We start from the raw sequence: 576,716 nt of genomic DNA, 5'->3' as shown, positions 1-576,716 counted from the left end.
ACACAGAGAGAGAGAGAGATAAAGAGAAAGGAGGGAGGGAAGGAGGGAGAGGGGGAGGGAGAGAAAAGGGGAAGGAAGGAGGAAGGGAGGGAAACAGAGAGAGGGAGGGAGGAAGGGAAGGAGAGAGCAAAGAAGGGAGGGAGGGAAAGGAAGCAAGGAGGGAGAGATATAGACAGACAGATGGAAACAGAGACAAAGACAGAGACAGAGACAAATACACAGAGACAGAGACAGAGATATTCTGTGGGGAGAAGAGGAGGACTCTGAAGGGCTGGGTGAAGTGGTGTTTTAGTGTTAGACATTCCAACCACTGTTGGTGACACCTTGTTCTCTCCTAACATGACATTTAGAATTTCTCTCACAGTGATATTGAAGTTAGAAAAGCTTAATACCAAATACATTGGGAGTGGGGGCAAAGGAGTCCTGCCAAGATGGACTAGATCCACTAATTATAATTCACATTTCTTTTTAAACTTTTCAGATCAGTCGATTTATTCTTGTACATGTTTAGCTCATACTCTCTTGTTTCTGTACTTGTGAGTAGATTATTTGTCCTGCTTAGAACATCTTCCCTAGTTGTTTTGAACCATGACCCGCTCTTCCTTTCTCATCCTACTTGAGACTCTCAGATTGTCTGTCCCTTTCTCTCTTCTGATCCCTCAGCCTTCTGTTTTCTCTTTTTTTCTCTCTGTTTCTGTCTGTGTCTCTATCTTTGTCTGTCTTGTTGGAAGAGACCACACAAGTCACTCGTTTTATGGTGGAAGATACTGGCATAGGAAAGTTCTATGATTTGCTTATGGTTACACAGATAATAAACATAACAAACATTGAATCCAGGTGTGTTGACTTCAGAGTTAATTATTTGCTTGTGTTGTATACAGTCTGTCCAGCAGTATCGGACACCCTCTTTCCTTCCTCCCTTGTCCTAACATTTATATCACTGTGTAACCGAACTTAGTTTCACAAACATGTACTTGCATTTGTATTAAATTCCCTTTATTTGTTTCTTTCCCACCTTGAGAATGTAGAGCACCGAGTAGGGCAGCTGCTGTAGTTTGAAAGGAGGAACTAAATCTTAAGCTTAAGTCAGTGGCCTGAGTTAGTGTCAAGACCTGACTGACCAATGTCCCAAGCGGACCTTTGGAGGTAAGTACAAAACTTTAAGGATAATCACAGAATGCTCAGTGATGGGCCCTATCAGAGGGACATACCTTCCACAGAGGGATGTTCTTCCATCTTTTTCCATTTCTACTTCTTCTCAATCCCCAGTGACTCTGATTCGGGTTTGGCTCTCCCGTTGTCTGATAAACATGTTTCCTTCTGCCCTTACTTTGAGAAGGGCCCTAGGCACTGCTTCTGACAAAGAATGCAGCCCTGTTAATAGTTATAGAAAATGGCCAGTGACTGTCTTTATTTGCATGCTCAGGACTTAGGACTGGCCCGTAACATGTATTTAATTGTTGACTAACTGATGTGTGAAAGGGAAAGACCCCAGTGCAGAGTGTAAGTGATCCCTTGTACATCTGGACTTAGTAGCTAAAAACCGGAGGTCTTAGAAACTAAGGTGAGCTTTGGGCTAGGTTGCTTAGATGGAATCTGTGTCTCTATCTACGTGCCACCAGGGGGTGCTCCAAGACAGCTTAATCTGGAGTTCTGTCGTGTTTCTGTCTTTAAGATCAAGTTGATTTATTTTTATTTATTTATTTTTTGGACCCTGATGAACACTGCACTGATCATTTATTTCCAAACATGGAGAGGAAACAAACTTTCAAGAAGCTCTTTTAGCAACACAGTTTTGATCAGACCCTAGCATCATCTGTTCCATCCAGAGATAATGGAATGGGTGTAGGTAGCTGGGTTCCAGCAATCAATCAATATGCATTTATTAAGCACCTACTGTGTGGCTGGCATTGTACTAGGTTCTAAGGATACACATTCAATGGCTTAATCTCTCTCTCCTGGAAAGGAGGTTGCATTCAAATAACTAAGAAAACACATAAACATATAAAGGGTAAATAAAAAGACCCAGCAACTTTCCAGAAGAGGTAATTGGCAGTTCCCAAGTTGACTGGTCCCTAGCAAAGTCTCTTGGGTTCAGTATCTGCAGCTCAACCCTTCCTGCAGTGTCTGGTATCTCAGAGCAGTAGGGGCCATGTCCCATGTGTATCCTGCTTTACCTGGGAAATTTACAGACAGCATCCCAACACACAGTGGCAGTGCAGGAATAGAAGAAGAGTCAGTTCTCTCTGGGATGCCTGCCTAAGGATTGTGGCCTGCAGCTGCCGGCCTACACCTATTGGTAGGCTGGCTTTTTGACATTTGGTGCAATCCTCTACAACCAAGGATATTCAATCTAACAGGGTGGAATTGCTATGGCAACACTTTGAGGAACCCAGAGTTTGTATGGGTGGATATTGTCAGAGATGCATCTTCATGGATGGTATATGGTTTAGGTGCAATACTTAGAGTCAGGGAGCCTTGGGTCCAAATCTCCTTTTATCTACTTATGCGCTGTTTGATTCTAAGCAAATTAACCTCTTTGGATTTTAATTTTCTCATATGTGAAATGAGGGCTGTCATCTCAGAGATCTCTAAGGTTCCTTCTAGTTCTCTATCTATGATCCTATGGTTCTCCCCATTTTGGAAAAGGGAGACTTGGGATCAGGGGAAAGAAGAGACTTTTTGAACACTTTTCAAACCCAGCCTAGAATGAGCTGCCTACTTTATGTAACTCCTGTGAAGTGAAATAGGAGAGTACTTCCCACCCAGAACTAAATACTAATGACTGAGTTATAGCTGAGAGTTTTGTTTTTTAGTAAATTGTATTTGGCTGCTATTATAATCAGATGTAGTGAGAGCTGCTTTTTTGTAAAAAAGATAATTTTTACTAATGAACTTAATTTTGAAATAATAGCTTTTATTTTCAAAATACATGCAAAGATAATTTTCAAATCGCAAAACTTTGTGTTCCAAATTTTTCTCCCTTTCTTCTCTCCACCCTTCTCCTCTAAACAGCAAGTAATCCAATACAGATTAAACAAATGCAATTTTTCTATACATATTTCCACATTTATCATGGAAAGTTGCTTTCTGATCAAGTTGGCAATGGTGTTATTACAGAAAGAGCCTTGGACTAAATAATAGGAGACTTGTATTCTAGTCCTGACTTGTACTCTAATCTTGACCTTAATAATAATAATTGCTAACGTTTACTACTAAGTGCCAGGTACTGTGCTAACCACTTTAAAATTTTTTATCTCATTTAGTTCTTGCAACAATCTGAGAGGTAAATGCTATTATTATTCCTTTTTGTGCAGTTGGAGAAATCAAGGCAAGCATAGAATAAGTGACTTGCCTGGGGTCACCTAGCTGGTAAATTGTCCAAGGTCAAATTTGAATTCAAGTCTTCCTGATGTGCCTTATAGAGTTGGAAATGTAAAATCTTTCAAGTCATGAGTTTGCAAAGTGCTTCCCCCAAACAACCCTGTGAGTCAGAAAACTGAAGTATTATTTTTCCTATTTTTACAAATGGAGGAACTGAGGTAGAAAGATTGCAGAGGAAGGAGCTCAGGATTTTGAATTAGAGCACCTAGGTTTGAACTGAGGTTCTGTTACAAAATTTTATATGGAGAGATGTAGAGTTGGAATCCAGCCTTCTTATTTTCTCAGCTTGAAAAATCTCAGACCTGCCCAGGTAAAGTGATTACAGAACAAGAATTGAAACTTGGTCCTTTTGATCCACATCCAGTGGGATGTTTTTCCCACATGAGAACGATGTGACTGACACGTGGGATCATTCAGAGTTTGGGAAACAGCAAGTTGCCAATTTGGCTGGAACATTCACTATATGAACAGGAATGCTGTAGTAGGAATTTGGAAGGTAGATTGGAACTATCTTGTGAAAGGCTGAGGAGTCTTTCTAAGGTTTCTTAGGAAGGGAATAGCATGAATTTATGCTGTAGGAAGATAATTTTGTTAGCTCTGTGGAGAATTGGTTAGAGAAGGATGAAATTGAAAGTTAAGAGGTCCTGTCAGAGCTATTATAATAATCTAGGAGAGAAATGATAAGGAACTGAATTAATAATAAATGCAAGCATTCACACAGTGCTTTAGGGAACATTTGCAAAGTACTTTACATATATTATCCCATTTGATCTTCACAACAATCCTGACTATTATTATTATTATTATCATGAGGACTCAATAAGAAGCTTAAAAGTGAAATGGGGATATGATTGGTTCAATTCTTTTAGCTAGTGGCAAATGCCTTTTCTAAATGAGTGATTAGGCATTAATTACATGTTTAATGAAGTGGTAATCCAGCATCAGCATCTGAGTTAATGGTTGGGGGAATAGTGGAAAAGGAAATCTGTCCACAGAACATAGGTCCAAAAAGACCCTTCCTCAAGTATATAATATTTAAAGCCAGCTAGAGACTGGAGTAGGATGCTGTGCGCCTGCAAATTGGTATCCATGTTGGGTTGATGATGGCAGTTCCCAGTATGAGATTGGGTGGCTGTTTGGGAGACAGTTTCCAAACTTTTTTCTTTTTTCTATGGGAAAAGTCCCATATTTGATGTGTCAGAGATGACCCTGCCTCTTCTAGGTGGTGGCTAATGGACTGTAGTGTTTTGTTATATGCCTCCTTCATGCGTTTCATATTTCCTGGTTTAATGAGGGAGAGTGAAGGATCTTATGTATGATGTATGGTGTATTATGTATGATGTATTATGCAACCATTTGGGTCAAGGGGATATTTTATCTTCCCACTTATTATTGGGAGAGAGAAGGAGCTTTATTTGGGGAGGTGGTTTGAGACATGAAAGCAAAACAAAGCAAGCAAAAATAACACAGGATACAGGCCAATAGACATGGGCATGGATCTTCTCAAAGCAGGAGGCGGATTTCCTGCTACTAAATCATCTGGCAAGTGTCAGGAGGTGGCCTTAGGCTATCTCTCAGAAGGAGAGATCTTATGTTCCCCATCCGTTTTCACTTCCACCTTAGAATTTTGTCGTAAGATGGGTAACAGATTCTGTGGGGGAGGAGAATAAATGTCCTATACACAAAGATCCTTCAAAGATTTTCATTATGAATATAGGTATGTTTAAAATGTAATAGATATAGGTAATAAAATATAATAATAAATTATTCATAATATGTATTTATAAATACGAACATATATTTATACATTTTATAGTAAGTAGTGAGGTGATGAAGTGAACAGAGCAAACAGAGCACTGTATCTAGAGTCAGGAAGTCTTGAATTCAGATGTGGTCTCAGACCTTGGACAAATCACTTAACTTTTATTTACTTTAGTTTCCTTCTTTGTAAAATAGTTTACTAATAGCACTATTTTCCTAGAGTTGTTGTGAGAATCAAATGAGATAATGTTTTCAAAGTGTATAACAAACCTTAAAGTGCTGTATCAGTAGTAATTATTAGCTATTTGTTTCCATTCTCCAGAGGAAAAAAGGGTCCTTGAAATTATACCATTCTAAAAAGGGACCCTATCCTTACACATACTGTATTAAAAAGGACTCAGAAAAACCATAAGCCATTATTATGAACTAAATCATAACAGAATTATCTACTACAGAATTACTACAGAATTAAAGGTAATTCGAAGACCAGAAATTTGCTGAGAAGCCTGAGGATACTACCTACAGAAACGGAAAATGAGAAGAGAAGATTTGAAAATGGGGATGATAATTAATTATGGTTTGGACATCCTGAGTTTGAGATGTCTGTGAGATATTCAGTTGGAGGTGTTCAGCTTGGTGAGACAGAACGGGACTACCTGGGATATGGTCTTGGGAGTCATCTGTATAGAGGTAAAGATGGAATCTATAGAAGTGATAAGATCTTTGAGAGAAGATACAAAAAGAGAAAGGGGAGCTGTGGGGCTAGCCACCCCAGCTGGGAGGTTAAAGGACCTGAAGGAAGAGGAAAGGCAGGAAAAAGCATCCTGTCACATAGCAGGAGGGGGGGGGGTCCTCAATGGTAAACGTTCTATACAGCTCAAGGAGGAAGGAGGCTGAGAATGGGCCATTGGTGTGGGCAATTAAGACATCCTGGGTAACATCAGAGAGAGCAGCTTCAGTAGAATGGTGAGGTTAGAAGCCAGACAGCGAGGGGCTGAGAAATGAGTGGGAGGAGAGGAAATGGAGGCAATGAGGGCAGATAGCTTCTCCAGATGCCACCCTACTCTCCCCAGCCATCCCTCCCCAGATCCTTCAAGAGCTCTTTTTTTTATTTTGCATGATCTTGCACGATTCCTTCATATTGCAGCACTCTCCTGTGGACACACACCATTTTACCAGTGTCCTTATTAAAATGAGGTGTCTGAAATGAAATACAGCATTGTAGATGAAGTCAGAGCTCACCACTCTTGTTTTGCTTAAGTCTGAATTAGCTTTTGCAGCTGTTCTTTGACCTTGTTGAGCCGTATCAAGCTTGCAGTCCACTAATATTCCTAGATTTTTTTTTGAAGAATCATCATGTAACCACCCTTCCCCAATCTTGGGCTTATAAAATTGGCTTTTTAAAAAAATTGAAGTCCAAAAAGCAAAATGTATAGCTAGACAACCATGCAGATCTGCTAACAGTCGATTCTTCTGGGAGCTGACAGGATTGTCTATGTTATCTCATGTCCACAGGACCCTTGTCATCCATAAATGCGTCTGTTTTGTTTTTTTGCAAGTCAACTGGGATTATGTGACTTGCTCAGGGTCACACACCTAAGAAGTGTTAAGTGTCTGAGGTCAGATTTGAACTCGGGTCCTCCTGACTTCAGGGTGAGTGCTCTGTCCACATCAATCAGCCATTTAAAAGTGTCTGCTCTAGGTTCTCAAATTCTTTTTCTCAGTATCTTTACAGTATTAACAATTATTGAGAATATGTCCAAAGAGTTTTTGTTTATATGGGTTACAAAATAGATATTTATCATAAATAGAAAAAAAAAACTAATTTTGAATTTTTAGACCCTCTGAAAGGATTTCAGAGACCCTCTAGGATTCGCTGCACCACGCTTTGAGAACCACTATTCTAGATACTATGTGGGGTGCTGCAGAACTGAAGAAAAATAGTCAAGTTTTACCCTCTGTTGGGGGAAACAATGTGCATATATGTATACAAATATTACAAAACAGATAAAAGGGAAATAGGTAATTTAGAGGGAGAGGTATGGCTGGAGCTGATCTTTGAAGAGAGCTAAGGATGCTAGAAGGGGTCAGTGAAGAGGGAAGGCATTCTTAGTTTGGCAAAGGCATAGGAGATGAAATTTGAAATGAATAGGGGCCAGCTGCTGTTACCATTCCATTTTAGAGATGGGAACACTGAAGCAACCAAAATATTTAAATGACTTACTAGAATGTCTAAATGGACTTCAGGCTTACTGGATCCAATCACTGCTTTAAAGGAAAGAAAAGAAAATAAATTAATTTTTAAAATTTATTTAATATTTCCCCCAGTTACATTTAAAACATTTTAAAGATTTTTTAAAAAACTTTTGAGTTCTAAGTTTCTTCCCTTATCCCCACCCCCAGTTAAGAAACCACATGTGAAATTATGCAAAACATTTCCATAAAAGTCATGTTGTGAAAGAAAACAGATTTCCCAAGAAAAGTTTTTAAGGGGGGGGAGAGAGAGAGAGAGAGAAGGGGAGAGAGAGAGAGAGAGAGAGGGAGAGAGAGAGAGAGAGAGAGAGAGAGAGAGAGAGAGAGAGAGAGAGAGAGAAACACATACAAAGAATGCTTTAATCAGTATTCAGACGCAAGCTTTGGAGATAGATAGGATTTTTCATCATAAGCCCTTCAGAGTAGTTGTGGATCATTGTATTGAGAATAGCAAAGTAATTAAGAACTGGTCATCCCAGAACATTGCTATTATTTTATATACAGGGCATTTCCCTTTGCTTGAGTTCATGGAGGACTTTCCAGTTTTTGTTTTATGAGAGCATTCTGCTGATTTCCCACAGAGCAATAATCTATCACAAAAACCATAATTTATTTAGCCATTCCCCAACTGATGGGCATCCCCCTCAATTTCTAATTTTTTTGCCCCAAGAAGAGAGCTACAATACATATTTTTGTATATATAAGTAATTTTTCTTTTATTTTAAAATCTCTTTTGATATTCATGTGATGGTATTTTTGGTCAAAGAATATGTATGAATTTATAGCCCTTTGGGCATAGATCATATCTTTTGATTATTTATCAATTGGGATATGGGTCTTATTTTTTTATAAATTTGATTCAGTTTGCTTTATGTTTGAGAAATGACACCTTATCAGAAAAATTTGCTTCAAAATTCTTTTTACAATTACTATTATTAACTGTATTTCTCCTTCATTTATTCTCTTTCTCCAAGAAAGTAAATTATTGATCAGAACATAGGAATATAACAAAATAAGGAAGAAAGGAAAATTGTAAGTGAAGGCAGTACAAGTTAAGCAAATTAGTTCAATAAGCAAATAAGTGATTCTGTAGGGACAAAGTTCAAGCTGGAGAAATGTTTTGATAAATGACTGTGGGACTAGCTAGGTATGATGCCAGGGAGTATAACTGGAGCCCAACTAGAAGGAAAATTGGGAAGCCTGTTTAGAGTCAAATAAGAAGCAAGATAAGGATGAACTTGTTGAAGCTTTGGTTCTAGGGAGGCTTTTCAGTAGATTCAATAGTTTATAATCTGAAACATTTAAATAATTTTGGTTTCATAAAGGAATGAAAGGGAACCCCCAATAAGATTTTTTTGCCCAAATTGCCCATTCTTTCAGAATAATAGTGTCAAACAAATATTTACATAGAAAACCACAAATTAATATTTTCTTTCTTCTATTGCTTTTTAAATCATTTCGTTAAATAGTTCTCAATTGCATTTTAACCTTGAGACCTTCTTTCCTTCCTTCCTTCCTTCCTTCCTTCCTTCCTTCCTTCCTTCCTTCCTTCCTTCCTTCCTTCCTTCCTTCCTTCCTTCCTTCCTTCCTTCTTTCCTTCCTTCCTTCCTTTCTTGCTTCCTTCCTTCCTTCTTATAAAACCATTTCACATTAGCTAAGCAATCTAGCAAATTAGCTAAGCACTGCAGGATATTTCTTGTGGCTTGGATGTAAAATGACAGTAAGCTTAAATTTCCTTCTGTGATTTCTATTCATAACCGGTAAACTGGTTTGACCCTCAAGGGACAAAATGGACCAGGCTAAATTCCTCTTCTACCCAACTGAATTGAGGACAGCAATCATAGATTCCACTAAATCTTTTTTTTTTTTAAATTTTATTTATTTTTGCCTAAGGTAATTAGTGTTAAGTGACTTGCCCAAGGTCACACAGCTAGTATTGTCTGAGGTCAAATTTGAACTCAGGTTCTTTTGACTTCAGGGCTGGTGTTCTATCTACTATTCCACCTAGCTGCCCCTTAAATATTTTTTTTTTCTTGAGGTTAAATATGCTCATTTCTTTCAGCTGATTCTCATATGACATGAACTTGCCACTTTTCACTATCCTGGTTATTGTGCTTGGGATACTTTCCAGCTCAGTTGTCCTTCCTTAAATGGGACATCCGAACTGAACAGTGCTTTAGATATAATCTGACTACAGCGTAGTACAGAGGCCATCACCTAGTGATGTTTATATAAAGTTTGTAAGACATAATTTATGGGTATTTTAATCACTTTTTATTATTACATGATTTATTTCTTACAAGGATTTGTTTGATTTTTTTCTTTTGGGGAGGAGAAAATTAATTAAAGAATAAAAATTGAATTTAATGTATATACATATATACATACATATATTTGTCTATAAAGCATGTTCTCATAGCAAGGAATCATGCTTCAGGTAGAGTTTAAACTGCATGACTTTGGAGAAGACTTGGAAATCTAGACTTCTGTTATACAATGTATATATGCATACTTATATACATAAAGTATACTTTTGCAGCCATGTTAATTACTTTATTATTAATAAGGTTAACATATCTATTAATAAAAGAGGTCAGTGGCATTCTTAATGGCAAAGACTCCGCATGATAGTGGACTTAAAGTTTATATACCCTTGAAAGAATAGGTCTTCCTTAGGATGACAATCAACTCCAATTGGTTAACAATTAATGAGAAAATGAATATTCCAATAAGAGTTTTGTATGTAGCTTGGATCACCTAAATCTTCATCAAAGGGACTTATCAATTTCTATATTACCTGCCAGACAAAAGGGAAAATCCCTATTTTTCTAGCCCTATCTGAGTACACGCAGTGAACATGCATCCTTCCAATTAGCCCAAACTTAGACTTTCTTTTATTGTCTTTGATTTGATTGTTTAGCTTGGGCAAGTCTTTGAGAAAGATTTCCCACACTGGATGATTTCTGGAAAGTAGAAAGAGGGGAAAATCCTGGTTCTGATTCAATAATTATTAATAGGAGAGAAATAACCATACCTCTCTATCTGCCTAGTCCTAGACACTTTTGAAAAATAATAGGTTCTATGGATAACTTTTTATATCATCTCAAATTATTCTTGTATCTATCACTCTTTTGCTATCAAAGAACCACCCCTTTTAATGAAAATTATTTTTAAATGAAGGAAAAACCTCCCCAAACCTTGACTAATCTATTGAAAAAATTGGGCTTTTTATACAGTGTCTGTAGGTTCCATCTCTGCTAGCAGTGAGAGGCAATATCTTCTCACACCTCTTCTAATTAGCCAAGCTTGTTATTTATACTTTTGAAATATTTAATTTTGATTATTTTTTGGTTGTGTCTTTCCATTTTCATTTCCATAACATTCATCTCTCCCATTTTCCTGATTTCCATGATTTTATTCTTCATCTGTTTATCTAAGTCTTTACGTTTTTTTTTCATGCAGTCTGGTTGTCTCATTCTAATTTGTTTTGTCTGACTTGTGATTTAATGAGTCGGAGGAGGTCTCTGTAAGAAAACTTTCTCTACCAGTGCAGATCAGTAACTGATTTATACTTCATGGTCTTAGAGAATTGCCAGAATTAAATGATTTGTCCAGCTTCACGTAGCTAGTTTGTCTCAGGTCTTGACTCAGAGAAAGCAGATTCTACCCAAGCTGATTCTCTGGTTTCATTAGGACTTGATAAATACAAACCAATCAATAAAGGAAAACCTAGAGGCACAGGTAAGTTCAGTAAAGACTAAACAACTAATTTCAGCAAAGATAAAATCAATAGAGGGCTCTCAATAGTGAGCAAAATAAAAATCATTGGAGAGCTAATCAAGAGAATTCCTATGGGTCTTGTTTATCATCAGGCCTGGCAGAAGAATGCAAAAGTAAAAGCCCAGGTTATGGGCTTCTTCAGCAGAAGAGCAGGGGTCCTCAAACTTTTTAAATAGGGGGCCAGTTCACTGTCCCTCAGACTGTTGGAGGCCGGACTATAGTAAAAACAAAAACTTTGTTTTGTGGGCCTTTAAATAAAGAAACTTCATAGCCCTGGGTGAGGGGGATAAATGTCCTCAGCTGCCGCATCTGGCCTGTGGGCCGTAGTCTTTGGAAGAGCAAGAATTAAGGCAAATGAGTCAGAGAGGCAGGTGATAGGTACACAGGCCCCATAGATATTCCCTCCCCCCAGAGTAAGAAAATTATGATTTTTGAAATATATGACCCAATAAAACCTAGTAGAAATTGGCTGAATATTTTAAAACTACTGAGTATTGTTCACCTCTAAAACCAACTATACCTGGAAATGGATAAATAAGTAATACATATTCCAGACATATTGTCCCTACTCCATAAATATTAATAGAACTGGATCGAATTGAATGTGGGAAATTCTAGAAAGTGAGCCAATTCTTGAGAAGTTATGACAAAGCAAGCAATGAATAGGGAATATAAATTCTTGCAGATAAAGGATAGACTGCATAACTGATTTTTTCTAATGTATAGTGATCTGTGACCAGAGTTCTAGGCCCAGACTTCTCCTCAAGCAGAGCTCCTCAGGAAAGATTTGGTGACTTGTGAAAATCTTCCTTCAGATGTCTGGGACTGCAAGGCATGACCGGGAGATGGCAACCCAGGCCAAGAAAAGGCTTGCTACAGCCACGGACCCCATGGAAAAACTTCGGCTCCAGTGCTTAGCCAGGGGGTCAGCTGGCATCAAGGGTCTTGGCAGGTAAGAAGGAAGGAACCAATGACAGTGTCGTATGTTGGTTAGAGCAGAGTTTAAAACTGTTTCCGTTCACGGCCCCTTTTCTCCCAAGAAATTTTTACACAATTCTGGGTATATAGGTGTATAAAATATGCATACAAATCAAACATTTACTGATAATAATTCATAATTTTTACTGATAATGAATCATAACTTTGTTACCCCCAAAATCCCAAATGGGACTGCGACCCCTAGACCTACAGTTTAAGAAGCTTTTGACTATAGCACTAGACTAATGCTGGGGACAAATCCTGACTTTGCCAATAATTCAGCAATTATTCAGCAATGTGATCTCGTATCAATCATTTTGAACTCTACACTGAGAAGCAATACGACTTCAGAAAAACTGTGTAATCTCTAAGATTTGGTTTTTTATCTACAAAATGGGAATAATTGTGTTTTTAGTACCTATCTCAATCCAACACACCTCAACTCAAGCACTATTAAAGTGTTTGCTATGTGCAAGACAATCTTGAGAGAAGCTGGAGATACCAAGAAAGAGCTAATCTCGAATGATCCTATTCTTGTGGGATAAAACAGTGTCATAAGGGAAAAGGACATACAAATGAATAGCTAGGATACAGGACACACAATGTACTGGCATTTTATTACATTCTGAGGATGTGAAGAGAAGGCCTAGAAAGTCCTTACCCCATATGAATGTTATGGAATATTATTGTTCTGTAAGAAATGACCAGCAGGATGAATATAGAGAGGATTGGAGAGACTTACATGAACTGATGCTGAGTGAAATGAGCAGAACCAGGAGATCATTATATACCTCAACAACAATACTGTATGATTATGTATTCTGATGGAAGTGTATTTCTTCGACAAAGAGAAGATCTAACTCAGTTTCAACTGATCAGTGATGGACAGAAGCAGCTACACTCAAAGAAAGAATACTGGGAAATGAATGTAAACTGTTCGCATTTTTGTTTTTCTTCTTGGGTTATTTATACCTTCTGAATCCAATTCTCCCTGTGCAACAAGAGAACTGTTTGGTTCTGCACACATATATTGTATCTAGGATATACTGCGACATATTCAACATATATAGGACTGCTTGCCATCTAGGGGAGGGGGTGGAGGGAGAGAGGGGAAAAATCGGAACAGAAGTGAGTGCAAGGGATAATGTTGTAAAAAATTACCCTGGCATGGGTTGTCAATAAAAAGTTATAATTATTTAAAAAAAAACCTTAGCTTAAAAAAAGAAGTCCTTACCCTGAAGGAGCTTATTTGCTACCTCAGGCAGATGCTGAAAAGAAAGTTCTTTGTGATATTTTCATGAAAATGAAATAATGGAAAGAGCATTGTCTTTTAGGGCCAGAAGACTTGAATTAAAAAAACCTGGCTCTGTTGTTTCCTTATATGTGTGATCTTGTGCTGAATCTTGATTTCCTTAAATGTAAAATGAGGTGATATACATCATAGTCTTTAATACTTCTAAGTCTATGATTTTATGAAAACTTAAAAGCTAATTAAATCTGAGTCATCACTCTTATTTTTGTCTTTTATCATCAGGTAAGGATGTTGGGCTAGATTATTTCAGATTATTTGTACCTTTTTGATTCATAGTATCCAAAGTAGATTCTTTGCCATACTGAGAAATGAATATCACAATCTCCCTAAGTGACAGTTTTATTCTTTCCATCCCTTCCCTTTCTCCTACTCTCTTAAATCATGCCAAAAAAGCTCAAAACTCCTATCTAGGCTGAGTTTCTTCCTTTGCTTCCTCTTTGACTGTGAAAGGTAGTGAGTTTTTGAAGGGCCAATGGTCCCTTTCTTCCTCCATTTGTATATAAATCATCTTATATTCTCTTTACATTGTTCCGATGTATTTACCTTTAATTCGATCAATCAATTGACAATAAGCATGAATTTGCTAAGCATCTATCTTCCACATGCCAAGTACTATGCCAGGTGCTGGGAAAACAAAAGACAAAAAGAGAGAAAAAGAAAAAAACAATCCTTTCTCCACAGCAGTTCATGTTCTATCAACACATTAGGGCAAAAGTAGATATTGTTTGTTCCCTTGGCAACTACATAACGTTGACACCAAGAACAGACAGTCTTAGATACCTGAGAAACTTCTTGGAACACTGAGGCATTCCCTGCTGGGTCTGACAGCTACTATCACTGAAGGGACCTGTTCTTGCTTTAGAGGGAATTGGACCATTGCCTGCATATTAGGCCAGTCTACCATGTGTGCCCCTGTGTGTTCAGAACACAGCCCAGCATATAAAAATCAAGGGAAAGATTTTATTTTATTTTTAATTAAAGCTTTGTATTTTCAAAACATATGCATGGGTAATTTTTCAACATGAATCCTTGCAAAACCTTGTGTTTCAATTTTCCTTCCCCTTCGCTCACCTCCTCCCCTAGTTGGCAAGTAATCCAATGTATGTTAAACATGGAATATATGTTAAGTCCAATATATATACAATTATCTTGCTGCACAAGAAAAATCAAATCAAACTGGAAAAATGAGAAAAAATAAAATGCAAGCCAACAACAACAAAAAGAGTGAGAATATTATGTTGTAGTCCACACAGCTCCCACAGGCCTCTCTCTGGGTGTAGATGGCTCTCTTCATCATTGAAAAATTGGAACTGGTTTGAATCATTTCATTGTTGAGAAGAGTCAAGTCCCTCAGAATTGATCATTATATAATATTGATGTTGTCATGTAAAATGATCTCCTAGCTGTACTCCTTTCACTCAGCATTAGTTCATGTAAGTCTCTCTGAAATCCTCCTGCTGATCATTTCTTATAAAATAATATTACATCACATTCATATACCATAACTTATTCAGCAATTCCCCAACTGATGGGCATCCTCTCAGTTTCCAGTTTCTTGCCACTATAAAAAGGGCTGCCACAAACATTTCTGCACATGTGGGTCCCTTTAAGGGAAAGATTTTATGCAAAGCAGGTATGTGAGGGTGGCTCGGGTTCAGGGAGAATAACAAATAGGGCTTTGCAGGTCAGAAAGGGGAAAGACGTTGGTTCCCCAGTCTTCCCATGGGGTTGGTGCCCCAGGGATTGAGACTCATAGTGGGAGTTTGCAGGTGACACAGCCCTTGTGAATCTGCAGATGAAGTCTGGGCATCCTGCTGTGTGAAGATAAAAGCCTGAGACAGGACCAGGTGCTTTTAATACTGCTACAGCAGCCCCACAGTCACTGATGTCACTTTGGCCACATCCATCTGGAGGTAACCCTTCCATCTCTGGTGGAAATATAGCTCATCTTTGCTCACCGACAAGTCAGCCTCTTCGTAGAGCTGGATGAGTTGTACCCAGATTGTATGCTGGTGGTGTTATCTCCAATCTAAAACACTGAGGCAGAACTCAGCTTCTTTGAGCACAGGAACTACTACTTTTATCTCAATTTTATGCCCACTTTGATGCCTCAAATAACTCACATTTATAAGGTTTTCTGTGGTTTGTAAAGCTACTTCACGTGAGCCTCCCCTAGAGGCTGTGAAATAGGTGCTATTTTATAGATGAAAAAAACTAACTTCCAGAGACATTGGGCCTTCCCCAGTGTCACACAGCGAATATATTCCCAAGGCAGGATTTGAACCTCCGTCCTGACTCCAAATATGGCACACTATACATCCTGGTGCACAGTATGGTTTTGTTTTGTTTTATTTTTGAGGCAATAGGGGATTAAGTAACTTGCCTAGAATCATGCAGCTCTTAAGTGTCAAGTGTCTGAGTCTGGTTTTGAACTCTGATCCTCTGACTCTAGGACCACTGTGCCACCTCACTGTCTCCACAATATTTTTTTAATCCAAATATTGAACTTCAATTAAGAGGGAACTGGGGTTTTTAATAGAGGTGCTTGCTAACTCATTTGTGCTTCTGAGTGTGTCTTCTCAGAATTTGAATTTTTCCTAGATGCTTGTAATATTTATTTTCACTTTTTCCCCTCAAAACATTTTGTTTTTCCAAATATAGATAAAGACAATTTCAACATTAATTTTTGTAAGATTTTGTATTTCAAATTATTTTCCCTCCTTTCCTTGCCTCCCCCTGCCACAAGACAGCAATCAATCTTATATAGGTTAAATATGTGCAGTCCTTTTAAACAAATTTTCATATTTGTCATGCGCAAAAAAAAAAATGAGAAAGAAAAAGCAAACAAAAAAAGGTGAAATACTAAGATTCTAACCATATTCAGTCTCCATAATTCTCTCTCTGAATGTGGATGGCATTTTATATCCCAAGTATATTTGAATTTTTTTGAATCACCACATTGCTGAGAAGAGCCAGATCCCTCATTGTTAATCATCACATAATCTTGCTGTAACTTTGTACAATATCCTCCAGGTTCTGCTTATTCTAGCATCAGTTCATGTAAGTCTTTGTAGGCTTTTCTGAAATCATCCTGCTCACAATTTCTTATAGTACAATAATATTCCATTTCATTCATATATCACAACTTATTCAGCAATTCCCCAATTGCTAGGCATCCACCCAATTTCCAATTCCTTGTCACTACAAAAAAGACTGCTACAGACATTTTTGCACATAACTCCACAATATATTCTTAATAAATGCCTATTTAACTTGACTGGATATACCTTAATTCTCTGTTCCTAGAGGGAATTGGTTAGGTTCACTCTCTGATGAATGCTCTATCCAAACCTTTCGCTTTTCATTTTCTATTAATGTGACCTTTGGGGTCCCTTCCAGCCATAAATGCTATGATGCTGAGAGATACAAAAGATGTAAAGATCTTTCATTGTTCCTTGTAATAACAGAGGAAAAAAATGATGTCTGTCAGGGACCCTTTAGTGTGGGGGTCACATGGCAAAGGACCTGGAGGGTCAGCCATGGAGTTGGGAAGACCTGGCTTTAATTTCTGCTTCTGAGACACTATTTCTATATAGCCATCTAGAAATCATTGAACTTTCCAGCATCCCCAAGCAGTTCTCTTAACTTAACTTGTCCAATGAGTTGCTGATCTAAGTTTGGGAATGGATTTTCACACTGAGAACATTCTTGCATTATAGGAAGGAAGAGTCAACATTCTTTTAGAGATAGAAAATTATGAGTTAATTGTTTCCTCTTCTTCAAAACTAATTGACTTGGGTAGCTAAATGTCAGCCAGAGAATATTTATCAAGAAGTAAAAAATCCCTCTCAATTCAACCTGCATTTATTAATCTTTGGTAATATTTCCAAACTCATCCCACCACTGGACATATTTAATTTTTTGGAAACATCGAGTCTAAATTTGACTCTCTGCAACTAATACTCTTTGCTTCTAGGGCTGTACTTTACAAAAGGACAAAACAAATTCAGCCATGCTGGCCTTTGTGTTTGACCTTACACATGACATTTCTTATCTTCATGTTCTTGCATACACACATGAAATGTACTCCTTCCTTAGTTTTGTTTCTTAGAATTTTTAGCTTCCCCCAAAGTTTGACTCAATTTCCTATTGTACATGAATGTTCCTGCCAGATGTAAGCACCTTTTCCCTAAAATTAATATGTACTTGTTCCTTGTGCTTCTTATATTTCTGTATCTATGTATATGTTCTTTATTTTTCAGTTCCTGAAGGAAAAGGTGTTTTAATCTTTGCCTCTCTGATAACTGACAGAACTCCTGAGACATGCTGAGTCTGATAAATGCCCTCTTTGATTTGTAGACTACTGAAAGTCATCACTTTTTTGTGTAACAGCTCTTTAAATAGTGGAGACAGCTATCACATCCCCTTAAGTTTTCTCATTCCCCAATTTTCCCAGGTAGGGAAGTCTGGCCATGATAACTCGAAAGGCTACCAAACTCTTTTCAGCTTTATACTAACAGGGAAGACTTGAAGTTGTGGCTCATTTTCATAGTTTGGTTTTCATTTGAAGTCAGCTTTTTCCCCCCTTATAATAGAACTCTTCACCTAGGAATGGATTTACTCTCTTTGAATGGGAAAAAAAATGTTCTTGCTGTTCAGTGTCCTATTAAGGAAAATGAATATCTGCAGAGAGGCATTGTGGGAGGTGGAGAGCATACTGGATGGATAATTGATGGACTTGGGTTTGCTTCCTGGCTACCTCTTATTCAGGGGTCCTCAAACTATGGCCCACAAGCCAGATACGGCAGCTGAGGATGTTCATCCCCCTCACCCAGGGCTATGAAGTTTCTTTATTTAAAGGCCCATAAAACAAAGTCTGTGTTTTTTATTATAGTCTGGCTGTCCAACAGTCTGAGGGACAGTGAACTGGCCCCCTATTTAAAAAGTTTGAGGACCCCTATGACTTATCAGCTCCTGTAACCTCAGGCAAGTTACTAAACGACTCTTCACCTCAATTCTCTCATTTTTGAGGGGACTGGACTAGGTGATCTCTAATGTCCTGACAACTCTAACCCAGGATTCTAGAATCATCAAGGACTCAATATGTGCATGATTTGATTTCCTGCCTGTGGATGGTAGTATTGCTGCATTCTCCCAAATGGAAGAGAGCCAGTCACTATGTCTTTTAACTCATCTTAGAGAGAGAACTTCTAGACAGCCCTTATGTGCTTAATTTTAAGTTCCATTTCCGTCTTTAAAAAAGTTTAGAAATATTATCTTGGTTTGGTTGCCATAATACTAGTGGCTCCTTTTGAGTTTAGCAAAGCACTTTGTATGCATGCATTATCTCCTTTCTGAGGTGTCATATTTTTGTGATGAAAAACCTTGACAATTGATTTGTCTTTTTTCCTTTGTACTCCCACACCTATTTTGCTCTTAGTGGCTGTGTGTATACATTTGTACGTCTGTGTTTTCTTCAGAGTATTTCGAATCATGGATGATGATAACAGCCGAACCATTGACTTCAAAGAGTTCATGAAAGGGTTAAATGATTATGCTGTTGTGTTGGAAAAAGAAGAAGCACAAGAGCTCTTCAATCGATTTGATAAAAACAGAAATGGGAAAATAGATTTTAATGAATTTCTTCTCACATTAAGGGTAAGTTTCAGAGCACTACATCTGTGCTTGGTTTTCCAATTGTTTCCTCTCTAGTTTGGTTTTTATCTTTGGTACCTGTACAATGAAGGACACTGGGGGACAAGAAAGGAGAATGCTATCAGGGAATTTCTAAGATTTAACATTATTTGGACCACTTGTAGATATGCAGTTATTTTTTGAGTCCTAGAGACAATAAATAAGCTTATCAAGGTCAGTAGGGCATTGCTTTTCTATTAGGTTTGTAAATTTTTTTTCTCTTTCTGTAGCCTCCAATGTCCAGAGCCAGGAAGGAAGTCATCATGCAGGCTTTTCGGAAGTTAGACAAGACAGGCGATGGTATCATAACAATTGAGGATTTACGTGGAGTGTACAATGTAAAACACCATCCAAAGTATCAGAATGGAGAATGGACAGAAGAACAAATTTTCAGAAAATTTCTGGATAACTTTGATTCACCCTATGACAAAGATGGATTGGTAAGTGAAAAGGCTTAAGCTAGGTGGAGCTTGGCTAATTCAATTTTAATTGTTTAATGTGAAAAGAGACTAGTGAGTTCAGAATAAAACACATTTTCCATCATATCTGGCTTGAATAGAAAGAAAGAAAGCAAGGAAGTTCTTTACCCAAGTTTTAAAATGTTAACAAACACTGAAATACTAAAAGTAAAGCAGCCAGTTAAGTTGTCAGTGTAGCCTCTCAGTTATCTGATCTCCATGCATAGTGGAGAATGCGCTGCTTTGTTTAATTATACATTAGTCTGGTTAAGAAAAAGTTACCATTTGCCTCATCTGTAGGTGATTAATTTCTCAAGAATTAGAAGGCAATAAAATGTACTTAACCCTGAAGACACTTTCCTGACAATGCTTTAATCTCAACAAGATCTAACCTTTCTGAGCATGATTTTGAAGGCATTTCAAGATCTTTTTTAGCCATTGGTTCCACCAATAGTATCAATTTTCCTATTGACAGCTCAGTTTAACTTTTGAAGTATACTGATAAAAATGTAGCATGATAAATTCTTTACTTTTGTAGTAGCTGAAGGTACCAGAAGTAAACATTTTAATATTCAAGATTTGTAGGCTTTTAAGTAAGCCTTTCTCTAAACTTTGGAATTGTTCCCTGAAAAGTCTCATGTAAATTAAACTTTTCTGAATGTACCATGTTTTAATGATACCAGGAAAACTTATCATATGAAGGAATCCTCCACTGAATCCTTTGTAAAGTAAATTATCAACCGCTATTTTATTTTATTTTTTACATTGGGTTCTTTTAGAGTGAGACATTTCTTTATGGAATAGTCACCAAAGTATTTTGAAGCTTGAGAAATAATAATACAAAGGCAGATGAAGGACAGATGGTAGAGGACAATAGGGTAAAGATATTTTGGAAAACTAAGCGAAAAGAGTGCTGAGTACAATAATTAAACCACAGGGGAAACCAAACTATTAGCAGGTGGAAGTTGACCTTTTAAGAAGTAGTATGCAAATTGGTTATTATATAAATGAGCCATTAGTGAAACTAAGAGCTCAGATAATAGTGCTTTCAAATTTACTGGATTCTATCAGGTACATTAAAGATGACAAAGTCACTGACAAATGTTGAATTCTGAGATATCTAACCAAATTTTTCTCTATTTCTCTAGTTATTGTTGGATTTCTTGGAGAATCTGTTCTGTGGATTATTCAGATCCATTTTTGTGTTCTTCCTATTTTAGGTGTTTCTCTCTCTTATCTCTCTTCCTCTCCTTCCTTTTTTACCTTAACACTAATATTAGAAAGAAATAAAGATGACATTCCAAGCAACTCGTATTACTTAGTAGCTGTAGAGATTTAAAACATCACAAAAATGAAGTAGAAGAGCAAGTTGAAATTATGGATTGTAGAGTTTTAAAAATTCCTCTGTGAATTTCAAGGGTCCCTACCATCCTTAGTCCTTAAAGTATAATTGAGGATTGACTAAAAATGTGAATTTCTTAGATAATCATTCTTTCAGCATATATAAATGGTGGTATTCTGTAGGTTGAATTCATGGGTAAAATCATCAAAAAGCCAAGAAAATCAGTTAGATAATTGTTTGGAATTTGATGACTAAATCAACTGAAATACCACTAAATCAACTACTTAGATATTTAAACTAATTATATCTATATTTTTAGCCTGAAAGGTTTATAAAATAAGATAGACATCAATTTTCCTTCCACTCCTTTTTTCAAAAAGCAAAATAATTTGAACTCCAAACTGAGATGAAGGATCTCATTGGCTTAATAAAACTGCGCATAAACATACACATAACATTGGAAAACAAGCAAACAACCAGAAGCCAGTTTTGTCTTCTCTTGCTCTTTAAACTATGAAACATTTGTCTCTTATAAAAGCAGATAATAAAAGATCATTAAACTAGAATTTTGTCTCAGCACTTAGAACTAAACTCCAGTCTTTCAAAGACAGAAAATCACTTTGCTGTGCTTAGCCTACCATAGCAACAGCTCATTCAATTTCAGTTATGTTGCAGAATGACAATCTTAACCATAGTTAAGAAAACAAATTAGTTGTGTTTTGAATATCAGTCTCATATATCTTCAACAGCTCTTGATCTTAAAGCAAGATGGTATTGATGGTGTGCCACTTTTAAAAAAATCTAAATTGGCCTAGAAATTGTCAAGCCTTCTTTCTTTCTTTTTTTTTAAATAATCACTTTATTTTTAAAATAGTTTTCAACTATTCAAAGTTAGTTTTCAACATTCATCCTTGTAAAACTTTGTATTCTAAATTCTTTTCCCTCCCTTTCTCCTTCCCCCCTCCTCTAGACAGCAAGTAATCCAATAGAGGTTAAACATGTGTAGTTCTTCTAAACATAGTTTCACATTTATCATGCTGCACAAGAAAAATCAGATCAAAAAGGAAAAAAAAGAAAAAAGCAAGCAAACAGCAATAAAAAAGGAGAAAATACTATGTTGTGATATACAGTCAGTCCCCATAGTCTTCTCTCTGGATGCAGATGGCTCTCCATCACAAGTCTGTTGGAATTGGCCTGAATCGCCCCATTGTCAAAAAGACCCTCAGAACTGATCATCACATAATCTTCTTGTTACTGTGTACAATATTCTCCAAAACCTTCTTTTTTCACTCTTTGTGTCCTTCTCTCATCCCCAACTTATTTTTCCTTCAAAAGACACATTCCCTTTTAAAAGTGTTTTTCTCTCATACTGTTTACTGTCCATTACAGGATTCTCTTATTTCAGGTCTATTTCTTAACTGCTTTAACTTGACAGTCTTTTAGATTCCAGTTTTTCTTCTTCTACATCCAGGCAATGCAGCATCGAGACATGAAGATTTCTCTTTCTGTTTTAAACTTTGCCACTGCAGGTTACACTGGAGGTTTATGAACTACTATGCAGGAGTGAGTGCATCAATAGATACTGATATCTATTTCATCATCATGATGACAATCGCATGGACACTCTAAATGTATGGCGTGGGGAACCAGGGTTTTCTTTCCAGCTACATTCTTCCAAGTGATTAACATATGCTGACTGATATGATCATATTTGCTTCCATTTTCATCTGCATGTCACAAAGCAGTATGTTGTTATAGCAAGAGAAAAGAAAAAATCAGAAATCCAGTAATAAAAACTTTTAGGCTGGAATATTTGCCATAAACCCTTTCCCTACTCTTCCCATATTCTAGATGGAAAAGTGGTCTGGTTTTAGTTGCTGTAAATCTTCAATTGGTTTGTTCTAAAAAGTTATGCTTTTCCTTTGCAATAGAAGGAGAAAATGTAGTCCAGTTTTTTTTTTTTTTAGAAAAATCTTTATTTTATTTTTTGCTATTGTAATAAGTCTTTTGTTCTAGTGGATCTCTTTGGAATGCTGACTTCTTGAAGGCAGAAGGCAGGAGATGGTTATTTTTTTAACCTTTCTTTGTATATTCAGTTCTTAGCACGAATCCTCACATATAATAAGTTTTCAATAAATGCTCATTGATGGATTGTGTGATCCCAAATACCAGAAAACAGATTTTAGGGGAAGGAACAGGTATAATGAGGAGACTATGGTTCTGGAAGCAAAGGACCCTGACTTCCAATCCTACCACTATTGCTCATTCTATCTTTATGATTTAGGGAAAATCAATTAATCCTTCCCAGAAACTGTTTTTACATAAAATGATGGAGTTGGACAAGATAGATGATTCTTGAGGTTCCTTCCTACTCTAGATCTGTAAAAATGAGCAACACTTTCGTGAAATAAATCATTACAGTAGTAAGTTTTTTGAAATTTGCTTGTGTAATGATGATTAGTTGAGACATCTTGCCTTTTGTCAAGAAAGGAAGTTCAAAAGAAACCCCACATCTTCTCCGGCCTGAAGCCTCCCAATTGTTAGCACCCATTGGTGTAGTATTTCTCGGTTCCTGGCTTCTAGATGCTATTTTCTAGTGCTGAATGGGCCTTGTCCTCCACTCTGTGGGTGCTTATTTAGCCAGAGAGTGATTCATCACCAGGACTAGGTGGTGGATATGATACTTGTCTTCCCCAGTTGTGTTTTGTTTCCTGTTTTACAGGAGGTTGGGGAGTCACTATCAGATCTCAGTTAACCAATGCTTGGGGTGCTGGGAGGTATATCTCATCAGATTCAATAACCTCCTTTCTTTCCATTTAAATTCTAGGTTCCACAAGTCAAAATCCAGAGGAGGCCACCTTGCCCTCTGTAAATATTTACATTTCTTACTCTTCTGAGGGGAACCCTTTCCTTAAAATGACATAATGTAAACTATAAGGCTAACATGAAAATGCATACTATTATCATTATTAGTGGGCAGCTGATTTGGTGCAGTGGTTTCAGTACACAGCCTGGAGTCAGGAAGATTCATCTTCCCAAGTTTAAATCTATCTCAAACCCTTACTAGCTGTGTGACCCTGGGTAAGTTAGGCAACCCCATTTGTCTCATTTTTCTCCTCTGTAAAATGAGCCGGAGAAGAAAATGGTAAACCACTTCAGTATTTTTGCCAATAAAACCCCAAATGGGGTCATGAAGAGTCAGATGTGACTGGAAACAGCTGAGCAACAACAAAAATCATTAGTGATGGTGGTGCTTAAGCTAGCAATACAAAGACAGTATAACATGTAACACTATGGCTTCCAGCAAGCTTTGGAATTCTCTCCTTGTGTTTAGTCTTTATACCTGGTCCATGTAGAAGGGAGAAGAAAATGAATAATCATTTTCAGAACTTACCAGCACTTTTTCTTTTTCTTTTTTTTTTTTATTTAATAGCCTTTAATTTACAGGATATATACATGGGTAACTTTACAGCATTAACAATTGCCAAACCTCTTGTTCCAATTTTTCACCTCTTACCCCCCCCCTCCCCTAAATGGCAGGATGACCAGTAGATGTTAAATATATTAAAATATAACTTAGATACACAATAAGTATACATGACCAAAACATTATTTTGCTGTACAAAAAGAATCAGACTCTGAATTATTGTACAATTAGCTTGTGAAGGAAATCAAAGATGCAGGTGTGCATAAATATAGGGACTGGGAATTCAATGTAATGGTTTTTAGTCATCTCCCAGAGTTCTTTTTCTGGGTATAGCTAGTTCAGTTCATTACTGCTCCATTAGAAATGATTTGGTTGATCTCGTTGCTGAGGATGGCCTGATCCATCAGGACTGGTCATCATCTAGTATTGTTGTTGAAGTATATAATGATCTCCTGGTCCTGCTCATTTCACTTAGCATCAGTTCGTGTAAGTCTCTCCAGGCCTTTCTGAAATCATCCTGTTGGTCATTTCTTACAGAACAGTAATATTCCATAATTTTCATATACCACAATTTATTCATCCATTCTCCAACTGATGGACATCCATTCAGTTTCCAGTTTCTAGCCACTACAAAAAGGGCTGCCACAAACATTCGCAGCACTTTTTCTTAATATTTTCTGTTAGATGTTCATATTTTAAAAATCACATTCTTGATTTTAGCCTTGAGGTGTCAGTTTTGAAAATAGAATGTCTAGCAACTTACCTGGCATTGTTATAGGTATTGATCATCTAGGTAAACAATTAAAATGTTAAAAAAAAATACGTGGCTTTAGGAGCCTCAGCCATTCTGCTGTTTTATTATGGTGTCAGACTGCCTGAAAAAGTCCAAGAGCAGCTAGAAGAAAGAATAAAAGCATTTCCCAATTAATGCCGGCATCTCATTCTTCAAAGTACCAATATGTGCCCAGTTGACAGGAAAGGCTGATTGATCTTAAGTATTTGTAAATTGCAGGGGGAGAAATAGACAATTTCTGAGACACCCTGTCCTGGTGCGACTTTACAGACTGAGATCAATAATTTGATTTGATTGCAAAAGAAATGGTCTATCTATGAAGTATAAAGATATGATTTGTTGTTTGAAGTGGAATGCTGGCTGCCACATTTTCTTCTCTTGTTCATAGCCTTAGCTACCTTATGAAGCTATATTAAAATATCAATCAATAAATAAGTAATTTCAGGAGAGTCTTTCTTCAGCTTCACTGATTATGTGATAGTCAATTGATTTGTCAAATTATAGTATAACTGCAGATCATAGGATCACAGTATGGTTATATATTTAGAATTCAGAGATCTCAGAGATCATCTTATCTTACTAGGAATTTATCTGGGGTAGATTTTCTATGAGATAGCTTACTATTTTAACTAGTCTTATTAGTTGGGTGCTAAGTTCAGTTGTATTTATGTTGCTGAAGAATTGCAAGTGCTATCTGTACCCTTTAAATTTAAGTATCCTGAGGCAAACCCCTGACTACCAAGTCCTAGATTGGGTCTTTTTGGATTTTAAATGCCAGAAAAGAGAAAAAATGAACAAAAAGCAAACCATTTGCTAAAAGGGGGATAATAGCTTATAAGAGGCAGGAAAGACATAAGGAGAACAGAATGATTTCTTCTTGAGCACTGCTAGAGCTTTGAACTCCAGGGTAATGCAAACACTAATCAATGTCTGCACAAAGAAAGTCTAAGTTCGAGAAATCAGATTTTGCACCCGATAGGAGGAGATGGGATGGTATTGTCTCCAGGCCACAGAAAAGTTAAGTGATTTGCTTGGAATCACAGAACCAGAGGTGGCACATGAATCCAGCCCTGACTCAGAGGCCATATTTTTGTCCCTTATGTCAGCCATTATGTGTTGGGGTGGGAGGCTTGAAACTAAGTGTTTCAGACTTTCAGGCTAGATCTGTTCTTTTGCATGCAATATTCCATCCTTCCTTAAGATCTGAATGTTAAAACCTTATCCCTTTTAGCTCTGTTAACAGAATGATGATTCATACCAGATATTGATTTCTAGACAATTTCTTTTAAGAGTTGGGTAAATACAGTAGTAAATTGAAAAAAATAAATAATGATTAATAACTCAAAATCCATATTTTCTCCTTTTCACCTCTTGTGTTTCCATTGGAGAACAAAAAGAAAAACAGACTTTTTATAACAAGTATGCATAATTAAAGCAAATTCCCATATTGACTGTGTAGATCATTTTGTACCCCAAGTTTATTAGTTCTCTACCAAGAGGTGGGTTGGAAGCATTTTTTAGAATTGATCCTCTGGATTCATGTTTGATCATTCCATTGTTTGGCGTTCTGAAGTCCAAAATTCTTAATTTTAAAAAATTTTGTAATTTGAAAGAAAAAATAAACACATACATTTTGTTTTCATGTTTCTTATAAAAATGGTCCTTTGAAAGCTGAGGAAAGAAAGGCTTCAGAGGGTTTAAGTGACTTGTCTAAGATTTCACAGGTACTAAGTGCAGATACCAGATTCTGAACCCAAATCCTTTAACATCAGATTCTTTAGAATGCACACACAACCTCAGAGATCATATAATATCTATCTCTTCCTCTCCCAGCTCTAACCTCAAGAGGTGAGGAAACTGTTAGTTTTTGAAAAAAAAATTAATTGGTGTGACTTTTGCTTAATAAAAGTAAGGGAGTGACTTTTAGAAAGTAGAAGCAAAAGAGCATCTTAAGCTAGGAGATGGGAAAGCTGTGAAAGCTGCAGATTATACTTGGCATTCTCAGTGTGGCAATGAGTTGTGGTGAAACAGTTCTTTGGATCAAAGCTGCCTGAGCTTCCTCCTGACTTTATGCACTGACTTTGTCTAAACCCTCTTCTATCCTCCAAATATAATGGGAAGCCTTTTTCAGAGCATAGCACAACCCAATGAGAATGTGAGTAAACAGGTTTTTGAAGCAACTCTCCCTTATGACTACTTGAAAATTACAGTATATTTACTATGAGAAAAATGACCTGGAAATATAGAATTTATCAGTCCTTAAACTCCCTGTTTTTCTCCTTCTTCAATTTTTACTTAAATGGAATTTGGTGGTTTAGTTCTCTGATAGTTGATGAAAAATAACAGTATGAAAATGAACTGACCAAGCAACTGAATTTATAAATCTCTATGGAAAAAAGAACAACGTAAAAAACCCTCAAAAAACCCTCCAAAACAAAACTTTATAGAATTTAGTGGTAAGCCTGGCTGATTCCATTGGGTCTGAACACAAATGCCCAGGTAATTAGTCATCTATATGGACAATAGTCTCAAACCGTGATGACTTAAATCAAGTTTCAAATGAATCTGCCCTTAACATTATCATTTATATTAAACTGAATGCTTGATGTTCATACTTGCATATTAAATGTGGAAAAATCTTGATTTTTTTTTGTTTGAACTTAGTTGAGCTTCTCTTCTATTAGAAATTCTTACTTTACAATACAAGCAATTTGCTAGGGACATGAACTAGACGTTTCAATTTATGTCTCAAAGTAGAATTTGGACCCGCAACTGAGCATAAGTCCTAAGGGAGATTGAAAAATAAAAATAACAGTTTGCATTTATGTAGCATTGTAAGGTTTGTGAAGCACTTTATAAATAATCTCATTTTATCTTCACCTGATGAGGTAGGTACCATCATTACACCCATTTTACAGATGAGGATACTGAAGCAGAGTGAGGTTAATTGCTTGCCCAGGGTGACACAGTTAGTAAGTATTGGTGATTGGATTTGAACTCAGATCTTCCTGGCTCCAGGTCCAGGAAACTATTTACTATGCTAACTACCTAGCTGCTTAAAAAGACACCACATAAACTAGACATGTTTATTAGTGGCTGAAGTTTATAGATACTTTGTGGTTTTCAAAATACCTTATATGCATTATTTCCTTGGTTTCTACAAAGTCCTGTGAATGATTGTTTTGTAGGCATTAGGGTTCTTTCACCTTCTCAACTGAACGACTCCATTCCTGCTTCAGTTATCAGATAACATGGTTATGCTGCACTATCCCAGGGAATTGTACCACTTTTAAGATACAGAACTTGGATTTTCCTCACTGACCATAAACTCCTTTCCTTTCCTTTCCCCTATTCCTTCATTCTCTCCAAATTTAGGTTTTAATTTTATTGTGACTCAAGTCCTTGGATCAATCCCTCTTCTTCTAATTTACCTCCCCCATTTTATCTTCATTTTGCTTCTCACTGAGCTTTAACTCCACAGTCTATTACTTAAATAGTAGTCAGTAGTAGACGTCACTAGTTATCATTCTAGAATGCTTTAGTCTCATATAATTCTCAACTAATTTCCTTTTCTCAGAATTCATCCGTTTTTTCCTCTCCTACTCCTGGACTACTAAATGCTAGCAAAAAGTCATGAAATCGATCTGATTTTACCCATTAGAAACATGTGGGACAATTCTGCTTGGCCAGCCTTGATGAAGGTAGCAAGACATGCATTATCTTCAGGTTTCAGTTAATGTGAGCAGACGATGAAATATAAGGGGAAAAGATAAAAACCAAAGGAAAGCACAAAGGGAGTTTTTCTAATAGAAATAAGGGAAAGAACAGGCAAAGGAAGAGAGTAACTAAGGAAGATAGGAGATGAATCCTTCCCTAGGGGAAGAGTATCCTGTAAGGGATGACAGCACAAATATGCACATAGAAATACTATACATATACTCAGTATATATATATATATATATATTATATATCATATATTTAAGTGACTCTATTTGCGTTTTTCTTGGCAAAGATACTAGAGTGGTTTGCCATTTCCTTCTCTAGCTCATTTTACAGATGTAACTTAACCTCTCTGAAAGTCAGTATGCAATAGGAATAATAATGGCACCATATTTACTCACAGCAAGGTGAGAAGTAAATGAGATTATAAAATTTTTTCTAAGTGCATATAAATGCATGTCTCTGCCATTAAATGTCCTTTTAATGCCCTCATAAAGTACTCTTGTAGCATTTAGTAACATTTTGCTGAAATCATCTTAGAGCTTTTTAGGCTAAGATAGCCTGATATATATTCATATATAATTAAATAGAATATGATCTATACACATAAATGTAGGGATATCAATTGGATCTGTGATTTAGTTGACAGTGGGAGGAAGAGAAGGAAAGAACTATTTATATAACGCTTACTATGAGCTAGGCACTGTGATAAGTACTTCACAAATATTAGTAGTCATTGATCATTGATTTGTAGGGAACTGCTGGTGAGGACATTCTTTTCCCTAAAATTCATGTTGGCATTTTCAAGTCTTCAAGAGTTGCCTAGAAAAGCAACGTCAAATTTATTTGGAAATAGATCCCTGCTGGAAGCATGTTAACTTGTTATTAATGTTCTTCATTCTTTTTTTCCCCCCCAATTGTGTCTGATTCTCTGCAATTCCATTTGGGGTTTTCTTGATGGAGAGACTGGAGTGGTTTCTGGAGCTCATTTTCCAGATGTGAAAACTGAGGCAAAGAGAGTTGGCCACACAGATAGTAAGCATCTGAGGCTGAATTTGGACTCATGAAGATGAACCTTTCTGGTTCCAAGCCCAGTGCCACCAAACTGCCTTATATTGACCTAGCAAGCCACAAATTAACATTAGCTCTCTTGTAGTTTTTTGCTTTATTAAATTTTCTCAATTACATTTTAATCTGGTTATTGGGAACTAAATAAATTGTGTTTTATTTATTGGTATAGCTTGGAACTGAGTATATAATAGGCAGCCAGTGAATGTATGTTGAAGGAATGAATGGACTTCATTTATAATACAACCTGCTATTTTGTGTTCATATTGTTAACATGTGCTTTGCACCTTGATGCTGGCATGTTTCTTCTACTAAAGGACATATAATATGCTCACCTAGTGGTATGAGGAGATAGACCTTTGGTAATTTCTACTGATGATGCAGTTTCTTTATTTTTGTAGCTTCACTTTTTAGTTTAGTTCTCAGATGTGCTTCCCCTTTTTTCCTAACCTATTGTTGTACAAATAGCATGCTTTAAAATGTCATTTCTTTTACTGATAATGGTTTTGCTGATTCTGGATCAGAATTAACATGTTATTTCAGTGGCAATTAAATTACTAGATATTATGTCATTCATTTATATGGATAAAATGCTATTTAAGTTGAATTCTCTCATTACAGTTTTTAAACTTGAGAACTCCTCCCTCCCTCAGCTAAGAATAATAGTTTTGAAAATTTGATGTAAGGCTGAATAACTTCCATTCAGTAAGCTGTGAAAGTTCACAGGAAGCCATTGCATAGAACTTTTAGGACTTCTGAGAATTACTAACAATCTTTTTTGTTATGGCTAAAGGGATGGGATTGAGGTGGGAAGAAGAGAAGAGCTCAGAGATCCCTTATTCCTTTAACTTCAGGTCCTGTTTCAGATAATCCAGATTAATTCACAGACAGCAGCCCCTCCTCGTCTCCCCAGTACCCAAATAGACTCTTCTAGGAAGACTGAAATCAGAATAGCTAGTTCTAACAGCCTACTATCTCCTTTGTGGATGGCCTTCCCCATCTTCTCAACATTTTATGACATAAGACATTGTTTCCTCCTGTTACCCTTGACTAGTTGGGAATTCTCATTTCAGTACACCAATGAGCCTTCCCTACATGAACAAAATGTAGGGTGATTCTCCTCAATGTATTTATCTACTTCCCCATTCTCTAAAAGCTCTGTTCTCTGGAAACTCAAATATTAGCAGGTACAAATGGGTTAAAGTGTTACCTCTCCAAGTTTACTCATGTGCACTTTAACAAGTATTTCCCAGAAACAACATCTTAACTCACATGGGTCTAATATAGAATTGTAGGTACCCTCCACAAAGTGTGGAGATTTATTTATTTATCAGTTGTCCTCTTCATGCACACCATCTGAGTTCTGCTTTTGAGTTAGGCAGGTCAGACCAAGATCCAGGTAGCTTTTAACCCTGAATGCTCTTCGGTGACACCATTCCTTGACTTTATTTCCCGCCTCCTGTTTTCTTCCCTTTCATATGCAGGTTTCCCAAGAGGACTTTTTGGAATATTATGCTGGGGTTAGTGCTTCCATTGACAGTGACGCCTACTTCATTCTTATCATGCGAAAGACCTGGAGATTGTGACTTTTTGGTTCTTGTTTCTATCTGGAATCAAAGACTTTCCACAGGATGATTTTTGAAAGGCTTTCAGTACTATTAATTCTGAGAATGATTATATATACGTGAACCTCTGAATGATTTGCTTTTTCTCTCCTAAACAGCCAGGGACAGTTCATTTCTTTTAAGGAAGTTATGTAAGTGCTATTGTTTCCTCACAAATAACCAAAAAACTTATTCTAAACATCAAGAGAAAAAAGAACAGAGGCATGGATTTGGCTAGTATTCAGATAAAATAACCACATTTTAAGCATCTTTAAAAAATTAAGACAATATCTGTTATCCTACATTTGTTCTCTTTCCCCATCTCTTTAAGTCTAGCCTGGAAGGAATCAGCATGAGCACTGGGGAAAATAAAAAAATGTCTGTTTCATAAATTATTCTCAACTTACTGTGTGTTTCTGAGTGTGTTCTTTGGCAATAGTTTCCAAACAACATGAAGACATACTTCATCCGAGGATTATTAAAAACCAACACCCAAAGCCAACAATTATATTCAAACTTTAAATTCACATACAAGCGCTTTAATGGGGACTTGTACTCTTAACACATGCACTTGGGTGGACCAGGTGAACAAATGTGGTAATAAGAATAGTACCAGGAGGTACTAAATCTTTTAAATGAATTTTCATAATTTCATTCAGTAAGAGATGGAAATAATGTTCTATGTCTGCTCATTAGGCTACAAACATATTCATATTTTTGATGCTGTGTCTGGGGCATTAATCTCTGGGTTCTTTATCCTCTAGTTTCCTTTAACTCAGTACAAGATCAACCTTCTCTATTCCCTCCTTTTTTACAGATGAGAAAACTGAGGTACAGGGAAATTATGTGATTTGTCCAAAGTCATTTATACAGTGTCAGAAGAGGACTCCTCTAATTTCAGAGTCAGAACTCTTTCCACTGTACCCCAACATCTTTGAGCCATTTAAGAGGATTGCTGGTCCATGGAATACTGAAATATTTATTTTGCTAGGTGAAAGAACTTTAAAAATAAACCTTGACTTAGGAATGATGCTGTATCTGAATTTAGTAAACTAATGAATGTAACTGGATATTATTTCAGCTAGAAAAAAAAAAGTTTGAGGGGGAAAATTGGTACAACTTTAATTAGATTTCAGGTTTAACCTTCAGCTTAACCCTTACAATTCCAGAAGAAAAATGTATCCATTTACTTGTTTCTTGTGGATTTGAGAAGCTTTCTTTCTCAATAAAAGGGAGAAAGGATAAATGGACTAAAATCAGAGATGGTAAAAGAAGGGAAAGAAAGAAGAATATGTGAAGGTCTGGGATGATGCAGAGCTAAAAAACCACTCTGAGGGTTTTCAAGATTTTCAATACTCATCTTTTTCTAATGCAGTGAATTCTGCTCTCACAGATGATAATGGAACCAAGGGAACAGCTATGAAAATGCATTTTTAGGGAGAAAAGTGTGGAAATTTACTTTGAGAATTTTGTTGAAAAAATTTTTCCATTATTTCCTATACTAGGAATTCAAGCATGAGCTTCTGTTAGTTTCTTCGTCATGAATTAGGCTACACAGAATCCCAAATGGCATCTAGACATTTTTTAAACTGACTTTTGTTGGGAACACTTTTTTATTAAACTTTTACTGTGTTCACCTGGGATGTTGTTCTCCATGCACTCATGCCCACCAGTCTCATCCTTGAGCATGTAGCAATAGCATCTCTAATTAGCTTAGCTGGTCCAGGGATCTATATGTAAACCAGCATTTTTGCCTCTCAGGGTAAAGTGGAATTTCTCAGTATTATCTCTAAATGGAAACCATTTAACCCTTTGTATCCAAAAATGAGTAAACACATCCAGGATTTTTGGGCAAGGAGTTTGTCTTTGAAATAGGACAAGCTCCATTCTTTCCTGGCTCCTGATTGCCCTGAGAGATCTGCGGACAGAGCGAAGTGGGATTTATAGTCTCATATGTTCATTTGGGTAGCACTTGTGTGTGTTCCTTCACAATATAGCAATTAATATCTGATGTTTTCTTTACAAATGTCACAGTGAAGAGCAATATATTCCCTGGAACCAAGCAAAGTCTGCACCATCATTGTTCAAAGAAATATAGCAGTCCTGTTCTGCTGTTTATCTTTGTCACTGCCTTTTTTGGGTTCATCTCCTTAGAATCCTTTGGATTAGCTCAAATGCCATCTTCTTCAGGAAGCTTTTTCTTTTAGTGCCTCATTCTCAAATTATCTTGTGAATGATTTTTGTTTTTGGTACATACTTATTTATATGCATATTTTACCAATAGCAAATAGGGATAATTTCCATTTCATCTTTGTATTCCTAATGCATAGTACATTAATCTAAAATGAGAGCTGCACTATATAGTCACTAAGACATCTTTCAACATTAACATACTGTATGCTAATATTTTTTGAAAAAAATCTTTTAATTAATGTATTTTTGATCTAGTATATTGGTACAGTTTCATTGGTATAGGGGAAATCCAGATGGGGAAACTTCCTGTACTGGTGTATGTTGACACCTTTATTATCTAGGTTCAGATAGCCTGATACATGTCTATATGTAGTTAAATAGAATTTATAATATATTTTAAATATTATTTATATATAAAAATATGTAAATATTATATCATAATATAAATAATACTTAAATAGAATAATTGACAAATATAATAAATTCAAGGATAAGGATAGTGATTAGATTTGTGATTTTATTGGTTTAGGGATGTCCTTGTAAGTAAACTTCTACCGACTCAGACTGGTACCTTCTCTGCAACTTAGAGTCTTAGAGTAGTCTGGAGCTCTTAGAGTTTAATTGTCCAGGCAAGAGACACACAGCCAGCATGTGCCAGAGGCAGAACTTGAATCCACATGTTCATGGCTTTGAGACCAACCCTCTATCCTTTATACCAGGGGGAGGAATGTCTGGCTTATAAGACCCGTGAAATCATTTGCTATACAACAATCTCTCATTACTTAAGTTCTATAAGTTGATAATTTGTATGGCTTGTAAATGGTGTTACAAATATCTGAATGGCCCTTGATAGAAAAAAGGTTCCCTGCCCTTGTTTTATACCCTGCTGCCAGAAAGACTCATCTTCCTGAATTCAAATCTATCTTCAGACACGTACTACTTGTGTGACCATGGACCAGTCACTTTACCCTATTTGCCTCAATTTCCTTATCTGTAAAATAATTCCAGATGGGATCAAAGAGTCAGATATGACTGAAAAATGGCTGACCAACAATAAATAATAATATTAATTATAATCAATGTTAACATTTAGAGAGAGTTTTAAGGTTTGTAAAGCACTTTATAATGATTATCCCATTTGATTCTTACAACCACTCTGGGAGACAAATACTACAAAGGTTATTATTGCCTTTTTATAAATGAAGAAACCAAGAATGAGAGAGAAGTTAAGTTGCTTGCCTAGGAGAACACAACTAGTAATTGTCTAGGGCAGGATTTGAACCTGTCTTTGTGACTTTAAGCCTGGCACTCCATCCATTTTGCAAATAAATGCAGAAATTTAGTAAAATTGGGTCTTATGGAACTCTCTTTTTTTTGTGGCTGCAGTGGTTAGCAGTACAGTTGGAGCAGTGACTGTGAATTAGGAAGTTGGTTGATTATTTGAACATCAGTCAACAGATGTGCTAACTTTCCCAGGGCTGAAGTTTCTGGCTATATTTAAGTGTCTGTAGGCTGAGCTTCTGGTGTGACCTTTAGGGAAGATGTTAGGTAGAGAAATAAAGAGGATCAGCGTCAGCCATAAGCAAAATTATGCAACAGACCTTTATTCATACTTTTTTCCCCTTCTGTTCATAAAATTCCCTCTCTTATTTCTCTATCAAAATCTTATCGATTTTGCTGTGAGCTATCCTAATTTATAGTGGCCTCAGACACTTAACATTTCCTAGCTGTGTGACCCTGGGCAAGTCACTTAACCCCAATTGCCACAGAGGGGGAAAAAGATGGTTAGATGTGCATGAAATAATTTGGGGAAAAAAGTTATATTATTGTGTCTGGGTGGCTTTATTTAGCTCTTTTTTGTCCTTGTCTCTAGGTTAATTTATATGGCAACCAGAAGCATAATGAGAACAGAAGGTAGTCTTATCATTTTAGCTGCATACAACTTCTTTGTAGCTTCATTGAGTGGAGCCTTCCAAATGATTTGGTGAGATATAGCCTGACAGTGATTTGACATGAAAAATATTTAGAAAAAATTTTGAAATTTAGAATTTTAGAAAAATAAATCTAATCCTAAATCAGAGAGTTGACAGGTTCCAAGGAGAGTGGTGTCAGATGTGAAGGAACAAATGTGGACATTTGTTAAGAGCCTCGTATGTGGCAGATGTGCTAAGGGGAGATTTTTCCTAATATGAACTTGGGCAAATCTATGAATTTCTTTGTGCTTCTGTTTCCTCATCTACAAAATAAAAGTATGTGACCTGTGAGATTCCCTCCAACACTCTCTTCTAGGGGAGATATCCAAGAGAAAGAAAGTAAAGGAGGATCAGAATTGTTTGCCTTCAAACACTGAACTTTCAAAGGATAGATCTTTGACTAATGTGAAAAGGCAGATGCCTGATTTTTTCTGTGTAATTAATCATTTTGTTCATAATGCTAATTAATAAAATTAAGGTAATAAAAAGGTAATTAATAAAAGGGTTTAGTGACACTCTTTAATGACAAAGACTCCTCATGAAACCCACTCAATGTTTATACACCCTTGGAAGAGTAGTTGTACCTGAGAGTGGAAATTAGCTCTAATTGGTAAACAAGTAATGAGGATATGAATATTATAATAAAAAGTAAGCTTCTTCTCCCCTTTCACCTCCTTTCCCTCCCCTTCCTCCTCCTCCTTCTCTTTCTCTTTCTTCTTTTCCTCCTCCTCCTCCTCTTCCTCTTCCTTTTCTTCCTCTTCCTCCTCTCCTTTCTCCTCCTTCTCTTCCTTCTCCTCCTCCTCTTCCTCTCCTCCTCCTTCTCTTTTTCCTTCTCCTCCTCTTTGTCCTTGTCCTCCCCCTTCTTGTTCTTCTTCTTGTTTTTGTTCTTTTCCTCCTCCTCCTTCTTGTTCTTCTTGTTATTTTTGTTTTTGATCTTCTTCTTCTCTTTCTTTCTTGCTTTCTACATGATTGCTATAAAAAAATTCCTATTAAATTACACCCAAAGGATCTGATAAAGGCTTCATTTCTAAAATATATAGAGAATTGACTCAAATTTATAATAGTTCAAGCCATTCTCTAATTGATAAATGGTTAAAGGATATGAACAATTTTCAGATGAAGGAATTAAAACTATATGTAGTCACATGAAAAGTGCTCCAAATCACTATTGATCAGAGAAATGCAAATTAAGACTACTCTGAGATACCACTACACACCTCTCAGATTGGCTAAAATGACAGGGAAAGATAATGACAAATATTGGAGGGGAGGCTGGAAAATTGGGACACTGATACATTGTTGGTGGAACTGTGAATGAATCCAACCATTCTGGAGAGCAGTTTGGAACTATGCTCAAAAAGTTATCAAACTGTGCATACTCTTTGATCCAGCAGTGTTTCTCTGGGCTTATATTCCAAAGAGATCATAAAGGAGGAAAAGGGACCCATATGTGCAAAAATGTTTGTGGCAGCCCTTTTTGTACTGGAAAGAAACTGGAAACTGAATGGATACCCATCAGTTGGAGAATGGGTGTATAAATTATGGTATATGAATGCTATGGAATACTATTGTTCTGTAAGAAATGACCAGCAAGATGATTTTGGAGAGACTTACATGAACTGATGCTGAGTGAAATGAGCAGAAATAGGAGATCATTATACACGGCAACAATAAGACTATATGAAGATCAATTGTGATGGAGAGGTGGCTCTCTTCAACAATGAAAGCATTCAAATCAGTTCCACTTGTTTAGTGATGAAGAGAACCATCTACATGCAGAGAGTGAACCATCGGAACAGATTGTGGAACATAACATAGATTCTCAATCTTTCTATTGTTATTTGCTTGAGTTTTGTTTTATCAGTTTTTCTTTTCTTTCTTCTTGATCTGATTTTTCTTGTGCAGCAAGATAACTGTATAAATATGTAAACATATATTAGACTTAACATGTATTTCAACATATGTAACATGTATTATATTACTTGCTAGCGGCAGGAAGGTGGGGAAAATTTGCAACAAAAGGTTTTGCAAGGGTCAATGTTGGAAAAATTACCCATGCATATGATTTGTAAATAAAATTTTAAAAATCTACAAAATGTTATACAAATGTAAATGTGGATAGTTGAAACTTGATTGCAATGAAAATCTACTGCAAGAATAGAATAACCAGCTAAAGTCAAGTCAAGCTATTCTCAAATTATACTGATGTTCAATAAATTATTAAAAGTCTTAAAACAAAGGAAAACAAGTTGTGCACAATAGATTTACGGTTTCATGTGCAATCATCTTTTTTTATTATATTATGTTACAAAATGCTTGTCTTATTCCATAAATTAAAATAAAAATACATACACATAAAAAAGGAAAAAAAAGGGAGGCTAATAGTAGAATGGACTCTAATAACGAGTGGATAGGTAGTAGATTGTACTTAACTGGAGGTTATCAAATAAACTCTGGGTGATGACTTATCAGATTGAGAGGATTCTTGTTCAGGTTGGAATAGGTAGCTTCTGAAGTCTCTTTCAATTGTCTTATTTTGCTATATGATGAAAAAGGTAGAGAGAAAGCTAAGAAATCTAAGAGAACCATATTGAAATCAGCAGTAACAGCATTCTCATATTGGGGTCAGGGAATTATATATCTTTTATTTAATCAAGCAATAAATAAATCAGCAAACAATCAGCATTGTGCTAGGAACTAGGAATATATATGCATGAAGAAGGAAAGAATTCTCACTCATGGAGCTTATGTTCCAAATTATCATTGATAAGAGGATAGTTCAAGATTTATTTTGAAAAAGTGGACCAGGAAAATGAAAATGAAATTAAGTATTGATTAATAATAATTTTACTTTAGTAGAAAAATGTCAATTTTTATCGTTTTTTGGGGGGATGGTAGTATTCTTTAAAAATGATAAAGAAGGGGGCAGCTAGGTGGCACAGTAGATAGAATACCAGCCTTGAAGTCAAGAGGACCTGAATTCAAATTTGGCCTCACAAACTTAACACTTCCTAGCTTTGTGACCCTGGACAAATCACTTAACCCCAATTGCCTCAGCAAAAAAAAAATGATGAAAAAGATCGAAGGAAAGAGGGGCTTTTGGGGAAAATATAATGAATTCAGTTCTGAACATGTTGATTTGTAGGGCATACAGTTCAAGATATCCCATAGATAGTTGAAGACATTATTGAAGCTCAATAGAATCATCTTCATAGAGGTGATAATATAATTCATGTAAACTGATGAGATGCTCAAGTGAAATAGGATAGAGGAAAAAGAAAGGAATATATAGACAGAGCTTTAGGAGACATTCATGATTAATCAGTGTAAAAGGATGAAACTCTTGAGTTCATGCACTGAGGTCAGACAACCAAGCACTTAAGGCTAACTACTGATTGGACAATACTCTATTAGTATATGCTTGGAAAATGGCCCACCCCACTATTCTATGCTGGCTCAATCTGTTGGTATATACAGAGATTTGGGGATTAGAGGATGGAGTAAGACAAACCAGAGTGACTTCTGGCCAGGAGATGAAGAAGAGCGGTGTGGAGATTCCTATGTCCATTCCTCTCATTTTGACCAAGAATAAAGACCAAGGACTTTTGCTTATTCTGACTCTGGCTGATTCTAAAGTATCCAGGATGTTAACTTGATCCTCACAAATCCGAGTAACCTGAATGAAGTAAAAAGAACCAGAAGTTAGTACTTCCATGAAAATCTAGAGAGGAGAAAATATTTCTGAGAAGAAGGGTCATTGACAGTGTCCAACCCTGCAAGGGAAGTCAAGAAGAATGAAGACTGAGAAAGGATCATTAGGTTTGGCAGTTAAGAGATCACTGATAACTTTGGAGGGAAGAGTTCAATTGAATAATGAAGTGGGAAGCTAGATTGATGAGAGTTAAAAAAGAGTAAATAAAAGGAAGTTTTCCAAGGACCTTAGCTGTGAAATAGATGAGAGATATTAAGATGATAGCTTTTGGGGATGAGAAGTAGCAAGGAAATAGTTGATAGGAGGAAACTGAAGATAGATGAAAGACTAGAAATAATAAAGGGAGAAGATGATAAGGAGGAAAGGGATCACTTGTGCCTATTGGGATATTAGTTTTGGTAAGAAGAAGGACCATCTCTTCACATGAGACAGAGGAAAGAAGAAATGGTTGCAGAAGGTTTTGAGTGAAGTGAGATGAGAAGGAGAGAAAAGGGAACTCTCAGTTAATGACCTTACTTTTTTTTTTTTTTTTTTAGGAAAAATCAAGGCAAGATTCTCAGCTGAGAGGGTTGGTAAAAAGGGGACAATGGCAGGTCTAAGGATGAATGAGAAAGTTTGGAGAACCTGGTGTGTTGAGTGGAATAGTAAATCAATTAGGGAGATGTAAAATGATTGTTTTGCTTCTGTGAGGTCTTGGTTGCTATTATATTCATATTGTACCCAAATTTATAGTGTACCCAATCAATAGGGTTGTACCCAATCAATAGAGTTTTATGATGTTCCCCCTCTCCATTTATGGACATGAGAATAAGAGCAAAGGTAGTAAATGGTTGGAGTAATTTAAGATTGGGGCTTGGCAGGGTATGAATAATAATAGAACAATGAGGTAAAAATCTAAATTGTATAATAGAGTACAGAATTAAACTGGATTACCAAGGAATCAAGATGGGAAAAACAGAAGAACATAGTCAGTGCAAGTATGATGACCTAGGAAAGGCCTGAGGGGAGGAATAGAGATTGGTTGATGTCCTGAATTCTCCAAGAGGAACAAATGACATCATTGTCATGTCATGTCACAGTCAGACAATGTGCCTACCTAAGGCTGATCAGATCAATATGAGCTCAGAATGTTCTGCCATAGGTTGGGCACAAAGAGTCCTTATGAACATCTGGGGTGGATTTCTGTGAGGATGAAGAACAGAGATTGTAAATTAAAGGAAAATATGAAATGATAAAGGATTGTGATCAAATTAAGGAATTTCAGAGTTCATAAATATAGAAACAGAACTTCTGTGGGTAATGGAAAATCAGAGCTATGCCCATCTCAGTTTGAAGATGAAATGGTTTGGAGGAGCAGGTAATAGAAATGAGTAAATTGAGGAATTTGTAAGTTAAGGTATTTGAGGGAATATTGATATAGAGAAAAACCAAGAAGCAGGTGCTGAAGTCACTGTTATAATCGTTTCCTTTGATATATAATGCTTTCAGTACCTCTCCCAATACTGACACCAGTATATTAAGTTCATCATTCATTTGTCCATTGATGACGATTCCCAAGTGGAAACCAATCAGAAAGAAGAGGCAAGTGACTACAGGGAGCCAAAAACCAATAATTCAGTTCTTTTCCCTCAAAAATCAAATTAGTTTAGGGCTAATTTTCTTTCTTTTTTATACAGTTCAACCATGTTCAATATCAGACCAGTCCAATGCTTTGTAAATCTCTTTACTCATAATTCTGAGGTTAGCTCCATCTAGTAAGAGAAATGACAATGTACATTTTTGTTTCAAATGTGATCTGAGGATCTTCCTTCTTTTTAAAAGTCTGTTAAAGATTGGGCAGATTTTCTACCTTAAGGGGGAAAGAGATTTATTATATTTAAATGCTAAATATTGCAAGTCAATATGGGCATCAGGCATTAGCAGCAGTTATACATGTAATGATCATATTCTTCATAATAAATGTAGTTTCTTTCTTTTTTTGTTTCTCTCTTTCTTTCTGTAGAAACTCTATCCCATTCGATTTCAAACCTGGGTCCTTTCATCCCTCTTTAGGCAGCCTGGTGATCCTTTACTCATGGAGGGCTCACCACAGTGGTTACAGACAGTGCAGATGCCCGATTGACTTTTAGTCCTGCTGTAATGATTATAAGCATGTGTTTTATATCAAATATGTCTATTTTCATTCATGATCAACATTTCAAATGATAACATTATATATCAAATCACAGAATTATGGAATGTTAGGGATTTTAGAAGTTGTCCAGTGCAGTGTTAGAGTTCAGTCCAGAAAATAGTACATTTCCCCTTGGCTCCAATCCACTGCTTATATAAAAATCCACTACTTATATACATACATACAAATATATATATATACTTATATCCAGATTATTTTTCCCCAGAGGCTATTAGGGTTAAGTGACTTGCCTAGGGCCACCCAGCCAGGAAGTGTTAAGTATCTTGAGATCAGATTTGAACTAGGGTCTTCCTGACTTCAGGACTGGTGCTCTATCCACTGTGCCACCTAGCTGCTCCTTACATTTAGAGTCTTGTTATGACTCTACTAACTAGATCTTGGGCAAATTGGGCAAATTAATTAACTTCTCTTTAATTTGTTTTTTGCATATCTCATATGTAAATAATAACACCAAGCTGATAGAATTATCATGAAGATCAACTGAAATAATACGAATTGTTGTACAAAGCATGACAGCAATCTAATGTAGTAATATTGTCATCATTGAGGCACTAAACTAGTTAAGGGAGAGGATGTCTTAGATCTATTATACAACATTAATTTCCCAGCTCTTCCTCTCTCCTTTCAACATCTCTGCCTTATATTAAAGGAGATAATATTCAGTTAGAAGAGGGATGGGGAAAGCAGCAAATGGAGGACCGTAAAAGCTAGCTGCTCTAATCTTTGTCCTTGAGATTTGGATTAATTCTTATATCTGTCATATTCCTTCTATCCTTGTAGTTTTCTATATGTACTTGAATTTCTACCAGATTAAGAGACAAAAGACAAAAAGCAAATATGTCTCTAAGAGTCCAGAAATTATGACATCCAATGAAATCCAATGAATATCCTTAACCTGGCCAGAATTTACAAACTACCAATGAATATAATATGTTCCTTGAAGTATTTGGTCATTTCCTAATTTTGTGGAAGGTCAGGATAATTTGTGGATAAGTCCAGGTTGTTGACTCACTAATGTTAATATGAAGGTTTATTCATTCAGGACTGAAATGTCCTGACATCCAGGGTTAGCAATGAGATTCCTTCCAAGAATCAATAATGGCTACAGACTTTGATAATGGCAGATCACAGTGAACCCTATACTCTTGGTAATTCAGAAATCATTATTTTTTTCTATTATAATCAATTTCAAATTGAGGATTATTATAGAAAAATAGAAGAGGTTTTGTTTTACTCCCAAATGGGAGGTAGCCAGTGAAGTAGCATTTTCTTCAAACTGCAGAGAACTGGGTGAAAGTTTGATCTAGATGATTGCTAAAGTCTCTTTCAATGTTAAGATTTGGTGATTCTGTGTTTGGATTTTGAAAGTCCTTTGCATTTTCTATCTTCAGACTTTGCAGACATGATTCTTGAGAACCAGAAAAAAGTTCATTTCCTATCCTTAGAACTAGAAAAAGTTCCTCAAGATATGGCATGCCTGACTTGAGTATGATATTTCCACTGCCAGGAATTATGGTTAAATTGTCAACTACAAAATGGTGTGTGACAGATGGTTCAAAACAGTTGAGAGAAAAATCAGAATGATACAGACTTTAGCAATCTCCATTTTTATGTTTACATTGCCAGCTTCTGATTATGAGAGTGTATCCTAGTTTTATACTTGTGGGTCTTATCCATCACTTGTACACTATTTTCTTCCTTCTTTCTTCTTTTCCTCCTCTTTTCCCATCTTCCTTTTCATCACTTTCTCTCCCCTTCCTCTTTTTTTCTTCCTCTTCCATTTTCAAAAAATTGAATAGCTTGATAATTTGTTTTTGAAATCAATAACAATAGAAGCAAGGGCACTCTAATCTTGTTAGAAGGAAGTATTTAACCAGGGAATAATGAAAGAGATATTCCAAAATTTAGTAGGAATTCAAATTGAATGTAAACAGCAGTCATTTCTGCTTTGGCCAGAAACTCTGAGGGTCTTCCCTTCCCAGATTCATTCAGTCATTCATTTATTTATTTAGATTTTTTTGGACTAGATGAAAGATAGTCTTATCACTGAATGGGTGCGGCCTCAATAAAATTGTGACCTGTTGAAGACATTAGCTTAAAAGACCAAGATCTTCCATTTCATCCAGGGCCATCTCCAGTTGTCTTGATCTATATTTGGTCACTGGACCCAGATGACTCTGGAGGGGAAAGTAAGGCAGGTGATTTTGCACAACTCTTCCTCACTTAAATCAATTCACTTGCATGTCTGGTATTACCTCCTTAATGTCATGGTCCTCTTCTAGAATGAAGAACAAATAACATCCAAAATTTGATAAATGTAGATGTATTACAAAGAGAAAAGTTGTATTTTCCTTTTCATATTGAGTCTTATTATCAGAGACTGGATTCAGTCTAGGAAAAAGGGTCTCCAAGCCACCCCCTCTGTTCTCTTTGTTGGCTGTGATGTCCATATGATGGATTTCTTGAGGCTTACTTGTTTTGGTAGAAACTGGACATAGTGACATATGCGTCTTCTTGACTTAACCTCAGGTTTTCACTGATGGGTTGTTCTTGGGCAGTTGGACTTGGAGCCAAGACTCCTATTCTGAGTGGAAAAGGGAATGTTAAAGCATTGTTTCTGGAGTCGGAGTTAAGGAGCAGACCTCCACAGAAATGAGCTTCATTTTTGCTATTCTCTTGATGGTTGGGTGATTTTGAGGCTGTGACCATAGAAAGGTCACATGTATTCCCACACAGACAAGTTGAGGGTGAGTTTCCTCCATAAGCCAGTGGTGGGATGATGTTATTTTCAGATGGCCAGTCAGTGTTGAGCCCAATCTTCTCTGTGACATTGATGTCTCGGGGGATTGGGACTTGAAGAAAACCTTCCACTTCTTCTTTGGCTTGAATGCCATCCACTTTATGAATTGGATAGTCCAGGAAACTTTCTGGATTGAAACTGATGTTGTAATTCTGGATGTGAAAAGAGATAATTGGTTCAGACATTGAATTAGATGAACATGCTAACAAGAGTTCCTGACTATCATTCTTTCTGACAATGGATCAGGATATATATTTCCACAGAATATAAGTAAGTATTCCTCAGAAGATGGTAAGGCATGGTATTATTGAGATGTAAGTTTCCAGAAAAAGTTATAAATTCTGAACAGTGATTTTTTTGTTCCCTTTTCTAGACTAACTCTCCAGGAAGCCCAGTATCCCCAGGTCACTTTCACTCTTTGATAATGAAATCTTTAGAGGTGCTGTAGCTCTTTTAGAACTTGCATTCAGTGGTGCTATGGTCATACTCTACAAATCTGGGAAATCCATGGATAAGAGAATGAGACTAGTATCTTGTTATGGTCTTCTTCCCCCATAACTTGTTCATAGCATCCTTCTGGTCGCCAGATAGTGTTTCAGAAAAGGTCCAAGACTGTAAGCTCCACTACCCCTTATCCTGTAATCCCTCCCTTGGGATGCTATAATTTACTTATCTAATCTCTGAAAGTTTCAGAAAAAGTCCAACCTTTTGTGGTTTCCTACACAGCTGTTCCAGAGTCATCTTGTGGTCAGGGAGGTTGGGCCACAAAACCGGTTTAATACTGAAATGACAAAAATTGTTAATGTAAGAGGCAGTAGAAACAATGTGGTACAGCAGTACAATTTCCTACTGGATCAAAATTTATAAGAAGTATAATAGATAGAAAGCCTGTTTTGGAATCAGTAATATCAGATATAGACTAACAGACCATGGAAAGTTACCTAATAATAATATTTTTATATTTTTTATGTTTATGTTATACACAATATGTTTATTAAATATTTATATTATATATTATAAATTAATAATATTTATATAGTGTTTAAAAGTTTATAAACTACAAATATTTCATTTTATCCTCACAATAACTCTAGGAGGTAGGTATTTTTATTAATAATATTAATGTTATTATTAATAACATTATATATTATTATAATACACTATATAGGATTTATCATATAATTATATATTATTATATATAATATGTGACCTATTATATATATAAATATATATATCCAATATTCACAACTAACATGTAATTAATATATTATATATAACTTAATATATCATAATATACATTATATTATATACACTATGCATTGTATTATATTATGCATATAATATAAAATAAAATTATATCATAATATAATTAATTAATATATAAATAAACTATATTATAAATATTATATATAATTACATATTATATTATGATATAATATAAACTTATTTTATAATATATAAACTTATTTTATATCATTAATTAACATACACACAATTGATATAATAAATAAATAATATTATATATAATATATAATTATAATTAATAATATATATATATATAATTACTATATATTATATATGTTATATAGAGATATAATTAATAATATTAATATTATTATTAACTCTACATTTCAAATGAGGAAACTGAGGCAACCAGAAGTAAAGTGTTGCCGATTGGACTTGAACTCATGCCTTCCTGACTCTTTGCCCAGAGCTAAGTGTCTCCATTGCACCATCAAAGTTCCTCCCAGATAGCACTCTAAGATAAAATGAGAATTGAAACTAGTGTTGGAAGAAGCCTTCACAATGGGATTTTCTTACACTGATGAAATTCCAGATCTAGGAGCAAATCAATAAAAGTATTTATGAGGTTTGGAGTCTGTAATTAAATAATTGTAGAATTATGTACAAATTTTCATTTTCCTTAACCTCAGTTATATCTTCTCTAACATAGAGTTCTGATTGTACAATCTATAGGTTCTACTCTTGACTCAAGACTTTCTCTATTTTGTCACAAAAGCTTTTTTACTTTGACTTTATGGACTTGAATTTTTACCCTAGAAGTATGTTCCAGCCCTGCATTCTCTTTTTCCCAGAATATCCATTTAAAACCATCTCTTCATTTCTCCTCAAGATCCATTCCTGACTCTGTAATCTCTTTACCATGCTTCCTCAGGCCTTTTTTCCCCCTTTTATCCTCTCCTACATCTTTTTCATCTTTTCTTATGTTCTATCTTTCCCCATCAGAATATAAGCTTCATGAAGATTGGGACTGTGTTTTTGCTTGTATTTGTAATTCTAGCATTTAGCAGAGAGCCTGACACATAGTAAGGGCTTACTTAATGTTCATTGACTGGTCAAATGACCTCTAAAGTCCCTTTCAGTCTTATCATCCTATGGTGCTAGGTAACAGTGGGAAAAGTGTTAGCCTTGGTGCTAAATTCACATGGATTTGCAGAAAGGAAGCAGAAAATTCTAGATCATTGTGAAAGAGATTTTTTTTTTTTTTTTTTTAGCAAAAGAACAAAGCTGAATACCAATACATTATTTTTGATGCAGATATTAGAACCCAAAGTTGGCCCAATGGCCCATCCAGAAATAATAATTCAGGTTATTGAAGGAGAAAAATTTAAATTTTCCTCTTTCTTGTACTTCATTCTATGCTTGTTTATTATTTTTGATTTCCTAAGAAATACCTTAGGGGAAGCAGCCTGGTATGGTGGTAAGTTTACTAAATTTTGAATTTGAGGACCTGGGTTCCTTTTTTTCCTCTTTGGCCTCTTGTTTTCCCTCTCTATAAAAAGAGGGAGTTTGACCAAAGGAGGGAGTTTGAACTCTAAGGTATTTTATAGCTCTTGATTAATTATCCAGAAAAAAATGAGAATTAGCTGAGATGGGGCAGAAACAGTTGACTTTTCATTTCCTACAATGCCTTAAAACAATCTCTCTGAATGAGAAAAGGATCTCACCTTTTTTCCCATAGAAAACACATCACAACAATCCCCAGGATCCCAGAGAAGAGGCTCAGAGTGATGATGATGATGATGACCATGAGAGAATTCAGCTCTTCTGAAACTCATGGACAAGATTATTATATTTTATCTTTTTTTTCAAAAATCAATATCCATATCCACATCCACAGGCCTGGCTTCATCTGCTCCCCTTCCCCCTTTCATTTACTTAGATACTTTGGCAAGCTCATTTTTTGGGAAAGTGGTTCTGTAACTTGGAAAACAATTCATACAACAGTAACATGATGAAGAAAAACTAACTTTGAATAATTAAATAACCATGAGTAATGAAATGAAAGTCCAGAAGACTGAAGATGAAACATACCACTCATCTTTTACCAGACCAGGGATGAATTTAAAAGGGGGAGAGAGAGAAAGAGAGAGAGAAGGAGGGAGGAAGAGAGGGAGGGAGGGAGGGAGGGAGGGAGAGAGGGAAGAAGAGAGAAATTGTCAGACATGACCTATGAGGGAATATTTTTCATCAGGTTATGCAAGCATATATTAAAGACTTTGATTTTCATTTTCAAAAAAATCATTCAATAGAGAGATAATGAGTAGAACAGTGAGAAGGACATTATTAAAAGAAAAAAAGATAAGTAGTTGAATGTGAATTTGAGTAGCAGGATAATGAAATATACCTTACTTGAGAAACTGGCCCAACTAATAAGTCCATCCAATACAGCAGCAGCATCTTTATCACCTTCACCATCATTATTGTCATCATCATTTTTATTATTATCATTATAATTGTTATATATATTATTTTACTTTATATTTAGAATTGTGTATTAATAAAATTGTAATAATTTAAAAAAAACAGAAAAGGATTCTGTAATCACAGGACCAAGATAAAAGTGATTTTCTCAATGTTTTGGGGAATCGTTGCTCTACTAAATAGCAGTAATTTGAGTGGTGGAATTACCATGACTTGCAAGACGAAGTTTGACCAATCATCAAAGATGCCTGACATCTCACCTTCAATAGGAAAATAATTACTTTTTTTTTTCCTTAAAGCTTTTTATTTTCAAAGCATAAGCATGGATAATTTTTCAACATTAACCCTTGCAAAACCTTGTTTTCCAATTTCCCTCCCTTCTCGCTATATGGCAAGTAATCCAATATATGTTAAACATGGTAAAAATGTATATGTTAAATCCAATATATGTATACATATTAATACAATTATCTTGCTGTACAAGTAAAATCAAATCAAAAAGAAAAAAATGAGAAAGAAAATAAAATGCAAGCAAACAACGACAAAAAGAGTGAAAATGCTATGCTGTGATCCACATTCAGTTCCCACAGTCCTCTCTCTGTGTGGATGGTTCTCTTCATCACTAGATCACTGGAACTGATCTGATTCATCTCATTATTGAAAAGAGCCACATTCATTAGAATTGATCATCATATAATCTATGGTGTACAATGATCTCCTGGTCCTGCTCATTTCACTTAGCAGCAGTTCTTATAAGTCTCTCCAGGCTTCTCTGAAATCATCCTGCTAATCATCTCTTATAGAACAATAATATTCCATAAAATTCATATACCATAACTTATTCAGCTATTCTCCAACTGATGAGCATGCATTCAGTTTTCAGTTTCTTGCCACTACAAAAAGGGCTTAGGAAGATAAAATTACTAAGCAAAGAACCTTCCTGGAAGTGAGAACAAGATGTGGGCTAATTATAAAGATTCAGCTATCTGGGCAATTCAATCTAATTTAGTAAGCATTTATAAGTGTATCCTACATAGATGACACTGTCAGTCACTGCAAATACAAGGACAAAATGAACAATTGCTTTTGCCCTTGAAAGAGCTTACATTCTAGTGAGGTGGATATGCAGTATGATTAACACATTTTTCTCCCAATAGAATGTGAGCTCCTGTAGAATATCTATCTATCTATCTATCTATCTATCTATCTATCTATCCATCTATCTATCTATCTATCTAGTGCTTGTCACAGTGCCTGGTGCAAAATGGGTGCTTAATAAATACTTGTTGAATGATTGATAACTATATTCATTACTGACAATGGAGAGAATGCTAATATTGTAGTGGGGAATCAGGAAAGGTTACTCCTATGGGGCTAAGCTGAATTTTGAAGGAAGCTAAGGATTCTAAAAAGTGGACGAGAAGAAGTATTTATTCTTATTAATAGTATTTCATTTTTCGAAATACATGTAAAGATAGTTTTCAATATTCATTTTTGTAAGTATTTTTTTGTTCCAATTTTTTCCCTTCTTCCTTTCCTTTCCCTTTCCCCAAGATAGCAAACAATCTCATATAGGTTATATATGTATGATACCTTTAAGCATATTTTCATATTTGTCATGTTGTGAAAGAAAAATCAGATCAAAAGGGGAAAACATGAGAAAGAAAAAGCAAACAAACCAACAAAGGTGAAAATTCTATACTTTGATTCACATTCAGTTTCCATAGTTCTCTCTCTGGATGGGGATGGCATTTTCCAAACCAAGTCTATTGGAATTGTCTTGGATCACTGCATTGCTGAGAAGAACTAATTCTTTCATTGTTGATCATCACATAATCTTGATGTTACTGTGTTTTCCTGGTTCTGCTCACTTCACTCAACATCAATTCATTTAAGTCTTTCCAAGTTTTTTTTTCTGAAATCATTCTGCTCATCATTTCTTATTATATTCATACATTGTATACATCACACTTACATACAATAACTTATTTGGTCATTCCTCAATTGATGGACATTCATTGAATTTTCAATTTCTCACCACCACATAAAGAGCTGCTACTAACATTTTACACATGTGGGATCCTTTTCCCTTTTTTATTGTCTCTTTGGAATAAAGACCCAGTAGTGACACTGCTAAATCAAAGGGTATAAACAGTTTGATAGACCTTTGGCCATAGTTCCAAATTGTTGTCCAAAATGGTTGGATCAGTTTGCAATTCCACTAATAGTACATTAGTGTTCTAGTTTTCCGACATACCCTCCAATATTTACCACTAATTTTTCCTCTCATCTTAGGTCATCTGAAGGTGTGAAGTGGTACCTCAGAGTTTTAATTTGCTTTTCTCTAGTCAATAGTAATTTAGAGCATTTTTTCATATAAACTCTAAATAGATTTTATTTCTTTATCTGAAAATTGTCTATTCATAATATTCTTCGACCATTTATCAATTGGGGAATTGACTCAGTTCTCTCTCTCTATTTTAGAAATATGGCCTTTATCAGAAACACTGGCTATAAAAATTATTTCCAAGCTTTCTGCTTTCCTTTTAATCTTGGCTGCATTGGTTTTGTTTGTGCAAAAATATTTTAATGTAATGTAATCAAAATTATCCATTTTGCATTTCATAATGTGCTTTAATTCTTTTTTGATCATAAATTCAGCTCTTCTTCAAATATCTGATAGGTAAACTGTAATGGGCTGAGGTTTGAGTTGATGCACTGAGGTCCCAAGGACGTGAGGCTAAATAGTAATTGGACTATACTCTATTAATATACATGCTTGGATAAAGAATGGCCCCCGCCCACTCTCTGTGCAAATCCTGATGTGTTGTATAGGAAATGACAATTTTGGTGGGTGGAGGCACGGAGACAGGAAGAGAGTCTGAGAGAGATTGCTGCCTGGGTTCGGTTCTGGGTAGCTGCTGGTCTTGTGGCTTCTGGTCTAGCTAGCTTCTTGACTCAGCTGCTGACATTGTTATTGCCGATTCCCTTCTTCCTCCAAACTTTCTTCATCTCTGCTAAGAATAAAGATTGACGATTTCCCCCTAACCTAAATTCCTGACTCTGGCTGATGTTAAAATACACGGTCATCACAGTAAACCATTCTTTGCTCTCCCTATTTGCTTATAGTATCACCCTTTATGTCTAAATCATGAATAAGACTTTACCTTGATATATAGTGTGAGATGTTGGTCTTTGCCTACCACTTTCCAGTTTCTTCAACAATTTTTGTCAGACAGTGACTTTTTATCCCAGAAACTGAAATTCCTGGGCTTATTAACCCCTAGATTATTATAGTCATTGACTATAGTTTCACAGAATCTAACCTCTCCTATCTAATTCACTACTCTTGTTCTGATCTAATACTAAATATTTTTGATGACTTACATTTTATAATATAGTTTTAGGTCTGGTACAGTTAGGCCACCTTCCTTTGTAGTTTTTTTTTTCCACTAAGTCTCTGGATATTCTTAGCCTTTTGTTCTTCCAGATGAATTTTGTTATTATTTTTTTCTAGTTCTATAGACTAATTTTTTGGTAGTTTGATTGGTTTGTCACTAAGTAGATTAATTTAGGTAGAATTGTCATTTTTATTACATTAGCTCATTTTTATTACATTAGAGTTGTGAGGATCAAATGAAATTTTAAAAGTGCTTAGCAGAGTGCATATGGTAGTTGCTTAACAAATCCTTTCTTCTTCCTCCTTTTTTTTTCTTTCATCTTTGCTTCCTTCCTCCTTCTTTCTCTCCTTTCTCTTCACTTTACCTTCTTGTTTCCTTTTCCCTGTCCCTCTTCCTTCTTCTCTTTCCCTCCAGTCCTTCCTTTTTTTCCCTTCATCTTTCCTTCCTTAGCTCTTTTTTTCTTTGCTCCCTTCTTTTCCTCTTCTTTATCCTTCCCTTTCCCCTCCCCTCTCCATTCCTTCTTATTTTCTTCCTTCCTTCCTCCTTTCCCTTTCTCCTTTTATCCCTCTTTCCTTTATTCTTTAATTCTTCTGTTCCTTCCTTCTTCTGAAAAAGAGGCTACAGATATAAACACAGAGCATGATCTGAGCATACCTGCTTTGGGTCTTGATGGTGTCGTGAAGTAGACACTGGGGCTCCAATCACTCCAAGACCCAGCAAAAAAGTTTCCACCAGGAAGTGACCGTATTTTAACCTCATATGATGTGTTTGGTTGCAACTTTCTCTCCAGAAGTGTTACCTGAGGATATTGTGAGCTTATGTGCTAAAGAGTAAAAATGTAATATATAGGTTACATTGTTAAATAGTTACATTTGTTAAATAGGTCATATTCAAGTTGAAACAAGTCAGATTTAATTCAGTGATAAGGGCTTATTGTTTGAAGATCAAATTCCTTGGAGGTCTTCAACAGATTTTTAGTAAGACAATAAGTATTATACTAGGGAGATGAACCTAAATAATTTTATGTTATATAGGTGGCTATCTTTGTTTGTGGTCAGGGCCAGGAGAAAAAGAAAAGTGGATTAGGAAAAATGGATTAAGTAAACTACACCTCTGAATAGTGTCCATTTCATCCATCACTTCACTTCCATTCTCTGAACTGAAAAAGACAGGGGTGAGGAAGGTGGAACCTCTGCCCTGAAACTCATGAGCCTGACTGCAGATGATGGTGATAATCTCAAGCATGTGAGGGTGCAAAAGAAAAGGTAGAGGGATGCTTTTGGCTTGAAAGGAATAAACAATATCATTATCTTCAGAAGAATGATACCCGAATTATTTCCTTAGCTCAAAAGAGGCTATGACTTAGTGAAGACATGCAGGGATTCTTTCATTTCATTGCAGTGGATATGGTCCACATTGCTTATTGTTTGAGTAGGTATATTTTATGTTATATACTGGATTTTCCTAGTCTTTGTCTAAAATAATTGTGCAATGAGAAATCTTAAAAGTCATTTGCTCAGGAGAGGGCTTGAGGATGGGAGTTGGGGGTTGGGCCAAGTCTGGGAAGGTGAAGGCTAGGAAAAAGTAACCCTTTTGACTATTGACTGGGCCCAGGACATATCAACTATTGACTCTCAACATATAGACTGGATATTTTGGGGTCCAGCATCAGGAATATGGTGGAAGGGCCACAAAAGAATACAAGTAAAAACTGTAAGACATTAAAATAAATTGTGAACTAAAACACCAATTAAAATGGGCATTTTCTTATAGATAATAAAACAAAAGAACATGGAATGAGATAGTAAATTTTGAAGAAAAGGAGAATTGAGTTAGAAGGGGGAGCCTCTACTCGATTCCAAAAGGGGTAAATCAGATTTAAGCAGGTAGGATTATAGTAGTTTAGCCCAAAGTGGATTATTGGAAGGGAGACAATAGGTAGGTTTAGATAGGTCAGAAGCCCAAGAGGAGAATTTTTTAGAGATTAGAGACAGAAGTGGCTTCTTCATTCAAGGATCCAAGGGGCATGGATCAGGAGGGGGATGGGAAGAACAGAATGGTTTTTGGGGGTGAGGTGGGGAGATAGTATGAGAATGTGAGTGTTTGTCCAAGCCAGGGCTTCTGGATATAAAGCTTTCTTTAAGTTAAGAAATGTAGTATCTGGAAGGGCCAAGATTCTGACAGCTTTGCTCTAGCCAGTCTATTCATTAGAGATCCCAAAATGGCAGCACATTTAACCTGTGTAGCAGAATCACTAATTTTTGGACAAAAACCAAGAGGAATGATCAGAAGAGAATGAACTAGATGTATAAACTGAGATCTGACTGGGAGGGATCATATCGAATCACAGACCTTTGAAACATCATTGATATTTCCCTTTGAGTTCATCTGAAAGTTACTCCTGCAAACCCTTGAAATATTTATTTTCCCCGGTAATTGGAATAATGGAAGCCCTTTAAACTACTTTTTAAAAGAATGACAAATTATTTTCAGGGAGCAGAAGGAGGAAAAGATCTGTTTGTTGCTCTACTGATTTACTGGAGTCTTTCAAGTCCTCAGACCAGAGGAGGGATGTAATGTCAACTACAGACTAATAGAAGGAGATGGGCAGCTAGGTGGTGCAGTAGATGGAGCTCTGGAATTGGAATCACAATGACTCATCTTCACGGGTTCAAATCTGGCCTCAGATGTTTATTTAGCTTTATGCATCTGGATAAGTTAACCCTGTTTGCCTATTCTATAAAACAAGCTGGAAAAGGCAGCGGCAAAGCAGTCTAATATCTTTGCCAAGGAAACTCCAAATAAGGTCATGAAGAGTTCAACATGACTAAACATCAATAATGGAGGGGAAGAGCCCTGCAATCAAAGTTTTGATATTTGTTGTGCTGCTAAACCTAACTCCAGTGGACTTGGTCACAGGAGAATCTCATCCAGCATTTGGCCTGGTTTAAATGAAGTCACTAAAAACCTGCATATCCTGAAGCCACATGATGGAAGAGAATTTAGATTTTCCCACTTCTCAGAGTTAGAAAGGCATCTAGTTCAATCTTTTTTTACCTGATATCGGAGGCTTCTACATAACTTGTTGAAAACTTTCCTTTGAATGCATAGATAACAGAAGAAAATAGTGGTCTTGAAGGGATTCAGAAATATTAAGAATTAACTTGATTCTGATAATCACAAACTATCAGGTTGCCTATTTATTCTGCTGGGATAAAAGTGTAACAAGAAAATCAGGTGAAATAAGTGATATATCTAACTTACCATCCAGTCGTTTTTATTATTTTCTTGGTGATAGGCTACATCATGGATTAACTCTTTCACATAGTCCTTCCATAAATGTGTTGTATTGAATGTTAGCACAAAATCATTTGCTGCCTTGCGATAGGTGACAGATATGTTAAAAGGAGCTTCAGGCTTAACTAGAAATGATAACAGAAAAAGAGGTCAGTACAGAGGGCAGATAGAAAGAATTAACAAAGTACTCCAGAGCTCCCTGTCTTCTGAACCCCACTCTTAATTTCCCGGCCTACCTCTCAAGGTTTGTGAGGATGAAATGAGATCCTAATTGTAAAGCACTTATCACTTTTGCCTAGTACATATTCAATTTACAAGAAATGCTTGTTTTCTACCTCCCTTCCCCTGCCTGGCTCTAAAGGGAGAGCAAATCAAGAGTTTCAATAACATTATTATATTCAGCAGCAACTGGAGTGGGATACTTCAGTGGTTAGGTACCCTTAGTGCGGCAACTAAGAGTACCATTGACATGGCACAGAGGCAGAGTGGTGTGGTTTGACCTAGAGGAATACAGAGACCTGGGTTTAGTTCTGGCTCTACTACTATGAAATCTTGGTCTAGTCACCTGCTATGCCCTTCAAGAGCTATATCTAAAGCAGGGCTGCCAGGTCTTAGACCCTGGGCTCCATATTTAGAGGATACCTAAAGCACTTGCAGAGATACTTGCAATATTTTATAGAATTTTATTAGCAAGGAGAATTAGTTAAAATAGGAAGCTACCAGAGACCTCATTTCTTTCTTCCTAGGTAAATGGCTATCTGGCCCTTCCTGACCTGTTCTGCTTCTTCCTACCTATCCTCCTATAAGCAACTTCTAATCCATTCACCCATGGTTTGGGCTGCTCCAGATTGCCTGTGTCTACTCCATGGCTATCTATGCCCAGATGATAAAATCGCTACTTAGGTCCCTGACTTATCATCTAGAATATTTCAAATCATTTGAGTAAATAAAATAATGATGAGATGAAAGCCTGCTATGTTTGAGTTAGTGGAGATATAATATTGGAAAAAGATAGATTTCTGCCTCTAAGCAACTATAAAATAGTAGAGATATCAGATGAGTGTCCAAATAGCTATAACTTACAAATATGAGTTAGACTGTAGAAATTGCATTGAAAAGATCCATGTGGAGTGGTTTAAGAGATTCAAAGAAGAGGACATCATTTTTAGCTTGGAAGCTCATAGAGAGCTTCAAGTCAGTGCCAGGGGATGACAAGAACATTTAACTAAATGTTCCCCAAAGGCGAGATGACACCTGCACTGAATCTGGAAGAAAAGGAAGAGTAAAGATGGGGGATGAGGCTCCATGAAGATCTAAGAGATTGTGGAATAGCATAATGTTTTAGTTACATAAGGGTTGTTAGGATAGCAAGTGTCTCTAGTGTCTTCCAAGCTTGCTAGCTGAGCTGGAGACACTAGGCTTCCTGCCCACCTCTTGTAGAGTTCCCTGTTCTGCCCTAGCCCGAGGTCGCCCACTCACTCTGAAAGTGTGGTTGCTACTGAGTGGGTTGCCTGCTTATTTGCAGGGCTGATTTCAAACTGAGATAGGATCTATGGAAGGTCTGACATCTAACCAAATGTAGAGTTATAGAAAAAAGCAATTCAATGCAAACTTATCTCCTGTGGTAACTGAGTCTACTTCTCTCCAGTTTTGAAGGTTCAGTAGAATCAATTATGTGAGGAACTATTATAACATATTCAGTCTCTTGGACAATTCGTCTATTCTATAACACCACTCACCTGGGAAAAGACATTAATAGTTATCAGAAAGGCAAAGGAATGAGGGAGATGGGGACAAAAATAAAGATCAAAGAGGAAGTACTAGTCTTTTCTCCTGACTCCATTACTGATAGAACACTTTTTCCGCCAATCCAAATACTTTTCTTCTTTCAAGATCCAGTTAGTGTCTGCTCTTCCACTAAAAATCTTGGACCTAAGTCCATTTCTCTTTCTCTTCCTCTTCTTCTCCCTTTCCCCATCTTCCCTTTATGGAATTCCTTTTATGTAATGGCCACACTAATTAATCTTTGCCCACAGAATTAAGTCTATTATTCAAGCCCCAAAATCTGGTCCCAAACAATTCAATAAATTCCATTCAACTATATTTAACAAACACGAGTTGCTTGAGTTAGACTGCTGAGGAACCAAAGATAAAAATAATACCATCCTAAATCTCAAGACATTCTATTTGGAAGGACATAATGTACACACACATACATGCCCACATATGTACATATATCACCCCCCATATATATATACATACATATATCATTTATTATTATTTGGCTCTGTGAACCCACTGATATGAATCAATAAGCACATGTTTGTTTATCTGAATCAGTTGGATCAGTTGACCGACAAGTTGTTTATAATATGCATTTGATAAAAGTTAAAAATGATTGCTCAGTAACCAGTCAAGTCAATCAAAATGGTTAAATTGGAGGTGCACAAAGGCATAATCTTAGAAGAAAAAGGTTTCCAACCAAAGGAGATCAAAATTACTAAATACTTTTAAATATTATCTCAGTCTAGTTTTATTATAGCCATGTGAGATAGATATTAAGGTTTTATTATTTTCACTCATAATTAAGGAAATGATGGCTCAGAGAAATTATGTGACAAATCCACACAGCAAATACCAAAGCTAGGGATTGAAACTTGTTGGTCTCCTTATGGCATGCTAAATAACAATACAGCAAATGCTCTAAGAAAAATAAAGGAAAGTGAGGAAAGAGTCACAAAAAGAATTGTATTTCATTGGTGGCAGAAGGATCAAAGTCCATTCTTTTAAAAATTATTATTTATTTTTTAACATATTTTTCTTTTAAAATTTTGAATTCCAAATTCTCTCCTTTTCATCTTCTCCCCCACCTACAAAGCAAACAATATATCAATTATGTGTATGAAATTATGTAAAAATATTAGTCATATTTTTTTAAAGCGAGAAAAATAAAATGGAAAAATTATACTTCAATTTGAACAAAGTTCATTCTAAAGGTCATCAAGTGCTACTCCTCCTATCTTCGTTTTTTTTTTCCTAGTATATTGCGTCCATCATCATTTTTTTGGGAGGGATTAAATGTTTTCCCCAGTCTTTTGCCAGAAATTCTGAACCTCTTGATGTAAATGGCTCTCACAATCAGTCAATTTAATGCATTTTAAAGGGATTGTGACAGAGAGTATATTTAAAAATTTAAACTGTATAAGATCTTACCTATTTTGGTTATCTTCAGTGTTTTGCAATTCATCTTACTTTTTCTGAATATCACACACATCTTACAAGATTTAATCAGTGAGAATGATCTTGATTGTATAAAATAATCCTTTTCCCTTTTCATCATTATCTCACATCGTGAATCAGACATAAATGCGTCACTGTGGAATGAGATAGAATTAATATTAATCCAGGAATTATTGCTAATAATAATGATTCCATCTGCCAAGATCTAGCTGTTAGAAAACTAAAGGAGAGGATATCCTCCACTTCCAACTATGTAGGTTTGAACATAAAATCAGATGAACAATCTTGGCAGTCTGGTCAGAGCAGGTCTGTTGTCCACAAATGACTCAGTACTATAAAAAAATAGACTGTGAACAGATTGTGATTATTCTCCATAGAATGCCGGGCTTGACTAATTTTTTTAAATTAAAAATTAAAATTCATGACTTTTATATGACTAATTTTCTGATGAAACTCCCACCCTTATAGAACCCTCCTTTATAAATAAAGCCAAGTACAACCAAGTGACATTGTGACTTTGTTTAATAGTGTGTGCCCTATTCTGCACCAATAGTTCCTCACTCACATCAAGAAGAGGGAGGGATATCATTATTATTTATTTATTTTTTAAGTGAAAGACTGTACTATGCTTATTTCCTTCTGTCTGTCATCTGTCATTTTAAAGATGAATAGCATCTTCCTTCATAAATCCAAGTCTTTCCATGTTTTTTCTAAGTTGTTCTCTTTTCTTTTTTTTTAATAGTATTTTATTTTTCCAAATATAAGCAAAGATAGTTTTCAGCATTCACCTTTGCAAAATCTTGTGTTTCAAGTTTTTCTTTCTCTCTTCCCACCATTTCCTGACCTTCAAGACAGCAAGAAATCCAATAGAAGTTAAACATATGCAATTCTTCTAAAATATTTCCATATTCATCATGCTGCCCAAGAAAAATTAGATCAAGAATGAGGGAAAAACATAAGAAAGGAAAAAAAAATTAAGCAAACAACAATTTAAAAAAGGTGAAAATACTATGCTTTGATTCACATTCCAGCATTATTTTAGAAGGAAAATGATGTTCTCCTGGGATTAGAGATAAAGAAAGGGGTGAAGCAAAATGGAGAATTACATTAGGGATATTTTCTCTCCTTCTTAACAGAAAAATGTTTATCTCTAATTGTTGGATTTGGGTTTTGGGTATGATTGAATGATTTTATATATATTCTTCTTCTCATTTTCTTGGTATAATGAAGTTATAATATTATGTGTTGGTTCCTGGACTTTCTAAAGAGCATACTGGGAATTAATTCTGAGGTAAATCTGCCACATTCATATGATATTGCTGTGATACATGCTTACAAATAATTATATATATTCACTTGTAGGGAATCACTAAAAATTACTGTAATGAAATATTTAGAAAATACATATGTAGTTTATCAATAGAAGTTTATATAAATCAAGACAACAATAGTAAAATCCTATATTATCTCAGTCTAAATTTTTTTTTTTTGCTAAGTAAATAGATTTTCTTAATGCTTTGTCTTGGGGTTTTGAAAGACCAAACAAAGACATACTCACCTATGTTTTTTTTTTTTTTTTGTTGTTGTTGTTTTTGTTTTGTTTTGTTTTGTTTTGACTAAGGTCACTTTGAACTGGTGCTACCATACCCCCTTTAAAATTGGGAGTTTACATTTTGCATTCTCATTAATTCTTTTATCCTGGCATATTAACTCGTTGAAAGTTTGAGTATTTAATTTCCACTCCTGTTGCTAAATGTACCATCCAAATAATTCAATTCTAGTATATTTTTGACATGGTGCTTAGCTGCATGAGTTCTAGGAAATATAGTTTGAAAAAAACAAAATTGTCTTCTTTCTGTTCTTGAAGGAGTACCTGGAGACAGAATGGGGAATTTGAGTTCAGATTTTCCTGGGCTGCTGAAGAGGAATGATCACTCTTATTGTTAAGGAGGCGATGGAAGTATCTAGCAGCACAAATGATGGGAATAGATGGTCTGTGGAAGAAAGGAGCACTAGGATATATTCATTAGAATATATGGGGCAATTGGGACAGGCTGTCGGGAAACTTTGACAAATTTCTCCTTGGCCAAGAATCTAGGCAGCCAGCCAGTGTGGATGTTATCTATTTCATCTTTTCATGTTTTATATCCAGATGAAATTTCCTGAAATCTCTGGAATCTTTCATATGATGATACCATAAAAACTCTCTCAAAGTTCAGCTAACACAGCCCAACTTAACCCTAGTCATTTCCCATGCATGATTCTCTCTCATCATCTCAGGCTTCTGCAAATATGGATTTTAAGCTTTTATAGAATAAACTTTTGCTATTTGGAAACAATCTCACATTTTATAGTGTTGTGACTATAGAACTAATTACTGTTCCTTCTTCTTCTCCCATGTTTCATTTGAAGGCATGCCTTCAAAGAACCTATCAATGATTTTTGGTGAGCTATTCCTGTAATATTTTTAGTCCAGGAAGATGAATCTGGATCAATGTAATTTTAAAATCCCTTTAATTCATCTGAATGTTGGCTTAATTAAATAAACTAAGAATTGTTACAAAGATATTTGCCAGGCCATTTTTATAATAGAAATTGATCCCAAAGTTAATTGGAGTATAATTAATTTGAAGTTTATGATATATTTGAAAGCAGCTAAATGGTCATAGCCCTCTACTTCTCAAGTGAATTTGATTTCACATACTCTATACGCACCTAAGAGATATCTATATCTTCCCACCGAAATAGCTTTTAAAGAACTGCCTGCTAGCTAATGCCAACAGAGTCAGGTTTTCACATCACTTTCCAGAATCACTGAAATCTAGCAGCCTCATAGGTGGCTAGATGTCTCAGTGGATAGAGTGCTGGACCTGGAGTCAGGAAGTTTTGAATTCAAATCCAGCCTCAGACACTTACCAGCTGTGTGACCCTGGGCAAATTATTTAACTTCTGTCTGCCTCTGTTTCAAAATAGGAATCTGCAAAATAGGAATAATAATAGCACCTACCTCCCATGGTTATTGAGAGATTAAAATGAGATAACTGTAAAGCATTTTAGAAACCTTAAAGTATTATAGAAATCTATTATTATTACTTCTATTGCTGCTACTGCTAATACTACTACTACTAGTATTATTTATCTTATTTCTATCAAAAAACTTAACTACTAATGAAATGCCAAGTTGGGGATATAGATGATAACTTTGATGGCTTGAAAGATCTCATTCTGTGAATCCATTGTAGGATTATAACCTGACACAATTCATCTATTTCTCCTGGAGAGCCCCACTGGAAATAGCACCAAGTGGAGCCATCCTTCCATCCCTGTATCTCACATTGCTGTGAACTTTTCCTGGGCTCCTTTCTGTCAATGCTCCCTTCCCCTTTTCTCCTCCTGTCCAGCTATTGACCTCATTTCCAAGCCCACCTCTTCTAGAGAGTACCCAGAATGTACTTCTCCATTCTGACACATAGGCTCGTTAATTCTCTACTTCCCAATGGTGGTCAGGCAGTTGGTTCAAATTTCTTCTCTTCTCACCCTGTAGTACAGAAACTCTCTTCCCCCCTAAAGAATCTTGTGCTTTGCTATCTGTTCTGCTGCTGCTGTGTCCTTATGAACTCTATGCCTTTCCATCTATCTAGCTACCTAACCTCCCTTTGTCTTGTCTCCTCTAATTAGAATGTCTTTTCCTTGAGAGTACGAATTATCTTCTTTTTCTATCTATATACTTAGCATTTAGCACAGTGCTTGGCATATAGTACTTAATAAATTCTTTTTCGTATATTACTTCACAGGACTCATAAAACAGATATAGAAATAGAAATATCAGAAATATGCTGTGAGATGAATCCAAATATTTGACAGTGTATGGGAGCTGTACCATGCCAAGTACTATGCAAGAAAAGGTAGACTGAATGTTTATCATATGTGTGCATTTAACCTGCCAATGCCCCCAGGCAGCTAAGACTATGAATTGCAGAGAAAATGCTAATTTCCTTTGGTAGAGAAAGCTCTCTCACTATGAATTTCCTTTGTTAATGAAATCATAAAGCCAGTTATGTCATTGGTTCTCTTTGAAAACAAAAGATAAACAACAATAACAGACCCAGTAGGCACTGTGAGAGATTGTATTGTAGCTGAGTAGCTCTAAGACATTGGAATTATCCAACCTCTTGGATGCATGTTCTTTCATTATGCCACAAACTAAATTGCCTTTTATATTGTTCCCTTTGCTGCTTGTCTCCTAGTATTCATGAGAATGATGATCCCAATTTTATCTATAGATGTGTGTAAATTTAATTAAATTAAGCAGATATTTATTAAGCAAGAGTGAGCAAGGCACTGTGCAAGGAACACAAAAGTCATGGAAGTCCATAGTTGATTCAAAGCAACATGGTGAAAGGGCAGCTAGAAATATTTTTTTTCCTTTTCTGAAGAGGTTTTGATGTAATTTTCCTTTCAGTAATTTCAACCAGGATTTGGGATTAAGGTTCTTTAATATGGACTTTCATAATCATGTAAATCTATTCCATTTTTCATGTCTGTTGCTCATTTTACAGTTAGAAGTTGACAGGTAAAGAAAAATTGGTATTTCTTCCTTGGGGAAATGAAAGATTTTATAAAGATGCTCAAGGCATTTGAATATATTATGAAAGAAATAGGTAAGGAATGTCCCCCTCCTTTTATGGCCAAGTAGATAGGGTTACTATATAGAAATTCTGGGCTTCATTCATATTTAGACTACCTAAATATAAAGAATGAATGAGATAGGGCTGGTTTGGCATTATCAGGATGGTTCTGCAGCTGCCTTACTAAGAAAAATGGACTAGATGCAACCTGTGGTACACTGGATAGAGCAATAGACCTGGACTCAAGAAGCCTGAATTCAAATTCAGCATCAGATACTTATTAGCTTTGGACTTCTGAGTAGGTCATTTAACCTCTGCCTCAGTTTCCTCATCTGAAACAGATGATAACAATAGTATCTATTTCCCAGGACAATTATGAAGATAATATGGATATAATATTTATAAAATCCTTTGCAGATCCATAATGTACTATCTAAATATTAATTGTTGCTGTTGTTAATCTTGTCATTAAAGATCTATTTGCCTTCAATTAGGCTTGTGATCCTGTTCAAATCACTTCACCTCTCCTATGCTTGCTTTCCTCATCTAAGAAAACATATGATTTATATGTCCTCTAAGAGGAAAATCTCTGTTAAACTTAATAGAGTGTTTCTACAATTGGTGGTTATGGAGAAACACCAGAGGAATTTGGAGCTATAATGATCTGCATGACAGTTTGGCAGCTGGGCCAGCAAATTCTGCTAAATGAATATGAACTCCCATCCTTCACTTCCTCTGCTTTTCTTTTATACTTTCTCTCTTTCATTCTTTCCTAGAATCTAGGATGTAATATCGATCTAAGGAGGAAATAGGAGCTACAGAATTACCAAGGAGAGAGCGTGAAGATGAATTAAGGATCAATGTGTTTATGACTATACAATCTCTATGTGTTCATGCATATATGTATAGATGCATGTGCGCATCTAGTAACAATCTTTATAAGGGAATTTAGGACATTCATGAAATGACAGAGTTGGTTAATTCTGACATCAATATAAAAAGTCCCTTTTTTTGTTAGAAGGAATAGACACACAGGGTATTACTAAAGACTTCTTAGCCTCTATCCCTGCAAAAAATAAAAACAAAAAACCACAATAATTTCTCACCATAGTTTGAGCTCCAAATAGGTGCTATTGACTGATGAGTCATTGAAAGAACAAGTCAGTGTGTGCTGCTGGCCATAGACTTGCAATTGGCTATAGCAAGTAAAGTCATAGTCATCTTGTTCCTCATCTCCAAATTCATCTAGAGAGCAACACACAGTTTATTAGTCAAGCAAGAGATTTCATTAATTTGAAATGTGAGATATCTAACAGGGAATGGACTTATTATTTAAGATACTTTCAGAGAGGAGCCAAAGGCTAAAGTTAGCTTTTTAAAAATAAAATAATACTCATAAATAAAAACAATCATAAATGGAGTGGCCTTGGGGAAAGAGGAATGAGGTTAAAAAATTATCTAACATGTACCAAGAAAAAATTTCATAATTTAAAAGATGCACATAATGTGCTCTCTTCAACTTAACATATCTAATTTGTATTATATTTATTTATGAATATGCCATCAATTACTTATAATAAATAGCAAAGTCTTAGAGGGAACGGATTGTTTTCTTTATCATTGCATTTCCAACCATTTTAGCAGAGCATCTCACACATGGTATTTATATAGGATTAGAGAGTTAAAGATATAAGCAAACTTAGAGGTCATCTTGTCCACCCTCCTATATTTCACAGATGAAAAATTGAGTCCCAGAGACATATGTGACTTGCCTAAAGTTACAAACATTCCAAGTGGCTGAGCGAGGATTCAAACCCAAATTGTCTGATGTTACACTCAGCCTTCTGTCCATGACATGCTATGTCTTAGCCATTTAATAAAATTTAGAAATTTGTTGAATAGCTGAAAGTAATAGACTTTGTGCAGTAATTGAATGTGTTTATTCATTCAGATTGAATTTAGCTTTGCCACTTGAATGAATTAAAAAACATTTCTTAAGTACTTTTTATTGCCAGGCTCTGTACTGCAGATTCAAATAGAAAAAATGACAGACAGTATCAACTCTCAAAGGGCTCACTCTATAATTGAAGAAGATGATAATAAAGTTCAGTTATATCCTCATTTTTGTCATCTGTAAAAGGTGGGTGGCAGATAAAATGAGTTCTAGGGTTCCTGCCAGTATCAAAATTTTCTGTGATCTTTTTGTTGCTATATTTGCTTGATTAATTATTAAGTCAGAGATAATTCATATCATGAAGAATTTTAATTTAAGATTTCATTACATTTTCTTTTTTTTCTTTATTAGAGAAAAAGAACCAATAAGCATAGAAATAAAACATATATTTATTAAGAGCCCACTACGTACCAGGTACAATGCTCAGCATTTTACAGATATTATCTTATCTTAGTCCCATAACAACCCTGTGAAGTAGAAGCTATTATTGTCTCCATTTTACAATGGAAGAATTTGAAGCATTTAGATTAAGTGAATTGTTCAGGATCATATAGTTAATAAGTTTCTGAGACTAAATTTGAACTCAGGTCTCCCTAACTTCAAGCCCAGCATTCTATTCACTGTTTCACCTAGCTGCCTTTGATAATGACACTTGATATGTATGTAATAATAATAAATAATAGCTAGACACTGTGTTCAGCAATTTATAACTATAATCTCATTTTATCCCCATAACAACACTGTGAGGTAGGTGTAATTATTATCTCCATTTTATAGATGAAGAAACTTAGGCAGCAGAGATTATTGACTTCCAGATCACACATCTGTTAAGTGTCTGAGGCTGAATTTGAACTCAGGCCCAGTATGTACTATTCACTGTACCACCTAGCTGCTTCCAATAATAACAACTGACGGTTATGTGCTCTAAATAATTACAATAACTTTCAAACATTATCTCAATTTGCTCTTTTCACAATCCTATAAGACAAGTGCTACAGATGCTTATTTGACAGATGAGGAAAAAGGCTGAAAAGTTAAGTTGTCCAGGGGCATATAACTAGTAAGGTTTCTGAGGTGGTATTTGAACCCCAATCGTCCTAACTCTAACATTATGCATTGTTATGCTTATTATTACAGCTCAAGACTTGAGTCTCCATAGCTCACTTTTCCTATCCACTTGCTATAGGATCTTAGTTGAAACTAAGACTTACAACCCCACTGACAGATTATGATATACCAATTTATTTCAGGAGGCAACTGGGATGATAAAAAGACTCTAAGTTTAGAATGGGAAAACTATCTAATCAGTCTCGATTACATGAAAATTAAGTTTAAGAAACTTAACTTAGAAATGAGAAGACTTTGGGGAGACATGATTACTATCTAAAAGGTGGTTATTTTGGAGAGAAATAAGACTTTGGCCTCAACAAATAGAACGAAAGACAATAGTAAAAGCTGCAAAGAAGCAAATTTAAATTTGATGTCAGGAAAAATTTCCTAATGTTTAGAGCTATCCAGAAATGGAAATGGCTATCTCAAAAGGTGGTGGATTGGTCATCCTTGGAAGTCTTCAGGTATTGATTAGATAACTATTTATTGAGTTTGTTAGAAAATCTAACCTATTTGGGGGTACCTATTTGGTTATAGGTTAGACCAGGTGATTTCTCAGTTGTTTTTCAACTTTAAAATTCTTTGCTGGTCCCATGAAGGCAGAATTTCTGGGTAAGACATTTTCTAGGAAGTTAAGAATGATCACACTGAATCAAATCCATAGACCATTCAGCTCAGGGCTGTAATTTTCAATGGAGGGGCAAAGAACATGCATTCTTCCTCTCCCTGATGTAAGACTTAAAAAATAGGCATATTCAAGCCTCTATTAGTCACTGTTTCTAGTTCCTAAGATTGTCACAGCTGTTTGATTCCGCTGCTATTAGATGTACTGCATCTTAGGATAAGGAGTTTCTTTTTACATTTCATAACTGACATGTGAAGTAGCTTCTTCCTTACTTGTCTTCCTTTAGCTTGTTCAAGTTTCAAAGGGTATGAGTATACATTGACCTGAACCTCACTTCATGAATTTAGGGAATCCATCATCTCCCCCTTCATATTTGCTTTCCCAAACAGAAAAGATTTCTTCCTCCTACTTTTTCTTCCTCTTCTTCTTCTTCCTCCTTTATCATCATCATCATCATCTTCTTCATTATCATCTTCATCATCATCTTCTTCATTATCATCTTCATCGTCATCATCATCATCATCATCATTGTCTTTTTCTTCTTCTTCTTCTTCTTCATCTCTTCTTTGTTTCCTCCTTCCCCTCATCCTCCTTCTTCTTTTCTTTCTCTTTCTTCTCCTCCTCCTTATTTTCCTCCTCCTCCTTTCCTCATCTTTGTCCCTACCTTTTCATTTCCCATTCTATCAGCTCCTCTTTGGATCTTTTATGGTTCTAACATGCACAGTCTTAATCATATCCTATTAATGCATGGGACAGACTCTGGGACATTTGGTAGAGGATTGGGGTTCAGATCTGTGATTTCATTGGCATGAGGGAATTTCTGGTATGGAGACTCCTCTCTACCCTCACTAATGCTGATCAACTACTTGCCTGTATTTTATGGTCTTAGACAGTTGCCTAGAGCATTGATAAGTAATTTGCCATAGTTCCATAATCCACTAAAAATAGAACTTGAACCCCAGTCTTCTAAGACTTACCCTTTGTCAGGCTTCCTCATCATGGGTTAAATCTATCTAACTCAAAAGAAATATGAGATCAGTCTATAATTTGATTAGCACTAGTATTATAAAGATGTTTCTTGGTATTGGCTACACTGTGTGTAGGGGTCCATCATCCTTTCATTAAAATGCTTAATCTATCATCTTATATCTTGGTTCTGACACATACTAGCTGTATAACTATGGACATGTTTCTCTACCTCATTGAGCCTTAGTTTACTCATCTGTAAAATGGGAATAATACCTGATACTCTCTACTCAGCAGGGTAATTTTGAGATAGAGACTTTATAAACCTGTAATAGTTATATAATTGTGAGTGGGTGAAAATGAAGAAACAGTCTAAGGATGCTGCTAGGGGACCATCATCCCTGACCTTACCAGATTTTTTTTTTTTTTACTTTGCAAATAATGTCTGGTGAGTACCTGGAACTGTCAAAATCCAAGGAGGCTGAAAAGTCTACTGATGGCTCAGAGGATAATTTAAATATAATCTCTGAATTTCAGACACTTGACTCCTTTCCAGGTTCAGTTCAAGCATCACTTCTTTCAAGAAACCTTTCCTGAATCTGCTAGTAGTCAATGCCTCTTAACCAATTGTTTTTATTCAGTCATTCAGTTGTGTCCAACTCTTGTGACACCATAGATCATAACACACCAATGTTCATGCAGTTTTCTTGGCAGAAGTACTGGAGAAGTTTACCCTTTCTTTCTCTAGTGAATTAAGACAGAAATTAAATGACTACCTTGGGATCACACAACTAGTAAAGGTCTGAGCTGCATTTGAACTCAGGAATTCCTGACTCTAAACTCTGTCCTCTATCCACTGACTCATCTAGCTGTTTCCTAATCAATTACTTTGTATTCATTTTTCAAAAATTCTACTTTTACTCATCTATGGTCATATATTGCCTCTCCCTAGTAGAACATAAGCTTTGTGTCTCCAGCACTTAACTTAATGCCTGACACATAATAGGGTCTAAACACATGCTACTGAAAAATTGATTAATTTACTAACTTGTATCTAATCACTCCCAAATTAAAATATTTCAGAGTTGAGGTGACTGTTCTCCAAAGGCATATATGGTATTTTCCTCCTTTTTCGCAGAACTTAAAACACATTTCAAGTAAAAACCAAATTTTCTGCTTGAGTCATATTTCAGGATTTAAAAGAGATCATGTAAAAATCTGATCACATTTAAGATCACTTAAGATCACAATGTGTGTTAACGTGCGTTTTCTCTGTTCAATATTCATCTTCTTTTCAAAGTACAAGCTTGCCTTTACTATGAATTAAGTATTTCTGTGAAATGATTCATGATGTAGTCAAATTGTGAGAAAATGTCAACTATATGACTTTTGTGCTTGACGAGAAAAAGTCAGTGATTTCCCTATTTGCTAGTTATATTATGTAAAATATCTAAACTGAGTCATCAGAAGTAGTGGGTTTGATGCCATCTCTTGGGAAATGTTTCAAACTATCAAAGTAAAAGAACTTAATTTACTGGAAGAAATTGATATGAACAAGTTCCCAAAATACTGCTGTTGCTTGCCTTTTATAACTGCTAGAAGTTTTATGGATTAGTGCTATCTCATTGTATCTGTGTTTCCTAGCACTAGGATTATCACAGCAATGATTCATCCTCTCATTTAGACTTATTAATAGTGGTTTGTTAAAGAAAATTAACCTATTCAACATCTCTGGTAATCTGACTTCAAGGAAATTGTTCACTTTTTTTGACTAATATCTTCCAGAAAATTTAAAATCAAATCATGGGGTACTGTGAAAAGAGCAATAGTCTGGGAGACAGAAGAACTGGATTCTGGTTCTGTGGTGGCTCTTCTATAGAATGGCAAATTGTGAGGGATCTCCTAGATGGGAGGAAAACTGGGGCTATCCATTCAACCTCTCTAAATGTTTTATTAACTATTGAATAAAGGTGTTGGATTCTACCATGGCTAAAATCACTTCTTGTGTCAACTTTTGTGGTCTCATGTTAAAAAGCTTTAGTGGGGCTTCTCAAGCACCATAGTTTTGTCACCAAATTCACACTTCAGGAGTTCCCTAAAACATATGGAGCAAACTCACAGGATGCAAATGGCACGGAATTTTCTCGTTGGAATCAACTTTCAAAATGTATTACTTGTGGAAATTATAAGTCTTTATCCTTTTAAAGAAATGATATCTAACAGATTTAAGGTCCAACTTTCAGTAATGCTAGTACTTTTTTTTTCTGGATATTTAAGAGTTAAATTATAAAGCAGGAGTCAATATGAGTACCATTCTCCAATGCTCTTGATTCCCAGAATAAACTAGTTTTCAAATTATCATCTAAATCCTTAGTCCTGATCAGAAGCACATGCCCTGGTCCTCGTCACTTTCCATGAGTCCCCAAAATTCTCATGACTGAATAATTCCCCTCTCCCCTCCCCGCCCCAAAGTGTCAAAGTCCCATAATCCTAAAGAAAAGTTTAAAATGACTCACCATCCTGTCCGAAGCCACTTTCTCCAGAAGAGTGAAGTAAAAAGAATATGATACCAAAAATTGCACTGAAAACTGTCATTTTGAGAGAGAGAGGGAGAGAGAGAGAGAGGAGAGAGAGAGAGAGAGAAGAGGAGAGACGAATCAGAGCTAGTAAGAACCAATGCCTGTGTAAGTGAAAGAAAAAGTTGGAGATGCGGCTTTATAAACCAGCACTAAGTAATTTTGTCTTGCTTAACCACAGCCAGGAGGAAATATAAACACATGAGAAATGAAGACAAGTGTCAGTAACAGGAAGCCTGAGTACTTGAAGAATTGTAGTAAGTAGAGGGGACTGCTGACTTTTACTGGAAATAGGGGTTTGTGAGTCTTTGCTGAAGCTCCTGGGTTCTTCTGGTCTCCCCTGCCTCTCAATTTGTTGCATAACACAACAATGGTTACAAATCAAGTACCTACATGGTTCCTCTTCTCACAGAGAAGAAATAGCCACATAGACGGGCTCCACTCAGGATACAAAATACCTATTGTTAAAACTGAACAAATAATGAGGTCCTTCCAGTTCTCCAGAGGGTGTGATTTCTTACTTGAATGGGGGAGATTATGTGCCCTCCAAAAGATTTTTTATCACAGAAGTCTTTAAAATAAACTAGCTCCTTAGTGCTCTCTAAGAACTAGTTCAATGTATATTCAGTCAAATGCAGGTTTCTTGAGGGCAGAAACTGTGTTTTGCTCTTTGGAGTTTGTCCTGCATTTAGTACAGTACCTGACACACAGCTGGTGCTTACAAAATATTTGTTGAGTTGGATTTACAAAAACCTAATTTGACCATAATTTTTTAGAAACCTTTTGCATGAGAAGAATTCATTGTTCCCTTTTTGATCAGACATATTATTTCTCTAAGGTCAAATCACTAAATCACTATATATTAACATACAATGAGGTTTAGTGGATAGAAAACTGATCTTGGAATTAGAATATGGGGTGAATCCTCTAACATGTATTGACCATACGATTCTGGTTAAGTCATTTAAACTCCCAGTGTTCTGGGAAATGATCTAGAATTGTAAAATTGGAGAGAAGGTGATACCTGCATTGATAGAAAGGGGTTCTTCATATAGGGTTTCCCTATATAAAAAAAATCATAGATAGTCATTTCTATATGTATATGTGTATAGAAATACTCTATATGGAAATATGGAAAGAATATGGAAATCTTTATCTAAACATTTATATATGTGTACATAATATATAGTATAGATAATATAAATCTATATCAATTTTATCTATTTATACATAAAACATATCTATACAGGATAGATACTACACAATACAGATATTCTAGATACTATACTGTATTGTAGATAGGGTACATATCATAATATATATCTACATATATTATGTATCTGCTCATCATATATGTATATATTTTATATAATTTATCTCTCTAGATTTATATGTAGCTATCATCTATTAATCTATCATCAATAAAGCTATCTAGCTATAATAATGGGATTTCAAAAAATATAATGAGGATGAATTATCAAAAAATAATTGGGAATTGAGTATGTCTCTCATTTGTATAAGTAAGCTGGATTCAAGAGAAGACCCTAAAAAAAAAAAAGAAAAGACCCTTAGAAATAGGACAGAAATAGTAACAGGTTAGGATGTTTGAAATATATTTACAAAAGTTCAGTCACAGAAATAGAGTGGGAAGGTACCCTAGAAGTCATCAACTCTCATTTTGCAGGTGTGGAAATTGAAACCAGAGATTTGAATGGAGTTATTACTTAAACCTTGGTGTCCTCCTCCTAAGTCCTAGACTTGAAACTTTTAGGAGAATTAAGGCTAAATACTGTCTTAGGATAAGAGGTAATGAAAGCAAGTCCAACCCAAAGGAGTCATATCAGTCATAGTTACTGGTCAATGAATTTACTTCAGGAGAATCAATGAAAAGGAGAGAGATCAAGTGTGAGATAGGACTTTCTGGAACAATAGAAACCTCCAGGCAAGGTGAAGGAAGCCATAACAAATTTGATGTAAATCAGCATGAAACTCTTGGAGTATCTCCTGGTAATCCAGAAAAATGTCTTCTTCCAATTCAGAGTTCCATATCCAGATATAAGAGTAGGAAACAGGTTCTAAGAAGAGTGAGAAAGCTAACACTCTTGCTGTACCCCATCCATCAAAAAAGTCTTGTTCTAGGCTCCGAGGAGTGTAGTTTATGATCCAATTGAGATCTGATTGGAGCTAATTGACTGGAGTTATAGGAATGTAAGCACCAAAATGTTGATCAGGTTGGGGAGGGAAGAGTGAATCACAGAATAGGGGGACCTCAGAGAGATCTATACAGCACTCTTGATATATACATAGGACGCCAAGCTTCTATATGTATGCCATTTTCTCCCTTTGGCATGTTATTTTTCATCATTGTTTGGATAAACCATTTACCATATCTGGGCAGTACTTTCCTTATCTGTAAAATAAGAAGGCTAAACTAGTTGAAAAGAGCATTGGATCTGGTCAGATTTTAATTTGACTTTAATCAAAGTAAAATTAATTATTTTAATTTTAATTCCTTTAAAAATTTTAAATTTAAAGCTTTATTTAAATTAAATTAATTTTTTAGATTTAATTTAAATTAAATTAATTTTTATTAATTTAATTAATATAAATTAATTTATATAATTATATAATATATATATACAGATATATTTATATATTTCATTTTTAAAAATTATTTTACTGTTTGGCTATCTCTGTTTTTTTGTGAAAATCACTTAACTCTCTGACCTTCAGTTTCCTCATCTAGAAAATAGTGAGGTTTAGTACTTCATTTTATGACCTCTAAGGACTTCTTTCTCTAAATCCATGCCCCTGTGATCCCATAAGATTTGAAGTCCTCCCAGGACTAAAATATATGATACTATAATCTGTCAGATAAGGAGGAATCTTTGGGTCCAGGAGAACAGTATCTTTCCACATTGCATCTAGACTTGTCATTATATAGATTTGGAATCTGGGTCTCTAAAAAAAATTAAGAATTTTAAAGTGATCCTCAGCTAAAGTTTTTGTGTTGCATGAACTTGTTTGTTTCTTTCTTCCCTGTTTTTATACAAACAGAAAGGCAGGAATGAGGAGGTCTGTTGGATGCCTGCTCTCAATGAGAGGCTTATGATTAACCCCAGTATCGAAGGTACTTTTTAGCTGGAAGAGGAATAAATCTTTGCGGCTTCTGGCTTTTTTCTAGACTTGACTAGACTCTAAAGAATATTCCAGAGTGTAGAATGGAGGAATGATGATGGAGAAGGACAGGATAGGCAGAAGCTCCATAGTATTTGGCTCTGCCTTTGGAAGTTTTTTCCCAAAGGATCAAGAGAATTCAAACTTTAAATGATCCTTTTAGCATCTTTGTGCTCTCCTTTTAATATTGTTAATTCAAGAATCTGGTTAGAAAAAATAAGAAATCAGGTGATAAAAATCAATGCAGCTATCCATGGGGGGTAAATCCTTTATGAAACCACAATCTGTTTAGATAACCAGTACCAAATCCATTCCCAATATTAAACTTACACCTACCTCTGTTGAGTTTGCCCATGAACTGGAAGTTGAACTGGGTTATGTCTCTTTAAATTCTCTTGTTTATCACTTAAATGGACTACCATATTGATTTTATCTCTTTCCTTCAGATGTGAAGAAGCAAAAGAACAAAAAAGGGCACAATATTTTGGTTTAGCTTCTGATCTTCAGTTCAGGGGATTTCCACTGGTACATTCTCTTTGGGTGGGGACAGGGGATGCTCTCTGAAGAACCAGAGAGAAGAGTCCAAAGTAAACTGTCAGAAGAGATGAACCAAATGAATTTCATTATTCGAGAGCTTTCCCAAAGACTGACTGCTGGAGAATAATTTGACTTGATTTGAGAGAATGATGAGAAGGGAGGGGAGAAGGGGGAACTACAGGACCAAACCTTTGATTCTCTGGATTCCAGTGAGAAACATTGGGATCCATGAGAAAAGCTGAGACATAAGGAGGGCAGCTCTGGATGGGTGTGGATGGGAAGGAAAAGATTTACTTCTTTCTGTTTCTGTCCTTCTCTTTTGTTCCCTTCTTTTTCATTATTTTCCCCAAATGGGAAACAAAATATTCACAGATAAATAAATACAAACTATATACAACCAAGAACAAAGCTTACAAAGAATAAACAATCATTTTTAGTGGGAGAGGGGATTGGAATAGTAAATGAAAGGGATCGGGATCAGGAAAAGTTTCTTATAGGAGATAGCACAACCTGCTAGTAGGTTGTAAGAGGTGCAATGGATAAAATTCCAGACCTGGGGTTAAGAAGAATCATCTTCCTGAGTTCAAATCCAATCTCAGATACTTACTAGCTATGTGACTCTGGGTAAGTCACTTAACCCTGTTTGCCTCAGTTTTCTCATCTGTAAAATGAGTTGGAGAAATGGCAAATTACTTAGTATATTTGTGAAGTGGGATCATGTAGAGTTGATCACAACCAAACAACAACACAAAACTGCGAGGAAACTAAGCCTTTCAAGAAGCAGAGGAGGAAGAGAGAAAGCTTTCTAAGCATGTACAAAGGACATGGAAATGTGATATGGAAGTTCTTGAGCAGTAGAATATTTTGTAGAACAGTTGGGCTGAACTATAAAGCAGATGAGGGTGAATATCACAGAGAGGGGAATCTGTTTGGCATAGTGGAGCAAAAAATGGCATCTTAAAGACCTGGATTTGAATTCTTCTTCAGGCACTGAGTAGCTTTTTAACCCTGGACAAGCCACTTGAAGAGACTCAGCTGTATAATCAGCAAAATGGGGTTAAGAATAGCAATTACCTAAAAGTTAATATGATTATTGCAGAAGATAATACATGGAAAGTATTTTGTAAATTACTATATAAATGTTAGCTTTTATTATTATTGCTATTATGTATTATTGTTGTTATTATTTTGAAAGGGTATACCTGGACTGGAAAACTCTTTAGAGGTCTAGTCAAATTCCCTTTTTTCTTTCCTTTTCCTTCCTTTAGATGAAAATGATGTATACAGTTAAATAAATGAAAATCTGGCTTAAGGCACTTATTAATTGTGTGACCCTGAATAAGCTAACTAACCTTCTGTCTCAGTTTTTTCATCTATCAAATAGGGACAATAATAGCGCCTATATTTTCAGGTGGCTGTGAGGACCAGAGGAGCCAGCATATATAAAATACTTTGCAAACATTAAAGTACTATATAAATACCAGTGATTATTAATTTTGCAAACATTAAAGTACTATATAAATATCAGTGATTATTTGACAGCTAGTTGGCACAGTAGACATAATGCTGGTCCTAGAATCAGGAGGACCTGAGTTCAAATCTATTTTCAGAAACTTCCCAGCAGTGTTATTCTGCTTAACTGTCATTTGCTTCAGTTTCGTCATCTGTAGAAAAGGTACAATAATAACAATACCTATCTCCCAAGATTGTTGTGAGGATAAAAAGAGGTAATAATTGTAAAATACTTAGCACAGTGCCTGAGACATAATAATCACTGCACAAATGTTAATCATCATTATTATTTCTTTTAAATCAGAATGGTGCATTTTCCTAGTTTCAGAAGCAGAGAATTTCAATATGCTTTTACAACTAGGGCAGACAATGAAAGATAACTTCTTCTCAAAGTCATACAGGAATACATTCTTGTCCAGGAAACACTATGGCATCATTTTGTCTCTAAAGTAGTTGGTTCAGCTCTCACTCTACAGATCCCATTTGAACAACTTATTAATTATCTGTAAGAACAAATTTGGGCTGAAATTACATCACTGAATTGTTAGAGTTAGAAGGGACCTGAAAAATTATTTAATTCAACACCTTCACTTTCTAGATGAGGAAGTTGAGGTGTTTGAGAGGGCAAGCTCACCTGAATTTATGCAGTTACTAAGCGGCACCCCTAAGACTTGACCCAGTCTGACTTCATTTCTACTCTGCAATGTTTCTTTCTAAACAAAAAAGGTCCTTTTTTCTGTCTTTAACAGAAAGTAAAAGATTTGGGAGCAATGACCAGCGCATTTTTTTTTCAGCAACCCTAGGGACAGGATAAGGATGAGGACCCAGCTCCATTCACAATATATACATTTCCCTAAGTTAGATTTCAGATGAAGCTTGCAAAATTGAACCGAAGGACTCAGGAGCTGCTTAAAATACCTTAATGGTACTTTATTCTGAGTTCTCCTTCTGCTGAAATAGGGAAGAGAATCCTTTTTAAGCTGAAGGTGATCTCTGTGAGTTGTGGCCAAAACATCACTTTGGGGAGGACTCTATTGGAACTTTTCTGGACAAGGTCTTTTGTATGATATTGTCCTCCTCTGGGCAGCCCAGCTTGCATAGGACCTATCAGCACTTGTGTAGCCTTGTGAATTCATGTGTATCTTCAGGCTACCATGCTGCTTTTAAATTAAGACTTTCCTTAAGGTGACATGCAATACTTAAGAGAAAAGAATAAAGGGTTCAAATGTACTCAACTGATGATACAATGACAATGAGATTGTTTAAAGTCATATCCAACTCTTCATGACCCCATTTGAGGTTTTCTTGGCAAAAGTACTGGAGTGGTTTGCTATTTCCTTCTTCAACTCATTTTAAAGATGAGGAAACTGAAGCAAACAGGTTTAAGTGACTTGTCCAGGGTCACACAGCTAAGTTTCTGAGACCAAATCTGAATTTAGGAAGATGAGCCTTCCTAACTTCAGGGTCAGCACCTTATATATACTGGAACTCATTGAGGCAATTAGGGGTAAAAATAAAGAAAAATAGTTTGGGAAATCTGAAATGCAAGTAGCAGAAAGGTAAGAAAATTCTTGGAAAAGTGGTACATTTATATCCCAGTGATTTCTTATTTAGAGCTACAATGAGTAATACTTTTACATGGGACAAAACACAATGTTGGGGGTGGTCCATGGCACAGAAGACAATTTGATCACAGGTGCCATAATCTTGGGTGAAAGAACAGTTTGATTCTTCCTTCCATAGAGGTTAGAAAAGAAGCTGAATCCTGTGAGAGATGGCATGGTAATGGAATCCGATTGGGGGAGGGATCCCTTGGAGGTGATTGTGCCATATAGTGCCAGAAGACACTAAGAAGGCACTACACTTCCCTATATAGGTGTCTTTGGACAAAGCCCTGTTTGCTTCATTCTAGTTGAAGTTCTAGTTTTTATTTCTCTTCATGTTTAAGAGTCTGACCTTCTTTTCTTCATGATAAGGATTAACTCATGGAAATAATCATCACCCTGAAAAATATGCTTCTATTTCAATGGGAATCTAAGTTCTCCAAAACCCTAAAGAGAAAAATAATGAGGTCTGGGAGAGAAAAACAGACTGACAGAGTTGTGGGGAACCCTGCTTTTGTTCCAAGGTAAAGTGAGTTAGCCTCATCAGCTTATCATTCTGTGCTGACTCAGTCTCTGGGGTGATTTGGGGGAGTCCCATCATTTTGAAGTCTCATTTCCAGAAATAAAACATTTTCCTTTTTTGTGGCTCTTCTTTCATCTCCCTTTCCTCCCTACCCCATATGTTCTGCTTTTGTATCTTTCTGTTTTTTGCATCCTGGACAGTGTTTGAAATGTCAGAGAGACCAGGGTATCCTGCCCTGGTGCATTCTAACACTGTGTCTCCAGCTGTTACAAAAAATACTTCTGTATGAGTCACTTTCTATTGAAGAAGTTTTTAGCAGGCAGCAAATAGACCAGGTTTCAAAATTTGAACAACTGGGAAAATGCCATTTGACAAGGTGTTTTTCCAATGCTCTGATACCTTGGTTTGTTGACTGGGGGCCTACTATGAATACAAAAAGTATGAATGTGATATTCTGTCTGGCCCCATTCTATTTCAGAAAAAAGGGTCTTACCAAACCAGCTTGGAACCCAACTAGAAGTCTAAAAAGATGGAATGTGGCATGATATCACTGTGGGACTTTCAAATTCTGTCTGGCATTTAAGCTCTTTGCTGTTTGGCATTTAAGCAATCCTTGCTATCTGTCAACTATTTTTATATGTTACTCCCCCTCTCTACACTCTATGGTTGTTTTTTATATATGGCACTCCATTTCCCATCTGTCTTTTTACCAGTTGCCCCATTCCAAGAATACTCTCTTTTCTTACCTTCTTTTCTTACAATCCATGCATTCCCTCAAATCTCAATTCAATTCTGCCTTTTGCAGAAGGCAGAACACAGAAGGTCCCTTTTGCTTCTAAAACCTTTCTCTTTAAAGTCACTTTCTATCTATTTAGTATGTATTGCACTTGTATCTATTTATGGTTGCACTGACTCCCCAGTTAGAACATAACCTCCTTGAGGTCAGGGAATTCTTTTGAAATTTTTTTTTTATGTTACCATTGTTTAACATATTATGTGGAACTCCATAAGCTAGTAGGGTGATAGGATCTGCCCTGGTCATCTGGATAAAGGTCAAATAGATAACTTGTTGGCAGGCAATTAGAAGTAAGAAGTAAAGCAGAAAAGAGCAAAGGAAGTAAAAAGGGAGGGTGCATATAGGACAGGACAGATATAATCTCATTTCTTCTTTTCAAATTATTTGGTTGGGTTGATATGGCTAGAATTCTCCCTTCCCCCTAACATAATTTGAGACCACAAGAGCTAAGGTTTGAATCCCATTTTTAGGAATCACAAACTTTTGGACCATACCAACCCTTAATTGCTATGTGTGTCAGTTTCCTCTTCTATAAAATGGGGATAATAGTACTTTCAAAACTGTCTTACAAGGTTGTTGGGCTGATCCAGTGGGATAATATATATGAAGGGTTTTGGAAACAGTAAAATGTTTTATAAATAAATGTCAGCCCTCATTATCTCTTGGATATCACTAAGATGGAACTGGACATGATTTGCTTTTTTTGGAAGGAATTTACAGACTTTCATAATTGGAAGTGACCTTAGAGATGATCTAGTATAATCTGTATTTGTAATGGGAACCTCAACTACATGACCTAACCAGAAATTTTCCAGCTTTTGCTTGCGGACAGAGAATCATCTTGCCTGATAAGGCAAGAACAGTTTTTCATTTTGTTATATTCCCACAGTTAGGACAGTTAATTGCAGTTATTAGATGCTTAATAGATGTTTGTTGAATCAATGAATGAATGAGTAGATGAAATAAATGAAGAAAAAGAAAAAAAAGAGAGAATAAAAGAAAAAGAATCTACTTCCTGAAGCTCATACAGACTGAACCTAGGGTTAACATAATACCACTTAAAAATGATTTTATTTTTGAAATAATGAGAATCCATCTTTTCTGCCTGACAATAGCATCTAACTCATAGGGTTGTTATGAGGGTGAAATGAGATGATATTTGTAAAGCACTTAGCACAGTGCCTGGCACATGAAAGGTACCTAATAAATGTTTGTTCCCTCTCCTCTCTCCCTTCTTCTCTATTACCTCTCCTCCACTGAAAAATAAAGAAAAAAGGAAGTTCTTGTATCAAATGTGCACACTAAATCAAAAATTCCAGCATTGTGTGGGTCCAAAAATGTATGTATTTATCTATCCATCTGGATCTGTTCACTTCTCTCTCAGGAGGTGGGGATCGTTCTTCATCAATAATCCTTGTATTGCTCAGTCTTTCAAAGTTGTTTTAATGATGTTGTTACGATATAGCCTTATATAGTAGTTTAAAATCTTCATTCCATCTATTAGGCCTTCTAGACTCTCAAATAGTCACAAGGCCCCAAATTGAAAGCTACTATTCATGAGACTCCATAAAAAAATTGCTGCTGTCAAACATGATGGTTAATGCCCATAGTCCCTGCTCCTATGAGGGCTGGCATTTTGAGCTACAATAGGGCAAAAACTGACTTGATGTCTACAATAAGTCCCCACAAACAGGCTGCCCGAGAAGGTAGTGAACTGGTACAGGTCAAATGCAGCAGGACAAAACTTATGTGCTTAACAACAGTGGAATTTGGCTGTGAGTGCCTGCTATGCTTCTAGTGTGGTTGAAATAGAGGAGAAAAAAGAGGGAAAGAAGGAGGAGGAGGAGGAAGAGAAGAAGGAAGAAGAGAAGGAAGAAGAGGAGAAAGACTGAGAGGAAACCAGTTGAGGATTGAAAATATAATTATTTGCAAGAAATGTATTCCCCCCAATACTATTTTATTTTTCTAATTACATGTAAAGACAGTTTTCAACATTCAATTTTGAGTTCCAAATTCTTTTTCTCTCCCTCCCTTTCTTTCCCAAGAAACTAAGCAATCTGATATAAGCAAAATGATGTGCAATCATTTAAAAATATTTTCCACATTTGTCATGTGAAATAAAAGTCAAAAGGGGAAAAAATCACAAATAAAAAATAAAAGGTAAAAATGTAATTTTTTTGATCCACATTTAGTCTTTATAGTTCTCTCTCTGAATGTAGATAACATTTTTCATCCCAACTCGGTTGGGATTATCTTGGATCACTGCACTGTTGAGAAGAACTAAGTATCATAGTTGGACTTCATATAATCTTGTTGTTACTCTGTACAATGTTTTCCTAGTTCTGCTTACTTCACTTAGCATCAGTCCAAGTAAGTTTTTCCAGGCTTTTCTGAATTCAACCTGCTAATCATTTCTTACAAAATAATAATATTACATTACATTCATAGACAATAGCTTATTCAGTCATTCCCCAACTGGTAGACATTTACTAAATTTCTAATTCCTTGTCATTAAAAAAAGGACTGCTATAAACATATTTGTATTTATATATTCTTCCCTCTCTTTTATGATGTCTTTGGGATACAGACCCTGTAGTGACACTGTTGTATCAAAGAGTGTGCACAGTTTTATAGCCTTTTGGGGAATTAGATCCAAATTGCTTGCCAGAATGGCTGGATCATTTCACAATTCCACCAGTAATACATCAGTGTCTAAGTTTCCCCACATCCCCTCCAATATTTATCATTATCTTTTACTGTTAACCAATGTGATAAGTGTGAGGTGATATTAATTTTCATTTCTTTAATCAATAATGATTTAGTGTGTTTATTTATTTTTGTAAGGCCATTGTGGTTAAGGAATTTGCCCAGGGTCATACAGCTAAGCTAGTAAGTGTTAAGTGACTGAGGCTAGATTTGAACTTAGGTCCTCCTGACTCCACGGCTGGTGTTCTAACTGCCATCTAACTGTCTTTAGAGCATTTTTCATGTGATTTTAAATGGCTTTAATTTCTTCATCTGAAAATTGTCTTTTCATATCCTTTGACCATTTATCAATTGAAGAATGACATATTCTTATAAATTTGTAAGCTCTCTATATAGTTTAGAAATGAGGCCTTTTATCAGAAACACAGTCTGTAAAAATTGCTCCCCAGCTTTTTTGTTTCTCTTCTAATCTTGGCTGCATTGTTTTTGTTTCTGCAAAACCTTTTTAAATTAATGTAGTCACAATGATCCATTTTGCATTTCATAATGTTCTCAAGTTCTTTTTTGGCCATCCCTGCTCCAAAGATATGACAGGCAAACTATTTCTTGTTCTCCTAATTTTGCTTGTAGCATCACCCTCTAGGTCTAAATCAAGACCCCATTTAGATCTTATGTTGGTATAGAGCGTGTGATGTTGACCTATGTCTAGTGTCTGTCATGCTATTTTCCAATTTTTCAGAAATTTTTGTCAAATAGCAAGTTCTTATCCCAAAAGGTGGAGTCCTTAGACTTATCAAGTAGTAGATTATTATAATTATTGACTATTGTATCTTATGTATTTAATCTATTTCACTGATCCTTTACCGAATGATTTTGTTAACTGCCACTTTATAATATAGTTTTATGTCTGATAACAGCGAGGTCATAGGAAGGGCATTTATAAGGCCAGTATCTTTCATCTGTTCTTTAACTCATGCATGCCTGCATTCACATTGCTTTTATTAGGATAAAGAGGTCCTGCATTCAGAATTGTGATGCTTTTTGTGTGGTCATTGGAGTCCTCCAGAATAAAGGATTAAGGAGCAGCAGGAATAGGGTGCTGAGAAGGTACTGAAAAGGGGAATGGAGTTGGAGATGGGTAAGCTACAGTATGGATTTAGATCATGTTGGGGAAGGTCTGGTTTTTGTCAAATTATGGAATCTTTTTATTTTGAAGGTGAAAATTTTTTTTCTAAACGATATAAGGACTCATCATTTCAATGAAAGATGGATTTTGTTGCATAAATCAAAGATAGAAAACTCTAAGGAATCATTGACAGTGTTTTGGTAACAAGGAAAACATATGTCGACCCTCAAATTGTTAATGGGTTTAAAGAAGGAAAAAGACATGATACAGTAGAGATAGATGCAGATGAGTTGACCATCCAGGAGTAACTTGAAATTTTTTTTAAAGGGAGAAGGGCTGGGAATAGAGGCATATACTTATAATCCCTGCTGCTGGGGAGGCAGGTAGAAAACACTTGAGCTTGGTAATTATGAGTTGCGGAAGGGCTAAGGCCAATTTGGTGTCCTTACTTGTTAGGGGCATAGAGGAATTCCTATCTCTGAGATTTGCCATGTAGCCTTACATGCTACATCAACTTAACAGGGCAGTCCCAGAAGGTAAAAAGAGGTTTGGCCCCTGAGGTAGGAGTTTATATCTTGCAGGAGTTATAGGAACTGCTAATAGGTTCCTTGAGATGGCAAGGGGCATGTCTTCTTGCTTGATCTCTTCCTGGGATGCAATGTTAACTCCACACGTCTCCCTTCTGTGGCTCCACCTATGGCAGTGCTGAGTGGTCTGGCATAGGTAATCATGGAAGAGAGGAAGCATAAATAGACAGATCTGAGTGGAACTTGCTCTCTTACTTCCTGCTACTCCCATGGAGAGGATGACTGAATAAAGACAGACTGTTTGTACCACCCGATTGACTCGTCTCTGTGTTTATCCGGGTAAGCTCCAAGGACTGGTATATGTGGCTCTGGCAGCCTAGAATATTGTGCCTGGACAGTCCAACAGAAGTGGCAGCCCAGGCATGGGGCTGAGGATAGAGGCCAAGGACCATGTAAGTTGACTACTCTGATCATGGGAAGGGAAACAAGACCCTGAGACTGATAGTTGGTCTGGGAAGGAAGATGGGACAAGTTTTTGTTAATATCCCAGATTGAGAGGTGCTGGGGAAAGAAGTTTATTAAAAAGTAAAGCAAGCAGGATTGGAAATTGATTTAAAAACACAATTTTGCTGCCCTATGGTGCAACATAATGGGCTAGATTTAAGTAAGTGGGAGGTTAGTAGGTAATCATATGTCTTCCTATGATAAGGAAACACCAAGAGCCATCCCAGAATGGCATCATCTTATTTGTCAGGTGATTAGAAGCACTTTAAGAGGTGCAAGCCACAATTCACTAAAAATAGATAATGAAGTTCAAAGGGAGAATCATAAAACAAATCAGGGTTGTAAATTGGCACTCACCCAGACCAGCTGCTCCCATAAAATGGAGCAGGCAAAAGTTGGCTGTGGGGAAGAATCAGGAAGTAAACATGAAGGAGCAGGAAGTGGATGTGATGAAATAGGAGGAGGCAGGAATAAGATGAGGAAGAAGAAAGTGAATAGAGGGAGGAATGATGTTGAAAAAAGGCGAGATCACAGGAGGAGGATAAGATGAGGGAGGAGAAAGTGAACAGAGGAATGATTGCCTCCTCCAAGGCCTGGCCTACTGCACCACTCTTACCTTCCCTAAGAAGGCATGTTTCCCTTCTGCTCCCTCTGTACCCCCTTATGGAGGCTTTGGAGATTCCCAGACAAGTTTAGGATATATGCTGCAGAAAGGAAAAGCATTTAAAGGGCTACTTGACAACAGAACTGATAGGTCTGTTATCTCACAGCTCTTCTGGCCCCCTTCATGGCAGGTTTGTGCAGATGCCATGATAGTTAATGGGGTGAGAGGAGCACAGCAGGTTGCAGCAGAAGACTTGCTCTGGCAGTTTGCAGACAAACAGGGGGTGTTCCGACCCCTGGTGATCACAGGTCTTAGATACAATCTATGGGGTAGGGATATAGTGAAGACTTGTGGGGCCTCAGTTTATATATCACCTTCATAGGATTTCTAATTGGAGCCACTGGGTGTTCGGGCACCATCTTTTATATCACACCCTCACCATTAACATGGAAATCTAACACCCTGGTTTGGGTATCCCAATGCTCTCTCCCAGTGGAAAAAGCCCAAGCTTTATGTGAAATTGTGTTAAAGGTTGACATATAAAACCAACCCATGGAATAGCCCTGTATTTATCATAAAGAAAAAAATCTGGGAAAGTCAGAATGCCAGTGGACCTTAGAGCTGTTAATGCTACTGTTGAACCTATGGGAGCCTTAAAGCCTGGCATGCCATCTTCTAATCTAGTACCCACTGGCTGGCTAGTTAATATACAAGATTGTTTCTTCTCCATCCCTCTGGCCCCAGAGGATAAGAAAAGATTTGCTTTTACCATCCCTTACATGAATAATGCAGGGCCTGATCTGCGCTACCAATGGAAAGTTCTCCCCCAAGGGATGTGTTGTAGTTCCACTTTGTGTCAGGCGTATGTATCAAGAGTGCTAGAACTAATTAGGAGGATGTGGCTACATACCATAATACTGCATTACATGGATGATATATTGTTATCAACAAGCAGTGGAAAAGATCTCTCTGCCCTGCTTAAACAGACCATAAACATTCTTGCTCAACATGGACTGGTGGTAGCCTCAGAAAGGTTCCCAAATAACTATCCCATCATTTACCTGGAACTCTGTATGGGGAATTCTACAGTTATTAATCAGATACCTAACTTACAATTAGATGAGGTGAATACTCTGAACCCATTTCAGAAACTAGTTGGACAAATTCAATGGTTAAGGGTTTGAGCTCCTATTCCTGTTTCTTTAATGCAGCCTTTATATGACATCTTGAAAGGAGAGTCTGATCTAAACTCCTCTCCTAAGTGGACCTCCTCAGTGAAGGACGCAATTGATAAGATCATTGCTCTCACTTCTCAATTTGAAACAGTGAGATGGGACCCTACATGTCCTATAGAGGTCTCTTTAGTAGACCAAAAAAGTCCTTTCACAATACATCAAGGTAGCAAAATCTTGGAATATGTGTACATGAAAAGACCACAGAAAGTATTACTGATTGATATTGAAATGCTGGGAGAACTTGTCCTTGAGGCAGTAAAAAGAGCTTCTCATTTAACAGGGAAAAGACCATTACTGTATTTACCCTTTGAACTAGGAGCTAGAGAAGTCATGATACAAATATACTGGCCATGGACATATTGTGCTCAATGCGCTACATTAAGCCAGCATTCTACCTGCTTGCTCCTTTTTTTGTTGTCCCACATTATGATACAGTCCCCTTGTAAGATGATTGTTAATGAGCCCGTAGGAGGCTCAAATGTTTTTATGATGCCACTAAGAACCACAAAGCTTCCATTAAACACGAGCACTCAAATAAAATTATGGTGTTAGAGACCCCTTATGATTCCACCCAGAAAAATTAGCTTTTCACTATCCTACATGCCTGTAAAGATACCCTGAGCCCATTAACATCACATCAGACAGTTTATATGCTGTCCAAGTGCTCAGAAGCATTGAGGATGCTGTCCTACAGCCTCAGAATCCTTCAATTGCTGACCTTCTTGCTGAATTGCAGCTGATTTTACATACTAGGAAACATCCCATTACATCCTGCATGTGTACTCTCACCAATGCTGTGCAGGAGGCATATTTGCAGGCAATAAAGTAGTGGATCATGCTTTACAATGTTCCTTTCTCACGGTGGCCACACCCCCTGAGTGTGCCCATGGATTTTTCCACTTATCCCCTAATTCTCTACATTGCCTTTATGACCTCACCCGGGAACAAGCCCGACAGATAGTGAAATAATGTATTCAGTTTCTCCCTCCTCCACCTAATAAAGGAGCTAATCCCAGGGGTTTATTTCCCATTGATTTGTGGCAAATGGGTGTGACACACGTGGGCCATGTGTCTATCCATGTCTGTATTGACACTTTTTCTAAATTTCTTTGGGCTACAGTGGCCTCCTGTGAGAACACTCCTTCGGTCATTAAACATTTGTATAGTTGCTTCTCCTCTCATGGAGTTCCTAATACCATAAAGACCAACAATGGTCCAGCTTATACTTCTAAGCAAATGGCCACCTTCTTCACCATGTTCACTATTGTAAACATGTTACAGGGATTCCCTATAACCCACAGGGTCAGGCCCTGGTGGAATGGACCCATCACACATTGAAGGCCATCCTTCTTAAACAGGAAGGGGGAGGACGTAGAGAAAATCCCCAATGCCCCACTCTGGTGGACATGAATAAGGCCTTATATACTTACAATTTTTTTGTGCCTAGATAGGGATACTGGCCTCTCCCCAGGGATGATACATTTGGCACAATCTTATCGACAGGACAGAAAACTAGGCTCCATGAAAACAGCACTTCAAGTTCTGGAGAACACTCAAAAGGTCCTTTGGAAGGATGTGGAAGGACATTGGCAAGGTCCATCTCTACTACTATGGAGAGGGCGGGGCTATTTATGTCTTACAGGTCCTGATGGGGAAGGCTGCTGGATCCCATAAAGAAGAACAAGGAAAATTATTTCCAGTAAAACAGGCATTGGATTGGATCAAACACATTTCCTTTCCCATCTCCTTCTATTGTATCTCTTGGGCTCTATGTAGCCATTTTTGTGTTGTTGCTTCTCTTACTTTTGCCTACTTTGCTGGGATGCTTTATACATATTCTTAGAAATTCTATAGAGGTGCTTAAGGAAGAGCTTCTCATTCATAAACATGAGAACATTTGGTCTTAATATAAAAAAGGGGGGAATTTTTAGGGACTAGGGAACTTTCCTTTCACTGAGATATGCCACATAGCCTTACATGCCATGTCAGCTTATCAGGGTGGGCCCAGGAGGTAAAAAGGGGCTTAGCCCCTGAGGCAGGAAATTGTATCTTGCAGGAGTTATAGGAACTGCTATCGGTTCCCTGTGGTGGTGAGGGGTGTGTCTTCTTGCTAGATCTCCTCTTGGGGTGATCAACTCCACATATCAACCTTCTGTAGCTCCACCAATGGCAGTGCTGAGTGAGCTGGGCACAGGTAATCCTGGAAGGGAGGAAGCATAAATAGACAGCTCTGAGTGGAACTTGCTCTCTTACTTCCTGCTACGCCCACTGAGACGAAAACTGAATAAAGACAGATTGTTTGTACCCCCCAATTGACTTGTCTTTGTGTTTATCTGGGAAGGCTCCAAAAACTGTTATGTATGGCCGAGGCAGCCTAGAACAGTGTGCCTGGACAGTCCAGCACACATACTAAGGATGGCAAAAATATGATGACTTCTTGTGCAAGGAGTATTGGAAAGAATAGGAATTGTTTCATTTTTTGCCTTTGTCTCTCCATTGCTTGCATAGTGCCTGCCACATAGTAGGAACTTGATAAATTTATTAATCTACCAATATCTCATCTTCATTAATATCATCATTATTAATCAATACCATATAATCACCATCTCATAGGAATAAAAAGATGATTCTATAGAGTCTTATGAAAACCCTATGTGGAAATTCTATAATTATTTGGATGGCTGGAAAAATTCTATCTACCAGATAAGCCATTGGGCATACTTGTCCCAGTAAATTGATCTTTATGATATTCTGCCTATCAATTACAGGTAGATCATGTATCTACCTATTTGTAGATTTATTTGTAATTGTAATTTAATTACAATTAAATTTAATTAATTAAAGAATAATTAAATTATCTTATATTAATATACAATATCACACATTATATTACTTAATATATAACATTATTGATCAATATATTAATAAGTAATATATCATTAATATATGACATAGCAATATAATAACTTACTGTGTTATATGGATGTAAGCAAAACAATCTCACTGAGGCAGGATGAATATGGCTTGAGCTGGTCAATTGATACACAATCAATCATTTTGCTAAGGCAACTAAAAATACTCATTATAAATCTTATCTCTGATGTTTATTACCTGTCTGACTTTGGGCAAATTGATCTCTTTGATTTCATCTGTAACATCTTCATCTGTAAAATTTTAGGACTGAATTAAATGGCTTCTGAATTCCCTATAGCACTAAATCTATAATATTTTGCTCCTGAGAATGTGATCATTGAATATAATCCCTTAAAACCTATGATCATCTAGTTGTAATTTTTTTCAGAGCTATTCAATATTATGCTTTCACTATAATTTAGCTAAACAACAACAACAAAAAAGAGTCTGATGAAACCCAACTGGTCCACACATTCTAAAAGGAAATTTAAACCTATGGACAAAAGTTACTAAATCGGGCATATCCTTTGACTTAGCAACATCACTATTAAGTCTATACCCCAAATGTCAAAGAAAAAGAACCCGTATGTACAAAAAATGTTTATAGCAACTCCTTTTGTGGTGATAAAATAGCAAACTAAGAGGCTTGTTGATATATTAGAGAATGGTCAGTCAAATTATATGATATATATTTTTGTATGTATGTATGTATGTATGTATGTATGTAACAAATATTATTGTGCTATAAGAAATAATAAAGGAGGTGGTTTCTCTGAGACCTTGGAAGATTTGTATGGACTAAGGGAGACTGAAGTGAGCAGAGACAGAAGACCTTTAGCTGGTGATTCTTGCATGTTTTCATGTGGGGACAAAGTAGGGGACAAGGGACAAATAAGCATAGATAGTTACTTTAATACAACTTACTTATTAAGATTTGGGGAAAATGTTGTCAATTCTCACAATTATAGTTTTTGAGCTACCATCAGTGTGCTTCCTACTTATTCAAGCCAACCACAACAGTATCATTATTATTATTATTATTTTTTGCTGAGACAATTGGGGTTAAGTGATTTGCCTAGGATCCCACAGCTAGGAAGTCTTAAGTGTCTGAGACTAGATTTGAACTCAGGTCCTCCTGACTTTAGGGCTGCTGCTCTATCCACTATGCCAGCTAGCTGCTCCTTATTAATTCTTTAAAAAAGGAATCTTTAAATCAAAAGTAGAAGAAATCTAATAAATACTCTAGTTTAATTTTTTAATTTCATTAAAAAGTTTTATTTTCAGATCTGCTCTCTGTCCTTTTCACATTTCCATACCATCTCAATTGAGAAAGCAAGAAAAACAAAATGGCTGTTACAAACATGTAAAGTCAAGAAAATTAAATTTCTTCATTAGCCATGTTAAAATATTTCACTCTGTCCTCTGAGTTTTCCATCTCTTTGTCAGAAAAAGAACGATATATCTTATTTTTAGCTCTTGGTAACTGTGGTTGGTCATTGTGCTGATTAGAATTCCTAAGCCTTTCAAGGTTATTTGTCTTTACAATATTATTGCTCTTGTATTAATTGTTCTTCTGTCTTTGATCACTTAAAAGGATATGAATAATTTATTAAGTTTTGTACATAGGTTTAAATTTCCTTTTAGGATGTGTGAACCAGTTTAGTTTCATCAGTAGTTCATTAATGTTCTTGTTTTCCTACAGCTCCTCCAACATTTGTCATTTCTTCTTTCTTCTTCTTCTTCTTCTTCTTCTTCTTCTTCTTCTTCTTCTTCTTCTTCTTCTTCTTCTTCTTCTTCTTCCTCTTCTTTTTCTTCTTTTTCCTCCTCCTCTTCTTCTTCTTCCTCTTCTTCTTTCTTCTTCTTTTAAAGATGCATTTCTCTAATTATTAGTGAGATATAATATAAAATATAGCTATTCATAGCTAATAGTTCTTTCTCTGAAAACTGACTATTCATATTCCTTGATCTATTATCAATTGAGAGATGAGTTTTATTATAACACATTTGAATCAATTTCCTATATGTCTTAGAAATGAGACCTATACTTTCATCCAGCAGTGTCTCTATTACACCTGAATCCCAAAGAGATCCTAAAAAAGGGAAAAAAAGCCCTATGTGCAAAAATGTTTGTAGCAGCCATTTTTGTAGTGGCAAGAAACTGGAAACTGAATGGATGCCCATTAGTTGGAGAATGGCTGACTAAGTTATGTTATATGAATGTTATTTAATATTATTGTTCTATAAGAAGTAACCAGAAGAATGATTTCAGAAATGCCTGGAAAGACTTGCAAAAACTGATGCTAAGAAAAATGAGTGGAACCAAATGAACATTATACAGAGCAACAACAAGATTATATATGGATTACAATATAGTATTTTTGTTTTTATATTGTTGCTTACTTTTTGTTTTCTTTCTCATTCTTTTCTTTTTTGATCTATTTTTTCTTGTGCAGCATGATAATTGTAGAAATATGTATAAAAGAATTACACATGTTTAACATATATTGGATTACTTGCTGTCTAAAGGAGAGGGTGGTGGGAAAGGAGGAAGAAAAATTTTGGAACACAAGATTTTGGAAAGGTGGATGTTGAAAACAATATTTGCATATATTTTGAAAATAAAAAGCTATTATAGATACATATACATATAAATATATATATATATATATATATATATATATATATATATATATATATCCTATATCTAAGAATCTTGCTGAAAAAATTTTCTCTATTTATCTACTTCTCTTCTAATTGTCTGTACTGGTTTTGTTTGTGCAAAATGTTTTAAATTTTAACATAATCAAAATTATCTATTTTATTTAAATAATCTAATATTATTCTAACTCTTGTTTGGTCACAAACTCCCTAGATTTAGCTATATCCAGAATAAACTGAGGCTTTTAAGTATAATAGTTTTGTTGTCCATTATTTCTTACTCTTCACTGAACATTTCTTTTAAGAACTTTGATGCCATTACATTTGGTGTATATATTTTAGCATTTGTCTTCATTCATTGTCTTTGCTACTTTTCAGTAAAATATGCTTTCTCTGCTTATCCCATTTAGCTAGACCAATTTTTGCTAATTGTTTTGTCTGAGTTCATGATTGCTACCCCTATCCTTTTTTATTTTTGCTTAAGCATAAGGGGTTTTGTACCAGTTAACTTTTTAAAACTTTATTTTCTGTGTCTTTCTCTTTTGAGTATACACAACATATTGATGGATTCTGCTTTCTAATATAATCAATTATATTATTCTTGTTTTACACATTAATTTATCTCACATACATATGGCCATAACTGGGATTTCCCTTCATCTTATTCTCATAAAGTTTTTTCTTCTTTTTATTTGTTGCCTTTTCATCTTTAAGAGTTTGTTTTATTTCAAATTAATCCCTCTTTCAATCTACCTTTTCCATCATTCCCTCTTTTTTTTCTCCCCTTTCCCTCTATCTCTATGGAGTAAAATTTATTTCTGTATCTACCTATTTGTACATTCCCCTCTTTTTTAATCAATTCAATGAGAATAAAGTTCAAATGTTGTGCAGGATCCCTCCTCTTCTTTCTCTTTGTATGTGAGATAATTTTCTCCATTTTCCCTTCCTCCCCCAACAAGAGTATTCTTCTACTTCTTTCTTTATATTTTAAAAAAGATCATTAAGACAACAGAACTACTACTTGTCCCTTCTGTCTAATTAGACTTACTTATATGAATATATATATATATATATATATATATATATATATATATGTATGATGATTACAAGTATGAGAGGATGCATGTATCATCTATTAGAATATAAACTATGTATTTCTTTCCTCCTTGTGATTACTTTGCCCTTAAATTCTTTTCTGAATTTTTCTATTTAGATTTCAGATTTTATACTTAGCTCAGCTTTCTTCATCTGGGATGCCTTGAAATCCTTTATTTCATTATTTTAATATAAAATTTCATTATCACACAATATGGCATAATAAAAATATTTCATTATCTTATTTAAGAAAATTTGATTATCATATTCTGATGAGTTTTTATTTTGAGGTTTCTTTCAGTATATGTTCAGGGAACTTTTTCCTATTTCTTTGTTACTCTATGGTAGTGGTTCTCAAACTTTTGTTTTCAGTATCTTTATCCTATTAAAAATTATTGAGGATCTCTCCAAAGCATTTTTATCTGGATTATATTTATAGACATTTACCATATTGGAAATAAAAACAATTTTTGAATTTGTAGACCTTCTAAAAGGGTTTCAGAGATCCCCAGGATTCTCTAGACCATACTTTGAGATCAGAGAATTAAAGGATTCTTGAAACATGATGTTTAGGATCATCTTTTTAGTGAAGGATCCCCTATATATTGAATTATCCTAAATATGTTTTCCAGGTAAATTGTTTTTGCTGTGAAATGACTTAGATTTTCTTTTATTTTTTCACTCTTTAGACTTCATTTTAAAATTTATTCTTGTCTCATGGACCCATTAGCTTCTATTTGATCAATCTCTATTTTTAGGAATTTTTTTTCTTTTGAGTACAGTTTTGTATTTTGTAAAGTCTGACTCAGCTCCCTTGAGGCCTCATGATCAGCCAGAATCAGGATAAGCAAAAGTCTTTGGTCTTTAGGGGGAGAAGAGAAGGAGACAGTCAAAACTACCAGGAGTATTCAAAGTTTCAGCCCTTTACAATATTCTTTTTACAAGCTATTCTCTTTCCAAATCTTTCTTCCATAGCTCTCATTTCCCCCTATTTTTAATGACTCTCATTTAGTTTATTGAAAAATCATTTTAGCTCTTCATAAAATTTTGTTTCACATTTTTCAGAAATTCTGGTTAGACTTCTGCCCAAGCTGTGTTTTTCTTTGAGATTTTGTTTCTCAATACTTTAGAATCTATCAGTTCTTTTGAGTTTGTGTCTTTGGGCATTTCTGTCATCATAATGCCTCATTTTGATGAGATTTTCCTTTAGTTTTCTTATTTTTCCAGCCCACTTCTTGACTTCATATTTTATATTAGGGCTAAGCTTTGTGTATTTCAGGAGAAATGTCTAGACTGAGCTATTGTCTTGTTGGATCCTTCTGCTACTTTCTTGGATGAAGAAAGCATTACTTAGTGTTATTTTATTTTGTAATAGGTAAAATGTGAAATAATTCAGAAAACAAAGTTTGAAGCTTCTAAGCATATCAGTTTATTAAGCAATGCATGGCAACTGCATTGTAAATCAGGGCTAAGCTTTCTCAGCTTGGCACTGGACGGGGGGAAATAAATTTTTATACCTTAAAAGAAAACAATTGACAGGATAAAACTAGGCTAGATGATATGATTTCTTATTAAAAGACAGATTAGGGACTTTCCAAGTTGTGAAGGGAAAAGCAAACAGGTTCATTTTCCTGCAATCAGAAAAAAGAAATGTCCCATTTCCCCCAACTATCTGCATTCAATTGAAGGAATAAGGAAACAGTAACTGATTGACCAGGATGGGACCAGTTTTTAGGTAAGACATATGGGTTGTCTGAATGTATACTTGTAAGAAAACTCCTTGAATCAGTCTTCAGTTTTTTGTTTTTTGTTTTTTTGGCAAGGCAATTTGGATAAGTAAGTTGCCCACGATCTCAAAGCTAGTAAATATTAAGTGTCTGAGACTGGATTTGAACTCAGTTTCTCCTGATTTTAGCGCTGGTGTTTTATTTACTGCACCACCTAAATGCCCCTAATCTTCAGATTTAGTCAGTAAAACTAAATCCTTAGTTAAGGGTATCTAAACATATGTGGTCCAGCTTCCCAGAGACATATAGGGCTAGGTTCAAATAATGCAATAAAGTTTTATCACAATCCCCATAATTAAAGTTTTCTCACAAGACAGAAATTTTCCTTGACACATAATTGAACAGAGAACTGATCTAACAAAAGAATTGAGTTATAAGAGGAAGTCAGTATAATTCACTTAATTTCTACAATTCCAGGATCTCAAAGACATCTCATACTGATGAAGTACAAGCTTTCAGTGCTCCCAAAGTGGTTTGATTTGGGATAAAGTCATAACTGACATTTTGATCTGAGCTCTACTAGTTCCTGACTTGGGCTTGTGCTTGACTAACACTACTGTGGGCTTGCCTCTGGTAGCAGTTCCAGTAAACTACTGCTGGAATCAACCACTATTATTTATCTAAGAAGCTCTGAGAGACAAAACTAAAGGCTTGATGTTTGTCTGTGGTTTGTGTCCTACTTTTCTTTAATTCTGGAATTGGCAAAATATCTAGCTCTTGCTTTTTATAGACCAGGTGATTCTCCTCTGTTAAACCATATATGGTTGTTCAATCCTTTTAGTTTTGTTTGACAATTTGTGATCCCATTTGGGCTTTTCTTGGTAAAGATTCTGGAGTGGTTTGCCACTTCCTTCTCCAGTTCATTTAACAGACAAGAAAACTTAGGCAAAACAGAGTTAAGTGCTTGCTCAGCGTCACACAGCTAATAAGTATCTAAAACCAGATTTGAACTAGGATCTTCCTAACTTCAAGCCTAATGTTTTATTTACTGTATTATCTAAGATTCCCTAGAGAACAAAGGAGGGAGATGTGGACAAATCTTTGAGGGCTTTACTGTGTCTTAAGCTGTAGATGGTGCTAGAGAGCAAGGAAGACTTTCCCCCAAATTGGCTTTTCACTGATATCAGAAAATTCTTATTTACTTAAATGAACTCTTTCAAAAACAACAGTGCTTTCCTCCAATCAGATCAGTTCCCTTCACTGAAAGCAGAGACTCTAATTAGGTGGACTCAGTTTGTGTTAGCCTTTTGTTACTGGAACCTTCTTAGTTATATCACTTTTATGTCTTTTGGTTTCTAGATTTTGGTGTTTTTGCTTCTGTAAACAGCTTTCTGTTGTCTTTGTCTCATCTCTTTCCTGAATTAACTTTGTCAGTCACTGACTCCTAATCTGATTTTCAGTGCCTCATGTATGACAACTCATCTTTAACTTGGGCTGAAAAACCCCAAATCCATATTTCCCTCAGATATGACATAAATAGTCCTTCTACCTTAGTCCCCATGGTTCCAAAATAGTTCTTCAATTCACTTTCCCAGAAATATGCTTCAAAGTTGTGACAACAGTCATATTCAAATTAACTGGCAGGAAACAATGTACTTCAATCATCTCTACTATCAATGAATAATATTCCCTCTGAGAAGCTGCTTTTTTTTTTAAGGTTCTCTCAGCAGCATTTGTTTCTCAAGCTGTATTTTGTTGTGTTTCACAAATGATGTGATTTTCCTGCCATTAACTATCTGCATTTTTAGGTAAATTGTTTTAATCCAAAACTACCCAACATACATTTTTATTTATTTATGTTGGTCTCTTTTATTTTTCTTTATCTATGTTTCCCATTATATCTCTTTTTTCTTCTTTTCTCAAGGTCCCATTCCTTATAACAATTAATTTTTTAAAAGATAATAAATCATTTCAGTAAAACTAATCAACACTTCAACCAAGTCCAACATTATTAATTGTGTTTGGCACTTGTAATATTACCTTTATCTCCCCTTTACAAAGAAGAGAGGAAGGTGCACTTTCAGGATTCTTGTTTGGGATCAAGCTCAGCCAGTACAGTTTATCTATTTTTTAATTTAATATTTTATTTTCCCTTAAATACATGTAAAACAATTTTTAACATTTGTTTTAAAAACTTTGAGTTCCAGAGTCTCTCCCTCCAGTACATGTGAAGTTATGCAAAACTTTATGCATGTAGAAATGCAAAACATTTCTACAAAAATTGTTTTGTGAAAGAAAACATAGATAGATCTCTACCATCCCCCCAAAACACAACTCCTCAAGAAAAAAAGTTTTAAAAAGCATTCTTCAATCTGTTACTTTGGGTATGCATAGCATTTTTCATCATAAAATCTTCAGAGTAGTCATGGATCATTGTATTGCTGAGAATAGCAAAGTCATTCACTGCTGATCATCCCACTATATTCTTATTACTTGGTATACAGTACATTACATTTTTAAAATAGCTTTTTATTTACAAGTTATATGCATGGGTAATTTTACAACATTGACAATTGCCAAACCTTTTGTTCCAATTTTTCCCCTCCTTCCCTCCACCCCCTCCCCTAGATGGCAGGCTGACCAATACATGTTAAATGTATTAAAGTATAAATTAAATACAAAATAAGTATACATGACCAAACCGTTATTTTGCTGCAGTACATTACATTTTGGATGAGCTCATTCTTTCTAGGTTTTTCTAAGAGTATCTTGCTTATTATTTCTTATATGGAACAATAGTAATTCATCACAATCACATACCACAATTTATTTTCATTCCTCAATTCTAATTCTTTATCCTGAGAAAAGAGCTGCTATAACTAATTTTGTATATATAGGTCTTTTTCCTTTTTTAAAAAATCTTTTTTGGGATACATGCCTAGTATTCGTATTGTTAGATGAAAGCATATATATGATTTTATAACTCTTTAGACATAGTTCCAAATTGTTGAATCACTTCATAAATCACCAACAAAGTATTAATGTTTCACTTTTTCCCACATTACCTCCAACATTTCTCATTTTCCTTTTTTGGCCTATCAACCAAATTAATAGGTATGAAGTAGTACCTCATGATTGTTTTTACTTTACTTTATTTTAATTTCTTCAGTCAATAGAGGGTTTTTTAAATATGGCTAGGACTAGTTTGATTAATTCATCTGAAAACTATTCACATCTGGTTATCATTTATCAATCCAGATTAGTTTCACAGTATTCATATTTTTCCTCAACGATTTTTTTGCACTTAATTGTATTTATTTATTTTTCTAATTACATGTAAAGATAGTTTTCAACATTCACTTTTGTAAAATTTTTGAGTTCCAATTTTTCACCCTCCTTTCCTTTCCTTTGTACTACCCAAGACCACAAGCAATCTGATATAGGCTATATATGTATAATCATGTTGAAAATACTTCCACATTAGTCATGTTGTGAAAGAAGAATCCGAACAAAAAGAAAAAACCACGAGAAAGAAAAACAAAAAAACAAATATAAAACATGAACATAGTATGCTTCAATCTGAATTCTGACTCATATTTTTTTTCCCTGCATGTGGATGTCATTTTGCATTACGAATCTTTTGAAATTATCTTGTATAATTATATTGTTAGGTAGACCTAAATTTATCATAGTTGATCATCATACAATGTTGCTGTTACTGAATGCAATGTTGTCCTTACTCCTCATTCAGCAACAGTTTGTTTAAATTTGTGCAAGCTTTTCTGAAATCCACCTGGCTCAGCATTTCTTATAGCACAATAATATTCCATTATATTCATATACCATAGTTCAGCCATTCCTCAGTTGATGGGCATCTATTTTTTTTTCTAATTTTTTGACACCACTAAAAGAACTGCTATAGATATTTTTGTACTTGTTGGTCCTTTTCTTTTGTTATGGTCTCTGGGATACAAACACAGTAGACACTGCTGGATCAAAGAATACGCACAGTTTTATAGCCTTTAGTCATAGTTGTAAATTGCTCTCAAGAATGGTTGGATCATTTTACAACTTCATCAACAGTGTATTAATGTCCCAATTTTCATATATCACCTCCTACATTTACAATTTTCTTTTTTTTTTGACATATTAGCCAACCTGATAGATGTGAGGCTGTACCTCAGAGTTGTTTTAATTTGCATTTCTCTAATCAATAGTGATTAAGAGCATTTAAAAATTTATTTGGCTTAGCTTTAATTTTGACTAGATTTATTTGACTAACTTTAATTTCATATGATAGTTGTAATTTATTTAACCAAGAACATTCATTAAGTACCTGCTGAGCGTAAGGCACCATGCTAGGTATTAGCAATAGAAACTCCCTCTTTCCCCCTAAAAAACCCAGTCCCTTTTCTCTTTTTTCAAGTGATATTCCATTAAATCATCAAGCATTTGAAGCATCTGGAGATGCTAGACATAATAGTTACAAAGAAAAAAGTTCCTCAAAAAAGCCTAGTCCTTGCTCTGGCTCCTGGCTCAGGCTCAGTATTATGATAAAATTACTAACAATTCAAGCTACCCTATGAGAATCAGCATGACATAATAGAGAGAACAGCCAAGAAGTTCCTACCTTTGGCATACACTGGCTATGTGGTTCATGACAATTCAAGTAATTTCTAAGTGATTTAGCTGACTTTCAAAGACCAAAATTTATAGCCTCTACTAGATCTTTTTCACTAAATCTTAAAGGGATGTATAGAATTTGGCCCTCTGATCCTTTAGGAAGTAGATAATACAGATAAAATATTATGTTTTGAAAATTTTAAGAAGACATTCAGTCATCTCCTTTTCCTTTTCTGCTGCTTGCCAAGATGCCCAGAGACTTTCTAGGTAATGCTAATAGCACTCACCCTCCTCCCCCCATGCCCGACTCGGTTGCTGGTCCAGCTCTTCTTTATTGATTTCCTAAGTTGCTGGAATTCATTTTCCCACTCTTGGATCTTACCTTCAGTGTATCCCACTTGAACTCCGAGCGTTATTCCTACTTGAGCAGATTCTGAAGTTTCTGTTTGTTGCTTTTCTCATAGGAATGTTTCCTATGACAATTGCAGCCCATGTTGTTTTTCTCAGTTTGGTATCATATTGTTGTTTTTCAGTGATTCATTTGTGTCTGACTCTTCGTGACTCTGTGGACTATAATGTCCACAGAGTTTTTTTTATTTTTTTATTTTTTAAAAAATTTTTATTTAATAGCCTTTTATTTACAGGTTATATGCATGGGTAACTTTACAGCATTAACAATTGCCAAACCTCTTGTTCCAATTTTTCACCTCTTACCCCCCACCCCTTCCCCCAGATGGCAGGATAACCAGTAGATGTTAAATATATTAAAATATAAATTAGATACACAATAAGTATACATGACCAAATAGTTATTTTGCTGTACAAAAAGAATCAGACTCTGAAATATTGTACAATTAGCTTGTGAAGGAAATCAAAAATGCAGGTGGGCATAAATATAGGGATTGGGAATTCAATGTAATGGTTTTTAGTCATCTCCCAGAGTTCTTTCTCTGGGCGTAGCTGGTTCAGTTCATTACTGCTCCATTGGAAATGATTTGGTTGATCTCGTTGCTGAGGATGGCCAGGTCCATCAGAACTGGTCATCATATAGTATTGTTGTTGAAGTATATAATGATCTCCTGGTCCTGCTCATTTCACTCAGCATCAGTTCGTGTAAGTCTCTCCAGGCCTTTCTGAAATCATCCTGTTGGTCATTTCTTACAGAACAATAATATTCCATAATATTCATATACCACAATTTATTCAGCCATTCTCCAACTGATGGACATCCATTCAGTTTCCAGTTTCTAGCCACCACAAAGAGGGCTGCCACAAACATTTGTGCACATACAGGTCCCTATCCCTTCTTTATAATCTCTTTGGGATATAAGCCCAGTAGTAACACTGCTGGATCAAAGGGTATGCACAGTTTGATAACTTTTTGAGCATAGTTCCAAACTACTCTCCAAAATGGTTGGATTCGTTCACAACTCCACCAACAATGCATCAATGTCCCAGTTTTCCCACATGCCCTCCAACAATCATCATTATTTTTTCCTGTCATCTTAGCCAATCTGACAGGTGTGTAGTGGTATCTTAGAGTTGTCTTAATTTGCATTTCTCCCACAGAGTTTTCTTTGCAAAAATGCTAAAGTGGTGTGCCATCTCCTTCTCCAGTAGTTAAAGCAAATAGTCCCAAGGCTAGGAAGTATCAGAGTCTGGATTTGAACTCAGATCTTCAGACTCTAGCCCAGTACTGTATACATGAATTATCTAGCTGTCTGGCATTCAGCATACATGTCCTGTTGAGCAACTATGTCTGAAGGTTGAGAAACAACTGTTATAGCACCTGTATTTCTGTACAAATTCAGATTCTGTGTTGTCTAGCAGTGTTGTTCTGGTCCACTTGGGTTACTTTAATGTATGTGACTCTTTAAAATCTCCTGAAAGGCCACCAAGCCACAAATTTGAGCTGATAAAAGGATTCTCTGGTCTTTGAACCTAGTATTACTACTGCAGACTTCCACAGCGCCCCCTGCTCCATAAAACTAGCATCTTAAAAACAAACAAAAAAAGAAACCTTTATTTGAGTTTATATTGCTGTTGTAGCCTCTAAAAGTCTCTGGCATTGGAATAATTAGAATTCATCTTCTCCATCACCTTCACCTGCTTAGCTGACATTGCTCAGCTGTTAACAGTTTGGGTTCTGGTTATTCATGGTTTCAGACACTGCTGAGTTCAGAATTATCATATCTTGTTGGTAATTTGAAGATTCCTCTTCTTGGAAAAAGAACATAGGCCAAGGACCTGGAGGAGGATCCTCAAAGCTGTTTATCTCAGACATTTCCAAGTAAATCTGTTATTTCTCATTGAGATTTTGAGTAATTAGTTCATCTTTCTTGTTTAAAAGCTCATGGAATGCTTTCAGTTTTATCACTTGGGAGCTGGCCATTTTTTTCTTCTTTTTTGGCCTTCCTGATTGGCTTTTCATTCTCATCAGGACAATTTTTTACAGCTTTAGGGATGAGTCATCCACAAATTTCTCTCTCTTTTAGAATAGATACACACATAAATACATTTCAAATATATACATACATACATTTCTGGTACTTTCAGAAAAGCACTAATCAGAAACACTTTTCCTTAATTTTTTTTACTTCTTTTACAATTGATTTGTTTTTTAGAATCTTATAGATCATTTATTTATATTCTTTCATTTTAGATATAACAAATTTTTTTATTTAATAGCCTTTTATTTACAGGTTATATGTATGGGTAACTTTACAGCATTAACAATTGCCAAACTTCTTGTTCCAATTTTTCACCTCTTACCCCCCCACCCCCTCCCCTAGATGGCAGGATGACCAGTAGATGTTAAATACATTAAAATATAAATTAGATACACAATAAGTATACATGACCAAACTTATTTTGCTGTACAAAAAGAATCAGACTCTGAAATATTGTACAATTAGCTTGTGAAGGAAATCAAAAATGCAGGTGGGCATAAATATAGGGATTGGGAATTCAATGTAATGGTTTTTAGTCATCTCCCAGAGTTCTTTCTCTGGGTGTAGCTGGTTCAGTTCATTACTGCTCCACTGGAAATGATTTGGTTGATCTCGTTGCTGAGGATGGCCTGATCTATCAGAACTGGTCATCATATAGTATTGTTGTTGAAGTATATAATGATCTCCTGGTCCTGCTCATTTCACTCAGCATCAGTTCGTGTAAGTCTCTCCAGGCCTTTCTGAAATCATCCTGTTGGTCATTTCTTACAGAACAATAATATACAATTGATTTTTGTAATGAAATAAGAAGTAGCTTTGAGTCCACAGATGCAAACACATTTTTTTTAGTTCTTGTAGTAGCAAAAGTACTTCAGCCAACAGGACATCAAGAACAATTTTCAGATGTTTTGATAAAGTTTCCCAGCATAACTCTCCATCAAGATTCCTGTGTAATTTAGACTCTTTTGGGAAGATGACCCCATTTCTGAGCTTGCTAGAAGATTTGAGATCCTTCTTGTCAAAAAATGCTGCCTCTTCTCAAAATCATTTACTTTATCATCAATTTGCATGATGATTTTTTAAAAATTACATCAGAGGTCTGGGTCATAATCTTCAGTAGCAGTTCAGTATTCCAAATAATGTGCTCCACTAGCACAGGGTACTTGGTTATGTGCTGAGTCACTAGAATAGTGAAGTCCTGAACACCAAGATCTCACAATGAAGAAGTTGATAATTTTCTTTTTCATGCTTTGGAATTTCTTATTTTATTGGAGCTGTTCTTTATAGTGAATGACAGTTCTATTTTGACCACAACTAAATATACCATATTTTCCTTAAATTTTTCTTGATTTTCACCTGAAAATGGTCATGTTAAGGAGTCTCCAATTTTCTGGATCATATAATTCTGATCATACTCTTCTGCCAAGAATTCTTTCCATTATTCCTTTAAGCAGTGCATGAACAGTTCGTGCAAATCCACAGATTTGGTTGATGATTTTGCTATTTAATTACATTTCTTTTTTCAGTAAATAGACACTCTTTTTTTTTGTAAAAATTATTTTTTATTCATTTAAGTAAATATTTCCCAATTGTATATTAAAAAATTTAAGCACAGAATTATCTTCAGTCCTCAGATATGATGCAATCCAATCTGCATTAACTCATAAATGACATCCCTTTTAATTACCTTACTTTATTTTATTTTGGGGCAGCAAGATTGTACATCAAATAAAGCATTGGGCCTGTTGTTAGGAAGAGCTGATTTCACATTTGGCTCAGATACTTGTTAGCTAGGTGACTCTGGGAAGTCACTTAATCTTATTTCCCTCAGTTTGCTCATCTGTAAAATTAAAAGGTTGGCTTATTTTACATTTAAGATTTCTTCTAGCTCTAACTCATTCCGTGCACCTAGCACATTGCCAAGAAATAGTTCTTGCCCTCAGGCAGCAGGGTGATGCCATAGTGCCCAGTGTGCCTGGCATCAGGAAGACTTGTCTTCTTGAGTTCAAATATAGCCTCTGATATTGAATAGCTGTGTGACTTTGGACAAGTCACTTTATCCCATTTGCCTCAGTTTGCTCATCTATAGGAAATGGCAAACAACTCTAGTATCTTTGCCAAGAAAATCTCCAATGAGGTCACAAAGAGTAGGAAGCAACCAAAATGACTAAACAATGACATCATATGGCAATTTTGTGCAAAATATCCAGGAATCAGCTTCTGAGCATCTGCTTCTATTTCATTTATTAGTGAGACAGATGAATCTTCTAGGAAAATAGATTTAGTAATGAATGATGTAAGTGAAAAAGAATCATCTGTAACTTAGTTGTATTTTATAAATCCAGAATGAGATTCATCCGTCTCTCTAGAACCTGGTCCTGATCTGTTGACAGTTTCAGCAGTGTTTATTGTTGACTGAAGACTTCTTAGCAACATAATCATTCTGACATTTCTTGGCAGAACTGGAGTATCATTTTGATCCCCAAAATATATTACTACAAGACTGCTTTTTCAAAGAGGTTTCTGGAAACTCTGGACTGAACTTTGTGCTGAAACCTGTGGAAATTCTGGTGGTTTGTGCTGAAAATTTTATTTTGAGTTACTTTCTTGAGGGAAGCTTTCTAAGATTACTCAAAGAAGCTAACTATGGGACACTATAAAAATGGAATTCTGATCCCCAAAATGACTGCTTTTGATGACTCAGAAGAAGAAAAAGTGTCTAGAGGCAGAAATATATGATAGGGAATTCATTGACTAACTTACATCAAACAGAAATATTCAAAAGATTGGAGAAAGGGCAGCTAATTAGGGCTGAGTACAAAAGAACAGACTTGTACCTTAAGAATAATGCTGAAGGGGCAGCTAGATGGCACAGTGGATAGAGCACCAGCCCTGAAGTCAGCAGGACCTGAGCTGAAATCTGATCTCAGACACTTAACACTTCCTAGCTGTATGACTATGGGCAAAATCACTTAACTCCAAATCCGAGAGAGAGAGAGAGAGAAAGAGACAGAGAGAGAGAGAGAGAGAGAGAGAGAGAGAGAGAGAGAGAGAGAGAGATGTGAGGGGGGGAGGAGGGAATGTATGCATTTGTGTGAAAGTTTTACTTGAAAATAACCAATACTCTGAGCCATTGTTTATCATCCACTATCCATCTATCCACTGCACTATCTTATTAGTGATGTGACCTGGGCAATTCACTTAACTCTATTTGCTCAGTTTCCTTATTTATAAAATAAAAATAATAACAGCATCTATGTTGTAGGATTATTGTGAGGATAAAATGAGATGATATTTATAAAAAAATGCTTAGTACAGTGCCTAACACCTAGTAGGTACTTAATAAATGTTTATTCCCTGCCCTTTAATATCCTTAATTGTATTTTATCCTGGTCAGACCACATCTGGAATCCTGTGTTTAGTTTCTGGGCATGACATTTTAGGAAGGACATTGATATGCTAGACTGCACCCACAGGAGTTAACCAAGATAGTTAAGGACATGAACGCCTATTGAAGTAACAGCTTCTGTTTAACTTGGAGAAGAAAAAACTTAGAGGCAACATGATGGTGGCCTTCAAGTGTTTGAAGGATTGTCATATAGAAGAAGGATTGAACTTGTTCAACTTGGCCCCAAAGGACAGAAATAGGATCAATAGGTAAAAACTGTAAAGAGAAAAATTTAGGCTTGCTCTAATAAAAATGTTCCTAACAATTAGGACAGTTCAACAGTAGAATAATTGATTAAATTTTCTGGTACTTGAGATTCCTCCTCATTGGAGTCTGCTAGGGAAATAATAGCTCATATTTACATAATTTTTAAAGGTTTCCAAAGTACTTTACATACATTGATTCATTTGGTTTCAAGATACCCCTGTGAAGACGTTGCAAAATGGAAAACTTGAGACTGTCAGAGGTTAAATGAAGAGAGTCTCAAGCTTATTAAGGTCTGGAGCAGGATATGATCTGGATTCTTCTAGACTTTAAATCCAGTTTTCTACCCACAACACATATCATAGGTATACAAGTAAGAATAGATAGTTACTGTGGACCTTTCCATCTCTGATCTTGTGATTCTGTTATAATATTCATGGGAAAGAAAGACATAGCCCAGTTTTCTGAGGTGTAAAAATTAGCATGTGAGAAGTGTTTAATAAATGTTTGTGGAATAAATGAATGAATATGTCATATTACTATTTTTAATCTTAAAAAAGCACATTTAAATGCCCTGAAGGAATTTATTCATCTTTAAAAACAAAGAGTTTTCACTTTTCCTTATAATAGACACCAATACACACACACACACACACACACACACACACACAATTATTCTGACATTTCATGATGTCATAGAGATAACCCTTAATTCTTAAGACTTAATCATAGCTTAGTGCATAATCTAGCAGCTTCCAACATTCTAGACAGTCTCAATGACAGAATTTTGCTTTCCAAGGACTAACCAAACAAATTATGGAGAGACTAATAATCAGTACTTTAGCCATTAAGCTATGTATTCTTTGGAATTAAACAAAAAAAAGTACAAAATAATTTCCAGTCTTAAGACCCTTTCTATTTCCATAGTGATGGTGTGGCAAAAGAGTAGAAAAGGGGTAGGGAGTTTTAAGAGACATCAAGTTTTTAGATCTAAGTTTAATATGTAAAATGCATTAACTTATCTTGTTGGGACCTAGTAAATGCCTTAGAGAATGACTAACAAGTGGATGTGTAGCTATACTGCTAGCGATATTTAGTCATATGAATAGCAGGTGTGTATGAAGTGTAGGCTGGGAGTGCTAACAGGACCAGTGCAGCACGCATGTCTTTGATAAATGAATATTGACATTATCTTAATAAATGAAACCAGGAGACAAATGTAAATTAGAAATAAATGGAAGGACAGAACACAGATTCTCTTTGGAGAGACAAAGAAAATAAACCTCCCTGCAGGGCCAGGAGATCATTATATACTTCAACAACAATACTATTTGATGACCAATTCTGATGGACCTGGCCATCCTCAGCAATGAGATGAACCAAATCAGTTCCAAATGGAGCAGTAATGAACTGAACCAGCTACACCCAGCAAAAGAACTTTGGGAGGTGACTATGAACCATTATATTGAATTCCCAATCCCTATATTTTTGCCTGCCTGCATTTTGGATTTCCTTCACAGGCTAATAGTATACTATTTCAGAGTCCAATTCTTTTTGTACAGCAAAATAACGGTTTGGTCATGTATACTTATTGTGTATCTAATTTATATTTTAATATATTTAACATCTACTGGTCATCCTGCCATCGGGGGGAGGGGGTGAGGGGAAGGAGGGGAAAAATTGGAACAAGAGGTTTGGCAATTGTCAGTGCTGTAAAGTTACCCATACATATAACCTGTAAATAAAAAAGATATTAAAATTAAAAAAAGAAAATAAACCTCCCTCTGGTCTTTCTGTTTCAAATGTCTCCCCTCTTTAATCTATCTTCCCCATAACTGCCAAAGTGATTGCTCTAAAATATAGGTCTGACTGTGTAACTCTCTTCTCAATAAGCTCTAGTGGCTCCATTTTCTTTCTAGAATTGAATACCAACTTCGGTTTGATTTTTAAAGATCTTTGTATTAACTTATCTTTTCAACCTTATCATATATTCCTTTCTTCTTTATGCATTTTTTGATTCATCCAATTCAGTCTTCTTGCTGCTCTTCACATACAATATTCTATCTCTTATTTCTATACTCCATGCTTGTAATATTTTCTTCCTTCTCTGTGAAGATCGCGTATTTTAAAATCAGCACGAGTCAGGAATTCAGGTTAGGGGAAAATCGTCAGTCTTTATTCTCAGTGAAGAAAGATCGGAAGTGGAAGAGAATCGGCGATAGCAATGTGTGCAGCTGAGTCAAAAAGCTAGCTCGACCAGCAGCCACACAACCAGCAGCTCGGAGTCTCGAACCCAGGCCCAATCTCTCCCAGCTTCTCTTCCTTTCTCTCTCTCTACCTCCACCCACCAAAATCGTCATTTCCTATACAACACATCAGGACTTGCACGGAGAGTGGTCAGGGACCATACTTTATCCAATCATGTATATTAATAGAGTATAGCCCAATTACTCTTTAGCCTCACGTACTTGGGACCTCAGTGCATCAACTCACACCTCAGCCCATTACACTTCTCCATCTCTGACAATCCCAGGCCCTACAAAGATCAATTTAAGCATTATCTTTTGCATGAAGCCTTTTTTGATTTCCTCCAGATGCCAGTACCTCTCTCAAGCCACGTTGTCTTGTATTTCTTTTGCATATAGTTAGTTTACGTATTATCTTCCCCATATGGAATATGAGCTCCATAAGGGCTGTGATTATTTCCATTTTATCTTTACATATCCAGCACATATAGTATGATGCAAGATAATACTATAGTGGGTGCCTAATTAATGCTGGTTGATTGATTGACTCCTTGACTATTGTTTGTTGACTATAAAAGTAGTGCTTGGTTTGATAAAGGTTCTCTTCCAATGAAGTGAATCTCATACATGTTAAAAATCACATATGATTATTTGAAAACTGTAGCAGGAGGGATACTTTTGTTAGACAACCTTCTGATGATAGGTATAAGAACAGCATCAAACAAGGAGACATAAATTTGACAAAGGAATTAGCTGCTGCCATGTAGACTATCAATTGATTAATCATTCTCATTCTCATTCAGTATCTATTATGTGCCAAGGTTGCTCTCAGCACTGGAGATATAGAGAAAGACAACAACAATACTTGGGGAGCTCACATTCTACTGGGGGAGATGGCATGTGTTTAAATGGGTACATACAAAATAAACAAAAGATAACTCTGGAAGGGAAGGTAGTAGTATCTTGGAGACTAGGAATAGAATCTTGCATAAAATAAAATTTCAACTAATATTTGAAAGAAACCAGAAGTTTCTGTTTGTACAGAAGTGTCTGTAAGAAGGGAGAACATTCTATACATGGGTTTCAACCAATGAAGAATGTAAAGGTATGGAGACAGAAGAAGGATAACAAATTAAGATTGCATGACTGAAATGAAGAGTGCATGGAGAGGAGCAGAGCAAGAAGATTGCCTGTAGATGGTGAAATGCTTCAGGGCTCCTATTTCCAGATGACAATGGGTTTATGGTATCAAATTATAGAACATCGCAGATCTTCTTCAATAAGAACTAAAACTTCAGAGTATGGCTTAATTATTCACACAGGAAAATCCAAGTGGGTTAAGAAGGCCTTTGTAGTTGGATGGATGGATGGATAATCAATAATTAGTCCCTAAATATATATATATATATATCTACCTACAGTATCTATCCAATATATATATATTATCTATTATATCTATCTATCTATCTATCTATATCTCCTCTAATTGCGGAAGATATGCTTCACAAATTTTAAAGCACTATGCAAATGTTAGCTATTCCAGATCTTAAAGAAAGAATTCCTGTCTGGGGAAGAAAGCAGTATAAGAAGACTTATGAAGGCTAACTTTTTGAGTTAGATGGAATCTTTCAGATGATAAGGTCTAATTATTTCATTGTACAAATGAGGAACCTAAGGCTAAAGATAACATAAGCATTAAGTAACAAAGTTAGGTGATCTTTCTTTAAACTCAGCACTATTTATACTCTTTGAATAGTGTAAAATTCCTTCATGCTACTATTCCATAAGTTTGTGAAATAAAATTTTCCTTTCATCAAGGAAAGGAGATCTAACTGTGCTTCCTCCTAGCTGATAAAGGAAATCGAACTGAGTATGATTAGTTATCCTTCTTTTGAACTAGGAGCTCTGGGAAGTGCAATGAATAGATGTCTCCATGGCTGTCTGATGGCTGAGAGCTGGAGATAAAAAAACCTCAATTTCTTAACTGTCAATCATGGATAGTTCTATTGACCTATGCATCAATGTGGGGAAAATTAATAACAAAGGGAAGTAGTGTCCAAAGGGGAGAATTGAATTTACTTTGAGACTAATGACCACTTATATTATCACCTTGACATATGTTCCACTTGGAGATTCCCTTACCACATTCCTTGTTAACTTTATTATCAAAATCTTTGCCTCTCTTACATAGAGTATATTTCCAAGGACATAGTGCTTTGGTCGATATAATATTTGGCCTATAGTTTGGAATCATTTATCATAGTCCCAAGGTGTCTATTTCAGGAAAAAGCTAGTTCACATCTTCATGCTCACAACTACACAGTTCCATTGGAGAATCAGCTTCCAATGCGGGAAAACTGGGGCACTGATGCATTGTTGGTGGAATTGTGAACGAATCCAACTATTCTGGAGAGCAATCTGGAATTATGCCCCAAAAGTTATCAAACTGTGCATACCCTTTGATCCAGCAGTGCTACTACTGGGCTTATACCCCAAAGAGATGCTAAAGAAGGAAAAGGGACCTGCATGTGCCAAAATGTTTGTGGCAGCCCTGTTTGTAGTGGCTAGAAACTGGGATGCCCATCAATTGGAGAATGGTTGGGTAAATTGTGGTATATGAATGTTATGAAATATTATTGTTCTGTAAGAAAAGACCAGCAGGATGAATACAGAGACGCTTGGAGAGACTTACATGAACTGATGCTAAGTGAAATGAGCAGAACCAGGAGATCATTATATACTTCAACAACGATACTGTTGAGGATGTATTCTGATGGAAATGGATTTCTTTGACAAAGAGAAGATCTAACTCAGTTTCAATTGATCAATGATGGACAGAAACAGCTACACCCAAAGAAAGAACACTGGGAAATGAATGTAAACTGTTTGCATTTTTGTTTTCCTCCCCGGGTTATTCTTACCTTCTGAATCCAATTCTTCCTGTGCAACAAGAGAACTTCGGTTCTCCACACATATATTGTATCTAGTATATACTGTGACATATTTAACATGTATAGGACTGTTTGCCATTTGGGGGAAGGGGTGGAGAGAGGGAGGGGAAAAATCGGAACAAAAGTGAGTACAAGGGATAATGTTGTAAAAAATTACGCATGGGTTCTGTCAATAAAAAGTTATAATTATTAAAAAAAAAAAGGAGAATCAGCTTTCCCTACCCCAGCTGTAAATAAGCAAGCACCTCTGGGGTCCATTGCTTTTGCTATTGCCGCTTCTCAACAGAGAAGAAACATTTGGGGATTTCTAAGGTTTCATAGTACCATAAACTTCAGAGAAAAAGAAAGGACTACCTAGAGAGAGAGTGAGAACATTCAAAGATAAAATCTTAAAGAGTTAAAGCAATAAAAGGTTGTGTTTTCTTGTTCTGAAATTTACTTATTAACCTGATTTTTCTTTGCTTGTTTCTAGTATGTTTTTCTTCCTTTGGCCACAGTCCCCAGATCATTGATAAGATTTCAACTCATACTTTTTTAGTTTTGAATTTCATGGTCATCATGCTTTTCTGCAGAGATCAATTATTTTTATTTCACTGTAGTTTTGAAGTTCTATTTGCTAAAAATGAATATCCATTTCTGCTTCTAATAATGACAGTATTTGTTTCTGCTTGTTTGATTTAACTCTTTGGCATTCAAAGAATCCTAGGATTATATGAAGTTAGAACTTTGGGAGACTTTAAGACTTGATATTCCAACCTTCTCATTCTGCAGATCAGGATAATGATACTTAGGTTGTGATTCATCCAAGATCCTACAGAATTATTTGATAATATAGTTATTTTTAAATGCCTGACCTTTTTTTTCTTCCTATGAATTCCTATTCTATATTATTTTCATGGCTAAGAAAGCTGAGTCTCAAAGAAATTGTGACTTGCTCCAAATCATTCAAACCTTTACAAAGCTGGAATGTAACTTCAGTTTTTCTGTACCTAATTTAGGATCCTTAAATCCTGACATTGAGGAAAATTATTTTTGGGGAGAGGAGGAGGAAGCAAAATTAATTATTTAGCTAATTCCACAAATACTTATTGAATACTTACTGTTACTATTTGTTTCACTATATTAAATACTATAAAGATGAATTAAATGTATTTGCAGTTTATAGTACTTTTTTTAAAAATGAAAACAAGAGCTGCTTAATCTCCTCTATCTATTTAGACAACTCTCACTTAGCAACAAATGCTTTTCTAAATGAATGATTTTTTTGTGTGGTTAATTAATGACTTAATTAGAAAAGGAAGGACAATTTATGTGGAAGACTTTTAAAATTATTCTAATGAAATATATTTAAAACTGAATGAATCCTTGAGTAGAGTTGGAGACAAAGGATACCATGAAACTTTAAGTTCTTTGTCTTGGGTCTCAGCGATCAATCTAGGCAGCTACAATCATGGCCATTGTAGCTTCAAGGATGACCTCTCAGTTTTCCCTTTTTACTCAGTGATGGTTCAGTAGCTTCTGAGGCTTTTTTTTTTTTTTTTTTTTGGGAGGGGGGAAGGCTCTAAAACAGTGATTGGTGGAAAACAAGATATCAACTTAGTTGACATCTATAAGTTTTTTTTTTTATTTCTTTGTAGAAAAACTGCCCGTTCATAATTTTTGACCATTTATCAATCAGGAATGATTTGTGTTCTTATAGTAATGACAAAGTTCTTGATACATTTGAAATATGAAACCTTTAACTGAGAAACTGTCTATAAAATTATTTCCCTCATATTTTCTGCTTTTCTTCTGATTTTGGTTACTTTTGTTTTATTTGTACAAAATCTTTTAAAATTTTATGTAAGCAAAATCATCCATTTTATACCCCACTCTGCTCTCAATCTCTTGTTTATTCATAAATCATTCACCCATATCCATAAGTCTGATAAGTAATATATTTTATGTTCTTCATGTAATATTTCTCTTTATATCCACTTTATGTATCCATTTCAAATTTACTTTGGTATCTGGTATAAGATATTGGCATATGTCCAATTTCTGCCGGACAGCTTTCCAGTTCCCTCCAATAATTTTTTAAACCAAATAATGAAGTCTTATTATGAAATTTTAAGTCTTTAAACTTATCAAATACAAAGTTACTATTTTTATTTCCTGTTGTAAGTTGTATGTTTCTGTACATTCTGTGCATTTTAAAAATAGTAACAGAGATGTTGACTTTAATATAGTTTAACATCTAGTACTCTTTACATTTTTTCCATTAGTTCATTTGATATTCTTTATTTTTTGTTCTTTCAAATGAATTTTTTGAATTTTTTTCATAATTCAGTTAAATATTTTTTGATAATTTGATTAGGATGGCATTGAATATATAAATTAGCTTCCGTAAAAATCTCCATTTTTATTATATTGGCCTTGCATACCCATGAACTATTAATATTTTTTCAATTATTTAAATTTTATTGTTATTTCTATTAAAAAGTATTCTTATAATTTTATTTATATAGTTGCGAGGTTTGTTTTTATGGGTGTACTTTCAGGTATTTTATACTGCCTAGAGTTATTTTAAATGGGGGCATCTCTTACTTTCTTCTTTTGCATGGTTTTGTTGAGATATATTGGAATGCTGATGATTTATATGGATTCACTTTCTATCCTGCTAATTTCATAAAATGAGTAATTGTTTCAACTAACTTTTTAATTGAATCTTTGGGATTTTAAAAATACATCATCATATTGTCTGAAAAAAAGAGATAATTTTATTGCTCATTCTTTATTCTGATTTCTTCTATTTCTTTTTCTTCTTTTAGTGCCATTGCTAGGATTTTTTTTTTTTTTACTACAATACTGAATAATATTGGTGACAAATGATCATTCTTGTTGAAGGTATTAGATAAATGCTTTAAAAAACAAATTAAGGTAGAATGTTTTTATACTTTCAAGTAGTTTTTAATGATTTAGAATTTTTATGTTAATATTCATTAATGAAATTGGTCTATATTTTTCTTTCTCTCTTTTTATTTTTCCTGGTGTAGATATCTTATTGTTTCACAAAAGGAATTTAATAGGATTCCTTTTTTGTCTATTATTCCAAATTATTTAATATTGGAATTAGTTGATTTATAAATGTTTGATAGATTTCACTTATAAATACATCTCATCCTGATGCTTTATAAAAATTTAAAAAAATTAGGAAGTTTATTTATGGTCTGTTCAATTTCTTTTTATAAAATAGGTCCATTTAGATATTCTATCTCCCTTACTAATCTAGGCAATTTATATTTTTAAAAATATTCTTCTACTTTACTTAAATTGTTAAGTTTATTGGCATATAATTGGGCAAAATAACTTCTTACTGTGGCTTTAATTTTATTTTCATTAGTGGTATATTCATTCTTTTCGTTTTTAATACTAGTAATCTGGTTTTCTTTATAAAAATACAATGAACCAATTTTTTTTTCATAAAATCAACTGGTAATTTTATTTATTAATTCAATTACACTCTATTTTATTATTCTCATCTTTACTTTTTAAAAATTTTCCAATTTAGTGATTGAGAATTTTTAGTTTTTTTTATCAAAGGTGTATGTGTGTGTGTATGTGTGTGTGTGTGTGTGTGTGTGTGTGTGTGTGTGTATGTGTGTGGGTGTAATGGGCCAGAACTCTGAAACAAAGATTCTTACAAAGTATTAAGTCAGTAGAATTGATAAGACAATGGTTATCTAGTTTAGCATGGTGATCAATAGTTCTCTAGTTCAGTATGATTGATTTAATCTTACAACAAATAATGGTTCCCTAGTGATACAATGATTGGCTTACACTCAGTATACTGCATATAAGCTGGGACAAATTCAGCCAGAGACGTTCATTCCATCTCCCACTTTTGTGGTGGCTGGAGACTGGAGCACAAGACCTCTGACTCAGACATTTATTTCATCTCCCACCACCGTGGGAGACCAGAACAGAATTGGGGAAGACAGAGGACTGGAGGTTGGAGCACAAGCTCCTGGACTCAGGGAGATTTCAAGACAGAGACCATCATGGTGGTCCTCCTGCTTCCCCCACAGAAACCAAAACACATTTCGGAGGACCTCCAAAAAGCTAGCCAGGCCCCAGGCAAGGAGACAAAACTCTGAAGGAGACAATATTTTTCGATTTATCTCTGGCTATTCTTGAGGCGATTACTCTGCTGAAACAAAGGCTAGTCTAGAGACCTCCAGAAAACCAACCAGAACACTACATGTATGTATGTATTTGTATATGTGAATTGGATTTAAATTACTTGCCTAGGATCACACAGGTAGAAAGTGTTAAATGTTTGAATCCAGATTTGAACTCCAGTCCTCTTGACTCTGTCCACTGTACCATCTAGCTGCCCCCCCCCCTTTATAACTGCATACCCAATTCATTGATCTGATCTTTCTCTATTTTATTGGTTGTAAGGATTTGGATATATAAATTTTTCTCTGATCACTGCCCTTGATATATCACAAAGGTTTTGCTTTGTTGTCTCATTGTCATTCTCTTTAATGAAATTGCTGATTTTTAAAATTATGATCTACTTTCTATGCAGATCAAATACACAGAAGAATTACTCTATTCTTTATTTCACTTTACTTTGGTCCATACAAAACTTCACCTTTATGCTACCACAACCATTTAGTGAAGAACAATAAATTGAAGTGGTCATCAGTGCTTATGACAATCATTAAACCAAACTTTGCACTTTTCAGTCCATTGTTTCAGCAACAGGAAAGTACAGCCCTTGTGTGCTTCTAAGTACCTTGGGGAGTTTGAGATAAGAAGATTATATTTTCTGAAACCAAAATCAGGACATATGGCTAGACAGAGTCTCTGGTTTTTTCAAGGCCTTACTGAAAAAAAGCACTTTTTCTTGAAATTGGGACTGGTTTAGACAGACAATGGTGCTTAGGGAGCATGTATTCATATGAAATGGACAGGTGATGCAAAAGAAAATGGGTGATAAGCCTGGGACCTTCTGTTGTGGTTTTGCAGGTCAGGAGTAAAAGTGTGAAAAACATCTTTCATTCAATAATAGAACAATACACACTGGCTGGCCTATTTAATCTCACTTTTGTTCTTGAATATCATTTGGTTTTCTTTTTACACAAGTTGGTTTGTTTCCTTTGCTGATTTTCCTCATGCTTTAATTTTTTGATGCTAACTCATACCCTCTATTACTCAGTTATTAAAAGATTTCTTTCTTTTTATTCTTTTTAGATAATATTTTATTATTGAAGCCTTTCATTCCTTATTCCTGGGGCTATTGAATAATGTTCTATTGATCGCCCTGCCTCATTTCTTCTTAATCTAATATATTCTTCATCTAGATGCGAAGGTAATTTCCCTAAAATATAAGCCTGATCTTATCATTCCCTCCATTCAATAAATCCTCATAGGTCTTTATTATCTTTGAGATCAAATATAAAATGAACCATTTGGTATTTAAAATCTTTCATAACCAGTCTCTTTCCTATCTTTGAAATCTTCTTATACTATGCTTTTTCTTAATACATCATCTATAATGATTTAAATATTTGATAGAGTTCACTTATAAATTCATCTGTTTCTGTGTTTTTTCTTTAGGAGTTACTTTATGGTTTCTTCTTTCAGAAACTATAATGTCCAGACTAGATCACTGTAGGATCTTGGTACCAGCCCTAATCCTGATCATAGATGAGGAGTGAAGGGATGAAATTCATGTGAATGGTCAAACATGGAGCTCACTTATTTCAAGTTCTTTCAGCCTTAAATATCTTAGTACCCTTGTATCACTATAGCACACTGCGCATGTGCTAACTATACTAGGCATGTGCCAACTATAGGATACTGCGCATGCAGAGCCACATAAGTAACTTGCTATTGTTGTACAGATGTCTCCTTGCTACATGTTAGTATCTCTGCTTCAAGCATAACACAGATTGTCATGGCCCTTGACTTCTAAGGAAGGCCATGATGCCCCCAAAGGGGGTGGAGAGCCAAACCAGATACTGTCAACAGGTTCCCTGGCTGGGTTGAAGGGTCTTATACCTCACCCAGTTCCCCCACTATCTGTGGCCATCTACATCTCTCACTTTCTTTTGTTTTAATTGAAGCAGGTTTACATCAATGTTAAATCCATCAGTGTGAGTGAAATCACACAGGCAAATAGTAATGTAACAAACAATATGAATAAATAAGATATTATAAAAGACTTCTATGAGTCCCATAAGGAGGGTATAGAAATAACAACCACACATAGACCTCCTTCAGCAGCCAAGAAATATTTCAGAGCTAATCTATTGTCCATCACTTCATGTGCCAGGGAATCCAGTGTTTCTTGCAGGTTTTGACATTCTGTATCAGTCTCATTAAATTATTTTTTATGGTCATGGTGATGTTCCTTAGTCAATTGCCATACACATAGGGCTAACTGCCATGCTTTTTTAGTGACAGATATAGTCAGAGATGGAACCACATGATTTTTGGGGGTCTTCTCCTTCATTTCAAGGGTTTTCTCCTTTTCTCTCTCTCTGATGGACAAGGGAAATATGGCTCATTGACACCCATTGGATTCCTTCTCCATCTGTAGAGATACAAGCAAACCTTCTCCCCCAAGCTGTTAACTGATCTGGTCCCTTCCATTCACCACTCCCTGGATCTTTCCACATCATCTGGAGATTCTCTAAAGATACTGGAGTTGCTCCCACTGGACACTGCCCTTCTGTAGGGTTAGGAAACCTATCTGCTGGAGCCAGTGCATCCTCATCAAAAATAAAAAAAAATAATAATATAAAGAGTTAAGTTTAGAGGTTCTTTAGGATTACCTATGGGTCCCCCTCTCTTTGTTTTTGGAGGAACATCTTGTTGTCTCTGTTCCTTCTTTCTACTATTGCTTGTCTTTAAGGACTGAAAGGTATACCAGTGGTGTCTAAAGTCTGCTAGGTGGGAGGTGATACCTCAGAATTGTACTAATTTGCATTTCTCCAATCAGTGGTGATTTAGAACATATTTTCAAAATGCCTTTAATTTCTTCATCAGAAAATTGTCTTTTCATATACTTTGACCATTTATCAATTGTGAAATGACTTGTATTCTTATAAAGTTGACTCAATTTAATATATAGTTCAGAAATGAGGCCTTTATCAGAAACACTGGTCCTAAAATTGTTACCCAGCTTTCTGCTTCCCTTCTAATATGGCTGTATTTTTTTTGTGCAAAAAATTTTTAATGTAATCAAAATTATACCTTTTGTGTTTCATAAAGTTCTCTATTTCCTATTTGGTCATAAATATGTCTGTTCTCCAAAGATCTGGCATGTAAACTTTCCCATGCTCTCCTAATTTGCTTGTAGTATCACTATTTATGACTAAATCATGAACCCATTTGGACCTTATCCTGGCAAAGTATGTGAGATATTGATTTATAACTAGTTTTTGTCATATTATTTTTCAGCTTTCTCAGCATTTTTTGTCAAATAGTAGATTCTTATCCCAGAAGCTGGAGTCTTATCAAACAGTAGAGTACTATAGTCATTAACTACTTTGTGTTATGTACTTAACCTGATTTCACTGATCTACTACTCTCCTCTAGAATTCTCAATCTCATTAATATACCTCATATGAATGGAGCTCAATTCCATACCAAAAGAGGCTTGACAATAGTTAAAAATGACAAGACCATCACCGGCCTTGTTCTAAAACCTTTTCATATAAAATACATTAAATGTTTTGGTTGCCATGCCATTGTTGACTCATACAGAACTTACAGTCTACTAACTCTCTAATGCCTCTTTAGGTATCTGATGATAAATGAACGTCATCATCTCATATCAGTATAATTTTTTTATTCAAGTATTTAGTCATAAGATTCCTCTCCTTGACAGAATGCTGATTAATTCTGAAAGCAGAAACTATTACCACTACCTTTTCCCCCCTCTAACTTTCTAGGCAGGCATTTCCCAATTACAGGAAACATTTGTATGAAACACTTGTAAAAGTGGTTGAGGGAATGTCTATGATGCAAAATAGAAGTCAAAAATGAATGTGAACATGTTAGTGGGAATTACTCTGGCAGAAGCATGATGAAAGGAGCATTCAATCTTATTAGAAAGGAGAAGCTGAAAGTGATAAAGTGGTGGAGAGGAACAAAATTGGAAAGAAAAAAAGAATGAGCTCTGGTTCCAGCAAGGAGAAAAAAATAAGGAAAGAAGATTTGGAATACTGTTCTAGACTGAGGGGAGAGAATACATTCTGTGCAAGACATGGTAAAAATCAACCATTTGAATCAATCTATTATACCCATCCTTCTCAATATAGAGTAGAAATTACTTTTGAGAATATTGATTTTTTTAAATTGAAATGGAAACTTTGACTTCTTCTATTTCTACCTGAGCTGAATTGCCTCTTCTTAGGCAGCTTGGTGATCCCTCACTCTTGAGAGTTCATTATAATGGTATCACTATAATTGACAGTTTATTGGCTTAAAGCTCCCATGCTGAAGTGACCTACTAGCCTCAAGGCCTTTGCAGTAGCAGGGATTATAAGTATCCTTTGTCTGGTTATAGATTCTTAAAATTGGATCGGCCTACAGAAACAAATTGGTCTCATCCCTAATATTCAGATAAGACTGTACCCAAACTATTTTAGTTAGATTAAAGTCAAGCTTCTTCCAGATAGCTTTATGCTTTCAACCCCCAACTTAATCATTTGTCAAATTCTATTGAATTACCTCAATAATATCTGCTTTAGTTCCAACTCTAAACCATGGGATAAATACAATGGCATATAAAAAACTTTCTTGGAATGTAAAAACCTTTTATAATATGTCTCAAATTTATATTTTCATGCTTATTTTCCCACCATTATACTTTGATATACTTGGTTTCAACCAAATTGAATTATGTTTTCTCCAAATCTTCCTACTGAACTTCTTCATGTTTGCACATTGAAGGATGCCATTTTTCTACATCTACATCTTTGTATGGCAAATAGTTCTTACATTTGCCCACTTACTGGAAACCTTGTCATCCTTCAAGTCTACCTCTTCCATGAAGTTGTGCATTATCTCCCAGTTGAAAGTGCTCTGTTGTAATTTAGTCCTCTCAGTCAATCTGACTCTTTGTGACTCCTTTTGAGGTTTTCTTGCAAAGATACTAAAATGGCTTGCCATTTCCTTCTCCAGCTCATATTATAGAGTAGGAAATTAAGCTAAACAAGCTTAAGTGACTTGACCAGGGTTGTATGGCTGGTGAGTGTCTGAGGCTGGATTTGAACTCAGATCTTTCTTTCATAAGGCCTGGCACCTCACTGTCTTTTTCAAGTATTCTATTCTTCTCTAATTTTCTTGGATCATTTGATTGGACTCTTACCCTTTGCTCCAATTACACTTCACTTTTTATTACATGTATTTGACTATGTGATTTATCCTCCCATTAAACTGTAAGCTCTTTGAGACCAGACAATTTGTTTTTCATCTCTGTATTCTCAGTGCCTACAACAGTGTTAATAGTAGATGTGTAATACCTACTTTATTGGCTTAACTGAATGAATATAAGTGACAAATGAGGTTTGTAGGGATAGAGGATATACCAAAAGGGTTAATCTTGCTATTTCTTTGGTTCTGAAACTGGGATGGGATTAAGCAAGAAGGAATGATCAGATGAATTAACTTTACTCACATTGTTATTTGTGAACTAATACATGAAAAAGAATGATAGGATCTAGAGTTAGAAGAGCCTTCTAGTTTCATCTCCTTTCCAGATGAGGAAACTGAGACCCAAAGAGATTAAATGATTTGTATGAGGTCAGATAAATGATAAAGGTGAGTTGAGCAGGAGTTTGTCTCCTAAGTACAAATCTAAAGAATATAATATTGTTCAGTTATGTCTGACTAGTGATCCCATTTGGGGTTTTCTTAGCAAAGATACTGTAATCATTTGTCATTTCTTTTTCTAGATCATTTTACCATGAGGAAACTGAGAAAAACAGGATTAAGTGACTTGTTCAGGGTCAGACAGCTAGTAAATGTCTGAGGCCAGATTTGAATTCAGGAAGATGTCTTCCCAATTCCAAGTTCATCTACTGTGATAACTATGTGATAATAGAATAGAGAATTGAAAATTAGAAATAACTTGGCCTTTACCCTTCATTTTATAGATAGGAGAACTGAAGCCATGGAAACATAGAGAATTTATTTAGTCTTGTATGGTCCCATGTAGTCAAGCTGGGATTTGGACCCAGGTTTCCCAAACAGATTTGGAGTTTTTTTTAACTCAGTCTCCAAAACTCCAAATCCAGTGTTCCTTCAATTGTACCATCATGCTCCTGAACAGGGCACAGACTTAGTCACTTCTTGTTTTCTTTCAGAGAACATAAAGTTTGGGGGTGTAGCTTTGGTGGGCTCAAACCATTCCAGGCACTTTGTTCTTTTGCGGTGGCTTACACTAGAACAGAAGTGGTATTGTCACCATAATAGGTAGCATCTTGGAGTTTCCTGATGATTTACAGATGTGCTTGTAATAGCAACAACAACAACAAAAAAGGTATTCAGGTAGGAAACTGCAGAGGGATGGGGTTTTCCTGTTTACACACTTCAGACAACAGTTCTATCTTGAAACAAAACCTTGGGTTTTCAGAGTCTCAGGGGCTGCTTTTGTCTTCAGCCACCATGAAGCACAGCTGGGCCTCAGGACAGAGGTCTCAAACTATGAGACCTCAGTTAGTCAATGATACAGATTTTTCCTGAATCAGGAGAATCAAATAACCTCAAGCAATTAATTATACAGTGAAATTAAACAAAATAAGGCAAACCCGCCAACATTTCATATTGTTTTTAAAAACAAACATCCTCCAGACTCAGCCTCGCAACCTGCTGGGGGAGAAGACCCTGAAATCTGAAAGCTTGAGCACAAATAGTGGTTGGTCACCATTTTGCTTACAGATTCAAATTAATTGAGAAGCCTGAGAGGAAACAAGAACTTTACTTGATCAGACACTTGACTTTTGGTTTAAAAGTGTTGAAGGTTTCCCCTTTTCCTTTAATCATCTCATCTCTTCAGGATCACCTAAAATAATGTGATAAGCTTCTTCACTTCTTGGCAATTATCTAATATTATCAACTTTATGTGTAGTTTGTTATGCTTAATTATTTTGTATACGTTTATGGGGATAAGGATGGATTTAAATATCCCAGATGAAACTGAAAGTTTTTAGAAGCAGGGGGTTACCCTCTCTGAGACATCAAACTATCCATTCTGCCTAGTTAAATTGGACCAACTGGTTGATCCAGTGAGGAAATCTGCTAGGGAGGATAGTGGATGGAGCACCAGATCTGGAGTCAGGAAGGTCCAAGTTCTCATCTGGCCTCAAATATTAGCTGTGTGGTCCTGGGCAAGTCATTTAGGCTTTGTGGACCTCAGTTTTCTCAACTGTAAAATGGGGATAATAACCTCCAAGGGTTGTTGCAAGGATCAAATGATTCATTTTTATAAGCACTTTGTAAACCTTAAAGAAATATATAAATGCTAGTTATTATTATTATTATTGTTAATCTGAGCAATTAATTCAAACAGAAGATGTTCTGATAGAAGATGAAAGAAGGTAGCTTGAATAACACAGCTATTAACGATGTTATAGAATTATAATGAACATTTAAATATATGAAAGAGAGAGTGAGGAAAGAAGAAATGAGTCTGGACTAAGGTCATTAATTAAGGGTAGGGGCTGGTTTAATTTTCCTCTCCTTTCCTTGACTGAAATGGCAATAGCATAATGATTGGAGACCATTTCCTCTCTGTTGAAATGTCAGGTATCAGCAACAATTCACTATGGTGTTACATAATTGGAACTAGGTCAGCTTGTGTTTATGAGTGGTTCTTAATTGTGACAAAAACACATTCCAGCCAAAGTAGGTCAGGTCAGAATGTCCTGCAGAGGATACTTTCTCTGCCTTTGGGCAGAAAGCACAGATTACATTTAAAAGAAAAAGAGAAAAAATATGATCATATTGAAGATGAGGCAGAAGTTAGGACTAGATAAGCTTTAATGGTTGTGAAACAGCCAAAAGAAAAAAAAAAGGAAGTCCATTTAAATAGTCAAGGGCTAAAATGGAATGGTGTAGAAACAAAATGATAATTTGTAGACCAAAGGAAGGAAGGCTGGACTGGAAATAAGAGGAGCTGGACACAAAATCCTTTGCTATTGCCACATATTATCTGTGTGATCTATCTAGGATTGAGCTTCCTCATGTCTAAAATTAGAGAGTCTGACTAGATTGCTAAGGTCCCTCCCAATTCTAGATTTATGATGGAGGATCAAGGATGTTATCAGAAGTCGTTTTCATCTATTTTTTCCTCTCTTTTCTATCTTTGCTTGGAGAGGTTATGACCGTTTTTAATAATTTAGAATGTGTGATAATACAATTTAGCAAACTAACCAGGAAGAATGCTTGTATAAAGAAAATCCACTGATTAAAAGCTTTTTCAGGAGGGGAATGGCATAGTTTTAAGGTACCATCTGATGCTTGAAAAGTACCAACTAGATGTCAATAAAAATACAAATAAAATAAAAAGTAACAATAGGCTAAATTACAATTTTTTTCTTTTCTGTTTTTTAAAATAGGTTTCATAAGTATTCTATATCAAAAGCATTTATTGGTGTTGTTAATTAATAAATGTACTTACAATAGTAAAACTTTATTTCTTATAAAATATTCTGCAATTCAGATTAAAAAAACATATTGAGCTCTTCCTTCAATTACTTTGAATTAATTTAATTTAACCTATTTTTTTTTTCATAAAGAGAAGGAAGGGTGCATTTGAAATATCTGCCTTTTTGCTCATTATTCCTTCAAAGTTTATGAGATCATTACATGTCAAACTTGAAGTCCTTTAAAAACCTTTCTTCTTACATATCATTCATTTTTGAAAGTGCTCGTTAAGGTCTTTATAAAAATTGCTCAGATACTTTTTGATAGTTCAGGTTACCCTAGAGAAAGGAAGATTAGAGAGATTTTCCTTTCTATATAATAATATCCTGGACAAAATTTTAGGGACTCCAGATTAAAAATGACATGACACAGAGAGCTCCAGAAACCACAATGCCTTTGATTGGCCCATAAAAGAGAAAGTTTTCTTAAAAAAAAAGCTGACAGTGGAAGCTGATCAACTTGTCAATTAGGCCAAACCACTGAGGTCAAAATAGAATACATGTGGAAACTTGGTGTTCCAAGAAAGAAGAACCTTGTCTGTATATTCCACTTAATCCAGAAATGGTTAACTTGCAGTTTCTCAACTAAAATGTGAACTGTGGATAGGAAATAATCTTTTGTGTTATCAGTAAATCTCCAAACCAAAAAGCAAATTTGGCCTCCTTTTACTTGAACTGATATACCATTCTTGTAAAATTAAAAAAAAATTAGTGGTGGGGGGAGCAGGGGAAAGGGAAGGTGTCTGAACACATTCGGATATGAGTAGTAGTAGGAAAGAAAAATGTTAACAACAAAAATAGCTGACACTTATTTGGCACTTTTAGAAATAAAAAGCACATCAATTATTTGATTGAATTTGATTCTCGCAATAGCCCTTGGAGATAGTTATTATTATTAGCTTCATTTTATGGATGAGGAAACCAAGGCTCAGAGAGATTTAATTATTTTCCCAATAAAATTTGAACCCATGATATTTTTATTAACCTCAAAGATTAAATATTTCAATCTATACAGTGTTTTTCTCTGTCCCAAATTCAGCTTTTTGATCTGACACAAACCATTCTTGTTTCAGATTTATCTTTGAAGGAGGAAAAAAACCCCAACCCAAACTATTGAGGATGAAGATATTCCTGTTCAATGCTAATGTCTGAATTGTTGGTGGAATCCAGAAGAACCTTTCAAGGACCCATAGGACCTGTACTGTTTAGGAGAATATAAGAAGTTATTGTTTGGTTAGGCAGATGTGTGTATTGATTACTTCTGCCTGGACTAATATAACAGAATTTTGATTTATCTTCCCACCTCTAGTTTTTCTCTCCACCAATTTATCCTTCACTCTGGTGCTAGATACTTTTGGATTCATCAGAATCCTTCAATGGTCTCCCTTTTTCTATCACATAAAGTTCAAAATCCTTAGCCTGCTTTATAAGGCTCTATGCAATCAGGTGCTACCCTATCTTTACTTCTTTAATTTGTTATTTCTGCATATTCTATGTTCCTGCTTGTCTGAGATATTTTTCTCTGAATAGAGGAATAAAACCCTGTTGTTTCCCATGACTTTATTTTGTCTTATGCCATCTCTAAGGAAGGAAAGATCCAGGGTTAATAGGGAATCTCTTTCTGCATCATCTCTTCTTTCTGAAATCTTACCCATCCTTCAAGCCACAGATCAGATACCACTTTTTTTCACAAAGGATATGAAAGGTTGCTTTCACCCAAGACAATTAAAAATTGAGTATCGGTGGATTGAGAACATTTAAAGTCTAGATATCAATTTAACTTTCAAGGATCTGTAAAATAAAGAATTCTTTGATGAAATGTAGATATTTCAACTGTTTCAAAACTCTTCTAAGAAAAGATCAGTCAGTTTAAAATATTTATTAAGTGCCTATTATTTGACAACTCTACTGTGTGCTAAGCACTAGAAATACAAAGAAAGGCAAAAGATAGTCCTTGCCATTGAAGAGCTCACAATTTAATGGGGGAGGCAATATTTCAACATCTATTTGCAAAAAGCTGCAGATAGGATGTGATAGAAATAATGAACAGATGGAAGGCATTAGAAGAAGAAGGATTGGCAAAGCTTTCCTATAGAAGGTAGAATTTTCTCTGGGACTTGAAAGAAATCTTCACAATCAAGAATTTTGGCCACTGATAATTATTTGGTTTTAAAAGTATCAGAGCATTTGATTTCCAAGAATGGTAGTAAAATGGTCTTAGAAAATATGCTCTTTGGATTTTGGTCTATAGCCATTATCAATATATTATAAGAACACATTAAATAACTACATAAATGTGGCAAATCATTTTACTTCTCCAGAGTTCAGTTTTCTTATATATAAAATGAAAAGTTGAATTGGAAAGTTTTGAAAATCACTTTCAACTCTAACACACTAAGATTTTATGAATACGAAGGCATTAAAATAAATCTAAGTTGTGTTGAATCTACTTTAAACACTTTTTAATATTTCATTTTTCCAATTACATACAAAAATAATATTTTAACATTCGTTAAATTTTTTTTTGTTACAAATTCTTTCCCTTCCTTCCCCTTCATTGAAAAGGTTGGCAATTTGAAATGGGTTAAACATATGCAATCATGCAAAATATATTTCCATGTTAATGAAAAAAATCAAATGAAGATGGCCTAGCTGTACCAGATCTAAAATTATGTTATAAAGCAGCAGTTACCAAAACCATTTGATATTGGCTAAGAAATAGACTAGTTGATCAGTGGAATAGGTTAGGTTCAAAGGACAAAACAGTCAATGACTTTAATAATCTAGTGTTTGATAAACCCAAAGACCCCAGCTTTTGGAATAAGAACTCATTGTTTGACAAAAATTGCTGGGAAAATTGGAAATTAGAATAGCAGAAACTAGGCATTGACCCACACTTAACACTGGACACCAAGATAAAGTAAAAATAAGTTCATGACGTAGGCACGAAGAATGAGATTATAAATAAATTAGAGGAACATAGGATAATTTACCATTCCAACCTGTGGAAGAGGAAAGAATTTATGACCAAAGAAGAACTAGAGATCATTATTGACTACAAAATAGAAATTTTTGATTATATCAAATTGAAAATTTTTGTATGAACAAAACGAATGCAGACAAGATTAGAAGGGAAGCAATAAACTGGGAAAACATTTTTACAGTCAAAGGTTCTGATAAATGCCTCATTTCCAAAATATATAGAGAATTGACTCTAATTTATAAGAAATCAAGCCATTCTCCAATTGATAAATGGTCCAAGGATATGAACAGACAATTCTCAGATGAAGAAATTGAAACTATATCTAGCCATATGAAAAGATGCTCCAAGTCATTATTAATCAGAGAAATGCAAATTAAGACAACTCTGAGTTATCACTACACACCTGTCAGATTGGCTGGAATGACAGGGAAAGATAATGTGCAATGTTGGAGGGGATGCGGGAAAACAAGGACACTGATACATTGTTTGTGGAATTGTGAATACATCCAGCCATTCTGGAGAGCAATTTGGAAATATGCTCAAAAAGTTATCAAACTATGCATAACCTTTGATCCAGCAGTGTTACTACTGGGCTTATATCCCAAAGAGATTTTAAAGAAGGGAAAGGAACCCATATGTGCAAGAATGTTTATGGCAGCTCTCTTTGTAGTGTCCAGAAACTGGAAACTGAGGGGATGCCCATCAATTGGAGAATGGCTGAATAAATTATGTCATATGAATATTATAGAATATTATTGTTCTGTAAGAAATGACCAACAGGATGATTTCAGAAAGGCCTGGAGAGACTTATCTGAACTGATGCTGAATGAAATGAGCAGGACCAGGAGATCATTATATACTTCAACAACAATACTATATGATGATCAATTCTGATGGACATGGTCATCTTCAACAATGAGATGAACCAAATCAGTTCCAATAGAGTAGTAATGGATTGACCCAACTACACCCAGTGAAAGAACTCTGGGAGATGACTATGAACCACTACATAGAATTCCCAATCCCTCTATTTTTGTCCACATGCATTTTTGATTTCCTTCACAGGCTAATTGTACACTATTTCCAAGTCTGATTCTTTTTGTACAGCAAAATAACTGTCTGGACATGTATACTTATATTGTATTTAATTTATACTTTAACATATTTAACATGTATTAGTCAATCTGCCATCTGGGGAAGGGGGTAGGGGGTAGGCGGGGAAAAGTTGGAACAAAAGGTTTTGTAATTCTCAATGCTGAAAAATTACCCATGCATATATCTTGTAAATAAAAAGCTATTAAAAAAACAAAAGAAAACAAAGCAAAAAACAAAATATATTTCCATGTTAGTCACATTGTAAAAGAAAACACAAATAAAAAAACTACCAAGAAAAATAAAATAAAGAAAAAGTATGCTTTGATTTGCATTCAGACAATCAGTTCTCTGAAGATGGATAGCATTTTTCATTCTAAGTCATTCAGAATTGTCTTGGATTAGCGTGTTGCTGAGAATATCTAAGTCATTCACAGTTGATCATAATAAAACATTGCTGTTACTATATATAATGTTCTCCTAGTTCTGATCATTTACACTTTGCATCAGTTCATGTAAACTTTTTTAGATTTTTCTGAGAGCACTCTGCACATCAGTTCTTATAGCATAAATAGCATTTCATCACAATCATGTACAACTGTTTAGCCACTCCCCAACTGATGGGCATCCCTTCAATTTCCAATTTGTTAACAGCATTAAAAGAACTGCTATAAATATTTTTGTACATAGAAATCCTTTTTTTTTTTTTTAAATCTCCTAGAAGTTGGATTGCTTGGTCAAAGGGTATGCATTATTTTATAACCATTTAGGCATAGTTCCAAATTGTTCCCCAGTATGTTTGAATCACTATATAATTTCACCAACAATCCATTGTTGTCTCAGTTTTCTTAATCCTATCCAATATTTGTCATTTTTCTTTTCTGTAATACTAAGCATTTGATAGGTGTGTGGTGATAGATTTGCATTTTTTTTATCAATAGATTTAGAACATTTCCCCACGATTACAGATAACTTTGATTACTTTGTTTGAAAACTGCTGTTCATATCCTTTGATCACTTGTCCATTGAGGAAGGGCTCTTTCTACAAATCTGACTCAGTTCTCTCTATATTGGACAAATGAAGACTTTATCAGAGAAACTTGCTGAAAGTTTTTTGTCATTTTGCCTAATAATTGTATGCATTTTTCTCCATCATATTTTTCCTGTTTATTCTATACTCTTTATCCTTTCACCCTGCCTATTCTCAAAAATGTTTTGCTTGTGACCTTTTATCTCCCCCAGCCTGCCTTTCCTTCCATCAGTCTTTCCCCCCTTCTCTTATTCCCTTCCTTTACTACTTTCCTGTAGGATAAGATAGATTATACTCAACTGACTGTATAACTGACGTTATTCCCTCTTTGAGCCAATTTTGATTAGAGTAAGGTTTATGTGCTACTCTAGTCCTGCCCCATTCATCTTCTACTTCACTATAAAGCTCTTTCAGGTATCTTAAATCAGATAATTTAGCCCAGTCTACCTCTCAGACCTCCTCCCAGTGCATTACTTTTTCTTACTCCTTAATTTTGATTTTTAAGATGATCATCTCATAATATTCAACTCATACCCAAGCTTACTGTCCTTCTATCCTTCTAACTACTCTAATAATAAGAAAATTTTTAAAAGTTATGTGCATCATTTCCTATGTAGGAAGGTAAATAGTTTAATTTTATTAAATCCCTTATTATTTCCCTTTCCTGTTTACCTTTTTATGCTTGAGTTTTGTATTTGAAAGTCAGATTTTCTATTCAACTCTGGTCTTCTCATCAGAAATACTTAAAAGTCTTTTATTTAATTGAATTTCCATTTCTCTCCCACAAAAGGATTATACAAATTTTTGCTGGGTAGGTGATTCTTGGTTATAATTCTAGTTCTTTTTTCCTTTGTAATATCATGTTCCAAGTCCTCCATTATTTTAATATAGAAATTGCTTGTGTTATCCTGATTATGGCTCCATGATATATGAATTGTTTCTTTTTGTCTACTTGAAATATTTTTTCCCTTGACCTGGGAACTCTGAAATTTGGCTGTGATATTCTGGAAGTTTCCATTTTGGGATCTCTTTCAGGAGATGATCAGTGAATGATTTCCATTTCTATTTTATGCTTTTGCTCTGGAATAGCATGATAGTTTTCCTTCATAATTTGTTGGAAGATGATGTCTGGGCTTTTTTTTTTTAAATCATGCTTTCTGGTAGTCCAATAATTCGAATATTATCTCTCTTGAATCTGTCTTCCAGATAGGTTGTTTTCCAATGAGAAATTTTATTTTCTTTTATTATTCTTGATGTATTATAAAGTCATTAATTTTTGCCCATTTGTATTTTTCCTCACAGGGAAAATTATTATTATTTTTTTTTAAACAGGCAACATTTTAAATGATTCCTCTTCCTGAAATATATGAATCTTTGTGTGTTTATCACCAGCAATGATAACTACCTCTGAGGGTGGCAGGAGGTGGTAAGCCGTTAAATTCTTCCAAAGAAGTTTCTTCTTGAGGGGATAAGATTATGAATCCTAAAGAAGTGTTATTTATTCATTAGGTTTTTTTTTCACAATAAAATTTAACTTGAAAAGTTGATGTAAAAACAAACATTCCATTGCTAGGAAATTAATTGCCAATCACTCCTCAGATTAGTGGTAGTTAGTATTCTGAAAAGCTGGAATATTAGCCAGAATTCAAGATGTACCCTTAAAGTCTTTACAATTTCATGCAATTTCTTTTTTAAAAAATATTTTAAATGTATGGAATAAAACAATCAATTTCATAACATAATATAATAAAAAGATGATGGCACATGAAACTACAAATCTATTATTTACAACTTGCTATTTTAAAATATATACAATAAAGTTATAATATATGAATATTTATAAATATATTTATAAAATATATAAAGGAACTTGATTATATATATATATAGGAATTTGATTTTATATATATATATAAAATCAAGTTCCTTTTTTTTCTTTCTTCTTCTGATAGCTATCATTAGGCATCACTATGTATATATGTAAGATCATTCCACATATACTTTTTTTATCAGTTATTTCTCTAGATGTTGATAATATCTTCCTTCATATAGCCTTTGTACTTAATGTGGGTATTTATAATAGTCAAGATAACTTATTTGCTCAAAGTTATTCTTGAAACAATATTACAATTAATAATAAAAAACAATATTATATTAAAATTATATTAAAACAATATTACAAAATTACAGTTTCTAAAATCACCAAGTTCATCATTTCTTATAGTATGGTAATCATCACAATAATATACCACTGTCCCATATGCCATAGCTAATAACTAAGGCATTATGGCTATCACTATAGTCTCTATCCCTTGAAATATTATACTTAGCACTTGATACCCTCTAGCTGTGAATGAAGGTAAAGTCTTTTCTTGTCTCTAAAGAATTATTTCCCAAGTGGTTTACAGGGTTGAGGATCTGACTTTCCATTGTTGAATGCAGTAGGAACTCCATTATTCAGAGATATGATGTCTGATGAATTGTATGTACTGGAGTGAAGCAGTTTTAGTATCAAATTCCCTCAAATAGGAAGTTGCACTGGTGAAAGAAGTAGATATGAGTTATAGCCTTAGGTTCTAAGTAGCTGCAAAATATATGCCTGAAAGTATGTGACCCGCTTTGATTGAAATAGGCAGAACTTTCAAAATTTGTCTCTTTTTTTTCTTCATTTAATTTTATCTTTTTCAATTGATTAAAATATACCTTCTTTCCCTATACCCTCCATTTGGAAAAGTAATAAAAACAAAACCCTTTAAGCAAATAAGCAAAAGCAAAAGAAATTCTTTTACTGGACACTTCCAAAATAAAATATTTTTCATTCTGCACCCTGGGTCTAAACTCTTCCCTGACAGGATCTGGGTTTATATTCCCTCTGGTTGATTTAGGACTAACCTTCTTTAATCTACCCTCCAAGTCCTTTCTTCTTATTTCTTTTTCTTTTTTCCTTCCTGTTTCTCTGTTTAGCCAAATATATTTCCACATTAAACTAGAAGCTCAAGTGCTGCCCAATTCTCCCATTCCTTTTTCTTTTTTCTATACTCTACTTGTGAGATAATTGCCACCTATTCCCACTTTGCCAGCATATTCCTTCCTCCAATTTTTTGTTTTAATATCATCAAAACTTGTAAAAAAATAATCTTTTGCTCTTTATCTAACTAGATCCCTCTATGGCTCATGATGATGCTACATTTCTGAGGAAATATATGTATCATCTCTTTATATTAGATGTAAATAGTTTATCCTTGTTAAATCCCTTGTGATTATCATTTACTTATATTAACCCTTCCATGCTCTTCTTGATTCCTTGTTTTTGTATTTCAGTGTTTCTACTGACCTCTTGTCTTTTCATCATTTTTTTTAAATTAAAAATTCCTTTTCAGTTTCCTTTTGTATTATTTTCCCTATTACAATGTGAGCTCCTTGAAGTCAGGGGGTACCTTTCTGCTTGTACTGATAGTCTTAGTAGTTAGTACAAAAAACAAGTACTTAGTCAATACTTATTTATTGGACTTGATTTGATTCTAAGTTTATATATATTTTGCCTTTTGAAATATATTTTAATCTTCCTACTTCTTTATAGAGATAGCTGCTAAATTTTGTATGATCTTGACTATAACTTTTCTGAACTTGCATTCTTTCTTTTTTCTTTTTGGTTGTTTATGATATTTTTTCTTTGATCTGAAAACTCTAGATTTTGTCTATCTTGATCCTGGGAGGTTTTTTTTTTTTTTTTTTTTTTTTTTTTTGGCATTTCTTTCACAACATGACTAATAGATTCTATTTTCATTTTTCCTTGTAAGAGATTCTAAAAGATCTGGGCAGTTTTCTTCCCTGAAATATAACTAGCCTCTGGTTTTGAAGGCATACTTTTTTAGAGAATTCAATGATTCTTAGATTCTCTCTCCTTAATCTGTTTTCCAAGTCAATTGTATCTTGTTATGGGTTACATTGTACTTTTAAAAATATTTTTGATTATGTTATAATATATATATATTTTGTTTCAAAGGGTCATTTACTTATAATGATCCTAATTTTAAAATCTTTTGTTTGGGAAAAATTTATTACTTTTTGTACCAAGTTGTTAAATCTTTTTCTAATTGTTTTTTCCATAACTCATTTCTTTTTCAATGGTTTTTTTTCTTGTGCTTAATTTCATTTATAATTTTTTTCTTTATCTCTTTTATAGAAATCTTTCTTCATCTATTTCCAGAATTCTTTTTCACATTGTGGCCAAAATGGTTATTTTTTTTTTTTTGAGATTTGTAGATGTATTAAAGTAATTTTCTTTTGGGTTTGTGTTTTGAAAGTGTCCTTGTCACTATAATAGCTTTTTATCAATGAATTATTTTTTGTTTTCTCATTCTTTCTGCCATGTTTCCTCACTTCAGAGTTTGTATTAGGATTAGAACCTGTACTTCTGGAGTAAATGAACAGTGCTTGGTGCTATTGTATATCTTCTGGGATCTTGCTGTTGCTTTTTTGAGGTATTAAGTGCTGCATTTTTCTAGGATCTCAGGGAAAAATGCTAAAGATTTATAAGTTTTCAAGCTTTTAGTGTGTCTATAGGAGTTTGATCTAAGGTGAAGACTGAGCACTATTGTCTTTGTCTTAGGTTTGCATGTTTATGATCTGAGGCAGGTTTTGAGCAATATAATTTTGAACTTGTTCCTCATTGGAGCTCGTGTAGACTGCACTTAGACTTGGACACAGGAGAAACAGATAGAACTGTAGACTTAATTTAGGTCTGGTATTCTAGCCTTGGATATTTTTCTGCATGCTTCAGACTAAGTTGCTTTGACTAGAAAAAATAACTCACTGAGATTTTTTTGAGGGGTGATAGGGTCTTTGGCTAGTGCATTTACTGGAAATTTGTGGAATAGTTGTGGGAGAGAGCTCAGGTCTATTATTTCATTCAGTTTTGCCATCTGGATTGGCATTCCTATAATCTAGCTCATGCTCTCTTTTCCTATCCTCCCCTCTCTCTTCCTTTTGGCTTTTCACAAAAACTTCCAGGCCAAAGTTTCTAAACTTTATAAACTTATTTCAAAGATTTGATAAGTGTATTTCAATATTATTGATTTTCTTTGCAATCCCATCCATTTCATTTAGTTTATTTAGAAACTTTTCTAAGGAGTTCATAGTCCACACCAAATTGCCAAAGGGATCTATAACCACAAAAAATGGTCAAGAACTCTTGTTCTCAGCATTGATTTGACATTGTCTTCATTTTCCTGATGAGCTGAGAAGCTATTTCATTCTTTTTTTGATTCCTCCTTTGCCAAAACAGAGGAGAAATATTTTTGTTCCTATAAAGAGTAAAGATGGGTACTTTTCAACAGTTTTAGAGAACATTATTTAATTCTCCTACAATTTCATCTTCTCTTTCCTCCCACTCTTGTGTCTCTCTCTTATCTTTTATTGCACTCAATTTAAGAATTTGGTGGTAATGATTTTGTGTACATTTTAACTTTTTTTGGCTTTATTTTTTCTAACAAAGAAATTTTTCTCTAAGGAAAGAAAAGGACACAAAAATGTTCTGGTGATAAGAGGAATGACAAAAATCAATTTTCTCTTTCCTCTTCCTTCTTTCCTCCCTCCATCTTTTGTCATTTGCTGGCAAGTTCATATGATTTTATTTTTTGGTATACACCATTGAACATAGGAAGGAAATGTATTGTAATACTTTTTAAAGAAATAATTATATTTCTTCATATATATGTATACATATATGTGTATATATACATATATGTAAACATTTTGTATTATTTCTAAGGATTCTGTTTTAATTATATGAGTGATTTTTGATAGGGGCAGCTAGATAACACAGTAGATAAAATGCCTAGCCTGAAGTTGGGAAGACTCATCTCTGTGAATTAAAATGTGGCCTCAGAAACTTACTAGCTGAATGATCCTGGGCAAGTCATTAACCTTGTTTGACTAAGTACCTCATCTATAAAATTAACTGGATAAAGAAATGCAAAACCACTTCAGTATATCTGACAAGAAAACTCCAAATGAGTTACTAAGAATCAGATAGTCAGAACAACCGAAAAATGACTGAATAAAAATTGATTTTTGATAGATTGATATGTTTATTATTAGGCTAACAATTCCCTTTTGGTCTATGAGCTGATGATCTTCAATAAATATATTTTTCTTTCTGAGTTCAAAATTATATTATTATTTTCTAATATTCAGTTTTGAAGCCATACTATGACTAAGATCAAAAAGACCTCAGGATTCCTGACACCTGATTTGAGTGTGCAAAAGACCCAACAGCTGGTAGAAGCTAGGGTCCTTTTCTTCCAGTTATCCATTACTTTTCCCACTTTTAAGATGGAAAAACTGAAGTAAAGGGGTAAGAAACTATTCTAAGCCTTAAAGGGAGTGTTGTGCTTAGGATTTAAAAATGGACCTTTCCTATGATGGATTCTGAAGGCTCTTCTCTCCTATGTGTCCACAGGACCCTAGGTTGGAGGAATTTTAAATCACAGTTTTAGAAAGATATAAGGCTGTAGTTATGAGGGATAAAACAGCTTTCTTAGAATTAATGTGCTTTGCCACCAGCCCCTTTTGTTCCTACAAAGAGTAGAGATGGGTACTTTTCAGCAGTTTCAGAGAACATTATTTAATTCTCCTACAGTTTCAATTTCTTCCTTTCCTCCCACTCTTGTGTCTCTCCCCCCTCTTTTATCACACACAGTTAAGAACTTGATGGCAATGATTTTGTATGCATTTTAACTTTTTTTTTGTTTTACTTTTGCTAACAAAGAAATTAAAAAGCAGGAAGTGGCTTTGTGTCAGTCACTTTCAAATTTCACTTTGCCAGGTAAAATGAAAGTGGGGAACAACAGACACCTATGTTAGAGGGTAGCTTTTGATCTGTTCTAAATATGTTCACATAGATAGAAGTTGGTCTTTACCTCAAACAGCTCTACCTTCTTGGCTGGACCTAGGAATGGGACTTATTGGGCACTTGACTGATTTTTACTTCAATAAATAAGGATAAGAATATTTCCCTTTTCTTCAAGATGGAAAATTAAGTGTTACCTAAAAAAGATTTGAATTATAATAGCCATAGAATTTTAGTATTTGAAGAGACTTTACCAGTGATTTCTGACTTAATTTTTCTCTTGTTTTAGAAATCCTCATTCTAGTATCTCTGATGATCTACATGATCTACCCAAGATCATCAATTTGATTATTTTCTCTGCAGACTTCCACTTTTGGGCAGTTGTATTGATTAGAAAATTCTTTCCTCTCATGAGCTGTTAATACCTTCCTATTAATATCCTCACATTTTCTTGGTTCTGACTTCGGGTGAAACAAAGAAAACAATTAATTCTCTATTAGATTAGATGATTTATTGAAATCATATAAACCCAGTGTTGAAATTATATAAATTATATAAACTATATAAAGTTTGGGTATTCAAATACTTGAAGGCAGACATCATGTCACTCATTCACTCACTCACAGTAAATTAAGCATTTATTAAGCACCCACTACATGTGAGGTGCTATTCTAGATAATCTGATTACAAAAGCAAAACAGTCCTTGACCTACAGAGATTTGCCCTCTAATGTAGGAGACAATATTTACATCTTACAAATAGGTACAAAACTGGTATAAAGCAGATGCAAAGGATTGTGGTTGGATTAGGGGGATATTACCAGGAAAAGCCTCATGGAAATGGTGGTGCTTGAACTGAGATTTTAACGAAAGCAAGGGTTCCAAGAGGTGGAAAGAGGAAAGAAAAACTGTCTAGAGATGGGGAAGAGCTGGTGTAAAGGCAGGATAAAGATAGAAGAGGGAAGGGCAAACAGGCCATGATGAGCTGACCAGTAGTGTGGGGGGAAATAATTCATAAGAAGACTGGGAGTGGTTGGCCAAGATCATGAAGGTAAGAAAGTAACAGAATCAGGATTCAAATCCAGGTTTTTTGACTCTAAATCCAGAACACAGAAAGAATGATGAGTAATACATAGACTATCTCAATAAGTAGGGGATTTTCCCTTTCAGAAGGTCTTCAATCAAAGGGTAGGTGACCACTTGTTGGGTATCTTAGAATGGGATTTATAATAATATGATTTGGACTGGGTTGTTACTGAGGTGACTTTCAGGTATGATTTTTTTTTATTCTGTGATATCAGTCATGTACACCAAGCTTTGTCATTTTAATCTTATTTTTTAACTCAAAAAACTGAAAAATAGTCTCTGAGAAATTGGTTTTTAAAATGTATTCAAGATTGCAAATTTGTCTGGGCTCAAAACTACTCCTTCCCTTCCTTCCTTCCTTCCTTCCTTCCTTCCTTCCTTCCTTCCTTCCTTCCTTCCTTCCTTCCTTCCTTCTTTCCATCCTTCTTTCCTTTTCCTCTCTTTCTCCTTCTTTTCCTCCCTTCCTCTTTTCCTTCCTTCCTCCTTTCCTTTTCCCTCCATGCCTGCTTTTCTTCCTCTCTTCTTTCCTCCCTCCTTTTCTCCTTCTCTCCCTCTTTTTCTTCCTCCCTCCCTCCCTCTTTTCTTTTCTTCTTCCCTCCCTTTCTCCCTCTTTTCTTTCTTTTATTCTTCCCTCCTTTTCTCTCTTTCTCCCTTTTTTCTCTCTCCCTCCCTCCTTTCTTTTTTTCTTCCTCCTTCTCTTCCTTCCTTTCTCTATACTTCTCTCCCTCCCTTCCTTCCTTCTCCTTCTTTCCTAAGTTCTTGGGATAGTGTTATCTACTTGGTGATTAAATAAATATTAACTGAGTTACCTCTTCTATGGAAACCCTTGAGATATAATTCTTTCATGCTATCCCAGTACTATTAGGTCATATCACTTTTTCTAGTACTTGGAAAACTCTTGCTCCTCTCAGCCCAAGGCAGTCTTCATCACTGTACCCGTTCCAAATAATCAGAATTCCATAAAGCCTTTGATTATGGAGATTGATGACTCCTACTAGGAGATTGGGACTAATCTTTCTCAAAAGCTTGAGGACTAAGGGCACTTAGTGGAAGTTTCAGTGAGGCATATTTCAGCTAACAAAACAAAAGAAAAACAACCTAAACATGTAGAGCTAGTCAAAAGCAGAATACACTATCTCAAGGGCTGGTGAGTTCCTTACAAGTGTGTGTTGGAGCTAGCTTCAACTACTTAGCAAATTCATTGCTAAATTTTCAGTGTGAACATTTATACCATAGAAATCAACAAATGTTATCAATCAAAACTTGATTGTTTTGTTGATGTCTAGACTTAAGAAGTGGTGAATAAAATGTTAATGATGCAGAATAAACTTCAAAGTGTGTCAACATTTTTTCCCCTTGGAGAAATGTTTGTGAAGTATTTGTCAGGACAACACTTTTTCCTTTGTAAGTGACCAACATTGGAAGGGATTCTTATTCAGATAGAGGTTGAATTAGGTGGCCTTTGAGGTACTTTCAAACGGAAAGATTCTGTGATTTTATGAAGGTCATCTTAACCCTCACTCTAACCCTTCAATTTCCATATTTTAATTAAACTCAACTCAGTACCTCCCTACTTCAGAAAATTATGTTAAAAGCCAGGGAAGATAAAAAAAAATGGAAAAGGCATAGTCCTAGTCCAAGGACATAAATATTATTTCCAAATTTTTTTTTTTTTACCAAATGCTAGATTTTTTTTATAGTTCTTGAGAGAAGAATGGAAAGTCAAAATTTAGTTGAGAAAATATTAATAAATTTAATATCAACAAGTGATATCAGACAAGTATTCAGATTCTTTTAACTTAGTTACAGTTTAATAACAAAAATTTTTGATCAGTTATTATATGGAAGACATATAAGCTTTGGGCTAAGTACAAAAATGGAAAAAATAACACAGTCCCTAATAAACGCATTTCATTCATTTATTTGCCTACTACCCTCATGCAATTAATAAAAATAGCTGGTTAATTTCAGATAATAAGTATTTTTACATATGTAATGTTTGGTTTTGCTATGGAACTCCAAAAAGTCTATGCTCTCTTCACTTGACCCCGTGGATCAGAAGGGAGTGGGATCAAACATCTCATAGAACTCTTGCTAGGCCAGATCAAAGGCAGCACTTTTTTCTCTAGTCCCTTTTTATTATCCTCTTCCCTCTCTTCTTCTTCTTCTCTTCCTCATTCTCTTCTTCCTCCTCTTTTTCCTCTTTTCCCCTTACTTTCTCTTCCCCTTTTCTCTAGAATTAGGAAAGCAGCAAAGGATATAGCCTTTCTTGCTGCTAGTGAGCCAGATGCTAGGGTCATGTGGTAATTAAAAGCAAAAATAAAAAGTTTAGATTTATGGTCTAAGAGGAAGACAGAAGGAAAACTTCAGGTTTGTTTGGATTTTGCCCTTGGTAGTTTAGTTATGAAACACATGAATGAATCATGATTGCAGTCCCCTCCTCTCCCTGTTATAATCTTGATAGAGAAGCTCTAATTGTAAGGTGGAGAGGGGAGGGAGACATGCTAAAAGTTGCTGTTTTTGGTTATTTTACATTCACTATTTTGAGGTCAGTTAGATGGTGCATTAGATAGAGCACTGGGCCTGGAGTCAGACCTGGCTTTAGACAGTTACTAGCTATGTCACCCTGGGCAAGTCCCTTAACTCTGTTTGCCTCAATGTCCTCACTTGTAAAATGAACTGCAGAAGGAAATGGCAAGCCACTCTAGTACCTTTCTTTGTTAAGAAAAACCCAAATGGGAAAATGAAGAATTGGATCTGACTAAAAATGACTTAAAATTGACAAAATTAGATTGTTCATAGAGTTGTCCTTTAATTCCAAATCAATTGATGCAACTAATCCATTCAATCATGAAAGTTTAGGAGAAGTAAAATTTGTTCAGTAAAACACAATTTATTGAAGATAACAGACAAATTCTAGTTCCTCTCAAGTGAAGTGGAGGGTAGGAAGAATGATTCATTTGCCATGATTGGTTACCATTGGTGAGAGCAGCCTACATTATTCTGGCCATCCTCTTCATATTTCTCATCTTGCTTTCCTTTCCCCTACAGACAGGAAAAAACCAAAACTGCATAGTGGGCAACTCTTATCACCGTCAGTCTACCATACTAGCATACTGACTTTTCAGTCTCAGAGGCCTGAGCAACTCTTTCTGTTTTCTTCATGTGAGATGTTCTTCATTTAGACCCCTTCACGTGGGCTAGTAGAATGAGCCCAAGCTAAAAAACTCTAGCATGCTTACAGAGGGTCTAAACTTCTTTCCCCCATGGAATCTTCATAATAACCTCATATCCCTTTGATGGCCTATCAAACAGTTGTTATGAATAAATGATTTCACTGGAGACTTAGCTCTGAGCTAAGTACTCTAGGTATTAGCTGTATTGGAGGTAAATGAATGATTAGATGAAAGAATCAACATTTGCTAAGAACTAATTATATGCAAAAGCATCAGAGCTTCTAGTACACCTTTAATGAGAAAAGAATGTCAGAGATTGTTGACCTTTTCTACTTGAGGGTCCATAAAGTTTCTTCTGAGTCCAATAAATAATAATTCTCTGGTCCCCAGTGATTGTAGAAATAGACTAGAATACACTTCTAAGAAATAACAGTAACCTCATTCCCAGAATTTATCCAGAATCTTTGATTTTAGAGATCTATGCTTATCCTAGTCATGAGTCATTGGAAGGCTTGTTGCACTTTCTCTTTATGGAATAGTCATGGAGATGACTGGCATGAAAATAACTCTATTTCCCAATATTTATTTGGCAGAAAAATAGAGATGATTAAAATGTCATAGCTGATGAAGTCAGACAATGTGGGGAAAGGACAGCTCATGGGAATATATCTAGTAATAATTTCCAGGATGGAATTTGCACCATCAGGGGAAATCCTGACCTGTGATTGGCTGTGGCTTTTGAAGTAATTTGAGATAAAAATGTCCTTTTGGAAAGATACCTCTTTGGCATCATGGGATGCCAAGTTCCATAGGGAATCATGGAATCATCTTTGCAACATCTTTTAAAAATCCTCCCTTCTCTCCTTGCATACTGTCATCACCCTAGAGTAGGCCATTTTCATTGATATTTATGTTGTTACAATAACCTGCTGGTGAGCTTGCATGCCACAGGTCTCTCTTGTGATTCTCTTAAAGTGGCTCCCTATTGCCCTGAGAATCAAATATAAAATATTCTTTTTGGCATTTAAAGTCCATCATAACCTAATCCCCACCTGCCTTTCCAGTCTGCCTACACTTTACTCCCCACCATATACCACTGATCCCGGGACACCCTTTCTTTCAGTTCCAGGTATTTCCTTTGGCTATCCCCATCCCCCACCTAGAATGTTCCCCTTCCTCATTTCTACCTACTAGCTTTTTTGACTTCCTTGAATTATCAACTCAACCTAGTCTTCTCTAGGAAGTCTTTCTCAATGCTTTTTTATTCTAATACTTTCCTTTGTGGATTGTTCCTTTTTTATCTTGTATATAACTTATTTGTGGGTAATTTGATTGCTTGTTGTCTCTTCCATTAGACTGTTTGTAAGTCCTTTGCTGTCCAAGTCCAACTTTTGTCTTTTTCTGGTATCCCCAGTGTACCTTGCACATAATAGACACTTATTTAATTACTGAGTGAATGCTAAGTGCTTTATTAAATATCATCTCATTTGATCCTCAAAACAAGCATAAGAGCTAGGTGCTATTGTGATCTCTATTTTATAATTGAAGAAAGTGAGGCAGACAGAAGTTGTCACTTGCCAAGGATCATACAGCTAGTAAGTTTCTCGGGTTGTATTTGAACTTGTCTTTCTAACTCCAGGCCAAGGGCACTATCCACTGCCCCACTTAGTTGTCTCACCTCAGTCATATGTAGATAAGTAAGTCAAAGAGTGTGGACATAAATATTCTTGAAAGGAGGCATGGCATATGGGCATCTGGAAGATCTGAGTTCAAATCCTTCCTCAGAAAGTTTGTAGCTCTGTGATCTAGAACAAGTTACTTCATATTATTTTGAGACTCAGTTTTTCCATTGGCAAAATGCAAATTATAGTAGCACCTATCTCACAGGATTGCTCTGAGGATCAAGTAAGATAAATGTGAGCAAAACAAGGGTAGAAATAGTAGAAGATAGGGGTGAACTTGTGTAAATTCTTGGGTATAGGGTGAGGAAACAGTACCAATAAATATAAACATCTACTTTACAACTTTTATTCTTAAAGAGTTGCCTGAAGCATTGAGAGTTTAAAGTACTTTTTGCCCAGGGCCACAAAACGAGTATTTGAACCCAGATCTCTATTATATCAAATTGCTATTATTATCCCTTTTATTTCAACCAACCTTGCCACTACTATTTTTGTGAAATAGGATTCAATAAAAAGTCTCTTAATTCCAGGTTCAGCATTCTTTCTACTATATTGTCTTATTGGCTTAGGCCAGGATCACCAATGAAGAGATTTAGAGGCTAGATCATGTTGCCCAGCAACCCAGACTCATAAAATAGGATCAAAGAGCTATAGAAGCTAGAGCTTTAAATATGTGTTCATCCCTGGGTCTATCTCCTTCATAGATTCTAGATGCCCAGTCTAGATGCCCAGTGTTCACTTGTCACCCAACATTCACTTGTGGCTCCAAAAGCTGAAGCATATACAATGGCCACATTTGGTAAAACCATCTGGGCTGATGTGTTTAACTGACAAGCCTCAAATCCTAGTGGAATGGGTAAAAAAAAAGTTGATGGAACTGAGAATAAAAACTCTTCCTCTAGAAAAATTAACCTCCCAGGAGAAATAGTATTAATTCATTTTTACTAGTGGAGCCTCAGTGTTTTATTCAGAACAGTGGAACAACACGAGTTTTATCTAGTACAGCTCAACTTTGAGTGACCTGAGAAAGGGAACTTAGTCGCAGGAAACTAAGAAATTCAGGCCCCTGGCTACAGGAGGATATTCTTCCCCTTCCCTTAACACAAATTCAAAGGTGGCTGAGAAGTCAAATCTTGCTCTCAGCAGCCCCAGAAAGGAGAAGTCTTGGCTGAGAAACCTGTGGTAGAAGATAAAGTGCTGATGGGAGTCCTGTCACTTCAGGGCTATTGTCAAGTCTCCTTCAGTGTGAGAAGGATGTTGTGGCTTCAGCCTGGTTTGTGGCAGTGTGGCAAGGGTAGACTTTCAGCTAGTGCTTGTTTAGCTGCTCCAGTTCTTTGTGGTTAGCATGAAGAGTAAAAAAGACACAACAACTTCTGCCCCCAGTCCCAGGCTGATGCTCAGGGTTCCAGAGCTGGGGTGAGAGGAGGGAAGTGTCGCATAGCAGGGTTCTGAATTTTAGCTATGTCAGTCAGGCTCCAGCACATCTTTCTAGTTTGATTTGAAATAAGCTAAAAACAAAACAAAACAAATGTAGCTCTGTCCTTGGCATGGAAATGTTGCACACATACAGAGTATTTTAAATGAAAAGAACAGAGACTTAAGCAATTATCTACAGAGCCCTTGGCAGTATCTATAATAATAATTGATACAGTGGGAAGAGTCCTGGCTCTGGGATCAGAGGACCTGGATTCAAATCCTGAGTCTCAAACTATTTGTGTGATTTTGGTCAAATCATTCAATCTCAGTTTCTTTGTCCATAAAATGATGGTAGTAGTGATGGTGATGGGATGGCCTCTGAATCCCTTACAGCATAAGTTTATGATCTTAATATCTTTCTGTACAAAGAAGATACAAAAGACCAACAAACAGTATGAATTAATAAATTAGTACTTTCCTTCCTGGAGATAGTGACAACATAGAAGTCAAAGAGATGAGCTCCAGAGTTTTTGGTAAGGAAAACTGTGGTGGTACAATAATATCCTGAAATATTATTGAAACATAAAATTTATCTGAGAGTCTTGGGAAAGAGCTAGATGACGAAAATCTCAGCTTATAGAAAAAGAGAGAAATGTTGAGAGAAGGAAAGACAATATGGAAAGGAAGAGGAAAGGAAGAGAGAAGCAAAGGAAGAAGGGAACGAAAGGGAAGGGAGTGAAGGGAATGATTAGATTAAATGGTTTTCGGTCATCAAAAAGCAGATGGGAAGATATCTTTTGAGGTAGAAGTAGCTTTGAAATTAGACTAGGGATTTAGAGTGGAGCCAAGATGGTGGAGAGGACACATGCTTCATTCTGAGCTCCCTTCTGCCCTCACTACTGATTACAAATTCAGCCTCTGAAATAGTGCTTGATTGGTAGAATTGATGAATATTGTGAGTACAACAAATTACCAGCAGAAGATAATCTGGAAGATTGCAGAAAAAGTCTTGATCTGGTGGAAGGAGGCCAGTGCAGGCAAGGAGGCAGAACACAGAGGCCAGCACACACTGAGCAGACTGGGGGCAGGGTGCAATCTCCGTGGGTGAAGAAGTTGCAGAGAGGACTACCGCAGGTTGGCTATTCTGCTTTGGTTGCAAAGCAGTAGATCAGCAGTGAAGTTACACAAGCACAAAAGGTAGAGTGTACCCTAAAACTCCAGAGTTTCACAGGACCTGGCCACACCCATCCAGTTCAGAGAGTGACTCAGCACAATCACAGCGCAGTTGCAGCATCATAGCACAACCGCTCTTCCCAGGGCAGTCACACTTCTGCAGCACAGATGCTCTTTGCAGTCTGTTTGCTGGACAGTCACTGTCCATCGTTGTCTGCCCATGTTCTGTAGAGGAAGCTGGGAAACTCTTTGCCCTAAAGGCAGACCCTAAGGGTTTTTAAAAAAATGAGCAAAAAACCAAAGTGAGCTTTAACTATAGATAGCTTTTATACTGAAAGAGAGCAGGCTTCAAACCCTGAGGAGACTGATAGCAGACAGTCTCTAGACAAAACCCCAAAGGGGGATATAATCTGATCCCCACCACACAAGGCTCTCCTAGAAGAAATTATAAAAGATCTTAAAAGAGAGCTAGAAGAAATATGGGGAAAGGAAAGAGAAGCTCTGCAAGAGAGTATGGAAAAGGCATATAATTCATTAAAAGAAAGATTTGAAAAAGAAAACAACTCCCTGAAACGTGAAATGGAAAAAATAAAGAACTCCCAGGGAAACAGAATTTGTGAATTGGAAAAGATAAAGAACTCCCAGGAAAGTAGGATTGTGAATTGGAAAAAGAAAATAACTCATTAAAAATGTGTGAAATGGGAAAAAATTCCATAGAGTAAAACAAATTATTTAAAAATTTAATTGGACATATACAAAAAGAAGTAAAAAAAGTAAATGAAGAAAATAACTTATTAAAAATCAGAACTGAATAAATGGAAATGAATGATTCATGAAACATCAAGAATTAGTCAAGCAAAACCAAAAAAAAAAAAAAAAAGAAAAAATAGAAAAAAAAGTTAAATGTTTACTTGGAAAAACAACAGACCTGGAAAATAGATCTAGCAAGGATAATCTGAGGATTATTGGAATCCCTGAAAACCGTGATGAAAAAAAGAGCCTAGACACTATTTTTCAGGAAATCATCAAAGAGAACTGCCCTGATGTAATAGAATCAGAAGGTAAAATAAGCATTGAAAGAATTTATTGAAGACCTGAAAGAGACCCCAAAATAAAAACTCCAAAGAATATTGTGGCTAAATTTCAGAACTATCAGACTAAGGAAAAAATATTACAAGCAGCCAGAAAAAAAACAATTCAAATACCAAGGAGCCACAATAAAGATCACTTAGGATCTAGCAGCTTCCACATTAAAGGATCGAAGGGCCTGGAGTCTGATATTCTGAATGGCAAAAAGAACTTGGAATGCAGGCAAGAATAAACTATCCAGCTAAGCTGAGCTTTTTTTTCCAGGGAAGTGCATGTATAATTTAATTTTACTGCTATAATATAAAAAAGGGGATTTAGAAGTGGAAAGGGCATTGTATCAGAAAAAGTGAAAAGTGTATGTAAAAAGAGGGAAATTATATCTCATGAAGAGGCAAAGGAAACCTATCATATCTGAAGGTATTAAGGGAGGGGGAGGAACATTGTGTGAATCTTACTCTCATCAGATTTGTCTCAAAGAGAAAATACTAGACATATTTGGTTTACAGAGAAACTTCTCTCACCTCATTAAAAAGTGGGAGAGGAAAAGGGAAAAAGGAAAAGAGAAGGCTAAATAGAGGGAATATGGAAATAATAAAGGAAAAGTATAAGAAAGGGGGATGGACTCAAAGGGGGTAGAAGGGATTCTAAAGAGGAAGAGCTGTGTGAGGCAAGTAGTGCCTATAAATTTAATACTGGGGAGGGGGCTAAGGGGAAAAGAAAGAGAAAAATGTAATATGGGGATAATAAGATGTCAGGAAATATGGAATTAGTAATTTTAACTATAAATGTGAATGGGATGAATTCTCCCATAAAGAGGAGGTGGATAGCAGACTGGATCAAAAGCCAGAATCCTACAATATGTTGTTTGCAGAAATTACATTTAAAGCAGGGTGATACATACCAAGTAAAGGTACAAGGCTGGAGCAGAATCTATTATGCTTCAGGTGAAGTAAAAAAAAAAAAAAAAAAAAAAAAGCAGGGGTAGCCATCCTTATTTCAGATCAAGCAAAAGCAAAAATTGATCTAATTAAAAGACATAAGGAAGGAAACTATATATTGCTAAAGGACAGCACAGATAATGAACCATTATCAATACTAAACATATAAGTTAAGAGAGCTGTAAGAAAACTATAATAGTGGGAGACTCAACCTTGCACTCTCAGAATTAGATAAATCAAACCACAAAACAACTAAGAAAGAAGTTAAAGAGGTAAATAGAATATTAGAAAAATTAGGTATGATAGATCTTTGGAGAAAACTGAATGGAGACAGAAAGGAGTACACTTTCTTCTTAGCAGTTCATGGAACATATACAAAAATTAACCATATATTAGGGCATAAAGATCTCAAAATTAAATGCAGAAAGGCAGAAATAGGATATGCATTCTTTTCAGATCATGATGCAATAAAACTACATTTAACAAAAAGCTAGGATAAATAGACCAAAAAGTAATTGGAAACTAAATAATCTCATTCTAAAAAATGAATGGGTGAAACACTAAATCATAGACACAATAATTTCACCTAAGTAAATGGCAACAATGAGACAACATATCAAAATTTGTGGGATGCAGCCAATGCGATAATAAGGATAAGTTTTATATCTCTAGAGGCTTATTTGAATAAAATAGAGAAAGAGAAGATCAATGAATTGGATTTGCAACTTAAAAAGCCAGAAAAAGAGCAAATTAAAAAATTAGAGCTTCTAGTGTGGTTGTCTTTTCTAGCCTTGAGAGCTTCTTGCTTATATGCTGCACACTGAGTATACACCAAATATTATATCACTAGTAAACCATTAAATCAATGCTAAACTAGATTTAACATTGTCTTCTCAATTCCACTTAGTATCTTGTTTCAAGTTCTGGCCCATAACATCTCCTTCTAGGATTAAATTAATTATACTGAACCATGCTAAATTAGATAACTATTGTCTCTATCAATTCCACTGACTTAGTACCTTGTAAAAATCCTTTGTTTCAAGTTCAGAATTCTGGCCCATAACAATGAGGGACAGCCAGGGTAAAGGCACAGAGACTGGAAATGTGGTTAGAAGAACTGTTAGAAGAAATGGAGATAGGCGTGTGACTGGATCACAAGGAGTGTGTGGAAGAGTTAAATGTAAGAAGTCTGAAAAGGTAAGAAAACTGAAAGAAGCAAATTTTATAGAGAATTTTAAATACCAGAGTTTATATTTAATTCTGGTCATAATAGGGACCCACTGGGACTCCTTGAGCAGAAGAGTGGTATAGTAAGATATATGCTTTAAAAGAAAATTATTAGCTGAATGGAAAATGAATTAGAGAGACTTGAAGCAGGGAAACAAGTTAGACTTGACAAGTCTCAGATGAGAGATTAAATGGTTAGGAATGAAGCTTGTAGCAATATGAGTAGAGAGAAGATCTAAATAAAACATAATATAAAGGTAGAAATGATGAAATTTGATGATATATTGCAAATGTGAGGTAAGTGAGAGAGAGAAAAATTGAGGATAATGAAGAATTTAGAAGCTTCAGTGACTGTAAATTTGGTGCCTTTGACAGCATTAGGTAAGTTTGGAAAAAGGAAAAGTTTAAGGGAAAAATAAATTCTATTTTGGACATGTTGAATTTAAGATCTATGGGAGATCTAGTTCAAGATGTCCAAGAGGAAGCTGGTAAAGTGGTATCAGAGCTCAGTAAAGAGTTTATGGCTTTTATGGAGATATGCAGATTTGGAAATCTGCATAGTGATGATAGTTGAATTCATGAGATAGTTGATCTCATCAAGCAAGATAATATACAGAGGGAGAAGAGTTGAGAAAGACCAAAACAGAGTTTTGAGGAGTAACCATAATTAACAGACATGACTTGGATAAAGAACAAGCAAAGATGACTAATAAAGAACATATCAACAGATAGGAGAACCAGCAGAGAAAAAGTTTGTTAAAACCCAGAGAGAGGTAAGTAGCTAGAAGGAGAGAGTGACCCAATGCCATCAAATTCATGAGAGAAATAATAAAGGAAGAGAACTGAGAAAAGGCCATTCATTACATTTGGCTATAAAGTGACCTTTGGTAATTTTTAAGAGAACCATTTCAATTGAATGATGAAGTTAGAAGTCAAATTGTGGGGAAAAAAGAGACATAGTAGAAGCAACAAAATAGATGGTTTTTCCAAAGAGTTTAAATAAGAGGGGAAGAGCATAGGATAACAATGGGAATGGTAAAATGATGGGAAGACTCTTTTATGGATGGAGGAGATATGGGCATGTGTATAGGCAGTAGATAAGGAATAAGCAGATACCAATTAAAATAATAGAGACTAGGCTATGATGGGATTAATTTGCTGAAGGAAGACATGCAATCAAGGTGTTGTTAGAGGGGTTGACTGTGGCAAGAAAAAAGGCCACATCTATATGTTAAACCTGAGTGAAAAAGGAGATATTAGTAGAAAATGTCTGAATGATGTGAAATGAAGTGTGGAGGAGGGAGAATTCTTGTTGAATGATCAAGAAAGAGGTGAAATAATATGTTTTCAAGGTATGGAGAGAGGATTCCATGGGACATTTGAAAAGAGACAAGGATTTTAAAAGTAAGCTCTGTTTAGGATTGGATAGGTAATTAGATAGGAAGGATCAATATAGTTTTTTTTTTTTTTTCTGCAGTGAGAGCTCAGTTGAGTTATATATATTTAATATAAAATTGCAGTTTTATGGTTTCCTCCAGACCTATTCAGTAGTACAGAAATAAGAATAAAAAGTCAGATCTTTGGAGTAATTCCAGGGTTTGGTAAGGCATAATTGGAAATAAGAGTATAATGACTAGGATCTTGAGGGTTAATTAGTTAATACATGACTTGTTAATTATATTAGAAGCATCAAGTTAATCAGTTCTGTTCTAATTATTCTGCAATTTCTCCATCCTCAACTCATCTCTCCCTTACATATCCATCTAAATCCTTTCCTCTTACTACCTCCATTCCACATTTGCTGCTATTCTGCTGTGACTTACAGATTATTGTTCCATATTTAATCAGCTTCCTTTCTTCTTAAACCTTTTTCTTTCTTATTCTTTTCTATCTCACTAAGACATGGCTCCTTTAAGATGATGCTATTGCCCATGACAATCTTTCCAGTATGGCCATAGTATTTTCCAGTGCTATACTTTTGTATGCCACTAACTCCCTAGTCATAGAAAAATTGAAGAGTCTCAATATTCTTTGCTCTCCATTGTCACTTCCATGCTTTCTCTACCATGTTTATTAAACAATTCTTCTTTTGTAGTTCATGCTATACAAATTTATCAACCATTCCAGAAACTGGTGGTTGTTATCTATCAATACAGCTTTCTCTTCTATCTCCTGCTCTCATAAGAATTTGGAATACATATTGATAACTCCTCAAGTACCCTGACATTCCAATTCTTCAATTTACCCTAACCCTGAGCAGCTTGGTAGCACAGTAGATAGAGCACAAGCCCTGAAGTCAGAAGGACCTGAGTTCAAATCTGACCTCAGATATTTACCACTTCCTAGTTGTGTAATCCTGGGCAAGTCACTTAACCCCAATTGCCTCAGGAAAAAAAAAAAAAAAAGATTTACTCTAACCCTCGAGAGTAGCTTTCAGGAAGATAAGATGTGATTTGAGAGGACAAGAAAGGAGGCAAGTAAAGGAAGGAAAGTTCTTTCCCTTCTGTAAAGTATTATTCAATCAGGGCCCGCAGTCCTAGCATGGAGCTTGAATTCAACTAGTGTGATTTTATATCAGAAGTCTGTATGTAATAATATTTTTCCAAGGCTGATAATTGAGCACTTTATGATTTACTTTCACTGACACAGTTTGATCTGGAACCAACAAGGATCTTGGGGGAGGAGGAAGAGGAGAGAGAGAGTTACCCACTTGGAGGTCAACATTTTTCCTCAGCACATGAACAATCTTGTTACTGTTGCTATGGCTGAAACTACTCCAGAAGACACTGCCTTCATCACTGTTGCTAGTAGATGTTTTTGTATTCCTGATATTAATGCTAGAGACAAAGAAAGTAAAAGAGAAAAAAAAAGGGAAGCAAAATAATTAGAGACTTTTGACTAGAGACTTCTGATATAAAATCACACTAGTTGAATTCAAGCTCTATGTTAGGACTGTGGGCCCTGATTGAATAATACTTTACAGAAGGGAAAGAACTTTCCTTCCTCTACTTGCCTCCTTTCTTGTCCTCTCAAATCACATCTTATCTTCCTGAAAGTTACTCATAAGACTCAACCACCAAAAGCTGCCTTTATTTTTTTTATAATTACATGTTGCACCCTGCAACATCCTTTTTTCTAGTTCATCAACCAATTTAAACACAGTGATTGTCATACATAGGCATAATAAATAGACACATTTGAGCATACCCATGTTTTGATAAGGTCTCCTGAAGATAAGGAATAGCTAGAAGAACAAGTCTCAAAGCAAGGGTGGAGGAACCTCTTAAATGCATGCTACAAGGGATAGGGACCTATTATATTAATCTATATAGAGAGTTCTAGACTTTACACCTGGATATAGCACTAGTTGGTGATGTCACTTTGAGCAAGATCAGAACTCTTTGGGTCCTATTTTCCTTAGCAGTAGGATGGTTGGAGGAAGTGATTGCTAAAGTTCCTTCCAGAACTAGCAGAGTTTTATAGATATTTGAATGAATTATGAAAACTTTGTCTGCTGGTAAACATCATTAAGTTGATTCTTTAATTAAAATAGTAATATATTTATTATACAAGTTTATGTTCAGATAATTTATTGGTAATATAATGTTTTTATAAGCAACATTAATGTTATGGAGAAATACATAGGAATGGGGGAATGTGTCCAGAGAAGGGCAGCTGGGATAATGAAGAGACGTTATTATGTGATTTGGGCATAAATTAAAAGAACTGAGAATGTTTAGCTTAGAGATAAGAATAGGAGGAAGGGAGACCATTTATTTAAGGGAGACCATGTATTTAAGTATTTGAGGAAGGAACTAATGTGAAGAAAAAAAATTAGACTCATTTTTGACTATACATAGGAGAATTCAGAAGAATGGGTAAAAGTTGTAAAAATCAGATTTAGGCAAGATGAAAGGAAAAATTTTCTTCCTAACAAAAACTCCCTTCATCAGAGTGAAAAAGAATTACTTCAGGAGATAATGGATTCCTCAGTAGAAATTTTCAAGGAAAAAAAAACCCTGAATGATTGTCATGTTATAGAAATCAGTCTTCTTCAGATGCAAGACAAGGCCTCTGAGAAATTATGGTTTCCCCACACTCCCCAACTCTGTGATACTAAGGTTTTGTGATTGCAATATTTCTTTTTGATATATGTAAATTGACTTCCAATTTAACTCAGAAGATAGATAGCATGATGCAGATGGCCATAATATAAATTCTGGACTTAAAAAAGAAGCTGTTAGAAGCTTTTGATATTAGAAATAATATCATAATTGACACTTTAGAATTGTCGAATGAAGTAATATCAGTATTTATATTTCTTCATTAGGTCTGTTGAAATCTGGGAACATTAATGTTTTGGAAGGAAATACCCTAAATTCCCAGAACAAAAAAAATAATTAACAAAGAAATAAACAAAAGAATATTAACATTCCATAAGAGTTAGTGTTGGAAAGAACCTTACTACTGATAAAGTTCAAATTATTTCTTTATAGCAATTGAGAATAGCTAACAAATTTATAGTGGACCCACTCAGCACAATTGTGGTACAAGAGACATTCAATACATATAGATTAGGCTGGTATCCCCTTAAGGAGGATTTGAAAGTGCTCTCCAGATTGTCATTGTTTTAGCTTCCTTGCTACTGGAGGTATAAATAACCCAGTCTATAGGGAAGTAGCTGGAGGTTTTAGTGGAATGCCCATTGCCTGACATGTTAATTTTTTGTTTAGAGCAGCTGGTTTCTATGGTGAATGAAAATAAACATGAAAGGATAGCTGTGTCTTCTCTTCTTCTTCTTTTAAATCTTAAGTAAAGTTGTTTTGGAGGGTAGCTTATTGCATTCTGATCTCAAACCTGTGTCACAAAATTGGCCTAAATTGAGCCTGGCTTAAAATAAGAGTTTTATGACATTATCTAGTACTATTCAGCAGCATATGAGTAGGAGTGAAAGTGGTGGATGATGAGGGCAATCCAGGTTTGGGGAGGTCTACTGATGCATCAGTGTGATGGCCCAAGTAGACAAGGGGCAATGGAAAACTGAAATGGTTAATTAGAAGGTCAAGATTAAGCATTTGTATGTCTAGTCAATCATGAAACTTCTCTGTGCCTCAGTTTCCTCATATATAAAACAAAGTTGTATCAGACTAGAGGACTTTCAAGGTATCCTTCAGTTCTAAGTCTGAGAGTGAAGCCACAGTAGCTCATGGGAGAACAGTGAAGGTGGGAAGGGCTGGGGGTCATAGTGAGAACAAAATATTACTTTAGGGAAAGTGAGACATGGGGAAATGGATCAATAGCACCTTGCTAAAAAGGTACCACCAACAATGAAGTAGTATCAATATTAATCAAATATGCTCCATAGCATCAATATTTTTAAAGGAAAGGTTAAATGAGTTGCAGGAAGAAATAGTAAAAACATATTAGTATAACCAGAGGAATTTCAGAGTTTATGATCATGGAACTAAGGGTGTGTTTTATAACTCTTATAGGTTATGGTAAAATTAAGGGTATGGCTGAGATAGCATGTAATTGAGGTAGTGTCAATGTGTAGTTCATAAGAATTAAGGAAATTGAAGAAGTGGAAGGCCTGTGTGTTAGATGGATCAGTAAATAACATGCATATTGAAATTCCTTAGTATAGGGCAGCATTTGGAATAGAAAGAGAGCCATATTTTTCACAGAAATAATCACAATAACCATGCTATACCATTTAAGAACACACATTGCTTGTGACCTAAAATAATAATAACTTACCTTTATAACCAACATCCTAATTTTAGAAAGGAAAAGACATGCCAAGGAGATTAAGTGTCTAGATAATGTCAAGGACAGTTAGGTAGCAAATGACATTACTAATGATGTGGATGTGGTCTGTTTAAGATTCCTTTCTTTCTGATTCCCAACCCCTCCTAGTTAATGTAATTACCTTTTGATTCACAGATCCTGATCCCTTTGAATTCCAATAGAAGATCTGGACCTGTCCCACCCCCACCCAGATCTGAGCCAATTTTGGGGCTACACCCACAGGCCCCTCTATCTAAGTCTTCCATTATAAAAGGGCCATGCTGGGACCCCCTCTTTGCAGAGGTCCCAAACATGCTAGCCATGTCAGGACCCTCTGTCCACTGGACCCTCTGTCCGGTGCCCTTCTTATCTCTACCTTCACCTATTTCCTTACTTCCAAACCCCATAATAAACCTCTTTTATCAATCTAGCTTTTCCGGCCAATAAATGCTTTTACTGGGGACTTGCATCTCTACTAGACCTCATATAAGGCCATACCCTTGGGCTGAATTCAATGGGGTTGCAGGGGAGCTCCATTTGACTCTCTGTACCCTGAACCTGCCATTAGACCTCAATTAAACCCTAATTTCATTTAGGTACCCCATATCTAGACCTCATCACTTGGATTAAAAACCAGAGACTGACTCCAAATGATTTGCCCTACAGTCTTTGCACTGCAGCATTTCATGGTTTTTTTTATACTTAGCTTGTGATCTTAATGACATAATTGCATTTCCAATTCTCTCATCTATTAAATGAAGAAGTTGAATTTGATAATCTCTAAATTTCCTTCTAACTATAGTACCTAATAGTTAACCTCCATTTTTTTCTAATTCTTGGTCATTTGGGATTGAAATCATGGACTCTTAAGACTGAATGCAATCATAACATTGTGTCATCTAGCCAATACTGTTTCATTAAAAAAATCATGAGATTATGATATTTTCTGTTTTTCAAGGCTTTTTCCATTAAGATTTCACAACTTTGTTGAGAATGTCTATTATAATTGGTTGCTGCTTCATTTTTTCCCCTTTGTATTTCCTGTATCTAACATGCTACTAGATAATTTATTTTATTTTTATGTATATTAACTTTTTAAATATATATTTCTTCATGAATCATGTTGGGGACAGAAAACTCAGAACAAAGGAAACAGCCATGAGGGTAGGAAAAAAACAATGAAAAAGAAGTGAACATAGCATGGGCTGATTTACATTCAATCTTCATAGTTCTTTTTTTGGATGTATGTGGTGTTTTCTATCCAAAGTTTATTGGGATTGTGTTGGATCAAAGAACCATTGAGAAAATCCAAATCTTTGATAGTTGATCATTGCATAATCTTGCTGTTAATGTGTACAAATGTATTCCTGGTTCTGCTAGTTTCACTAGGCATCAGTTCATATAAATCTTTCCAGGCTTTTCTTACCACAACTTATTCAGCATTCCCCAATTGATGGGCATGTACTCATTTTCCAACTCTTTATTAACATAAAAAGAGTTGATACAAACATTTTTGCACATGTGGGTTTGATGTGGGAAAGATTCCAATCTTTGATTCCCAACTCCCCCTCCCCCCCAGTTAATGTAAATTGCCCTTTGACTCACAAATCCTGGTCCCTTTGAATTCCAATAGAAGACCTGTCCCAGCCCCACAGGGATCTGAGCCAACTTTGGGGCTACACCCAAAAGCCCCTCGAGCTAAGTCTCCTATTACAAAAGGGCCCCGCTGGGAACCCCAATTTGCAGAGATTCCAAACATGGTGGCCATATGAGGACCCTCTGTGCATTGGACCCTCTGTCCAGTGCCCTCCTTGTCTCTACCTTCACCTATCTCCTACTTCTAGACTCAATAATAATCCTCTTTTATCAATCTAGCTCTCAGGCTAATAAATACTTTTATTGGGGACTCGCGCCGCTACTAGACCTCATATACCGCCGTATCCTTGCGCCAAATCCAAGGGGGTTGCAGGGGATCTCTGTTTGACTCTCTGTACCCCAAACCTGCCACTAGACCTTAACTAAACTCTAATTTCATTTAGGTACCCCAAATCTAGACTTCAACATTTGGTCCATATCTCAACAGGTTCTTTAACCTTTTTTAAATCTTTTATCTTAATAGTAGTACTGCTGAGTCAAAGGGATTGCAGAGTTTCTGGCATAGTTCCAAATTGCTCTCTAGAATGATTGGATCATTTCACAATTCCATCAACAATGTATTAGTGTCCCAGTTTTTCCACATCCTTTCCAACATTCATCATTATCTTTTCCTGTTATTTCAGCCAATCTGAAAGGTGTGAAGTGGTATCTCAGAATTGTAATTTGTACTTCTTTAATCAATAGTGATTTACAGCTTTTTTCATATGACTATAGATGACTTTAATTTCATCATCTGAAAATTGTCTATTCATATCCTTTGAACACACTAGATACTTAATACTTATTGGTTGGAGTCTTTTCTCCTTGAAAATCAAAGAACCTTACCCATTGGTTCTGAAACACTGAAAATAAGAATCCGCCAAAATTAAGATGTCAAAAGATTGCATAGAAAATATAGGAATAGAAAATAGTAGTAGTTGCATAACACTGACAGTGCTTGACATGTGGTCTAACATTTCGTAGAATAATAGCACTAGGAAAAAATTCCATACCTCACTCTCTGGTCTATTCTTTGTTCTGATGGGAAAATATCACTACAGTTCTGGAACAGGGATACTGCATTCATTTGCTCAAACTTGGGAAACTTCACCCAATCTTTTATCTAGAAAATGACTGAAAGGATTATTGTTTACTTTTAAATTTTGGGAAAGGAGAAAAAGAGAGGAAGAGGTTGGAAATGGGCTGGAGGATGATTTTATTTGGCAGTGAGATTTTAAGTGTATTGAAGACTCTTCATATCAATATTAACAGCCAACATTTATGCAGTGTTCTCAGGTTTAAGCATTTTCTCCATTTTTGTTGTTCAGTTATTTTTGGTTCGTTTAGGGTTTTCTTGGCAAAAATACTACTTTATTTAACTCATTTTACAGTTAAGGAAATGGAGACAGAGTTAAATGACCTGCCCAGGGTTACGTGACTAGTAAGCTATTTGAGGTCAGATTCAAACTCAGTAAGATGAGTCTTCTTAACTCTGGATTTGGTACTCTTATCCACTATGTCATCTAGCTGCCCCCAATTTTTTTTTTTCATGTATACGGCCTCATTTGCTAATTAAAATGGACTGGTTGGTCTCCAAATTGTTGGAAGGATATAAAATTGGGTAGCATTTTTTCCCCCAAAGATTTCTAAGGAAGGTATTGAACCATTTCCCAAGGATAATTAAAATTCAAATAAAAAACTCTCGTTGTGAAGAAAACAGTATAATTCTTGTTACAATGTAAGGTAACTGTTACTTTAATTGCTCTTAAATACCATCATCATGCTATAATGAAAAGAAAATTATATTTGCTGTCATATAACTTGGGTGCAAATCCTTGCTCAGTCAGACCCTATAAACCTTCATTACTTATTTTAGATTGTGACAACTGAGTGTAATAATGTCTGCAAATATGTGTGCCCAAAAGTCTTAGTGGAGTTTTAAGCTTCAGTAGCTTAAAGTAGTTATGAGTCTTAGTATCTTAAAACTACATTAAAACTTTTAGGATGCCTTGCATTAGTTAATAGAATGAGAATATCACATATTTAGGTCTAGAAAGCATTACTAAAGGCCATATAACAAAATCTCATTTTACAGAAGAAACCAAGGCTCAGAGAGATTAAATGACATTCCTATGTCATTTTTGTTTTGTAAAAAATAAAATGCTTCAATAAAACAGAAAAAAGTGCAATCCTTTTTTATACCATGAGTTCTCTATTACTGAGCAATACTACTATATTCAAATAAATATCAGAAGCAGAATTTAGAACCCAGGTCTTGATTCTAGATCTAGAACTAAATGTCAACTTTCACTGTTCTTTAATGTAAAAAAATTTTGTGCCTATATAATGTCAGAGAAACTGAGCAAGACAGAGATTAGAGACCAATTCAATAGTTTATTAAATGGAGAGATATACTGGGACCAATGGATCCATGTTTGGTCCCAGGGCTGGATGAGACTATCATCTCAAAGAGTCCAGCCCTAAGTATCAGAGGACAACCTTTTTTATAGGATAACAAGAACAATGACATAATGGGGGAGGTACCTGGATGGGGATAACCTAATGGGGGGAGGCACATAGAATGACACAATGGAGGGAGGTTATTGATATTCTAATGACATCTAAAGTAGATAATTCTTTATCCTGTCAAACATTAAGGAATGGTTATAACCTAAAGATGTAAAACCTTTATCTCATCAACCATTTAAGAGGGAATGATTATAGCTTGGGGTTTTTGGGGCAGAACAACTGAGGTAGACCTTTATCTCATCAAATGTTAAGAGGGAAAGGTTATAACCTGAGGCAGACAGGACAATGGGGAAACTAGGTCAGGACATCAAAAGGGAACTGTGGCACAACACTTATATACATTTTCCATAGTATTTTTTTTTTTGGTAATTCTATTCTGGTTTCACTCTGCTAGATGTTTTGAAATTCCCATTTCCTATTCCTGCAAATGCAAACTCATTTTAAGGTAACCTACTAGATGGATAGAGCAGCCAGTTGGCTCATTGACTAGAATGCTAAGGCTGAAATAAGAAATCTAGTCTTTTTGAATTCAATCTGGTTTCAGACACTTACAAGCTATGTGACCTCAGAGGAGTCAAAACTCTGCCTTAGTTTTGTCATGTGTGAAATGAGCTGGAGAAGGACATGACAAACTACTGCAATGTCTTTGGCAAGAAAACCCTGAATGATTTCACAAAGTATCAGACACGGTTGAAACAAATGAACAACATGGGATAAAAAGAATTCTGACTATGGAGGGAGGCAGATTATTTTCAAAATGTAAGAAAGGATTAATCCATTGGAGAATAATACAACAAACTGTGGTAGATAAATGTAAAAGAAGATTATGCTGTAAAATATGACAAACATGAGGATTTTGGAGAAATGTACTCAGACTTTCATGAACTGATATAATGTGAAGAAATCAGAATCAGGAGAACAATTTATAGAGTGACTATAATATGAATGAAAATTATACTTAAAGAAGATGAACACTGATTAAATGCAATTGCCAATCTTATTCTAGGAGGAATGATGAGAGAAACACTTCCCTCCTTGGAAAAGCAGAGGACTTTGAGTAAATAATGGTACACATGAAACAAGACATGGTTGCTGTATTAGTTTTGGCTAACCATTATTCTTTGTTATAAAGGGGGGTTTGTGTATGAAAGTGAAGGATATATTAAGAAAAACTTGTATAAAATAAAATGTTTTGATAAAACAGAACAACAAAAATTCCCCACAAAGTGAGTTCCCTCTTACAAGAGCAATTCAAGTAGACTGCATAATCTCTTTCTTGTAGAGGAGATTGCAATAATGAATAAGAAGTTGAACTAGATGGTCTCCATCTAAAGTTTCTCTTAATTCTAAGGCTTTATGATTTTATAAGATATCCCGAAGAAGAAAAATTGTCATCCCCAAAGATATCCCGAAGAAGGAAAATTGTCATCTCCAATTATATCAGATTCTTCAAATGAGTAGAAATGTTACATTTGCTGGTTTTTATTATCCACAATTGTATCACTCTCTTGTTTATTGGTCCCACTCCCTAACTGCTTGTTCATTGTCATTGCTGCCTTTTGTATCTTTGATACCCTCTTAAGACACTCAAGAAGGACACATCTTCTTTCTTCTTATATTGTTCTAGGGAGTAGAAGTATTGATTTCAATATCAAATAATGATACTTTTTTCAAGGTGATTTGTGAAAGGTCACTGAAAATTTTGAGTACCTACAATTGCACTTGCAGATTAGAGAACAAAACTTCTTTTTTAAGATGACTAGAATTATTGAAAGAGAGAGAGGAAATAGTCAGGAATCTTCCATGCCATCCAAGATCCTGTCCAATGATAGGATAGTCATTGTGAGTTACTGCTAGCAAAGAGATGTGCCACCACAAAAGTCAATAAGCAGTATCATGCCCTCAGACCTCCAGAGCTATGAAGGACCTCAAAGATCACTTAAATCCAAACCTAATCTAAATTTTAGAAATGAGGAAACTGAGATTCAGAGAGGGGAGGTCCTTTATCTAGGTTTACATAGCTGATTAGTAGGAGCTCTAGAATCAGAATTCCGTTTTTTCACCACATCATCTTGTTTTTATTTTTACTTTATTTTTAATTCTTCCTTAAGTGAGACAAATAATGTAATTTAATTCATTATTTTATTTAAAGACATACATGAACACCCATGTTACAGATAAAGACAAAAGATGATCAGGTTATGAAAGTTATGAAAGAATGGCTTGGGGAAGTCTACAATTAACATTTTCACTGTGCAGTGTTTCTCTTGTAAATATATAGGGAAATAATTGTCTTTGGTCCAAGATTATGAATTGAATTAGAGTGCACTGCAGATACCACATGCATCTTGTAAATTCCTGGGAAATTCTGAACTAAATTCTCCTAACAGTGACATTGTCTTTTAGGGCATTTTCAGATTTAATCACTGTACTTTGTTCCTGCAACATGAAGTTCTGCTTAATTCTCATTCTATTTAAGTAAGTACTTCCTTTTCATTTGTAATTTTGCGATCACACTTCAAGGTGAATTTCCAAAAGACTTGATATCTAAAGAAGACCTTGTCTTCAGTTCTTCACAAAGCTTGATTAGTGGTTGCTTCTGTAATGAAAATAGCCACATGTACAACATGTGTCCACTTGGGCTCTCCAGAAGGATCATTGTCTCTCTTGACACAATCAAGCTATTCTTGTTTTATTTCTTTTCCTCAATAACTTTTTGGTCCCCTTCATTGACGACTTGCAGTTGGTCAACCCGTTGGAGAATTCCTTTAATATTCTAAGAGAAAAATGTTCAAATGGCAATTATAAACATTTAACTGAGCAAATAATTTAATATTAGTACTTACCAAATTTATGGCTTCATAAATGTCTGAGTTTAAGTGACAGCAGCATTTCCTTGATTTAAAAACAAATTTCTCAGACATTAAGATAAAGCTTCAAATTTCATCTGGTTTATTTTTGTGGTAAAAATCTATATTCCTTTGAAGATTTTAATATGTGTTTTTTTGTTCTACTTATAGAATTATGAGTTTTTCATTTGTCTTTTTAAAAAAAGTTATGTTTTAGCTCTCTATCACATATATTTAATTTCTCAAAGATTTTTAAGCCAAGGTAATGGCACCTTATATGGGAAGTACAAGAATAGAATGTATTTTTCTCCTCAACTATTCCTTCTGGTTTCTTCTGCCTCTTTCAAGTCTAGCTGAAATCCTCCCGTTTGCAAGAAGTCTTTTTTTAGTCTCCCTTAGTGTTAGGGCTTTCCTCCTGATTTTATCTCCAAGAGTAACAATAACAACAACAATAATAGCTAACTATATAACAATTTAAGGTTTGTAGAAGCATTTTATCTAATTTTATCCTCACAATAATCCTAGGAAGTAAATATTATTACCTCCACTTTGTAGATAAAGAAGCAAAAATAGAGTTTAAATGTCCCTATTTTGCTCAGGGTCACACATAATATTTAAGTGTAAATTTGTATTTGGGTATTCCTGATTCCAGGTACTCTATGTCATAGATAACTGCCTCTATAAATCTCTAAATTAATCTTTCTTCATCTTCTTTGCATATTGTCTCTCTCATTAGACTGTGTTTTGGTTTATGTTCCCAAGCACTTAGCTCAAGGTCGGACATATAGCAGGTGCTTAATAAATGCTTCTGTACTTGATTTTGGTACTGTAGAAACAGCACTGAATAGGAATCAAAGAGGAATTCAATTGAATAAAAATTCAAAGAGAACTATATAAATATTAGAAGGTGATATGAGAATATTTGAAGTCCACACAGCTGGTACCATCCCACAGGAATTAAATCTTCAAATGCAATGACAAAATGATTTCACATTAGTGGCAAAATAGCTACAATTGTTTCTTCTCCTAGGCATATCTGAAAATGCTGCTGATTGTAATTATGAGTAACAAATTTAAAAGCTGTTTAGCAACATGTTGCATTTCTCACTGTTTATAATAGCAAACATTTTTGCCTTAAAAACCACACTCTATCTTTTGCTCCACTTATCTACAAAAATATCTCAAAATAACATCACTGTGGTTAAAGTTCATTTGTAATGAGATAAAAAAAAACAACAACACAAAACGGGTGTAAGGATACACTATGGCTCTTCTACCTTTCCAGTTGTACATGTGACTCTTCCTCCCTCATTATGCTCTATGATCCAATGACACTCACCTTTTTGCTGTTCCTCCCATAGGATATTCCATCCCTGAAATAGGTGCATTTTCACTATATGTTTCCCACCCCTGAACTTTCTTCCTCCTCATCTTCATCTTTGGCTTTCCTGGTTTCCTTCAAGTTTCAGATAACTTCATCTTCTGCAAGGAATCTTTCCCAGTCCTTAATCTTTGTGCCTTCCTTCTGAAACTATTCCCAATTTATTCTGTAACTATCTTGTTTGCACATAGCTGCTCTGTTAAGTTGCAAGCTGATTGAAAGCAAGGACTGTTTTTTTCCCTCCTTTTTCTTTGCATCTCCAGCACTTAGCACAGTGTCTGACACATAGCAAATGCTTTGACTGAGTGAATGTTTGGAGGGAAAAATGATGCTGGATTTATTGTATTGCTTAAGTGAATTTTTTTTTATCAATTATAAGAAAACAAGGAGTATTTTATGAGATTGATTGATTGATTACTCAAAGCAAGAAAATTAAGAGTTGAGACTAAATGTGACTATAGGGTTTATCAGTCAACTTTCACTGTTGAACATATTCATCAGTCATTATTTGCTCACTAATATCTCACTAGATGTTTTAGGTAGACAGGAAGACAGAGTGGATGTGAAGGGAGAGAAAGATGAAAGGAAGAATTTCAGCTAAAGTATTTTCAGGGAATCATTCTGGTTGCTATTATTTCTGATTCCCTCCCTCCCTTCCTCTCTCCTTCACTTTCTCCCTTCTTCCCTTCCTCCTTCCTTTTCTGTTTCTCTCCCTCCTTTTTTTCTTCCCTCTCTTCTCTCCCCCTCTGTCTCTGTTCATCTTTCTGATTTTGTCTTTCTGTGTCTGTTTCTGTTTTTCTATGTCTCTGTCTTTCTCTGTCTCTGTCTGTCTGTTTCTCTGCCTCTATTTTGCTGTCTCTCTTTCTTTCCTCCCTCCATCTCTTTCTCTCCCTCCCTCCTTCTTTCTGCACAATTATCCAGTGGGACTAGTTATGGTATTTAAACTATAATATATTTAAACTATGGTATATAAACTATAAAAAAATAGGGAAGCTTAATCAAAAATTTTAAGGTATCACAGCTAATTAAATTATCAAGTATGAGAAATATAAAATAAAGTAAAAATGAGCATTCTTAGACCAAGAGACAATGATATGGTCAGAGGTGAAATGGATACACTTTGTATCAAGACATTCTCTTGCTTGAGAAGCCTTCTATGTTCTAGCACCTTCTTACCTATGTAACTTCTATAATTTTTCATTATTAATCTCCAATAGTCACTGTTCTCCTCACTAACAATGTCTGCTCCTGATTCCATATTTTTGCTATTCTTTCCACTTAGTGGGCCACTGTAATGGGCTGAGGTTTGAGTTGATGCACTGAGGTCCCAAGTACATGAGGCTAAATAGTAATTGGGCTATACTCTTATTAATATACATGATTGGATAAAGAATGGCCCCCGCCCATTCTCCGTGCAAGTCCTGATGTGTTGTATAGGAAATGACGATTTTGGTGGGTGGAGGCAGAGAGAGAGACAGGAAGAGAAGCTGGGAGAGATTGGGCCTGGGTTCCATACTCCTAGCTGCTGGTCATGTGGCTGCTGATCTAGCTAGCTTCTTGACTCAGCTGCACACATTGCTATCTCCGATTATCTTCCACCTCTGATCCTTCTTCACTGAGAATAAAGACTGACGATTTTCCCTTAACCTGAATTCCTGACTCCTGCTGATTTAAAAATACACGGTCTTCACAGGCCACATGAATCTTTACAACATTTTCTAAATCCTAGGTATCCTGAAAGTTCAAGTCCCATATCCTGTTTTAGCCTTCCCTATTTCAGCTCACCAAAAGCTCTTAATCTTTTCAGAATTCAGGTTTTCAAAAGATTGAGACACTTGTTTATAGATAACCTTTTATAGCTTAAATATTCAATGAATAGTAAGTTGTCTTCCAAATAAGACTGCAAGCTCCTTAAAGATGGAGTTATATCTTCCTCTTTACAACTTCCACTGAAGCCAGCAAAAGATTGGATATATAGTAAACACTTAGTAATACTTGTTAACTTGATTTGTTAAAATTAAAAAAAAATCTGTTATATGATTGGATGCTACTTTTGGGGAAATATGCTTTTTGCATGATGTAGATAAATTTTGTATTAAATCAAATAATGACATTTGTGAAAATAATAGACTAACTCAGGTGGAAGAATATAAACATTTTCATACAGAATGATTTTAAAAGCATAGATGGAGCCTTTAATTATAAAACCACAGGTATAATTTCTGACAAAGTTAGAATGGACTTTATTTTAATCATAAAACTTTGATTTTTCTTTTCTACAAAGGAGAAATGCTTTTTCACATAAAACACATCTTACATAGCCCTAGAAGTGTCTGACAGACAGCTTATAGAGTAATTTCATGCTGTTAAAATGCTGAGAGGATGATAGCCATGAAAATAATTTTATGCTATTAAAATGCTAAAAGAGGATGGTAGCAAAGAAAGTAACTTTCTTATAATACTCACTGGAAGTTTGTATTCCTTATAAGTTAAAAGTAAATCTTGAATGAAAGGGTGCTTGAGAAGAGAAGCAAGTTCAACTGGCTCCAAGTTATTGCTACCTATAACCTGGTATACTTTTTTGAAAACCTTTGGAAGAAGAAAAAAAGAAGCTGAATTAATTGATTGATTTTTATTTTAATTCATTTATTTTACTAGTATGGGGAATATGGAGATTAAAATCCCAAGAAACTTCAGATGATAGAACTCCTGAGTCTTAGTCACACTAAGTTTTTATTTTCTGTGTCACAATAAATTTTTAAAAGCATATGAATAGGATATTCAGAACAACATGTCTCCCTATATATGAGATATATAAAAGAGATGAAACAATTATGATATCATAGCCAACCTCAAAAAAAGTGTTTTCCATCTTTTCATCATCAAAAAAACGATGGTTATCTTGTGCATCTCTTATGCTTTGGAACACTTTAAGTAGTGTTGGAATGGAAATGGTCTCCTTATTCAGAAATTCTGGAATTATTACTTTTTCTTTTCCTCTTTTTGTTTCTTCTACTTCAGTAAGTCCTTCAGTTGTTACTGTATCAATATCAGAGGGAATCTGGGAAAGATGAATGGAAAAATTATTCAGAAGAAAGTGGGACTGAATTTACAGATCAAATAAAGAAACTTATTTAGAATACACATTTTTCATTCTTATGCAATGAGAATTAATGTGTCTATCACTATTTGGTTACATATATATGTGTGTGTGGTTACATATACATATGTGTGTGTGCGCACACATACATACATGTTAAAGCTTAAAACTAAATAAAGATTTTGAGGTCACTTTGTATATACTTGTATATACATACAATATTTAGTCACAAACATATCTCTGTACCTATTAATACATGTACCTGGTATTTGTTCCAATAGAGTATAATATCCTTAATTGATAGGACTGCTTTGTTTTTTATCTTAGTATCTCCAGGGCCTAATGCTCATTGAATGATTGATTACTGACCATTGCCCAAGATGAGAGAATTGCTTTTCTCTATTATTTCTACTATATGGTCATGACTATTATATATACATTAATGAAGATCTTTTAAAGCTGGCAATTTTCATCTTAAACAAATAATTTAAAATTCTAAAGTTTTGTATGAGAAAAAAAAATCTTTAATTATTCGCTTCAATTCTATCACCTTTAGAGATATCTAAGTTCAGGAAGCAGCAGCTTTGTGGCGGTGTGAGAGGAGAGAGATTGCTCATGAACTAAAGTGACTTAGTTCAGAAAGGCACTTAGGGGTATGTGACAGAAAGGATTGTTCTTTTTCTAATGCAGGTTTTCAAAGAATAGAGATTTTGAGAGTTTTTATACAAAGTTAGTGAACAAGAATTTGGAGATACATTAATGCTTTAATAGACTAAATAAATAGGCAGCTACGTGGCACAGTAAATGGAGTATAAGGCTTAGGTTCAAGAAGACTCATCTTTCTGAGTTCAAATCTAGTTTCAGACACTTGTAAGTTGTGTGATCCCGGGCAAATTATTTAAGCCTGTTTGCCTCAGCTATAAAATGAGTTGGAAGAGGCAAAAGCAAACATGAACAACAATTGTAGAAACAGTTGAATAGATGGCTGAAAAGTAGAAATGGTGCCAATCTGGGATAGTTTGACTAGTTTTTGAGAAATTGTGAAAATCTGTTAACAAGACATTGTCCTTAAGCAAAAAATGGTTTTGCTGATCAATGATAAGCTGTGTTTACTTTTTATTTTTGTCATCTAATCAGTCTAATGCTTATCATTCTAAGCATTCTCAAAAGTCAGGTACTTGGGGTTATGTGGCTAAAAGTGTTATAGTATAGAAATGAGTGGTGATTTGTGACATCTTTAAAGCTCCAGGAGCCTATGTCATTTGATTTATACTGATTTTATAAGGCTAAAACATAGAATATATGATCCTGTGAATCTCTCATACAGCTACAAAGGAATTTATTGGTCATCTTCTTTGTCTTCTTCCTCCTCCTTGAAATTCTTTTTCTTCTTCCTTCTCCTCTTCCTCATTTTCTTTCTCTTCCTTTTCCTCTTCCCCTTCTTCTTTCTCCCTTCCTTCTCCTCTTTCTTCTTTTTTTTCCTTCTCTTCTGCTTCTTTTTAACAGATGGAGAAAATGAAGTTGATTTGCACAAGGCCTCTTACGTGCTAAGTAGTGGAGCTGGGATTTGAAATCAGGTCCTGGGCTTCTACATTCAGTATTCCTTCTACTTTACTAAGTAGCTTCTTCCATTTCCCTCCCCTACTGTGTTGATGCTGTTCTAAGTATTGTATATACCAAAGTGTTAGACATAGACTATGTATATAATGGACACATTTTCAAGTTTCCCCAAAACTGCCCAGTTATTGACAAATATAATGCCTCTTTTCTTAAGATTATCTTAGAATCCATGGATTCAAGTCAGTTCCTTCACTAAGTAAAATTGTATGAGTAGCAGAAAGAGTGAGATAGAGAGGTCTAGGTAACATCTTTGGTGATTTATGTTGACAACTGAAGAAAAAAAACTGAATTGTTGGATTAGAAAACTCTGAAAATTTCAGTGTTTTAAGTTTTGGAACAGTCTTATTAGGGAGACTTCACAAATAGAAAAACTAAATACATGGAATCAGAGTATTTTTTTTTTATTGCAAGGGCTAGAGTTGTGAAGGATGCAGATACAGCATTTTATTGTGTTTCAGAACACCAGGATGAGGAGAGGAGGGGGAGGCAAGTGACATGGATGAAACATGAAGTAGCATACACACACACCTCTTTCCCACAATGATGTTGCCTCTCTTGTTCTCTCTAGTGGATACTTATATCATGCAGTGTTCTAATTTAAAACAAAAATGTCATTTGATTAAAAATGCCAATAATCTGAAAAAAATAACAAGTTTTATACTTTAGAATTGGAAGGGGAACAGAGCTAGTCTCATTTTAGCCCTTCCTCTCTCTGTCATCAATTCCTTCCTTCCATGTTGCTGTGATGATGGTCTCTGTTGGAATGAATTTTATATTCTTGTTTCCTCGATTTTGCTCTTATCGTTTCCACTGCTGTTTATGTACTTCTCCATAAAGTCTTTTCTAACTCAGTTCATTCTTTTTAAACTTTTTTTTTTGCCAATAGTAGTTTATTTTTCCAAATACATTTTTAGAAATAGTTTTCAACATTCATTTTGTAAAACTTTGCATTTTAATTTTTTCTCCTTTTCTCCTTTACCTATCTTCTTTTCAAGACATTAAGAAATCTCATATAGATTAAATATGTGCAATCTTTTAAAACATGTTTCCATATTTGTCATGTTGTACAAGAAAAATCAGATCAAGAAGAAAACTAAAACCAGGAGAAATAAAACAAACAAACAGAAAGATGAAAATATTATATTTCAATTTACATTCAGTCACCATAGTTCTCTCTCTGAATGTGATTGGCATTTTCCATTCCAAGTCTATCAGAATTATCTTGAATCACCACACTTAATTTATTGTTCATGTTCCCTTCCACGGTTGTTATACAATTTGTATCACATTAGAACACATTTGATTTTATTTTCTTATCATAAAATCTTTGGCATAAGACTTAAAGCTTCTTTGGATTTAGGTCATGTTTTCTTCTTGTTGTATTACTCTTGAATATACTTAGGACACTAGTAGTTAATTCAATGTTTGTAGACTAACTGGAAAGGTGGGAATTTGTATTTGGTCAATTGTGTAGCACAAGAGAAGGAAAAAAAGAATACGAGATTCTTGTAGTTAGATTTTATAAATTTGAGTAAAGCAGTATAGATCCAGCAGAGTGGAGATGAATACTCAGATACTATTAACTGAAGACGATGATTAGTGCTCTTTCTTCCCCTTTGCTCCAATATGTTTCCATCATATATAGATAGTTGTTTTGGGATTGTCTGTCTGTCTGTCTGTCTGTCTATCTATCTATCTATCTACCTATCTACATACATCTCTTTCTCTCTCTCTTTCTCTCTCTCTCTCTCTCTCTCTCTCTCTCTGTCTCTCTCTCCATAATTCCTATGAATGCTCAAAAGCACCAATGGGAAGAAATATAGGTGGAAGGGTATACAGTTATTATATTCAAGAGAGTTCAGTTTTTATAAGCTTCCCAGAGCACAAAAAAATGTCTTCTCCTGACTTTGGCTATACAATTAATCATAGAAGTTTGCCCTGGAGTAGAGAGAGGAGGACCTACTTTCAGCATAGCTAGGATATAGCAGAGGCTTCTTTTTCATTTACTCATTCATCAAGTATTCAATTCATTGAGAAGAATAAGGATAATAATATTTAGAACCAGAAGACCCTTAGAAATTATTGCATTAAACTTCTTATTCTATGATTGAGGAAAAATGAGGCCCAGAAAAATTTATCAACTTGGCCAAAATCACATTGGTAGTTTGCAAGAAACTCAGGTTGTTGAATATCAAATCTGTTGCTCTTTCCATGTCCAGGGAAGTTTAATACATCAAGTAACATAACAAGATAGCCATGGACACAACTGAAAGGGATACTACTAAATCAGAGATTAAGAGAGAAGGCTGGAAGAGCAACATGATTCTTCCCTCTGTAGCAAAAAAGGAAGAATGGGAACTATTATTCTAAGGAGAGGGACAATTTTCACAATTATTGCTTTTCCTACCAAAGATTAAAGAGAAGCAATAGAAAAGCAAGCAGTGCATAACTTTAGGATTATAAACTTTGGAGATGGAATATTATGTAACCTAGCCCCCTAATTTTATAGATGATAGAGGGATAGACTGAGATACAGAAAGTAGTTGGACTTGTTCAATGTCATAGTGCTAATCAAAAGTGGATTTGAATCCAGGTCTTCTGATGGCAAAGCCAGTGTTCTTACAAGAAACAAAGCTGCCTCTCCTTCAGTTTGAAGACAAAACACTTGTGTGGCCAAGGGCCATCAGGATCTAGTGATTTGCACCACCAGAAAGAGTTGTTAACTCTTACCGTCACATGTTCTACATCCACACCCCGGGTTTCAACTTTTCGAAAGACGTGGGTTCCGATAGCCAGACTTAGGGCTCTGTAGATTCCTTCCACAGCATTTGGATGACATGCAAAGTAAAGAAGCATCTGAAAATAGTCCACTTCTGGTGGGTCTTTCTTGAAGTCAGCAAACAAGTCAAAAAAAAACTGTTAAAGGAAAAGAATTTTAATTAATTTATCTGAAAGGTAATACAAAGTGCTAGGAGGTTTTATTATACATTCCTAAAATAAATTGTTGAGACTTTTGTTTCCTGAGAAAGGAAAAAATGCATAGAATATATTGGAAATTCTTTGAGATCTTTCAGGAAAAATTGTACATGTATATTTATACCGCAAAAAAAGAATGCTTTATGAGGAAATATGAATGTACTTTCAAACTCAATTCATCAATAAAACAAAATATTTTTGGAGTTTTGCTTATGGAGAAAGCACTGTCTATCCCAGTCTGAGATACTGTAAGATCATTTTTTTTGATGGTATGCCATCTATTTTATCACTCCTGAGGGGTTAATTATAGAGTTTGTAGATTATTTAGGCTCATATTGACATTTCCCTCCATATTAACATCAATCTTTTGGCTATTTCTAAGCCTATTAGCAGAAAGAGAGAAAGAAGCAAAACTAGATTTCTTTATTAATAAGAGGTTTGGTGGGGGCAGTGAGTGGAGTTATCAGAAAAATAATGAGATTTGGGGGATTATCTGTAGATTTCAATTTTCTTGCTATGACAATAAGTTGGTTGTGTATTTAAATTGAACTGCTCTTATAAAGTCCCACATGATTAAATATATTATTTAAGATTATAATTTTTAATAGTTACAATTATATACAATATACAATACATACAATTATATGCAAGTATACAATAGATACAATTGTATAATGCTTTATGATTATAAAGTGTTTTACACCAAATATATCATTTAGACCTCACAACAACCTAGCCAAAGAGCACAAATCTTAAGTTAAATGACTCAGTCATTTAATACCATTCATTATGTGATAGAAAGCACACACAAATAAGACTTTAAAAATGGGAAAAATTTTGTCTCCTTCCCAACTAACAGGAAATTTCTTTCATATTTAAATAAATTAAAATTTGTCCTCAAAGGAGATATCTTTTACATAATCTACATAAAATTTTGTACAACGTGTTTAACAAACATTAATTAGAGATATGAGGAAAGTCAGACAGAAGGTGTTATTTGCTCTAGTCTCTGAAAAAGAGTTGTTTTTCTTCCTTGTCAATATACTATTACCTCTACTTGTACCATCAATTTCATCCATTCCTAATGCCTTTGACCAGGGGTCCTCAAACTACGGCCCTCTGCCCAGATGCGGCAGCTGAGGACAATTATCCCTCTCACCCAGGACTATGAAGTTTTTTTATTTAAAGTCCCACAAAACAAAGTTTTTGTTTTTACTATAGTCCAGCCCTCCAACAGTCTGAGGGACAGTGAACTGGCCCCCTATTTAAAAAGTTTGAGGATCCCTGTTCCCTACTATCAGTTCTTTTCTCATTCCTTCTCTTTCTCTATCTTTAAAAAATTCTTGACTCTTCTACATTCAGCTTTCATACCATAACTCTTCTCCTTTTCAGTCAAATTTCCATTGACCCTTTTTTTATTCTGCTTTTTTCATGTCCTACTACTTCTTAACTCTTTGCTTCCGATAGAATTATCTACTGAAATGGTTCTCTTCAAAATCAGATTTTTTTTTTTAAGTTCAGATCTTTTAAAGACTGTATGTGAGGACTTTCCCCCTTCAATTCTCATTCTTCTTATCTTTGTAACTCTTAATGCTATTGAATGCCCTTTCCTTTTCCAAGTCTTAAGGTTTTTCCTGGTTCTCATCATTTTTCTTTGTTAAGCATATTTTACCCCTAATTTTATTAATTTACCCTATCCTGGCTCTTCTTTACTTTCTTCTCTACATTTGTTTTTTTATAGTCATCTTATTAGATCCAAAAGATTCAGTGATCATTTCTTTGCAGATGACTCCCAAATCTCTCTATAATCTTGAGCTCTATCTGGCCATTTCTATCTGTAAGTCTTGTAGGCATTTCAACATGTCCAAAATGGAACTCCACCACTACATTCCCCTCCCCCAAACTTATAATTTTCAAGTATTTTCCTATCTTTCTAGTTCCTCAACCTCAGAATTTTCATAAACTTTTTCTTTTACTTCACATATTTCCCTTTCCAAATCTTCTCCCATGTCAAAATAATTCAACTATGGTATTCTTTTGCTTGAAAATCTTCAGTAACTCAATCTTTCCTCTAGGATAGAATATAAACTCTTCCATTTTTAAACTATTCTATTCCATTTCCAGCTTGATTTTAGACAATGCTTCACACATAGTTTCAATTTATCTGGTTTTCTTGCTGAAGCTAAGCTCAGCAAGCTAATTTTTGCTCTTGTACTATTGCACAGCTTGGTCATCATGCCAGGAATCCACTCTATCCATACTTTTACTCTTAGAATATTTGGTTTCCTTTGGGGTTCAATTCAGATACTGTCAGGGGAAGCTTGTTCTCACTCCTTCAGGTTGTTTGTTCTGTTCCTTTTCTCAGCTTGTATTGTGTTTAAAAATGTTATATTTCCCTAGTTGAATATAAGCTCCTTAAGGTAACAGGTTGTCTTTTAATTTTATTTTTATTTCCAACATTTACTATTGTACTTTCTTCATGGGAGGTTAAGCAGGGAATAAGACATAAGGAGGATGAATGGAATAAGTATTAAATGACTACCATGTACCAGTACTTATTTGAATCCTGTGAGTCAGGAGATGTTGAGGTAGAGACTAAGTGACTTGTTCAGGGTCACTCAGCTTGTAAGTATCTAAGGTCAGATTTCTGACTCCAGGCGCAATGTGTTACACACTGTTCCACATAGCTCCCTAGTTGGTATGTATTGAAGAAAATTAGGGATATGACCTATGGAATAGAAAGCAGCCAGTGTATAGGATCGCAAAATTTCAAAATCTTAGCTGAAAGGGCCCTCAGTGGCCATCTAATCTAATAAAAGCAACTAACCTGCAACCTACTGTTAAACTGTCATCTAGCTATAGTTTGAAAACCTCTGTGAGGGGCTAGGAATCTACTTTTAGATTGCTCTAATTATTAACCAGTTATTCCTTGCCTCAGGCTTAAATCTGCCTCTCTGCAACTTCTATCCATTGCAATTGGTACTTTGAAAATTTAAGCATTACATGAGTATGAATTTTCTTGCTGTTATTGTCTGGGGTCATTATCAGAAAAGTCAGCAAAGTTGAATGGTACCTGTAAAGCATGAAAAAGAATATTGAGGAGCTAGAGAAAAAGACATATAAGGAGGGGAGAGAAGGCAGTGGAGTTGCTTGTTGAAACCTGAACATAAAGAAGTGAGTTGTGGCTGTCAGGGGAAGAGGATGTAAAAATAACTTTGGTGACTAGATTATTCAGCTGGTGACTTAAAATTGAGGTTTAGAAATCATCTGGGATAATTGAAAGCAATCTTGGCCCATACCCAGGGGCCACTGAAGCAAGTGAGACAGAGGTGGGATGTGTGTGGCATATTTTCTACTCATAGATAGAAAGGACAGAAATCCCTTCCTACTACTATCTACTTCCTATCTTCTGGCTCCCTTCCTTACTTGGAGGTCATTCTTCCCATTTCTCTTCAGTTATTCTCTTTTCAATGCAAGGTTCTTGGTTCCCCTTTCTTCCAATTATGAGCTGCAGGCTTTTGAATGTGCTGCCAACTACAACTGAATGAAAAATCCTATTGTATGAGGCTTTTTATATAGGCATTGTACTTACCATCAAGATAATTTCTTTTTTATCAAATGAAGAACTTTAAGATATTAGCTGTTATATTCACAATGTGAGAACATTTTTTGGGGGGCATTTAAAATATCTTGTTGTCCTGAACTTGAGAAACACCAAAGAAATATAAAGTTTTTTTTTAAAAGAAGAGATAAAGAAGGTTGTAGTGGCACTCAGTAAAATGGAATATTAATCTAGTTAGTGTTGCTATTTTTATTATGTTGTCATGATCCAATTAGAACAATTTCTTTAACCGCTTGTGTTGATTTCCATAAAAAAGTATTTTTAGTTGTATTTATATAATTCCTGAATGTATGCATTATGATTGAATCTCAAATATTTTATACATTGTATATCAATTTCAAATCAAATTTCTAACTTTTCCTGCAGTTTTCTTGGTAATATACAAAAAAGCTGATGATTTTTGTGGGTTTGTTCATATTTTGTTACTTTCTGAAGTTATTGTTTCAATTAAATTCTTGTTGAATCTCCAGGTTTCTCTAAGTAAATTATCCTATCACTTGCAAAAGTAATATTTTTCTCCTTCTTGTATTCCTTGTATTTCTTTTTTTTTTCATATTTTTGATATGGCTGGCATACACAGAACTATTAAAAGAAAAGGAAGGAAACAAGAGCTTATTAAGCACCTACCATGTGCCAAGGATTCTATTTTAAGGGCTTTCCACACATTATCTCATTTGATCCTCATGATAATCCTGGGAGATAGATACTATTATCTTCATTTTAGAGTTGAATATAAGTACCTTATCATTTGATGGTTTAGTCCCTTCCAACTGTTCAACTTATATTTGCATTTCTAGTTATATCTTCACTTCCATGTCTATATTTCAAAGTTTCAATTCAATCAATAAACATTTATTAAATGTTTACTATGTACCAAGCAGTGTGCTAACCATTGAAAATAAAGAGCTTGAAATCTCATGGGGAAAGACACAAAGGGAGGCTGAAAGGGAAAGGAGGAAGGTACTCAGCAGAATAGCATGATGGCAAAGGAAATGAAGAGATAGCTGGTTTGAGTGCCTTCATTAAATGAAAGCTTCCTTAATTAGTAGAAGGAGCTCCAGGAGCAGAGAGCACCAAAGAATTGTGAATTTCAGGGTTGAAGTGATCTTTCAGGATGATGAAGTTCCTGGGGCATGATAGAGAAGTCCAAAGGAATGCAGTAGCATGGGAAATTCTGGTCTTTTCATTAGGAATGCTTAAATGTTTTCTATTTTGTTAGTGAGCAAATTATCCACCCCAATGTGATTGCACTAAGTATTGTAGCGTGTAAACTATTCATCACTGGAGAATTTATATATTTTTTTCTTTTAGGAATCTCATATTCCAAGGTTATCTCTCTTTTAATGTAGTTGCTGCCAAGTTTTGTGTGACCGTGGTTCCTTGGTATATGGACTTTTTTCTTTCTGGCTGTTTGAAACATTTCTTCTTTGACCTGGAAATTCTTGAATTTGACCAACATTTCTTGGAGTTTTCATATTGAAGTTTCTTTTCGTAGGTAACTGATAGATTGTATCTTTTTTCACTTTTGGCTAGTTCTAATAGATCAGTTTTCATTTGTGATTTCTTGAGAAATGGTATCCATATCATTTTTTTTAAATTATAAGTTTCAGAGTGTCCAGGGATTTTTAAAATTATCTCTCACTGACCTTTTTAAAAAGGTAACTTGTTATTTTTTTTTAGTAGATGCTTCATATTATCTTTATTTTTATGACTTGATTTTGTTATTTCTTTTTATGGTTTTATCTCTCCAGCTTTAGTTGATGATTTGTGATTTTGTTCCATGGAAGGCTCTTATCATTCTTGTGCCTTTGATTAAGCAGGTCTGATGATATTGGTCTTGCAATTGATTTCTTGGGCTTCTACTATTAGATTCTATCTTCCCTGATGTGTCTGGACTCCAAATGCACTTATTATCTCCATTGTCTCTAGAACTCTGTGATTTTTCCAACCCTTCTAGAGCATTTTTAGTCGGAATACTGTGGTATTATTTGTGTCCTCAGGATTTTCCTTGTCATAACAATGTTGTGGATTGCTCGTCTATTCATGCAAGCTTATGCTATGTTTATCTAGTGGGACTCTTATTCCAATACTTTCAGTTTTGTGCTGTCTTTTTGAGTGGTGTTGGACTGGATAAAGGAATTTACTAATGTTTGTCTTCAGATTTCATGACTATATTTCATTTTCATATAATTTTTAGGTCATTTCTAGAATAGTTGTGGGGCAGCAGAGCTTCTCTGTGAATTTTCTTGCCATTGTTTTAACAAGAAATTGTAGCCATCAACATTTTACAAATGTTTTAAGTACTATCTTGTATGATGAATTCAAGGGCTTAGCATATACACAAAATTGTGCCTGAAATTGCCTACTTTAGGGATTTAATTTCTGTGCCCCTTAATTAATTCAAAATTTTCACAAATGGATGGATGTTAGACACATGTCTGGTATAAAACTATTCATATTATTCTCTATTAAAATGTCCCATCCTTCGTTACTTATATTATTCTTGATTATCTAGAATTCTGCCCTCATATAAAGAATATTGATAGATGGGGTTGGGAAATTATCACCTCTTACATATTAAACATTTTGATATATTAGTATTTCTGAAAGTAAACATTTATACCAAAGTCAAACTAGTTGCTATTTCCATTTTATTTTGTGCACCAAGAGCATCATGGCTACTAGGAATATCAAATAAATTAAATCTAATCATGCAAGAGATATATATATATATATATATATATATATTTTTTTTAATTACAGGACACTAATATCATTATAGTGAAATGGAAAAAAAACACCCTAGAAGTTCTAAGTAAAATATTTTAGAAACTTTCACAAACATATGTAAATATGTATAAATACATAATAGTACATAAATATATACACATGCACACATATATATTTTTGGATTTCATTTCTCTAGACTTCTAGATTTTATTTTTTGCAGTTTTGCAAATTTCTATGTGTCTATGTACCTAGATATCTATGTATCTATCTATCTACCCACATAAACACTGGTTATATTTTGACCTTTCACTCAGGGAGCCTTCACTTATAAGGAGGAAAAATAGTTAGGCAAAAGAAACTGATAGCAATACTCCATAACCAATATCTCTCCTACTTCCCTCTCACCCCCAATCAAATCTCTCTAAAGAAAGGAGAGACAAACAATTCCTCACTTCTTCTCTGGGACCAAATTTCCTTATTATAATTATATAGAAGTTGACTTCATTGTAGCATTCTTTTCAGTTACATTTTATTTCTAGTCACTGCATATATTATTTTCTTGGTTTTGTTTACTTTATTCTACATCATTTTGTAGCAGTACTCTCATATTTTTTGAAATTTCTAATATAATATTATTTAATTGTATGCACCATTTTTTGTTTATTCATTCTCCAATTAGTGGGCTCTCATTGTTTCCAGGTTTTGCTTTCTTACTTGTTTCTGTTTCTTTTTTAAAATCACTATAGGTACTTGTGGTGTTCTTTTTTCTTTAAAATATAAGAATTCTCTCTGAGAGAAAGCAGGTTTCTCGGAGAGGTTTTCTGGAGGCAGCCTTAGTCTCAGTTGAAATAAATAATTACTCCAAAATTGCAGCCAGCTGATAAAAGATCTGAACTTTTATTGTGTCCTTCAATATAGCCCGGTTAACTCAGAGGCCTATCTCTCTGCTTGGTTCCAAGAGATCTTGCAGCTTTGTCCTTGGCTTCTGCTTCTGCTTTCTTCAGCCTCCAGCCAGCACCAAGTTGGAAGATGCAATGAATCTCTTTTGCCTTGAAGATAGGGCTTGTGGGCTTCCTCCCAGAATGCTCCTATCCGACTTCAATCAACGTTCCCCAGAAAAACTCTCAAGCTCTAAGAGCTTCCTGTATATATATGATCTCCCAAAAGTTAACTCCTCCTTCTGGAGAAGAAGGGATTCTGGGTTATCTCCCAGAGTGCTCTCTGGCCCTAAGGGAGGTGTGAATTCGGATACCTCATACTAAGCCATACTAAGCCCTGAAATCTCCCAAAATTGTGAACTCCATTGAGTACTTAGATACTTATGAGCTCTCTAAAGGTGTGAACACAAGCATCTTTCTATCAGTTGTACTTAGTACCTTGTTTCAAGTTCTGGCTCAAAATATCTCTTTCTAAGATCAAATCAATCATATTGAACCATGCCAAATTAGATAGTTATTGTCTCTATCAACTCCAATGGCTTAACAGTTTGTAAAGATTCCAACAAGTACTACTATATATGCCTTGTTATTTATTATGGTCTTTCTGTCTTTGACCTTCTTGGGGCATGTGATTAATAGTAATGTTTATCATTTTGTTTAATCCCCTCATTTTCTAGATGAGGAAACTAAGGCACAGTGATAACTTATTTGTCAAAGTTCATATGGCTAAGTAATTTTTAGAACTTGAGCTAAAACCTGTGTCTCTGAAATTATAGCCCAGGCTGTAACTAAAGAACATGTTGTAGAAATTGCAAAATACCCCATATACTGGTAATGAAAACCAAAGCTATTTTCAGAAACATTATAACAGTCAATTAAAAAATTCAATAATTACCTCTATAAGATGCTCTGGTCTATTATATGGTAAAGGTTCATGTGGGTCTTCTGGAATTTTGACATATTTATCACCTGTAAACCACAAGCCAACCTATATAATAAATAAAAGAAATATAATTATTTTATTTAATTATTTTTCATTTAGCAGAAATTTTTTTCTAAGTAAACCAACATACTTTATCTCTCTGTATTTGGGATTGTTGCATATATTTTGGGTGATAGATTTTTATGTTTTTGTTTAAAAGTAACATCACATCTAAGTAACTACAGCATATATAATCTTGTGTAGTGAGATAAGCTATGGAATTGGAGCCAGAGAACCTAGATTTAGCTAGATAGCATAGTGGATATAGTGCTGGGTCTTATTAGCTGTGTAACTCAACTTTCCTAATAAGCAAAATAGGGATAATAACATAAGTAAATGCCAAAGCACTATATGAATGTTAGTTATTTTTATCATTATTCTGGTGATGCTTCTTAATACCTGAGTGCCTTTAGGCAAGGTATTTTACTTTTCTTTGTCTCAGTTTTTGTAATTAGAAAAGGGGGGGTCAGTTTGAAATTGAAGATCTAAAGGTTTCTTTCAGATATCAGTTTATGGTCTTTTATAATTATGTTTTGGGTACTCCTACTATCACTGAATAGTCTTATTTACTTTCTTGCTTCCAGACTTCCAGAATTAGTGGTCAATATTTCATGTTTTAATTTACTATTTGTGTTCTTTCTTTATTTTTCTTAGCCCTCTTTCTTTATTCATTCAGTATCTACAAGTTTACTAATATTTTCAGGTTATCAGTGAGTTTAAAATTTTCTAAATTCAGTATTTTCTTCTTCCTCATTATTGAATCTGGTAGCATCTGGCATTGTTTACTGTCTCCTCCTTTAAATGTTTTTCCTACCCAAGTTTCTGGGACAAGAGACTCTCTTGTAAACTTCTTCCTTTGCTTCTCCTTCTCTAAATTCTTCACAGGCCCATCTTTCTTCACTGAGAAAGTACTTAATAACCAATCTCCTCTCTTTCTAAAGCTGATCTCTCAGCAATCTTATCCATTTTTACTATTTCAGCCCTTAACTCCAAATGCAAGGTGAATCCTAAGTCTTTATCCCCAGAACTGATAACTTCTGGGTTCTAGTCCTACATTTCTATAGCATCTTAACTTTTATTTATGTTATGTTATTTTATATTTATGCTATTATTATTACATTTTAGTATTACAATTCAAAACAACCTTGTCCTCCTCACATGCCATCCCATTCCATCAATGACAAATTCTTTTTTCTGACTTTCTAATTTCTAATACTGACGCTACCATTACCTTTCTTGGTTACCCTGGCTCAAGATTCTAGAATCAATTATCTTTGACTTTTTCTCTTTCACCCTAGTCAGTTTACCAACAAATCTTTCTAACTTCCTATTTTCACCTTCAAAATGTCTATTATATTTATTCCTTCTTTTCCATTCTCATTGGTACAGCTCTATTTTATACCTTTATTTCTCATCCTTGGGGGAGTGCTATAGATTACAAACTGTTTTGCTTTCAACCTCTCCCTGAACATAGTAGACCAATCTTTCTAAAACATTGTTTTCATAAATATGAGCATAGTAGTTTTTTCTTGAAATTTTCTAATTGCCAGTTATCAGAGAAATTATCGAGGCAAAGTGCCATGCTTAGAATAGAGTCTAAATAAATATATACTTAATGAATGAACAAATGACTTCAGTTTGAGACAAAGGCTTTAATTAAAAATCATCTACTTCAACCCCGTTATGATTTGAAGCTGACAACTGAGTTTCACTGAGGTTAAATGCCTTGGCCACGTTCTTACAGGCAGTAAGTGACAGAGATAAGATTTAAACCCAGACCTTTCTATTCCTCTAGTGATGTAAAACTCAAGTAGAAATGGGACCATGAAAGTATACAAAAAGATCCTTGTAAATTACATGTTAACTTAAGTTTTAAAATGTATAATCTATGTCCTATTGTATTTTTATCAATTTTATAAAATATTTTCCAATTACATTTTAATCTAGTTTGGCTGCATTACAGAATATGGTGGACACTTCATATGGATCCTCAGCTGCATATTTGATTCATGTCTGCACTATACCATGTTGATAGATGTTGAATTTAGGGGACTGGATGACATGCAGAATAAAATTGTCTAATAGATAGTTAGAAATGCATAATAACCTCTGGGTAAAGAGAGATAAATGTTATGCAATGTAAATCTTTTTTTTCCTGAGGCAGTTGGGATTTAGTGACTTGCCCAGGGTCATATAACTAGGAAATATATGAGACCAGATTTGAACTTGGGTCCTTCTGACTTCAAGACTAGTGCTCTATCCACTGTGCCACCTAGCTGCCCTGCAACATAAATATTGTAAACAGATATGGATTTGAAATTAATTTGCATGGAGATGACTGAAACTTTGGGAATAGATGAGATGATTAAGGGAGAAGAGCTAAGACAAAAACTTAGAGACAAAAGGATGATAAATGTTATCATGAATCTTGAAAGATTACTCTATACTTGCTATCTTTATTTCTCTACCATCTACTCACATCTTAACCCCTGACAACATAGCTTGTAAATTCTTATAACTTTATTGATCAAGCTCTTTCTGACATGAGACCTGAGTGACAAATTCAGTGGCCCTTCTCTGTTTACCTTCTTTGACACCCTCTGTAGACTGGACATGGTATTCTATCCATTTCTTATTGATTCTTCTCTTCCCTTGCCTTTTTTTTTTTTTTTTTTTTTTTTTTTTTTTTTTTTAGTAAACGTTCTAAGTGTTTAACAATGAAGATAGGAGAATTCTGGAAATATGGTAGAACAGGTTAAAAAATGACAAGCTCTTCAGATTTCCCCAATGAACAAAGCAAAATTGTGCCTTAGGACAAAAATAGACTGATAGAAAACAAAACAGATTCAGGGCAGAATAAGAATCCTCCTGGGACAATCTAAGAAAACTGGAAAAGCAATCTATGTATATATATATGTGTGTGTGTTTATGCATGTAGGTATATGTATTTGGGTAGACAGATATAATGTATGTGGGTGGATGTGAAAAAATATATATGGTGTGTGTATATATACATATATACACATATATAAATATGCCCATGTTTAACTATAACCTGCTTAGGAGAGATGGGGAGGGTTGAAAAGGATAAAAAAAGAATAAAGTAAAGGGTGTGCATCAGAAAACAAAAGAATAACCTATAAGGAAGCAAAGAAAAGATGGACAATCATGAATTATAATCCATTATATATGCTTTCTTGAAATGGAAATTAATTGATACATATTTTGAATTCTTTCTGATGTTCTGCTGAACACGTGGCCATGTTCTGTTTTGTTTTTGTTTTTATTTTCTTTTTCTATTTTTCTTTTCTTGTTTTGTATTTAGTTTTTAATAAATAAAATAAAAACAATAAACCTCTATGAAGTTGGAGAAAAGAGAAAGGATAATGATCTGAGGTATCATCAGGGTCAAGAGAAATTTTTATTGTTAAGATGAAAAGACCTGAGTACTTTTATAGATCAAGAAGAGAAAAGAATGTGTGTGTGTGTGTGTGTGTGTGTGTGTGTGTGTGTGTGTGTGTGTGAGAGAGAGAGAGAGAGAGAGAGAGAGAGAGAGAAAGAGAGAGAGTGAATATCAGAAACAGAGAAACAGAGATAGAACCAAAGATAGAGAACAACACAGAAACAAAGAGACAGATACAGAAACTGAGACAGAAAGACAGGGACAGCAGAGAGACAGTTAGCATGAGACATAAGAGGGAGAGAGAAAGAAAAATGAGAAAAAGAGAGGACAAAGAGTTTAAAGATGCAAGAGACAGCATGATTGAGATGGAACAAGATGACAGGTGTGAGAAGAGAACAAAGGTACAGGTTAAATAAAAGGTTAATTTTAGCATGGAGAAGGTCACCTCTTCCTCTGAAACTAGAGGCAAGGAGGAGTGAGATTCAAAGGAATAGGAGGAGAGGTATGGAGTATGGAGAGTGGCTAGAAGACTTAAGTCAGTGGCTTGAGGAGAGTAGAATGTTTGGAGCAGTCGTGAGAGTGCCAAGCTTTTATGTGAAGACTTCTCTGGCTCATAGTTTACCAAAGGCCTCTCTTCTGTCTGGATTCTAATCTTAGAATAACATTTAGCTTAGAATAACACATTAGTTCTTTTTTGTATAAAGTCTTTTAAGTGCAGGTATTCTTATGAATAGACGAATCTGCTGCTTCATTGTGTACTACAAGTGAACCTTAATTCCTAAAGGCTTAGTGTAGTTTCTGATGGGTTCTGGATGTGAAGTCTGGATTAGCACCCTGGATGCCTTAGAATCATCAGGAGTCAGGATAAGCAAAAGTCCTTGGTCTTTATTCTTGGTCTTTAGGGGGAGAGGAGAGGGGGATGAACACAAGCTCTCCACAACCTCCCTTCTCTTCCTCCACCACCAAAGTGACTCTGACTTGTTTTACTCCACCCCCAATCCCTCCTACAATTGTCTGTATACACCAAAAGATTGAACCAGCACAGAATATTGAGAAGGGCCATTTTCCAAGCATATGCTGATACAGTATTGTCTAACAGGTAATTAGCCTTAAGTGTTCTGTTGTCTGATTCCAGTGTACCTATTCAGAGTTTCAGCCCTTTACATTGGATAACTGAAAAGACTTAACCAGATGCACCTAACAATGAACCAGGCTGGATTTGGCTTGTTTCTAAGTACCACTACATGAGATCTTAACACTGGCAGATTCTTTTGCAATTTGAGAGCCTATAAATATTTATAGGGTTGAAACTTGCATTGTTAGAGGGATTTCACACCAGTGAAGCTACAGATCTCTTGCTGTATTGATGACATCTAATCTCATAGTAGACACTCAATAAATATTTGTTGATGGTTCCTAGTTATTGACACTTTTCAGAATGCATAATTTCTACTAATCTGTCATGTCCTCAAAAGAAGGGATAGGTATAGTCTAGTCCCGTACCCTTTCCTTTTTCACTACAGCAAAATGACTTGCTTTTGATGCTCAGTTGGTAAAGATGGTTGGCTTAATTAAAAATCAATTGAACCTAAGGAGAAACTGCCTGGAGGCATTGGTCAAGTGGCCAGGATTGCTTATCTACAAATGTATCTTTTAAACCAGCAATCATGTTTTCAAATTCTGTAATATTCTTGCATTTTTCTTATTTATGAAAAGTACAAATGATGTCATTTTAATATAGAGATTACTGTCTCAAAATATTTTACATATAAGAAAGGAAATAATTATAATTTGATCCTAGGAAGAAAAATCAACTAAACAGCAAGCATTTTTTAAGTACCTATTATGTTTCAAGCACTGCTCTTCCTAAGTGCTGGAGAAACAAACAACAAAAAAGAAATAGTCCTTGCTTATAAGTTGCCTAGATTTTTTTTTGGTAGAGACATATGTATTTATGTAAAATATGTGAATAAATATGTAAAAATAAACACAAAGCTTTTTTCTTTTTTGGAGGGCTGCACTAGCAGCAAAAGATTTAGAGAAACGTTATGTTAGAGGTTATATTTGAGACAAACTTTGAGGGAAACTAGATTCTCCAAGAAGCTGAAGTTAGGAGAAGATACATTCCAGTCATGGGGAACAGTCTGTACAAAGGCATGGAGAAAAGATTGGTTTTGTATGTCAAGACCAGTAAGCAGGGCGGTTAGGCAGGACTGTAGCCTGCATGAGAGGAAATAGTGCATAACAAGCCAGGAAAAGTAGGGGAGTAACCTGTTGTCAGCCCCCTCTGTGCTTTAGGAATATTACTTTGGCAGTTGTTTGGAGAATGAATTAAATAGGGGAGAGATTTTAGGCAAAAACACCCATTATGAGGCTGTTTCCAAAAGTATGGGCAAGGCAGGATAAAGGCCTAAAAATAGTTTTAGAAAAAAAAGAGTGTCAATTTTAGCTGCATAAAAATCTTAATGTTTGCACAACTAAGTAGGTAAGGTTCAAATTGATAAGGGAGGCTAAGTCAACCACATCCTGTTTTACTTGATTATTACATGATTACTTTTAAAATATGGAAATATCTTGAGCTCTGTCTCTAAAATATGGCCAGACAATCTTAAAGCCCTACTTTTCTGTATAGAACAAATGCAAACCTTATATCCTGGAACTTTTGACTCATTAACTCTATAATACTGCTGACTGATAAAATATGAGTCAGTAATTTGAAAACAAAAAATTCTCTGGGAGTAAAACCTCTACTTGTGGCAAAGAGCAGTATGTGAACGATGAAGATGATGGCAAGGAAACTCAGAAGGACATTTTCTTGTTATATTTTTCAATTGCTGAGCCTATGTACACAATTGCTTCACCTGATTTCAAAAGTTTGGCATTTTATTATATCCTTGAAGTTAGAGTCCTTAAGTTGCTATGAATTTGCAGTTAGGCAACAACATAAAAATAAGATACAAAATAATGATAGCCCCACAACAGGTATATCTATCCAGGCAAGGTCATGATTCAAGGATGGCAATCTAAATTTGATGAAAATGCTTTATTCATTCATTTGTGTAAGTTTATTTACTCTTACACCTACTATATTTATGTGTCTTTTTAACCATTTATTTATTCACTTATTTATTTCATAGCTTCCTTATTAGGATTTTCATAAATAATACATAGTGGCATGTAACTTTCCCCCTCCCTAAGAGCCTTATTTATTTGTTCTTTCATAAGGGAGGTAATAATAAAAATTTACATAAATTACAAAATGCCAGCTCTTTGCAAAATCAAATGTATGATTACCAGCTCAACTTTAGCAGTTAGAGACTGCAAGAAAGAACAAAGTTTCTAGGAATTAAAATAGAATATTCAGATAACTTATTTTGTCCAATGAAGAAATCAGTTTTTATATTAATGAGCATTGTGTAGGACTAGATTTCATCAGCTTTGTTGAAAGGTCAGAAAATCTCTAAACTTTCTTAAGCAAGTCCATAGTAGTTTGAGGTGAGCAATTTCTATGGGCCTCTTTTTCAAGAGGGGTCTCCTGTAGTAAAGGCATCTTCGCAGATTCTTGGTTTCAATCCATTGTGAGGCAAAGTTTAGTTGAAACAGTTCTTCAATGTGATAGGGTCATGGGGAAGAGAAAGTGCATCTTATGGAAGATCCCCGTGCTTTTAATGTCATCTCATTGGAAAGGATTCCATGCATCTATGTGACCCAGCTCTATAATTCAGCAAAGTGTTGTTCTTTTTGCTTGAAGATTACAAAAATAACATCACTATGTCAGGGTCAAGGTATAGGGTGTTTTGACTGTAGCTGATTAGTTCAATACAAGCTTAGAAGATTCTACCATAGATCAGGGCCAAATAGTCCTTATGAATATTTGGAGTAGAAATGTCCCTAAATTTGCACATTTCTTGTTTCTTTTGAGCTACTGCAATCTGCTTTCCTCATAGATGCTTTGCTCATCATTTTTGATGCAGGCAGGGCAAGATGGGCACATCATACTGGACAGTCTGATGCCAGTGTCTCCTGTGTCCCACAATCGATTTCAAAGTTCTTCAGAGAGGGTTCTCATGTCCCTTCTTTCTGACTTCTGTGTTATCACTTGTTCTGTGTGAGTCCTCTGTAAAACAGATTTTTAGGCAAAAGTATGTTTGGCATTTGAACAACCCATTAGAGTTGTACTTTTCCCAATAGAGTTTGAATATTTAACAGTTCATCCTGAGAGGGGACTTCATTGTCCAGTACCTTATCTTGTCAAGTGAACTTCAGAATCTTCAATTCAATTGGAAGTGATTAAGTTTCTTGGAATGGTTCTGGTAGATTGTCCAGGTTTCATAGGCCTACAATAATTAGGTCAGCAGAATAGGTCTGTAGATCTTCAGTTGAGTAGGTAGTTTAATACCTCTTTTGTCTCACACTTTCCTTTGGAGCCTCCCAAACGCTGAGGTAGTTCTGGAAATGCATGTTGATTCCATCATTTATGTGTATACCTCTGGAAAGTTTATGGCCAATGTATGTGAACTCATCCACAACATTCAAAATGTCTCTGTTTGTTTAACAGATGATTCCACATGTAGATGGCGTGATTGGTGCTGGCTAGTGGAGAACATCTATATTCTTAATATTAATTATCAGGGCAAAGTTAGCACAAGTGACAGATTATCAATCCATACTCTGTTGCATCTCGGCTTAAGAGACCATGGTCAGTGAACAAAAAGTTGTGTATCAACTCTTCTTCTACTTTAGTCTTGGCTTGTAAACCTTTTCAAGGTAAATAGTTAACTGTTAATATGATATCCGACTTTGATGCCATTTTCATTCTCATGAAAATGATGAAGTCATTGTCTATCATCCATACTCCTAACATTCATTTTTTTATTATAGCTTTTTATTTACAAGTTATATGCATGGGTAATTTTACAGCATTGACAATTGACAAACCTTTTGTTCCAATTTTTCCCTCCTTCCCTTCCCCTCCTTCCCCAGATGGCAGGTTGACCAATACATGTTAAATATGTTAAAGTATAAATTAAATACAAGTATTCATGTCCAAACAGTTATTTTGCTTTACAAAAAGAATTGGACTTTGAAATAGTGTACAATTAGCCTGTGAAGGAAGTAAAAAATGCAGGCAGACAAAAATAGAGAGATTGAGAATTCTACGTAGTGGTTCATAGTCATCTCCCAGAGTTCTTTCACTGGGTGTAGCTGGTTCAATTCATTACTGCTCTATTGGAACTGATTTGGTTCATTTCATTGTTGAAGAGGGCCACATCGATCAGAATTGATCATCATATAGTATTGTTGTTGAAGTATATAATGATCTCCTTGGTCCTACTCATTTCACTCAGCATCAGTTCATGTAAGTCTCTCCAGGCCTTTCTGAAATCATCCTGCTAGTCATTTCTTACAGAACAACAATATTCCATAATATTCATATACCACAATTTATTCAGCCATTCTCCAATTGATGGGCATCCCCTCAGTTTCCAGTTTCTGGCCACTACAAAGAGGGCTGCCACAAACATTCTTGCACATACAGGTTTCTTTCTCTTCTTTAAAATCTCTTTGGGATATAAGACTAGTAGTAACACTGCTGGATCAAAGAGTATGTACAATTTGACAACTTTTTGAGTATAGGTCCAAATTGCTCTCCAGTACATTCATTTTTAATGAAATTTTTAGTTCCACATTTTCTCCCCTTTCCTTTAGATGATAAGCAATTTGATTCAGGTTATGTATATTCAGTCATGTACTATCTATTTCCAGATTATTCATATTATAAAAGAAACAATTTACAAAAAATTAGACACTTGTTTGCAAATGGAAAAAAACACGAAAAGATAAATTGAAAGTAGTATGCTTTGATCAGACTATCAGTTCTTTCTTTGGATGTGGCTAGCATTTTTCATCATGAGTCTTTTGGAATTGTCATGGATCATTGTATTGCTGGAAAAAAGCTGAGTCATCCATAGTTAATCACCGAACAATATTGTTATTACTGTGTTCAATGTTCTGTTTCTGCTTACTTACTTTGTATTAGTTCATGTCTTTCAAGGCTTTTCTGAAATCTGCTTGTCATTTCTTATAGCACAATAATATCTGATCTTGATGCTCTTTTCATCCTCATAGAAGGTGACTAACATCATTGCTGAATGAGAATAAGCATATAGCCCTACTTGACTTCATTGGTGACTGGGAAATGGTGAATCTTTGGGTTGATAAAATACACTCTCCTATACAGTATCATGCGACTATAAATGTAGCATCTCACTAAAATCCCCATCTCTTTGGATCTTCATGGATGAAGTAAACCAGTGAAATGAACAATCTGGTGAATCTAATCAATATCGACAGACAAATTAAAACAAATTAGGCTCTTTTCTGTGAAGGAGGATATCTGAATTATTTGAATCCTGCCTCAATTCATCCATACTTGTTTTTGTGTAGACTTAGCCAATGAAAGATAAGGACAATTTCATGAAACTTTATAGGACCCAAGAGTTAAAATGGTACAGGAAGAAAAATAATGTGGGAGTTCACATAGTTCACAGGGGAATTAAGATAGGAAACCAGGCTGACTCAGACCAGGATTCTGAAATGCATGAGGTGAATTAAACTCCAGATAGAGGAAGCAAATAGTAATAACAAGGGTTGGGAAAGTCTAATGCATGTGTAATGACTGTGGCAATACTGGGAAAATCTGATATAAGATAGCTTATTTGATTCTCTCCCTTCTAATCCATCCTTTGTGATAACACTGTTAAAATATAGCCAAACTATCATTTTTGTCTTGGCGTCTCCTAACACTATACTCAAAAATCTTCAATGACTTCCCATTCTCTGAATCCTTTTTTCTGGTTTTCAAAACTTCCTGATTTGACCTACTTTATTCCTTACTATTCCATAATATGCATTCTCCTTTTCTATAATTTTTTTCCTAACTATTCTAAGAGCATATTATGCTCATTCTTGTTTTTTTATTTTTAGCTTTTATTCAATTCTTCTTGTCTCAAATGCCTTTCCCTCTTCTCCAAATCCCACCTCCTATAATTCAAAGCAGAATTTAAATCAATCTTCCTCCATGAAGCCTTCCCCAAACTTAGAGATTGAGCAATATTTTTATTATGAACCCTACTTAATATTCTGTACCATGTTATTGTGCACTTTCCTATGTCACCTGGTGCTTTATGTGTATTGAATCTTATCTCACCTATAATCTACTTAAGAAGGAATCAAACTGCCATTTTCTTAATACCTAACAGAGTTCAGAGCACACAATATCAATCCATTCATTCAATCCATTCTTATTAGAAGATATCTGAAATTCTTATGCTTGATTGATACTATCCATACTGTTATTAGGTTTTAAGTAGGTAAAAGATACAATACTGGTATACACAGAATATTGTAGCTTTTTTGTAGCAGTTTTTTAATAGAAAAAAGATTAGAGATAGAAGTTAGATCTGTGATTTCACTGGCATAAAGAATGCTCAGATGAAGAAACTTTCTCTATGACTTGAAAATCAGCATGGTAGAGAATTGACTGGGATAAGTAATGTAGACTGATCTTATTAAAGTGCAAATCTGACTTTGTCATACCTTCCCTTCCTTCTCCTGCCTTCAAGAAACTCCAGTGGTTTCAGTATCAAATCAAACCAAGTCCAGTTATTTTCAGTATCAAATATAAAATCTTCTATTTGGCCTTCAAAGCCATTTATAACTTGGCCCCTTCCTATCTTTTCAGTGTTCTTACAGCTCACTTCCCTCATCCCTTCTCTGTGATCTGGTTATACTGGCCTCTTCCTTTTTCCTTGAAAAAGATACTCCACCTCCTTATCCCTTGAATTTCCCCCTAATTTTTCTCATGCTTGAATTCCCCTCTCATCTCTACCTCCTGGCTTCCTTGGATTTCTTCAAGTCTCAGCTAAAAGCTCATCTTCAGTGAGAAGCCTTTCTCATCTTCCTTAAAGCTAATGACTTTCCCTTGTTTGTACACATTGTATTGGACTAAGGCAAAAAGAAGTTAACAGTCACACAACTAGTGAGTGTCAGTGGTGCATTTGAAATGGCTCAGGTCTAGCGCTCTTTCTATCCACTGAGCCACTTACCCACCTGATGTAGACTAAGTGCTTAATAAATGCTTTGTTGTTGTTGTTATTGAGGCAATCAAGATTAAATTACTTGGGCAGAATCACATGGCTAATGAGGGCACATTTGAACTCAGTTCCTCCTGACTCCAGGGCAAGTACTCTATCCACTTTATCACATGAATTTATATTTGATTAACCTGTCAATTTGTAAATGTTTATTGACTTGATCAAGAACCTGAGTGGTTAAGTGATTTCTACAGAATTATATAGCAGATATGTGTTAGCAGGATTTTAACCCAAGAATGTCAGAGATAAAGTCTAATTCTCTATCCACTCTGCCAAACTCTCTCACAATAAAAAAAAAGTGCATGTATATGTGTGTGTGTATGAACCCAATTAGATATTTAGCATAAGGAACCTCTTCATACTGCTCCTGGGTAACTGTGCCCTTTTCATCTTTATCAATTTCTTTAAATCTTTTCAGTGTCTGAAGAAGCTCTTCCTCAGATGGGAGTGGCCAAGGTTGTGAAACGACTAATAAAAATTTGCGCCAGTCAACAAATTCTGAATTCATTGTTAATAAAGTTGTTATCTCTTGTAACTGTAAATAAAAGGAGAAAATATGTTTTACATTAATTTTTTATTTTATATTAATCTTGAAATTTTTGTTACATTATTTTTCATGCTAAGATATTCCAATAAAGAACCTTTTAATGATAGGGAATATAGACTGCCCTAAATTGCATGATGCCATTGCTCCAGCCATCTAATGGAGACTGTATAGTACTGATGTTTTGCTTTTCTCATTTGTTACCTTGCAGATCTTTGTCATCATGTTGACCTTCCAATTCAAGAGCAGCAAGACATTAGCTATAATTTTTACAGGCAGGGTAGTGTTGGGGGAAAGGAGCCATATCTTGATATTTTGTTCTCTATTTAGGGAGTGGGGGAAACGAGGGGAGGAATTCATTACAATGAAAAGTGAGAATGGCTGATCTCAACTATCATTTGAAAAATGTCTAGTTATGTGGCATTGCACTAATATAATCACATTTGTTCAGTCCTATAGTAATGACAATGGCTGTTTTGATGCTCAGGAATTATAAACTTAAAACAGTTTATTTTTAAAAAATTTGTTCAATTAAATATTGATTTGTAAACTATACAGCCTTTTTGAATTGAACCTATTTCTGGAGAATTGTAAATGGTCAAATATAAAAATTCGAAGAATCACATACCTCCAAATTTTACAAATGAGGAAATTCTGATGGAGCTTACACAAGGTCACAGAAGTAGTAGAGTTAAGACTTGAAAAGTAGTCCTTTGATTTTAAGATCCAGACTTCTAATATGTGAAATTGTACATGTTCTTAAACAGTGTTAAATATGCATTTAGACAAGGACAGTAATTTTTGATTTTCCACAAATAAAATTATTCTTGGGAATCAAATGTAATAATGTCGACATAGCTTTTTGCTAACTTTAAATTGCTATGTAAGGGTTATTATTAATAATAATTTCAGCCTCTGTTGGCCTTCCATAAACCTATTTTCTTTCAATTCCTTGATTTCTTCATAGTAGTTTATCTGAATAAACTTTCCTCTCCTTTTTACCTGACCTTCTTACATTCTTCCCATTTTTCCAATGGCCAATGTCACTATTCATTTTTACCATTCTTTTTTCCAGTATTGGAAAATTGCTATCAAATCCCAGATGATCTCTAAGCTAACCTTGGAAAGAAGCTAGAGATGCTAAGACATGGAAACAAAGACAGGCATGCAAATGACCGCTGTGTTCTAATTAGACACTTCTATCTCACCTAATGTATGGGAAGCCTCTACAGAGCATGGAGATTGGAGGTGGAAGGTCCTACACAACAATGATTCTCAAAATTTTGTTCTTAGTATCTTTATATTATTCAAATCATTGAGGAACTGTCCAAGATTTTTTATGTGTGTTAGTTTTATATGCATATATATGTATGTATATATATATATATATATATATATATATATAAACAGACACAAATTTTAAATTTTTAGACACTCTTAAAGGATTTGAAAGACCCCCCAGGATTATTTTGACCACACTTTGAGAACCACTGCTATATGGTGTTGAGGAATGTTAAGGGGTTCCTTGAATTTGTTTTTTTTAAGTTGCTATATTTTCCAGAACACTAGATTCAGAGCATATAGGAGAGCCTGAGTGTGTCAAGGACAAAGCCTCATAATGAGGCAACATAATGTGTTGTTTGCATCTCAAACTAGATTCCCTGTGTTTCCTTGAGAGTCAGGACAGACAGCAGTCAATCTGCACTAGGCTGAGAAATTGCTTGTTCTTCTGGAACCGTTCTATCTTCATAGTCTAGGAAGAGGGATTTTATCCTCTTCCCATTTTTGCTGTACCTTTTCCCTTTCCTTGTCATATCTGTAGGTGAAGATTTGTGGTTTTTTCTTTCTTCCTTTGTCATACTGTTATAAAAATGCAAATGTCTGTATGGAATATGAATTCTTTGGATTACATGTACATATTCATTTCTCTTGAGGTAAACCTAATTTTCACATGTTTCATGAAGTTTCAGAAAGGCCAGTTTGGCAAAGAACATGGAGTACATGAAGGGGAGTAATGTGAAATCAGCTCAAAATGCTAGTATGGAGTCAAATTGTGAAGGGTTTTCAAAATCCTCAATCACAACATTTGTTTCTTATCCCAGAGGCACTAGGGAACCTCTGAGGTTTCTTAAGAAAAGCAGTGAGTGATATGGCCACATTTGTGTTTTAGAAAGTGTAAGCTCAGACCTCCTGGGCATCTAAACAAGTATATAGTACTACAGGCTTGAACAAATAAGATTTTGTTAGTATAGTGGTATAGGCCTAAACATCTGTCCAATGATAATGGCAGTGTTTTCACATCAATCATGTCAATTTATTTATGAAACCTTCCTCATTTTCCCCTTGTAGAAGTGACCTCTCTCATCAGTTATATAACATTATATACATTTCTTCTGTCCTTCCATATTTTATATAATATTAATATTAATTGAACATATGTCCTATAAAGCTATTAGCTCTCAGAGAGGGGATTTGTATTTTGTACTTCCCACAATTTCCAACAGTTTCTCTTTTATAAATTAATCATTCTCAAAAAAAGTTTGATAAAATAAATCATTGGGAACCTGAACTAGATCAGTATTTAGTTCAGAATAATGGAAGATAACTGACATTTGTGTAGGCTTAAAAGTTTGCAGTGTCCTTCAAATATATTATCTCTCTTGGGCTCCAAACAACCTTTTGAAGTAGATATTATGTACATTATATCAAAGAAGGAATTGAGACTCAAGAGAGGATTAAACGACTTGTTCATTGTCACACTACTAGTAGACATCAGAGGCTAGATCTGAAGGCAGGTTTTCTCCCTTCTCAGTCCCACACTTAATTCACTATATACCAGGTAACCTCTTGAGAGTTCCTTGTAAAAGTTATTATTTCAGAAACATACGAACATTTAGTTCCAGACTACCTACTTCAGAAATAATAATTCACTTACAAAGGACAGAGACCTAAAGTTCTGAAACTCAGAGAATGACAGCATACCCATTTACAATTGAAACCTACTTCAGGCACAGTAAGGTGTAGCCAAGCTTCAGGAAGGTGGTTTGTTCCAAGGTTCAAAGTCACCAAGTCACACAAAATATCAGTAAAATGTTTATTTCCCAAATAACCTAGTAAAGGAATAAAAACATTTAATTATATTACATGGATCTTTTCCTGCCCTAGAATATAAGAAATACTTAAATGGATGATTAATATATGTTTGAAATATGTAATATTTAAATATGTAACCTCTCTGAAACAAAAGATAAAAAATTCCCTCTTAAGTTGCTCTCTTAAAAGTGAAAAATGCCAGTATTTTAAGAATTCAGTCGCATTCTATGTTTTATGTATTGAGCATCCATTCCCATATTCCATATGCCTTCTTAGATTTTTTTAATTGTTGGAAAGTTACTTGAGTTTAGCTTCTTTGGCCTAGTTGAATGGCTTACATGCATGCAAATGACTATTATGTTCTAAGTAGACACTTCAACCTCACCTAATCCCATGTATCATAATGTACTTGCTTTCCACAGATAAAGGAATTGATCTCATTTTTAAATTATTAGAATGAAAAGTATTTGCTTGATGAAGAAATTTATTAGCTAAACATTTCCACATACCACATGAAAGAAAAGCATGCTTATTTTTTTTTTTAGCCCTCCTAAAGTTGTGTACTCCTATGCCCAGCTAAAATCACTATCCTTAAGAGCTGATTGTTTTTCATGCACATGCATTAAAAATAAAAGGAGAATTGAATTAATTACAACAGAAAATAATTGATAATACATCACAGAGTACCTTTGGTAGCCAGGAAGGGATCCTATGGGTAATCAGGGGTCTTTTTAGGTCCAAAGCACATAGATGTTCTTGGTTTAGAAATGAAAAGAGTGAAACAGAGATGCTACATTTTAAATGATCAACTTGTCTTAGTTTCTTAAATCTGTTATTTTCTGATACTTTTTGGAAAAGTGAAATAACTTTTAAATTTTAGGAATTCAAATTGCTTGCTCAACTTGAAATTTCTTGGATGGAAAAACGATAATCTTCTCTTCCTCTGATTATTAACAAGACCACTCAGAAGTGAATGGTCATTTGAGTGCAGCCCATGAATCCTTTTCCCTCCCCCTAGAAGAGTAATGATATTTTAAATTCATGTGTTTTTCCCTCCAGGGAGCTCAAAAAGACAATTCATGTCATAGAGCATACCAAAAAAAGATTTCCATAAAGATAATGGAAAACCAAAGAGATGCATTTGTGAATTTGACAGCGGGATATAATAGAAATTCTCTTGACAATAAGATCCTGGGAGATTAAGTACCTAAATCACATTTGTTTAGAATTTGCCCTTAATTGGAACTCTGCTGTAAATCTGTGATGTCTTTGTGAAGGGGAAGCTCAGTCCTTTCTGTGCTGATCTCTGGTTGCAACAGCCCTTGAGAGGAAGCTTTAGAAGATTTTCTGGAAAGGTCTACAGAAAATACCTAATTCAACATCTCACTCATTTTACAGAAGAGGAAAATAAAGCTCAACAGGAGTTTTAAGTTCAGGGGGATTTAGGGGTTACACAGGTAGTAGGTAACAAGACAGAATTTGAACTCAGGTCTTTTTTCTTCATGTACAGTACTTTTTCTCCATTACTACACAACATAGCCATTCCATAGCCAAGGTACTGGGACTTTCACAAAATTATCATAAGAACCCATGTGTAAATATTGTTATTTCCTTCTTACAGAGGAGGAAACAGATTCTGGCAACAGAGCTAGCAAGTGACTAGAGCAGAATTCAAATTCACAGAGCCTGACTCCAAGTCCAACAAAAACCCAGGCGATTTCAGCAAAAAGCATCTTAAGCAACATTGCCTTCATAGTTGTAAGGTACTTAAAGTAGATCTGGATACCATTTCTTCTAGATGAAATTTAGTTGATTATTTGCTTTTAACTTCCAATATGGGGTCATTTTATAACAGTTTTCTGAAGACCTCTTTACTCTGTGTGAAAAACTATGGAGTTCAAGCTTTGTTTTTAGTTTTTTTTTCCCCCTCACAATGTTAATCACTTTCATAAAGGCTATCTGAGTTTGAGGAGCAATCGGACTGAGTTATCATATAGTCAGTTGGTGGAGGTGTAATTCTCTGCCAAGAGGTATTCCATAGTTGGATGGCTTCCTTGGGGTCAAATTTGTTGATGTCTGGAGAATTCAGCTGAATTATTAAAAGGTCTGTCATGCTCTCAGGCTTTATTTTGAAATGCATTTGTGATTTGGTTAGTTTCATCTGACTGAACCCACGTTCTGCCTCAGCTGAACTTGCAGGTAGTGTCAGCACTAGATCGACAAGGGTCAATATGTTGGGATACTTGATTGAGTAGATAGAATTCACAAAATCCCATGTTAACTTTCGGATGTTCTGAAATCTATAAGAATCAAAGAAAAGTGTCAAGAATTAGTAGATTCCAGTATATACATATATATGTATGTATGTCTGTATGTACAAAGATCTACTAACACATCAAAAGCATCCACATTAATTTGCCACAATTGAGCTTTCTCAGCTTTGCTTCTTACCTATTATAAATCTCAAATTTCATCATGCTCCATTCTGTGTCCACTTCATCAATTTTCACATTGGCACCCTCCAGCACAGGTTCATAATGCTTTGTAAGAATTGATATCTCTTTCTCACCAAACTCTATAGATGGATACCAAAAAATGTCAGAGAAAAAGAAATTATCCACATAGATTTCAGCATATACTGGATAGTAAATCAGCATATGTACACACACATATATACACACATATATACATATATACATATATATGTGTATGTATATGCATATATATATATATATATATGTGTGTGTATAAATATGTTTTTACCTTGATCTATCTTTCCAGGCCATAATTTGAAACTTCCAATAGTGGTTGCCCTCACCACATCATGGTTGGCGTCACTGAAACAATCACGAAGATGCTTTATGAGGTTTGTTAAGACTGTGTTCCGTACTTCAGAAATATTTCCATTTCCTATAAGTTGGTTACCATGAAAATGTGTGGCAAACTCAGTCAGACGTTCCTTTGGACCTGGTCTGAAACATATTAAAATAAATGCTGAATAATTTTCTAAAGAAAACTTGTTGGGTGTGCTCTAGCTCACTAATCAGCTAAGATACCCTACCTTCTTTTATACATGCTGAGGGTTCCTAGTGTTGATTGTAGGGTTGCAAATACATCTCCTATTGATGAATTTCTATCCTGATTAACTCGGGACAAAATGCTGAGGACATTGATTATATCCAGTAGAAAGTGAGCAAATCTGACCACCTCAGCTTGGAGAAGGAATTGTAGGAGCTCCGTTGCTTTCTGATGATCCAAGATACTTCTGTCTTCAGGTATCTATAGCATAGTCAGGAAATAAAACAGTAGCTTATTTTCTTCAAAATGATTATCATAATGCTTAGTGAAAGAGGTCAGGGGGGTATGTGTATTTTTTTTTTGTTTATTTTAAAGAAAAATCATAGATCCAAAAATACTTACTGTTCTCAATTGCTTGACAATTGCAGAATGTCCCTTGAGAAAGACCTGGAGAGCTGTCTGTAGATGAGGGAGCCATCTATTGCTGCCAACTCGAGAGGGAATCACGGGGCGGATTTTAAGATCTCCAAAGATGGCTATTAGAGCATTCTTATTTGAAGGTGAATCATGGTAAAAATAATACACATTCTGGAGAAGATCATTCACAGTATTGTATAGCTCAATGCCCTGCAATGCTTCTTGATAAGTTAATTCAAGCCGATGTGCAAAACAGTGGACTGTTTGCACACATGGCTGGATTTCTTTCAAAAGCCTGGCGACGCTATTGTTCTCTCCAACCATGACAGCTGTGCTATTACTCCCAAACCCAACTAGTTTTTTGGACCAGTCTGAGCTGGACAGGTTCAGTTGAAGATTTATCTCGAGTGTTTTCTCAATAGCACTTTTTATCGCTACTGGATCAATTTTGTCCACAGTCTGCACTCCAACAATCTGACAATGGACTTTGCCCTCATATGCAAACTGCACATAAATGACTTTGATGTCCTCGATGACGCTGTCCGTGCCGCTATCACTGATGAGGGAGAAGAACTTACATTTTTCTAGTTTCTCTTTCAGTGACTTGCGTTCTACTTCAGCAATGAAGTATATGAACGTTCTGGCTGACTTGTTACTTCTGAATATTGGGCCAATATCGACACCCTTCATATCGTCCAGTTTGCACATCCAGACAAAGTCTTTGAGGGGACGCCCAGTCTTGGCAATAGCATGACATGACCTAAAAAGGTTTTCTATTCTTCCCAGGATTACTTTGTTTCTATTTTTTATCATCTGCTCTTTGGCGGCATCAGTCAAGGTGGAAACACCCATTGCTTCTGCTAGAGCAGCCTTGGCGTGAGCTTCACTATTGTCATGTGCTTGGAGAAATTCAGTCCTAAAGTTGTTAGTGCCATAAAAAAAACTAACTTGGTTTCCTCCTGAGCTCACCCCATGTTTGCGACATAAGCCACAGAACATTAGGTCTGATCTGTCATCATATACCAGCCAGGGATATTTTTTAAGCCAAATTTTCAGAAATTGGTTGGTTCTCTTAGGTAGATAATAGTCAAGATTTCTCAGCCTTTTCTTTTCTTCAGCATATCTTCTGGTATCAACTGAAGAGCTTCCTTTTTTAAAGTACTTCCATGGTATTTTGGCTATAGTTTCAAAAAGTAAATTAACAATAAAACATATATAATCATGATTTACATGACATTTTCTCTACAATGACGTTAACAAGATAATAGCTCTTAAACCTTTTGGAATTCCCCATGAATCAGTCAGTCCCTCCCCAGGGCCCAAGACTCTTAAGAAGATCCATAAACTTGTACATAGGAACAGAGTCAAGAAAGATCATTTCATGGGAAACTATTTAGGGATGAGGCAGAGTTTGAATTGAGACTTGAAGGAGGGATACATTTTGGATAAGTGGAAAGGATGGGGAAAAAGCATTCCAGGCAGGGGGGAACATAAACAGAGCCTTGAAGGTAGAAAAGCATAAGCCATTTTCTGAAAATAGTGACTAGACCAATTTGATTAATGGGGGGTTTCTTTGGTTAAGCTGTAGGAAGAGGTTGAAAAAATAGTCTAGTGCCCAGCTATGGAATACTTTGAATAACAGGGATAAAGAATTTGGAATTTCTCCAATAGGAACCACTGAAGTTTTTGAGCAAGGAATAATCAATTTGATTATGACTATGCAGGATGGGAAAAAAATAGAGATAGGAGGAACATAAGAGATTGAACTAGAGTACTAATGATAGGAATGGAAAAGAAGGGATATCCCATATCATGAAAAAAGAGGAAACAAAATTTGTTGATTGTGTGTAAAGGGTAAGAGAGACAGTGGAGTCAAAGATGACCAGACTCTAGACTAGTTGACTAGGACAGTGTTGTTACTTTTTGTTGTTGTTGTTGCTGCTGAAGCAATTAAAGTTAAGTGACTTCCCCAGGATCACACAGCTAGAAAGTGTTAAGTGTCTGAGGTCATATTTGAACTCAGGTCCTCCTGACCAGGGCTAATGTTCTATTGCCCTCCAGGACTAGTTGCCCTCCAGTGTTGTTACTTTTGATTGCAAATATATGAAAGGGGGTCAATTTTGTGGCAAAAACCACTAGTTATTACATTTATATTGAAATGTACCTTATATGCTTGATCTATTTAATATATTCTTTTACAGTTCTCTACCTTGCTAGAGAAAAGAATCTAGGAAAGAAAAAAAAAGATTTTATGTCCCATTTGGCCCAATTTACATAGAAAGCAGGTCAGATAGTTCAAGGTTCTTATTGTTAAGGGTTAGTAGTAGAGGCTGGAGAAACAAATGGAGAAAAGATTTTTCAGTCATGTCTGATATTGTTATGGTTATACATAATTCACTGGGAAAATATAACCTTTTATTTTATTTATTTTTTCTAAGCTTATGACTCCTTATTGTTTGTATCCTCCCCAACATTCTCACCTTAACATGCACCATAATTTTCCCTACTTCTGTCCGTTTGACCTTAATGTTCCCCTCTGACAGGAATGCTCTTTGCCCTTCTCCCTCTCTATCCAAAGGTAATCCATCATTCAAGGTCTACCATAGTCTCTATGAAACCTGCCTCCTTTCCTACATCCTCTGGACAATTATCTCTACTAAACATTTTATAATATTTTATTTTTCTAATTGTATTGCATGGCTGATTACCCCATTACATATCAACACAAACATATATCTATACATATAATGCGGAAAAACATGCCATACTCCACAAAGGCTCCTCTCTGCAGCCTGCTTCATCATGACATGGAGATGGTCCTGGATTCGTAAAGCCTAAGGGAGCAGAGCACTAGCTCAAACATGTCCTATATAAAACTGAAAGAGATTTGAGTATGAGCACAATGTTTTTGAACCAGGATCCTAGAGATTTAGCCAAACTGAAGAATTTCTTTCCAAGGATGACTGAAGGATACTATAGCTAAGGGAAGTCATGAAAACAATCATTTTAGAAGTTGGGAATGTTTGAAAACTGTTCATGAAGGGAAGAATTACACTAGATTGTGAATGTGAAATATTAAAGATGTTTCTTCAATATATGTCATGTTTTCCCCAACTAGATTTATTAGTAGGTAGCTTATCTTATACTAAATTCTATCTCATATAGTTTTGTGGCATGCTAAATATATAAGCACTTAATATATTTATTTTATTTTATTTTTTGGAAGCAATCAGAGTTAAATGATTTACTCAGCTAGTATCTGAGGTAGGATTTGACTTCAGGTTTTCTTGACTTCAGGGCCAGTCCTCTATCCACTGTGTTACCTGGCTGCTCTTTAAATGCATTTTAATGGAGTTTTTTTTTTCTTTTTTGAACCTCAGTACAGATGGGTGACACAATACTACTGAAAGTTAATTGCTCTCTTTTGTTCTACTTTTTTTTCCTAAGAGGACCTGAGATGAAAATTTCCCTATTGATTTCTGCATATTTCAAACAGTTTAAGTGAAGTATTTATTAGGGCTAAAGTATGGGGTTTAATATGTAGAACCTCAAGAAAATTTAGAGATGACATCATCCAAGTCTTTCATTTTGTAGATAAGGAAACTGAGAATCTGAGGGGTTAAATGTGCAGGTCAATGGCAATACCCAAACTGGGAGTATTTAGCAGAGATAGTATTCCAATTCTGGTCTTCTAACCCTCAAATCCAGCTGTTTCTATTGCATCCTAGTGTGAATTTCTTTCTAAAGATTTTCTTAAATCAAGCCATTCTCCAATTGATAAATAGTCAATGGATATGAACAGACAATTCTCAGATGAAGAAATTGAAACTATGTCTAGCTATATGAAAAGATGCTCCAAGTCATTATTAATCAGAGAAATGCAAATTAACACAACTCTGAGATACCACTATACACCTTTCAGACTGGCTAGAATGACAGGGAAAGATAATGCAAAATGTTGGAGGGGATGTGGGAAAACAGGGACACTAATACATTGTTGGTGGAACTGTGAATACATCCAACCCTTCTGGAGAGCAATTTGGAACTATGCTCAAAAAGTTATCAAACTGTCCATACCCTTTGATCCAGCAGTGTTACTACTGGGCTTATATCCTAAAGAGATCATAAAGAAGGGAAAGGGACCTGTATGTGCACGAATGTTTGTGGCAGCCCTCTTTGTAGTGGCCAGAAACTGGAAACTGAGTGGATGCCCATCAATTGGAGAATGGCTGAATAAATTGTGGTATATGAATATTATGGAATAGAAATGACCAACAGGATGATTTCAGAAAGGCCTGGAGAGACTTACACGGACTGATGCTGAGTGATATGAGCAGGACTAGGAGATCATTATATACTTCAACAACAATACTATATGATGATCAATTCTGATGGATCTGGCCATCTTCAGCAATGAGATGAACCAAATCAGCTCCAATGGAGCAGTAATGAACTGAACCAGCTATGCCCAGCAAAAGAATTCTGGGAGATGACTGAAAAGCATTACATTGAATTCCCAATCCCTATATTTTTGCCCACCTGCATTTTGGATTTCCTTCACAGGCTAATTGTACCATATTTCAGAGTCTGATTCTTTTTGTACAGCAAAATAACGGTTTGGTCATGTATACTTATTGTGTATCTAATTTATATTTTAATATATTTAACATCTACTGGTCATTCTGCCATCTGGGGGAGGGGGTAGGGGGAAGGAGGGGAAAAATTTGAACAAGAGGTTTGGCAACTGTCAATGCTGTAAAGTTACCCATATATATAACCTGTAAATAAAAGGCTATTAAAAAATAAATAAATTTTAAAAAAGATTTTCTTAGAATACTTTGTCTTCTTTACTCCCATTATAGTTTACCTAATAGCATACTTATTTTCTGTATAGATTTCATCTCTTTCTCTTCCCCATACCTCCCTACTCCCAAGTAGAATATAAGACTCTCAATAAGAAATCCTGCTGCTGCTGCTGTGTTAATCTCTGCATGCCCAATACTTTATAGAGTATCACATACAGAGCAGCTATAGAATATATGTTTGCTGAACAGAATTGCTTCCTACAAATGTGTATTATTGCTGCTCTGGTTGCCACCCTCTTTTTTAAAAGTTCTATAACCCAAATGTGAGAGAAGGCAATGAAACTTCCTATTTTTCCCTCTGGGAGCCATCTCCACTGCTTCTTTTTAATTCTCTTCAGCTACTTGATTTTGAAGATAACAGAAATGGTTTGAAGACTATATCTATGTAAGTATTCTTTGTAAGCAGAGTAAATGAAGGAAGTCTTGATGTGAAAATGTTATTATTATACATGTGTAATTGTATGGAATTCCATGAGAAGTGATTGATCCTAAAGGAAAAGTAGTCTGGAAAGAACAGTTGTTTATGATTCAAGAACCTTGATCTCTCCTGTCCTGGGCCATTCACCAGCATTGTGGCCATAGACAATCCACTCCACTTAACTTTTTGTGCCTCTATTTCTTTCTCTGTTAAATGAGGATGCTAGACAAAATGATCCCTTAGGTTTTTTTTACCTTTAAATTTTTGTGATTCTGAGAGATTTATTTAAAAAGATATCTCTCCCAGTCTCCATTATTCTTTTTAACACAATTTCCTTATATTATTTGTTTCCCTATATGGAAAGAGAACAAATGCATAATTGATAACGTATGTTTGGAATAGATAATGGACATCAGTATGTTGCCTCATTTCTCAAAAGGTGATTATTCATCTTTAATTTGCCATATCATCATCATCATTATTATTATAGACAGAATGGTGACCAAAAGTGTAGTTGCTCCCAAGAATTAAAGGTGGAAGAATTCACAGGGTCATAATTATTCCTAAAACAGCCAATGAATAATATCATTGTATTTGGGGGAAGTCATTGCAGAATGATTTTTAAAACATGACTTGGGGAAGGAGTAATACTCCTCATCAGGAAAAAGTGTTGGTAACAGTAAAAAAGCAAGCTGTAATTCTGGTTTAAATTTAAATTTACATGGTTTAAAATCAATGCTGTACATGTCAAATAGAAATGGGCCACTGAACCATACATAAGAATTCCTATGGATAGCATATCAACATTATGAAAACCATATTAACATTATTTGTGTCCTATTATATTTTTATTTATTTTTTGTCAAATATTTCTCAATTACATTTTAATTTGGTTCAGGTGGCTTGAGACTATTGTGTTTTGATGTCTCTGGTCTAAACAATAACCAGATAGTTATGAAAATACAATGCATGCCTAAATACTGAACAAATCTCATATTTAGTAGACTCAGATTGATGCCCATTTTGTTTGATATCAATTTTCCCTAGACCTATATGCCCTAGACAGGCTCCTTTCTATAATTGTATTCCAATCGTTTTCATATGGCTATATTTTTTCACAGTTTAAGTGTGACATCTCAATCTCAACTGAAGATTAAAACTAAATGGTCAAGCCATAGACAGATTGTAGTTTCAACAATAAAACTTGCTTTCCCAACATGGACTTGTTAGTAGAATAATCTGGTGAAGATGGGGATTCTGGGACTGTGATAGATGCCTTTGATCTGGATAGAATATAGATCATCTACTATTGCCAGAAGTCAAGCTATTCTGCTAGTGAAGTCCAAGCTAAGTACTTCAGTGTTCTCAAGTGACCCAAAAGGGAAACATATAGGCCAAATTCCTCATGTTAAAGAGACCCAACGAGATTAAATGGCCAGTATCAGAGATGTAATTTAAATGGAGATCCACTGCATAGCCTATGTAGTTGGGGAACCTCTTCAATCAGACCTTTATTTTAACTAGCAAGGTTCATAGTGATATATTGTAACATGCTTGAGTTCTTAGGCACAGGATAAATCAATAACTCAAGGACACAAATTCAGTAACAGCTACAGCCTTGACAACATCCATGCTCTCTTGGCCTGGACCAGTGGTTTCCAGATCTTAAAGTTGTCTGGGGAGTTTGGGGCGAGATGCCTCATGGGTTTAGATACTAAAAGTTGAAAAGTTATGTTCTTTCTCTGAAATACTAATAATATTCCTAATAAATAAGCCCTATATGAAAACCATACAAATTCCCTCAATAAGTAGGGAAGAATTTTCATTTGAACAAAAAAACAGACATTTCTACTATCAGGATGCACTGTGATGCTCCTGATGGAAGTCTTTCAAAGCTTGTGTGCTCAATACATTAGGCTCTCAAAGTATCCCATTGCAGTGTTATTTGCTATGAACTATGGGACTTTTCCCAAAGGGCTGCTTTCTCAAAGGATTACATGAAATGACTGAATTGATGTATTTTTATGACACTGGTCCATCTTCTCTTCTGGTATCATTCTTGGACACCTGAGAGATTAGATTTCTGGGAGTTAATTGATTTGGTTCTACTGAACTCACAATGGCCCTCACTCCAAGATCTTCTAAAGTTATTAAGTATTTTTCAGCTTACAATTTTCTCTATGAGCCTTTAAATTGAGTTAAATTGCTTGAGTCATGACTAAAAGGTAGTAGTGACCAGGGTAAAAATAGTTGTCAGAGAATCAGTATCTGGCAGGCAGGAACAGAGAGCACCAAAGAGAACAAAATGATATCATCCTAATTTCATTTTTCTCTAGCTTTCAGTGGTAATGGTTGGTGACAATATGAAAGCAATAAGCCTTGAAATGGGAATTCTATCAGATTCTAAGGAATTAACCCTGAGATAAAATCTAACAATACAAAACAATTTTCTATCTCTTTGGTATGATTCAAGGGAAAGCATTGCTTCAGATGTACTATATTTGCCCCTCTGACCCCCAAATTCATTTTTATGGGAGAAAAACTAAAATGAAACACAGAGAAATTTCACATTATCATTTGAAGAGCAAATTCAAAAGTGGAATTGATGTTTTAGTTAGAGGATATCTGGACATATTAGGTCCTTCCCTAAATTCCTGAAGTGCATAAAGGGAAGTATAGGAAAGAGGGGTATCAGGGAGGTATTATTTGTGGGAGCGTTACTGGAAGAACTGATTGATTAGTTCTCAAACTTCTAAATATATGGGACTTTCTTAGGTGGGAGAACTGCACAAATGTAGTAAGATTTTAGCAATTCATCTTAAGTTACTCATATAGCATATGACAGTGGGAAGAAGTACATCTTGTGTGATTCTTGTCTTTGTTGAAGGTCCATAGTGTGTATAAGAGTGTTCTCCAGTATTATTGACTGGTGAACAAAGATTCAATCAATTATCTTTTGCTCTTGCTATATTATTGTCTTACCTATAATTCTAGTAGTTCTAGTTATCTATGTGAGGGGGCATACAGATAGGTAAATGGTGCCATAGTACATAGAAGTGCCAGACCTGGAATCAGAAAGACTCATTTTCCTTGAGTTGAAATGAGGTACTTTGTAGTTGTGTGACCCTGGCCAACTCATTTAACCTTGTTTGCCTCAATTTCCTCATCTGTAAAATGAGTGGGAGAAGGAAATGGCAAATAGTATCTTAGACAAGAAAACCCATAGGAGATCATGGAGCATTGTATGTAATAAAAATAACTGGATAATGAATTGTGAAAGGGCAGTGTGATAGATTGGGAAGGATGCTGGATCAATAGTCAGCTGACCTGGATTTGAATCCTGGCTTTGTCTCTCGTTTACTACTTTTTCTGTTTTGGGGAAATCACTTGGTCCTTCTATGCCTCAGTTTCCTTATTTGAAAAATAAAAAGATTGGGCTAGATGGTATCTGAGGTATGAATCTTTAGATTAACAAACAGGTTGACAAGAGGTTTTTTTAATGTATATGTGTGTTTCAAAATAACTTAGAGGACCTGGGTTCAAATTTTACTTCATGTAGGAAGTCACTTAACCTTTCTGACTTATTCTTTTCAGCTAAAAATGGGGAAAGAGAATAGATCTAAAGGATCTCCTTCAACTGTAAATCTATGATTCTTTGAACTTTTATGTAACATTATCATAAATAAAGTCTTTAAATTAAAAAAAATTGGGTATTCAAATAGGTTAAATCACATGAAGAAGCAATTTCTTTAGTAATGAAAGCATTAGATACCTACCATCTCCTGTAAACATTCTTAGGTATTTAGTTTCTTTAACCAAACAATATCCCTTTTATTCAGAAATTGCATATAGGTAATGTAATGCCACAGGAATATAAATGTCAAAAAGTAATTTAGTTAACATTCCTTATAAATTTGACTTTAAAAGCCCTGGTGAGGGTACAACATGTGAGCAATATTAAATGTCATTTTTTAAAAAGAAAAGCATATTTTATTATATTTCCAGAAATCTCTTCAGATTTCCAGAAAACTGAAGATTCCTTTAATGTATTATTATATGTACACTGGAACAGATATGAGGAAATGCTAAAATGCTTATTTCCCCATATCTGTATTTTAAAATGTTTTGCAAGAATTAAGAAATTTACTAAATTTAAATCAGCTCTGTTTATTTCCACTTTTATGATGAATATCACTTCATCTACCATGTCTTTCTGAAATTACGGAATTTTGAAACAGGGACCATTTCCTTTTTCCTTTTTCTAAATTAGAGGAACTTAAAAAAAATTAATGAGTATTATCATGAAAGCCAGTGATGCTACCAGGAGTTTCTACCTATAATGATCATTCTTACCCAAAGGGAGACTTACAAACTAGGCAAAAACAGAGCTCTGTGATATCATTCTGAGCCCTGAATGTTGAAGTTAGTCAGCAAACAGAGAACTCCCAAGCATGACCTTGAGCCAAGATTGCTGGAGTACATTTTTCAGAGATGTTAAAACAATTATTTTCTGGTTGTTAGGCATTGTTTATTTATTTATTTATTTTTGTTTTCATTCTAAAAACTTGTTTTTATACAAACAACATTCCTCTTCTCCTAACTGTATGGCATTTTAATCCAAGTGAAACCAGGTTGAAAGGTCAGTTGTGAAGGGAACAAGAATTCACATAAAGGCAATATACAACCTGTTCAGATTCTCATTACTTGTGTGCATAACCATATTTATGACCAATGGTATGGATGCTCCTAGGTACTAACTGTACAACAATTCACAGAGAAATAAGGATCACTTTAAGAAAATATCTCATCAAATGAGTTATTATTTGTAAATGACTTAGCACAGTGTCTGACACATAGTTTGCACCATATAAATGGTTATTCCTTTTCCCTTCATCTCTCTGGCTTAAATAGTAATCTAACAAAAAAAGAAGAGTGATACTCTTTCAATGGAAATGTTAGATGTGAAATACTCTAGCTAGCTGGTCTTGCTGAAAAGAGCTGGTTTTTCAAAAAGGAGATTATTTCTGCAATTTAAAAGGAAACACAGGTAAAGGAGGTCAAGATAATAGGCAGCAGCCTGGCTATGAGTTAGCACAGACAGATTCCAGAATATTGGAGCCTAACTCATTTTTTGCCTTTGTTTTCCTGTTTATAAAATGAAGATAATCATTACATGCTTGTTCTGTGTACTTGCATGTTTGAAGGGAGACAATCGACATATTTGGTCAATAGCTTTTTGATGGAAGAAATCACACTTGAAGCTACAATGATGTGTTCACCTACTACAATACCCTTTGGAGAGATTGTGTACAAACATGAACACATGTTTGTATGTACACATACCCAGGGCTATCCTGGTACATGTTTAACAACAAGCTCTCTGAGGGAAAATATGTGCAGGATGTGCTTTTAAAGCTTAGTTTGCATTCACATTTTTCTCCCTCACCTTTTTAAGTTTTCACAATTGAAAACAAACAAACAAACAAACAAACAAAAAAAAAACAAGGCCCAATTTGTAGTTTTTGTTGATTCCTGAGGCAAAAATTCTTGCAATGAACTTCTAACAATTAACTCTCTCAAGCCTCAATACACACCTGCAATGACTCACATTATATGGTATGTAAGATATAACTGAACTTGATTGCCTCAATCTTGAAGGATAAGTTCAGTACAATGTTCCTTTGAAACAAAGGAGAACAGAATTTTACTTGCTTGGCTTCAGTTCCACAGAGCAAATTTTACCTACCTCTTCAAAGAAGTGACAATTATTGTAGAGGTTAACTTTAAATTTCCTTGGAGATGCCTGGATCAATAATTATTTTTCCTACCTTTCGGTGCCATTTCCATGAATTCATTTCGAAGGGTGTTGAGCTGTTTGATAGTGAGACAAGTATTTACTTCTTTCTCCACAGGTGGAGGCCGGATGGGAGGAAGAGGATCTGGAAAGACTTTCACATCGCCATTGATGAAGAAGTCTTCACCAGTTAAAATAAGTTCATACTGAATCTTAGTTGAAGTTTCAATGTGGTAGTGAGCCACTTCAGTTAACTTTTCCACACTGTTTGGAAAGAAAAAAATTACAAAAAGGATATAATTCTCAATTCAAAAAAATGCTAGAATAATATTAGGTGTTTATGCAACAGACACATACTATAAGTCAATATGTATCTTCTAGCTAAAAAAGAGACTTTGATGAGCATATTAAAGTATTAATTGGGGGATAATGAGCTTTATAATTTAGTCATTTTATAAAAGGATAGTGTATTTTTATACTTTTTAAAAAAACTGTGATTTTATTCAGTTTAAGAAACCCTTGCTATGGAATTGTCCTCCATGGGTATAGATGGGTAATGTTTCTGTAATATACAAGCTTAGATTGTGGCCCAAGGTACATTGAGAAGTGAAGTATAATTGATGGTTACACAGCCAGTTTATATTACTTGAACCCATGGCTCTCTAACCATTATATACTATGTCCCTCTTTCCAATCTAAGTATAATTTATTAAACAACAAGGCACATATGAATTGATCTCATATCCAGAGAGTCTGTGAATTTATTTTTGTTTTCATTCTAAAAACTTGTTTTTGTGAATAGCATATCATTAAGAATTTCTTTTGGATATTAAATCATATTAAATAATCTTAAAGGTTAAATTCAGTAAAGATTATAAATGGGAACATTGTAAAGTATCATAGGATGTCAAGAAGAGCTATGTCTAATATAAATTTTTCACAAGTCAGTATCATTTAAAGTTTTTTTTTTTTTGTTTTTGTTTTGGAATCAGACTTATGAGTATATTGGTTTTAGGTAATTCAAAAGTTAAGTGACTTGCATAGGGTCTTATCACCATTTTGTATCAGAGACAGAACAGGAATCCAAGCCTTTTTTAGTTCTGAATCTAGCTTTTCACCCAATCCACCATACTGCTTCTTCACCTAAAGTAGTTTTCAAAATGGATCATGGCACAGGTGATTAACTGTGAAAACTCCAAATAGCTCCATAATCATCATCCAGGGCTGCAATCAACTCATGTGGCTCTCAGAAATGAGCAAATACAGAATGCTTTTGTAATGGAAAGGGGACTGGATTCAGAGCCATTAGGTCTAGGTTCCTGCTCAGGTATGGCACTTTCTAGAGATCTATAGGCAGCTATGCTGTGCAATGGATAGAACCCCGGACCTGGAATCGGGAAGATTCATCTTCCTGATTTCGAGTCAGGCCTCAGATACTTACCAGCTGTGTGATCCTGGGCAAGTCATTTACCTTGCTTTTGCCTCTGTTTCCTCATCTGTGAAATGAGCAGGAAAGGAAAATGCCAAACCCCAGTATAGTGTTTGTGCCAAGAAAATACTAAATAGGATCATGGAGAGTTGGGCATAACTGAAAAACAACTGAATGTATCACTGTGTCATTAATTTTAACACTGTGAGCCCTAGTTTCTTTATCTATAAAATTTGGATAATAATAGCTCTAGTATTTACCTCCCAAGGTTCTTTTTTTAATGAGATAATTTATGTAAAGTGTTTTGTGAGCCTCAAGACTGTAAATATCAACTTTGATTAGTTATTTCAGCAAGTTATCTATAACAACATAAGTCAGTTAAGTTGTGAAGAAATGCTTTGTGAACTGAAGTGCCCTGAGTCTATCTTTCATTATCTTTATTATATTTAAGAGACAGTGTAGTATGGTGGAAATAAAAGTAGACCATGAGTCAGAAGTCTCCAGGACAGTCTTAACTCTGCCCTACTTTTGCCCACTCAGATATTCTGATCTTCCATTTCTTGACCCTATAAAACTTCACTATATAAAAGTATATCTGCCTTGTTTTACTACTTAGGCTTATAAAGCCTCTATATCCTCTGATAAAAAACAGATATGAGAGTGTTTTTTTGAAAATTCTTTATCAAACAATAAAACAAGAAAAAGAAATTGAGAGAATTAAATATAGCTGAAGAGTTGAATTCCTAGGATTTCTTAAATACTATACATCCTGCCATCTGCAAAAGTAATAATTTTGGGGGAAGATATTTTTAAAAAAATCCCAAATAAAAATCTAATAAAAGATAATAATCTCCAGTAGATAAGTTGTCAAAGAATACAGACAATTCTCAAATAAAGAAATTCAAACTATCAACAGCCATACCAAAAATGTTTTAAATCACTAATAATAAGAGCAATGCACAATAAAATAATAAGTTCCACCTTACATTTATCAGACTGGTAAAGATAACAACAATAACTTTGATGAAAATAACAGCAATAGTTAAAATTTTAAAGTACCTATTACATGCCAAGTACTATGTTAAGTACTTTGCAAATATCTCATTTGATTCTTAAAACATTCTTACAAGGTAGGTGTTAGCCCCATTTGATAGATTAGGAATCTGAGGCAAACAGGTCAAGTGACTTGCCCAAGTTTATACTGTTAATAAGTGTCTGAGGCCGGACTTGAACTCAGGTCTGCCTGACTCCATGCCCAGTGTTCCATCTACTGCTCCACTTAGTTATTGGTAAAAGAGCAAAACAGGAATTGTTGGAAGGGTGTGGGAGGTCAGGCACACTGATGGTGGATTTGTGAATTAGTTAAAAATTTAATGATTTTTAAACTTCACTAAATTGTTTCTACTCTCTAACACAGTAATATTCTCAGACAAGTATCCATAGAAAAAGATCATGGAGTCAAATGTAGTATTTCCATTAGTGTTGCTTGTTGAAAGGGGTATAGGGGTTGGAGGTGTGGGGGAATCTGATATTGGAGGATTTGATGTCAGAAAGTTAACATGGATTTTTAGACTTTAGCTTAAAATATAGGAATGACAAGACTTTTAGTGAGGGACTGTATAGCCTGAACAAAAGTTGATTAGAACATATTCATCTGTTGTCTTGAAAATATAAATCAAAAGAACTCGAAGCTAAAAAAAGGATAGAAGGATGAGAAAACCAAATGTAGAATCAACTGAGCTCAGTAACAGAAATAAACTACAATGTAGGAAGAATAGCTTTTGAAACATCCAGAAAGTCATGGACAAAAATTTAAAATAGAGAACAAGAACAAAACTGTTGGCCTAAAATATCTATTACACAAATGCTAAAGCTTAGGCAAGAAACACAACTATTTGAGAATACAAATTTTACTTCAGTTTTTTTTTTTAATGATGCTAAGTTTAAATTGTTTTTATTCCCCAGAATAAGAATTGCATTTCCACTTGTCTACAGTACTGATAAAATTCTATGGAGTCCACTTCTCTCTCTGAATCTATTCAAATAGTAGGAATGACCAGATTTACACAGCAGCTTCAATGTTATTTTTAAATTGTCACTGCCTTTGCTATAAATTTGAGTTCTTCAGCTTTTATAAAGTTTTATGGAATGTTCTTCTTCCTGGTCTACTTGGGAACCCATCAGACACATTGCTTAGTAAAGAGGGCTGCAGATCTTCTCCAATTCATTCCACTAATGTTCAAATTATTTTTTCTCAGAAATCTGATTCTTATTCAGACAGGATTATGTTCTTATATTTATTAAAGATTTTATGCTTATCTTCATCACTAATTTGTCTTGGAATTTTTCATCTTGTATTGTAGCCTTAAAATCATAAGAATCAAGTTGAGTTCTTGCAGGATACATTGTCTCTTTGCTTCTATCTTCAGTCTTACATTTCTTAGCTTTCTGGACCATATGATCAATGTCTTTTTAGCTCAGACTATTTCTAATTGGTCATGGTGACCTTATTCTCCTTTCCTATATTCTTAAATCAAGCAGAAACTTCCAGCAGAAACTTTGAGGATGCCATTTACATTATGTTAACTTCAATCTGAGGAATAGCCCTAGGGACAAGGGAGATTGCTATGGAGCTCAAACTTGCCAAACTGGTTGTTATCCTTTGTCACTGCTCTCTCATATTTGTAAAGGTGAATAGGCACACTGGGCAGTGTTTCTGAGTACATGATAAACATCTGAATCAGTGTAGTAAAGATGGTGGTATTACATTTGATTAGAAACATCATAATTTCATCAGCAATTTCAATACCAAGAAAAAAAGAGGAGTGATATCCAAGAGTAGCAAGTGCTGAACCTTCTTAGATTTATCTCAAGAAGGACACAGACTGATTGCAACAGCCTCATCAGGATTGATAATTTTTTGGACTCCTTCCCATTGAAGAAATACTGCAGAAATTTCTGGGCTTGAAGGATATTGGTGGAAGTACCTACCAAAATAATGTCCTGAATATCCGATTTGGCATCTCCTTTAGGGTTTTTTCTACAGAGTTTAGTTCATCAGGGAAGAAATTCAGCTTTCAAAATGGACACGATTGATGTAATGAAGTTGATATTCATCAGAGGGAGTAAATCTTACTATCATTTTGGTTATGGGAAGAGGGAGCATGCCATATATGTTTAAAAGTATTGCACAGTCAGTAGACAACCTTCTTGTTCTCATAGATGACCTCCTTATGCTTTTGCTTGAATTCAGCAATTAAACAATTAATCATGTGGTTGTCAAAGTTCCAAATGTGTATCTCCAGTCTAGGCTACATCAGCATGGTAATGAGGTTAGAGTTTATAGGATTAATCTGGGAGAGGCATATTATTTCATGAAGTTGAAACTGAATGGAGCAGTAGATGAACCAATCTTTTTATTAAAACAATAATAAAAATCAGCAGCAATTGCTCATTGATGACTTGAAACATATTGAGATCAGCAATGGTTCCAACATTGCTTGACACTGGGAATCATTGAAATAGTCTGGTACTTCAAAGAGACATATCTCATAGTCTTCCTAATATAAACTTCAGTAATTTCTTTATTTTTGTCACTACCGAAGAAGGAACATCTCACAGAAATTTATGGATAATCCTTTGTACTCCACTTGGATTTTAGTCCTGCCTGCACCATTGCTGTGAAAAGTCAATTCTTTGTGCCTGATTATACAATTGCATCATTAAATCTGAAACCAATCAAATGTTAGTACCAAAATATGTGTTGGGGGGTCCATTGCAACCTGATTCTTTGTAGCGTCATTGATGAAATATTTTGTGACAATTAGCTTGGGAGGGTCCTACTTCCTTAGTCGTTAGTATTAAGTTCTACTTTCCCATGTTGAAAGATCTCCACACAGGAAAAAATGATGCCAAGATCAATATCAATTGAATATCACTCTACAACATGGGTGATAGCTGGCCAGTGTGGGATAAGTAAATTTGCTTCTCATGATAATTGAGGAAATAGTATAGAAGAATTGCACATGTTTAACATATAAGGGATTACTTGCCATCTACGAGAGGGGATGGGGGAGAAGGAATGGAAAATTTGGAACACAAGGTTTTACAAGGGTGAATGTTGAAAATTATCCATATATATGTTTTGAAAATAAAAGGCTTTAATTAAAAAAAAGGGAAAAAACAAAAATTTTCTGCTATGCTGAGTCTGAGACATTGAGTATTGAGAAGCCAGATAAATAGTGAGATTTCAGAATATAAGTAAATCTCAGTTATTTAATAAAACAGACACATCATATATGTACATACATATAGACACATATGTACATGTATATATTACTTAATTTTCATAAGCACACAAATATACACATTTTCTGAAAAGAGAAATTACTAGCTTTTTTCTGAAATAAAAACTATCTGACACTTATATTACTTTAAGGCTTGCAAAACTCTTTCAATTCATGATTTTATTTGAGCCCAGAAATGCTTAGGAATCTACTCTTTCATTTTCAGGTTAGCATTTATGGTCAATGCTACAAGTTAGAACTTGATTTTTTTGTTTGGTTAATTTTTAGATTTAATAAAGAGATGGAGAAAATAATAATAAAGCAAATTAAACTTAAAACATTTTACTTGTGCTGCAAAAAAGTTATGACTTGCAATAAATCTATGAGAAAATTAAGATTTATTCTTCTTCCGATTTTTAAAATGAAACAACAGTTTCAGAAAATTAAACGACTGTGTCTTTATAGTCTCTCAGATGAGATGTATTAATTCACTGGTTCCTGCTTCAAAAGATTGATGATGGTATTGAATTCATTTAGAAAATGAGGGAGGGGACCTTTCAAAGTTAACTGAGTCAGAATCAAAGTAGCCAAAATGGTGAGCATCAACTCCTGATAAGTTAACCATTTGTAAAAAAAATGGGCAACAAGGTTTTATTTAGAAAAGGAGAAAACTCAAAGAATGTGAACTATAACTTTCACTAGAGGATATAGGTTAAAATGATTGGTCAATATACCCTAAACTGCATTAAAAAGTGAGATCTTACTTTTCATATCTCTGAGGAATATAAGCCCTCTTTGGGTGGAGGAGGCAAAAATAAATATAATCTACAGAGTATGTATTTTTTTTTAAAATCTCTCCACATTTATCATGCTACACAGGGAAAATCAGATCAAAACGGGAAAAAATGAGAAAGAAAAAAATAAGCAAGCAAACAACAACAATAACAAAGATGAAAATACTATGTTATGAACTACAATCAGTCCCCATAGTCCTTTCTCTGGATGCAGATGACACTCTTCATCACAAGACTATTGGAATTGCCCTGAATCATCTTAATGTTGAAAAAAAGCCAAGTTCATCACAGTCGATCATCACATAATCTTGTTACTGTGTACAATGTTCTCTTAGTTCTCAAATGTTACTTTTTTTCTAGGAAGTTTCTTTCTATCAATAATGACCCTCCTCTTTAAACCTCAGATAGTATTCTGTGTGTGCCTTTCCAATGTGCTTTTCACAATACTAAAGATCTATGCTTAAATTTCTTAACTTCTCCAGGCTGTGAGTGCCTAAAGGAGAAAAACAATGTTTTATGTAAAATTTATCATGTCTTACTGGCATCTAGCACCTGATTGCTACTCAATAAATAAATATTTGTTGCATGAATGATGATGAGAAAAAGAACTTTTCATGTCCCAAAGATACTCCATTATCTGAAATCAGCATATAGCACATTGAATCAATAGTCATTTATCGACAATAAAGGTGATTGATTACATTTAGACTTCAAGACTAATGAGTTATTCATTTTCGTTAGAGGTGTGGTATAACTAATAGACTGAAAAAATGATATGCTCTCTTTTCTTTGAAGATTATAGCTTTGAAAATATATCCTGAAGAGTTCAGAGTAGAAATTTTAGCAAGTGGAAAATAATAAAGAAAAATGACAAATTGATAAAAATTTTCAGAATTTCAGAACTGAAATGTCACATATAGGCAGTTTGAAATATTGTAATCCAAACGATCATGGCACTGTAGTGCTAGGAAGAATAATCTAGTCTCCAAATTTTCATTTTTACAGATAAAGCAACCTTAGCCTGGAAAATATGAACTCAAGATTACCTAGCAAATTGGGGGTACAGTTGAACCTAAGATTTAAGTTTCTTATTCCTAATATACCAGGTCTCTATAATTTCCTCATGTAATTGAGAGGGTGAAATTGTTTATAAAATAACAGTGGGGATTATCTAAGCAAGTCAATTAAATTGATTGGATTTCTGTAAATGCCTCCTTAGCTCCACATTGGATCACCTTTAGTTTGGGGTCTTAATTTTCTTATTTGAAATACAGTACAGACGATCTCTTTCAAGCATTAAAATGTTATGATTCTTAGTATGGTATTCCTAATAGTATAAAATATCCAGAAATTCAAGGAATTACTTCTCTGATATTCCACCCGAAATCCTGATCTAGTAATGTGAAGGCCATATTCATCAGCATCCTGTAAAAATTTATGTTTGAAAAATGGCAATTGGAGCCTATGTTGTCACTTGAACAAATCAACTGTCAATGGAATGTTAATATAAGTACTGATATTGTCAAAAGGTTTAAAACCATAGCACATCTTATACTTCTCATCCTATAATCTTTGTCATTTTTTCATTCAAGTAAGTTGCTAAGCATTTTTTAATTTTGAGCCATACATTACCTTGCCATTTCTGCCAAGTATCGGGCTCCAAGCCACTTGTCCATCAGTTTGTAAACATCTATTGCTCTTTTTAGAAGTTCTTCCATATAAGATAGGGTCTTGTTCTTGATTAGCTCAAGTCGGAACTGTGTTGCTTGTGCTGTATTTAAAAAGTGAAGTCAGGGAGGGATGGTTTTGAATTCTATATGCACACAGTTTCAAATAATAGTACTCCCTGTTCAATAATGATGATTTGAACACAAGTATTCCCATAAACAAGAAGCAACTCTCCTAAGCAAACAACTTCTCCTACGAAGCAAACCTCTTTGGTTTATTTAATTCAGGAGGAAAGCAGCATAGAAAATATTTACATTGAGACTGGAATTGGTCTTCAAGTCTGGATTACATGACAAGGTCAACCTCTGTAATCATTTCTGAAGTGAGAAGCAAAGATAGAATTACCACATGTGGATGACTTTAAAAAGTGAGCAGGAGACTCTTCCTCAAATTATAACTAAGAATTAAGAAATATCCTGATTATTTCACTATTTTAAGACCATAGGGTTAAGTTTTTGTGACTCCTCTCTTTTAGAATCAAAAGACTCATTAAGGGAACATTAGTAGCTTTCTGGATGATGTCATCCTACAAGCTTTAAAGGTTAGAAGGGTACATGACACACAGAAGAGCAATGGTAAGATACAGAAAGCCATAGCAATCATGTAGGATAGGAGTGAACAACAGAATAAAAGCATGGGACTTCAGTCATTCTGGTTCTTCTCTTTCTCCTATGTCAAACTTTTGTAGTAGACATTGGGAAGAAGGCAGGGAGTACTAAGAAGTCTAGCTGGATCACTATTCCACCCCTTCCCCATCCCATAATTCTGCACTTAGATGATTTTAGTCTCTAATCCATTGGCTATAAGGATTTGTAAAAAATTATGGTATTTTGGTTCTATTTCCTGATCTCGTTGAAATCTTCCTTTTTCATTTGGTTTCCAGAACTTCAAGATCACAGAACTGAAAGAGGTGAACAGTTAATGTGCTATGGGAAGATAAATATCTATCAACTTCTCCCCAGCACTGCCTGGTGGCCACTTCTCCTTTATATTTAGGGAGAGGAATTTTTACAAATTTTACTCTTAAGAACTAAATTTTATTTTTTAAGAATACTCAATCAGGAATTTTCCCCCTCTTAATTGCAGACTCAAATCATTCCCATTTTCATTCACCCCATTTAAGTCTCCTTTCAGTCAATAAATGGGCAATAAATCTCAGCAGTGCCCATACTTTTCCCCTTATTACACCCATTCCACACTTTTATTGACTCTCCTAATTGCTGTTCTTCCTTCCCAATACCTTTACATGTTCTATAGCAAGACTGTGATAGCAAATCATTTGTTCAATTTAGGAAAAGTAGATCATCAAGTCAGATGTTTGGCCTGCATACACAGAACAAGAATGACACTGAATTGTTTACTTTGTTTTCTAGTTATTCTGTCATAGTGCTGACATAGGCTAACTAACCTTCCTTAGAATTCTTCTATGTTTTGTAAGTTTAGAGACTATTTGTTTTTCCATGAAAATGATGTGATTGTTACATACCTTCACAATGAAGGGCTGTAAGATGTTCATCCCTTATTTTCATTTTCAATTCTTTCTGCTTTTCTAACACCTCTTGTTCCTCTGGTGTAAGAACCACGGGAGGGATTTCCGGTGATGGAGCTACAGAAGTAAATGCTTTGAATAAATATATTTTCATAATATATATAAAATAATATGTATGTACATATAATAACTTATTATATAACATGTATAATAACATTGTAATGATCTCTGTTCCATTTTCTTTGGGGACTCTGGGCAACCTTTTTTTCAGTTCAAGTAATCACCAGGAGAGTAGCCAGGTGTTAAAGTCCAAATTCTTTATTATCTCCTTGCCTGATCCTGGGCAGCTTTCTGAAGAGGCTTTCCATCTTGCCTTGGTCTTAGTGGGGGAAGTGTAGGAGGCCAGGCCAGCCACCAAGAAGATCGAAGATCAAATTGAATTTTTCTTCTTGGTTCTGAGCTTAAGCTCCCACTTGACTTCTCTGCCCTCTCAATCTCTCGGAATGAATCCTGACTGAGGTTGCTAGTTTATATGCTCTACACTGAGTATAAACCTATCATTAAATCACTAGGAAACCATTATTTGTTGTAAGATTAAATCAATCATACTGAACCATGTCAAACTAGATAACCATTGTCTCTATCAATTCCACTGACTTAGTACCTTGTAATAATCCTTTGTTTCAGGTTCAAAGTTCTGGCTCATAACATAACATGTATATAATATGGACATATCTATATTTGTTATATGCATATACAGTTATTAAATAATACAATTCAACAAATATTTATTAAATACTTCCATGTAGCCTCAAGTCAGGAATTCTCATTTTCATGAGTTCAAATCTGGTCCTATACACTTAGTGTATAGTCACTAAGTGACTCTGGGAAATCCCTTAACTGTTTTATCTCAATAGTTCTGTAAAAATGAGCTGGAGGAGGATATGGCAAACCACTCCAATATCTTTGTCAAGAAAACCCCAAATTGGGTCCCAGCAAGTTGAATATGATTGAAAAAATGAGTGAATAGCAACACATGGTAGGTACTTAGGGATACAAAGACAAAAACAAATCAGTCATTAACCTCAAAAAGCTTATAGTCTAATGATGGTAGTGGTGAAGGTTGGGAATATGGATGCCAATATAGACTGAAGAGGGATCATTAGGTGGCAGAGTGGCAATGGACTGGGAATCAGGAAGACTCATTTTCATGAGTTCAAATCTTATCTCAGATGCTTCCTACTTATGTGACTTGGGCAAGTCCTTTAATCCACATCTGTCTCAGTTTTCTCATCTATAAAATGAGCTGGAGAAGAAAATGACAAACTACTCTAGTATCTTTGCTGAGAAAATCCCAAAGAAGGGTCACAAAAACTTGGATGTGATTTAAACAACTCAACCACAGCAACATATCCTGAGGAAGGGAGAATGCTAATATCTGGGAGATAGCCAGCAGCTAAGATTTATAGAGTACTTAAAGCTTTGTAAAGAACTTGGTAAATTTGATTTCATTATATCCTCACAATAGCTCTGGGGGACTATTATCAGCTTCATTTTATAGTCACCTCAGGACAGAAGTCTAAAATGTGACCCATGGACCACTCATATCATAAGGTATGAGTTCTCATATTGTGCTATCATTTCATCTATGATTATCCTTTTAAGTGAAATCTTTTAAAAAATTATTATTAAGAATTTTGAATGGAATTCTCTTTAAACATTACCCTTAACAAAATATACTGAATAGTTTAATCTTTTCTTGATAAAGCAGGCTTTTCTTTATGAGCAGAAGTTGTCGATTTAAACATGTTCCTGGAATTAAGTATCTAAGAATTAATATTAATGTGAAGTATGTTTCATTAACACTGTTCATCTTAGTTTGTTCACCCAGTGGTAGTGGTAAGATTTTGGGTGAGTGGTCTTTGAGATCTTTTGCTCTCCAAAGACAAACATGTGTCTGCATAGAAAATATTCCAATTCAGTTTTTGGTATTAAATTTAAGAATAATTAATGATGGAAAAATGCAATAACTACACTAGTAAGAATAATAGCCATTGTTTCTACATGGTTTCATATATTATTGATTTTGACAACTGAGAATGAATACAAAGGAGTGCTATGAACTTGTGACAAAGGACAGTCTGTGCTCAAAACAGAGGCACTTGCAAAAGCTGAATTCAACAAAAAAGATTTTTTAAAATGCTACTTTATAAAACAGGGAAGAATTTTTTGATTGAGGCAAACTCTATGCTATTAATAGATGGCAAAGAGGAAACAAAATTGCTCAACTTCTAGGTGACACAGTAGATGGAGCACTGGACTTGGAGTCAGTAAGATCAAGTTCAAATCCAGATACTTATAAGCTGTGTGACCTTGGGCGAGTCATTATTTTATATTTGTCTCAATTTTCTCATCTGTAAAATGGAGAAAATTGGACAAGGTTTTGCAAGAGTGAATGTTGAAAACTATCTTTGCAGGTATTTTGAAAAAAATAAAATGCTATTATGACTTTGGCGTGTAGATATTGTGTAGTAATTATTAGTGACAGGTAACTTCAGTGGTACAATGGATAGGGGACTGGGCCTAAAGACAGGAGGATCTCAGTTAAAATCCAACAGCCTTAGATATTTACTAGCTATACAACCTTGAGCAGTTCACTTAATTTCTGTTTGCCTTACTTTCCTCAACTGTAAAATGAGGATATAGTCATAGTATCTACCTTGCAGTATTGTGTAGTGTTGGGAGGATCAAATAAATATTTCAAAAGCACTTGCCATAAGCCTGGCACACAGTAAGCATTTAACAAATGCTTGTTTCCTTTCAAAGTCAAATGTTAATATCTTTTTCCAATTTGCTCTAATAATGATTTATTATAACCACTTCTTGAATGGAACTTCTATTCTATATCTGATCCTTAAAGAAGAGAGAGAAATCAATTATGAAGACTTTGATAAATTTAAGTCATTGAACACAGAAGAACTAGAGTACTAAAAAGACTTGCATATATGATTGCTGACACATTGTCAGCAGTTATTGAATGGTTTTAGAAGATGTCACAGAATGGACAAAGTGTAAATGACCTCATTTTCAAAAATAGGGAAGAGGTTTCTGTGAAATAAGATTGTGGGAGGAAGAATAGAAGGAGAGAGAAGGGTTTGAGATGAATAAGAAGAAAGAAGTAATGAGACGTGTGGGAACTGGACTAATAAACAAGATCAGAAGTTGAATTTAGGAGAAGAAATTTAGCAAAATGTGAGATAAACTGAAAAAAATGAAAGAGAAAAATCTCAATCATTGGCCCAGTTTCTACTTCTGGATTATAATAGAAACAAGATAAAGAAAAACTAAGGAAGATACAGAGGGATTTAGCAAGATTGAGGAGAATTTATCCTTCAAATGGAACTTGAAAAAGTAAACTCAAGAAAGCTAAAGAGAAAGTAATTGGTAAAACAAGGAAAGGAAAGGAAAGTAAGAAAAAGTAGGCAGAACAAACAAATGAACATTAAGTGAATTGATAGAGTGGATTGCTAGGTAGGGGCAAATTGGCTACCAATTTTTTCTTTTAAAAAATTAATAATTGACTGTAAAAAAGTTTTAACCACATGTATAGAGCTGAATTGTAAATATTCACAATATAAGTTCAGGGAAATAGAAAAAATGCTGCTCTGTACTCTGAATTGTTAAGACAGGATGAAAGATTCATGAAGTAAACAGAAATAAGACTTCATAAAGGTACAAAAGAGCTGATAGGCTCTGAGGTAGATGAGGCAAGACTTGACATTTGTTATAATGATAGCAAATGGAAGTTATTATGTAGAAGAGAATGAGAAAGAAAAGGGCACCTGTACAATTGGAGGCTTTTCCTATAAAAATGATAGACTTGGATGTTCAAAAGATGAAGAAGCCACCAGTCCTAAGAATAATATAATATAGACACAGAAGCTCTCAAGTGAGAGATCACCCAGTAATGGACAGAGGAAGAAGAAAGAGTAATAGTTGCTAATTACCTGCTCAGGGGCACCAAAGCAGCTGCCTTCAACATGATTATAATACAGATGTGTTTCGTCTTCTTAAGGATTGAATCTAAGACACTCCCAAGATTTATCCCTGACAACTGTCTTCTTCTGGGGAGTCACATAGGCATATATGACATTTCCAGAAGGAACCCAAAATATTGTCAACCATTTTGAAATCTTGAGGATAAAACTGAAGTCCATTGGAGGCACTTTTGTTTTCCTCACTTGAAAATTTAGAGCAAGAGATATTGAAAAGAAAATTAATTTGAGTAGTGAACAGAAAACTAAGGGGAAGATACTTGAGAATGAGATTTGGATTTGAGTGTAGTGCTTGAGTGTAAGGTTGACATAGAATGTCAACTTAGAGTGTAGGATTGACATAGCTCTGGACAGAGATTGAGTATACCTAACAATAGCTGATAAAACTGCATTTGCCAGAGCACTTGCAAATCTAATTGAAAGTACTTTGAATTAGAATAGATGGGAGATTTCCTATGTGTATCCTAAAATTAAGTACTAAAGAGTAAAACTTTTTAAATTGTGGGTCCTTGATTCTATGTGGGGTTGCATAACTGAATATGGGTGTTTGCAAAATTCTGATTTATTTATCAATAAATGTTTGATTTGTATACCTGGTTTATACACCTATATAATTTCTTACCTAAAAATTTCTCAGGTGAAAAGGTATCATGAGTGGAAAAAGGTTAAGAAGAGTAAACAAAAGGAAGGAAGAAGAGCAAGTAGAACACTTGGAAAGTTGCAGGGAATAAGGAGCAAGTGGTAAAATCCATGGCATTAAGAATATAAATGCAAATGTACCAAGTTTAAACAATAAATAGAAGCTCTTAGAGATCCCAACATGTGATTCTGTAAGTATCATTGAGACACGGTAGTATGAATTCCATGATATCTATGGCTCTGTATGAGTATACCTTATTCAAAAGGAACTGAAAAGGGAAAGGGGAAGAATGGGGGGAGAAATCTATAGTCACATTAGGAAATTCAGGTACCAGAGAGTAAAACATAATGAAGAGTATTTGAGTAAAAGTCAGAGGAAGGGAAAACAGAAGTGATTTTGTCATTGGAATATATTATAGAACACTTGGACAGAAAGAGGAAGAGATAGACTTGGAAAATAGATCACAAACTCAGGATTTGTGGAGGCATGATATAGTAATGATGGGGAACTTTGATTATGCAGACATATGCTGGAAATTTCCGCAAAAGTCAATAAATTCAGTACATGTATAACTTAGATTTATTGCAGTCTTGAGGAGAGGTAAGGGAAGGGAGAGATAAAAAGAATGAAAATCAAAATCTTTTAAAAGTTCAAAGACTAATAAATTGTAAAAGTAAATTGGTTAACTGACATGCTTTAGTGAAGATTCCATCCTTCAAAAGAGGAGGAATCTATAAAGAAAAAGTTACATTATGAATGTGATATAGGGAGGGCCTGGTTGTTAGAGCATCAATGATGGAAGTAAGTGACCACTATATTCTAGAAACTGTGATGGTGAATAAAAGGAAATCAGGATAGATCTGACATGTATGGTAGATTTTGAGAAAGTATATTTCAAAGAGTTAAAAGGAAAGACAGGAAGGATACGATAAAGCAACATCCCTTGGTAAAATTCAGTTCAATGGGGATAGCAGAAGTTCAAGAATGACATTATGAAGACAGAAAAGGAAATAATTCAAATGAGAAGGAAAAATGGGATTTGTATGAAGAGACTAATGTAAAGTCACATAGACTGCATCAGCAAACAAGATTTTTTTTAAAAAACAGAAATATACAAAAGAAGGAAGCAAGGCTGGGAAACAGAGAACTGATATGAGTATAGAACATTTTTGTAAAAATAGTGTGAGGAATGATAAAGCTCAAAGTGTGCTAAAGCTGGCAAGAAAAGCTAAAGTCAATAGAAAAGTGTTTATAAAAAAGTTATGTTGTGGAAAAAGGAGAGTCAAAGAAGTAATATGTCCTTTTCTGTTCAATTCATTTGTATATTATATGTATACACATACATACACACATCTATCTATCTATCTATCTATCATTTTTTCCTCTGCAAAGGAGAATGATTTTCACATTTGAAGTGACAACGAAAATTACAGGAAATTAATACTCAAAAATAAGTAAGGAAATGGTAAGATAGCATCTATTTATTCTAGATGAATTCAGGCTACCTGAGTCAGATGAACTACATTCTTGCATTCTCAAAGAATGTGAAGATAGTGATATGGAAAAAGAAGAGATGCCACAAGAATAGGAAAAGGGCAAATGTCCTTATGTAAAAAAAGAGAGGAAAGAAAAAAATTAAGAAAATCTGTAAACCAGTGATCTTGACTTTGAGACTTGGGAAAATTCCTGGATGGATCTTTAAGGACGTGGTTGGCAAGAAAACTGGTGAATGCAGAAGCTAATAGAACTTTATCAAAACTTAAGTCCTAGTATTTCCTTTTCTTGACATAATTACTAAACTATCATATGAGTAGAATACTTAGGAATATAGTTGCCTAGATTTTAGCAAAACTTTTGACTAAAATTTTTATACTATTATTGTGGTGAAGATAGGAGAGACATGGCTTAATATAATCAGATGGTTTCAGAGTCAATTGAATGTTTAGAGGGTAAACATTCAAAGGTAGTTGTGATGGTTCAATGACATTATGGTGGGATATCTTCAAGGAATTTGTGCTTGGATCTCTGCTTACCAATTTTATCAATGACTGGGTGAATATATTAATGACATGCTCTTGTAACTTGCAGGTGGCACAGAATTGGGAGGGATAGCTAAAATAATGGATGGCAGCTCGGGATACAATAGTATCTAGAAGAATTATAGTATCAGGCTGAATCTAATATGAATAAACTCAGTGGGGATAAATATAACACCTTGTACATGGTTATAAAAAAATCCAACTTCACAAGTATATGATTGGAACTGAGGGAGTCATAAAATGGATAGAAATTGCCCTGAAATAGATCTGGAAATTTTAGTGAGCTATAAGCTCAATATGAATCAGTATTGTGATATGGAAAAAAAAAACAAATGTGATCTTAGGTTATATTAAGAAGGGCATGGTTTCCAAGAAAAAAAGGAAGGTGATACATGCTCACATTAGATTTCATTGAACTGTGTTCAATCCTGACCATCACATTTTGTGGTAATCTTTAAATATAATAAGATGATTGTTCTCTCTGGGAGAGAGCTGGTTTCTCGGGGAGGTTTTCTGGACGCAGCCTTAATTTCAGTTACAATCAATAATTACTCCAAAATCGCAGCCAGCTAGTAAAAGTTCAGATCTTTTATTGTGTCATTCAATATAGCCCGGTTAGCTCAGAGGCCTATTCTCTCTGCTTGGTTCTAAGAGCTCTTGCACTTTGTCCTTGGCTTCTGCTCCTCCTATCTTCAGCCTCCAGCCAGCACCAAGGTGGAAGATGCAATGAATCTCTTGCCTCGAAGATAGGGCTTGTGGGCTTCCTCCCAGAGTGCTCCTCTCCAACCCCTGGGAATGTTCCCAAATAACTCTCTCAAGCTCTAAGAGCTTCCTGTATATATATGATCTCCCAAAGGTTGACTCCTCTTTCTGGAGAGAGAGGGATTCTGGGTTATCTCCCAGAGTGCTCTCTGGCCCTAAGGGAGGTGTGAATTCAGATATCTCATACTAATCCCTGAAATCTCCCAAAATTGTGAACTCCATTGAGTACTTAGATACTTATGAGCTCTCTAAAGGTGTGAACACCAGCATCGTTTCTATCAGTTGTACTTAGTACCTTGTTTCAAGTTCTGGCCCAAAATATCTCCTTCTAAGATCAAATCAATTATATTGAACCATGCCAAATTAGATAATTATTGTCTCTATCAACTCCAATGGCTTAACAGTTTGTAAAGATTCCAACATTTTAAAATTATGTTGATAAGCTGGAGAGTTTTTAAACAAGGACAACCAAGATGGTGAAGAGACTTTAATCTATTTTATATGAGAATAGGTCAAAGAAACTGGCAAGGAGAAAACTTGGAGGGCACAATAGCTATCTATAAATATATTAAGGACTGTCATGTAAAGAAGAAACTATATTGGTTATATTTGACTCCAGAGGGTAGAATCAGAAACAAAAAGTATAAGTTTCAATGAGGAATATTTAGGCATAATGTCAAGCTCTTCCTAACAAGCAGAGCTAGCCAAATATGAATTTGTCACCTCAAGTGGTGGTCAATTCCTCCATCTTGGAGGGCGTCAGGTAAAATCTAGAGAACCACTTGTCAGTGAGATATGTGATAGTGGAATTCCTTTCATGTTTGACTTCTACCAGATGTCCACTGAGATTTTTCCAATCTTCAAAATCTGTGGAATGAATGGATGAATGAAGCATTTGTGAAGTGCTTACCATGTGAAAAGTATAAATCAAGGAAGTGAACTTTCATTCCTTGCAAGAAGATAAAAGTTAGTGAAATCTAGCCAAGGGAATTGTGATCACAAGGAGATAGCAAGATTTTATTAAAAATATGTGAGGCCAATTATAATCATTTCCTTTTTTGACCAGGTTTGTCAGCTGTATATTTTGCTTAGAGTTTTTAGTAAAACATTTGACAATGTTTTTCATATATTTGCTATATTTATGCCTAAGATGGAAAGTGAGATAGAAAGTAGTGTTCTTTGGTGGAGTGAGAACTATTTGAATTGCAGAACATCAAAAATAGGGATATCAACAATTCTATATGAATTTGGATGGAGGTTTGTCTTAGAGTTCCCCAAAGATCTCTCTTCAACCCATTTTCATCAAAGACTTATAGGCATACAGTAAACTCATAAAATTTTCAGATAACAAAAGCCAGGAGGGATAGCTAAAAAGATGGATGACAGAATTAGGATCTAAAATTATTGTAACCATTTGACAGAATAAAATCTAATAAAATAAATTTTGATAGGAATAATTAAAATGCCATACATTTAGATATTCAAACACTATGTTATAGGCACTGTGCTAAGGACTGGGAATTAAATACAAGAAAATAAAAAGAGTTCTTGTCATCAAGGAAATTGAATTCAAATAAGGGAATGCAGCATGTAAAAGAATTCAGAAAGTAAGGGGTTAAAGTAATTGAGAAAGAGGGAAAGTAACCCTGTTTGGGCCTTGAGGAGGAAGAAGTCTTGAGATTCTGGAGTAGAGCATAAATAAGAATGAAAGAATCATCATGAGTGACCTGGGCACTTTTCTTAGAATTCAGGCCCTGGAAGGAACTAGAAGAAAGGGTTTCAAGGATGGGATGATCTTCTAAGGTAAGAAGGATGTTGGAAAGAAAGAAGAGGAAAAAGTCTCAACAGTAAGGAACAGAACCTTGGGGAAAAAGTGGAGGAATGATTTTTTAAAAAATCACAAGGTTATACAGCAGTTAGTTAAACTTTAAACTCAATTAGCCACAATGTTGCATGATAGCCAAAAAATACAATCTTAAAATAAATTAAGTGAGGCATCATGTCTAATGCATATAATCATGTTATACATGTTGCTTTGGACATGTTGACCAGAATTACTATTTTTAATTCTGGTCATCACATTTTAGGAATAGTAGCATATAATAGTGTATATAATAGTGTAGCTAATAGGACTCAGAAAGTATATATGATAGCTATTTTCAAGTTAATCATATGGAACAGAGATTGGTCTTTTACTGCTTGGTTTCACTGACAGTAATAAGCCAAAAATGCAAGACAGATTTGAACTTGATATAAAGACATCATGACAATTAGAGCTATCCAAAAGTGGATTGGGTGAGGACTTAACAACATTGGATGAGGAAAAATAACAAGTTGGGTGACTAATTATCAGGAATCTTGTCTATATAATTTCCTAGGAATAAATTGGACTACATAGTCTAAGAGGTCCTTTAAACCCCCAAAGTCTATTATTCTGTCACTGAAGATAAGATTGTTGATTTATTAATATTGGGCTGAACTTTCCTTAAAATCTATGTGACTGTGCTTAATTCATTTTGACTTATTCTATACCTTTTTGGAGCTGGGATTTTATCAGTATAGTTACTTTCTCTCATGGTACAGATTACAATAGATGTAGACCTTTTGCTCCATTCATCTCTTAAACCATGGCTTCCCACAAATCCTGACCATCCAATGTGCTAGAGAAGACGTCCCCTGGCTGTTTTACATCACATGCATACCAGTTTATTCCTTAACTCTAAACCTTATTCCTCATTCTACCTTTATGATCAGTACCTCTTTTCCAAGTGTTCTTGTAAGTATATGTTTTCTACCAGGAAGTGACTGCAGAATAGAAATTATTTTTTGGAATACCTTTCTTCTTCTTCTCTTCCTTTTTCTTCACAGTTTTGACACCTTTTCCTTGTTGAGGAGATTTTTCTTTAGGTTCTTCTAGCTTGCTTTCACTTTCATCATCTTTCTTCAAATTTATTTCATTAGTTACCTAAAAATGATGTTATTTTATTATAATCTGAATTTTTGTGAAATATTATTTGTTTGGATTTAGTGGTCAGAATATTATTTGATTTTCTGTTAAACTGATGGATGAGGAAGGAAGAGAAAAAATTAACAATCAGTCTTTCTATCAGAGAGGTTACTCTTCTGAGGTCAGGTAGATAATCTATCCTTAATGTTTTTAAGCAGGAGAGGTTTGTAAAATTTTCTAATATATAAATGAAACTGACTTGTTAACAACAGAATCTTCCAAATTGTATATTGTCCTTATATGGAAGCAATAGAAAGTGAACAAGATAAACAATGGCTCAGGGTATTGGTTATTTTCAAGTAAAACTTTCACACAAATGCATACACTCCCTCCTCCCCCTCCTCACCTACCCCCCCCCTCTCTCTCTCTCTCCTTCTTTGTCTTTATCTTTCTGTCTCTCTGCCTCCTTCATCCTCATTCACTATTTCTTACAGTGCAGTGATACTCCATTATATTGTTGTGCCACAATTTGGTCAGCTATTTCTCAATCAAAGGAAGCTGATTTTTCCCTTCCACCCCACCCCAGTTCTTAGGTGCTCTACCTTTCTTTCTATCTTTGGCTTCCTTGCTATTAGAAATGACATTGATGAGTCAAAGGGGAATGACATTTTAGACATTTTAAATGCAATTTCAAATTATTTTCCTAAAAGGTTGATCTTATTTACAGCTTCCTCAATACATTACTCTCATTATCTTTCTATAGCTATCCAAAATTTATTCTATTTCAATCTTTTTTCATTTTTCCTATTTGTTGGGAGACAAAACTTCATAACTTATATTTTTCATTATCATTTGTGATTTACAACATTTTAAATGGTTATTAACAGGTTACAACTCTTTTTAACAGAACTGTTTGCATAGAATATAATCTGAAAAATGCTGTTTTATTGTTAATAGGACCCAATCATCCTTTATATTACTTCCATGTGAAAAGTGATTTCAAATTAAATTCTAGGAAAAAAAGGATAAATCAGCTTAGAATAAACTGTTTCTTCTCTGGACTCCCACATAATTTATATATTATATATTTAATAGCACAAAGTTTAGCATTTAATTATTGTTTAATTAGTTATGTCTCTCCAAAAAATTGTAAGCTTTCTGAGATCAGAAGCTCCAAAGTCAAATGTTTGGAATAGATGCTCAATAAATACATGCTGATAAAACTGATTCTTTATGTTATGCAGAATTCATTTGATGTTCATTCTTAGATGAGCATTGGGATATATTGAAGATTTTTAGGAATTGAATGAATTTTCTTTTAGAGCAAGTCCCTTCTTTGGATCCTTTGGACAACCTAACAACATAGACTAATGAAGTCTATGAATCCCTCTCAAATTTTAAATTCATAAAATCCATAGAAATATAAAGAAAATCAATTATATTGAAATAGTCATACACACATTTATATAGGTATACGCACATACACATATTGCATATAAAACAAGTCAACAGATTCAAGGTTTAAGAAAACTACTTAGTAACTTTTTTTTTTTGTTATGAATGTTTCAACTTCAAAACTGTGCTTTCCAATTCTTGGTAAACTGAAGGTAGTTAGTATTGCTCCTATAAAATGTAGGCAATTCATTTCCAACTTGCTATGGGAAAGCATGACAAGCTAGTAATTTTGTTTTAAATCTGATATTTCTGCTTTGTTAACATCTCCGTGATGATGATGATAATAACAATTATTATCTTGTTCATTTTCCTGGGCTGTTTCCCTCGAGGTTTCTGGGTCCCTTTCGAAATTAAAATGAAAAGGCAATATTTTTACTTACCTAGCTAATAAGATGGGTGAGGACTTTGTAAAAAGGCATTTTGATGTGTGACAGTTAAATCTAATTTGCTTCCTTGAAATCATTTTGTCCTGGCTAATTAGAAGAATGCTTTGCTAAAATTAAAACAACATACAAAATGGGCAACGAATGACAGAAACTGCTCTAAAGAAAAGGACTTGTGTTGAACTGCCCTTGTTCTCTTCTGGGTTTGTTTTGATCTTTCCTGAAACCATTATAGCTTTCTGTAGTCAGGGGTTTTTTCTTTTTCTTTTTTGCTCATTTCCCAGTCTATTTTAAGACTTTTAAAGTTGAGCTCTGCTCCTGAGGTACAGGAGGCACTGTCCCAAAGCTCCTGAGGTGGGAGGGGGGAGAGTGAAATGACAGGGCTAGGGGGAGAACATGGGAAGGGTCAGGAGCAGAGGACAGGAGATTGTGATAGAGGCTGGGAGGAAAGGGGAGGTGACAGGAATTAGAAGAAAGAGGAAAGGCATCAAGTGGAGGAAAGGGAAGGTGGCAGGTGAAAGAAGAGGGAGATGGTAAGGGTTAGGGGGCTGGTGAAGATGGTGGAGTGAAGGGGGAGGTGATAGGGATATGAGGAGGAGTTGATAGCAGGGGGCTGGGATGGAGGGGTGGGAGGTGGCAAGTGGGATAAGGGGAAAGTGTGGGGAAAGAGGAGATAGAGACTAAAGAGTAAGGGGAGATAGCTAGGAGCTGGGGAGAAGTGTTGGCTGGGGCTAGGGAGAAGGTGAAAGTGGCAGAGAGCTAGGGTGGAGGGGAGATGACAGGTAGAAGAAGGAGAAGTAGCCAGGCTGGGGCAGAAAGGTCAATTGGAATGTGATTATTAAATACCACCTGTGCTAGGCTATACTTTCTTCTCACTCAAATGAAACAGACCTTTTTTGCAGTCCTTCTAAGTTATCTTGACCTTAAAAATGGTTTCATCACATCCTTTTGTGGCTTCTGTTGCTCCAGAATTCATTTTGAGACATGATTTAAAGTTGTTTCAAAAGAAATTGGGGACAGAGCTCAAGACATTTCCTGTCTTTTTCTCTGCCATCTTGTTTACACCTCTCCAAGTGCTGAATTGACATGATTTGAACAGCACTGATTCTAAAAGATCCTGTTTTCCCTGTGGCAATTAATTAAAATTAAGTTAATCTCTTTTGGAGCAGGAAGGGTCTCTTTTCACTATCACTACTAATGCTTCCACTAGTTCTCCTTGAAGATCAAATGAGATGAAATGACTTCCCACAAGTCTTAAGAGCTGTTACACAGACCTGGTACACAAACCCAAGACTTCTATCTAAAAATCCACTGTTTTTCCACTATAGCATATGATGATGATGATGATAATCTTGTTATTGAACAACCCTTCTGAAATCAGTAGTATGATTTTAATGGTGATTATGATGAAGATAGTAATAACTGCAAATATGGGGACAATTTTCAACCTAAGTAGTTTTCTCATATTTTCTCCCTCAGAGAGATTTAATGCAACTAATAGAATTAAAATGGACATATGATTTATTTGGCACTATAAGAAGAAATTTATGAAATTATTGAAAAACCTCAGTATTTTGGGACATATAAAAAGATGGAATTATGAAGGAAAGGAAAGTCTCTCACTCTACTGTCAATTTTGTCATCAAACATTGGTTGAATTTTATCTCATTGACACAGGCAGTGGGTTTAAGTGTTGGGCATACAATGAGGTTCAAGATACAGTCCCAAACTTTAAGGGATTTACAGTCTAATTGGGAGGCATATACAAATTATTTACATATATTATTTATACATATTATATTTAAATTATACATAATATTTTAAAATTATATATACATATAAAATATCTGTCTGTCTGTCTGTCTATCTATCTATCTATCTATCTACATGAAATGTCAGAGTGAATATCTGACATTGAGATTCTGAAGAGGAACAAGTCATAAAGAGTGGGGTAGTTAAAGTTTTCTGGAAGAAACAGAACTTGGGCTGTATCTGAAAGAAGACTAGAATTTAACTAAGTTGAGAGGAGAGAATCAATTGATTCCAAGAAGGGAGAATTGTGAGCTGCAGAAGAACAGAGGTGATGTGCTTGCTAAGTTTGGGAAGCAATAAAATTTTTTTTGTTTGGCAAAAGCTGATATTTGGATATTGGAAGAGTAGGGGCTAAGGAAGAAGGAGTTAAACCAAGATTGCTGAAAACCTTGAATTTTCAAGGTGGGGTGATGTGTGTCAAGTGTGGAATAGTAATGGATAAGAGTTTTGGCCTTATGATCAGGAAAATTGAAGTTCAAAACCTGTCCCAGACACTTGGTGGAAACTCAATTTCCTCACCCCATATTTGTTTCTCCCTACTCTTACTTTTGGAAAGCTATTTCTCTGAGGGCAAAGAGCCCCTCAGAAATCTTTTCTACTTAGAATATCTGTGCTAGATGATTATCAATAAAATCAAAGACCATTGAACTTACCATGTTGCTTATTGCTGTATTTGCATTCTGCCACACATTCATGACAGTCTTTTCATCTACTTCAAATTTGAGTTCAACAACTTCTATGCAGTAATCAGCCGTGCCTCTTTTCAGAGATCCTCTACTTTTGGTCTTGCTCATTAGTCCTTCAAGAGAGGGAAATTTTCTGGGAACTACAGGGATTCTTAGAAAAGAAGATAGGTTAGTTTTGGTTCTAAACTTCCATTTTCAGGATACTTTAACCTTTTTTGAATACAAGTTTCCCTTTCATCCAGACTGAAAGTACAGATACTATTCACAGGCTGATTCTAATATTGATCAGTTTTGACATGCTCCATTTTTCTTACTTGGGCTGGTTCACTCCTTCATTAGCTTTCCTGCTGGTCCTCCACTCTGAGGGTGACTAAACTGCACTGATTATTTGACTTTATCCCTGATACAGGTTACACTGTTTGAATTTAAGGGATTCTCCAGTCTCATGCTTCTTCAGCAGCAGTCTGAAGACACATGTTTTAACCTCAATTAAAAAAAAATCCTGGGAGAAGAATTCTTGAAGGAACAAGGAACAATAAACTCACAAACGGCCAAAGATATATTTTTCAGGTTAAACATATTTATACCAGTAAACAAAATTAACCTAATGAGTATGTCAAAGAATCAATAGTATGTTTTAACAAGCAGTGGCTTCTGGGAGGAAAAACTTCATATATTTCGTTAATTTTATCAGTGTAGATTTATATTTCTCCATTAGGAGCCAATCAACCTTGTTTAAAAGCTAGGTCAATGTGTCATTAAATGTATTTAGGACACTAGATCATGTTGTGAGAAAAGAGGACATCATAAAGCTGAGAAAGAGAGAGACTTTGGATATGGAAGACAATGTGCAGAGAAAAGAATTAAAATATAAATCCAGAGAAAGCAAATTAAGAAAAGTAAAGTGTAAGTTTTGGATAATGTTTAATTTATGTCCTCTGGTTATAATTGGAAAGATTAATTCAGTCAAGTTCAAAGAAAAAATGTCAAATTAACTGTTGCCTATTGGTTTAATTCAACATGTAATTATTGACTCATTTCTGTGGTGGTAGAATTGAGTGCTAATGCTGGTAGATTAAAATTATTAATTGAAATTTAAAATCAATAATTGGCTATCAAAGATATTTTCATACTTAGATTTATTAAATGAAGAAGATTGCTGGACCAGAAATCAAGAGGCTTGGGTTCAAGACTGATTTTGCTACTAACTAGTTAGGAAGCCATATGTAAATGATTTTCTTCAACTACAAAATAAGAGGATCAGGGAAGATAATATCTAAATTGTCTTCTAATCCTGCAATTATGTGATTATGAATAGAATTTGATAAATAATATTGATTGATATTGGTTGAAATAATATTGATTTAAATAAAATTGGTTGATACATAATACATACTATATATTATGATACCATGCATACATGATATACATAGTATGTATATATGATACATAATATATAATATTTTTCATTCATTCTTTCACATAGGTCAATATCTTTGTTTTTTGAGAAGCAATAAATATATCACACCAAATCATGAAGTCATCATATAAAAATATGACTAAAGAGAAGGGGGAAGAACTGTCCAGTATTCTCATTCTCCCTAATTTTCTAGTCAGAAATGATAATAGATTGTCTGATATATGAGCTTAGTGGTTCACACCTTTATTAAAAGGGAGATTGTTTGGATTTCTATAACTGTTCAGGGATGAAGCTGAACTTAAAAAAGTATTTATTTCTTAGAAAAATCTAAAGGAATCTACATAATTGACACATGTTTTTTTCACAGTTCCTTCCCCCATCTCTCATTTCCCTGCTTTTCCTTGCCTATTCCCACCCCCCATCCCTAGAACAGTCTGCCTCCTGATTACCCAGGCTTCCTTCAAGCTGCAGCTTAAACCTCACCTTCTGCTAATGGCCTTCTCTGGTCTCTGGACTAGGTTGCTAGTCCCTTCCCTCAGAGATGTCCTTCCATTTGTACTGCATAAACCTTATTTGTATATGATTGTTTGCATGTTGTTTCCCTCCATTAGAATGTAAGATACTTGGAGTCAGGGACTATGGTTTCCTTTTCCTTGTATTCTTAAGCATTCAGCCCAGTGTATGACACATAATGAATGCTTACTGGCTATCTATTGCCTCTATGGCTATATAAACTCATCAATGATCACTTTTGTTGTTGTTTTATATCCCCTTATTCCTCTTCTTCCTCTAGGCTTAGTTACTCTGACAAAAGAGACATGAGACAAAACATTGTGTGTTTTCTTTCTTTTTTCCCCTCCAAATCAAGGGAATTTATTATACATTATTTTGAGGTTATCCTTTGACAGATTAAAAATTAATGCCTCATATTAGTATATTACTTTCAAATTAATCCTTCCTTTTCTCTTAAGTTCCATAATTTAATATTTTGTGCTGATAAATGTTTTTATGTTTTAATCTGTTATTTGTAAGTAATAACTAATAGAATATAAATGTATTATATAATTAATATATTATATAATATAACTAACAATATATAATATAATTAAACCAATATAATTCTTTGGCATATATATTAATTTGATGTTCACAGCTCAGTGAAATAAGTGATGTTGTTCTCCCTATTTTACCAATAGGGAAACCAAGGACAAGAAATATATAGTGATTTAACCTTGATTAGCATGAGCTAATTAGCATTTCAGACAGGATTTAAACCTTGATTTTCCTGACTGCTATACTTGTTGCTTCTTGAAATTTCCTTTATAATCAGTGGGGTTTTTTTTTTCTTTCAGTGTTTTAGGTTCTTTTTATGTTTTTTTGGGGGGAGAAGTGAAGGAAGTTGGCCTATGAAAGTCAAGAATTCACAAACTGTTTTGCATTTTTTATCTTAAAATAAATTGTTCCTTCACTATATATACCATTTGCTTACTAGAGTTAGAGAGGCTATTAGAAGCCTAATTAAATAGTCTCTTATCAGATTCATTAACCTGTTTGGAGTAAGTACATCTATAATACACTTAAGTCTTTCTAATTCTGCTTCCTTATGTATAAAATTAGGATAATAATGTCTACTGTTTTCAGTGAAATGTAGAGCTTATATAGATAGTAATCTATAAATTTGAAGTTTCCCATAAAAGATATCTAAATATAATTTAAAAGTATCCAGTTAAAAGCTACATTAATCCCCCCATATTCTTACTTGGCATAGATTTCAGGCACCTCTTCCTCTTCGAGATTTATCAGGGGGACTCGAGTGCCTCCACTTTTAGCAAGTTCAATGGGAATTTTGCCTTCCATCCCCCTATAGTAATCTTGAAGAAGTCTCTTTGTGTCTTGGAAACGTGAAACTTCCACCTTCAAAAGCAAAATGAAGGTTAATATATAAGAAAGAGTGAGACAGTCTCTTTCTCTGCCTCTGTTTGTCTCTCTTTCCAATTACCATTTAAATCTGATAAGCATTTTTTTTAATGTCAGGAAATAATGTGTATCTTACCTTTTGGAGTATAAAGTTATCACTCAACTTTGCAACCTCTTCCTTAACACAAATGTTAACATTATTTCCTCATTTTAAAAAAAAGAACATTTCTACTAGGTTTTGAAATTAAACCAAAAGCATTATTTGTAATATGTAGGGCTGTTTGTATTATTTCTAACATTTTAGGGTCTTTGTGGTCTCTCAATCAAGTATTCAATCGATATTTATTGAACTCTGTTAGGCATCGATTCACACATCTCTAAATACTATTCATGAGAACTTAGGGTATGAAGCCACTGGCAAGGTAGTTTCATTAAGCAGTACCTGCTTTTTTTTACCAAGGACATTTGGCTTAAAAGCCAGAGATGGGATATTGGTTATTGCAAAGTAGTTTCATTAAGCAGTACCTGCCTTTTTACCAATGACAGCTTAAAAGCCAGAGATGGGATGTTGGTTATTATTTTCACTGATAATCAATACCAGTAGTAAGCACAGATCCTACGGGATAGAATGTTGGGCAGGACATCATGATCCAAAAGACACTGTGATTACATTTATGGGTGACTTGGGGTTTCATGTTCTCACACACACGCGTTCTTGTGCAAATACACACATATACAAAATAAATATATTTTGGTAGGAGTCCTAAGTATGTATTCTAGTTAGAGAGATAATACATATACATAAAAGAGATAAGTAAAATCTCACCATTTCACACAATCCCCTTGAATTTAAGTGATGTGCCATGTTACAGTATAGTATAATATGGAAAATAATACTTTCACCAATGGTACCACTCATGCTATGGATTACTCAGAAAATGATATTGGCATTTATGTCTGAAGAGATATAGAAAAGTTGATTGCATGTGGAGTAGAATCATTAAAGAATCAGTTAAATGTACTGGGCTTATATCCCAAAGAGATTTTAAAGAAGGGAAAGGGACCTGTATGTGCAAGAATGTTTGTGGCAGCCTTCTTTGTAGTGGCCAGAAACTGGCAACTGGCTGGATGCCCCTCAATTGGAGAATGGCTGAATAAATTGTGGTATATGAATATTATAGAATATTATTGTTCTGTAAGAAATGACCAACAGGATGATTTCAGAAAGGCCTGGAGAGACTTACATGAACTGATGCTGAGTGAAATGAGCAGGACCAGGAGATCATTATATACTTCAACAACAATACTATATGATGATCAATTCTGATGGACATGGTTATCTTCAACAATGAGATGAACCAAATCAGTTCCAAAAGAGCAGTAATGGATTTACCTAGCTACACTCAGTGAAAGAACTCTGGGAGATGACTATGAACCACTACATAGAATTCCCAATCCCTCTATTTTTGTCTGCATGCATTTTTGATTTCCTTCACAGGCTAATTGTACACTATTTCAAAGTCCAGTTCTTTTTGTACAGCAAAATAACTGTATGGGCATGTATACTAATATTGTATTTATTTTGTATTATATTGTATTTAATTTATACTTTAACATATTTAACATGTATTAGTCAACCTGCCATTGGGGGGAGGGAGTGGGGAGAAGGAGGGGAAAAGTTGAAACAAAAGGTTTGACAGTTGTTAATGCTGTAAAATTACCCATGCATATAACTTGTAAATAAAAAGCTGTAATAAAAAAGAATTAAAAAAAATAATCAGTTAAATGTGTAGCTGCCGACTTCTTAGGTTGCCCAAGTCTTAAGGTAGAATAGAAAGGTGAGGGCACATTGGCACATTCTAACTCCAACTATGAAATGAGGCAGAATCTCTTTGATTGCTATGCAAAAGATGTTGAAAACATTCTAATGAATCTTTATACTAGTCATCAAACTACAAATTGTGATGGATATTTCAAATATTTGCTTTTCAATATGTACAACATGTAGGATTTATTTATTTATTTCTATTTGTGGAATTTTAGGGTAAAGGTTCTAATTTATTTATTCATCTAATTTACAATTAGTTATTTATCTAATTATTGCCTCATTATTTAAGCTAATATTATTTGTTTAATTTATAATCTTAAATTAAATGGATAATCAGTACCAGTACTGAGTACAGATCCAACCTAAGGTAGAATTATTGGGCAAGACCTTATGATTGAAAAGACAATGTGATTACATTTGGGTGTGACTTGGGGTTTCATGTTCTCTGTCCATGGTAATGAATATCAAGTGTATTGCATTCTTTAAATTATTTATATAAGTTATTTTTTATTATTATTAATTATATTTAGAGCTAATTTATTTTTACAGATAAAAAACTGAAGTAACAAGAGGTAAGATGATTTTGCCCAAGATCACATGAAGATGAGAATGCAGATCTTCTTACTCCCAGGTCTTTCCTTTCCAATGACTCACACTTCCTTGGTGCTTAAATTTATTCAACTCCAAGAAATTGAAGCTATCAGCTCTATTGAAATTATCTTCAAGTTAAACACAATCCAAAGAATTATGCCAAGAAAATCCTACAATTTATAGTCAACTACCAAGAACCAGCATGTATTGTTATAAATGATGAATTTTCTAAGGGACAAAAATAATTACATCTTCACTGAAACTTAGTTGAAGTGAACTGAAGGATATCTAAATGTCTTCTCTTAAACTGAAAAAGGCATATTTTTTGAACAAGCAAATCTACAATCCACTGTGTGATATGGAAAACATGTTATACCTTTCTTGGAAGATGCTCTTCTGAAAAAGAAAGTTTCAGTTTAGACCCCCTACATAATCAGAGTTTTTGTAGCACCATATCATAAATCAAGAAAGAAATATATGTAGTTATTTTCTGCTTGTAGGTTCATAGAGTATTCAAAAAGACCCCCAAGTGGTTACTTAATTTAATGGGTTAAGTGATTCACTCAAAATCATGAAGAGAATAATTACCAGAGGGCAGATAATGTGCATTCAAATTAAAATAAACATTCACATTAAAAGATATTTTAGGTTGCTAAAATTTAATTTGGATTTAAAAATCATAAAGATATGAATTGCACTTCTTATATTTGAAAATAACATTTGTGAAATGATTGGGAAGAATAAGATTGAGCATTTTTCTATTTCCTTTCAGAGAAAGTAAGAGCTTTTTAAGTTTTCCTATGCCTACTAATCTCAAAGTTTAGCAACAAACACTTGCACCTGTCATGCTTTGATTTATTAGACCAACAGAAATTGAGTCTCCAACTGACAAAACTGTACCCTCCTGGGAACATGCAAAAAACCACATTCACAATAAGACAGATGAAAATCACTTTCTGTAAAAAGTGTTCAGGACAAATTAGTTATTGACAAGTAACTAAGAATAATACTTTTCAGGATAGAAGAAATCATTTGGAGGTTATAAAATATTCAGATCATTCTAAATTGGTTCTATACTATTTGGGGTAGTTATTTTAGAAATTGGGGATTTCCCCCCAAAGAGGGGATATTTAATTTTTATTTATTTTTACTTTATATATTTATTTGTTGGTTAAGCTTGCTAAGGAGCCAAAGAACATAGTGAAAATTTTTATTATTCTGGGTGATAAATTTACTTCCTACCCTAAAGAGATCACCTTGTTACACTGTTTTCCCCTTTTATTAAAAGGGAAATATTGTTATAGCAAGTTTTTTTTTCTCCTCATCATTGTAGGTGTATTTCAGGAACATAGTATCACTTGTGATATATCTCAATCTGTATTATAAGAAGAATTTTAATTCCAACCTTTTATCCTAGTACAGGGATCCCTTACCAATATTTATCCTATTTCTGCTAGGGCGATTTCCTTGTCAATTTATTACCCTGTTAGCATTCTGTTATTTTGTGAAGAGGACTGTTAATTTTCTTTGTGTGGAGCCAAAATCTATCTTTTCAGACAAAATAATAGAGCTAATATGGATTTGATGTCAAAGATAAGAGAGAGTCAAACAATCTGTTCTGATGAATTTAAGTCAATGAGCCCAGATGAACTATATCTTAGGTTACTGAAAGAACTCCTTTGAAGATTACTATATGCAAATTAATTACTCAGTTATTATCTTCCAGTCCACAAAATATTCTCTCTTTTCTTTATGAACAGAGAATCTCTCTGTGCCTAAATTTCTGCTATCATACTAGGGGACTTGAATGTTCACATGGATGTTCCCTCCAACATTCTTTACCCTTCTTACAACTCAATTCCTTTGACATCCATTCCAACTCAGCTATAGGGATGGTTATACCTTTAACTCTGATCTTCCCCAAAATGTTGTTTTTCCATGATCAAGTAATTAAAATTTTTTTTACTGATAATTTGTTACCAAATTCCCTCTATGTTTCACTTCTTTTAAATATATTGTATTTATTGTTTTGCCTGTTAAAGTGCAATCAATCTCTTTTAGAGCAGAAATTGTCATACTATTATTTGTATCCCCAAAACTTAGCATAGGACCTTTACCTATAGAAAGTATTTAATAAAGGTCTTTTCATCCATCCATCCATCCATCCATCTATCCATCCATCTATTCCTTCTTTCTTTCCTCCTGATCATTATTTCCAGTACTTCCAGTCTTTGGTACTTTCCCAGACCATCACTTCCAGTCTGGTTATACTACCCCCTCTTACTAATCTCAACCTCTTATATGATCCTCTATTCTCAATTTCCTTTTCTATATGTTCTATAACTCGTCATACTTTTCCAAATCCAACTGACATTGTTCTTACTAGCATTAGTCAGCAAGGAAATAACAAGTAAATAGAATGAAACTAAAGATAAAAGTGGGAAGTGAAATGAAATTAGAAGCAGTCTTCTAGAGAAGACAGTATGGGATGAAGTCATAACTACATGCAGAGGGGCAGGCCATGTCAGGAAAAGGACTCATTTTTTTCTCAAAGAGGAAATAGTAGAAGATGATGTTAAGGTGTTGTAAGATGAGGAAGAGCTATAAGTGAAGCTACAGGAAGGAAGGAATGCGATCACACAGACTACTTGCACTACAAATTTGTTATTTAGACTCAACTGGGTCTCTATGAAGCAAATCAATCCTTGTTGATTTATTGATTCTCTGTCTCACTCAACACAGCAGTAGTTTGAAAACATTCTTTCTTCAAGCCTCCTGTAATACTTTCCCTAATTTGAAGACATCGATTCCATCTTTACCAAGAAAATTGAGGTAATTTACTATTAACCTCCTCTTCTAAATCCCTTGTCCTAATCTTAACCCATTGAAATATTCTAGTCTTTGAGGAAGAAATAGTCCTCCTTCTTGACATGGTCTACCCCTCTATATGTAGTTATGACTCCATCCCATCCTATCTTTTCTGGAAGACTACTATTAATTTCATTTTACTTCCCACTTCCCACTTCTCTCTAATCTTCTAATCTCTCTAATTTCTTCCTATCTACTTGTATTTCTTTACTGACTACAATTTTTTTTGCCATCCTTGAGAATATCAATGCCCTGGAGGAAAGAACCATTTCTCTTGTTTTCTTTCTATTTCCAATACTTAGCATAGTTCCTGAAACAAGGTCATCATTTAATAGATGCTTGTATATTGATGGATTGACTGACATATTATCCTTAGAGATCTGCGCTTGTTCTTGTGCTATTCAATGGTTTTTTTTTTAATTGGTAACGTGGATACTTAATAGAAACAATGAAACATTAAGAATATTATTAAAAGTTAACAAAAATTTATAATAATTAACACAAATATTGAAAAATAGAGTCATAATAATCACAAGGAATCCTGTGCTCTGTCCTGATCAGACTACATTTTAAATATTGTATTCAGTTTTGAATTTCCAGTCCTGAAGTATATTTTGTATATTGTATTCAGTTTTGACTTGCACATTTTAGAAAGGACAATAATAAGCTGAAGAATATCCAGTATAGGAAAAATGACTAGGGAAGCATAGGGATGATGGAAGTAAGATTGGTAAAATAAAATCACTTGATTAATAGGTATATATAAAGTACCAAAAATGTTCTATATACTATACTATTCTCTGAGCATACAAATAAGCAAATGAAATAGTTTCCATAGAGCAAAGTTTCATAAACTGGGTCACAACTCCATGGAAAGTCTTGTAACTGAATGTGGGCATCATGAAATTATAATTTATTATCAATATGTTTTATTTGTATACCTATTTTAAAAACTTATATACCCCAGGTCATGAAAAAATCTCTCATGTGAATTGGAGTCATGAATAGAAAAAGTTAAAAAGCCCTGCTATATAGGACACATAAGTAAGCATAATGGGACTTTGTGAATTTCTAGGACACTTAAGAGGGAGGCATTTATGTGGGAGACTCCAATGATGATTTGCTTCAGGGAGAAGACATGTGAGTGGGGACAAGCTCTTTCCAGTACCTAACTAGCAGAAAGTCTGTCTTTACATCTACCTGGCAGATGTAAGAGTAACTTTCTCTTTCTAGTTTCATCCAGGTATGAACAGCATTGGCCCTATGCCATAAGCTGGGGAGGGGAAGGACAGACTATTTTATTTTCCAAGATTCTCTGGCCACAGAGATGGGTTTGGAGTTTTTTGGTCTTTATCCTTTTTTTTTGTTTGTTTGTTTATTTTAGGTACTAGATAACACAATCGCCAGTCTCCTGAGTCACAGGAGGCAACTGTGAATCCAGGATTTCAGCCAGGGTGTTGCTGTCATCCCAGAAGGGAGAGAATGTTTATATATTTGTTTTTGCTATATCTTGGAAGTAAATTTTCCTTGGAGAATCTAATCTGATCATTAATGGTTAAATTGAAGTGGGATGCTGTCACCCTTTAAAATTGAGTGTATTGAATCAATGATGACTTGAGCCAGTTATAGAGATCTAGTCACTTTCAACACCCTTGGACGTACCAAAAGATACAGTTTTTCTAAGTTATCTTTTTAAAATAATTAATTAATTTTTATTTACAAAGCATATGCAGGAGTAATTTTTCCAATGCTGACCCTTACAAAACCTTTTTTTCCAAATTATCCCTTCCTTTTCACAACACCCTTCCCTAGTTGGCAGGTAGTCCAATACATGTTAAATCTCTAATTCATCTTTGGTCACAAATTCTTTCCTCCTCTACAGGTCTGCAAGATAAATTATCCTATGTTCTTCTAATTCATTTATAATCTCATTCTTTATGCGTAGATCATGAACCCATTTTGACCTTATCTTGGTGTACAGTGTTAAGTGTGGGTCAATGCCTAGTTTCTGCCATACTAATTTCTATTTTTCCCAGAATTTTTGTCAAATGGTGAATTCTGGGTTTGTCAAACACTAGATTATTAAAGTTATTGACTATTTTGTCCTGTGAACCTAACCTATTCCACTGATCAACTAGTCTATTTCTTAGCTAATACCAAATGATTTTGGTAATTGCTGCTTTATAATATAGTTTTAGATCTGGTACAGCTAGGCCACCTTCATTTGATTTTTTTTTTCATGAGTTTCCTTGAAAGTTTTGACTTTTTGTTCTTCCAGATGAATTTTGTTATTTTTTCTAGGTCATTAAAATAGTTTTTTGGGGAGTCTGATTGGTATAGCACTAAATAAATAGATTAGTTTAGATAGTATTGTCATCTTTATTATATTTGCTCGACCTATTCAAGAGCACTTAATATTTTTCCAGTTGGTTAGATCTGACTTTATTTGTGTGGAAAATGTTTTGAAGTTTTGCCCATATAGCTCCTGACTTTCCCTTGGCAGATAGATTCCCAAATATTTTATACTATTGACAGTTATTTTAAATGGTATTTCTCTTTGTAACTATAACTGTTGGATTTTGTTAGTGATATATAAGAACGCTGATGCCTTATGTGGGTTTATTTTATATTCTGCAACTTTGCTGAAGTTGTGGATTATTTCTAATAGCTTTTTAGTAGAATCTCTGGGGTTCTCTAAATATACCATCATATCATCTGCAAAGAGTGATAATTTGGTTTCCTCATTACCTATTCTAACTCCTTTAATCTCTTTCTCAACTCTTATTGCCAAAGCTAGCATTTTTAATACAATATCAAATAACAATGGTGATAGTAGGCACCTTTGTTTTCCTCCTGATCTTATTGGGAATGGTTCCAATTTATCCCCTTTACATATGATGCTTACTGATGGTTTTAAATAGATGTTACCAATTATTTTAAGGAAAAGTCCATTTATTCCTATACTCTCAAGTGTTTTTAATAGGAATGGATGTTGGATTTTATCAAATACCTTTTCCGCATCTGTTGAGATGATCATATGGTTTTTGTTAATTTGGTAATTGATATAGTCAATTATGCTAATAGTTTTCTTAATATTGAACCAGCCCTGCATTCCTCGGTATAAATCCTACTTGGTCATAGTGTATTATCCTGGGGATGATTTTCTGTAATCTTCTTGCTAATATTTTATTTAAGATTTTAGCATCAATATTCATTAGGGAGATTGCTCTATAATTTTCTTTCTCTGTTTTCAACCTACCTGGTTTAGGTATCAGTACCATGTCTGTGTCATAAAAGGAATTTGGTAGGAATCCTTCATTCCTTATTTTTTCAAATAGTTTATATAACTGTGGAGTTAATTGTTCTTTAAATGTTTGGTAGAATTCACATGTAAATCCATCTGGTCCTGGGGATTTTTTCTTAGGGAGTTGATTAATAGATTGTTGTATTTCTTTTTCTAAAATGGGACTATTTAAGCAATTTACTTCCTCCTCTGTTAATCTGGGAAGCCTATATTTTTGAAGCTAATCATCCATTTCACTTAGGTTATCAAATTTATTGGCATAAAGTTGCGCAAAGTAACTCCTAATTATTGCTCTAATTTCCTCTTCATTGGTGGAAAGTTCTCCATTTTCATTTTTAAGACTAACAATTTGATTTTCCTCTTTCCTTTTTCTAATCAGATTTAACAAATGTTTGTCTATTTTGCTGTTTTTTTCATAAAACCAACTCTTAGTTTTATTTACTAATTCAATAGTTTTTTTTACTTTAAATTTTTATCAATTTCTCCTTTTAATTTTAGAATTCCAAGTTTAGTTTTTAATTGGGAGTTTTTAATTTGGTCTTTTTCTAGCTTTTTAAATTGTAAGCCCAATTTATTGATCTTTTCTTTCTCTATTTTCTTCAAATAAGCCTCTAAAGATATAATTTTTTTTTCTTTTTACTGGTTTGGCTGCATCCTACAAATTTTAATATGTTGTCTCATTGTTGTCATTCTCTTGGGTGAAATTATTGTGTCTATGATTTGCTGTTTCACACAATCATTATTTAGCATGAGATTATTTAGTTTCCAATTATTTTTTGGCCTATTTACCCCTAGCTTTTTGTTGAATAAACTACATTATTGCATCATGATTGGAAAAGAACACATTTACTATTTCTGCCTTTCTGCATTTAATTTTGAGGTCTTTATGTCCTAATATATGGTCAATTTTTGTATAGGTTCCACGAACTGCTGAGAATAAAATATACTCCTTTCTGTCTCCATTCAGTTTTCTCCAAAGATTTATCATACCTAACTTTTCTAGTATTTTATTTACTTCTTTAACTTCTTTCTTTTTTGTTTGTGGTTTGATTTATCTAATTATGAGAGTGCAAGGTTGAGATCTCCCAATATTATAGTTTTGCTGTCTATTTCTTCTTGCAACTCTCTTAACTTCTCCTTTTGGAAGTTAGATGCTATATCACTTGGTGCATATATGTTTAGTATTGATATTGCTTCATTGTCTATGCTATCCTTTACCAAGATATAGTTTTCTTCCTTATGTCTTTTAATTAGATCAATTTTTGCTTTTGCTTGATCTGAAATAAGGATGGCCACCCCTGTTTTTTTGACATCACCTGAAGCATAATAGATTCTGCTCTGGCCTTTTACCTTTATTCTCTATATATCTTTCTGCTTTAAATGTGTTTCCTGTAAACAACATATTGCAGGGCTCTGGCTTTTGATCCAGTCTGCTATCCACCTCCACTTTATGGGAAAGTTCATCACATTCACATTTATGCTTAAAATTACGAATTCTGTATTTCTTCACTTTCTGTATTTTCTTATTATCCCCAGATTATGCTTTTCTTTTTCTTACCCACCTCCCTAATATGAAACTTATGGGAACCACTTTCCTCATGCAGCTCTCCCTCTTTAGAATCCATCCCACCCCTCTTGAATTTCTTTTCTTTTCTTTTACCTTTTTCTTATTATTCTTTTTCTTTTCCATTTTTCTCTCCCACTTTTTAATGAGGTGAGAAAAGTTTGTAAATCAAATATGTCAATTATTTTTTCTTTGAGCCAAATCTTGTTATGGGCCAGAACTCTGAACTTGAAACAAAGGATTCTTACAAGGTACTAAGTCAGTGGAATTGATAGAGACAATGGTTATCTAATTTAGCATGGTTCAGTATGATTTAATCCTACAACAAATAATGGTTTTCTAGTGATATAATGATTGGTTTATACTCAGTATAGAGAATATAAGCTAGGAGCCTCAGCCAGGATTCATTCTGAAAGATTCAGAAGGCAGAAAAGACAGGTGAGAGCTCAAGCTCTTGGAACCAAGGAGAGAGGTAGGCCTCTAAGAAAACTAGCTGAGCCCCAAGTGAAGGAGATAAGACTTTGAAAGAGACAATAAGACAATAAAGGATTTGGACTTTAACCCCTGGAGACTCTTGTGATTACTGAACTGAAACTGCTCCCAGAGACCCCAAGAAAACCAAACCAAAGAGAACATTACAAAATCTAATGAGAGTAAGATTCAAATGATGTTCCCCCCTTCCCTAATTTCTTTCAAATATGATAGATTTCCTTTGCCTCTTTTTGGGATGTAATTTCCCTCTTTTTATTTGTCCTTTCCCCTTTTTCTGATACTATCCCCTTTCCATTCCTACTTCTCTTTTTATATTATATCGGTAAAATCAAATTATACACGTACTCTTTATGTATGTCCATAATAGAAATACAGTTCTCAAGAGTTATTTTTACCTTTTTCTGCTTCTCTTGAGTCCTATAGTGGGAGGTCAATTTTTTTATTTAGCTCTGGCTTTTTCATTAGAAATAAATGGAATTCACCTGTTTCATTAAATGTCCATCTTCTTCCCGGAAAGAAAATACTCACTTTAGCTGGGTAGGTTATTCTTGGCTGCATTCCAAGTTCTTTTGCCTTTTGGAATATCAGGTTCCACGCCCTTCAATCCTTTAATGTGAAGGCAGCTAGATCCTGAGTGATCCTTATTGTGGCTCCTCTGTATTTGAATTGGGTTTTTTTTTTCCTGGCTGATTGTAATATTTTTTCCTTAGTCTGATAGTTCTGAAATTTAGCCACAATATTCCTTGGAGTTTTTATTTTAGGGTCTCTATTTTTATTTTATTTTTATCTTTATTTTATTTTAGGGTCTCTTTCAGAAGTGTTAGATGAATTCTTTCAATGCCTATTTTACTTTCTGATTCTATTACATCTGGGTAGTTCTCTTTGATGATTTCCTGTATTATAGTGTCTAGGCTCTTTTTTTCATTATAATTTTCAGGAAGTCCAATAAGCCTCAGATTATCTCTCCTAGATCTATTTTCCTGGTCTGTTGTTTTTCCAAGTAAATATTTAACATTTTTATATATTTTTTTCTTTTTCTTTTTCTTCTTCTTCTCTTTTTTTCTTTTTCTTTTTTGGATTGGCTTGACTGATTCTTGATGTCTCAATGAATCATTCATTTCTATTTGTTCAGGTCTGATTTTTAATTAGTTATTTTTTCCTAGCTTTTTTGTTTTACTTCTTTTTGTATATATCCAATTGAGTTTTTAAATGAGTTGTTTTGCTCTATGGAATTTTTTTCCATTTCACTAATTTTTTTTACTGTGTTATTTTTTTTTCCAATTCACAAATCCTACTTTCCTGAGAGGTCTTTATCTTTTCCATTTCACAAATCCTACTTTCCTGGGTCTTTTCTAATTCACTAATTCTGTTTCCCTGGGAGTTCTTTACCTTTTCCAATTCACATTTCAGGAAGTTGTTTTCTTTTTCCACTTTATTAAATTTTTCTTTAAGTGACTTGTATGCCTTTTTCATACTCTGTTGCAAAGCTTTTCTTTCCCCATTTTTCTTCTAGCTCTCTTTTAAGATCTTGTATAATTTCTTCTAAGAGGGTCTTGTGTGATGGGGATCAGGTTACATTTCCCCTTTGGGGTTTTCTCTAGAGATTGTCTGCTATTAGTGTACTCTGGGTTGAAAACCTGCTCTCTTTCTGTATAGAAGTTATCGATGGTTAGCTACGCTTGACTTTTTTTACTCATTTTTTAAAAAAGCCCTTAGGGCAGGGGTCCTCAAACTTTTTAAATAGGGGGCCAGTTCACTGTCCCTCAGACTGTTGGAGGGCTGGACTATAGTAAAAACAAAAACTTTGTTTTGTGGGCCTTTAAATAAAGAACCTTCATAGCCCTGAGTGAGGGGGATAATTGTCCTCAGCTGCCGCATCTGACCCGTGGGCCATAGTTTGAGGACCCCTGCTTTAGGGTCTGCCTTCAGGGAAAGCAGGTTACCAGCTTCCTCTGCAGAACAGGGATGGATATATGGCCAGTAGCTGTCCCAAAAAAAGGGGCTGCAAAGAGCAGCTGAGTTGTGGAAGTGCCCTGGGAAGAGCCCTGTATGGGAAGTGTTTCTGCCCTGGGAAGTGCAGCCGAGCTGTGGAAGTTCTATTGCCTCGGGCAGAGTTCTCCCCCTGCCCATGTCCCCTGCCATGCAGAAGTGTGGCTGCACTGGTCAAAACCCGCCTCGCTCCAGATTGGGGCCACACAGCTGTGCTGTGATCTGTGCTGAGTCACTTCTGGTGTTGGGTGGGTGTAGCCAGATCCTGTTAGATTCTGGCATTTTTTGGAGTATACTCTACCTTTGTATTATTTCTCTGCTGATCTACTGCTTTGCAACCAAAGCAGAGCAGCCAACCTGTGGTAGAGTCCTCCCTGCAAAATCTCTACCTGAGAAGACCGTCCCCATCACAGTCCACTCAGTGTGCTAGCCTCTTGTTCTGCCTCCCTGTCTGTGCTAGCCTGCTCCCACCAATCAGGACAAACCATTTCTGGCGAGTTTCCAGATTATCTTTGGCTGGTAATTTGTTGTACTCCCAATATTTGTGGATTTTCCCAGTCAAGCACTATTTCTGAGGCTGAATTTGGTAATTAGTAGTGAGGGTAGGAGAGGTGCTTAGAATGACGCATGTGTCTTCTCTGCCATCTTAGCTTCCCCCCCTACCTCCCCCAGTTTGATAACTTTTTGAGTACAGTTCCAAACTGCTCTCCAGAATGGTAGGATCCATTCACAGTTCCACCAACAATGTATCCATGTCTTTTCCTCTCATCTTAGCCAATCTGACAGGTGTGTAGTGGCATCTCAGAGTTGTCTTAATTTGCATTTCTCTGATTAATAGTGATTTGGAGCACCTTTTCATGTGGCTAGAAATAGTTTCAATTTCTTCATCTGAAAATTATCTGTTCATATCTTTTGACCATTTGTTAATTGAAGAATAGCTTGAATCATTATAAAATTTCAGTCAATTATCTATATATTTTGGAAATGAGGCCTTTATCAGATACTTTGGATGTAAAAAACTGTTTTCCCAGTTTATTGCTTCCCTTGTAATCTTGTTTGCATTAGTTTTGTTTATACAAAACTTTTTAAACTTAATATAAATCAAAATTATCTATTTTGTGACCGATAATGATCTGTAGTTCTTCTTTGGTCATAAATTCCTTACTCCTCCACAAATCTGAGAGGTAAACTATTCTATGTTCTTCTAATTTGTTTACAGTATCATTCCTTATCAAGAACTCATTTTGAACTTATTTTGGTATACAAGGTTAAATGTGGGTCTATGCCTACTTTTTGCCATGCTAGTTTCCAATTTTCCCAGTTGTTTTTGTCAAACAGTTAATTCTTATCTCAAAAGCTGGGGCCTTTAGGTTTGTCAAATACTAAATTGCTATAGTCATTGACTATTTTGTTCCGTGAACCTGACCTATTCCACTGATCAACTTTTTTAGCTAGTACCAAATGGTTTTGATGACTGCTGCTTTATAAAATAGTTTTACATCTGGTACAGCTAGGCCACCTTCATTTGATTTTCTCTTCATTAATTCATTTGAAATTCATGACCTTTTGTTCTTTCAGATGAATTTTGTTGTTATTTTTTCTAGGTCAGTAAAATAGTTTCTTGGGAATTTGACTGGTATAGCATTAAATAAACAGATTAGTTTAGGGAATATTGTCATCTTTATTATATTTGCTCAACCTATCCAAGAGCATTTGCTATTTTTCCAATTGTTTAGATCTGACTTTGTGTGGAAAATGTTTTGTAGTTTTGCTCGCTCATATAGTTCCTCACTTTCCCTTGGAAGATAGATGCCCAAATATTAGGGAGATTAGTCTATAATTTTCTTTCTCTGTTTTCATTCTACCTGGTTTAGGTATCAGTACCATGTCTGTGTCATAAAAGGAATTTGGTAGGAGTCCTTCATTCCCTATTTTTCAAATAGTTTATATACTATTGGAAGTTAATTTTTTTTAAATTTTCGGTAGAATTCACATATAAACCCATCTGGTCTTGGAGATTTTTTTAGAGAGTTGATTAATAGCTTGTTCTATTGCTTTTTCTAAAATGGGACTATTTAAGTAGTTTATTTCCTCTTCTGTTAATCAAGGCAATCCATATTTTGTAGGTATTCCTCCATTTCATTTAGTTTGTCAAATTTATTGGCATAAAGTTGGGCAAAGTAACTCATGATAATTGCTCTAGTTTCCTCTTCATTGGTGGATAGTTCTCCCTTTTCAGTTTTGAGACTAATTTGATTTTCCTCTTTTCGTTTTCTAATCAAATTAACTAAAACTTTATTTTGTTGGTTCTTTTTAATAAAACCAACTTTTAGTTTTATTTATTAATTCAACAATATTTTAGTTTTAGTTTTATTGATCTTTCCTTTTATTTTAGAATTTCAAATTTGGTATTTGATTGGGGGTTTTTAATTTGTTCTTTTTCTAGCTCTTTTAGTTTCAACCCCAATTCATTGATTTTCTCTTTCTCCATTTTATGCAAGTAAGCATCTAAAGATATGAAATTTCCCCTTATTACTGCTTTGGCTACATCCCACAAATTTTAATATGTTATCTCATTATTGTCATTCTCTTGGATGAAATTATTGTGTCTATGATTTGCTGTTTCCCCCACTCATTCTTTAGGATTATTGTCATTCTCTTGGATGAAATTATTGATTGTGTCTATGATTTGCTGTTTCCCCCATTCATTCTTTAGGATGAGATTATTTAGTTTCCAATTACTTTTTACTATTTACCTCTGACCTTTTATGGAATGTAATTTTTTAATGCATTGTGATCTGAAAAAAATACATTTATTATTTCTGCCTTTCTGGATTTGATTTTGAGGTCATGTCCTAATATGTGGTCAATTTTTGTATAGGTTCTATGAACTTCCAAGAAGAAAGTGTACTCCTTTCTGTCTCCATTCAATTTTCTCCAATGCACTATCATATCTAGCTTTTCTAGTATTCTATTTACCTCTTTAACTTCTTTCTTATTTTGTGGTTTAATTTATCTAGTTCTGAGAGAACAAGATTGAGATCTCCCCACTATTATAGTTTTGCTATCTATTTCTTTTTGCAACTCTTTTAACTTCTCCTTTAGGAAGTTAAATGCTATATTACTTGGTGCATATATGTTTAATATTGATATTGCTTCATTATCTATGGTACCCTTTAGTAAGATAGAGTTTCCTTTCTTATTTCATTTATTTAGATCAATTTTTGCTTTTGCTTGATCTGAGATCAGGATGGCTACCCCTGCTTGTGCTTACTTTACCTGAAGCATAATACGTTCTGCTCCAGCCCCTTACTTATCCGTTGTATGCATCACTCTGCTTTAAATGTGTTTCTTGTAAACAACATTTTGTAGGATTCTGGATTTTAATCCAGTCTGCTATCTGCTTATGTTTTATGGGAGAGGTCACCTCATTAATATGCATAGTTAAAACTACTAATTCTGTATTTTCTGCCATCTTATTAACCCCAAATTATACTTTTCTCTTTGCTTTCCCCTTTCCCTCATCCCCAGTATTTTACTTATAAGCACTAATTGCCTCAAGTAGTCCCCCCCTTTAGAAACTCTCTCCCTTTCTTTTATCTTCCCCTACTATTTCTGTTTTCCCTTCTATTTAGCCTACCCCTTCCCTTTTTCCCTTTCTCCTCCCACTTTTCTATAAGGTGAGAGGAGTTTCTCAATGAAACCACATATATGTAATATTCTTTTTTTTGAGCCAAATCTGATGAGAGTAAGATTTACACAATATTCGTCACCCTCCCTTCTTTTACTCAATTATAATAGGTTTTCTTTGCCTCTTCCTGAGATAATTTCCCTCATTTCACCTCTACTTTTCCCTTTTTTGGTTACAATCTCCTTTCCACCTCTAGTTTCTTTTTATATTTTAAGAGGTAAAATCACATTATACATATATTCTCTATCTATACCCATAACAGAAATAGTTCTCAAGAGTTTTTTTTTTCCTTTTTACCTTTTTATGCTTCTTTTGAGTTCTATATTTGGAGGTCAAATTTTCTGTTTAGCTCTGGTATTTTCATCACAAATAAATGGAATTCACCAGTTTCATTGAATGCCTACTTTTTTCCCTCACAGAAAATGCTCAGTTTAGCAGGGTATTTTATTCTTGGCTGTATTCCAAGTTCCTTTGCCTTTCACAATATCGGATTCCAGGTCCTCCAATCCTTTAAAGTGGAAGCTGCTAGGTCCTGAATAATCCTTATTGTGGTTCCTTGGTATTTGAATTGTTTCTTTCTGGCTGCTTGTAATATTTTTTCCTTGGTCTGATAGTTTTGAAATTTAGCCACAACATTCCTTTGGGTTTTAATTTTGGGGTCTCTTTCAGGAGGTGTTCGGTGAATTCTTTCAATGGTCATTTTACCTTCTGATTCTATGATTTCTAGGCAGTTCTCTTTGATGATTTCCTGAAAAATAGTGTCTAGGCTCTTTTTTTTTTCATCATGTATTTCAGGGAGTCCAACAATTCTTAGATTGTCCCTCCTAAATCTACATTACAGGTTGGTTGTTTTCCCCAATTAGGTATTTTACTTTTTTCTATTTTTTTTTCATTTTTTTTGTTTTTTCTTGACTGATTCTTATTGTCTCATTGAGTCATTCAATTTCATTTGTTTAGTTCTGAATTTTAGTTCAGTTTCTTCATTTACTTTTTTTACTTCTTTTAGTATTTGTCCAACTGAATTTTTAAATGAGTTATTTTGTTTTATGGAATTTTTTTCCATTTCACAAATTCTGTTTTTTAAGGAGTTATTTTCTTTTTCCATTTCACAAATTCTATTTTTCTGGGAGTTGTTTTTTTCCATTTTATCAATCTATCTTTTAATAAGTTATATGCCTTTTCCAAACCCTCTTGCAACGTTTTTATTTCTTTTCTCCATTTTTTCTTGTAGCTTTAAGATCCTTTTAAATTTCTTTTAGGAGAGCCTTGTGTGATGGGGACCAAGTTATATCATCTTTTGGGGCTTCACCTGGAGACGATCTGTCTTTAGTCTCCTCAGGATTTGATATCTGTTCTTCCCTTTCACCATAGAAGCTGTCTATTGTAAGAACTCTTTACTTTTTTACTCATTTTTTTAAAGTTAAGATCTGTTTTTAGTGTGGGAGAGATTTTCCAAGCTTCCTTTAAAAGCAGCAGCTTCCTCTAGAAGTGGCTGCAGCTGTGCTGGGTCAGTGCTGACTCACACCTGGTGCTGGGTGGGCGTGGCCAAGTCCTGTGAGATTCTGGCCTTTTGGGGTTCACTATTTACCTTTTGTGTTTGTGTTGCATGCTTCATAACTTCTCTACTACTAAAGTAGTAGTTAGTTCTACGGAAGAAACTTCTCGTTTAGATGCAAATGCCTCTCAGATAATGAACACTATTAGGATGACAGCTGTAAGAGAAATGAAGGAGCCAATTGAAGATAATACATTTCATGCCGTGTAAGCATCTGGATAGTCTTGAGTATCGTCGAGGTATATACCTGAAAGCCCTAGGAAGTGCTGTGGGAAAAAAGTTATATTGACGCCTACAAATATAATAGAAAAATGAATTTTTGCTCATATGTCGTTTAGTATATAGCCTGTAAATAGTGGGAACCAGTGGACGAAGCCTCCTATAATTGCAAAAACGGCGCCTATGGACAAGACGTAATGGAAGTGGGCTACTACATAGTATGTGTTGCGAAGAACAATATCTAAGGATGAATTGGCTAATACGATACCTGTTAAACCTCCGATTGTAAAGAGAAAGATGAAGTCTAGGGCTCACAATATTGCTGGAGATCATTTACCTCTGTGGAGATACCTGTGGAGATCACATTACCTCTGTGTAATGTGGCTAGTCAGCTAAATACTTTTACGCCTGGGGGAATTGCGATAATTATTGTAGCTGAGATGAAGTATGCTCATGTGTCAACATCTAGTCCAACAGTAAATATGTGGTGTGCTCATACAATGAAGCCTAGGAAGCCAATGGATATTATTGCTCAGACTATTCCTATGTAGCCGAAAGGTTCTTTTTTTACCTGCGTAGTATGTGACAATATGGGAAACAATCCCAAATCCTGGTAGAATTAGAATATATACTTCAGAGTGACCAAAGAATCAGAATAAATGTTGATATAGAATAGGGTCTCCTCCTCCAGCAGGGTCGAAAAATGTTGTGTTGAAATTACGGTCTGTTAGTATTGTAATGCCTGCTGCTAGTACTGGTAGTGATAGGAGGAGTAGAACTGCTGTGATTATTACGGATCAAACGAATAGTGGTGTTTGATATTGAGACATTGCAGGGGGTTTTATGTTGATGATTGTTGTGATAAAATTAATAGCACCCAAGATGGATGAAATCCCTGCTAGGTGGAGTGATAAAATTGCTAGATCTACAGATGCTCCTGCGTGGGCTAGGTTACCTGCTAGAGGGGGGTAAACTGTTCACCCGGTTCCAGCACCAGCTTCAACTGTTGAAGATGCTAGAAGGAGAAGGAATGATGGTGGTAGCAGTCAGAAACTCATATTGTTTATTTGAGGAAATACTATATCAGGAACCCCAATTATTAGGGGAACCAGTCAGTTACCAAAGCCCCCAATTATAATTGGTATAACTATAAAGAAAATTATTGCAAAGGCATGGGCTGTTACGATAACATTATAGATCTGGTCATCACCGATAAGAGTACCTGGTTGGCCTAGTTCTGCTCGGATTAGGAGGTTTAGGGCTGTGCCAATTATGCCTGCTCAGGCACCGAATAGCAAATAAAGAGTTCCGATGTCTTTATGGTTTGTAGAGAAAAGTCATCGAGTAATGAACATAGGTAAAATGGCTGAGGATAAGCATTGAACTGTAAATTCAAAGACAGAGATAGAATCTCTTTTTACCAGAGTGATAAATTGAAGCCAAATGTTGAGGCGCTTAGCTGTTAACTAAGAAGTAGGGGGATAAATACCCTCCAGTTTAGAGGTAAAGGCAGTTTATTGAGACTACCCCCGGGACTCCCCGCCTTTTCTTTCTTACAAGGCTGGGAGTCTCTGGATGACTTCAAAGGCTAGGTGATTTAACACCTGCTTAAGGCTTTGAAGGCCTTTGGTCTAGTTTGAACCTAAGCCTTTTAAATAGGCTCTGAAGTATATATTACATTGAATTGCAAATTCGAAGAAGTAGCTTAAGTGCTGCTGGGGCTTGTTTGGAGAATTTAGCTTAAGTAAAGTGTTTGATTTGCCTTTGATTGATGCGAGATAAAGTCTTGTAGTTCTTAGTTACAAGAGTGTGATGAATAGTGGGGTTAGGGGGAGTAGGAGGCTAGAGATTACTGTGGTTGGTGGAATTAGTATAGTAGTTTGTATTGAATTATTATATCATTTTATTTTGGAATTATTGGTGGATGGAAATATGGTAAGGCTGGATGCATAGATGAGTCGCATATAGAAGAAAAGGTTTAGTAGGGCTGAAAGGGCTATTATTGTAGCTGTTATGATGTTACCATTGTTAATTACTTCTTGTAAGACGAGTCATTTAGGTATGAAGCGGGTGAGAGGTGGTAGGCCTCCTAGGGATAGGAGGGTAAGAAGGATGATGATGGTTGCTGTAGATGATTTGTTTCATAGACCTGTTAGGGATTTGATTTTGGTGGTATTTGATAGGTTGAGGGTTAGAAATGTAGTTAGAGTAGCTATAACATAGATAGTAAGGGTTAGGGTGGTTAGAGTGGGGTTAATTTGTATGATGATCACTATTCAGTCTATGTGGGCAATGGAGGAGTAGGCTAGAATCTTTCATAGGTGGGTTTGGTTAAGGCCACCTCAACCCCCTACAATGGTGGATAGAATTGCCAGGATGACTAGGATTTTTATGTTGAGGTGGGGGGCAATTTGGAAAAGAATAGCCGTAGGGGCAAATTTTTGTTAGAAGGATTATTCTGGTTAGGAGTGAGATTCCTTGTGTTACTTCTGGCACTCAGAAGTGGAAGGGGGCTAGACTTAGTTTGATAGCCAGGGCTAAAGTTATTGAAAGAGAGGCTCAATTGTCTGAAAGTTGAAGTAGGGCTCATTGGTTCGTTGATCATGCGTTATAAATGATAGTGAATATTATTACCATAGAGGCGGTGGCTTGTGTGAGGAAATATTTTGTGGCTGCCTCTGTGGCTCGTGGGTTGTTTGGGGCGGTTATTATGGGGATGATAGCTAGTGTGTTAATTTCTAATCCTATGCAGGCTGTGAATCAGTGGTTGCTGAAAAGGGTTAGGCAGGTTCCGATAAAGAGGCTTAGGGTTAAAATGATGAGTACATAGGGAGACATTAGTATGGGAAGGGTGTGAACCAACATTTTTGGGGTATGGGCCCGATAGCTTATTTAGCTGACCTTACTAGGATGTAGTGTAATGGGAGCACAAAGGGTTTTGAGTTCTTTGGTATAGGTTCGAGTCCTGTTGTCCTAGAAATAAGGGGGCTTGCACCCCTATTTTTTACCCTATCAAGATAATTCTTTTGTCAGACATATTTCTATATTTGTGGAGGAATGCAGGATAGTGCGATTGGCAGGGAGATAAATCATAAGCATATTGCCAGAGTTATAGGTAAGAAATTTTTTCATAGGAGGTGTATTAGTTGATCGTAGCGGAATCGTGGGTACGATGCTTATACTCATAGAAAAGCTATGGTGAGAAGTAGTGTTTTTAGTATAAATGATAATGTGTTTACATGGGATAAGCTTGGTGTAAGAGAGGGTCCTAGGAATAGAATAGTTGTGATAGCATTTATAGCAATGATGTTTGCATATTCTGCTAGGAAAAATATAGCTAAAGGGCCAGCAGCGTATTCTACATTAAAGCCGGATACTAGTTCGGATTCTCCTTCGGTTAGATCACAGGGTGCTCGGTTTGTTTTTGCTAGTGTAGAGATATATCATATTATGGCGAGAGGTCATGTTGTAACGATTAATCAGAAGTTTTCTTGGGTGGTTGATAATGTTTTTAGTGTAAATGATCCGTTGGCTAGCATGATCGATAAGAGAATAATAGCTAAGGAGATTTCGTATGAGATGGTTTGTGCAACTGCTCGTAGAGCTCCAATTAAGGCATATTTTGAGTTAGAGGCTCATCCTGATCATAGGATTGAGTAAACTGATAGGCCAGAGAGGGATAGGATGAAGATAAGTCCGAGGTTTAGGTCTAATAGGGTGTTGGGTATAGGTAGGGGGGTTCAAATTGTTAGGGCAATGGAGAGGGCTAGAATGGAGGCAATAATAAATATTGAGATGGAAGAAGTTAGTGGGCGAAGGGGTTCTTTTGTGAACAGTTTTACTGCGTCAGCGAATGGTTGTAGGAGGGCATAGGGGCCTACAATATTTAGTCCTTTTTGGAATTGTATGTAGCCTAACACTTTGCGTTCAATAAGTGTTAGGAAGGCTACTGCTAGGAGAATTGGGATAATATAGAGTAGAAGATTTATTGTAAACATTTATTAAGAAGAGGGTTTGAACCTCTGGGAGTAAAGGCTTAAACTTTATGCAATTACCAACTCTGGCATCTTAACAACCCTGTTCTTGGGGGCACATAAATTGATTTAGTATATTTAGATTGATTCATATGTTGGTTCTAGGGATTATTGGGGATGTTGGCCCTATTTCTCTTGTCCTTTTGTACTGGGAGAAATGAATTTACAGATAGAAACCGACCTGGATTTCTCCGGTCTGAACTCAGATCACGTAGGACTTTAATCGTTGAACAAATGAACCTTTAATATCAGTTGCACCATTTGGGTGTCCTGATCCAACATCGAGGTCGTAAACCCTAATTTTCGATATGGGCTCTCAAATAGGATTGCGTTGTTATCCCTGGGGTAACTTGTTCCGTGGATCAAAAGATGGGTCAATTACTGGTATTGTTACACTTAGATTCATTAATCTGGGTTATATTCATTCAGAGGTTATTTTATGCTCCAAGGTCACCCCAACCAAAGACTACAACTCAGGGGCTTATACGGGTTTTTCCAGTAGGTTATGTATTAGTATTTGTTGAGTTATGCGACTTAAGCTCCACAGGATCTTCTTGTCTTGTATAAGCATTCCCGTCTCTGCATGGGAAGGTCAATTTCACTGATTGGGAATAAGAGACAGTTGAGCCCTTATGATGCCATTCATACTAGTCCCCAATTAAGAGACAAGTGATTATGCTACCTTTGCACGGTCAGGATACCGCGGCTGTTAAGGTCACAACTCACCGGGCAGGCAGTGCCTCTAAGAATCTACTGGCTTACAGCCAAGGTGGAGTAGCCAACACTGCTGCTGTAGATTTCTCCCCATACAGTCTCCATCACATGGATTCTGCACCGCCCTGTGGGGGTCTGAACTGCTCAGGACTCTGAGCTGTCTGCACTGGCATTTGTGTTCAGCTACTTGTGCTGACTGCCCTCTGTCCCATTTCTGATTGAAACAGATCTTTTCTGGAGATCTTTGAAATTATCTTCTGCTGGTAATTTGTTTCACTCCCAATATTTGTGGGAGCTCTGGTCCAGAGCTAATTCAGAGACTGGATTTGCAAATTAGTCTGAGGGTTGTAGGAGGTCAGAAAGAAATATGTGTCTGTTGTCTCCGCCATTTAGCTCCGTCCCTGTACGAAAAGATTCTTGAGAATGGGCAATCTATTACACCCCATATCTCCATGGAAGCCATGTTCATATCACTGATACACTATTTCATTTTGGATCTTGGTTTATGTTGAGGTTGAAGTTGTAAGTTGAATGACCAATACATAGGAGAGTATCATGCAACACAGTGTCAGATACCCATTCTGCTTTCTCCCCAGGTGCTAAGTAATGTAAGCCTTCAAATTGGTATTTGGGAACATATTTGAAAATTTTATATTGTTACTGCTAACCACAATCATTACATGAAGCTTACATTTTCAGCAAATTGTAATGAATTTTAAAGATAAAGTGTTTACAAGATTAATTCTTAGCTGATTGTGAGCTCCTTGAGGACAGGGGCTGTCTTTTGTATCTTTATGTATCTCTTTCCCATCCCCCCCTGCTTATTTCAGTGCCTGGAACATAACACAATAAATATTGATTGATTGATACTAATTTTAGTATTTTACCAGGATAATTTTACCTGGAGGAGGAATGGCATATGATAACTATACTGTAATTACTTGACCATTCATACCTGCATCAAAGAAAAGAAATGATTCATGAGTATTCCAAGATGATCTTGTAACCAGGATTCATCAATGATAGCAGCTCGTTCTTGTTCTGCCTCTTCTTTTCGAGTATCACATATATCCCACAAGCGATCTCTTAAATCCTAAGTAGAAAAAGCATTTTTTCAGATGTACAGCCTAAATGATCTCAATGCAAACAAGAAATTTTGACAAAGGATCAAGGTGAGGCTACAAGATGAGATGGGTAGATGGCACAGTGGATAGAGCATGGGCTAGGAAGTCATATACAACCTAAAATGAAATCCTCCCTCAGATACTCACTAGTTGTATAATTTTTGCTTCAAAAAAACTGGAAAAAAATTAAAAAGGGAAAAGAAAAAAAGACCAAGGTAAAATATATCATTGGTAGAGGTTAGGGAGAAGTGGGGATGATTTGGTTATGTGGCTTAATAATACCAGTGAAAAGCCTGATTCTCAACTGGCATCGTTTACTTATTAAGAAGATCCTCATCATTGGGTATGCTTTCAATGACATACTTTAATATAAAGATAGATCAATGACTGTAAGGGACTCAAAGGACTATTTGATCCTACAGTCACATTTTCTAAATCTTCAACTCAAGAAACAGTGATTTTATTAAGTATCTGCCATGAGTTATCAAACAATGTGGTAAGTGCTAAAGAAAACTAATCCCAAACTGAAACATCTTCTAAACTCACTGGGAAGACCACATATTTGCATATGGAGTTATACACAAGCAAATAATGGGTAGTTCAAGAATCAGGAGTTGAGTTTGAAGATTTTAAGCCCATGTGATTAGAAGCATAATTTTGTATGCAACATAAATAGGTAATTTTAGAGAAAGAAAGGTTTTAGGGGGAAAGTGGATTAGCTACATATCAAGTTTGAGATGCCTATGGGACATTCATTTTGATACAGCTGGCAAGAGTACTTGTGCTAAGCAAAGAGCTGGTACAGAAGCCATCTACAAAAAAGATGACAACTATATATCTTGGTGATCTGTTTTAGTTTGGATTACTGGTTCACTACATTATTTTAGGATACCCATTTAATTTCTTGTGATTCTATTTTCTCACTGGCAAAATGGGAGCAGAATCTACTATTCTGTAGGTACCAATCAGGCATGCTTATTGGAATCTATTGAGAATTGGTGAATAATATTAAAAAGTGTGATATAAATATAAGGTATTATAGGACCAAAGTTACTAAAGTTTTTCACAGTCTTTAGTAGTAAATTATTTTATAAGCTGATAGATGTTACTTAGATTTTTATCTGGGCAACACTTGAATACTTTTCTGTCATTAATGGTCAGACAAAAGCAAAAAATTGCTTTTCTTCTTCAAAACTTTCTTCCATGGGAGCTCTTTAAAAACTTTAAGATAGCTACTATGATCCCACGGAGCATTATCTTATTCAGGCAAAATATCTTGAATTCCTTCAATCAAACCTATCAAGATTCTAGAAAGGGAGAGAGGGAGGGAAAGGGGGAGAAGAAGAGAGAGGGAAAAAAGAAGGGAAAGAGGAAGAAAGGAATTAAGCATTTATTATGTGCCAGGTGCTGTGTTAAATCTTTTGCACTGTCTCAATTAGAAGCAAATAGAACTCTTTGTACATCAGCCTGCCACACTGAGTATTGACTTACATTGACTCTTTGGTGTAGTTCAGCTTTTGTTTCTTCATCATCCCACAAATCTTCAGGAAGATTATTAAAATCATCCTGCCACTGAGATACAAATTCTTGCTTGTGGTCCGGCCGTTGTAGGAATTCCTGATAATTTAGTCTGTAGTACATTAGTATAATTTCAAAGGAAAATAAAATATATTTTATTTCCCTCTCCACAACAGAATGGGAATTTTTTTGATGTAATTTACTTTTACTCACCTGGTGTCATGTAGATAATAAAGCACGTTGTGTCTCTCATCTCTTATCTGTCTCAGTATTGCTTTAATTGTGTTTATGTATGAATTTTCTATTGTTTCCCAAAAAGGCACTAAATATCGAGGTATTTCCTATTAAATAGTAAACACACAAATCAACATTTTATGAATAATTGATTAAATAGAACCATAACAACTACAGATCAAGGGGGTTTCAGTTCCAATGGACAAGAGTAGTAAGCTGTTGTAAGAGCAATTGGTAACTTCACTATATATATTCTCATACATTCTAGGAGATAGTGAGAATTGTTCCTTCCATACCATGCATGCATGTGCATGTGATAAAAGGATGGTTGGGGCTGGGATAAGAGAAAATTTTAGGGAACCTCCCATTCAGTAGTGTGTCATTAAATGGCATATTCTAGGAGAAAAAAGTAACAGCCACTTGAGGTATTTCCCTTTGTTGAAGTAGCCTTATTCCTAAGGTACAAATAAAGCTAATACTCTGGAAAGGAGATTTTGCCAAACAGTCATATTTTACTCTAGATGGTATAACCTGGGATGGCGTGAAAAAAGGAGAAAAAAGCATTATGTGTGATATAGTCAAAACTTTTATATTATGTTTATGTAAAGTCAAAGAAGGCAAAAGAATTTGAGTTGTTGATATATATTTTGTTTAACGAAAAATGTTTCTGTACTAGGTCCATGGTCTCTTTCTTCATTTATTTATTCACAGAAGCATAGAATTTTAGCTAAAAGGATTTTGAGGTCATCTAATCTAATGTCTCTTCTAAGAAGGGAATCTCTTCTATCAGAGATCCACTTTTTTCTTCCTTGTATCACATTCTTGACATCCAACCTCCTGCAATGTTCTCCCAAACTCACTTGCGTCATTTACATAACTTACCTTCCTTTAAGACTTTCATGTCAAACTCATTTATGCCATTAGAACAACTTACCTTCCCTTAAGACTTTTGTGCTAAGTGCTAGCTTCTACAATATACCTTTTCTGATTCTTCCAATTAATACCATTCCATTACTGAGTAATCATTTTGCATTTATAGTATTTGCTCAATGCTCTTCCTCTTTTTTGGTCTCAACATCCTTTCTCTCCTTGTCTCACCCCCCTGAACAATGCTGTGAATTGAAACATCTGTGAATGCAACATTTATCTTGGTTTCAAACTTGAATTACAAGCGTCTAGCACTGAACTTGGTAGATACTTGCCAATTCAAAATGAATTAAGAAATCATATTGTTTTTGAAGGCAGATGAGCCAATGTTGACTGGCTTTTTCTTATACTGAGATCTTATATTCTTTTTTTTCATATTGATCCCAAATCTGCCTGCCTATAATTTTTTACTTTTGGTCCTACCTTATTTTCTAAAGGAAAACAGATCAAATTCAATATACTTTTCTATGTGATGCCTCTTTAAAAACCAACCAAACTAATTATCATTTATGGAAAGAACAATGAATTAGTGATTTGAAAACCTAATTTTTTAAAGTGAACTCTGCCACTTATTAAGTCCATTAACTGTTTACAAAGGGAAAATTCTTCTTTTTCTCAGCTACAATTCCTGTTCCCTTAGGCTTTATTGCATGTTGCATAAGAATATTTCCAGACTCTACACTATCCTAATTTTCTTCTTCTAGATCAGAGAGTCTTAACATAGAGTCCAAGAATTAAAAAAAAAAATATTTGGGACAGCTACGTGGTACAGTGGATAAGAGTACTGGGCTTGGAGTCAGAAAGATTTGAGTTCAAATCTGGCCTTGGGCACTTATTAGTTGTGTAACCTTGCATAAGTTCTTTACTTCTGATTACCTATTTTTTAATTATTATTTTAGTAAAATTAAAATATATTTAATAACGTATTCTTTTATAATCCCATATGTTTTGTTTTTATGCATTTAAGAATATTATTCTGAGGAGTCCTATTAGCTTTACCAGACTTCTAGATGTATAATGACTCAAAAAAGGTCAAGAAGCCTTGTTAAAGACACTATACAGTGTGTTAATGCCCTACTTAGAAGTTAGATCACCAGACTAATGATACAGCAAGATGTGATCCAAACAACAAAGACTATGCCTTATGAGGTTAAGTAATTTAGATCTATTTACTAGTCCATGTGAAAAATCTCCGATAATTGAAAATAGCTATCATGTGCTCTTCTGGTCCTTTCTTCTCTACACTAAGCATCCCAAGCTCCTTTAGTCAGTTCCTATTTTGCATGATTTTTAGTTTTCCCATAATATTAGTTATTCTCTTCTGACAACTTTTCAACTTGTCAATGGTCTTTCTAAATTGTGTAATCTAAACTGGAACAAAGAGTCCATAGGGTTGGAAAAGAGCAGAGCCGAATATATCTAAAACTTTCTGAGCATTGTGTTTTTTTTCAATATAGCCTAAAATCCCATGAGATTTTTTTGGCTATCCAAGTATACTATTGAGTCATATTTAACTTAGAATACCATACAGTTTCAGATTTTTTTAAAATGTGAATTTTGTTAGCATATTGGATTTAATCAAACACATCTACACCATCCTGTAATTGTGGTCAATTAAAATATAAGAATCTTACATTGACCTCTATGGAATGTCATCTTAGTGTATTCAGTTCATAAATCCAATGCGCTGATCTCCTTTTAGATTCTTACCTCTATTGTTCAAAATATTAGCTATGTTTCTTAATATTTTGGTTCTTCGTTAAATCTGATAAGCATCTATTTGTGCTTTCATTTAAGTTACTGATAGAAACTCTCAAACAGAAGAATAGAGGGTCAAAGATGGACCTTTTAGTAAATATAGAAATTGTACCTCTTGCCTGGTTTCATTGAAATAAACTTATTAAACAATAATTTTTGTGCTTAGTTATTTAACCAGATTGGAACCTACCTAACCTTATAATTCTCTAGCTCACCTTTCCCCATCTTATCCATTAAGATTTAATGAGTGATATTGTAAATGCATGCCAGAAATCCAAGTGTTCTATCTTTATGGTAATGCCCCTAATCTTCACAATTAAAAAACATTTCATTGAAAGACAGCTAGATGGCATAGAGAATAGACTACCAGATCTGGAGTTAGGAAGATCTGAATTCAAATATAGCCTTAGATGCTCATTAGCTGTGTGACTCTGGGCAAAATATTTAAGCCTCTGTTTGTCTAAGTTTTATCAACTATAAAATGATTTAATAATAGTACCTATATCTTAAGAGTTGTTACGAAGATTTAATGAGATAATATTTATAAAATATAAACCATCTCTATTTAGCTCACAGGAAAGAATAAGATCATGGCCCAATGAGGGTAAAAACAGTCACTCAGATGTTTCAATGAGAATTCATTTGGGCCAATGAAAAAACTGGAAGTTATCATAATTTTTTCCCTGAACTACTATACCGGAGGAAGTGGCTCATCCACATAGACCCATTCTTCTGATCCTGGTTTGACTGGTGGTAGTCCTGGAGGTGGAGGAGGTGGGCTTATTTCTTCAACAGGTGATTTCTTTCCCAGACCTTTCTTATCTGCTCCTTTTCCTTTAGGTGAAACTTAGATTGGTTCATAAGGAAAATATCCACAAGTTAGACTTTGAAGCTTAACAGATCTTTGTTACAGATTATAGGGGTACATTAACTCTTTTAGCTACTTGAGTAGCTTTGTAAATAAATACTACCTTCATATTATTTCACACTTAAAAAAACACCTTCCCTAATGCCACTAATGATAATAATAATTTTAATTTTGTTTTTCTACTTTAGGACATAAATTGTTATTAATTTATGACAATGGACATATGACTCTTTTTCAAATCTAGAGAAAAACACTGTTTTAAATGCTCTGTCATAATAATTTACCAAAATCAATTTTCTCTCTTGCACAGGCAGAAAAAGTAAAGTCCAGAATTCATGGTATAGTAGAAAGAAAATCTTGGCCTTACTAGTTTTTATTTGTATTAAGTCATTCAAGTTGCTTAATTTCACCAGAACTCAGTTTCCTCAACTATAAAAGTCCCTCCCAACTTAAAAGCTAAAAGCCTATAAAATTTGCTTTAAACACCTTTTGGTAGATTATGGAGTTTAAGGATGGAGATGAACATTTCTTTTTTTTGGAGGGGCAGATCTGATGAGAGCAATGGAAAAGTTGAAAAGCATGTACTTCTAAAGCACTTATTAGGGCAGCCTCTTTATATGAATAGTGCCCCAGCTGTAATGGAGAGGTTTAAAGACCACCCAAATATTGGCATGATATAAAAATACACCCAAGAATGAGGTAATGGCCTAAAATTAAGTTTTGTTGGGTCATTAATTCTTAGATCCAAGGGGAAAGGCACTCTTCTTTACTATTTTTATTATTCCTATCCTCTCCAAGGATATAAAACTAGCACTCTCCTATAGAGCTTCAGGATAAGAATGGACTCCCTATAGCCTAAAAGAATTAATGCATTTCTCCATGTATTTAGTTCTATTTAGTAGGAAATTCATGCAAATAGGATCGAGATACTATATTTACAAAATTATCAAAATAATAAACTGCAGATTAATTCTTTTTTTTACCACTTATATGTAAAATATTATGAAGATCACACAAAAGAAGTCTTTTGCACGTTCCCTTTGCAAAGAATATTTGCTATATATTATCTTATTGAGGCCTATAAAAAAATGTAGACTGCCAAGAGAATAATTTCTCACATGATGGCTTGAACATCAAATTCTTAATGTTTTGGTCTTAAAAGAGTGTTCATTGCTCAGTGGAGTTCAATGGTAGCAAGAAAACCAATCAAATCTTTGTTCTGACAGAAAGAGAAAACAATTTTTTTGTGCCTCATTTGGTTAATCAAATTTGTTGGGACCTTTTTCTTTTTAAGTCGTTATTGTTTCTTTTAGAATCTCTCCTCTGTTCTTTAACTTCTTCTTAATTCCTACTTGAACTATAACCATTTTAGGGTAAGATTTTAAAAAAAACTTTTAGTATATCATGACTGTGTTGAGTAATGAATTGAATAATTCAAAAACAATTATTGAACTCCATGAGAATATTTTCGGTATTGGACTTTAATTTTTTTCTGGAACTATAAATCAAAATGTAGAAGGGAAAATAATAAAAAGTCAAGAGGTGGAAGCAAATTCAATTCTTCATTCATGGAAAAACAGTTACCTGAGCCTAGAAGCTAAAAACATTTTTGTGGAAGATCTTTTTGCACCTGGAATTAAATAGTCAGAATACTTTTTATCCAAAAATTTTAAATGAAGAATTTTCTTTTAATATATTTGCACTTTTGTGTAAGGTAAAGTCTGCATGAGCTTTGACTTAGTTCATTTCTAGAGAAGCAGGTATGTTTGCATATAATTATTTTATTTGATTAGTATATAAAATCTATTAAAGTTTCTTCAAGTATTGGCAAATAAAAGCAGATGTGGAATAGACACGGAATGTAAAGCATGACAGATATAATTTTCTCACACATATAATATAATAGAGTTTTGGCAAAGTGAAAACATTTGAATGGTGCTGTCATAAGGGAAGATCAGTACAAAAAGTCTTCCAACTGATTATGGAATTCTCAGCAACAAAGTCACTCTGAATGACAATAAAACATATTTATAAATGGTCTCAATTTCCCTTACTAGGGAAAAACTGAGATCTACTTGGTTAAAATAGATTTAGATCATCAAAACTGTTGTTTGTCCTTTATTCTCTCTCTTTTTTTTTTGTTTATCCTTTTTTTTTTTAATTTAATAGCCTTTTATTTACAGGATATATGCATGGGTAACTTTACAGCATTAACAATTGCCAAACCTCTTGTTCCAATTTTTTACCTCTTACCCTCTCACCCCCTCCCCTAGATGGCAGGATGACCAGTAGATGTTAAATATATTAAAATATAAATTAGATACACAATAAGTATACATGGTTTGTCCTTTATTCTCAAAGAGGACTGTGATATTAGGGAAGTGATACCATGACATGCGAGTGAATTGGACTTAAGTAAGGGAAGGCTGTGCAATGTCATTTGCCTTACTTTCCTCTCCAAAGCCTTCTGGGTTTAGTGGGAAGACATGGATCAAATGACTGAAGATGGCTTTGGATGAAATGGGAGACATTGGCCTTTTTAAGCTAAAGTCTTTTACAGGTCTCCGTTTGTCTGAGGGTGCACATATTCAATGATGAAGGCTAAATAGTAATTGAGGCAAAGAATCTCCTCTGTCACCTAGCACCCCCCCCCCCAAAAAAAAATCTAAATAAATAAATAAATAAATGAATGAGTGAATGCATCTAGATGGGGAAGATCTTCTTGGTTTCTGGCAAAAGCAGAAATGACTGCTATTTACATTCAAAATGAGTTGATCTGAACTTAAACAATGACCAAATGGAGCTTGGTCCAGGACCTAAATCCTAAAGAAAATCCTAAAGAAAGATAAATCAAAAAGCAAATCACAGAAACGATACTTTTATGAAAGAAAATGACCACATAGAGTCAATATTCCAAAATTTTTCACATATGCCAAACCAGTACTTAGGAGAAAATTTAGATGTCTAAATGCATACATTAATAAAAGAAAGAAAAAACAAATGAATTGAGTATGCAACTGAAAACTTGAAAAAAACAAAATTAAAAATCTCCAATAAAAAATCAAAATGGAAATCCTGAAAATCAAAGGAAATATTAATAAAATTGAAAATTAAAAAAATTAAATTTATAAATAAAACAAGGAGTTTATTTTATGAAAAAAATCAATAAAATACATAAAGATTTTTAAAAAGAAAGAAGAAAACCAAATTTCAAATATCAAAAACAAAAAGGGAAAATATACCCAATGAAGATGAAACTAAAGCAATTCTTAAGAATTTTTTTACTCAATTATATGACAGTAAAACTGACAATGTACGTGAAAAGGATTAATATTTACAAAAATGTAAACTTCTCAGATAACAAAAATAGATTACTTAAATAACCCTATCTTAAGAAAAGAAATTGAACAAGCTAGCAATAATCTCTCTTAGGGAAAAAACAAACACACAAATTCAGAATCAGAAGGATTTAGAAATGAATTCTACCAAACATTTAAGGAACAATTAATTCCAATACCAAAATTATTTGAAAAAAATGTTAAAACACCACCCACTTCTTTTTATGACACAAATATGGTTTTGATACTTAAACTAGGAAGAACTAAAACAGAGAAAGAAAACTATAGCTCTGCTTCATTAGTGAATATTCTTGCAAAAATTTAAATGAAATACTAATAACGAAATTATAGCAATATGTAACAAACTCGTACACTATGATCAGGTGTGTTCAATTCAGGATTGGTTCAATATTAGAAAAATTACAAGCATAATTGACTATATCATAACAAAAACAAAATCATATTTGACAACATATAATACACATAAAACACTAAAAAGCCTAGGAATAAATGGAGCCTTTCTTAAAATGGTAAGTAGTACATCAGGAAGCATTTGTAATGGGCATAAACTTGAAACTTCCTGAGGGTGGAACAAAGATATCCATTTTCACCATTATTATTTAATATTGTACTATAAATGCTAGTTATAACAATAAGAATAGACAAAGAAATTGAAGAATAAAAATAGACAATGATGAAACAAAACTATAACTCTTTGTAGATGATGTGATGGTATACTTAGAGAATAAGATTTAAAATAAACTCACATAAATGATAAGCATTTATATACACTATTAAAAAAACTCATTAATAAAAGGTAGGAAGAGAAATTTCTTTTAAAATAACTGAAGACAATGTAGACTAATTGGGAGTCTACCTTCCAGAGAACTATTTGACAAAACACTTCACACACAAAAAAAGACAGAGCTAAACAATTGAAGAAATATTAATTACTCATTTGAGTCAATATAATAAAAAGAACAATTCTATCTAATTTACTTATTTTGTGTCATACCAATTGAAGTACCAGAGAACTATTTTATAAAGCTAGAAACAATAATAAAAGAATTCATCTGGAAGAACAAAAGTTGTTAAGAACATCAAGAGAATCAATTTTTAAAAATATCAAAAAATGTGTCCTAACAGCATCAGATTATAAACTATATTAAAGTGGTAATCCTCAAAATAATCTGATACTGCCTAGGAAATATAATGGTTGATCAGTGAAATATATTAGGTATATAATACAAAATAGTGAGTGATGATAGTAATCTAGTTAGTGTTTCACAAACCCAAAGATCTAAACTTTAGGGGCAAGTAGCCAACATTTGACAAAAATTATTGGCAAAAGTAGAAAATAACATGGCAGGAATTATATATACACCAATTCTCTAACTGAATACTGTTGGAATCTTTATAAAGTGTTAAGCCATTGGAGTTAATTTAATCTTAGAAAGAGTTATTTTGGGCCAGAACTTGAACTAGGTACTAAGTACAACTGATGGAAACAATGCTTGTGTTCACACCTTTAGAGAGCTCATAAGTATCTAAGAACTCAATGGAGTTCACATGTTTGGGAGATTTCAGAGAGCATGCTGGGAGATATCCCACAATTCCACTCTCAGAGAAGTAGCATAAATTCAATTCCTATGAGCCACTCAAGAGAGTTCTGGGGAACTTCGACTGGGGTTGGAGACAGAGCACTCTGGGAGATACAGAAGGGTACTCGCCTCAGTTGGAGATTGAGATGCCATGAGTCAGAGCTGGCTGGAGGCTGAAGAAAGCAGAGGCAGAAGCCAAGGACAAAGCTGCAAGATCTCTTGGAGCCAGGCAGAGAGACAGGCCTCAACTAAATGGGCTAATTTGTAAGGAGAAATAAACGCTTGCATTTTTACCAGTTGGCTGCAATTTTGGAGTAATTATTTATTTCAACTGAGACTAAGGCTGCCTTCCAGAAAACCACCACAGAATACCAAGATAGGATCAAATTTGATAAATTATTTATACATAAAAGATGATATCATGAATTAGGGAGCATGGAAAAATGTACCTCTCAGATCTAAAGATAAGGGGAGCGTTTGTAACCAAAAAAAGGGCCAGAGAACATCCCAGAAAGTAAAATAATTTTGTTTACATGAATTTAAAAAATCTTCAAACAAAACTAGTACAAAGTTAGAAGGAAAACAGGAAACTAGGAAAAATCTTTATAATAAGCTTTACTTTGCATAAAGTTTTCATTTCATAAATATATTAAGAGATTGACTCAAATTTATAAAAAAAGAGCCATATCTAATTGATAAATGGTTAATGATAATAAAAGTAGTTTTTATAAGATATCAAAGATATTAACAGTCATGAGAAAAATGCTTTTCATCATAACTGGTTAGATAAATGCACAACTTAGATACCATCTTACCCATATCAAAATGGTTAACATGACAGAAAAGCAAGATAACACATGATGAAGGAAATATGGTAACAGTGAAGTTGTTGACATTGTGAATTAGTCTAATCATTCTGGAGAACAATTTGAAATTACACTCAAAAAACAATAAAGCCATGCATAACCTTTGATGCAGTGATTGTCAGGTATGCATCCCAAAGAAAACAAAGAAAAGGGAAAAGGATCTTTTTGTACAAAAATATTTATAGTGGCTCTTTGTGGAAATTTGATAGATGACCATCAATTGATAAATGGCTGAACAAGTAAGTTGTGGCATATGATTGTTATAGAATATTATCATGAGAAATGATGAGTAGTACAGTTTCAGAAAATAATATAAAGTGCAAGGAACAACCAGGAGTATACTGTATACAATAAGAATAATATTGTAATGATTAACTGTGAAACGTAGCTACCTAGATCAAGACAGTGATCTAAGAGAATTCCAAAAGACTTATTATAAGAGAGAGCTATTAAACTCTGAATGCTGATTGAAGCAAACTTTTTCATTTTCCTACTTTATCTGTTTTTTTTTAATATGATGCTTTCTTTCACAACATGACTAATAAAGAAATATGTTTTTTATGACTTCACTTGTGTGATCAATATGAAATTGCTTGCCTTCTCAAGGAGTTTGAAGTGGTGGAAAGGAGAAGATAATTTAAAGTTCAATTTTTTATAAAATATTAAAAAATTTTTGCATGAAATTCAGAAATATTTAATGAAATAAACATACAAAATAACATAATATTAATGTTATGTATACAAAATAACATATAATAATGTTATGTTTATTTTGATAGCATATGATAATTTTTGACCACACAATATTAATATGAACAGCTTATTCTCATTTTTATTTTTAAAGTCTGAAAATGTTATTGCAATGAGAAAAAAATAAAAAATGAATGAAATTACTTAAAAAACCCCCAACATAAAACAAAATAGCTTTAAAAGTGTTTACCTAATAGGTTGTGTCTTACATCAATGTTAAGGTCATGTAAGATGTTGAAAATACAAAGATAACTTTGTTCAGTGGTTCTTTGATTATGAATATTGAGGAAGACCTAAAATGATGAGACACATATAGTAATGATATTCATTACAGACACATTAGAAAATTTAAATTGAAGAGGGATCCTATAGTGGTAAGGAGGTTATTCAAATATCTCTCTTTGTAGATGTAGAGTATCCAGACTCAAAGCATTTTATAAGTTTCCTCAATGTGACCTAAAAGCTTCAAAGGAAATCTGTATCAAAATTCACACAGGGGAAAATACAACAACAAAAAAATGAACAAAGAGATATCTGTGAATCCATCTTTGTTACGTGTGTGTATACCTTTATGCAGTGATATATTATGTATACATTATACACACACACACACATATAGACTTGTTTTTCATATGTACATATATTGTACCTCACCTTTTAATTAAAAAAAAATTGTGCCTCATTATCACTTTCCCTTGGACTGAGATTGGTCATTCCAAGTAAGTACTTATAAGGAATCTAATTTCTTTTTTTCTCTTTTTCAGCAGTTAAAAACTTACCTTTCAATCTTGTTTTATATCGTTTGTTTACTAAACCCCTTCTCCAGAGACAATGCAAAAAAGGCAAATGATAACCCAGATCCTATCTAAATTGTCACAAATTTCAAAAGGGGTTTCTTCATAACTGTAGAGTAATAGGGTACATGACAGTTTCTTGAATACATCTTTCAACCTGGTATACTCTTTGGTGGATTCCTAGCATCCAGAAGCATGCATTCAAATCTCACTTCTTACACTTATTTTGGAACTAATTACCTTGTGGAATTTATGGAAATCAGTCTGAGCACACATTATGTAAGTAATTCATGGCACAATTGTAAATTAAGAAAATGCTCTTCTCCTCTATTCCTTTTGTAAATGGACCCCTTTCTAGTATTTGGTAAATCCAAGGTAACAAAACATAAGAAAGTAGAAATACTTATTTAATACAGAAGTTGTTAGGAAAATTAGCTAGTAGTATGACAAGAACCAACATTTCTTAATCTCCATTATATTATAAATTTTTATAGCCCTAGTAATATGATTTATTTTTAAACTATAGCTTCATATTTTATGAATTTAAAAATACAATTCTGAGAAGGGTTCCATAAGCTTTACCAGATTGCAAAAAGAGTATGATTAAAAAAAGTTAAAGACATTCTTGGGATTAGGTTTATATCCATAACATAATAATTTTTAGTAAAGGGGAAATCAAACATCAGCATTTGAGAACACATTAAAATAATTTTGTAAAGCTATAACTATACTTCAAAGTTATTGTGACAATAATTTCTATATTGAAAAATTTCTATATAGAAAACATTATGCATCTTAAATCTTGCTTTGAAAAATAAGCCTGGTCCTTTTGAAAACATATTTCCTTTGATTATGCATCTTTGTTGCAAGAGTTTTCCCCTCTTCTCAACAGAATAAAAGAGGTAGAAAAAAAGGATAACTGGTAATAGAAAAAAATATTAATGTATATTTGAGAAGTGGGTTGAGAGAAGCTAACCCTGACGCTAAACTTTTTCTCAATCTGCATATTATTAATAACTTCACAGGAAATATACACAATGTACACCAATGCTATTTTTTCTATTATTAGTAGAATCAGTATTCTAGATTAGCCAAAATAATTTAACTAAGTTTAACTGCTGTACCTTTGCCTTTGGGAGAAGTATCATCTTTCTTTCCTTTTCCTTCTTTAGGAGGAGACTCTCTTTTACCAGCTTCTAGATAAAATCCAATACATAGATATATCACTGATGAGTCTTTAAAAATATCCTGTGATATTATCAAGCATTTAATTTTATTGTGAACCTGTTATATGATGGTACTGGTAAATGATGATAGATGAAAAAATCATTTAAATTCAGGTTGAACACTGAAATTTTGTTTTTGTGTCTGGTTGTAGAACCAGGCCTTTGGTGGATAAGATTATATTAGCTGAAACAATATGAATTATTTCAAATTAAGTTCTAGTTTCCCTTGAATCCATTCCAAGGTAAAAGGCCCCTACGCTAGCACTGACAGTTGAACCTATAGTATATGAATGATAACCAAGTCATTTGAGTAAATGTAACTCTATGTCGAAGGAAATAGATTTGTTATTTGTCTAATGGCATCAATTTTTTCATTGTTTATTTTCATTGTTTAAATAACTTTGTAATGACATCAAATGCTTGAATGCTTGAATGCTTAGTTCAGCAGGAAAAATCAACAAACAATAAAAAGGAAGAATAAGTTGAAATTTGATGTTTTTTTAAGAGGCCCTAAATATTTAGTTCCTCCTCCCAAAAATCTGCCATCTTTATTAATGAAGAATTTGACTCCCCAATAAGCCATGCACTTTAATTTATATTTTAATTGGGAAATGAAACATTGAGTCCTGTCATAAAATTCTTATTCTTTAAGGTACTTGAGGTTAAGCAACTTACCCAGGCTCAGCCAACTATAAAATGTTAAATGTCTGAGGGCAGATTTGAACTCATGTCCTTCTGATTCCAGGACAGGAGCTCTATCCACTGCACTATCTAGTTCCACTGGTTATAAGATTCTTAGCATATAGAAGGGCTGGGTGAAAATTATGATTATCTAAGGGATTAGGCAACAATACATAAATACTTAAGGGCCAGATTACAAAGATATAGGGCCAAAGAATAAAGATTTAGATCAGTCTACCTAAAGAATTATTGCTTATTTCTGGAAACTTTATTGTTGCTTATACATGTATTTGTATGTAGGAATCATATAATCACAGATATTATCTTGTTACATGTTCAGGAATTTCAAGGCAGATTTACTCTGTAAGTCAGAATAAATGTTGTATAGTGTACAACTATCCAAGCTGAAACTCAAACATAAAGATATGTTTTGTGACACACATACAAACACTTAAATTGCTTTAATCATCATGCATTTCAACAGTTTACCATTTCAAAAAAATTACCAAGTCATTGTGCTCCTGACATCATTTTAGTGAACACCAGGTCATTATGCCTAAGATTTAAGAACAGACTTTGCTTTCTTGGAGGAGCTGAGTTGCCGTAATTCTATTTAGGAAATTTCTTCTTCTTTTAAAGTAATTTTTAGTATTAAAACTTTTTCTAAACTGAAATGACCAAAGTTTATGTTAGATTTGGACTTCAGTGAATACTATTGACGTTTTTCATATACATATATACACACACACACATATGATATATATACTATACATATTATATATAGACATATATTTAGATATAGATACATACATAAATATATTGATATCTATATATTTCTTGAGTCAATGATCTAGAAAACAAAATCTTAACATTTATTTCTCTTAGAATTTGAACTCAGTGAGGAAAGAGATCATATTTTTACCTTTATTTATAGTAACAGGCCCAGCTAAGTGGTATAGTGGATGGAATGCTGGCCTTAAAGTCAGGGAGACTCATCCTCCTGAGTTCAAATCTAGTTCAGACATTTATTACCTATGTGACCCTGGGCAAAAATCACTTAATCCTGTTTGCCTCGGTTTCTTTCACCTGTAAAATGAGCTGGAGAAGGATATAGCAAACCATTCCGGTATCTTTGCTCTGAAAATCCCATGGATAGTATCAAAATGATAAAACACACAATCCTTAAAAGATGAGTCCCTTTGAAGATATCAAATCTAAGATTCATAGCTACAAATACCTCTATGAAGTAGCTGGGACAAAGGAAAAAGAAAACTAAGCTGTGAATGTGTCATGTGTGAATGACAAAAAGGAAAGTCCAATACCATAAAGATCAATATTGCACAGGAACCTGGGAATGTAAGATCTATGAATCAAAGTAAGGTGGATGTTGCCAAACATGAATGGAAAGGTTATATATTAACATAGTTAAATATCAACAATAGATGGAAATGGGTGATTTTATCTTTTTCATATACTACTGTGAGACAGAATCTCTTAGAAGAAATAGAATAGCCCTTAGAGCCAATAAAAAGATGAGAAAAGCATTATTGGAGTACAATCATAAAAAGGAAAGTATGATATCTATTCAAATCCAAAGTAAACCATTCAACAACACAGTTATACAAGTCTATTGGCTGGAGAGGTCAATGTTTTTTAGGTCTATGAAAACCTACAACATCTTCTATAAACAACACCAAAACACCAAAAAAGCATGTCACATTCATCATAAATGATTAGAATGAGAAAGTAGAAAACCAAAAGATAATTGGAATGACAAGTACGTTTGACCTTGGAATAAAAAAAAATGAAACAGAAAAGACTAATAAAAGTTTTGTCAAGATCGCTTATAGCAAACATTTTTTTCAACAACCTAAAAGGTACCCTATACATTGTTATCACTAAATGGTCAATATCAAAATCAGATTGATTATATACTTTACTGTGTAAAAAGTTCAGAAGCTTTTTGCAGTCAGTTAAAACTAGACTGAAAGCTGACTGGAGTGAAATCATGAATTTCTTTTTACAAAATTCAGATTTAAAAAGTTGGGGAAACCATCAGATGATATAGGTATAACAATTCCTTATGAAGTGGTAGTGATGAATCCATTTAGGGGATTAGATGTGGTAGATAAAATACCTGAAGAACTATTCACAGAGGTTTGCAATATTGTATTAGAGAGAGCAATAAAAAAATCTCAAAGAAAAAGATCCAAAAAAGTAAAATAGTTATTTGATTAAATTTTACTAATACTTGAAGAAAGAAGAAAAGGAAAAAGGGAAATGCAAAATGTAGAATCCCAAAGAATAGGAAAAATGTTTTCTTAAAGAAGCAATATAAAGAAATAAATAAAAATAATAGAATGAGAAGGATAAGAGATCTCTTCAAGAAAATTAGAAATATCAAAGAACTATTTCATGCAAAAATGGGCATTATAAAAAACAAAATGGTAGGGATTTAACAGAAGTAGAAGATTAAGAGGCATTGACAAGAATACACAGAAGAATTGTACAATATAGATCACTGTTGTATAACATATATCTTAACATCACTGATAACAACAATGCCATGGTTACTGATTTAGTCATACAATCTCAAGAATGAGGTCAAGTGGGTCTTAGAAAAAATTGCTAACAATAAGGCTAGTGGAGATGACATAATTCCAGTTGAGCAATTTAAAATCCTAAAAGACAAAATGATTAAGATATACTCAATATGGCAGTACATTTGGAAAATTCATCTTGACCACTGGATTGGAAAATATCAGTTCATATCCCAAGCCTAAAGAAATACACTTCCAAAAAATATTCAAGTTACTGAACAATTCTGCTCAATTCCCGTGTCAGCATGATTCTTTTCTGCAAAGTAGGCTTCAGCAGTATGTAAACTGAGAATAACCAGAAGTACAAGCTAATTTTGTAGAGGCAGGGACACTAGAGATCAGATTCAACATTTGTTGAATTATGAAAAAAGCAAGGGAGTTCCAGGAAAAAAAATATCTACTTCTGCTTTACTGACTATACTGTATAGCTTTTAACTATGTGGATCAGAACAAATTCTGGCAAGTCCTCAAAGAGATAGAATACCAGGTCAACCTTTCTAATTCACTTAAGTCACTGTTTTGTAATTCACAGATGGCTCCATTTTTACAGGCAACTGGATATCCCATTATGGGATCCTTGCTTTCTGCAATTAGGACCTGGACTTTCAGAGATCAACCTTCTTATATTAGTCTTTCTAAGGACTTGATCTGGGAAGAATTTGTTTGTGTCTGTATCATAAATAAAAACCCATAAGAAAATTATGGAATATGCTTAACCTTTATGGAGTGCACTGACATAGAATAATATCCCCAATTCAGAATCATAAATATCAATATTGCATATAGTACTAGAAAATTGTTCTTTCTTTTTATTAAAAGACATTTATGACCTGGAAAACAAATGAGTCTCTGAATAGAAGCAATTGTGATTTCAAATATAACTGTTTCTTCTTTATAATATATTGATGCCCACATTAAGTTGTGAAGCACTACTTTCATTTTCATTAAATATTCCCAAATGATTAGGTTGTTGGAATTTTTCTGCCTGCTTTTCATAATTCCTTTGTTCCTTTCCTCAATAAACTGTCACTTCTTGAAATTTTTGTTCTGCAGACTTAAGCAAATTTTTAAAACTGTCCTTTTTTCCTTCTTCTTCTTCTTCTTTTTTTTTTTTGTTTTGCTCTTTGCTTTCTCTTGTAATATGGATAATATGGAAATAAGTTTTGCACAACTTCACATATATAACCTACTTCAAAGAGGGGTGCCTTCTCAAGAAGGATGAAGAGGCAGGAAGGAGGAAGGAAATTTGGAATTTGAATTTTTATAAAATACATGTTATTTTTAATATGTTATTGACAATTATTTAATCAAACAAATAAAAGCATATTAATAACAAGAGCAAATTACCAAAAGAATCAAATGGATTCATTAGAAAGTACTACCAGACATTTAAATAACTTTTATACCAAATAAGCTATTTTCAAAAACAGAGGAAGATGTCTTTTTCTCATGAGAAATATAAAATAATGGATAAAACCAAAGAGAATTATTATTTTTTTAAAATTACAGAAAAGGTATGCAAAGATAATAAAAGCATGCTAAAGATAAATTAAGATCACATCAGGCTTATCAGGAATGGAAATGGTTCAGTATTAGAAAAATTTTATAAAATATTAATTTTATTTAGGCTGGGGGTAGAAGAGGAGATTTTAGACCTATAATTTCACTCATGTAGGTTATTAATGAGGAAAACCTATCTACTAATTCTAATTATCAGCCATTTCTCAATTGAAAATATTACTTTAGATATTACTGATACAACTAAGAAGTACTCGGGTTCACAGAAGTAACAAGGTCAGAGTTTGGGGGTTGAGGTCTTGAGATCTAAATCTGATAATAGCATTCTACTTACTAAGCCAAATGGCCCCTTTATATAGCAATGATAAACATAAGAACTAAGACAAGAATAATGATAAACATAACAAGAACCAAATGATGATATAAATAAATTCAGAAACTTAATAATAAATTATAATGTGGTTTCATGTTCAAACATTTTAAAAAGCGTGGGAACATAAGGTTTTTCTTAACATAATTAAAAGCATTTAAGAGCCCAAATAAAATTATTGTGTTAACAAAAGAACACCTCTTAACTGGAACAGATAACTTATTCTCACTTTCATTTTGAAACCTTAAAATGTTAGCTATGGCAATGAGAAAAGATGAATTACAAAAATAACTAAAAAAGACCATATTAATCCTCCCAAAAGTATTTAGCTCAATAATACAAAATAGTCTTGAAAGTGCTTCCCCAATAGGTTGTTTTTTATACTAATGTTCAAGTCATATAAGGTTCCTAAAGAGTTGAAAAGGCAGAGATAACTTGTTTCAATGCTTCTCTGATTATCAATATCAATATGAAATCTAAAATAGTGAAAAACACACACACACACACACACACACACACACACACACACACACACTAATGGTGTTCATTAAAGACTCATCCAAAAGGTTAAATTGAATTGGACTTTCCATGGCAGTAAGGAAGTTATTCGAATGTTTTTTTGTAGATGAATCAGCTGAGAGCATCAAGACTACAGGGCTTCCTTAGACATGATCCACAAGCAGTCAAAGCAATTTTGTTTTAAGAGTCCACAAGACTAAAAAAAGTTTAAAAAAGTCAAAAGAATATATGTATATGTGTGTATACATATATGCATATATATGTACTTCATTGTGTATGTATATATCTGTATAATTTGTGCACACATGTGCCTCTGTTGACTTTTTATATCCACATCCATAGTCCCAACCTATTTACTAAAAGGAAAGCCTCATTTATCAATTTTCTTAGGGCAAAGATTGGTCATTCCAAGTTAAGTACTTTTAAGTAATCTATTTTTTTTCCTTTTCAGTATTTAAATCCTTATCTTTCAATCTTACTTTTATATGTTTTGCTTACTAAATGCCTTTTCCAGAGACAATGCAAAAAAAAAAAAAAAAAAGCAAAACCCCAAAACCAAAACCAACAAAAATACATACAGTAGCTCAGATCCTTATCTAATTTTTTACAGTTTTCTCCTGTGGACTTCTAGAATTCAGAAGCCTGGTTTCAAATCACAGTTCTGACATCTACTGTGTAAACAGATACCATGTGGAATTTGTGGAAATCAGTCTCAGCACTTTATAGCCACATACCATATGTGGAATTCACAGCACAATTGAAAGTTATAAAGATGCTTTTCCCTCCTACCCCTTTTGTAAATGGACCCCTTTCTAGTATTTCTAGTATTTTTTTTCTAGAAAATTTCTAGGATTTGATAACACAATGGAAACAAAACAAGGTGCCAAAGTAACAAAACACAATGGGAATATTTATTCAATAAAGAAATTGCTGGGAAAATTGGCTAGCAATATGGCAAAAATAGGATGAGAACCAAGATTTCTCTATTCTATTAAATTTTTTAGTATGTATTTCAATATGATTTATTTCTTTGGTAATATTATGTATTTTTATTTTATGACTTTATAAATACACAAAAAGGGTTTCATATGCTTCATCAGATTGCAGAAAGGATCCATGATTTAAAAAAAAAGATAAGAAGATTCCTGGATTAGGTTTATATTTATTTTATATTAGTGCTACTTAGTACATCAAATGTGTACCAGTATTTTAGAACATTCTATTAAAAATGGTTTTGTGGAGCTATAGCTGCACTACAAATTTTAATCCTTTTGTTGCAACACCAAGTATTAAAAACAAAAATCTTAAATTTTGCTTAATAAGACAGGCCTTATAGCTATGAGAATTTATTTCCTTTGATTTTGCATAGTTGAAAGGGTTTTCCTCCTTGTTCCCCTCTCCCCTTTTTAATAGTATGTTAAGAGAGAGAAAAATGAAAAGCTTGTTAAAAGAAAAAAATAATGTATATCTCAGGAATGAGTTGGGGAGAGTAAGCTCTGGTGAATGCTAAGACTTTTTCTCACATCTGCCTACTATTCATAACTGTGTGGGAAATACAATGTTAACTAACACCAAAAGTCTATTCACTAACATATTTATAAAATGTAGAACTAATTTAACTAAGTTTAACTGCTGTACCTTTTTCTTTGGGAGAAGTTTCACCTTTCTTTCCTTTTCCTTCTTTAGGAGGAGACTCTCTTTTACCCGTTTCTAGACAAAATTTAATACATAAATGTCACTGATGGGTCTTTAAAATGTCCTGTTATATTTTAAAAACTTTAAATGTCACTTATCATACTGAACCTGTTATAATGGTGGTACTGATATACAACTACAATGGCAATGAAAATTAAAAGAAAAAGATTATGGATACATTGCTTCAGAATTTTGATATACAGAAATATGAATTCAGGTTGAATACTGAAATGCTATAGTGTGTCCAGCCCACTTTTGGTGGAGCTGACTACTCTAATTGACGTGATATGAATTCTTTCAAATTAAGTTCTAAATTCCCTTGAATCTATTCTTAATTCAAACATTTGTATGCTGTCATGAAGGTCTTAGCATTTGTGATAATCAAGTCCTTTAAGCAAATGTTACTTACTCTCTGTGTAGAAGAAAATATAACTATGTCATTTGTATAATGTCACCTATTTTTTCCATTTTGTTTTGCTTGAATAAATAACCTTGTACTGACATGAAATGCTTGGATATAGTTCAGTAGGAAGAACTAACAAAAAGGAAGAATAAATTTAAAATTGTAATCTGATGTTCTAGTTATTTAGTTTCTATTTTTTCATAATCTATCATTTCTACTAATCAAGAATTTGACAAACACTGAACTACCATACTACTATCATAATTTGAACCTTACTAGTTGACAGAAAAACAAAACACAATAACTGATAATTGTACACAATTCAATTTACTCTCTTGTAAGTAGAATGGCTAGGTGAAATTATCAACACAAACTTAAAGATCAGATTATAAAGGTATAGGATTTGTAGATCAGTCTATCCAAAAAATTACTGTTTTTTTGGAAACTTTTTTGTTGCATGAAAATGTGCATATGTCTCTTCCCCACAATGACGCCTTTGGAAAGTAACACTTTCATACTTTTTTTTAAAGGATCTGTCCACTAGCTCTATTCTTAGAGAGAAAATAAAGACAGGTACACTCACTCTTTGAAGCAATAACAGATTTATTGTTCTTGCAATTCAGAGAATTCAAGAGTACAGTTTTTAAAGGTTGCAAACAAACTTTTAATGCTTTAAGACTGAATTGTGTTATAAAGAATGAGAACCATTTAGTTTCTGGTTGGCTTAGACAAATGTGCAGGTACTAATTGTCTCTGATAAAAGCAAAGAAAGTGTAGGTTGTAAGCTGGCTGTAGCCTCTTGTTTATTTATAGCTTTAGCTACTCTAAACATATTGCTTCCAATTATAAAAAATTTTAAAAAGTTATAATTGCCCTCAATCTACAACTGTGCAATGTTTCTCGATTCCTACCAAGCTAGTAGGAGATGGTAGTTGGAAAGAGAGAAGAAGATGAAGTCATGTCTATGAGCTTTAACAAATTTGTGCAACAAAAGATAATTTTTAAAGTTTTGCTAATAGTAACTTTTTATTCCAATAGAAATATCCCTACTTTATTGTGGAGAAAGATAATTATTTATCAATAATAGTGGAGTGCTTAAATCCATCAAATGAATATGGTAGTAAAATATATGCATATGTGTATAGTACATACACATGTGTATATATATGCATTTATATTATTCTAGAATATATATGTAGAAGTCATATAAATTACCTTGTCACACTTTCAGGAATTTCCAAACTCTGAGGTCAAAAGCTGTTCAAGTTAAAAGCCAAACCTAAAGAAAGGTTTTGTGACACACGTATAAAACAATCAAACTGCTTTAAAATATCATGCATTTCAGCAACTTAGCACTTCAGAAAAATTTTGAAGTCATTGTTCTCACCTGACATTTTAGTGAGTACCAGGTCACTATGTCTAAGTGGCCTGGAGAGGCCTGGAGAGGCCACTTAGAGGGAATCTGGGTTGAAGAATAGATTTATATTGGTTGGAGTTTGCTTTTGGGGAAGGGATGAGTTGCCATTTTCCTATGTAATAAGTTTTTAGTATTAAAACATTTTTTTCTGACTTGAAAATGACCAGAGTTTGGATCTTAGTGAATACAATGTTTTTTTTTTTTTTTTTTTTTTTTTTTGTGTGTGTGTGTGTGTGTGTGTGTGTGTGTGTGTGTGTAGAACTAGTTTAGGAAGAAACTTCTTTCTCTCAAATAGTAGCATTGCACAGACCTGCAGATACAAACTCTCTGTTGTATTTAGTTAGAAGTTAACTAACATTTGATAATCTGAGGAGCTTTCTGAGTCCTTCATAAGAATTTGCTTAAATAGTTCTGAAAATTGGGCAACTATCTGTTAGCTGGTGGTTGTAATGGGCATTGATCAATCTTGGGCTGGACAGAAATCCAGGTTTGGAGGAAAATTTGGGAACAATAAAATTATTTAATTCTTTAAGGTGTAGATGGAAACATTGCTATGTTTTCTTGAGTTGAAAGAGAAGAATCATGATGACCCTGATTTACTTGTTTCTAGACTTCAAAGACTTCTATGTTTGTTGCCACTGATTCTGATAAGGGTTTAGAGAGTAAAATTTTCCTTAGGATCACTGTTTATTTGAAATGTTCCATGGATGTCATTCAAGAGACATATTTCTTTTTGTCTAGTACAAATCCAGAAAAATTTCATTTGTCTTTAATGGCATATTGATAAAAGTTTTACTATCCAATCTAAGATAAGGATCTAATCTAATATAAAGAAAATATTTCAATATTACTAAATTTAAGTCTTTTATTTGAAACTACATAACTATTTTAGAAAAAAACAAAGAATTTATCTCATACATAAATTACAGAAGTGAAAAATAGCTATGTATAATAGGATTTTAGAAGTCATTATGTAAAAAAATCTAGAATTATATTAGAACAACCTTAACAAATTTGAAAAAATTTGAAAAATTTTGAAAACAAATTTGAAAAAAATCTAGAATTATATTTGAACAATCTTAACAAATTTGAAAAAATGTCAAAAGATATTCTTCATATTGAGGAAAGCATAAGGCCAAAACATGTCCACGATCTGTCAAATAGAATAATCTATTCACTTTAAGTCAGTGGGTCAGTGGCTGATTCTAATATAAGGAAGTTAGAGAATAAATTATTTCTGAATTTAGTTCAGTATTCCAAAGTTCCAAGTGTGACAGAATTGGCCTGAAGACCCAGGCCTCTGTTAGAGAACATAAATAATCTCAAAATGGGGTATTAAACTAAATGTAAAAATGAGATATGCCTTGGTGATTCATTTATGAAATATAGACAAGTCCTTTCCGGGAATTAAAGTTCCTTTCAGTGTTTCAGAGTCTGATTCTTTTTGTACAGCAAAATAATGGTTTGGTCATGTATACTTATTGTGTATCTAATTTATATTTTAATATATTTAACATCCACTAGTCATCCTGCCATCTGGGGGAGGGGATGGGGGGTAAGAGTTGAAAAATTGGAACAAGAGGTTTGGCAATTGTTAATGCTGTAAAGTTACCCATACATATAACCTGTAAATAAAAGGCTATTAAAAAAAAAGTTCCTTTCAGTGAAAGGGAGCGATGCCATTGGCCAAGCAATGATTGTCTGCAGCCTAAGTATTCTTTACAAGCCAGTGAAAAAGATTCAGAAGATCCAGAGTGGATCCAAGCAGAGGCAATATTGTGGAGGAATTTAGCTTCCAGGAAAATCCACCAAGCTAAAGAAGAAGACGATGCCAAAAGTCCTACTACTTTTTTGGGGCCATTCCAAAGGATTCTCATGGCCTTCTCTTATTTCCTCTCTTCTCGTTGGGAACTGGACCCTTCCTTAAGACTAAAGGACTGCTGCATAGAGCCACTTACATTGACCCCTATTGGATCTCTTCCGCTGTCTTTTAATTTGAGGTTCAACTTGAATGCAGACAATTGGTTTTTTGTTGTTGTTATTTATTTCGTTCGTTCGTTTGTTTGTTTGTTTTTTGATCACTGTTTCATTTCTAATTCACTTAAGGCACTACTTTGTAATTCTTAAAGGAATCACCAGGTGGCTGCATTTTTACACCTAGCTGAATATCCCATTATAAGATCTTGCTTTCCCCTGCTAGGATCTGAAATTTCAGCGACCAACTCTCTTATACTATGCTTTCTAAGGACTTGACCTGGAAAAAGTTTTGTTTATGTCTGTATGATAAATACAAACCCAGAGGAAAATTATGGAATATGCTTGACCTTTGTGAAGTGCTCTGACTCAGAGTAATATTCCCAATTTGGAATCAATATCAGTACTGCATATGCCACAAGAAAAATAGACCTCAGATTATTGTTCTTTCTTGTCAGTAAAAGACATTCATCACCTGGAAATTAAATGAGACTTTCCACAACTGTGAAAACTGTTCCTTTCTTTGATCTACATTTCATTTATTTATTATTTAATGCTTCCTTTACTTAACATCATTGGGAAATGAGTATTCCTATAAGACTATAAATTCCATATAGGCATATATTATATGCTAATTATCCTTGTACCTACCTGGTGCTTATCACAGTTCTTTAAAATCATGCCATTTTGTTCACAATCTATGATTTCATAGCTGGGAAGGCCCTCCCCTTTCTCATAGATGCTAACTCAATTAATAAGTCTATACTGCCAGAGTTTCAGAGAAATTAAAAAACTGGATTATGGTTGTACATGTAGTAAATGTCAGAGGTGGGAATTGAACTTCAGAAGAAGCATTCAGTTTATTCCCTTTAAACATATTGGAAATCTATTCATAATAAGTAATTAGTTGATGGATGAATAAAAGTGGATTTATAAGTTTATGAAACTTTTAATCATCAAAAATAATTTAAAAAAACATTTTGGCAGAAATCTTTATAATATATACCACTTCCCAACCTGATTAAACATTAGACTTAAAATTAACTTTTTTTTTCTTGATATACCTCTATAGTAACATTAGTTATTATATCACGCTATAACACATTGATGCCCTCCTTAAATTGTAAAGCACTGCTTGAATTTTCATGAAATATCCCCAAATGAACAGATTGTTGGAATTTTTCTGCAATTTATCATCCCTTTGTTTCCTCCCTTTATAAATTGTCACTTCTTGTACTGGTTGTACTGTCTGCACTGCAGTTTCTTGTTAACTGCTATATTTTAAATGTAGTCCTATGTTAGCAAAGTAGTATCTCCATGCTTAACTGAATAAGAATGAAATGGGCTTTGCTTTGTCCCACATGGTTGAGGCAGTGAGAAGCATGTCTTTGGTGAATGCGCTATTACTATAATTTAGATTTTATTTCCAAAGTTAATATGAGACATGAAAAATCAGGATTATAGGTCATTTCATCAGTCACCTGAAATTTTCCCTTTTCCACCTTTCCCTTTTGTCTCCTTTTCAGTCTCCATTCCTTTCTCTGGTTCCGGGGCAGGTGGAGGTGGAGGTTCAGACAAAAGGGCTTCTTCTTTCTTTTTCCTCTCAGCTTCTTCTTCTTCTAATTTCTTTTTAGCTTCAAAAAAGGATAGAAAACATTTTTATTAAGTGGTATAAGAGCACATTATTCAACCTTAAACAACTACAAACATATATGTCAAAGTGAACTGGGGAATCTGCTAATCTGATAGATTGTGGCAATTCCCATGGAGTTGGATATATAGGCTTTGGCTCTGTGGAGAGGCTCATGGACCCTAGATCCTTTCTGATGGATAGAGTTTATATCAATGGCTTCAAACTAGTCTCCTTATATCTTGGTGACTTGGGACTGTGACAAAGAGAGTTGACAAAAAGCAAGGACCTACTTTATGGCTTTATAAGAATCAACAAGAGATTGATTGATTTCAACTTTTCAAAGTAACACTTTGTTGGGACAAAGGCAATGAAAGCTCTGTCTTGGACATCTGTCAAGATGGAAGTAGTTATTAGGGTATAATATATTAGTCACAAAAGCTAATGGCATCTCAGGCTCCATTAAGCGACACATAAAAGTTTCCAAAAATAATAAGATGATGGTTTTACTATGCTTTGCCCTGATAAGTCACCTGTGGTCTAATACAATATCCTAAACATGACAATTACCTTTAGCTTCTTTTTCCCTCAGTTCAGCAATAAAATACTCTTGTACTTTTGTGGCTAAGGCCCTTTTATCCACTTCTGCATTGATTTTGATTAAAATGTCTTGTTTTTCTGAAAACCATTTCTCCAATTCTGGCCAGTTGTCCAAGAAACCTAAAATTCTGCAACATCAAAAGATCAGTGTTATCAATTTGTTGAGCAATCTATAAGTTGTATTTTTCAGCCTTTTATTAGAAAATGAGTAAGGTAGAAAGAGAACTAATAAAATTGCTAAACCTGAAAAAGAAATGCCCACAACAAAGCAATATCTATTTATATGTGCACAATCAACATGGTTAGAAGCAATGCATTTAAATTGTCAAGGTATTATTAAATATTTCTTTTTTATGCTTTGGAGAAATATTTACATGGAAAGGATGAAGTTAGAATTTTTCATCATTTCAAACATGATTTAACATTTTATTCATAGATAAATAAAAATCCAAAGAAATGACAGATTTTTTCTACACACATGGGCAGAAAACTTAAGTTCTATTCTGACCATCAGGCTTGTCAGAACTGTCCAGTTCTCTTTTTAATACATGGTGCTATATAAAATGTTTTGTTGTAAATGGGGACCTGGGAAGTTCCAGATTTTCTGATTGGGCTACTATGTAGATGGACTCAGTTTACTTGAAACTGAGAAGTTGGAACAATTCTGGAAATCTTTTTCTTTCCATGATAATGGACAGTCAATATAGTTCAAATGATTCTTATGTGGACCAATTCATTCTCTTGAGTCTTACAGGTTTCTCTAGTGAATATTGTTAAATGATTTCATCTACAGCTCTTGATTTTAGGAAATCAAAATCCCAATTAAATAAAAATTTTACAACATTTAAATACTATAAGTAATTATGTAAAATAAGGGGGAGGGATTTTTCTTCAAAATGAATTAATTTAGAAAATTTTTTAGTTGTAAATTCTCTCCCTTCCTCCAGCTCCATCCCTCTTTCATTGAGAAGGCAGACAACATGATATCAATTATACATGTGAAATCATGCAAAATATCTTTCCATGTTAGCCATGTTGTAAAAAAGTTAAAAGTAGAAAAAAGTATGTTTCAATATGCACTCAGAGTTCCTCACTTCTGAGGGGGAAGCAGAATTTTTTATTATGACTTCTGGAATTGTATCAGAACAGGACAACATTGTTAATAGAGTACACAATGTTCTCCTAGTTCTGCTCGCTTCATTTATCATTAAATCATTTGGTCTTGACAGGTTTTCCTCTAAAAATTCCTGCTTATCATTTCTTATAACCTAATGGTATTCTATCAATAATCCTATACCACAATTTGCTCAAACTATTCTCCAATTATGGATAGCCCCTCAAATTTCATTTCTTTCCCACCATAAACAGACACACACACACATTTATCCCAATAGGTTCTTTTTATTCTTTGTTCTCTTTGGGATATAGACTTAGTAGTGGTATTGCTGGGTTAAAGGACATATACAGTTTTATAGCCTTTTGAGCATAGTTTCAAATTGTTCTTCAGAGTGGCTGATTGGAAGGTTTCACAGCTCCACCAATAATACATTAATGCCCTTGTTTTTACTCTTCTCCTCTAGCATTTGTCATTTTCCATTTTTTTGGTCACATTAGCCAATCTGATAAGTGTGAGGTGGTATCTCAGAATTGTTTTAATCTGCATATCTCTAACAGCAAGTTAGATATTTTTGAATGACTATACATAGCTTTTTTTTGGTCTCAAAATCACTATTTATATCCTTTGATCACTTGTCAACAGTTATCTCTTATTTTGACTGAGTTCCCTATGTATTTAAGAAACGATGCTTTTATCACAGAAATGTGCTAAAATCTCTCCCCCTTCCAGTTTTTTTTTTTTGTTTTCCTTTCTTTCCTTTTCTTGTTTTCCTTTGTTCTCTTCCTTCCTTTCCTTCCAATGCTAATTTTGGCAGTATTGATTTTGTTTGTGCAAAATCTTTCTGATTTCATATAATGAAAATTATCCTAAATATAAGAAATTTCAGTTTGGTCTGATGGATATGCAATTATTTTCCTTGAATATTCTTACTTCTTAGCAAGCATCCTATCTACGATATCATGAATTGAACAAATTTAGTAGTACTTAATTTCTACTTATTTAAATTTATATATAAAATTCAGTGAATGACATATCAATTATATATAAAAGTTACTGTTGTCAGGTTGTAGGGGTTCAAGTCTTTGTTGGCCATGTTTGCACACAAAAAGGTGGAGTATGTTTAAGGAAAAATAGCAAAGATCTCAATCTTAGCTTGTCTTTTTGACTTTCTTTATCCCTTATCTACAGAGGAAAATGGAAGAGATTTAGAATTAGAAAACTGGAGAACTCTGAACCCTGTAGCGATCTGGTAATTATTGGCAAGTATCAATTATTGGCTTATAGTCTAACCTTTATAGATTGAAAACTAGATATTATATAGCATGTTCTCTATCATCAAGAACTCTTGAGAACTGTATTTCTATTATGGGTATACATAAAGAGTAAATGTATAATTTGATTTATTGTTATAATATAAAAAAGGATCTAGAGGTGGAAAGGAAATTATACCAGAAAAAAGGGGAAAATGGAGGTACTACATCTCACAAAATGGCAAAGGAAACCTATTATTTCTAAGGGAAAGAATGAGGATGATCATAGTGTGAATCTTACACATCAGAATTGGCTCAAAGAGAAAACATTAGACATATTTGGTTTACAGAGACACTTCTCCCACCTCATTGAAAAGTGGGAGGGGGAAAGTGAAAAGGGAAGGGGTAGGATATAAATAGAAGGGAATACAAAAATTGAAAGGAAAAGGTTTAAGAAAAGGGGAGGGACTCTAAGGGGGAGGGAGGGATCCTAAAGAAGAAGGGCTATGTGAGGCAAGTGGTTCTCACAAGTTTAATATTGGAGAAGGGAATAAGGGGAAAAGGAAAGAGAAAAGCAGATTTCTGGATTAAAAGCCAGAATCCTACAATATGTTGTTTACAGGAAATACACTTGAAGCAGGGTGATACATACAGAATAAAGGTAAAAGGCTGGAGCACAACTACTGTGAAGTCGAAAAAGCAGGGGTAGTTAACCTGATTTCAGATCAAGCAATAGCAAAAGTTGATCTAATTAAAAGAGATAAGGAAGGGCACCATATCTTGCTAAAGGGCAGCAAAGATAATGAAGCAATACAAATACAAAACATATGCACCAAGTGGTATAGCATCTAAATTCTTAAAGAAATTAATAGAAGAAATACACTGCAAAATTATAATTGTGGGAGATCTCAACCTTGTACTCTCAGAATTAGATAAATCAAATCATAACATAAATAAGAAAGAAGTTAAAGTGGTAAATAGAACACTAGAAAAGTTAGATGTTAGGATTCTTACAAGGTGCTAAGTAAGTGGAATTGATGAGATAATGATTCTCTAATTTACATGTACTTAGTACTTACTATAATTCCACAAGATTCACACCTTTAAGAGAGCATATATAAAGAAGAAGCCCATTAGAAGCTCTGAGCCTCAACCAGGATTCAGTCGAGGAGATTCACAAGAGAGAAGGCAGCTTAAGCTCTCAGAACAAAGGAGAGAGAGATAGACCTCTATAAAAGCTAACCGAGCCCCAGGAAAAGAGACAAGACTTTGAAGGAGAAAATAAAGGATTTAGACTTCAACTCCTGGCTGCACTTGGGGTGATTACACTGAACTGAAAGAAAGGTTGCTCCCATAAGCCCCCCGAGAAATCTGCTCCCAGAGAACAATATATTTTAGAGAAGAACATTACAGTTAGATATGATAAATCTTTGAAGAAAACTAAATGGAGACAGAAAGGAATACACTTTCTTCTTGGTAGTCCATGGAACCTATACAAAAATTGACCATATATCAGGATATAAAAACCTCAAATTCAAATGCAGAAAGGCAGAAATAGTAAATGCATCCTTTTCAGATCATGATGCAATAAAATTACATTCAATAAAAACCAGGGGGAAATAGACTAAAAAATAATTGGAAACTAAATAATCTCATCCTAAAGAATGAATTGGTGAAGCAGCAAATCATAGACACAATTAATAATTTCACCCAAGAGAATGACAATAATGAGACAACATACCAAAATATGTAGAACCCAGACAAAGCAGTAATAGGGGGAAATTTTATATCTCTAGAGACCTATTTGCATAAAATAGAGAAAGAGGCTTGCAACTAAAAAAGCTAGAAAAAGAGCAAATTAACCCCCTCAATCAATCACTAAACTTCAAATTCTAAAAATAAAAGGAGAAATTAATAAAATTGAAAGTAAAAAACTATTGAATTAATAAATAAAACTGAGTTGGTTCTATGAAAAAATCAACAAAATAGATAAATCCTTGATACATTTGATTAGAAAAAGGGAAGAGGAAAATGAAATTGTAAGTTTTAAAAATGAAAAGGGAGAACTTTCCACTAATGAAGAGGAAATTAGAGGAATGACTAGGAGTTACTTTGCCCAACTTTATGCCAATAAATTTGATAACTTAAATGAAATGGATGAATACTTTCAAAAATATAGGTTCCTCAGATTAACAGAGGAAGAAATTAATTGATTAAATACTCCCATTTTAGAAAAAGAAACAAAACAAACTATTAATAAACTACCTAAGAAAAAATTCCCCAGACCAGATGGATTTAAATGTGAATTCTACCAAACATTTAAAGAACAATTAACTCTAATGCTACATAAACTATTTGAAAAAATAGGAAATGAAGGAGTACTACCAAATTTCTTTTATGACACAGACATGGTACTGATACCTAAACCAGGTAGGACAAAAACAGAAAAAGAAAATTATAGGCCAATCTTCCTAATGAACATTGATGCAAAAACTTAAATAAAATAATAGCAAAAAGATTATAGAAAATCATCCCCAGGATAATACACTCTAATCAAGTAGGATTTATACCAGGAATTCAGGGCTGGTTCAACATTAGGAAAACTAATAACATCATTGACTATATCGATAACCAAAATAACAAAAACCATATGGTCATCTCAATAGATACAGAAAAAGCATTTGATAAAATCCAACATCCATTCCTATTAAAAACACTTGAGAGTATAGGAATAAATGGACTTTTCCTTAAAATAGCCAGTAGCATCTATTTAAAACTATCAGTAAGCATCATATGTAATGGTGATAAACGGGAACCATTCCCAATAAAATCAGATGTGAAACAAGGTTGCCCACTATCACCATTACTGTTCAATATTCTATTAGAAACGGTAGCTTCGGCAATAAGAGATGAAAAAGAGATTAAAGAAATTAGGATAAGTAATGAAGAAACCAAATTATAACTCTTTGCAGATGATATGATGGTATATTTAGAGAACCCCAGAGATTCTACTAAAAAGCTATTAGAAATAATTCACAACTTTAGCAAAATTGCAGGATACAAAATAAATCCACATAAATCCTCAGCATTTTTATACATCACTTATAAAATTCAACAGCAAGAAATACAAAGAGAAATTCCATTTAAAATAACTGGCAATAGTATAAAGTATTTGGGAATCTATCTGCCAAGGGAAAGTCAGAAATTATGTGAGCAAAACTACAAAACACTTTCCACACAAATAAAGTCAGATCTAAACAATTGGAAAAAATATTAAGTGCTTTTGGATAGGTCGAACAAATATAATAAAAATGATAATACTACCTAAACTAATTTATTTATTTAGTGCTATACCAATCAGACTTCCAAGAAAGTATTTTAATGACCTAGAAAAAAAAATAAAATTCATCGGGAACAACTAAAGGTCAAGAATTTCAAGAGAACTAATGAAAAAAAAATCAAATGAAGGTGGCCTAGCTATACCTGATCTAAAACTATATTATAAAATAGCAGTCACCAAAACCATTTGGTATTGGCTAAGAAATAGACTAGTTGATCAGTTGAATAGATTAGGTTCACATGACAAAATAGTCAATAACTATAGCAATCTAGTGTTTGACAAACCCAAAGACCCCAACTTTTGGAATAAGAATTCACTATTTGACAAAAACTGCTGGGAAAATTAGAAATTAGTATGGTAGAAACCCATTGGGTTGGGCATTGACCCACACTTAACACCCATACACCAAGATAAGATTAAAATGGGTTCATGATCTAGGAATAAAGAATGAGATTATAAATAAATTAGAGGAACATAGGATAGTTTACCTTTCAGACTTGTGGAGGAGGAAGGAATTTGCAACCAAAGAAGAACTAGAGATCATTACTGATCACAAAATAGAAAATTTTGATTATATCAAGTTAAAAAGCTTTTATACAAATAAAACTAATGCAAGCAAGATTAGAAGGGCAGCAATAAACTGGTAAAACATCTTTACAGTTAAAGGTTGTGATAAAGGCCTCATTTCCAAAATACACAGAGAACTGACTCAAATTTATAAGAAATCAAGCTGTTCTCCAATTGATAAATGGGCAAAGGATATGAACAGACAATTTTCAGAAGATGAAATTGAAACTATTTCTACCCATATGAAAAGGTGTTCTAAATCATTATTGATCAAAGAAATGAAAATTAAGACAATTCTGAGATACCACCATACACCTCTCAGATTGCCTAAGATGACAGGAAAAGATAATGAAGAATGTTGGAGGGGATGCAGGAAAACTAGGACACTGAGTGGTAGAGTTGTGAATGGATGCAACCATTCTGGAGAGCAATTTGGAACTATTCTCAAAAAGTTGTGAAACTGTGCATACCCTTTGATTCAGCACTGTTACTACTGGGCTTATATCCCAAAAAGATATTAAAGAAGGGAAAGGGAACTGTATGTTCAAAAATGTTTGTGGCAGCCCTTTTTGTAGAGTCTAGAACTTGAAATTGAATGGATGCCCATCAATTGGAGAATGGCTGAGTAAATTGTGGTATATGAATGTTATGGAATATTACTGTTCTGTAAGAAATGACCAGCAGGATGAATACAGAGAGGCTTGGAGAGACTTATATGAACTAAGGCTATGTGAAATGAGCAGAATCAGATCATTATCCACTTCAACAACAATATCATATGAGGAGCAATTCTGATGGAAGTGGCTACATTTAACAATGAGAGGATCCAAATCAGTTCCAATTGATCAGTAATGAACAGACCCAGCTAACCCAGAGAAAGAACACTGGGAAATGAGTGTGGACAACAATATAGCACTTACACTCTTTCTGTTATTGTTTGCTTGCATTTTTGTTTTTCTTCCCAGGTTATTTTTACCTTCTTTATAAACCTGATTTTTCTTGTATAGCAAGACTAATGTATAAATATGTATACATATATTGTATTTAACATATATACTTTAACATATTTAACATGTATGGGACTACCTGCCATCTAGGGGAGGGGATGGAGGGAAGGAGGAGAAAACTTGGAACAGAAGTTTTTGCAAGGGTCAGTGTTGAAAAATTACCCATGCATATGTTTTGTCAATAAAAAGCTATAATAAAAATAAAATAAAATTCTTCAAATTAGAAAAAAAAGAAGTCATCTTCTGTGCTATTGTATGAGAGACATAAGTTCTCCTTCAAGTAATGCAGCATGTTTCCTATAATATTCATGCCTTGACCACATATTCCCTTTGTGAAATACTTATCCATGTTACTTTCTTATGCATGCAGCTTTCCATATGTGTATACTTTTTCCACTGATGCTATGTGTGGAAATGTATTCACCATGTTTAAAGGATAAATGCTAGGTTTCTATTTTATTTTTAAAATTTTTCAATAATAGCTTTTCATTTTCAATATACATGCAAAGATAGTTTTCAGTATTCACCTCTTGCAAAACTTGTGTTCCCTCCTCTCCCTTTACCCCTCCCTTGACAGCAAGTAATCCAATATAGGTTAAACATGTACAATTAGTTCTTCTACACATATTTCCACATTTATCATGCTGCACAAGAAAAATCAGATCAAAAAGGAAAAAAAAAGTGAGAAAGGAAAAAAATCAAGTAAACAATATTTGTTGCTACTTTAAAAATATACCATTTAATTAATTTCTTTGCTTATTATATAATTATGTGTCCTGTGATTAAGTAAAAATCAAACACATTTGTAGGAGATCATAATGTTTTAAAGGTTAAGGGTCTAGAGAGTAATTTGAACCAGAATATTCATTCTCCCAGAGAAACTATGCCCCTTGAGTTGGTGAATTTCTTCAGATAACAGCCCATTTTTGTTGTAGGATTTTTCAAAAAGTAAATACTTAAATCAATGCATTTTCTCCCTAGTTTTGGTAATTTCAAAGTATCTGCAACTTCATTTTCTAAGTATTGAATCAATACTAAATAAAAGAAGGAAAAATGAGTGTCAAACAGACCTGTGCTGTATCTGATCCCTCAATAGCTCAGTCTTTTCTTGATCTTCAAGATATGATTCTGGACTTCTCATGCCCAATCCATGGGATGTTTCAAGGGAACTTCTTTTCTCTCCTGTATAAATTGTTTCATTATGAAATATTAAAAAGCAATGCCTGGCATTTCTACCTGCCAAAATAGATGCCTATTTCAAATGCTAATTTGATACTGGTCAGTTCTTGTGCAGAAATGGATAATATTTTTATGTATATTTATACATACATATATTTAAATATTATATATGTACCTAATTCACACACATACATATATACATATATATTTATGATTTATGATAAGCAGGACAGATTTTTACCTACTTGAGATGTTGTAAGGGAATCATGGCTAGAAGGAAGGTAGTCATTAAACTAAGACTTCTACCTTGTATTCTACTTCTGCATTAGACTTCCTTAGAAAGTGAAAAAATGGCGTTCAGATAGAAGTATTATTGCAAGATTTCAGGAATAATAATATTTCTATCATATCTCCAAATATCTGGCTATGAAAGGTCTAACTTAATTTCCATTGCTGCAGCTATATTTGGGGGTACTCTATTCCTTTCCAAATTAATAGCTCATTGTCTTCAAATATTTAAAACACTGTTACTTGGGAATAGATTTATTCTATTTGGCTCTAGACAAAACAACAAACAGTAATGAAACCACAACGAGGCTAATTTAGGCTTGACACAAAGAAGAATTTTCTAATAATCAGAGCTAGCCAAAATTATTGGAGGGTACTTTTGGAACCAGTGGGCTTCCCCTACTAGAAATCTGTCAATGAAGGTTGGGAAACCATTTGTCTGATATGTTGTAAAGCAATTCCTGTTCAAGTCTAGACTGGACCAGGTGGTTTCTGAGGTTCCTTTCAATTTTAAAATTCTGAGAATAAGATCTACACAATTAAAACTTTCAAAACATTTCAAAATTCTGGGTAAGCCTTAATGCTCTATAAGCCTAAAGTACCATGCAAATGTAAACTATTTTAAAATATTTTTATAAAGCATTTTATTTTTGAAATACATGGATAGATAGTTTAACTATTTTTATTACTACACAAATACAAAGAGTGCATCTTCCAAGTAAGTTATTTTTTTGAGGGATTTTAATGTGAGGTTGCCTTTGGCTTCTCACATTATATGCTTTCAAAGTACAGAGTATAGAATTGAATAGTAACAGCCGTGGTAGAAAGAATCAGGGTTAGGTGTCAAGATTTTTAAAAAAATAGTTGAAGTTTATTTCATGTCTTCTCTTCTAATGATTACATTTCATTCATTTTTTCAATGCACAGATGCTACAAAGGTCTGAAAATTTTCTTTCATGAACTATCCAACTTACCCACCACACGTTTCAGCACCATTGTATCAGTTATATCCAGCAACATAGCAAAGTCAAGTGCAGGTGGGGGAGAAGAGGGATCTTTGGGAGCTGTTGGATCAGATGCCAATGTAGATTTGTAATTCTTTCCCTCTTGTTCTTGCTGATCTGGGTTGCACCCTGTAAGGGCTTCCTCAAGAAGTTTTGCTTGATTTACTGTCATTGGAAAACCATCCAAGATCCATCCTTTTTCTACAGGTACTTGACTAAAGTTTGAAAGAACATGAAATCACAAATATTTAAGAAAAATAAAACTAATCATGACCATAATAGTATAATAAAAAGCTATGGAAAAGTCATTGCATATATTTCGACTTTAGAGCAAATCACATTAATCTTCCCTAAAATGTCTCATTGTCTCATCATTATCATGCTAAAAAGTCTTCAATACTTATATCTTCATGGGTCAAATTCAAACCCTTTGGTTTTTAATTTAAGACATTCTAAAATGTGTCTCTTTTTTATCTTTCCAGATGGTATCTCTCACTATTCTTGTGCAAGCCATCTTTTTTGTTTGTTTGTTTTTGGCTAAACTATTATGAAATATGTGCTGGAAGTTCAATGTGGCAGTATGTGGCTAAGCTCATGGATCCCCATTATGCTGAACTGTGCTGGTTATGAGAGTAGGAATTTAGTAGATAGTGCTTGAATTTTCCATAATTAAACAAGCTTATGAATGTATTAAGGATAGTACAAAAAAAATTGATTCATACTTAATGGCCTCCACCATGATTTGAATTAGTAGTACATCAGGGATACTTTTTCCTTTCTTCAGCAGTTTTTCACATTTTTCGCCAAGCTGAGCACGGTTACTAAGCTGTGGAAATAATCAATTAGGATATACAGTATATATAATTAAAAAAAATACACACAACAACAGTTTGGTTCAATAATATCAAAATTGTTGAAATGATTATATCATTAAGAAGTAGCTATGCAGTCTAAAATTTAATAATTATGAAAACATAATTTAGTAATTATAAGAAACTTATCCATGCTTGGGTTTAGTTTTTAGAAAATAAATTTTTTTTGAAGGCTCAGTAAAAGAAATCATGAAAAAATGATAGGAATTCCTATGGCTCAAAGAGTGAGTTTGAAGTCTTAAGTTTTATACCTAGTCTACTATGCATTGAGTTTGTATCCCTAGCCAAAGTCAAAGATTTTAGAAGAAAACTATTCTGAAACTTATTATCTTTCTAATCTAGTTGGGCTTATCCAATGACCCAGGATCATGTGTTCATTTAATATAATTTCTGCATTAATATTTCTGCTACAATTTTCTTTGAATGGATGCTCATTTTTACTTTAGGTTGCTAATTAGTTCTAAGTAACTGAAAGGTAGGCCAGAAATATTGGTGAAAAGGGCTAATTAGCATGACAATAGCCTAATCATTCTAGCTCATCTTGGCTCCTTTTGATGAAACTCAGGTGACCTAGCTAACTCTGGGAGGAAGAAGTCACAAATAGGAAGTTTAGAACTTCACAATTCACTGTGAGAAACTCATCCATTCAATAACTATTGACTGGGTGTCTGCTATCAGCAAGAATATAAGGAGTACAAAAACATGAAAGATTTCATTTCTGTTCTCAAGAAGCTTCAAATACTAATAAAAATCCTCGCTTTTATAGTGCTATGCTGAGTCATTTATTCAAAATCTGTTGTCTCTGAGTTATGTAAAAGACTGATACAAAAACTAAAATGTGTGTGAAAGTCATGCCAAAATGGAACAATTTTTAAAAATCAACATTTCAACAAAATAACTCCCTAAATCAAATTTTATTTACAAGTAGACATGATTAGATGATGGTTATAATCATGATATAAAACATTGTTATCTCAAAGGGTTATGAGAACAACATTTTATTAATTTATCAGTAAAATAAGTAAATTATTGAATTAAAATAACTGTGTTTCAGTACAAAAAATAAGATGTAATTCAAAGCAGAGTAGGTGTATTATGCATTTATGGGGTAATGAACAATTGAGAGAACAAATTTCTTCAAAGCCAAGTGAGCAAGCCTAGTTTTATATATATATGATGGTGATTTTACTGACTCTATTAACAGGTTATGAATTTTGAGAAATTTTTATTCTATGACATATATTTGTACTAAATCATTAAGATGCTCAATTCCATAATAGCACCTGCCTTCAAGCATTGTTCTGTGAATACAAAGATAATATTTACAATATGCTTTGGAAACCTTAAAATACTATAAATTCTATAAAATAGGAATAATTGCCATTCAATAACAGTTAATCATCAATAAATGATAATCAAAACAAATCATTGTCATTATTATTATTAATATTACTACTAGTAGTATTAGCAGCAGCAGTGGCAGTAGTAGTAGTAGTAGTAGTAGTAGTAGTAGTCATAGTCATACTAGTCTTTCCAAGTATATGTATTTATGAGATATCTAAAGTTAGGAGTCTTTGGCTTTGGAAAATATGTTTTATGGTGAATATCTTCTTGAAGAACAGATCACTTGAACACAGAAAGATGTGAAAATTTAGGGATAGAATTTGGATAGGGCTGTGCCTGTGATTTTACTGGTATGGGGGAAATAGAGGTATCCCCTTCTTCCTGTGTAGGCTGGTGTTTTCTTTGAATTTAAAGTTTGAGAGACTCACCTAGATGTTAGGTGTTGTCTCTCAAAAATAACCTTGAAAAAGTTTTGAAATTCAGAACACTTGAAAAATTTTTCCTTTGGTGGAGAACAAAAGTATGAAGTCAGAAGAAAAATGTAATTAAATTTTACTAATATAGGCAATATTAATATATGCTACAGATCCATAATACTTAGGCAGATTTAGTAAAGTGATTAAGAAAAATTATAGAAAATTATTATGATATAAATATAATTTTCTCTAATTAGTATTATTTAAGAATAAATTCTGGCAGGTTGAAAAGTAAAGTGGATATGAAAAGCAAACATAATCATAATCAAAATATAAAAGAGAAAAAAGTAAGAAAATAATTCTTTGCCATTCAACAATATATTCCAAGTGTCTGCTTATCTATTTTGGTAAGATTCAATAACAACTTTACTGAATTATTAATAAAATTAATTATATTTGGGGGCAGAACCAAGATGGCAAAGAATAGACAGGACTTTGCCTGAGCTTTTCCTGGTTTCCTTCAGAAGATCAAACCTCTGAATGGATTTTGGAGTGATGGAACTCACAAAAAAATTGGAGTGTAATACATTTTCAGCAGAAGTTATCTTGGAAGGATTTCAGGAAAAGTTTGTTTCAATTGGGCAGGTGGCAATGTGGGGAAAGGGATAGAGATGAAAGAACTCAGTCTAGTGCAGTGCAGGGTGGTCCAGAACAGAGAGGCCTTATGCAAGGAGTGGGAGGCTTTTAAAACAAAATACAGTAACATTGGCTATTCTGTTACTATGACCTGATTCAGAAGTCAGTTGATCATCAGATTACCTGTGAGGGCTCCAAACAACTACAGAAAGCAAACAGTGCACCCCTGAAACTTAGTATAACAAGTGGGAATTGGCCACATCCTCCCAGTTCTGGGATGAAGCTGACAGCATCATCAGATCTATGGCCCCATGGAGCTTTTGTTGTTGGGCAGATTCCAAATTGTTCTTCAGAATGGTTGGATCCATCCGTAGTTCCACCAACAATGTATAACTGTCCCACTTTTCCCACATCCCCTACAACATTCAATCATTATCTTTTCCTGTCATCTTTGCCAACCTGATAGGTGTGTAGTGGTATCTTGGAGTTGTCTTAATTTGCATTTCTCTGATCAATAATGATTTGGCGCACCTTTTCATATGGCTAGAAATAGTTTCAATTTCTTCATCTGAAAATTGTCTATTTCCTTTGACCATTTATCAATTGGAGAATGGTTTGGATTCTTATAAATTTGAGTCAATTCTCTATATATTTTAAAAATGAAGCCTTTATCAGAACATGTGATGTAAAAATGTTTGAAGAAAACAATTCTTTAAAAAAATACAATTGGTGAAATAGAAAAAGTGAACAACTTCTTAAAAATAGAATTGGTGAAATGGAAAAATACAATGAACAAAACTCATTTAAAAGTTCAATTGGTCAAATGCAAAAGAAGGTAAAAAAACTAACTGAAGAAAATAATTCACTAAAATTAGAATTGAACAAATGGAAGTGAATGAGATCAAGAATTAGTCAAACAAAACTAATAAAAAATGAAAAAAAATAGAGAATGTAAAATACCTCATCATAAAACAACTGAGTGTAGAAAATAGATCTAGGAGAGACAATCTAAGAATTTCTGAACTACCTGAAAACCAAGACTGAAAAAAAGTGCCTCTATAACAACTTTCAAGATATCATCAAGCCAATCTGTCCTGATATCCTAAAACTAGGGGGTAAAACAACCATTGAAAGAATCCAATTATCTCCTGAAAGAGACCCCAAAATGAAAAAAATGCAAGGACTATTATAGCTAAGATCTAGAATTATCAAATCAAGAAGAAAATACTGCAAGCAACCAGAATGAAACAATTCACATATTGAGGAGAGACAATCAGGATTACCCAGGAACTAGCAGCTTCCAATTTAAAGGATCAAAGGACCTAGAATATGATATTCTGCAGGGCAAAGGAACTTGAACTACAGCCAAGAATCAACTACCCAGGAAAACGAAGCATTATCGTTTAGGGAAATAGATAAATATTCAATGAAATAGAAGATTTTCAGTTATTTTTGATTAAAAGACTAGAGTTGAACAGAAAAATTTAACTTCAAATGCAGAACACAAGAAAATCATAAAAAGATAGATAGGGAAAGGAAAAATAAGCTAAGTTTTTACAGGTTAAAATGTTTCTATCCCTACATGGGATGATGATAAGTGTAACATTTAAGAACTGTATCTTTGTGAGCATTGTACTTAGAGGATGTATTTATAACTTTATGGTAATGATATAAAAAAGACACCACCCACACATTCAGCAAGAGCCAATCCTGAGGAGAGCCATCATATTACCATATCATCTAAATATATGCTTATAGAACCCTTATCTCACATTGAATAGGTAACTAGCTTTAAGTATGCTCTGCTGTCTTAGATTCAAGTACATCTTTTCAGAGTTCTAGCCCTCTACAATCTCATTGTTGTAAAGAGCTATGTCCATCAGAATTGATTTGATCTGATTTTTCTTGTGCAGAAAGATAAATGTGGAAATATGTATAGAAGAATTGCTAACATGTTTAACATAGATTGAATTACTTGCTGTCAAGGGGAGAGGTGGGGGGAACAGTGGGAGAAAAATTTGAAACAAGGTTTTGCAAGAATGAATGTGGGAAACTATCTTTGCATGTATTTTGAAAATAAAAAAGTTTTATTTTACAGAATCATAATATTGATTTTGCTACCTGCATAATACATGGGTAATAGATTTGAAAAAGCATTATTAGTGGCTGGCAAATCTGCCAATATATTTTCCCATGAGAAAAAAAATATTTTGCTGATCATTCTAGTTAAAGAGAAAGATAATGACAACTGAATTCTCTGCTTCAGGATTTACTTGGGGACTTTCAGGGTCAAAATCAGAATGCTTTACTTACTCTTGTCACATTGGTTTGTTTCATTTCCACAATTGACGGTGTTTTAAGAAGATCCTCATCTAGGGACAGGATAAATAATCAGAAGAGTTTTTCTCTAATATTTTTATCTAACAGGTAAATGTATACATCTGCCATATGGGGAAGCCCATTCTGCATATTTGAAATACTTATTTCTTTAATTGCTAATGAAAGAGTTAAAAGTAAAACCACTCATTATATAGACCAGTCACTTCTCTCATATACTCTGACTTTGGTTATTAGTATTGTTTTAATTTAATGCTGATTATCTATTTTTTTAGTTTCATTTAAAAAAAATTTTTTTGGATCTCGGTCCAAGTGTTTAGAAGAAAAAAAAAAACTGTAAGTCTATAGGCAAGTAACACATACACTAATTGAACTACTTTGGAGCTTACAAAAAGTATCATACAGGTTTTTAGGAAAAATTGATTTTAGGAAAGTAGATTGTAGGATTTGAGTCAAATACATTTTCCCCAGTAAATAAAATTGAAAGTTTCAAGTTTTTAGTAATTGATCTTGATTTTAAGTATCAATGCAATGGGGTATAGGAGAACACAGTATTACCAGTGAAAGATGCAAAGAGCAAGCTATCTTGGGGATGGTACTGAAAACTAAATTTAATACTTAATTTTTATAGTGACAATGATAGTGAATTTCAAGTCATCAACTGCTATCCTTTTGAAAACATGGTAGGTCACTTGTCTTTATCATCTGCCCTACTTCAGGTGCCTTCTAGGCACCTGAATTTTGCATGCAACTCATAGCTGAACTCACATACACATATACACATACATGTATGTTTATATATTATATATCATATTTCATATATATATACACACACACACCACCCACCCACATGCAGATATATATACGTATATGGGTATGTTGTGTTGTCTTCCCTAATTAGGCTGTAAATTTCTTGAGAGTGAGGACTGTCTTGTTTTGTTTTTCTTGTATATCCAGTGCTTAGCATAATGGTTGGTATGTAATAAATTCCTTTCTGTTCCATGTGATGGTACTAATGGTGTGATGATTAAAATATAAATAGCAGGGTAGAAAATTATAAGCCGATTTAATATACCAAAGTCAGTTTGTATTTTAATATTGAGTTTCTCTTAAGATACTTAACAAAGGGAATGAATGACTAAGAAGCAGATCCCAAGTAAAATAAGTATTAAATTTTGGGCTAGCTAGACTAAATTTACTTTGAAATAACTGATTTTTTTCTAAAGCAAGTTAAGTTATACATTATTCACATTAAGTAATAGGATTCTATTAAGTGCCTGTATAAAACAAGGAAATGGTAATCAGTGATCCGATTATTATTCCAATTCCAAGTTTCTTTTTAACAAATTATATGTAATAATTTAAAGAAAATGAAGGTGAAAAAATTCCAATGTTTCTTTGTTTTATTTCTAAGTGGAATAAAGAAAACATCTAAATTTTCTCTTTGTTCATTAGCATCTACCTCTCCTCAGCCACTCCTCTCAATTCACCATTGCTTTTAAGCATTACATTACATACTCTTCTCCCCACCTGAACCAACACTTTATATCCTGGACATCCAGGATTCATGCCCTGAATGAATCAGGAAATTAATTTACTCTTCATGAGAACTCTCTTTTTACTACTCAAATAAGTGGCCCAGGCTCCTGGATCATGCTTTGCCTTCATTGTTCATTTGACCTGACAATCATCTACTATTTTGCTCTTTCCCTGCCAATGTACCCACATTTTCCCCTTAATACAAACCCCACTCCCATCTATATGATTTTCTGTCTCTTTATCTTTGCATAGTCATCAAATCTGGAAAGGATTTCTGGAAAGGGCATGTAAATTAACTTCCATGTATAAGAATTCTCCACTCTAGCTACACAGACCAAAACACCCCTTCCTAGCCTCTCTACCTGTAATCTATTTATTAGAATGTCATCTACATAAAATAAAATTATCTCTCTTTATATATTTGTATCCTCAGTGATTAGTACAATGCCTAGCACATAGTTAAGTGCTTACTAAATGTTTCATTTATTCATTTACCACTCTATGGATTCAATAGAGTTTTACCTTCTATCTCAGAATCCCTTTTGGGCTGTACTGTTGTTTCAGAAGTTGACTCTTGTGGTTCACTCTAAAATCAAAATTATTTAAATTTTAGTAAGATTAATAATTTAAGTTTTCTGTAATAAAGTTTGAATGACAGAATATATATAACTATATCTTGAAAATAAGTGAAATTAAAGGTGATTCAGAGATTCTGATTATAATTTAATGGATTATAATTCATTATAAGCAAAATACATTGAGAGCCTATGGCTGAGGAAGAGACAATATTTTTAAAAGTCTAGCTTATCACAAGCATCCCTTGATCAAACAGTGCAAATTTGGATCTTCACTAGTTGGCAGCTGTTGGGGAAACAGAGAAAGATGGACATGTTTATTGTGAAGATTTGATATCCACAATAAATGGCCATATAATCAAAGAATTTAAAAAATACTCTTAACAATAGAATTATAATTTCCATAGATCTGCATTTGATCCCCAGTTTACTTCATTCAATACTTTCAACTATCCATAATTTTATCAATGTAAGTACTCAAAGCACTGAGACAGATCTCCACCTCTCTAGGCTTCAAAAGATAGTTGTGATGATTATTAACAAAAAAAAAAAAAAAGAATCACCTCTTCACCAAATGTTTGGTGATGGTCTTCTCAAATACAATGAGGTTGGTGTTTCATTTTATCTCTTGCCAAATTCTATACTCCAAGTGTGTCCATGTACCTTCAAGAGCCTGCAAGTGTGTCCATGTACCTTCCAGAGTCTGTACTTGAATAGATTTAAGAACTCCCAAAATAATATGCTTACTTTGAAGCAATATAAGATTCTGGGAAAAGGATACTTCTTTTTGGTTCTATTTCTGCTACTAATCATCAGTGAAACCACTTTTGGAAACCATGTTTCCTTAACTATAAAATGTAGGGATAAAAAAATAACCTGAAATTTGTTTTCCAACACTATCTATAGTTCTAGATATAAAAAACAAGTTAGGATTATACTTACAGAAATTTCATTTACCACAGTTTCTTTTTCAACTTTTTCTTCTTCTTTAATTTCCTCCGGATTTTCAATTGTTGTTTCATTTAAAAGATAAGCTTGAATAGCTTCTTGAACCAGAGTATCAATAGAAAGTATCTCGATATGGAAAGCTAAGATACAGTGGAATATTTTGAGTTAGTTTGATTAAAACAATTAAAAAGTGTTTGAGTGCCAATTATGTGTAAGATATGTATTTCTTCATTTAGAGTATAATAAGTGTCTTTTTGGTTTGAGAGCTATACCCTAGTATTGCCTTGTATAAAAAATTGCCTTTTTCCTCTGAAAAGGCTTTTCATTTTTTATTTAAGCTTTTTATTTTTCAAAACATATGCATAGTTAATTCTGCAACATTCACCCTTGAGAAACTTTGTATTCCAGTTTTCTCCCCACTTCTCCCATCCTCCTCCCCTAGATGATAAATAGTCCAACATATGTTAAACATGGTAGAAATATATTAAATCCAATATATGCACACATAATTATATAATTATCTTGTTGTGCAAGAAAAATTAAATCAAACCAGAAAAGAAAATGATGAAAAAAATAAAATGAAAGCAAATAACAACAAAAAGAGTGAGAATGCTATGTTGTGAACCACATTCGGTTCCCACAGTCCTCTCTCTGGATGTAGATGGCTCTTTTGAGCACAAGACCATTGGAACTGGTCTGAATTATCTCATTGAAGAGAGCCACGTCCATCAGAATTGATCATTGTATAATATTGCTGTTGCTGTATACAATGATCTCCTGGTTCTGCTCATTTCACTTAGCATCAGTTCATGCAAGTCTCTCCAGGTGTCTCTGAAATAATCCTGCTGGTTATTTCTTACAAAACTAATATTCCATAACATTCTTATTCAGCCATTCTCCAATTGATGGGCGTCCATTCAGTTTCCAATTTCTTGCCACAAAAGGGCTGCCATTAACATACAATTGCCTTTTTAAAAGGAGATTCTTTTTTTAAATTAGTAATTAAATCCCCCTTTATTATTTATAAAATAGACCAGTCTTCAGCAAAAATCTATTCTATTATGAATTACAGCAAGTTTCCAGCACATAAAGTTATGTTACCAAAAAAAATATTAGGGGACAGCACCTAATTCACCATGAACTATTTGGGAAAATGGAAAACTGTTTGGTAAAACTTAGGTGTGAATCAAGATCTTTTATCTTATATCACATGATACTTCAAGTAGAAAAAGACCTAAATATGTTTGATTGCCTAAATATAAAAAATAACTGTTCTTTAAAAAAAACATAAAGATTGAAAAGAGTTGTCTTTGACAATTGTTGTTAAAGGAAAACTCAAGACTAAGGGATAAAGACAATTAAAGAAAAATTTTACACAAAGCAAACAATGAAATCAATTTGCAAAAATGAAAAGAAACATTGTAAACAATAAAAAATAAATTGAATTAAATATCTTTGATTTCTGTTAGTGCAAAATCACACTAATTCTGAAGTTCCTAATATATGAGAAATAACATATTTATGTCCAAGAATTATTGCTTAATAAAGAGTGGAATAATATTATGAAGTGTTTTAAAAAGAGAAAATGCAAATTATTAATAACCATTTGAAAAAATTCTCCAAATGTTTAATAGTGAGATAAAAGCCAATTAAAACATATTTCATGTCCTTCAAATTGTAAAAGATGATGTAAGATGAAACTAATCAATTTTGTTGGCACTTTTGGAAGACTGTGTTAATGACTGTCAACTGGAGGACCAATCGTTCTGGAAAATAAGTTTAAATTGTCCTAGAAAAATAATCAAGCCAATAATTTTGCTGTTGGTCATATATTCCAAAGAAGTGAAAAGCATATAGAAAAGTACAACCAAAATATTTGTGGCAGCAAAAGAATGAGAAACAAAGCAAATACCTTTGATTGGCGAATGACTGAAAAATTGTGGTGTCTGAGGGAATTGAAGACAATGTGAAATAGGAAACAATAGATACAAAGAATTCAAGAGATACACAGGAGATGCCTATATAAATTGATGAAAAATGAATTAAGCAGAACCATATATCTTTGAGCAGATAAGTGAAAAACTGGAAGCAACCAAAATTATGATATATTCTCTCTTTTAAGTGACCAGGAACACCAAGTCACATTTGACAACCTGGTACCAATTAGATATTTAAAAAAAATCTACCTTCTTCTAAAATCTTCAGACAGCTGGTTTTCCCACTACATGTCTTTCCCAACATACATCCTTTAGTTGAAAAGGAAGGGATCTGAGACTCATAAGTTATTGGTTTTGGAGGGTTAACTTTTTCATTAATTGCCCGAAGCACATGACCCAATATATTGTTATTGGAAGGTGGGACAGCATCAGCCATTTCTTCTGGGATGGCCCATTCTCCAGTCAACGTCTATGACAAATGTAAATGGGAAACAGATTTGAATGTATAATGATTTATATAATATATAATTAAGTAACATATAATATACTATATGCTATAATATATAATGCAATCATACTTAGTATGATTTCATATAGTATATATACTATATACAATGTAAGTAATTTGTATTTTTGATCATTTGAATCATCAATATAATAATTCATACATTATAGTAATTTTCATGAGTAAACAATACTCTCACTTGGAAAAGAAAAAAAAAGCATACTATATAAAGGCCAAAAAGAAACTAGAATGATCATAACCTCACATAAAGGGATTAATTGAATTGTAGTGCTTTAAGGTATGGATATAATAGAGAAGAAAATCAAAATGGATTGTGATAATCTAATTTGTGAGGAGAAAAGCTACTTAGGTGCAAAACAAAGAAGAATCCCCCCTCCACCATTAATAGCCTAAAGAGTACATGTTTTTGTAGCAAATAAATTTAAGGATTCCCTCACCAATATGAGTTTCTATAAAAACCAAACTCCCAAAAAAATATAAGAAAAAAGATGGAGTACAATAAAATTTAAACCATTCAATTCTAATCAGCTTAAGCATTTAGCTCCATTCTGATTTATTCTAGTATTTATTAATATGTTCCAGTATTTATTGTCTATATTGGACATAGACTTAATTCCCAATAATTTTCTGAATGAGGTTTCATTGAACAGGATTATTTTAAAATTATATCAATTGTAGATTATTGGTTAAAAATTATAATCTGACTAAACAAGACCAAGGTGGTTGAGGATTCAGAGATTAAAGAGAACCCTGGGTTTCAAGGAGGCCAATGATTTGTCATAAGATGACAACATATTTTGATTCAATATTAAGTTATAAATTGAAGTTTCCAAGTTGAATTTTTAATCCTTGGTTGTTTCTCTGTTTGACCAATATGAAAGAAATGCTCATATTAACTGTTTAATAGAAGTAATGTACCCATTTCCCCAAATATCTATTAAATGGTTAGGATTAATCCTAAAGAACCTTCATCTTTTGTTCAAAATACTTTTGATAGCTGCTAGTTCTCATATTCTATTCATATCAATGTTATGAGATATTAACTACCCACTTATTTCCTTGTCTTCATTTGTACTAGAATGTCCATCAATATCTATTATCCAAAATTCTTGGTTTAGCAAAGGAGAATGTGTCATAAAGTAAAATGCGCTGTAAATAGCTATGCATGTTTTTTGTTTGTTTTGTTTGCTTGTTTGTTAGTTTGGGACACCAGTAATCATAGGAGATTAGGAAATAATTTGAGTCTTTGCTTTTAAAATGGTGAGACACAATTTATTTCATTACTTTAATATAAACATTTTATTGATTTAATAACATGTAATCTAACTAGGGAAACAATTTTAAAGCTAAAAAGGCCCTTAAAATAGTCTAGTCTGAGCCTTCTTTTACAGATTTGAAAACTGACAGTTAACTAGTAATAGTGATAAGATTAAGATTCAGGCTCCTTGACTCCCAGTGAAATACTTTTTCTGTGACATGTTGCTATTTATAGCCCCAAGTTTTTTCATTTTAGGTTGAGTGGTTTTTTTTTTTTTTTTTGCCCCTTGCTCTACACTCATTATCTGAGTTATTTGTAATTAGATGCAAAATAGATTTACATGCATCAAAATGTTTACTAACTTCTGATGTAATATTATACAATTTGTATGCTTTAAAAAACAAAACCCATGCTTTAAAGCTTGTGTTTTATTTAATTTATGGTTGCCATAGACTAAGCAACCAAGAAGATGACAACAAAAATTGTTACTTACAGGCAATGGACTATCTTAAACCTAAACAAAACATAGCAAGTGAGCTAGAAACTTGGTAGATGGGCAAGGAATTCAAGTTGGCAAAATTAAGTCCCCAAATAACTACTTAGATTATTTGACAATATATTTTAAACTGATCGTCTACACAGTTTACACCCAGAAAATTATATATTGGTGATCTTTTGCTTCATTCTGATTGCATATGTACCATCTATAATAATCTTCCCAAAGAGCAAATCTCATGCCCCTGATCAGGGTCTACTGACAGTTTGACTCACATACACAGAAATAAATGCCCATGGGTCTTTTACTTCCTTTCTTCCAACCCCTTCATCCCTATGTACACAGCAGAAAAACAAAGAATAAAGATTCTACATAAAATTACGGTCATAACCCTTATAACTAATAGCACTCCTGAGGACCCTATTGATACAATGCCCTTTGTTGGTCTTCCTATACTTTATTGGTGATCTTCTTGAATCTGTTCCTCCCACTGAATGTCTCAGATCATAACATCTCTGCCATCTTTGGGACTGACTTTTAGCTGTACATATTAACTGACTCTCTTGAACATATGCAACCCCCCCTGGAGCCTGTGGTATTTGCCAATCCCTTCTACTTACCTAGATCGCTTGTCTGCCAATTTTCACCATGTTCTGATTTGAGTTTCTCAAGCCTGCTCCCTTAACTCACACCCTTAATTCACATCTAGAAGTACCAAAAATCCAGAGCCAGTATATATTGAGAATAAATATGCAGACTTATGTGCATGTTCCAGGTACCCTTACTGCTCATAATTTGCACTACTTCACAAGTGCTAAATGATAAGGGCCCATAGAAACTTTATTGCTTCTTAGGGATTCAGATATATGTAAAGTGAGGAGCACTGGAGTCTGGAGCTTTCATCTTGGTTCCAATGTCAGTAGTAAATATGAGTAAGACTCTTGGGCTTTTCAAGTTTGTTTACTCACCTATAAAATGGAATAATAATATTTGTTCTTCTTATCTTATAGGAATGTGACAAAAGAGTCCTGAAAACTCTAAAATGGCATATAAAGGTGGATAGTAATATTTTCTAGTAACCAATACTGTCAGCTTTACTCTTTGTATCCCTCATTCAGATGCCTCCAACTTGGCATGAAAACAGCATTAGTAAGATTTTCCAACTCCTGGAGGGGAATGTTATAGTTTTAGACCAAAGGGGCTAGTCATTGATTTCATTACCTATACCACTTTTCAATGAGATGTAATTCATTTGGCTTAGTTCCTACTCATGGCTTTTAGAGGGGGGATCTCTTGAAGTACCCATAAGCCACAGAATTCTGTGGATCATACTAATAATAAATTGAAGTGGATTGTACAGAATATTTTCATTTTAGGTAGGGAATTAATTCAGTTATCGAGGATAAGCTTGCTTGAGCCATCCTACTCATAATTAAAGGGCTTTCTTAATTCTGGTAGATTCCTATTTGACCAAATGAACTCTGGAAAGGAGAAATGTCCTACTAGATCATCTATAATTAGGAATATGGATTGTGGGATACAACTAGTACTCTGGAAACGACTTAGGTAATCTTAGATTTAATACTCAGAATCTGAGTGTGTGTTATTCTATAGATAGTACATATGTTCAGTTGGGGCACTCTGTAAGAGCCTATAACATTTGGTTCCTATTCAGTTATTTTATCCATGATATTTCCTTACTAGAAAATGATAAAAATTGACACCAGGATTCCTTCCATTGAGTTCAGATGAATATGGGAAATATTTTAATCATTAAAAACTTGAAAGATTCTGATACTTCATGGACCAGGTAGGTGGTATGGTAGATAAAATATTGGACCTGAAGTCAAGAAATCCTGAACTCAAAGACAGTCTAAGACACTTCCTAGCTGTATGATTCTGAGCAAGTCATTTAATGCCAGTCTATTTCCTCTAAATGGTTTCTTTATCTATAAAATGGGGATGATCATAGTATCTACTTAGCAGCATTTTTGTGAAGATAAACTTAGTTAATATTTACAAAGTGCTTTGCAAATTTTAAAGAACTCTGTTTTTTCTCTCATATATTGTGAATAATATATAAATATGTAAAGTACTATATATGCATATGTAATATGTATATTATATTATTATATAATATTATATTAAGCCAATTTGCTATTGGCTTAATAGCTATATTACTAGCTACATATATACTATTAGCTAGTATCATTATTATTATTTTGAAGGACTATATAGAATATAACTATTATTTTGAAAGACTACATACAATATAACCCTTACCTGGGTACATTATCTGTAGGAAGAAATAACTTTAAAAAAATCTCTGAAATATATACCCATAAGATAGATATAATCTATGTACAGAGAACTCAAATGCTACATTTTCCAAGAACCTTGTAGTTCTTTGGCTATGTCTTTATACTTTCCAAATCCTTGGAATTAAGGTACTATTTCTTTTCATTAATCCTATAATTGTATCTTCTCTTTATAGAAAGTACACAAATCTGACATATTGGAGCTATATTCACGGTAGGACAAAAGAAATTGTCACCTAAGTCAGTGACAATTTCAAACAAGTCAAAAAGTCTTCTTTGTAGATAAAAATTTCTAGGAAAATCTTTTTTTTTTAAACAGGCTGCTGAAATAGTCCTTCCATATTGGACATATTAGAGTCTCTTCGATCTTCAAACAATCTCAGGGAGTTTTTGTACAATATTGTCCAAATTTACTTTTGTAATTCAAACCCTAGTTTGAATCAGAGACTTCCTAAACCGTTTCCTAGCCTGTCTACCTCCCCCAAAATGTAGGTTCATCTGAATTTCTCAACTTTTTTTTGTAAAGGATTTATTTTTTATATTATATATATATATATATATAATGAAATATATTTTTTATTAAAATTGGAGAGTATTATTTGTAAAAAAATGAAAATGAAGGACTATAATCTTCAATGATCATAAGGTCATTAAATCAGTTCACCAGCACTCATTTCCCCTTATTTCAGAGCTATTCTGATATCTGTCACCCAACAGCTAACCATATTATATCTTTGAAGATGTTAAAATTGAGTCTGGATGCATAAGGGCAACAAGTAGAAAGTAGCATTGTGAAATTCAACTGAACTGTGAATACTTTGCTGGAATATGACAGTTCTAAGATTTTCTACCATGTTCCTGGGAATACTTGGGCTGCTTTCTAGTCATGAATTTTGATGAAATATTGATCTTTTCATCACATTATTCAGTTATAGAACATTTCTCCCATAAAAACAAGCATTCCCCAAAAACAGGTTGTTGTGGAATATATTTGAAGTCACTAATTGTACATTTATCTAGAACAATGTGTAATTTGAAGATGGAAACCTGAAATTTTACAAATTCTTTTTGATGGATTTAACTAATTAAATGTTACCAACTAAGACATAGGTGGTACAGTAATTTCTTAGGCTCATCAACTTTTAGGTGGCAATTTTCTCCATGTAATAGTTATTAGTCTTGCTTTTAAAAAACAGCACCTAGTTTTGGTGGGCTTCTCTTACCTTGGCATTAACCAATGTTCTCTTTCCTCCAATATTTTGCCTGTTTAAATTCTAGCCACTTTCAAGGCCAAGATTAAATGCCACTTTTTCTGATAATTCCCACCCAGAAGTGCTCTTTCCTCTTACCTTCTACCACATTTTGTTTATATTTCCCCTATGGACTTATCCACTGAACTTTATACTATAGCAATTTATATAACCATCTACTTCCCTTTCCACCCCCATACCATGAGGCTGGGAGATCATGTCTTATTTTGGGATCATCCTTAGCACCTGTCAACATAGCTTACATAGGTTCTAATGGCTTTGTTTTGTTTTTATTGAAGTAGTCTCCCTCACTCCTTCTTCCACTAAACTCTTGGTTTAGTGCATTTGAATTATGGAACCATTTTCTTATATAGGAAAGTAGGAGCCCAAAATTGGTCCTCAGAATTTATTTTCTGATCTTTTTGATAGCTGATGTCTATGTGATACAGTTTGGTATAAGCAATAGACTTTGTAATAGGACTACTTTGGAGAAATATTAGCATCTGAGAACAAATAATTTTTACTATAAAATTTCATGGGTTACTAAAATTGAGAAAATCTTTGTGTTTTTACTCTATCTCACCAAAAAGTGCCACAATCCCAAATGAAGTGAATGGATCCTATTAATTTTATTATTTAACTTTTTGGGTAACATCTTACCTTAGGATGGCAAGACAGATTTCTTCATATAATCTGCAAAGGATGATAATTTGGTTTCCTCGTTACATAATCTAATTACTTTAATCTTTTTTCCTTCTCTTATTGCCAAAGCTAACATTTTTAATGCAATATTGAATAGTAATGGTGATAGTGGGCACCTCTGATTTTATTGGGAATGGTCCTACTTTACATATGATGCTTGCTAATGATTTTAAATAGATGCATCATTTTAAGGAAAACTCCATTTATTCCTATAGTCTCTAGTGTTTTTAATAGGAATTGGTATTGGGTTTTATCAAATACTTTTTCTGCATCTATTGAGATAAGTCATATAATTTTTGTTAGCTTGTTTATTGATATAGTCAATTCTGCTAATAGTTTTCCTAATATTGAATAAGCTCTGCATTCCTGGTGTAAATTCTACTTGGTCATGGTGTATTATCCTGGGGATAACTTTCTGTAACCTCTTTGTTCATATTTTATTTAAGATTTTTGCATCAATATTTGAGGGGAAATTAGTGAAAAATTTCTTTTCTTGCAATGGGGAGAAGAATCTGCTGAAAGATACAATACATCCATTGCTTCTGACATGCTTCCTTGGAAGCACCCACAATGTAGTTAGTTCCACATAAATACAAAAAAAAACTAGATCACAAGAGTTGGGTGTGAAATATTGGCAGCAAATATTTGACAAAGGTACCAGGTAACTAACCAATCTTTCTGTCTACTGGGAGTTCTCTCATTACATCATCTTCCAGTTAGCAATGAATCAACTAATAAACTCAGTTGTGTTTAAGGGGAAGGTGATTAGTTTCCCTAGGTGGGATGGGGTTGATAAGTTTTTTATGTGATTAAATAATTCACCCCAAATTTAGACCAACAAGAAAAAAATGAAACCATGGATAAAATGGTGGAACCCAAGGTTTGAGTGGTACCAGGATCTTTGAAAAACAGGAGAGCTTAGCAGTTATTCTCAAAGGGTTGTGTGCTATCCTTCTTTCTTCCCTTTTCCCTCTCTTCCTTCTTTCTCTTTTCTTCTTTCTCTAATTCTTTCTGTCTCTTCTCTCTTTTTTTCTTTGCCTTTCATGTGGGGTAAGAATGCCATTTATAATCTAATTACTGTAATTAATAATGTACTTACATACATTAATATATGTATATATTTAATTGATTACTGGACCACACTTAGGTCATAAATGTCATACTTATCCAATCAGTAGAAGCCATTAATCTGGGAGGGATGGTAAAACCTGCTATGATAGAATTAAAAAACTTCAATTGGTAAGAACTAAGTTAAATATATAGTTCTCTACTTAGGTTAAAAAGTATTTGAGGTTAATAACAGAACAGAACAAAAAATAGTTTTAAAGTTAAAGGATCTAAGTTCAAATTCTGATCTTGAAATTTACTATCTAAGTAATTTTGGGAAAATCATGTGAACTCTGGTTTCCTTGTCAGTAAAATAATTGAGTTGGACTGGTTGATCTCTAAATTCTATTTTTGGTTTATATCTATAATCCTAAAACCTTTGGATTGAGGAGACTTGACTAGACAACAGTTTGCATGAAAATGATCTGGGAGCACCAGTGAACTTCAAGTTTAATCATTCAACAGTTTGACGTGCAGCCAAAAGAACAAAACCTATTGGGATTTTAAACTGCAGTAAGAAAGAAATAATGTTCAGAATTAAGAACTCTGCTTGGATCAGATGGATCAAGGACTGACCCACAATTTAGGAAGAATTGCTATAATTTAGAGTATATCCAGGCCATGAGAAGAGACCTGAGAGCCATGCCATTTTAAGAAAAATTGGGAATACTTAGGCCAGAGAAGAGAAAAATAATGGTAGCTATTTTCAAATATTTCAATGATTGTCATTTAGAAAATGGAAGAAGTTTGTTTTTGACACCAGGAGACAAAATTAGGAACTATGGATAGAAAGAGTAGAGTCTTGTTCATGCTAGCTATAAGAAATATAAGAAATGACTTCTCAATAATTAGAGCCATTTTAAAGTTAAATGACATGCTTCAGGAGATAGCAATTGTTAAAGGTATTGATTTCATATAGCTATGGGTTGGATTCATAGCAATTCAAAGAATCTGTAAATGGAAGTATTCCCTGTCCCCTTATATATTTTCAGTCTTCATATTTCCATCTTTACATACTTAGAGTCCAATTCAGTCCTTGGGCAGAAATTCTTATCAACCAACTCTTATGACTTTATCCACATAAAACCAGCCCTAATTGCCAAATGCCACCTACATTTATAGCTATGCAAAAGGTAAAAAAAAAACCCAACATGCTAATTACATGTATCTATAAAGTTAATGATGTCCACTGAAATCATTATCTAATAGATAAGGCAGCTATTTGACACAGTGGATGGGATAGTGGGTCTGAAGTCATGAAGACTTATCTTCCTAAATTCAAATCTGACTACCTGTGTGATCCCAGGCAAGTCACTTAATTCTGTTTACCTCAATTTTGTCATTTATAAAATGGGTTAGAGAAAGAAATGGTAAAAGCATGTCACAATCTGTGCCAATAAAACCCCAAAGTGGGGTTACAAAGAGTTAGATAGCAACAACAACCCTTTTAGAGGTAGTTGAGATATTGTTTTGTATTGTTTCATTTGTAAGCCAACTTTTGATGGCTCTTCATTAGGGGAAAAAAAACATTTGCTGGGGATTCAGGAACTTGATTTAAGAATTAAATGTGAACTACTCTTCAGAAATCTTTAATGTTATTTATGGTTATTTGGGGGGAGTTCTTTTTCAGGTTTTTCATTCTCAAGGTTGTTTTATATTTTATGTGGAAAGAGTATTAGTCAGGCAGTCAGTAAATAGTCAATAAATATTTATTAAGCACTTACAATGTGACCTACACTATCCTAAGAACAATAAGGTAAAATGACTTTTAAAAACAGTAAAATTTCATGATTTGTTTTTATTTATTTTGGTGTAGATATCTGATTCACTCTTATTGCAGTACCTCAGAGCTTAGATGGCTAAGAAGCCATTTAGTTGTATCTAAATAAGAATCTCGTATACAGTATGCTTAATAATTGGTTGGTCAGCCTTTGTCTAAAGACACCAAGTGAGGGAGAATCTATTATCTCCCAAGACAGCCCATTCTAATTTTGAATAGCTCTAATTACTAGTTTTTCCTCTCCTTCATGGCAGACCTAGTTATTCCTCATTAAGTTTTTCCCTATTGCTCTCATTTCTATTCTCTGAGGCCAAATAGAGTAAGTGTAATCTAATTTACATATGACAGCCCTCCAAATAATTAAAGGTAGTTATTACTTGCCTTTAAATCTTCTCTTCTCCAGGCTAAACATTCCTACTTTCTTCAACTCATCTATACTATAGACCATTCATCATTCAAAATACTCTCCAGCTTAGTGATGGCCTTCCAGATGTGTTGTAATCAGGGCAATACCCAACAACACCATTACCTTCTTTTTATTTAACACTCTGCTTCTTGGTGTAGTGTAAAGTCATATTGACATTTAGCAGGTGATTTTCTAGAGTTGCTGTGGCCCAAAACTTCTTTATTCATTGTCAATATAATAAGGATCTCTGAACTAGACTAAATGTCATGTGCCAAGTTTGGATTTGATTACTGGGTCTTTACTCAAAACCTTTCTAGCTTAGTCTAACCTGCCAGAATTTTATTCTATTAGGGTAGTTCTTTAAAAACCTATGGAGAGAGGCAGCTAGGTGGTGTAGTGGATAAAGCACTAGCTCTGAAGTCAGGAGGACCTAAATTCAAATCTGGCCTCAGACACTTAGCTGTGTGGCTGTGTGACCCTAAGTAAGTTACTTCTTGCCTCAGTCCCAATTGCCTCAGCAAAAAGAAAAAAAAAAAGCCTATGGATGCAACAATAAAACAAAATCTCTAAATAAGATAGTGGTGAAGGTTGAACTTTCTCACTTGTTAGAAATATTTCCAGATCCATTATATATTGCCCTAATTGGATGAGCTACAAAATATACAATTACTTGATGTATTGAAAAAAATGAATGAATTTAGCAATAATGAAAGTGATTAGCTACTTTTTTTTACTTAACCTACAATATTTTGCTGGAGTCTTCTTATTACAATCCTACAGCTTATCTACTACCCTTCATACAAACTGCAAATCAGACTATAGTATATATTTTACAAATCTAGGTCATAAGACTTATCAGCTTCATTTTTACTCATATGCTCAGATAAAATTTGATCTCCGAAGTATTTAAATTCTAAAAACATGAGAATTTGACAAAATCAATAGTTTCCTCAAAACTTCAAAATATAATGTAAACAAATACATTTAAATGTACACATTTCTTATTTTATTTTCTTTCAATGAAGAGTTCATTTACAATTTGACCTGTTGGTACCATATATGCATAAAGTAGGACTTTTGAAAACAACTTTCATTTTTTAGAAAACAACAAAGACAGTGCCTGCCAGACATTTACTTACTCCTAACAAAAGCTGATAATTTTCTGCAAAAGCAAGCATACCTGTTGGTTTAGGATGTGGGTAAAAAAGCATATTACTGTGGTAAGCATTACACACACACATACACACAGAGAAATCTTTGCTAAATTCAAGTCTGTGCTAAGTGCCTTGACTTAGTATTAACATAAAAAACAAGCAGAATGTTTGTATTTTGTGGTTTCAGCAATAGCATAATTTTCACTTGTAAGTAAACATAACATGCAAAACTTCAGTTCAATATTTATCTTGTAAAAGAAAGAAGGATTTTTATAAACTCTATTCAGTCTGGGACATTTTATCACTTTTCATGCTTTTGATGGACATATTTGATAAAGTAAATCCTATAGCTATACTACAACACACATAGAATGTATTCATATAACTCTATTAATTCAGACTAACTCTATCTGAAGTGTCATGAAAATTTAGCTCTCTAGCATTTCTGAAATGTTTCATTTTCTCTTTCCCCACTATTAATAGCATTTTTTCTTTCGGGCTCAATACCACAGTGATGTTTTACCTACTGCCTAGTTAAGGTCCAAATAACCATCACTTCAATTTGTTCAAGCCACGTGATTTCTTTTCTGAAATTCCTTCCCTAATGTTTCACAATGGACTCAATGTTCCATGTCTCTTGTTTAGCTTACAATGCCCAATCTTGATTCCTTTCTCCTCTCACTCTGTTTATAGCTGTTGCCCAATTGCTACTGTTTCTCCTCTCTGCTTACCAGTTTTAAATTATAACCATTATATTACATCCAGAATTGTCTCTCCCAAAACTCTTTGTGGAAACAACTGACTTGTCTTTTATTTTAATGGAGCTATCTGAAATAATGGAAAAGAAATTACAGAAAAATGAAAAAGGACAGTTTTAAAACAATGTTAAAACTCTGAAATCTATGAAATCTTATAAATAAAGATTGATGATGTTTTCCTCCTCTACACTGAATACTTTGAGACTACGACATTCTGTGATTATTAAATAAATTTCAAAATGATGCTGACACATTTCCACTTAATTGCCACTTCAATTAAAAAATAAAACTAAACAAGAAGAAGGCATGGGAGTCTGTGGTACCACGTAGATTCCTATATTTTAAAATGAATAACACTAATATCAAGTGAATATATCACAACAGAACATAAAATATTAAAGAGAAATCGTTTATTCAAGTAAATTTCCTTTAATTGTCCAACATTTAGGTAAGTACCTTGTACTCCTCATAATCATTGTCATCTAGTAAAGTCCTCTTGGATAGTTCTACTAGTTGTTCTGGAGTGAAGCGAGTAGGCATGGGGTCAATGGAGGCTTGCTCATAAATTGGTTTTCCACTAAAAAACAGCTCCTTCCAATCACGCATAATTTTAATTGGGATAAGGCTACAGAGAAAAAAAAAACACAAGAGATTAGTTCTAACTTAAATATCCACCTGGAATAAAGTCTTTGTGTTATCATGCTAATGTCATTAATACTACTTTAATTAGTATAAATAGAAAGTGATATAAAAGATATTAAATCATATCATATCTTAGATTTCTATGTCTTATTTAATAAATGACAAGAATAGCAATGCCTATTTAATTGACCCAATTCAACTGAACCAAAAATTGTTAAGCCTCTAAAAGTATAAAGCTCTATTACTGAAAGAAAAAGGAATGGTGCATAGATGCTGTGCCATCCTTAAAAAGCTTATATTGTATAAGGGGATATAGGAAATATGAGTACCTATATATATCTATATCTATATATGTGTGTGTGTGTGTGTATAGATGTGTACAAATACATGTATGTATATTGTATTAGAGGAGTCAAAAACCTATTCAGGGGAACAAAATTAGTAACCTTATTTCAAGAAATAAATATATTTTCATCATATTTATGATTTGCAGATTGAAAATCACAATTAAATTAAATGTGTCAATTCTAATATATTTTTCCCCCTCATCATGATAGTAAAATATTAACAGACGAATTAGGTTGGTTGCTTTATTGAACAATGTTGGCTCTCTGATTTTCACTGAATAAAGTTCATACTGCTAAGTCTGGCACACAAAACTTTCCATAATTTGAAACTGCCCTAGCTTTAAAAAACTTTATCCCAAACTATTTTTCTTCAGTCTCCAGTATATCACACTGAAGTCAACACTGACATTCAGTCAGATCCGATGCATTCTTCCTCTCCTGCTTCTGTATTGTCCTCTTTGTTACCTTTGCTTATTACATTCATATGTTAAGGTTCAAATACAAATATGAACACATTTATGAAGCCTTTTTCATTGAACAGTGTGTAAAATTCTCACCTCTCTCACTCCTCCAACTTCTTATAGCCTTTTCTTTATACTTTTTACATACAACTGTCATGGCTTCTTTTATATATGTTACCTTTGGATGTATTGATTTTCTCTGTTGAACTATCTGTCCCATAAAGTCAGAGAACTCTATCTTATTTTTTTCTATCTCTTCCAACTTTTTGTATATTTCTCTGAATAAAATATATACTATTTCATGCTTGCCTTAAAAAGTAATGAATTTTAACTTTAATTTTTGTCACTGCATCTTACATTGTCAAAGCATTACTTAACACTTGCAGTCACTGCCTCTATCTTCCATTATTTGATAATTATATTTACTTTAGGATGGTGATGTGAAATATACACACATACACACATCACTATTGTTATAAAGCAAAGCAAAATATCTGCGTAGATCTTATCTAGACAATAAAATACACTAAAGATCTGAGACAAATGTCTTGCTTATCTGTAGGCTGATATAATCTTAGTTTATGTATATAACAACCATATTTCAATTGCCTGCCATCATATCAATACTTTTGTAGTCATGCAGTTGTTTTCCTCATAGAATCACTAAGTTTTACAGAGATATGAGATAATATCATTGAATTCAGAGGGCAGGTCTGGAGTGGGGAGTACAGGAAGGCAAATCACTTGAAATGAGTCTGAAAAGTTAGATTGGATGCAGTCTATAAAGGGCTTTAAATGCTAAGGTGAAGAATTGGCATTTTATCATAGAAGGTATTAAAAATCCTGAACCATAAAAATATGTAGGGAGATCTGTGCTTTGGGGAAGATTACTTGGACAGCTGGTGTAAAGAACAATCTGAAGAAGGGAAAGATTGGTAGCAGAGAAATCAGTTAGGAGGTTAATAAAAATGAAGTAATGATGCTAGATATGGTGTTAAGGACTGTTTGTTGTTGATCTGGGAAGTCATGATGTTTGTGAGACTTAATGGAAGAAAGACTGCTAAGTTAGGGCAATGGAAGAAATAAGGAGATTCACAGAGCCCTCTTTTCTAAATTTACATTGGTCCTAATGGATAAGGTTTGGAATGCAATTTTGTAGTTTCTTTGCTAAGATTTTATTTAAATTAAAACATTTTTAAAAATAATAGCTTTTTATTTTTCTAATACATGCAAAGAAAATACATGAACTTTGCAAAATCTTGTGTTCCAAATTTTTCTTCCTCTCTTTCTCACCCCCTCCCTTAGACAGTGGTAATCTAATATCCATTAAACATGTGCAAGTTTTCTCAATATATTTCCACATTTATGCTGCCTTGATTACTCTGATCTAGTTCCAAAGGACTCATGATGAAAAAATAGTATTCATCTCCAGAGAGATAACTAATGTTACCAGAGTATAAATTTAAGCATTATTTGCTCACTTTTTTCTTTCTTTTGAAATATTGCTTATATGAAAATGTGTTTTATATGACTTCACTTGTGTAATTGGTAATATATTGCTTGCCTTCTCAGTGGGTGGAGAGGTATTGAGAGGGAGGAACTCTGGATTAACAAATTTGAAAAGAAAAAACATTGCAAAATTAATATATATGTTTTAAAATAAGGAAAGAAAATGTTGAAGAAGAAATACTGAACTTCAATCATTGTGGGAAATAATTTGGAATTATGCTAGAAAGCCATTGAACTGTTCATATTCAGTGATTCACCAATACAACAGATGCATATCTATGTGAAGGAGGCCATATCTGCTAGTGGAAAGGATTTGCACATTTAGAATTTCCTATATTAGTGAAATCATATGTGCAAACTAAACCAAAAATCAAACAAAATTAATGAACCTCTTCTTCTTTTTATAAAAATAATTGAGGCTTATAGTGAATATGTTATTTGCTATATAGTTAAAAGTTAATATTATTTTTCTTTGGTAAAATGAAAAATTTGATGTGAGGAGATATTAAAGGGAATTGATTATACTGTAAAATTTTAAAGTAATGATAATGAAACCAAGAAAAGTCAAATCATTCAAAAAGTGATGGGAAAGAAAGGAAATACCTTGTCAATAAGTGGTTAGAGGGTAACTCTTAAGAAAACAAGAAATAAAGGTGAACAGAAAACAATAAAATAAATAATTTCAGTTTATGTAAGATTTGATAAGCTTTTACTAACAAAATCAATATAACTAAGAATAAGACAAACTGACAAACTGTCAAATTAATCTTTTATCAAAAAATCTCCTATAATATTCAACATACATAGGAAACTGATTCAATATATAAAAGCAATTCCACAACAAATAAGTGTTCAAGGAAATGGACGGTTTTCAAAAGAAGACAAAATTATCGATGACAATCCATGATTACAATATATCAAGAACCATATCATTTCAATAACCATATGAAAAAGCTCTAAATAAGTAATAGAAAGAAATGAAAATGAAAACAACCCTGATGACTATGTGACAAGATCTCACAAAAAAGATCTCATTCTATCATAGTTCAAAAAATAACAGAAACAGTCAATAAGGGGAAGGGTTGTGTAAAGATTAATAGAATTTTGATTGAGTTTTAACTTCAATCATTGTGGGAAATAATTTGGAATTATGCTAGAAAGCCATTGAACTGTTCATATCTAGTGATTCACCAATACAGCAGACGCATATCTATCTGAAAGAGGCCATATATAATGATATATTCACAATTGTATTTTTGTGGTAAGAAAAAGTGGGGGGAAAGGAGCAAAAAAAACTAAAAATATTTGGAAAATGGCTGAATTATGCTATAGAAAAGCAATATTATTGTGTCATAAAAACTGATGAAATTTTCATTTGCAATGAAAATGCAAACAAACAAACAAACAAAAAACAATTTCTCTTGTCAGGAATGTATGACTTTGCAAAGCACAATGTCACATAGTTACATATTATATCATACAGTCATTTTGCTTAATTGAGTTTTCCCTTTGCCATAAAGAGCAGCTCAATATAGGAGATGGGAGGTTAGAAAATGAGGGACTCTTGTTCATGATCTAATTTTTTGCATTCTACAAATATGGACATGATGCTCTCCTTTTCTTGACCCTGCCATCTTCTTTAGCTATCACCCTGAAAGCTTTCCTTTTTTTAAACTTCCAGTCTCCTGGAGGTTATTTATGTTTGTCCTCTCCACTTTCTTACTATCAACTTACTTTTCAACCTCTTAACAATTTCTGACATCACCATTCTATAGAAATTGGTGATTTCAAATTTATCAACTTAACTTCTAACCTAACTGCTAAATTAAATGGAAAAAACTACAAATAAGAAACCAAAGAACACACTAATCAGTGTAAAATTTTATTGTATTTCTAGAGATGCTCAAAAATACAACCTCAAAAGAAAGAGTAACTCTATATAACAACTATATTAAGAGACTATATAGAGGGAAATGGAGTTTTTTTTTTTTTTTTTTTTTTTTTTTTTTTTTTTTTTTTTACCAGGACTACATAAATATCTGGAAGAAATGAAGCAAGAAGGCAGCTCAGTGCCCAATCTGGAGTCACAAAGACCTGAGCTTAAATGTGGTCTCATATACTTTCTGGTTATGTGACTCTGAGCAAGCTACTTAATGTATTTGCCTTATTTTCTTCATTTGTAAAACAGGGATAACAATAGCATAGTAGTTGGGAAGAGCAAAGGTGATATTTGTAAAGCACTTAGCATACTTAGGCTCAAAGCAAATGCTGTATACACCTAAACTATTATTATTATATTAAAATTAAAATTCTAGAGGAAATAAATGAAAAGAGAAGAAATGAATTAGAAGTAAACTTTACATAAGTAAAGAATGCTCTGAAAACTATAATAGGGCAAATAGGAATCTATGACACCATGAGATATCAAGAAATATTAGAAACAAAATAAAAAAATTAAAAAAAGAGAAAAATGGAAGATCTGATACAAACAAAAAATGATATGGAAAACAAGTTGAGGAGACAGACTTCTCAGACTTCCTGAAAACCACAATTAAAAATAAAAACACAAAAGCTTAAGACACTCTATTTCAAGAACGTGGTAAGTAAAAACTATTAGAATCTATTAAATTCTCATAATCTATTAGAATGAAAGGTTAAAATGAAGAGGAGAGAAATCTATTCATGACTACTTGAAAAAAAAAGAGGAAAAGTTCCAGAAAGATTATAGTTCAAATATAGAACTTCCATGTAAAAGAAAAGAATTCAAGCAGTTAAAAAGAATGGACTAAATACTAAGGAAACACTATGAAGATCATACAAAATTTGGCAACTTATGTTATGAATTAGAGGACATCTTTATTATAATATTCCAAGAGGCAAAAGATAAAGGTTTATGTTCAAGAATCTTACCACATAAAGCTGAAAATAGGGCCATGGGGGAAGATAGATATTTAATGAAATAAAGGACTTCCAATCATTTAATTTAGGTTGCAGAGGTTGTATGATGATGAAGTGCTAATGCTGTAAGAAAGAGGTTAACATTGTCCTATTAGACACTCAATACGTTCAAAAGGTATTTCTTGGTATATCCAAAAGGTATATATGGTATATAAGAGAAATGACTCTATGAGTAAATTGGTTGCATTCTAAATTCCTGAAAAGAAGGAAGAGAAAGGAAGGTTAGAGAGGGAACATAGTGGTGTAAAAATGAGGAACAAATTGCTATTTTTTTTATGATTGAGTACCCACCAATTGAGGAAAGGCTGAATAAATAATACTATATCAATATGATTAGAATGAAATCGTGTTATTCTATAAGAAATGACAAAATAATTTCACGAAAATCTGGGTAATATGAACTGTCAAAGTGAATTGAATAGAACCAAAAGAATAATTTATATTAAGATAGCAAAACTGTAAAGAAAAGGAACTTTGAAAGACTTAAGAGTTCAGATCAATGCAAAGATAATAGAAGACCAATGCAAAGTTTTGTTTCCCACCTCTTGACAGAGAAGTGATTGATTCAATGTGAAGAGACATATATTGTAGAACATACTATAGTGTTGATTCACTATGCTTATATATGCTTATTTGTTTCAAGATTTTTCTTATTTTTTAGGGATGGAGGAGAGTTGGAGCAGAAAAGATTATTAGCAAGAGTTATATCATAAAAATGCCATTTAAAATTTCTTTAAAAAGAACAGAAAGAAGCATAGATAAGTAATAGTTTTGAAAGTAAGTTGTAGAAATTATAAACTTTGTGATTGTTAAAGCAAATTATATGAAGACTCACAGTTTCATATAAAATATTTTGTGTTCTGCTGGGTATAAATTGCTTTCTTATTCTGAAGTTCAAGTTCAGAATAAAAATATTAAAATTAAACAAACAAGAGAAAATAAAGTTTCTGAATAATTTAGAAATATACAGCTTTGCAATTGATATTTGTAAATGAATGTTAGTGGAAAGTAATGATCTCTTCTCTTAGGGGAAATGTGAATTATTATTCTTTAAAGTAAAACTGAGTGAAAAGGAGATCCTGAAACACATGAAATAAAAGGGCAATAAAACAATGCACATCAATACCTTCATCACTATAAGTTTTCAGAGCCTTTAATTTGATAAAAAAGAATTCACTGACAGGCTATATATTTGGAATATAATAAAATCCTACCACCATGAAGTGGAAGATCAGCCACTAACAGAAGAAATAACAGAGAGTAAGTGCCAAGTCAATTTCTGAACATACTTCTTTCATTCCTGGTTGACTATCATAATTTTTGCCCATGTGAGTTAAAGATAGAAATTTAAAGTATTATTTGCAATGAGGCTACTATCCTCTTTGAACTAGCCTGTTCATCTACATGGGAAAATAGTTTTATATAATAATAATAATAATTAACAAAGATGCAGATTACAAAGTTTCCCAACTGTGTTTAGTGATGTTCTACCTTGAAAAGGTTGTATGTTTTGTTATAGAGCAACTACCTCTGAGGATCAGATAAATAATATTTGTAAAGTTCTTAGCATAGTTTCTGGTATATAGTAAGCACTATATAAATATCAGATATCCTTCTAACATTTGTTGTTCTACTGTTTCTCCTCCTCCTCTTCTTCTTCCTTCTTTCCCCCTCTCTTCTCTTCCTCTTCTGACCATCACCAGTATCACTACTACTACCTACCACCACTATTGGTTTCTATGATTAGCAGGCTAGAAGAAGTTAGATTTTTGTTCTTTTGAGATATACTTCCTCTTTCCTAAATATCTCCAGTGTTGAGCTTACTCTTCCCTCTTGATTTTTCTAAATTTAAACTATTGAAGAAGAATTTGTGATTCATTGGTCTTATAACTTTATAGCCAAAGGAAAATATGGGGGCTTTTAGGGAGTCAACCTACAAAAGTTGTTCATCCACAAAACAAATGTAGGACTCTATACACAAAGCTTCTATACTTGTCTCTGGCTAAACAGTAACATTTTAAATTGATTTTTGTTATTTAAAAAGAAGTTCTAAATGCAGAGCCTAAAAGAACAAGTTGCTATAATTCCAGTCAAGTTAGAAGTTTTTGCCTTAAGAATCTCACAGTGGGGAGATAAAATAAAAAGCCTATAATATAATGCTGATGTCTCAGAATTAATTTTGATGTTTCATGAAGTGAGGGTGAGTCTGAATAATTTACTTGTATTTGGGAGTATTGCTGAAATACAAATTTAGTCAGTAAAGGCAGAAATTAGAGAAGAGTAGAGAATTAAATAGTCACAATGATATACAGAGAAGAAAAGGTTAATGCTATACTTAAATAAGATTCTCCATTCACATTAGAAAAGTGAACTAGAAAAAAAAGCAAGGTTTATGGTAATCTGGACATTAAATTATATGAGGATTGAAAAAATACACACACACACACACACACACACATATATATATACATGTACATATGTGCGTGTTTATATATTTAAAAACTATCTATAGATATATAGGCAGCTCGGTGGTGCCATAAGGGAGAGAGAACCAGGCCTGGAGTCAGGGAGATTCATCTTCCCGAGTTCGTTCAAATCTGGCCTTAGACACTTACTAGTTGTGTGACCCTGGGTGAATCACTTAACTCTGTCTGCCTCAGTTTCATCAGGGAATGGCAAATCACCCAGTGTATTTGCCAAGAAAACCCCAAATGAGGTTACAAAGAGTTAAATATAACTGAAACTAATGAACAACAAAAAATATCTATATAATCTACATGCATAGCTACAGAGCTATAGAAATGTGTGTGCACATATATGTGTATACACATACATGTGCTTATGGAGCTACATCTTGGTAGCTTTAATAATTTAAGTTTATTTTAAACTGTATCAGTATATTTTATAATGTAATTGTTTTGCTTTATGGGACTATTAACTTGTTTCTATGATTTCTGCTTTAGTTGGGATTCTACTAGAATAAAGAAAATGTATACACATACACATATGCATATATATGTTCATAGTTAATATATATGTATGTATATATGAAGTATGGGCAAGGAAACCTTGACAAGATAGCAAAAGTTCAATAGGGAAAGAGAACAATATAGTCCATTGAAAGCTGGACACCACATTAAAATTATAGAACAATTACATTTTTTTCCTGACGTTAATGTGGAGAAAGAAAGAGTAAATAGCCTAATAATATTAATACAACTAATTTGAAATGCAACAATTTTATAAATGGTGGAATTTACTAAACAAAGTGGGATCCATTGGTACTATTGTTCTTAATGTTTACTAGTGATCTTAAATTGATTTCGGTTTCAAACACTGGATTGAACACTTCTATTTTAGTAGACTTAATTGGAGGAACAAATTGGTGTTAGAAAGAATTATTGATTTGATGGGCCTGCTGATGAACTGGTATGTTTAACAGTGTGGATGTTTAAAGAGGTCACTGTTCTTAGCTCCTGCCTCTCTAGATTTTACTTATGGCATTGCCACCATTGACAGAAAATAAAAGCTTGCTTATCTACGTCTTTCCCATTAACTATTAGGTTTCTAAGGTGGAAAAGATGAACAGTGGAGAAAATCAATTGTTACTTATTCTACTGAATAGTATGAACATTATGTACACATGCCTTTGTGTTTTGCTTTTCTGTTTAGATTTTTGTCTCCAAAGAATCTTATTCTCTCTGTTCTTGCAGGTCCTGCTTAGAGATAAAATGATTCATCCCCTATATATTAAATTTCCCCTACTCTCTATTTTCTCCTGAAATGTCTGGTATAACAATGTACTAGAAGATATCATTAGGACATAGGACTCTTGTACTCAGCCTTCTAAAAAGATTTACAAAACCTCCCTTCTTTTAAGGAATATATATAGCTATCTCAGCACTGAGGCAATGACCTGCTTATTATCACATACCTTTGATTACTGGGGACTGCAGTGTATAGGAAATAAAGGTTTGGCCAGTTGTGCTTAAAGACCTGCCACTTTAAGAATAGTATAAATAGATTGGGGAAGTGAGGTGGCTACTGATTTCTACCTGATCTTAGGTAGTTTTCAATAAACATGCCTAATCCTATACAACTAACTTAGATGTGCTAATTATGGCACCTTGCAATTAAAACCTAAAGCACATGATCAATCAAGACTAACATCTTGAAATTATTAACCCTCAAAAGGAATTGATTATCACTATCTTCTCTCTTCTCTCCTGCTTAAAAAAAAAAAGTAGGCTTCTAAATATCTCTATTTCTTGTGATGACACTTTGTTATCCAATTTTGAAACTTGTGAATAACTTTTGACTTGTTCTTCTTACTGATATACAAATGGCTATCAATTTTGATAAAGTCTATCTCCTTGCTATACATCAAATCATCATCTTTATTTAGATTTCTTTCCTGGATTACTGCAATTGTAAGAATTGGATTCCCCATTTCAAGTCTCTCTTTCCTCAAATCACTCCCATTCTTGCTTCAATACTTTGACGGATTCGTGATTGTTTGAATGAAAGTATGCCCTCCAGTGGTATTCTGCATTAAAACTGACCTACGTATTCTCATTCTTACTGCATTTCTGCATACTCCTATAAAACATCCTCAGAGGCTCTAAACAATGTGATTAGAAATGCACTTTTATCTCCTGATATCACATGGATGTCTTTGAAGAACTTGGCTTATTTATTATATTATCTCTTACTCCCAATACACAATAAGCTCACCTTCTTTGTTACACATACCTCTTTAATCATGTGTTAATAGCTTTTAACCTATTCATACCTTCTGTGCATCATATGTCCTTCTATTAAAATCTGGCTGGCTGGAACTTATAGTTCTTTGGATATTATAGTATTTCATGCTTCCTACTCATGTTAACATCCCTGGAGGACTGTTGGTGTTTTAAAATGGGTCCTTGTTTTAGAAAGAAGCTTGGGCTTAGGGATTCATTAAAAGTGATACACAATATTGCAAAAGTAATCTACTCCATTCTTCTCCTCCTATTCCAGTCTAGATCTACATTATTGTTTATTTACATTGTAAGCTCCAAATCTATGTGGTAGTGGACAATCCACACAGGCTTCAGTCTATATTCTTTGTCCACTTGATTTTCCCTTGTGCAAATAGTTTGGCTTAAGTAATTTAACTGATTGTGACTCATACATAAAAAAAATCATAAAGTAGTTCAAGACTATGTAATTAACACAACCTCATCTGTAAACAGGAAATTCTACAAGGCCTCTTCCATTTGAATTCTGTTGGATATTCTCAATGATTAGTGGCATTATTTTTCTAAGCATATGTCTACCAGCTTCATTCGTCAATAAATATTTACAATCAAGATGGTTATGTCTCAGTAACAAATATTTAACTTCAACAAAAATATACGTAACATCTTATCAGAGGATGATCTTATATATATAATAGGGACATATAACTATATATGTGTATGTGTGTATGTGTATGGACAATGGACTATTGTGTGATCACATAAATAATGTTTATAAAAAACTATTAAATATTAAATTAACCTTAAATATCAGCTGTTACTAGTAGTAATAATATTAAACAAGAATTTCTTTTTATTGTCATATATCTTAGCTTAGTGATCAAACATTTACTTGACAAAGTTGTTTCTAAGATAATTTAGTTTTTTAGTTGCTGAGTTATTTACATTAAAATCCTTTAAGAAATAGTGATAGTCTATTTCAGTGGCTATTCTTTTATTTTTTTCAGCATGACTGGAGTTATTTTAATTGCATGACATTTCCCCATTTTTTTTTTTTTTTAGTATTGATTTCTATCTTTGCACTAACAGGTCAATAATCTGACTGCATATTGTCAGACTAATTCAAAATAGGTCCTATATTGGTAGTAGTTATTTTTTTTATTCTTGCTATTTTTTGTGGTATTTTTTAATGCTTGACATAACAAATTCTTCTTAACTCTTTTGAAGATAGCATTCATGATTTATTGGCTTGTGACTTTATTATCTTCAAACATGATCTCCTCTGTCTCTTATGTCTGAGCCATATTTTCCAAACTATTTCTTCTCACCCTTATCTACACCTTTCCTACCACTGAAGGCAGCAAATAAAAAAGTATATGATGAATCCCTTTGGAAAGTCTGTCTTACCAAACTCTTCATGGGATTTTTCTATGTCTCCACCCTTCATAATAGATGTTGGTGTGGACAGGCCGAGCTAAATGACAATTCTGCCTAAATTGATCTACTTTGTTTAGTGCTATACCAATGCCAAAAGTTATTTTGTACAACCAGAAAAAAAATAATAAAATTCATCTGGAAGAACAAAACATCTTGAATATCAAAGGAATTAATGAAAAAAAAAAAACACGCAAAGAATGGTGGCTTAGCAGTACCAAACCTAAAACTGCATTATAAAGCAGTAGTCACCAAAGTCATTTGGTACTGGCTAAGAAATAGAGAGGTGGATCAGTGGAATAGATTAGATATACGAGACATAATAATTAAGTCTTACAGTCATCTATGATTAGATAGTAATCTAGTATTTGATAAACCACCAAATTCCAGCTTGTGGAATAAGAACTCACTATTTGAAAAAAATTGCAGAGAAAACTAGAGAATAATATGTCAGACCTATATTTCACAGGTCAAATGAAATATCAAAATAAGGTCAAAATTGATACATGATTTATATATAAATGATGATAACATAAACAAATTAAAAGAGCAAGGGATACCCTATTAGATTTTTGAAAAAGGGAGGAATGTATGGCCAAAGAAGAACTAGAGAACATTATGAAAAGTAAAATGTACAACTTTGATTACATTCAATTACAAAGGTTTTGCACAAACAAAACCAACAGAAAGAAGATTAAAACAGAAGCACAAAGCTGGGGGGAGAATCTTTACAGCCAGTATTTCTGATAAAGATTTCTTTTCTAAAATATATAGAGAACTGAGTCAAATTTACAAGAATACAAGTCATTCCCCAATTGATAAATAGTCAAAGGATATAAACAATTTTCCAATGAAAAAATTAAAGCTATCTATAGTCATATAAGAGAATGTTCTAAATAACTATTGATTAATGAAAATTAAAACAACCCCTCAGATTGGCTAAGATGACAGGAAAAGATAATGATAAATGTTGAAGGAGATATGGAAAAACTGCTATGTTTACTTCTTTCTTCTGTTTTTTTTTCTCCCAAGGTTTTTCCTTTTGTTCTGATTTTTCTCTTTTAACATTATTCATAAAGCAATGTATATTAAAATAAACAAACAAACAAAAAAAAGAAATGTTGGTACTTAAGCTTTGATGTAGGCCCTGGTGACAAATGATATTTCTTTCTGTAAGATCATCCTTTTTGGTTTCTCTACTATCAGGCTCTTCCCTCTTTGATTCATCTCTTCTGTTAAGTTCTTATAATAATCTTCCTAATCACACTACACTATATCATTCCTCTGCCCACAAAGGCAGTGATTTCACAGTTTAGTCCTTGTTAAGGAGCTTCTTTAAGGACCCTCTGAAGGATGCTTACCATTTCCTCATTCAGATCTTAAGGTCTTTTCCCCATTACCTGGTTTTATTATTTGTTTTTTTTTTTTGGTTTGCTTGTTTTAACTTTATTTCCCTTGCTCCATTAGTTTCTAATGAATTGACTCCCCCCACCCTCCAAGACCATGAACTTCCCATTGACATTATTATCTGATATCTGTTAGCCTGAGTCTTGTCTGTCTGACTTCTAACCCTCTTATATGAAGAACAGGAAAGGGTCAGGATGAAATGGTTTCTTTATCTCAGTTTGATTCCCAGGACTTGTTCTCATTCCTAATATACTCCTGATTACTTATGACTTTGCTTTAGTTTTCATTTTAATTGCTTGAGAGCTAACACCCAAAATCTATTTTTACTTGGCCCAGGCATGGTGTAATAGCAGAAATGAAACATGACTTTTGGAAAACTTTTCCCACTCTTTAGCTGAATTAAGGGAATTCTATGAAAGTATATAATTGAATACTTCAATGTATATGTGATCTCATCATGTCTTTATGAATATATTCATAAATGCTTTACACTCTATTGCCTAGTAAATTGCTAAAAACCTCTGGGGAATACACAAATTGTTAAGCATCTCTGATTCAGTTTTTTTTTTAATAGATAAAACAGGAATAATATGTTTACTTCATGGAGGATGTTATAAGTCTAAAATTAGAAAATACAGAAAATACTTCATAAACCTCAAGGGACTATATAAAGTTATTACTATTATTGTTATTATGATTACTCTAGTTAACATGAACCCCATAAATTTTACAAAAGAACTACTTAAAACCTTTATTATTCAGATATCATAAAGGCATGTTTTTGGATATAATTATGGCTATAATGATAATACTTTAAATTCTTGTTTCAAACTTTCTAAAGGATTAAAAGTATTCATCTTACTCCCTTTTGTATGTTGGTTATATAGAGCTAAGATTATCAACAGAAAATCCGACATACAGATAGAAGCATAATGATTGTCCACATTCCTGCATCTCATAATGTCTTAATTAAAATAACACTGATGGCCTTAAGAGGCCAATCCAGTACTTTTTAAAAGAACGAAGAATTTATTTTACTAAGATCTAAGACTTACCAATCCTTTCCTATTGTTTCTCTGCTTATTTGTTCTTTTTTGCATTGGTTATTAAAAGCACATACTTACTTATGCGTTAAGTTGCGATATTCTGCTACTTTAGTTGAGAGATCAATGATATCATCCAAGATTTCTGTGCACATTGAATAATGCTTCTTATAACGAGCTTGAGCTCTTTCTGCTGCTATTCTTTCATGAATTTCTATTTCTTTTTGGGCTTGTTCTTCATATTCAAGCTTGGCTTGTTTTGCAAGGGCCTAAAATATAAAATGAGTACCTTTGTAAATAATTGTTTAATTCAACCACAATATAAATAACTGTGCAAACTTCATTGGAAAAATGCACATTTACAAAAAGGCAAAATAAAAGGATGAGATAATTGTCTAGATAATTTAGATCATAGGGATGAAAGAGCAGTCCTGGTCAAAACTGACTAAAATACTATATTACATTACTTTTGAGTTTATATTAGAAAGCTCTTTTTTAAATGAGAAAAAGATTCATTCAATGGGTACCATTGAAGCTTTCTAAAGCAAAATCGATCTTTCTTAAAATGCTCCATAAATTACTTTTGTTTTTAGTTACTCTAGTTTAATATATCTGGCTTATAAAAACAGATTGGTTATTGACTATCAAGAGGGATACCACAAGACAAGTTCCCCATTTGTATTAGACTTAATTGTGAAGATTCAGTCATACAGAACTTAAGCTAAAAAAGCATGCAGATTCTCTTAGGTGTACTATATCTTGGCTCTGGAGTGGCAATGAGTGTGATCATGGTGCACACAAGATACTCAGGACAACATAATCAAGTCAGAGGAGATTCTGACTATATTCCCTGTCTGTTCAACAGCAGTACCCAAAATGATAACATGGAGAAAGGAGAGAGAACTCAGACTATCACTGCTAACCTACTCTAATAAGCTGTCCAGACCTGGACCTGTCTATTCACTTTCTCAATGTTCCATACATTGCATTTTGGACCTTGCCAAAAATTGGTATACTGGCACTGCAACTTGTGAGAAGCTAGTGTAATTACCTACTTTTTATCCAAGACAGGTGAGAATGGAGTCCTTGAGATGTATATGGGATGCTTCCACATATTTTTCTGCCCATATCTTCCCTTTTATGGGCATTTCCAACCTCTTTTCTCTGGAAAAGTGCCTTTGGTCTGTATGGTAATTCTTATTTAAAGGCTAACTAGTAGCCAGGCATGTATGTTATTCACACATCTAGTTATTCACACACCTACTCTTCAGAACCATAATCTTTCCATGTACTTAGGTACTATCAGTACCTTCTCTAGTATTTGCAGTCTAGAATCCCCCTTACCTTTCAACTGTTTTCTGAGCAGATGTAAATGAGAGCTGGTTAAGCTTCATTGGTGTGAGAATTTAGGAGGATTTGCAAATTTTAGTTAAGAGACAGAAAATATATAAGAAGTTCTATTTATTATATTTTAGATTGTGATTATGTAGAAATATGTACCATGAAATAACAACAATAACAACTTCTCTGCTTTACTGTTTCCAAATATAAGCAAACAGATTAGGCTCAGCTATCTAAAATTTCATTCTCATTATCTATTCTATAAATTAAATCTTATCCAAAGTCAAACTATTTAAACATTTTAGTACACAGATGAAAATTTAGAATGGAAGACAATTCAAAAATAAAATTTGTAATTTAGTTTCTTTGGATGCCAATCTGCTTTTATAGTCCACATACATAAAGCTAGAAAAGTAAAACACAAGCAAGTTAAGTTTTAGTTTTAACTGAATTACTGACCATCTTATATTTATGTCTTCCTATTGCTTTACCAGGACCAATTCTCAGTCTTGAATGTATCAGTTTACAAAATAAAAAATTACAAAAAAACCTGTATTTAAGCAATGTTTTAAATTCTAGAAGCAAAATATTTTCTGGAAAATGGATCAAAAAGAAACACAAAAAAATTTAAGGAAGATATATTTTACTGCTTCTCGATCAAGAGCATCTTGAAAATCTTTCAGTCTTCTTTCTTCATATTGTTTTTCTCTGAAAATTTTGTTTTGCCATAAAACTTCCTTTTCATGTCGAACATGCATGAGCTGCACAGCAATCCGACGCTCTTGCTGAGATTGTCTCATTAGACGGTTAATGAGTTGTTCTTCTCTGTAAGCCTCCTAAAAATACATTTTAAAATTCAATTATTTACAAAACTTAGTAAAATTCCAAAATGTCTGTTGCTTATAATTTATATTTAATTATATTTAATTTAGATGGTATTATTTCTTTAAAAAATGTGTGGTTTTTTAATTTTGAAAATTATAATATTGGAAATTTTAACATTCCATCTTTATTCTAGAAGTTGTTGTATATTAGTCTTTTTCAGTCATAGCTGATTCTTTATAACTCCAGTTGAATTTTTCTTGGTGTGCTGTACCTTTCTTCAGATCATCCAGGTCATGAAACTGAGGCAAGCAGGTTTAAGTGGCTTGCCCAAGATAACACAGCTAGCAAGAGTCCGAGGTTGGATTTGAACTTAGGTCTTCCTGACTCCAGTCCTGGTACTCTAAACCACATAGCTGTCCTAATTCTAAAACAGCAGAGTGCAAAGCATGACATTAAGTTTTGCAAATAGCAAGGTGAGGTGTCTGGATATTTCAAATCATTATTTATAATTTAACATATACAAAATGCAATATTACTTCCTCTGAAATTTAATCATAAATAATCTTACTCTTTGAAAAATGTTACCACCAAGATACAAGATTTTTACTTTATTAAAGCTGTTCTGTGGTATAGATAATTTTATGGTATGTACCACATTGTTATGTAGCTCTGAAAATAATGCAAATAGCTTTTAGCTAAAGATGTTAAATGAACTATAAAGAAAATATGATTAGCTACCAATAGGAAAACTGAAATATTAGCATGAAAAACAATTATGGAAGATGGGGAAGAGATAAAGAAATGGTTGGGTGGGTATGTGTACGGTACTGTCACCATAGCTATTTGAGAGGAGTTATATTTATTTATTCTACATTGTTTCTTAGATAGAAACCTTGAATCAAAACCAGTATCATGGAAAGAGTATTGACCTGGAAATCCAAAGACCTGTCATTTGTTAGCTATGTGAAGTTAGGTACATCATTTAATTTCTCTTGGCATTTAATTTTGTTATTTGAAAAAAAAAAAGAGTTGTACTATAGTATTACTAAGACCTCTTCCAGCCCCATGGAAAGAGAAGGTAAAGCAGTAATAGAATTATTAGGGGAAAGTATGAGATTGATAAATGGAAATCTGAAATATTGGCATTTTATCTAAAATGTTCAGATATATTATTTAATTTTTAAAAACTGAAGCTTTTTTTTTTTTAACAGTAAGGTTCCATGTTTCAATGGTTTTTAGACCTCAGGAAGAAATAAACAGTAAGCACTTACTCTCTATATAGCATGACTGTATGCTAGAACTATAAAGATGAAATCAAATATCGGATTTGTCTTCAAAGAGCTTACAGTCTAGAAAGGAAAAGTATGTTAAGATAACTGCACAAACATTATACTAGAATAAGAGGTAGAAAATAAGAGATAAAAATCCCCTCTGAGGACAGGATCTGCTTCATTTTTGTATATTCTCATGTCCTAACACATTGGCCATACACAAAAGGTACTTAATATTTTATAAATGATTGATAACACAGATTAAACAATAAATGCAAAAATCAAGCCTGTATATTTGGAATATTTGGAGATATTTAGAATAGAAAATCACTTCCAGTTTGAGAAAGGTTGGGGGTGAGATGGAAATCATTCTGTCCTTCAAAGCTGCACTTAATTGTTTTAAGGATTACAAGTTGCATTCCTCAAATCTTTGAGGCCAGTATGTGAAAAGCTTTTGAAGTTAAACTAAGGGATTTGTATTTTACTTGGTTGACCAAGTTACTTGGTGACTTGGAAAACACAAAGAAGATTTTATACTGGGGGAATAATGTGATCAGAATGGTAAAGGAGGAAAAAAATCCCATGGGTAGTTGTATGAAGAATTAACTGGAAATAGGCTTGAATATATGTTGGAGGTTTGTTACCCCAGTTAAGGAAAGAGGTGACAAAATCTTAGATGATTGAGGTTGTAATTAGAAAGGAGGAAGATAACAGGAGTGATATTTGTAGGGATGAAATCAGTAAGTGGAGAAGTAATCATAAGAGAAATATTGACCAGAAAAGAAAGTAGTTAACCAGAAAGAAGGGTAGACAGTTCTGATACTCCATTGATAACCCACATAAAGGTAAGGACCATCCTAGAGCTAGAACAGATTTGAGACCTGTCCTTTAGAGGCCTACAGATACAAACTATAGTCTATAGAAATTGAGTGATTTGTCCTAAATTATATAGCTAGAAAGCAGCAAAGTGAGAACTTGTACCTAGGACCTCTGATTCTATGTTCAATATCCTTTCCACTGTATTGCGCTGCTTCCAGGAAGACACTAGTTTTCTAGGTAGAAGCTGATGGATGGTTTGAGGATAGAGAATGCCTAAGAGTCACACATAATTATCAGGCATGGATAGTTTGTGATATATCCTGTTTTCAGGAAATATTAACATCAAAAGGATGTCAGAAAGTCAATAGGATTTGGGATTTACTAAATTTGGGGAATAAAGAAAAAAGAGGAAAAGGTTTGACTAGGATTCCAAGTTTAAGTAATTATGATTTCTGGTGCTACCAACAGATAGAAATTAGGAAAAGCAGATTTTGGGGGAAGGATGTTATATTCTCTTCCCCTTCACCCTCACATAATAAAGTGGAAAGAACCTTCACTCTGGAGCTTTGATCAGATAAATAATAGCAGCAGAATTAACAACTCAGAAAGTGGGGCAGCATGGTAGAGTAGATAGATCTGGTCTTGCTAGATTCAGATCCTCTCTCTGATGGTTATTAGCTGAGGAGGTTGAATTAGCTGGTCTCAAAGGTGCCTTCCCTTTTTAAATCTATGGCTCAATGAATTTTCATTTATATATCACAGTAAAGTCTATGTAGGTAGTTCCTCTACCACAACTGTACAAAACAAGTAAACATTCAGCAAGCATTGTTCCTACAGCATTACACAGAACTGGGAAGGGATGTGATAATTAGATAACTAATGATAATTAAAAGAAGTGAAATTCATCAGGAGCAGAAGTTGTCAAATGAGATAGCATAAAGAGAGAAGAAAAGACTCCCTTCCTTTTAAGAAGCAGGGAAAACTAAAAAGTTCCAGTGAAGATGACAAGAAATAGTTTTAAGGAACAGGAGAAGCACTTTAAGAGTACAGATCATGTAAGCCAAGGAATCACCAAGTTCATCAAAAAGAGGAGGATCAAGAGTGTCAAATGTTTATTTGATTAATAAGAAGGTAGTTTATTATCCTCTGTTCTTGTCAGGTTGCATCAGGAATAATTTAAGAAATATTGTATATAACTCAAGAAAAGTTGTCAAAATTGTCTATACTTCACTTTATGATATCCCCTCTTCACTTGAATGGGACTCAACCACTAACGATACCCTGGATTTTCACAGGGTATTTTTTACCTGATCCTTCTGAGTTGCAGACTTCTATCTCATTTCCAGTGAGATCTTCCACATCTCCAGTCATGCTATTTCACAAGTATTCTTTTCTTTTCCAGCTCCCCTTTAAGATTTTTTTTCTGAATAGAATATATATTCCTTGAGGGCAGGGACTTTTTGTTTGCTCTTATGTGTATCCCTAGTGCTTGGCATTATTACTGACATAATAAACAAATATTAAGAAATAATATTAATAAATATTATCTATAAATAAATCTATCCATCCAATTTAAATTCAAAATAGTAAAGGGAGGTAGAAACCAAAAAAAGCCCAGTAGATTTGTCAAAAGAATTATTTTACAGTAATTATGATTCAGTGGTGAAGACAGAAATGAAGACTGGAAAAAAGTCAATCAGTAGAATAAGTAGCAGCATAGAGTGTAACCTCTTATTTTGAAGGCGGATAGTGAAAGAAGGGAGGAAAGAGATAAGATGAAAGCTTGAGAACTGAGAATTCAAATCATACCTTTGTAAGATCAAATAACTTTGGAGTCTGCAAAAGTTCAGTTGAAAATTTGGTGTACCTCCCTCCCCCCATATTAAGATGTTCTCAATAGGAATAAGAGAAATTGTCAAGTTTGTCAGTATTTATTCTTTCTAGTTTTATAATGTAATAACCCTATGACTTCTACATTTGATTTCTTTCTTTCACAAAGGCAGTTAATTTTAAATCTTGTATAACATTGTTTTTGGTGTGTGTGTTTGAAATAAATGTTAAGCAATTTAGGTTGTAGTCAGATGAATTGCTTGTCAATATCTGATAAGATCTCTATATTTTGGTGATCTTAATGACCAAACTCAATCATTTATATATGGTTAATTTGCTACTGTACTTTGAGAAAAAGGAATTATGGTTAATTGGCACTTGGTGTATGATAATAGATATTTATACGATACTTTAAAGTTTGTAAAGTATATATCATATATGTCATATTATTTAATCCTTACAAAGTAACTCAGTGATTTAGGTGGGTATAATTCTTTCCATTTTAAAGATGGGGAATCTGAGTCTAATAGAAATTAAGTGCCTGACCCAGAGTCATATTGCTAGTAAATGTCTAAAGATTTGTACTCAAGGTTTTGCTGTCCCCAAATTCAATATTTTATCTACTGTGTCACTTAGCTCTACTTACAAGCTTATTATAAAACACTTCTATGTATGATCTTAACACAAGACACATTTAGCTCCCTTTTCTCATTTTTCAATGAATTTCAATACCTAGAATACTACCTTATATCTAGTAAAGATTTAATATTTGTTAAATTGAACTGAAAAACAGTGACAATTATATACACACATATTCCCCATATACATAATGAGCCCATTGCGTCAGCCCACAGTTATTCTCTCATACCACTAGATGGCAATACTTCATTGATCAGACAAAGGCTCAGAGTTTTTAATCCATCTGAGGAACCCATTGCATTGAAGAACTGACAAATGAATGGAGTAAGGAGAAAGAACTATGAAACAAAGGTACTTTTGAGATGAAATAGTATCAACGACAGGAGAAACCTGAGGGAGCAGGAATTGGGATTGTGGATCAAATTGCCATACGCTTTTTTTTTTTTGGGGGGGGGGCTAAGTTCTAGTTCCATCAAACAATTTAGCATTAGGATGTTCTCAAGCAAGACTTAAAAAGAATATATTCAAATACTCATTTGATGGTGCATTTATTGTTTTAAGTCTTTAATTTTGTAAGCACAGTGATTCAAGGGCAAATGTTATATTCATTTTAGATATGAAAAAAGAGAACCTTGGTCTTGTGACTTGTATCTGTTTATTTATTTTTTACTTATTTTCTTGTAACTTTTAATCCACAGTGGTAGCAGAAGTATCACCTCAAGAGTTGGAAAAAAGATGATTGTGAGATTCATTTCTCTTTGCCAATGTAGTAAAGAATAAGGAAAAGTAGACCTAATTCCCATTTACTTTACTAAAATCCTGTACCATCACGACTGTCAATTGATTCAAAACAGCAATATTACTCAGCATAAGACCGACCACTCCAGGGGTAATTGGACATTTTTCCAGTGACCTGTTGAGTGATCTGCCTGTTGGGCACTTTCTATGACAGAAAAGAACCAGACACGGCTTTCCATTTCTGGAAATTCTGTGTACTGTTGTATGTCACGTAAAGGTTGTCTGCCCTTGGCAGGCTCAAAAGCATGATTAAAGCGAGGACAAGTCAACAATATTTAGGATATCCTAATATTGCTTTGGTGGATATTTTATAGGTATTCTCTGGGAAGTTATTACATAACAATTGGAAGAACTGGTTAACTGTTGTAGTCAGCAACTCATATTTTTTTTTCTTCAGACAGATAATCTTTTCCTTCTAGATGCATTATTTTTAAAAAGAGAATTTAATTCAGAATCAAGCACAAATTAGTTGGATGGACTAATAATTATCCCTAGTCTCACATTTTTCATAGACAATTAATAATTTTTGCTAATTATTCATCCCCATTATAAAATTACCACAATTTCTCATCAACTACACAATGAAGGCAAGTCAGAACAAAGCACTGAAAGTGAAGATTTCTTCTTTTAATAGTCCTTTACTTAAACAAAGGCAAGCCTTTAGTTTCAATTAAGATGCAAATAAAATTTCTGGATTATGTTTAATTCAATAGGAAACAACAAATTATAACCCAACAGGAAATATGTCTTTATGGAAAGTAATTGCATCTTTTCAATGAAACATTGATCATACACTAAACATAATTGCTTCATTTTAAAAGGCTGAATAAAACATTTAAAAAAAAAGACTTCAGTTGGTTAATATGGAGAAGAAAGATGTAGGAATATACTTTGAAATTAAGAACATTTTTTTCTTTGATTATAAATTGAATATATTTTAATCATGTTAAATACCTGACTATATTTTAAGAGTTACAGTATTACAGATAAGTTATTTAGCTTCTTTTGCTTAGTTATATTATTTTTGTCCAAGATGGCCTTGTTCTAGCTAAACTATTTGTAGGATTTGATAGTGTAAGAAATTTATTTATCATACTGGTTTGTTTTCTCTTTTTCTTGTAACTTCAATCTTTCTGCCTCAAAGTCATTGTTTACTCAGACAATTAACCTACCTCTTCCTCCACTTTCCACTATGGCTATCCATTTACTTGGGACCATATTCTGCTCTCCTTGTGCCAAGGGGGACATTTATTTTGCATCTCAGTGCATGAGCACTATCCACACCCACATTGTCACCCTTCTCACCTCTCTCTCTTGGAATCTTCAGTTTCTCTGAAGAGTCAGTTCAGGAGCTATGTTCTTCTATGGGAGGCCTTTTCTATCCTGCCCATATGTTTGCAGCTTCTCTCTGCCTAAGGTTATGGATGCTGCATCCTATATATGCATAGCTATTTATATAAGTGCGTTTTGGCTTTAATATTAGAATATAGTTATTTGAAGTACCTTCAGAGACTCCCTTACATTTTTATTTTATTCCTCCCTCCCCCAACTAGTACTGTGCCTGACACAGAGCAGGACTTAATTCATGCTTATTATTGGTTGCTGTTTCTTGTTTCGGTATTGAGGCTTATCAAAATGTTGAATGATTATTCTTACTGCAGCACCATTACTGTTGTTTCATGAAAGGGTAACAAGGAGTAAGGTTACTATATACACTATTAACATTCCCCAAGTGGCCAACTAGGTGATAATAATGCCATATTCTTTGGAATTACAGTATTTCTTCCTAATGCTTAGTGGGGATAATTCAACTTTTCAAGTCAATCAAATTCATATTGGAAAAGCCCATTAACTTTTATTTTATGCTACTTACTAGTAAGCAGTAAATTGAATTTCTGTTATATTGAAAGCTCATTATCTAGCAGCAGGGATAGAAACAATCATTAAAATTAGGCTATCTCATTTTCAACCAATAGGATGAGGTTTACATGAAAATGCCAAGCTCTAAACAAAAGGTAAAATCTAAAATTCAGTAGAAGTTCATAACAGTTTAATGGAACTTACTGACATAATTATATTCAGCTAGAGAACATATCAAGAAGCATTAATAGCAAGGTTCTGGCTATACATTCTAGTAAAGAGAAAGTAGATTGTTAAAGATCTAAAAAGACCTTTCAGAGTTCTACTTCAGAGTATAAAATTAATAGTTTTAAGTTTGCAGAATATTTCATATATCTCATCACATTTTTCTCACAACTCTGAAATGTAGACATGATCATATTTATAAAATAGAATATCATGTTATGTGGAAGAAGTGGCTCAAACAGGAGAATGGATGTTAAAATTATTTAAAAATTATAAAACATATATATTTTATATTTTACTGGACCCATGATTTGATTAGAGTAAAGAACTTCCAGGGAAATTCTCTTTTTCCACCAATGCATATAACATTGTGTGCCCTGACATCTATGGTCAGGGAACATCAAAAAAGTTGCCTGGGACATTAATAGGTTAAATGATTTTCTCAGTGTCACATATGCAATATGTGTCAGAAGCAGGACTTAAACCCAAATTCTTATTCTGATGTCAGAACTTAAGCTACCAAGTCACAGTACAATTTTTTCTATTAGTTGAATGTCTTTGTATTTTTACAACTGAGCTAGACCTCTTCCATTGATGCCAAAGGACTAAAGCTATGTATGTATGTATAGAAAATACACATTATATCACATGCTCATCACATATGTATGTGTATGTGTAGATGTAGATGTGTTTTATACATATACATATGTATGTGGACATGTTTTTATATCAATATTTATATCACCATATCTTTGAAAAGTACAAATACACACATGCATATATGTAGTTATGTATAAACATATATATATATATATATATATACTTATATGCATAATTACATACTTTTCAAAAAGATGACAATAGAAAGATAGTTTCTTCTAAGAAACTTCAAAGTTTTGTAGGAGAGGTAACAAAAAAAAGGATATATGAACGAGGTGTTGGAGTACATGGATTCTTTTTCTTAACTGATTTTTTTTCTTTTTCTCAAGCTTCTTCAAGTTGTTTCTACTCAGAAAAATATAGAAAAGTTTTCTGTAATTGTGCAAGAGGAGTTCTTGGGCAAGCAAATTATACTGTTATGAGATGAGGGAAGATGTAATCAGAAGGAAGATGGAAATGAAACTTGGGGTAAGAAAACCTGATTCAAACTCTTGCTATATCACCTGCTAATTTTGTCTTTTAAAATGAAAGAATAGGGTTAGAAGATATTTATGATCCCTTCTGTTTCTGATTCTTATCAATAGTTGGATGTGAGAAGTAAGGTTGTGTGTTTGTCTCCCTTTGAATATATACTATCTCTGTGTGGTATGCAATACCACTTATTCTTGGATGTAACAGTGTCACTTATATTTGGATGTAGCAATATCCATCATAGGAGAACAAATTTTAGAATCAGCAGACCTCAAATTAAGTTCCACTTTTATTAGCCATATAGTCCCAGTATAAAGTCACTTAAATTCCCTGAATCTGGCTCCTCATCCATGAATTAAAGATGAAAATCCTTGCACAATAGCTATTCCTTCACCTCATCTTTGTGTGAAGTATTTTGTTTATTTATTAAAATATTGTTGATAATGGTGTCAATGGCGATGATGACAAAGACAGGGAAAATATCAGTACACATATATCAGTGTAATGGATATTCTCAGAAAAGAAATAAAGTTCGGAAAAGTAAGTTTCCCTTCAGAGGGCCACTAGATTTAATGTTCCAAAATTTGATTTTTAATTGCTACTTCAATTAACTCAGAAGAGCTCTAATCTAAAAACAAAAAACAAAAAACAAAACAACAACAACAACAACAACAACAACAACAAAACCAACTCGGGAGACCTGAATTCTTACCCTAAATTTTTCACTAAATAATCCATGATATTGGATGTTTCAAAACTTTCAGACTGTTTCCTTATTTTTTAAAAAATGAAGAGAGTGTAGATAAGTTGACAAAGATTACTATGTCTCAAAAAAAAAAGCATACAACTATCATGGTAATTAAATTTTGGTTTATCTAAAAGTGTGTTTACTAAAAGTATATGTATCATATTTTAAAAATATATCATGAAACAAGATATACTTGCAAAATACAGTTTAGTAAAATATATATTCCCATATGTATAATTTATAGATAATTGTGAAATTTAATTCAACAAACATCTAGTGTTTACTATTTTCGAGGTTCTGTGCTAGGTGTTGGTAAACAAAACAGTCCTTGTATAATCATAAAAAGCTCCTCTAAAATTAGAGGGAAAAATAAATATGAGACATGAAATCCTTTGACATAAAATTTTTAAAAACCCCAGAAAAATAAGATATGAATAATATGGATCTTCTGATAGTTCAGTAATTCCATTTGGACAATCTTCAACTTTAGTCCCCTCCTTGTTTTATGCTGCTTCTGTCTATGTCCTCCCATATGGGAAGAACCTTCAATATTATGGGAGATCTTCCTCTAGAACTCTTGATATTGTGAGGGTATCAACAGAGCACCTAATCTGTCATTCAGCTATTCTACTGTTCTTGTCACCCAATCAGACCACCACCTTTCTCAGTCATATATAAGTCAGATGATAGCTTCCACATCCCTTCTCTTGAGCAACTCTTCACTTGCTGTCTACTTGTTGCACCATTGCTTTAACTCATCAATGATGCTTTTTGTTAATCACTTAGAGACTGTGAAAAACTAAAAACTAGAGTTTTTAGCTATATAGTATTGGTAGAATAGTACTGATGTTAAAAAGGTGAGTCTTTTATTCTGAGGGAAGCTTGAAGCCACTGAAATCCTTAAGAGGAGGATGCAACTTCTCAAATACACAGAAGCCTGTTTCTCCTCTTCTTTTTCACTAATCCTGTTGATTTGTAGTGTTGGTCCAGAAGACATTCACTGATGAACCAAAATGACAGACAACTGTCATTTTCATTGTCTTAGCTTTTTAGTTATGGATAATTAGGTCTAATTCTTTTTGAGATCCTATGGATTTAAATTAGGAAACAGATTTTCTGGAATTTGACTCAAACGGCACATTATCTACCAACAGGACGATCTGAAGAATTCATCTGCCACTTGAACTCTGTACTCGACACATTGTTTCTGAAAATGACAAACACCCATTGAAAGGAAATGACTGTTTTATGCTTCACTTAATAATTATTAACCAAAAACTTGTCAAAGTAAGTTACCTATTGCTTTATATTTCAAGGAATTTTATATGCTTTTAACATGAACATGGAAGAAATCTTGCTAGTCAGAAGCCTTTAAGAGAATATTTAGATTATTGGATCAAAAGTTTTATAGCTAATAAAAATAAACATAGTTGTATATGGAGTTAGTGATGTCCCTATATAGATTTTGCTGTGAAAAGTCACTTGGAAAGTCTGTCTTTTTATCATATGAAAGTATGAAAAGAATTCATAAAAGAAATGGTCTCAATTCGTTTTCATAAAGATTTTAAAGAGACAGAAAAGTATATATGTATATTGATAGGCATTACTGGAATTTTCTTGGTCACTTTTTTCAGCAATAGTATCAAGGATATTTTCCCTATAACTTTTGCTTGCCTCACTAGTTAGTCCAACAACATAAAAACTGAGTTTCATGCAGCACAATTGTATTCAAGTTTGCTCTACTTCATTTGTTCTCATTATTTTAAGCATCATTTCTACTTTTTTATGCATTCTCTACTCAAGTGGATTCCAAATTTGATGACTCCACTCTCACTGATGGGAGAAAATAACCTGTTATAGAAACCTTAATGTATTGTTTTCATTTGTTTTCCAGAACATTTGACTTAATTGAATCTCTTGTCAAGCTTTTCACAAAGGTGTCCCATTCTCTCCTACCCTCAATCTATAAAGTATCTTACCATTTTTAAAAGTTGTGGTGCTTCTTATCTTCCATTCTCCTTTTCTGCAGATTTTATAAATCAGTTTGTATTCTAAGCCATAGTTTGCCCTTGGCTGTCATATCTCTTTGGTTAGCAAAGAGAATCAAGTGTTTGTTGTTAATTCTAAGGCCTTTTGGTCCCATTATGACATCTGATTTACAATTAAAATTCCTTAAGACACAGAAGCTGTATCAGTATTTGTTCTTTTATCCACTTCCTATTTTTATCTTTAATAGTTTGTTTAAATAAATCAGGACAAAAGTGGTTCAACTGCCTTTATAGCTTCTTTCTCATTTTGATTTTATTTTATAATTTGGTTTTATCCAGTCAATATCTGATTGTAATATACTTATATTCTGTCTGTTTGGATATAACTCCATTTGTTTACCATGTCTTGTGGAACTTTCTTCTTGTGGAAAATATTTCTGACAATCAGCAAAAAGGTGGGAGTATTCTGCAAAATCAGTAAGTCTTTGTTTTCTCTTTCATTTCACATTATGGAACCACATTTTCAAATATATTTGTTCTTTGTCTTTCTTTATATCCATCTTCTCAGTAAAATTATTCTGTTATCTAATTATGCATTAATTTATTTTGGAAGGTGTTATCAAATATTTAGGATTTTGATACCTCTCATGATTTGGTGCATAAGCTACAATTAGGGAGGCAGTATGGTGCAAATAGAAAGGGGAAAGAAATAAGCATTTATTTGGCACCTATTACATACCAGGCTCTTTGTGAAGCATTTTATAAATATATCAATTTAATGTTCACAATAACCTACAAAATAAATGCTTTTATTATCCATATTACAATGGAGGAAACTGAGGTAAACAGAGATTAAAGGATTTGTCTAGCATCACATGACTAGATGGTGTCTGAGGCCATATTTAAACTCAGATCTTCCTTATTACAGTCCAAATGTTCTATCCCTTGAATTATTCAGATGACCCTAGAAAGAACACAATCTCCCATTGGAAGACCTTGGTCAAAATATTGACTGTCACCTATTAAATGGTAAATGGGAGAGAAAGAAGCAAGTCATTTATCTGGACTTTTACTTCCTTTTCTTTAAAATGAAAGGAACTGGACTAGATGTGTCCTCTCCATCTCTTAATCTGTGACCTTGTGATCTTTCTTGAAATCCTTTTGCAGATTATCATCAAGAACCCACAAAAATGACCATAGACACATCACTGAAATGATGCTGCTAGTTTTCTTTGTGCCAATGATGAAACCAAATCCAGCAGATCCTGTATTTGCATTGGGAAGAACTAAGAGAACTTTCTTCCATTTAGCTTCAGAATCCTTTTGTCTTCTGTTTTATCAGAAACTATCAAAGTAGAACTAATTTAGTTCCTCTTATCATGCATTCACTGACTGGTCATGGGACTTAATCTCTCATATTTATAGTACCAACAGGTAAGTTAATATTTGGCAATGATCTGGAAACTAAGTGATTGTTGATGCCCTTTGTTTTCTTTTCTATCATGATTACCCTATCATGATTACTCTAAAAATGAAAAGGACAGGATACACACAGGACTAAAAACAATGCTGTGTTTTCTTTGTTCTATGAGTTGCTATGGCCAAAAATTCTTCATCATATGGCCAGTCTAAGGGGTGAATTCTTCATATTTAGCTAGTCTGGTCTCAAGAATAAGATATATTTTTTCTCAAAACAATATCCATAGCCTTTTCATACTAGTAGAAGCTACCAAAGCTTGATACTTTCTATGTTCTAGCCATAGAAGCATCTCTATGTTCAATACCATGTATTCATGATGATACTTGTAAAAAAATTATCAGGGAAGATCATGTGATTTAACTTCAATGTCACAAGGAAGAATGAGATGTGATTTTAGAGGCACACACATACAAATATACTATATATATATGCATATATATGCGTATATATAATGCACACACATAAAAATGCATTATATATATTACCATATAAATTACTCATGCCTATATAGAATTATTTATTAATATATAATTAAAGAGAAAGTGATATTCTGATGTTAACACTATACACCTTGAAAATTACCTTCCTAAAGTATTACCATGGGAGGCAAGTCCTGAAGGGTCTTATAAGAAGCTAAAAATGCTTCCTTTATAATATGGTAAACACCCAAAAGGGCAAGTATGGAAAGACATGTTACCAAAAAGATAGCCAAATGGATGATGAATATTATTGTCCAGAGTAGCACATAATAATTAGCAACTCTGTAAAGGTGAAAAGGTTGTAATCTGGGTCATAGTCTGAAATACCCACAATAATACAGTTGGGAGATTATTGTTTTAATACCTAATAAAAATTTTAGTGTATATTAACTTTAAAATTATTATTGTTGAATTTCTAGCCTCATTACCTAAAATTAAAAAAAATACATCTATTAAGAAAAGACAGTAATTCTTACTGAAAGTCTCACTTTTTAACTAAAGAACAGTGATTGATAATATGTTCAATTTTGATATAATATAAATTCAGATTACCTAGGTAAGTAGAAGACATCATAATTTAAAAATATATCTTTAAATTTTTAACATGCATACCACTATTATTACCAATCTAGGAAATAAAACAATTTTATATTGTTTAGAAAGAAACTTTTCCCTTTATCTAGCTTTATAATAAATAAATTGTATACAGTTCAAAAAATTCTTAAATCAATTTGCATACTTTTCTTTCACTCAAAATAATTTGCTGTTATTCTCAGATCATAAACTATTTCACAATAATAACACAAAAAAGATTTCAAATTTATAAAGTAAATAAAAGTAAAGTATTTTTAAAATTAAAAAAAATTCTGCTGTAAAGATGTATAAAAATACATGTATACATTGTTCTAGAAATTAGAGGTGGAAAGGGCATTGTAAAGTATTTTTGAAATTAAAAAAAATTCTGCTGTAAAGATGTATAAAAATACATGTATACATTGTTCTAGAAATTAGAGATGGAAAGGACATTGTGTCAGAAAAAGGGTAAAGTGGGGGTACTATATCTCACAAAGAGGCAAAGGAAACCTATTATATCTGAGAGAAAGAATGGAGGGGGATGAATATAGTGGGTATTTTACTGCCATAAGAATTGACTTTAAGAGAAAAAATGTTAGACATATTCAATATATGGTGAAACTTCTCCCATCTCATTGAAAAGTGAGAAGGGAAAAGTGAAAAGGGAAGGAATAAGCTAAGCAGAAGGGAATACAGAAACTGAGAGGGAAAGAAGTAAGATAGGGGGAGGAACTCTAAGGTGGGGAGGAGGGATACTAAAAGGGAGGCTGTGAGAAGCAAGTGGTGCTCACAAGTTTAATACTGGGAAGGGGGGTAAGGGGAAAGAAGGGAGAAAAGCATAAACAGGGGTTAACAAGATGGCAAGTAATACAGAATTGGTAATTTTAACCATAAATGTGAATGGGGTAAACTCCCCCATAAAGAGGAAGTGATTAGCAGAATGGATTAAAAGCCAGAATCCTACAATATGTTGTTTACAGGAAACACACCTGAAGCAGGGAGATATATGCAGAATAAAGGTAAAAGGATGGAGCAAAATCTACTATGCTTCAGGTGAAGTAAAAAAAGAAGGGGTAGCCATCCTGATCTCAGATCAACCAAAAACAAAAATTGATCTAATCAAAAGAGATAAGGAAGGGCACTATATCTTGCTAAAGGGTAGCATAAATAATGAAGCAATATCAATATTAAACATATATGCACCAAGTGGTGTAGCATCTAAATTCTTAAAGAGAAATTAAGAGAGCTGCAAGAAGAAATAGATAACAAAACTATAATAGTGGGAGATCTCAACCTTGCACTCTCAGAATTAGATAAATCAAATCACAAAATAAATAAGAAAGAAGTCAAAGAGGTAAATAGAATACTAGAAAAGTTAGATATGATAGACCTCTGGAAAAACGAAATGGAGACAGAAAGGAGTACACTTTCTTTTCAGCAGTTCATGGAACTTATACAAAAATAGACCATATATTAGGACATAAAAACCTCAAACTAAAATGCAGGAAGGCAGAAATAGTAAATACATCCTTTTCAGACTATGATGCAATAAAATTACATTCAACAAAAAGCCAGGGGAAAGTAGACCAAAAAATAATTGGAAACTAAATAATCTCATACTAAAGAATGATTGGGTGAAACAGCAAATCATAGACATAATTAATAACTTCACCCAAGAAAATGACAATAATGAGACATCATATCAAAATGTGTGGGATGCAGCCAAAGCAGTAATAAGGGAAATTTCATATCTTTAGAGGCTTACTTGCATAAAGTAGAGAAAGAGAAGATCAATGAATTGGGCTTACAACTAAAAATGCTAGAAAAGGAACAAATTAAAACCCCCCCAGTCAAACACTAAACTTGAAATTCTAAAAATAAAAGGAGAGATCAATAAAATTGAAAGTAAAAAAACTATTGAATTAATTAATAAAACTAAGAGTTGGTTCTATGAAAAAACCAACAAAATAGACAAACCCTTAGTAAATCTGATTAAAAAAGGAAAGAGGAAAATCAAATTGTTAGTCTTAAAAATGAAAAGGGAGAACTCGCCACTAACGAAGAGGAAATTAGAGCAATAATTAGGAATTACTTTGCCCAACTTTATGGCAATAAATTCGACAACTTAAATGAAATGGAAGAATACCTTCAAAAATATAGCTTGCCCAGATTAACAGAGGAAGAAGTAAATATCCTAAACAGTCACTTCTTAGAAAAGAAATAGAACAAGTTATTAACCAACTCCCTAAGAAAAAGTCCCCAGGACCAGATGGATTTAATGTAATTCTACCAAAATTTAAAGAACAATTAACCCTCAATGCTATATAAACTATTTGAAAAAATAGGGATTGAAGGAGTCCTACCAAACTCCTTTTACGACACAGACATGGTACTGATACCTAAACCAGGTAGGCTGAAAACAGAGAAAGAAAATTATAGACCAATCTCCCTAATGAATATCGATGCTAAAATCTTAAATAAAATATTAGCAAAAAGATTACAGAAAATCATCCACAGGATAATATACTATGATCAAATAGGATTTATACCAGGAATCAGGCCTGGTTCAATATTAGAAAAACTATTAGCAAAACTATTAGCATAATTGACTATATCAATAAGCAAACTAACAAAAACCATATGATCATCTCAATAGATGCAGAAAAAGCATTTGATAAAATCCAACATCCATTCCTAATAAAAACACTTGAGAGTATAGGAATAAATGGACTTTTTCTTAAAATAGTCAGGAGCATATATTTAAAACCATCAGTAAGCATCATATGCAATGGGAAAAACTGGAATCTTTCCCAGTAAGATCTGGAGTGAAGCAAGGTTGCCCACTGTCACCATTATTATTCAATATTGTATTAGAAACACTAGCCTCGGCAATAAGAGTCGAGAAAGAGATTAAAGGAATCAGAATAGGCAGTGAGGAAACCAAACTATCACTCTTTGCAGATGATATGATGGTATACTTAGAGAACCCTAGAGATTCTACGAAAAAGCTATTAGAAATAATCCATAACTTTAGCAAAGTTGCAAGTTATAAAATAAATCCCCATAAATCCTCAGCATTTTTATACATCACCAACAAAATCCAACAGCAAGAGATACAAAGAGAAATTCCATTCAGAATAACTGTCGACAGCATAAAATATTTGGGAATCTATCTGCCAAAGGAAAGTCAGGAATTATATGAGCTAAATTACAAAAAACTTTCCACACAAATAAAGTTAGACTTAAACAATTGGAAAAATATCAAGTGCTCCTGGATAGGTTGAGCGAATATAATAAAGATGACAATAATCCCTAAACTAATCTATTTATTTAGTGCTATACCAATCAGACTTCCAAGAAAATATTTTAATGATCTAGAAAAATAACAACAAAATTCATATGGAATAATAAAAGGTCAAGAATCTCAAAAGAATTAATGAAAAAAAATCAAATGAAGGTGGCCTAGCTGTACCTGATCTAAAACTATATTATAAAGCAGCAGTCACCAAAACCATTTGGTATTGGCTAAGAAATAGATTAGTTGATCAGTGGAACAGGTTAGGTTCACAAGACAGAATAGTCAACTATAGCAATTTAGTGTTTGACAAACCCAAAGATCCTCACTTTTGGGATAAGAATTCATTATTTGACAAAAACTGCTGGGAAAACTGGAAATTAGTATGGCAGAAATTAGGCATGGACTCACACTTAACACCCTATACCAAGATAATAAGATCAAAATGGATCCATGATTTAGGCATAAAGAACGAGATTATAAGTAAATTAGAGAAACATAGGATAGTTTACCTCTCAGACTTGTGGAGGAGGAAGAAATTTGTGACCAAAGATGAACTAGAGATCATTATTGATCACAAAATAGAAAATTTTGATATAATCAAATTAAAAAGCCTTTGTACAAACAAAACGAATGCAAACAAGATTAGAAGGGAAGAAACAAACTGGGAAAACATTTTCACAGTTAGAGGTTCTGATAAAGGCCTCATTTCCAAAATATATAAAAAATTGACTCTAATTTATAAGAAATCAAGCCATTCTCCAATTGATAAATGGTCAAAGGATATGAACAGACAATTTTCAGATGATGAAATTGAAATCATTACCACTCATATGAAAGAGTGTTCCAAATCATTATTAATCAGAGAAATGCAAATTAAGACAACTCTGAGATACCACTACACACCTGTCAGATTGGCTAAGATGACAGGAAAAAATAATGATGATTGTTGGAGGGGATGTGGGAAAACTGGGACCCTGATACATTGTTGGTGGAGCTGTGAACAAATCCAACCATTCTGGAGAGCAATCTGGAATTATGCCCAAAAAGTTATCAAACTGTGCATACCCTTTGATCCAGCAGTGTTTCTACTGGGCTTATACCCCAAGGAGATACACCAGTATGTGCCAAAATGTTTGTGGTGGCCCTGTTTGTAGTGGCTAGAAGCTGGAAACTGAGTGGATGCCCATCAATTGAAGAATGGTTGGGTAAATTGTGGTATATGAATGTTATGGAATATTATTGTTCTGTAAGAAATGACCAGCAAGATGAATACAGAGAAGCTTGGAGAGAATTACATGAACTGATGCTAAGTGAAATGAGCAGAACCAAGAGATCATTATATACGTCAACAACGATACTGTATGAAGATGTAATCTGATGGAAGTGGATTTCTTTGACAAAGAGACCTAATTCAGTTTCAATTGATCAATGATGGACAGAAGCAGCTACACCCAAAGAAAAAAAAAACACTGGAAAATGAATGTAAACTGTTTGCATTTTTGTTTTTCTTCCCGGGTTATTTCTACCTTCTGAATCCAATTCTCCCTGTGCAACAAGAAAACTGTTTGGATCTGCACACATACATTATATCTAGGATATACTAGGACATATTCAACATATATAGGACTGCTTGCCATCTAGGGAAGGGGGTGAAGGGTGGGAGGGAAAAATCAGAACAGAAGTGAGTGCAAGGGACAATGTTGTAAAAAAAATTACCCTGGCATGGATTCTGTCAATAAAAAGTTACTACAATAAAAAAAAATTAAATTAAATTAAAAAAAACTCAGAGTTTACAATTTTATGTTATTATGAAACTTAAACTTCTGTAATCTTACCTCTTGTGCTTCATGAGCTATTAGCTGATCCATTAACAATTTCCTTCTTCTTTTCTCTCTTTGTTCCCGAGCTAAGGTATCTTCTTCTAGGCGTTTTTGAATTTTCTTCATGTACTCTTCATCTGAATAAGTGCTTAACAAATCAGCAGCTGTCTGGGATTCACTAGGAACTTTTAATCCACTAGGAAAAATAATGTTTACAAAAAAGATATTACAATTTGTTTACTTTTCCATATGAGGAAATGGCATAATAATTTTATAGGTGGCTTTTTTGGTGGGGAGGAAAGGTAATATTTGATTAATTTTAGAACACAGATATTCAGCCAAATAATAGAAGCTCAGTACCATGAGCATATGATACTTATCTCTAAACTTTATTTATAGACCTTTCTTCTTTTTGACTATCCTATTACAAAATTGTCTAACCTACTACAACTCCCTTCTCACTCAATTCTCCCTGTTTTTCTGCAACTCTTTTAGTTCCCCTGTACTTCCCTTTCTTTCAGGCCTCTGGATCAGCCCTTATCCCATTATTGAAGCATTATTGGCTGCTCAGAAGAGTTCTAAGTGAAAAGCATTACTCTACTACCAGGGGAGGGAGGAAGATAGGGCAAGGAGTTCAGGGAATATAAACTCGTAACAGTGGTAAATAATAAAAGCAGTATCAAATCAGAGTAAAAGGGAAATCATAAGACATAGATTTAGAAGGATCCCATCTGGTCCCTCTTATTTCACAAATGAGAAATCTGAGACTGAATCACAAGGAATGTTCACCTCAAGACCAACATTCCTGATGAGGGAGAATATATGTTCTGTAGATTTTTTTCAAAGACTAAGTATTCCTCAAGGGGGATGATTTTGATATCTCCATCAATGGAAGTCTCTGTCCTTTTTTCCTGTAGTCCTCATTAACTGTGCTTATACTATGGTAAGTACTATCTTGATGGTTCTATATGAACTAACTCTAGGAGACTTGGACCATTATCTAATAACACTGATGGAGACAGTCTTATTATAAGAAGAGCTAGGAGATTCCTCCTTTGATCCTCTAAAGAACCATAGGAGATAGGGGTTATTTTTATCTTTTTTTACAGTTAAGAAAATTGAGTTAAACAGAGGAGGTGTTTGAAGTAGAATCTGGACTTAGATTTGGAATAGTTCCCAGCAGGGCCTCTGGTCATAGTTAGGTGCAGGGAAAGAAAAACAAGTTTGTGCTGCCCACCAGGGCAAATGCAGGTACTTTAGGTTGTGGTTAGCCACAAAATCAGGTGCAAGGAGCTTGGGTCCTAGTACATAGACTGCCAGGAAGCTTGGGTTCTGCCACATGTTCCTATTCCTTGCTTTTTCTCAGAATTTGGCTAATAGTTAAGGAAAAAAATCCACCTGGAAGGGTCTAAACAATGAGCACAGAGCAAACATCTTCTCATCCCCATCCTACCTTTTCCTATAAAATATCCATCCTGATTTGTGACCAAAGAAGAACTAGAGATCATTATTAATCACAAAATAGATAATTTTGATTATATTAAGTTTAAAAGTTTTTGTACAAACAAAACTAATGTAGACAAAATTAGAAGGGGAGCAATAAACTGGGGAAATTTTTTTACATTCAAAAGTTCTTATAAAGGCTTCATTTCTAAAATATGTAGAAAATTGACTCAACTTTATATGAAATCAAGCCATTCTCCAATTGATAAATGGCCAAACTATATGAAGAGACAATTTTCAGATGAAGAAATTTAAACTATTTGTAGTCATATGAAAAGATGCTCCAAATCACTATTGATCAAAGAAATGTAAATTAAGACAACACTACACACCTGTCAGATTAGCTAAGATGACAGGAAAAGATAGTGACAAATGTTGGAGGGGATGTGGGAAAATCGGGACACTGATACATTGTTGGTGGAACTGTGAACAGATTCAACCATTCTGGAGAGCAATCTGGAACTATGCTCAAAAAGCTATCAAACTTTGTATACCCTTTGATCCAGCAGTGTTTTTATTGGACCTGTATCCCAAAGAGATCTTAAAGGAGGGAAAGGGACACACATGTATAAAAATGTTGGTGGCAGCCCTCTTTGTAGTGGCAAGAAACTCAAAACTGAATGGATGTCCACCAATTGGAGAATGGCTGAATAAGTTATGGTATATGAGTATTATTATATTATATTATATTATATTGTATTATATTCAGTGGCCTGAATCATTTCATTGTTTTAGAGAGCCACATCCATCAGAATTGATCATCACATAATCTTGTTGTGCTATGTATAATGTTCTCCTGGTTCTACTCACTTCACTTAGCATCAGTTCATGTAATAGGACTTCTTTCCCTATTTTTCCAAATAGTTTGCATAGTATTGTAATTAATTGAATGTTTTGTACAATTCACATGCAAATACATCTGGCTTTGGAGACTTTTTTCTTAGGAAGTTGATTAATAGCTTCTTGAATTTCTTTTTCTAAAATGGGATTATTTAAATAATTTCCTCTTCTGTTAATCTGGGCAATCTATATTTTTGTAACTATTTCTCCATTTCACTTAGATTATCAGATTTATTCACATATAGTTGGGCAAAAGAACTCCTAATTATTACTCTAATTTTTTCTCCATTGGTGGAAAGTTCTCCCTTTTTATTTGTGATACTAATAGTGTGATTTTCTTTCCTTTTTTCTAATCAAATCAACTAAAGATTTATTTAGTTTGCGGTTTTTTCATAAAACCAACTCTGTTTATTAATTCAATAGTTTTCTTACTTTAAATCTTATTAATCTCCCCTTTTATTTTTAAAATTTCAAATTTGGTATTTAATTGATGATTTTGATTTGTTTTTCTTTCTAGCTTTTTTTAGTGAATGCCCAATTTTTTAATTCTCTTTTTTTTCTATTTTATGTAAGCAAGCATGTAGAGATATAAAACTTCCCCCTAAGAACTGCTTTGGCTGCATCCCATATATTTTGGTATGTTTTTTCATTATTGTCATTTTCTTGGATGAAATTATTGTGTCTATGATTTGTTGTTGCACCCACTCATTCTTTAGGATTAGATTATTTAGGTTTCAGTTAATTTTTGGTCTATTTTCCTTCATCTAGCATTCTATTGCATGTAATTTTTATTGCATCATAATCTGAAAAAAATCCATTGACTATTTCTGCATTTGATTTTGAGGTTTTTAATGCCCCAATACATGATCAGTTTTTGTATAGTTTCCATGTACTGCTGAGAAAAAAAGTGTATCTTTCTGTCTCCATTCCATTTTCTCCAAAGGTTTATCATACCTAATTTTTCTAGAATTCTATTTACCTCCTTAACTTCTTTCTTATTTATTTTATGGTTTAATTTATCTACTTCTGAAGAGAGTAAGGTTGAGATCCCCTACTAGTATAATTTTGCTGTGTAATTCTTCTTGCAGCTCTCTTAATTTTTTTTCTCCTCTAGGAATTTGGATGCTATTACTTGGTGCATATATATTTACTATTGATATTACTTCATTATCTAATAGTTTCCTTCCTTGTCACTTTTAATTAGATCTATTTTTGCTTTTGCTTCATCTGAGCTCAGGATTGCCATTTCTACTTTTTTTTTTAAACTTCAGGGGAAGCATAATAGATTTTGCTCAACCCTTTTATCCTTACTCTCAAAGTATCACTCAGCTTTAAATGTTTTTCTTATAAACAACATATTGTAGGTTCCTAGTTTTTAATCCAGTCTGCTATCCACTTCCATTTTATGGGAGAGTTCATCCCATTCACATTCACAGTTAAATGACTAACTCTGTATTTCCTGCCATCTTGTTTCTCCCAAATTATACTTTTCTTTTTCCTTTCCCCTTTTCTCTTCTCCCTATAATTTGCTTCTGAGACCTACCTACCTAAAACAGCTGTCCATTTTTACAAGCCTTCCCCCTTTCTTATACCTTTCCCCTTCTACTTCTGTTTTTCCTTTTATTAGCTTCCCCATTTCCTATTCCCCTTTCCCTTCCTACTTCCTTATTGGATCAGACAAGTTTCTCTGTGAAGCTAAATATGTCTGAGAGTAAGATTTAAACAATGCTTATCATCCTCCCTTCTTTCTTTCAATTGCAAGAGATCTTTTGTGATTCTCCTCGATATGTAATTTATACCATTTTAACTCCATTTCCCTCTTTTTAGTAGAATTCTCTTTCATCCTCTAGCTTCTTTTTTATATCACAATAAAATCAAATGTACCTGTACTCTCTAAGTGTACTTATAACAGAGATATAGATCTCAAGATTTAAAGATATCATTTTCCCATATAGGGATATAAGCTTTTTAACTTTTAAAGTTATTTTCTTATTCCTTTTTTACATTTTTATGCTTATCTTGAGTTCTGTATTTGAAGGTCAAATTTTCTGTTCAGCTCTAGTCTTTTCATCACAAATGAAATTTACCTGTTTTATTGAACGTCCCATTTTGGACACATTGGAAAGATAATGCTTAATTTTGCTGGGTAAGTGATTCTAGGCTACAATCCAAGTTTCTTCACCTTTCAGAATATCAGATTTCAGGCCTTCAATCCTTTTGAAGTAGAAGCAGCTAAATCCTGGGTAAGCCTGATTGTGGCTCCTTGATATTTGAATTGTTTGTTTTCTTACTGTTTGCAACATTTTCTCATTGATCTGATAATTCTTAAATTTAGCTACAATGTTCATAGGAGTTTTCATTTTGGGGTCTCTTTCAGATGGTGATTAGTGAATTTTTTCAATGGCTATTTTATTCTCAGGTTCTAGGACTTCAGGGCAGTGTTGCTTGATAATTTCCTGAAAGATGGTGTCTAGGTTCTTTTTTATTATGATTTTCAGGAATAAATATTAGATTGTCTCTTCTAGATCTATTTTATGGGTCAGCTGTTTTTTCAGTGAGGTATTTTACATTTTCTTATATTTTTTCATATTTTTGGTTTTGTTTGACTGATTCTTGAAGTCTCATTGAGTCATTCACTTTCATTTGTTCAATTCTAATTTTTAGTGAATTAATTTCTTCACTTAACTTTTTAAAATTTCCTTTTGCATTTGGTCAAGTTAACTTTTAAATGAGGTATTTTGTTCATTGTTTTTTTTTCCTGTTTCACAAATTGTATTATTTAATTGGTTCCTTTTTCAAATTTATTTTGTAAGGAGTTATTTGCCTTTGCTATTTTGTCAAATCTAGTTTGTAATGAGTTATATGATTTTTCTATTTCAATAAATCTATTTTCAAAAAGTTATCTTCAAATAATTTGTTTCCTTTTCCAAACTCCCTTATAAAATGTTCTCATTTCCTTTCACCATTTCCTTCTAACTATCTTTTAAGATTCTTTTTTAATTGTTCCAAGAGACCCTTGTGAGACGGGGACAAACTTATATCTTACTCTGACGCCTCATCTAGAAATGATTTAAGATCCTCAGAATTTGAAGACTTTTCTTCTCTTTCTCCATAAATTTTAGAGTTCTTTTTGCTTTTTTGCTCATTTTGAGAAAAGGTTGAGATCTCCTGTTATGGAAAAGGGGAGATTCTTCCAAGCTTCCTTTACAGATGGCAGAGGCTTTAGGCTTCTCTGGGATGGTGCTGCAATTCCTTCTGATGCTGGGTGGGCATGACTGGTACCATTTTTCTGGGGTTCAGAGGTTCACTAATTGATTTGGCATTTGCATTGGATGTTTCACAGCTAATCTGCTGATCTACTGGCTCATAATCAGGACAGAGTAGCCAAGGCTGCTGTATTTTGGCTAAGAGACTCCCTGATGCACAGACACCACAGGTCCTGGGGCACTGCCATGTAAGCCTGTGTTTGGTCACCTCCCCTTTCCTCTGTTATTCCCTCCAACCATGCCTGATTGAAACAGAATTTTTCTGAAGTTATTCCAAAATATCTTCTGCTGGGAATTTGTTACACTTCAAATATTTGTTGGTTTTGTCATTCCAAAATCAGTTTAGAGGCTTGATCTGGTGTTGATCTGAGGGATGCTGGGGAGACCTCAGATAAAGACCTGTTTTTCTCTCTGTTATTTTAATTGATATTTAAATAGTTAATTTCTTCTTTTATTAATGAATATTTTTTTATTTCTGTAAGAATTCATCTTTTCTCTCCAACTCATAGATTTTGTAAGCATATTATTGGGCAAAGTACTTTCTAATACTTTAATTTCCTCTTCAAAATATTGTTTCCTTTTTTGATATGACCAATTTGCTTTTTTCTTTTGAAATACAATTAGCTGTTTATTTGATTAATTCTTTTAAAATAGGCTCTTAATTTTATTTATCAAGTAGTCTTCTTTTACTTCAATTGAATTAATTTCTTCTTTAATTACCACAATTTTCACATTGTTATTTACTTAGGCTTTTTTTTCATTTTTGTTGCTCGAGATTTTTCAAATTTTAAATATTTTAAAAATTATAATTTCAGTAATTTGTTCTTTATTTTGCTCATTAAATAATTTAAATATATTAATTTTTTTTACCTTAGAACCATATTAGTTGTATTTTCTAAGTTTTAGTATATTTTGCTATGTCTTTGTTGATTAAATTTTCTTTAATGTTTTCTTTGATCCTCTAGGTCTTTGGAATTGTGAATTGCCTGTATTGTAAGAGGACTTCTCAGTTTTCCTCTTTCCCAAAAAATATCTCCTTCATATTGCTAATCAGACAACTCTTTATGCTTTGATCCTCTGCTCCAAATTCTTAAGTAAAGTTCTCCTGTAAAGTAGACTTCAAACTTGAAGGCCCTCCACAAACTAGCATCACCTCAGTATTTTAGGTTTATTTTGTTATACTACTCATTCCACTCACTCTATATGCCAAACAACTAAATTATTCTGGTATTCAAACACAATCTGCTCTATTTAATCCTATGAGCCTTTGCTCACATATAGTTTCCAAAGCCTATAATATTCCATTTCTGTTCCTTCATCTGTTGATCCACTACCATCTTTCAAGGTTCAAATCAAATGCCCTTTTCATAGTCCTAAACAAACAGCCTTAACACCAATGTTATCAGTCTTTTTCCCCTTTTAATCTCACAAGGCAATTTGTTTTACACCATTCTACTACATTTCCATGTACTATTATGTATTATAATTTATGTGACATATTCCTAGAGATGTGCTGGTAAATGATGAGCATGTGGATCTCTGGAGATAAATTTTACATGTAAAACATATTAAAGTTTAATCTGTATTATTAACATTTTCTCCATTACTTTCCTAAGTCTAGATAATTGCTAAGAAAGTAAATCATTGTCTGATTTGTAGCATTTGCCAATTTCCAAATATAAATAATGCTCACACCTAAAATTTAATAATCACTTCTTGAGAGACAGTGTGACTGGCTTCAGCATGTCCCTGTTTATTCCCCTATTAAAAACATCAGTTTGCAAGTAGTTAAGCTTTTATAGCAGAAAACAATTTCATCATTATTGAGCTAGTTCAAAATCTCACCTGTCTTTGGCTTCAATCTCCTTTTTTATTAACACTTCAAACTTCTTAATTTCATTAAGCACATCCTAAAGAAATCATATTGTCAGTTAATACTTTTCTAAAAAATAAAGACACTCCATATTAGACACACCATATTAGAATGTATAAGATGTTATTATGCATGATCAAGGCGATATAGTCAAACATTACTAATTTGTGTTAATTATGTTCAAGGATAGTTTGAATAGTGAAAAGATTGAATTACAGATTTGTTTTAAGAGGAATACTGTTTTCTTACTTTTAGTAACTTAAATGTTGCCTAAGAGGTCACGAGAATTGTCATATTCAATTTCACTTCTATTTCATACAGATTAAAATTCTATGTATGATTGTGAAAATTTTTTAAATCAAAGGATAAGTCCTTCTAGGACCCAATATAATTATGATAATGAATTTGTTTTTAAGCCATAATGAAAAGATTAATATAGATGTATACTTCCTCCCCACCTTTTAAACATTTTAAATATTCTTCTGAAGTCTCATTTGTACTATGTCATTGTAATAAGTTCTTAATTAAGTGTTAGCACATATAGAAAAAAATAAACTGAACTTTGTATTGAAATGAAATCTGAAAATAATAGATTTCTTTCCTAAGTTTAGATGATATTTTTAATATTAAAAAATTCAAGAGGAGGTTTCTATGAAAGAGCACCTTATACTACTAAACAATTATATAGTGAAGACATTCACATGACAGGATACTTCCTATTATAATAGTTACAATAGGATTAATAACAATATTTAGATAGCATCCACTATGGGCTAGGCTCTGTGCTAAGTGTTTTTAAAATACAATCTCATTTGATCTTTATAAGCACCTGGATATAGGTACCATTATTATTCCAATTTTCTAGCTGAAGAAACTGAGGCAGACAGAAATAAACTGTTTGCCCAGAATCACAGAACTAGTAAATATCTGAGGTTGGATATGACTCTAGGGCTAGGCCCTGACTCTAGGCCCAATTGCTTTGTCTGCTGAGCCATCTAGTGGTCTTCATGTGGTATTTGAAGTCCAGTAAATTGCAATCCAAATGTAATTAGATTATGTTCATCTAATATAATGACTGATAGGTTTAAGAGTAGTTTGGAAAATAATTTTCTATATTCTCCAAGATGCAAAGGTGTGTGTCTGTGTCTGTCTCTCTATTTCTCTCTCTCTCTCTCTCTTTCTCTCTCTCTCTCCCCACCCACCACAAATGGATGTTATTAGACAGAATGTATTAGACAGAATTGAAAAGACTCCAAAAAAAAAAATGCTACAAAACATTTCAAATTCTTAGCTCATTTGATTTTCACAATAATATGAGGTAAGTTGTACATATTTTATTGCTCTTATTTTTTTCAAGTAAACAAACTGAAGTACAGAAATAGAAACTGAAGCTCATAAGAGGCAGAGAGAGGAATGTCATCTCACTTTTCTGAGTCTCAGTTTCCTCAACTGTAAAGCACATGGTTTAGATAAAATGGTTATAAAAGCCTTTAAGCTTTATGATTATTTTTATGATTTAATAAAAACCACAATCGGACAAAAAAAAGCATGGTAGGCCTAAACAAATTTTGAGGAATTTGCCTGATATGTTCAGTATTTCAAATCTATTTTATCCTTTTAAAATTCCATATTTAGGCAACAAGATAGGAAATTATACAAAATAAAGATGATAACTAACCTCTTCCTCTTTTTTCTTCAACATCAGTTTATTTCTTTCAATAGTTTTCAAAGTACGATTTGGCAAGACTTTGGGAATCTGTAAAATGGCTGCTTGAATTCTAGCCATCATTTCATGTTGCCGTCTTCTGCCTAAGCGGTGCTGTGTATTTACATATAAAGTTAATTCTGTTTGTTACTTCTTCAGAAGGATCCACAACATTCTATTTAAAATTTATCCACAAAATTTCATAGAACACATCAACAAAACTGATGTTCTTTTACATGTAAATATGCATATATACAGCAAAACTTTTTATTTATGTGATCTGACAAATTTTTAAAAAACAAATTTTCAAAAACTTAGCAACAAGTAAACCAGGTTTGCCAATCTACTGTCCTCTGTGATTCTTTGTTTCCTTTTTGACATATGAAAGTGCTGGTTATGTTGTTCTGAAAGAATAGGAAAGATATAGTTCCCAGTCCATCATATGATGGGAAGTGATTACATATTGTCATGCTTGTGGAATATTGGCAAAAAAATAAAACTATCAGAGAGATTGGAATTTATTTAAAGATTCTGGAAGATATCTGTTGAAAACAGGTCATTTAAATAAGTCTACCAACAAATCAACAATATTTAAACAATGAATTTAAGAATTTGTTCCAAATTCTGAATTATTTGTGGTCATCATTTCTTATATGCAAGAAATAATTGTTTTTTGAAAATAGAATTATTAGGGCATGGTGAAGAGGAAAAAGATTTTGAAAAATCCTTTTTAAAAAAACTGCAAATTAGACATCTGAAAATAATTAGGTAGTTATACCCCAAATTCTTTAAATTTAATCTGAAACATAAATTGTGGTTCAAGTCTTTAATATATATTCAGATAAGTAACATTAGCTTATAAGGCAAAATAGTGGGATTTTCAGTTCAATAGAAATTGGCTCCTTTGGGAAATGGTGTTTTTTTTTTTTGGGGGGGGGAAGAAAATTCAATTCCATTTTGGAAAAGTTAAGTTTGAGATGTCTATTGTTTTTGTAAGAGAAATCCAATGGGCTGATGACAACAGAGACTCAGGAGAGATGTGGACCGAATGTATAGATGTGCAAGTCATCTCAGTAGAGATGATATATCCATGAAAACAGATAACAAAATATAGAATAGAGAGGAAGATAGGGAATGGGGCAGAGGCCTAATGATATATGTATATATGTAGATGATGATCTAAGAAAGGTGATCAGAAGGATTAGACAAGAAGAAAATCAACAGAGGGAAATACCATGGAAACCAAAGGAGAAAAAGAATGTCTCAGAATAGGGAATAGCCAACAGAGATCAAAGTTGTAAAGAATTCAAGGAGGATGATGACAAAAAAATCACATAGGTTGGAACAACTTAGTTCCTTTGTAACCTTAAAGATAGAAGTTTCAGTAGGAGTAAGATTGGAAGTGAGATGGCAAAAGTGTAAAGAGAAGGGAGGAAATAGAGGCAGTGAGTATATGAACAATTCTATAAAGATCACTCAAAAATTAGTAATTATTTTTCTGCCATTTCCTTTGTACATATCTTTCTAAATTTTTTTGACATTTAGTAAATTTATAATTTCTGAAATGAACCATGAAAATTCATATGTACTTGAGAAAATTAAAATTTAGAAGAATATTCATTTACATATATGATTATATAATATATACAATTATTATATAAATATAATAAATAGTGTATACTCATACATAAATTTATTAGCATAAATTTTTAATTTCTAAAACAATATTATTTTCCTTAATGGGGGAAATAATGAGCCTTATTTTGTTACACTGCATTGTCTTACCAAAAAAAATGGTTTTTAAAAAAAATTACTTGTTTCCTCTCTCTCCTCTCCCCTGTCTTTCTCTCTCTCTCTCTCCTCTCATCTCTCACATCCACCCTCTTTTTCTCCTTTTCTCTCCCCGTTTCTTTCTCTCCTTCTACTTCCTCCCTCCTTCCCTTTACCCCCCTCTCTTTCTTTTTCCCTCTTTCTTTCTCTTTTCCTTCCCTCCCTAATTCCCTTTCCTGTTTTTTCTCTGAGAACTTCTGATTTTAAATTTGGTACTAAAATGTTCCATTGGGAGTCTTCTTTTGATTCATTTATGTAGCAGCATCTAAATGGAAATTGTACCCTTGCTGCAATTTTCAGAACTACTTCTTAAAACAGAAGCTAAAATAGTGTGGTGTTGGGGAGCCCAATTCTCTATTCTCTTTGTACTATTTAAATCACAAAATTTTCTAATTTTATTTATTCTTTAAAATTTTTCCTTTGAGGATAGGCATTGAATCATTCCTTATCCAGGCATCTATTTATTAGTTAAACCACATTCACGTCCTAGATGTTAGTTTCTTAGCATTGTAAACACAAGAATAAAAACCAAAAAAAAAAAAAATTATAGTGCAATAGCAATGGGAACTGTAATTTCATGCCTATAGTATGTATATACCTTCCATGTACCCATCATCCTAAAATTCTCATAAAAGTCTTCAATGATTTCAAATACCATTTTCCTTTTCAGTTTATCAAAATATATGAATTCATTAAAGATCTTTTAAAGAAATTTTAGTTCTTGCAGGTGGGTGGTCAAAGCAAGGTGGTAAAGAGGCAGCTGAGGCACTAAAGGGAGTAAGTAAAAGGATACTAGAGGAGCAGGGCATTGGGAGAGGGAGAAAGCAAGTAAGACTACTAAGAAAGAATTCACAAAAGCTGGAGAAGGTGCCCCAATAGGAGGAGATCCCAACAGTCCTTTGCCATGTTTTCTTTCATTCCTGATAGCCTTTTTTCTTGAATTACCAAGGCAAGACCTGCCTTCTATGAATGGGACAACTCTCCAGATTATAGTAGTAGCTTTGTCAAGATGTGCAGGAGGAATTCTCCTTGTCCCTCCATAAAACAACAGTGCCTAGAAATGATTTCCAGAAGCACTGAGAAGATGGCATATGATAGGCATTTGGGAAACTTAACTTTGTATGTCAGTGCTCATATCTAATACATTATAGGCAGGAAATTACAATTGAAACAATTTGGCCTTTTGCATCAATTTTTCCCCCAAAATACTGTTTTATAGAACCTTTTCAAGATCTTGTATTCTTTGTTCTTCCTTTAACGTAAGAATTTTTTGGGCATTTTCAAAATGTACACGATTAATTTTTTCTTCCATCTGTTTAAACTTTGCTTGAAACTTTTCTGAAACCCGTTTTAGATTCAAATCAGTTTGTCGAGGCACCAGGTTCTTAAGTCTCTAAATAAAGAAAGCATTTCCAAAGATCCTGAGGTTAGAAATAAATGGACTTGTTCATCTTTTAAATAACAATTTTACAGCACAATTTTAAAATATTCAACAAATAATCTGAACTAATTTTTAAATAAACAAGTATATTAGTCAGAAAATGTCTTTAAAATGTTAGTTATAAAAGAAAATTGAAGAAAATTTGAACTAAAACTAAAGACAAAACACTTGAATTCTTATAAAATAATCTCTCATTTGCAACTCTAATGAAATTCTTTGCCCTGTGTTTGATTTTTTTAAAAAATAATTTTAAAATACAAGTTTCATTTGAATCAACATCATCTGAAAAATAAATTAATAAATTCTCCTTTACTTAACTTACAACTTACTTAAACCACTCTCTAGCAACTAGGAAAGAAATGATGTACATTAGCTTCTTGAAGTCACTAGATTATCAGTCTATGCATTATAAAGTAATTTGGCAAGCAAATATTTTTGATTTGGAGGGAATCTTAGAAATCAAATAGGTCAACAAATCTGATGTGATAAAGGCAACATGACTCATCAGAGTTAATATTTTTACTTCTTGATTATCTTGATGCAATATACTTTCCATGATATGATACTGACGTCTTGCCAAGGAATCTGATAGAATAGTTTTGACATTCATACCAAAAGGTCTAAACCTAATTATGTGATTAAAACCTCCAAAAGAGTTTTCTTGGCATTATTCACTTATCCCAATGAGACAAATGTTTGGGATCTTAGTTAAAATTTTCCATTTCCAGCACTTAATATAGTGCTCTGCACATAGAAAGTACTTAATAACTATTTGTTTGAATGAAGGAATAACATTGCTTTTATTGAAGATGCTGCTGAATTTCCTCTTTGAGAACTGATTTCAAAGACAATGGAATCACTTGGATATCCCATTTTCAGTAAGAAGTCTTTTTCATCTGTTCTTAATTCCACTGTCTTCCTTTAGTTAATACTTTCTTCTTTATCTTGTATATAACTTGTTTGTATATGTTTGTTTATTTGTTATCTGACCCATTAGGTTATGAGCTCCTTGAAGGCAAAGATTGCTTTTTGCTTCTTTTTTGCATTCTCAGTCCTTGGGATAGTATCTGGCATATAATACACATGCTGTTTATTGACTGATCTCCATTGGTGTTTAAGTTTTGGTGTAATGAAGGTACATTTGATTTTTTAAAAGTATCTATAAACTACAAAGAACTCCATCTTATAATGTTAACAGTTTCATTTATTTATATACAAAGGAAGGTTGATTTTGGGGGGAGGAGGGTAGAGAAGGTATATTGCTTCTAAGATACCTTTAAAAGTGATTCCCAAAGAGAAATTTGAAACATGTTTTCAGCAATTCTGATAAATATGAAAAACATAGTTTTCCATGGTGACTGACTAATTTTAGAGAATTTTAGAATCTTCTGGACATTTGAATACTAGAATATTTGTTTAAAAATTATTTCCTTATGTATAGAAGAATTACACATGTTTAACATATATTGGATTACTTATTGTCTAAGGGAGTGAGTGGGGAAAGGGAGAGAAAAAAATTTGAAAAGGTTTTGCAAGGGTGAAAGTTGAAAACTACCTATGCACATATTTTGAAAATAAAAAGCTTTAAAAATTAAATAAAAGGTAAAAAATATTTCCTTATTGTCATATCTTTTATTCTAAATAAAATGAGCAACACTGTTTCTTTCATTAACTATTCTATTTGTTTTTTGAGTCTTCACTGTTATCATTTTCCATTAAGATGTCCTGAAAATAGAAGAGATTTTGTGTTCATGATGTTTTCAGGTATGAACCATGTTGAGTTACTATGGCCATCTAGGGGTCTGAATAATTATTACATTTTCCTATATGAATGAATGACTGTTTTTTTTTAAACTGAAATTTTAAAATGCTACTTATCACCCCAATAGTTCAGAAAATTAATAGTACATGTTGTTCATTATAAGGAAATTTCTTAGGGCAAAAAAAAATTTCTATTTTATTTTATAAACTGTCAATGAAGTCACATGATCTCATTCCTATCTCATCACAAATTATGTACCTGGTACACATGAGGCACTATGTAAAGGAATTAGGGAGGATGTTAGCGTATATTACATGATTCCTTCTGTTAGGATTTGAAATGTAGACTTAGAAGTAAAACATATACACATAAAATATTATCTAACAATGTATGGGAGTATATCAAAAAGCTTGAAGCATATCCAAGAGAATATGCTAGACTGGAGTTTATAAGTGGGCTCTGCCGGCCAGCTTCATGGAGGCGGCTGAGCTGCCACTAAATCTTAAAGGAGGAGTATAGTCAAAAAGGAAACTGGGAAGAGGGTGGCTCATTCCAAGTGGAGGAATGTTATGAGCAAACCAAGAGAGTAGAAACGTATGAAATATATTAAAGAAAAATGAAAAGACCAATCTGGCTATGGATTCAGGTACAATTAATGCTTAAAACCCAAAAGTTAATTTGAGACCTAGTTGTAAAATAAATTGAATGCTTTGAAGTGTAGGATAGTTAATGCTGGATTTAGGGTTAGAGGACATGTATTTAAATCTCAGCTGGTGGCAAATCATTCAACAATCCTGGTCCTCAGTTTATTTTTTCCATCTTGATTTTTAGCAGATGGTATTCCATAAGCTCTTTACTTCTAAATGATAAAGTCACAGGATCTTATGAATTCCACATTAAAGAGTTTGGATAGACTGAGATTATCCAAGCAATATCATTGGAAGATTTTGCTAGCAACAATGTACAGGATGGGTTGGAGGGAAAGTGGCCTGGAAGCAATAAGAATAATAAGAAACCTATTGAAGGGAAGACACAGTGAAGAAGGTTTAAACTAGGTGGTGGCAGTGATGAGACTCCCTAGGGATGAAAAGTGCAGCATAATGGTAAGACAAAGAGCTAACCAGCCTCAGAGGTCTTCAATTTGAGTTCTGCATTCTCAGTTTGATTGCTGTGTGATCCTGGACAAGCTATTGCAACTTTTGGCTTCAATCTCCTTATTTTGTTAAATATCTGTAAGAAGATTTCTTCCAGCTCTAATACTGAATGATCCTGACTGATAAGATAAATGGATAAGGGAGAGTTAAGTCATACATGTCATTATTAGCTTTAAGTGTTTTTTGTGTATATGTATATGTATGAGAGAGACAGAGATGGAAAGAGAGAAAGAGGGATGAGAGAAAGGAAGGCAGAAAGAAAAGAAGAGAGGCAAGCAGGAAGGAGGGAAAGAAGAAAGGAAGAGGGAAAAGAAGAAAGAAAAGAAAGTAGGAAAAAGAGAGGAAGGGACAGTAGAGGGAAGAAAGGAGAAAGAAAGGAAAGGAAAGGAGAGAAGTAAGGAGAAATAGAAAGGAAGGAGGAAGGAAAGAGGAAAGGAAAGAAGGAAGAAAGGAAAACAGAAGGAAGGATGGGTAGATGGAAGAAAGGAAGGAAGGAAAGAAAGAAATATTTATTGTCTTATTTATTAAAACACAGGCACTATGTCTAACACTTTATAATCTTATTTGATCTTTGAAACAGTATTGAGAGATGAGTGTTGTTATTATCCATATTTTACTTTTGCAGAAACTAAATAAAGCAGGTAGATATTGACTAGGATTGTAGTTATTAAGTATTTGAGACTGGATTTGAATTCAGATCTTCCTGGCTTCAAGTCCATTATTCTACCTACTATACCACTTAGTTACCTTAAGAGGATAAATAATTTATTTCTGAACTACCTTTACTACAAAAATAATACAATAAAAAGGAAACTTTTTTTTTTTTTTTTTTTTTTTTTTTTTTTTTGCTGAGGTAATTGGAGTTAAGTGACATAGCTAGAAGTTTTAAATGTCTGAGACCAGCTTTTAACTCGAGGCTGGGGCTTCCTGGCTTCAGGGCTGGTGCTCTAACCACTGTGCCACCTAGCTGCCCCAAAAGGAAACATTAAAAAAAAAAAAAAGATAAAACTTTTCAAAAATCCAGTGGGATCTCTCATAGAATTACGTGAAGTTCTTTCCATTTCTTCACATTTTTAAACATATTAAATTCTATAGGCATACTTACCTCTCTATAAATTTCACTCTTCATACTTTGTAGTTTTGCAGGTGCTAAAGGTCTCATTGTTTGCATTGCAACTCCAGTCAGTCCACTTTTTTTCTTTTTTTGGAGTGCGATGTATAATTGGTAAAGAAGTTTGGTTACAGAGCCATGCTTTTCTGTCATAATATTTTGGGCCACATTTTGATCGAATTGAACTCCCAGGAGTTGGAATGTTGGTTCTAAGCGAGAAAAGTTATTAAGCTTGACATTGGAAACCCTAAAATGAAAAAAAAACATGATTAAATATTGATTTATCTAAACAATTACATATAAGCTATGAAAACATTAACATAGTAGTAAATATTTCTTTTCAAGCAAATATTTTGAGTAACAAGTATTTTCACGATATGCAATTCCAAATTGTATGACATTTAAAGTTTTATTTTCCCATGCACTCAAAGTTTAATACTATTTAAAACTCAAGCTTTTTCTATCACTACAATGATTTATTTTATATTAGGTTTGAATGAAAAAGACATAAATTTCTGCACTTTAAGATTTCAAAATTTCTAGAGAAAGTTACATGCACAAAAAAGTATACACACATATATATCTTTATGTATGCATCCCATACATATTATATATGCATATCTGATTGTGTGCATATACACAAATGTATGAGTGCATATACATATTCATACAAACAAATACCAGGGAGCACAGACCCAGAGTCAGGAGGCCTTGATTCTATTCTCAGATCCACCAATTAATAGCCCTTGTAACTGTAGTCATAATGGTCAGCTAGATGGCACAATTGATGAGAATGCTGAGCTTTTTCCTGAGTTCAAATCTGGCCTCAGACATTTACTAGCTGTGTTATTTATGTCACTTAATCCCATTTACCAATTTCCTAATCTGTAAAATGAGATAGAGAAGCAAACAGCAACTCACTCTAGTATTTTCCCCAAGAAAACAATTGTGGTCTTGCGGTCATGAAGAGTTGGACATGACAACAATAACAAAAGTAATCATAAGACTCTTCAATCCAATTAGAAATGGCAGAGACCATAGAAACCATCTACTCTAACTCTTTCCTTTTTCAAATAAGGAACCTGAGTCTCAGTAAGATTATATTCCTTTGAAAGTATCCAATTCATAATTTCTTATGTGCCAATAACATTCCACTAATTTTTTTGTACCATACTAACCAATCCCCAACAGGAAGATATTATATTCCTTTAGTTTCCAATTTTTGAGTATCATTAAAAGATCTGCTTACAAATATTTTGGAAGTATAGCTCCTTTTTCTTTTCTGAAAAATTTCTTTGAGGTAGAGTTCTTATACTCTTATAGCTGATTAACTTTGTAGGCATAGTTCCAACATTGCTTTCCTGAATGATTACAGCTCAATATTGAGTTCACTAGGGTACTTCCCCACCCTTAAGCCCCTTCAAATTTGTTATTTTTTGCTTTTGTTGTCTTTAACAGTCCTATATATAGTGTAATATCAGAATTGCTTAAAATTTCCAGATATTTAATTAAAGTTATTTGAAGCATTTTAAAAATATGATTGTGGATAGCTTCTTTCTTTCTTTCAATAGTATATCTTTATATCCTTTGATTATTTATCTATTGGAGAATAGCTCTTAGTCATAAATTTAAATAAATTCCACATACTTATTGCTAATGAGACTTTCATCTGAAAGGTCTGCTCACACACACAAAAAATTTCCCCATCTATCTATTTCCCTTTAGATTTTGCTGTGTAAAACCTTTCGTATTTTATATAATAAGAATAAGAATATAATTCTGTGTAATTATATCTATGCCTTGTTTTATCATAAACTATCTATAAATCTAAAACATAATTTCTTACACCTCTAATTTGTTTATGATAGGAACTTTTATATCTGGTCATATATCCATTTGACTTTATTTTAAAATCTAATGTGAGATTTTGGCCTTAATATAATTTGTTTTCCCACTAATTTTTGTTAAATAGTAATATATTCCCTCAATAGTGGAAGTCTTTTGGATTAAAATAAATACCCTACTATTTTACAATTAGATTTACATGGATTCACCTTACATTCTGCAAATTTGCTGAAGTTTGCTTTTTGAAAGTTCTGCAACTTTTCTTCATTATATACATTTGCTCTTACATTTAAATAAGTGCTCTTTGAAGAGCTTTATTAAGACATATCCATTTATTCCTAAGATTTTAGAAACTTTTAAAAAATTGAAATAGGTAATAGATTTTCAAAAGCCTGTTAAGTATCTATTGATTTAATGATGTTATCTTATTTATATTATTAGTAGGATTTATTATATTCATAGTTTTCCTTATGTTGAGCATATCTCCCATTCTTGGTATAAACTAAATCTGGTCATAGTATACAATTATTCTAATTCACATGTTATTGTAGTTTACTTGATAATATTCTCTCTAAAATTTTTTTCATCAGACTTTTTTAAGGACAGTATTCTTATTTTCCTTTCCTGCATATATTTATCTTTTTTCTGGATAATTAGTCATAATTCTAGCACATTATTAATAGAAAGATAGTTATTTGGCCATCTCTCTTAGATCAAACAAAATATTTAATGTTTATATAACCTTAGAAGAATAGGTGTTCCTGAAGGTGGAAATCAACTCTGAGTGATTAACAAGTAATGAACATTACAAGGAGAAGTGGGCTTTTTCTGAGGAGGGGTTAGGGGATGTCACCAGGATCATACAGTTTTGCTCAAAGAGAATGTAATAACAATAACAAAAAGTAGTACTATTATCTAGTGTTTTAAGGTATGCAAGTGGTTTACATATGTGATTTCATTTGATTAATACAACAATTCCATAAAATACTAATATTTTCATATTATAGATGAATACACTGAGGCTGAGAGAGAAGATTAGGTAACTTTTCCTCCAGAACTACTGCTAATGAGAGAATCTAAACTCACATCTTCCTGATTCCAAGCCTGAAAAACAAAACAGCAGTGCTTCAGGGCAGATAAGTGGGAGAATGGATAGAGTGCTGGAATTGGAGTCAGAAAGAACTGAATTCACCTCTGATCTCAGATACTATCTAGCTGTGCAATCTTGGACAAATAATTTAAACTTGCCTCAATTTCTTTATCTGCAAAATTATCTGCAAATGAAAAAGGCAACTATTCTAGTACCTTTGCCAAGAAAATCTCAAATGGGGTCACAAAGATCATGATAAACTGAACAACAAGAAAGATCTCAAAATTCTCAACACAGAAAACCCCCAAGAGAGTCAGAACTAAAGACCACATGTCAGATATTAATACAGTAATGTGCATAACAGGGTGAAGTATAGATTAGAACACAAGGAAGCAAATTTGACTTCACAAGTATCCGTAAATCTTTGTGGTATGGAATCCAACACTAGTGTAGGACTCCAGAACTGTGCATCATATTCGGTAAGTACTGGGTGTGAAAAAAGGGGTGGTAGTAGAGTGACATTATAAATTTAGAATATAGTCTCAGATGAAATGATCACTAAAGAGAAGAGCCAAGAATGATGAAGAATATTTATGTGAATATCATTGGAGGTAGAAACATAAGTGATATTGTCAGTAAAATACACTATTGACTACATGCATAGGAGAAGAGTTTATGAAACAGATTTAATACGTAGCACTGAGGCATAATGTAATGAAATTTTCAATCATCTAGTTGGAACTCACTCTCTCTGCCAAAAGCAGAATAGATGATAATTTTTTGTGTTCTCTAACAATAATTTCATCCTTCGAAAGATGGAAGAGCTAACAAAGGGAATTATTTTTTTGGTCTTGTATCTCACTCATAAAGAGGAAACAGTTGTGGGTTGAAATCATGGCAATCTTAAGAAAATGTGACTATTTTGTCTTAGGTTTGAAGAAAAGTAACTCTGATGTGGAAAGGAGGGAGTTTTTTTTATAGTTATAATGAACTGGTTACCAATATAGAAAGACACATACAGATAATAATCCAGCAGTTGTTAAATCAAAGAATATAACTTGAGTTGAAGAACTACTTTTAGATAAGATCTATGAAAACTAAAAGCAGGAAGAAATGGCATTTAGAACACCATCTTAGACCATATACTACAATATACCTAGTATAGGCATTTCATCAGTATATAAAAAGTTCACATAACTTTTTAAAAAATTATAAGAAAATGAGATCAAGGATATTTCTTAAATATGGCTAGAAGTATAATTCCTAATCATAAAATGGATAGAGTTAAAAAAAAAGACTTTTAACTATCTAAGTATGAAACCTATATTTCATGTGAATAAAACCAATAGCAAATAGGATAGAAGAGAATCTGTGGTCTTGGAAAATATACTTGTATAAAAATCAGTGTTACATATGTGATAAATTTGTAACATTATGAAACATTCTCCAATGAATAAATATTCAAAGATTAGAAAAAATGAATTGTCAACTGTATGTCACTACAAGAATATATGCTCCAATTCAATAATAATAAAAGAAAAGGAAATTAAAATATTTAGATTGGTTAATCAACAATTACTTTTAAAAATGCTTACTAATTCGGAGCTAGGCCCAAAGGGCTATCAAAATGTGCATAGCCTTTGATCTAGCAGTGTTTATATATCTTAAAAGAGGGACAGGGACCCACATGTGCAAAAATATTTGTGGTAGCTCTTTTTATAGTAGAAAGAAACTGGAAATTGAATGGATCCCCATCAGCTGGGGAATGGTTGAATAAGTTATGGTATAATGAATGTTAACATTACTGTTCTATAAGAAACAATTAGCAGGATGGCTTCAGAAAGGCCTGGAGAGACTTCCATGAACTGATGTTAAGTGAAATGAGCAGAATCAAGAAAATATTATACATGGCAACAACAAGATTATGTGATGATCGATTCTTATGGATGTGGCTCTTCTCAACAATGAGGTGATCCAGGCTAATTCCAATGGTTTTGTGATGAAGAGAGCCATCTGCACCCAGAGAGAGGACTGTGGAAACTGAGTATGGATCGCAGTATAGTGTTTTTATTTGTTTTGTTGTTGTTTGCTTGCATTTTATTATTTTTCTGGTTTTATTAAATTTTTCTTGTGCAGAAAGCTAATTGTATAAATATGTATGCATATATTGGATTTGATATATACTATTACCATATTTAACAAAAAAAATTGCTTAACTATGTGTCAGGTGGCTAACCATTAGATACAAGTTTCATCTCATTCACAAACAATTGGTAAAGATGACACATGATGGAAACAATGTTGAAGAGGATGTGTAGAATAAAAGCAATATTAAATGGTCTCTTAGAGAAACTGGCCCAACCACTTCAGAAAGCTATTATGAATGATGAAAGAAAAATGACTAAATCGTTCATAAACTATGACCCAAAGAATGCCTCTCTAGACATACAGTCCAGTGAAATCAAAAACAGAAATAAAATTTCCCTATATACCAAAAATAGTCATAGCTGTATTCTTTGCAATAGCAAAGAAATAGAAACAAAACAGGTTCCCATTGAGTGGGTTAATGGCTGAAAGACTTAATGTTGTATGAATGCAATGGAACATTATTAGGCAGGAAGAAATAGTGAATAGAAGGCATTTAGATGAACAAGATGAATTGAGTATTGCAAAATAAACAGAATCAAATGATTAAGGGAAGGTAAGGGGAAGGTAAAGATCATTTATTAAAGACCAACTACATTTCACACACCGTATTAATAAACACTTTACAATTATCTCACAACAATCTTGGGAGATAAGAAGGAACTCAATTTAACAGGTGGAGAAAATGCACATAGGTATGTGCATATATTGATGTTGCCATTGATTCTGAGAATGATCAATTTTACTTTGGAATGATCCAAGAACTTTCCTTTTTGAGTCTTTGTAGCTGATATTAGTTGAAGTCTTGGAGACTGCCTACACGAGCCAGATTGATACCAGGCATGGCAGGTATATTTTACATAAATAGAGGGGTAGAAAGGGTTGCAGAGGTTAAATAAGTAGATAAATTATAAAAAAAAATTGGAGAAAGCTAATATTCAGTGCGCTTTTTCTTATAAGAAATATAGCAGGGAAATTCTGTAAAATTAATCAATATACCAACAGTTTTTGATACTATATGATATTTACATCCATTATTAGATTGGACACAAACTGAAGGCAGGCAGCAGCAGCACAACAGAGTAAGGAAAGCAGCTTACAGCTGAGCAGACCTGAGGGGGTGGGGTATGATCTCAGCCTTTTCTGCAGAGAGTTTACAATAGTGGTGACTACTTTGTCCTGGCAGCAAGCCAGTAGACTAGCAGAGAAGCTAAAAACACAGGGGGTGAAAACTATAACCCCGAAAAGCTAGGGTCCCTCAGGACCTGGCCACACCCATCCGGAGTGTCTTAGCATGTTCTCAGAGTGAGTCTCATGAGTCTCAGAGCTCAGACGCAGAGCAGCCATTACTGTCCTGCTAGTGCCTCGCTGCTGCCCCCTGCAGATTGTAAAGGAAGCTCACTAATACCATCCAGATCCCCCCACCCCCCCAAAATATCAGACTGCATTTTTTTTTTGTTAGTTTATTTTCTTTGATTCTTCTTTGACAAAATGAGCAAAAAATTAAAATGGACTCTAACTATTGATAGCTTCTATATGGAGAGAGAGAGGAATTTAAACCCTGAGGAAACTAAAAACATCCTGTCTCTAGATGAAACTCCAAAGAGGGATATGATCTGGCCCTCAACATACAAGACTCTCATAGAAGAAATTAAAAAGGCTATCACAAGACAGAAGAAAAATGGGAAAAGAAAAGAGAACCTTGGCAAGAGAGTCTGGATAAGTCATCCCACTCATTTAATGATAGAGTGGATAAATAAATCAAATCCTTGAAAAACTGAATTAGTGAGTTGGAAAAAGAAAATAACTCTTTAAAAAATAAAATTGACTTAAAAACTCAATTTGGCAATTAGAAAAAGATATTAAAAAGTGAGTGAAGAAAATAACTCATTATAGGAATTGAATAAATGGAAATGAATGACTCGAGGAGACACCAAGAATCAGTCAAACAAAACAAAACAAAAAAATGAAACAATGGAAAAAATGTCAAATACCTTCTTGGGAAAACATCAGACCTAGAAAATAGATCTAGGAGACATAATCTGAAAATTATTGGACATCCTGAAAAATATGATGAAAAAAAAAGAGCCTGGACACTATTTTCCAGGAAATTATGAAAGAGAACTGCCCAGATGTTATAGAAACAGAGGGTAAACTAGACATTGAAAGAATTCATCAATCACCTACTGAAAGGGACCCTAAAAGCAAAAGTCCAAGAAATATAGTGGCCAAATACCAGAACTATCAGACAAAGGAAAAAAATATTGCAAGCTATTAAAAAAAATTCAAATATAGAGGAGCCACAATAAGGATTACTCAGGAGCTAGCAGTGTCCACTTTAAAAGATCGAAGGTCCTGGAATATGATATTATGAAAGGCTAAAGAACTTGGTATACAGCAAGAATAACTTATCCAGCCAAATTGAGCATTTTTTTTTTTCAGGGAAGAAGATGGACATTCAACAAAACAAGTGAATTTCATCTATTTTTGATGAAAATACTGGAACTAAACAAAAAGTTTGATCCATAAATATAGAACTCAAGAGAAACCTAAAAAGGTAAAAAGAAATCTTGGGAACTATATTTCTGCTATAAAGATATATAAAGAACACATGGATACTTTGTTCTAGAAACTAGAGGTGGAAAGGAAATTATATTGGGAAAAGGGTAAAGTGAGGGTACCACATCTCACGAAGAGGCAAAGGAAACCTATTATATCTGAGAGAAAGAATGGAGGGGGATGAACATAGTGTGTATTTTATTGCCATCAGAATTGGCTTAAAGGGAAAAATATTAGACATATTCAATTTATGGTAAAACTTCTCCCACTTCATTGAAAAGTGAGAGGAGAAAAGTAAAAAGGGAAGAAGGAAGCTAAGTGGAATGGAATACAGAAATTGTGATGAAAAGGGGTAGGATAGGGGGAGAAATTCTGAGGTGGGGGGAGTGATACTAAAAAGGGAGGGCTGTGAGAAGCAAGTGGTGCTCACAAGTTCAATACTGGGGAGGTGAGTAAAGGGGAAGGAAAGGAAAAAAGTATAAACAGGGGATAACAAGATGGCAAGTAATACAGAATTGGTAATTTTAACCATAAATGTGAATGGGATAAACTCCCCCATAAAGAGGAAGCGGTTAGCAGACTGGATTAAAAGCCAGAATCCTACAATATGTGGTTTACAGGAAACACACCTGAAGCAGGGAGATACATACCGAGTAAAGGTAAAAGGTTGGAGCAGGATCTACTATACTTCCGGTGAAGTCAAAAAAGCAGGGGTAGCCATCCTGATCTCAGATCAAGCAAAAGCAAAAATTAATCTAATTAAAAGAGATAAGGAAGGGCAATATATCTTGCTAAAGGGTAGCATAGATAATGAAGCAATATCAATATTAAACATATATGTACCAAGTGGTACATATTCTTAAAAGAGAATCCAAAATTCTTAAAAGAGAAATTAAGAGAGCTGCAAGAAGAAATAGACAGCAAAACTATAATACTCAACCTTGCACTTTCAGAACTGGATAAATCAAACCACAAAATAAAAAGTCAAAAGGTAAATAGAATACTAGAAAATTAGCTATGATAGGTTTGATATCTCTAGAGGCCTACTTGCATCAAATAGAGAAAGAGAAGATCAATGAATTGGGCTTGCAATTAAAAATGCTAGAAAGGGAACAAATTAAAACCCCCAGTCAAACACTAAACTTGAAATTCTAAAAATAAAAAGAGAGATCAATAAAATTGAAAGTAAAAAACTATTGAATTAATTAATAAAATTAAGAGTTGGTTCTATGAAAAACCCAACAAAATAGATAAACCCTTAGTAAATCTGATTAAAAAAAGGAAAGAGAAAAATCAAATCATTAGTCTTAAAAATGAATAGGGAGAACTCGCCACTAATGAAGAGGAAATTAGAGCAATAATTAAGAGTTACTTTTCCCATCTTTATGCCAATAAATTCAATAACTTAAGTGAAATGGAAGAATACCTTCAAATATATAGCTTACCCAGATTAACAGAGGAAGAAGTAAATTGGCTAAACAGTACCATGTTAGAAAAAGAAATAGAACAAGCTATTAACCAACTCCCTAAGAAAAAATCCTAGGAGATCATTATTCACTTCAACAATAATAATGTATGAGGATGTATCCTGATGGAAGTGGATATCTTCAACAAAGAGAAAATCTAATGCAGTTCCAATTGATCAATGATGGACAGAATCAGCTACATCCAGAGAAGGAACACTGGGAAATGAGTGTGAACTGTTTGCATTTTTGTTTTTCTTCCTGGGTTATTTTTACCTTCTGAATCCAATTCTTCCTGTGCAACAAGAGAACTGTTTGATTCTGCACACATATATTGTGTCTAGGATATACTGTGACATATTTAACATGATAAGACTACTTGCCATTTGGGGAGGGGGTGGAGGGAGGGAAGGGAAAAATCAGAACAGAAGTGAGTGCAAGGGATAATGCATATATACTGCCAATAAAAAGTTATAATTATTAAATAATAATAAAATAAATTTACATGCTCACGTTTATTAAACACTAGTTTATTGAGTGTAGTTACTTTTCATATTTCTTAATCTCAGAAATTTCATGAATCTATTTTCCTATGCCTTATTCTGTGGGTTTACTAATCTGGGCACAGATTACATACTGGCTCCAAATGAGACTTCTTTACTTTTTATTTATGTTTTACATCTGTTAGAGAAATATTTCGCTTTTTGGTAACTCACAATTTTTTTTTTATAGTGGCCAATGTTCTATCCATTACTACCATTTCCAGAGTTAACTTTTGGGTGTTTTTTTTTCCTCGACCAAATATTTGCTTGGGGTGGTAAAGAAGAGAGAATGTTTTCTTATTTATTCAAGAAAATAATAAGATATAGATGATCTTATTTATAATGTTAGGTCGCTTTTGAGCCAAACTGAGGCCAGATGGATGTGAATGTGTAATATTATTACTAGAAAAAGAAAATGAATGTACAGATTTTAGGGGGGAAAAGTGAAAGAGAGAAAGCAACAATAATCACTTGTAAGAAATTAGGCACTTGATATGGCTGTGAATCTTCTCAGTTGTTCTGCCTCTTTAAACTGCCTGTCCAGTGCTGGGATAAAAGCCTTCAGTTTTTCTCACAAGTGAGAAATCAAAGCTTTTATAGAAGTGTTTACTATGGAGTTTTCCCTTGGAATTCTAAATATAAGTTCTAAATCATATTCTATAGAACACAGGTCTGAAAATTACAACCAAGGACCAAATCTGGCTCACCAGCTATTTTCCTATGACCTCTGACATAAGAATAGTTTTTACATTTTAAAATACAAGGTTGAATTTGACCTTGCAGTATTGTTTCCTAATCTCTAAATAAAGAAGGGACACTTTCATAGAAATTCTAATGTTTAGAGAAAAGAACCTCAGTTTACCAATATAAGTATCTTTACAAGTTTATAGACTACAGCAAACAATACAAATTCATTTACATTCTTTACACTGGGGTAGAATCAGACAACAGAAAGAAGGTAAAGAAGTTGGTTTCCTCAAATAATATGTGAGACTACCTTTGTATTTTGACTTTATCTCACTTTTTTCTATGTAATGTTTAATTCTGACCATCATGGTCTAAGAAAGATATTAATATGCTATTGAATGTCTACCCCCTTTATAAGTCTTCAACAGGGGTTGGATGGTTATTGATTGTGTATATTGGATTGTAAAAGTTTCTTCCATCTCTCAAATGTTGTGATTATATGAAGGATAAATTGAGAGGCAGAAAAGCCAGGTAAGAAGTTACTGCCAGACAAGAGATGATGATGGTCTGCATAAGACTAGTGATCATGTCAGTGGAAAAGAGAATAATGTTAAGGTTTCTCATCCAATAAGATAGGAAATAATAAGGGAAATGGAAGAGTCTAGGTTGACTTCTAAGTTTATGACAGAGGATGATAATACTCTTGAGATTTAAAATAAATGAGGGGAAAGATTTGGAATACAAGAAAGAATACAAGAAAGGTAATGAGTTCTCTTAATTTTGAGATGGCCATGGGATACATACATATATATATATATATACACATACACATACATAAATGTTCAACAAGCTGTTGATGAAAATAAACTATAGTTCAGGGGTGAAACTGGGAACCAAAGAGCCAAAATTGTGGAGTAGATACAGCAAATCAACCAAATTCTCCCCAAATTCCCTTCCGAACAACATAAAATGTGTCAAATCAAATTCTGAAGCAGCATAGTTGACAAAAAATTATTAAGACTTTTCTTCTTCTTCCTTTTTTCTTTCCTCTTTTCTTCTTCCTTCTTCCTCTTCTTTTCTTTCCTCTTCTTCTTCTCCTACAACTGGCACTGATTGGCAATTCATATGCTCATATTCAGTTTCCAGTAACATTTCTCTCCTAGTGGAGGAACAGCCCACATGATGGGTCACAAGGGAGCAAGGGACCTGGTTGCCCTTTAAGGTCTGAAAGGAGTGCTAGAGTTTGTGGATGAAGGAGAATAGAGGATCTGGTGACAGTTATAAGCAATAGAGATGTGGTTGTAGAAGGAAACATAGATGCTGTCACAGTGCTAGTACCCTGAAAAAGGTTAGTACATTTAATTGCAGGAGAGCAAAGGCACTTTTTGGGTAAAGGTCAGAGTATATATCAGGACATCAGTGCACTTCAGATTTTATCACACTGGAAGCATCAAAAACTTATAGATCTCCCAGCAAATAGCAGCCACCAACATTCTGAAGCTTATAAACAGTGCTCCTCTATCCCATTCAGGTGAGTAGAGCTAAATTTTAACACAAAATACGATGTCAAGAAATAGGCTATAAAATGAACAAAACAACAAAAGAACCTTATTAAAAACATTACTATAGTGACACAGAAGATCAAGACACAAACTCAGAAGACAGCAAAGTGAAAATAGCTACAAGAAAAGCCTCAAAGGAAAAAAAAATGTAAATTTGACACAGGCACAAAAAAGAAGTCAATAAGACCTAAAGAAAGAGATAAAAGTGGTAGAGGAAAAATGTGGTGAAAAAGTAAGAGATGCAAGAAAAATTATAAAAGAGAGTTAAGTTGGTAAATGAAGCAGCTTCCTTGGACAGTTAGAAGGCATAGCAGATACAGTGCCAGTCCTTAAATTAGGAAGATTCATATTTCTAAGTTTAAATCTGTCCTCAGACAATTACTAGCTATATAATCTTGAACAATTTACTTAACTATATTTGCTTCTGTTCTTCACCTGTAAAGTGAGTTGGAGAAGAAAATGACAAGCCTAGCCAACAAAACCCCGAATGAGTCATGAAAAGACAGACACAGCTTAAATGACTGAACAAGAACCACCACAAAATAGGCACAAAATACTGAAAAAAAATTTTTAAAAAGAGAATTGGCTTTACAGTAATAAAAAAGCCCAAAACTTCACTAAAGAAAATAACTCTTTAAAAGAGTATAAATGACTAAATGAAAGTGGATAAAAATACAAAAGCTCATTGAAAAAAAATTCTTTAAAAAATTAGAATTGGATACATGGAAGAGAATCAAGATACAATAAGACAAAGCTAAAAGAATGGAGAGAATAGAAGAAAAGTACAGCATTTCATTAGAAGAAACAACTTACCAAGAAAATAAGACCAAAGAGAAATAATTAGGGACTCACTGGATTACCTGAAATTAGTAATTAAAAGGAAAAAAAAAGAGCCTTGTCTTCATATTTCAAGAAATTATAAAAGAAATTGCCCCAAAATCTTAGTTCCTGAGGGTAAAGTAAAAATTAAAAGAATCCCCCAATTACTACCTGAAAGAAAATCCCAAATGAAATGTCCCAGGATATTATATAGGTAAATTCCAGAGCTACCAGGTCAAGGAGAAAATATTGCAAATTTTCAGAATGAGAACATTTAAATATTGTGCAATCACATTCAGGACTACTGAGATTTAGCAGCTCCATGTTAAAGGAGTAGTGTGCTTGTAATATGATATTCTGAAAGTCAAAGGAGCTAGGATTAAAACCGGGAATTCTTTACCAAGCAAAGCTGAGTATAATCCTTCAAAGGAAAATGGTCACTTAAAAAGAGAATTTTCAAACATTTCTGATTAAAAGACCAGAGGTGACTAGAAATTTTGACATTCAAATACAAGATTCAAGAGAAGTATAAAAAAATAAATAGGAAAGAGAAATCATAAGAGAGAAAAAGTTAATCTGTTAACAATTCTATATGAAAAGATAATTATAACTATTCAGAACTGTATTATTATTTTTGTGGTTGCTAGAAGGAGCCTACAAAGACAGAAGGAATGGATCTGAATGATTGTTTTGGAATAGTCTCTCTGAATAAATCCAATGTCTGAGAAAAAGGATGCATCGGGAGAAGGGGAAAATTGTCTCATATAAAGAGGCACACAAGGAAGAGCTTTTACACAAATGCTTTATACAAAAAAGGGGAAAAATGGGTAATGAGTAATATTTGAATTGAACTCTCACAAATTAGTTCAAAGAGACAAAAATGCTCCCCTACTGCCCACACACATAGGACAGAGAGACAGAGTTTAAGAAATCACTTATCTAACAGGAAGTAAGGAGAGAAAATGATTGAAAAAAGGATGTGATGATGAGGAAAGGTTAAAGAAGGCACTGATTAGAAGGAAAACAGACTTTTGAGGAGGAAGTTTATAAAAAGAGAGATAAACAGGAGAATAAACAGAAGAAAATAGGATGAAGGGAACTACCAAATAATCAAAATTGACTGTGAATGGGATAATCTCACCCATAAAATGGAAATATAAAGCAGAATGTATTAGAAAGCATAATATAATATTGTTTACAAGATGTCTACAAGAAATGTGTTCAAAACAAAAAAAAAAGAATATATAGAATTAAAAAATAAGGAGTCGGAGCAAAATATGTTAAGCTTCAGTTAAGGCTAAAAAATCTGAGAGAAGCAGGAATAGCAATCATGATCTCAGAGAAAGCAAAAGCAAAAACAAACCTATATAAAAAGATGATCAGTAAAACATTTTGTTAAAAGATACCACAATTACTAGAAAGATTAAACTTATATACACTAAATAGCAGAGCATCTAAATTCTTTTTTTACCAATAGCTTTTTAAAAATATATGCAAAGATAGTTTTCAAGATTCACCCCTGAAAAACCTTGTGTTCCAAATTTTTCTGCCTCCCTTCCTCCAACCGTCTCTCCTAGCAGCAAGTAATCCAATATGAGTTAAACATAAGCAATTCATCTATACATATTTCCACATTTATCATGCTGCAAAAGTAAAATCAGATCAAAAAGAAAAATAAAATGAGAAAAAAGCAAGCAAGCAAAAAAAAAAGTGAAAATACTATGTTATGATTCACACTCAGTCCCCATAGTCCTCTCTCTGTGTGCAAACGGCTCTCCTATCACAACAATATTGGAATTGTCCTGAATCAATCACCTCATTGTTGAAAAGAGTTATGTCCATCAGAGTTGATTATCTTATAATTTTGTTTTTGCAGTGTACAATCTTCTCCTGGTTCTACTCACTTCATGTAAGTCTGTCCAGGTCTCTCTGAAATCATCTTGCTGATCATTTCTTATAGAACAGTAATGTTCCATAACATTCATATACAATAATATATTCAACCATTCTCCAACTGATGGGCATCCACTCAGTTTCTAATTCCTTGCTACTATAGAAAGGGATACTACATTTTTTGCACATGTGGGTCCTTTTCTCTTTTTTTGATCTCTTTGGGATACAGATCCAGTAGAAACATTGCTGGATCAAAGGGTAAGAACATCCCAGGAAAAGTTACAGAAAGAAATAGTAAAACTAAGCAGTAGAAGATTTTAACTTTTCCCTTTAGGTAACTATAATCATAAAATAAATAAGTTTAGGAGACAAAAATTTCAGAAATTTTAGATACAATAGACCTCTGGAGAAAATTAAGTGAGAATAGAAGTACATTTTTTAGTTGTATATAGTTTCTCACAAAAACTGATCATGTATTAGGACATAAAAACCCCACAAACAAATGCAGAAAAACAGAACTATTTTGGACCATAATATAATAATTACATTCAATAGAGTGCCTTGGAAACATAAAGTTAAGCAAAAATTAATTGAATCCCAATGACTAAGTTCAAAAATAAATCATACAATTTCATTAAAGAGAATAATAAACATGAGACAACATAGCAGAATTCATGGGATTCAACCAAAGCATACTTAGGGGAAAGTGGATATTTATAAATATCATTAAAAAAAAATAAAAAATCAATGACTTGGGCATGCAGTAAAAAAAAAGTTAGGAAAAGGATATGTTAAAAATTCCCAATTCAATAAAAAATAGAAATCTTGAAAATCAAAGTGGAGATTTTTTAAAAATTGAACTAATAAAACCAGAAAGTAGTTTTATGAGAAAAAAAATCAATAAAATAGAAATCTTTCGTTAATTTGATTTTAAAAACTCAAGAAAACCAAATTACTACATCAAATATAAATGAGTGTACCACCAACAAAGATAAAATCAAAGTAATTATGTGGCATTATTTTGCCCAATTATATGCTATTAAAACAGAAAACCTAAGTGAAATGGAATAATGAATATAAAAAATATAAACTATCCAAATTAACATAAGAAAAAATAAAATCCTTAAATAATCTTATCTTAGCAGGAAGAGATTTTAAATGAGCTCGTTAAGGAAAAAAAATACCAGAACCAGATGGATCTACAAGTAAATTCTACCACACATTTAAAGAAAGATGAATTCTGATCATATATAAAATATTTGAAAAAAATTGTAAAGAAATAGTCTTGTCCTATCTCTTCTATTATCCAAATATGAGAGTAAAAACAGAAGACCTCTCTAATGAATATTGATGCAAAAATGAATAAAGAATAGTAATGAGAATATAGCAATATATAACTATTATACTAAGAACGTTACACTTGGTTTATTTTAGGAAAACTAATTGACCATATCAATTATAAAAACAATAAAAATCATATGAATATATCAGTAAATATAGAAAAGGCTTTTGACAAAATAAAACACCCATTTTTTATTACAAACAGTAACAAGAATATGAATAACTTTTTCTTGAAATAATAGAATTTATCCAAAACCAAGAAAAAGCATCATCTATAATGGGGATAAAGTAGAAGCTTAACCCAACAAGACCAGAGGTAAAGTAAAAGCGTCCCTTATCTACACTATTATTCAACATTGTGATAAAATTTTAGGTCTAGCAATAAGACAAGAAAAAGAAATTGAAGAAATAAAAGTAGGCAGTGAGGGAAGGAAATTATCTTTTGCAGACAACATAATGATATATATTATTTTTATTATAGCTTTTTATTTATAGTATATATGCGTGGGTCATTTTTCAGTTTTGGCCCTTGGAAAACCTTCTTTTCCAACTTTTCCCCTCCCTCTTCCTACGCCCTCCCCTAGATGCCAGGTAGACTCATATAACATAATGATATATTTCAAGAACCTTAGAGAATCTACTAAAAAATTAGCTGAAGCAATTAATAACTTTAGGGAAGTTGCTGGATATAAAATCAACACAACAAAATCAACAGTTTTTCTATATATTGCCAAGTAATATCAGGAAGAGGTCCAACTAAAATACTGCAAGCAATATAAAATACTTGGGAGTCTATATGAAAGATAAATCCAGGAACTATATGAACAAAATCACAAAACTTTTTTTTTTTCACACAAATAAAAACAGACCCAAATAAATGAAGAAATATTCATTACTTATGGGTAGGTCAGCCATTATAACGAAAAAAATGATTCAACCTAAATTAATTTACTAATCAGTGCCACAACAATTAAATTATCAAAGAAGTGTTTCACAGAGCTAGATAAAGGAATTCAGCCTACCAGTGCCAGATTTCAAAATATTACAATAAAGTAACCATCAAAACAATCTGGCATAGGCTAAAAAATAGAATGGTAGATCAGTAGCATAGATTAGGTATACCACATACAGTAGTAAATGGTCATAGTAATCTAGTTGCTTTATAAACCTTGCCAAATCCAAGCTTTTTTTTTTGGGGGGGGAGCAGAGCAGCAAGGACTCATTTCTTCTCGAAAATTGCCAGGAAAACAGAAAACAGCCTGGCAGAAGCTAGCTATTTCATATTGTTTACAAGATAAAGTTAAAATGGGTGTATGATTTAGAAATAAAAGATGCTATCATGAACATATTAAGTGAGAATGGAAAATTTTACTTGTCATTTCTATGGCAAATGTTTATGATCAAGTTTATGATCAAATAAGAAATGGAGAGGACTATGGGAAGTAAAATAGATAATTTTTATAATATGAAATTAAAATTTTTGCATAAAACATTAGACTAAATTAAAAGGAATAGTAAGAAAATGGAAAGAAATTTTTACAGCAAGTTTTTCTGATGAAGGCTTTATTTCTCTTATGTACAGAGAATTGAATCAAATTTATAAAAAATAACAGCCATTCTCCAATTACTAAATGGTCAAAGGATATGAACAGGTAGTTTTTAGAGGAAGAAATCAAAGCTATCCAGATTCCTATGAAAAATGTTGTAAATCATTATTGATTAGAGAACTGTATTTTAAAACAACTCTGAGGTGCCACTTCATATCTATCTGTTAATTAATATGACAGAAATGTAATTTGACACATGCTGGAGGGGATGTGGAAAAATTGGGACAATAACACACTATTAGTGGAGCTGTAAACTGATCCAAATATTCTGGAGAACAATTTAGAACTATGCCAGAAATGACTATAAAGCTATACATATACTTTGACCCAACTGTAGTACTACTAGGTCCCAAAGGAAAGGGACTCATATGTACAAAAGTATTTGATACAATTGAGTAAGTTGCCCTTCAACTGAGGAACAACTGAATAAGCTGTAGAAAATGACTGTGATGAAACACTCTTATGATATAAGAAATGTTGAGGGAAGTAGTTTTATAAAAACCTAGAAAGTCCTATGTATATTGATGCAGAGTGAAGTGAGCAGGAGGAGATTAGTGTACACAGTAGCAGCATTATTTTTAAAAATAATAGCCTAAAATCTTAAATAAGATATAACAAGAAATTACAGAACGTTATCTCTAGGATAATAATACTATGATCAAGTAGAACTTATACCAGGAATGCAAGACTGATTCAATATTAGGAAAACTATTAACATAATTGACTATATCAATAATCAAACTAACAAAAATCATATGATTATTTCAATAGATGCAGAACAAGCATTTGGTAAAATCCAACAACTATTCCTATTAAAACACTAGAAAGTATAGCAATAAGTGGACTTTTTCCTTAAAATGATCACTAGCACCTATTTAAAAGCATCAGCAAGTATAATATATAATGGGAATAAATTAAAAACATTCCTAATAAGATCAGGGCTGAAACAAAGTTGCCCATTATCACCATTACTATCCATATTGTATTACAAATTTTAGCTTTGGCAATAAAAGAAGAAAAAGAGATTAAAAGAATCAGGGTAGGTAATTAAAAAACCAAATATCATTCTTTGCAGATATAATGATATATCATACCATTAGAAAACTTAGAGAACCCTAGAAAATCAGCTAAAAAACTACTAGAAACAATTTCCAACTTTAGCAAAATTAAAGGATACAAAATAAGCCCACATAAATCATCAGCATTTTTATAGATTACCACCAATGTCCAACAACAAGAGATATAAAGAAAAAATTTATTTAAAATAACTGTTGATAATATAAACTATTTGGGAGTCTACCTGCCAAGGAAAAGTCAGGAACTATATGAACACAACTATAAAGCAGTTGCCTCACAAATAAAATCAGATATAATCACTTGGAAAAATATTAAGTGCGTATGGATAGGTCAATCTAATAGAATTAAAATGACAATACTACCTAAATTAATCTCCTTATTCAGTGCCAAAACAATCAAACTCCCAAGAAATTATTTTATAGATCTAGAAAAAATGGTAACAAAGTTCATCTGGAAGAAGAAAAGATCAAGAATTTCAAGGAAATTAATGAAAAATAATACAAATGAAGGTGGCCTAGCTATACTAGATCTAAAAGTATATTACAAAGCAAAAGTCATCAAAACCATTTGGTATTGGCTAAGAAATAGAGTAGTTGATCAGTGGAATAGGTTATGTTCACAGGACAAAATAATTAATGACTATAGTAATCTAGGCTTTGACAAACTCAAAAACCCCAACTTTCAGGATAAAAACTCAGTATTTGACAAAAACTGCTGGGAAAATTAGAAAGTAGTATGGCAGAAACTAGGCAGTGACTCATACCTAACACCCTATACCAAGATAAGAGTGAAATGGGTTCATGATTTAGACTTGAAGAGTGATATTATAAGCAAATTAGAAGAACAAGTAAGGATAGTTTACCCCTCAGATCTATAGAGAAAGAAGGAATTTGTGGCCAAAGAAGAACTAAAAATCCTTAGTGAACAAAAATAATAATTTTGATTATATTAAGTTAAAAAGTTTTTGTACAAACAAAAATAATACAGACAAGATTAGAAAGATGAGAAGGGAAGCAATAAACTGGGAAACCATGTTTACATTTAAAAGGCTTCATTTCTAAAGTCTTTGGAGAACTGAGTCAAATTTATAATAATTCAAGGCATTCTCCCATTGATAATTGCTCAAATGATATGAACAATTTTCAGATAAAGAAATTAAAAACAATTCTAGTCATATGATCTAAATCACTATTGATCAAAGAAATGCAAATTAAGACAACTCTGAGATACCACTACATGCTTCTCAGATTGGCTAAGATGACAGGAAAAGATAATAACAAATGTTAGAGGGGATGTGGGAAAACTGGGACACTGATTCATTTTAGGTGGAAATGTAAACTGTTTCTGAAAAGCAATTTGAAACTATGCCCAATGGGCTACCAAAATGCACATACCCTTTCATCCAACAGTGTTGCTACTGGGTTTATATCTCAATGAGATCTTAAAGGAGGGAAAGGGATCCACATGTGCAAGAAATTTCTGTGGCAAGACAATTTTGTAGTGGCAAGAAACTGGAAACTAAGTGAATGTCCATCAATTGGAGAATGGCTGAATAAGTTAAGGTATATGAATGTTATTAATATTCTGTAAGAAACGATCAACAGATTGAATTCTGAGAGACCTGAAGAGACTTACATGAACTGACACTAAGTGAAATGAGCAGAATCAGGGCATCATTATATATGGCAACAACAAGATTATAAGATGATCAATTCTGATGGACATGGCTCTTCTAAATAATAAGGTGATCTAGGCCAATTCCAATGATCTTGTGATGAAGAGAACCTTCTATACCCAGAGAAAGTACTTTGGGAATTGAGTGTGGAGAACAACATAGTATTTTCACTCTTTTTGTTGTTGTGTGCTTGCATTTTATTTTCTCATTTTTTTCTTTTTGACTTGATTTTCTTGTGCAGCAAATTAATTGTATAAATATATGAATATATTGGATTTAACATATAGTTTTACCAAGTTTAACATAGATTGGATTAAGAGGAGGAAAAGTGGAACACAAGGTTTTGCAAGGGTTAATGTTGAAAAATTATCCATGCATATATTTAGAAAAGGTTTAATAAAAAAATAAAAAATAATTGCTTATGAAAGACAGCTCTTCTAATTAATACAAAGATTCATGATAATTTCAAGGGATTCATGATAAAAAAATGCTATCCACTTCCAGAGTGAGGAGTGGTGAACTCTGAATGCAAATTGAAGAATAACTTTTTCAATTTCTTTCTTTTTCTTTCTTTTGTGGCTTATATGGAAATATGTTTTTCATGATTTTCAATTATCATATTGCTTGACTTTTCAATAAGTGAAGGTCAAGAGGAAGGAAGGAAGAAAGGAAAAAAGGAAAGAAGGAAGGAAGGAAATTCAGAAGCTGAATTTCATATGAAATTCACAACTGAACTCAATGCTCAAAGACCAAGTTTAATGCCAAAAAAAGATTTGAGAAAATGTGCACCTCACTCCCTTTGTTTCAGAGATAGGCCAGATGCTATCAAGCAAGACCAATGCATTGAATAGATCTATTAAATTAATCTTTTCTCCTCATTCTTTTTCTATATATATTATGAGGAATGACTCACTAGACAGGAATGGAAGAGAAAGCTATCCAGAAATTCACATGATAAGAAAAGTCATGAATAAAATAAATATTTTATTTTTTAAAAACGAAGATAATTGGTAACTTTGGAAAATCTGAGTCATGACTTTGAAAACTAGATTGCAATAGACATTGTGAAATAAGTTGGAAATAAAGAGAATATGCAAATCATTTTTTTAGAATTTGGTTTTGAAAGGGAAGATTCAGGAGATGATAGTAGGATCAAGTGAAGAATTTTAAAATCAGAGAATGTCTGTAAACTTTTAAGAAGTAGCTAATAAATAAGATGAGATTTAAAATCAGAAGAAAAAAAGGACAAGTTTTTGGAGGGCATCTAAGAAGATGGGATGAAGGGCACAAATAGTGAAAGTGATTTAACAACAGTAAACTCTTTCTTCAAAACTGGAGCCGAGGAGGAGTGAATAAGGAATAATATTGAAGTGATACAAAATACTGACTTAGGAAAGAGGAAGCTTTTCTGTGTGATTTTTTTTCCCTATTGAAATATAAAGTCTTCTATTTAGATCAAGGGTTCTTAATCTGTGATCCACAGACTTCTAAAAGGGATCACCAATAGTTTTACCTTCTTGAACTTGAATGGGAAAACACCTTTTTTTTTCATCAACCTGTAACTAAAATTTACCACTACCTTCAATTACTTAAGAATACTATTCTGAAATCAAGCTATTCTCCAATTGATAAATGGTCAAAGGATATGAACAGATAATTTTCAGGTGAAAAAATTGAAACTATTTCTAGTCATATGAAAAGGTGCTCCAAATCATTATTGATCAGAGAAATGTAAATTGTGGCAACTCTGAGATACTACTACACACCTGTCAGACTGGCTAAGATGACAGGAAAATATAATGATGAATATTGGAAGGGATGTGAGAAAACTGGGATACTGATATATTGTTGGTGGAATTGTGAACGAATCGAATTACTCTAGGGAAAAAATTTGGAACTATGCTCAAAAAGTTATCAAACTGTGCATACTCTTGGATCCAGCAATGTTACTACTGGGCTTATATCCTAAAGAAATCTTAAAGAAGGGAAAGGATCCCACATGTGCAAAAATGTTTGTGGCAGCCCTTTTTGTAGTGGCTAGAAACTAGTAATTGAATGAATGTCCATCAAATGGAAAATGGCTGAATAAATTGTGGTATATGAATGTTATGGAATACTATGGTTCTGTAAGAATTGACCAGTAGGATGATTTCAGGATGGCCTGGAGAGGCTTACATGAACTGATGCTAAGCAAAATAAGCAGAACCAGGAGATCATTATACACTTCAACAATACTTATATGATGATCAATTCTGATGGATGTGGCTCTCTTCCACAATGAGAGGATCCAATCAGTTTCAATAGAACAGTAATGAAGAGAGCTATCTATACTCAGAGAAAGAACTATAGTAAATGAGTGTGGATCACAACATAGCATTTCTACTCTTTCTGTTATTGTTTGCTTGCACTTTTGTTTTCCTTCTCAGGTTTTTTTCTTTCTTTCTAGATCTGATTTCCCTTATGCAACATGATAACTGTATAAACATGTATACATCTATTGAATTTAACATATACTTTAATATATTTAACAAGTATTGGTCTATCTGCCATCTAGGGGAGGAGGTGGGGGAAAGGAGGGGAAAAGAATAAAAGGTTTTTTTGCAAGGTTAAATGTTGAAAAATTACCCATTCATATATTTTGTAAATAAAAAGCTATAATAATAATAATAAGAAGAATATTATTCTGAGAAGGGTTTTGCCAGACTGATAAAGGGTCCATAATCCTGAAAATGTTAAGAAATTCTAGCTTCTATCTGATATAGTAGTATAAATGCCAACTAGAATAAGGCAAAAAAAATTGTGAGAATAACCAAAGATAAAGAAGAAGCAAAATCATCACTTTTTGAAGATAATAAAATTGTATAATTAAAGAGTGAACCTTAAGAGAGTTGACTACAATTAAAGGAACATAACTAGCAAAATTGAGGCATATACACAATAAATGCAATAATCATCAACATTCCATTAAATGGAATTCCAAAATTTCAAAATGGAAATCAAAATTCTAAAACGTAGTGAGGGAAAATTTAAAAATTATATTAAAAATGATTACAAAATGTGTACAAAAAATATAAGACTACTCACCAAAAGCCATAGGAATAGAACTTCAAATCAATTTTACAGAAATTTCAACATAAATAATTGGGAAAATATTGTTTATGAGTAAGATGAGTTAATATAATTAGACAATTCTACTTAATGTACTCATATATGCCATATCAGTAAATCTACTGAATTATTACTTTAGAGAACTAGAAAAATCATAACAAGAAAATTCATAAAGAGGAATATGGTCATGTGCAAGATAATGAAGAAAAAATGAGAATTAAGGGTAACTCCTAGTACCAAATCTCTTAATTTTATTACAAAACAGAAATGCTCAAAACAATATTTAGTAGTAATTTAAAAATAAGTTGATCACTGGAAGAGATTAGGTATAGAGTATGTAACAAATATAGAACTATAGTTGTACGTATAATACACATATGTGTGTGTATATATATAATCAAGCACAATTATTTAATAACAAATAAGTATCAAATCAATTAGCCTTCTGCCTGATAAATGCAAAGACCCTATCAAAAGAGGGAATATCTTATTTTTGCAAAAATATTGTGATGAAATTAGCAGTATGGAAAAAATAGATTTATACCAATACTTATATCTCATATGAAAAACATGGGGAAAACACCTATAAAATCTAAGGTAAGCTCATTAAACAAGGAATAGAAAAGTTCACAGACTTTAATATTAAAATAATAGAATTTGTTATCTAAAATTAAAAAAAAACTTTTTGCCTCCCAAATCAAATAAAGCTAAGATTGAAAGGGAATCATTTGGAAGAAAATCTTTGCAAAACAATTTAAGTTACAAAAGTCTTATTCCCAAGATATTTAGAGAAGTGATTCAAATTTGTGAGATTAAGAATGCTTCTATAACGGATAAATGATCTAAAAATGTGAATCAGTTTTTAATAGAAGAAAACCAGGCTATGCAAAGCCACAAAGAAAATTACAGGAATGAAGCAAACAAAAAAATCTCCCAGTTACCAATAGCTAGAGAAATATAAATTAAAGCAATTCTGAGGTTTTACCTCACTCTCATCAAATCATCAAAAATGAGAAAAAAGGAAAATGAAAAATTGGAGGGAAAATTAGTAATTTTAATCCAATAAGATCACAGGCACATTAATATACTGTTTGTGGACCTATGAATGAGCATTTCTAAAATCAGCCTATCCATCATTTCTTTTAAATAATAATATTCTGTTACATTCATATATCATAACTTATTCAACCATTCCCCAAATGAGAAGCATCCACTCAATTTCCAATTCCTTGCCACCAAAAAAGAGGTACTACAAACATTTTTGTACATGTGCCTCCTTTTACTTGTTTTATGATCTCTTTTGGGGATACAGACCCAGTATAGAACAAGACTTCTTAAATTTTTTCCACTCATGACTCCTTTCCACCAGAGAAATTTTTACATAAGGCTGGGTATATAGAAATATAAAATAGATATACACATCAAACATTTATTTATTGGAAATTATGCTTTTGCAAATCTTACATTCAGTTGTGAGACCCCATATGGGGTTGAGACCCACAGTTTAAGAAGCTGGGTTCTAGAGGAAACCAGGTTTCCATGATTCCAAGATGGAAAAGTCTAAACAGGAATAGTGAAAAGAACAAATAAAAATTATTTCCCCCTGCCACCTGATTTTTTTCCGTTTACTTTTGATGATATTACTTAAAATGGCACAAATCAATTTCTTTTATAAATTCTATGCTTATGGAAGGGTTAAGACATATGAATTAGTTTAAATGGGGTTGCCTAGCTGAAGTTAACAGGATATTTTGATTGAGGAGAAAAGAAACTGGAAACTTTGAAGAGCAAAATTATTTACGGCATAGGGCAGGCTGAGGTAGGATGGTATTGTGAAGACTTGAAGTATTAATGGGCAGAGTGGGCACCTGAAAGTAAAGTCACTGGGAATTGCTAGAGGGTTGAAAAAAAAAAGAACAGAATATGCCAAACATAAACTGACTTTAACTTTGACCTTGTAGTGGCACTTCTATCAGAAATAGAAAAGAAAAAAAAAAGTCTTTCTGCCCCAAAATGGCTCCTAGTTTTAATAGCTCAAAACAAAGGGTAAACAGCATTCACATTTCAGTTTAGTTGTCAATTGGGTTATTTTTGTAGTTTATCCTTGTAATGTAATTATCATTTAAAATAGTTTTTAATGGGAAATGCTTTCTGAGTTCCAAACAATTTCCAAAATTTGAGAATATAATCTATTCACAAATTGGAAATGGTGAGCCCATAAACTAGCTTCAATAAATGCAACATAATCATCATTATGGGCTCTGTGCTACAGTTGTTTGTATGTAAGTTAAACCTTAAGGGCTTCTTTGCTCTAGAGGCAGAGCATATGATGTAAATGATGACTTCTTAAGAACCAAGATAAGTATTCTGGGAAAAGTATTCTCCCTCTCTACCCTCTCTTCTTATTTGTCATGGGACTTTCATTCTCCTCCCTTGATGCCCAACGTGTTGTGGGAATAACTCTCTTGTACAGGGAGGAGATTTTACCCTCCCAGGGAAATCCATGTTCATTTTTGTACACACTCTGCTCACTTTTCACCCTAAACAAGAGAGCTAACCACACTGATAGACAAACTCTTCTTTCAGAATGAGGGATATTATCCCCAGCATGGACAATTACCAAGGCAAATGCCTTCAAACTAGTGCTTTATTTTGATATTTGGAAAGAACACTGATTTCATCAAAAGAGAAACTTCTTCCAGTGACAACAAAGATCACAATTCATTCACGTTCCCATTACTGAAAAATTAGGATCATTCTTCTGGTGATGAGCTACCCCACACTGGGCTATTTGGTTCTTGAACAATAGAAATACATATTTCATGTCTGAGCCCTTTCCCAAAGTCTGTTTCTAGCCTGGCAAAATCTATGGAGGTTGTCGTCTGTTTAAATAACTTTTGAGAACTCAGTTACCTCCATATTATAAGGAAAGTTCAAAATTGGATTATAACAATTTTATATTTTTAACTAATTTAGAACCCTTTTTAAAGCTGAATTAAAACACACACTTTTTACTCCAATTTGAGAAGCAATATAACATAAAAAGAATTTTCCTCAAATCCAAGAAGACCCATGTTCAACTCTCACTTCTGACACATAGTAGTTTTGGTACTCTTAGAAAGTCATTTAATCTTTCAGTATTTTAAATTTTTCTCTAAGACTATAATTTTTAGAGAAGGTGCTATGTTTCATTGGTATAAGAAATTCCCTGTATCAGTGAAAGCACAGATTCAGTTCCTATTACTACCCCTTAGATTTCAACTATGCATATTAAAAAATGTGAAATGTAAAGATAAATAAACATGATTCCTCAATTATAGTTAATGGATATAAACGGGTAGTTTTCAAGGAAGAAATCCAAGATATCAACAGTTATAAGAAAAAGAATCCAAGACAGCAATAATCATAGAAATGAAAATTAAAGTAGTCCTGAAGTTCACCGTGTCCTTAGTTCACAGAATTAACCCCCCAAAATGGCAAATGTTGGAAGGAATATGGGAGAACAAGTACATTCAAGAACTTTGGGTAAAGATACGAATCAGTATAGCCATTTTAGAAAACAATTTGGAACCCTGTTCCTAAAAGATGGTAACTTATAATACCCTTACTTGATCAAAGAAATGGAAGTAATAGGAAATAGACCCATATTCTCAAAAATACTTATATTAGCTTTTTTTGTAGTAGTTAAGAATTGGAAACCAAGAAGTATTGCTGAATAAATTATGTTACATGAATGTAATGGAACATTATTGTTTCCCAAGAAATGTGAAAAGGGCCAAAAGTGCTTTGGAGAAACCTGAAAAGACTTCTATGACCTGATACACAATGAAGTAAGCAGAATCAGAACAATTTATACAATAAAAACAACATCATGAAAAGGAGTAATTTTGAAATATTTGAGATCTTGGATCCATACAATGATCAGCCATGATTCCAAAGTAATGATAATGAAAATAGTTGTCCATCTTCTTAGTAGTGATAAAAATGACACACAGAATGAAACATAATTCTGAATATAATCAGCATAGACTTTACTTTTCTTTTGGCAAAAAAGTGGGAAGGAGAGAAAATTAATGCTTCTTATTTAAAAATATTTTTAGTTTTTTTTTCAAACTTTAAGCATAATTTCAAAAGATGATGGACCACAGAATTGGGAATTGGTTTAAAAGTGATATTTTCAAGGTTAAGAGAAAAGAAAATATATTTTTTTCAGAATGTATTTGCTGATTTATGTGACAGCCAAAAAGGTATGGTCTAAGAGAGGACGGGTAGGGCCAAAGATTGAATATGGCTGATTATTCTGCTGTTCAAATATCTGATTTCCCAGTACTGATCCAGAAGGATAAAATTATGTTTACCTTAGTGGGAAATCAAATCTATCCCTTTCAGAAAGAACCCTGATATAATTTGGTGACCCTAGAATGTCACATAATATCATTTGGCTAAGATTTAATTGCAAATAAACCCATTGTGATTATAGGTAGACAATCCGTCCTGAACTTGAGCCAGTTCTCAAAGCTCTGGAAAATCTAAATTCTATTCTTTTTCTCTCTACTATCCTATGCTCTTTTCTTTATTTTTCTTTTCTTTTAAGGAGTGCATTGCCTACGAAATCAGTGATATTCATGGACCTGATTGCAATACTGATCAGCACCAGAGCTTTGACCTTTTCTGTTTCAGACCTGGGCCAGTTCACTCCTTCTTAGGCAGCCTGGTGTTCCCAATTATCGCCATATTATTGATACTGGAATTAGGGCAGACCATCTAATCAGCTTAGTCCACTGCTACTCAGAATTTCCAGGGGCAAAACATGCACCAACCTTAGTCCTCTTAGTAGCCGAAATCATAGGTATGTGCCACCACAACCAGATTTTCTGTAGAACATGAGGACATGTGGGAAGCAGGGGTGTGAATAATTTCCTTCAGTTTAGAAATGATTGTCCCCAAAAGGATCATTCTAACAACAAAGTCATCATCACCAGACACAAGAATATGACAATATATCAGAATAGTAATGGTCTTCAAAGACCATGCCTGATCTTATGCAAGAGAAAAAAGGAAATAAGAATTGACCCAGTAGCTCAAAATGTTTCAACTGTTGGGGTTAATCTTATTTTGCATCATCCCTCCCATGGTATCTTATGGTTAAAGAGAAAGGCAGGAGTGGGAGAGGAACACTGGTAATGTATGGAAGGGAATTACTAAAATAGTGTATCCTAGAAATTTAGAAATTAGCTCAAGATTCAAATATATATATATATGTATATATATATATGTATATCACAGCAAAAATTCTCTCTAGCCTACTGCTTCTCCAAGTTAGGTAGGAATATGATTCATATAATCTTTGTAATCACTAGAGCCCTTCCTCCTCAATTTAATTTGTTCTAAAATTTATTCTCTCTAAAAATCAATATGTGTTCATGTTATCTCCAGCAAGTGACTACAATAAGTTCCTTCAAAGAAGTGTCTTTCATTTTTGTCCTTGTAACCCCACACTAACCGCAGCAGTTGCCTCAAAGTAGATACTTAATAAATTTTTATTGTTTGATTGATTGATAATGAAGGAAGTGGGTACAGAAGAACAATTTTTCCAGTGCTCCTTCTACGTCAATAAAGCCACATAGCTATCCTCTTTTTTAGCAGGCTCCTTTCGGCTTGAAGGGTGGAATTAGACTCAATAATTAGAGACTCACTCTAACTATCATTCTGACTTATTTGATTAGAATAATCTCTTTTGGTTATGCATTAAACATTTAAAACCAAAAATAATGCCTTCAACCAAGCACAAAATATGTCTGTTCAGCTTGGTGTTGTAAATAGCTAATCCCCAACAAAATACAAGTTCTGAGGCTGAGGACACATAAGAGATGTGAAGGAAGGCGACCAAAAAGAGGAAATAATGGAATTTGAGAGCGATTATAATACAAAAGAGATGACTATGGCTTGGAAATACCTCCTAAAATAAGAGACAACTTTTTCTCTTTGTTGCTTAGATTTTGAAAAGAATGCTATTCAAGGTTAACTTTGGAGGTTAAGACATTTTAAAACACAAAAGAATTTAACTGTTCTAGAGTTATTTTATTCTCTGCTAAAGGCCTTCACTACTGCCTCATCATGCACAGAGAGCACTAAGTCTGGAGGAAATGTAGCCCCAGACACTTAATAGCTATGTGATCCTGGACAAGTCACTTAACTCCATCTGCCTCAGTTTTCTCGTCTGTAAAATGAGCTGAAAAGGGAAATGGCAAACCTCTCCAGTATTTTTGCCAAGAAAATGTGGGGTCATGGAGAGTTAGACACGACTAACTGAAAAACAACAAACAGCAACAACAACAAGCCTCATCTTCTGTTAAGAGTTTGGAGGAGACCCCAGGCTTTGGAAGGATGCATCCACATGTTGGAATGCAATGGAAATGCAAGTTAGAATGAATCACAGGATTAGACATTTAGAGCTGGAAGGTTTCTTAGAAGATATCTGGCACAATCTTTTCATTTTCTAGAAATGGAAGACTAGAAAAATGGCTATACATGTTTGTAAAGATATTAAATTGCAGAATCAGGATTCAAATCTATGTTCTGTGATTGCAATTCAGCACCTATTCCAATCTGCTCTGTTGCTTTCAATATTGGAACTAGTGCCAGGCTATGTATTCTTTAAAGAATAGAGAAACTCTTCAGTAGTTGGCTAACAAATAATGGGTTAATGAATTTTTGGCCAGAGCCAATCTCAAAGAACACATAAGAGAGATGTGATATACATTAGTGGGGGGAAGTCTCTTCAAATCTATGACAATACAAATGTTTTAATTACTAAAGCAGCACCAATCATAACTGGAGATGTCTTTGATCACTCCAAGGTCCCATCTAATGATTTCTTGAAAACAAACTAGGAAGAGCTCATATTCATGAGTCAAATGTGGTATATGCTACAGAGTATGTTCTTATAGACTCTAATCATAGTTAATTCAGCTGATATATGTTGAAATGTGTGTACAGAATGAGCAACCAGAGACTGTTCTCCCGGTATATAGCTTTTTTCATATCAGTTCACAAATAATCCAGCCAGGATCTGCACTGGCTCACCTACTCTCCCTTGTGTAATCACTAAAATCAGTCTCACTCTCAACTCACTCCCAAACTACATGAACCTACAGGTTTACCAGTACTTATCTACTTGAGCTTGACTGTTCAACCCCCTTCAGAGAAAAGATAAAGAGCAGGAGATACCTGGGCATCAAACAGGTAGTAGCATTCTAAGAATTGGTGGGGCGAGGCCCCAGAAGGTTGCTTCCATGAGCATCAAAGAACTCCATACCTGTGGAGCTTCCTATCATTATTCATCTGTATCCTTCTACTTTTATGATGTGATCATTTCTGCCCAGATGCCTCTTGTTCTTTTCTTCTCCTTAAAGGAGAGGAGGGGACCATACAATCTGTAACTGGTTCTTTAAATCAGTAGTTCTCAAACTTTTGTTCACAAAACTTTATACTTTAAATTTTTTTGCTTTTTATCACATTTTATACTATTTATACTATTAAATTATTGAGGATCTGTCCAAAGAGTTTTTGATTATGTGAAATAAAAAAAATACAATTTTGAATGTGTAAACCCTTTCAAAAGGTTTCAGAGACTTCCTGTGTATTCTCTAGACCACACTTTTGAGAAGTATTGTTGTAAACCTCAAGTAAAAAAGTACTGGAGGAATTTTAATTACACAATCTACTCTAATGCTGTCTATGCCATTGACATTTACAAGATACTCAAGCTAATTTCTCAAACTCCAAGTTGAAAAACATGGGAATAGCCATGAGGCTATTTCCTAAAACTTTTCAGTAGCCCAGTGGAATTGTGGGTAGCCTCTAAGGCACATTTGTTTGTCTTTTTTTCATTCTGGCTCAATAGTCTCATGAAGTTCCAACAATAAGAATAGTCAGTGCATAAAAGCATCCTTACCTGCCTTCTAAAAATTGAGAAAAGTCATCCTGAAGTTCATATTTGTGCAGAAGTTCTCCAAGTAAGAAGCCATTAGAAAAATCTTTTTCAAGTGCCTTTGGACCTGAATTTTAAAAGATGTAAATATTTTAAAATAGTGAATGTAACACATAAGAAACTCTTAAAATTACACAAAACAAAAAATATTTAATTCCTTGAGTTATAAAAATAGAGTTTTGAGAAATAATAACCCATCTTCCAGGAACCAAAAGGAAAAAAAAAAAACCAAACAAAAAGACAACTGAGCTTTAATAGCAGTCTCCTCCTTTCTGCCCTGACTGGAGGGCAAATTCATCTGGGAGCAAGCCTACTCCCAACTCCCTCCTCTCCTGTATGCTGGAGGATTTAGGAGGAACTAAATTCATAGACCTGCCATCATGAGAGTATATGGCTAGGAGAGGGCAAAGAGCAGAATTTTGAAAAAGAAAAAGAGACAACTAAATGATATTAGTTCCCCTTTGCTCATGTGGATGCTAAACTTAGTACTGCCAAAATATAGCAATTTGGGCACAGCATAGATGAATTCTTTTATTCATGCTTGGCCAGATTATATGAGTACTCTGTAGTTGACTACAGTAGTTGATTGGGAACGGTGGCAAAGACAGAAGCACAAAAGAAGATATAAAAGAGAGATACTTTGAGATAAGAGCACTTGTCAGGTAGTCTGCAGTGAACAGAGTTCCTGGGGACAAATTACTCCAACCTGGAAAGGAAAGGAAAGGGAAGGGAAGAGAAAAGAGGAAAGGAAAGAGAAAAGGAAAGGAAAGTAGAAAATAAAAAAGGAAAGGGAAAGGAAAGAGGAAAGAGGAAGGGAAAGAGGAAAGAGGAAGGGAAAGAGGAAAGAAGAAAGGAAAGACTCGACTCCTCAGAACTCCATTTGGAGTTTTCTTGGCAAAGACACTGGAGTGGATTGCCTTTTTCTTCTCCATCTTATTTTACAGATGAGGAAACAGGTAAACAGGAGTAAATGATTTGTTCAGGGTCATACAGATAGTAAGTGTGTGAGGCAGGATTTGAACTCAGGAAGAGGAATCCTTTCAGACTTCAGGTTTGGTACTCTAGCCACTATTCCAATTAGCTGCCAAAGATAACCACAGACAGAAATAAATATAACAGAATTGAAGTTGATAAAACTAAAAACCATATAGTAGAACCAGAACTGGATGTTTACTCAGGAGAACTGTATCCCAGCTTTGTCTCTGCACTTGAATCACTATCTCATTTCTCTCTCTATGTGTTTAATTATGTGTAAAATGAAAGAATTGAATGAGATGATCTGTAGAGTCACTTGTAATTCTAATATTCTATGACTATAATGCTAGAATTAAAAACAAAAGCATGGATGCTAAAATATTTAGAGAATCTTATTATGCTATTTTAGTTGTCTAGCTTCAAATGGAGTGATCAATTAAGTAATTAAGCATTTATTAAGCACTACAAGTGCCAGGTACTTGAATAAATAAAGGGGATAAAAAATGAAAACAAAAAAAAAATTAAGTCAATTTTTAAGGATCTCCCAATCTAATGGAAGGAGACAATGAGCAGAAAAAAATACAAAGACATATATGCAGGATAAATTTGTGAAAACCTCAGGGGAAAGGCATTGATATTAAGGAATACTGAGAAAGGTTTCTTGCAGATAATGGGATTCCACACATAGGAGCTTTGGGAAATAAAGGACCTCATGGAAGAGCTTCTAGGAGTTCAGATTGACTGAATTATAAAAGGATGAGGTATAAGAAGACCTGAAAGGTACAAGGTGACTAGGTTACAAAGCACTTTTATATTTAAAACAAGCTTTTATATTTGAGGCAAGAGAAAGCCTTTGGAAGTTCTTGGGTAGGGATCTAACAGTTATTTTTTGTACTATATGCTCAATGTGTAACTGTGGAATAAATTCATAGATGCAGATGACATACACTATAGAATTGAGATAGCATGGAAACTTCTTTCTGGGGGAAAAAGTTGATATCAACGTGCATTTTTTGTCATTTGTAGCTTTCCTAAAAAAATGTAGTGGAGAGCCACCTTTATTTCTGTGTCTGTAATTCTCAAAACTTCATGTAGCAGCTGCTTCTCCTCTCTAACTGGAAGGCTGGAGGGCAGAGCAATGAGCTTCTCTGAACACCTCTCTTGTCAAGAATTAAGGTTTAACTGAATAAACTTTACTTTTTTTTTGACTATTTTCAAAAATAATAACCCATCTTCCAGGAACCAAAAGGCAAAAAAAAAGACAACTGAGTTTTAGTAGGTGTTTAACAAATATTTACTGATTGAATAGTATATATAATATGGTACACTTTGTGTAAAGTTTAAAATTTCTGCAAAATTCAATCAAAAGGCAAAGGAGTTCTATTCCAAATTATTTCCACATTCCTTGCCATTTAGGGGAGAGAGTGGGGGGAAGGGAGGGAAAATCTGAAACACAAGGCTATGCAAGGGGCAATGTTGAAAAATTATCCATGCATATGTTTTGAAAATAAAAGCTTTAAAAATAAAAGAACTATTAAAAAAACAAACTATTTCCATATCTTTTCTAAAAAAATCATCATCTTTTAAGTTGTTAGGTGAATTCATAATAAGCATGATTTCTGAATCAAAAACACAGTGTACTAGGAGTACTTCTTTGTCAGCCCATTTCCTTTTTTCCGTCATTTTCATAACATTTTTTGATGGGCTGTAGGATCAGATGATACATCTCTTCCCATTTCATTAATTTTTGCTACCATATTTGGGGCAGTGTAAGACTTAACATTCATTACTAGAATGATATGATAACTTACAGGCCCAATATCTGTCTGCATTTCTCCATGTCCTTCTTAGTATTTTATTATAAGTTCAAAGATAAACACCTTGAAAATTGAGGATTAGATCCTATGGATGAAAGTGAAAATCCTACATATACATTGACAAGAAGAAAGATGTAAAAATATTACTAGATCCTAACACATAATATTAGAATTGACAGGGACCACAAAGGTCCATTTTATATACAATCAAAAGACTCTTCTACAACATTGTAGAAAAATGGTTACCCAATTCTATTCAAAGACCTTAAAGGCAGTGAAGGGAGACAATCAACTCCATTTTCAGCAGCCCTAATTGTGAAGAGGCTTTCTAGGTATATAGCTGGAATATGGATCATTTTAAAGTTGTATGCACTATCTCTAGTTCTAATTTCTATGACCAAACAGTCCAAATAATATCAGTTTTCCATGAAATGGTCTCTTCAAGTGCTTGAAGCTATCAGTCTTCTACTATGTCTTTTATTTCCTAAATGTCCCAATTTCCTTAAATTATATCTCATATGGAAAGTTTACCAGTTCCCTTATCTCAGCTATTCTTCAAAATGACAAGGTTATCTATATGCTTCCTAAAATTCAGTTCCCATTGCTTACATATTCCATTACTCTGTCCAAGGTACAATAAAAGGGGAATAATCCTCTGAATAGTTCTGAATATGTTTCTTGATGCAGTTTAGATGACAACATTCTCTTGACTGCCTTGAGACCAAGACATTATTCTTGGTGACCTAGAAGGCAAGGTTTAAAAAAATAGACTTAATACCTGCAGGTATTACTTAGCTAACTGGTCTTTCGGTATTACAAAGATCTTGATTAGAATCCTCAGACAAGGATTCTCTTTTTGCAGAGGAAAAGTCTATCATAGACAAAGTTCTGGAGAGTCACAGACATTCAGTCTAAGAGAATAAAAGCATCTCTAGATTTTTCCCTAGCATGTCAACCAGCTGGTTGAGGCTATCAGCTGGAGAAGACTCCTACTAAATTCAGAAGCCAGAAGGAGGAAACAGAGAGAGAATCTTGTGCTAAGTAGCTCCTGGCAGCAAACACAGACATCAAGCAAGTACCATGAGACTTTTGGAGAGCAACATGTTTCGAAAGCAACCATGTCATGACACTTACATGGCTAGGACTGCAAGTCACAAATGACCTGTTGGAGGAAGTCCAGTAGGAGCAGAGGAAGAAGGGATTACTTATTGAATCTGCCCTCCTACATGTTCCCTACTTGTGCTCTCCTCACCTGCTCTGGTCACACATACTTTTACACATGCACCACAGCCATAAATACCCCCTACTAGTGTGCATTTCCAAATGTGTACTCTGAGGACACTATGCTCCCTTTGTATGTTTTTCCATAAATGCTTATTATGTGTGACCATTCTTCCAAATGATAATGTGACTATTTGTGGAAGAGTATTCCTGAGGTTTATATAAATAATATTGTGTTGCTGTTTTCCTTCCTATGTTATTTCCTAGAAAGAATTTGCTATGGGCTATGTCCTCTGGCTGATTTTTAAAAGTAAATGCATAGATAAGGGCTCCTGAGCATATTTTTTATAAGTATGAACCCACAAAATACATTGAACCTGGCCTAGTTTGTTTGGAAAAATCCATATTGAGTATAGAGGTGCATTCAGATGCTACATATCCATTTAATGTGTTCTAGAATTGTTCTTGGATGCAATATTAAGCTCATTTATCTATAGTTTATCGATTCCACTTATTTCTCTCTTTTAAAAAAAAGTGGGACAAAATACACCTTCTGTATTCCTTTTTCAAAATTCAATAAAGTTTGTAGAAGCCCAATAATTTGAATTTATTGAGGGTAGTAGCTAAATTCATTCTTAATCCCTTCTCACTTCCTTCTCACTCCTTCCTGGTAATCACATTTATTCAGTGCAACAATAATTATATTTGCAAGAGAAAAAATGGCAATGATCTAATCACTAACTTATTCTCCTCTTCTCCCCCAAATATTAATTTACTGCACTTAACATTTTATTTCATTTCAATCCTCAAATAATTATGCTTGCTTCTATCACATCTGTGTCATTTAATCTATATATGCCATATATACATATATGATATATGAATATATATGTAACTGAGTCTGTTTTTGTGTCTGTGTCTATAGAAAAAGCTTCCACTCCAAATATAAACATAGATAGGTCAGTTTTTACATTTTCATTTAACCCTGAACCAGAACTGAGACATCCTTAGAGCTTTTCACCAGACAATGGAAAAACTTATGTAACACAGAGAACTCTGTTCTATTGTTTTTGTATAAACTACTGTATAAATACAGTGTTATCATGCATCATAACTCAGTTTGTTCCTAAGATATGTTGATAACTAAGCTGTATTGATTGATGGAGCATCAATGGGGAGGCCTTTCCAGGTAGCAGTTAATGTCCTTTAAGACTATTGAGGTAGTCAGAAAATCTTGAAAATATGAAAAGTACTTAAAGATTTTCCAGTCCAACTCTCTACTTAATCTCCCAATAATTAAACTATAATTTCCTTGGGAGATGGGACAGTTCTTTTTTTGTGTGTCCCTAATGATTAGTGCAAGGTCTAGTGGTGCTTAATAAATACTTATTAACTTACTGATTGAACACTTTCCCTAGTAAGCCTGAGAAGCTGTCAGTCAAGCTCTAGATAAACATTTCTAATGATAAAGAACTCAAAATATATCTTAGAAAGTCTGAATTCTTATGGCATTATCATAAAATCAGCATATTTCTTTTCCTCTATGATTAATAACAGAATTTTAAAAAGATTTAATATTTTTATTTTCCCCAATTACATGTAAAAATAATTTTTAGCATTTTTTCTTTACATTCCAAATTTCTTTACTTTCTCTCTTCCCCATTCTCCCTACATTGCTCAATGGAAAAAATTAACAATAAAATTCAGATACTATTCTATAATTTGGGGCAGCTTAGTGACACAGTGGATAAAATGTCAAACCTAGAACGTCAAGATGACTCATCTTCCTGATTATAAATGTGGCTTCAGACACTTACTAACTGTGTGATCCAAGGCAAGTTACTTAATTCTGTTTGCCTCACTCTCCTCATCTGTAAAATGAGCTAGTGAAGGAAATGGCAAATCATTCCAGTATCTTTGCCAAGAAAACCCCCAAACAGCATCACAAAGACTCAAATATCTGGCTGAAAATGACTGAACAATACCACTATAATTTGAATGACTTCATTAAAAGATCTATATTCAACAAATAAAGAGCTAACCTGTGTCTGTGCCCACTTGGAAAACAGATTAATTTAATTCTTTTTAATTTTTTTCAACAGTATGAGATTGAAACCATAAATTCTGATAATCTATTCCTTTCAAGCATTTAATAGAAATTACAAACATCTTTAATATTTAACATTAAACCTTAATTCCTACCTTATTATCTTATTGCCCATCATCCTCTTCTTGGGAATTTGAAAAACAAAGTTTTATGATATGAATATGATATGAATAGTCTGATCTTAATTTGTACAATGCCTAAATGCTGTTGTACTCACTATCTCAACTCAATCTCAACTCATTCTCAACTCATTCTGAGGCACACTGCTATAAAGTACAATAGTGCCAGATTATGCGCAGAACAAAGAAATCAAACTGTTGCATTGATACCAAAAGGAATAAAATTTCTGATGAATATAGCTTCTGAAATTTGAGACAAATAAGGATTGTGATCATTCATGGAAAAAGCCCTACACTGGAGAAGACTGTTCTAGATCTGGATCTGCCACTAATTAACCTTGGGCATGCATGTGCCTTAACCTCTCAGTTTAATAAAATGTTTAAGAGAAAAAAGTTTAGCTCAAAGTTTCTCTCTATAAAATTCTCTGATTATACAACAATATTAATCTAAAAGGAAAAAATCCTATGTTATATTATGAATACATCCAGGATAGGGGCAGGAGTAGGTGGGGAAACTATTTGGAAATTTTACTATGCATTGTTTCCTTTGAATAGTACTTTATAATTTTGATAAAGTCTGGTTAAACACTTAGCATTTGTAATACCTAAGAAATATAAGTTATCATATGATATTGTCTAATCCAGTATTGACATATATTGAATATCATATGTCCATACAACTATTTAAAAGTAATATATTCTAGTAAAAATAGTTTGCCAATCCTTTGAAATTCTTTATATTTAAGTTGGTTTGGATGCTAGATGGAGTTGAAAGGGCTTCCATTTACCTAAATTAAATGTTTGGTTTTTTGGTAACTCAGTCCCTAGAAGACTATAAAGTTCGTAAGGAAAGAGGGCTCGATTTAATTTTGAATTTTCCAAGTATTCAGCACTGTGCATTATACCAGTATTCATTAACAAATGTTAATTGGCTGAAAGGCAGCTAGATGATGCAGTGGATAGACTACTAAGCCTAGAGTCAAGATAACTGATTTCAAATATGATTTCAGACACTTACTAGTTGTGTGGCCCTGGGCAAGTCCCTTAACCCTACTTGCTTCAGTTTCCTCATCTGTAATAGAAGCTTGAGAAGAAAATGGCAAACCACTCTAGCATCTATGCCAAGAAAACCCCAAATGAGGTCACAAAGACTACTAATAACAATACTACAAGTGAACAACAATAAACTTGACTGAATGAGTGAATAACTTCTTCCATGAGTAAGAAAATAGAGATCATATTCTTAGGGGGAAAATGAGAAAAAGCATCAAGAATTATTCAAAAGCTTTTTGGCAGTATTATCATCCATGTGCTCTTTTCTGTTATAAAAGAATTGTTTAAACCTTAAAAAAAAGTTTATGCTAAGATTAGTCTTTCATGTTCTATTATAGTTTAGTAGTTATTTTAACTAATTTCTTTATCCCTTAGATTACTTTCTGAAAGAAATTATTGTTACATTTAAATTGATGAATATTTTTAGTTTAATGGTTGTATATAGTTACTTCATTTCAGTTCTCAATGCCAGAATTTTAAATATATTTGAATTTTCATGTATTAGAACTCATTTGCAATCTACTGATCTCTACAATTTTTATTTTACCTGGCATATGAAGGTAGTAGATGCCAAATTTATGGTGTCATTAAGATGAAAATACTGAATATATTAAGGATTAAGAGGATATTAAGTATCATCAATTAAAGATTCCTTAATCTCATTATCTCTCCAAATAGATATTTTCCCCCTTCAAATTCTATGACTACTGGGGGATGCAGAAAAATATGACTGACTAAACTCTTGGCTCTTTCTAGCTACCAATAGTAGTTTACATTCAACAGACTTGGCTTTTTCTCTTCAATTTGCAAAGCAGAATCAGTCATTGAGGCAACAAAAGGACATATCTCATCAATCATATTTTATTTCTTATATTTGAGCAGATCTTTAGGATTATCACTGGATTGTAGAATTTAGAAGTGACTAAAAGGTAGCTTAGTCCCAATAGCTCATTTCATAGATTGGGAACCTGATATCCAGGTTACTTGTTCACATACCTTTCCTAAGAAATATCAAAATCAAGACCTCTCATTTTTCACTCCAACTGGGAACCCAGTAAGCAAGCTGTGAAGTAAAAGCATTCCTCCATGACTGAATCCTTGTATTTCTGTCCAAGGAAACTAATCTAGCATAACAAATTATTCATTGCTTCATAAATTCTGAACTATACTACATGAGGATAGCATATGAACTATCGGAGGAGATATAAAGAAATAAATGATCCAAGAGTTAATTTCTTAATATCCTTCCATGGTTCAACCATTAAGAAAAAAAATTCTATAAAACAAAGTATATTTGGGTGGGGGAAGCACATTTCTGCAAAAACTTTCATGGCTTTATAATATGTAATTCTTTCTTTATTGAAATTGGAAAATTAGATTTTTTTTTGCTTCAAGTTACTTTATCTTGAATATGATTGCCCATTTTCCTTATTATCACCTAAAAGTTTTAGTGTAATCAGTACAGAATGGCTTATATAATTATGTGTTTTAATAGCAAGGGAGATACTGCACCATTTGTTTATGTTTTCCAGTGATGTCTGTTTCCAAGTACAACCCAAGGTATAACTTTACTTTGAAAAGCACTAACAACGTCTAGAGTTTGTTTCTCTGGGGATTTGTCTCTTTCTCAATATACTGTCCAAGCAGTTAAAATGAAAAAAAATTACATGTAATATATAGTAAGAGTACATGGGGTTTCGAGCATTATATTAGACCAGGGTATTTCTGCTAACAAGCACCAGGTTTGTTCAGCAGGGAAGCATAAGCTGGGAATTTTCCATTAACAGCCCACATCTTTAGGACTTGAAGAGCTTTAGTTTTTTAAAACTTAAAATAAGTCCTTTTTTTTCAAGTTGGCATTACCAAAATTGATTACAATTTTAATGGTGTTACTCTTCTGCTATTTAAAAAAATAATTTTATATATCTATTTTAAGTGCTTCAGTGCTGCATTTGAGCCCTGGAGACTCTTGAGCAAATGGTTTTGTATTGACCCAACAAATAAGCCAAATTAGGCTAAGCAATCTGGTAACAATTTTACTAAAGAGAAATCTAAATTAATAACTTAATATTATATTTTTGGTTGTGTAATGAAAGAAGAGGTAGTTTTTGAGTGTGTAAAAGATACCAAATATTATCTATTAATATTATATTTTAGGGAGACAAGATCCACAGTGGGACCATGACAGAGTTGGGTATTTGATTTTGCCCGTTATTTATCAGTGTAGGAGTTGGAGTTTGGTAAAGGAACATTATTCAGATTCTGTTGCAGAATGCAATGTGTTTTTTGAAAACCCAGTTTCTGTTAGTGGAAATTTGTCACTACTGTACGAAACCCGATATTTGTGGCACTTAATTTCTTTTGGATACAATTTCCCCATCCACATAGTAGGACTAACTTATCTCTAAAAAGCTTTGATTCACTTTATAGAAATGGCCTTAATATGGCATTACACTGTAACTACTATATCAAAGAAACCAATGCTATTAAAACCTAGTTGGTACCATAATAAGGACAGATTTATAAATCTCTTTGGCAAAAGTCCAGAGGTAAAATGACACCAAATGTATAATGCATTTTTTATCAAACCAATAGGGACAAATCAAACCAGCACAACTGATGTGGCATATTGCTATGAAAATATAAGTATCATATGAGTCTGCTGGTAGGTGAAATTCACTCTGTGATGGGACAAGGCATAAAGGCTGTTAAATCATCGCAAAAATTAATCACATATTTTACCACAAAGATATAGCAGTCTGTTCATGTACTAGACTGGAGGTCTAGTCCTAGAATATCAGTTTGCAGAATCTAGCAGTTGTGGGATAATTCCAATTTAAGTAAGCCTTTGCCCCAAATTGAATCACAGAATTACAATCTGGAAGGCACCTTGGGAACCATTCAGTCCAAACTTTTTCTTTTATATTTATGAAAATTTAGCTTTACAGAACCAGGAGATCATTATACATGGCAACAACAAGACTAGACTACACAATGATCAATTCTGACGGTTCTCTTCAACAATGAGATGATTCAAACCAATTCCAATTATTCAGTGAAGAAGAGAGCCATCTACATGTAGAGAGAGGACTATGGGAACTGAGTGTGGAACACAACATACCATTCTCACTCTTTCTGTTATTATTTGCTTGCATTATGTTTTCTTTTTCAGTTTTTTTTTCTTCCTTCTTGATATGATCTTTCTTATGCAACAAGATAACTATAAATACATATATTGAATCTAACATGTATTTCAACATATTTAACATGTATTGGACTACCTGCCAGCTAGGGGAGGAGGTAAGGAAAAGGAGGGGAAAATTTGGAACAAAAAGTTTTACAAGGATCAATGTTGGACATATTAGCTATGCATATGCTTTGTAAACAAAAAGCTTTAATAAATAAGAGAAAAGAAAAGAAAAAGAAAACAAAAAAAAAGAAAATTTAACTTCAGAGAGATTTAGTGATAAAGTTGCTGTCATACTTCAGAGATTTTTTTTTGATTATCTTTTTTTCCTTACTTAATAGTATCCAAATACACTTAACAATAGTTTTCAACATTTATAAGGTTCTGATTTCCAATTTTTTCTTCCTTCCTCCTTCCTTTTCCTTTTCCTCCTCCCTTTCAAAGACAATAAGCCTTCTGATATAGGTTATATGGGTACAATCATATTAAATATATTTTCACCTTAGTCATGTTGTGAAAAAAGGATCAGAACAAAAGGAAAAAACCACAAGAAAAAAAAATTAAGTGAAAATGGTATGCTTCAATCTGCATCCAGATTCCATAGTTCTCTCTCTGGATGTGGATATCATTTTCCTCTATGAGTCTTTTGAAATTGTGCTAGATCAATGTATTGCTGTGAAGAGCTAAGTTTATCAAAGTTGCTAAGTGTACGATGTTCCTGTTCCTGTATACAATGTTCTCCTGGTTCTGCTCACTTCACTGAGTATCAGTTCATGTAAGTTTTTCCAGGTTTTACTGAAATCCGCCTCCTCATCATTTTTTATAGAACAATAGTATCCCATTACATTTATATTCCATAATGTGTTCAGCCATTCCCTAATAAATGGGAATTAAGGATGAATTTTGAACAACAATCTCTAATGATGATGTAGAAGTAGTGGATAGGGTATTGGATTTGCAGTTAAGAATGATGTGAACTTAAGCTGTATATCAAATGCCTATTAGCTGTGTAAAACTGGGCAAATGAGACAACTTATATAATAAGCCTTAGTTTTCTCCTGTAAAATAGTAAGCATAATAGCACTTACATCACAGCCTTGCTGTGAGAATCTAATTAGATAATGTGTATAAAACACTTTGCAAACCTTAAAAATGCTTTATAAATATGAGTCCTTGTTATCATCTTGAATACTCAGAACAATCCTGAAATTGGTAGTGTGCTGCTGGGAAATTCAACATAAGGCAAGAATAATAATTGATGTTACACAAAGATGAATATCAAGAAGGCTAAATATGAGTTGAAAGGACTTAAGTTTGAATTATATTACTTTGCAGTACTTACCATCTGAACAAGTCAAATAATGTAATCTCTCTGACCCTTGGTTTCCTTAACTTTAAAAAAGGAGGTTCTACAAGATAATCCGAAAAGTCTTTTCCACTTATAAATCTATAATATAAGATATACTTCAAGTATTGTTTTTAATGTCTGGTATTTCCCTCCCTCTATGACAGTAAAAGAAACATTCATAAACTCTTTTTTTGCTCAAATGAGAAAGGAAATTCCTTATGATACGAAATTATGTGAAATCTTAATTACATTAACAAGGCAGTATATTATAGTGGGGATTGGGGAGATTAGTCCCATTATGGGCTGAGAAATCAAATGCTACTGAGGAAAATAGCTAAGGAGATCAAGCCCTAGTCCCTCTTGATCTGGGATCTGCGAACTTTTAGAAAAAAATATTTTAATAACTATGTTTCTATATTAATTGTTTTCTTTTGTGAACATATGTATTTTATGTTTTGTATTAATAACATTATTCTGAGAATGGGTCTTATAAACTGCCAAAGGGGGTCAATCCATGGTCCTCTAAAAGCTAAAAAAAAAATCTTCTCTGGAGTAAGATCCCAATCTATGATGCTTACTACCCGTGAGGGCTCAAGGAAATCACTTTGGTACTCAGTTTCCTCACCCATAAAATTGAGGGAATTGAAAATAACCTCGAAAAGAATATGTCAAAGATCCCTTCCTGCTCTACTTATGATGCTGTGCATAACGGCCGTTACCTAGGCCTTCTGAACCAAAAACTCAGGGCAGGTTGCCCTTCCATTCTCCAACTCAGTGGAGAAAAAGGCTTCTCCCTCCCTTCTCCAACCCCACCAGACCCCACGTCGGTCACTCACTCACGGTCCGGGACAGCTTCACCTCCTGGTTTAACCACCTGCATACAATGTCCGACATGGCTTCACCCTCTCGCCTTGTATAGTAAGCACCTGCAGGCGGGAGAGATCCGTTTGGCTGAGCGGGACGCGTCCTCTCGTTGTTAGAGGCAACCGGTAGGGAAGGGCGTGTCTCCTGGCTCGGACTTCACGTAGCTAAGGATGGAGGAGGAGTCAAGTACTAAGCAGCCTCTAGGGAAGAGAGGGCTTAGTCCTGGCTCTGGGGCTAGGCAGCTCGAAAGGCCTACCGCGCAGGCGCAAAAAGCCCCAAAGGTGCAACAGGTGAGAGGCTCTCGGGATTCGACTTAATTAATGGTAAAAGATACAGGCATCTGAAAAAAGTGCTAAGGAGGGAGCAGAAGAATTTGAAAGAAGGAGTAAGTCATACACCGATAATATTTCCAAATCAGAAACAGAAGAAAGAAGTTAAACCTCCAAAATAATTTTTAAAGTCTAAAGAAAAGAAAAATAATATGGTTTTTAAATTGGGAAAGAAAAAAAAAAGGTTTCATGTTGACTTACATTTTCCCCCTTATAGCTACCCTATTATCTTTTTTTAAAAGTGAATAAAACCTCCTTTCATCTATTTTATAAATAATTTTAAATCGCATTAAAAACAACAATAACAACATCATCAGTTTTGGAGTTTATCCACAAAAGAAGTCATTTTACAGATAAGAGAACTGAGGCCCAAAAGACCTTGCTCAAAGGGACTCCTTGATCAAAGGAAGGCAGTAATATTTTAGACTTCTTCTAAACCAGCATTTTTTTTACATGGCACCTAACAGGCCTGTCAGTTTTTAGAATTTAGAGATTACAGAAAGTCCACAAAAACTAATTTGCTTTCCCTCCTGCTTCCTTGCTCTTTTCTTCAGTGTCCCAAAACTAATGTTCAGCAAACTGTTAATATCCCCTGAAATTAGTCTGTGTGACCAGAGTGAAAGAATGCAAATTCTTAACAGTGAACTCATTAGTTGTGTTTACACAATATTTTAAAAAATACTTCTATAAGCTGTCATTAACCTTGAGTTCAATTTGGTCAAGCCATCTTGTATAGATTTTTGTTTGTTTATTTTAGGTTATGTTCTAAATGTTCTTCAATTCTTCTCAGAGCATCAAAACTACCCTCTTTCCTTATTACCTCAACCCCATCAAATATTGTTCCTATTTAGGTGTAAAATCCAAAAGGGTGATAAATCTGAGGACTGGCTGCTTCAGGCAGGTTAGCATCTTGTAAGGAATTGGAAATATTATTTGCAAAGCTAGGAAAGTCTCAGTACACCTACAATGTTGCAGTCATTACTCAAATGGGTGGGAGATTTATGGTCAGCTTAATAGGTCCTGGTATGTTGAAATTTTTTGCCTTAGAGTTAGACAAATTGGAAAAAAAAAAACATTAGATTCTAAATAGTCACCAAAGCCTGGGGAAAATATCTCATAAAACCTACAGTGTACACTTTATCCCAGAACACACTGTAAAAGGTCACAATTTGGGATTAGAAGTAGCTTTAACAACAGTTCTGTTTGTTGTCAGTCTAGTGGTATATTCTAAATGATGACCATAGCTACCTTGGGGAAAATAGTTCCAAACTTTTAATTTCAGAAACATATAAACTAGTGGAGTGGAATAAATGTTTTCCAGATTGCTGAGAAAATTGTATTTCATGCAGGCAATGTAGTAAAAATATTTGTTGACCCCTGAGGTGTTGGCTTAGTACATGTTGACTTTTTATAAACATCGAAGCAAAAAATTCTGCTTTTAAAAGATAGTGATTTTTTTTAGAAGCATCAAAGTGAAAAGTTCTATTTTTGAAAAAAATTGCTTTAAAATATTTATTTCTATTTTTAAAAGATTGCTTTAAAGTATTTATTTTCTGTTTTATTGTCTACATAGAAAGAATTAAACTTATTTATTTTGTAGCAGAATTTAAACTGGTCTTTAGGAACCATCCCAGGGAGTATACTCTAGGTGTTTCCCTGGCAACTCCTAGGGACTCCAGAGACATAGTGACTCAGCATTTGGAAACATAAAAGATGATGAACTTCCTGGCTGTTTTATGGCCATGCGATGGCCTTGCACTGAAGAACTTGGGAGCTTTGGAATGATGAAGTAATGCTTTTATTGACTTCTCATCCACAGGGTGCTGGTGATTCTGCTTTTCAAAAGAGAAATAGCTATCTGGATGGGAACTTTTTTGTTTCTACTCCATGTGGTAAAGAGTATGTAACCTGTCCCTAATTTCCTTTGAAGTTGTAGAGGGAAAGACTATGCTCTTTGCTTCTATCCCAACTTTTATTTTCAGGTGGAACATGGGCCCAACCAAGTTGTCTTGAGTCTAGGCCTCCATCTGCTTTGTCTGTGTAATGGGATTGGTACTTATCCAGATCATGTTTCTCATATGAAAGAAACTGGAAGTCTGCTTCTGAGAGGGTTGCAATAACATGTAATGAAAATTCCTTGGAGGGATGCTGAAGTATGTGTTACTATTCTGTAACTGGTTCTGTACTGCTAACCTAGAGTAGTATGGCAGCCTAGTTGATTAGCTTCAGTTACAGAAATGGAACTCAAGCCACTTTCAAAAGGTCAGAATTTTGACCATTTTTTCCTTTTTCTTGGCAGTTTTGCTCTTATGATAAAACCCAGTGAGAAATAAATGGTTTTAAGGTGAAAGGCCTTGGGCCCTTCCATCTTAGGCATATATGTAGTTTTATAAAATGGGTGTTGTTTCTTGGTTTGTCTTTTCTGTTTTAGATGAAAAAATTATAGCTTCCAAATTTGTGAAGTTTTGATAAATCAGTAGAACATGTATCTGGGCTACTAGATATCCCAGTGAATGGGCACCAGGTACTAGAATTTGGCATTTTCAGGTTTCACAATGCCGCTATTCAGAGAAGCAAGGAGTGACATTTGGGACATAGCCTTATAATGTTCTGGCTAGCTCTCTGGAGGTCCTCTGAATGGGCCTTAGTTTCAGCAGAATAATCACCATATTAATAGTCAGGAATAAAGTCCAAAGTCTTTATTATCTCCTTCACAATCTGTCTCTTTTGCCTGAGGCCAGGCTAGCTTTCTGGGGGACCTTCAGATAGGCATTGGTCTCAGTGGAGGAATGCAGAACTATTACATCACCATGCTAAGTACTAAGTATATATGTAAACTAGATAACCATTGTCTCATCAATTCCTCTGAATTAACTAACGCCTTGTTTCAAGTATACTTCTCCAGAGTTCTAGCTTTCTACATTTAATTAATAGCTGAGACAATAGATGAGACAACAGCTCAACCAACTGTATTTAGAAATGAATTTGTTAAATAGGAATTGGCCTAAGTTTGAAACCATAACCCCAGAAATTCAGGTGAGATAGGGCAGAATGTGTCACTGAGGTGTTGGGCAAGGGAATCTTAGTACTTTTGTTTCTTGCTAATATTTTTGAAATCCATCCATCATCCATCCACCTATCTATCTATCTATCTATCTATCCACCTATCTATCTATCTATCTATCTATCACTGTGTAAAGACTAATTGATAGCAAGTAGTGGGAGATATGACTGTTACCCCTAGAAAGGGACATAACTATTAAAGGGAGATATGACCAGTCTGGCTCTAAGAAAATGAGCCAGAGAGTACTTGTTTATGTTTGTTTTGTATTTTTTCTTTTCCTAAATAGGTAGGTGAACAGCAGCTAAAGTATAATGTCATTGATGGTTACATTTTTAGTAAAGTGGTACACACACACACACACCCCTAGAAAGCTCCATTTTTATCATCTCGATGTCTCTAATACATTCATCATTGTGGGTTTGAAACATTCAGGTTGTTGGTCCCTTAGAAGGTGTTAAGGTGTATATGGTTTTAGATTCCTCTCTACCTATAGCATGGGCTAGTGTTTAATTAGCAACATTTATATGCTTTAAAGTAGTAGAAAGAGCGTTGAAAGAGCACTGATTTAGTAATCAGGAGATCTGAATTGGAATTCCAACTCTGCCATTAACTTGTTTTAAGATTCCAGTCAAGTCACAGAAGACAAACAAACAAAAATCTAGAAAAACCCAAATGGGATCATGAAAAGTTAGACATGACTGAAATCACTTTAGGTCTAAAATACTTTGATTATTGAAGGTTATTCACTATGAGCGCCCTCTTCTTCCCTATACATAATCTCATTATAATCATGTACATTCTTCCATTACCCCTTTCTCTTATGATGAAGAGACCCTATTCCTTACCAAAGCTAACTCTTCTACCTGTTCAAGTGATACATCTTGTCTCTTTCAGTAGATTTCCCCTTCCACCATCACTTCTCTATCACTTAATTTTAAGCCCCTCCTATTTATTGGTTCATTCTCTGCTGCCTACAAACATGCCCATGTGTCTCCCAAATCCAGAAAATGTTCTCACTTGATCGTTCTATCCCTGTTATAATCATGTATCTCTTCTGCATTTTGTAGCTAAAATCCTTGAAAAGGTCATCTGCAATAGGTATTTCTACTTTCCTCTCAGTTTCTTCTTAATTCCTTACAATCTGACTTCAACCTTATTATTCCACTGAACTTGTTCTCTCCAAAGTTACCAGAGTTTTCTTAATTCTCAAAGGAGACCGAGGTACAGAGAGAAAGCCAGTAGCTGAGCATCTTCTTGCCATTTACTTAGCTCCAGACTGGAATAAGTCATGTTATATCTGTGTATCCTCTTGAATGGAGAGCAGGGACCCTTTATTCCACATCTTCAGTCACTTCCAGAAAGAGGTTGACCAAATATATGTGAACCTGGGGAAGTCCTTTACCCTTTCAGTGCTCCTGGCATCTTTCTAAAGACTAATGGTGGAGACAAGATACCAATCTACACTGGTAGAGAGAAGTTCCACACCAGATATTCCCTATACAAATGAAATCACAAGTCTAGTCTCTATAAGTATATCTCTCTACATCCCTATATAAATTAATAAATAAGCTCTTTAGGTTGTTTAATTAATGGCATACCAGTCATCTGTGTAAGAAACAATTTTATTCACTTAGTTTTGTTAATGGTTAGGCAAAATCCTTTTGGAAGCTTATGAGTTTCTTCCACAGGCTTCTGCAATTCTCCTGGGTTTGGTTCAATCAGTATCATGATATTCTCGAAGAGAAACATCAAGAGGGTTTTACCATCCACAGGAATTCTTGGATCCCATGCTGGATCTCCTCCTTAATGGGGAACAATTTTGCCAAACATATTGTTGCTCTTCAATTTTTCAATTATGACCAACATTTCATGATCCCATTAGTTTTTTATTTTATTTTATTTTATTTCTTTGGCAAAGATAACAGAATGATTGGCCATTTCTTCTCTGGCTCATTTTAAAGAGCCTCCTCATTTTAAAGAGGAGGAAACTGAGATAAACAAAGTCATGTAATTTGCCCAGGGTCACACAATGTTTAGATGTCTAAAGCCAGATTTGAACTCTGGAAGATGAATCTTCCTACCCTAGGCATAGTGATCCAGGCTCCTATGCCACTTTTTTCACGTGCTTCTGCAAATCATTGTTCTCCCTGTTTTATTCCTGATACTATTTATGATCAAAAGGTCATTTCAAACATTTGTTTTACTCTTATTCTGTCTTCCAAAAAGTCTCAAATAATTTTGATTTGCAGATGGCAGAAGCATTATTGTAAGAGTGCCTTTAACGTCTTCTTTTGTTCCAAAAAACCAAGTGCTGTTTGGTAATCAACATAAAGCAAAAGAGAAGGATCTTGTATCTTTACACCTTTCATTGTTTTTCGTTTTTTATCTTATTGACATCAGAAAAAAAGCTGATCAAGGAAACATACAAATACTAAACTCTATGCATGCTTTCTCATCTATTTAAATATTTTATGAAAATCAGCAAGTATTAATGATGAGGATCTTTGTAAGGAAAAGAAAGCTTTCAGAAGTGATATTGTGTAGATCATATTTTCTATATTTCTATTTTATGTCAAAACGTATTTATTAAATGTCTATTATATGTCAGGTACAATGTAACTTGCAGATATAAATACAAAGAATGAAAAAATTCATACTAATTGGAAACATATTTAATATGGTAAAAAAAGAAGCATTTATCAATGTTTTTTACATGCCAAAAATGCCATTTATTAATGGCACTATTGTTTAATCTCTTTTGAATGTGTCCAACTTTTTGTAACTGCATTTGGGGCTTTCCTGGCAATAATACTGATGTGCTTTGTTATTTTCTTCTCCAGGTCATTTTATAGATGAGGAAACTGAGGCAAACAGAATTAAATGACTTGTCCAGGTTCATATAGCTAGTGAATGTCTAAGGGCAGGTTTGAATTCAGGAAGATGAGTCTTCCTGACTTTAGGACTGTCATTCTCTCCACTGAGCTTTCTAGCTATCTCAAATGGAAAAATATGAGAAAGTCCTGTCCTCAAGGTATTTGCATTCTACCAGAGGGAGACATCATATTTATAGACAAATAAATATAAAATATATACGCAAATCCAAAAATCTACAAATATTGTAGGAAAGAAATCAGAATCTGGTTGTGACTTGTGATCTAATCCTTAAAGGGAACTCCCACTTTAATCAGGTAAAATCTTGAAGAGAGACACTGAGAAAAAGCAAAAACAGCAGGGGGCTAGCACAGATAGAAAATTAATTTGGTTCAGAAGATAAACCAGCTGAGAAAAGTTTGAAATCAGTCTGGTAAAGAACAATCCAGGTAGGGCAAGCAACTGGTGAGGTGGGGAGAAACTCTAGGTGGTTAGATCTTTACCTTTGCCAAGTTCCTGGTGAACTTCCTGGGTGACTGGGATTGGAACTGAGAGAATTGAGCTACAAAAGGGTCTCATTTTCCTTTGATATTGGAAAAATTCTAAATTGTTCGAGTCCATAAGTATTCTCCTATTTTCCTTTGGTAAGATCCTGTGAATGCTCCATAAAGAAGATAAGGTACTATAAATCCTGGAAAAGAATAATCTAGCTGGACCTAATAAGTGTCCAGGGAAGATAGCCCTTTAGAAAGAATTGGGATGAAGTACCAGAATATATAGAGATTAAATATTCTTGTTTATCTGGGCAGGTATCCCACTCACCCTGAAGAACTGTCCATCTCAGAAGGGCTAGGTGTAAATTCAAAGAAGCCTTTAATACTCAGCTGGCTGGCTCCTATGACTTGGGCTCCAGTACTCCTCTTCTTGCTTCCACTTCAAGGTGGAAAAGGTCTCAGAGTTGTGTTAATTTGCATTTCTTTGATCAATGCTGATTTAGACTACTTTTTCATATGGCTAGAAATGGTTTCCATTTTTTCATCTGGGAATTGCCTGTTCATATTTTTTGACCACTTATCAATTGGAGAATGACTTAAATTTTAATGAATTTGAATCTATTCTCTATTTTAGAAATGAGGCCTTTATCTGATAGTTCTTTAATGTAAAATTAGGACAGTGTATTCTGTATTCTATGTGAAAAAATTGGTTGTATTGAGTCATTTTAAAGCTGTTCCCGTTGTCTGAGAACAATGGTCTGTCTTTGTTCCTTTAAACATGGTTAATATCTGAACGTGTTCTGATATAAGATTGAGCATCTTAAAGCAAAACAAGTTGTGAAATATTGGATTTAAAACTCATCTACTTAGATATGAAGATAAACTGTGAATTTTCTGGAATGAATCTCTCACTGTTTTCAGTGTAAGATTATAGTCAATACATTTTTAGGATATGTGATCCTTAAGAGCTAAATTCACCTGAAACTTTGATTAATGAGACTTGCTATTTGAGAAAAAAAAAATCTCTTGAAATTGTAGCTGATATTATTTGAAGTTTTGAATTCTGATTCATCAGATATCATTATCTGATGAATCATCAAACCAGTGATTCACCATTTGAAAGGAATATGCCTCAAGCTACTCACAGCAATGTGATCTTGAATTGTTACAGGTAGAGGTTAATATCTGGGCAAGTGTTGGGAGGACAAACTTGGCTTCCACTTAAGGTGGGATCATTCTGACTCAGTTTTCCAGTGGTGTTCCTTTGAATAAGAACCATTGTGATTATTCCTGAGTCTGGTTATAAGGTGGAATGATTATTGCTTACAATTAGCTAAGGATGCTGTATCCTGTCATGTATATACTCTCAGGCTGAGGCCTGAAGGACTAGTTTTGATGGTATTATAATCATGTCTCTGCTTTTTCCTCTTATCCCAGATTTCTATAATTAGAGCAAGTGTCCAATAGTTTAATCTGAAAATAGGTGCTCATTATATCCTAAATAAGTAGGTAACTGAGTATTTTGGCTCAGTCATTTATCAGTTGCTAGATGTATATATCTGCTTGTTTCTTTTAACATTTCTGTTGTTGCTGACTTTCCTGATAGGCATCTTTATTTGTGAAGGTTATCTACTCTAATTACTAGGAACACAAATGATCGGGGTGATTGATGGCCCCAGATGGGAGTTGGGGGTACAGAACCTCATTTTGTATGCTGAATAGGCTCATTAGACTCCAAGTCATGGTCAAAATAATAGACAACAAAGGTACTGGATTTGTTAGCAGACTAGGTCACTCAGACTAGAAAATCAGTACTCCAGTATAGATTAGTATTAGATTACTTGTTGGCTGAAGAAGATAGTTTGTGGGAAATTAAATTTTTGCTGCATGAAAATTGATGATAATGGACAGGTAGTGAAGGAAATTGCCAAAGGCATCAGAAAGTAGGCCCACATCTCATTCCAGACCTGGTCCTCACTAATGTGATCTATGGTGTGGAGTTTGTCATCAAATGATTGCAGGTACCAAAAGTTGGGGTTCAGCCATGTGAAGAATTCTTAATGGCCATTCTTTTTGGCAAAAGGTAGATTTATTTGAGAGAATGGGTCACAGACAAAATGAAGGGATGGTAAATATAAAATAGAGTTGGGAGAGCATTAAGTTCCTCAATGGAACAAGTTCCTCAGTGGAACTCGAAGTTTCCCCATAGAAAGGAAGTACCATGAGGCTGGGGCATGTCCTAAGCTGGCAGACTAAATCCTAAAAGGGACTAAGTACCCTAAAAGGGTTAGTTAGCTGTAAGGAGAATAAGTGGGGGTGGGAAGCTTAGTGGAGTTAGAGGAGACACCATGCAGTATGGGGTAAGGGAAAAGACACTACTAGGCAAAGTATTGTGGTGGGCTGACCCAAAGGAAGGAAGCAGCCATGGGATGGCTCACAAGTAGGTTTTATAGGGAAGATTTAACCTCAGGAACATGATTGAACAATATGTAGGGGGAGTTCAGTTAGACTTGAAGAGGATGGGACCAAGGAATCAAACTGAAAACAGGTTCCTGAGGAGGATGGACCCTTTAGAGAAAAAGAACAAACCAGACTCAGAGGGATTAGAGACTGAAATGGTTGAGGATATATATCAAGAATGGTGTGAGAGGTCTTCAAAGGTCAATAAATAAAGAGGAGGGACTGAATGGAATAAACTGAATGAAGATCTCTCATGGAAATATGGCCTGGAGACTTTACAATAACAAGCTGAGCTATAGCTAAAAAGCTGCAAGTGTTAGATTGTCTTGGATGAACATTTAAGTAGTTCTTTTAAAGGCAATGATAGCTTTGGCAATTCAGATAACAGAATTCTCTCATCCAAGAGTATTTGCTTGTGTAGCAGTTCTCCAGGAAAATTTAAATGAAGTTTGTTATTTGCTAATATTCTTTTGTTTCTGGGATGGACTTACATGTTTATAATGTAAGTCTGGACTCCCCCACACAATGGGAGAAAAGGTCAGAGGAGAAGATGGGGGCCTTTCCTCAATAAACCTTGTGTTTTGCAGTTTATGCTTTGTATTCCTCTACTGACACCTAGTCTGTTGGGACTTGCCCTTTCTTAGGAGATCGTAATAAATCCTTTTTTTTTTTAATCTTGAGAGTCTTTGATTTTAATCTGAGTTCACTGTCCCATACAGGGCGAAATAAGAGTGAGAGGTTTCCTTACATTAAGAGGGAAAAAAAACTTCACAAATAAAGCAAAAGTTAAATTATTTTAAATGAATTTTTTAAATAGCTTTAACCTTTATATCTTTTTCCAGATTAAATAATTAATTATGTAAAAAGTGATAGAAAACGACATCTGAGTTGCTTTTGGATTCTTATCTCTGATTAAATTGGATGGGAGAAGATAGTACTGATTGAGATGATGATGGGAGGATGAAGAAGAAAATGCAAAAAAAAAAAAAGAAAAAAAAAAGAATGACCTTTCTTTTCATCACTGACAACGTGAAGAAAACAGAACAAGGAAAACAATACACATACAGACTAAAATTAATGAAAATGGAAAGAGCAACATAAATAAAACAATTGATCCTGAACCTTGTGAAAATTATAGTGATTCAGCTTGTCTGCAAAGAAGAGCTTTGAGGGAGTTATGGTTCTTTGTAGATGTGGAAGAGAAACATTGTGGAATACAACATATAATTTCAGGCATTTTTGATGTGTTGATTAGCTTTGCTGAAGTTTTTTTCCCACTTTTAAATTTTTTCGTTCTAAGTGACTTTCTGGAGAGGGAAGGGAAAGATCCTTAGGCAGTGTAAGAGATGGAAAAGTAAAAACTGTCAATTCAAATTTATTTTTAAAAGTAGAATTCTTCTCAGCCCTTTCTGCTGTTGGGTTTTTAATTTTATTTTTACATTATTCCCGATTGATTTTAACTGTGTTTATGCTTTAGGGATGGATAGGATTTTCAGTTATCAAAGAGTAAACTCAGAAATAACTAGATTACTTTTGAAGTTGAATGACATTAAAAATAGGAAAATATTATTGACAGGCAGGAAGGTTCTTTGCAACTTTTTAATGCCAATGTCTTCTAGTCATCCCTCTACTACATCCCCAGGTGTTCATACTGTCTCCTGAGAGGCCTACCAGCCCATTTTATTTTGAAATGAGTTTTTGCTTAAGCAGGAAGAATGTAAATTCTTTTGGAACAGAAGCCAAAGGCTTCCTCACTTACAAAGATCTCTTGATTTTCCTACAACATACAGTAATTCAAGTTTTAACATGTCTGTATTTCTTTAGAGTTTCCAAAATGTTTTTGCACACATCATCTTGTTTGAAACTAATATTTACCCCCCCCCCCCAGTGAGGTCATCCAGTAATAACTATTTATCTCTGTTTTTTTCAAATGATGAAACTGAGGATTGAATAGTCACATAGACAATAAGTAGAGCCAGCACGTTTTGATCCAATTCCAATGCTCTTCTCCAAAATTCATATTTTCCTATCTAGCTTTAGTCTACTAAAGTTAATCTGTTTTCCAGTTATCTGCCTGATAATTCTCTTACCTAATTGCTTGACTCTTTTGTCCTACCTACAGTTTGCCCAGCTTTTGTTACCCAACATTACATTTGTTAATGACTACTGACCTAACCCTTATTTCTGATATCTGCCTTCCATGTAATTTTATGTGTATGTATGTGTTTGATACTTCCCCTATCCTGACCACCTAGCTTGTACCTAAAAGTGAAATAGTTTTGTTTTATTTTTGTTCACTTTCTCAGTACTTTGTCAAATATATGTTGAATTAGTCTTTAGCTAGATAGACTTTAGTCCTTGCTATTTAAAGAGAGAAATAATAATTCCTGGAAAAGTTCAGCTTCATTTCAGGAGTTGTGAAGTTGCTTGGTAATTTTCCATAGAAAGCCACGATGCTTTCTCTCATGGGCCATATTTTTCTACCAGACATGTACTTATTTGTATATGTACTTTATTGAACTCAGTGAAATATTTAAGTTTTTACATTTAGATAAAAAATCCAACTTTGAATAAAATTATATAGTAACCAATTTTGTGTCTCATGTATAATGGTATATGTAATATGTGACTGAGTCAGATGATTTAGTACTCATTTATTAAAGTTTTTTTTAACCATCTTTACAAAATAAAATAAAATTTTACCTACTCTCCATTTTCCCTCACTTAAGCTAATAAAGGTGCCAAATTAAATATGAGTACTTCTTCAATTTAGACTTGGATTTAGAAGGGACTTTGGTTATCATCTAATCCTCCATATTTCTACAGATGAGGAAACAAAGGTAAGGAGGGGTTGGATAACCTACCTAGAGTGATATAGACAATAAAAAGCAAAATCTAAGAATTTAACCCACATTCTTTGATTTCAGAGGTAATTCTTTCCATAATACTGCTGTCTATTCCTTTTCAACACCCCCATCAATAGATAAAACTTAGAAATGAGTCTTCCCAATTCTGCAGTCTACAAATGACTTATCTGTGTGGCATAATGTGTTCAAGAGACATAATTTCTGGACAATCAACCATTATGTTAAGTGTGGTTAGTGAGTAATTAATAAAAGGATGGTCATTTGGCTGTCTCTCATAAATAAAAGCCAGGCCTGTCAGTACCTATAGGCCATTGGAAGAGTGGGTGTTGCTAACAAATGGCAATCAACTCTGATAGCTTCTGAATGAATGAATATTATATAATGAACAGTGGATTTATTCCAAAGGGTCTGGGTGGCATAACTAATCACTCAGTCCTGGACACATAGACTTATTTATTCTTGGAACACCCCGGTCTAGGGAAATCCAGATAAAAGGGGGTATTCATTTCCACTCAGACTTGACCAAAAAAATTGTTTTAATGCCAGTCTGAAACATTTGTAGGAATTCAGTCCTAAAAAAACCAATAGGGAGATATTGAAGGCCAAGAAAGTAGCATAATCAATCTTGTGCCTAACTAGAATTTCTTTACCTTTGATCAGATGTATTTTTCCCCAGGTGGGGGAATTTTGCCCAAGATTTCATCTTATTGTAAGCCTTGAACTTCAGAGGTTGAATGAATAACATATAGGGACTGATTTTTGAATGAGGAAATGGGAAAATCTTAGTCTAATTCAAAAGTTGGTTATTAATATTAGAGAGAAATAATCTGTTCAGTAACACCAAACTTAAGCAGCCATAATTTCATATCCTTTCTTAGCATCCAGCAGAGGTTCATGAAAAGCTTGATTTTGTAAATTAAATCAACCATAGAAGTTCTTTGTCAACTATATTTATCAGACTAGACTCAAATGAACAATGATTTCACTGAACTTCCTTCCACTTAGCTACATTTACTCCCTTGAGCACTGAATAGGAAATCTTCTACCAAGTGACATTATGCTGCCATTCCCAATCTTAGTTTATGTCTGATTCTCAGGATGACTCAGTGTTTTGCTCATACATTTTTGGTGTCCATTTTCTAGAATACTACATGAAAAAAAAACTGAATCTGAAGTGCTATGGATAAGAACAAAAAGAAGGAAGTCCATTTCCACAAAGAAATTCTAGTCTCTCAGAAAGAGGAAGGACAGGGGGAATAATATATAGACAAAGAACAAAAGCACCTTAAATGACATAGTTGATTTCTGTAAGTACCTTAATGGTTAGATATTTCCCAACTTCTCTTAAGAGTTATATGTGAATATTGTAAATTTTTACAAACTTTTTAAAAATCCATGTATATTTTCTGTAAGTATGAGTTTTTCATGGTAACAAGCAGTTAGGAATAGGGATAGAAGAAAAGAAACCTAGGTTGATTCTTAAAGGAAGATAAGGATGCCAAAAGGTAGAGATGAGGAAAAAGTGAATTATAGATATGGGACATAAATCTATGCTCCAAGGTAGAGGACTATGGGAAGGCATGTCAACTTTAGGAAGCAGATAGTCATTTAGTTTGGCCAGAATGTACAATGTGTGAAGGGTAATAAAAGAAAACAAGGCTAGAAAAGTACATTAAGTCATATTGTGAAAGGTCTTAAGTACCACTCTCAAACATTTGTAGGAATTCAGTCCTAAAAAATCAATAGGAAGATATTGAAGGGCAAGAAAGTAGCATAATAAACCTTATGCCTTAGAAAGATTATTTTTGCAATCATTTAGAGCATGGATTGAAAAGGAGAGATTCTGGTCTAATATTAAAGCTATTATTCAAAGGTTAATATAACTATTAAGTAACAAATTATGAAAGACTTAATTAGAATAGCAGCCATGTCAGTGAAGGAAGCACAAGGATGAGAAAAGTATAGTAGAAATGGAATCAATAGGATTTGGAGGAGTTGTAAGTTTGGTGAGCAAAAGACTGAGCTTCATTTTGGACTCCCTGAGTTTGAAATGCTGCCATAAATGATACGTGGAAGTAGCTGATAAACATTTGGAGATATGGAAGATGGAGAGATTAGGTTTGGGCTTATTGATTTGGTTATTATCTACTTTGAGATAAGTGAAATCACTTAAGCAAAAAAAAAAAAATGAGAGAGAGAAAAAACCCTTAGAACATAGAAGCTTGGAGATCAAAACAGGAGATAGGAGATGAATAAAGATCCTGTAGAAGAAATCTTGAAGTTATTAGAAGATATCAATTAATAAACACTAAATATCTACTATTTTTCAGGTACCTTATTAAGTAAATGTTGTAGATAAAAGATAAAGATAAGATTAAGAAAATCTCTGACTCTCAAAGACTTAGATTCTATTAGGAGAGAGAGCAGGTAAATCTAGATGTTGTGTGAGGTCAAAAAAAAAAAAAGGTTTCATGGCATCCTGGAGAGCAATTTGGAACCATGCCTGTTATAAATAACACTCTTGACAATGAAAATCTGATATTGAGGAAATTTTATTAAAGAAGAATCTTAAGGAGTTGTCTTAACATTTCTGGCTAGAAGCAGGCCCCATTCCTCTTCTGGAAGAGGGAGCCCTGAGTACAGAAGTATAAGAACCTGTATACTTGTTAGAGTGGCGCAGCTCCTCCCTTCAAAGAATAGATGGGTTTGTTTCATCTGGGTTACAGTCTTTCTGATATACCCACTACATGTTTTGTCTCTAATCATGTGATCACAGATCAGTCACCCAACTTGTTAGTGCCCCAGCCAACTCTATAAGACAAAATAATTACAGTTGGGTATTTGATCTCCTTTGCTAGATGGACTTTTCCCACAGGAAGTTCTGTACATTGATAAAAATCATAGATCCAGACCAAAAATCATTAGATTTTTTTCTGAAAAATTCTAAATCTATCTCAAATCTTTAGCCACTGTTCCTAAATCTTGCCCCAGCATCAGTCAGAACAAATATAATTGCTTTTCCATCTAATAGCTCTTCAGTTATTTGAAGTTTCTCCATGTCTCTCCTAAGTCTTTTCATCTCCAAACTAAAAATCCTCTTTCCCTAGATGGAGAACATCATCATGTGTCCCCATATTTAATAAGCCTCTATCAAATAGTCAACAAATAAATTAAGATTTTCAATTAATTCATTAATCAACTAATTAGTTACTGAATATCAGTTTGCCTAAGATTGTAAATTCTTAGAAAGCAGCAGCAAAGTCTATGTTACATTTATAGTATTATGCATAATTAGGTATTTTATAAGTGCTTTTATCACTGGAGAGAAAATTGGTGGAAGGAATAACAGTTGTGATAGCTCACGCATCTCACCTCTCCTAAACAACATATATGTATGTATATGTATATACATACATATACATATACATAGATATATATCCTAAATATCTATTTAAATTCTTCCAAACAAGATTAATTTTGTGAGATTTCAAGGAATTCCACCAATTCAATGAGGTTTTGTCTCTGAGAACACTATCTAGTGGGTACCATGATGAAACTTTTCTTTGAAATAAAATTATGATTGTAGTATTATTTTTTAGTCATAGATGATCACATAGCTTTCAAAGTTGTTTGTCCTTAGAGTGTTATATTGTATAAACTGTTCTGGTTCTGTCCACTTTACTTTGTATCAATTCATATAAGTATTTGTACCTTCCTTTAAATTATCTGTTTCCTTATTTCTTACATTACAATAGTATTACATAACATTTATATAGCAGAATTTGTCCAACCAATTGATGAACATATCCTTGATTTCTAGGGAGTTCTTGCTATCAAAAAAAGAGTTGTTATATTTTTGTTTGTACGAGACCCATGATTTCATTGGTATAAGGAACATCTTGGTGAGAAGACTCTCTTTCCTTATATAGGTGAACATCTTCTCTCCAACATGTAGTCTTAGAGCATTGCTTAGAGCACTGAGCTGTTAAATGACTTGTTAGAAATTACACAATCAGTATGTATCAGGGATAGAACTTGAATCAGCTATATTGATTCACTGTGCCTCTCATATAACTGTCATAGTAATCTTCCCAAAGGATAGGTATAACATCACTCCACTATTCAAAAATCTATAGCAGGGGCAGCTAGGTGGCTCAGTGGATAGAACACCAGCCCTGAAGTCTGGAAGACCTGAGTTCAAATCTGGCCTCAGGCACTTAATACTTACTAGTTGTATGACCCTGGGCAAGTCAATTAACCCCAATTGCCTCAGCAAAAACAAACCAAAAAAAAAAACTTATAGTGATTTTCTATTACTATAATGCACAATAAATTATTTATCCTGGCTCTAAATTACTCAAGACTTAGCATCACCCTTAAGGTTTCCCCTTAGAAAGGAAGGAGAATTGGGGCTAATAAGTACTACCATACCATTCTAAAAAAAGTTCTTTTTTTTCAGCCCCATAGTGTCTTTGCCTTGAATGAGATTTTCCTATAAGTGAAAAATATTTGGAGCTGTAGGCAAGCTCTCTTCCCACCAAATTTACATTATTCAAATAATTTGTTGTAATAGCAGAGTATAAAGTTTAGGTCCATTATTACTTTGTGTAGTATTGAATGTTCCTCTCATGTAGGGTCACATAGGCTATTCTCTTCTCTCTTCATAAGGTATGCTACTTAGAAAATTTCTCTATTTCAAAGGATCAGATCTTTTGAAGGATACTTAAAAGAGTCCTTCCTCTGCCCTCCATGGCTGATAATGCCCAGCAAACTTCTCAGATGGAATATAGTAATCTGAGAGAATGCTTCTCCAACATAGCCCACATTAACATGGGTGGTAGGTCAATGACTCTGCCCATTGATTTTCAGTTCTACTATTAACTTCATTAGAATCAAACTTCAATTCAATTCAATGATTTAGTAAGCTTCTCATGAATAGAAGGGAATTTGCAACTTTTGAACCACAGTGGCCAAATCCTTCACTGTTAGTACAGCATTAAACTATCTTTTCAGTTCCGAGTATGTTTCAAAAGTGGCTCATAATGCTCTTTTTTTTTGTACATGAAGAAGAGCTTGTCTGCAAATACTATCTAAAGTCTCCATACATGCATTGTCTAGCAGTTCACAATTGCACCAGAACTGGCCCAAATAATTAGTGTTTATATCATGCTTACTATGTGTCAGATACTGTGCTGAATACTTCATAGATAATATCATATTTGATCCTTTAATAAGTAGATGCTACAAATGTTTATGGCAGCCCTTTTTGTAGTAGCTAGAAACTGGAAACTGAATGGATGCCCATCAGTTGGAGAATGGCTGAATAAATTGTGGTATATGAATATTATGGAATATTATTGTTCTGTAAGAAATGGCCAACAGGATGATTTCAGAAAGGCCTGGAGAGACTTATACGAACTGATGCTGAGTGAAATGAGCAGGACCAGGAGATCATTATATACTTCAACAACAATACTATATGATGACCAGTTCTGATGGACCTGGCCATCCTCAGCAATGAGATCAACCAAATCATTTCCAATGGAGCAGTAATGAACTGAACCAGCTACGCCCAGAGAAAGAACTCTGGGTGATGACTAAAAACCATTACATTGAATTCCCAATCCCTATATTTATGCCCACCTACATTTTTGATTTCCTTCACAAGATAATTGTACAATATTTCAGAGTCTGATTCTTTTTGTACAGCAAAATAACGGTTTGGTCATGTATACTTATTGTGTATCTAATTTATATTTTAATATATTTAACATCTACTGGTCATCCTGCCATCTGGGGAAGGGGGTGGGAGGTAAGAGGTGAAAAATTGGAACAAGAGGTTTGGCAATTGTTAATGCTGTAAAGTTACCCATGCATATAAACTGTAAATAAAAGGCTATTAAATAAAAATAAAAAAATAAAAAAAACAAGTAGATGCTATAATTGTTTTTACAGATGAGAACACTGAGGCAAATAGCTTAAACAACTGACCAAAATTCACATAGCTAGTATGTTGATGAGTCTATTAAAAGATGATCCAGGATTAACCAGTAATCAGCAAACATTTCCCTTTCCTTCTGCCATCTTTAATTACAGATTAATTAACAACTATGTTAACATTATAGATTTAATTAATATTCAGAGGCTTTCAGTTAATTCCCTCAATAACTATTACTAAATTCTAGTTGTCCAAATTATCCTCTGCCTAATTTACAACTTAATGATCTCATGTTTGGGAAGGAGTTCTGATCTTAAAATCATGGGACTTGAGTTCAAATCCTAGTTCAACTGCTTATTGTTCAACTGACCTTGAAAAAATCACTTTCCTTCCATCTTTTCATTGGTGAAATGAGAGGTTTTAATTGTTGTTATTTGTCCTTTGTTTTACATATAAAACCAATGACATCATAAATAATGTGTTGACTCATGTCAGTCATCACTCTCACTCTCTCTTCAGAATCATCAACGTCTAAGGCAAGATAATGGAATGAAGTAAGGAAGATGCTTTCCAGTTTCCCTAAAAATCAGATGAAATCAAACTTCTGAACAGAATCTGGAATGACAAAGCTTATGAAGAGACAGAATGGAACTATTCTCCAGCTCAAAATAGGTTAGAAGGACTTCAAGAAAGGTCAGTTTCATTGGGATGCTTAGCCCACTCAGGTGATATACATTGGCAAGATAAAATTCAGGATGACTGATAGTGGCCCAAGATGCAGTGGACATCCACAGGATCTGTGGTGTCTGACCAAGCTCTAAGTTCTCTGCTTTAATCACTTTCAAGACCATTGGAAGAATTTTTTTTTCATTTGGCCATTCTATTTGGGGAAGTCTTCACATACTTGGGGTGGACATCCCCTGTAACTTAACCAATGGGTTTGAAACTTGTTCACCCTCTATTGGAAGCCCCAATCTCTAAGCTGATTGGCAAAGCTCAGCATTGAGATCAAATATGCACAGCACTCATACAGGAACAACATTACCTTCTATGATTCTCATTAGTGGGCTACTATTTATATTATTTATAATTGGCTTAATTACAGCACTAAATATGATCTAAAAATCTGGTGACAAGGGAATTTGGGTAAGTTAACTAGAAATGATTCCACATGCATATTCTGTCCTAATAAAACTAATCTCTCACTGAGACAAATGATAAAAGAGAGAACAGCATGGAAAACATTGTCACTATGAGAGAGAATCCAAAGGTCTAGGAAATAATGGTGTTTACCAACTTAGACTCAGAAAAGATCAATATGTCTAGGAACCAAAAGATGGTTAAAGTATAACTAGGAATTGCTGTAAATGCCTATGTACCTGGTTCCAAGTCAGGGAGATAGAGGAATCAAACAATCCATAAGATTGACAAAGAAGACATAAATAAACTAACAAAATTCACTGACATTTAACCTTGTATAACGTTTACCTTTCATTATTAACTTTGTGTAATGTAATCAAAAGTTAACATTTTACTATTAAAAACTTATTCAAATACTAAATATCAAATATAGTAACATATAAAGATCAATAATTCAGACACATGTCTGAAGACTATGTTGGCCTAAAGAAATGTATATGATCATGATATAGTATTTAAAAAAAAAGCCTGAAGGAGCCTGAGAGAAGAGGGAGCATCACTTCCATCAGTTCCTCACTCAAACTACTCCACAACTTTTGTCTTCCTTTGACACTGACCCTATTCCTCTTGTTAAGTTTCCTGGATCACTTGCAGAGGCTGGACCCCTGCAACCCTCAAAATTGTTTAGCTTTCCTACTGAGATATAGCTTCTTGGAGCCACAGTTAAGAAGTTGAGGGCTAGATGGATACAAAAGGTGGATAAGCAGGATAAGCAGCCCTAAAAAGGGCTTAGCAAACCTCTATGACCTTTAAGGACTTTTCCACCCTAGATCTGTTATTATGTGAGTCATCCAGTAATTCACAAAGAAAATATCAAATTACTATATGTGTCATTTATATACAGATGAAGTTCACTTTCCATATCAATAACAGTCCATGCAATATAAAATTAACAACCACTTCTGATCCTCCAAATGATTAAACAGCTGCAAATAAAATATTATCAAATTCTAATTCTATATAATTATTATTCATAATGGGAATATGTGTCTAACAAATCCATATTTAACAAAATTACATGTGTCCCTTTAAATAATCAAATTCTGTAAAGTCCGCATAAAATAAAAAGTTTAGAATACATGATGACTTGTTCCAAGCTTTTTTTTTAAATCTCTCATCTATCTCTAGTCTAATCTATCATCTATTTATTTAATCTACCTTTCTCATCACCAATCATACTAAAGACATACCATTTGCCAACAATTGGCTGATAGACCCAAGAGTCCTGAGAATGTCAGTATTCCCCAAACCCAGAACCTAGTCTCTATCACTGAGGAAACAACTCCCATTAGGTTGTGGTTTGGAAATTGTTTCTACGGGTGCTACCATCATAGCGACTGCAAACTCAGGAAAGAATGTTCTTGCTACCAGAGTCCTTGAGCATTATCAACATCAATAGAACATTGAGTTCAACATCAGAAAATGATAGGATTTTACCAATAGAAATTACATTCAAGGGGCATTAAAATTTGTTTTGCCTCTGCACACCAAAGGACCATGGAATCTTTTATAAATTAAACCTTTTGTATGTGCCAGCTTCTTCTATTAGAATATGATCTCCTTATAAAGCAGATCTTGTCTTTTTTATTTTTGCATACCCACAATTAGCATAGTGATACATGTATAATAAGTGTTTAACATATGTTTTTCATTCATCTCAAAGGAGGATTTACACATTTCTTCCTTCCCTTTTCTGGCAAAAAGAGCAGTTATTCAACAATAAGTCATGTCCAACTACTCTCATTTCTTCTGCTGTCAGGATTAATAAATTGAAAATATACCAGGAAGATTTTAGAGGTACAATTTAACTAGAATTTAGAAAAAAAATTATATATAACATGATATTCTTGTGGACAGGTTATAAGCTAAATGTGAATTTATTTAGGGATATTTGGAATTACTTTAATGTCTGGGCGAAAAAAGTAGGTATCAAAGGTTTTATATCAGCTTGGAACAAGATAATGCACTCTCTAGGCCTGCTTCTTGGGCTTAGTTATATACATTTTTTCCAATGGTTTAGATAAAGGATTATAAAATTTGTAGATGTTAAAAATATTGTTGAAATAGCTAATCTAATTGATTTCACAGGCAGAAAACGTGGGGACTGATGATATATGGTAGATTTTCTAAAAAAATGAGAAAATCCTGCGGGTTTTCAAACCTCAATATGAATCAACAGTATAATATGACTGCCTCAAAAACTAATATAATTTCAAGTGGCAAAAGCATAGCATCCAACAGTAGGCAAGGATTAGTATTGACAAACTACTCTGATCCAACTATATTTGGAATATTGTGTTCAGAGGGACATTATTAAGATAGACAAAACCTAGAGGAGAGGGACTGAGATAGATAGGGGACTGAAATTGGAAGTCATTGAGATTATGTTAGAATAGGATCCGTTTAAAAAATGGGAATATTGAGCCTGAAGAAAAAAAAGAATAAAGAAGGCTTACGATAGGCTCTGTTGTATAGCAGAATTAAGTACAGTGAATCAAAAGAAAAATGTACTAAATTAAAGCCTGAATTAAGAGGAAAAACTCTAAACTTAGCCATAATGAGAATTGAATAAAGATTCTATGGACCTCTTTGGAAGAATCTTCTCTGTAATTGGAAGTCTGCTGGAGGAAACTGCTACATGATCCCTTATTAGGAATATTATAAAACATATCCTTGTTCTAGTCCAGGTTCAACTAGATGCTTTTTAGATTCTCTTCTGACTCTGAGAATCTGGGATTACATGTTAGAAATCTTTTATATAGACAAATTCATCCTGATCAATAAATTTACCAATTTCACAAAGGCTCTTACTATCATTATGTTGGGGCCTGAAATTTATCCTATAACTGAAATATCTAAGAACATGTGTGCCTTGAATTTTTGTAGTTAAGAAATGAATTCCTTTGAATTATGAAATTCAGAGAACCATTGAATTTCAGATTCAAAGTTGGTTATTACCCTTACTCACCTCTCCCTACTTTCCCCCTTTTCTTCTCTCACTCAAGCCCTGCTGACATTTTGTAAAGGCCTCTTTTAAAAATAATGGTAAGAATTTATTTACTCTTTCAAATAGACATTGAAGTTACTATGTGGTCTATAATTTCTTTATGACTGCTCAAGATAAATATTTTTCCTAAATTAACTTAATACCTGATATAAATTTAAGCAGTAGACTTCTACATATATCTTTCAGGTTATAAGAATATATATATATATATATATATATATGTGTGTGTGTGTGTGTCTGTATGTATAGTACATATATATATATATACACAGTATATATTCATCTGTGAAAAACCAATATACATTTGTATAAATGCACATGCTAGTGTATACATATATAGATGCATAAATTATGTTTATGTGTAATGCATACAAATGTGTTACACAGAGAAACATACACATACACAAACCCTTCTCTCCTAACCTCCTTCACAAAATTCAGCTTTGAAAGTCACAATTGTCTTGTTTGAGGGAGATAAAATCAGCTTCTCTGAATTTATGCCAGTTTTCTATCACTTGTGAAAGCAACTTTATATAATTTATAACACCCTTTTCATTTTTCTAGATATTTTATAGCATCTCTAATGGGTTATTTCCCTCAACTTTCACTCAAGTTATGGATTCAGGCACTCAGAGAGATGAAAACTACCTAAGATCTCAGAGGATAGTCTGGGTTTTTACCAGAGGTTTGTTGGTGAATTTTTAACAACTAATTCTTTTAAAAATATGAATATGCACTTTAATTTTAATCAGTGCAGTACAATTTTCTCTATCACTTACATTTAGAAAACCAACAAAATAATAAATCAAGTCTTTATTTCATAAGTTTAAATTTCATGAGTATTAATGTTCATACTACAAAAGTTTAGCAATTGGCTCTCAAAGAACCTGTATGAGCTGGTTCCAGAATATCTCTGGTAAACATTCTTAGCTGATTACCTTTAAAAGCTGCCATTAGAAACAAATAATTCAATATAAAGGCAGTTATTAAAATGAAATGTTGAGAAAAACCATATGGCATTCCTCCCATAAATCCAGGGTACACTCCCACAAAGACCTATAATATCAGTTGTAAGAATGAAATGCATTAACAGTGAGGTACACATGTCTGAGGCACTGTAGGGTTTCAGTGTTCCCTTTCTTCTTCAGATATTTACATCCAGTTTCCCTGTGTATTGATCATCTCTGCTGGGGCAGTCTTTCAACAGAGCTCACTAGGTATGTTTTTTTCTTACAGTTTGCCTCCTAATACTTAAGGATAGGTCTTTTGACTTTAGAGTTGGCTTTCTTTTCTTATTGCTGGGCTTATGTTCTTCTGAATTGCTTTGTGTCCTGATTCTGTGTTTATAATTAATGTCTTGTTTCCTACTTGGTGAATAACTGCTCAAAATGCTATTGCTGATGACTGAGGTTAGGGGAAAGGAGAAGAGCCAGATCTCTTCTCATTTCCTCCCCTGCTCTTCAGTGGCAGAAGCACTTGTGTCCAATTTCCACAAATTTGCTTTCTTCCTTAAACCTCTCAAGGATGACAATTTTAATTGAATTTTAAGAGCTACAAGGAATATGGCTAAACTCTTGTCAGCCAATGGCAAGCTGTTCCTCTAATTTCATCACAACAATTTCACAATTTGTGATAACAGGCTACTTTTTGTACATTTACTCATATTCCCAATTCTGAATAATCCTGTATTGACCATTCTTTCAAGTAGCATACCTAGAGCCTAAAAGGCTCCAAAAGAATCTTCACATAGACCATGTTCAACAGTCCAGAAATTAACATTCTTTCAAGAAGGTTCATGTTTGCAACATATTTGGTTACTTAAATGTTACTATTACCCTCCCAAATGTAATTATGTAATTTAACAACAAGCTATCATTTACAAAATTTTTATAAGTTACAAAGTCACAAAAGCCTGCTCCAATCAAAGAAAATAATGAAAAGGGAAAAGAAAATAAAGTTTTCTCCTAGAAGGGAAAATGTGATCGCAGAAAGACTCCTAATAGCAAGAGAGGACTGACTTATCTTCAAGTAAGAAAACAAACTGTCCTGAATGAATCTTCCTCTGACTCTTTATAAAATATTATGAACATGAAATTTTGGTAATTGATCCCTAGAATATATAAAAACCATCCAAGTTAAAGAGTAAACTTACTCCTCACTGGGACACGCAGGGTAATTTGAAAAGAAATCAGACATATATACAATTCTCTCCCTAATTGAAAGAGATTAAATACTTGTAGTTCCTGATTTGAGATTTTGAGGATTATCAGGTATACCTTTTTCTATGTAACTACAATCCATAAGATTGGAGATAGATTATCTGGAATCATGGCACAGTAAAATAAGTATACATTTATCCAAAATATTCTCTTTAAAAAATAAACCGGTCCAATCATTCTTGAGAGCAATTTAGAACTAAATCGCAAAGCTATAAATCTTTGCATACCTTTTGGCACAGAAATACTGCTACTAGGTCTAAATCCCTAAGAAATCAAAGAAAAGGAAAAAGAACCCAATTGTACAAAAATAGTTATAGCTGTTCTTTTTGTGGTGGCAAAGAATTAAAAATGGAAGAGATTCCCATCAATCAGGGAATGGCCAAACAAATAGTGGTATATGATTGTGATGTAATCCTGTTGTATTACATAATAACTGTTTGTACCTTGAACAATTGTATCTACATTGGCAAACTATTAAATGTAAGAAATAATAAGCAAAATGTTTTCAAAAAACTTAGGAAGGCTTTTATGAATGGATAAAAAGTGAAGTGAGTAGAACCAGAAGATCTTTATGCACAGTAATAGCAATATTATATGAAGATTGATTGTGAATGACTTAACTACTCTGATCAGTACTGATCCAAGACAATTCCTAAAGACCTATAATGAAAAATGCTATCTATCCCCAGAGAGAGAATTGAGGATCTCTGAGCGCAAATTGGAGCATGCTTTTTTTTTTTTTTAATAACTTTCTTTGTTGCTAGTGTTTTATTTCGTTTGTGATTTCTTTTGCTGTTTGTGTTTTCTTTTGCAGCATTGATAATATGAAAAATGCATTACTTCACATATATAATTGAAACCAAATTCCGTAGTAGTAGGAAGAGAAAGGGTAGGAAAGAGGAAGGGAATTTGGAATTCAAAAATTTTAAAATAGTAACTGGGAAATATTTAACAAAATAAAAAAAATTAACACAAATGAGTTCACATGTGGTTCTCTTGGTTAATTTCCAGGCACCAGTAGTCTAAAGATGTAATATATATATATATAGATATATCTATCTATCTATCTATATATATCTCTTATATCAGTATCTATATTTAAATGGAGACAGTAATACAACAGATTTAAACCACATAAATTTTTTTCTTAAAGCAATCAGTCTGACTTAAAAGGGAAACATGTCAGAAAACTGACTACTCAATCATAAACTAATACCCAAAGAAAAAAAATAAATCATAGTCAGCTTCTTGAATTTTATATTCTTCAAGGTAATTATACCAACCCTGCCAAATTCTAGTTCTTGGAATCATTCTTTTAACTTCTAATTAATCCCTGAATTAATCATGACTTAAAAAATAGTTTACATGTGGGTATAGACAAATGCTCAATGACGTCTGTTCCAAGATTATCTTATAAAATTCAAACACTTCCATTAGAGCCTGTGGAATGATCCTCCTTAGTTTTTGAGCTAGAATATTTGGTCTTAAGGTCAGAATTTTTTTTTTTATCCATGTGAAAAATCTTTCCATTTAGATCCTGGGTAAAGTCTTTTCATGGGATCCATAGGAAGACCTTTCCCTCTTCTCTAGAGAATTGCTTCCCTACACAAATGTAGACAATCACTGTTAATTCTTTAATATTTCTTCCATTTAGCCACATAAAATGGTGCATGCCTATAATCTTTGCCACTGAGTAAATTAAGGCTTGCAGAAGCCAGAACTTCAGTGAGTCAAGGCACTTGGGAAGCTGCACTAAAGTTTATTGTAATGAACCTCTGTAATGAGCATGATTTAGGGTGGGGAAGTTATCTAAAGAAGGGCAGATATGGAGCAGATTAAAGCTTCATTGCTAATTGGAGTAGGATAGGTCCATGAGTAGCCCTTGAGCTTCCAGCCTGGGCAAAATGGGGAAACTAAGTCTTTTAAAAAAAAATGTCCTCCAACCTACTCACTAGGTTCTTACTGGGTCACACAGGTGACCAGAGCAATTTTTCAATAAAAGTACTTAAATACTTGTGAACACTGAATAGCTCCTTCAGGGTTCTGTTCATGGGTGATTAAGTCTGCCCTTGAAAACTATAATGCTAAATTAATGCAGTGCTTATCAGTAATCTTAACTGGCTATGCCAAGAAGGACTTCAAGGCTCTCCTTAGTAATAGGCAGGAAACATGGCATAAAGTAGAAGAAACCTATCATTATCTATGCTCCTAATTAAGCCCTCATAATTCTAGCTAAAGCCATAGAAAACAAATATGTTGCCCATGCATAGATAAAATCCAGCTCCCCTTTGAGATACTGCCACAACTTATCCTATTTCCAATACCATGGTGCTTGCAGACATTGTTCCTCTTGTCTTCTATCCTAAATGTCATTTAAACATCAGTCTCAAATGCAGTGCTTCTATTCCTATTCACTTTTATTCAAAAAGCCTTGTGTTGACCCATTCCCAGCTCCAATTGGAAGTTATTTCTGCTGTCATGGCAACAATCCTGTTTCTTCCTATTGATGCCTCACTTTATTCTCTAGTTGCTTTGACCAATTCTGTTTTTATTTTGGCATTCCTGTGCTGTTGTAGTAGCCTCTTCCTCCTCTTAGTGTCTAAAGAATCTCATATATCAGTCACAAGGACTAAGTGCTCTTATTTCTTCCACTTTTCTTCCCATCTTCTTTTGTACCCTTTTGATAATAGAATTATAATAGTATATGTGCATCCATCCATCCATCTATGTGTACATATATACATATAAATACAGTGTAATATATTTATATGTATGCATATACATATACACATATGTATATAACCATATTTTATATATATATATAGACATACATACATATATGTGTGTATGTGTATGTCTCTGTGTGTGTATGTGTGTGTGTGTGTGTGTGTATGTGTGTGTGTGTGTGTGTAGATCGAGTTAGCTCCCTGTTGAACTCAGGATCAGCCAGAGTCAGGATCATCAAAAATCCTTGGTCTTTACAGGGAGAAGTAAAGGAGACAGACAAACTTTCATGAGGCTCGCTACCAATCTCCTCTCTCCTCATTGTCCTCCTCCAAAGTGACTCTGGCTTGTCTTACTCCACCCCCTAATCTCTCCTACAATTATCTGTATACACCAAAAGATTGAGCCAGCACAGAAGAGTGAGAAGGGGCATTTTCCAAGCATACGGTAATAGAGTATTGTCCAATAGGTAGTTAGCCTTAAGTGCTCGGTTGTCTGATTCCAGTGTACCTATTCAGTTTCAGCCCTTTACACACACACACACACACACACACACACACACACACACATACATACAGACACACACACACACACAAACACAAACACATACACACAAAGCTAGTGAAGTTTTTAGAAGTACTCTTAAGTTCCCTCTACTTTATATCCTTGGAACGAAGCCATTCCCTGCATAGGTTTCACTCCCTTACCTTACATCTTATTGACCTTAGCACTTTTGATATATCAAAAGGGATGATGTGACCATTTGTCAAATGATGGTTGTAGATAATATATACTACAAGTTCATGTGAATAAATGATCATTGGAGACTGAGGTGACTTCAGAATGTTTTATGGAGGATTTAGCTCTTGAGTTGGTTCTTGAAGAATGGATAGGATTTGGATAGGATGAAAGCTAAAGTGGGGTAAGTAATGCCAGAATTAGTTGATAAGTTTTTATAACCCTATGCTGCCCCAGGCACTATGGCTATAATAGAAAAAAAATCTGTACTCTCAAGGAACTTCAAAATTCTAGAGCTAGAAATTGTTATCAAAGATTCCTCATTTAAAGTAATTATCATATATTTATCTACCTTGTTGTCTTTATAGTGTTCTAGCTTTTTCTCTTAGGCCAGACTCATAGGTTCAATTCTTAAATTTTCAATTTCTTAGAAAGTTATGAAAAATAGCATGATTATTCAAGTAATTGTGCATGTTCTTCCATGGTAGAATACTTAGAAAGGAATTGAGATAAAAACTGAATAACTTGTTCAAAATATAATATGTGTTTATTTAAGCTGTTATTTTAAAATTACATTAAATTTATTTATTTAATATTTTCTCCAGTTACATTTAGGACATTTTTTACAATTAAAAAACCTTTGAATTTCAGATTCTTTCCCTTTTCCCTACCCTCAGCCCCTGTTAAGAAACCACAAGTGAAGTTATGCAAAGCATTTCCATAAAAATCATATTGTGAAGGAAAACACAAATCTACACTAATAACAAAAGAAAACCATCAAGAAAAATAAAGTTGAGAGAGAGAAATAAGAGGGAGAAAGAGAGACAGACAGAGACAGAGACAGAGACAGAGACAGAGACAGAGATAGACAACACTTCAATCTGTATTCCGACATACTTGGTTCCTTCTCTGCATATGGATACAATTTTTAATCATATGTCCTTCAGAGTAGTTGTGGATCATTGTACTGATGAGAATAGCAAAGTCATTTACAGCTGGTCATCCCAAAACACTGCTATTACTTTGTACACAGTACATTTGACTTTGCTTGAATTCATGGAAGACATTCCTAGGTTTTTCCAGGCAGCATCCTGCTTCCAGGCAGCATTTCCCATAGAACAAAAATATTGCATGACAACCACATGCCACAATTTATTCAGCCATTCCCCAATTGATGGGCATTCACTCAATTTCCACTTTTTTTTTTACTTTGAGAAGGAAGGTACTACAAATATTGAGATTCCTTTCCTTTCTTAAAAATAATCTCTTTTGGCATTCATGCTTAGTAGTGGTATTATTATGTCAAAGAGCATGTGTAAATTTATAGCCCTTTGGGGATAGATCATATTTTCTGATCATTTATCAAATGAGGCATGGCTTTTGTTCTTTATAAATTTGATTCAGTTTCTTCTGTTTGAGAAATAAGGCCTTATCAGGGAAACTTGCTTCAAAAACTTGCTTCTTTTTACATTTACTATTGCTCACTGTATTCCCCCCCCCCATTTATTCTGTTCTTTCTCTTTTTAGCCTGTCATCACTCAATTTTTTGTAGAAATAATGTAATGTAGGTGCTTGATGAATGCTATTTCCAGTTACATGGAAATTGCCATCAAAATAAAGTACATTATCTGAATCTGGCTATGATTTTCACTACAAGATTTTAGGTAACTGACTTGGGCAAACAATTAAGTTGTCAAATAGCCTGGGAGTAAAGAAGATTGCATAAAATTCTACAAAAAAGAGCCTAATGCTGAAATGAAGGATAGACTATTTTAGTATAAATTCTTTCTTGCTTAGTTATTTGCACAATTTCACAAAGTTAATAATAAACCTACATATTTTTCTCTCCTTTTAAGACATTCAGACTTGGGAAAGAACCAGTGGTAAAAGTGCAGTAAATGTGAACAATTAATATTTTCAGAGAGAGGCCTGTGAGAACTGAGTGTGGACCACAAACAACATAGCATTTTCACGCTTTCTGTTGATATTTGCTTGCATTTTGTTTTCCTTCTCAGGTTTTTTTTTCTTTCTAGATCAGATTTCTCTTGTGCAGCAAGATAATTGTATAAATATGTATACATATATTGGACTTAACATATATTTTAATATATTTAACATGTATTGGACTACCTGTCATCTAGGGGAGAGGGAAGGGAAAAGGAGGGAAAAATTTGGAACAGAAAGTTTTACAAGGTCAATGTTGAAAAATTATCCATGCATATGTTTTATAAATAAAAACCTTTAATGAAAAAATACCTTTTCAAAAAACATGTGAACACCAATATTAGCAAGGAATTTTTATTAGTTTTAAACAAAACTACTTTTTGGGAGAAATGGTATTGTCTGTTTAAATGTTATTAATGAGATTTCTCTCCTACATATATATGTGTGTGTCCTATGTATTAAGTTCTTTTTGTGTGTTTAGTAAAAAGAGCACTCAACTCTGGATTTACTGGCCCTGCCTTCATTTAATTTGTATTACTTTTATGTTTTCTACATATTTGTCCTTACACAAATCACTTAAGTTTTCCGGGCATCTTGATCTGTAAAAGGAAGGGCTCATATATGGCCTCTATTTCTTCCCTATCAAAACCTTTGATTTCCATAAAAAATGATAGGGGCTTCTCTAAAATAATTTTGAAAGCAATGATTCAGATACATTATGAGATATATTATGGGTGCCCACAAAATATTATTTATTACCTTGAAAGTTCTTATCTATCAATATCAAGATGACTTTTATGAAGCTCATTAAAAGAAAGTTCTTTACTTTTTGTGAATATCCCAAACTATGACCGCATTAATCAAGTAGCTAATGGGGAAATATGTTGAGTTGAGTTTTCCCATAAAATATCATATAGTATAATGTGATCTTGGACAGACTTTGAGAGATAGCGGAAGACAGGTGATCCTTAATATGCAATGGTTCATGGAGTCACAAAGAGCCAGACATGACTGAACAACTGAACAATAGCAAAAGCATAACATGAGAAGAAGTACGACATTGGGAAATAGGCCTATGGGGTGTTCAAGTTAGTAGCAATATGGTATGATTGTCTGTAATCCTAGCTGAAAAGTTACATATTAAAACATATGCTCATAAAATGTAAAACAGTTTGTTAAATGTGGTATGTGTATATATATATATATATATATATGTATATACATATATTTGTATATGTAATAGTTATACTCCTGTGCCAAAAGAAAGGATAAATATGGAGAATTATATGGATGATGCAAAGTTAGGTAAGTAGAAACAGGAAAACAATATATACAATGACCACCACAATGTAAAAAAAAATTTAAAACTCCCCACCAAACTAAATACTGGTTAATTTTGATGATCAAAATTGGCACTGATGAAGATAGGAAGAAATGTGTGTTTATGTTTTCTTTGTAGAGGAAGGGGGACTGAGTGTGGAACATTATATATATTGTCAGATTTTATTGATACATGTGTTTATTTGAACTGCTTTTGTCCTCTCTTTCTGATATAGCATTAAATTATACTATTGCTAAGACAGTAGCAAAGGCATTATAAATGTGTTTTAGGTGGTGGGAAGATAGAGGGAGATTAGAAAGTATCAACATCATTCACTGATTTTAAGGAATCAAAATATTTTTCTCCCACTCTGCATATATTTTAAATCATCAAGATAAAACACAATTTCCAATGGTAATGTGCAGAAGCTGGTCTTCATAGCTTGTTGTCTATAATGCTGCATGGTACTTCAAAAAGAAGAAAGGATCATGTCACAATGGCATAACACAAATGCAGTAGCTTCTTATTGCTGAGTAATTTCCTCTTTTGTGGTTAGTACCATGCATAACACATGGGTAGCTTTTCTTCAGGAAAGAGTTAAAGGGATGGTTCTTTCAAAGTCTGCTGGTATACTCAGCCCACATGCCCACAAATGACTCTGGTTCCCTCGTTCTATGAGTAATCTTGTTACTGAGACATTAGTGTACATTATACCTCTGGGTACTGTTTTGTGAGGTTGTACAAGGGGATCAGCAAAGGCTGAATCTTCCCTTTACATCTTATGAAGTCACTACCTCTCTTTTCTTCTGTCAAAACTTCTGAGTCTGATAGATGAATAGTAATATTTAAATTCTGATAACTTTACTTTGTTCATTTATATTTGTAGACCTCAGAAAATGGAAAATAACTGTGAACAATTTGATGCTTTGTTTGCAAGTGAGTATAAGGATTACAAGTTAAAGAGAAACAGAGTGAAAGTAAATTACAATGAGGTAAGGAAAATTCAGGAGGTGCAAGCCCTCATTTTGTCATTAACTAGCCATTAAGATTTTAGGCATACCATTTAACTTTTCTGGGTTTCAGATCCCCATATATATATAGTGAAGGGACTGAATTGGATAATCTTCAAGATATTGCATAGTTCCCAAAGTTCTAACAAGATGTACCCCAGATTGGAAATTGGGTGATATGAGTTTCTGGACAGATATCTAGAGCTAAAATTATTCCAAAAGGTCTGATCCCCCAAAGCTACAGAAAGCTAGATTCTGCATTTATTTCTCCTCATAATTGCTACCTCATGTATAGATTACAAACTCATACATAAAACTTTTATTGCCTGTTGTTAAAGTAGTTTTTATTAGTATCTAAATTTGGCTAGAGAATTGGTTGCTGCCATAAGGATTGACTATGAAGTAGAATGTAGGGAGTAAAAGTTGGGCTAAGTTATAGTTAGACTAATTCCCATAAGAAAGAACTCCTAACCCTTAAGGGTTACCAGCCAAGGAATAAAACATGTATTACTGGCATATAAAATCTGGGCAAAGGAGCTAATAATGAGGAGAGTAAAGCTTCTGCCAATATGAATAGGAAAGAAATAATTGATACTTTGCTTCTGATTGCAGTGCTTGTGGCTTGGGGAAATGGTAGTAGGACACCAAGTAAGGTATGTTATGTTATCCTGGAGTCTGCATATAACAAAATACTACAGTCATCTGAATTAAAAGAAAAGTTTTATGAGTGAATCAGTATGCCAAAGAAGTTTGTTTTATAATTCAAGTTGCCTAAGTGTGATTAAAGAAAAATGGCCTTACTTATTAAAAACTTCAGAAACTAAACAACTTTTGGAAGTGAATAAAATAAGATAATAACATAATCATATCTGTTATTAAAGGATAAATGATAGTGAGCTTAATCTGTATGTAAAAATTAATCTTTAGAGTTTGTGTGTGTGAAATTTTATTGACTTCAAAATAAAAACATGATGTCTAGCAATAGGTTGGCATGCATCTCATTGATGCATGAAAGAGGTGAAAATGTAAATAATAATTAACTGAAATGGAGGTTAGTAATAACAAACTGAAATTGAATTAAAAGAAGCAGAAAAAAAGGTGCACATAGTGAGATGTATAATAAATGAAAATACCCAAGGGTATGAACTGTTCCAAGTGACTGAATACATTATACTAGTGAGCAAGAAAAGTTTATCTAGATAGTTTGACTTTAATTAACTATAGCTGGAGAGACCATTAATGCAATATTACAATAATCTTGTTTCAGCAGTCTTTCTCCATGGGAGATTTTCCTTTTATAAGGTCTTAGGAAAAAAAGATTATATTATATTGTAGATTTATAGTTGAAAGGGAGGTCGCCAAGTTGAACCTCCTCACTCCAATCTTCCTCCCCATTATTCAGATGAGGATAATTAGCACCAGAACAATCACATAATTTTCTAAGCATCAACCCATACAAAAATATCTGAGTAAGAATTTGAGCTTTGGTTTTGCTGATTTCAAATCCATTACTTTATTCATTATACTATACTGTCTTTTAGTAAGCTTCCTTTTAGATTTTTTTTTTTTTTTTTTTTTAGAAAATTGACTTCTAAAGACATTTTATTTGGTTTTTAAAAGTGAATAATGGTAATGTGAATATGAAGATTTTATAAAATCTCATAGAAATTGCAATTTGGAGTAGACCACATTTAGCATATTGACTAACTTAACAGATAATATACAACCAAACTTCTTTTGCAAAAAAACAAAAACAAATGAAAAAAATCAAACAAACACAGCAAACTAACAGAAAAACAATCAAAATTTCAATACTAGATGAAATAATATTAACAGGGGCCTAAAATGATCTAAAGACTTAAAAAATATGTAAAAATATTGCTTGCCATCATACAATTGGCTTAATGATGTAATATGAAGATTTCATGATGTTATAGTGTGGTTGGGACATAATTTATGCATAATATAATTTTTAAAGGGCATCGTCTAGGATAATGTTATGCAGGATATGTTTATGTCAAATTAAGAGAACAAAGCTTTGTGTTATAATCTTTGCCAGGAGACTAATGAAAATGAAACTATTTGGCTCAACAGCTAGAGTTTTGAAATGAGTAGTTTGGGACAAATTTAATGGCCTACTTCTCTGGGGAATATCAGTTAGAATTACAACAGACAATAACTTTTTTTTTTTATAAAGACATGTGCTAACTACCACCAACATGGATGCCCCAGGATAAATATCTGTTTTGCCTTTGCACAAATCTGAGTTTTTTATAGGTTAAACAAAATGAATTTTTATGCCAATTTCAGTTGTCTGGAGGTAGAATGAAAAAAATAAAGGAAAGAGGGAGCAAAAGAGAAAACACTGCTAAAACAATCCTTAGAAATAAAGAAGATTCAATGTATGGAACCATTAAATGATGGAATTTTTGGGGTTGCTTCAATAAGTCCAAGCAGAAGTTCATAGAAGAAAGAAAGGAAGGATGGAAGGCAGGAAGGCAGGAAGGAAGGAAGGAAGGAAGGAAGAAAGAAAGAAAGAAAGAAAGAAAGAAAGAAAGAGAAAGAATGAAAGAAAGAAAAAGAGGAAAGAAGGGAGGGAAGAAGGAAGGAAGGAAAGAAAGTAAGAAGGAGGTAGGGAGGGAAAGAGGAAGGGAAAGGGGGAGAGAGGAAGGAAGAAAAGAAAGAAAAAAGAAAGAAAGAGAAAAAGAGAAAGAAAGAAGAAATGATAAGCAGGAAGATTTCAGAAAACTCTGGAAAAACTCCTGTGAACTGATGTAAAGTAAAGTGAGCAGAACCAGGAGAACATTTTACATAATAACAATAACATTGTGTGATTGCAGAGTCCATTAGTTATTTATATAGATAGTTATAGACAACATTTTCTGTCATGAGTCATTTGGAAATGGCTTAGATTATTGTATTGCTAAGAAGAGCTAAATTATTTACATTTGATCATCACACAATGAGTATTAAAAATTGTCTTTATTGTAATTGGGAAAAATATAATACCATTTTAAAATTCAAGTTTTTCTTATACTGTAATAGGTAAGAAACATCAAGTATCTTCATTCATAAAGGAGGAGAATCATTGCCCAGACTTCACTATTTTTGGAATTTCAATTGCTTCATATCCCCTTTCTGAGGCAAAACAAAAATATGGCATCAGTGATCCATTATGAAGGAAATAAATAAAAAAAAAAGAATTGAAGATGGCAGAGAGCAGACACGACTTTCTGTGACCTTCTCTGCTCTTCTCTTAAACGAACAGCAAATTGAGCCTCTAAACTGGTTTTGGAGTCAAAGAATCCACAAATATTTGGTGTACAGCACATTTCTAGAAGAAGTTACCTTGGAAGAACTTCAGAATAGGTCTGTTTTGAACAGGCAGGGGGACAGTCTGTTGAGCCCAGACCACAGCACAGGGAGATCATGGCAAGAAGCTAGGTCTGGGAGTCAGACTGTTGTAGCTTCCATGCACCTGGGAATTTTCTATGAGTCTCTTAAGGCCACTCTGTCCTGGTTGCAAGCAGGTAGTTTGGCAGATTTACCTTTAAAAAACAAGGCAAATTGTAAACCACTGAGCCCTGGAAGAAGGCAGGACCTAGTCGTCATTACTCAGCACTGGAAATCAATCACCAGAACTTTCCCACAGCAAATTAAAGCAGCTGTCACTCTTTTGAATTGAACAGAACTCAAGCTTAAGAAATGAATAAAATGCAAAAAAAAAACAAAAAAAAAAACAAAAAAAAAACTCTCACCATAGACAGCTTTTATGGAGAAAGAAAAGAACAACTCTCAAATCCTGAAGTTCCTAAAGCAAAGCAACTCCATATGAAGTCCCAAAGAGAGACATGAGCTGGTGCCCATTCCATAAGGCTTTCTTTGAATATTACATAAAGGATCTTAAAAGAAAGTTAGAAGAAAAATGGGGAAACTGAAATAAAATTATTGCAAAAAGAAATGGAAAGAGCATATAATGCTCTACAAAAGAGATATAAAAAAGACACCAATTCACTGAAAAACAAAATTTGTGAAATGGAAAAAGAATGCAATGAACCAAAAAATTCAACTGGCCACTTGCAAAAGGAGCTAATAAAACTAACTGAAGAAAATAATACATTAAAAATTAAAATTGAACGGATGGAAGTGAATGACTCAATGGGACTTCAAGAATCAGTCAAAAAAATTTAAAAATAGAAGAAAATATGAAATATCCCCTAGGAAAAACAAGTGACCTGCAAAATAAATCAAGGAGAGACAAATAAGAACTGTTGGACTTCCTAAAAGTTATGATGAAAGAAAGAACCTAGACTTTATCTTACACAAATCATAAAAGAAAACTGCCCTGATTTTAGAATCAGAAGGTAAAATAGCCATCAAAAGAATACACCAATGACCTCCTGAAAGAAACTCCAAAATTAAATCCCCAAGGAATATCGTGGCTAAATTTCAGAACTATCGCACCAAAGAAAAGATATTGCAAGCAGCCAGAAAGAAACAATTTAAATACCAAGGAGCCACAATTAGGATTACCTAGGATTTAGCAGTTTCCACCTTAAAGGATTGAAGGGCCTGGAATCTGATATTCTGAAAGGAAAAGGAACTTGGATTACAACCAAGAATAAGCCATTCAGCTAAAATGGTTATTATGTTTCAAGGAAGAAGATGGATATTCAATGATATAGGTGAATTTCACCTATTTCTAATGAAAAGAACAGAACTGAACAAAAAATTTGTTCTCCAAACATAGAACTCAAGAGAAGCATTAAAAAGGTAAAAAGGAAAAAAAAACTCTTGAGTACTATATTTCTGTTATGGGTATACTTAGAGAATGCACACACAATTTGTTTTTATTATGATACCATGAAAAAGAAACTAAAGGGGAAAATGGGATCATACTGAAAAAAGAGGAATAGTGAAGTAAAATAAGGGAAATTGCATCTCATGAAGAGGCAAAGAAAACCTATTATAATTGAGGGAAAGAAGGAAGGGGATGAGCATTGTGTGAATCTTATACTCATCAGATTTGGCTGTAAGAGAGAATATCAGACATGTTTAGTTTCACAGAGAAACTTGTCTTACCTACTAGGGAAATAGGAGGGAAAGTGGGAAATGAAAGGGAAAGACTAATAGAAGGGAAAACAGAAGAATTATGGGAAAGGTATTAAAAAGGGGAATGGGCTCTAAAGAGGGAGGACTGTTTGATGGATGTGGTCACCAAAAGCAAAATACTGGGGAGGAAAGAAAGGAAAGAGAAAAGCATAATTGCTATAAATAAGATGGCAGGAAACACAGAATTAGTTATTTTAACTGTGAATGTGAATGGGATGAATTCTCCCATAAAACAAAGTTAGTTTTATGAAAAAACCAACAAAACAGATAAACTTTTAGTTCATTTGATTAGAAAAAGAAAAGAGGAAAAATAAAATTGTTTCATCTCAAAAATGAAATGGGAGAAATCTCCACCAATTAAAAAGAAATTAGAACAATAATTAGCAGTTACTTTGCCCAACTTTATGCCAATAAATTTGATAACCTAAGTGAAATGGAGTACCCAGATTAATACAAGAAGAAATAAATTACTTAAATAGTCCCATTTTAGAAAAAGAAATAGACAAACTATTAATCAAATTGCTAAGAAAAAATCCCTAGGAAAAGATGGATTTACATGTGAATTCTACCAAACATTTAAAGATTAACTCCAATTCTATGCAAACTATTTGAAAAAATAGTCTTGAATGAAGGACTCCTAACAAATTTCTTTTATGACACAGACATGGTACTGATACCTAAACCAGGTAGGACGAAAACAGAGAAAGAAAATTATAGACCTATCTCCTTAATGAACGTTGGTGCAAAAATCTTTTTTAAAAATTATAGCTTTTTATTTACAAAACATATGCATGGGTAATTTTTCAACACTGACCTTGCAAAACCTTCTGTTTCAACTTTTCTCCTTCTCCTCCCTACACTCTTTCCTAGATGGCAGGTAGTCCAACACATGTTACATATGTTAAAGTGTATGTTAAATACAATACATGTATGTATATTTATATAGTTATCTTGCTGCACAAGAAAAATCAGATCTAGAAAGAAAATTTAAAAAAAAACCTGACAAGGAAAACAAAAATGCAAGCAAACAATAACAGAAAGAGTGTAAATGCTATGTTGTGGTCTACACTCATTTCCCATACTTCTCTCTTTCTACAGAAAGATTCTCTTCATTACTGAACAATTGGAGCTGGTGTGAATCATCTCATTGTTGAAGAAAGCCATGTCCATCAGAACTGATCATCATATATTATTGTTGTTGAAGTGTATGATGATCTCCTGGTTCTGCTCACTTCACTTAGCATCAATTCATGTAAGTCTCTCCAGAGCTCTCTGAAATCATCCTACTGGCTATTTCTTACAGAACAATAATATTTCATAACATTCATATTACATAATTTATTCAGCCATTCTCCAATTGATGGGCATCCATTCAACTTCCAGGTTCTAGCCCCTACAAAAAGGGCTGCCACAAATATTTTTGCACATATGAGTCACTTTCCCTTTTTTAAGGTCTCTTTGGGATATAAGCCCAGTAGAAACACTGCTGGATCAAAGGATATGCAAAGTTTGATAACTTTTTGAGCATACTTCCTAATTGCTCTCAGACTGGTTGGAATCATTCACAATTCCATCAACAATGTATCAGTGTCCCAGTTTTCTCACATGCCCTCCAACATTTGTCATTATTTTTTTTTTTTTGTCATCTTAGCCAATCTGACAAATGTGTAGTTGTAGAGTCAGAACTCTGGAGAAGTATACTTGAAACAAAGTGTTAACTCAGAGGAATTGATGAGACAATGGTTACATAGCTTACATATATACTTAGTACTTAGCATGGTTATATAATGGTTCTCTAAGTTCACACATAATCAGTATGGTGTAATGATGTAATTACAATAAGATATATAAAAGCCAACAAGGACTGAAAGAGACACATTCCCTCTCCCACCATCCTGGTGGCTCTCCTGCCTTCATCACTTCTCCACTAAGACCAAGAATTTGGGCTGGCCCCTAGATCCTCCAGAGAGCTAATCTGGACATTATATTTTAATCCACCCCGGTGTGGGGGCTTTAGAAAGCAATGGTACATTTTGTCAACCCAATTTGGGGACTCTGGAAAGGAAGACATTACATTTGGATATGCAGACTGCTAACTGGCTGACTGACTGAGACTGCTGATGCAACCTGGGAGATTGAAGGAGACAATAAAGACTTTGGACTTTATCCCTGACTGTTCTCATGGTGATTATTCTGCTGAGACCAAGGCTGGTCTGAATGCCCTCCACAAAGCTAGTGAGAACATTACATGTAGTGGAATCTCAGAGTTGTCTTAATTTGAATTTCTTTGATCAATAGTAATTTGGAGCACTTTTTCATATGACTAGAAATAGTTTAAATTTCTTCAGGTGAAAATTGTCTATTCATATCCTTTGAGCATTTATCAATTGAAGAATGTCTTGATTGTTTATAAATTTGAGTCAATTCTCTATATATTTTACAAATGAAGCCTTTGTCAGAACCTTTGAATGTAAAAATGTTTTCCCAGTTTATTGCTTCCCTTCTAATCTTTTCTGCATTAGTTTTGTTTATACAAAAACATTTTAACTTAATATAATCAAAATTATCTATTTTGTGATCAATAATGATCTCTAGTTCTTTGGTTACAAATTCCTTCCTCCTCCACAGATATGAGAGGTAAACTATCCTATGTTCTTCTAATTTGTTTTTAATATCATTCTTTATGTCTAGATCATCAACCCATTTCCACCTTATCTTGGCATATGGTGTCAGGTGTAGGTCAATGCCCTACTAGTTTTTAATTTTCCCATCAGTTTTTGTCAAATAGTGAATTCTTATCCCAAAACATGGGGCCTTGGATTTGTCAAACACTAGATTACTATAGTCATTGTCTATTTTGTTGTGTGAACCTAACCTATTCCACTGATAAACAGCTCTATTTCTTAGCCAGTACCAAATGGTCTTGATGACTGCTGCTTTATAATGTAGTTTTATATCTGATATAGCTAGGCCACTTTCGTTTGCTTTTTTTTTTTCATTAATTCCCTTGAAATTCTTGACCTTTTGTTCTTTTTCTATTTTATTTTATTATTATAGTTTTTAATTTACAGGATATATGCATGGGTAATTTTTCAGCATTGACCCTTGCAAAACCTTCTGTTCCAACTTTTCCCCTCCTTCCTCCCACCTCCTCCCCTAGATGGCAGGTAGACCAATGCATGTTAAATATGTTAAAGTATATGTTAAATACAATATATGCATACATATCCATATAGTTATTTTGCTGCACAAGAAGAATCAGGCTTTGAAATAAGGTAAAATTAACCTGAGAAGGAAATAAAAAATGCAAGCAGATAAAAACAGAAGGATTGGAAATGCTATGGAGTGGTTCACACTCATTTCCCAGAGTTATTTCACTGGGTGTAGCTGGTTCTATTCATTATTGAACAAATGGAACTAATTTGGATTATCTCATTGTTGAAGGGAGCCACATTCATCAGAATTGATCATCCTATAGTATTGTTGTTGAAATATAGAATGATTTCCTGGTCCTGCTCATTTCGCTCAGCATCATTTCATGTAAGTCTCTCCAGGCCTTTCTGAAATCTCCCTGCTGGCTATTTCTTTTTTATTATTTATTTTTATAGCATTTTATTTACAAGATATATGCATGGGTAATTTTTTTCAGCATTGACAATTGCCAAACCTTTTGTTTCAATTTCCCCTCTTTCCTCCCAATCTCTTCCCCAGATGGTAGGTAGACCAATACATGTTAAATATGTTAAAGTATATATTAAATACAATATACCTATACATATCCATATACTTATTTTGCTGCACAAGAAGAATCAGACTTTGAAATAACATACAATTAAGGTGTGAAGGAAATCAAAAATGCAAGCGAACAAAAACAGAGGGATTGGAAATGCTATGTAGTGGTTCACACTCATTTCTCAGAGTTTATTCACAGGGTGTAGCTGATTCTATTCATTATTGAACAAATGGAACTGATTTGGTTCATCTTATTGTTGAAGAGAGCCATGTCCATCAGAATTGATCATTATATAGTATTGATGTTGAAGTATATAATGATCTCCTGGTCCTCCTCATTTCACTCACCATCAGCTCATGTTAGTCTCTCCAGGCCTTTCTGAAATCCTCCTGCTGATCATTTCTTACAGAATAATAATATTCCATAACATTCATATACCACAATTTATTCAGCCATTCTCCAATTGATGGGCATCCATTCAATTTCCAGTCTCTAGCCACCACAAAAAGGGCTGCTACAAACATTCTTGCACATACAGGTCCCTTTCCCTTCTTTAAGATCTCTTTTGGATATAAGCCCAGTAGTAACACTGCTGGATCAAAGGATATGCACAGTTTGGTAACTTTTTGAGCATAGTTCCAAAATGCTCACTAGAATGGTTGGATGCATGCACAATTCCATCAGCAATGTATCAGTGTCCCTGTTTTCCCACATCCCTTCCAACATTCATCATTATCTTTTCCTGTCATCCCAGCATATCTGAGTGGTGTATAGTGGGAGCTCAGAGTTGTCTTAATTTGCATTTCTCTGATTAATAAATGACTTGGAGCATCTTTTCCTATGGCTAGAAATAGTTTCCATTTCTTCATCCAAAAATTCTCTGTTCATATCCTTTGCACATTTATCAATTGGAGAATGGGTTGATTTCTTATAAATTAGAGTCAAGTCTCTATATATTTTGGAAATGAGGCCTTTATCAGAACCTTTGACACTGTAATAACCTTTTCCCAGTTTATTTTTCCCTTCCAATCTTGCCTGCATTAGTTTTGTTGCTACAAAAGCCTTTTAATTTGATATAATCAAAATTTTCTATTTTGTGATCAATAATCACCGCTAGTTTTTCTTTGGTCACAAACTCTTTCCTCCTCCAGAGGTCTGAGAGGTAAACTATCCAATGTTCTTCTAATTTATTTATAATCTCATTCTTTATGCCTAGATAATGAACACTTTTTGACCTTATTTTGCTGTATGGTGTTAAGTATGGGTCAATGCCTAGTTTCTGCCATACTAATTTCAAATTTTCCCAGCAATTTTTGTTAAACAGTGAATTCTTATCCCAAAAGCTGGGGTTTTGTGGTTTTGTCAAACACTAGATTATTGAAGTTATCAGCTGTTTTGCCCTATGACCCTAACCTATTCCACTGATTAACTAGTCTATTTCTTAGCCAATACTAAATGGTTTTGGTGATCACTGCTTTAGTTTTAGATCTAGTACAACATTTGATTTTTCTTTCATTAGTTCTCTTGAAAGTCTTGACCTTTTGTCCTTCTAGATGAATTTTATAGTTATTTTTTTCTAGGTCATTAAAATAGATTTTTGGGAATCTCATTAGTATAGCACTAAATAAATACATTAGTTTAGGTAGTATTGTCATCTTTATTATATTCACTCGACCTATTCAAGAGCACTTAATATTTTTCCAAATGGTTAGATCTGACTTTATTTGTGTGGCAAGTGTTTATAATTTTGCTCACATACTTCCTGAATTTCCCTTGGCAGATAGATTCCCAAATATTTTATACTATTGGCAGTTACTTTAAATTGAATTTCTTTTTGTATCTCTAACTGTTGGATTTTGCTAGTGATATATAAGAATGCTAATGATTTATGTGGATTTATTTTGTATCCTGCAACTTTGCTAAAGTTGTGGATTAATTCTAATAGATTTTTAATAGAATCTTTGGGGTTCTCTAAGTATACCATCATATAATCTGCAAAGAGCTATAATTTGGTTTCCTCATTACCTACTCTAATTCTTCTAATCTATTCCTCAACTCTTATTGCCAAAGCTAGCATTTCTAATACAAAATTGAATAGTAATTGTGATAGTGGACAACCTTGTTTCACTCCTGATCTTATTGGGAATGGTTCCAATTTATCCCCATTACATATGATGCCTACGGGAGATGGTTTTAAATAGACACTACAGACTATTTTAAGGAAAAATCCATTTATCCCTATACTTTCAAGTGTGTTTAATAGTAATGGATGTTGGATTTTATCAAATGCTTTTTCTGCATCTATTGAGATGATCATATGGTTTTTGTTAATTTGGTTATTGATATAGTCAATTATGCTAATAGGTTTCCTAATATTGAACCAGCCCTGCATTCCTAGTATAAATCCTACTTGGTCATAGTGTATTATCCTGGAGATGATATTCTGTAATTTTTTTTTTGCTAATACTAAGATTTTAGCATCAATATTCATTAAGGAGATTGGTCTACAATTTTCTTTTTCTGTTTTTAACCTGTCTGGTTTGGTATCACTACCATGCCTGTGTCATAAAAAAAATTTGGCAGGAGTCATTCATTCCCTATTTTTTCAAATAGTTTATATAACATTGAAGTTAAATGTTCTTTAAATGTTTGGTAGAATTCACATGTAAATCCATCTGATCCTGGGGATTTTTTCTTAGGGAGTTGATTAATAGCTTGTTCGATTTCTGTTTCTGAAATGGGACTATTTAAGCAATTTACTTCCTCCTCTGTTAATCTGCAAAGCCTATATTTTTGAAGGTAGTCATCCATTTCATTTAGGTTATCAAATTTGTTGGCATAAAGTTGGGCAAAGTAACTCCTGATTATTGCTCTAATTTCCTCTTCATTAGTGGAAAGTTCTCCCTTTTTATTTTTAAAACTAACAATTTGATTTTCCTCTTTTCTTTTTCTAATCAGATTTCCCAAAGGTTTATCTATTTTGTTAGTTTTTTTAATAAAACCAACTCAGTTTTATTTATTAATTCAATAGTTTTTTTTACTTTCAATTTTATCAATGTCTCCTTTTAATTTTAGAATTTCAAGTTTAGCATTTGATTGGGGGTTTTAAATTTGTTCTTTTTCTAGACTTTAAGTTGCAAGCCCAATTCATTGATCTTTTCTTTCTTTATTTTATTCAAGTAAGCCTCTAAAGATAAAAAAAAAATTCCTCTTATTACTACTTTGGCTGCAACCCACAAATTTGGGTATGTTGTCTCATTGTTGTCATTCTCTTGGGTGAAATTATTATTTGTGTCTATGATTTGCTGTTTAACCCATTCATTCTTTAAACTTAGATTATTTAGTTTCCAGTTACTTTTTGGTCTATTTATCCCTAACTTTTTGTTGAATATATTTTTATTGCAGTGTAATTTGAAAAGAATGCAATTATTATTTATGCCTTTCTGCATTTAATTTTGAGGTCTTTATGTCCTAATATATGTTCGATTTTTTTTTATAGGTATGATGACTGCGTTAGCACCCAGGATACCTCAGAATCAGCCAGAGTCAGGATACGCAAAAGTCCTTAGTCTTTATTCTTGGTCTTTAGGGGTAGAAGTGAAGGGGATGGAAGAGAATCTCTGTAACTGCTTTCTTTCTTGTCCACCACAAAAAGTGACTCTGGCTTGTCTTACTCTATCCTCTAGTCCCTCCTACAATCTTCTGCATACACCGGTCATCAAGCCAGTACAGCATAGTGGGAAGGGCCATTTTCCAAGCATATGCCCATAGAGTATTGTCCAATCAGTAATTAGCCCTAAGTGCTTGATTTGACCTCGGTGCAACGACTCAAGAGTTTCAGCCCTCTACATATAGATTCCATGAACTGCTGAGAAGAAAGTGTACTCCTTTCTGTCTCCATTCAGTTTTCTCCAGATTAAAATCTATCACACCTAACTTTTCTAATAGTCTATATATCTCTTTAACTACTTTCTTATTTATTTTGTGGTTTTATTTATCTAATTCTGAGAGTGCAAGGTTGAGATTTACCACTATTGTAATTTTGCTGTCTATTTTTTCTTGCAACTCTCTTAGCTTCTCCTTTAGAAAGTTAGATGCTATATCACTTGGTGCATATATGTTTAGTATTGATATTGCTTCGTTGTCTATGCTACCCTTTAGCAAGATATAATTTTCTTCCTTATCTCTTTTAATTAGAAAAATCTTTGCTTTTGCTTGATAAGGATGGTTACACCCGCTTTTTTGACTTCACCTGAAGCATAATAGATTCTGCTCCAACCTTTTACCTTTACTCTGTATGTATCATCCTGCTTTAAATGTTTCCTGTAAACAACATATTGTAGGATTCTGGCTTTTGATCTAATCTGCTATCCGCCTCCACTTTATGGGAGAGTTCCTCCCATTCACATTTATGGTTAAAACTACCAATTCTGTATTTCTATTTCCTGCCATCTTATTATCCCCAGATTATGTTTTTCTTTTTCTTTCCCCCCTTACTCCCTTCTCCAGTATTAAACTTATGGACACCACATGCCTCACACAGCTCTCTCTCTTTAAAATCCTTCCCACCCATTTTGAGTACCTTCCCCTTTCTTGTACTCTTTCCTTATTACTCTTTTCCTTTTGCTTTTTCCTCTCCCACTTTTTATTGAGGTGAGAGAAATTTCTCTGTAAAGAAAATATTTCTACTATTTTCTCTTTGAGCCAATTCTGATGAGAGTAAGATTTACACAATGTTCCTTACCCTCCCTAAATTCCCTCAGATATGACAGGTTTCCTTTGCCTCTTTGTGAGATATAATTTCCCTCTTTTTGTGTCCCCTTTTCCATTTTTCTGATACTTTCCCCTTTCCACTTCTACTTCCCTTTTTTGTATTATAACAGTAAAATCAAGTTATACACACACTCTTTATGTATGCCCATAACAGAAATACAGTTCCCAACAGTTATTTTTATCTTTTTCTTCTTCTCTTGAGTTTAATAGTTAGATGTGAAATTTTTTGTTTATTCTGGTTTTTTCATTAGGAATAAGTAGAATTCACCTGTTTCATTGAATTTCCATCTTCTTCCCTGGAAGAAAATTCTCAGCTTAGCTGGGTAGTTTATTCTTGGCTGCATTCCAAGTTCTTTTGCCTTTTGGAATATCAAGTTCCAGGCCCTTCTATCCTTTAATGTGGAAGCAACTAGATCCTGAGTGAGTGATCCTTAACGTGGCTCCTCAGCATTTGAATTTTTTTCTGGATGCTTGTAATATTTTTTCCTTAGTTTGATAGTTCTGAAATTTAGCTGATTCTATTACATTTGGGCAGTTCTCTTTGATGATTTCCTGTAAAATAGTGTCTGGGCTCTTTTTTTTTCATCATAATTTTCAGGAAATCCAATAATCCTCAGATTATCTCTCCTAGATCTCTTTTCTAGATCTGTTGTTTTTCCAAGTAGATATATAACATTTTTCTACTTTTTTCATATTTTTGGTTTTGCTTGACTGATTCTTGATGTCTTAATGAATCATTCATTTCTATTTGTTCAGTTCTGATTTTTAATGAGTTATTTTCTTCATTACCTTTTTTTTTTTTTTTTTTTTTTACTTCTTTTTGTATATGCTCGATTGAGTTTTTAAATGAGTTGTATTGCTCTATGGAATTTTTTTTTCCATTTCACTATTTTTTTATTGAGTTATTTTCTTTTTCCAGTTCACAAATCCTACTTTCCTTGGAGATCTTTGTTTTTTCCAATTCACAAATTCTGTTTCCCTGGGAGTTCTTTATCTTTTCCAATTCACATTTCAGAAGTTGTTTTCTTTTTCTACTTTATCAAAAGTTTCTTTTAATGAGTTATATGCCTTTTCCATACTCTCTTGCAGAGCTTCTCTTTCCTTTATCCATTCGTCTTCTAGCTCTCTTTTAAGATCTTTTATAATTTCTTGTAAGAGAGCCTTGTGTGATGGGGATCAGGTTCCATCCCCCTTTGGAGTTTTGTCTGGAGAATATCCGCTATTAGTCTCTTTGGTGTTGGAAACCTGTTCTCTTTCTGTATAGAATCTATCAATAGTTAGAGTTTGCTTGGTTTTTATACTCATTTTTTAAAAGCCTTTAGGTTCTGTCTTCAGGTCAAGTAGGTTACCAGCTTTCTGTACTGAATAGGGATAGATAGATGGACAGTAGATGTCCTGCAAAGGGGTTGCAAAGAGCAGCTGAGCTGCAGAAGTGTGATTGCCTTGGGCAGAGCCCTGCACAGTGGAAGTGTCACTGCCCTGGAAAGAGCCCCATCTGCCCCAGGAAGAGTCCCCCACTGTACAGAAGTGTGGCTGCCCCAGGCAGAGCCCCATGTTGTGGATTGCTGCTGTGCAGCTGCAATGTGGTTTGTGCTGAGTCACTTCTGGTGCTGGGTGGATGTGGCCAGGTCTCATCAAACTCTGGCATTTTGGGGAGTACACTCTACCTTTGGTGTTTGTGTAACTTCTCTGCTGATCTACTGCTTTGCAACCAAAGCAGAGCAGCCAACCTGTGGTAGAGTCCTCCCTGCAAATTCTCCACCAGGAGACCACACCCATCCTCAGTCTACTCAGTGTGCTAGCTTCCGTGTTCTGCCTCCCTGCCTGTGCTGACCTCCTGCCCTGCCAGGACAAACCTTTTCTGGTAATCTTCCAGATTATCTTTGGGGTATAATTTGTTGTACTCCCAATATTTGTGGATTTTACCAGTCAAACACTGTTTCAGAAGCTGAATTTGGTAATTAGTAGTGAGGGTAGAAGGGAAGCTTAGAATGAAGTGTGTGTCCTTTCTGCCATCATTCCTTTTGTTCTTCCAGATGAATTTTGTTGTTATTTTTTCTAGGTCAGTAAAATAGTTTCTTGGGAGATTGTTTGGTATAGCCATGTTTCAATTGATACATGGTCAAAAGAAATAAACAGACAATTTTCAGATGAAGAAATGAAATTGTTTGTAGACATATGAAAAGGTGCTCCAAATCACTATTGATCAGACAAATTAAGACAACTCTGAAATACCACTATAGACTTGTCAGATTGACTAAGATGATAGAAAAATATAATGATGAATGTTGGAGGGGATGTGGGAAAACTTGGACACTGATACATTGTTGGTGGAACTCTGAATGAATCCAACCATTTTGGAGAGCAATTTGGAACTATGCTCAAAAAGTTATCAAACTGTGCATACCCTTTGGGCCAGCAGTCTTTCTATTGGGCTTATATCCTAAAGAGATCTTAAAGGAGTGAAAGGAACCCACATGTGCAAAAATGTTTGTAGCAGTCCTTTTTTTTAGTGGCTAGAAACTGGAAACTGAATGGATGCTCATGAATTGGAGAATGGTTGGATAAATTGTGGTATATGAATGTTATGGAATATTATTGTTCTGTGTGAAACGACCAGGAGAAACTTATGTGAACTGATGCTAAGTGAAATGAGCAGAATCAGTAGATCAGTATATAGGTCAACGAGACTATACGATGATCAATTCTGATGGAGGTGTGAGATGATTCAAACCAGTTCCAATTGTTCAATGATGAAGAGAACCAACCATGTACACCCAGAGAGAGAACTGTGGGAACTGAGTGTGGACCACAGCATAACATTTTCACTCTTTCTGTTGATGTTTGCTTGCATTTTGTTTTCTTTCTTAGGTTTTTTTCCCCTTCTTCTTCTGATTTTTGTTATGCAGCAAGATAACTATATAAATATGTACACATATATTGGATTTAACCAATATTTTAACATATTTAACATGTATTGGACTATCTACTATTTAGGAGAGGGACTGGGAGGTAGGAGGGGAAAATTCGGAACAAAAGGTTTTGTAAGGGCCAATGTTGAAAAATTACCCATTCATATGTTTTATAAATAAAAAAAGCTTTAATAAAATTAAAAAACAAAAAGGAGTTAGTTATAGCATCGTTTTCTGCTCTAATTGACAGAACAATTGGAACTTTTAGAGAGGGAAATTTAAGCTTGATATAACAAAAAATTTCCCAACTATTAGCTCTTAAGAGGAGAAATTATTTTCTTCAAGAGGCAGTGGATTCTTCTTCATTTGTGGTCTTTTACCCAAAGCTGGATAATGACTTGTCAGCTAAAGTGGAAGCATTTTCCAATTCTCCTCTATTTGCCTGCTAGTCCTTCTCATACATGTGATATTCTCACATATAAAAAGTTTGTGGGTAATGTTATACATTAGGTTTTTACTTGGGGCTAGATTTTTGATTTAGGTAATGTAAAGAGCTTAAGTTGAGAAAATTCCCTTTGTGAACAGAATTCAACAATTACTCTGTAATTAAGTCTTAGTGAATTGTCTGGGGCACAGAGAGATTAAGTGATTTGTTAGGCATCCAATAAGCAGAAAGAATCAGAAGAAACTTGAACTCCAGTTTACCAGATTCCAAAGTTATTGAACCAGGAAGCATTTCACCCATAGAAATAGCATGCTTTCAGATTTGGACAGTAAGACTTCAGATATTCAGAGTTTTAGACCAGCAATGGTATCTTTTTCCTCCTTTTTTGTTTCTTTTTGATATTTTCTGCTCTGAGATTCTATAGATAAGGAATTTCTCACAGACTCCTGACAAGGCCATGAGGGCAGACCCATTATTTCTATGCAGTGAATAATAAATTTGTAAGATGTATTCGACTAGGAATTTTGCAGAAGGACTTATTAATTAAGGAAAAAATTATTAAACACAAGTTCTCTTTTGGTTTTAGACATGGAATAATCTCTGCTTGAACTAAGGTACCAGAATCTCTTCTCTTATAGCAATGTTATAGAATACGTGGATGCTAAAGCACTGCATGGGATTTTTTATGCAAAATCCATTTCAGAGCTGGTTTCCAGAAGACTCAATTTCTAAATTAGTGTGGTTTTAACCAGGTCAAACAGGCCTAGAACAAGACAGGTTTTCCTTTTACTTCTAGGAGTATTGGAAGAAATGTAAAGTACTTATATCTTTATTCTCTACTTCTTTATTGTACTTCCAATCAGGTTCTCAATAAATATTGCTAGGATACATGTAAGCTTGGCTCATGGAGTGTTTGTTTTATAATTTTTAATCTTTGGTATGCAAATAGATTTAACCCTTAGAGGGTATTTGCTAATAAATAATGGGGCAACAGATAGGAGAGAGGTAGTCCGTAGTACTGAGCATAATGTTTAGCAACATAATAAGCGCTTAATAAATAATGCATTTCATTCATTGATTCATTGACTTATTTATTCTTTCCTTGATTCACTCAGTCATTATTTCTCTTATCTCTGAAACTTATGCAATAGGGATGTTATAGGAAGGATTGCTTCAGTAAAGAAATTGAACTGGATAGCCTGTGAAGTTCCTTCCAATGCTAAAATATTGTGAATTGTGTGGTTCTCTTCTTATTTATAAATTCTTGAGAGTTAGACAATATTTTATATACTTTCCAAATGCTCCAAAAGAGTAAAGCAGGATTGATTCTCATTTACGTAAACAATCCGAACAGTAAGAAGCAACCTAGAAAAGGGGAAGAGAAAGACAATATACAAAGTATAACTTGCTTAATCAAAAAGATTCTCGGAAGGAGTAGGGTATATAGTGGAAGGAACACTGGATTTGCAAGCCAAAATCCTAAGCTTGATTTCTGGTTATGCTAGCTGCTAGCTATATGGACAAGTTATAACATTTCATTTTCAGTCTATTCATCTTTGAAATGGAGATAATACTAGACATTATCTACTTCATCTAGTAATTATAAAAAAAACTTTCTTTGTAGAAACTTTATAAAACTTTTCTTTATACTGATCTATAAATGTGAGTGAGGAGTTTAAAGTTCGTTGATCTCCTCCAGTTATAAATCTGTGATCCTATGACATAGAGTTAAATATGTTGCATTAATGTCGTTCTTCAATTTTCAGTGATCTTGAAGACAAAGAAACTGCAATTTCAATTGTCTTCTTGCAATTATCTAAGTTCTTGACTGAATTATGTAATACTATGTCTTTCAGTATTAAAATCCTTGAGTGAACTGTCTGGAAACCAGAAATACATCAGAGAATATTTCCCTCATCTCCTCTTCCCAATGTACCCTCCTCTTCTATTACTACTTACAATGGTTGGCATGCCCCTTGGGTAAGATGGGGATTGCTAAACTTCACATTTGGACATAAGCAAATTAAAACAGACTGGCTCAGCTTCAGGAGAAGAAAAAAGCAGAATTGTATGGCCAAAGTTGACTGAATTTGATATTGAGTCCTAAGGTAATCCTGCAATTTTGAGTTGAGGAATATTCTGACCTAAAGCTGTTGCTTTGTTCAATTGTTCCATTTCCAGCTTTTTGTGACCCAATTTCAGATTTTCTTTTTTTAAAGTATAGCTTTTTTATTTTAAATATAAAATTTAAAAATAAAAATTATCTATGTATACATAGAGAATTTTGACATTAACACTTACAAAATCCTGTGTTCTAATTTTTTCCCTCCTTTCTGCCCCTTCCCTAGTCAGCAAGTGATCCAAATATATGTTAAACATGTGCAATTCCTCTATACATATTTCCATAAATATGCTACACAAGAAAAATCAAGTCCAAAAGGAAAAAAAACCCGAGAAAGAAAACAAAATGCAAGCAAACATCAACAGAAAGAGTGAAAATGCTGTTGTGGTCCATACTCAGTTCCTACTGTCTTCTCTCTGGGTGTAGATGGCCTTCTTCATCACAAGATTTTAGAATTGGTCTGAATCACCTCGTTATTGATAAGAGTCATATCTATCAGAATTGATCATCATATAATCTTGCTGTTCCCGCGTATAATAATCTCCTAGTTCTGCTAATTGCATTTAACATCAGTTCATGTAAATCTCTCCAAACCTCTCTGAAATAATTCTACTGATCATTTCTTATAGAAGGATAACATTTATTAATAGTCAGAACCATGACTTCTTCAGACATTCTTCAACTTATGGGCATCCATTCAGTTTCTAGTTTTGTAAGGTTCTTGGTTGGTTTTCTGGAGATTTCAGAGCAGCCTTCATTTCAATAGAATAACCACTACGAGAATAACCAGGTGTTAAAGTCTAAATCCTTTATTATCTCCTTCACAATCTAGTTTCTTTGCCTGGGGCCTGGACTAGTTTTCTTAAAGGCCTTCCAGAGTCTTAGTTTCAGTGGAGAAGTGCAGGAGGCCATGCCAGCCATCATAAGACTGATGAAGAAGCAATGAATGTCTCTCCTTGGCTCCAAGAACTTGAGCTCCCGCCTCCAGTCCACTTGTCTTCTCTGGCTCTATCTCCGAGCCTCTCAGTCCCACAGGAGAGCCACCAGGAGCCTGATTGAAGATAGAATGAATCTCTTTCAGTCCTTGCTGGCTGTTACATACTCCATTATCATAGGTGTGAATCTTGTGGAAATATTAAGTACAAAGTACATGTACTGAACTAGTGAACTATTAAGCACCATGCTAAACTAGATAACCATGGTATTTATAAATTCCATTGACTTAGCACCTTGTAAAAACTCTTGTTTCAAGTTCTGAATTCACAGATTCTTATCACTATAAAAAGAGCAGCCACAAACATTTTTGCATATGTAGGTCCCTTTCCCTCCTTTATGATTTCTTTAGGATACAAGCCCAGTAGAAACATTGCTGGATTAAAGGACACAGCTTGATAGCCCTTTGGGCAAAGTTCCAAATTGCTCTCCAGAATGGTTGAATCAGTTCACAACTCCACCAACAATGTATTAGTGTTCTAGTTTTCCCTTTCAACATTCATCATTATCTTTTCCTGTCATTTTCGCCGCTCTGAGAGGTGTGTAGTGGTGCCTCAGAGTTGTCTTAATTTGTATTTCTCTGATCAATAATGATTTAGATTACTTTTTCATATGACTGGAAATGGTTTTAATTTCTTCATTTGAAAATTGCCTATTCATATTCTTTGACCACTTATCAATTGGAGACTGACTTGAATTCTTATAAATTTGAATCAATTTTAGAAATAAGGCCTTTATCAGAAGAATCCTTGAATATAAAAATTTTTGCCAGTTCATTGGTTTTGTTTGTACAAAAACTTTAACTTAATATAATCAAAATTATCCATTTTTCATCCAATAATGTACTCAAGTTCTTCTTTGGCCACAAATTCCTTCCCTCTCCACAGATCTGTGAGGTAAACTATCCTTTGTTCTTCTAATTTGCTTATAATATCACTCATTGTGTCTAAATCATGAACCCATTTCAATCTTATCTTGGTATAGGGTGAAAAGTGTGGGTCAATGCCTAGTTTCTGCCCAATTTGGGATTTTCTTGGCAGAGATCCCACACTAGTTTTTCAATTTCTTTTCCAGCTCATTTTACCCATGAGGAAACTGAGGCAAACAAGATTAAATGGCTTGCCCAAAGTCATACAGCAATTGAGTATGTCATAAGCTGCACAAGACACATTCTTCATACACTAGTATAAAGAGCATTTTGAGCATGTGAAGAGCCTCCTCAAAGATAAATTCTCTTAACACTCTAGTTGAGAACATTCATAGAATCCTTACAAAGTGTTAACTCACTGGAATTGATAGAAACAATGCTTAAGTTTACACCTTTGAGAGTTCACACATCAGCTCACATGTTAGAGTTCACAAGTCTGGGAAGTTCACAAGTTACACCTCCTACAATCCCACTCTCTCAGAGGAGGAGTCAACTGGTGGGTTCACACCTTTAAGAGATCATACATAAGAAGCTCTTAGAGCCTCAGTCAGAAGTGAGTCAGAAGTGAGTCAGTTCAGAGAGAGCTGAAGACTGAAGCTGGCGGAAGCAAAGGACAAGCTGCAAGAGCTCTTGGAATCAAGGCGGGAGATAGGCCTCTAAGAAAACTAACTGGGCTATTTTGGAAGAGACAATAAAGGATTTGAACTTTTAAAACCTGGCTGCATTTGAGGTGATTATTACCCTGAACTGAAACTAAGGCTGCCTCCAGAAGCTCCCCAAGAAACCTACTCCCAGAGAATGATCATATTTTTGAGAAGAAGAGAACACCATAGAACATAATTGAAATTCTACATGTTAGCTTCTTCCTAGAGTCTTTTTTTCCCTTCAGCAATCTGAAGACAGATTGGAATAGTCATCTTCTATCTCAAACCTGGAATCTATAAGATCCCAGATTTCTCTTCTCTCCCATTCTTTACAATTCAATTCTACCCTTTATCATTGAGGAGAGAGTCCTATACAATATACCCTTAAAGTCATGTTTATACTAGCATTATCATGTATGGATTCCTGAAATGATCTCTTTTTAGACTACAGGTTTCATGGAATAGGACCAATGGCATATGAGTGCTGAATGAAATGGATATAATGTCTACAAATGTCAGAGAACTTTGGTGAAATCTCTGCCTTTCAGACTGTGCAGAACTTACTTTATGACATTAGTAGGCATGTTTTCTTATTTTATGCCTTGCTTAATGTAGATACATAGATGATCATTGAACAAAATTAACTCTTTTGCTGCATATGTAATGAATTCTTAATTGATTTTTAAATATAAATGGAAGATACCATGTTGGAGAAGAAATTTAAATCTTTATTTTGCTCTACCAAATCAAAAACTTTTTAAAAATAACTGATAAGCAACAGAGGGCAATCTTTAATTCTCTAGATTACCTTGACAATTATGTGATTATAAAGATGTCTTTTGTTTTAGAAAATGACTTCTACAAGCCTGCTGATTCTTTTATCACTTTCTAATAAAGATAACCTTAGTATATGCAAAGAATATTCATAAAGCATTTTTTTAAACATCAATGTACTTTGTTTGGACATAAGACATACTCCCTACTTAATACTTAGACAAATCCCTCTCACAAAATAATTGCAATATGATAATTAACAAAAGTATTCAAGAGCATGACTTAAACTCATAATAAATGTCACTTCGCATTTTTACTGTTTTAGTGATTATTAATAGAATGAAGAATGAGTTTATGCATAATCTTTGCTAGTCTGGTATCACAGTGCATGTTTCATTTGACTAGAACTTTTTTTAGGGTTTATTTACATCATTGCAATTGTTCCTGTGTATATATGTGTTTGTGGATGTATGTATGTATATGTGTATGTGTATATGTATATCTGCATCTACTTCTTTCTTTTGTATCTATTCATTGACATTTCCCATAAACTTCATATACCACACATTCCTCAGTCATTTGTCAATTACTAGATAACTAATTTGATTCTTGGTTTTTTGTTTTTGTTTTTGTTTTTATCACAAATGATTCTGTAATGGATAATTTCTTATTCTCACTAATCCCCTCAGAGTATAAGCATAGTAATGGTATCTCTGGAACAGAAGATATAAACAATTGAATAGCATTGGTTGGATAATTATACATTGTCTTTCAGAATGAATTCATAAGTATATCACAGAATGCCTCTCACCACTGTAATTTTAAAATATTTCCTTCTATTATTCCTTGTTTGATGAATTTGACATGATAGGTCAAAAGTTGTAATTAGAATTTCACTTGATATTAGAAATTAAGGGCAATTTTAAAGTGATTGGTGATAAGTTGTATTTCTTTTTATTAAAACTATTTGTTTATAACTTTTGATCAGATTTTTGGGGATCATTTTTAATTTTACAGATGACAGTTCCCTATAGAGTCTTAATGTTATGCTTTTTCAGAAGTGTTGAACACATTTTTTCTTTTTTAATTTTTCATTTAGAGTTTAATTATCTATCATAATTATAATCACCAAATTCTGTCAATACAGTAGAGAAGTAATCTCTTAATGACATCCTATGCTTCTCTCTAACAAAGTCCAGCTTAACATCATTATATAATTTTTAAAAGTTTGTCAAGAAATGATTTATTATTTGTTTTTTTTTTTTCCCTTAAAAATTACTATTGCAGGAGTAACTAGGTGGCACAGTGCGTAGAGCACTAGCCCTAAAGTCAAGAGGACCTGAGTTCAGATCTGGCCTCAGACACTTAACACTTCCTAGCTGTCTGACCCTAGACAAGTCATTTAACCCCAATCGCCTCAGCAAATATACATACATACACACACAACACACACACACACATATATATTATTGTTTGTTTTAGTGTTTTAAATATCCTTCTCCTTAATAAAAATCTCTCTCTTATAGAAAAGAAAAACAAATGGGCACATTCCCCTGTCTGTCTGCATATGCAGGATTCAGCATGGGTAACCTGAACTGAGAGGAGTAGAAGGTGTTTATCATTATGTTCTTGGAATTTTTCTTCTTGTCTGTTTTTTTTTTCACAATATGAGTAATATGGAAACAAGTTTTGTATGATTGCATGTGTATTGCCTAAATTAACATGCTTACCTTCTCAATGAAGAGTGTGGGAAGGGTGGAAGAGAATTTGAAGCTCAAAATTTAAAAAAAGTCAATAAAATTTTTATAAGTAATTGGAAGAAAATTAAATATTAAATAAATAATTTTGAAATATAACCTTGCAAATAGCAATTTGCCTACTGGAGGCAATTAACTATAATAGACAAGCTGTATAGAACACTAATTGTAATAACCTGAATATCTGAAGATATACTAAGAAGAATGAACATTCAATGGGATTAAATGTTTGGAATGCCATTTATTCCAGAGGCAGCACAAAAGAAGTATTCATTTGACAAAGTTTTCTGGCAATATAGTAAAAACCAAAAGACAGGTAAAATACCATATTCAAAACTGAGATACAAAGCATCTTTTGGTTCAATTCTTACCTAGCCCTTAATCATTAAATGGGCATTGCTTCAGATAAATTGAGACCTGATAAACATGTTAGTTTAAATAGGTCAAACTCACGTGGTTTTTCTTGCCATTGAAGGAGACAGTGAAGCTGATGATTTTGCACAGAAGCTCTGCTTCACTTAAATTCATAAATAGGATTGCACAAAAATAGAGCAATTTGAGACATCACTCTCATTATATCATTGGTCCTCTTCAAGAAAGAAGGATGAACAACAATAAAGCAGTCATCTCAGTGATGTCCTAAACTCTCACAAATTTCTTGCCTGTTAAATTAAGGGAGAATTTTTGGAAGAATTTGTAAAGGACTTTAAAAAATCAAATAAGTAAGATCAAGGAAAAATTAGAAAAATAAAAGCAATCTAAGCAAATCAACAATTATGAAAAGAAAGTAATCAACTGAAAATAGAGAATTTAAAAATTTAAGGAAGAAAATAATTTTTTGAAAATTAAAATTGGGTTCAAGGGGAAGCTCATGGCAGACATGAATGGATAAATGAATAAATAAAAATTTCAGAAATAATAAAACAAAATCAAAGTCTGAAAAACTGGATTAATGCTCGTGTCAACTAGGCCAGAAATCAGACAGAAGATTCAGGACACAAACAGCAGTTTAATTTCAAAGTGAAAAAAATAACTTTCAAGAAAGAATACATGTATCTAGGGAAGAGACCAAAGACAATGTGGGGAGATCTCAATGGTTATACTTCTGCCTATTCTGTGAGCTGTGGTTTATGCTTGTCCAGCCTCAAACACTTATTTTGTGATCAATAATGATCTCTACTTCTTCTTTGGTGGCAAATTCCTTCCTCCTCCACAGATCTGAGAGGTAAACTATTCTATGTTCTTCTAATTTGTTTATAATATCATTTTTTATGTCTAGATCATGAATCCATTTCAACCTTATCTTGGTGTATGGTGTTAGGTGTGGGTCAATGCCTAGGTTCTACCATACTAGTTTCCAATTTTCCTAGCAGTTTTTTTGTCAAATAGTGAATTTTTATCCCAAAAGCTGGTACCTTGGGTTTATCAAACACTAGATTACTATAGTCATTGACTATTTTGTTGTGTGAACCTAACCTATTCCACTGATCAACTGCTCTATTTCTTAGCCAGTACTAAATGGTTTTGATAACCACTGTTTTATAATATAGTTTTAGATCTGGTACAGCTAGGCCATCTTCATTTGCTTGTCTTTTCATTAATTCCCTTGAAATTCTTGACTTTTTGTTCTTCCTGATGAATTTTGTTGTTATTTTTTCTAGGTCAGTAAAATAGTTTCTTGGGAGTTTGATTGATATAGCACTAAATAAATACATTAATTTAGGGAGTATTGTCATCTTTATATTTGCTCGACCTATCCAAGAACACTTGATATTTTTCCAATGGTTGATGGTTTTAGATAATTTTTTTTATTAATTTAAAGAGCAAAACATTTATACCTGTATTTTCAAATGTTTTGAATAGAAATAAGTGTACTTTATCAAAAGTTGTTTTTTCCTGAATTCATTGTATAATCATATGATTTTTAAATTATTATTGGCATACTAAATTGTTTTAATAATTTTCCTTATGATAATAATCCCTGCATTTTTGGTATAAATTCCACTTGGTCAGAATGTATAATTTTTGTCATATATTGTTGTAATTTTTAATTAATATTTTATTTAGGATTTTTCCATCCATATTCATTAATAAAATTAGTCTATAATTTTCATTATTTTTACTCTTAGGTAAAAGAGTTTGGTTTTAGCTTTTAGGTCTCTGTATCATATTTGTTTCATAAAAGATGTCTGGCAGGATCCCTTCTTTGTCTATTTTTCCAATTTATTTTATGTTGAAATTAACTTATTTTTAAATGTTTAGTAGAATTCGCTTATTCGTCCCAGTGCTTTTTTCATAGGAAGTTCATTTATGTCCTATTCTTTTGCTTTAACTTTCTTTATCATTATTGATAAATTCTGCTAAATTACTCCCTAATTTAATTAATCATTAATTAATAAATTCTTAATTCAATTTTGAAAACTTATTACTAAAACACACTCAGCATGATTTTCTATGAGGGAGAAATTTAAAACCAATATATGTATCAGTATATAATTCTTAGAGGAACCAGTCTAATGGTATTGCTTTTCTCAAAATTTACTATTCCATTTGATTAGAAAAATTTACATTATATATTTTTTCTTAGTTTGGCTAATCAATTCCCTCTTTACATGTTAAAATTGTAAGATCTTTACATTTGCACCCTGTTATAGTTATTCCTACATGCTCCAGTATCAATTTATTGTTTCATGAATTTAGTATTTGTACTTAAAAGAAACTTCTAGATAATAGAAATTTGGTATGCAAGAAAAAGAAAGAGCACAGTTATAGCAATGTCATGGGGGGAGGATTCCCTTAGATCTGTTTGATTCCAGGAATAAGTCATATCTAACTGTAATTAGATGTAGCCACAATGTATCAAAAGCAAGACTCAGCATTAACCAGGTGGGAACTTTTTTTTTTTTTTTTCAGAGAGGAAACAGCACAATGGGGAATTAGACTCATAAGGATCCTACCTAGGCTGTATCCAAAGTTGTCCCCCAAAGTTTCCCCAGGCACAGATATACATCTTTAGCAGTTCCCAGACTGTAGCACATGACATTTTCTACTATGGACTCTATAACAATCCAGACAAAAATACCAGTAATTCAAAGCTCAAAACAAATAGTGAATTATAGTCCCAGAAATTTTTACCTTTAATAGTAAAAGTTCACTAACCATAACTTAGGGCTTTTATATAATTCCTGCTGTTTCCCTAATTGGATTGATCCTTTACTTATAAATTAAAACTAATAATATTCTGGGGCTTTAGCCAAAAAGCAAATACCCATAGTTGATTCATCATTAATATGTTGAAGCTACATCTTTAAACTATCTGATAACACTTTCATAATAGCCAAGAATTTTCAAATAAAATGTTACTGTTATATAGTAAATTCATTATGTACTTTATTGTGAAATATACTTCATTGTTTTGATCTTCCCTGTCACCATAAGCTTTCTAGGGGCAAGATTCTTTTTGGTTTCTTGTTCATTTTTATTTTTGTTTTTGCCCACTCCATAGCTTTTTAAAGTTGTGTTCTTCTCTTGGAACATGGGGACACTGTCCCAAGCTTCTTGTACTAAGGGCCAGGAGCCTGTTCACTGGCTTTGTGCTCTGAGGGCTCAGATGTTGGCAGTTTATTTGCTGTACTGGGTTGACCAAACCTTGCTGTATCTGCTGTTGCTTGGTTTCTGGAGTTGTGTTACTAGCTGGCTGAGCCAGACAAAGGGGTTTTAGTTGCTGATCTATGCTAGAGCTAACTACTGGCTTGCCTGGACACCATCAGCACTGGGCTGTGCTCCCCTTTTATCCAAATGAGACAGATTTTTACAAAAGTCCTTCTAAGTTAAACTAAATTGGAAATTGCTCCACTCCATCTTTTTGTAGATTCTGCCATTTCAGGATCTGCTTAGAAACTTCATTAAACATTGTTTATAAGGAAAACTGGGGAGAGCTCAGACAACTTCCTGGCTTCTCTTCATCATTTTGGCTTTGCTTGACACTTAGCTACTTTTTTTTCCAAATTTTTTCTTATTAGAAATTTCTATATTTTTATGTCTGAGAAAGGTAGGTTATAATTAAAAGTGTCTGTTCTTTTGCCCTTTGGCTTTATTTTTTTTCTTCTCAGATTTCAAACGGAAATAGATAATACCATATACTTAAAACTGAAATATGGAGTTGAAGTCTTTCTGGAAAATTCTCTGTTGGGAAAGAAACACAGAAAATATGCACATGCACATATAAAATGTACACTCACAAAACATGCACACAAAAACATTTCTTAAATGACAGATATTGTCAAAGCTAACTGTTTTCATCAGATTGTAGGACTCCTTCTATTTACCCATTAGAACATATCAGACCAAAGCAGCAATCAGTATGACAAAAACAATTATAACACCATCAGGGCTCTATGTGCTAAGAGATATATTGTATCATCTGATTCCAAATTAGAAGTTTCCTGCTTAGTGAATTGTTGAACAATTTTTTTTAGAGAAATAATGTATTTGATCAATTTGGATATCTTTCAAGATGGTTTCACACATGACTTCAGAAGAAAGAACATTTATGATTTTATTCCCAGAATTGAATTTCAGTTTCATGTGATGGTCTCTTACAGTATCATAAATATTAAACTTTACTAGTGTTTTTTAATGTTTTATCATATCCCCTTTGCCTATAAAAGCTGTATCCTGTGTGAATCAGCCTTCTTTTTTCTATTTGCTAGATAGAATTTATTATATAACTCATTAAGGATATCTGAGAAAGAGTCTTCCATTGACTATTGCTTCTTTCTTGGAAAAGAAATGTTGTGAATACATTTAACATGCATACTACTACTAATAAGGGGATAGAGATATAAAGTTTGCAGAGCATTTTACATGTTTTATTTGACTTCATTCTCACAATAATCTTATGAATCCTCATTTTACAGATGAGAACACTGAGGTTGAAAAAAATTTCGTTTTGAGTTGGATCACTAAATAAAAAGGGAGGACAGATAAAAGAGGGCTTGTAGTAAGACTTTAGAAGAGGGATGGGATAAAAAGAAAAAAAAAGGATAAACAAGAAAATAAGGTGGGGAGAAATGCATGATTAATAATCATAAATGTGAATGTAAATGGGAGGAACTCCATAAAGCCCCTAAGTGGATAGCAGAATGGATTACAAATCAGAATCCAACAATATGTTGTTTACATGGATCCAATCATTCTGAAGAGCAATTTGGAACTTTGCCCAAAGAGTTATTAAATTGTGCATACCCTTTGATCCAGCAGTGTTTCTAATTGACTTATATCCCAAAGTTATCTTAAAGGAGGAAAAGGGACCCACATATACAAAAATGTTTGTGGCAGCCCTTTTGTAGTGGCAAGAAACTAGAAACTGAATGAATGCCCATCACTTGGAGAAAGGCTGAATATGTTATGATATATGAATGCTATGGAATATTATTGTTCTAAAAGAAATGATAAGCAGGATGATTTCAGAGAGGTCTAGAGAGACTTACATGGCAAGAGAACAGAAAACACCTACTTCCATATAGACTGACTATGATGTTTATATGGACATTAGCTACATAGAAAAGTCGAAGCTGAGATTTTAAATGCTACCCAAGAAAGTCCTCCAAAACTAGCTAATGGAAGACAGTTGACAGTGGAAAGAACATAGGATTTGATAAAAGGATCTGAGTTCAGATGTGACCTTAGGCAAGTTAGTTTTTTAATCTGTCAAATGAAGGGGTTAAATTACATGAAATACGGCAACATTTGATAGATAAACAAGATTATACGATGATCAGTTCTGATGGTTCTTTTCAACAATGAGATGATTCAAACCAGTTCCAATGATCTTGTGATGAAAAGAGCCATCTACACCTAGGAGAGGACTGTGGGAACTGAGTGTGGTTCACAACATAGCATTTTCACTTTTGTTATTGTTGTTTGCTTGCATTTTATTTCCTTTCTCATTTTTTATGGTTTGATTTGATTTTTCTTGTGCAACAAGATAATTGTATAAATATGTATGCATATACTGGATTTAACACATCGGACTACTTGCCATTTAGGTGAGGCAGTGGAGGAAGGGGGAGAAAAATGGAACACAAGGGTTTATGTTGAAGAATTATCCATGCACATGTTTTTAAAAATAAAAAGCTTTAATAAAGAAAAATTCAAAAAATGTTTTTACAAAAAAAAACCATACTTCCAAGAGACACATATAGGATTAAAATAAGTGGCTAGAATGGAATCTATTATGCTTTAGCTAAAGTTAAAAATCAGGAGTAGCAATTATAGCTTCACACCAAAAAAAAAAAAAAAAAAAAAAAAAAAAAAAAAAAAAAAGAAGAAGTAAAAATAGACCTAATTAAAAGGGATAAGCAGTGAAATTACTTTTTGCTAAAAGGAATCATTGGCAATGAAGTAGTACCAATACTAAGCACATCTACACCAAATAACATGGCATCAAATTCTTAAAGGATCATAGAACTTTCATTGTCTAATGGAACATGGGTACTTTGGTAAACTATCAATGTGTATGTATGTATATATGGGATTTTTTCTTGCCAAAAGACCTCATGGTCTTTTATTCTTTACAAAACTGGCATGATTAGTTTAGTAACTTTTGTTTTTAATGAAGCAAGTATCTTTGCCATTATTCTAATCCTTTCCAGACTCATGAGTCTAGTTTTCTGATTAAATGGTCAACTTGACCCCTACTTAATGCTTTTAAGTCTATTTCTAGAAAACTCCTCCGTGTTAGCTTTTCCTTTTGGCTTTCAGTGCTGATTTTATCTTTTAGTGTTTGACCCTGTTGAATCATTCTGGTTTTCTTTTTCAGATATAAATAATTAAAGCACTCTGAACAACATCACCAGAAGATATATTTCTATGAATTACAAAGATTATTCATATTCCTAAAAGATAATAAACATTGATTTAAGGAGATTAATTGGCCAATGTATTCAGTTCCATTCAAGACATAAAAGCAAAATATTGTACTATATGTGAAAAACATAGTCTAAATGGAAATGTATATGACTTCAAGGAAATTATATTATGTTGACAAAAGATGGGAATTCAAAAATAATATATGTGTAGATGAACAAATAAGAGATAATTTGAGGAAGGAGAATATACTAACCCATGAGAGAAGGATTCAGGAAAGCTTTTCTGGAAAAGTACTTAGAGGGGGGATGGAATGCCAGTGGAATGGCTAAAAGTCCAGTTTGACTAGAATAGAGAATATGAAGAGGAATAAAATGAAAAAATTCTGTAAAGGTAGATGTGAACCTGTAATGGGCCAGAATTCTGGAGAAATGTACTTGAAACAAGAATTCATACAACAAGGTGTTAACTCAGTGGAATTGATAAGACAAAGATTTTCTAATTTACCATGTGAGTTATCTAGTTTAGTATGATTGATTTACTCTTACAACAAATAATGATTCCCTAATGATATAATAATTGGTTTATGCTCAGTATGCTGTAATGATGTAATTGTAATAGAGTATATAAACTGGGGACAAACTCAGCCAGCAAAGATAAAGACCCTTGTGGTGGCAGTTCTGACTCCACTTCTCCACCGAGAGGAGAGACATTCTATCTTGGACTAGCCTCTGGTGGCTCTCCTTCCTCCTGCACTTCCTCCACTGAAACCAAGACCATTCCAGAGGGCCTCCAGAAAGCTAGCTGGGCCCCAGGTGAAGGAGACAGATTGTGAAGGATGTAATAAAGACTTTGGGCTTTATTCCTGACTATTCTTGTGGTGATTATTCTGCTGAAACAAAGGCTGGCCCCAAGACCTCCAGAAAGCTAAACCAGAACATTACAAGAACCAGTTTGTGGAACAATTTAGATGCCAAAATGAGAAGTTTGTGTTTAATCTTAGAAGCAAGAGGAAGGTACTGAAGATTCTTGAGCAGGGTTGTTAATAGGGTCAGTTTGTTCTTCTTTAACTTTCATTCTCAAAGTAGTTCAATATTATTATGAGGGTTAAGTCTTGATATGCAAGTGAATAGAATTTAAGAGAGTCAGGGCTATGCAAGTCATCAGCTAGCTGCTCTCTGTCTCCTACAGTCATTGGAATTCTGTGGCAAAACATAAGTCAAAGATGACTAACAATAAGAATAGGTAACAATGTGAAGGATGCTTGGGACATGCAAAAATTTTAAGCAAGAATACCAATTATGAGGCTATTAAATAATTCAAACAAAAGGTAATATGGATATACACTAGTTTAGTGATTTTGCAAGTGCAGAGAAGAAGCTGAATGTAAAAGGTTTTTAGGTAGAATAAACATGACTTGAAAAGTTCTTACTATAAGGAATGAGTGAGAGAGAGGGAAGAATTAAGGATAACTTAGGTTTTGTATCTAGGTAATTGGGAAGATGGTATGGTATGCAGAAGAAAGAATGAAATTTGAAGGAGGGATTGCTATAAGAAAAAGGAAGGAAGATAATGAATTCCATTTTTAAACATGTTGAGTTTGGGATATCAGTGAGATGTCTACATGGTGAGATTCCTGTTGCTAATTGGTAATATGGAAATGGATGTTAAGAGAAAGATTAGGGCTAGATATATAGATTTTGTCATTTATTTAGCGATATTATTACACCCATGGAAAGTGAGATCAATAAGAGATCAAATAAAGCAAAAGAAAAGAAGAAGACCCTGGACAAAACACTTATAGTAAGGTTAAGACAGATGCTGATCCAAAAATAGAAACCAAGAAAGACCAGTCAGAAAGTTGAAAGAACCAAGAATGAATAGGGTTCAAAGGTAGAGGAATGTACAAATAAATTATGGATTCAATACTATAAAAGGAAGTAATACCACAGTAGAGGTGACAGACTAACATGACAGGAGTGAAGGGACAACAAGTTAAAAGGAGGAAAAAGGATAGTTTTAAGAGGAATGAGGGAGAGGAATAGAAAGTTATTATCAGAGAAAGCATGAAGAGCAAAGAAATGGAAAAAAAATAAGACAGAAGGCTTTGTTCTCCTGCCCAACCAGAAACACATAAAACTATGAATTTCTTGTAACAAGATCAATTCAGTCAAAATCTGTAATAGAGTTTTTTGAATAAATTCCTGACTTCATATGAAAATGTAGAGTGGTGCTTAATGATAATTATCTACAGAATCTGCCTGGCAGCCTGTCATAGGAAGAAGTATAGTGACTAGAAACAAAAGAAAATAAAATACCACATGTGTGGCCAGAATGCCTGTGTCTCTATTTTGTCCCACTAGACAAATTATTTTCTCTTTCTAGATCTTAGTTTCCACTTCTCTAAAACCAGATAATCACTTTGTCATTATCCAACTCTTTAACATTCTTTGAGCCAGCTTGGTGGCACAATGAATAGTACTCTTGGAGTAAGAGAAATTTTTATTTGTACCCACTATTTATATGATTTGGGACATACAACTGGGACATAACCTTTCTTATTCTTATTCTTTCTTATTATCAATGTCTTCATCTGTAAAATGGGGATAATAATAGCCCCTACTTCTCCCACTGGTTGTGAGGATCAAATGAAATGTTTGTAAAGTGCTTTGCAAAATCTAAGTCTTTATTTAGGGGCTATCATCACACAGGTGCAAGATCTGTGATGCAAACTTGGATTCTCTGATCCCAAATGCAGCACTTCTCAAGGATTTTAAAACTAGGATTTAAAGACAATTCGGTTCAGTCTCCCAAGTTTACAAATGTCATGTGCCTCAACTACTGTCACTTAGATCAGAATGTCAGTTACTTTTGAAGTATGCAGTTTGTGTAGAGTTTTTCCTCTGTAATATTTTAAACATAAAAAATATGGCTAATTTACTGGACAATACAGAAACTGGGTGGAGCAAGGGATAGAGCACTTGACTTGAAATTAAGAAGATTTATTTTTCATGAGTTCAAATCTGGCCTCAGAGATAGCTGTGTGATCCTGGGCAGACAGACCACATTAACCCTATTTGTCTCAGTTCCTCATCTGTAAAATGAGCTGGAGAAGGAAATGGTCAAGTACTCTAGTATCTTTGCCAAGAAAACCCCAAAGGGGATCATGAAGAATTTCATATGACTGAATCAGCAATAACACTGGATGATTTTTGTACATCTTCCAAGAAACTCATACCTCTTTTGATTTTGCTATGTTAATAGTTATTTTATCTCACCTAAATCAAAAGAGAAGGATCTGGATTTTATGTATGAAAAAAACTTAAAGGACAAGTCAGATCATATACCAGGATAATCAGTACCTGGTCTCTTTGATTTCCATAACTATCAATGGAATTTTAAAAATTACTATCATCATTACTGTTTTTTTTTTTAACCAAAGAAGATGAAAAACTGGCCTTGAAATGTTCTATCCTGATAGAACAAAAATCTGTGGGCCTAGGCAAAGGACATATGAAGAGAAGCCCCTTCTAGATTGTCATCCCATTTGCCTAGCTTCTGATCTTTTCTACAAATCTAGAGGACCTGGAAAAGTTCATTTTTATTATGGGACATCATAGATAAATGGAGAAAGGAATTTGTTTCTTTTAAAGTTGTTCAGACTGGAGTGTGGCTGTTTGGCTTTGACCTTCTGGTTTGAGGACAAGATTGGTTATAAAATTTTTACAGCCTTTCTTAGGACAATTGGGCTCAGCAAATAAATGAGGCTTCTCTATTGGTTTTACTGTGTGACACAGTACAGTATAAATCATTAAATGCAGCTTTATTCTTTTATGGAGTCATCTCCCAAAGAAGTCATTTTCTCCAATTCACGTTTCTCAGATTGCTTTAGAGACTTGTGGCTTAGAGTTTGAGAACTGCCTGGAAGTGGGACAACTTGAAAAAATATCTCCCATACTAGCCTTAGTAACCTGAGGGATTCCTATTATTCACAAAGTAGTTAACCCACATTGTGATTGACGGCTTTCAGTTTGGGAGTACACTACACAATCTGAGTATTTCTGATATCCCAGGAATTTAAATACCTAAATCATAGACATTTTCCATTTTCCATGGGCACAACTTTTGAGATCAGGCCAATATTGTATCTCTTAACTATGATTATGGCAGTGGGTACTCAATGAGTACTGAAGAAGAAGCAGTGATATGAGGTAAGAAGACAATGAACCAAATTGAGAAATATCTATTCTAGTGTTTGAGTTTGTCACTATGAACTTGTGTACTCCTGTCCAGGATGAGTTCACAATAGAATCAGTATATAGGAAGATCTGGAGAACCATGACATTACTAGAGAACATTTCTTTTATTTGGATTATGTCCAAAATAAAACTGGAGGATTCTTTAGGGAAGCATATTCTGCTTGTTTTATACCTTATTTGATGTCTTACTGAAGCCATGAATATGCCTAAAAGTATGTTTGTTAGAGTCTCTAATTTCCACCTCACTAGAAATTTGTATTTTAATCCTAACTCCTTTGATTCTGATAGGTGAGATTTCCCCCTAACTTTACCAGACCTTAGGCCTCCATGAAACTTCCCCTAGTTTTCTTGTCACGATTACCTGCCTTTTTATCACTTTGTATATTGCCTTACATCATTAGAAAGTAAACACTTTGAAGGTAGGAACTTTCTTGTTTGAATGCATTTATAATCCCAGCACCAAATAAAATGCCTGGTAGATAGTAAGTACTTCATAACATCTATCTGTCTAATTCTTTCTTTCTTTCTCTCTCTCTCTCTTTCTTTCTTTCTTTCTCTCTTTCTATTAATTTCTATTAATTTTTATTGATTAATCAATGATTTGACTTCATTTAGACAGTTTTTTGACATTTTGTCATAGCAGGTATGCTTATAATCAGTTGTTTCCTATCTAGCACGATGTAGGCAATTTAATTTTAATTGATATTTTTCATATACTTAATTTTAAAAGAAAACATTGATAATTGTCATGGATTGGTACTTGAACAAACTATAACATCTTTGATTATGTTCATTTCTTGATCTTAAACCACATTTCTTTTTTTTTATAATAGCCTTTTATTTTCAAAACATATGCAAAGGTTGTTTTCAACATTCACCCTTGCAAAACCTTGTGTTCCAAATGTTTTCTCCTTCCTTTCCCTTCACCCTCTCCCTTAGACAGTAAGTAATCCAATATATGTTAAACATTTGCAATTCTTCTATACATATTTCCACAATTATCATGCTGCACAAGAAAAATCATATCAAAAAGGAAATAAAATGAGAAAGAAAATAAAAAGCAAGCAAACAACAAATAAGCTGAAAATATATTCAATCCCTCATTTCTCTTTCTGGATGCAGACGGCTCTTTCCAGCACAAGTCTATTGGAATTGGCCTGAATCACTTCATTGTTAAACTACATTTCTATCATAATATCTCTCATGTTAAGATGCTTTCATATGCCAAGATTGTGGAGGAAGCAGTGACTTACTGTATCACCTACATTTTTAACTCCAGGCAAACATAAAATAGTACTCCAAAATTCCACTGGAACAGTGGAATTAGCAAGAAGACAGAGCAAAATAAACTTTTAGCTGAGGAAACATAGAAGGTCCCTCTCATTTTGGTAAGATGGGGGGAAGGGAGGTGGGTGACAGTCTAAGATAGGAAACTCCCCAGCAATCCAGTAACAAGCCCCACCTCAGCAAATAAGCAGGGGTTCCTGAACCCCAAAGTGGTGGAACAGGCAAAGATCCACACTAGGGCCCCTCCACATGCCTTGGGAAAACCAGGGGAGTCAGCAGGCTCCAGCTCTAGAAATCACTACATGCTCTGGAGTAGTCCTAGGCAATCAGGCACCCTTCAATGACCAGACTGCAATGTTCTTCTCTAAAATATAATGTTCTCTGGGAGCAGGTTTCTTGGGGAGCTTCTGGGAGCAGCCTTAGTTTCAGTTCTGAGTAATCACCTCAAATGCAGCCAGGAGTTAAAGTCCAGATCTTTTATTGTTTCCTTCAAAATAGCCTGGATAGCTTTCTTAGAGGCCTATCTCTCTCCTTCTGAAAGCTCTTGCCTCTAGTCCTTTGTCTCTTCCAGCTTCTGCCTCTAGCTCCCTCCAAATGTCTCCAGCCAGCATAGGGGTGGAAAATGGAATGAATCTGTCTTCTCCTCCAAGAGTGGGCTTGTCCTTTAGTGGGTTCCTACACACACACACACACACACACACACACACATATATATATATATATATATATATATATACACTCTCTTAAAGGTGTGAATCTTGTGGAACTCTAATAAGTACTAAGAACATTAGTGAACTAGAGAACTGTTAAGTATCATGCTAAATTAGATAACTATTTTCTCTATCAATTCCAGTGACTTAGTACCTTGTAAGAATACCAACATCTCCTGCTTTCTTTTGATTTTGAACATAGGTGGTCATGACCTCCCTGACTTCTCAAGGAGGTGAGAACCCCAAACTTCCTTGATTGCTCAAAAAAGGAGTGAAAAAATCATAAAAAGGAGTGATCATGCCCTCCCTGACGTCTCAGGAAGGGAGATGAAAACACCAACAGAAATGGGAAATCAAATCAGATTAGCGGGTTTTTAAAAGGGCTCACTTTTAAAACAGGTATACATAAATCCATCAATATGGGAGGTATTACACATAATTACATAAATTACATAAGCACATAGCAATATAATACAGGCTAGTAATGATGTAACAAATAGCATGAATCAACATGAGGATTATACATGTCCATAAGTCCTAGAATAGCATTAGTTCATGTATCAGGAATCCAATAATTCCTGCAAGTTTTGAAGTCCTGCAATACTCTCATCTTGTGTTAGGGAATTCAATGATTCCTGCTAGTTTTCAAGTCCTGCCACAGTCTCATTATGGCCATGCTTTCAGTGTCAAATGTTTCTTAGATCTTCTCCTTTGTTTTGAGGTTTTCTTCTTTTCTGTCTTTCTCCAGGTGCTCATTGCCACCCATCTATTTCCTTCTCCATCTGTAGGAATATAAGCAAACCCTTTCTCCCAAGCAGTTAACCTATCTAATTCTCTTCTATTTATCACTTTCTATATCTCTCCTTATCATCTGGCAATTATGTTGGAACTGTTTGCACTGGACACTGCCCTGTTGGTTAAAAAAGCCTGAATTCTCCCCAGTTGTAATCCCTTTCTTCGATCTGATTGCTTTTCAGTGGATTGATCACATCAGAGTCCTGACCTTCTAAAGACTCTCTGGGTGTAAACTCAGCTGCCATCATGCCCCACTTGTCTTTTGTATGATATCTTGGAGCTGGGCCCTGCCTCTCATTTCCCCTGGGTCAATCTACATTCTGAAGCCCAATGGAAGTCCTTGTGGCATTTTGGACATAGGGTTTTAGGTCTTCTCACCCTGTCTTCTCATTCTATCTTCATATCTACACTGAGTTCTTTTTTTTTTTTAATTTTTATTTAATAGCCTTTTATTTACAAGTTATATGCAGGGGTAACTTTACATCATTAACAATTGCCAAACCTCGTTCCAATTTTTCACCTCTTACCCCCCCACCCCCTCCCCTAGATGGCAGGATGACCAGTAGATGTTAAATACATTAAACTATAAATTAGATACACAATAAGTATACATGACCAAAACATTATTTTGCTGTACAAAAAGAATCAGACTTTGAAATATTGTACAATTAGCTTGTGAAGGAAATCAAAAATGTAGGTGGGCATAAATATAGGGATTGGGAATTCAATGTAATGGTTTTTAGTCATCTCCCAGAGTTCTTTCTCTGGGCGTAGCTGGTTCAGTTCATTACTGCTCCATTGGAAATGATTTGGTTGATCTCATTGCTGAGGATGGCCAGGTCCATCAGAACTGGTCATCATATAATATTGTTGTTGAATTATATAATGATCTCCTGGTCCTGCTCATTTCACTCAGCATCAGTTTGTGTAAGTCTCTCCAGGCCTTTCTGAAATCATCCTGTTGGTCATTTCTTACAGAACAGGAATATTCCATAATATTCATATACCACAATTTATTCAGCCATTCTCCAACTGATGGGCATCCATGCAGTTTCCAGTTTCTAGCCACTACAAAAAGGGCTGCCACAAACATTTGTGCACATACAGGTCCCTTTCCCTTCTTTGTAATCTCTTTGGGATATAATCCCAGTAGTAACACTGCTGGATCAAAGGGTATGCACAGTTTGATAACTTTTTGAGCATAGTTCCAAACTACTCTCCAAAATGGTTGGATTCGTTCACAACTCCACCAACAATGCATCAATGTCCCAGTTTTCCCACATCCCCTCCAACAATCATCATTATTTTTTCCTGTCATCTTAGCCAATCTGACAGGTGTGTAGTGGTATCTTAGAGTTGTCTTAATTTGCATTTCTCTGATTAATAATGACTTGGAGCATCTTTTCATATGACTAGAAATAGTTTCAATTTCCTCATCTGAGAATTGTCTGTTCATATCCTGTGACCATTTTTCAATTGGAGAATGGCTTGATTTTTTATAAATTAGAGTTAATTCTCTATATATTTTGGAAATGAGGCCTTTATCAGAACCTTTGACTGAAAATATTTTCCCAGTTTATTGCTTCCCTTCTAATCTTGTCTGCATTAGTTTTGTTTGTACAAAAACTTTTCAGTTTGGTATAATCGAAATTTTCTATTTTGTGATCAGTAATGATCTCTAGTTCTGCTTTGGTCATAAAGACCTTCCCCTTCCACAGGTCTGAGAGGTAAACTATCCTATGTTCCTCTAATTTATTAATAATTTCATTCTTTATGCCTAGGTCATGAACCCATTTTGACCTTATCTTGGTGTACGGCGTTAAGTATGGATCAATGCCTAGTTTCTGCCATATTAGTTTCCAATTTTCCCAGCAATTTTTATCAAACAGTAAGTTCTTATCCCAAAAGCTGGGATCTTTGGGTTTGTCAAAGACTAGGTTGCTATATTTGTTGACTGTTTTATCCCTTGAACCTAATCTATTCCACTGATCAACTAATCTATTCCTTAGCCAATACCAAATAGTTTTGGTAACTGCTGCTCTATAATATAATTTTAGATCTGGTACAGCTAAGCCACCATCATTTGATTTTTTTTTCATTAATTCCCTTGAAATTCTTGACTTTTTGTTTTTCCATATGAATTTTGTTGTTATTTTTTCTAGGTCATTAAAATAGTTTTTTGAGAGTCTGATTGGTATAGCGCTAAATAAATAGATTAGTTTAGGTAATATTGTCATCTTTATTATATTTACTCCCCCTATCCAAGAGCATTTAATATTTTTTCAATTGGTTATATCAGACTTAATTTGTGTGAAAAGTGGTCTGTAATTTTGCTCATAAAGTTTCTGATTTTCCCTTGGCAGATAGATTCCTAAATATTTTATATTATCAGTAGTTACTTTAAATGGAATTTCTCTTTGTAACTCTGACTGTTGGATTTTGTTAGTGATATATAAGAATGCTGATGACTTATGTGGGTTTATTTTATAACCAGCAACTTTGCTAAAGTTGTTACACTGAGTTCTAAGATGTCCTATTTTTCCACACTGAAAACATCAACAATTTTCTCTAGAAGTCCCTTGGCAAGAGGGACCCTGTCTTCCCATGTTCATCATAGTTTGGGTAAAATAAGCATTTGTGCCCACTGTGGCATAGTGTCTTATGATCTCTTCTAAAGGAGCATCTTTGTGTAGTCCCCATATAATTCTTTTGTAAATTGCATTAGCATTTTCCTTAGCCAGTTATCTTATCATTATTCTTGCAGTTGCATTTCCTCCAATAGTTCTTGTGACAGCTGTTTGCAAACGTCCCACAAAACCTGCAAAGGGTTCATTGGGACCTTGCTCAATTTTTGTGAAGGCTTTACCTCCATCTTCCTCTGGGAGAGAATCCCAAGCTTGTGTTGCAGCAGCAGTGATCTGTTCATAAACTGTTGTGGGGTAATTAATCTGTTCTGAATTTTCTCCATACTGGCCTTCACCAGCTAGTTGGTCAAAAGTGATTTGTACATTAACTCCTTTTTGCCTATTTTATTGGGCTTGAATCCTACATAATTCACGATATTCCAAAAGCCACAACAAGTTTTTTTTTCCAGGTTTTAAACATGTCCTTGCTATGGATTTCCAATCACTAGGGATTAGGATTTCATAAGCCAAACTATCTAGTAACATCTTAACATAAGGTGATGTAGCCCCATAAAGAGTGCAACCCTTTTTCAAATCAATTTTTTTCCAGATCTAAAAGAGTGTATCTTCTCCTTTTTTGACCTGAAGAGTTAAGCTCTTCAATCATGGGGTATGCATGTATTAAATCAGATATATCCTGTCCTTCATTTTTTGCCTTAACCAGTGCTTTTTGTAATCTTGTCATAGGCTGCTTCATAGGTGATTGTGTCATTTCCTCTCTCCCTCCTCCTTCTTCCTCCACCCATGAATGATTAATTGAGGTAGGTAGGTCAGGGGATGTGGAATGACCTAATTTCTCCTGTTGTGAAGTATCACACTGAAAATTGTACTTAACTCCATTCTTATCTGATTCTTCATCCTTTTCACCTGCTTTATTTGGATTCTTCCTCTCCTGCTCTTTCATCTTTTTCCTTATTCTATAACTTATATAATTTCCTAAAACCAGTTGTATTAAATTATGTGTATTGTGTATCTTTGAAAATTGAGTCAGGTATATAATCATTGTAGTATTGACATAGTTGCTCTCCTACTAATTTCTGTTCCTCTAGATCCAATTCTTTTTTTTCCATAGAGAACCAAGATGTGTACTGTACAGATTCTAAAAGTTCAGTGATCTCTCCCAAATTATAATCAAACCTTGGCTTTTCAGAAGTCTGACAATGCTCTCTATACATTTTCCTTGAAGAGGAAAAGCAGGCTGTTTTCTAAACATCTGTCCCATTTTAGCTGAAATGCTATTTTAGCCCTTTAACAAAGTTTCCTTGTTTATTTTATTACTCACCCTAATTTCTGGGTTGAGGAGACTTTTCCATGGAAATCAGGATCAGAGGATTTTTTTACTGAGATCAGGATTGGAGGCTTTTCCACTGGAATCAGGATTGTCTCTGTCCCATATTTGGGCACCAAAATGTAATGTTCTTCTCTAAAATATAATGTTCTCTGGGAGCAGATTTCTTGGGGGGCTTCTGAGAGCAGCCTTAGTTTCAGTTCTGAGTAATCACCTCAAATGCAGCCAGGAGTTAAAGTCCAGATCCTTTATTGTTTCCTTCAAAGTAGCCTGGATAGCTTTCTTAAAGGCCTATCTCTCTCCTTGGTTCTGAGAGCTCTTGCCGCTAGTCCTTTGTCTCTTCCAGCTTCTGCCTCTAGCTCCCTCCAAATGTCTCCAGCCAGCACAGGGGTAGAAAATGGAATGAATCTGTCTCCTCCTCCTAGAGTGGGCTTGTCATTTAGTGGGCTTGTCCTTTAGTGGCTCCTTCTTATTCTTAAAGGTGTAAATCTTGTGGAACTCTAATAAGTACTAAGTACATAGTGAACTAGAGAACTGTTAAATACCATGCTAAATTAGATAATTATTGTCTCTATCAATTCCAGTGACTTAGTACCTTGTAAGAATCCTAACACCAGACCACTACATGTTCCAGTGTAGACCTAGGGAAACATAGAAATGCTCCACCTGGCCTTGAAATATACCAGACATTATTACTAGGATACCGGTTTAGCATCAGATAAGCTGCCAGACTCCTACAGCATCATCAATAGCAGTCACTCCTCAGCCTACTCTAGCAGCCAGTAGCAGTCATGAAGGCCCCCCATGGGCCCTGGGGCAACATTAGTGCAGCACCAAGTTAACTGCCAGGCACAACAAAAAGTAACATGACCACAGAAAGTTATTATGTTGAGAGGAAAGACTAGAAGAGGACAACAACAGCAAAACACCCTTGGGTAAAACCACAAAGATGAAGGGAAGTGGTCTGAAGCCCAAAAAATACTCATGGAAGAGTTCCAAAAGGAGATTAAAATCATATAAAAGAGGCCAAAGAAAGAATTGGAAAAGAAATGAGAAGATTCCAAGAGAATAATGAAAAAAGAATCAACAGTTTGGAAAATTCCTTAAAACATAGAATTGGTCAAAAGGAAAAGGGGATCTAACAATCTACTCAAGAAAACAACTCCTGAAAGAGTGTAATTGGAAATGGAAAAGCAAGTACAAAAAGTAATTGAGGGAAACACCACCTTAAAAGCTAGAATTGAGCAAGTGGAAGCTAGTTACTCTATGGGACATCAAGAATCAGTCAAATAAATTCAAAAGATTGAAAAAAAAATGGAAGAAAAGGTAAAATGCTTCATGATAAAAAACTAACCTTGAAAATAGGGGAAGACAATTTCAGAATCATTGGGAAACCTGAAAAGCTTTAGTCAAAAGGAGGGCATGGACAATATCTTCCAAGAAATTGTCAAGGAAAACTGCCCTGATGTCCTAAAATCAGAGAGCAAAATAAACATTGATAGAATTCATTGATCACTTCAGGAAAGAAATTCCAAAATAAAACCTCCAAGGAATATTGTAGCCAAATTTCAGAACTATCAATTCAGGCCAAAATATTACAGGTGGCCAGAACTGTTGGAATCCTAGTGTAAAGAGAAGATTCAAGAAACATCTGATACTGAAAGAACATGACTGATATTGGATTCTTGGCACATTAATGGACAATGGATTTCTTTGGGACTATTTCTAGGACTTAGGACATGTACAAATTCTCATGTTGATTCATGTTATTTGTTACATTACTACTAGCCTGTGTTATATTGCTATGTGCTTATGTAACTATGTGTAATGCCTCCAATATTGGTGGATTTATGTACACCTTGTTTCAGGTTCTAGCCCAAAATATCTCTTTCTAAGATCAAATCAACTCCAATGACTTAACACTTTGTAAAGATTCCAACACAGAACAAATATTAGGGAGTCTCAATCCGGATTACTTAGAACCCTGGCAGCTATAACATTAAAGGACTGAATGGTAAAGGAAAATGACATTGTGGAAGGCAAAAGAGCTGGTCCTACAATGAAAAATCACCTACTCAGTGAAATTAAGCATAATTCTTGAAGGGAAAAATGGTTGGTAAAATGAAAAAGAAGGATTTCAAGCTCTCATAAAGAACATACCAGAATTAAATTTAAAAAATATGACTTCTAATATTAAGGCCCAAGGAAAGCACAAACAATGAAAAGCTAAACTATTTACATATTTACATAAGAAATGATACTTGGAATTCTTAATAATTTTATTATTAAGTTGGAAGTAATAGACATACACACCTACTGATGCATACATATAAACACAGGTTTGGGTATAAGGTACACTTGAGGAAATGACAAAAAACATAAGTGTTCAGAAAGAGGAGTACACTAAGTACAGAAGGAAAAGAGAAATAAAATGCTATAAATTATTTCATGTGAAAAGGTGTTAAGGGCCTATTACAGTAGCAGGGAAGATGGGAGGATGGTCAATGAACATCACTTGATTCTCATCAGCATTGATTCAAAGAGGAAAAATATACAAAATCAATTGAATATAGAAATCTATTTACATGACAGGGAAGTAAGACAGGAAGAGATGAAGTAGAGGGTTGGGAAAAGTAGAGACTTTTAGAAGAGAGGACAGATCAAGGGGGATAATAGAAAGAAGTCAAAAATTGGTGAGGAGGAAAAGTATAAAAGGAGAAAGAGGACAAACAGGAGGAAGAATATGATGGGGGAAATATACAGGTGGTGATTATAACTGTGAATGTGGCTAGAATGAACTCTCCCATAAAACTGAATAGCAAAATGAGTTAAAAAAAGAATCAAACAATATGTTGTTTACAAGAAAGATACTTGAAGTATAAAGATCATATAGAGAGTAAAGGTAATGGACTAGAGCAGATTCTACTATACTTCAGCTAAAATTTAAAAAAAGCAAAGGTAGCAATCCCAATTTCAGAAAAAGCAAAAGTAAAAATAGACTTAATTAAATGAGATAAGAAGATGAGGTACCATAGACAATGAAGCCATATTGATAATAATATATATGCACCAAGTGGTATAACATCCAGATTCTTAAAGCGGAAGTTAATTGAATTACAAGAAGAAATAAGCAGCAAAACCATATTATTGGATGATTCAATTGTTCCCTCTGAGACTTGATAAATCCAACCAAAAAAATGAAAAAAAAAACTAACGAGGTAAATAGAATATTAGAATAGTTAGATATGACAGATTTTGGAGATCAATGGGAATAAAAAGAAATACAACTTTTTTTCAGCAGCACATGATACCTATACAAAAGAAAAATGTGCAATAAGGTATAAAACCCCCAAAATCAAATGTGAAAAGGTAGAAATATTAAATATATATTTTATATCATAAGGTAACAAAAATCACATTCAACAAGAGACAGTGGAAAGATAAATTAAAAATTAATTGGAAACTAAATAATCTAATCCTAAAGAAAGAATGAGTTGATTTCCAGGGACAGAGCCAAGATAGTGGAGATGACACACATTTCTTCCTGACCTTCTTTACAACCATAACATTAATTATGAAATCTAGGATTTAAATTAGCTCTGGACCAGCAGAACCCACAAATATTGAGAGTGCAACAAATTATAATATAATTTCGAAGAGCAGAAAAGGTTTGTTTCAATAAGAAATGGGAGGGAGACTGCCAGTGCATGCAGCTGAGTACAAACTCCAGCACAGACAGCACAGAGTACCAGGGAGGTGCAGTCTCTGTGGGCAGTGTGAACTCTACATGGTGGAGAATTTGCAGGGGAGAAAACAGACGAGAAAAAGTCTGTTTCAATCGGAAATGGGAGGGAGGCAATGAACACAAACATCTGAGTACAAACAGCAGCACAAACAACTCAGAAACCTGGGATGGTGCAGACTCCTCTGAGTGGTGTAGACTCTGTGGGCAGTGCAGAAAACCTGTGGCAGAGAATCTACAGGGAGGAATCTACAGGAATATACAGCAGTGTTGGCCACTCTGCCCTGGTTGCAAGCCAGTAGATCAGCAGCGAAGTTATAAAATATCCAACACAAACACAAAAGATCAATAGTGAACCCTGAAATAGCAGAATCTCATGGGATCTGGCCATGCCCATCCAGCACTGGGAATGAATCAGCATTGACCCAATGCAGCTTCAGCTGCTTGGAAAACCTTCCCACCCTAAAGGCAGAGATTAACTTTTTTTTTTTTTAAAGGATTCTGATGATAAACAGCTTTTATGGTGAAAGAGAAGAACAGATTTCAATCCCTGAGGAGACTAAAGGCAGATTGTCTCCAGATGAAGCCCCAATAGGCGATATAACCTGGTCCCCATCACCCAAGGCTACCTTAGAAGAAATTAAAAAGGCTTAAAAGAGAGCTAGAAGAAAAATAGGAAAAGGAAATGAAAAATTTGCCAAGAGGGTTTGGAAAAGGGTCTCTAAAAGGGGAGAACTGCTTGAGGCAAGTAGGGCTCATAATTGAAGTAATACAATGAAATTTGTGAAACTAAAAAGACAATAACCCCTTCAAAAACAGAATTTGTGAAATGGAAAAAAATTCCATAGAACAAAACAGCTCATTTAAAAATTTAATTGGACAAATACAAAAAGAAAATTACAAAAAAATACAAATTTTTAAAAATACAAATTTTTAACATTCATTTGAAAATGTTTTGAGTTCCAAATCTTCTTTCTCTCTTCCTTTAGACTGTTTTACCCATTCAATTCCACTCCACCCCTGCTGAGACAATAAATGCTTTGATGTAGGTTACCAATGTAGATAACTCTTTAAAGTTGAAAACCATTTTCTACTTAAGACCTTATTTAAGGCTTACAATATCTTTGTGAGATAGATATCAAAAGTAGGCATAGATAAGGAAGCTGAATAACAAAAGATTAGGGAAGGATCCTAAGTTATATAGCTACTTTGTGTCAATTGTAATACACACACATATATATATATATATATACATGTAATTACGGATTTCTCTAGGACAGCAGAAGAGGGCAGGAGAGAGAAAAAAAATAAAATAAGTACATTGCAGAGAAAAAAAGAAAGCCTAGAAGAAAGCATAGGAAAGCTGGATTGGTTTGGACACTTTGGGTTTTATATTGAATTCTTTCTTGTAATTTGTTGTATATATGAAAATGCTCTTTTTTTCTTTTCTTGTCTTGTAATTTAAGTTTTAAATGAGTGACATTTAAAAAAAAATAGTACATGAAGAAAAAGTTATAACTTCCAGAATTTGGTTTTAGTTACATTTATGTTAAAATAGTCATTTTAATTCAGTGCTATAAAATAATAATTAGAGCAACTGACATTTTAGGTCTATCACTAAGAGCCATCACTGAACCAAGGGATTGGACATCACTCTATTCTCTTTTCTATTAAGGGATTCCTGTGCTATATACTTAAAAATGCACTCTAGATTTGGTCCTTGGGAGAGCCATGGCCTGTACAATGAGATAGATTAGCCTTTATTTTCCTACACATTTTTGTGCAATACATCCCCTAGAATGGCAATTTGATGAAAAACTATTTCTAGAGTCTCCCTAAAGTAGGAAGTAAGATGTACAATATAAATTAGCCATGGGACAGTTATTTATTACTAAAAACAAAAGAAACAGTAAACACAAAAGCATCCTCAAGCACACTGACATAAAGAATAAACATAAAATTCAATAACTTAATTTATATATACATAGATATATAATAAATATAAAATATATTTACATATGGCATATTAATATATATAATAAACATAAATGTAATATATGTATATAATATATATATAATTAATATATAGGGTCAGCTAGGTATTACAGTGGATAATGTGCCATACCTGAAGTTGAGAAGACCTAGTTCAAATACAGCCTCAGATATTTACTAGTTGTGTGACCCTGGACAAGTTACTTAACTCTGCTTGCCTCAGTTTTCTTATCTGTAAAATCAGCAGAAGGAAGAAATGGAAAACCATTCTAGTATCTTTGCCAAGAAAACCCCCAAAAGGGATCAAGAGGAATCATGACTGAAATGACTGGACATCAATAAGAGTTATACTTTCCTATCAGCTTGCTACCTAAATCTCAGAACATAAAGCACTTTTATGTTCTATGGGACTGTTTATTAGCCACTGTTACATTTGCTCTATCCTCTAAAAGTTCATATTTGTAAAGAAATTGCAATTACTTATTTTTACCTAAATGGTCAGTCTTAACAGAGCTAAAGAAATCTTTCAAGAAACAGGTATGTTATTTTAAACTCAGTACTTTTTGGTTTTAGCTATTTCAAATATAGTTTATCAGCCAGTCATAAATCTCTTCTTTAATGTTCCTTTTCTTCAATTTACATCATATCTATGTTTATTCTGCAAACTCTTACTGGTGTTAGAAAATTATCTCTGAGAAATTTACACTTTGAACGAAGTCTAATCTAAATTCAGGCCTTAATTTTCTCTTTCATGAAATGTTGCTATCTATAAATTCAATATAAAGGATTTATTTCTTTAACAATCTCTACTGGCTCAGAAACAAATTAGAGGAACAAGGAAGAAATTACCTTTCAGATCTCTGGATAAATTCATGATACTCAGGTCTATGGAAGAATTCATAAGTAAGAAAGAAATTCACAGATGACAAAATGGACCATTTGGATGTCAAAATGTCAACATATTTGAGTAAATGATTTAAATTTATAAGATTAAAACCCATTCCTAAATTGATAAATACTTTAAGGCAGTGATTCTCAAAGTGTGATTCAAGTATTCTAGGATCTCCAAGATTCTTGCATGGGTTCCATGAGGTGAAAATTATTTTGCTAATAATACTAATATGTTATTTGTTTATTAAAATATTCCTTCCCTTTTCCAACTATATATGAAGCTGGATTTTCATCATATACTTTAACGAAACTAACATATAATAACAGACTGAATGTAGAAGCATATATGAAAATCCAGTTGTATTCTATGAAAAGAAATAATTTGTTTGGAATCCCTACTCTAATCCAATCAGTATTAATCAATTTGATGGAATTATATCAAAGTTTTATATATAAGGCCTCAGAGCTATAAGCTGCAAATTCTAAGTTCATTTGTTTAACTATAGAAAGTTGGGGGGGGGTGCGGGGGGTGGAACCAAGATGATGGAGAGGACCTACATTTCGTTCTGACCTTCTCCTACAACACTCAGACTAATTAACAAATGCAGCCTCTGAATTAGTTCTGGACTGGCAGAATCCACAAATATTGAAATGCAACAAATTACCAGCAGAAGATAATTTTGAAGACTGCCAGAAAAAATCTGTTTCAATCAGAAATGGAGGGAGGAGGTCCAAGCCCAAGCAGGCCAAGCACAGATATTAGCACAGACAGCACTGACTGAATGTGCTGTGGACTCTGAGGGGTGGAGAATCTACCAGGAGGAATCTATACCAGTGTTGGCTACTCTGCCCTGGCTGCAAGGCAGATCAGCAGAGAAATTATAAAACATCCAAAACAAATACAAAAAGTAAATAGAGAACCCCAGAATGCCAGAATCTCATTGGATCTGGCCATACCAGTGCAGAAACAAGAATGAGTCAGTGCAGCCGTGGCTACTTGTAGAGAAAGCTTGGAAAACCTCCTTTGTCCTAAAAGCAGATGTTAACTTTTTTATAAACAAAATGAGTAAAAAAGCAAAGTGAACTCTAACTAGAGACAACTTCTATGGTGAAAGAGAAGAACAGATTTCAAACCCTAAGGAGAATAAAAGCAGATCATCTCCAGATGAAGCCCCAAAAGGCAATATAACCTGGCCCCCATCAACAAGACTCTCCTAGAAGAAATTGAAAAGGATCATGAAAGAGCGCTAGAAGAAAAATAGGGAAAGGAAATGAAAACTTTTCAAGAGGGTTTGGAAAAGGCATATAACTCATGAAAAGATAGATTGGATAAAATGGAAAAAGAAAACAATTCCTAGAAAAACAGAATGAGACAGAAAAAGAAAATAATTCCTTAAAAAACAGAATTTGTGAAATGGAAAAATAAAATAACTCCTTATAAAACAGAATTTGTGAAATGGAAAAAATTTTCCTAAGAACAAAACAACTCATTTAAAAATTCAATTAGATAAATACAAAAGGATGTAAAAAAAAGTAAATGAAAAAATAATTCATTAAAATTCAGAACTGAACAAATGGAAATGAATGACTCAATGAGACAACAAGAATCAGTCAAGTAAAACAAAAAAAAATGAAAAAAATGTAAAATACCTAATTGGGAAAAAAAACCAATGTGGAAAATAGATCCAGGAGAGACAATCTAAGGATTATTGGACTTCCTGAAAACCATGATGAAAAAAAGAGCCTAGACACTATTTTTCAGGAAATCATCAAAGAGAACTGCCTGGAGAATCATAGAATAATAAGGTAAAATAACCATTGAAAGAATTGACCAAACACCTCCTGAAAGAGACCACAAAATTAAAACTCCAAGAAATATCTTGGCTAAATTTCAGAACTATCAGATGAAGTAAAAATATTCAATCAGCCAGAAAGAAACAATTCAAATACTGAGGAGCAACAATCAGGACTACCCAGAACCTAGCAGCTTCCACTTTAAAGGATCGAAGGGCCTGTAAACTGATATTTGGAAAGGCAAAGGAACTTAAAATGCAGCCAAGAATAAATTACTCTTTTAAACTGAGCATTTGCTTTCAGGGAAGAAGATGGACATTCAAAGAAACCGATGAATGCCATTCATTTCTGATGAAAAGACCAGAGCTAAACAAAAAAAAAAATTGACCTCTGAATATAGAACTCAAGAGAAGCATAAAAAGATAAAAAGAAAAGAACTCTTAAGAACTGTATTTCTATTATGGGTATATATAGAGAGTGCATGTATAATTCGATTTTACTGTTATAATATAAAAAAAGAAACTAGAAGTGGAAAGGGGTTTGTACTGGAAAAAAAGGGGAAAGTATAGGTAAAATGACAGAAATTATATCTCAGGAAGAGATAAATTAAATCTATTATAATTGAGGGAAAGAAGAGAAAGGGATGAACATTGTGTGAATCTTACTCTCATCAGATTTGGCTCAAAAAAAGTAGACATATGTGGTTTCACTGAGAAATTTACCTCACCTTATAGAAAAGTGAGAGTGGAAAGGGGAAAAGGGAAGGGGTAGGTTAAATAGAAGGGAAAACAGAAATAGTAGGGGAAAGGCATAAGAAAGGGGAAGGGTCTCTAAAAGGGGAGAACTGCTTGAGGCAAGTAGGGCTCATAAGTAAAATACTGGGGAGGACAGAAAAGGGAGAAGAGAAGATAAGTATAATTTGGAGTTAATAAAATGGCAGGAAAACCAGAATTAGTAGTCTTAACTGCAAATGTGAATGGGGTGAACTCTCCCATAAAGCATAAGCAGATAGAAGACTGGATTAAAACCAGAATCCTACAATATGTTGTTTATAAGAAATGTATTTAAAGCAGAATGATGCATACAGAGTAAAGGTAAAAGACTGGATCAGAATCTATTATGATTCAGGTGAAGTTAAAAAAAAAAAGCAGGTATAGTTATACTGATATCAGATCAAGCAAAAGCAAAATTTAATCTAATTAAAGGAGATAAAGAAGGAAAGTATATCTTGCTAAAGGATATCATAGATAATGAAGCAATATCAATATAAAACATATATGCACCAAGTGGTATAGCATCTAAATTCCTAGAGGAGAAGTTAAGAGAGCTACAAGAAGAAATAGACAGCAAAATTATAATAGTGGGAGATCTTAACTTTGCACTCTCAGAATTAGATAAATCAAACTACAAAATAAGTAAGAAAGAAGTTAAAGAGGTAAATAGAATACTAGAAAAAACTAGATATGATAGATCATTAGAGAAAATTGAATGGAGACAGAAAGGAGTACAGTTTCTTCTCAACAGTTCAAAAGGTGCTCCAAATCACTATTGATCAGAGAAATGCAAATTAAGACGATTCTGAGATATCACTATCTACCGCTCAGATTGGCTAAAATGACAAGAAAAGATAATGACAAATGTTGGAGAGGATATGGGAAAACTGGGACACATACATTGTGAACTGTGATTGGATCCAACATTCTGGGGAGCAAACTGCAACTATGTTCAAAAAAACTATCAAACTGTGCATACCCTTTGACCTAGTGGTGTTTCTTCTGGGTCTATTTCCCAAAGAGATCTTAAAGGATCTCCATTACTTGTGGCAGAATGGCAGAATAAATTATGGTACATGAATATAATGAATATGTTTTGATTTAAAAAACACTGAAGAAAATGGTTTCAGAGGAACCTAGAAACACTACTATGACTTGATGCAGAGTAAAGTCAGCAGTATCAGGAAAACAATTTATGTTATGATAATCATATTTTTAAAGTTTTTTTATTTTCAAAACATATATAGATAATTTTAATTTTTTCCTTCTTTTTTATTTTTAAAACATATGAATGAATAATTTTTCAACATTGACCCTTGCAAAACCTTGTGTTCCAAATTTCCCCCTTCCTCCCACCCCCTTCCTTAGAGGGCAAGTAATCCAATATATGTTAAATATATGCGATTCTTCTATACATATTTCTGCAGTTATTATGCTGCATAAGAAAAATCAGATCAAAAAGGAAAAAAATGAGAAAGAAAACAAAATGCAAGCAGACAATAATAAAAAGCATGAAAATTTTATTTTGTGATCCACATTCAGTTCCCACAGTCCTCTCTCTGGGTGTAGAAGGCTCTCTTCATCACAAGATTATTGTAACTGGCATCAATTTTCTTATTGTTGAAGACAGACATGTCCTTCAGAATTGATCATTGTATAATTTTGTTGTTTTTGTATACAATGATGATAACCATTTTGTAACAACAAACAATTTGACTTAATAACTGGTTAATTCAGCCAATCATGGCTCCAGAGAATCAATGAAGAAGCCCAGTGTTGTATGATCTTCATTCTCAAAGAAGACTATTATATTAGGGAAGTTCACTTAATTAGTGAATTGGATTTAAGTAAGAGAGGGCTGTGTGGTCACTTTCTCCTCCTGAGCCATCTGGATTCAATGACAAGATATAGATCAGACTGACTCTCAACACAGTGGGAGATCTTGACCTTTTTTAAATCGTGTCCTGTTTTTTCCTTTTATGTCAAATTTCTATAATCAGAGAAAGTGGTCAGTAGAAGCCATGTATCCCAGGAAAACAATGATTTTCTACCTTAGATCTTAAAGATTCTTTCTTTTTCATACCATTACATAAAGATTCACAATTTCCTTTTGCTTTTGAAGGGGCAAATCCAGGGAAATGTAAAACCCACCAGTTAACTTGGGCAGTCATGTCTGTAACATGGAGGTAGCTCAGGGCTTCCATGACAGTCCCCACATATTTGGACAGGCCCTGGCTATCCAATATGTAAATGATATGCCCAACCCGAGAGACTTCTCTGGCTGTAGCCATAAACACCCCTTAATTTCTAGGCCCCCCAAGGCTATGAAGTTCCTTTGTCTAAAGGCCCACTTTGTCCATCAATTTGTTAAGTATTTGAACCATTAATTAACTCCCACCTGGCATTTACTCACAGAGGAGAGCAAGCACACAATCTTATCACTCCTGAACCTTCCTCAAAGAAACAGCTGCAAACTTTCTTAATTGTGGCTGGATTTTGTAGAATCTGGATATCTAACTTGGCTTTGCTAAGCCCCTCTGTGATTCTCTGTGATTGTGCCTGCCCTGGCACAATTCCCCTCGAATGTAGGGGATCTCCACTCAGCTTCTGGAAACCTATCCCAGACTCCTTGCTTACTTCTCAAAGAAACTTGGTGTCTTTGGGGTGACTCTCCTGCCTTAGAGCTAGCTGCTAGAGCCTTTCTAATTGAGGAAGCCTTTAAGCTCACCCTAGGCCAACCATTGAAGGTTCTAACTTCCCATACATAAGATTGACAGCATTTTTGCTTTCATCTGAATTGGGGAAAGAATGACAGTGAACATCTGTACTGACTCCAAATATGCCTTTCATGTTTTGCATGCTCATGGGGCTGTATGGAAAGAAAAGGGATTTTTGACAGCAAAAAAATTTCCATCATTAAATATTCAGGGGAAATTAGACAATTATTGCAAGCTGTCCATGGACCCAGAGAGGTTTCTGTTATGTTTAGTAAAGGACACTAGAAGGCAGATTCACTTCAGGCCAAGGGAAACAGGCTTGCAAATTCAGCTGCTGTCTGTTTGCCCCTGATCATAGCACCTTTAATTTCCCAGCTTCCCAACCCCTGCACTCCCTCATATACCACTCAGGAACAAATCCTTGCAAAAAAAAAAAAAGTGTGTGTGGGGAATATACCTTTCTCCTTTTGGGTGGTTTGAAATAACTTTAGATCAATTTCTAATCCCAGAGGCCAGTCAGCCGAAACTTCTCTTTGGCCTGCATTAGTGGTTCTCAAACTTTTGTTTTCAGTATCTTTATCCTATTAAAAATTATTGGGGATCTCTCCAAAGTGTTTTTGTTTATCTGGATTATATTTATAGATGTTTACATATTGGAAATAAAAACTATTTTTGAATTTGTAGACCCTCTAAAAGGGTTTCAGATATCCCCAGGATTCTCTCGACCATACTTTGAGAACCACTGGCCTACATCAAGCTACACACTTAGGGAAAATCCCTTGTGAAACCTATCTTCACTGATTACAAGCTAGGAGAAACAATTAAATGGGTCTGTCAGGTCTGCCCAGTTTGTGCCAAGTAAATCCTGAAAGGGCTGTTAAAGCCCCCATTCTGGAGCCTATCTGGAGCAGAGATACATATTTAGGGAAGTTATGGCAGAAAGATTTTATACATATGCCTCCTGTCAGGAACTTCAAACTGCTTTTAATTTTTGTTGACTTCATACAAATTGTGTAAAAGCCTTCCCTTGTAAGACTGAAAAGGATTAGAGATTTTGCTGAAGGAGATCATACCCACTTCCACTCTGCATGTCACCCTTTCTACTCAATGCTTAATGCCTTTTAAACATTATGGTGCTTGCACCATAGGCCACCTGAGCACTCCTTTCACTTGTATAGGACCACACTGTTCCATCCATTGTCCCTACTCCTTTGAGGAAACAAAGAGAATTTTGGGAAAATGTTCTTTGGAACATTTGGAAAAGCTTGTCCTTGGAAAAGCTGTCTGAATGTGAAACATTCATGATAAACTCATCTATCCCACCAAATCTTCCTCTGTGTGGGGTTCTTGTCTCTAGTAACCCCCATTCTAACTCCACTTTTAATTATTATTATTATTTTTTGCTCATATTTGACCCCTGAATTTCTAATCTACTTGTGAGAATTTCTTTCAGACTCCAAGTCATGAAATTCCAGCCACTTAGTGAACCTGAATATTACTTGGTACCTGATTCTGACATTCACCACTGGATACTGCTGCACCATCTATAAGCCACTTGTCTCCCCTCCTCAGTGTGGACCCCACTACACAGGGCTAGCTTGATACCCCTTATCAACCTGAAGCCGCTTCATTAGATGTGACTTTTGTCCCTTTGTCCCAAATGAATTTGGGGTTCAAACTTTCTTGAGGGGAGAATGAAGGGGGTACAGCTTCTAAGGAAATATAGCAGTAATCCTCAAGTTCCCTGAGTTTAGAATGTTATTATTCTAACAATATGTCAATGATTCTAAAGTTTTCCTGGCCTTAGGACATAGACCTACAAACATTACTGACTGTTAAATAGGTAATCTGTTCATCAGTAATAACCAAGTTCCTGAGACAATAGTGAGTAAATTACCCCTCAAACCTACCTGTAAGCCATAAAATTATCAAATAATAATATGAAGCTCTGACCTCTCTAATTTTATTGTATAAATTTATCTTCTTTCTCCTGGTTCTTTGGTAAATCGTTTTGAAACTTAGCCCACTTCAGTTGGTGATATTATTACAATAAACTTTGCCCCTTGACTTGGACAAGGATTCAAACCTGAAAATTCTTTTGTGATACCTCGTGACATCAGATTGTGACCTCAACCTCCTTTTTGAATCTCAACACTCTGTTTCATTCAAAAGGTAAGGTCTAGCCTACTTTCTATTGAAAAATAGCACATTTTTTTTGGCACATAAAAGCTATGTCATCAAACCCTTTTTTTGAGCAAAGGGAATCCACTGGGCATTACTGAGCAAAATGATAGAAAGAAATAGATCCTCTAGAAATTTAATCTAAAATCAGAGTATGCATCATTTTAGTGTTAATAAATTAGAAGAAAGAAGCCCAATAAGGAGACTGCTAGTGGTGCTACAAACATTGTAAAATAAAGACTCAAGGTCAGTTCATGCATGGTAGGAACAATAACCGCATTCCTTCCTCCATGCAAATTAGGGTAGTTTTTCCTTAAAGATAATAATACAAATTCAAGGCATTCTCAAATACCTATTGTTGAATATCCTCCTTTTATGGCTAAGTAAATTTTCTTTTATTCTCTGTAGAATGACCTATGAGTGTTTCATTTTATTCTGATATTGAATCTAAACTATCAGGGGAATGGCCTGAATCAGATCCAACCAAAAACAATATGAAAGTATGAATAAAGAGGAGAGCACTGTGACAAAAAGAAATGAAAAGAACATTTTACAGTTAGCATGATTTGATGATGGATTTGATGTACAGAGGATCAAAGTAAGAGAACAGTCATAGCTGACCCTTACAATTGCAATACTAACTAGTTCAGGAGAACTAGTGTTATTATATATAGAAAGTTAAGGGAGTTCTACTTTGGGGAGAGAAAGAAGTATGAAGTATTGTTTTCTCAAATATAATTATAAGAATCTTCTTATTTTCAGCATTGCATATTTGGATAATGTAACACAGCATCTTACTTTAATAGGATATTGAAATTTACTTCTTTTGCATGTTCTGCCTTCAGCATCATTAAATGATATTTATGGATTCTCTTGAGGAGCAGATTAATGGCCTTTGGAGACTTCTTCCGACCCTCTGGTTCATAATCCAGGGAATATTTCAGCCTTATGTTTAGTAAATCATTTGTTGTTTTTAACTATATTTGAAAAAATAAAAATTGATTAAATCCTTTTCTCCCTTCCCGAAGCTAAATAGCTATTGAAACATTTAGGATGAGTCACATACCTTATTTTCCTCTAAAGTCTTTTCTTTTTGTCTTTACAAATTTGCTTTTTCTTGAATTCTCTTTAGAGATTGAAATGAGGTGGCTAATAAATATTGTTTTGCAAACACAATAACAACATATCCAAAATACAAAATTCTTATGATTCTTTTTATTCAGGGAAGGAAAGACAAATATAACTCTTTTTTGTCTTTATAAAATGAGCACAGTGACTGAAACATAGTGGATGATTAATAAATGTTTGTTGATTGACAAGTGGAAAGGTTAACTAGAAAATATTTTATTCTTTTACATTTTAATACTATTGATCTTCATCATTGAAATATTTGTGGAAATGTGAAGGAAGATACTTTCAGGAAATACTTAATCCAGGGTTGTAATGCCAGCTCTGAATGAATGAAAAAAGGTTTGGTCAATGGTCAGCTTGGTTAGTGGCTTTCCTCTAAGTATACTATCTTGCATAAAGAGATTTTATTAGGAAACTAAAGTTCTGGATTTCTCTCATTTATGCAACTGACAGAATTTTATTTGCTCTGAAATGTCCATGTCTTTTTGACTTTCTGATCATCTCTAGGCAATGTCATTCCAGTCACCACTATCATTCCCATCTCTACATCCTGCTCTCTTTTTCTTACCAATACCTTAGACTTCATCCCTGGGTTCTGATAAATAAGGTTTCACCTCATCTTGTCTAGAACTCAGATATTTCCACACCTTGCCTTCTACTCCTCAATACCTTCGTCCAGCTTTCCTTTGTACATTATCTTCCCCAAGTGGAAGTAAGGTCCTTGAGGATGGAGACTATCTCTTGTTTGCTTGTATGTATATTTCCAGGGCTTAATACCACATCTAGCATTTGTAAATGCTTTTTTTTTCCTTTAACAAAAAAACCTTTTCCTTCCTTCCTTCCTTCCTTCCTTCCTTCCTTCCTTCCTTCCTTCCTTCCTTCCTTCCTTCCTTCCTTCCTTCCTTCCTTCTTTCCTTCTTTTCTTCCTTTCTTCCTTCATTTGTTTCCTTCTTTCTTTCTCTTTTTTCTCTTTCTCTCTTTCTTCTTTTCTTACTTTATTTCCAAAAGAAAAGCCTTTTCCCCCATCCTAACCTTTGATAAGGTATTGAAAAGATGGTTAAAAGCATTTTTAGTTGTTTGGAAAAGGGAGTTGTATACATCTATAATCTTATGTGGCCTCTCAACTGAGATTAACACAAACTGATTTGGGAATGAGTTATTTAGCTGATAGCCCTAGAATTTTACTCTATTCTAATAGAAACTAGACTTCTACATTATTTTACAGTGAGTAACTTTCAGGAATTAAGTCCTAGGAGCAGGACAGAAGAGTTGTCAGCATCTAGTACATGGGACCAGAAGCAATTGCATTTCCAAATTTTTAAAGTCTTTGTATAGCTTTAAAAAGTGTGTGTGTGTGTGTGTGTGTGTGTGTGTGTGTGTGCTTAGCATACAGGAAAAATATAGTGATGTCTGGGAATACTATTCTTTACTGCAACACTGAATTTTTAAAGATTCCCTGAGGATAACGTTTTAAATCTTTGCTGTCTAGACTAGCAAAGTGATTCTGTTCTAGGAAGATGTATTTTAAAAATAAAAAATATATATATGATAGATATTTTACTGCAGAAGGCAGTGAGGCTTTAAAAAAGAACAAGATGCTGGGAGCCTAAGGATTTGCATGCTTATTTGTCTAGCTTAATAATTTTGGGTAAATCAGAAAATCATTGAATTTCAATGTCAATAAGGGACCTAAGAGATCCTGTAGTGAATAAAAATGCCCTCTACAACATAGCCAATAGCTGATCATTCATCCTTTGCATGAAAGCATCCTACTACTTCCTGAGAGAGTCCATTCCACTTTTAGATAATTTGGGTTTTAGGAAACTTTTCTTTTTATAATCCATAGTCTAAGGTTTTTCCAAAATCTGAGCCTATTCAAAGCAGGTCCAAACTCAGGAGCTGTTCCTCCAACCCACCAAGTTTTATATATATTTACTTCTCCTAGTATTCATATATATTTTGCATAGATTTCCGTAAATCTTGATCCTTAAAACAGGATCCTCAGCTCTTATACAAACACTCAAATAACTCAAGTTATATAAGCACTTTAAGTAGGTGACAACTTTAATTTCACCTTCAAGGAAAAGCAAATAAATTAAAAGACTCAAAGCAATTTATAGACACATTCAAGTAAGTCACATTTTCTTGACTCTAGGTTAAGTGCTCTATCCAGGGTAGAAACCTTCTCCTATGAAAGTTATATGAAAGGGCCTTACCGAGCCTCTGTCCTTTACTATGTCATAGTAAAAGAGTAGAGTGTTTATATACTCAGATGTATTCATCTTGATTTTATTCTCAAAATTAGATGGAAGAGAAGATGTAAATGTGTAGAGGGCCACAGATAGTGGGTTTCCTCTGGGTTAAAGGGTCTTATACCTTACCCAGAGTTTCCCCACTATCTGCAGACTTCTATATCAATGAAGGTAGTAAATATAATAAAAACCTTTAAAATAAGATGTAATTAGCAGAAATTGATTAATATTAAATGAAATACAAGCAAAATGCAGTTTTTTCCTAGAACAGTTGTCTATCTCTGCAGTCTATTCACCCTGGAATATTCCTCTTCAAGGCCCTTTCTCCTATCATTGGTGAATCTTTTTTTTTTTTTTTTTAAATAACGGAAAGGCCTAGGCTTATCTGCCTCCATTATTTTCCAGGACATGTTCCTGAATTTTTGGACTTTAAAACCATGCACCTGGCACAAGGTACCTTCTTCCTTCACCCAATTTCCCTATCAAAATATACATACCCTGAGAGCAAGAACTGTCTTTCTTTTTTCTGTATTTATATTTATGATATTTAGCAGAATGCCTGGTGTATACTGTTAGTGCTTAATAAATCTCATTTTCTTCCATCCTTTCTTCTTTTTTACAGTCATTTGTAGGCAGCTGTGAAGCAAAGCCAATGAGCACCATAACCCAGAATTTTAGCATAGTTCTATATCAATGATTGCAGCACACACATAATTAGTTAAATACATTATTCTCTACATTAATAATTCATAAAAATCAATATTCTACTAGGGGGAGGGATGTGGAGCCAAGAAATCTGATTCCCCTTGGCTTCTTTTCTGATTATAGTAACATCAAAAATAGCTGCTCTCATTGATTTCTCCAGACAAGACTTTACCCGCTGTCTTTTTTGTGAGACATGGGAGACACTGTCATAGGACTGCTCAATATGGCATGCTCACATCAAAGAAGGCCTTGACTTCTATGAGCAAGCTGAGTAACAGTAGCACAAAAGAAATATAAGATTTGCAAATCTATAGACTTCTTCATCCCAAATGTTCAAAGAGACTACTTGTGCCTGACCTGTAGTGGTGCCTCCTGAGATCACATAAAACTGATCATTGATAGTTGAATATATAAGACAATATACAGAATGAATGAGCAAGGTAATTCAGCTCAACCAAAAGAGAGTTCCAGATCTCTCTCAAAGGAATACACTTTTATTTAATACCTGTTATGTGTCTATCCCTATGCTAAGCATTTTCTAAATATTATCTCATTTGATCCTCACAATAACCTTGTGAGCTAAGTACTGCCATTTCCTTCATTTTACAATTGACAAAAATCCCAGGCTCACACAATAGTATCTGGGTTCAGATTTTAACTCAGGTCTTCCTAACTCTAAACCCAGTGTTCTATTTCCTGGGCCATATTGCCATTGTGATAAGCTGAAATTAGAACATAATCAAAGCACCATCTATTCTATATGTTGACTTCTTCCCAGAGATTTTCTTTTTCTTCAGGGATTTCCCCCTAAAGAGAAACTGGAACTAAATATCTTTTTTCTAAAAGCTAGGTCAGAAGATCAATGTCTCTTTTCCCACATTCTAACCAATTCTGCCCTTTGTGCAAGCACAGAGCATTAAGGAATCAGTCTCCAATAACAAAGAGAGTTTTGCACAAATGGGATCAAGCCCCTGATTATATTCACATGGGAGTAAATACAAATTATATAGAAAGTGTATATTACAAAATAATGAGTGAGAGGACACTGACAGCTAGGATGGTGACATTATGTTATTTCAGTTGGGTTTTGGAAGGATCTAAAAATTTCAAAAGATAAATAATCCATTCAAAAACAAAGAGATGGGGCACAGAATATCCTGTACTAAGGAATAGAAAACAAATCCATGTTGAGAGTATAAAGTGTGAAAAGGAGGGATGATATAAAAATCAGTTGAGAAATTTAGATCAGTGACAAGATTGTGAAGGGTTTTGTATCCAGTTTATTCTTAAACACATGAATTTGATTATCAGATTTCTAAATTAGTGAGAAAAAAAGCATATGAATATTTGTTTTCAGCATATCTGAATGTAGTGATAGTGATACTCTTTTTAAACAGGGTGATTTGAGTTCTGATTCCTCGGCAAGTTTTTATAAGACTAGAGTTGATAAAAAGAGTAATGCAGGGCCAGAAGCTGAAAAAGATGTTGCCATGCTAGTATTCCATGGCCAAAGCTATATAACAGGGAGAATCTTGTCTCCTGTCAGACTAAGCCAGTATAAAGGTGACAAGGTTTGGATCAAACAATCTCAAAATTTCATTCCAGCTCCAAACTTTGTATTTCTCTGAAGGCATACTATAATGAAACACAATCTAGAAATTGTTTATATAAATCAGCTGTCAAAATAATATAGTGAAAGAAGAATTTCTATACATTTGCTTTTAGTTTAACAATAGTAAATAGTAAAAACAATAAGTTGGCATCTTTTGAATATTCAGTGGGAAAATTCTTGGGAATTGGAATGGTCTTCAAACTGAGCTGATTGTGTTGGGAATAAGTGCTTACTGGGAAGTTGTAGATAGGATTCGTGTTAATGTGTAAATTACATAAAATGGCTTCTGATATGCCTCCAATTTCACAATTTCATATGACTGTGATAAATCTAACAGTCATCTGTCAGGCAGAGAGAGAGAGACTCTCTGTCTTACAGGCCACAAGAATCTGTTCTCTTTCACCTGACACAATAACCATATTTCCACTGAAATATTTGTGGGAATAAGGAGCAAGGAATGGGAAAAGAGAGCCAACTACCCTAATCAAACCAAAGGAAGCAGACATATTCACTCAATCAAATAGTCTTGATTAAATTCTTGCTATGTGCCATGCACTGTGCTACATACTGGGGATACAAAGAAAAGCAAAATATAGTCCTTGATCTCATGGAGTTCATAACTTAATGTACAAACTTTTAAAATGCTCTGGTGAACACTGAATTTCAAACCTTTTGAAAATCTCAAAGTTTTTTTCTGTAATAATCTTTAGCTTTTTGATTCTTCTGTTGAAATGCTAAGATTTTTGATTAGTTGTAATACTATATTTGGAGATGAGGTAAGAGTGTTGTCATTAAGAGATCTGACTCAGCAGCACTTGGACAAAGGTCAAACCAATTTTTCTATAAGCAATATTGAGATCCCAACTAACTCAATTATTAATGCTAAGATGTTTCGCTTTTCCTAACAATAGTTAAAGAGTTCCTGTAACTAAGATATTTGCTTTTCTGGCCAAGTGGTAGTTATACTAAAGAATTTATATTCAATTCCTTTCATGTAAGATTTGTATTAATTATTGTTCTGGTGAGGATCATAATTCATGTTTATATAAAACTTTAATATTTAGACATAACTTTCCTCACACAAGTCCTAAGAGTTGTGTAGGACAATTAAGTTACAGACACTGACGTGCAACTGTTATGTATCTGTATATGGGTGTATGTGTATATGACTTGTAATAGTTATAGATAGCATTGCATGACATTAGCCCTTGAGATCAAAAGCAAATAAACATTTGTTAAGCACCTATTATGTGCCAGGCACTGTGCTAAGTGTTGAGGATATACCTTGAAAAAAGGCTAGGATCTTCTCTTAAGAAGCTTCTGATCTAATGGCATAAGACAACATAAAATGAAACTGAAAAATTTAGGGTGAAGATACCCAATGCGAGGGTTTGGGGAAGAAGTCAGTCAGACAAGTCCTAAAGTAGCACAATTAGATGACAAATGAAGAGATGTCTGTGCTAAGACCCCTCTTATTCATTAATTCATTTTATTTATTTATTCATTCAATAGTGTTCGATCTACCATCTATCAGTTTATTTATTTTTGTTTATTTATTATTATTATTATTATTGTAAGGGTTAAAAAGCCTCTAGGAGCAAGGAATACAGTTCAAGGCATGTGGGAGGACCTGAGGGATGAGAGGTACTGAGGCACAGGTGAGTCCTATGTAGACGTGGGGCATAGCCCCAAGAGGCAGTATCTGATCCCAGGTACCACGTCTCCCTTTTTAGTGCTCTCAAAGCCTAGCACACTTCCCTCCCTCTTCTTGGGCCAATTCCATTATGCCAGGTTCCTAGAGGACCTCCCCTTCCCCAAGATCCTCAGAGGGGTATAAATATGTGCTATTTAAGAATAAAATTCTCTTTCACTTCACCCCTATCTCCTGGTGATCTGTCTCTATGTTATCCAGGTTGGTGCCCAAACTCGGGTAAGTGTGGCATAGCCGTGCTGTCAACAAATAGGCAGTAAGAGTAGCTCAAAGGGGAGCTACAAGGTTAGGTAGTGTTAAGAGACCCTACAAGTGGCACCCAAACAGGGACTTTTTGGCTAGGACCTCACCTTGTAGCAGGCCTACAGGTGGGAAGAGAGACAGAACTCTGTGCTAGTGAGTATAAAGTTAGGAAATGGGACAATTGTTGTGAAGATCCCAGACCAGGAGGGGCCAGGGAAAGAAGCTTATAGAATAGCAAGCAGGATTGGAAATGGATTTTTAAAAGTGGGAGGTAGTAGGTAGTCAGATGGCTTCCTATGATAAGGAAACTCCGGGAACCATCCCAGAATGGCATCACCTCATTTATCAAGTGATTGGGGACACTTTAAGAGCTACAAGCCGCAATCCATTAAAAGTAAATAATGAAGTGCAAACAGAGAGTCACAAACAAATGAGGTCATAAATCAGCACTCACCTGGGCCAGCCATGCTCATAATATGGAGTTGGCAGAAGTTAGCTATGGGAAAGAATCAGGAAGTAAACAGAAAGACAAAGGAGGTGGATGTGACATTAAAAAAGGAAGAGGTAGTGAGGAAGAAGCAGGAAGTGAATATGACAGAATAGGAGGGGCAGGGATAAGATGAGGAATGAGTAAGCGAACAAAGGGACATATGACCTTGAGGAAAAGGACGCTGATAAGAAGAGGGAGAAGAAAGCGTACAGAGGGAGGGTTGCCTCAATCTCCAGGCATGGCCTTTTCCCCCATTCCCTGCCCTCCCTGAGGAGATATGTCTTCCCTTTGCTCCCTCCGTACCTGCTTTGAAGGCTTGGGAGATTCCCAGACAAGTTTAGGACAAATAATACAGAAAGCTGGAAAGTATGAAAGAAATGAGGATCAAATGCAATATGATGAAGCAGTACATGCAGGTGTGTCCCAAAGTGCCCCAAGAGCATTTAGCAAGATTCAAGCTTCTGGAAAACAGAAGCTCTCCATGACTAGAATTAAACAGGGCCCAGATGAACCTTTTCCTGATTTTGTGGCCAAGCTTACAAATGGCTGTTGAGAGATCAGTGGGCAGAGGAGAATCCTCCAGCCTCCTGATACAGAAACTGGCCCGGGAGAATGCTAATACTAACTGCCAGAAGTTCATGCTTACTTTAGATGGGGAGGCTGGCCTGGAAGAGATGATAAAGAGATGTGAGAATGTTGGCTTCAGTGCCTTTCAAATGGATGCCCTCGCAGTTGCTATATCTAAAGAGATTGCAGCAGAAGACCTGCCCTGGCAGTTTGCAGACAAATGGGGGGGGGGGTATTCCAACCCCTGGTGGTCACAGGTCTCAGGTACAATCAATGGGGCAGACATATATTGAAGGCTTGTCAGGGCTCAGTTTATATACCATCTCCACAGGATTTTTAATTGGGGTCATTGGATGTTTGGGTACCACTTTTCATATCCCACCCACACCATTAACATGGAAATCTTACATCCTGATTTAGGTGCCCCAATGGCCTTTCTTAGTTTATAAAGCCCAAGCCTTACATGAAATTATGCAACAACAGAGGAAGGCTGGACATTTAGAACCAATGTCCAGCTTATGGAATAGCCATGTATTTATTATAAAGAAAAAATATGGAAAATTCAGAATGCTAGTGGACCTTAGGGCTGTTAATGCTATAATTGAACCTATGGGAACCCTACAGCCTGATATGCCATCTCCTAATCTAGTACCTACCAGCTGGCCAGTTACAGTAATAGACATACAAGATAGTTTCTTCTCCATCCCTCTGGCCCCAGAGGACAAGAAAAGATTTGCTTTTACCATTCCCTCCATAAACAATGCAGGACCTGATCTGTGCTACCAATGGAAAGTTCTCCCATAAGGGATGTGTTGGAGCCCCATCTTGTGTCAGGTGTACATAGTGCAAGTGCTACAGCCAATTAGAAAGGTGTGGCTTCATGCCATGATGCTGCACTATATGGATGATACTGTTATCAATGAGCAGTGGGAAAGATCTCACTGTTCTGCTGAAGGAGACTATAAGCGTTCTTTCTCCACATGGACTGGTGGTAGCCCCAGAAAAGAGCCAACATAAGTATCCCATCATTTACCTGGGACTCTGCATGGGAACTTCTACAGTTACTAATCAGATACCTAACTTACAATTAGACAGAGTAAATACTCTGAACCTATTTCAGAAACTATTTGGACAAATTCAGTGGTTAAGGATTCATGGCCCTATTCCTATTTCTTTGATGCAACCTTTATATGACATCTTAAAAGGATGTAAGAGATACCCAGAGCCCATTAACATCCTATCAGATAGCTTATATGCTGTCCAAGTGCTCAGAAACATTGAGGATTCTGTCTTATAACCTCAGAATTCTTCAGTTGCTGACCTTCTGGCTGAATTGCAGCTGTTTTTACAGACTAGGAACATCCATTTATGTCCAGCATGTACACCCTCACCAATGCTGTGGAGAAGGCATGTTTGAGGGCATTAAGGTGTTGGACCGTGCTTTACAATGTTCTCTTCTCATAGTCACCACACCCCTTGAATGTGCCCATGAATTTTTCCATTTACCTGCTAATTCTCTACATCACCTTTATGGCCTAACCTGGGAACAGTTTCTCCTTCCTCCACCTAGGAAAGGAGTTAGTTAATCCCTGGGGTTTATTCCAATGATTTGTGGCAAATGGATGTGACACATGTGGGCTGTGTGGCCATCCACATCTGTATTGACACTTTTCTGGGCCACAGTGGTCAGAACATTCCTTCAGTCATTAAACATTTGTATAGTTGCTTCTTCTCTCACAGAGTTCCTAATACCATAAAGACTGACAATGGGCTAGCTTATACCTCTACACAGATGGCCACCTTCTCACCACATTCGCCATTTAACATGTTACGGGGATTCCCTATAATCCACAGGTCAGGCCCTAGTAGAACAGGTCCATCATACTCTGAAGGCCACCCTTACTGAACCAAAAGGGGGAGGAAGTAGACAGAATCCCCAATGGCCCACACAGGCAGATGTGGGTAAGACTTTATATACTTACAATTTTTTGTGCCTGGATAGGGATACCAGCCTCTCTCTAGGAATGATACATTTGGCACAATCTTATAGACAGGACAGAAAACTAAGCTCCATAAAAATGGCGCTTCTAGCACTAGAGAACTTTCAAAAGGTCCTTTGGAAGGATGAGGAAGGACATTGGCAAGGTCCTTCCTTAGTACTTTGGAGAGGGCCGGGATATTTATGTCTTGCAGATCTTGATGGGAAAGGCTGCTGGAGTCCAGAAAGAAGAACAAGGAAAGTTTCCCCTATTTGATTTGGGCTGAAAAAGAAGAGAAGGAGATGATATAAGAAACGCCCAAAACAGCGCCAAAGCAGAGAGATGACAACCCTTGCCAGGCTGGCTTAGTGATTGGATCCAACATATTTCCTTTCCCATCCCCTTCTATTGTATCCCATGGGCTCTATGTAGCCATTTTTATATTGTTGCTTCTTTTGCTTTTGCCTATTTTGCTAGGATGCTTTATACATATTCTTAGAAAATTCTTTAGAGGTGCTTATAGAAAAGCTTCTCATTCATCAACATGACAACACTTGGTTTTATTAATAAAAGAGGGGGAGATGTAAGGGTTAAAAAGCCTCTAGGAGCAAGAAATGCAGTTCAAGGCATGTGGGAGGACCTGAGGGATGAGAGGTACTGAGATGCAGGCGAGTCTTACATAGAGGTAGGGCATAGCCCCAACAGGCAGTGTCTGACCCCAGGTACCATGTCTCCCTCCTTAGTGCTCTCAAAGCCTAGCATACCTCCCTCCCTCTTCTCAGGCCAATCCCATTATGCCAGGTTCCTAGAGGACTGCCCCTTCCCCCAATCCTCAGAGAGGTATAAATATGTGCTTTTTTTTTTTTTTTTGCTGTGGCACTTGGGGTTGAGTGAATTGCCCAGGGTCACACAGATAGGAAGTATTAAGTGTCTGAAATCAGATTTGAACTCAGGTCCTCCTGACTTCAGGGGTAGTACTCTATCTACTATCTATTGAGGCCCCCTCTTTAAATGGAAATTTTGGGGTTCATGGCTCTATCTCCAATCAGAGTGGTAAAATTGAGAAAAGGTATGAGTAGCAAAGCTGAATGGAGCTTTTAAAATGATGAAATTTTCCCAGTAAGAAACTTCTTGGGATGCAGTGGATAACTCAAAGAAGTCCCAAAGGAACACATCCAGATGGGAAATGAATATTTTAGCAAATAAAGAAAAGCTGGTGTAGAGGCAGGCCACTCACATCTAGAGTGTGAGCTCCAATTAAATTGATCTGTTGGTAGACATTGTGCTAATTTATTGGCTCCATCACATTGTATTTACCAAGCCCTGGCTTGAACTATTTTTCATAGAAATAATGATTACTCACTCTTGTTTTCTGGACAATCACCTCAGCCCTCTGACCATGACAAGTAAGGCTTCTGAATCATAACATAAACTTAGATTAAGAAGAGATTTCACAAGTTTTCTGGTCTGACTCCCTCATGTTTCAGATAAGTGTCTTATCAGACACCAAAAGAATTAAAATCATGATTCAAACTCAAGGATGCTTTCTGGGATCTGAGAGATTGCCCAGCTTCTTAAACTATAGGTCATAACCATATATGGGGTCTCTTAGCTGAATATAGTGGTTGCAAAATTGTGATTTATTGTTAGTAATTTTTTTATTTGTATGCTCATTTTATACATTTATATGCCTAGGATCAAATAAAAATTTCTCAGGTGAAAAGGGGTCATGAGTGGAAAAAGTTAAAAAGCCCTGGCCTAGAGGACAATTATAGTTAATAATGGCTGATGGATTATTTCCACTGGACTCTCAAATCTGAGTCATTTGCAGGACTCATGTTTCTCTGTTAAAGTGTATTTTTAGGGCAAGCCATTACCTAGGTGGTGCTACTAAGTGGAAGAGTGGGTAAAGTACTGGGCAAATCAACAAAGTCCATCTCCATTAATTCAAATCTAGTCTTAAAAACTTATTAATTGTATGATCTGAACGAGTCACTTAATCCCATCTGCTTCAATTTCCTCATCTGTAAAAAGAACTATAGAAAGAAATGTCAAACCATGCCAAGAAAACTCTAAATGATAGAGTTGAATGTGACTGAAAAACAATTACAAGAAAATCTTTATCTAGGAAAAACTTTAACACTATGGACAGCACTTGTATTATTGACCTATGAAGCTATTTGCAAGGCTAATACACTGTACTGACAACTCTTGGTTCCCACTTGTAGTTAATGTTGAACATGCAGTATACATAATTAAATTGTAAGCTCCTTGAGGGCAGGGTTTAACTTTAACTTCTTTTTGTATCCTCAGTGCCTCACACATAGTAGGCTTTTAACCAATGCATTTTTATTGATGGATGTATTAAGCTTTATTTTTCTGTTTAGAAATATATTTTTCAGAAACTAATTCCAGAAATTCCTTTGTTCCTTTCTTATTTCCCTTTTTAAGATAAAGCAAGCATATATCACTTAGCCCTAGTTGACATCTTTGTTGATTTCCTTTAGTGTTACCCTCTTTGCCATCTCAGAATAAATTAATTCTATTCTGTGTGGGGCTAGATTTATGAGCACTCATGCTAATCCTCCAAAGGAGTTAGTGATCTTTCTTTGAAATGATGGATGATATGACATACAATTTCCTTCCTTTCTTAGACAGCATCTATGTCCTGTTAAGTAGCAATAATAAATTTGTTGATTTATGTTACTATATAGTTTCTGAGAAAGAAGTACAGAAGAAATAATGCATTTCTTTATTAATGTTTGGATAACTGTACATAGCTAGCATGGAGTGAGTACTGAAACAAACAGCAAACAGGAGCCATTGGGAGACTGATCAAGTAACTTACCTAACTGATGCTGATTTCCTGTATGCTTGAACCCCCTGCAACACAATGATAGAAATGGGCATCATAGGGCAAGTAGACTCACAACATTAGGACAATGCTTTTTTTGTAAACATGCACATTTGATTAGCATTCATCAGTATAACCATGTTTGATTTTTATATTTTATGTTACTAACATGTTTTATTATATGCATAATCTTGTGTTGAATTATAAATCTAATCTATTATAGTCATTTAACTCTATTTGCTTCATTCATTCCTATTTCTTCCTCTGTAAAATGAACTAATGTAAATCAAATCGTCATACAATATAATCTTCTTAATATATTTGTAGTCTATTTTAAATGTTTAATTTAAACAATTCAACATTAATTCAATCAATTAAATAATTTAATACTGAATTTTAATAGATTAACAATTAATTATTTAATCAATAATATTTAATTTAGTAATTTATATATTTAATTGATAATAAATAATTAAAATTTAGTTTAATAGTTGGTACTGATGTTTAATTCTAAATTTTTTATGTCAATATTCATTAGTTTTCTTTCTATGTTTTATCTTCTTATTTAGATATAAAAACTTTGTATCTTTGTAAAATGTTAGAAAAGTCACGTTTCCCCCCACCCCAATTTTTACCAGTCATTTATTCATAGTTTCTTTAGAGCACTCAAATTGACTTTGGAGTCCATTTCCAGAATATATACTATTAAATTTTGAAAAAAGCATAATGAAAAATCTTGGCAGTTTGGCATATTGGTATCAGTTACAGAGTTCTATGGGCCTCCATATCAGGAAATATATTAGATGTTCTAATCACTATACTATTCCTCTGGCTACTGACAACAACAACAGGTAGCTGGGTGCTGAATTAGTACTGACTCAAGGCAGTTCAGAACTCCTGAGCTCCAAGCAACCAACAGTTTTAGCCTCCTCAGCAGTAGAAATTACAGGGGTGTGCTACCACATCCAACAATTTTTCTAACTAGAAACATCTCTGAAATAATAAATATGACTTTCCAGCTGTAGCAGAAATGTACATCAATGCGACACATCTTATAAAGTAATATTTAAATATATTTACTTATTGAGCTACAAAATTAAGAAAATGTGCAAGGAGAGCAAAGCCATCACTTTTGGGCAGAGATATCTGCAATCAGAAGAGCCAGCCTCTTACTTCACATCAGATAAGGAAAACTCTTGGCTTTCTAAGATAACAGCAAGGAAGAAATAGTCACGTTTTCTTCCGGAGTCTCAGGATTCAACCTCCCCCCCCCCCCAATTCCCTATAAAAATTCTCTTTTCTCCTTCATATACCCCTAGAACTTTCTGACTTGTCCTTCCCTATGTCCTTAAAACATTCAAGTTTATAATTGGGTTTCTTCTATTGTTCCATCGTGTCTGCCTCTGAGCCCATTGGGTATTTTTTTTGACAAAGATATTGGAATGGTTTTCCATTTCCTTCTCCAGCTCATTTTACAGAAAAGGAAACTAACATAAACAGGGTTTAGCAACTTGCTCAGAGTCATCTAGATAGTAAATATGTGAGACTGAATGAATTTGAACTCAGGTCTACATGACTCCAGTGCCAGTGGATACTGCACTACCTTTTTAGTATATATGGTATGTTCATCTTATTAGACTATTTTTTTAATTATAATTTTTACATAAAAGATATATGTATGGGCAATTTTTCAGCACTGAAAATTGCAAAATCTTTTGTTCCAATTTTTCCCTCTTTCCCTCCACCTCCTCTCCCAGATGGCAGGTAGATCAATACATATTAAATATGTTAAAGTATATATTAAATACAATATATGTATATTTTATACATGACCAAACTGTTATTTTGCTGTACAAAAAGAATCAGACTCTGAAATATTGTACAATTAGCTTGTGAAGGAAATCAAAAATGCAGGTGGGCCTAAATATAGGGATTGGGAGTTCAATGTAATGGTTTTTAGTCATCACCCAGAGTTCTTTCTTTGGGCGTAGCTGGTTCAGTTCATTACTGCTCCATTGGAAATGATTTGGTTGATCTCCTTGTTGAGGATGGCCAGGTCCATCAGAACTGGTCATCATATAGTATTGTTGTTGAAGTATATAATGATCTCCTGGTCCTACTCATTTCACTCGGCATCAGTCCATGTAAGTCTCTCCAGGCCTTTCTGAAATCATCCTGTTGGTCATTTCTTACAGAACAGTAATATTCCATAATATTCATATACCACAATTTATTCAGCCATTCTCCAACTGATGGACATCCATTCAGTTTCCAGTTTCTAGCCACTACAAAAAGGGCTGCCACAAACATTCGTGCACATACAGGTCCCTTTCCCTTCTTTATAATCTCTTTGGGATATAATCCCAGTAGTAACACTGCTGGATCAAAGGGTATGCACAGTTTGATAACTTTTTGAGCATAGTTCCAAAGTACTCTCAGAATGGTTGGATTCATTCACAACTCCACCAACAATGCATCAATGTCCCAGTTTTCCCGCATCCCCTCCAACAATCATTGTTTTTTCCTGTCATCTTAGCCAATCTGACAGGTGTGTAGTGGTATCTTAGAGTTGCCTTAATTTGCATTTCTCTGATTAATAATGACTTGGAGCATCTTTTCATATGACTAGAAATAGTTTCAATTTCTTCATCTGAGAATTGTCTGTTCATATCCTTTGACCATTTTTCAATTGGAGAATGGCTTGATTTTTTATAAATTAGAGTTAATTCTCTATATATTTTGGAAATGAGGCCTTTATTAGAACCTTTGACTGTAAAAATATTTTCCCAGTTTATTGCTTCCCTTCTAATCTTATCTGCATTACTTTTGTTTGTACAAAAACTTTTCAGTTTGGTATAATCGAAATTTTCAATTTTGTGATCAGTAATGATCTCTAGTTCTTCTTTGGTCATAAAGTCCTTCCCCTTCCACAGGTCTGAGAGGTAAACTATCCTGTGTTCCTCTAATTTATTAATAATTTCAAAGAATTGGACTTTGAAATAATGTACAATTAACCTGTGAAGGAAATAAAAAATGCAGGCATACAAAAATGGAGGTATTGGAAATGCTATGTAGTGGTTCACACTCATTTCCCAGAGTTCTTTCACTGGGTGTAGCTGGTTCTATTCATTATTGAACAAATGGAACTGATTTGGTTCATTGTTGAAGAGAGCCATGTCTATCAGAATTGATCATCATATAGTATTGTTGTTGAAATATATAATGATCTCCTGATCCTGCTCATTTCACTCAGCATCAGTTCATGTAAGTCTCCCCAGGCCTTTCTGAAATCATCCTGTTGGTTATTTCTTACAGAACAATAATATTCCATAACATTCATATACCACAATTTATTCAGCCATTCTCCAATTGATGGGCATCCACTCTGTTTCCAGTTTCTAGCCACTACAAAGAGGGCTGCCACAAACATTTTGGCACATATAGGTCCCTTTTCCTTCTTTAAGATATTTTTGGGATACAAGCCCAGTAGTAACACTGCTGGATCAAAGGGTTTAATAACATTTTGAGCATAGTTCCAAATCGCTCTCCAGAATGGCTGGATGTATTCACAATTCCACCAACAATATATCAGTGTCCCAGTTTTCCCACATCCCCTTCAATATTCAGCATTATCTTTTCCTGTCATCCTAGCCAATCTGAGGGGTTTGTAGTGGTATCTCAGAGTTGTCTTAATTTGCATTTCTCTGATTAATAATGACTTGGAGCATCTTTTCATATGGCTAAAAATAGTTTCAATTTCTTCATCTGAAAATTGTCTGTTTATATCCTTTGACCATTTATCAATTAGAGAATGGCTTGATTTCTTATAAATTAGAGTCAATTCCCTATATATTTTGGAAATGAGGCCTTTATCAGAATGTTTGACTGTAAAGATGTTTTCCCAGTGTATTGTTTTCCTTATAATCTTGTCTGCATTAGTTTTGTTTGTATAAAAGCTTTTCAATTTGATATAATCAAAGGTTTCTATTTTGTGATCAATAATCATCTCTAGTTCTTCTTTGGTCACAGATTCCTTCCTCCTCCACAGGTCTGAGAGGTAAATTATCCTATGTACTTCTAATTTATTTTTAATCTCATTCTTTATGCCTAGATCATGAACCCATTTTGACCTTATCTTGGTGTACGGTGTTAAGTGTGGGTCAATGTCTAGTTTCTGCCATACTAATTTCCAATTTTCCCAGCAGTTTTCGTCAAACAGTAAATTCTTATCCCAAAAGCTGGTTTCTTTGGGTTTGTCAAACACTAGATTATTAAAGTTATTGACTGTTTTGTCCTTTGAACCTAATCAATTCCACTGATCAACTAGTCTATTTCTTAGCCAATATCAAATGGTTTTGGTAACCACTGCTTTATAATATAGTTTTAGATCTGGTACAGATAGATCACCTTCATTTGATTTTCTTTTTTGATTAGTTCCCTTGAAAGTCTTGACCTTTTGTTCTTTCAGATGAATTTTGTTGTTATTTTTTCTAGCCATTAAAATAGTTTTTTGGGAGTCTGATTGGTATAGCACTAAATAAAGAGATTAGTTTAGGTAGTATTGTCATCTTTATTATATTTGCTCAACCTATCCAAGAGCACTTAATCTTTTTCCAATTTGTTAGAACTGACTTTATTTGTGTGGAAAGTGTTTTTTCCTGATTTTCTCTTGGCAGATAGATTCCCAAATATTTTATACTATCAGCAGTTAGTTTAAATGGAATTTCTCTTTGTAACTCTAACTGTTGGATTTTGTTAGTGATATATAAGAATGCTGATGACTTATGTGGGTTTATTTTGTATCCTGCAACTTTGCTAAAGGTGTGTATTATTTCTAATAGGTTTTTAGTAGAATTTCTGGTGTTCTCTAAGTATACCATCATATCATCTGCAAAGAGTGATAATTTGGTTTCCTCATTACCCACTCTAATTCCTTTAATTTCTTTTTCAACTCTTATTGCCAAAGATAGCATTTCTAATACAAAATTGAATAGTAATGGTAATTGTGAACATATTATTCATTATAGCATTAGAAATGTTAGCTTTGGCAATAAATGAAGAAAAAAGATTAAAGGAATTAAGAGTAGGTAATGCGGAAACCAAATTATTACTCTTTGCAGATCATATGATGGCATATTTAAAGATCCTTAAGAGAGTCAATTGAAAAACTATTGGAAACAATTCACAACTTTAGCAGAGTTTCAGGATAAAAAATATATTCACAGAAATCATCAGCATTTTTATATATTACCAACAAAGTCAAGCAGTAAGGGATACAAAAGAATTCCATTTAAAATCACTGTAGATAATATAAAATATTTGGGAATATATCTGCCAAAACAAAGTCAGGAACTATATGAACACAACTACAAAACACTTTCCACACAAATAAAGTCAGATCTAATCAAGTGAAAAAATATCAAGGGCTCTTGAATAGGCTGAGCTAATATAATAGAAATGACAATGCTTCCTAAATTAATCTCCTTATTTAGTGTCATACAAATCAAACTCCCAAGAAATTATTTTACAGATCTAGAAAAAATAATAACAAAATCCATCTGGAAGAAGAAAAGGTCAAGAATTTCAAGGGATTTAATGAAAAAATGCAAATGAAGGTGTCCTAACCTATAGATCTAAAACTATATTATAAAGCAGCAGTCATCAAAACCACTTGGTAATGGCTAACAAACAGAGTAGCAGATCAGTGAAATTGGTTAAGTTTGCAGGTCAAAGTAGTCATTGACTATAGTAATCTAGTATTTGACAAACCCAAAGACCCCAGCCTTTGGGATAAGAATTCACTGTCTAAAAAAAAAAAAAAAAAAAAAAAAAAAAAAAAAAAAACTGCTGAGAAAATTAGAAACTAGTATGGTAGAAACTAGGCATTGACCTACACTTAACACCATATACCAAGATAATCAAAACTGGGTTCATGATTTAGACATAAAGAGTGATATTATAAAGCAATTAGAAGAACATAGGATAGTTTACCTCTCAGATTTGTGGAGAAGGGAGGAATTTGTTACCAAAGAAGAACTAGAGATCATTATTGACCACAAAATAGATAATTTTGATTATATTGTTAAAAAGTTTTTGTACAAACAAAAATGCAGACAAGATTAAAAGGGAAATAATAAACTGGGAAAACATTTTTACATTCAAGCGTTCTGATAAGTGTCTCCTTTCTAAAATATATAGAGAATTGACTCAAATTTATAAGAATTCAAACCATTGTCCAGTTGATGAATGTCAAAGGATACAATTTTCAGATAAAGAAATTGAAATTATTTCTAGTCATATGAAAAAGTGCTCTAAATTGTTGTTGATTAGAGAAATGCAAATTAAGACAACTGAGTTATCATTATTCACCTCAGATTAGCTAAGATGATAGGAAAAGATAATGATGAATGTTGTTGGGGATGTGGGAAAACTGGAACACTAATACATTGTCGTTGGAATTGTCAATCGATCCAACCATTCTGGAGAGCAATTTGGAATTATGCCCAAAAGATTACCAAACTATGCATACAGTTTGATCCAGCATTGTTTCTTCTGGGTTTATATCCAAATATATCTTAAAGGAAGGAAAGGGACCCACATATGCAAAAATTTTTGTGGCAACCCTTTTTGTAGTTGGAGAATGACTAAATAAGTTATAGTATATGAATGTTATAGAATATTATTGTTGTATAAGAAACAAACAACAGGATGATTTCAGAGAGGCCTGGAGAGACTTACATGAACTCATGCTAAGTGAAATTAACAGAACCGGGGGAATGATTGTACATGGCAACAACAAGATTATTCAATGATCAATTCTGATGAACGTGGGTCTTTTTCAATAATGAGATGATTCGGGCCTGTTTCAAAGACATTGTGATGATGAGAACCATCTACATTCAGAAAGAGGGCTGTGGAAAGTGAAGGTGGGTTACAACATAGCATTTTCACTCTTTTTTGTGGTTTACCTGAATTTTATTTTCTTTCTCATCTTTTAAACTTTTTGATCTGATTTTTCTTGTGCAGCAAGATAATTGTATAAATATTTGTGCCTATATTGGACTTAACATATTTTTTCCACGTTTAACATATGTTGGATTACATGTCATTTAGGGGAGGGAGAAAGAAGAAGGAGGGGAAATTAGACAAGGTTTTTCAAGGATCATTGTTGAAAAAAAATCATCCTTGCATATGTTTTGAAAATAAAAACTTCAATTAAAGTATTCTTAAATGCTTTAAAAGAAAATTAGAATTATAAAAGAGAATTTATGCTCTGTGCTCTATGCTTTATGCTCTGAGAATAGGTTTCCCAGAATAATCCACACAATGAAAAATTTTAACAACACAATTCAGGAAATAAGAGAATTGTAAAGAACATCTGAAGACAGAAAATAAAATACCAAATGAAAGAATTCATAGATTACTTCCAAAAACCAAAAACCAAAATCAAGCAAAAAAAAATCTATAAACCCCATGACATAGAGTGGTTAAATCTAATAGCTCAATTAAGAAACAGGTTCTACAAGCAATCAGGAGAAAGACCTTCAAATAAAAAGGAAAAAGAATGTGAATAACACAAGTCTATTTTTCATACACTCAAAATTCAAGAAGGAATGGAAAAATGTATTGTGAAGATCATTGGAGACCAGGAGGCATACCAGGATGACATACTCTAAATATTTGCTTAACTATTAATGAAAAATTACATTCAATAATAGTGAGTCATTTAAAACATTCTTAAAAAGAAAAACCAGATCTAAAGAGATTTGCTTCCCAAATACACTACACAGCAGAAATGCTGGAGGGGTAAGTGAATGCCACAACCAAGGACAGCAATAGCAACAAAACAGGAGAGATGCTTTTTTAAAATGTATACAAGAATACTGGGTGGAGCTAACAGTGAAGAGATAGATCTGGAACATTGTGGGCAGAATGTGGTGACATTCTGCTTTCTGATGAATATATGTGTATATGTGTGTGGGGGATAGTATACATATAAATCTGTATATAATATATATCTATATACATATATTACATTACAATATGACAAAGTGCATAAAGGGAAAGAGGAAACAAGTAGAAAGAGAGGAAATATACATAAGTCAAACTGAGGGCTAGAAATGAGGAGAAATGTAGTCTCAAGTTAAAAAAGAACCTATAGGATAGAGGGAGAAGAAAAGGAGGAAAAATGAAAAATGGGGAGAAGAGAGAGGTACCTTCTTTTCACAGTGGAAGAGGCATCCATTGATGAATGCTTTTATAGTTGAAGAGAAATGTTTTGTGAAGGAACTTAGGAATCTTGTATTGGGTGAAGTCTGAGGGATCTGATTGCTTGAAAACACCATTTGTCCTACCCTGAGAAGGAGAGTTGGGACATCAAGGAGCAAATATCATCTCATAGAGGGGGGAAGGCATCAACCCAGGGATGAGGTTTTGAGGCTAATGGAGAAAAGAATGTAACCCAAGGAAGACTAGATCACTGGTGGACTGTCTAATTAGGAATGCGGATGGTAAAAGAGTTGGGTCCTACAGTGGGACTGGAGGTGGGAGAGAGAATTAAAAACAGATAAAATCAGGAAATAAAAAGGAACTACTAAGTAAAACCCCAAAGAGATATGGGTAACTAATGGGAGAAGGTGATCAGGAGTGGGAGGAATAGAATTGATAAAATTAGGGGCCCCTTACAAATAAGCTAAAGTAACTGAAGAGTCATAATTTTTACAGCAGAAGAGGAGAAATAACTTTTAAAAATTAAAGGTTAAGTGGAGGAAAATATAAACCTAACTCTAACCATTTTAAATGTGAATGGATTAAATGATCCAATAAAGTCAAAAAGCATAGTAGATTGGGTATAAGAAATGTATATGTAAAAAAAAGACATAGATAAAATAAAACTGAGGGGATGGAGAAAATTATTATGATGCATCAAATGAATCCAAAAAAGCAGGAATGCATGTTATCTGGCTACGCAAAAACAAACATTCAAAAAAATGTAAAGGGATAAAAAAAGACACTTCATTATGCTGAAAGGGACCATTAACAATAAACCAATATTGGAAATAAATGTGTACTTCAAATGCTTTGATATCCAAATTCACAAAAGAAACATATTTCAAGAAGACATGGATAGTAACACAACAATGACAGGCATGTTCAATATTCTTCTCTCAGTTTGGCATTAGTCTAACTGGAAGATGATCAAAAGAGAACATATGAAACTGAAAAATTGCCATTGAATCTTTTATGCTGACATTTGCCAGAATAAAAGATTTATGGCATCTTTTTTTCTAGGACACCAAAGTATAAATTTTTTTTTCAGGTTTCTCATCTCATCCTTTTTTTTTTTTTAAATTTATTTAATAGCCTTTTATTTACAGGTTAGAAGCATAGATAACTTTACAGCATTAACAATTGCCAAACCTGTTGTTCCAATTTTTCACCTCTTACCCCCCACTCCCTCCCCTAGATGGCAGGATGACCAGTAGATGTTAAATACATTAAAATATAAATTAGATACACAATAAGTATACATGACCAAAACATTATTTTGTCAAAACATTATTTTGTTATTGGTCATGTTATAAAAAAATCAGAATAAAAGGGGAAAAAACTGTGAGATAGAAAAAGACAAAAAAGTTTAAATAATATGCTTTGATCTCCATTCGGTCTCCATATCTCTTTGTCTAGATGTGAATGACATTTTTATTACAAATCTATTGGAATTGGCTTGGATCTCTATATTGATGAAAAGAGCTATGTCTATCATAGTTGATTATCACACTATCTTGTTGTTACTATGTACAATGTTTCCCTGATTCTTCTCACTTCACTCAGCATAAGTTCATCTAAGTATTTCCAGTTTTTTTCTGAAATATAGCTACTCATCATTTCTTAAAGAATAACAGTATTTTATAGCATTCATGTACCACAATTTGTTCAGTTATTCCCCAAATGATAAGCATCCCTTCAATTTATAATTCCTTGCCACCACAAAAAGAGCTGCTAAAATATTTTTGTACATGTGAGTAGTTTTCCTTTTTTTCTAATCTCTTTGGTAAACAGACCCAGTAGTAAAACTGCTGTGTCAAAGGACATGCACAGTTTTATATCTCATTGGGCATAGTTACAAATTGTTCTCCAGAATGGTTGGATTAGCTACAACTCCACCAGCAATGCACCCACATCCTCTCCAACATTCATCTTTTTTTCTTTTTTTAAAATCATATTCGACAATGTGATAGGTGTGAGGAGCTACTTCAGAGTTTTAATTTGCATTTCTCTATTCTGTACTATTTTGGAGCATTTTTTCATGATTATAAATGGTTTTAATTTCTTTATCTGAAAACTGATTGTTCATATTCTCTGACCATTTATCAATTCTAGAATTACTTGTATTCTTATAAATTAGACTTAATTCTCTCTATATTTTATAAATGACTTCTCCTGATCTTTTCTGGCTACAATACATACCATGAAATCCTAAATCTGCCTTGGAAGATTTATGTCTCTCAATGATGTGGGAAGGAGGAAAGGAGAGGTTGCATCAGAATTGTATCAAAGATGATTGGTCACTAAACCAGGAATAACCCACCTAAGACTGATTGATTCCTAACTGAAATGACTTTACTCTCTGAATCTCCATGTCTCTGTCTCTGTTTCTGTGTATCTCTCTTTCTATCTCTATTACTCTCCCTCTCTCTCCTCTCCTCTCTTTCTCTTTGCTTCTCTGTCTCTCTGCCTCTCTCTGTGTGTCTTTCGGTCTCTCTCTGATCTCCCTGTCTCTGTCTGTCTGTTTGTCTGTCTCTCTGTCTGTCTCTGTCTCTCTCTCTCACAAACACACATACACACATATATGTATATACTCTCAACCTTTTAATTTGTGTCAGGACTCTTGAGCCTCAGCTCTGAAGAATAAGTAAGGGGTTTTCCTTCCCTCGTGCTTGTAGAATACCAGATCAAGTTCATATGTTGACTTAGACCAATTTAAGAAAAGATCTCTAACCCCTGATATTTTATTTTTTCCCCTTGAGTAATAATCTCAAGATGGATACTTTCTAACCTTGGTAACAATCTTAGGAGTTATAAGAGTGGTAAACTCCTAGATCTTGTCAGTAGTGGCTGCATTTAGTAGAAGCATTCAGCAAATCCATCAGTATTGTTTGGAGAAGATGATAACTAGCAAAAGGATGAGCCCAGTCTTTAGCCTGGGTCATCAGAAATCATGGGCCTGGAGGGATTTATTTAAACAGTGCAGATCTAAGGTCAAGATAAAATGCCAACTCAGAAATCCGACAAAAAGCTCCATTTTAGTTTGTGTGTGTGTGTGTGTGTGTGTGTGTGTGTGTGTTTTTAGTATCAATCTGCTAAGAAAATATAACAAAAATTATTACTGCTGTTTGTTTAAGTCTGTTAATATATGCTTATGAATCTCCTGGATTAGCATTCTTTGAGTGTATAAAATAAATATCCTATACTTGATTTATATAACATATTGAATATTTTTCTACTTGATCCTTTTGGGAAGATCATAGATGTAAATCAAATCTAAGTTTTAAGGGATTATATTTGGGGAGCCTGTGGATGGTAGTGGTACAAAGAGCTAGAGAGTTCAAGAAAGAGTTTTAACCCCTATTTAAGATCCAGGCTAATACATTAATGTATTAGCATATATTTATGTATATAGAGCATATGTTTATAGTCCTCTATCATATAATAATATACATATTAAGTATATATTACTAAATACATTAATATAATATATTGTTAAACATTAATGAGTACATGCATATCTTAAACTAATATAATTCATAATAGTACATAATACATAATATGTATATATTGCATAAGACATATAATGTTGGCGTACATAGAAATTAAATCCATGAATCAAGATCAATTAAGCTATTTCCTCTAGCAGATCACTACCATTAGGAATACCTTTATCCTCCACTCACGAGAGATCAGCAACCTGCCATCTGAAGACACTAAATCCTTCAGAGCAAGCCCATAATCTGCGGACGAACCTTATTTCCTCTGACTGGCTATTGGTTGCTACTTCAGGCCCATTCGTTCCTATTTCAGCTCAACCATGCTTTTCGTAGAAGCATTTGTGATAGTAACAATGCTGTTTGGCCTCATATCACAGCATCTCCAGTGATTGCTATGGCATTAGGTAATTTTATCCTATGCCTGAATTCAAACCCAAGAAGATCCCCTTAGTGGAGACAGGAAGGAGAGTACTCTCCCTAGTTCCTGGGACCAATGGTCATTTTTTATAGTTACATACAAATACATAGCTAAAGATTAGACCTGTTACTTGTTGATATAGAAAGCATGTAGGTGTGGGAACTATTAAAACAAGGCAGTACCATCTCTGCATTTGTCATAGAGAGTTGCCTAGACCACTAAGTGCTTAGGTACCTTACTTAGAATCATTCACCTAGCATGGGTCAGGGATGTCACTTGGACTCAAGGATTCCCTATATAGTCACTATAGCAAGCTGCCTATATATCAAACCTTCTTAAACTTTGGGTCATGACCCCATGTGAAATTACATAACTAAATGTGGGAGTCATGAAAAATTTGGCAAGAGTAAAAGATTTCTTAAGGCAAGAACAAAAAATCAATTCAAAATCAAACACATAATGAATCAGAAGTGTCTCTGGTAACTCTTGCCCATATTGCATTGGGCGACTTCACTGCAGCTTTCATTCTGAACATGTATTATGTGCATTTCATACTTCAAATGCTTGAATGCTGCCAGAAACACCTCAGTTCAGATTAGAGACAGGAAGGTGCAAACATTTCTCAGGTAAAAAGAGGTCATGGATAAAAAAAAAAAGTTTAAGCCCTGTTCTTGTTATACAAAAAAGACTCAAAGTGATGGCGGAAATAGGGTACTAATATCTTTGTGTGAGTAATGTGGGATTCTACAGACAAGATCTGATGTACAAAGTGATGCTTCAGCTGAGTTTTGAGGGAAACTAGAGGTTTCCAAAGATAGAGGTAAAAATCAGTAAAACAGAACATGAAGTATCTTTTATGAGAAAAAGGAGTGCAATTTGACTGAATGTTAGAGTGCAGAAAGGAGAACAATAAGTAATCAAGCAGGAAACGGAGATTGGGTCCAAAATATAAAGGATTTTCAATGCCATATTGGGGAGCTTATATTCCTCCTATGGATCATCCAGAGTTTTTGGAACTGATTGAGTAGGGAAGTGACATGGTAGATTGTGCTTCAGAAAACTTTAAGCAGCTTTGTGAAGGATGGATTGGAGGAAGATGAGACTTGGGTGGGTGGGGGGCAGTGGCAAGAGGTTAATAGTTCAGGCTGTACAATTATAGAAGAATGAATTTGGGGGCATGAGTACCCTATATTCTGCAGGTTGCTTTAAAAAAAACAAAGTAAAAGCTATTATCTTTTTACCTTCTCTGTAGACTCTATCTTGGTGCTCCTCCTGCTTATTCTTTCTCCTACTGTTTGAACCATTTTATTTTGCACAGCAGAAGCCAATGTTGAAAACAAATCATTGTTTATGACTCTTTTATTAGCTTACTGCATGATGGATTTTGTTTCAGTCTATTGAATCCTGTGATTTCTCATTCTCTTTCTCCAGTTAAGCTTATTATCCTTCATTCACTGCAGGGATTTGAAAATATGGAACTGTTCTATCACAAATTATATTTGTTCATCCTTTCCCTTCTTCCCCTAACCCCTATGTGTTCTATCATTAAGAACTTCTTAAGTCTAAACAGGGCATGTTATCTGGGGAATAGTTTTAATCACCCCTCCTAATTCATTATTTTTTTTTTAAAACATTAACAGCTAAATGTAAACATTGTGAATCTATGAATGGATTATTGAGATTGCTTCTTTATGTTAGTGAAAAGGCATTGTTGTCTAAAATATTGGACACGGATTTAAGAGCCATGAATTCCAATCTGGAATCTGCTAACCAGCTGTGTGATACTGGGCAACTCACCTAACTTTCTCTTGTCAATCTTCAAAACAGCAATAATAATATCGACCCTGACTCCTACACAGGATGGCAAGATAATCAAATAGAGAATGAACAATGAGTACTTTGAAAACATCAAAGATTTTGTTAAATGTGAAACTTTGGTGTTTCAATGAGGCATAAATCTAGGAGTTCCATTTGTTTATTGTTGTTACTGTTGAAGACAAGATATATTTTATGTAAGTATTGTTATCTTTTTGATGTGCAATTATATTAGGCCAGTGCCTTATTTGTGAGAGAATGATATGTTGTACCAATTGGATACAATTTTAAAAAAATAATTTAAAAATAAATATTTAAAAAATGAATGTTTTAAGTTAAAAAAAAGTTTGGTCTTCACTGTCCTCATCTGTCAAATAAAAAAATAAAGTTCTTTTCCAGCTGTAAAATTTCTTAATTTCATAGAAATTAGGGAAGAGTAAAGCAGGAGAAATTATAGAGGACTAAAAATAATGCAAAAGCAAAGAATGAATTGTGTGACAGAATTGCATTATTGGAAATAGGTGTTTGAGATTGTGGCAACCAATCTAGGCTCTAAGCTCAGGAAGGTTGTGTCCTCTTGCCATTGTGCAGAGCATAAATCAAAAGAGAGATTGCAGAGTTTGGTAGCTCTCTGGAAACAGAAATCAGGAAGATTAAGATAGCACTTAACTCTAAGTATCCCTTCTTGGGATTGTTGAAGGAGAGGATAAAAATGAGATAACATATAAAAGTGTTTTGAAAAGGAAAAAGGCTCTTTGGATTATTTTAAGTTGTTAGTGCTCTCTTCATCCCCACCTACAATTACTTTGTATACATACTTATGTATATATTTAAGTACATAGCTATATATAGGGAAGCTCATCTCTCTGAGTCAAATATCTTCCCTTAGATACTTAGCTGTGTGACTCTAGGTAAGTCACTTACCCCTATTTGCCTCCTCATCTATCAAATGAATTTGGAGAAGGAAATGGCAAAGCACTCCAGTATCTTTGCCAAGAAAAGCCCAAATGAGGTCACAAAGTTGGACAGGCCTAAATAAAAATAATATTCATATGTTGCTTTCCCCTAATAAAATAGAAGCTTCTTGAAGTTCAGGGATTTTTTTTTTGTCTCTGTGTTTTTAACATTTTAGTATGCACTTCATAAATACTTATTTAATATAAAGGAAAACAAATAAAATTAACATATAACAATAAATAACACAATAAAATTATGTGATGTAAAGCTATTTTAAAAGCACATGCAAATATTTACCTCCAGTAAGAGTCAATTAAGTTGGACCTAAGAATCTGAAAGGTGACCTGTGTCTTCTTATTCAGTGTTGGTAGTCCACAACCAGAAACAGGTAATATAAGTTTTTTTAGTCGTATCAGTCAAGTTACTTGTTGCTTTTCATCAATTTGTTATCTGAAACAACTGTTTGTTTTTTGAACTGATATATTCATTCCCAATACACAGATGTGACAGCTTTATAATGATGTGATTTCCCTACAGGATCAACTTGCCTAATAAAATTAACATGTGTAGCTCTGCAGCCTATACTCTTAATATTTTTATGAGTTTTTGGAATCCTTGGATTTGTTCTTCTAATGAGTCTTATAACATTCCATGGGAAGAAATTTGGGAGCAATGAACCTCTCAAATAGCATGAAACACTAAAGACCTATTACTCACCAATAAGAATTTCATAAATATTTTGATAAGCTGGAAACATACAAATTAATCTGTGTTTTTTCAAGTAATAAGTTTTTGTTACAAAAGCCTGGATCTCTGGGTTTACCATATAATAGAATATATCAGATTATTTACTCTAATGTAGTTTGTTCTAATCTATTCCATCGATGCACCACTTTATTTCTTAGCAAGTACTAGATTGTTTCAATAATTTCAACTTTATAATATAGTTTGAGACCTAGTACAACTACATCACTTTCTTTTGCATATTTTTATTAATTTTTTTGCTATTCTTGTGTTTTCTAGGCCTATGAATTATTTTTAACTTAAAATATTTTATTTTTTTCCAAATACATGTAGTTTTCAACAGGTTTTTTTCATTTTTTATTAAAGTTTTTATTTACAAAGCATAATGGGTAATTTTTCTAACATTGACTCTTGCATAACCTTTTGTTTTAAAATTTCCCCTTCTTCTACCCATCTGCTCCCCTAGCTTACAGATAGTCCCATACATGTTAAATATGTTGAAATACATGTTAGATCCAATATATGTATACATATCTATACAGTTATCTTGTTGCACAAGAAAAATCAGATCAAGAAGGAAGAAAAAGAAAAATTGAGAAAGAAAACAAAATGCAAGCAAATAACAGAGAGAGTGAGAATGCTATGTTGTGTTCCACACTCTGTTGCCATGGTTCTCTTTCTGGTGTATATGACTCTCTTTATTATTGCACAAGTGGAACTGATTTGAATCATCTCAATGTTGAAGAGAGCCAAGTCCATTAGAACTGATCATCATATAGTCTTGTTGTTGCCATGTACAAAGATCTCCTGGTTCTGCTCATTTCACTTAGCATCAGTTCATGTTTTTCTGAAATGTTCATGTCTTTCTGAAATTATCCTCCTGGTCGTTTCTTACAGAACAATAGTATTCCATAGCATTCATACACCATAACTTATTCAGCCATTCACCAATTGATGGGCATCCACTCAGTTTCCAGTTTTTTGCCACTACAAAAAGGGCTGACACCAACATTTTTGCTCATGTGGGTCCCTTTCCCTTCTTTAAGATGTCTTTGGAATATAATCCCAGTAGAAACATTGCTGGATCAAAAGGTATGCAGTTTGATAACTTTTTGAACACAGTTTCAAACTGCTCTCCAGAATGGTTGGATCCGTTCACAGTTTCATCAACAATATATCAGTGTCCCAGTTTTCCCACATCCCCTCCAACATTCGTCATTATCTTTTCCTGTCATCTTAGCCAATCTGACAGGTATAGAATGGTATCTCAAAGTTATCCTAATTTGCATTTCTCTGCTCAATATTGATTTGGAGCACTTTTTCATGTGACTACAAATAGTTTCAATTTCTTCATCTGAAAATTGTCTGTTCATATCTTTGACCATTTATCCATTGGAGAATGGCTTGATTTCTTATAAATTGGAGTTAATTCTCTATATATTTTAGAAATGAGGCTTTTATCAGATACTTTAGATATAAAAGTGTTTTCCCAGTTTATTGCTTTCCTTCTAATCTTGTCTACATTAGTTTTATTTGTACAAAAACTTCAACTTTAATATAAGAAAAATTATCTATTTTTATGATCAATAATGATATCTAGTACTTCTTTGGTCACAAATTCCTTCCTCCTCCACAAATCAAAATTACCTACTCTAATTCCTTTAATCTTTTTTTCTTCTCTTATTGCCAAAGCTAGAATTTCTAATACAATATCGAATAGTAATGGTGATAGTGGGTAACCTTGTTTCACTCCTGATCTTATTGGGAATGGTTCCAGTTTATCCCCATTACATATGATGCTTGCCGATGGCTTTAAATAGATGCTACTGATCATTTTTAAGAAAAGTCCATTTATTCTTATACTCTCCAGTGTTTTTAATAGGAATGGGTGTTTGATTTTATCAATTTTTTTTCTATTGAGGTAATCATATCTTTTTTCTTAATTTGGTTATTGATATAGTCAATTATACTAATTGTTTTCCTAATATTGAACCAGCCCTGCATTCTTGGTATAAATCCTACTTGGACATGATGTATTATGCTGGAGATGATTATCTGTAATCTCTTTGCTAATATTTTATTTAAGATTTTTGCTTCAATATTCATTAGGGAGATTGGTCTATAATTTTCTTTCTTTGTTTTCATCTTACCTGGTTTAGGTATCAGTACCATGTCTGTATCATAAAAGGAATTTGGTAGGAGTCCTGCATTCCCTATTTTTTCAAATAGTTTACATAGTATTAGGATTAATTGTTCTTTAAATGTTTGATAGAATTCACATGTAAATCCATCTGACCCATCTCCATTAGGGAGTTGATTAATAGCTTGTTCCATTTCTTTTTCTAAAATGGGACTATTTATTCCTTCTTCTGGTAATCCAGAATCTGGGCAATCTATATTTTTGTAGGTATAACTCTATTTAACTTAGTTTGTCAAATTTATTGGCATAAAGTTGGACAAAGTAACTCCTGCTAATTGCTCTAGTTTCCTCTTCATTAGTGGATGGTTCTCCCTTTTCATTTTTGAGACTAGCAATTTGATTTTCCTCTTTCCTTTTTCTAATCAAATTATGTAAAGGTTTATCTGTTTTGTTGATTTTTTCATAAAACAAACTCTTAGTTTTATTTATTAATTCAATAGTGTTTTTAGTTTCAATTTTATTGATCTCTCCTTTTATTTTTAGAATTTAAAGTTTGGTATTTGGGGCTTTAAATTTTTTTTTCTAGCTTTTTTAGTTCTAAGCCCAATTTATTGAACTTCTCTTTATTTTATGCAAGTAAGCATCTAGAGAGATGAAATTTCTTTTTATTTCTTCTTTGGCTGCATCCAACAAATTTTGTTATGTTGTCTCATTATTGTCATTCTCTTGTCTGAAATTATTGATTGTGTCTATGATTTGCTGTTTTACCCACTAATTCTTTACGATTGGATTATTTAGCTTCCAATTTCTTTTAGGTCTATTTTCCCTTAGCCTTTTGTTGAAAGTAATTTTTATTGTATCATGATCTGAAAACAATGCATATACCATTTCTGCTTTTTGGCATTTAAATTTTTGTATAGGTTCCATGAACTTCCAAGAAGAAAGTGTATTCCTTTCTGTTTCCATTCAATTTCTCCAAAGATTTATCATATCTAGTTTTTCTAGTATTCTATTTGCCTCTTTAACTTCTTTCTTATTCATTTTTTGGTTTCATTTATCTAGTTCTGAGAGAGTAAGTTTGAAATCTCCTACTATTACAGTTTTGCTGTCTATTTCTTCTTGAAACTCTTATCTTCTCTTTTAGGAATTTAGATGCTACACTATTTTGTGCATATATGTTTAATATTGATATTACTTCATTATCTATGGTACCCTTTAGCAAGATATAGTTTCCTTCCTTATCTCTTTTAATTAAATCAATTTTTACTTTTGCTTGATCTGAGGTCAGGATGGCAACCCCTGGTTTTTTTTTTTTTTTTTTAAATTTCATCTGAAGCATAATAGATTCAGTTCCAGCCTTTTCCCTTTACTCTGTAGATATTGCTCTGTTTTAAATATGTGGCTTGTAAATAACATATCGTAGGATTCTGGCTTTTATTCCAGTGAGCTATCCTCTTATGTTTTATGAGAAAGTTCACCTCAATCACATTTACAGTTAAAATTACTAATTCTGTATTTCCTGCCATTTTATGAAGCCCAAATTATACTTTTCTCTTTCCTTTTCTCTTTTCCCCCCTCTCCAGTATTTTACATATGAGCACTACTTGCCTTTAGCAGTCCTTCCCTTTTAGAGACTCTCCCCCTTTCTTATACCTTTTCCCTACTACTTCTGTTTTTCCTTCTATTTAACCTACCCCTTCCCTTTTCCCCTTTCCCCTCCCACTTTTCTATATAGTGAGGGAAGTTTCTCGGTGAAACCAAATACGTCTACTTTCTTTGAGCCCAAATCTGATGAGAGTAAGATTCACACAATGTTCATTCCCCCTCCCTTTTTCCCTCAATTATAACAGGTTTTCTTTACCTCTTCCCGATATGTAATTTCCTTCATTTTACCTCCACTTTTCCACTTTTCCAGTGTTATAATCCATTTCCATCTCTGGTTTCTTTTTTATATTATAACAGTCAAATCAGATTATACTGATTGTACTCTCAATGTATACCCACAACATAAATACAGTTCTCAAGAGTTTTTTTTTTTCTTTTTACCTCTTTGTGCTTTTTTTTGAGTTATATATTCGGAGGTCGATTTCTTTGTTTAGCTCTGTCTTTTCATAAAAAATAAATGGAATTCACCTGTTTCATTGAATGTCCATCTTCTTCCCTGGAAGAAAATTCTCAGTTTAGCAGGGCAATTTATTGTTCACTGCATGCCCAGTTCCTTCATCTTTCAGAATGTCAGATTCCAGGCCCTTTGATCCTTTAATGTGGAATCTGCTAGGTCCTGAGTAATCCTTATTGTGGCTCTGGTATTTGAATTGTTTTTTTCTGGCTACTTGTAATATATTTTCCTTGGTCTGATAGTTCTCAAATTTAGCCATGATATTTATTGGTATTTTAATTTTGGGGTTTCTTTAAGGAGGTGTTTGGTGAATTCTTTTGATGGTTATTTTACTTTCTGATTTTATGATATTCATTTAGATAGATTTAGAGAGAATTGTCATTTTATCATATTTGCTCAGCTGCACTTTAACAATTAATATTTTTCAAATTGTCTGACTTTATTTGTGGGAAAAGATTTTTTATAATTGTCTGAGTTTGTCTTAGCGGGTAGATTCCCAAGTATTTTATATTATCTTTAGTTATTTTAAATTGAATTTCTTTTTCTATCTCTTGCTGCTGGACTTTGTTAGTAATATAGAAAAATGCTGGTAATTTATGTGGTTTTATTTTGTATTCTGTAACTTTATTAAAGCTGTTAATAATTTCAAATAGTTTTTTTAGTTAATTCTGTAAGGTTCTCTGAATATACCATTATATAATCGGCAAAGATGATAGTTTTATTTTTTCATTGCCTATTCTAATTTTTGGGTTTTTTCTTCTCTTTATTGTTAAAACTAACATTTTAGTAACATTTAGTCAAATAAGAGTGGTGATAATGCACATCCTTGCTCCACTCCCGATTTTTTTTGGAGGGCTTCTAGCTTATCCACATTATAGATAATACTTGCTGATGCTTTTAGATAGATACTCTCATTTTAAAGCATGCTCCCTATAGTTCTATGCTCTCTACAGTTTTTAATAGGAATGAATGCTGTATTTTGTTACAAGCTTTTTCTGCATCTATTGACATAATAATATGATTTCTGTTGAATTTGTTATTGATATAGCCAATTATGTTAACAGTTTTTGTAATATTGAACCAGCCCTACATTCCTAGTATAATTCCCACCTCATCATAATATATAATCCTTATGATAGGTCAGTATCTTGTTCAAAATTTTTATATCAATATCAGAGAAATTCTATAATTTTCTTTCTCTATTCTGGCTCTTCCTATTTTGGATATCAACACCATATTTGTGTTACAATAGGAATTTCTTAGGATTCCTTCACCAATTTTTCCAAATAATTTACATGGTATTAATTCCAATACCATGTTCTTTAAATGTTACATAAACTTCACTGGTAATTGGCCCAGGGGATTTTTTTTCCTTAGAGTGCATTAATGGCTTGTTCAATCCTTCCTCCCCCCAACACTGAATTATTTTAAATATCTTATTTCTTCTGTTAATCTGAATAATTCATATTTTGTAAATGTTCAATCATTTCATTTAGATCATCAGATGTATTGGCATATAATTCAGCAAAAACGTTCCTAATCAACTTCCTCTTCGTTTGTACTGAATTCATTCCTTTTTATTTTATGCTAGTAATTTGGTTTTCTTTCCTTTTTTTTTTCCTGAGGCAATTGGGGTTAAGTGATTTGCCCAGTATCACATAGCCATGAAGTGTTAAGTGCCAGATTTATACTCAGAACCTTCTGACTTCAGGGCTGGTGCTCTATCCACTCTACCAACTAGCTGCCCCTTCTTTCCTTAAAAAAAAAAAATTAACCAATGGTTTATTTTATCCCCTCCCCTAGAACCAGTGTCTAGTTTTATTAGTTCACTGAATTTCTTACTTTCAATTTTATTAATGTCTGCTTTGATTTTCAAGATTTCCAATTTAGTGTTTAATTGGGGATTTTAATTTTTTTTTCTTTTTCTAGTTGCTTTAGTTGCATGCCTAATTCATTGATGTGATTTTTCTCCATTTTAGTGAAGTAATTTGAGATATACATTTTCCCCTTAGTACCACTTTGACTACATCCCATAAATTTTGGTATGTGGTATCATTTTCTTTGATGAAATTATCAGTTGTTTCTATGATTTGTTCTTTGACCTACTTTTTTTGAAATGAAATTATTTAATTTCCAATCAAATTTTAATCTTTCATTTTATTGTTTATTGTTGAATGTGATTTTATTGCATTATGATCTGAAAAGGATGTGTTTACTATTTCTGCTTTTCTGCATTTGGTTCTGAGGTTTTTATATTCTAATTCATGATCAATTTTTATGTAGGTACCATGTACTGCTGAAAAGAGCTATTCCTGTTTAACTTTCTTTAGACATCTATCATATCTAACTTTTCCAGAATTTTATTCAACTCTTTAATGTCTTTCTTATTTTTTGGTTAGATTTATCTAGTTCTTAGAGAAAATTATTGAGGTCCCCACTAATATAGATTAATATCTATTTCCTCCTGTAACTCATTTAACTTCTCCTTCAAAAAGTTAAATGCTATACTATTTGGAGCATATATATTTAGTATTGATGACTTTATTGTCTATGGTACCTTTCAGCAAGATATAGTTTCCTTCTTTATTGTTTTCAATTAGATCTATTTTTGTTTTTGCTTTGTCTGAAATCATGACTATTGTCCCTGCTTTCTTTGCTTCACTTGAAGCATAATAGATTCTATTTCAGTCCTTTACCTTTAGCTATATTTCCATATTATGGGTGAGTTAATCCATCCCATTCATATTTATAACTATGATAATTAATTGTGTATTTTCCTCCTTGCTATTTTTTTGCTTGTTTATCCCCCCATCTCTCTTAGCCCACCATCCTTTTCTCTCCTTACAAATATTTTACTTCTTTCACTATCTTCCTCAAAATAACTCATCTTTTATCAATCTCTCCTTCACCTTCTATTATCCCCATCCTTATTTACTTTCTTATAGGGAAAGATGGATTTCTATATCCAACTGAGTATTTGTGGTATACTCTCTTTGAGCTAATTTTTATGAGAATAATGTTTAAGCTTTTCCTGCCACTTCCACCCCTTGCCATTCACTTCCCTTCCATTCTAGTAGCAATTTCATAATTCTTTTATGCAGGATAATCTACCCCATTCACTTCTCCCCTCTTTCTTCCAGAGCAAATTTGCTTCTTAGACCTTAATTTTTTTGGTGGGGAAGGTATAATGCCATTATAACCACACTCTTTGTCTAAGTATACTTCTTCTAGTTCTTATAGTAATAAAGTTGTTAAGAGGGGCTGCTGTTTGCAGCAGATCCAAGCCTTTGATGGTGGATTGCCCTGATAAAATGATTCCCTGCTCCTAGATCAATTCTGAAGTGGTTTCCCATTTATTTAGGGTGGGGTTTGGGAGAACTTCTCCTTATTCCACCATCTTGACACTGGAAGTCCCCTTCTATGCTTTTAAAAACAATCCCTAGGAGTTTCAGCAGAAGAATCTGGTGGGGTTTGGATATAAATAACATAGGTAATTCAAAAGTTTTGATTTTATGCTGCTTTTCAAAAAGAAAATGATGGATTCTTGGGATTACATATCAGAATTCATATTATCAGAAAAAGGTCTTTCTGATTTAGATATTCTTAAAATGTTGAAGACTGTCCCTTAAAAAGTAATTTTGACAAATGATTCAAACAAAGGATAAAATGCAAATAATTAGCTTTTTCCACTGTAGAAAATCAGATTGGCTTTGTGTTTGGGTCCCATGTTATCTTATTGCAATGATACCAAGATCTCTATCATGAGCATGGAGCTCTGATCTAATGACACCTATCCAACATTACCATCACTGCCCATTGGGAACCAAGATGGAGCCTCATTCTTCCCATATATTCAAAATTCAATAGTCTATGGGCAGTCCTTTTGCACAATCCCTGAAGATATTGACTAAACATCTCTTTAGTGATTCTGACTTATGCTAGTAGTGAAGCCTTGAAGACATCTTTCCTTCTATAGGGCATTAGGGTCTGTAGGGCTGTTAGATGTGGAATGTTTGCTAATTTGAAGACATTGAAGTTCTTTGCACAGTTCTCACAATACTAATCTGACTTATGACTCTCCTAAAGCATCAGAAATGGGAGTTCTTTCCACCAAATTGTGAGCCCAGTACCTCTAAGACCAAAGACATCTCTTTGTCCACCAATCCTTACCAGTGGGGTTTTTGGCACTTTAATTTTTATGACCCTTTTGAATCACTTAGTCATGGAAAACAATAGCAGATTTACATGGTATTGAGAATATACATTTGTCTTTATTCCTTTTTTATGGAAGGTGTATAAAGTTTTACATAAACCTACATATTCTTGTAATGTTCTTCTCTGATTCTATCTCTAATTTATCTTGTGCCTCTTGCTTCTGCTTATTTGTTTGCATATGGTCTCCTATTAGAATATGAGTTCTAAGGAATCTTTTTGGCCTTTCTTCCTATCCTCAGTGTTTAGCACAAAGATTATAAATATTTATTAATTGATTGTTGGCATAATGAAAAGCCTCCTAAATATGCAGTCAGAGGATTTGGGTTCAAATTATGTTCTACAACTTACTTTCGGTGTGTTCATGACCAAATTCCCTTACTTCCCTATGTCTCAGTTTCCTTTTCTGTAAAAAGAAAATGTTGAATCAGATGGCCTTTAGAATTCCTAGAAGGCCTAAATTCTATGATTCTATAGTTGTATAATTTTAATCAGGGATAAATTACACAACTTTGTACAACAACATGTGTGACAGGATATGAAGGATCTTTTATACCCTCACAAGAAAGACTATACCTATCAATAGTGGGACTAGGGACATAAAGCTATGGGGGCTAAACTTGCATTTTGGAAAATGGGCAGATGGGCATCAAGAAAGACAGACAAAGACAGATACATGCTTGTTGATTGACTTATACAATAATCTTATGACAGAAGCAAAATAGGAATGGCCAAGACTTGAAGTGAGGAAGTACTTTGTCCTTTTCCTGTAGGCAGAATAGACTCTCTTACTGTTATTGAATTCTGCATTACCACTCGCCATCCTCCCTGGTGGCAAACATCTATGGGTTTGAATGTGAAAGATCTGATCTCTGAGGAAGCCCCTCTATGTGGAAAGGAGAAAGTACTTCAGATCAGATGAGTCTGTGTTGCTCCTGTTTCTGTTTCTGCCATGAGTCAATCTATAAATCAATCAAAATAATCTATCTTTGTCTCCATCTGTCTGTCTGCTATCTATTTATAAGACTGGTTCTCTCCATCTCCAAGGATGGAAGTATGTAAATTTGCTTATGTACTCAACCCCACTAGTCGTGAAACTAGAACCTGCACTATTTCCAATTTGAGATAGTTCACTTTTCCTCAAGCAATCTGGTAGCCTGCCTGTCCCTGGACTATTTACCATAGTATTTCTGGGCAAACCTACAGCAATTCAGAACTCTTGTTCAATAGGTTTCCCAGGCTCAGCCTCCTGCTAGTTTGGATTGCAGACTACATTGCCATGCTCAGTTCAACAAACATTTATTAAGCACCTACTATATGCTACATAATTCAGCACCAGATACAAAGGCAAAAATAATATCATGTCTTAAGAAGCTTCTATTCTTTTCATGGGAAGAAAGAACATATAGCATGTATATCAGTATATCAAATAGATGTAAATGTAAAACTTAATTATAAACAAAACAAATATGGGGTAATTTAGAGGAAGGCACAGTTTGGTGGCAGAATTAATTTCCAGAGTTCAGTTGCTTTCTGAGAACAGGATCCAGGAAGGCCAATACTTTTGCCAATAAAATACCAAAATCACAAAGACTCCACACTGAGCACTCATGTTGGAAGTGGCATTCAACCTGAGCCTTAATTGAAACTTGGAATCCTAAGAGCACAGCTAAAGATAAAGTACATTCCAAGCATTGGGAACAGTCTTGTGCTTTAGAAATATCACTTAGGGTGAAAGATGGAATGAATATAGGCCAGGAAAGAAAGGGCTTGTATTAAACTACAGGTGGCTATAGTGCAGCAGGTTCAAAATGGTCTGATCTTAGTATTGATCTGAGTCTGAGAGATGGTTCCTTTGAAAATCCCCGAACTTGGATTTGCAAGGAAAGAGATATGTCTCAAAGGTGTACAAGTTTTGTTGTAGATAATAAATATATATGTAATCATATCAAATAGTATAGTTATATATACATTTATGTATTTATTATAATATAACTATATACACACATGTGTTATGTGTATTTGTTTTATGTATATATTACACACGCACACACACACACACACACACACACATATATATATATATATATACAGACATATACATATATGTGTGAATTTTTAAAAGTTAAGGACCTGAAATTAAGAGGCCCTATTCTAGAGACTCTTTATTGCCTTTAGGATAAAACACAAAATCTTCCGTTTGCCATTTCACAATCTGGTACCAGCCTTTTCAGACTTATTGTACATCATTCAATTTTCTAGCCAAATTGATCCATTTGCTGTTCCCAATGCATCACATTCCATTTCCTGCTTTTGTGCCCTTTCCTTCTTCCTTGCTTCTATCTCTCATAATTTCTGGCTCTCTTCAAAACTTCATTTAAAAGCTGCCTCCTACACAAAACCTTTCCTAATGTCCTTCAGTTAGTAGTGCTCTCCTAGTTTCTTAAAATGACTTTCTATTTGTTTTGTGTTTATTTATATCATGCTATTTCCCTCCAGAATAATGTGAACTCCTTGAAGGATTGTTTCATTTTTGTCTTTGTATTCCCAGGGCCTAATACAAAACCTGGCTAACAACAACAAAAACAATGATAATAATGAGTTATATGGTGCTTACTATATGGCAGGCACTGTGCTAAGATCTTCACAAGAACCCTTGGAATTATTTGGTAAAGATATTAGAGTGTTTTGTCATTTCCTTCTCCAGCCTATTTAACAGATAGGATCCTGGGACAAACAGGGTTAAGTGACTTGCCCAGAGTTACACACCTAGTAAGTGTTTGAGGTTGGATCTGATCAGGGGATCAGTACCAAAGTACCAAACAATTGGTTGACTGAATAAACCAAGTTACAAGTCTTTGACCTTCTTATAATTTTCCTCTAATTGCAGATGAAGTGCATATATTTAGAAACATGAAAAAATAAGGGGAAGTGCAGACCCCTTTAAAAATATAATTACTCTATATTTTTCCATAAGTGTCTTTTCCCACAAGAGAGTACATTATCATTTCTATCAAAACACAACTTATTGAGAAAATCTATTTAAATTAGGAAAAAATAAGTTTGTTTTTCACAGTTGGGCACAAAGTATTCAAAAGCTTTTTATATTTTGCAACTGATGTGTTTATCAGTGAGCCACACAATATTAATAAATTCTCCTAATTTAGATGGCAGAGAAGACACACGTGACTTTCTAAGCTCCTCTCATTCCCCTCATAACCAACTATTTAATTCAGCCTCAAAAATAGCTCTTCACTGCTTAAAGTCATGAAGATCAGAAGCACTACAACTTACCAGCTGAAGTCAATCTGGAAGATCACCAGAAAAAGTTTGTCCTGAGGGGCCAGGAACAGACTAGCACAGGCAGCAATAGAGTAGCGTCCTGAACAGACCAGGGGCAGGGGTGATCTCTGTGGCAAGAGAAGTTATAGAGACGCCTCTGCTATAGGCTAACTGCTCTGCCTTGATTACAAAGCAGTAAACTGGCAGAGAAATTAAAGCCTAAAACAGAGGGTACTCTAAAAAATGCCAGAACCTAACACTACTCAAACTCGGAAGTGACTCAGGCAGACTGTAACACAGCCCTGCAACCATATCGTGCAGTTTGGGGCTTTTGTGGGGGCAGTTTAAAACATGCAGGACAGGGGGGCACAGCCTGGGCAGTCTCTAATTGGCACAGTGGGGGGATCAGCCTGGGGCAATAGAACTTCCCCAGCAGGACTGTGCTTCCCAGGGCAGAGACACTTCCAGTTCCTGCAAGTCCATTCACTGCTCAACTGCTAATACCCACAGTCCCAGGGCAGGATTTGGTTTGGGGTAGTGAAACTCTCACTGCTCAACATCTAGCCCCAGGGCAGTCGTTATCTCACACAGCAGGGATTCTTTGCAGGGCACTTTCCTAACTCTGCCCTGCAGACCTGAGTTACTTCCCAGTGGAGAACTCTTTTCCAGAGCACTCCAGTACCTTGCTGCTTTTTGCAGCCGGCTAGCAGGACAGCTACCTGCCCATACATCTTTCACTGCTCTGCAGAGGAAGCTGGTGACTTCCTGGCCCTGAGGACAGACCCTACAGGCTTTAACAAAATGAGTAAAAAAATCAAAAGTACCTTTGATAGTATCTATTCAGAAAGAGAACAGCTTTTCAACCCTAAAGAGACTAATAGCAGGCAGTCTCCAGACAATTTTTGGTCACCAATACAAAAGGCTCTTCTAGAAGAGACTATTAACAATTTTGAAAGAGAACTAGAAAAAAATGGGGAAAGGAAAGAAAAGCTATGCAAGAGAGTACAGAAAAGACATCTAACTCACTAAAATAAAGATTTGATAAAGTGGAAAAAGAAAACAACTTCCTGAAATGTGAATTGGAAAAGGTAAAAACTCCCAAGAAGTGCAGGGAAACAGAATTTGTGAATTGGAAAAAGAAAATAACTCACTAAAAAAAAATTAGTGAAATGGGAAAAAATTCCAGAGAGCAAATCAACTCATTTAAAAACTCAATTGGGCATATACAAAAGAAGTAAAAAAAGCTAATGAAGAAAATAACTCACTAAAAATCAGAACTGCACAAATAGAAATGACTGATTCATTGAGACAGGAAGAATCAGTCAATCAAAACCAAAAAAATGAAAGATTGGAAAAAATGTCAAATATTTACTTGGAAAAACAACAGACCTGGAAAATAGATCTAAGAGAGATAACCTGAGGATCATCGGACTACCCGAAAATTATGATGAAAAAAAGAGCCTTGATACTACTTTACTGGAAATCATCAAAGAGAACTGCCCAGAAGTAATAGAACTGGAAGGTAAAATAAAATAAAATAAAATAAACGTTGGATGGATTCTTTTAAATCCATCGAACACCTTCTGAAAAAGACCCTAAAATAAAGACTCCGAGGAATATTGTGGCCAAACTTCAGAATTTCCAGACCAAAGAAAAAATTTTACAAGCAGCCAGGAAAAAACAGTTCAAATACTGAGGTGCCACAATAAGGGTCACACAAGATCTGGCTGCCTCAACATTAAAGGATTGAAGGGCCTGGAATTTGATATTCTGAAAGGCAAAAGAACTTGGAATGCAGCCAAGAATAAACTACCCAGCTAAGCTGAGAATTTTTTCCATGGAAGAAGATGGACATTTAATGAAACAGAGGAATTCTATCTGTTTCTAAGGAAAAAAACAGACTTAAACAAAAAATTTGATCTCCAACAACAGGACTCAAGAGAAGTAGAAAAAGGTAAAAGGAACTCTTGAGAACTGTATTTCTGTTGTGGATATATATATATATATATATATATATATATATATATATATATAAACCACATGTATAATTTGATTTTACTGATATAAGATAAAAAAGGGAAGTAGAAATGGAAAGGAGATAGTGTCAGAAAAAGGGAAAAGGGGAAATAAAAAGAGGGAAACTACATGCAATGATGAGGCAAAGGAAACCTATCATATCTGAGGGAACTTAGAGAGGGGGAGGAACATTGTGTGAATCTTACTCTCATCAGAGTTGGCTCAAAGAAGAAATAATTGACATATTTGTTTTAAGAGAATCTTCTCCCCCATTAAAAAGTAGGAGAGGAAAAGGAAAAGGAAAAAGAGTAATAAGGGAAGGGTACAAGAAAGGGAAGGGATTCAAAGGGAGAAGGGAGGGATACCAAAGAGGGAGAGCTGGGTGACACAAGTGGGACCAATAAGTTTAATACTAGGGAAGGGGGGAAGGAAGGTAAGAAAAAGAAAAGCTTAGGATGGCAGGAAATACAGAATTAGGAATTTTAACTGTAAATGTGAATGGGATGAATTCTCCCATAAAGAGGAGGCAGATAGCAGACTGGATCAAAAGTCAGAATCCTACAATATGTTGTTTACAGGAAAACATTTAAAACAGGGAGATACATACAGAGTAAAGGTAAAGGCTGGAGCAGAATCTATTATGCTTCAGGTGAAGTCAAAAAAGCAGGGGTAGCCATCCTTATCTCAGATCAAGCAAAAGCAAAAATTGACCTAATTAAAAGAGATAAGGAAGGAAACTATGTCTTGCTAAAGGGTACTATAGACTATGAAGCAATATCAGTATTAAACATATATGCACCAACTGGTATAGCATCTAACTTCCTAAGGAGAAGTAAGAGAGTATGAGAAGAAATAGAAGAAACTATAATAGCAGGAGATCTCAATCCTGCACTCTCAGATTTAGATAAATCAAATCACAAAACAAATAAGAAAGAAATTAAAGAGGTAAATAGAATATTAGAAAAATTAGGTATGATAGATCCCTGGAAAAAACTGAATGGTGACAGAAAGGAGTATACCTTCTTCTCAGTGGTTCATGGAACCTACACAAAAATTGACCATATATTAGGACATAAAAACCTTAAAATTAAATGCAGGAAGGCAGAAATAGCAAATGCTTTCTTTTCAGATCACAATGCAATAAAAACTACATTCAACAAAAAGTTAGGTGTAAATAGACCAAAAGTAATTGAAAACTAAATAATCTCATCTTAAAGAATGATTGGGTGAAACAGCAAATTATAGACACAATTAATAATTTCACTCAAAATAATGACAATGGTGAGACATCATACCAAAATTTGTGGGATGTAACCAAAGTGGTAATAAGGGGAAATTTTATATCCTTAGAGGCTTACTTGAATAAAATAGAGAAAGAGAAGATCAATGAACTGGGCTTGCAACTTAAAAAGCTAGAAAAAGACGAAATTAAAAACCCCCAATCAATAAACCTTTGGTAAATCTGATTAGAAAAAGGAGAGAGGAAAATCAAATTAGTAGTCTTAAAAATGAAAAGGGAGAACTTTCCACCAATGAAGAGGAAATTAAAGAAATAATAAGGGGTTACTTTGCCCAACTTTATGCCAACAAATTTGATAACCTAAGCGAAATGGATGACTACCTTCAAAAATATAGGCTTTCCAGATTATCAGAGGAGGAAATAAATTGCTTAAATAGTCCCATTTCAGAAAAAGAAATAAAACAAGCTATTAATCAGCTCCCTAAAAAAAATCCCAGGACCAGATGGATTTGCATGTGAATTCTACCAAACATTCAAAGAACAATTAGTCCTAATGCTTTATAAACTATTTGAAAAAACAGGGAATGAAAGAGTCCTACCAAATTCCTTTTATGACACAGAAATGGTACTGATACCTAAACCAGGTAGGTTGAAAACAGAGAAAGAAAATTATAGACCAATATCCCTAATGAATATTGATGCTAAAATCTTAAATAAGATATTAGCAAAAAGACTACAGAAAATCGTCCCCAGGATAATACACCATGATCAAGTAGGATTTATACCAGGAATTCAGGGCTGGTTCAATATTAGGAAAACTATAAGTATAATTGGCCATATTAATAACCATAGTAACAAAAACCATATGATCATCTCAATAGATGCAGAAAAAGCATTTGATAAAATCCAACATCCATTCCTATTAAAAACACTTGAGAGTATAGGAATAAATGGACTTTTCCTTAAAATAATCAGTAGCATCTATTTAAAACCAGCAGTAAGCATCATATATAATGAGGACAAACTGCAACCATTCCCAATAAGATCTGGAATGAAACAAGGTTGCCCACTATCACCGTTACTATTTAATATTGTATTAGAAATGATAGCTTTGGCAATAAGAGTTGAGAAAGAGATTAAAGGAATAAGAATAGGCAATGAAGAAACCAAATTATTACTCTTTGCTGATGATATGATGGTGTACTTTAAGAACCCCAGAGATTCTACTAAAAAGTTATTAGAAACAATCCACACCTTTAGCAAAGTTGCAGGATATAAAATAAACCCACAGTCATCAGCATTCTTATATACCACTAACAAAACCCAACAGAGTTATAAAGAGAAAATCCATTTAAAGTAACTACTGATTGTATAAAATATTTAGGAATCTATCTGCCAAGGGAAAATCAGAAACTTTATGAGCAAAACTACAAAACACTTTCCACACAAATTAAGTCTGATCTAACCAACTGGAAAAATATTAAATGCTCTTGGATTGGGCAAGCAAATATAATAAAGATGACAATACTACCTAAACTAATCTATTTATTTAATGCTATACCAATCAGACCCCCCAAAAACTATTTTGATGACCTAGAATAAATAAGAACAAAGTTCATATGGAAAAACAAAAGGTCAAGATTTCAAGGGAATTAATGAAAAAAAAATCAAATAAAAGTGGCCTAGCCGTACCAAATCTAAAATTATATTATAAAGCAGTGGTTATTAAAACCATCTGGTATTTGATAGAAAATGGACTAGTTTATCAATGGAATAGGTTAGGTTCAAAGGATAAAACAGCCAATAACTTTAATTATCTAGTGTTTGACAAACCCAAAGACCCCAGTTTTTGGGATAAGAATGCATTATTTGACAAAAATTGCTGGGAAAATCGGAAATTAGTATGGCAGAAACTAGGCATTGACTCACACTTAACATGGTACACCAAGATAAGGTCAAAATGGGTTCATGTCTAGGCATAAAGAATGAGATTATAAATAAATTGGAAGCACATAATATAGTTTATCTCTCAGACCTGTGGAAGAAGAAGGAATTTATGACCAAAGAAGAACTAGAGATCACTATTGCCTACAAAACAGAAAATTTTGATTATATCAAATTGAAAAGGTTTTATAGAAACAAAAGTAATGCAGGCAAGATTAGAAAGGAAACAAACTGGGAAAACATTTTTACAGTCAAAGGTTCTGATAAAGGTCTCATTTCCAAAATTTATAGAGAATTGACTCTAATTTATAAGAAATCAAGCCATTCTCCAATTGATAAATGGTCAACCCAGCTTTGGGATAAGAACTTACTGTTTGACAAAAATTGTGGAGAAAATTGGAAACTAATATGGCAAAAACTAGGCATTGATCCACACTTAACACCGTACACCAAGATAAGGTCCAAATGGGCTCATGATCTAGGCATAAAGAATGAGATTATAAATAAATTAGAGGAACACAGGATAGTTTACCTCTCAGACCTATGGAAGGGGAAGGAATTTATGACCAAAGAAGAACTAGAGATCATTACTGATCACAAAATAGAAAATTTCGACTATATCAAGCTGAAAAGTTTTTGTACATACAAAACTAATGCAGACAAGATTAGAAGGGAAGCAATAAACTGGGAAAACATTTTTACAGTCAAAGGTTCTGATAAAGGCCTCATTTCCAAAATATATAGAGAATTGACTCTAATTTATAAAAAATCAAGCCATTCTCCAGTTGAAAAATGGTCAAAGGATATGAACAGACAATTCTCAGATGAAGAAATTGAAACTATTTCTAACCATATGAAAAGATGCTTCAAGTCATTAATAATTAGAGAAATGTAAATTAAGACAACTCTGAGATACCACTGCACACCTGTCAGATTGGCTAGAATGACAGGGAAAGATAATGCGGAATGTTGGAGGGGATGTGGGAAAACAGGGACACTAATACATTGTTGATGGAACTGTCAATACATCCAACCATTCTGGAGAGCAATTTGGAACTATGCTCAAAAAGTTATCAAACTGTGCATACCCTTTGATCCAGCAGTGTTACTACTGGGCTTATATCCCAAAGAGATCATAAAGAAGGGAAAGGGACCTGTATGTGCACGAATGTTTGTGGCAGCCCTTTTTGTAGTGGCTAGAAACTGAAAAGTGAGTGGATGCCCATCAGTTGGAGAATGACTGAATAAATTGTGGTATATGAATATTATGGAATATTATTGTTCTGTTGGAAATGACCAACAGGATGATTTTAGAAAGGCCTGGAGAGACTTACACGAACTTATGCTGAGTGAAACAAGCAGGGCCAAGAGATCATTATATACTTCAACAATAATACTAGATGAGGACCAGTTCTGATGGACCTGGCCATCCTCAGCAATAAGATCAACCAAATCATTTCCAATGGAGCAGTAATGAACTGAACCAGCTACGTCCAGCGAAAGAACTCTGGGAGATGACTAAAAACCATTACATTGAATTCCCAATCCCTATATTTATGCCCACCTGCATTTTTGATTTCCTTCACAAGCTAATTGTACAATATTTCAGAGTCTGATTCTATTTGTACAGCAAAATAACGGTTTGGTCATGAATAAAAAAAAAAAAAAGAAATGGTGAAAGGATATGAACAGACAATTCTCAGATGAAGAAATTAAAACTATTTCTAGCCATATGAAAATATGCTCCAAATCATTATTAATCAGAGAAATACAAATTAAGACAACTCTGAGATACCACTACAAACCTGTCAGATTGGCTAGAATGACAGGGAAAGATAATGCAGAATGTTGGAGGGGATGTGGGAAAACAGGGACACTGATACATTGTTGATGGAAATATGAACACATCCAGCCATTCTGAAGAGCAATTTGGAACTATGCCCCAAAAGTTATGAAACTGTACATACCCTTTGACCCAGCAGTGTTTTTACTGGGCTTATACCCCAAAGAGATACTAAAGAAGGGAAAGGGACCTGTATGTGCCAAAATGTTTGTGGCAGCCCTGTTTGTAGTGGCTAGAAGCTGGAAAATGAATGGATGCCCATCAATTGGAGAATAGTTGGGTAAATTGTGGCATATGAATGCTATGGAATATTATTGTTCTGTAAGAAATGACCAGCAGGATGACTACACAGAGGATTGGCAAGACTTACATGAACTGATGTTGAGTGAAATGAGCAGAACCAGGAGATCATTATATACCTCAACAATGATATTGTATGAGAATGTATTCTGATGGAAGTGGATTTCTTCGACAAAGAGAAGATCTAACTCAGTTTCAATTGATCAAGGATGGATAGAAGCAGCTCTACCCAAAGAAAGAACACTGGGAAATGAATGTAAACTGCTTGCATTTTTGTTTTTCTTCCCAGGTTATTTATACCTTCTGAATCCAATTCTCCCTGAGCAACAAGAGAACTGTTCGGTTCTGCACACATATATTGTATCTAAGATATACTGTAACCTATTAAACATATATGGGACTGCTTGCCATCTGGGGGAGGGAGGGGAGGAGGGAGGGAAAAAATCTGAACAGAAGTGAATGCAAGGCATAATGTTGTAAAAAATTACCTTGGCATGGGTTTGTCAATAAAAAGTTATTAAAAAATTCTCCTAATTTAAACTAAACTTTTTGAAATCAAGTATAGCATCTAGAAGAGAAAGGTGATGTCCTACTGTTTTCTACCCTAGAATAAATTGCTTGTGAAATCTGAGAAATTTATTTCTATTCTCATGATACATTTTCTGAGTCTCCTTGCTTCTTGATTTTCTAAAATTCCCAAATTTCCAGGATGATGTCTGTGAGACTAGGCTGCAATGTCATTTGAATAGGATATTATTTAAAAATAGCAAGTAGTTTGGTTGGGAGTCCTTCAGTCAGATAGGGCCTGGCAGACCACAATGATTTAATTTTCTTCTCTTGTTGGAAAGGCTTCAATTGTTAGATATAATCTATGAACTACACTATCCAAGGGAGTAGTGACAATTTTTTTGGTACATGTGTTCCACAAAGATTGATCCATAGTCTGTAGATTATTTCTTTTCTATTGAATTTACAAACTGTCACTGTTGATTGCTCTTTCTTCTCAATGGACAAGATTTATTGAGCTATCATAAGCTATTTTCAAGAGGGCCTATTAATATCATGCTCATATGTTTCTGGAATAATATGCTGGACCTTCTGTTTCTATTTTAAACTATATTCTGTGAGAATAAAAGATGGAGGGAACCTTATAAATTAATATAAAAGCATTCAACAAAAATTCAGTTCTGTCTCAGATCCAGCAGTGAGTTTTGCATTTCAATCTGTCATCAGATTCTTTCAGCTATGAAATTGCTTCTTAATTTCTTTATGGTTATTTCCAGGATAATACTTTATTTTGTATTGTTTTGTCTTTTTTTGGCACATGGCTGTCCTTTCCTTCTTGCCTCTGTTTTTCTTTTTCTTTTTCCTTCTTCTTCACTTTAGATCTGGTAGAACACAAGAAAAAACATATTCCTGTGATTTTAAAAGCACAAGTAAATAAAATTTGTTACAGACTCTGAAAAGCAGTTGCCTTATTTCACTTGGTCAGCAAAATTCACTTGCCTTCTTTTCTGGTTATATTATAGTTTAATGTAACCTTGTCAATGGATACAAACAAGACAGTTCACAGGAAATTTCACCAGTTTGTGCCCATTTTTCTGCTGACTCACATAAGACCAAATTTCTATTCATGGGTGTCACAGCTTATCAGTTGGTTCCACCCAGTCTCACTGACTTGATCTCCCTGACAACAATGCCTGTTTCAGCTGGAAAATTGATTTACAATATTTCAATCGATGGTATTCTGTATTCTCCTATCATGTGTGGGGAAAAAATATTTTCATTGGCTATGTGGCTGGAATAGATTGAATCTTTAAATCTGCCAAACTAGCACAGTTACTGTCTTTCCCATGCAACCAGAAAGTCCTGTTCTTCTACAACTTGGTGCCATGAACTGACTGAGTGATGGGGAAGAGATATATACTCCACCCTCCACCCACTAGGCTCTCTCCATAAAGCTATCTTGGTCCTGAGAAATAGGTCCCAGTTTTGCTTTTGTCTGTCTTGCTTGTTCTTTTAAATTCTAGGATGGGTGATGAAATCCCCAGGCCCAGAATCAAACCATGACAAATTTGGAGAGAGAATTCTAGGCTAGATGTTTTAATCACTCATGACAGAAAAGTCTTTGGAAGCCAGGATGCTTGAGATTTGAATCCCAAATGGAGCTTTGAGCTTCGAATTTGATGAGACTGTGCTATGAAGGAATTGAGCTAAACCGTGAATTGAGTACTCTTCCCTTCCCAGACATCTAGACTACACACACACACACACACACACACACACACACACACGGAATATTATGTTCCACCCCTGACTCCCGACCTCAGGAAATAGGGGATGCATGTTTGATTTTGCTATAGTCTTGAAGAAAATGTTTCTTTGTAAAAACTACTCTTACTGTTAAGGGGTTGAATGGAACCATGGTGTAAAGGACCTCTACAGTTAGAGTAATATAATCAGTGAAGTCTGTAATTGATGGTAAAGGAATTAGACACTCCCTAACCCTTAAGGATATTGTACATCTTTGGGACATATAGGAAAAAATACCCCTATCATATTATTATGAGGTGTTTTGGCCTAAACCTAATTTTGCCAAAATGTATTAGTTTTCCCATCATTTCTTTTCATTTGTGTCTCCTTACCCAAGTAACTGAGATTGTTGTTTATCAAATCTAAACTATGATATTTGTTTTCTTTTATATGTTGTACATCTAATCTATTCCACTGAACAACTAACCTAATTCTTGACTAGTACCAAAGTATTTTGATGATTATTGCTTTTTCATCATTTTCCTTGAGAACCTTATTTTCTGTTCTTCTAGATGAATTTCATTATTATTTATTCTGTTTCTATAAAATAATCCTTGAGTTCTTTGGTATGGCATTAAATAAATATGTTGATTTAATTAACATTGTTGATTTTATTTTATTGGCTAGGTTTCCTGATGAGTAATCAATAATTCCTGTAATTATTAAGGTCTGCATTTCCACAAAAAAAGTTTTGTACTTTTATTCGCATAGTTTTAATGTATCAATACCCAAATATTTTATCTATTCCCTAAATTTTTATAATGGAGTTACTTTTTCTATATCTTCTTCCTTTTTGGGTAATACATATAAATCCTATAAATTTGTCTTATATTCTAAAACTTTGCTAAAATTTTAATTGTTTCAATTAATTTTTATCTCTCTAGGATTCTTTCAGTAAACCATGGTATAAAAAGTATTTTTTTTATTTCTTATTTATCTATACTTTCCCACTAACATTCTTTTTCTCTCTCTCTTTTTTTTTTTTGCCATAGTTAGCACTTTAAAAGGCTCATATTAAATAATAGTGTCAATAATGGACATCTTTATTTTACCCCTAATCTCTTTGAAACACTTTTAGACATTCTCATTAGGAAAAATACTACTTATAATAAAGAAAGGCTAAGTTATTTTTTTATGTTTTTACTATGGTATCTTAAAAAGAAATGGGCAGTGTATTTTGCCAAAAGTCTTTTATGTTTCCATTGATATATAGTATATAATTTTTGTTTTCTTGTAATTAAGAAGTCCTATTTTCTTTATAGTTTTCCTACTAGTGAAGCAATTTTACATTCCTGGCATAAACCCCAAATAATTTAGTATGTAATTTTTTTCTTTAAATTTTTTTAAACTTTTTTCTCAATTTTGTATAAAAACAATTTTTAACATTTAAAAAAATAATTTGGGGATTTCAAATTACCTTCTTTCTTCCCTTCTTCCCTCCTTCAGAAAGCAAGCACTTTAATATAGATTATACATGTGTGTATTCAACATAGTTACTGTTGTTCAGTTATCTTTCAGCCATGACTAACTCTCCACAACCTCATTTGTGGTTTTCTTGGCAAGGAGACTGAAGTGTTTTGCCATTTTTTTCTCTAGTTGAATTGACCAATGAGGAAATTGAGGCTAACAGTGCTAATTGATTTGCCTACACATCAACTTTCAAGAAATTATCAAGAAAAACTGACCTGATATTTTAACTAGAGAGTAAAATAGAAACTAAAATAATCTACCTTCTGAAAGAGAACCCAAAATGAAAACTTCCAGGGATATTATAGCCAAATTCCAGGCTCCTAGGTCAAGAAGAAAATATTGCAAGCAACCAGAAAGAAACAATTCAAATTTCATAAAGCCATATTTTTAACCTAGCTTTCAGGAATTCCAATTTTTTAAAAAAATTATCTCCCCCAGATCTATTTTCTAGGTCAGTTGGTTATACAAAAAAGATTTTATTTATTAATTCAATTGTTTTTGCTTTTAATTTTATGTTTCTTATTTTCAGATTTTTCATTTTGTTGTTTCATTAGTTCTAAAATTTATTGATTTTTCTACTTTTTTGGTTATCTTCCTGATTTGTGGATCTGTTCTTTTGATATATCATCTCATTGTTACTTTCTTTAATGGAATTATTTGTTGTTTCTATGATTTTATATATGAAATTTTAATTGAACCTTTGAATTGAAGTCAGAATTAGTGTACTTCTAGGGAAAAAAAATCCATCCTTTTGTTCTTTCTATTTTGTATTCTCTAGGAGAATGCTGCTGTTTTCTATAAGTACTGAATGCTGTGTTCTTTAAAGATCTCAGAAGCCACCTTAGGTCAATGATCTGCAAGCTGTCATTGTGCCTTAAGTGGTCTAGACTAGGGCAATCTCTGAACACTGCCCTGCAGATTAACAAAAGGAAAGTTTTGTTCTAGGATAGAGCTCTAGAAGATTGCTACTGGCCTTAAACTCCATCATATATCAAAAAGATCAATAAATTTTGAAAAAGAAAACTATATCCTTCCCCTTGGTCTTGAGTTCTTTCTTGGATCATTCATTTTTAAGCCTCATAGTGGGCTAGGATTTGAATCTGAGACATTGGGACCAGAATCATATGACTTCTGCTTCTGTTCTGTACCCAATAGACAGCATTATGTCAGGTATGAGCAGGTTGGATTTGGGATGGATCTGGGATCACTTTTTGCTCTGCAATACAGCTGCAAGAAAATTCCATGCCTTACTCTAGGTCCCTTATGTTTGCAGTCCTAGCTCTTTTGCTTTCCAGAATGTCATATTTCAAATATCCCATTATTTTTAACGTGAAAGCTGCTAAATCTTGTGTTGTCCTTATTGGGGCCCCATGAAGATAGCAGAATGGATTAAAAACAAAAATCAAACAATATATTGTTTACAAGAGATACAGTTGAAGCAGAAAGCACACAGAATGAAAATAAAGGCATGAAACACAATCTAATGTTGTTATTTGTCCTTCATTCTTGAAAAGAACCAATTAGATCAGGCATGTGATATTTTGACTTGCAAATAAGTTGTATTTAAGTGAGGCAAAGTGAGGCAAAAAAGTGAAAAGTCATAAGTCTTATATATAAGTAAGACATAGATCAGGATGACTGGAGATGGCCCTAGATGCAGTGGGTGACTGTAGACTTTTTAAGCTAATATTTTCCCCACATCTCAGTTTTTCTGAGTCAACATCCATTCAGTGGTTTAAGGCTAAGTAAGAAATGAAAATCAAACTGGAAAAGACTCTCAGGATTTCTGGTCAGAATAGAAAAGATTGCTATTTATACTCATTCAGAGCTATAAAATCTAAACAATTTCCAAGTGAAACTTCGACTGGGATTTTTTATCCGCCAATCAGTGAGATACAGAGTGATTTAGGTTCCATGCATGGTTAAGTAGCTCCAATAGGGTCTATCAAACACTACTTTTTCATTGCTTTATTTTTAAAAATCATAAATGAACCTATATGGGGTAAAAGTTAATTATCCCAATTTAACACACATACATTTATGTATATATGTAGATATGTTTGTACAGTATCCCTAAACTTTAGGAGACTTTAGAATTGGGTGAACTTAAGAGAAACCTAAGAAAGAAGATACAGCTAGAACTGAATACTTTGATGAAAAAAAATCTAAAATACTTTTGTTGATTTCTGAATGAGAATATGCATATTTCTGTCCACAATTCTCTGACCACAAATTGTCACTCTATATTGTCATTCCATTTCCAATTATACTATACTATAGCAAATTAGAGGAACAAGGGAGAAATTACCTTTCAGATCTACAGATAAATGAAACATTCATGACAAATCGGTGAATATAGAGAATACCAGAAGATTAAATGAACAATTTTGATTACATAAGATTTTTAATTTTTAAAAATTTTTGTTTCTATGCAAATATTCAAGACATCTAAGATTAGAATAAAAAGTTAACTGAGAAAAGAATTATTGTAACAACTTTCTCTGACAGATATAGTTTTCAATATATACAGAACTAATTAAAATTAATTAGAATCAAATAATTTATCAACTGATAAATGATGAAATAGTATATATAGGCAGTTTTTAAAAGAAGAAATACAAATTACTTTTTAGTCAGATGAAAAAAATTTCCCAAATCATTAAAAATTAGAGAAATATACATGAAATCAATTCTACCTCACATTGATGAGACAGATCATGCTGATGGAAAAAAAAGAGAGCAAATGACAAATATTGAAGGGCCTGTGGAAGCACAGGCACATTGATGCATTGTTGATGAAAGTTTGAATTGATCCATTCTATGAAGTCATTTAAAAGTATACCCTCCAAATTACTCAATCAAAGAATGGCTGAATAAATTGTGGGACATGAATATAATGGAATATTATTGTTCTTTTAAAAATGAAAGAGACTACTACAGAGAATCTTGGTAAGTAAGAATTGATATCTATTGAAGTGAACAGAAATAAGAAAATTTATATGAAGACTATAATATTGTAAAGAAAAATAACTTCAGAATGTTTGGGAAATCTGATCATAGTTTAATGAAGATATTCAAGGAACCCAATTCCTTTGAGCTTGCTGATGCATTTCTCTAATAAGCTAGAAAACCTGTTGAAAAGAGTCATGATAAAGAATAATAGAAATGTCTTGGCAAAGCTCAGTAACGCACTTGGACATCCTTTAACTATTCTGGTCTGTTAAGTGAATACTGGTGCTTTATGATCAGCTGCAGTTGTAGAACCAAAGCTGAGGGTATCTTCAAAAAGCTTTAATTTTTCCTCTTTAAAGTTTTAGTGGATCTTAGTTAGTTAGACTCCATCACTGATGGCATCTGAGGAGAAAGGATGCTTCAGGGGAAGGGCCTTTGGTTCTCTCCTTCTGAAGCCCACTGAATACAGGCCTCAGTTTATTGTGTGTTTGTCTGTTTTCATTTTATTTTTTTTTTATTTTTTTCCCAAAAGTTTTCATTTACAAAACATATGCATAGGTAATTTTTCAACACTGACCCTTGCAAAACCTTTTGTTCTAAATTTTCCCCTTCTTCCTCTTCCCCTAGCTGGCAGGTAGTCCAATACATGTTAAATATGTTAAAATATATGTTAAATCCAAAATACATATACATATTTATACAGTTATCTTGCTGCACAAGGAAAAAAAACATCAAGAAGGAAGAAAAAAACAGAAAGAAAACAAAATGCAAGCAAATTACAACAAAGAGAGTGAAAAGGCTATGCTGTGGTTCACACTTAGTTCTGATGGTTCTCTCTCTGGATGTAGATGGCTCTCTTAATCACTGAACAAGTGGCACTGGTTTGAATCATCTCATTACTGAAGAGAGCCACGTCTATCAGAATTGATAGTCTTATAGTCTTTTTGTTTCCATGTATAATGATTTCCTGATTCTGCTCATTTCACTCAGCATCAGTTCATGTTAAGTCTCTCCAGACCTCTCTGAAATCATCCTGTTGGTTGTTTCTTACAGAACAATAATTGTGAAGACCATGTTAGCACCCTGGATACTTTAGAATCAGCCAGAGTCAGGATCAGCAAAAGTCCTTGATCTTTATTCTTTGTGGACATGAACGGAATGGCGATACAAAATGAGTGACATGGCGACAGGAATCTGGCCAGGAGTCGCTCTGGCTTTCTCACTAGACCTTTTTTTCCTCCTCCAAATCTCTCTATAGGCCAACAGATCGAGTCAGCACTGAATGGTGAGGCGGGCCATTTTCCAAGCAAATGCTAATAGAGTATTGTCCAATTGGTAATTAGCCTTAAGTGCTTGGACTTCAGTGCATCTGCTCAGTTTCAGCCCATTACAAATAATATCCCATAACATTCATATACTATAATTTATTCAGCCATTCTCCAACTGATGGCATCAACTCAGTTTCCACTTTCTTGCCACTACAAAGAGGGCTGCCACAAACATTTTTGCATATGTGAGTCCCTTTGCCTCCTCTAAGATCTCTTTGGGATTTTAAGCTCAGTAGTAACACTCCTGGATCAAAGGTTATGCACAGTTTGATAACTTTTTGAGCACAGTTCTAAATTGCTTTCCAGAATGGTTAGATCTGCTCACAGTTCTACCAACAATATATCAATGTCCCAGTTTTCCCACATCTCCTCCAATGTTGGTTATTATTGTTTCCTGTCATCTCAGCCAATCTGACAGGTGAGTAGTGGTATCTCAGAGTTGTCTTAATTTGCATTTCTCTGTTTAGTAGTGATTTGGAACACCTTTTCAAATGATTAGATTTCTTCATCTGAAAATTATCTGTCAGGGGGAGAACCAAGATGGCAGAGAAGACACATGTGTCATTCTAAGCTCCCCTTCTACCCTCACTACTAATTACCAAAGTCAGCCTCAGAAAAAGTGCTTGACTGGGTAAAATCCACAAATATTGAGAGTACAACAAATTACCAGCCAAAGATAATCTGGAAGATCACCAGAAATGGTTTGTCCTGATCAGCGGGAACAGGTCAGCACAGGCAGGGAGGCAGAACACAGAGGCTAGCACACTGAGTGGACTGGGGCAGAGGCGGATTCTGCAGGTGGAGAATTTCCAAGGAGGAGGCTATCACTGGTTGGCTGCAACTTTTTGGTTGCAAAGCAGTAGATCGGCCGAGAAGTTACACAAATGCCAAAGGTATAGTGTACTCCAAAAAAAAAAAACCAAAAAAAAAAAAAAAAAAAACACCAGAATTTAACAGGACCTGGCTACACCCACCCAGCACAAAAAGTGACTCAGCATGACAACAGCATAGCTGTGCAGCCCCATTCTGCAGCATGAGGCTTTTGCCCGGGGCAGTGACAAATCTGCAGAGGGGGAAGGGAGAGAATCTGCCTAGGGCAGTGAAACTTCTGCAGCACTTCCCAGGGCAGAGACACATCTGCTGCTGGGATCTTCCCAGGGCATTTCTGCAGCTCAGCCTCTCTTTGCAGCCTGTTTGCAGACAGTTACTGTCCATATATCTATCCCTGCTCTGCAGAGGAAGCTAGTAATCTACTTGCCCTGAAGGCAGACCCTAAGGGTTTTTTTTTTTAAATGAGTAAAAAAGTCAAGTGAACACTAACTATAGATAGCTTCTATACAGTAAGAGAGCAGGTTTCCAACCCTGAGGAGGCTAATAGCAGACAGTCTCCAGACAAAACCCCAAAGTGGGATGTAACTTGTTCCCCATCACACAAGGCTCTCCTAGAAAAAAATTATAAAAGATCTTAAAAGTGAGCTAGAAGAAAAATGGAAAAGGAAAGAGAAGCTCTGCAAGAGAGTATGGAAAAGGCATATAACTCACTAAAAGAAAAAAATGATAAAGAGGAAAAAGAAAACAACTTCCTGAAATTTGAATTGGAAAAGGTAAAGAACTCCCATGGAAACAGAATTTATGAATGGAAAAAGATAAAGAACCCCCAGGAAAGTAGGATTTGCGAACTGGAAAAAAATAACTCAGTAAAAAAAAATTAGTGAAATGGAAAAGAATTCCATAGAGTAAAACAACTCATTTAAAAACTCAATTGGGCATATATAAAAACAAGTTAAAAAAAGCTAATGAAGAAAATAATTTATTAAAAATCAGAACTGAACAAATAAAAATGAATGATTTGTTGAGACATCAAGAATCAGTTAAGCAAAACCAAAAAAAAAAAAAAAAAAAAAAAAGAAGAAGAAAAAAGAAAAAGAAAAAATAGAAAGAAATGTTAAATATCTACTTGGAAAAACAACACTTCTGGAAAATAGATCTAGGAGAGATAATCTGAGGATTATTGGATTTCCTGAAAATCATGATGAAAAAATGAGCCTAAACACTATTTTGCATGAAATTATCAAAGAGAACTGCCCAGACGTAATAGAATCAGAAGATAAAAGAGTCATTGAAAGAATTCATTGAACACCTTCTAAAAGAGACCCTAAAATAAAAAGTCCAAGGAATATTGTAGCTAAATTTCAAAACTATCAGACTAAGGAAAAATATTACAAGCAGTCAGAAAAAAAAAAAAAAAACAACAATTCAAATACCGAGGAGCCATAATAAGGATCAATCAGGATCTAGCTACTTCCACATTAAAGGATCAAAGGGCCTGGAACCTGATATTCCGAATGGCAAAAGAATTTGGAATGGAGCCAAGAATAAATTACCCCGTTAAGCTGAGCATTTCCATCCAGGGAAAAAGATGGACATTTAATGAAACAGGTGAATTCCATTTGTTTCTAATGAAAAAACAGAGATAAACAAAAAATTTGTCCTCCAACTATAGGACTCAAGAGAAGCAGAAAAAGGTGAAAAGAATTCTTGAGAACTGTATTTCTGTTATGGACATATATAAAGAGTGCAGGTATAATTTGATTTACTGATATAATATAAAAATGGGAAGTAGAAGTGGAAAGGGAATAGTTTCAGAAAAAGGGAAAAGGGGAAATAAAAAGAAAGAAATTACATCCTATGAAGAGGCAAAGGAAACTTTCCATATCTGAGGGAATTTAGGGAGGGAAAGGAACATTGTGTGAATCTTATTCTCATGAGATTTGACTCAAAGAGAAAATAATAGACATATCTGGTTTACAGAGAAACTTCTCTCACCTCATTAAAAAGTGGGAGAGGAAAAGGGAAAAGGAAAACAGTAATAACGGAAAGGTATAAGAAAGGAAAAGGGACTCAAAGAGGGTGGGAGGGATTCTAAAGAGGAAAAATCTTTAATACTGGGGAAGAGGGTAAGGGTGGAAAGAAAAAGAAAAGCATAATCTGCGGATAATAAAATGGCAGGAAATACAGAATTAGTAATTTTAACCATAAATGTGAATGGGATGAACTCTCCCATAAAATGGAAGGAGATAGCAGACTGCTTCAAAAGTCAGAACCCTACAATATGTTGTTTACAGGAAACATATTTAAAGCAGGGAGATACATACAGAGTAAAGATAAAAAGCTGGAACAGAATCCATTATGCTTCTGGTGAAGTCAAAAAAGCAGGGGTAGCCATCTTTGTCTCAGATCCAGCAAAAGCAAAAATTGACCTAATTAAAAGAGATAAGGAAGGAAACTATATTTTGCTAAAGGGTAGAATAGACAATGAAGCAATGTCCATACTAAACATGTATGCATCAAGTGGTATAGTGTCTAACTTCCTACAGGAGAAATTAAGAGAGTTGCAAGAAGAAATAGACAGCAGAACTATAATAGTGGGAGATCTCAACCTTGCACTCTCAGAACTAGATAAATCAAGCCACAAAACAAATAAGAAAGAAGTTAAAGAGGTAAATAGAATATTAGAAAAGTTAGGTATAATAGAACTTTGGAAGAAATTGAATGGAGACAGAAAGGAATACACTTTCTTCTCAGCAGTTCATAGAATCTATACAAAAACTGACCATTTATTAGGAAATACAGACCTCAAAGTTAAATGCAGAAAGACAGAAATAGCAAATGCATTCTTTTCAGATCACAATGCAATAAAAACTACATTCAACAAAAACCTAGGGGTAAATAGACCAAAAGGTAACTGGAAATGAAATAATCTCATCTTAAAGAATGAATGGGTGAAATAGCAAATCATAGATACAATTAATAATTTCACCCAAGAGAATGACAACAATGAGACAACATATCCAAATTTGGAGGATGCAGCCAAAGCAGTAATAAGGGGAAATTTCATATCTTTAAAAGCTTATTTGAATAAAATAGAGAAAGAAAAGATCAATGAATTGGGCTTGCAATTTAATTTGCAATTCTAGCTTTTTCTAGCTTTTAATAAGCTAGAAAAAGAGCAAATTAAAAATCCCCAATCAAATATTAAACTTGAAATTCTAAAATTAAATGGAGAAACTGATAAAATTGAAAGTTAAAAAAACTATTGAATTAATAAATAAAACTAAGAGTTGGTTTGATGAAAAAATCAATAAAATAGATAAACCTTTGGTAAATTTGATTAGAAAAAGGAAAGAAAAAAACAAATTGTTAGTCTTAAAAATGAAAAGGGAGAACTTTCCACCAATGAAGAGGAAATTAGAACAATGATTAGGAGTTACTTTGCCCAACTTTATGCCAATAAATTTGACAACTTAATGAAATGAAAGAATGCCTTCAAAAATATAGCTTGCCCAGGACTTCCGGCCAAGATGGCAGTGAGGAGACACACAGCTGTGTAAGCTCCACATTTTCTCTCAGAATCCATCTCATTACAAGCCTCTGAATTAATGCCTGACTGAAAAAAAACCCCACAAATAGTTACCAATATTAGACATCCTTGAGATTTGCCAGGAAAGGTTTTTTTTTTTTTGCTCCAGGGCAGGACGGTTTTAGATTGGGCACAGGCTGAGGGCAGGCAGCAGCAGTGAGAGCTTGGCAGGCAGTTCACAGCTGAGCAGACCGGAGGGGGTTGGGGTGTGATCTCAGTCATCTCTGTAGGGAGAGCTTCGCTACAGGATTGGATACTTTGCCCTGGCAGCAAGTCAATAGCCCAGCAGACAAGCTAAAAACACTGGGGGTGAAGAATTCAACCCCCAAAAGCTAGAGTTCCTAGGGATCTGGTCACCTCTCCCGCACAGCGCCTCAGCACACTCTCAGAGTCTCGAAGCACAGGCTCAGCACAGTCCTGCTAGTGCCTCACTGCTTCCCCCACAGTCTGTAGAGGAAGCTCAGTAACACCACCCAGCCCCTTCCCCCAAAAAAAAGCAAATTCCATTTGGGGTTTTTTTCTTTTTTTTTTCTTTGCTAGTTTGTCTCTGATTCTTCTCTGACAAAATGAGCAAAAAATTGAAAAGGACCTTAACGATTGACAGCTTTTATATGGACAGAGAGCAGACTCTAAACTCTGAGGAGACTAAAAACAGATTATCTCCAGGTGAATTCTCACAGGAGGAGATCATCTGTTCCTCAGCACAGATCTCTGCTGAGGAACAAATGATCTCCTCCTATGAGATTTATCTCATAGAAGAAATTAAAAAGGCTCCCACAAGAGAGCTAGAAGAAAAATGGGAAAAGGAAAAGGAGGCTTGGCAAGAGAGACTGGAGAAGTCATTCCACTCATTTAAAGACAGAGTGGATAAAGAAAACAAATCCTTGAAAAATAGGATTAATGAATTGTAAACAGAAAATAGCTCTCTAAAGAATAAAATTGGTGAACTGGAAAAACATTCCATAGAACAAATTACACAATTAGAAAAAGACATAAAAAAAGTGAGTGAAGAAAACACTTCATTGAAAATCAGAATAGAACAAATGGAATTGAATGACTCAAGGAGACAAGAAGAATCAGTCAAGGAAAACCAAAAAAATCAAACAATGGAGAAAAATGTGAAATACCTTCTGGGGAAAAACAACGACCAAAAAATAGGTCTAGGAGAGACAACTGAGAATATTGACCCCAGAAAAAATGAGAAAAGATCTGACATATTTTTCAGGAAATATCAAAGAAACCCCAGAAGTCATAGAAACAGAGGGAAAATAGACATTAAGATCTACTGATCACCCACTGAAAGGGTCCAAAATCAAAACGCCAAGAATTATAGTGGCTAAATGCCAGAACCCCAAACAAAAAAAATACCCGGCCAGAAAACCCAATTCAAAATAGAGGAGCCACAATAAGGATCACCCAAGATCTAGCAGACCACAATTAAAAATCAAAGGTCCTGGAAATGATATTCTGAAAGCCAAGGAACCCAGATGCAACCAAAAAAACTTACCAGCCAGGAAGAGCATCTTTTCCAGGAAGAAGATGCATTCAACAAATAAGTGAATTTCACCTATTTTTGGAAAAACCAGAACTTAAGAAGAAGTTGATCTTGCAATATGAACCAAGAAACCAAAAAAGGTAAAAAAGAAAACTGGGAACCATATTTCGCGAAAGAGGATAAAAAAATAATGATACCTTGAGAAATTAGAGGTGGAAAGGACATTGTATGAAAAGGTAAAGTGGGGGGCACTATTCCCGGAAGAGGAAAGAAACCCTATTATACTGAGAGAAAGAAATGGAGGGGATAAATAGTGGGTATTTTCTGCCAAGAATTGATTTAAGAGAACAAATTTAGAATATTCAATAAGGAACTTCCCATCCATTGAAAAGTGAGAAGGAAAGTGAAAAGGGAAGGAAAAGCTAAGGAGGAAGGAAAGGGAGTAAGAAGGGGGAGGAACCCAAGGTGGGAAGGAGGATACTAAAAGGGAGGGCTGTAGGAAGACAGCCAATGGGAAAGATAAAAAGGGGAAGTTAAGTCCAGATGGCAAGAATAGAATGGGTAATTTAACCAAATGTGAACGGGTAAACCCCAAAGAGGAAGCATAGCAGAATGGATTAAAAGCCAGAACCTACAATAATGTTGTTTACAGGAAACAGGGAGATAATGCAGAATAAAGGTAAGGATGGAGAAATCACATGCCAGGTAAGTAAAAAGAAGGAGCATCCTGATCTCAGATCAAAAACAAAAATTGATCTAATTAAAGAGAATAAGGAAGGGCACTATATCTTGCTAAAGGGTAGCATAGATAATGAAGCAACATCAGTATTAAACATATATGCACCAAATCGTGTAGCATCTAAATTCTTAAAAGAGAAATTAAGAGAGCTGCAAGGAGAAATAGATAGCAAAATATAATAGTGGGAGATCTCAACCTTGCATTCTCAGAATTAGATAAATCAAACCACAAAATAAATAAGAAAGAAGTCAAAGGTAAATAGAAATGAAAAATTAGATAGATAGACCTCTGAGAAACAAAATGGAGACAGAAAGGAGTACACTTTCTTTTCAGCAGTTCATGGAACCTATACAAAAATAGACCATATATTAGGACATAAAACCCTCAAACTCAAATGCAGTAAGGCAGAAATAGTAAATGCATGTTTTTCAGACTACGATGCAATAAAAATTACACTCAACAAAAAGCCAGGGGAAAGTAGTCCAAAAAATAATTGGAAACTAAATAATCTCATACTAAAGAATGATTGGGTGAAACAGCAAATCATAGACATAATTAATAACTTCATCCAAGAAAATAACAATAATGAGACATCATACCAATACCAAAATGTGTGGGATACAGCCAAAGCAGTAATAAGGGGAAATTTCATATCTCTAGAGGCCTACTTGCATAAAATAGAGAAAGAGAAGGTCAACGAATTGGGCTTGCAAACAAAAATGCTAGAAAAGGAACAAATTAAAACCCCCAGTCAAACACTAAACTTGAAATTCTAAAAATAAAAGGGAGAGATCAATAAAATTGAAAGTAAAAACTATTGAATTAATTAATAAAACTAAGATTTGGTTCTATGAAAACAAAATAGACAAACCCTTAGTAAATCTTTAAAAAGGAAAGAGGAAAATCAAATTGTTAGTCTTAAAAATGAAAAAGGGAGAACTCCCACTAATGAAGAGGAAATCAGAGAATAATTAGGAAAATTACTTCCCAACTTTATGGCAATAAATTGACAACTAAATGAAATGGAAGAATACCTTCAAAAATATAGCTTGCCCAGATAACAGAGAAGAAGTAAAATCCTAAACAATCCCATCCAGAAAAAGAATAGAACAAGCTATTAACCAACTCCCAAGAAAAACCCAGGACCAGATGGATTTTACATGGAATTCTACAAAAACATTTAAAGAACAATTAACCCAGTGCTATATAAACTATTTGAAAAATAGGGATTGAAGGAGTCCTACCAAACCCTTTTACGACACAGACATGGTACTGATACCCAAACCAGGTAGGCTGAAAACAGAGAAAGAAAAATTATAGACCAATCTCTCTAATGAATATCGATGCTAAAATCTTAAATAAAATATTAGCAAAAAGATTACAGAAAATCATTCCCAGGATAATACATTATGATCAAGTAGGATTTATACCAGGAATGCAAGGTTGGTTCAATATTAGGAAAACTATTAGCATAATTGACTATATCAATAAGCAAACTAACAAAAACTATATGATCATCTCAATAGATGCAGAAAAAGCATTTGATAAAATCCAACATCCATTCCTAATAAAAACACTTGAGAGTATAGAAATAAATGGACTTTTTCTTAAAATAGTCAGGAGCATATATTTAAAACCATTAGTAAGCATCATATGCAATGGGGAAAAACTGGAATCTTTTCCAGTAAGATCTGGAGTGAAGAAAGGTTGCCCACTGTCACCATTATTATTAGAAACACTAGCCTCGGCCATAAGATTCGAGAAAGAGATTAAAGGAATCAGAATAGGCAGTGAGGAAACCAAATTATCACTCTTTGCAGATGATATGATGGTATACTTAGAGAACTCCAGAGATTCTACTTAAAAGCTTATTAGAAATAATCCATAACTTTAGCAAAGTTGCAGGTTATAAAATACCTCATAAATCCTAGGATTTTATACATCACCAACAAATCCAACAGCAAGAGATACAAAGAGAAATTCCATTCAGAATAACTGTCAAATGCATAAAAATATTTGGGAATTTATTCACAAAGGAAAGTCAAGAATTATATGAGCATAATTACAAAAAACTTTCCACACAAATAAAGTCAGACTTAAACAATTGGAAAAATATTAAGTGCTCCTGGATAGGTCAAGCGAATATAATAAAGATGACAATACTCCCTAAACTAATCTATTTATTTAGTGCTATACCAATCAGACTTCCAAGAAAAAATTTTAATGATCTAGAAAAATAACAAAAAATTCATATGGAATAATAAAAGGTCAAGAATCTCAAAAGAATTAATGAAAAAAAAATCAAATGAAGGTGGCCTAGCTGTACCTGATCTAAAACTATATTATAAAGCAGCAGTTACCAAAACCATTTGGTATTGGCTAAGAAATAGATTAGTTGATCAGTAGAACAGGTTAGGTTCACAAGACAGAATAGTTAACTATAGCAATTTAGTGTTTGACAAAACCAAAGATCCTAACTTTTGGGATAAGAATTCATTATTTGACAAAAACTGCTGGGATAACTGGAAATTAGTATGGCAGAAATTAGGCATGGACCCACACTTAACACCATATACCAAGATGAGATCAAAATGGGTCCATGATTTAGACATAAAGGATGAGATTATAAACAAATTGGAGGAACATAGGATAGTTTATCTCTCAGACTTGTGAAGGAGGAAGAAATTTGTGACTAAAGATGAACTAGAGACCATTATTGATCACAAAATAGAAAATTTTGATTACATCAAATTAAAAAGCTTCTGTACAAACAAAACTAATGTAAACAAGATTAGAAGGGAAGCAACAAACTGGGAAAACATCTTCACAGTTAAAGGTTCGGATAAAGGCCCCATTTCCAAAATATATAGAGAACTGACTCTAATTTATAAGAAACCAAGCCATTCTCCAATTGATAAATGGTCAAAGGATATGAACAGATAATTTTCAGATGATGAAATTGAAATTATTACCAATCATATGAAAGAGTGTTCCAAATCATTATTAATCAGAGAAATGCAAATTAAGACAACTCTGAGATACCACTACACACCTGTCAGATTGGCTAAGATTTCAGGAAAAAATAATGATGATTGTTGGAGGGGATGCAGGAAAACTGGGACACTGATACATTGTTGGTGGAGTTGTGAACGAATCCAACCATTCTGGAGAACAATCTGGAATTATGTCCAAAAAGTTATCAAACTGTGCATACCCTTTGATCCAGCAGTGTTTCTACTGGGCTTATACCCCAAGGAGATACTAAAAAAGGGAAAGGGACCAGTATGTTCCAAAATGTTTGTGGCAGCCCTGTTTGTAGTGGCTAGAAGCTGGAAAATGAATGGATGCCCATCAATTGGAGAATGGCTGAATAAATTGTGGTATATGAATATTATGGAATATTATTGTTCTGTAAGAAATGACCAGCAGGATGAATACAGAGAGGCTTGGAGATAATTACATGAACTGATGCTAAGTGAAATGAGCAGAACCAAGAGATCATTATATACATCAACAACGATACTGTATGAAGATGTAATCTGATGGAAGTGGATTTCTTTAACAAAGAGACCTAATTCAGTTTCAATTGATCAATGATGGACAGAATCAGCTACACCCAATGAAAAAACACTGGGAGATGAATGTAAACTGTTTGCATTTTTGTTTTTCTTCCCAGGTTATTTCTACCTTCTGAATCCAATTCTCCCTGTACAACAAGAAAACTGTCTGGATCTGCACACATACATTGTATCTAGGATATACTAGGACATATTCAACATATATAGGACTGCTTGCCATCTAGGGGAGGTGGTGGAGGGTGGGAGGGAAAAATTGGAACAGAAGTGAGTGCAAGGGATAAAGTTGTAAAAAAACATTACCCTAGCATGAATTCTGTCACTAAAATGTTACTATTATATTATTATATATATATATATATATATATATATATATATATATATAGCTTTCCCAGATTAACAGAGGAAGAAGTAAATTGGTTAAACAGTCCCATTTTAGAAAAAGAAATAGAACAAGCTATTAATCATCTCTTGAAGAAAAAATCCCCAGGGCCAGATGGATTTACATGTGAATTCTACCAAACATTTAAAGAACAATTAACTCCAATGCTATATAAACTATTTGAAAAAATAAGAATTGAAGGAGTCCTAACAAATTCCTTTAATGACACAGACATAGTACTGATACCTAAACCAGGTAGGTTGTAAACAGAGAAAGAAAATTATAGACCAATCTCCCTAATGAATATTGATGCTAAAATCTTAAATAAAATATTAGCAAAAAGATTACAGAAAATCATCCCAGAATAAAATTATGACCAAGTAGGATTTATACCAGGAATACAGGGCTGGTTCAATATTAGGAAAACTATTAGCATAATTGACTATATCATTAACCAAATTAACAAAAACCATATGATCATCTTAATAGATGCAGAAAAAGCATTTGATAAAATCCAACATCCATTCCTATTAAATACACTTGAGAGTATAGGAATAAATGGACTTTTCCTTAAAATAGTCAGGAGCATCTATTTAAAACTGTCAATAAGCATCATATGTAATGGGGATAAACTGGAACCATTCCCAGTAAGATCAGGAGTGATTGTTTATAGTTAGGAACATAAGCTGTTGGTTTCCTCAAAAAGGGGCAGCACTTGTCTACTTTTCAAGACCCTTCAAAGAATTTGAAATAGCACAAGGAGAAGAGGGAAAGAGTGAGATGCTATATATAATCATAATTATTCCACCCACCTACCCTCACCCTCACCCTTACCATCTCCTTGAAAATTCTATACAAATACTCTGAAAAAAAACTTTGTATAATTGTGCTCCTAGAAGAAGTGTAAGAAGGCTTATTTTTTATATAGCATTATATGGTTTATAAAGCTCTTGTTGCACATTTTCTCACTTAGTCCATGTAACAGTCTTTAAGGTAGGTGAGGTGATGTAAGTATTACTACCATCTTTTCAGATGATAATAATTAAAGGTTAAATGATTTTCCTTTGCTCCCCAGGCTAATTAGAGTCTGGGATAAATTTTTGAACTGAGGCTTGCCTGAATGTCCAGCATTCCTTCTCACTCTCTCATGTTCCCTTTCCAACATTTCTGGTGGCAAACTAAGGTGTTTGGCCTTTTCCTAAATGTCAATCTTTCACAGTACCAAGGAAGCCTCAGAAACTCTGACATACATTCATTGGGAGCCAGGTTTTTGATTATCATCCCACTGTTTTACAACCTGATTGGATTCCAGCTGGTTTGTTTCTTTTTCCTTCAGACTAATATAAAATAACAGGTCTCTACAAGTAAACTCTCTTCAAACAGACTAATCTTCTGTATTTATAGCAGACAGAGAACAACAAAAGCGTAAAGCCCAGGATGATGCCTATGTTCACATAAATGAATAGGTAGTAAGGGAGTCCCTAGACAGATACTTGTAGGGGAAATGCCTCTCTAAGTTCCCAGAATCAGAGCAAATAGAAAAAAAACTTCCCAAAGTATATCTGTAGTAGACCCTATTATGGTCATCAAAATAAGAGCCTGGATTCTGGATCATAATAATTGCCAATGAAAATCTGCCAAACATTTATTCCCTAACAAGTAATTGGTTTTCATGGAAGGGAGGCAGTGAATGAATGAGGGGTGAGGTATAAGATTACTGTGCTACTCATGCAGCCTCCTGGGCCCCTTAGTTTTGGTTGCTTAGTTACATCTTGTCTTACATTCTAGATACATGCCTTCATTTTTTCTCTTCTTCCTCCACTCCTCCTTAACCTTCTTCTTCTTAGCCTGTTGCTCTGCAGAAGAATTTTTTTTGACAATTCTGAGTATCAAGCCTACCAGATTTTTCTTTTTGCATTTTATATCATTCTCTTTGCATTCAGCCTTTTACAGTTCTCTATACTGTCATTTTAAGAACCTGTCTCCTGATTAGAATCCTGCTTTCTCTTATCACCTGCTTCATTTTTATTTTTCTGTCTAATATCTCTATGTTCTATCATGTCTCAATTCAGTCTTTTCAGGCCAACCTAATTACCTGGAAAATAATATAGATATTGCATATGAGACACATGCAAATATATATAATGGAGTCCTAGAAATGGTAAATGGAGTTCATCAGAATATAAGGAGTAGGATGGAAACTATTCTCTCTGTCTACCCATTTTCCTGGTTGGCTAATGTGTTATTCAGATTCAGACCATCTAAGGATGTTTCAGAATTATTCTATGACTGGATTTCCTAATGTGTAATGACAGTGGATAAAAGAATTCTGGAAAATGGTGCTCATCTTTCCCTGCATCAGCAGGGGAAAACACTTGGAGCAGAAGAGATGGAATCACAGACTTAAAGCTTGAAGTTATCTGAGAAAATATTTTCTTGCTATTGTAGATAAATAACAATTAGAAATGTCCAACATCACAATAGAAGTGATAGAAGGGAATCTGAGGGTCTGCACTTAAATCTTGCCTCTGGCACTTACCTGTTTGACTTTGGGCAAATCACTTAATCCAATATGGCTTTAGTTTTCTCCTCAGTAAAATGGAATCTTTGGGTCATTGACATCCCTTCCTGCACTGTGATCTGTGAAAAGTAGCAGACCCAGAATTCAAACAAGATTTCATTGATTCCACAACCATCTATATTTTCATTGTATATTTTGTCCTGTCTATTGAGCTTCCTCTGTTTATTTTGCTTCCTAGAAGTTGCAGTACCAATGGATGCAATGATTCAATATCTCCCTTAACAACTTATGTGTAGCAGGGAAGTTGCTGGGAGTGGGAATGAGATACTTTAGTAGTTTTGGCATCAATAAACAGAGCAGTGACCCCTCATACTACACTGTAGTTGCAGTCCTAGATAAGTGTAACCAAGGCCATCTTCTTGTTTCTGGAAAGAAAAAAAATTGAAGAGAAGACAGAACAATTGCAATATTTTCTCCATCACAACCCTTCCCTTCTTTTTGCATTGAATATTAATTACCCACCTAAATTACATAATTCAAAGGAATTGCTAAACCTCTTATAGTCATTCAGTTATTTATTAATTCAACAATGAAGTATTGAGAGGGTGCTTTTAATCTGTAGGGTGTGGAGGATGAAAAAGAAAGTTCCTTCTGTCCATGGAATCTGAAGATTCTTTCTATAAAAGATCTAATTATAATAGATTGGCCCCAGAAAAAAGAGACAAAGTGACATTATTATCTATCATTATAGAGATGACCCTTTATTAGTCATTGGAAATGGATCTGCAAAGGACCCAAGCATATACTTTGATGGGCTTTTCTCTGTAAAGTTTCACAGGGTCCATTTAGATGATCTATATAAGTAAGTACCATTTTAGGTCTCATACTGAGGAGTTTTTAGGAGATGGCATGAAATAATAAGCTTCCATTTAGATGCTATTTTAAAAATTAGAAAATTTCCCCAAAGTTCTATAACTCAAATTCAAGGGCCAAACCTTGAATAACTGCAAGTCTCTTTTGCCTTGATGTAAGACACATTAATGTAGAATCTGGTAAAAGGTGGGGTTTAGGGCTTAGGCTGTTAGATACCTTATGATTGGACCCTAGACTTTTCCTTTTTTAGTTTTTTCTTTTATTCTGAAACTTAATCCTAAAAAAGAACATTTCCATAGATTAATCAATATGAAGCTGAAGTGAGATGAAATTTTATAATATACTTTTACATTTATATCTATATAAATATATATAGATATAAACATTATATCTATATATATTTATATGTATGTATATCTACATATGTACATGTATGTATGTATATATATATATATATATATAAAACTTCTGCTTATCTTCCTTCTGACATTTTAAATTGTATTTTAAGAAATGCATTTTTGTCATTACTGCTAAAAATCTCTCTCCCTACTCTCCAAGTTAAAATTAAGGAAAAAAAGAAATTGCAATAATCAAGCAAAATTAGTCCATATAGTGGACATATCTAAAAATGTTTGCCTCATCCTGTTTAAATATATTGCCTCTGTCAGCACCTAAGCACTTGACATAACGGCATATGTTAAATAACTTAAAAATGCTTGATGATTTTGACTTGTCAGGAGTGAAATAATGTATTTCATTACTGGCTTTTGGTAGAGGTGATAGATTATTTGATAGATTATTGTTTTTAAGTCATTAGTCATCAGAGGTTTTAAGTCTTTCTGGGTTGTTTGTCCTTACAATATTGTATCTTTGTATAAATTGTTTCCAGCGTGTGATCATTTCACTTATATCATTTCTCTTTAAATACAGTAATATTCTATTGCATTCTTCTGTTGCAATTTGATCCACCATTTCTTATTTGTGGTCCTATAACTTACTTACCCTAAGAAAATGCATTTAAACTTGCTAGGGACATCAAAGGTCATCTAGTCCCACTCGTTTTACAGATGAGGAAATTAAGGCTCATGAAGTTTAAATTCTTGTTTAAAGTATCACTGTAAGTAGCAGGATTATACTTTAAACTTAAACTCTCTGACTTCAAAATCTCTAATCTCTCTATTTTATCAAGCTGTTTTGGGGTGAATATGTCTCATCTATTTCCATTTGCAGACATAGTGATACTCAAAGTGGCTTTGTTTTCACACTATGAAATGTGCCCCATAGCATTCCAATTACAGTTAACATTTTTTAGCATATAGATCATTCAATGATTAAAATGTTTCCATTATTGGAAAGGCTTCACTGTGTAATGTTTCTAGAAGCCTCTATGGTTTTCAAAACCAACATGTCAATGCATGAAGATAACCAATCTCTCTAAGATGTCACAGGCTTCTTTCATTCCTTTTAATAATCTGAATATAACCTCATTTACTGTTGTGTCCTGCTTTATAGAGACCCCACACCAGAGTGATTAAAATATACCTTCCCAGTGGAGAACTGATGAGGTGGGACTCTTGGTGATGGTGGGAAAATGGAGTCTGTTTATTTCATGGACTTCCCCTTTTATAAAATGTAACAAAAACAACATTGAGCACATGGGACCACATAAACAGCTTGCTATTATAAGTAGTTTGCCACCTGGTATCACTCTTCCATCTGCTATCATTCTGGATTAATTTCAACACAGGTTATCACCGTCCCCTAACTTCTCAGGAAGGCCAAGAATCCTTAGGAGAGATGGGGAGCTGAACCAGACATATTTAGCAGGTTCCCTCTGGGCTGAAGGATCTTATACCTTACCCAGAGTTTCACCACTGACTATGACTCTCTACATCTTGCCCTTTCTTTTGTTTTGATTGAAGCAGGTATATACCAGTGGTTAAATCCATTACCATGGGAGGAATCACACAGGGAAGTTGTAATATCATACAAGCAAATAGTAACATAAAAAATAGTATGAATAAACAAAATACTGTAAAGATTCCATGAGTCCCAGAAGGAAGATGTAAAAAATAACTCAATTCACAACCACTCATACACCTCCTTCAGCAGCCAAGAAATAATCCAAAAACAATCTATTGTCCATCACTTCATGTTTCAGGGAATCCAATGACTCCTGCAGGTTTTGAAATTCTGCACTTTTATACATCACTAACAAAATCCAGCAGCAAAAGATACAAAGAGAAATTCCATTTAAAATAACCATTGATAGTATAAAATATTTGAGAATCTATCTGCCAAGGGAAAGTCAGGAACTATATGAGTAAAACTACAAAACACTTTCCACACAAATAAAGTCAGATCTAAATAACTGGAAAAATATCAAGTGTTCTTGGATAGATCAAGCGAATATAATAAAGATGACAATACTCCTGAAACTAATCTTATTTATTTAGTGCTCTGCCAATCAGATTTCCAAGCAACTATTTTAATGACCTAGAAAAAAATAACAAAATTCATCTGAAGAACAAAAGGTCAAGAATTTCAGGGGAACTAATGAAAAAAAAATCAAATGGAGGTGGCCTAGCTATACCTGATCTAAAACTATATTATAAAGCAGTGGTCACCAAAACCATTTGGTATTGGCTAAGAAATAGACTAGTTGATCAGTAGAATAAGTTAGGTTCACAGAACAAAATAATCAATAACTATATCATTATAGTGTTTGACAAACCCAAAGACCCCAGTGATTGAGATAAGAATGCACTACTTGGCAAAAACTGATGGGAAAAACAGAAATTAATATGGCAGAAACTAGACATTGACCCACACTTAACACCATACATCAAGATAAGGTCAAAATGGGTTCATGTCTAGGCATAAAGAATGAGATTGTAAATAAATTAAAAGAACATAGGATAGTTTACCTCTTAGACCTGTGAAGGAAGAAGGAATTTAGGAATTTGTGAACAAAAAAGAACTAGAGATCATTATTCATCACACAATAGAAAATTTTGATTATATCAAGTTAAAAACTTGTACAAACAAAACCAATGAGACAAGATTAGAAGAGAAGCAATAAACTGGGAAAACATCTTCACAGGTAAATATTCTGATAAAGGCCTCATTTGCAAAATACACAGAGAACTGACTCTAATTTATAAGAAATCAAGCCATTTCCAACTGATAAATGGTCAAAGGATACGAATGTTACAAATCATTATTGATCAGAGAAATGCAAATTAAGACAACTCTGAGATATACCACTATACATCTCTCAGATTGGCTAAGATGACAAGAAAAGATAATGCTAAATGTTGGAGGGGATGTGGGGAAACTCGGACACTGATATATTGTTGGTGGGGTTGCTAGAGAGTAATTTGGAACTATGCTCAAAACTTTCTCAAATTGTGCATACCTTTTGATCCAGCAGTGCTACTACTGGGCTTATATCCCAAAGAGATATTAAAGAAGGGAAAGGGACCTGTATGAGCAAAAATGTTTGTGGCAGCCCTTTTTGTAGTGGCTAGAAACTGAAAATTGAATGGATGCCCATTAATTGGAGAATGGTTGGGTAAATTGTCTTAATGAATGTTATGGAATGTTAATATTCCATAAGAAATGACTAGTAGGATGAAAACAGAGAGGCTTGGAGAGACTTACATGAACTGATGTTAAGTGAAATGAGAAGAACCAGGAGATCATTATACACTTCAACAATAATACTATATGAGGATCAGTTCTGATAGAAGTGGCTATCTTTGGTAATGAGAGGATCCAAATCAGTTCCAATTGACAAGTAATGAACAGAACCAGCTACATCCGGTAAAAGAACACTGGGAAATGAGTGTGGACCACAACATAGCATTTACACTCTTTCTGTTATTGTTTGCTTGCATTTTTGTTCTTCTTACCAGGTTATTTTTGCCCTCTTTCTAAATTTAATTGTTCTTGTGTAGCAAGATAACTGCATAAATATGTATACATATATTGTGTTTAACATATACTTTAACATATTTAACATGTATGGGATTACCTGACATCTAGGGCAGGGGATAAAAGGAAGGAGGAAAAAACTTGTAACAGAAATTTTTGCAAGGGTAAATGTTGAAAAATTACCCATGCATATGTTTTGTCAATAAAAAGCTATAATAAAAAAAAAAAAAGAAAGAAAAACGAAAGTGACTAAATTAGTCCTTACCAATTCTTCCCACTTGCCTATTTCTATATTTACCCTTCTGGGACACTGGGATTTCTCCACTGAATTAAGCCAATCTCGTCAGTTGAGGTGATTTGTTTAAGACCTCATCTAGAGCCTCCCATGGGGCACCAAATGTTGTGTCCTCCTTTTTAGAGCCCCCAAGTTGAGGTGACAAAACATAGAGCTTTCTAGAGCCCCCACACAGGGGTGATTAAAATATACCTTCCTAGTGGAGAAGTGATGAGGCAGGACTCCTGATAATGTAGGGAAAAGGGAGTCCATTTATTTCAAGGACTTTCCCCTTTATAGAATGTAACAAAAACAACACTGACCACGTGGAACCACATAAACAACTTGCTATTGTACATAGTTTGCCATCTGTATCACTCTTTCACTTGCTATCATTCTGCTTCAATCTCAACACAGGTGGTCATTGCCCCCTAACTTCTCAGGAAGGCCGAGAGCCCTTAGGTAGATGGGGAGCCCAAACCAGACATTGTTAGCAGGTTTCCAACCTGTTAGCAGGTTGAAGAATCTTATACCTTACCCAGAGTTTCCCCAGTGACTGTGACCTTCTACAATTTACAAATAATAAAAATAAAATAGGACAGTCAAAATAAAATGATTTTACTGAAAAATGAGGGTTTTTTTTAAACTAACATAAAGATCAGACTGTTAAAAGGACCCTATCCTTAAACAATAACAACAACTAACTCAGTTTTGAAAAGTAAGATTTCTTTGGTTTAGTGACATATTTTTTAGAAGGAAGATTGAGAAGCTATGACTATGGTTTATTTCATTAAGCATACAGTGTCTTTTAAATATACACAGATCGACATA

The 576,716-nt window shown here is 34.1% G+C and overlaps 3 protein-coding genes and 1 long non-coding RNA gene across 12 annotated transcripts; 1 reads left to right on the top strand and 3 right to left on the bottom strand.

The window, feature by feature from the left end:
* Nucleotides 1-11,914: 11,914 nt before the first annotated feature.
* CAPSL (calcyphosine like) lies at nucleotides 11,915-31,966 on the top strand. Its single transcript, XM_023496133.2, has 4 exons — nucleotides 11,915-12,130; nucleotides 18,949-19,126; nucleotides 19,393-19,602; nucleotides 31,455-31,966. Exons 1-4 carry the CDS (start codon nucleotides 11,994-11,996, stop codon nucleotides 31,554-31,556), a joined length of 627 nt encoding a protein of 208 aa, XP_023351901.2. The 5' UTR covers nucleotides 11,915-11,993; the 3' UTR covers nucleotides 31,557-31,966.
* Nucleotides 31,967-39,042: 7,076 nt separating this feature from the next.
* LOC116423101 lies at nucleotides 39,043-43,829 on the bottom strand. Its single transcript, XR_004233573.1, has 2 exons — nucleotides 40,944-43,829; nucleotides 39,043-40,634 (listed from the first exon to the last, which is right to left on the bottom strand). It is a non-coding gene; the product is annotated as an uncharacterized LOC116423101 (long non-coding RNA).
* A 40-nt stretch (nucleotides 43,830-43,869) lies between these two features.
* Nucleotides 43,870-70,126, bottom strand: IL7R (interleukin 7 receptor). 3 transcript variants are annotated; one of them, XM_031964166.1, is made up of 8 exons: nucleotides 69,910-70,126; nucleotides 63,845-63,983; nucleotides 58,084-58,244; nucleotides 54,838-54,995; nucleotides 52,228-52,396; nucleotides 47,416-47,521; nucleotides 45,152-45,227; nucleotides 43,870-44,598 (listed from the first exon to the last, which is right to left on the bottom strand). In XM_031964166.1, the coding sequence occupies exons 1-8, from the start codon at nucleotides 69,986-69,988 to the stop codon at nucleotides 44,116-44,118; spliced, it is 1,371 nt and encodes a 456-aa protein (XP_031820026.1). In that variant the 5' UTR covers nucleotides 69,989-70,126; the 3' UTR covers nucleotides 43,870-44,115. The 3 variants fall into 3 exon arrangements, with proteins under 3 accessions (XP_031820026.1, XP_031820031.1, XP_031820033.1); XM_031964171.1 differs by having other exon boundaries at nucleotides 47,416-47,515; nucleotides 69,910-70,125; XM_031964173.1 differs by lacking the exon at nucleotides 63,845-63,983 and having other exon boundaries at nucleotides 69,910-70,124.
* Nucleotides 70,127-148,207: 78,081 nt separating this feature from the next.
* SPEF2 (sperm flagellar 2) lies at nucleotides 148,208-413,147 on the bottom strand. 7 transcript variants are annotated; one of them, XM_031964155.1, is made up of 38 exons: nucleotides 412,876-413,139; nucleotides 400,177-400,279; nucleotides 368,801-369,053; nucleotides 364,561-364,731; nucleotides 361,482-361,622; nucleotides 359,776-359,840; nucleotides 352,337-352,517; nucleotides 333,185-333,373; nucleotides 331,278-331,465; nucleotides 317,113-317,281; nucleotides 305,151-305,370; nucleotides 302,959-303,104; nucleotides 301,964-302,027; nucleotides 299,879-299,937; nucleotides 295,020-295,123; nucleotides 294,268-294,512; nucleotides 292,897-293,008; nucleotides 284,516-284,673; nucleotides 283,797-283,949; nucleotides 278,465-278,536; nucleotides 271,037-271,108; nucleotides 262,393-262,541; nucleotides 258,990-259,117; nucleotides 258,750-258,888; nucleotides 257,090-257,227; nucleotides 233,128-233,282; nucleotides 229,916-230,099; nucleotides 225,501-225,630; nucleotides 215,167-215,286; nucleotides 213,585-213,723; nucleotides 205,478-205,707; nucleotides 190,842-190,948; nucleotides 187,647-187,829; nucleotides 175,649-175,741; nucleotides 167,218-167,403; nucleotides 162,619-162,828; nucleotides 162,234-162,356; nucleotides 148,208-148,423 (listed from the first exon to the last, which is right to left on the bottom strand). In XM_031964155.1, the coding sequence occupies exons 1-38, from the start codon at nucleotides 412,931-412,933 to the stop codon at nucleotides 148,418-148,420; spliced, it is 5,343 nt and encodes a 1,780-aa protein (XP_031820015.1). In that variant the 5' UTR covers nucleotides 412,934-413,139; the 3' UTR covers nucleotides 148,208-148,417. The 7 variants fall into 7 exon arrangements, 6 of the variants coding, with proteins under 6 accessions (XP_031820015.1, XP_031820012.1, XP_031820009.1 ...); XM_031964152.1 differs by lacking the exon at nucleotides 148,208-148,423 and adding an exon at nucleotides 157,618-158,313; XR_004233554.1 differs by lacking the exons at nucleotides 148,208-148,423; nucleotides 162,234-162,356; nucleotides 162,619-162,828; ... (1 more) ...; nucleotides 175,649-175,741; nucleotides 187,647-187,829 and adding exons at nucleotides 191,619-193,231; nucleotides 193,383-193,506; nucleotides 193,695-193,903; nucleotides 193,993-194,210; nucleotides 194,352-195,544 and having other exon boundaries at nucleotides 190,873-190,948; nucleotides 412,876-413,147.
* Nucleotides 413,148-576,716: the final 163,569 nt, after the last annotated feature.

This window comes from Sarcophilus harrisii, chromosome 1 (genome assembly GCF_902635505.1).
Source record: "Sarcophilus harrisii chromosome 1, mSarHar1.11, whole genome shotgun sequence".
Lineage (NCBI taxonomy): Eukaryota > Metazoa > Chordata > Mammalia > Dasyuromorphia > Dasyuridae > Sarcophilus > Sarcophilus harrisii.
Note: the sequence above shows the minus strand (reverse complement) of the source record. Positions and strands in the feature narration are given on the sequence as shown.

Excerpts from the sequence above, each read along its gene's own strand:
- CAPSL (XM_023496133.2), top strand. The coding sequence starts at position 11,994 with ATGTCTGGGACTGCAAGGCATGACCGGGAGATGGCAACCCAGGCCAAG. Across the intron at positions 12,131-18,948 it reads GGCATCAAGGGTCTTGGCAG|AGTATTTCGAATCATGGATG; the intron begins GTAAGAAGGAAG and ends TGTTTTCTTCAG. Across the intron at positions 19,603-31,454 it reads CCTATGACAAAGATGGATTG|GTTTCCCAAGAGGACTTTTT; the intron begins GTAAGTGAAAAG and ends TTTCATATGCAG.
- IL7R (XM_031964166.1), bottom strand. The coding sequence starts at position 69,988 with ATGACAGTTTTCAGTGCAATTTTTGGTATCATATTCTTTTTACTTCAC. Across the intron at positions 63,984-69,909 it reads AAGTGGCTTCGGACAGGATG|ATGAATTTGGAGATGAGGAA; the intron begins GTGAGTCATTTT and ends GTTGCTCTCTAG. Across the intron at positions 54,996-58,083 it reads ACTGAAGATAACCAAAATAG|TTAAGCCTGAAGCTCCTTTT; the intron begins GTAAGATCTTAT and ends TATCATTTCTAG.
- SPEF2 (XM_031964143.1), bottom strand. The coding sequence starts at position 412,933 with ATGTCGGACATTGTATGCAGGTGGTTAAACCAGGAGGTGAAGCTGTCC. Across the intron at positions 278,537-283,796 it reads TGGAAAAGGGAAAATTTCAG|AAACGGGTAAAAGAGAGTCT; the intron begins GTGACTGATGAA and ends AATTTTGTCTAG. Across the intron at positions 215,287-225,500 it reads GGAAGAGAAGAAGAAGAAAG|CTCCATCACCGGAAATCCCT; the intron begins GTATTCCAAAAA and ends TTACTTCTGTAG.